The sequence below is a fragment of the Opisthocomus hoazin genome, chromosome 5, assembly GCF_030867145.1.
Source record: "Opisthocomus hoazin isolate bOpiHoa1 chromosome 5, bOpiHoa1.hap1, whole genome shotgun sequence".
NCBI classification, from domain to species: domain Eukaryota; kingdom Metazoa; phylum Chordata; class Aves; order Opisthocomiformes; family Opisthocomidae; genus Opisthocomus; species Opisthocomus hoazin.
This window is the reverse complement of record NC_134418.1, coordinates 26,947,382-27,524,097: the sequence shown is the minus strand read 5'-3', so window position 1 is coordinate 27,524,097 and position 576,716 is coordinate 26,947,382. Positions and strand designations below refer to the sequence as shown.

General features: G+C 41.1%; 15 protein-coding genes across 30 annotated transcripts in view; 8 read left to right on the top strand and 7 right to left on the bottom strand.

Annotated features, from left to right (window-relative positions):
• Window positions 1-61,018, top strand: part of PDS5A (PDS5 cohesin associated factor A) — an 86,973-nt gene extending 25,955 nt beyond the window's left edge. The window contains exons 3-33 of one of the 2 annotated variants that reach the window (XM_075420716.1): window positions 13,181-13,384; window positions 13,783-13,869; window positions 14,664-14,761; window positions 15,268-15,394; window positions 19,337-19,417; window positions 20,885-21,025; window positions 22,076-22,191; window positions 22,975-23,069; window positions 23,939-24,084; window positions 29,026-29,177; window positions 32,520-32,633; window positions 33,286-33,367; window positions 34,139-34,187; window positions 34,308-34,447; window positions 35,904-36,019; window positions 36,816-36,921; window positions 38,381-38,541; window positions 41,198-41,321; window positions 42,500-42,658; window positions 42,906-42,974; window positions 43,658-43,794; window positions 44,516-44,639; window positions 44,895-45,099; window positions 45,612-45,726; window positions 48,806-48,938; window positions 49,583-49,702; window positions 50,831-50,893; window positions 53,596-53,741; window positions 54,953-55,058; window positions 57,631-57,983; window positions 59,816-61,018. In XM_075420716.1, the coding sequence (XP_075276831.1) occupies window positions 13,181-13,384; window positions 13,783-13,869; window positions 14,664-14,761; window positions 15,268-15,394; window positions 19,337-19,417; window positions 20,885-21,025; window positions 22,076-22,191; window positions 22,975-23,069; window positions 23,939-24,084; window positions 29,026-29,177; window positions 32,520-32,633; window positions 33,286-33,367; window positions 34,139-34,187; window positions 34,308-34,447; window positions 35,904-36,019; window positions 36,816-36,921; window positions 38,381-38,541; window positions 41,198-41,321; window positions 42,500-42,658; window positions 42,906-42,974; window positions 43,658-43,794; window positions 44,516-44,639; window positions 44,895-45,099; window positions 45,612-45,726; window positions 48,806-48,938; window positions 49,583-49,702; window positions 50,831-50,893; window positions 53,596-53,741; window positions 54,953-55,058; window positions 57,631-57,983; window positions 59,816-59,819 (3,873 nt within the window). In that variant the 3' untranslated portion in view covers window positions 59,820-61,018. The other variant, XM_075420717.1, reaches the window with a different exon arrangement.
• Window positions 61,019-68,942: 7,924 nt separating this feature from the next.
• On the bottom strand, window positions 68,943-114,395 carry UBE2K (ubiquitin conjugating enzyme E2 K). Its single transcript, XM_075420718.1, has 7 exons — window positions 114,152-114,395; window positions 96,992-97,085; window positions 91,690-91,748; window positions 88,888-88,970; window positions 79,135-79,234; window positions 75,448-75,576; window positions 68,943-75,091 (listed from the first exon to the last, which is right to left on the bottom strand). Exons 1-7 carry the CDS (start codon window positions 114,212-114,214, stop codon window positions 75,017-75,019), a joined length of 603 nt encoding a protein of 200 aa, XP_075276833.1. The 5' UTR covers window positions 114,215-114,395; the 3' UTR covers window positions 68,943-75,016.
• Window positions 114,396-114,975: 580 nt separating this feature from the next.
• On the top strand, window positions 114,976-177,887 carry SMIM14 (small integral membrane protein 14). Of its 3 annotated transcripts, none has more exons than XM_075420720.1 (6): window positions 114,976-115,174; window positions 115,277-115,371; window positions 153,058-153,168; window positions 166,471-166,519; window positions 173,996-174,144; window positions 174,730-177,887. In XM_075420720.1, exons 3-6 carry the CDS (start codon window positions 153,094-153,096, stop codon window positions 174,760-174,762), a joined length of 306 nt encoding a protein of 101 aa, XP_075276835.1. In that variant the 5' UTR covers window positions 114,976-115,174; window positions 115,277-115,371; window positions 153,058-153,093; the 3' UTR covers window positions 174,763-177,887. The 3 variants fall into 3 exon arrangements, with proteins under 3 accessions (XP_075276835.1, XP_075276834.1, XP_075276836.1); XM_075420721.1 differs by lacking the exons at window positions 114,976-115,174; window positions 115,277-115,371 and adding exons at window positions 137,601-137,665; window positions 149,817-149,916; XM_075420719.1 differs by lacking the exons at window positions 114,976-115,174; window positions 115,277-115,371 and adding an exon at window positions 137,595-137,665.
• An 8,185-nt stretch (window positions 177,888-186,072) lies between these two features.
• UGDH (UDP-glucose 6-dehydrogenase) lies at window positions 186,073-203,043 on the top strand. The gene is made up of 12 exons (XM_075420715.1): window positions 186,073-186,178; window positions 186,744-186,912; window positions 189,672-189,773; window positions 191,131-191,331; window positions 191,418-191,615; window positions 192,087-192,234; window positions 193,389-193,483; window positions 196,391-196,521; window positions 197,378-197,511; window positions 198,679-198,770; window positions 198,858-198,968; window positions 201,793-203,043. Exons 2-12 carry the CDS (start codon window positions 186,751-186,753, stop codon window positions 201,901-201,903), a joined length of 1,485 nt encoding a protein of 494 aa, XP_075276830.1. The 5' UTR covers window positions 186,073-186,178; window positions 186,744-186,750; the 3' UTR covers window positions 201,904-203,043.
• A 5,097-nt stretch (window positions 203,044-208,140) lies between these two features.
• Window positions 208,141-217,843, bottom strand: LIAS (lipoic acid synthetase). The gene is made up of 11 exons (XM_075420714.1): window positions 217,693-217,843; window positions 216,722-216,894; window positions 215,963-216,056; window positions 215,141-215,221; window positions 214,775-214,931; window positions 213,856-213,913; window positions 212,664-212,792; window positions 211,874-212,019; window positions 210,136-210,206; window positions 209,263-209,374; window positions 208,141-208,322 (listed from the first exon to the last, which is right to left on the bottom strand). Exons 1-11 carry the CDS (start codon window positions 217,783-217,785, stop codon window positions 208,270-208,272), a joined length of 1,167 nt encoding a protein of 388 aa, XP_075276829.1. The 5' UTR covers window positions 217,786-217,843; the 3' UTR covers window positions 208,141-208,269.
• A 536-nt stretch (window positions 217,844-218,379) lies between these two features.
• On the top strand, window positions 218,380-223,439 carry RPL9 (ribosomal protein L9). The gene is made up of 7 exons (XM_075420712.1): window positions 218,380-218,489; window positions 218,573-218,688; window positions 219,587-219,682; window positions 220,015-220,147; window positions 221,570-221,650; window positions 222,136-222,254; window positions 223,323-223,439. Exons 1-6 carry the CDS (start codon window positions 218,444-218,446, stop codon window positions 222,240-222,242), a joined length of 579 nt encoding a protein of 192 aa, XP_075276827.1. The 5' UTR covers window positions 218,380-218,443; the 3' UTR covers window positions 222,243-222,254; window positions 223,323-223,439.
• Window positions 223,440-223,979: 540 nt separating this feature from the next.
• On the bottom strand, window positions 223,980-244,309 carry KLB (klotho beta). 2 transcript variants are annotated; one of them, XM_075420711.1, is made up of 6 exons: window positions 244,193-244,309; window positions 243,437-244,161; window positions 234,518-235,025; window positions 231,104-231,372; window positions 228,363-229,506; window positions 223,980-226,580 (listed from the first exon to the last, which is right to left on the bottom strand). In XM_075420711.1, exons 1-6 carry the CDS (start codon window positions 244,275-244,277, stop codon window positions 226,219-226,221), a joined length of 3,093 nt encoding a protein of 1,030 aa, XP_075276826.1. In that variant the 5' UTR covers window positions 244,278-244,309; the 3' UTR covers window positions 223,980-226,218. The 2 variants fall into 2 exon arrangements, with proteins under 2 accessions (XP_075276826.1, XP_075276825.1); XM_075420710.1 differs by having other exon boundaries at window positions 223,982-226,580; window positions 243,437-244,265.
• A 6,589-nt stretch (window positions 244,310-250,898) lies between these two features.
• On the top strand, window positions 250,899-297,297 carry RFC1 (replication factor C subunit 1). Of its 2 annotated transcripts, XM_075420708.1 has the most exons (25): window positions 250,899-250,986; window positions 257,612-257,740; window positions 259,466-259,541; window positions 261,567-261,686; window positions 275,370-275,611; window positions 276,344-276,418; window positions 277,777-277,854; window positions 278,718-278,805; window positions 278,897-279,189; window positions 280,083-280,190; window positions 281,642-281,821; window positions 282,136-282,240; window positions 283,405-283,798; window positions 284,853-284,962; window positions 286,566-286,680; window positions 287,147-287,235; window positions 288,257-288,394; window positions 288,826-288,921; window positions 289,077-289,175; window positions 289,616-289,770; window positions 289,885-290,002; window positions 290,937-291,082; window positions 291,547-291,760; window positions 292,860-293,051; window positions 293,620-297,297. In XM_075420708.1, the coding sequence occupies exons 1-25, from the start codon at window positions 250,984-250,986 to the stop codon at window positions 293,713-293,715; spliced, it is 3,459 nt and encodes a 1,152-aa protein (XP_075276823.1). In that variant the 5' UTR covers window positions 250,899-250,983; the 3' UTR covers window positions 293,716-297,297. The 2 variants fall into 2 exon arrangements, with proteins under 2 accessions (XP_075276823.1, XP_075276824.1); XM_075420709.1 differs by lacking the exon at window positions 261,567-261,686.
• Window positions 295,500-345,531, bottom strand: WDR19 (WD repeat domain 19). Its single transcript, XM_075420707.1, has 36 exons — window positions 345,501-345,531; window positions 344,152-344,243; window positions 344,002-344,067; window positions 340,315-340,440; window positions 337,534-337,649; window positions 336,833-336,948; window positions 335,482-335,562; window positions 332,484-332,596; window positions 331,104-331,277; window positions 329,810-329,880; window positions 328,879-329,051; window positions 328,667-328,781; window positions 327,839-327,945; window positions 327,300-327,422; window positions 325,271-325,420; window positions 324,583-324,730; window positions 323,754-323,958; window positions 323,031-323,190; window positions 320,662-320,772; window positions 320,308-320,417; window positions 319,308-319,365; window positions 318,231-318,371; window positions 318,041-318,123; window positions 316,465-316,548; window positions 316,112-316,258; window positions 315,564-315,688; window positions 313,212-313,324; window positions 312,262-312,330; window positions 309,654-309,731; window positions 304,211-304,307; window positions 301,976-302,100; window positions 301,254-301,335; window positions 300,493-300,643; window positions 298,139-298,265; window positions 296,290-296,366; window positions 295,500-295,614 (listed from the first exon to the last, which is right to left on the bottom strand). Exons 1-36 carry the CDS (start codon window positions 345,504-345,506, stop codon window positions 295,500-295,502), a joined length of 4,035 nt encoding a protein of 1,344 aa, XP_075276822.1. The 5' UTR covers window positions 345,507-345,531.
• Window positions 345,532-346,438: 907 nt separating this feature from the next.
• On the bottom strand, window positions 346,439-423,394 carry KLHL5 (kelch like family member 5). 5 transcript variants are annotated; one of them, XM_075420705.1, is made up of 12 exons: window positions 423,248-423,394; window positions 420,435-420,526; window positions 378,449-378,634; window positions 370,590-370,726; window positions 369,939-370,135; window positions 360,966-361,178; window positions 357,130-357,316; window positions 356,011-356,235; window positions 355,554-355,716; window positions 351,574-351,786; window positions 349,565-349,736; window positions 346,439-347,462 (listed from the first exon to the last, which is right to left on the bottom strand). In XM_075420705.1, exons 3-12 carry the CDS (start codon window positions 378,589-378,591, stop codon window positions 347,406-347,408), a joined length of 1,707 nt encoding a protein of 568 aa, XP_075276820.1. In that variant the 5' UTR covers window positions 378,592-378,634; window positions 420,435-420,526; window positions 423,248-423,394; the 3' UTR covers window positions 346,439-347,405. The 5 variants fall into 5 exon arrangements, with proteins under 5 accessions (XP_075276820.1, XP_075276819.1, XP_009933816.1 ...); XM_075420704.1 differs by having other exon boundaries at window positions 378,449-378,631; XM_009935514.2 differs by lacking the exons at window positions 420,435-420,526; window positions 423,248-423,394 and adding an exon at window positions 389,209-389,705 and having other exon boundaries at window positions 378,449-378,631.
• A 3,167-nt stretch (window positions 423,395-426,561) lies between these two features.
• On the top strand, window positions 426,562-455,316 carry TMEM156 (transmembrane protein 156). Its single transcript, XM_075422164.1, has 7 exons — window positions 426,562-426,687; window positions 432,896-433,177; window positions 434,715-434,972; window positions 437,075-437,182; window positions 440,373-440,468; window positions 445,814-445,918; window positions 454,001-455,316. Exons 1-7 carry the CDS (start codon window positions 426,588-426,590, stop codon window positions 454,018-454,020), a joined length of 969 nt encoding a protein of 322 aa, XP_075278279.1. The 5' UTR covers window positions 426,562-426,587; the 3' UTR covers window positions 454,021-455,316.
• Window positions 455,317-458,172: 2,856 nt separating this feature from the next.
• Window positions 458,173-497,582, bottom strand: FAM114A1 (family with sequence similarity 114 member A1). 3 transcript variants are annotated; one of them, XM_075420701.1, is made up of 15 exons: window positions 497,527-497,559; window positions 496,664-496,702; window positions 494,761-495,110; window positions 492,393-492,477; window positions 481,453-481,566; window positions 481,197-481,300; window positions 479,492-479,626; window positions 477,601-477,753; window positions 475,239-475,362; window positions 469,628-469,713; window positions 468,316-468,483; window positions 467,306-467,445; window positions 465,960-466,032; window positions 463,204-463,257; window positions 458,173-461,647 (listed from the first exon to the last, which is right to left on the bottom strand). In XM_075420701.1, exons 3-15 carry the CDS (start codon window positions 495,100-495,102, stop codon window positions 461,546-461,548), a joined length of 1,680 nt encoding a protein of 559 aa, XP_075276816.1. In that variant the 5' UTR covers window positions 495,103-495,110; window positions 496,664-496,702; window positions 497,527-497,559; the 3' UTR covers window positions 458,173-461,545. The 3 variants fall into 3 exon arrangements, with proteins under 3 accessions (XP_075276816.1, XP_075276815.1, XP_075276817.1); XM_075420700.1 differs by lacking the exon at window positions 496,664-496,702 and having other exon boundaries at window positions 497,527-497,582; XM_075420702.1 differs by lacking the exon at window positions 496,664-496,702 and having other exon boundaries at window positions 469,628-469,710; window positions 497,527-497,582.
• Window positions 497,583-506,151: 8,569 nt separating this feature from the next.
• Window positions 506,152-512,021, top strand: LOC104330358 (toll-like receptor 1). The gene has a single exon (XM_009935561.2). The coding sequence runs from the start codon at window positions 509,973-509,975 to the stop codon at window positions 511,998-512,000; it is 2,028 nt and encodes a 675-aa protein (XP_009933863.2). The 5' UTR covers window positions 506,152-509,972; the 3' UTR covers window positions 512,001-512,021.
• Window positions 512,022-526,249: 14,228 nt separating this feature from the next.
• LOC104326197 (toll-like receptor 1) lies at window positions 526,250-531,470 on the top strand. 3 transcript variants are annotated; one of them, XM_075420699.1, is made up of 3 exons: window positions 526,250-526,606; window positions 527,244-527,292; window positions 528,667-531,470. In XM_075420699.1, exon 3 carries the CDS (start codon window positions 528,757-528,759, stop codon window positions 531,205-531,207), a length of 2,451 nt encoding a protein of 816 aa, XP_075276814.1. In that variant the 5' UTR covers window positions 526,250-526,606; window positions 527,244-527,292; window positions 528,667-528,756; the 3' UTR covers window positions 531,208-531,470. The 3 variants fall into 3 exon arrangements, with proteins under 3 accessions (XP_075276814.1, XP_075276811.1, XP_075276812.1); XM_075420696.1 differs by lacking the exon at window positions 526,250-526,606 and adding an exon at window positions 526,744-527,149; XM_075420697.1 differs by lacking the exon at window positions 526,250-526,606 and having other exon boundaries at window positions 526,744-527,292.
• Window positions 531,471-537,026: 5,556 nt separating this feature from the next.
• KLF3 (KLF transcription factor 3) lies at window positions 537,027-565,719 on the bottom strand. 3 transcript variants are annotated; one of them, XM_075420694.1, is made up of 8 exons: window positions 565,591-565,719; window positions 561,683-561,721; window positions 554,942-555,038; window positions 554,397-554,489; window positions 547,545-548,040; window positions 546,933-547,083; window positions 542,199-542,359; window positions 537,027-541,033 (listed from the first exon to the last, which is right to left on the bottom strand). In XM_075420694.1, the coding sequence occupies exons 5-8, from the start codon at window positions 548,020-548,022 to the stop codon at window positions 540,852-540,854; spliced, it is 972 nt and encodes a 323-aa protein (XP_075276809.1). In that variant the 5' UTR covers window positions 548,023-548,040; window positions 554,397-554,489; window positions 554,942-555,038; window positions 561,683-561,721; window positions 565,591-565,719; the 3' UTR covers window positions 537,027-540,851. The 3 variants fall into 3 exon arrangements, with proteins under 3 accessions (XP_075276809.1, XP_075276810.1, XP_075276808.1); XM_075420695.1 differs by having other exon boundaries at window positions 555,012-555,038; XM_075420693.1 differs by lacking the exon at window positions 554,397-554,489.
• Window positions 565,720-576,716: the final 10,997 nt, after the last annotated feature.

The window sequence follows — 576,716 nt, the reverse complement described above, 5'->3', positions numbered from 1 at the left end:
TCCATGCACAGGAACAATGCATCCCCCTGAGAAAGAAATCGAGCAAAGGAGGCAGGAGACCTGCATGGTTAAACAAGGAGCTTCTAGCGGAGATCAGGCAGAAGAGAAAGGTCCATGGAATGTGGAAAGAGGGGCAGGCCACTTGGGAAGAATACGGGAACGTGGTCAGAGCATGCAGGGATGCGACGAGGAAGGCCAAGGCCCACCTGGAATTGAAGCTGGCAAGGGATGTCAAAAACAACAAGAAGGGCTTCTTCAACTACATCAGCAGCAAAAGGAAGGCTAGGGACAACGTGGGGCCGCTGCTGAATGAGGAGGGTGTCCTGGTGACGGAGGATGCGGAGAAGGCAGAGCTAATGAATGCCTTCTTTGCTTCAGTCTTCAGTGCTAAGACTGGCCCTCAGGAATCCCAGGCCCTGGAGGTAAGAGAAGAAGCCTACAGAGAGGATGACTTTCCCTTGGTCGAGGAGGACTGTGTGAGGGATCGCTTAAGCGATCTGGACGTCCACAAATCTATGGGCCCCAATGGAATGCACCGACGAGTGCTGAGGGAGCTGGCGGATGTCATTGCTGAGCCACTCTCCATCATCTTTGAGAGGTCCTGGAGGACAGGAGAGGTGCTCGAGGACTGGAGAAAGGCCAATGTCACTCCAGTCTTCAAAAAGGGCAAGAAGGAGGACCCAGGGAACTACAGGCTGGTCAGCCTCACCTCCATCCCGGGAAAGGTGATGGAGCAGCTCATTCTAGAGCTCATCATCAAGCAAGTGGAAGAAAAGAAGATTATCAGGAGTAGTCAGCATGGATTCACCAAGGGGAAATCATGCCTGACCAATCTAATAGCTTTCTACCATGACATGACTGGCTGGGTAGACGAAGGGAGAGCCGTGGATGTTGTCTACCTTGACTTCAGCAAGGCTTTCGACACAGTCTCCCATGATATCCTCCTAGGGAAGCTCAGGAAGTGTGGGCTGGATGAGTGGTCGGTGAAGTGGATTGAGAACTGGCTGAATGGCAGAACTCAGAGGGTTGTCATCAGCGGCGCTGAGTCTAGTTGGAGGCTGGTGACAAGTGGTGTCCCTCAGGGGTCAGTACTGGGCCCAGCCTTGTTTAACTTCTTCATCAACGACCTGGATGAAAAGTTGGAGTGTACCCTCAGCAAGTTTGCTGATGACACCAAACTGGGAGGTGTGGTAGACACACCGGAAAGCTGTGCTGCCATTCAGTGTGACCTGGATAGGCTGGAAAGTTGGGCAGAGAGGAACCTGATGAGGTTCAACAAGGGCAAATGCAGGGTCCTGCACCTGGGGAGGAACAACCCTATGCATCAGTACAGGCTTGGGGCTGACCTGCTGGAGTGCAGCTCTGTGGAGAGGGACCTGGGTGTCCTGGTGGGCGACAGGTTGACCATGAGCCAGCAGTGTGCCCTGGCTGCCAAGAAAGCCAATGGGATCCTGGGGTGCATCAAGAAGAGTGTGGCCAGCAGGTCGAGGGAGGTTCTCCTTCCCCTCTACACTGCCCTGGTGAGGCCTCATCTGGAGTACTGTGTCTAGTTCTGGGCTCCCCAGCTCAAGAAAGATGAAGAGCTACTGGAGAGAGTCCAGCAGAGGGCTACAAGGATGGTGAGGGGACTGGAACATCTCGCCTACGAGGAGAGGCTGAGGGAGCTGGGCTTGTTCAGCCTGAAGAAGAGAAGGCTGAGAGGGGACCTAATAAATTCTTATAAATATCTGAAGGGTGGGTGTCAGGAGGATGGGGCCAAGCTCTTTTCAGTGGTGCCCAGTGACAGGACAAGGGGCAATGGGCACAAACTGAGGCACAGGAAGTTCCGTCTGAACATGAGGAAGAACTTCTTCCCTCTGAGGGTGACGGAGCACTGGAACAGGCTGCCCAAGGAGGTTGTGGAGTCTCCTTCTCTGGAGATATTCAAGACGCGCCTGGACAAGGTCCTGTGCAGCCTGCTGTAGGTGACCCTGCTTCGGCAGGGGGGTTGGACTAGATGACCCACAGAGGTCCCTTCCAACCCCTACCATTCTGTGATTCTGTGAATTTCTGTCCATGCTTCATCTTCCTTTGGTATTTTTTACCCTGTCAATGTGTATGGAACTGTAAGAAAGACAGTACGCCAGTCAGGTACAAGGAAAGTTCTGTTAAATTCCTGGCCATTAAAGCTCGTTATAATCTACTTGCTCCTGAACAACAAATTTTAACATCTTCAGAACAAACAAAAGCACAGCCTGTTGTGATGGGGGTGGGTCGGTGTGTGGTTTTTATTTTAACAGCTTAAAATAGTCCCCCTTTCAAAGGAGAGGAGAGATGAGAAAGATCTCGTATTGTTACAAGACTGGATATAAATGAACTTACAGGATGTCCTTACGTGAAGCGTAGTGGTACCTGCTTAAAGACAAAAAAAATAGACTTGAGTTTAAAGGGTCATTTGGCTTGGAGTAAAAAGCACCTCACTATTCCGTACAGTAGCGAAGGAGCTGGGGTTGTGTAAAAATATTTTCAGTCTTTCTGGTCTTGTTACAATAAAAATGTGAAGTCAATTATACTGTCTGAAATACTGAGTAAGATGTTGCACTTTGTCGAAGTTTGAGTGATAAGGATAGGCATATAGTGTTTTCTTTGCACATCATGAATCTGATTTTTCCCATGGGTTTGTTCATGGCCAAAGAGTACAATATTTATCACATGCAGTGGTGACAGTATTAGGATTATCTTCTGCTGGGCAGGAAGGACACTGTTTTACTTCCTTTTGTGCTGTTGTAGTCTTGGAAGCATACTCTTTTTGCAACCTTTCCTTACAGCAGTCCATACAAGTTACTGTAATCAAGATGTCAACGTTATGTGACTGATTTTGCAGGGCAAAATATTACGCCGCTATTTAAATAGCATGTTCTAATTTGTGCTGGTAAAGACAGTTTAAATAAGGCATCTGATTTTTCTCATTTCATTTGCCTTTCCCCCCCATCTGTTGCATTTGTTACTTGAGGAATCTTCTAGATTTACAGCAGAACGGGAATTCTGCTATGTGTTAATTATGGAGATGCAACACGTGGGTAATTGTACAACGTCTCTCACAAATTGGTAACAATATTTGTCCTGTTTTGATTATGATGCTGTATGTGTGTGATATTTGTATTCATTATTTAGTTACTTAAAAATACGTGTATCAAGAAAGCTACTTCAAAAAATTAACTGCTCAGTAGACTGTTTTTATTGTAAGTAGCAGTCAGTCTCTGCTTTTTCATATGTCAAATCAATTTACCATCTGGGGTGCTGGAAAATATTCTCAGAGTTGCTCAATATAAGCAAAATAATACAGAATATGCTGTTTTACCAGTGTGAAGATAATGGTAAATTGCAAGTCTGAGACTTCTTCACTAGTGATCTGGCAGTTGGTCAAATCTCCAAAGAAAAGGCCGGTGTAGGCTGGTCCCCAGAGGAAGGACAGGTAGTTAAACTGTCTGCCTAGTCACAGGGGTATTACTGTGCAGGCTACCATTGCTGTTCCTGCATAAGCTTTACATCTCTAAGATACATCTGCAGTCATATCTAGAAACCGTGGTGGTTGACTTTGTTTGGTGAGCAGGGTAGAAAGAAGGAAGCAAATAGTCTTTTCCCCAAAGAGCGTACAATATACTTTGGATAACTTTTGTTCAACTTTTGGGGTTTTTCTGAGTTACTCAGAACCAGTAAAGTGTCCTGTCAGAGAGTATAGATTAGAGATAGAATATATAGTGGAAATCGGACAATAAAATTTATTTGTCGGGAGTTACTAACAATGCCAGCAAGGAAGTGCTACTTTTTGTTGTACTAATGACAACAGCAAAACTTTGCATATATCCATCTACTCCTTTCCAGTTCACTGTTTCTATGATTCACGTATGCCCCTTGCTTAATATGTGCATCTGCTGCTGTCTAGCTACAACTCTGATAAATGTTGACCCTGAAAAGGAATTGTTTGCTGTGAAGTGAAGCCCTGTGAGAGGATGGAGCTCCGGAGCGTATGCTTCTGCAGTCAGAAGGCAGCCCTGGTTCTCAGGCGGCAGATGCTGCTGGCCCATTTCTGTCTGCTTCTACTTGCGGTCTTCTTCCAGTGCATAAATGATGCTCCTGTATTTAAGGCATATTAAAAGAGAGACCTTTGGCTGTTGTTTTGGTAGGTGAGGCAACCCACAGTCTCATGATTGTCCCCTTGCAGGATTTGAGACTCATTTGGTAGCTATCTCCTGTACCTTTGCCACTCTGAATTATTTTTTTAATCAGTGAGGATAATCAGACCTAAGTGATGTGTTTCAAATCAACGTTTTGTATTTTTAGCATTTCACAGAATATCACAGAATAGTAGGGGTTGGAAGGGACCTCTGTGGGTCATCTAGTCCAACCCCCCTGCCGAAGCAGGGTCACCTACAGCAGGCTGCACAGGACCTTGTCCAGGCGGGTCTTGAATATCTCCAGAGAAGGAGACTCCACAACCTCCCTGGGCAGCCTGTTCCAGTGTTCCGTCACCCTCAGAGGGAAGAAGTTCTTCCTCATGTTCAGACAGAACTTCCTGTGCCTCAGTTTGTGCCCATTGCCCCTTGTCCTGTCACTGGGCACCACTGAAAAGAGCTTGGCCCCATCCTCCTGACACCCACCCTTCAGATATTTGTAGGCATTTATAAGGTCCCCTCGCAGCCTTCTCTTCTTCAGGCTGAACAAGCCCAGTTCCCTCAACCTCTCCTCGTAGGGGAGATGCTCCAGTCCCCTCATCATCCTTGTAGCCCTCCGCTGGACTCTCTCCAGTAGCTCTTCATCTTTCTTGAACTGGGGAGCCCAGAACTGGACACAGTACTCCAGATGAGGCCTCACCAGGGCAGTGTAGAGGGGAAGGAGAACCTCCCTCGTCCTGCTGGCCACACTCTTCTTGATGCACCCCAGGTTCCCATTGGCTTTCTTGGCAGCCAGGGCACACTGCTGGCTCATGGTCAACCTGTCGCCCACCAGGACACCCAGGTCCCTCTCCACAGAGCTGCTCTCCAGCAGGTCAGCCCCAAGCCTGTACTGGTGCATAGGGTTGTTCCTCCCCAGGTGCAGGACCCTGCACTTGCCCTTGTTGAACCTCATCAGGTTCCTCTCTGCCCAACTTTCCAGCCTATCCAGGTCACGCTGAATGGCAGCACAGCCTTCTGGTGTATCTACCACACCTCCCAGTTTGGTGTCATCAGCAAACTTGCTGAGGGTACATTCTAACTCTTCATCCAGGTCGTTGATGAAGAAGTTAAACAAGGCTGGGCCCAGTACTGACCCCTGGGGGACACCACTTGTCACCAGCCTCCAACTAGACTCAGCGCCGCTGATGACAACCCTCTGAGTTCTGCCATTCAGCCAGTTCTCAATCCACTTCACCGACCACTCATCCAGCCCACACTTCCTGAGCTTCCCTAGGAGGATATCATGGGAGACTGTGTCGAAAGCCTTGCTGAAGTCAAGGTAGACAACATCCACGGCTCTCCCTTCGTCTACCCAGCCAGTCATGTCATGGTAGAAAGCTATTAGATTGGTCAGGCATGATTTCCCCTTGGTGAATCCATGCTGACTACTCCTGATAACCTTCTTTTCTTCCACTTGCTTCATGATGGCCTCCAGGATAAGCTGCTCCATCACCTTTCCCGGAGTTGTATTCCTGTTTTTTCCTTTCCTTGACTGGAAATAACTTCTGTCATATCCTGCAATTGCATTTTCATTGTTTTCATGCACATAGCCTGGTGTTGGCTCATAATCTCTTTACAGTTGCTTAATAAATGTCCGTCTTTCTCTTCTGTTGTTTCCAGCTGATAAGGTCTTAATAACGCAAGTGCTTGGTTTTAAGCACTAAGCATATGACCACTGAGCAATTATTAATCTTTGGTATTTCTGTTCTCATATAATATCCTGGCCTCCACTGCCAGTCCCTAACTGTCATCATTATGCTCTGTTCGTGCGTCTTGTACCACAGTTGTCTATGGAAATAGCAAATAGGGTCAATTGTAACACCATTCTCTACCAAGAAGTTCATTCAGGTCAAAGAGGTCCTTGCAGTTTAACACTTCAGGAAGGGTCTAAGGAGGCGATGTAGGGCTAAGCTTCATCTCTTCCAACATCCTCAGTTTCCGCATGGCTCAGTGTGATGCTGTTCTTGACAGTCAGACAAATTGCCTGTCTTGTTTTTCCTTGTCTAGGGAGTTGATTATCTTATCAAAGCTTATCAGGTTAGCAAAGTAATTCCCTTTTTGTGTGTTACCCTGTTTTTCTTAAGTTCTGTGTTTATTTAGTCTTTCCAGATTAGGTTTGTATTCTAAAATTCTGTTGACGTCAGCCTGTTGGATGTGTTGGCAGGATCTTCTTTCTTACTAGGTTAACAGTTGCTAATTTCTGGCCAGTTGGTATTGTTTGGGTGCTAGTTTGTGTGGAGGTTTTTGTTGTTGTTGTTGGGGGTTTTGTTTGTTTTTTAAAGAAGAGTAAACAAAGCTTGTGTTGCTAAATTTTGTGATTTCATTTGTCAGGTGGTTAAGGATTCTCAAATAGCAATCATCTGATCTTCCTGATTTGAGTATTTTGAGATCTTTTATTTTTGTTTCTATCTGTACAGTAATTTCCATTTTTCTGTATGTGTTCCAGATGATAGATAGGACTATGTCTGAGGGAGACCAAGACTTCTCATCCTAAAGCTGCACCATTTAGAAACATTTTTTCCCAGATACGCAAGTCTATGGATTCTGCTATGTTTTACAATTAAGTCTTCATCAAAGAACATAATTTATTGTTAATGGCTAATGGTAAAGGTCACCCATAATTACTGCTTAAACCGTGTGTGGGGGAAAAAAGTAAAAATGCTCTGATGGCAGAGCTGAAAATTGCAACATTTGGGTGTACTTTGATTTCAGCCTTCTCTTGACATCTTTCCCTGAGCTGTCCAAGCTCTGGAGGAGTCAGCTGGGCTCACATCAGTGCAGGGAGGTTTTACTCCCAAAGATCTTTTGTACTGAATACTGAAGGTAACTTCTAATGTTATTCCTATAACACTAAATTATACCAAATTTAATCAGTTATGAAATTTCCTCTTTCAGTGATTACAAGGTGAATTTTTAAATACTGAGTATCTTTCCTTGGTATTTTTTTCAAGCCAAGGGTGATTAACTGTGGAATACTATGAATAAGCTGTTGTAAGAACAGTAAAACAAATGCAACCTGCACACACCTTCCCCGTGCTGTGACTAGCTTGGTGGTTTCTGTTTGTCCTGCCAACTCCAGCAAGGCTTTCCTACATCTGCCTGCTTCTTCCTCTCTGTTTTGAGTCTCTTCGCTATCTGCACTGACTACCCTGTCGTCTCTTTGTGCTTACATAGCTCTCCCCTATAGTACTGGAATCGGCAGTCTGTTTCAGCAGTAGCTGAACTTGCTGATCCGACAAACCGTGCACCTAAATCTACGTGGTCGATAAACACAAACCAGGGTCTGAACAGCAAAAGTTAGTATTCCCGTCTGAGGCATAGGTCTTGCACAAGAGTCGCATGCAGCTGAGTCACGTAAGAGCAAGCTACTATGCTGATTTACTGCCTTTGAAACGAGACCGCATGTGAACTGCGTATGAGGTGTGGGCAGGCTGTGAACAACGCTTTGGCAACCTCTGGTGTATGTTTCAGTGCAATTGAAAGGCTGACTGTCTCGGAAGAAGCTGCAGGTAGAGTTCACCTCGCCTCATTTCAGGCATCTCGTCACACTGAGCTGCTTTTGTGGTCAGTGCAGAGAATTCCGGGGCAAAACTGAGCTGATGTCTGTAGATGTCACCATAGACATCTGTGCTTGAATTCAGTTGTGGTCTGTCCATTTCTCTCCAACGGGTGAAAGGGTAGCCCAGCATGACTGGTTTGCACAGTGTGTGGTTTTATGCGGTCGGATGGACACCTCCCTGAAAGCTTTAAATTCTTTAATTTTCAGTATGTTCATTATGTGCTGAGTGATTTAGCAGTCTTAATTTAGCTGTTATTATCACTAGTTTGAATGAAGGCATTTGCATTTCTGTATCACCTCTAATGTTATAATCAGAGCATTTCAATTGAGTGTTTACAGAGTCTGGGAGAGTAAAATCTTGGTCTGATAATTAGAAATTCAAGGTACTATGGTAAAAATGGCAATAATGAAAATTTCATTATTTTCAACACTCTTATTTTTACAAGGTAGCTAAAGTACAAGTATGTGATAATAGAGATGCATTAAATCAAAAGCAGTGCAGAATGAATTTAATCCTAGATGTAAATAGCTATATTTTGTTTACATTTGCTAGCAATTAGTATTTAAATTGAGTGCTTAATTGTTTGGAAAAGAGTGAATGATGTTACATTAATAAGTTTAATACTGCTCTACCTCCTGCCTTTTGCACAGAGGACAGTAACATTTTTATGTGGTGGAAGCTACTAAGTCTGTAGGGTTTGATATAATTGAATATTAGTGCTCTAGCTGGGATTGGTTAGACTGTACAACAAGACTTCGGTTAGACAATAGTACTGTAATTTGAAAAAGTAGTGAGGTCCTGTTACCGTTTAATCATTTTTTCCTGGAATAAGGACTGACTTAGCATGATAGTAATTAATACGTAACTCTGAAATAACTACTTCATTCTGCTAGAGAATTATTTATGTAATGGTTGAATCAAAACTCGGGGAAAATGAGAATCCTTTTAGACTTAAAATGAAAGCCTTAATACAAAGAGAAATTGGAATGAGTTTTTGTTTGTTTGGGGCTTTTTTTTTTTTTTTGCAATTAGAACAAGGGTAGGTCATGATGGAGCAGATGACATCTTGAATGTAGTTCGCTTTAATAGAGTACCTATAATGTGAATAACTTTAGTAAAGAAGATTTTATTAACCTAACATGCAGATTCTTGGAAAAAACAATTGTACTAAAACATGTCTGGCAGTAACAATTCAGGCCTCCTCTCTGCAGTTGTATTTTTTCTTCCCCCTGGTTCAATGAAATACTAGCCACAGCCTTGAATTTTTTGGGGTTACTTGCTTTGTGATATTCCCTCATTGTTACATTTACGTATATTACTGGTTATATGAGTGGTTTTCCAGTTTGGGTTTAAAAATAGTTTAAATCTTTAAATTATGTTGATCTTTAGTCTTTTGTGTGTGTAGAGTTTATTTCAGGTTTTCAGTTTCATTACTATATTTTTTTTAATAGATCAATTTCTAACTGTCACAATTAATACTGGTACTGCAGTGGTAAGGATAGAAAATTTTAACTATGAAATTATTTCTGAACCAGTCATGAGCAGTTCTTTGTAAGATGTAACTTCTTCATAAGGTGTTATCAATATTTGTTAGGCATCATGCAGCTTGTATACTACTCTTTTATTTTGGTTTTTGGTAAATTCCTCTGAGAAGGCCCATAATTTGTAACAGGAAATGTAAAGGAGTTACAGGAAATGCACAAAGAGCGGGAACTGTGACTACAATACAATTTAAGAAAGTTTTTTTGAAAGAGCGGGGTAAGTGTGCTTAACTTTACGTGTTAATATTTCCGTTGATTCTGTGTATCCCAAGTAATACGAGTGCCAGGTGATTAGAAGTAACTTTGTCAGACCTTAACACAGAAAAGAACCTGAGTATGTTGTCATTTTGTTTCTTTGTGTTATGGATGTATTTCTGAACTATAGTCCTAGACCAGGACTTTGTATTAGATGTGGCAGAAACATGGGGAGGGAAGGGAAGGTAGTTCTGTCCTCGGGGAAACAAGACAATGGATGATTGCAGAGAGGAAGACAGGAGTACCCCAGGAAATCGTGGAACGGTCGTTGGTCAGTGTGTTGTGCTCAAGGATACGCAGTTCTAAGTGATATTTCATCAAACATACAATATCTTTTAGTTCTAAAGACTTAAGTTGCTCTCTTGATTGTTGCTTGATAACTAATTTTCCATTGTGTTGGAAGGTGAGAGTACCAGTCCTGTAACTGGTGAAATTTTGAGCGAGTTCTTTGCTTTCTAGCAAGTGTGAAGAGCCAAGCATATGTTGTATTTAATATATGGACTTTTTTCTTTCCTTTTATCTTAACAGTTAATTTCATATGTAGATTAGCAGGCATTTGGAAATAATTCTATTGTGTAATACCTTAATTAGTGCCATTAGTTGCTTGGCTATAGAGACTACTCCCAGGCTGTAGGATTTTTGATACAGTTAATTGCATATATTCAAGAAATGTATAGAATTATTTTGTTGAACTCTGATGACAGTCCAAGAAATTTTTGGGTTATACTTAAATGGAATTCTTTATTAATTCCCTTTTTCCCAAATCTAATATGTGTCCTGCCGCTAGCAAGACTTTACATCATGCTTTTAACCCTGATACAGCCTTCTGTAGTTTGTTTATATATTAGATTCATTATTTGTATTAGACTATATATTTTGTGTACCCCGTACACATTATCCATTCTTTGTATTACTTTGGCATCTGGGATTCTACATAAAGATCAGGATAGTATTCTGTTCATTTTTTTGTTCATGCCATAAACAGAACATCATGCACCGCAGACTCTGCTGGAAAGCAAAGGACAACAAACGAATACGGGCAGATACGGGACTATGAAGAAACAATGGAGGAAACATACATCAGTATGTTAAATAGCAGTTGCCGCTTGCCAGTGGCCCAGTTACTACCCAAGTGTTGTTTTCTAATAGAAAAGAAATATCAAGGAGTGCTTTGCAGGGAAATAGAATGAGATTTTGTGGATATTTGTTGACAGTTCCTTCTGAATACAAGAGCAACATAGGAAAATCCGTAAGGCTGGTGTGTTTTCAAACATGCAAGACAATGCCAAAGACTGGTTTCATTACTTTAATACCAGAATACCCTAACATTTTGTTACCGAATGGGAAAGTTGTGTGAGTTTTTACAGCACTGTGCTGCCTTACCTTGTCTGGTTTTGACAGATCAGGGAAGGGATATATGCAAGATTTATGCAAATTGTCGTATGAATATGAGAACCCGAAGAGAGATCTGAATCTAGGAGGAAGTTCTGGTTATGAAGCTTACAATACATGTAGGGAGAAGGGAGATCAGGCTTACGAGAAAGATCAAAAGATCGCTTCTGTAGGTTAACCGTAAAATTAGTAAAAAGACTGCAAGGAACTTCAGTGGGACAAGTTTATATGGTACAAGTACAGTTTTATCATCAGTCTCCAGGGTAGGATCCACAGATCTTTCAGTCTGTTCTATCCTGTTCTTAAAGCCTTCAGTAATAGTTACCCAAATCCCATACTGCAAGTCAAGGCCATTATTCCTTGTCCTGCCACCAGCAGAGAGATTGTGGTGTGGTGTATTTTTCTTTTTGTTTTACATCATGTTGGGTTTTGGTGTGGTGATGGTTTTGTTTGGTTGGGTTTTTAAACCTTCCCTATTGAAAGAATCTGGTAGATTTTGAAGACTGTTACCAATTTTTTTTAATTCCAGTATCTAGGAAGGACAGGTGATGTGTATAGCTGTAAAAGGCAGACCTGTACTGTCAGTAGAAGGATGGTTTTGTCCTTTCAGCTCATGCTTCAAAATATAGCTTAAGAATATTTTTAGGGAAACAGGCCAATGCAGGTAGAATTTGGATTTTTATGGGGTGTGGCTGTCAAGTTCTCTTTTATATTTTTATTTGGTTGGTTTGGGGTTTTTTTTTCTCTCTCCATTTCTGTCTTGATTTTTGGTTTTGCTACAGGTTGCTTCATGATGTAAGTTTGTAGAAACTTAGATTACTGAGGAGGAGTTTTAAGTAACATACTGTAGGAAAGGTTGCTGTCAAACATTTATTTTAATTGATAAGATCTACTGAGTTTAAAACTGGGTTCCAAAACTCAGGGAGGCGGTAAAGCTGAAGTGCGGTGTTCTCATGTTGGAACCGGGGGATGCTTAATAATGGAGGAACAATCTTAGTATCATTTGAATGACACGATAACAAAGGAATTGTGGTAAGAGTAAGTAAGAGATGTGTTTACTAGCTGCATGAGCTCAGTCTCCTCTTGTGTTTTACTGTTAAAATTCTAGAGGCGAATTTGACTCATTGAGATTTATCATTCTGTGTTTTCTCTTATAACTCTTTAATGTGTGTATACTGTGTGTGCAGTGGGTATAGTAAATCCTACTGGTATGCAATACGGCTGTCCTTCACAGTTTTAACTCTTCAGGATGCTCAGGTGACACGGAAGAATGGGACACAGAGACCAATTTGACTAAGACCATGCTAAGAATCTGTGGCATGTCTCCCAGGTCTGTGCTGACATCCTGGAAGTCATGCTCCTCATTCTTTAACAAATGTTATTCCAAAAGTTAAACCTGCAACTTGGTATTTCTTCAGATTACATTTTCACTTTCGATTTTGCCAGATGGTTGTGTTGAGATGTTTTAGTTAACTGGGGTTGCATAATAATTAAACATAAACATTTTAGGTGGTATTTCGTAGGAGTTGGTAGTTCTTAGGCACACTAGAAGAAAAAAGGAAACCATGTAGTTTATTTTTTTCATTATATAAATAAGGCTATAGATGCAATTTTGAATATGCAGAAAGAATAGATCTCCAGCATTAGACATATATTACATGAGGGCTTAAATTTTATCTGCTATCTAGTTCATTTAAACCAGATAAAAGGATTGTGCACATGTAAAGTAGTTCTTGAGCTCTGGGCTTTGATACAGACAGAGCGTAAGACTGGCCTCTTAGGCTCCTGTCAAGTCTTGGCCTAACTCATAAAGAAGCTGTGTTATACAGTGGCCTACACCTTAGGCCAGATGGCTTGCAGCCCCTCGAACTGTCTGCACCGAGGCAGGTCCTTGCTTGGAAGTGATCTGGGACAGCTTTGATGAAGAGGTGCTGCCATCTCCAACGTCATCGGTGTGCAGCAGTTTCTGTGCTGCACATCATGTTAAGATTGGCAAAAGAAGTGGGGCCGCAAAGCGTTCTTCAGTGTCTTGATTTAAAATACAAGTTCGATAAGCCTGTAAGTGTCAGATTAATGCTTCTCTTTTTTTGGATGTTTGTCCTAACAAAATTGTAATGCTGTGGTTATGCGGTGGAGCACATATTCGTAGCATTGTGTCCTTTTAGAAAGTATTCTTTAGTAATTAGGAATAAAAGCAGAAAGCACTCAAATGGAGGTGTTTTTCTGTGTTTTTCAGATGGTGGTAAAAACCTTCATGGATATGGACCAGGACTCGGAGGATGAGAAGCAGCAGTATCTCCCATTAGCCTTGCACCTTGCGTCTGAATTCTTCCTCAGGAATCCCAATAAAGATGTGCGCCTCCTTGTAGCATGTTGCTTGGCTGATATCTTTCGTATCTATGCTCCTGAAGCTCCATATACTTCCCATGACAAACTTAAGGTAAAAATGCTGTATAAAATAAAGGCTTTCTTCCTTCCTCATTCTCTTACTGAGGAAGAAGTACCACCCCACACCCCCCAAAAAACCCCAACAAAACCAAACAAAAGAAATCCAAGTGAAAAAAATTTTGCTCGCATATATACTGATGTTCAGTTTTGTTAAAGAGATGTTGCTTTAGTCTTTTGAGTCAGTGTAGTACTTTAAAGGCCAGAGATGTGTGAAGGAATGCTAGATAACCAGTACCTGTGTTGGTGATAGCTTGCTGTCAGTGCCTAAAAAAGACAATTTAATGTTCTCATATCATGAGTTTGTAAATGTGGGTAGATGTCACTACTAAAGGGTTATATTTTTACTCTCTGCTGAATCAAGCTTGTAAATACTTTATCATTTTTTGACAGGACATATTCTTGTTTATTACAAGACAATTAAAAGGCTTGGAGGACACGAAGAGCCCTCAATTTAACAGATACTTTTACTTGTTAGAGGTAACACAATAATTGTAACTTTTAGTTGGTGGTATTTGCTCTGCAAACCTAAGAAATGTAATCAGTCTTTCTCCAGAAGTGCCAGTATGCCTGGGAAATTTCTTTTATTCTGGAAATCACACCAGACTCATTGAAGTTCAATTAATTGTTTCTTTTAGTTAAAGTTCTGTTTGCATTTAATAAGTTCATGCAGCGTATAGTTGAGGACATGTTAAAACGATTGGTATTTATTACTGTTTAGCCTTTGTCTTGCAATTCTACATTGTTTTTTGTATCGTGCACCCTAAAGGTTATGTTACCTCATCAAGAGAGCATTTCAAATGCTGATTAAAATGCAAATCTGCTTATATTGATGATGGGAGAAGGAATATAAGATTTTGGTTTAAAAACATTAGAAAAACCTACTCTTGACAAGAAGTCTGTGGGTTTTATCAGCGCACGTTTAGAAACAGTATCTTGTTTGTAAACCTTTTATTGATGGTAAAAGCTATTGTTTCATACCATGAAGGAAAATGTCTAGAAACATGGGCTTACTATATTCATAATTTCTGTCAATCTGCTTTTATTCATAAGAAATCAGATTATTCTGTATTTAAGGGTTTGTGGGATGTATATTGCAAAGCCCGTTTGTGTTAAGAGCTCTTTATATGCAAAGCAAATACCCAGTCTCTTTCCCCAAAGGGTTTACAATCTATTGTGTAATATTTTTCCTTAAATAGAAGAAATGTAACTAACATAATCATATTTATGTGACAATGTGAAGTAATATCCTGAATATCCTATTTTTGTTTTAGAATTTAGCTTGGGTTAAATCTTACAACATCTGCTTTGAGTTGGAAGATTGCAATGAAATTTTTATTCAGCTTTTTAGGACTCTTTTTTCAGTTATCAAGTAAGTTGAATTGCTTCAACTATGTTAAACTTTCGAAGTATCATCAGTTTCAGGAGTAGACTGAATCCTTGCATAGCCTACAAATAAATGTGTCTGAATAGAACAAGTCTGTTCCTCCTAACAAGGAGGTACAGGGAAGGCAAATTAGTGCAAATTACTGACAATGTGGAGGGGTGTGTGTCTAAGAGTAGATGTGTTTTAAAATTTCTTGTCCATGTTACAGCAGTATACTTCATTCTGACTCATTTTTTTACATTTGTATTTCCATGGTTGTTCTTTTCTACTTTTTTGTTTTGTTTCACTTCTTAAAGCAAAGCTAGGGTGTTCTAGGCTTTTGGAGCTTTCTGTAAGAGGGGAAGGGCACATAAAATAGTTTTTGAGATGTGGAAAGTGTAAGGGAATGCAAGCTGGATAGCATTAGACATTGTTTCTTAGTGGTAGTGTTAATATTTGTTAATATATATGTTCTGAAAATTTAGTATTGATAATATTATTTGTCATCTTAGTAATAGCCACAACCAGAAGGTACAAATGCATATGCTGGATTTGATGAGTTCTATCATCATGGAAGGCGATGGAGTAACTCAGGAGCTGCTGGACTCCATTTTGATTAACCTCATTCCTGCACACAAGGTCTGTAAAATAAAGTATTATAACAGTGTACCATTATAACAATTTTTGTTACCCTTTGCATGTTGTTATCTCTAGCAATCACAACTGCTTCCCGCCCCCCCCACCTTGTAACAGCGGATTGAAAATTTCCTTTGGGAGTTATTTGATGCTGTTCATTAGCTGTGTCTAGATTATTCAGTATTAAGAGATTCTGCATACTTGCCGCTTCAGGAACTCTGTGCTGCAAGTGATACTCTGCTGATACTGCAGAAGTGTTTTCAAGCAAATGTAATATGTAATAGGAAAACCTTGTATTTTAAAGGTTGTTGGTTGTTTTGGTTTTGGGGTTGTTTGGGGTTTTTTTGAACTGAAAAGATGTGAATTATTTTTTTTACTTAAAAAAAAAAAGGAAAGGGAAAAAGGTTTCCCCAAGACTTCTGTGGTGACTTGCTACTTGCCTTTGCTTGCCAGTCAGACTCCCTTCCACGTCCCTAGTTCCCTAGTTGTTTCCCCCCTTTCCCTCATGTCTTTCTCCTTTAAACTTTCCTTTTAATAAAACTATTATCTGAAGTGTAGTACTTGTTTGTTTTTTTTTTTCTTCTTGGTAGGTTGCTTTTAGTGCTCCATATTCTTTTGTGAGTTACATAAAAGTTTGGTTGGACTAGGTGATCTCCAGAGGTCCCTTCCAGCCCCTACCATTCTGTGATTCTGTGTGATAGACTTTCTCCCCTTTGCAGAGTTCAGCATCCCTTTAACTCACTATGTGTCCCCCTCCTTTCCTAGACTAGTCTTACCTGAGCCCCTCCTAGCAGATTGCTGCTGTCAAGCAGATGTTATCTTAGCCCATCTATCTACACAGCTACTTCGGCAGGTTCTTCAGAGACTGTCACTGATGCTGTCCTCCTGGTTTTATTGTGTGACCTACTGTCTGGTCCCTTGGTCTGCAGTTGAGCTTTTGAAGTACCTTTACCGTAATGGCTAAAGAAAGTTGAAAGGAGAATAAGCACAAATCCCTTAGCCATGAAATCAGGGAACTGAGATGCAGGCTGGTTTTGCCTTCCACCGACCAAGAAAATTCCCTTGCTAAAACACTTGTGCTTCTTACTGAAAATTGTATGGAGAACAGTAAATTTCAGTTATGAGCTACAGTAAATGAACTGTACTCTGATTAGCAAGTATGTGTTTCTGTTCATTTATTAGTTTAATGACAAAGTTAAGGCAGCTCTATCCATGACTACATAATTAAATTAGCACATAAAAGCAGGGATTATTCTTTTGGTTACCTAAAGAGGGAGAATCCATGGAAATGTATAGCACAGGAATGACTAAGCTGTGGCCATTGTCATTTACCTGTGAAATCTCAGCAACTGGTGTATGAAAATATCCATTGTCTGAGGTCAGTTTGCATTCCTTCTGTCCTGACCATGAGACAGGAACGTCATCAACTCATTAACAGCAACGAGATGACATCTTACTAAAACTGGTAGCAGGAAGGGGGAGGCTTCTTATAATGATAGAGAAAAAGAGTCCTCTTGAAAATATGCTGTTCTTTGTAAGTTGTTTCTAATCAATTATAGGCAGTAGAGATCAGGAGTGGAAACAGAGTAGTGGAGATGTGTGCGTCAGGTGCTGGGTGGTGCTGTTAACAATGGTGAGCATTGCTCTGAGGATTGCAAGACCTGATAAACCTTGTGCAGCTGAACGCTATGTTGTGACTATTTGGTGTAGGCAAAGAAAAAGTGAAGATGATCCATTAGCATTATTAGCTTAATCATATAACGTTGCCTAATCAAAGAAGTTACCAAGCAAGGCTCTGATAAAGAGGGAGGTAAACTTGGTGTAAATACTGGGTTGTACTGCATATTTAGTATCTCTTAAAAGGACTGGTGGCCAGTCCTTGCTGGTTCTTGGACATCATGACCAAGCAAATAATATGCTGTAGTCAGTGCTCAGTATCATACTTTGGTCAGTATTTTGGTCTGTTTTAACTTGTTTCTTGTAGTAGCAGAACTTGAACTACTGCTTTTTCATGGTAGTAAAAAAAAAAAAATCCCAAGCAAAACAAAAAACCACCAAAAACCCCAGAGAGTTCTTTTGTCTGCTCTGCCTAGCAGAGTTTGTGGTAGTCATGTTCTTATTTCATGAATGGATCTCCTAGGAAATTTTGTGATTAGATTAATTGTTTGTCCTTAGGTATGTAAATCAGAAGCACCATAGCTTGAAAAACACAGTTTGTTTTCTTGTAGAGAGCATATAATAACAACACTTTTATGTCAGTGCAAATTGCAAAATGCAATTGAATACTAGTCATTCTTTGCTATGACAGAAGAAAAGTATCACTGTGGCTAGGCTGTTCTGCTTAATGGAAGTTCATCTTTGTAAAGGAACTGAACTATGTTTTGGGTAATTATTCCTATTTGGATTTGTTTTATGGTTGGGTGGTTTTTTTTTTTTTAACTCTCTTACATTGTGTAAGATAATACTACAATAAAAAAAAGAAATATACCAGTACCTAGACATAAAGTAGAGTCTACCTCAGCATCTAAGTTATATTCATTTGTACCTCCATTATCGGTAAAGTGGCTTTACTGTACATTGTTCTCTCTGTGTGTGTTAATGTGGTTCTCCTCTAGCAAATCCGCACTTTCAGTAGCAGTATGGTATGTCATATTTTGCTCAGATCACTTATGGCATCAAACTGCGGTTCTTTTTATTAACTTTAGGGAAAAAAACCACAACTGTCTAGGAAGAAAAATAAAATAACACAATTTCATTGCAATAAATCTTTGAAGCTGTAGTGAAGATCCAAATAATATATTTTCTGTAAGAGATTGGCAATCCTTTAGTTCAATACAGACATACCTGGCAACAAGATTTTAATCATGGTCTGGTTTGGAGAGAAACTGTTTTGTTTTGAATTTGAGAAGAGTTCATACATATCTGTGTGTCTTTTATAACGAGACATCAGTTCAGTGCTATAGTTACTGAGGATGTATTTGTTTGAGCCTTTGGCCATTTGTTTCTCTTTACTTGATGAACTGTCTTTTTGGTTTGTCATCTCATCAGGGGGAACATGAGGGAGTCATTCTTGATGTAGACTTGCTGAGTACTGTCTTTCCAAGAATCAGTCATCCTTAGACTTTACCTGTATTTTGGCTGCAGTCATTCGTAATTTTCAGGGCAATCAGCTAATCCACCTTCCTTTTTCTCCCCCCCCCTTCCCCCCCCCCAAGCTGCATTAATCCTAGACGGGATAAGATACTGCATATTGGGTTTTGTGCAGATTTGGACAGTCACATTTTTCAGATGTGCAGCTGCGTTCCTTGTCTTGCTCCAGAGTAATAAAAGCAATGTTCAGATTTGTTGTGTTGCAGTCAAACGTTTACTTGGAAGGCTGGCAGTTAACTCTGCCTAAACGAAGGTGCTGTCTGTGGGCTCTCAGAGTATACAGTACAGTCCACAGAGAAGTCGGTGCATAGTCTTACTCTCTAGACAAGGCTGAACTTTTCTACAGGGTGTACATTTAATGAGTGTGTGAGGGGGGAAACAAAACCACATTTAAATAGTTACTTAGACTGGTTCATTTTTCAGTGGCAAAACTTGGTGCACGTTAATTATCAAAGTATGGAGGTTGCGGTAATGTTTCCTCAAAATTTTTAATATGACTGCATGTGAAAACTTTTTATAGATATGAATGCAATGCTAAAGGTAACAACTGGAGTGACAAAATCATGGAAGACTGTGCAGGAAGTGATGCCTTTGGATTAAATTTAAGTATGTAAAAATTAGTTTTAAGATTTTTCTGAGTCTGTAGTTGTGGAATTAACATAACTGAACTTAGATATCTTTGAAAATGAATAGAACGGTGGTAAAACATCCTTTTAAAGTCATGGTCTTTTAAGGTTGGGAGAGAAAAATAATCTGAAATAGTTTGCCTCTATTTTTTTTTTTTCTTTATTTCAGAACCTTAATAAACAAGCATTTGATCTTGCAAAAGTCCTGTTGAAGAGGACCGTCCAGACCATTGAGCCGTGTATTGCCAATGTATGTAAATTAATTAATCCATGTTACCTACAAGTAACAAGTGTTCTTGCAACTGTCTCTTGATTTATTCCAGATTTGTTTGTTTAAAAATACTGTTTATAAATGTCACATTTTGTAATGCAGCTACAGGAATACCATTTTCTGAATAGGATATTATTAGCTTGGTGGAGAAAGGAGTATGTGAGGTGTTTCAAATAAGTGAAGAGGAAATTTATTTTTGCCTATCTTGGTCTAAAGTTAAGCCTAAATCTAGGTTGTGAAAATAGGTGACCACCAAAAAAACCCATGTTAAAACAAAGGAGTTGGTAGTACTTCAAATATCCAGCAACTAGACAGCCTCATTTCATACCGAGCTTTAGGATGAAGCATTTCAAGCTGGCAGCTCTTTATTACATTTATTTTTTTCCATCCTAAACTTGTTTTAGTCATAAAAACTAAAAGAACTGAGTTTTTTACAAGGCTTCCTTCTACTGTAATTCCTTTTGCTGAATGTCAACGTTCTATGTTCTACCTATTAAAATAGCTGCTACAGTCTTGTGGCAGAGGTGGTCTGGTCCATTCTGTTCCCTTTCCCTAGTGCTGAAGACAATAGGATTCTTAAAAGTTAGAGTAGTTTAAAAAGGGAATTAGGCAAATTTGTAAAAGACTAATCAGAAAGTATTTAAAATGAGGCGTCTCACTAACAAGTACCATTTTCCAGTTCCCTTGTTTCGTTGAGCTTTTGTAATTAGTCATAGCTGGAAACAGGATACTGCATAGAGTGACTTTTTGAGTTGATTCAGTATTACTCTTCCTACTTTCTTGTTCAAATGTGTAATAGCTTTGTAGCATTTTCACTCCTCAAATAATATTGGTATTAACCCACAGTATCTAATAGGAAGTACATCAAGCATATTAAAATTTAACAAATCCAAAAGAAATTATTTATATTTTGGGCTGCTTTGGTTTTTTCTGTTAGATCGCTAACAACCGTGGTACACTACTGTCAAATATTGCAAGACATAAAGTCATCTGACATTCTTTAAAATGGATTAAAATTAAAGAAGCTTCTTTTTCACAGTTTGGTGATCTTCAGTTTGGATTGGTTTTAAGTTAGAAGAAGATTAAAAATAAGACACTAAATTTTTTTCTCAAGGTCTACTGGATGAATGTATTTTTAAAATTAATAGTTCTTTTATTACCTGTTAATTTTGCTGGGGAGATAGTTACTGATATCTTAAATTATCAAGTTACCATAAATTAATCGATCCTGATGGAAGTAATAGAACTGAATTATGAAGGATGTTTTTCTGTAATTTGCTCGAACCAAAACTGTAAGTATGAAATGCTTTGATGTGATGAAAAAATGTGCATGGAGTACCTTCCGTTAGAATTAAAGTATTAAAAATTATTTTAATGTAGCATCATTAAAAACAATGTTTGCATTAATGAAGGAAAATCTGCTAAATAATATTGTTTATATTCTAGTTTTTTAACCAGGTTCTGGTACTGGGGAAGTCTTCAGTAAGTGACTTATCAGAACACGTGTTTGACTTGATACAAGAGCTTTTTGCCATAGATCCTCACTTACTGCTGTCTGTCATGCCACAGCTTGAATTCAAGCTGAAGGTAGGTTACAGTGTAGCTTTGGACAAGTTACAAAATTTGTGTGAATATTAAGAGTTCAGAGATTTAATAAGTGTTCTGCTATAGGGATAAAAATTTTATATTTATCACATTTATTTTAAAGATAAATGTAATATTAAAGAAAGGACACTGGAAAGTTGTATACAATTGTGTACTTTCTGTGTTTGCAAACATGTATTACGCACACAAAATATATAATCATTAAAATGATAAATTCATGTCTAATACAAAAGTTACATGTACTTAATCGTTGGATTTCATCTGAAATTATAAAGTAACTGGGCTGTGGTTGGCTTGTTGAAATGCAAGTGTGTCAGCTTCAGAATTGATTTGCAGAATTTTCTTTTGCAAAATAATTTTTTAATAGTAGAGGAAATATTACCAAATGTTTTCTCAGATTTGTCATAATCGGCTAGTAAGTCAGCTGGCTTCTTTTGGACTCTTGGAAGTAATCAATTGTGATTTGGGTGTTTGGGTTTTTTTAATTAAAAAGCTATTTGTCTTTCACAAGATTGCAAGTGGACAAGAGAAATAATTTTATGTGTGAGCATGTACGTATATGGTGGTGGGTATGGTGGCAACAAACAAATAACGAAGAAACAGGTATCTGGTGAAATTACATGTGTCTTATTAATGCGCATCTATTTATAACATCTTAATTGTTGCCTTTTCCACACACATAAAATAGTCTTAAAGTATATTTTAAAATAAAAATAAGATCATTCATTGTTGAAATTGTTAGGGTTATATGTTGTTCAAACTACTGTGCATGGGTTTTTCTTCCTGAAAGAGGAGGAATTTTCAAAGCACAGCCGTCTGTTCAATGGCTGTAATGTGTTAACTTAATAGGTATTTGTATAATTTTACTTATAATCATTTTATAATCTAGTTAGGGAGGCTGAGGATTACCAGGAATTGTATCAGACTCACATTTAAATCTAACTTATAAAAGCAGAAGCAAAAGGAAGCCAGAAAATATTAAAATATAACAGATAATGATTTACAGTTCCTTTTTCATGTTTTGATTTTTAGAGCAATGATGGAGAAGAACGTTTGGCTGTTGTTCGACTTCTGGCTAAACTCTTTGGCTCCAAAGATTCTGATCTGGCCACACAAAACCGTCCTCTTTGGCAGTGCTTTCTTGGGCGGTGAGAGAAACGGGGATAGAACTCTGAATTTCTGTTCTTTTTTAATTCTCTGATGGTATTGCATTGTTCATTGTGTCTTTAGAGGATGTAACTGTTTGTTTGTACTTGAACAAGTTCTTTTATTAAATCTTTGAAGCGGAGAATTGCATACAGTGATATTTTAGAATGAAGAAGCCGAAAGGACTGCTGCTATATTGCTGTCAGCTATGGGAATATAGGTTAGATAGCACATCACATACATAGCAGAAATTACACAATAGGTATGCCAGCATTGTTTGAAATTTCATACTGTTCAGCGATATCTGGAACTGTATCTATTTTATTTGGCATTTACCTTTTTGAGTGAAGAAATATTTCCTTTTAAGTAAATATAGAGATCTGTTGTTTTTTAAAAAGTGAAGGTTTCCAAATGGTACGTTTTGTATGATGGTTTATATTTTTATAATTTCATATATATACCCAGGCACACACACGATTGACAGCGTATGGAGAATTATGTTCAAAAGTCAATGGACAAAATCCATTGGGTCAACATTTCATCCGCATACAGAATATTCATCCTTTAATTTTAGTCCTGACTGAATTTCATAAGAAATAACATAAGAATTTGTAGAAGGTACATAATGGAGATAAATTAAAAACATTTCTATTGTATTATTTTGCCATATAAAAATATTCTAATAGTTAATGGAACATACTGTCAACACATGTTACTACATAAAGCATAATCTTCATTTACAAGGCTAATTAAAAATTAACATTCATTATCTTCTGTCCCTGTAGGTTCAATGATATCCATGTCCCTGTGAGACTAGAGAGTGTGAAATTCGCCAGTCATTGTTTAATGAACCATCCAGACTTAGCAAAAGACCTAACTGGTGAGATGCTCATACAGGGGTTTAGAATAATTTAAGAAATGAGCAGGGAAGGATTTAATTATTTCTGTACATAGCAGTAGAGTTCTAAAACGTATCAAGACTGATGCTTGATGCTGGATGGAAGAGCTAACTACTGAGTAACTGCTTTCTGCTGAAGATAAGCGCTACTTATTAGAAAGAGAGGAGTATGTGACATTGTGTGGACTTTGTCAGAGTGAGTCTTTAAGAAAGCTACCCATTGCAGAATGAGTTTTAAAGTTATTTCAGATTCTAATGAAACTTTCGGAAAGTCAAAGCAAGTATTGGTGCAACATCTTGATTTATCTTCAAAAACAGTTGTGTTCCTCAGTACTCTCTTCCACTGAGTTTGGAAGATGCCATTGTGCTGATCTAAACTCTGAAGATTCTTCCTTCATCATCAGTTTAACTATGAGCAGCATTTCAGGCTGAGCTGAAAATACTGGGGTTTTTTGATGCAAGCAATTGTCCATATTTTTCATTTATTATTTACCTTCTTAGCTCGTTGGGAATGAGAGTGTCTGCTCTTTTTATTTCTTCTCATCTCCCCACCCCCCTTTACTTGCAGTGTGTTCTAATCAACTTTATTTCACTTCATTGCTTGTTGCAGATGAGGTTATCGTAAAAGCTATTCACTTGTATATTCTTCTGATATTTACAGGTATATAATTGTTTTGTATTTTACATAGAAAATGATGGAACAGATGTTTGCTGTAGACAGTTATACGTTTAATAGATTATATGGTTGTGATATGTGACTGACATTTAGTTGTTTTAACATTATTAATAAATCAGAATGCATGATATCTACATAAAAAAGCCAAATTTTTCATTGTTTCTGATTGTAATAGAATATTTGAAGGTCAGATCACATGACCCCGAAGAAGCCATTCGACATGATGTTATAGTTACAATTATTACTGCGGGCAAGAGAGATCTTTCTTTAGTCAATGACCAGCTGCTTGGCTTTGTGAGGGAAAGAACACTAGACAAACGGGTAAGTGTTACTATTTTATTTTCAGGAATATCTGCTTCTAATATAATTTGGTAAAAGTAAAACCAAAAAAACAAAGCCATAGAAACAGAGAATCTCAGAGTTGACTATCAACTAGAATGCTGTGGGGAAAAAATATTTTCTTACCAGAACATGTTAATGTAGATTCCATATTCTGGAGGCACCACTCAAGTGTTGTCACACAAATAAGATCCTTGACTTGTGAGGAACACAGTTGTATTGTAAGAACGTAAGAGTTGCCACGTGTTTAGGCCAAAGGTCCCTATAGCCCGGTTTAATTCTCATAGTGGTCAGTTTTCGCTTCCAGCAATTTGTGATTCAAGGATTTCTTAAATTTGCTTGATCATGTTCATCATATCTTTCAGTGGAACTTTATTCCATGAATTTGTAAAGTTCTTTCTTGAACTTACTTATGCTTCATAAGCATCCATGGCATCTGCATCAGTAAATTCAAGTTTAATGCACGTATGGAAAAAGTAACTTGACTTGTTTATTTTAAACTTGTCTGATAATTTCCCTGGGTTTCTCATAGTTCTTGCATAATGTAAAATAGTAAATATTATTTTACCCACTTACGATTAATAAATAAGTATACCATATCTTCTCAACTCCTCTACTTTCCAAGCTAAAGAATCACCTGATTAACTTCCATGCAAATTGATTATTGCATACTTCTGATCATTCTTGTCTGGTTATTCTATATCCCGTTGGAACCTAGGTGACCAGACTCGGCCATGGCATTCAAGGTGTGCACCACGTTGTGTACATACTTTATGATAATTTTCTTTTTTCTTATTCTTTAGCATTGTTTGTCTCTTACTCTACATCCTGTCTATAACGTATGTTATTCTAGCTAGTTAGTTTCATTCTTTTAAAATAACTTTCTCATTTTTGTGTTCCCTTTTTTAAATGAGAATGTTACTGTAATGGATTTTGAGACAAGGATGTCATCTTTGCACAAAGAGAAATACGCATTTTGAGTATGTTCACTATTACAAAGCAGCTCTTCAATTAGCTGTAGCGGCAGCTTGACCTTGCATGTTTCTCAGGGGTGATTAAGACCCCTTCCTTCTTTTTCAGCCATTAAGCAAACATGCCGAAAAAGTCATTTATGAGATCTAAAAACTTTGAGTAACCAACACTTCCCACTGCGACTTCCACTTAGTCAGAATGGAAGGATTGTTACTCTGTCTTCTGCATAGTGTCTCTGTTCTCCTTTTGGCATGTCACCATCAATAAGAGCCAGTCCGTTGTACACTGTAATACGGATTTCTGTGGAGTTAAGGATTTTCAGTTCATGTAACCTTAAACCCAGTATGGTGGTACTCAGTGTTCCTAATACGTTTGACTCAGTGATTTCACACCAGTCACAGGTTTGATGATACATTATATTTCAAGGTTAGATGCCTTTTCAGGCATTCATCACTGAAGAATAACTTCACCTCTAGATGATATTTCTCTTAGAAAAATCTCTGGAGAGGGCTTTAATGAAAACATATCCCAAGGAGAAATGAAAATTGAGGATTGACTAGAAACTACTACATTAAATGTTTAGCATTTGAAGTAGACTTTAACAATATAACATGTCTTTGTAAATGTTATTAATGTTACAAAGTGAATATCAAGGACTTCTGAACTTTCAGTGTTTTTTTTTATTTGGGATTTTTCTCCAGTTTGGGAGAGGGACCTTGATATGTCCGTGTAACTGTCTGTGCATTTTCTGTGCAGGATTTTTTCAGTTCCAGACATAGTGCATTGTACCTATTTTAATTATTCTTTTGCTTTAAAGAACTCACTTATCTTCTGCTGACTGCATTTGCCCCTTGTAGCCAGGTTTCTGTTGGACAAATCTACTGTAAACTTCTAAGTGATCATTCATGAATTTGACTTCATCTAATTCCTTTTTAGACCTGCAATCATGTATCAAATGAATATACATATTACTATAAAGTGAACACTTGTCAAATAGGCTGAAGTAAAATGCGGATTGTTTAAACACACTAATCTGTCATTTCAGTTCTGCCTTAATAAAATAATGTGGAACCTAGAAAACTTTAAATCGTGCGGTTTTGCCATTTATGTGATCTGCTTTTTTTCTCCTGACCATATATTTTATTTGTCACAGTATTAGTAAAGATAGCCTAATGACTTTTTTAGGGTAAAAGTTTTTGGCTTAAAGTCAGTAGTTTTTTGTTTTTTTTTAAAAAGCGTCCTTAGCTAACTTGATCTGTATGGGTATTTGCACAAGGATTACAGCTATTAAGAAACAACAGCAAAATGCAAAACATACCCCACCACCACCTGTAGTTTTCGAATCCATTTTTATTGGTCAGTTTGGAAAAGTAACTCTGGGAACAGATGCTTCCCCAAAATTGGAATCCAGTCTTTGGTAGGAATTGTTCTGAGGAGTTTTCCACGGGGGCACCATCTCTAGGGTCTTTTCAGTGTCTTCACTTTTCAGAATAAGTAGTTTCAGGAGACATGTAAAAAAAAAAAAAAGCTTCTGAAATTGGTTCAGGTAATTTTCCTTTCGACTAGAGTAACTTTAAGAACCTGAAAAGTCGGAGGAGAGTTTTGACAGCTGGATTCTGTTTGTATTGCTCCAAATAGCCTTTGTGGTCTCGAGACTTAGCCCCTTTGTGAGAACAAGACTTTCACATCATCAGCTTGAAGTCAAAAGCTATAGAATGAGGAGCCATAGGAACAGACTCCCATTTTCTATTTCTCTTTAGGCATTTTTCTGCATGTGTTAGTTTTGACTCCTCTGTGTATACTAAAAACCATTGTGGCTTCTTCGAAATGAAGGAGACAGATTTTAAGAATTTAATATCCTTAACTCTATGGAAGGAATAGGTTAGCTATTCCAACAGATAAGGGGTTGTCTTGAACTTTCAGTAACATTTTTTTTTAACTCGGCCCAGCAGTTTTCAGTGAAGGAGTTTAATTATGCTGGTTAACCAAGGAAGCTAAGACTGTCAAAAGTTCTTTTAATTAAATTAGAGTAGTAATTCTGGTAGCTGTGTTTATTGATCTGCTCCCTTTGAAACTGATCATTATGTTCCCCTTTATTTTAATTTGCCTTCATCTTTTACCTAACTGTATGCTGTTTGAACTTTAATTCTCAGCAGCACCTTACTGTTTTCCTGCCTGTATCTCTTGTTCAGTGGCTTGTTTCCATGATGTCTCAAAGCATCCTCTAAGGGATTCTGTCCAGTGCTTCCTGTCTTCTGCCTGAACCTGCCTTTCTGCATGCTCTGACTTCTACTCTCTACACCAGTTTCAATTGTCAGAAATCTATTGACAGTCCAAACCTCCTTTCCTTATAACCCCTTGTTAAATATTCTGCTTTCATTTTAGGCTTAAATTTTCTAGACTAGTTTCTTGCAATCCTTCTCCATTGCCTTCTGGCAATAGTTTTGCCGTCCTTCCTGTCTCATATTGGAAATCTGATGAAGCTATCAGTTGCATTGGAAAGGTATATCTGAATGCAGAAAAACATTAATACTTTTCTGAAAACGTTTTTTTTCCAGACCTTTATTTTCTTTGAAGTGTGCTTTAGATCGCAATGGGTGTGAGCAAATTCCTACAGAGAAGTCAAACAACATCTGTTTATTTCTAAATTTTTTCTCTTTTGTGGAAACAAAGTATTATACTATATACTGTCAATGTCATTACGGTCTTGACCTGTTACTTGTGGTTTTAATAATTAAGAAATATGTAACAAAATAGAAATTTTTTTCCATCTTTTTCCTGTTACAACTTACTGCAACAGCTAGGGGTGTCTGAGACTGTTGTGCTGACTTAAGCCACATTATCTTCAAGATTTTTTTCTTTGCCCTTCAAGAAAAGGAAATCACTCAGTAAAACTATTAAGAAATTAAATGTGTAGTATCTCAATGTTATTAACACAAGCCCTCAGTTTAACGAGTTTGAAGAAGGTATGCACAGTGTGAATGATAGTGTCTACAGTTATGCTTTATAGGGTGAAATGATTTGAGCATTGTTAGTCTTTGGAGTTCAAGGCCAAAATTGATATCTTGTGTGTTCTGGAAGAAATTCTTTCTTTCCATTTTAATTTCATGCATTTCTTTTAAATGGTGAGGGAAGACAAGTTTCTTCTGGGGCTTTCTGTGTAAATCATCCAGTGGGAGACACTATTCTCTCTAAATTAATCCTCAATCTGTTCTGATATGATTCCTTCCTACATGTCAGCGTAGGAGAGCTTATGGATCTTGTCCGTTGAAGTGTTTAATAATGGGACATTTCCTGCTTATATAAGGGGATAAAGTAGTGACCACCAAAAGCAGGGATGAGAACCCAGGAGCTCCATCTGTGGATGTTATAGTCTGGCTTTTTCCTGAATGCCTGGAGTCTTTCAGCAATTACTTCAAGGCTTCAGCAAAAAGGGCCTCTTCCACTGCCCTGGAAAGTGGCCAAAGAGTTCCAGCCCTGGCAGGTTTAGCTAGGCCTCAGCTCCAGATCTCCTGTTTCTAGACAAGTGTACTGTAAGACAGTGTAAGGCTTTGGGGAGCTGCCCCTGGTTGCTGCCTGTCTCGGAACAGATAAGCCTTCCAAATCCTGGCTCAGGAAGGCACTTAATTAGGCATGCATGTTAAACCGTACTTAACTTTTGTTATACTAACTCCTAGATTTTCTTTGCTCAGCACAGAGAAGTACTGGATTCCTTTGTACAGATAATACTTCATAGTACAGGAAGGACAGCTCTTATGTAAGCTTTACAAATTCTCATCTAGAGGCTCTAAACAGCATTTTTTCAGCTTTGGAAGTGTCTAAATGTTGGAGGCCAGAATGTGACCGGTTTTTGTCTTTCACACTTGTACATCTTTACTGTATTTTATATATGTTTGATACTTATTTACCAAAACCACTTCCCCACCTTCTTTTTATTTCTTCCCCCTCAAGTGGCGAGTAAGAAAGGAAGCTATGATGGGTCTTGCCCAGCTATACAAGAAGTATTGTCTTCATGCAGAGGCTGGAAAAGATGCTGCAGAGAAAGTGAGCTGGATAAAGGATAAACTTTTGCACATATATTATCAAAATAGCATTGATGACAAGTGAGTCAACCTAATTTTAATTGTATGGTGATAAGAGATACTCTGAAAATATGTGTTTATCCTGAGAAAGCTGTTATATCACGTTCTATATTTGTGATTTTAAGTATGATATATTTAATTAATAATCATTAAGACATGTACTAAGATATTCAGGATGGTTTCATTATCTGTTCATGTATTCATTGTATTTACTGACGGAACTAGATCTGTGATGTTAGTAGATTGTCGTTAACTAACCACTGCATAGAAAAAAAAAGTCAAATTTTGCATTTACTATACCCAGTTCTGTTTGCCTTACTACTTTCCAGAGGCTAGGATGTTAAAATCCATCATCTGTGAGCATTGTGCATGTATACACCACAGTGCATGCACAGACATCTCTTTTTGGTATACTATGTAGAAACAGACTCTTTAGGTAGAACAAAAGCTGAAGAAGTATCAGGGGCGCTTCCACTGTTGACTAGTCTTCACTGTTCTGTCACTCAGTCTGTTTAATTTTCGAAATACCATTTTGCCTTAGGGAAAAGTATTTTGACCAAGGTTTTGGAAGATAGTTTTCGACTCTCACTATTAATTCTTTGTCTTGCACAAGGAAAGCCAGACTATGAGATCACACAAAGGTAGAATTTCAGCCTAGATTTTTAATACAGCAGACTCTGAAATCAGCCATTTCTTTGTACTGTTTCTTAGCGTCTTGCTTACATAGTCTGCTACCTTAGTACATTTCATGTTCTTAGTGACTAGTCTGAATGGGCTAATAGCCTCCTTCAGTTGCCAGTTATGACAGTGAGTTCTTACTGCTGCAGTGGTGAAGGCTCTCACTTTGTTTGCCTGGCTGATCGTAAGTGGGTCAGAGTTACATATTTGACTAGTTGCTTTCTTTGTTTAAAAAAGAAGAAAGATATAGGTATGAGATTGTACACACAGAAATGACACTGAAAGTCTGCTGAGGTAGAAGTATCAAATAGTGAAAAATTAGGATATCTCCATATAGTTCATATAAAGCTAATTCTCAGATGTGCCTTAATTTGCATTGAGAGATTCAGTCGTGTTTTTTCTAGCATGTTCATGTCTCACTGTCAGTACACAGGTTTGATAGTGAGCAGGGAATGAATCAAAGCTCCATGGTGAATGGGACAGATGTTTTCAATATTTCTGTTCACGGAAAATGCAGAACACTGTCAGGGAAATGAGACAAGGAGTTTTAAGGAAAGACTGTGTCATCAAAGACGAGTTTCTGTCTCTGACATGATTGCTTCTGAAAGTCTGATTAAGCCACTGAAACTGGTCTTTTCATGAGTAGACATGGATTGTATGCTGTTTGTTTTCTGTGTATCTGCACTGAAAGATTGGTGGTTTGATTTTCAGCGTTCTTCTAGTTCAGTTTGGTACCCTGAATTTTAATCCAAACTCTGCTAGTTTTTTGAGGTTGAAAATGAAGTTCTTGCTTAGTCACACCGTTGTGTTAGTTTTCCCATCTTAGAGTGGAGGAGTACATGCATTTCAAAATGCACGTCAAAATTAGAAAGTTAGTACTTTTAGCACCTGAAGAGCTGTAGAAATGCCATGATCTTTTAAGACAGTCCATCCAATCCATTGAACACACAAGCATACTTCAAAATTAGCCATCTCTGTCCTGTTTTCCTTCCATAATGAAGGAGGAGGATAAAAAGTGACAGTGAACAGCTGTCTGAGCCTAGGAGTGTTTTCCATTGTGTGCATGGGATAACACCAGTTCTTCTTGCAAAGGATAGTAATGCATTGTCACACAGTATTCGGGCATGAAGTGGCACAACTTTTCTCCACACATACTTAAGTCACTTAATGGTTTTGATGTTAGTTGACTATTGATGTCCGTCTGCTCAAGACTGGAAACTTCTAACCATAAGAACTGCTTATCACCAGTGTGCTCTGAGTTACTTTATTTTACAACAAATGTATAGGGAATGGAGTAAAATAACCATATCTTAAACATCGCCCTGTTACCCCCTCTTGATATTCTAGCCAATGATTTTCCTCATAGGAGAAAAGGGGAATTGCCAATTTGTAAATCTTTACCCTAACCAGCATGGACCAGGGAAGGCATGATACAGTGTCACCATTTGTATTGGCAACTTTTCTAGAACACGTATCTGTAGAGACATGGGCTAGAGCAATGTTCAGAAATTGGTAAGATAACTCTGATGCCTCCAGTCTCCTCGTACATTAAACGGAGATGAGTCTCCTGAGACTTGGAGATCCTGTTCCCCAAGTAATTTCATTCTTGGGAGTCATCAATAGTGAAATGTACATTTAAAGGGAGAAAGCCAAGTTTTCGTTAATATTAACAGAGTGCCTTGAGATAGTTGTATCCATATTCATTATCATCTTTTTATTCCTCTGCCTTGCCGTCATGTCTCCTAGAATTTTCTTTGAGCAGAAATAAGGTATGTTTGACCTGTGCTGCCTTCTATGCTCTTTGTACAAGGCACTCCCAGAGTACTTCCTAGGAATCATAGTGAAAATGTTTATAAATTCAAACACACAAAATATTTGTCCATAAATATAAAATTGTATAGCTGAACATTGTGCACAGTTGTCATTGGTATGGATTAAATTAATGTCTGAATGTTCTTTCATTTAGGGGGCTATAATTAGATTAACTGTACAGTCATATTTTGTAGTTCAAGTTTTGTATTTTTTGTAAAACCTTAAATACGTATTACTGTTTTTTAAAAAAAGAGAATTGGAGAATATTTTTGCTAGTTTGGTTTGCTCTCACTTAATTTCCCTTTTGCTCCTTTTGTTGTATATGCGCTGGCATTCCTTTGTCTATACATTTTTAATGCTGATTTTTAGCTTCTGTATTAAGATAATGAGTAGTTTTAACTATTTTGCTTTTTTAAAAATACTATAATTTTATCTTAACCTTTGCCTTGAGGATACTTCAGATTTTTACTTTTCCTCCCCTTCAAGTTAAATTCTTGTATTCTTTCTCCTTTATTTGGGCTTTTTACTGTCTGTATCCCTTTCGCTCACATATGAGAGTGAACAAAGGGAGATTCTCAGAGCCTAAAGAAAAAGGAGAATTTGGATGGTGACAAATAAAGCAATTGCTCCCTCTCAGAGGAGAAAATGAAAGAAGATGGAAAAGCTCTCAAGAAGCAGTTCTTGCTAATCTTTCTATCAGAAATGGAAGAGATTTTTACAGATGAGACAAAGACCATTACTTTTTTTTTTTTTTTCCTTCTCTGTTGGAAAATCTAGTTTCAGTGACTTCTGATATTTCTTGTTCTTTCAGCTTGTCTGAAAGGTATCACCACTTTTGGAAATGTACAGGTTTTATCTCTTCTTTTCCTGCAGATTACTGGTAGAGAAAATCTTTGCTCAGTATCTTGTTCCGCACAATTTGGAAACGGAAGAGCGAATGAAGTGCTTGTACTATTTGTATGCTAGCTTGGATCCAAATGCTGTCAAGTGAGTATAGTTTGTATTAAGCAAATACTTGCTTTCTCAGGCTTTTCCACCATCTACATAATCGTACTCGTATTATCAGGATTTAAATAAAAATATAAGTAATTGATGCTTAGTATTATTTGCAAGTAGTCTTTCAAAACATTTTCCTTTTATATAGAAACTGCACGTGTCCTTTAGACAAAAAGATACCTTGATATTTGAGAAGAGTGGTTTTATCCATTCATTTTCATTCAGTGAAAACAATGCAGAGTGAGAAATGTGCAAGTAAAGAGTTGTAGATTTGCTCTGTATTAGGGTCCATGATGAAGATATCTATAACTGAATTTTGGTTGACAGTGGCCTGGTTTTTATGTTGAAAATGTTATTTTCAAGATAATGTGGGCAGTTGTAAGACATATGGGGCTGTCCTACATATGTGAAATTGTTCCAAGTAGAATAATCAGAGAGATGATGCTCTGCAGAAAGAGAAAATCAGTTCCACCTTGTTTGGAATGGTTGTTTTTGGTACTTGGTATGTTTTGCTTGTACCTAGCAGATGTTGCACTTGTAAGATAAAGAAATAAACAAACTACCTTGTTCACTAATACATGCAGCATGTTCTCGTGATGAACAAATTGGTAAGCTTTTCTTTTCTGGTTTTGCACTTTTGCAGAGCACTGAATGAGATGTGGAAGTGCCAGAACATGCTGAGGAGTCACGTACGAGAATTACTAGACTTGCATAAGCAGCCCACTGTACGGTTTTGAAAATATTAATACTTCATCCTGGAGACCTGTTAGACTAATTTACTGGGATTTCTTAATACTGTATTATTTGTTCAGTGTGACTTTATTATTCTGTTGATTTCCACATGTAGGTGATGTTCCATTCTCATTAAGTGAAGTTACTTTCAGTAATGCTGAGAGGTATATGGCCTCCTTGTGTTTACCACTATTTTATATTACTGGTCAATAACTTTGGGAAAAGTTTTTAAAAATTTCCAGCTTTTTTGTTTGGTTTTGACATATTTTTTTGTTTCTCATAACGTATTTTGAGTGTGGAATGTGTGGTAACATAAAGCAATGATTTGTTTGTTTGAAAACAAAAGTTTTTTAAGTATTTGTACTGGAATTTTACTCATAAGCATATCTTCAAACTAGCAGAAACTTTAAATAGACAGGCATTGCTTTGGGGTTGTGGTGTGCAGGTGGGCTTTGGGAGAATTGTTTGTTTGGGGTCTTTTTGGAGGTCTTTTTCCAACAGTTGGTTTGATCCGTTATGTGAATTAGTGAATTTTTGCAGTTGTTTGATATTGCTAGAAGATGTTTCCCCTTTTTCTGTGTGTAGTAGCTGCTAATGATACTGTTACACTATTCAAGTATTTATTCTTAAAACAAAAACATAAGACTCCAGGATAGAATGAAGTGCTGCAGAAGAACTTTACAGATCAGATTAAGTATTTTTAAGGTATATTTTATAAAGGAGATATCGTTGATTTGTTTGTTTGTTTTTGCTGTTGTCCTCAGTCAGAAGCAAACAGTGCTGCAATGTTTGGAAAGCTGATGACCATAGCAAGTAAGTGTTGATAAGTTCTATAAACTGTTACTACAGCATTCCTGGAAGTTGTATTTCTGTGAATCTTGGCATGCTGAAGTGGCAAATTTATCTTATGTTAAATTGTGTTTAATCGCACAGAAAACCTTCCAGATCCTGGAAAAGCACAAGATTTTGTGAAGAAATTCAATCAGGTTCTGGGTGACGATGAGAAACTTCGGTCCCAGCTTGAACTGTTAATTAGCCCTACATGTTCTTGTAAACAGGCAGATATCTGTGTGGTAAGGAAATGGAAGAGCAAACTTTTATGCCTTAAATATTTGTCCTTAAAACAGTTATTTGGAGTTAGTGGTATCTTTTGGTACTAAACATGATTTTCATGTATTTCCGATTTTCATAAAATACGTTTTTAGTTAACCTGTAGAGATTGTGGAAAATATAACTTATGATCATCATCTTGCTCATAAGAAAACATTAACTTTATTCCTTCCTGGGATTATGAGCACCAAGCACAAAGACTAAAAGACCAGGGTGGTTTGTTTGGTGGGGTTTTTTTCGTAGGTTTTTTTGGGTTTGGGTGGTTTTTTTGTTTGTTTGTTTGTGTTTTTCTTTTTTTGTGTAATATTTTATTTCATAAGTGTCTTTTCTGACAGTGATGAATCTTGTTCGGAGTACCAGCAAGTCAAATATTATACAATCTGCATATTATTAATCTGGTTTTCTGCCTAGAACATTATTCTGAGATTAGTCTTTCTCATCTATTTAGCCTCTTTGATGAAAATACACACCTTAATACTAAATCAGACTTTTCTGGAGACTTACAGATTGTGCCAACAGTCACAGATTTTTTTTCATTATGGTCCCAAAATAAAGTAAGCAATTTCGTTGACAGAAATCATGATAGAGAGCATCAACAAATGTGGGCTTCTTGGGCTTTGTCTAATGGCTCTGAAACTGTCCAGGGTATATCTCCTTCTAAATTAGGAAGTTTTGCACTGTGGGAATGCAGTGGTGCAATTTCAAGAGGAAGGTTTCTTCCCGCTTCCTGAATAATAGTTAAAACAGTTTTCTAGTTTGTAGGGTCTGCAGCATCCAACCCTTTAGAAGGAGGGTCAAGAAGTAATTCCTTTAAGAGGTTTTTACGCTTCTGTTCAGAACGAAAAATATCTTCTTACCCACTTTCTGCTAGGTTTTCAGCTGAATTTACTGTTCTTGACATTTGGGGCATTCAGAGGGGGAAAAACAGATTTTTGGATCCAAAACATTCATAGGCGAATACATAGGGTCTGAACATCTGTTGTAGCCAAGATAGTGTGGTGCTTCTGCACATCTGCAGTAGCTTTCAGTGCAATTTTTTCATTGTTGCTTATGAAATCTCACACATGCAGCAGGGTTACCTACAGATTTATGGATTACTCTTGTCAACATAGATACTTGAATTCCATCTGCATTACACTTCGCTCTCTCTTGATGCTGTTGTGGATCTGGCCTGCCATTCCTTAAGAAACTCTGAAGAACTCTTGCTAGAAACCTGAATGCATCTTACATTTAAATAGTCTGGTGAAGTATGTCTGCTTTCAATATAACGTGGTAAAGAATGATTTGGAGATAAGAACAGCCACCCCTTAAAATACATCTCACTGATTATATAGACAGTCTCTGTGGTTAGCTTATTCAACATGCTTAAGAAATAAGTAAAATGAGTATAATTCGTGTTTGTATGTAACATTCTTGTAGAGAGAGATAGCCCGGAAACTTGCAAATCCTAAGCAGCCAACAAATCCTTTTCTGGAAATGGTCAAATTTCTTTTGGAAAGAATTGCTCCTGTACATATTGACTCAGAAGCCATTAGGTAAGTTTGAAAGATCATACTACCTCATGAATGATTATAAAGGTTATTTAAATGACAAAAAGAAAAGGTGTTTGGGGGAATTTAGATTAGTCTGTCCTAGCAGTAAATATGCTTTTTTTAAAAAATGCTTTTTGTAGGTATCTTTATTTCCAGCAGCCTAGAGATTCAATTTGGTTTGTTTTTTGTTTTGTTTTTTTTTTAACTTACTTTCTTCCACTTCTTTACAGTACTGTCTGTAAATGAATTTTGAAGTATCGTAGTTGTTCCTAGTGAAACTGGTATTTGTGGGGCTTAAGGTGAAAATGATGATCATAATTTTCACATGGTTAACTGCAACACAGTCTTACATATAGCAGTTGAATTAATTAGCCTTTGTGGGATTATGTAAGAGAATGTTTGGATTTCTTTGGAGACTTGTCTGGCAAACTAATTACATTCTGAAACTCATGCAACTGTGTGTTGATCTGAATACTGCCAATGTGGTGGTGGGTTTTTTGTTTGGGGTTTGTTTTGTTTTTTGTATTTTTTTACCTAGAGAATTAACTTTGAAGAAAGCTGAGTTGGAAGGAAAATGAATAATGGAATAGCTTGATTAAAAAAAATAAAAATCAAAAACACAAAAAAACACACCAAAAAAACACCAAACATCAACCACCACAAAACTCCCCCCCCCCCCCCCCCCCCTTTTGTTTTCCCTTTATTTATTATCAAAACCAAGTAATCTTGCTGATATCTCCGGCCTTTAACATTCTACATTTTCACATTCGTTTTCTTCTTTTTCTGTCTCTTATTTTAGTGCACTAGTAAAACTAATGAATAAATCCATAGAGGGGACAGCTGATGATGAAGAGGAGGGTGTAAGTCCTGATACTGCTATTCGTGCAGGACTTGAACTTCTCAAGGTAATCTACATTAATGCAGCTATGGTTTGTAATGGAAGGGACAAAAGTGGCATGACTAATGAATTAATGTTAGCATGGTTTTAATAGTTGTTATTTAGATAATTACTTTTTTAATGTGTGAAAATGTGTGGGTGTTTTTGATTTTTGAAGAACTATGTTTTTTTTGGAAGAAGTGTGTTTTGAAAAGGGTGCCAAGAGTTGAAATACGGACATTAAAGCAGAAATTGGTTTCTGCTTAGGGAAGTCATATAAAAGAAGGTGCAGAGGTAAAGTGAGAGGAAGAGAAATGGGGAAATTAGGAGAGACACGTTCTTTGGGGCCTGTATAATACTGGAAGGAAAGTGAGCAATAAACTCGAGAGCGAAGTTATGTAGAAGAAAAAAAGGGGATGGGTGAACTTGTGTTCTCAGTGGTGATGAGGAATGACTGGGGGAGAAAAAGGATTTGGAATGTCTGGAAAACATCTGTGATGGATTTGGCTGTTGCCTAATGAGACTTTATTTTCAATATGTTACAAAGGGTAGTATAAAATATGGGAGAGAATGGAAGGGAAGGTTACATGATTAAAGTGAGACTTTTCAGAAGTGTGAATGAATGAGGTGGAGTTTATGGAGATGTACCACACCAAATTAGGTAATAGCAACCATGGTAGAAATAGTTATACAGAAGTATGCAAGGCAGTAATGTCTGTTTACTAAGGTAGCTCAGAAGTGAAATCTGACAAGGCTGAAGATTTTGTTTGCATGACATGGGTGTCTTTGAGAATGTTATTTCATACATTGATACTCACGCAAGTAGGCAACTCTGATCAAAGAAACCAAGAGAAGGTAAATCCGAAGAACGCACAAAATATGTGCAACTTTTTATTGTTCTCCCTGCCTTATGTTATCTAAACTTTGCTATACTTAATACAGTTTTGCTTTGGAATAACCTTTTGTTCTCTCTTGTCCTGCCTTGAATCTCTGCACGCTTATTTTCTTATTTGACATTTTTCCTACTTTACAGAATGTGTAATATTTCATTAGCTTTAGATTAAAAGGACAGTAATCTATGTTTTGTTAGTAGATATCTTAACCTTGATTTCTTTTCTGCTCAGGGACTATAGATTCTGCAGAGATTAAGATTTCAGTTCAATGAAGTTTGAAAAAAGCGTTCTTAAGTAGGTTGGAATATAAACAAATACTCTTGAATAAGCATTTATTTTAATAAATATGTTTACATATTCAAATAATGTAGTATCTTACAAAATAATCAGAGGGGAGGACCTGAAGAACAAAGCATAGATGAATTTGTTTGAAAATGCCTCTATCACCTTCTCCAAAATGCAGTTATTGAATGTAGTAATCTCATATGAGCATGCAATAGGTATGTATTTTGATAGGAATGCTCATAAGCAGCCATAATTTTGTTTTTCATTTACCATGAATAAATATACCTTTGTTTTAATGTGTATCTACAGGTTCTGTCCTTTACACATCCTACCTCGTTCCACTCTGCAGAGACCTATGAGTCTCTGCTGCAGTGCCTCAGGATGGAAGATGATAAGGTAGCTGAGGCAGCCATACAGATTTTCAGAAACACGGGTCACAAAATAGAAACAGACCTGCCACAGATAAGATCGTGAGTATATTTCTTTACATGCAGCTTTTCATTCCTGGAATTCTGCCTCTCTATAGTTTGCTCAATGTGTTACCCCTAAAGTTACTTGTAAATATGAACAGCTTCTTTTCCATCATTTTGTATTCCTTCACTACCTTTCTGTCTCTTCATTTTTAAATTCTGCATTCTCGCAATTTTTTTGTATTTATTGAAGAAGTTAGGTACTTCTTAAAAATCTTCTTATAATAGATACATTTAAAACAGCATGTAGCATGTTTCCCAGGTTACGAAATAAACAGCAGCAAAAATATGGCGAAGATGTAGTTCCTTGGCATTGTTTCTACTTACATCTGTCCTTCACACAATTTTTCTATCTTTGTAAGTAACAAAAATATAATCTCTGATGGTTAATAGCTCTGTTTGTTGTGAAACAAGTTGTGAAACAAGATCCAAAAGTGGACATGAATTTCGAACAAAGAATAATTGGCTGTCTATAAGTCGTCACGCAATTCGCGCTTTAACTGCTGATTAAAGCTGCATAAACTAGTAGGTGTTCACAGACTATTTAAAACCTTGTGGGCAACATCTAAAACCTTAAAATTAGCTTGGTAGTAACTAATCCAGATTATAATGCATAGGTTTCAAATTCTCATATGTTGAAGTAGCATCGGATATTACCATGCTAAAATGCATAAAAATGTACAGCTTAAATTGTCAATGAATTGAAGATGTAACCTCGGCGATTCTTATGGATTTGAATCGGATTTGGGGAAAAAGAAGAATGTTACAAGTTCACGTATGAGAGGCCTTTTAAGACGTTTGTAGAGGATAAGAGAAGGAAAAGCCCAGCAATCCCCATTGTCAGTACAGTTCCCAGTATAGTCTCAATTGTCTGTAGTTCCCTAATGGAGTTTAGTCAAGATTGTGCATTGCTGGGGTATATCATCTTCTGTCAAAGGAGCTGGTATTGCTGACATTGCTTTTGGCTTCATGCCTTTAGGCAGGCATTGCTGAAGCATAGTCTGGGCAGTCTCAAATAACTTAAGTATACAACTGTCAAAATGGAGGTGTAGCCCTTGGCAGAATTTGTAAGCGAGTCAGGTTAACATTCTGAAAGCCAAAACCGGGTCGGTGTTTACACTGCCGCAAAGAACAAGAAGTCTGAGGACAAGTAGATGTTCCAGATTTCATATATTCAGAAACCTATGTCTTAAATGAAAGATTTGATATAATAAGCAAGATAGTTTATTTCAAGTGACCGTTTTGGTTTTTTTTAAAAAAAGAAAAACAGACGTTCATGTGAGGAGGCTCTCCTTGGAAGTACTGTTCACCAGCAGTAGCCCAAGTTCTTCCTCGTATGGAAGATGGATAGCTTTGTGCACCAGTTCATGGTCAAGGACTGCCGTATGACTAGAGTCTGATGGAAGAGTTGGCCATGCTTAAAGAAAGCCTATGGACCACGTGTAAAGTTGTACACATGTAAAGGCAACATATCAGGCTTCTCCTTTTGCAGATTTGTATCAGTAGGTGTGCGGTGAGAGATGGTTTATAACTGATACACTGGTGCTTGGCAAAGGCCCTTTAATGTGCATGTTTACACTGTGAAAGCTATAAGGCATTGAAGCTTGTTTTAACTGTAGGTTTTACTGAATTCTTTGCTATTTTGGTTCTTAATCCAACTTGTGGAATCTTAGCAGGTTTGAGAAGAGATATTCTTCTACTTTAGCATACTGTTAACATTGTTCTAGGGGTCTTTTGTTTGGTTTGGGGTTTTGTGCAGTTTTTGAGGAAAATGTTAGAGACTTCATTCTTTCAACCCTGCAAGCTGCTCTTACACCTTTTGCTGCTGATTTTGATTATGTAGAACATGGCAGTGAGGGCTGGGTGTAATCCATGTACCAAATGCTGTATTGTTACTGAGCCTTTCAAGAAAGCAGGGTATTTTTTTAGGTGTTTGTGTGTCAGATGCTTTCTAGGCAATTTTTGTTTTTTCATGTCAGTTGCTGGGTGAGTTGCATGGTAAACCTCATGAGTTAGTGTCTCAGGCGATGACTGCTCAGGGGACAGGCCTGCCTTCCAGCGCTCTCTCAGGAGTGGAACCGAACAGTCTGACCGACCTGACCTGGTCTCTGGGGTGGCTGCTGCTCTGCTCTTGCCTTCAGTGGCCTCTGATCAGCAGACAGATTTCAGGAGATTCAAGTGCAAAAGCTCAGCACCAAGCAGTTGTTCACTTGGGCATACATTGTGATTAAAAACCGGAGTTAAAGCAGTAAAGGCCTGTAACACACTGATGTTTAATGGTTATTTGTTGCTTACATAACTTTTATTCAGCCCTCTCGCTTCTAAGCTTGGATAAGAAGCCCCAGAGTTTACCCTAGCTGAACCTGTGAGGTTCCCCCCACCTTATATTTGGCTTCCTAAACAGCCTTATTTTGATCATTATTTTCTTTCACGTTTGACTTTTTTTCTGCTTAACTGTGTACAGTCAGATACTCAACAAGTATTACTAAATACAATTCCATCCTGCATTTCACTTTATGATTATCGTCTTTCCTGAACAGACTTCAAAGGAATGCTTGATTTATAAGACTGTGGGGATAGATCTGTATAGGTGAAGAGCTTTATTTTTTTGTAGATTGCAAATTGTATTTTGAAGTATTTTGTTTAATGTTCACAGAACACTAATTCCGATTTTGCATCAGAAAGCAAAAAGAGGCACTCCTCATCAGGCAAAACAAGCTGTTCACTGTATACATGCCATATTTTCAAATAAAGAAGTGCAGCTTGCACAGATTTTTGAGGTATGTCTTTTTTGTTTTTAAGATTTGTTTCTGTTGTTCTTAATTGATACTAGTAATTAACATTAACTCATTAACAGATAACAATTTATGAGATCAGGAAACTTACAGGTTCATGGTAGTCAAGAGAAGTCATTAATTTTACAATAGCAAATTATTAATGTTTGTGTCTTACAGTAACTATTTTGTTAATGCTCTGATGTCTGGTAGATAAGGTATTGGTTTTTGTCTACATGGGAAAAGTTAGGGGAAAATAAGCTAAATATGCTGCAATGATGCACACGAAATCCTATGAGGACACATTTAGCAGATACTAAATGAACGATAACATCCTCTACTTTCAAACTGAATTAAATTACCGTGCTTTAAGGTCTTTGCACATACCGCACTTTCCTCACAGAGGAGGTTAATGCAGAGTAGCTACTTGACTGGAAGCTCAGATATTAGCTTACTGCTTGCTTACTGCTTGCTTAGACAAGTTGTAAAGGAAAAAGTCACCTTATACAGGGCAGAGAGGTTATTACTTTTCACTGTAATCTCTTAAATAGTAACATTATTAATCTGCACTTGTAAAATATCTTAGGTTCTTAATCTTGGCTGTATTTGAACCTATGCATAATTCAGAAGTCTGAAAAGCTTTGAATTAAGCTTACAGAGTTTGATCTCTGCTTAGACTTCTGTGAGAGTGCATGCTGCCCCCCTAATACCAGAACACGATATGAAGGTGCTGGGTGATACAGCAGCATGGAATTATCCTGGTGACTGTTACCTGGAAGGGACATACTGATCGCTGATAGAAAGGTCCCTGGTGGTTTCCAAGAGATTAACTGCTATTATTTTCTGCCATTTGCAGTTACGATTCAGGATTTCATGACTCCTGAATAGAACTGAGTCAGAGTTTTTCCCATGTCTCCCAGGTTTGAATATGTTTCACCGTTAAAACAGCAAGAGAATATAAAATTCGTTTTGCCCTTACCTCACGTGAGATTTTTGGTTACTCTGTTAATTAGGAAATCTCATTCTTTCTTCATTTTGATTTGCTAACTTTATTAATACTTACGGAAAAACAGTGAAGCTCATCAGCATTCCAGCAGTAAAATAAATTATTTTTACACATGCTAGCTTACTTAACTATAATTGAATTTTGATTTTTTTTTTCTTTTTTTTTTTTTGTTCCTCAGCCTCTTAGTAGAAGTTTGAATGCTGATGTACCAGAACAACTTATAACTCCATTAGTCTCATTGGGTCATATTTCTATGTTGGCTCCAGACCAGTTTGCTTCTCCAATGAAATCTGTTGTTGCAAATTTCATAGTGAAAGATCTCCTAATGAATGACAGGGTAAGATTTTCTTTTTTTGAGAAATCCTTACTATTCTGTTTTCCTGTTATTAACTCTGGGGGGTATAGAGCTTTTTTGTTAAATGTGTCAATAAGGGAACATTCTGTAAGTGGCTAGTACGGTGATAATTGCATTATAAAACATCTTTATGTGAAAAAAAAGCTTAGTCCATGACTTTTTTCCATTCTTGCTTCTGGCTTTTCTGTATGAGTTGAACCGGTTCTTAAACTTACATGAATGTCTGTAGTCAACAGGTGAGAAAAATGGAAAATTATGGTCTCCAGATGAAGAAGTTTCTCCAGAAGTATTAGCAAAGGTGAATGAACTGCTGTCAGTAATAATGTGTAAATCTGAGATTTTAAAATTTACTTTTTTCCAAGTCATGCAATGGAGAATATTAGAATAAATTCCTTTGAGTGCTTTTTGCATTAGTCTCCTTAGAATATGAAGTGATGTAGAGTTTTTGTGGATTATACACATGGTTATAGAACTGGTAAAAACTATGCATTTTAGTGTATGCACTTACTGATATTAATTATACTGACTGTTGAGAACAGGAAGAGATTCAAAAGTTTTAGTTTTCCTTACAAGAAATGTTATTTGACTTTGTTGACTGTAAACAGGTTTGAATTAAATTGAGACCCTGATGAATTTATTTTGTTCATCTTTATAGGCTGTTTACTGTGAATCTAATTATGGCCATTTCAAAAATGTTTATCTAGTTGTTCTTATTTTTAATCATGTAGCAAGTAATCTGCATTGTCTAGATGCACTTGTGAGAAGACACTGAACTGTAGTTGAAACGTCCTGATGTCACAAAGACTGCTACTTCCTTCTTCACTCTGTAAATACTTACTGCTTCATTCTGTTCCTTTAAAAATGTATCAGCTCTAATAAATAGGAGTCTATGGAAACTTCAGTTTGACTACAGTAGGTTTTATTTAGTGGCTTACCAACTTTAGGAAGTAAGTTCATTGTTGATTTGTTCATGTTTAATAGGTGCAAGCAATTAAACTTTTGGTACGCTGGCTGTTGGGTATGAAAAACAACCAGTCGAAATCCGCAAATTCCACACTCCGGTTATTATCAGCTATGCTCGTCAGTGAAGGAGACTTGACAGAACAGAAGCGAATCAGGTCAGATTTTGTTCTTCTCAGGCTTCTGTCAAATTTGTTGTAGAATTTCAAAGAATATTAATTCTTTTGGAGCTTTTTTAGAATATTAAGGTGAGCGCAGTGTTGGCGAATGGGATGATAGAAAACAGATCTGATTGGGGTTTTAATTACTAGGAGTGGAATGGCAGTATAAAAATATGCTTGCTACTCCCTCTTTCTTGTAATTTACTAATAATCTACCTCAGAACCCTGTAGATACCTTGATAGTAAAAGACATTGTAGAGAGTGAAAGACCTGCAGGAGTATCTTTGAAAACAATGGAGCAAGGAGATTTAACACACTTACAAGTGGGGTGACCTAGGGTGGAGCTTCTTCATTCCAACAGTGAGATAACTTTGCACCTCATCATCATTCTGAGGGTGAGGGAAGGAAAGAGAAAAGCTGTGGCAAAAGTTTTGTTTTCATTTAGACAGTGATATGGAAGCAAGTACCTTGACTCTTCTCATTTCACCGTTTACTGGAATTAAGTTTTTTGCAGGGAAAGCAGAGCACCTTATTTCCACAAATTTGGTTGGGTTAATTTAGCCTGATCTAAAGCTATAGAACTGTGATCTGATCTGACAGAGAAAAACCGTAATTGCTCATTGATCTTGTAAAAGGAAGAAATTGTGACATGCAAGTAACTTAAGGATAGTTGTGGTGAGTTGTGTTTTGAGGTTTTTTCCCTCTCATGTTTGTATAGTAAATCAGATATGTCTCGACTGCGATTAGCTGCTGGTAGTGCAATAATGAAGCTTGCACAGGAACCCTGTTACCATGAAATAATTACCCCAGAACAGTTCCAGCTCTGTGCACTTGTCATTAATGTAAGTAACTGCATTTGAATCGAAGTGACTTTTAATTAATTGAGTTCAGAGTCCTTACATCTGAGCTCTTGTTGCTGCTACATTGAGTATTTCGTGTTCCTCACTGCAGCTTTCAAAAGAGTTCTTGAAGTTTCAAATACTTGTTGTGCTGCACTTGTTGATATTTTTTAAGTGTCCTCATAATTGCGCCTTGAATGTTTTGGTTTGTTTTTTTAAGACCAAGATTTTTATGGTTGCACTTTTATGTTGCTATAGGATGAGTGTTACCAAGTGAGGCAGATATTTGCCCAGAAACTGCATAAGGCACTTGTGAAATTACTGCTCCCTTTGGAATATATGGCAATCTTTGCTTTGTGTGCCAAAGACCCTGTGAAGGAGAGACGAGCACATGCCAGACAGTGCTTGCTCAAAAACATCAGTATACGAAGAGAATATATTAAGCAGAATCCTATGGCTAACGGTTAGTATTCCAGTAAAATTGTTAAGAATACGATAGTCAAATATTAAACTGGAAGAAGTAATCATTAAAACTTAAAGCAAATTGCTTTTGTAAAGAAACACTGGATAAGATTAATTCGTTTCCTCATTTTTATATTAGACACATTCAAATCTAAATTTACTTAGTTTAACATTAACATAAAGCATAAAGTACTTCTCTGTACATTGCTGAGAATTACAGATGTAAAATACAGTGCTGTTATTTTGGTAGGTGTTTTGCTCAAAAGAAAAATTTTTTTCTGATATTTTAGGCTTTATGACCTTCCTGGAAAAAAAAAAAAACAATTAGTTTTGTAGTAGTAGAACTTATTTGTGTATTTTTAATGATTCATTAAAAGTAACATTTGTAGGAAGAAAATGCAAGTCAAAATTTTACAGTCCATATTTGAAAAAGTAATACTTTGGAAAAGTGTTTCTTGTGATGTATTTGTGTGTGTAATGTAGAGGTCATTTCTAATTTTTTTGTTACTGTAGAAAAATTGCTGTCATTGTTGCCTGAATATGTGGTACCGTATATGATTCACTTACTGGCACATGATCCAGACTTCACAAAACCTCAGGACGTTGATCAGCTTCGTGATGTCAAAGAGTAAGTGTCAAATGATTCTAGAATTGTTACAGTCAGAATTTTTCTGTGCTTGGAAAAAAATGATTACGAAGAGGAACTCTTTGCTTTATTAACAATATTTTGCAAAACAGTAATCCTGGAAACAGGTTAACACTTTGGCCAAGGGAAGAAGGCATCAGCATCTGCATAGCAGTATATTCTGAAAGCCCTGATGGTAGCCTGTAGGTCACACCATAGTCTGCCAAATTAGTGAGCTGTCTAGGCTTCCTTTAAAGTGAAGTAATGATTTTAGATTCTTGTATTTGTGCCTAGGAATATCGGTAGAATTTCTCAATGCACTTAAGGATGCCCAGCAATGTCAGTTCAGTTATTTTGGGATTTACAAAACACAGAGCTTCTCCAAGACTTGAAAACCTAATGCCACTGATGCTAGGTCAGAGTTCTGCTTTACTGGAAACTGTTTTCTCTTTTTCTCCCCCTCTCTGTGCAAATCTACTAGAACTCAACCCTAAGTTTGCTGCTGACTGATCATTTGCACTGTACATCTGCAGTGCAGGCTCAGTGCTTCTTAATATATTCAACACAGGTTATTGTACACAAGCCTGTCATACAGAAGCTTTTTCTGTGCTGTTTCCAGTTTGAGACCTTCTTGTATGCCTCAAATAATCTTTCATACTTAAGTCTAACATTTGTATTCCTTTGTGTCTTGTGATGAATTTTAAAAAACAGTTAAATTTTAACACTTTAAAAAAAAATTTTAAAGCACACTCTTCCCCCCCACCCCCATCTTTAGTTTGGGTGTTTTGTTTTTTTCTGGTGTTTATTTTTGGTGGAACTGTGAGCTATATTGTTTTGGTATTACAAAGGCATGCATAACCACATACTACAATATACATCATCATAAAAGCAGTTCATTCTTGGCACAAATAGACCAGTTGACATCTTAATTTTTTTTGCACCTTCACCAGCAAGAGTCCAAGTTTGATTCTTTCTTTAAATGAAAAACTTTATTTGTTCTGGTTTGTGAGTTACTTGACTCACACCTGGTCAGAACCTGGAGTCAGTTAAAATTTCTTACCTAATCATCAAGTCTGCGTTTTATCCCAGGACTCCCTGTTCCTGGCAACATCTGAAAGCACTCTCCAGCGTGTACTTTATCCAAAATGCATGGAACAAGTTCTGATTCGCAGTTGTTAATACTTTCTCTGAGAAGTGCTTTCTAGTGCACAGAGCTTTTTTGGACACCCCTTGTATAGCTCTCCTTTGTTGTCGAATTTCCTCCCTCATGTTTGTCACAGGCTGGCTGAGCTAGCCAGAGAGGACTGCTCCAAACAAAGAAACACTCTGTACAGGAATTTTGGCAGGAATATTTCCCTGAAGAGTCTCCTGAGATAAATGCAAAATATTTTTCTCTTATAAAGTAATACAGTGTTTCTTTCAAGAGTTCTGAGAGTCATAGTGTTCACTTTAAAGTGTTAACATAGATGCTTGGAAAAGCAGACTGGCAGTGTGTTTCGTAGTTGCCTCCCTAGTTTGTCTTTGTTTTGTGTGACCTAAGTACAGTCACGTAAAGTGAATACGTGCTTAGCAAGTTCCTTAACCATAGTCTGTGATATTTATTCTTATGAAGCTTTTTAAGCTTGTCCTACAGAGGTATATTTGGGTTTGAGTTTGTTTATTTTGAGAGAGTATCTTTTTCCTCTGAATTCATATTCCAAACATGCTGAAATGGATACAGAGAATGAACGTACTTCATGTGACTGTGTTCTTCTAGGTACATATTTTTCTGTAGGAAATCCCTGGAAAGGTCTTGTTCAGGGTTGATGATAATGGTTTATTTAATTTGTTGACTTAGTGAGGAAATCAAGCAATTGAAGTTGACATATGTTAACTGGAATTACCAGAGTAAGATTTGTCCTCAGTAGTAATCTTTGGACAACACAGGGTTTTGGAGAAGTTGGGTCAGTGTGGTATATTATTGGTCCTGTATTCATCCCATTTAGGTTCTTGAGAATAGTGAACAGATAGATGTAAAGGCATCTAACACGTTTATTTACTTATAGCCTTTGTAGCTCTTGGACGCAAGTCAGAATATAGACATATAACTTTATTTGAACACCAGATAACTATTTAAGTGTTTTGATGGAGCACAACCCTGTTTTACTTTGAATTTTTGAGAGGAATGTTCCTTCATCTCTTGCATTACATTCTTTAATTTGTTTTGGTTAAGAACATTGGGGCTTTTGTGGACAGGGAAGTCTAATGTTCTGTCATCCTGCTTTTCTAGTTTTTTTTATTAGGCTCTTTCTACAAAGTAATCTCTCTTCCAGATATGCAGAATTAAATTAGTTACTGGCAAAGTTTGCATTTCTCAGACCCACCTGTATGTCTTTCCTAACTAAGTATTATTTTACTATATTATGACTGTTGTTGACCCTCTGGCCACATGCAGCTCTGAAGCTTGTGGACAGACTAATTGTGCTGCTTTATAGCATAATGGAAAAATTTTTAGACCAAACTGTTCATCAAAATATAATGGGTTCTCCCTATAGATAAACTCAATCTAAAGAAAGAAAACTTGGTAAGCTAATTCCATTATGTCTGCCTGTAAGGATTTGTTTTCCTCCCATACGAAGCATTAGCAAGAATCTGATCTGTTCAGTTTTGGAACTCCTCTCCTGTGTGAGTTCCAGTATTAAACAACTGTGCAGCAGCAGTATGGTCTGTTTAAGCCTGTTTTGAGTGTGGTCATGGTACATTGTTGATAGAAACATGGACATAGCTCAAGGTAGTGATTACGGAATTTCATCTAGATCATGGTAGCACCAGAATTCTTGCTTCTATTCATATTTGGAAGAGAAAAAAGGTGATTGTTTGGCCAGTGTTTACAGATATAATAGAGAAGCACACTAATTTGACAGATTAAGACTCTGGGTGTTAAAGGCCTAGACTCTTTACACCTTCAGATGGTGTTACCTGTTTATGATATCTTCAAATTGATTGTGGTTTCTTAAGAAAAAGCTACTACAGCTGACAGAAATTTTTAAGACATTGCTGTAAAAGCTGGAATGTAATTGCTTGTGGTTTTGTGGGTTTTTAGGTGCCTGTGGTTCATGCTTGAAGTTTTAATGACAAAGAATGAGAACAACAGCCATGCCTTCATGAAAAAGATGGCAGAAAACATCAAGCTTACCCGAGATGCTCAGTCTCCTGATGAGCCAAAGGCAAATGAAGTAAGAAATGCCATTCATATACCTGTTGGGTGATGATCTGAGGGTTTCACAAGCAGTTGATGAACAGGATTTGCAGGAAATCTGAAAGCACTAGCTCAGACATTTTTATGGTCTTTTAGAGAGAGTGTTAATTGCAAGCATTGTCTGTGTGTTGCCAGTCTCATTCTTTCAGAACATTGCTGACCTTATCCAGCACACAATACCTAATGAAGTTAACAAACAGAATTTGTTAAATATTCCTGTTACTGCCTGCCCACCTTATTTTAACTCCTAGTGCCTAGTTTCCTGACATAAGTGTCTTCTGCTCTTGGGGGAAATACTGTGTTGTATGGCTACTGTTAAACCTATTAGTTTCTAGCAGAGATGAGAAACCATTTATGGTGATTTGATTGAGCAAGAGCTGCTGTTATACAGCATAGGCATGTAACATATTACTAATTTTTATTAAATAGCATCATGTGAAAAATGGGGACTTCTGTATGTGTTTGAAGAGCCAACATTATGGTTAATGATGTAGTTATGAAATATGTCCTTAGTAGTGGTTATTTTAATACATAGATTAAACTTTTTTAAAAGCTACATTCTCTTTACACTGTAAAAACGGTAACTACTTCCTAAAACATACTTTTCTTTTTTTTCTTCAGAAACTTTATACAGTATGTGATGTAGCCCTATGTGTAATCAACAGCAAAAGTGCTTTGTGCAATGCAGATTCACCAAAGGACCCTGTATTGCCAACCAAATTTTTTACACAACCTGAAAAGGTAAATTTGTAAATTTAATTTCTGAAGTAATAAGGGGAAGTACTTTTTATAATTGAGAGCTGGTTATCTCCGTAACATCGTGACTGGGAAAATGTATATATTTTAGCCTCAGCAATTATTTTTTTTTAATATCAACTGTATGCAGTGCTGTCTGTTTTACGAACGTGTGCCAGAAATGTTTGTAACCAGGTGAGAGCTAATTAGAATAAATATTGATATATTAGCATGTATTGCTTGATCATTTCATTATTTAACAAATGCCTCTGAATACATGAGAATATATGTATATTCTGACTGTATATCTGAATCAGAATGCAAAGCAGACAAAAAAGGACCATCTTTTATGTTACCCGTGGTATGTTTATATCTGTCAGTAGCTGCTTGGCTATTTTGCTTGCTGTGCAAGTTGTTCCTCTTATTGGCTAATAATAGTATTGGTGAGTACAGCTCTACTGTCAGCAATAGCACGACTGTTGTTGGAGAGGCATACTTCTGAAAAGCGTAAGTGGAACCAAAGTAATTCTCTGGACCAGACCTGATGTTCTGGTTGTACTGAAGAATGCATTTCACGTTTTTCAGTGTCTTAGACTGTTCATTAATAGCTTTTCTAGCAAAATTTAGTTTGCTGCTCTAACTGTGAAATGGCAGATGCGTGGTGACAGGGAGCTGGTGTGTGTGATAGCTAACTGCATTCAGATTTAGTGTTTTGGTCTGTGTAAACTGTACTCAGAGTGACAAAGGTAGCAACTTCAAACCCTGTTTAGAGAAAACACCACCTCTTTTCCTCTCTTTGAACTTCCCATTAAAAAGATGCAAGTGAAAAAATCAGGGAGGGCAGTTTTGCTTCACTTCAAATGATCCATGTCATTCAAGCAGAAAAAATGTTAATCCCAACTTCCAGTATGGCATACTGTCATTCAGTAATGCTCGCTACAAATCTCCTTTAAAATACTAGTTTGACCTATCTTTATTAGATTGGTTCATTTGTCAGCAGGTTGCATGGTATGAAGCGTCTGCAGCACTTGATGGTAGCATCTAGCTTGAGACATCAGTTGCGTATATACAAAAAACAACAGCAAGATTGAGAGATCAAACACGAACTGAGTTTTATTTTATTTTTTTATACAGGATTTCTGCAACAACAGGAATTACATTTCAGAAGAGACAAGGGTGATTCTTTTGACAGGAAAGGTACTGTATTTTGACAAGTTACAATTCTTTGAATATTACTTGTGATTTTATTAAATGTCCTGGAATGCTGTAGTTTAAAAATTGTATTAAGAGCTTGTGTACAATAATTTGTGATTTTTTTATTTGATGGCATAATTAACGCCTTTAACATACTGCCTGGTGAGTACACAACCTGTGCGGTGAGGCATAGGTTCTTGACTGACTACAGTTTTTCACAGAACTATAGGTTTTTCCTTTATTCAAATAAGCGAGGTGTAAAGTTATGATGCAGATACTTATTGTGACACCACTAGCATTGGAGGTCTTAAGTTTTTTATTTTAATATTTGTAATATAGCTGTTAATGCTGTTAAATTTAGCTGCTAATGTCTATGTACTTTTGAACATCTCATTTTAGACAATTTGGCTAATAGCTTCACACGGGAGAGAAAAAGTACCGGGAGGGAGGAAACAATCATACACTCCAGAACCTATTTGCATACCTTTTTCCCATCTGCTGTCCGTTCTTGGGATTCTGAAACTGTCTTTCTGAGGTTCTGGGTAAATTACGTTGGAATGCTTTTTAGTCTAGCTCAAAAAATTAACAGTTGTTTTTTTTCTTTTCTTGAGCTTAGTGAAGGAATGCCGGCTGACCCATAAAATATAAAAATCCTGAGAACAGTATAAATAACGTTTTTCATGTTTTTAGTATAAATTTCATGTGCATTTATTAATTTTCATGTTCTGTATTCCATTAATTGTTACTGCATTAGTTTCTGAAGTCTTTAGTCAGAGCAGAACTTTGTGGTAATTGTTCATTGTAAGGGTAGAGACAATTGATCCCTCTGGAAATAACCAAAAACAGAGTTACCGCTATCGGAGCAGTTCACGTGGGTGAGGTTTACTCAGCTGGCAGAATCCTGCCTCTCCTGGCTTCATCTTCTCTCTCTGACACCCGCCTGGGAGCTGCCCAGTGAGCTGGGCTGGCCTCACGTTGGGAGGGGAGGGGGCAGACAGAAGACCTCCTGGTTTAGCAGCAGCCAGTGCCAGACTAGTGCTTTCAGTATCCTTAGAAGAGCCTCAGAAGAGTGTATCTGTCTACTGCTGTAACTGATTCACCTTTCATAACATTCAAATATAATCAGTGAAGCATTTGTAACTATGAAGCAGGTTTAGTTGGTTGTATAAAGTTACTACTTTTCTCTTTCGATAAGGCACTCGGCAATTTAGAGAAAAGCTAAATAAACCTTCAATAAAAAATCTTGCTTATTTCAGACAGCATTTTCGCATGCATTCTGTTAAAGTAGAGTAGGGATGTCCAGTATCAAGCTAGTATTATTTAGGTAATTTTCCATGTTCTGAGAAAATGGACATTTATTCCATGCTCTGACAGAATGCACAAACGCTTGCTGCTTTTTCTGTCTACTTCCATTTCGGAAAACACAGATGTATTAAGTATATCCCATTGACTTGGACCAACGGTCCCTTCCTGGCCTGCTGTTGTTTTTCCAGAGGGACCAAACCACCATGATTAGGGAGAGCATGCAAGTCCTGCCACTTTCTGCAGTACATCCTGTCCCTTGCATTCCCCCAGCATTCATAATTTTTGTCACAGAATGCTAGATTCTGCATCTGTGCTGGTTGGTTTCGACGTCTGCTTGTGGACTTTTTCACAGATTTGTCTGCTCTGGTTTTGAACCTCCCGATGCTCTGCCTTCTCAAACTCTTGTGGCAGTAGGTGCCAGAAATTTCGCAACCTACTGGTTGTGCACAAACACTTTCTTTTCTCCCTTAAACATTTTATCTTTCCCATTAGTTGCACCAAATGCTTCCTACTTTTTAATAAAATACTCAGTAAATAGAGGAAACAAAACATTGTAATATATTTGAGTAAATGTTGTGCAGTATTAGCACTAGGATGATGCAGCTGCTGAACACATGCTCAGTAACAGGCCGTTTCTACAGAGATTGTTGCCTTTTTTGTTGGCCAAATGTTTTCCAGCATCTGTGGTATCTCTCTCTGCCTGCTCCCTCATAACTTCAACACATTGGAATTAATTTTTGTTGCGAGAATGTCTTAATAAATTAACTTTGTCTCTGAGGAAATGTAAAATTACATGAGGAATGTGACATGACGGTTACAAAAACTTACTTGACTTTTCTCCAGAGGCAAAATAAAAAACTTCCTACTGCTTACCCAGTGTGACCAAATCAGTCAACAGACGCCAGCCACAGCAAGATCTAAAACACCATCCCTGTACCGGAGAACCCCAGAATAGATAGATGGTGTTAAATGTTTTTAGATTGGCTTTCTGTGTAGTAAGTGATAGATTTTCTGCTGTTGTGGTGAGCCTAATCCTGCGTTACATTTTGGAAAACCTTTCCCAGAGGTGCTTTGCTTTGCAAACATAGGATGTGGACACACCTTTTCAGTCCTCTAATATTACCAAACATTCTGCGTTTCATTGGGACTTCTCTACCTGCTGTCCCTTCAAAGTGTGAGAGAAAGCAAGGCAATCGATGGAAGTGCTGTTAAAGGATGCAAAATAGAAGTAGGATAGACAGTGCTTTTTAACTGAAGATGAGGTCTGTGGCTCTAAACTGATGGCATTGTGGTTGAGACTGTTAATCCAGAAAAAGTATTTTAAAATACTCAGGAAAATATTTTAAAAATTAAGTATGTATCTGAAGTTCCTATTTTTAAGACTAAACATTTTCTTTTAGCCAAAACCAACTGGTGTATTAGGTACAGTAAACAAACCATTATCTGCAACTGAAAGGAGACCGTATATTAGAACTACAGGATCTGAGGCTGGAAGCAATATCAGTGTAAACTCTGAGCTGAGCTCTTCTGCAGGAAACAGATCAAGGTACAGGAGTTTGAAAATTCTTTCATCGACTGTTTTTACTCCATGTTCTCCGGTGTGCTTGCATGTTTTGGAACAGGAGATGATTTGAGGTGTGTGCCTGTGTGTTTGAAGAGTGTCTTCATTTTGTCCAGTTTAAAAAAAATACAGTAGCTCTCTGTAAGTGAAATCTCCATCTTTGCTTTTTGTTCTGGGTTTTTTTTAGTAGAGGAAAATCCAGTACAGTGTTTAGGTGTGGCATGCCTCTAATTACATATAATACAACAAACAGAAGATACACTATACTGACTCAAATTTTGGTGGTTAATATTCATAACATTTTTACATCAGAAAATACATTAATTGAAGAGACCAGCCATAATTAATACTGAGCAGATTTTTGCAACTCGCATTTTTGTATAAATTAGGATTAATCATGATTGGTAACCAGAAACATTTTTGATGTAGATTGAATACTCTGACCTATTTAAGATTAAGAACAATAAAAAAGAGCTTGCTGAAGAGGACCAGGATCTCAGTGGAAAGATGCAACATATGATTGTAATATTCAGTCTTTCTTTTAGTAAGTGTTTTTTTAATGTAGATCCAGAGTTTTTAAATTTGTCATAAATCTGGACAATCAGTTTACACTTTCAAATTTTAAGATTATTTAATTTGTTTTGGAATTTATTAACTGGTTAAGATGAAGGGTTAAATGAAGTGGAGAAAGTCAGCTTTATTTGCTACATTTCATAAGGCCAAAGGGAAGTATAATTCAGAACTTGTTCTGTAAGTATGCATGATACATGCTGTAATAATCGTGATTATTTTTTTAACTACTGGTTTTTTAAAACTGTTGTGTGTTTGTGTAAATTAACTTGAAGTTTGAGCACTGCTGCTCTTTATTTTTCTTCACTGCCTTTACCAGTTAGATTTTTTTTTTCTGTCTGGAAAAAGAACACAGTCTTATTTAGAGCACTTGTCTTAAGTTTGCAAAAATAGGGCATTGTGTCTATGATAAGAGATTTGGCTCAGTGAGTAGCCAATCCCTTTCAGACCTTTCCCAGTTCTGCGAAAGAAAATGTAAGTGTGGACTCGGGCAAATTCAGCTCTTTTTTTAAACTAATTTAGCCTGTCTGCATTGATTTCTTCAATTTAAAAAAAATAATTACAAGCATTTTTCTTCTTTTGTTTTGTATAATATGGTTTTATTTTGTCTTCAATTATGCTACCAGGGAACAAAGTTCGGATATATCGGAAACTGGGGTCAGTGAAAATGATGAAAATCCAGTGAGGATTATTTCAGTCACACCAGCAAAGACAGAACCTGTGAAAAACAAGGTATGCCTGGGGATTTTATGGACTGTATCTCTATAATAAGCTTGGCATTGGGGAGGGAATTATTCAGTACACATTACTGCAGGTGGTCTCTGCGGAACTGCTAATGTCTGGTTTCATTTCGTGCAGTTATATCACTTTCCTAGCCCAATAGAAGACCTCTTATTTTCAAAACTAGTATTTATTTTATCCAGGCTAATTAATAGAACTCATGTGCTCAAAAATAGCGCAGGCAAATGGGAAGGGATTTACTCTTCTTCTGAAATTCCAAAAGATACCCACCTTTGTTCTATGTTTTCCAGTATAAGTAACAATAAGGCTGTGATTCAGAGTGAAGGTTGACACCTGTAGCTTTAACTGAAGATACTGCCAGGAAAATCTCAAGTGGTCATCTAGCATGAAATAAAGATCTTTTAGATTGTGTCACAACTAAAATATGCTTTAAACATTGAGGATTTTTAATGCTCCCCCCCCCTCCCCCTTAGAGAGAGATGATCATGCCTAAACCACAATAATTTTTTAACTTACTAAAAATACAGTTGCGTGAAGTTTAACAAAGGTAAGTATGAAGTCCTGCCCCTGGGATAGCCTAAACTTCAAGCAGGAGTACCACATGCTGGGATCTGCCTGGCTGGGGCGTAGGTTGGCTGAGAAGGACCTGGGGGACCATCTCAGTGGACAGCCAGCAGAGCATGAGTCGGCACTGTGCCTTGGCAGCAGTGATTGTTCCGCCCTGTTTGGCATTCATTAGGCCACACCTGGAATACTGCGTCCAGAATGCTGCGTCCACCCCAGTTCAGCACAGATATTTAAAAACTGGAGAGACCTTTGCAGAGGGCCACAAAGATACAAAGGCTTGGAGAAGCTGTCGTATGAAGAAAGATTGAAAGTGTTGTGTTTGTTCAACATAAGAGAAGCCATGGGAGGATGTAATCAGTCTTCCAATATCTAAAAGGAGTTTATGGAGAAGATGGAAGCACTCTCTTCTCAAGGCTGCATGGGGACAGGACAAAAGGCTACAGGCAGAAGTTGCTGCAGGGGAAATTCTATATGGATGCAAGCAAAAAAAAAAAGTATTTATTTTCAAAAATCTACATTGTCAGGAGAATTAAACACTGGAACAGGTTGTCCAGAAAAGCGGTGGAATGTTGCTGTTCACAGCTTGGCTTGTCAAGGGCCCTGGATAACTCCTGAGGCCCTGCTTTCAACAGAAGGTTTGACTAGATGATTTTCAGAGGTCACTTCCATCCAACAGAAGTTATGTATCTACTCAAGCCTCTTTTGATTAGATGAAATTAGAATAATAAGGAGGTGTTTTGGGTTTGTATCATCACATAGAAAAGTTAGTATTTTCTTAATCTTTATAAATAACATCTGCATGATATTTGCAGCTGTGAGCTAATGAAGAAAAAAATGTTTTCTAGATTTCAATATATGGTTCCTTTTTTAATTCTTTTTCCACAAAATCGGGTTCTTTTGAAAAGTTAGAGAAGTTAGGCAAAGCATTTATGAAATAAAGCTTCAAAAATGCTTTCTAGGTTGTTGAAACCTGACTGCAGTTGAAATTTTCGAAGAGTAGAGTTCTTACGAATAGAAGTTGTAAATGTCTGCTATGGAGCTTCTAGAACAGTAATAAAGATTACAGAGAATGCCTGACATTTAAATATTTAAGAAATAATGGTGGAATATTTAACAAAAAGGTCCTTGGTTCAGACCCAGCATTTATAATAGTGAGTGGCCTTAATTGATGTGTTTGAAGTTGCTAAGTCATCTCAGCCATCCTTTTTCAGCACCTTTTTCTCTGCCCCTCCTCCTAACCCTTTCGGAAGCTAGTGTTCAAATGAAGGTCCATCATCCGGTTGCTTCCGCTCTGTTTCCATATGAATACTCTTCTGTGTAGAGGCCTACACTGCCGCCACCCTTTCTGTTTCACATATACAGATGCCGCTTCGTGAAACTTAATCACTTCCATTACCTTGTTCAATATAATGAGAAAAGCATTGATGTAGGCCATACCTATTCAGACATGACAAAGAATTAACAAAGACAGCAAGTTTCATTTGTGACTAGGTCTTACTCCCTTTTATTCCCTGCAAGCCTTGTTTTTTTCCTTTTACTTGTATTTAGGCTTTTATTAATCTGCACCTTTACTGAAGTCTGGTCTCAAAATTTGCATATATTGAAGTAAATACCATTTGCTGTACTGGCATCATTACTCTCGCTCTTCAGTTCTCTCCTGTCGGTTGTCAAAGAGGCAGTAAAAGGAGCTTGTCCAGAAGAACCGTCATGGGAGGAGCTGAGATTATTAGTTTTACTTTAATCTCACTTTCAAGCAACTGGAAGATACATACGTCGATCAACATTACACCGGGTGTAGAAAATCTTTTTGTAAGGTCAATGTCCGAAATCCCATTTAGTAAAACGTTCTACTAGGTCTAAGCCCATGTGATGTGTTTTTATAAGAACACTTACTTTCTGTTTTATAAACCCATGTTTCTGTCAGAGGGAGGTCACAGTTTTGAGTTTGCCTTTGGAAATTTTTTTTTTCCTCACATTCATGATTTTTATTTTCTAGGAGATTAATTCTGATCAGGCTACACAGGGAAACAGCACTGAACGTGGGAAAAAAAGAACAGCAACAGCATCTGGTGCTGAGAATATTCATCAAAAAACAGAAGAAAAAAATGTAGATGAAACAGGACCATCACTCGCGGCAAAAACCAGGAGAGGGCGTCCATCCAAACCTGAACCTCAGGGTACCACTGCAAAAAATGAGGAAACAAATAAACCCCCTGTCAGGGGAAGGAAAAGGGCAGCAGTCAGTCAAGAAAGTCCAGGGAGTTTAGAGGCAGGTAATGCCAAAGCACCAAAACAGCAAGACACAGCAAAAAAGCCAGCAGCAGCACAGAGACAAATTGATCTACAAAGGTAAAAATAAATAAATAATTAAATATGCGGGTGGGGTGGGCCTTTCCTGTCTTAAGATACGCCCTGAATTTACAGATCTAGCACAGTTAAACGGCACAAGTAAACCACACTGATCTATAAACAGCATGGCCCAACATATATTGTGTTGTGTTCTACTTTTCAAAGTAAGTACCAGGGCAGCTGGAATTGGAGAAATTAATTTGTTTTGTCAGGACACGGTAATCTAATCTGTTTTCACCAAATTCTGGTTTTTGTCTGTTGCATCCTGGTTCCCCTTAGTAGCATTGCTGTGCAAAAGAACTCTGAATTGAGGGTATTCCAGTGCATTCACTAATGCCAGACAGACAGAAATTCAAGTGCTCTGCTCTGCTTCGGTTCATTGATAACAAAGGCTTGAAAACTGACCATCTTTAAGGAACAGAACAAATTGTAATTTCTAACTGTAATTCTTTTCTGATTTTTGGGTCTATGCTTGTTTAATATTCACAATATTTTAATACGTATTTTAAGTAAATCAAACGCAGAATTTGGAACTGTAAATGACAAAACAGCTGTTGGAGGATTATTTCTTTTTCTACACTGTAGTGTTTAAATGTGTTGATTTGATTTCCAACACAGACAAACCACAAACGCACATAAACACTGAGATATTTGTTTAGGTGAATCTGATACAATAATAATTTTGATGCACAAGTGTCCAGAGTTGTGGAGCAGTAAGATAAAGTCAGCAAACCAGTGTGCTGGAAGAAGTCACAGATTAATCTAAAGGAAGAAAGAATCATTGGAATGGTGTCTTTCTAGCGATTGTGTAAATTGAAGATCTTGCAGAGAACCTCAATCAAAAAGAATTACGTTTTCCTCTCACAGCAAGGTTCATAGACTAGTAAATAGTTCAGTCTTTCAAAAGAGTAATATTTGTGTATTGCCTTGCAGTGCTTGTTTTATACATCAATTTTCTTTAAGGCTTTATAGCAAATTGCATTATCCATAGCCTTTAGTAACCTACCTGTATCAGATAGCTTCTTTAAAATATGTAATACCTCAGTGTTTCTTGGAAAAAAAATACCAAAATATTGTTTTTCAGAAGCCAGGTGCTTGGAAGTGATGGAGATTCACTGTTGGAGATAGACTCGAGTCCAGAATATTCCCAAAATGCAATGGATCTTTTTAAGGCCTGTGGGAGCAGCCAGGAAGATACTGAGGATACAGAGATAGCAGAGGGAGGCTTCCTTAAGGTGTAGCAGGCATCTTACATAGGACAATTCTGTGGGTTTTATTGTAGCTTATGCAGTAAGGAATCAAAAGAAATTTGTCGGTCTTCTAGAAAAATGTATGTAAAAATAGCTGTGTCTGATGGGGTTTTTTGCTTTTAAGTAGGCAGGTACAAGTTACTGTAAATGTGTGAAAAACATTTGAAGTAGTGCTGCTTCTTAAGAAAGACAGGCTATTTTTATAAACCTGCATAATTAAATACAGTTAATTAGAACAAGCGAACCATTCTTATTCTCTAATTCCAGTGAAAGCTATGGATAAATGTATTTCTGTTTATGCTGAAAAGACATTACTCAGTTATGGGACTATTAATATTCAGCTTATGTGTTTCCAAGTTTATCAGGAAGTTGTGCTATACAATAAGGAAATTCAGTTATATTCAATTAATTATATAGTTGTTGAGAAGATACAAGATGGAGTTGGAACAATCACAGTAGAAAGAGTAGAAAAGCTAAAACGTAAACGATATAGGTAGGATTTTGATTCAGAATCAGCTGTAATTTCCATATCCTTATGATTAACTTTTATTTCTTCTATTTCCTTTTCTGCCCCCTAAAAAGGTAAAAAGAAAACTTGCTCGAAAAGGGAGGAAATGAAGGCCAAATCAAGGCACGCTCCAAGCTTCTGCAAAAACTAGGATTCAGAAATTTCCTGTACAGGAACTGAAATTACTTCAAAACACACAGCTTTCAGCTCTGAAAACAGAAGGAAAACTATGCTTCCCTTCCACATGAAATTAATCCTTCTCAATGGAAATGTAGAGCAGAAACTCTTGAGAAAGAGGCTAAAAGCATCTGTACTTATTTCCCCAGAGACTTTTTTTATGAAAAGTCAATAATTAAGCAAATTGCTTAACACTTGGTTCCAGTTCCTGCATTCTGGAGTTCAAAAGTGTATTTACACCATTAATTTTCATGCTGCATTTTTTTTTTAAAGAAAGTCAGAAGAGGTCCTTACACTGACATTGAAAATTCGTGATCCTAGAGCCAGGTATTCCCATGTTTCACAGAAAAAGTAGAAGTCTACTGAATGGATTTTAAACAAGACTAGAGGAAAAAAAAAATCACAAAATTTTTTTTTCGCTTTACTTTTGGAGACTGTTTTATGTATAATTCTTTCTGCCTGCCTACTTTTCTGCAAAGATAAGATGTACAGATTTCAGTTCCCTGCTATGAAAAGTCATGTGGTGGCAATTTTATAAATGTTGCTTTCTGATTTTTATCAGAGTGGGAAAATAATCACTTAAAATTATTATTAATTCGCAAGTAGACATTTCATTTTTTAATTTTCCCTCCATTTTAGTTTAATATAATTTGCAATAAATGTACATATTGATGTTTGTTTTATAAAAACATATATCACTTTTAAGTGTTTTTACTCCTGCGGTTCTGTTGGAATATTCTAAATTTTAAAGGAGTAAAGACAGTCCAGCATTTGATTTTATAATGTTTGTCACCAGATTTTTATTATTGATGTAAAGAAAAAAAAAATCAATTTTTAAAAATAGTTGGACTTTGGCAGCTTTGTAAGGAAAGTTGGAAATGTTTAGGATTGCTCTCAATTTTAAGCATTGTGCTGATTGGAAGTAAGTCTGTTTTGCATTTTGTCTTCCTGTCCAGGCTCATTTTTTAATGTTTATTTTAGAAGATTGTTGCATCAATATTATGTTTCCTGGCATTGTTCAGCATAGATACAGTGTACACTTTCATGTACACATGATCATATTTAAGTTTGTTGCATAAAATAAACGCTTCTAGGTGTCATGTGGCAGTCTTTTTTTTTTTTTTTTTTATTTTCTTTCACGGAAAACTACATAGTCTTGGGTGTGCATAGAAATACTGTATTGAGCAAAGGAGTTGTGGCGCAGTTACACAGTTTAAAAGATAGGTGTGTTTTAGGTGAGGTTACAGTGCTTTATCTTGTAAAGTTGTGTGGGAAGAAGGGGGTTGGTCTGCAGAGGACAGTGGACAGTTGATGTTGTTTCCCAGTGCTGCCTCAGTTCCCCATTTCTCTTCTCCAAATTATTTCGAAATCCCTTGGTGCGTTGTGGAAGAGCTGGGTAGTGTTGATGTCAGTTGAGGATTCCTTGCTCTCCCAAAAATGACGAGGTGCGGTTGTGTGCTGTTGAACAAGGACTGGGGGTCTCCTACCGAGCGTTTAACTGGCGTTGCGGTTAGTTCTCCTCTGTAACGGAGCAAGTCAGCCGCTCTTCCGAAAGCAGCGCAGGCAGCACTTCTGCTAGAGCAGTCTGAGATGCTTTGACTTGAAGGATTTGAAATGCTTTTCACAGAGGGAGACAGGGAGATTTTAAAAGGTTTAGTTACACATCCACCAGGGTTTTAGTTTCTAAAACTGAAATAATTTCACAAGGTGGATTTACTGATGATGATGCGGTTTCTTTTTAGTGCTCTGGTCAAATACTTCCTTCATGCAGAAGTTACGGTATTTTGGCTTAAACCAATTTTAAAATGTATTTGTTACAAGTTTGTAGGTGCTACCTAAAAAAACCCTCTCTTTTAGAAACGAGCTCTGGTACCTAGCAGTGTGCCTCTGACAATGATTTGAAATCTGGACTTGACAAATGTTGCAAATATTTAGAATTGTTTCCAAAAGTGTTTTGTGTTTTGGTCAGTTTTTAATCGGTTCAAATGTCAAGTTACTCAGGATTCGTCCTAGAATAATTTAGGTTAGAAGGGGTTTCTGGAGGTTCACTGCCATGCTCAGAGCAGGGGTTTCAGTTGTCTTTCTACAAACAGAGTTACGTAGAGCTTCTTTCTTCTGTTTTCTTTAAGGGGTCATTTGAGTTACTTCTGAATGTTGATTATCAGTATAGTCTGAGAAAATCGGTATATTCATGCAGCAAATTATGCTGGGCATAATGGGCTGAGCAAAAATGCAGCATACAAACTGTAGGAAAGGTCTGCTGGTGGCTTTCTGGTGGCACTGGTTTCTCTCCAGAACTTGCCCCAGACAAGGCTACCTACCCAATTTCTCCGCCTGCCCCCGCTGCTCTCCCGGCAGAGTCCCGAGAGCGCGCGTGGTGCAGCTGCCTCCGCAATGGACGGCTTTAGCTTTATGCAGGAGCAGCATCCCCTAAGGCCAGGGGTCGTTGCAGCTCAGGATGGGAAGTAGTTGGAACCCTCGGCCTTTGTAACAAATTCAGGGAAGTTACAGGCGTGGTTTTTATGCCTACATAATTTATGCATTGCTAGGACTACTTCTGATGCTTTAACAATAAAATCTGTTGAAGAGCAATCAGTATAAAACTGTGGAATTGAAGGCATGTGATTCCAAAGAAGGGGGAGGGGGGTGTACTTGGCCATATATGAGTTTTTAAATATTTTACAGAAGAATGGGATTCTCTCACTGTAATAAGAAAACTGATGCTCAGAGGTTTTCACTTGTTAATGTGCGATAAAGAATAAAAGGAAGCCTGATAAAACCCAGTCTTTACGGCTCTTATCCAGTGTGGGATTGAAAGGTGCTGAGGTTTCACGTTCAGTTACATAGTTAGGCCTAAGTTCTCATCGCCTTTAAGTTCCCATCTTCATAAAAGTGTGGCTTTGTTTCTTAGTGGACATACATTTATTTCTGTTTCTTTGTGTCCTCTGACGCCTGGCCTGCACGGCTTTCCTACCAGTAAGACAGGAAGGCTGTTCTGAGAACATTCTTTGTAGTGTACAAAATTAAACCTCTACTACTCAACAGAATTAAATCTCAATAGTTGTTTTAAACAGAATAATAATGTTTTCTAGAGCAATCTTAAACAAGAAAAATAATATGCATTACAAATCTTTTCTGCACATGCTGACAAGCCTTTAAGTTTTAGAGCTGATAACTAACAAATCCTTATCTAAAATATACTTCCAGCCAATAGCTACTTAGCACACATTGTTGGACTGAGTTCAGCATCAGACTGGCTCCTGCATTTCAAGTTAGTGCTGGGGCTGTCACAGTTGAACCCTCTCCTCTAAAGATCTGAAAAGATTTGGGACCGCTAAACATCTGCGATACGCAGGAAATTCGCTCCTTTAAGGAACGGTACGTGTGGCTCCTCGATCACTCGCCCCAGGATTGTGTTTCTTGGCAGTAACAGGTCGGTTTGTGCACAGAAATCGAGGCCCAAATCGGTGCTCAAGGAAACAGCCCGAGCTAAAGAAGCTGGACTCCGAAGTCTGCTCGCCAGCCGGGCTGCAGTGTGCGTAGCTGGTACCCAAGCATTACTCACAGAGCAGCGGGTCTCGGCCCAAGGAATTGTGTCTCGGTGCAGGGCCAGGTTTGCACGGGCAACAGCGAGGTGTTAAACAGCAACTAGCCAAGTCCTCTGTGCAGCAGCACTTGATACGTCCCTTGAAGCCTTCCCCTGCTTCCGTTTCTGACAAGGAGGGAATCATCCTGCTGAGGAATACCGCGGTACTCAGACGGTCAGAGGGAAGTCTGAATGGTTAAGATAAAATACTCCCAGACTTCAAAGGCCAACAGCAGCTTCCATTCTTAAAGAGTTCTTAAGCCTGATGTTCCCTGGAACTGTTTGCCTTGATTCCTGGAAGGCAGCAAATAAGACTGGACTTCTTCCGGAGCAGAACTTGGAAGTCCTGGTACAGAAGCAGAGGTGGTGGCTGACAGCCTCTCCCTTTCCTGCTGCGCAGCCTGCGTCAGGAGAGTGGATCCAAAATTTCTTATTCCTGTAGTTTTACCACATTGGAGACCAAAGGGAGAGAACAGCCCAGTTTCCCCCTTCGATCTTGCACTCTGTGGTTGGTTTCTAACTGAAGGTGGCCAGTCCCAGGGCTCCATCACAGATTCCTTTGCACCACATCACCACGGTGAGCTATAGCATGACTGCTTTCACAAATCTGACTTGCTAGAAATGCTCCGAGTTCAGAATAAGAGCATCTCTCACTCCATTTGTGCAAGTCCCCAGCCTTATTTTCTGCCGTACAAAAGGGAATGAGCAAGTTCTGGGGCATTTGCTTGTGAAGGAATGAGTGGGACCACAGCAAGAGGTTGGTTTGGGCTTGTTTCGGTTCGGATGACCTGCCCCTCGGGCTGCAAAAGCTGAGGCAGCTACCAGTAATGGTGGGAGCAGCATCATGCATTCCTCCGAGCCTTGGTGTCACTCACGGGTGCTTGACTACACGTGAAGAATTACTGGAATTGCTGCCCGCCACAGATCACACCATTGCCCTGGGAGAAGTCCTCCTGACCCCGTGGAAAGACCTCTCTGACCTGCAACAGAGCATCTTCTGTTTCTGCCCAGCGAGAGTCATGACAAACTTCTATCAGGGAAGTCTGACTGTGCAGCGGCTGGGTGTTGCGAGCCAACAGGAGGAAGAGTCAGGACTCATTGTGACCCCTCTAGCTTTGGCAAGCAGCCGTTTGGCTTGGAAGATGGTGGATTTATCAGTGCAGCTAGATCCACGGTCAGCAGAGCCGAGATGTCCACGGGCAACGCAGGTGGGTCCCGTGTTACCTGTGAAGGAGGGACAGCCATCAGGAGACCGATCTGCCCTTCAGCGGGAGCACGGAGGTGGTGGAGCTCGTTCCTAACTTGCTGAAGTCATGCTGGCAGGGCTGTGCTCTCGGCAGCGTGTCAGCCGAGGCAAGGAGCGTAACCAAAGAATTCGGTAGCGTCCTCCTCCCACGACAAAACTGTTATTTCAACAGCCACAAGAGCTCAGATGTGTGTTCATAACGCTGCAAGGTGGGCGTGCTCCAGAACAAGAAATACACGTTTTGCTCCTGGAGTGCAGGCATTGAACTCTCCTCCCGTTGCCCTGGAAGAGGAGACGGATGTGTACTGACCCTGATGCGCCAAAGCTGCTGAAGCAAGAGCTGGCGGGTGATGGTGACAGTCCCAGGCATGGCGTTGCTTTGGCGTTGGGTCCGGTGGCTGTAAAGCAGGTGGGTTATCGCCGCGTGCTCGAGAAAATTCGTAGGCGATAGTGTGATGTCTTACCTCGGCGTGGCATGGTCACAGCGTCTGGCTGGGCAGCGGGTTGCGTAGCCTGGCACCCTACCCCAAGGAAAGCTGGGACCTTCAGAATATTTTGCCCCACGGTACAAGACTCAAAATACCATTTGCTTTGCTGCATATTCAGGTGCCGCAGCGTCATCCATCTCAGGGCAGAATGGGGTGGGCTTACACAGAGGTCTGAGCCATCACCTCCTCCTCTCCCTGCTGCTGACAGAGGTGGTCTCTCTGCGAAATTAGGAGAGGTTGACACTGCCTAAGTACCTCATGCCATCACCTCTTGGCTGCTTCCGTCCCTGAGCGTTCTCAGGAAAGGAGAGCGCAATCTGTAGCCTGGATAAATAATTGTGGATGGTGGTAGCAGCGATCGCTGTTCATCGTTCCTTGTGCCGTTACACCAGGGCAGGATTCGGGCTGGGCCGTGGACAAGGAAGCCACTCCGCAGACCCTGGGAATGGACATGAGCGCAGCAGCTCTGCACCTCTCCTTAGTGCCCTTTCGCACCCCCTTTTCTCAACCTGTCTGCCACAGTTTGTTGCTTCCCAGCCGTTCTTCAAGGCCCTCTTTGCTGCATCCATCCACGCCTGCACGTTGCGACTTCTGCATTACCTTCTTGCTTTCCTCTACGTGAGCTTAGCCTCTAGCAGAAAAGGGTTTGGGGGGAAAGAGCACTCCATGCCGTGATTCCTTTCTGATGCTTCTGGGGGGATGCATACACAGTTTATCAGGATTTTACACAGTTTACAAGATTTTAAACTTGCTTTTCTCACAAGGACTCTCCGCATTCGGCGTAGGTGTCCTGCCTGCTGCGGCACAGGTTGGCTTCTGTTACCTGCCCCTATCGTCAAGCGCGGAGTTGTTTCTCACAACGGACCTACCATGCGGATTCTGTTACCGTAAGGTCACCCGGAAGATGAGCCACACGTGCTCATCTCAGGAGCTGCCTGAGAGTCTGTCTGTAACATGCACCGAGTGGCCAAATCTCCAAACGCTTTAGCGAAATTTTCTGGTCATCTGGACTATTACAGGCTATCACAGGAGATCCAGCAGTCCCCCACCCAGCAGCAGTCTGTATTTTTAATCCTTTCCAGTTTCTACAGGTGTATGAAACACCAAACGCTCACAGATTGTACATACCAGGTGGTGGGCATTTACAGTCCTGCGGTGTTGACCAGAAGGTAGATGGGGCTGCCCAGGGGAGTGGTGGAGTCCCCATCCCTGGAGGTGTTCAGAAAATGTGTGGATATGGCACTTCAGGACATGGTTTAGCAGGCATGGTGGTGTTGGGTTGACTGTTGGACTTGATGATCTTAGAGGTCTTTTCCAACCTTACTGATTCGATGGTTCTATCTCTCTGGCTTTCCAAGTTTCAGAGACATCTTCCCAGTAAGATCCTCCCTCAGAGTGTATCAGTGTGTACAAATACCTACATGGGAGAGAGTAAACAAATGGAGCCAGGCCCTTCTCAGTGGACACACATAACGTTGTGCCTGGAGGTACAGCCCTAGGGAAAGGGGTCGTTCACTGATTTATTGGAGTATTTGGCTCCGATGATGATTCTTTCCATTGAGCACTACTTGAGCTTGACCTTCCATACATGAAGTTGTGGCAGTAGCTTCGCTTTGCAGCAGGAGCTTTTCCCTCTCCTTTTCTCTTCCTGCTGATCCTGGGTTTTTTTGCCATGACAGTGGTTCATAAAACCGAGCTCAACGTGTCAGTGGCGCTTGGATGCAGCAAGGACAGCGTCTGGGAATAACACAAGGGCTTTTTTTGTATAATCATCTCCTGCAACCTTCGGGCACCAACTCTGCCGATGCACTGATGCAGCAGCTGTTAACCGAAATCCTTCTAAGGAGGGAGGGAGCTTTGACCTACTTAAAAAAAATTAAAACTATAATTCTTTTATTACGGGTCAGGCTGGGGGCAGCTTCCTTAATGTCCAAGCGGTTGCGAGTGCGGCAGCAGCTGGCAGAGTGGTGATGGCGGGACTCCACTGTGGCCTGGCGGGAGCAGCTCCTCACCCGCCTTCTCTGTGTGTGTTGTGTCCGACCACCACAACCCCTTCCCTGGTAACCACGGGGTGCTAGATACCTTCTGGCCATTTTGTGGGCACTCCCAGAGCTATGGTTACGGGTGGGTGCCTTCCCATTACATTTACCAAGGCCCACTCGCCATCTTGTTCAGAGCTCAACAGCTCACGTCTGTTTGCTACTTGGTCGCTCTTCAGCCTTGAAATCCTGTACCGGCCCTCAGAATGCTTTCCTCCTCCGAAAGCCCACCGACCCCGTTGTGCCCACGCCCCTGCCCACCTTCCCTCTGTCCAGGGAGCTGCCCCACACGCCAAGGAAAATCCTCACCTCTGCCAGGGGAGGGAGGGAGGGTTCCTGCTCCTATGGCAGCGTTTTCCCTGGGGATGCTTTTGGAAGCTGCCCAAAGCAGTCGGCCAAGATGGGATCAGAATTTCATTGGAGTTGGCATCGTTGCGCTGCTTTCTTTCCAAAACGTTGTGCCTTTAAGCCAAAATGGTGGGAGTTTGGGGCTTCTTAAAATTATTTTTTACCTTTTTGCTATGAAGAGGGCTTTGTTGTTGCACATCTACAGGCTGTGGCCCTTTTGAACCTGCCCGTCTGCTGCTTTCGCGGAGGCTTTGCCAGCCCCAGCCCTGGGATGCCACGTGCGCGTGGGCAGACAGCAGGCCAGCGCGGAGCGGCCGGGCAGGCCCGCTGTCCTCCACCTCTTGGCCACACGTTGCCCGACGCAGCCCAGCACACCATCTGCCGCCTTGGCCAGGAGGGCAGCTCGCTGGCTCGCGCTCCGCTCGGTAAACCACCCGGGTCCTTCTCTACCACGCTGCCTCCCCGTTGCCCCAGCACGCACTGGGGCCTGGGGTGGTTCCTCCCCAGGTGCAGGGCTCTGCACTTCCCCTTGCTCAGCTTCTCCCAGGTGAGGAGAAGGGCAAATGAACAATATGGAGAACTGTCTCCTTTGTTCTTAAAAACCTTTTGGGGTTTGTTTTTTCTTCACCTCTGCATCATCCGACTCAGTGACCCTCTGGTAACTAATTTGTCCATACATGTCTGCTCCTAAATAGCTCGCTCTTCTGCCACGTATGGCCCGAAGACAGTTTACTCCGGTATGTTTGATGTGGTGCAGACCATTTAAGGACTTGAATGTGGCCGATGTTCCAGGAGGGACTCTGCATGCCCAGCACAAGAGGGCGACCAGCCCTCCCTCACGCCCCATTCCCCTCGGGGAAGTTCAGACACAGGCTTTGTTCCTCGGCTTTACCCCTTTCACAGTAAAAGCTGTAAACAGGAAGGGTTTTCATACCCTTTGAACCAGCAGCTTTGGCTCCTCAGCTGTGGGGACCTTCTCCAACAGGATCAGCAGGAGCCTCGACTACTCGCTGCCCATCGTGCTGTCACGCTGGCGGCTGGGCTGAGAGGTGTTCTGGGACAGAGGAGGAAAGGAAGAGCCCAGGGCAGGGACAGCCACACCTGGTAGCACAGGCAGCCCCATGCTGAGCACCTGGGGTGCTGAGGGGCCTGGTGGCTTAGGTAACATCAGCACCAAAGACCTTCTCTCCCAACACTGGACTCAAATTTTCTCCTCGCCCTCCCAGCCCATTACCCTTTATTTTACACCAGGCTGTCACAAACCCACCTACAGACTTTTACATATTTCAACACAAAGCAGCCACCAAGTGAAGCAACGTAATTTATTTGACATTATACCAGACATGGATGCTCCAGACCCAGACTCGACCTTGGAACAATTTAAAACCCTGGCTGTGCTGTAGTGGCAGTATCAGAGGGACCTGCCCAAGAGGTAAATGTGTCAGGGTTACAGCTATGGAAACAGAAAATCAGGTACAGGAAGAGTCGAGCCAGTAAGCACAGTCAGTCCATTTCAACTCTGAACTTGCTTCCAGTTTTACGGCACTGGGAGAAACTACAAGGCTCTACACCACCTTTGCCCCTGTTGCAGTATGGGGCAGCTCTCAGTTACTCATGCCAGAGTAGTCTCTAACTACAAGAGCCAGAGAATGCAGATTTTTTTTTTTTTTTTTTCGTTTTTCTAAATGAATGGGCAGCCTAAAAGCAGCAGCCCTCAGCTGCTCCCTCTCCCTCGCCAGCTGCCCTCTCCCCAGGACCCACAGCCGAGGAAGGGAACAGGGCAGCGTCCCCCCCTGCCCCTGGAAGAGCCAGCCACAGCTCAAGGAAAGGACGCAGCTCGCACTGCACAAAGATGAGGTGAGCACACATGGCATGAGAAAACCCCCAGAAAGGTTTTTCCTCTACACGTTACCCCCTTTGGTCCCTCAGACAGAGCCTCCGAGAGGAGATGGGAGGCCTTGTGCACGTACCCTGTATTTCTCAGGTGATCACAGGCGGCAGGCAGAGCTGAAACAACGCACGCTGTCATGACACAGCTTGTATTTACACAGATTCCTTCTTCACAATTTTTTAATGCACATGGCGAACCCGCTCACCCCTTTCTCTCTTGTTACTGACATGGAGGCAGCAGACCCTGTAATCTCAGAACAATTTGAATTACTAGAAATAAAATGAAAACTGTTTTCAGGGAAACATGCATTTATTGTTAAGCATTCCCAGTGAAAATCAACATCTTTTAAAATGTGTGTTTATTAAAAAAATCATTTGTGTACAAAATGTTTGTGTAGCTTTTATTTTCAAGACAAAAAAACCCCACGGATGCTGCATTCCAGCCCAACCACTCCTCCAGTACAGGAAGGCTGACGCTCAGGAACCAACCTCCTGCGATAGTTTTTCTTGTTAATTTCTTTTTTTTTAAATTAGAAAAGTCAGAATCAAGGGTATAAAAGGTAAGTGAAAAGCAGGGTTCTGCAACAGTTGACATGAGCATTTGTAGGACGGCAGCCTCCTCCAGACACCCCAACGGAGCCCCAGGCGGCCGTGGAACGGATGAGTACAGCGTTCTCACAGCACACTTCCTCGGCTGCCGAGTCCCACACCTTAACTTACGCTATGGGTGAACGGCGCAGCACCATAAGCGACCGGCTGGCTCATCCCACGCCTACGAAGCAGGTAGCAGCAGAGCAGGCCGGTCGCATCGCGTCGCATCACACCGCGGCACGGTGCGGGCGTCTGCCCCAGAGCACTGCAGCTGGGGGAGGATGACCACGCAAGCGGGAGGATGCCTTGGGGACAGCTGGTCTCGTGAGGCTCACGACCAACCAGCTGGTGACACCAGCACCACAAACGGGAAGAGGGAGCTGACGTGGCTCACCGATGGGTTTGGAATAGAGCAGAAATCTATCAAGAAAGCAGCGGTTGCCCCTTTGCCTCGCCATAGGAGAAAGCTCTGCCTGGAAAATGAGGATGAGAACAGTGGAGACACCTACGTGGTCTTCCCAGAAAAAGCTTTAGGCACCCAACGAGCATCTTTACTTCCATGCTTTAGTTCCGCGACGCACAGACCGTAGGATGAAGCACACTTTCGCTGTCTGTCGTGGAGCCAGTCGCTCATCAAAGCCACAGAAAAGCAGCCACCTGATCCCAAAGCAGTGGCCGCGCTCACCGAGATGCTTCTCTGCAACTCTGGCAACACAACAGAGCAGGAGAGGACACCTCACCGCCTCGCTGCACCAGCTCATCAGCAGGTACCAAGCCAAACTAACTTTCACCGCTAAATTACTTCACATCTCCCCCCGCTTTGGGCAAGGCTCCCAGCCTACGCTAGCTTCTGCTGGTCCCTGGGAAGGACGCAAGGGGGACGCGCACCGTTGGGTTCCCCCTGTGCTGGCAATGGAACGCTTCACAGTATGTGACCAAGGCAGTAAACAAGAGCTCTTGCTTTCGTTTCCCCCTCCCTCCCCTTCTCCTTTCCCCAATTCAAGGCGCAATCCATATGCTCTGAAGTTCCTTAGTCTGATTCACAGCTGTCAAGCTTAAATTTGCATAGTTTAAGTGTTTCTGTTGCCCACACCATGTAATGCAGATTTGGCATTGCAAGGTAAGCTGCTTTCTGGCTATTTAGATCCTCCTTCCAGACAACAAAAATCCTCTATTCCTTGTCAGTGTTCCAATACTAATTTACTTGGAAAACAGTTAAATACAGTGATAATAAAAAAAAAAAAATCCAACCCAAGACATAATCCTACACCCTTAGTACCCCATTGCTCGGATAAATACTACCAAACCAATTACAGTCAAGGCCCCATGTACTCTGTGGCAAGCTCTTTTTTTTTTTAAAAAAAAAAAAAAAAAAATCAATCAAGTTTGGAATTTGCAGAATGTATAGCACCGAGTGCTGCATCTTTCCAGAAGGATATGTTCCTAAGATTTTGTCTCCAGAAGGTACCAGTTTGTCATAGCGAGAACACAGCTCGGCCGTGGAAGCAACGGGAGGGAGCTGTGAATTTGGAGGGGGGGGGGGGAATACAGCCAGGGCCTTTGGCACTCATGGGAAAACGGAGGCGCTGAGCACCAGCAAAGGGCGTTTCTCTCCCTCCGAGCACAGCTGTGCTTCACCCTTCGAGGAACTGGGCGAGACAGAAGTTCCCTGTTCCCCACGGACAAGCCAAGGCGGGGGTAAACCACTTTGCTGGATGCACATTAAAAGGTTCGGCGGCGAAGTCTGAGGGATGCTCTGGCAGTCAGCAGGCGCCATGACCAATACCTTCTTTATAAAGACGGGGCCATTCACGACATCGGGCAGATATCAAAGATCTGCAATACAGACAACACCTCTGCTCTGTGCGTATATTGGCGCATCGCGCACCAGGTAAAAGATCCCACTTCTGGGACAACAGTTAGACTTCAAAATTACTGTTTTGAGCTGTCTTCTTACACAAGAGAGGAAGACCAAGCAGGATTTATTTTCACTTGGAAAGCAACTGTACCCATGTTTTATGCTCTTACATAAAGCAGTGAACGTGCAGCCTGAGTCCGCAGCTGGACTGGACCGCATTGCAACTCCACATCTGTGAGGGCCCAGAGCCCTGAATATAGCCGTGTTCCGTCACGCAGAAAACAGAACTACCATTTTGTATGTACAAACTCACAATGATCAACTGAGCACAAACAGCAAAATTCCCACAGCTCAGCCCCAGCTGCAGTTAAACTAACCTCGGACAACATCATCCCTATATTCAACTCTGATAATTACCAAGAATACAAAAACATTCCTTATAAAGGACTTGCGCACGTCAAAATTCAGAGGGACCTCAGACCGCAGATGTCTCCTTAATACTGGGCCACGTTTTCCTTCCCAGCTCCTTTCTCGAGAAGCTCCCCTCCTGCCAGCACCTGAGCTAACATCAAGGTATCTTCGCAACCAAGCGCACGGACGGAGGGCAAAACCCAGTGTCCATCGTCTATGCATAAGGGGAAAGCGGAGGACGAGCGTTTTGCAGCAGAGAAGAAAATGAGGTAACTTCGCGAGAGAAGCAGAACTCAACAGGGCACTGTTGCAGAGGTGACCATGCTCACCCAGGAGCTGTTTTCTCCCCCTTTCCCTCGCTTCCTTTATCCCTTCACATACTGCTGGAAAAACCCGCTGTTCTTAGGAGACTAATCTTAACAAAAGACACGTTCCAAAGCCCATAACTGAGAAGTCTTATGTCCCCGACAATGATTTCCAAGTTCCTTCTTCTGATAAATAGCAGCGAAGAACAAGGGAAAAGTAGTCAGCAATTTATAATTACCACCAGGGTAAAAAAAAAAGGTGTTGATATAATCAAGAAGTTCTTAGCCTGTATAACAGAAAAGACAGCAACTTGAGGTTAACACAAGTGGCATTTTGCCACAGTTTCCTACCGTCCCTGGGTTTCACCTAGCAAACCAGCTGGACAGTAGCAGCTTCTTGTTAAAAAAAATAAATAAATATAAGGAAAGACAAAACAACTCACTTCCTTTGGCATCATTGCAAATGATTTACACTAACTCAAGAAAACCGATCACTGACTACACCTTAAAGAGCAGTAAGTATAAAGACTAAGGAAATGCATTTAGTATTGCACTGATATGAGTTCAAAGTATTTACTGTCCGTGCCCCGCAATGTTTTAAGTTTGGACACGTCGGACAGAGCAGCACAGGGAACACCCCTGAACCAGCCAGGTCTCCACAGCTCTATTTGCTGGTTCTGTTCCCCTACCGCTCTGCTCCAGATATTTAACAGATACAAGAACGTTCCCAATTTCCTCCAGTATGATTTATAAACAGACTACGAAGTGTGAAACCATTTCAGCTTGTACTTCATAGCTCCAGAAAAACCCCAGACAGACATATATTTCCCCACCCCATTAATCCACGGTTTAGGAGAAAAACAAAGTCTTGTGGCAAAGACTGCTTATACAGTACTTCATTATCCACAACCCCCACTCTCTAGTCTCAGGATTTCTCCAAACTTGTCACATATATTCTCAAAAGTTAGCATCATATTCACAAAGACATTACAGCTCTCTTTAAATAGATGTACTAGTGTTTGAAGTTGCAAAACTAATAATTTTCAAGCTTTTGCACTTGGGATGAAATGTCATTTTAATACGAATAAAAGGACTGACTGTATGTACAAGCCAAAATAAGATTTCAGTTCTCGTTTATCAGAAACATCAATCCAAAAGAAAGCTAAATTGAGAACACACTTCTACTTCTATGCGCATTTGAAGTATGTACAGGAAAAACACCAACACAGCCTCCATGTGTCAACTAGAGAAAAACGCAAGCAAGGATGAATTTTAAAGTACCTGGTAAGCAATCCTTAAATTGAAGCCCAAAATAAAGCTAGAAAACCGCTGCAAGACACAGCTGATTGCATCATATCAAGTACTCAAAGAAACTTTTTTTTAATTCTCAGTACGCTGAAGAATCAGCTTTTTCTTCCTTCAAACCCAGTGAAACCATATTATCCAGAATATACCAAAGAACATTTTACATCTATTTAAGACAAAAAAAAAAAGAAAACCAGCTCCATCTTTTTGTGCTACATTGAGGCACACTCCTTACAAGATTGTGTAGAAAACATGATGGATGAAAATCATTGCTGATAATTCAAAATATATTTCTTAAAGGGGAGCCTAGACTACTGCAAATGGCACACGTAATACCCACAGATGATGAAACGTGATCTTAGTGAGGGTTTTCAGCCGTATGACGTAAGGGAGAGGAGAATCAGGTTTCCCAATTAATAACCTAGAAAGAAACTGGTTCTGAATAGGTCACCATTTGGAACTTTGGGTAAGTCTTGAAAGTCTTTCAGGAAAAAAGTTCCAAGAACACTCGAGTATTTCCATGGTGCTCTCTTCAGCGACCCTACCTAGTATGTCTATTAAGTACAAGCATGCAAATATAGGTCAATCCACAGGCACATAGGATCCATGTTAAAAACAGTAAGATAGCTGTGATGAGTGGCACCAACAGTTTTGATGACTAACACTCAAAAATGTTGCTTTCTGAATTACTAAATCAAAATCCTGAAGCAAGTTCCTGCTAGTCTTCGTCACACTGCTAAACATTAAAGTAGGCATGTTTTTCCCCCATTATTATAGCTGAGCTCAAAGAATTTTTACAATATTTAGTAAGAAAAAAAATTAAAGTATTTCCCCTTTTTAAATTTACACAGACGTTTAATTAGCTTTATTTACAGAGCGGTTTTTTCAGTCTCCAATAGTGCCTAGATAGCATCATCAGGCAAGAGTGCCAGTTTTAAAAGAGAATCTATATAGAATCCTAAAAATAACAGATGGTGATGCTCCTCCAGAAGGGGCAAGCTGGACTACCGAAGCAGCTCTCTCTACATGGCTCAGTTACTCAGGAGTAATTCTGTTGCAGTCTCTACATCCCACGATTTTGAAGACAAGGCCACTATTACTGCGTTCTGCAATGAGAAAACAAAAGCAATAATATATTTTCAGTGCGTGAACCTGCAGCTCCGAGAAGCGGAATGAAAAGTTCATAGATTAATCAGAACACATTAGCTTACCATTTGTTAAATCCTAACCAATAATTTATAAAAAAGCGTTTCAAAAGAGGCAGGTGGAGCCCAGAAGAGTTACTAATAACGTAGTATTTTAAAACTCCAGTTCTTAAAAACAATTAGTGAAACAGAATGATTAGACCTACAAAGACTGTGGAAGCAGCGAGTCTACTTTTAGTGTACAAATGAGTCCCTGTATTTATAAAGATACACTTGCCCTGCCCCTACTGAAAAATATTGAAGTTATATATACTTACCCTATCAAAGCCCATAGCACAAAGGTTTTCTATTTTTTTGGTGTATTCTGGACTAGAAACTGGTGCTCCAGCATACACATGTGCCCAAAGTCGAGCTGTCTGTTTAAACATTTCTGGATTTTGTTTGTACTACACAAAAGAGAGAGGGGGGAGAAGGGGAAAGTTAAATCAACTCAGCAATCCAACCAAAAAGCAAGATGATACAGCACATTCCAATCCATCATTTTTTATACAGTATCTTCAGCAGTGTTTCACACTGATCATACTGCTATTTTTGAAACAAAATTTGGAGGCCAGGATTACACAGAGTAAACCCATGCAAGATTTGATTTAATGCATTTGCCTTTAGGTTAAATTACACACTATAGGTACTTTACGTCTACAATCAGGTACTGCTCTCAATTGCACTGATCAAAAGTAAAGTAGCTATATTTAGCACAGCTACTGAAAATTTATATTCAGTGTGACAGAACATAAATTATCCCTATGCTAACATCTCCTGAATGTACATGCTGCATACTACTTTAATGTGTTTCTCTAATCACTTAAAAATATGCCTGGTTTTATACACCGCAAGTAGGTCTGCAGTTCTTCAGTCAGGACTGACATTTTACTACCAGGCTTCCTCCTGAGAACAAGGATATTGATAGCATATGTGACAAAAAAAGGGCTGAAAAATGGGTGAGCATGCGCAAAAAGCTAGGAAGTTGCAACTGTTTTCAAGCAAGCTATTATTTACCACAAAAAAAAAAAATCATGCAAGGTATGTAAATATTATTTTGCACTAATCTCGCCGCTGACCCGTTTTCTAACAAACAGAATGGACCTTATCACAGAGTTTTCAGCCTGCACCAAGAACTCAAAAGCCAAGAAAGTGGGTCATCTGTCATAAACTGTACTCAGAAAAGCAAAAAGAGTTTCCTATTTTAGCAACTTTTTATGTAATATCAAGTTTAAGTTTTCTGTATTGAAAAAATACACTCAACTCTTTCCCTTAATCATTACACTGAAACAAAGTAGATACTCCCATCTTTAGATCTATAATAAATTTTAGCACTCAAAAACAGGACAAGATACTGGGAAATACATTATTCAAATATTTAGATGCATTTTAAGGACAGAAACATGGCTGATTATCATTCTAAGCATTTTATTCATAGATAAAAACAATCATTGACTCTAAAAAACAGTCAAAGTGAATACTTTTTACTGCTGCACATTTCATTTTACCTCTCCTACAGCAGCACACACCAACTACACTGCATTGTGTACTTTGTACACCTCCCACTAATGCTGCTCCACATGAAGTAATTTGTGTATTCACTATCTGATTATTAATGGCACTGAAACAAACATGGGAGACAATCTACTGTTGGAAATAACTCACTGTGTTATAAATACAGTGGTCTGCAATAAATTTCTTTGGTTGTAATGACTAGAAAAGAGGAAGGATTAATTTGAGCATCAGCAGCATCCTGAAGTACTATATTCTTCTGCTCTTAAAAGATCTCCCCCTCCTTTTTTTTAAATTATTTTTGAGAACACTGCCAAGCCTAGAAAGCAACTAGCTGAAGTGCAAAGGATTAGTCATAACCACATAACTGCATTTGATTCAGAACTAGCTTTCAGTGTTCCATAAATAGAATTCTTTACTTAGGTATCTGTAAATAATCTAGCTTCTCACCCAATTGAGAACAGCCTAGAGGCCCCTTTTACTGCTGTCTCTATATCAGGACTTAAAAAAACAGCAACTAGTTGAAGTATTTTTGACAACAGACAGCTGGTGTCTGAAAATACTGCCATTATCCAAACAGGAGTCCTCCTTGTGTTCTCGCTGGGATTCACCTCAAGAGCTTGCAGAACACTGCCAGTCACCTGGACTGCTCAGCAGTCCAACACACAGTTTAGTAAACTAACATAATGAAAAATGAGCGTAGGGGATAACTAACTCCTTGTGAATTTTTGGTCTGGGGGGAAAGAAACCCAAATAAACTAAAAAAAGACCCCTCCACCAAGTAAAACACATGAAGGAAGTGGGTGTTTACCACTGCATCTCTCAAAGACCTTACAATCATGCTCTACTTACACACCCGTGCTTGTGACTCAAGGCCAAACCCCAGTACAGTTTTCACGCAGGTATCTGCGGGGAACACGAGAAACTGAATCCTCCCCACATGAGCCATGCCACAGTCCCACTGGACACATCCCCACAGGCACCCGAGAGGCAGCCTGGGAAACTGGCTCTCCAGAATCGAGGAACTTTCATGAACTTCTTGCCTGAGAAATACTCTTTCCAGCTCAAGTGCTTCTACAAGACTGTTACAATTCCCACACAAAATTCTACCATCAGGGCCAGAAAGGAAAACACTATTCTAGCTCTTTGTAAAAAGGAAAAAGTGGTTTTGTTTAATAAAGAGTGTGACAGCAAAGGCATGCATCTGGCAAGAGGAAACGGTGCAGCGACATGCCTGGTGGCCTTGCTGGCCTTTGCAACAACTCTCCCTGCACAGAGCGATTCAGTCTGACAGAACCGCTCGGGGACTTTTGTTCAGAGCAGCCTCAAAATACTGCAGGACCCCACAGTCAAGCCTTCTGCGCTCACTTCCAAGCACAGTAGTAGCAAACAGCTCTCCCCCACCGGGTGGTGCAATGGGCTACCTCCGATCCCCCACATTTCCCTCCAAATCCTGGCAGGTTTGGTAAGCTCCTAGTCTCTCCTCCTACACAGAACTTTAGAGGGAAGGAGCGTGCACTTTGCCACCCTACCCTGGAGAGTGCTGACTTACAGGAGATATGGACGAGATTGATGCTGGAAGAACCCTCCATTCGCTTTGTTCTTTTGTTACTGAAACACACCCTTACTACCAGCCCGTGGGGAAGCCAGGCCTGCTCCTTCTCCCCACAATGAAAAGGAAAACACTGGACACGTACTTGGGGCTTTGCTGAAAATTGTCAGACTATTAAGTTATGGAATGATTGTTCCCATCCTTCATCAACACTTTAAATAGAACCATGTCAGTCCTGGTACGGCATTAAGATCCAACCGGCATCTTATTGTTATTACTTTTTGTAAGTTATTCCTACTGTCTGAAAAGTAACAAGCCCCGTTGCTTATAGAGTTCTACTGACACCAATTCAACCAGTGACTAAAACAGTTATCATGGGATGCTTCACCCTGATAAATGGCTCCTCAGAATTAAATGCAACAGTAATTAATCTGAAGTCACTATTCATAAAGTTTTGACATTCAACAAATACAATGCTCAACAACATTCACATTTATCTAGAAGAGAAGCTACACACCAAGCCAAATCCAATGAACATGACCAATTTAAAACTCATTTTCAACCAATACAACATTGCTTTTCTTATACAAAAAGCCTTAGATTTTAAAAGGCAAATTATACTGGAATTCATTTTACTATGTTGTTATCTCCTGACATTTCTGACAAGCTATATAAGGAACAAAACCAACAAAATAAACCTCCCGACGCTGTAAAATAACTGCTACTTACTCTGGAATCAAAAGGGTAAAGAGCACGAAACACCATAGCAACTCACACTTACTGTAAGGCCATTTTACAATAAATTCTTTAAAATCTTTATCTCCTCCAAGGTTTGGGACCTAATCCGAGTTAGCAAAGGTTACAGAAGCATTACAAATTCACAGTCAACTGAATATCTTACCTGGTTTGCCACTACTGCATCTTGTGGGTCGTCTGGTTCTGCAGCTGCCAACAATGCTTGCAGCGATAACAACACTGTTCTTAGAGTCATTGCTGCTGCCCTAAAATTAAAGATTTGAAAATTACTTTACCAAATATCATGCCTGTACTCACCTTTGCTGCTGTACTAGTATCACAGAAGACTTAAGATTACATGTACAGATTGTAGGTCTAAGAAAAGTAATTTTAAACTGCTGCAGCTTATAGGCATTGGAACACCATTCAATACATACATATTTAAATAGGGTTTTAAATGTGGACTTTCTTATTAACAATGCTTTCTTAAGCTTTGGGAAAATACAGTCCTTGATCTACACACTTGACCATGCCCAATTAACAGAATGCATTTAATCAGAGGGGGGAAGCCAATTTGAATTTCTGTCATTCTTCCTCACTACCAGTAACAGCACCTTGCGCAAAGTCTACATACTGAACCGGTAGCCCACATGTGCTCCCTCTGCTGGCATTCTTCATAGTGAAACAGCACATACAGAAATAGTGACCCATATTTTATATACTTGTGACAGACAAGGAATTTTATATATTGGATATCTTTTGCACTGCATCAGTTTTAAAATGACAGTTTTCAATAAAATTAAACAGTTTACACAGTGAATTACCACCGTAATAATAAAAAGGTTTGGCTATCACAGAACATGCAATTAAAAATATTATCTCAGCTTCCTCTCATTTCAACCCGACATGACTGTTAGAAGCAGGAACACATTTCGGCATCATGATGGTGCTGTGAAGTCCTTCTTTTGCCCCTGTGAAAGAACCCTGTTGAAGGTAGCATAGTTCTAGTGTTGGAACTTCTAAGGTTCTAAGTCCTCATCATTTATCTTAATCTCAAAGTATATTTAGAGTAGGAGACTTCAATAATTTGGTGAGGGAAAACCAAGTATGTTCGCAAAACTCAATAAACACTCAGAAAAGTAAAAGCATGAAATTGTTGCACACTGTAAATCTGGAAAGTTGTAACATTTTAAACATACTTTGGTTAGATTTTGATCATGACTGCCACCTCTGATCTACCATTTCAGCTGGCACACACTGGAAACAAAATAGGGACCCCACAGAAGCTGTGAAAGATCAGTATTTGAGCTGATTTGAAGAGTTAAGTAGATTCTTTATTGTTCCGACAAAGGCACAGACAGACGTTCAAGACAATACACAAAACTGCTTACCTTTTTACTAGTACTTAAGCAGAGTAAGTGGGGAAACTGTGACATCTTAGATTTGAGCAAAATGGTTATAGCACATGAAATGCCAGAGGAAAGTTGTGAAACAGAAGCATCCAGTTTCTTACAAACTGTTCAATTTTCAGTCAACAGAAAATAAGTTTCTTTTTTTCAGAAGACTGAAAGTAAACGCAGAGGCTGTTAGAGTGGGTGGGGAAGAGTTTGACCTGATGGTCCAGATACAAAGGAAACAGCTTGCAAGTCTATTTCCAGTCTCACATTTCAGAAATTTATCTTCCAGTACTTGGGCACTTTACTGAGGCACTCTAGCAGGGTACACCAATGAAGAGAGAACAGATGCTGGTGAAGTGTTGGAGGTACATGTGTGACACCCAAATATTATATTCCTAGATGCTTACATTCAAATATGCTTACAATCCAAATATGGCATTCTTCCCTAATTGTTTCTAATTGTAGAAGATCTTTCCTAGAAACTTCATTTTTTTTAGCTTGATAACCATCACTGAGCTTTCACAGTGTTCTACATCAAAACGCAAGTGAGAAACATCCCAAGCGACAGATTTTAATTAGCACATATTGTCTCACTCCAACTGCCACATCAGCTTGAAGTCCCTCAAGCTACACTTTGCAGACTTAAATCTTCACAACACCCTCATATGCTTTTAGATCTCAATTCTGACAAATCACAAAACCTTCACAACACATAATTCTCCTCTTCCAAACCTATTCCTTAGTAACTAAACTTTGTTTTTCAGAAATTCAGATTCTCTTCCAATTAAATTTAAGTATTTCAGGTTCTAAGCTGACTGCTTCTTCCAAGCCAAAGAATGTTTCTTTAAATGACAAAAAAAAGCTGGGGATTAACTAGTAAGATTAAATATAATCAGATAAAGAACATCCAGTTACTGCAACATACCGTCAGTTACACAATGAGAGGCCATCTAAACAGTGAACTGAAGAATACAACGCATCTTGGTTTTCTCCACACCTAAATCACACACACCAACACCTCTGTGAAAGAGCATAGAAATATTTTTGCTTTACATGTATCTATGCTATTTTACTCTTACGATTTCCTATTCTTTGTGATCTCTACTGGTTTATACTGTCTTGAAATTAATCTCTTTAATGCACACATTGGTGACATCATTCACAGTGGTATCTGCTAGTATTAAACAAATGTAATGCAAAATGTTTTCTATTCCTGCAATCAGGCATCACAGAACACTAAGTCTTTCAGGCCTTACTATGCTCAAATGCATTTAACATTCTTATTTCTATGTGTGAATTTCAGAAACTACCACACCCACCACACATGCTATAAAACCTGAAGTCGTTTTTCCCAGTTAAGTAATTTTATTATGCTACTTAGTGGAGTTTTAAAGATAGACTTAACATGAAACATCAACCGTAACAGGCACTATTTACTTTCACCATGATAAAAGCTGTTCTGCACTTTCCTTTACAGAAATCCTTCTACGTTAGAGACATCTGAGAACACTGCCACTATTTAAAGCAGAGGAGATGACACAAAAGGGGTCACGGCCGCTCATCCCACTTTTACATGCAATTTAATTCCATTTAGACTATACCTTCAGGAGTGGAAATTGTAGCTTGGGGAGCAGGGGACATTACTAAGGACCAAAGGTGCCATGGATGCCTAGAACACAAGTTCTGTGCTGGCTCCAGCCATCTCTGGCTTTCGAGACTGCTAGGCCCTTTTTAGTCCCTATTCACCTGTTATGTTTGTAGATTTTTACATAAAGCATACTAGGACTCGAACTTCTGTTCTGACACTCCAATTTCAAAACAAGTAATAACATGTATCTTGTCCATTTGGATATACAGATGGCTATATGCTCAGAGAACTCAAACTCTAAAATAATAGGTTTATAGACAAGACTAGTTTAGCCACATATGCAAAAAGGTTTCAAAATGTAGTTTACAACTTATTTTCAAGTTTCATATCTCAAAATGGCTTTCACATCTCATGCATAGTAAGACAAAGTCTTCATCAAACACATGTTTAAAGAAGAAGTATCCTTAAATCACAAAAGAAAACACATTACAGATTCAGCTGCTGTTTGCATTTTAAAAAAGGAAATTAAAGTTTGTGATTAATGGTAAAGAAAATCTGACTCATTTCATGTAACTATTGTATATTCATGTAACATTTTCTACCTTCCGGTCACCAATTAGCTTTCCTGATCAAAGAAAGTAAAAAGTCTTGTTATTTTCTAAGTAGCTTAGTTTTCAGTTTGCAGATATAAATTAAGATTCCCAGAAGAAACTGGAGGGACAGCTAAAATTAGATTCTCCTTTCCCAAGTACCCCAAAAAGCTTTTCTTCCTTCCCATTACTGTCTTCTGGGAGAATAAAGTGAATGGAGATGACCGCCCAGAACTGCATTTACAGACATTAGTAAGGCTGGACCTGTTCCTCATCAGTAAAGAGCAAATACAATTATCATCAGTTCTGGAGGAAAATCTATGCTGACAGTGGCACAAAACTGAAAAACCCAATACACATGACGACCCCACAAGCTAGAGAAAAGCATGCTGCAAAAAAAAATTGGTTTTTCCTTAAAATGAACTTCTAGTGGAAAGCTACATGTCTTCTGCATTTTCCAGTGCTCCTCAAGGGTTAATTTTTCCCCAACAGATTCCTGGAAGAAGATTTCCAACTCTTCTTATATTTGAAGTTTATTTCTAGGTGTGGATTTATGTGCAATCTCTCATGGAGTTCAAGCAATTCCCTCTGCTAACTCAAGCTAGCTGCATGCTTGGCTTTTAGGTGTTTTCTCTTCTCCTTGCCAAAGGCAAGGTTTTGTATCACTCCTGACACTCTTGATACACTTTTGTATCACTCTGTTTAATCTGTGCTTAACTGGAGCCTCATAAGCTTCTTCGAAAACTCATTTCAATGTTTCACCACACTCGATATTCTGCATGCTAAAATGGCTTTCCAATCTTTCATTGTAGGTTGTATTTGCTTAGACCATCATTCTTGTTGCTTCACTCTGGAATTTGCCCACGGTTCCGACCCCTCTTGGAATACAATGCTCAAAGTGGGTACACAACTCCAACGGTAGGCTGACCAAACATAAATAAAAAGCAGGCAGCTTATATCATGACTTTTGCAGGTAAAACGTCCTACACCTCAGCATCCTGTATACCTTGCACCATGACATTACTGGCTCCCGCTTTCTCCACTTCTGTTTTCTCCCTGAACTTTACCACAACCCTTGACTCTCACCCCCATCTCAAAATGCTAATTAGCCACTTGCAAGTTCATCTACAGAATGGGAGGAAAGGCCAGTAACATCTACCAGCGAACTACAGCAAGCTTACTACAGGGAATCATTGTCCCTTTGAGAACTTCAAACTTAAAGCCTCCACTCCAGACATCCTAAGCAAAAACCAGGCCTTCTATTGGCATTGCCTTGATTAGACAGCATGAGAAACCTGGAGTGAATCAGAACAAAGAAAGCTGATAGATATTTTATTCACTTAGGCTTTTTTTTGTTTTGTTTTGTAGTATCTTGGGGCATTTCCATTAAAAAAAGAGCACCCCTGGTTTGGGTGAATATATTAAAAAGCACAGCAAGCCAGCTGTGCCCAGCATGCCTGAGGTAAGAAATCTCTTACCTTTCAATGTGCTGAAAAGAGTCCTAAGAGGATTATGAAACACTGCCAGTTTTTCTTCTTCATTTTTAAAGGCTAAGTAATTTTCCATTTAGGAAGTTTTTATTTATGTTCAGTACATTCCTCTCTGGAAACAATCTCTCTGGTTACTCTGAGAGGTAACCCAGCAGAACAACAGGAACCGCTGCAGCCAGCAGATTGCTGCTCCACTCTGTCAACCAAACGTGGCTAGTGGGAACAATTTTTTAATTTATTTTTATTTTTAAAAGTAATCCACGATATTTATTCCGTTTATGAAATAACTAAGCTTGTTAATTCAAGTGAAAAGCTCTGGGAACTTGTACCAAGGGCTTACGGAATCTGGAAGGAAGGAGAAAATGAATAAGGCTTTTGAGTGGAAGCCCTCTGTATAGCCACTATTTACAGGAGAAATACAAGACTGGGTGCCCATTAGGGAAAGGAAAAAAAAAAAAAAAAAGAGAATAATAGAATAGCTTTGAAATAGTGTGGGGGGGTGGGGGGTTTGACAGCCTGCTTACTGAAGAGTTCCCTCAAACAATGTCAATATTCTCTGCACTTCTCTCAAAGCTTTAAAGAGGCTCCGTGCTCCTCAAACACCCTAAACAGAACTCAACAGTTTCCAGTGCCCAAGAAGACGATTACTATGAGCTGGTTGTTGCTTATCTATTAAACTTGTATTATCTCTTATAATAATGATTTCTCCATCTCAACTAAAACTGAAGCGTGAATCCTCCAGTACAGTCCCTATGAAAAAAATATTCTTATTATTCATTTTTATTTCCACTGTCAAAACCACAACAGCCAAGAGTTTTTTGTAGCCATAACACACTCACTTGATAATCACTGCTCAAGGGATTTATGCAAAACAGCTTTCAAGTAATTTAGTTCTCAGGTTTCAATGAACAGTATTAGATACATTTTATATTTAAAAATAAAATTTTGAGACAGAATAGCAGCCTGGAAGATAAATCTAGCCTACACTAAGTGAAACCACATCACAAAAGTCACATCAGATCGGCATAAACAGTGCTCCTTCTACAAAATCATACCCCTATTTTAATTCTACCAGTAAACAGTAGCTGTTTTGCAAAGAAACTGACACAACAGGTATACAGATCTGGATGTGATGAAAATACACAGCTGCAAAGAATTTCAGCATCAAGCGTATACTGTGGAGGAAGAATTTCATTAAACTCGTTAAAAAAAAGTAATTTACAGACATTACTTTGCAAAAACTGATAAAACCTCCTGCCAATACGCAGAACAGTATCTCAATTATGCTCATTAGAATAGAAAAATCATTATCATGGGATGAGTGAGGAGGGAAGACTTTTTTTTTAAACTATACAAACACATTACAATCTTTGTATTCACCATATATGAGTATTTTAGCAGTTTATTAACTCTTTAAGAAACCCTGCTAAGTCCCATAGACCCAAATTTTGTCCTTCAACTTCCACTGACTTCACCAAAAAACACAGATATGCATTGGAATTTGAGACTTACATTTACACACAGCAACAAGAGCAGCTTTATTCAGCTAAGCGCATGACAAGTCAATGAAGTGGCACTTCATAAACAGAGCTTGTTACTAAAAGATTGACAAGAGAGATTGCGAAACTAAACGTATTTTCTAAAACACAGCCATTATGAGTACTTCAGAATTGCATTTGTCCCATTTACCTTCGAACACCTGGTGAAATACATTAAGTACCAAATTATCAAGGGGGGGGGTGTTGCTTAAATTTTTGTTTGCTTGCTTTCTAATGAAGCTATCATTTTATTCAAACCATTGTTCAACCTACACATGCAGAAAACTTAAACGTGGTGATGCAGACATTTCTCAGTTTAAATAGCTAAAACAGCATATACTGAAGAACAATTAAGCAACTTATTTAAGCAATATTAACCATTCATACATTTTATGAAGTTTTAGGAAGCTACTGGAAAAACAAACAAACAAAAGTCTTATTTATTTATCACGATACTGAAATCCTTCACACAAGAAAGGCTGGAGGTAGCCACAACAGTTTCTTCTTCTCCAAAAGACCAGGGGCTTTGACTAGCACTTCAACAGTGCTCTCGCGATTTTCATCTACCATTCTATGATTAAAAACCCACACAAACTTACAAAGAGCACCACTAGAATATTAAGGGATCATACATAAAGAATCACTTAAAAAGGGATAATGGTATACAGGAAGCCTCCAGCTGCCACCACCAAGTTGTGTAAAATTCTTTCCTTAGTGCTTCCAAACGGAGACAGTGTTTCAAAGGAAGAGTTTAACAGTATAGCAGTGGCATAATATTGATGGTCCCTGTGTCTGCTGGTTTAAATACACAGCAGGCAAGTTCTTGTTCCCATACTCCTGTTTTGTATACATCTTGATGAAGGAATGGGTTAATGTGTTGGGTTTTTTTCCCCACCAGGCAGAACTAAGACACAGATGAAGTTATCTGTGCAAGACCTAACTTTCAAAAATTACAGCACCATAACTAAGTCTTCTCTCCTGTTCTTCCTTTCCAAATCTCAATGGCTTTGACTAAAAAACAGAAATAATTAAGTTGAAGCTCATTTCTTTAAGCCTTTGTTGCCTTTCCATATTTTATGTTTTTTAGCTTGATCGGCCACTGAAAAGGCCAGAAACTTTCATCTTCAAGCTATTAACTGCTTCACTCTTAAAGCAGCAGTTTTGGGAGAAGACTCAATTTTGTGAGACTGTTGAAGTCACAATGTTTGGCACTGCTGAAAGACAACAGAAGACCTGTTCCAGGGCTGGAAACCAAACAGTTGTCTCCTGAATCCCAGTTCATTGCTACCAAAGCAAGATCATCCATCCTCCTCCATAGAATACACCAATCACGGAACATATTAAAGTAATAGGAAGATAACAAGAAAATGTTAAAAAAGGTGTTAAATTACTTTGGCGTTAACTCAGAATTTGACAAATAAGCATGACTTCTGCTAGGGACCATCTTTCCTCAAAATTTCTAGGGAAAAAAGCTAGATCAGTGTCATTTTTAAGAAACATCATGTTTAAGAATTTCAGTATAGAAAGATTAACCTTGAAGATATTTGTTAAAAGTCACAGACCTTGAAACTATGAGTAAAGCAGCCGGACAGTGCATAAAGGAGCACCAAAAGATAGAAGAAAAAAAACAAACCTGGAGTTTAAAAACTGTGGATAAATTCTTCCTGGAAGAGTAATGATATTTGGATACAGCCCCATATTAAGCACCTCTGCTGCCAGAAATAAAGAATGTTTGCCTTCCCGTTTCCTCACTACTTAAACCTTGTCCCAAGTGAAATAAGCCTACCTGCGAGAGCAGGTTTATGTGCTCTTGTTCAAATCGGTGAAGTGATCCCCATTAAAAACACCTTCAAAAATCTGTTCTGCCAGAAAACTCAAACAACCCAAAACCAGCCAACCAAAAATACAAAAAAAAATCCCAACACATAAACCAACCAGCCAACCTCATTGATCTGGTTTAGAGTATGATCCCTCAGGAAACTGCACTTGCACAGCTAAAAAGTTGTTGATCTCTAGTACAGTTGTAGGGTGGTATGAACAACTAGGTGCAGGTACAAAAGTGCACTGGCTCTACTGACAGAAAAAAATACACCATGTACCATGGCATGCAAGTTGAAAGATTCTACTGCCTTAAAGAACATCAAGTGCTCCAAGACTGTAAGAAAAAACATGCAGTTCCAGAAATGAAAAGGACAACAGCTTATGATTACTTTGATTTCCTTTTAGTGCACTATCCTGGGCCACATGATTTGCATAGTCTTATAACTCTGTAAAAGATTAATTCACTGCATGTGTCACCTGCAAGATCTCAACTCAAGCTTCCTGCTCTAGAGCTTCTCTTTCAAACCCAAGTGATGTCTGCTTGGCCGATAGCAGTCCTGATGAAGTTGCTGAATTTGCAAGCATTTTAAGCTTGTATGGATTAGATATTGATGTTATCTGCTGAGGAATTACAGTCGTATTCTTTTGGGGCAGAGATGGAGGAAAATAACAAAGCTGAATTCCATTCATGTTAGATATGCTGTCTATCATACAATTGGTGCATACAATCTTCACACCACACGAAATGTATCACTTGGAAAAACAAATGAACAATGAGTTCAGCTGTTGCAGTTTTGACACAGGCCTATTCCACAGATTTTGACTATTCAAACATTTTCAGTAACACTAAGTAATCAAAAGTCAGCAACTGACCAGCAACTGAAAGGCAAATGGGTTTACAGAGGTGCAAATCATAAACATTATCAATGACAACTGCGAAACGGAATCAGGACAGTCAGTATCTTCTTCTGCCTTTCCTGCTGCTGACCTGTTACCTTTTACACTCCCAGACTCACTTCATACACTGTTTTAGCCCTATGACAACTGATTTTTATTTGGAAGCAGAAGTCAAGAATCAGAATGAAGATAAGCACCTGGTTTATTTCTGCTTACACCTCAGGAGGCTGAAAGGACAAAATTCAGGAGGCAATAGGTAGCATTTGTTAATGGAAGAGAACCAAATAAATAAAAAAAAATTAACTCCTACAAAAAAACCCTCAAAACATCAACAACAATGAAACATTCACCCTAATCCTAGTGTAAAAATTTTTGGAAAAGCTCTCTATGCATATAGTATCTCCTTAGTACTTCCCACAATTACCACCCAATCATTTCATTTGCATCTTTTAAACACAAAATACTATACTGAAATACTGTAAGGTTTAAGGACATCTCAAATTACAAATGCAAAGTCAAAAGCAACATGAGCTGTTGCCTCCTATCCAGGACACTGGTGTATTTGATTTTGCACATTTAAATCAATATGGAATCTTACCATTGATCTTTCAGAATATCCAAACAAATGGCCCCAGTGACTGAGCTAATATTAGGATGCCATATTTTGGTGATAAACCGCACCTAGAAGACAATATAAATTTTAAAAACATAAATGATTATTAAATGCAGTATATTAAGTAAACATTTTATATACACATAATTTAGGAAATATCAATATAAAAAACAAAACTAAGACATGCGATATCACTTATTTCAGGTGGCTTCAGCTTGCAAGGCCATTTGTTAGACAGAGCCTTGCTTTACTCACAGACTACTGCCAGTCTGAGGACGCCAAACTCATCCCTAACTGCTTTCCCACACAGTCACGCGTGCACATCCCTGCATCACACAAAGCCATTTAGAAATACCCCCCAGCAGTACTAGTGTTTCAACATAAGCAGATGGTCAAATACAGACTTAAAACTTCTAACATTTCCGTCTGAACATGAGGAGGAACTTCTTCCCTCTGAGGGTGATGGAGCACTGGAACAGGCTGCCCAGGGAGGTTGTGGAGTCTCCTTCTCTGGAGATATTCAAGACCTGCCTGGACGGGGTCCTGTGTGGCCTGCTGTAGGTGACCCTGCTTCGGCAGGGGGGTTGGACTAGATGACCCACAGAGGTCCCTTCCAACCCCTACTATTCTGTGATTCTGTGATTCTGTAAATGCTAGAAATTTCGCTTTTAATAAAGTGAAACCAGTTCCTGTACTCCTAATGTAGGCACTGGATCTGACTGTTCATCTAAGTTGTTGGTAACTACAGAAGCAGTGAGTGCTACTACTTCTATAACCATCCGGTCTTATTACCCCTATGCACAAAGCTCTTCAACAAACCAAAACTGAACTTGATTACAATTATTTTTATTTGCTGTTGAAAGGATCTAGTCCCAGCACTCATTCATTGATCATAATCATATTTTTTACACTAAAATAAAGTGTATTCATGCTGAAAAAGCATGAATAAAATCAGTTTCGGTTTTTTTTTTTTTAAGACACTGAGAAAGTTAGAAGCAGCATTTTCTTTTAAAAGTCTTAAAACCCAAAGCTGTCCTCTGCAATGAACATATACATGCCTTCAGAAATTTCTCCTTCGTTTTCTTCAAATCCTTTATTTCAGGTTGCACTTTAACTGCCTTCTAGTGACTTTGACCTGTCTCTGTTTCTCACCTCTACCTCCTCACCCCAAACTCCTGACAAACATTTTACATATAGCACAGATCTTTCAACTTTTGCCCCTGACCTGCAAGCAAATCTGTGCAGAGAACACATTATTTGTCAAGCACTACAGCAAAAGACTGTACATACAGGGTGATAACAAAATCAGTGCAATCATGGTGTATAAATAGGCAAGACCACAACAGTTCTGCTTTCCGGGACAGAAAATAAGAGTTCATGTCAGCTGAGCCACTTCTTAACTAGTTCAACTCTCTAAATCACTTTGAAAACATAAAAAAGCCACGTAAATTCTAGGTAATTTCTCACAGTGAATGACGGCTAACAATGGCTGTCAAAGCACATACTGTACAAGACAAAGAAATCTTCCAGGTGAAAGGCAAGGCGAGACACAAGCAAAAAAGCCTCCAATTCAAGACTACAGACTTCAGAAGCAGCAGTACTATGCTACAGTGCACTGAGCTTCCAACAGCTGCCTATAAGCTTTGGAAACAGAAACCACCAAGCCCTAAAGCAGCAATTAAACCATGGTCCACAGACCCATCTTCCAATGTCTATGACCTGTTTCAGCTCTCCTTATTTTAGCTCCTGCCAGAACACATGCAGATGACCGAACTGAAACCAACAGAGATTTCATTAATGTCTTTCACTCCAGTATCAAGGAAGTCACTCAAAGTATGACAGCCAAGGAGCTACAAGCTACTGGCACCTCTCCCTTCCTCCTCTTTCCCACTTCCTTCCCAGTATAACATACCAGCATGAAAATAATCAGGATCTAGGACACTGTCTTGGTTCAAAGGGATCTCTCACACAAACAGAAAGCCAATCAAGAAGCTGAGTCAGACAACTCAGGAGTCTGCTGATTCACCAGAAGCCACTTAAGGGACTAAATCAGGGCACAGGAATATAGCTGCACTTGCAGCTGCACTCGGATTGATCCATTTAGGAGGGAAGTGGAATCACAAATTTAAAGCGCTAGATACAGTAAAGTTGAAAGGGCAGTAAGTTGCAAAAAAATGTACGAGTGATTTTACCACAGCCATTTGTCGTCTCATGCACACACACTTTTTATGTATTCCGTCAATAGAGCTGCAGTGAGACCATTATGTTTCTCTACTGGTTCTTCGAGTCACACAACTGTACACTTCACTATTTATTTATCACTAGAAACTTGGCAGGTTAGACCCAAGACTCTACTAAATGTAACTAATGGACCCCAAGAAATTAAAAGAGTCAGTAGTTACGTATCACAGCATTTCTTCAACGATACTGAGGAGGAGAGAGCGCCATACTCTCTACATCAAGTAAAACTATCTGAAAACTGTATTTATCTTGGAAAAAAAAATTACGTGTGGGTCAATATTAAGGCACAAGCTCCTCCCCAGAATATCCCAGTTTGTACTTCAAGGAATAATCAGAGTGTACTTCTGATTGGATATAGCTATGCAACCTGCATTATTTCTACCTGAAGATGACAGCTCCAACGCCTGTCTAGAGGGGAAGAAAAAAAAAATAAAAAAAAAGGAAGATGGGTACTGCAAAAAGACTACACACAGAGGCAAATAAATACGAATACTCAAAACCAACTTGTTAGCCAAATTACTTTATCAAAAAAAGTGTTTACAGTACCTTAGGAGGATTAAATGGATATGTTTCTGGAATTTTTATCTCTAGTTGATACCTGCCACCTGCAAAAGACAAGAACAAGTTCGAAATTAAAACAAAAGAACATTACTCAAGCTTAGTCTTTCATGACAATAAAGCTTATGTTCCTAAATGGACAGATTTTCAAGTAATTAAAATTTACTCAGAAGTATTAGCTAGATGATACTTCTAAATTTCATGTATTTTATAAATAAATGCATATAAAGCCAATCTAATAAAGTCATATTTGCTTATACAAATCAGAACCTGTATTTCTTAGGCATATTTAATGTATACATTCTCCTGTAGTTTCTCATTTCCAACGTTGTAACTTCCATGCTCTATTTTACCAAAATATGAATCAAAACAGATGAAACAACAGGCCACAGGAACATTCAACCTGAATATGGGATATTATGCTATTTTGAGTCTTTTCTGATACCTCATGCCAATAAATTTTCTTGAAATTGCACAATTGAAATTAACTGTATTTCATCTTAAACTTTACGGAACTGAAGAAAGTTCAACTAAGCCATTTAAGAAAAGCTCCCACACTTGGGCAGGGGGGGAGGAATAAATAAAGAAGGCTCCAATGTTACTTCCACTATGTTCTACATTACTGTCTGAAGTAGTTACTTCTATTCCAAACACAGAATCATAGGGGCTGGAAGGGACCTCTGTGGATCATCCGGTCCAACAATCCTGCAAACACTTTGACACACCAGTACTATTAATACAGTTTGCAGGATTACAGCATGCAATAAAGGGTACTACAAGATTGGCAGACAGAACCACCTTCTATTGCCCTTTTCTAAACATTTCTCATTCTTCTCTCCCTGTTACAGTATCATTACTTATGTCTGTTTCAACTATAGTTTTGTTAACATTCAAATTTACTATCAATACTTATGTCTTCTGGAGCAAATCTTGAACTATTTCTGCCTTGAACTATTTCATTTGCCAGACAGCAGTTTTACGACAGAAAGAACAGAGCATTACAAAACATATACACCAATTTAGGCATTTAGTTTTGATAGAAACTGAAAGCATTTCTCCTCACTTGCAATTTTGCTCCTCATCCTACTGCTGTTCCTTCCGAAAGAAACCTTCTCCCTCCCTCAGTATACTTTGTTACAATTTATAAACTTCCTTGAATTAAAGCTGAAGTATCTACAATTTATTTCCTTTGGGATTTCAAGAGTGATTTACTCAGTTGCCCATCACTCCATACAAAACCAGCTCTCAAGTAGTCTCAATATAACCATGAGGATTCACCTGCAGGAAAAAAAAACCTCAGAGCAATACTCTGAACAGTTACAGTCTATGGCATGGCACCTTCTTATCTGTGCCAAAACACACGTTAGTAGTTAACAACACCTCCCACTTTTACAGTGTAATTCAGACTAATACACCACCCCTGAAACTGGCTAATATGTTTGGTATTTTACATCACTTTCTACAGCTGCTTTTTCTCATTTAATACTAAAGTAACTTGAGAAGATTTAACAGAAAATACAATAGAAGAAAGGCCATTAAATCCAAAAATTGTAATAGTTTATGCCCAAGTTGATCGCTTGTCTGCTTACAGGACAGCACAGGTGAAACATTTTTGAAGACACATACATCAACAACAGACCTTATGTAAGTTTGCTTTTCCTTCTGTCTGAATTGAATCATAATTCGGCAGCAATTTTTCCTAAGAAACAGAATAATTACACTGTTTCTGGATTGCAAGAACTCATTCATCGCTGTATGATTTTACTGCCACACCATTTTGTAAGGCAGTATAAAACCTATCCTTAGATATTACCATTTCTTCTGCTTACCATTAAAACTTGCCTTTAAAAGACAGACTATTACAGCCTCCTGTATAACAGGCTATTCAGCCACCAATTTTTTCCACTTGGAATGTACAAGCGCAAAGGATTTTAAAACTGCAGGGACTAATAAGTTAGTAATATTATTTATACAGTATTGTTGTAATGCACTGAAGTTTACAGTTAAAAATACAGGCTTGAAGACTTACACTGAACAAAGCTGGATATCAGTTTCCTCAATACTACATTTAAAATGCAAGTGACTAACATACTAATTTCGGCATGCCAATGTTTCTGTGGATTTTTTTTTTTTTTTTTTTTTAAGAGGAGTATGCATATTTATGGCTTTTTCGTAGCTATTTAATACTTGAGATCAAATTAAACTGTAGTGGCAGAATATTCCTTCTGTACTCCTACTGGAGCATATGTCACACAATAGAGTTGGAGCAAGTTTGAACTATTTTCCTTGAACAAATACCGTATTATAAATTTTACAGTTATTCTGGCTCACCTGTGAATTTGGCTTGAAATTAATACCATGGTTTACACAGGGTTAAAAAAAAAAAAAACACAACTAAAAAAAAACAAAAAAAAAAAAGAAAAAACCCCTATACTGAAAAGCTCTTAAATCAAGTAAAACCCAGCAGCCATTGATCTAGACTTTCAACAGTCTTCTCTCCAAACATACATGTTTTAACTTGGGATGCAAACGTGGTTCAACTGAAGCTGTGTCTTGCAACATTCTGATAATTGATCAATACTAGATGACACTACTGACTGAAAAGTAAAAGCTGTAAAATTTGTCAACAATAGATGGCATTCCACCTCTCAGCCATACTAAAACCAATGTCCTGACATCACCTATAAAATAAGTTTGCGGCAGCAATTTGTTTTCAGATACTTCACCAACTGCGGTCAGCAATAAATATTACTGTTGCTTCACTTCACAATGGTCCTAGAATTACCTCCTGTATCATGGAATTGTCTGACCTAACTACTACATTAATTAGCTTTTCTCCATACAGTATTTCTTGCTGTGTCATTGTTCAGACTACAGATGACAGGAGCTCAGTCAGTAATTATGCAGCACGCATTACCGTGTTAGTCAAAGTGTAAACTACACACGCTGGCAAGCCCTTCATAATTACATAAGGGAATAAATGCATAAAACCACGTTACAGAAATATTAATGTTCCAAAGTAAATTGCTCAAGTGTCAGGAAACATCAGAAATTGGGCTGCCAGTAACGTTCATTTTGCTCTTTGGTGCATATGCCTTCTAGATTAAAGTCAGCATACAATCACATTGCCTTTTCCATGAGATCCCTGCCATAATCGGAACACATAATAGTTTTAGCCCCCCATAAGGGATATTTACAACATCCTCATCATTAAATGTACTCATACATATGTAAGTATGCACATATGCATTTCACATCAACAAATCTGGCACTAAACACATATTGGTGATTTTTCATTAGCAGGATACACTGAATACGTGAATACACAGTGCTCAGCTTTTGAAATTTTGGTCTGGCTGAATTATTCAGCATCACACAGAACCCAGTTCTACAGACAGGCATTCAAATCTTTTTTTACCCTCTTCATGAACTGCTATGCAGTTTTTAACTTTTGTGACGCATGAATACATCTTTCATTTCAAATAACTCTCAATACACTCTCAAAAAAGGCTCATTTTATAAGTCGAGGTAATGCTGACCTGGAGGGAAAAAAAAATGGCAAGTCATGATAAACCAAGTCACTCGAGAAGGATTAATCCTATTCCAATGCAAAAAAACCCCAAATACCAAAAACCCCCAGAACAACACCCTCCCCTCACCACTTAGATGTTTCCTAGTATCCAGTTACTTAATTTTGCAACATCTTCACATCTGTGTATAAGACTTGGTTTTACAAGACTAACTATATTTGCAAAAGAACTATTACACTAAAGAGAACGATCCACTTCCAAACAGGTCATCAGCACAACCACGTACTTTAGGTCCACAGCATAGTTCTCCTCTTAAATTGAAGGCACACGTTGTAACAACAAGAAATTATCTTCTTTCCAGACATTATCTTCTGTCTACTGAACACTAGTGGCTGATGAGATGCAGGTAGAGACACATGTGGGAAGGGAGGGAAGGGAGGGGGGCAGTCACTGTTACTTGCTAGACAGCAGAGGAACTCTGGGACTCAAGTTCTGGAGGGGAGCATCCTTACCACTACAGATGCTTCCACTTTTCTACTCTCTCCCTTCCAGGCTTACACTGCTGCACCAGCAGCTCCTAGCCCAGAAAAGCAATCACGAGGGATGTCCTCAGCGAACGTGCAACAACCAGATTTTCATCAGTAGCCCCTAGCGCTTTTGAGTGCATATACACCTATAGCTACACAACAATTTTCAGATATTTTCCCCACTTGATGAGAATTTGTTTTTCAAAATAATGAGAAACAGCATGTGTCTGGCTGCTGGACAGCACTCCAGTCCCACTCTTAGGTCCAAGACATGGCGCAACTAGAGCAACTGAAAACTTGGATAATTGTTTTAATTTCCAACAAAACAATTTGTTTGCCTGTAACATTCCTTGAGTCTTTTTTTTTTTTACTGGAAGTTCAAATTCAAATCAAAGTAGATACCTGGCATGGAAAATCTGACTAAAACACCCTTTAAAATTAACAAAAAACTAAAAAAAAAAAAATTAAACCAAAACTCCTCATTTATCATCAAGGAACTTTAATAGAAGGTGTGTCTGCCAACTCCATGCAAACAGAAAATTTACAAGTAATGTAAACTACTGTAAATTACACTGTTCAGTACTTTAGTATCTTTGATGAAGTATGCTATATTAGTTTCTGTATTAAGTTATCTTGCTCTCTCCAGACTGAAGAGATGCACGATTACTGATACCAGCTTTAATAAAAAAAGTCAAAAGGTGTAATTTTTCAAGAGAGCTATAGACATGAAGTTCTACCACAGAGTCCCCCACTCCAGTACACTTTAAGTATTGGGACCCATTGATGCCCGAATTTAACTTGCAGTGGCATCTCTTCTTGAGACAAAAGAGTACAACATGTTTTTAATTGACCACCACATTAGATCACAGAAACACATGTACAGTTACACTAGATTCTGAAGCTCAGTTTCTTGATGCTTCATGGCTAAGGAGCTTAAACTGTCAAGACAGTAAACAAACAGCTACAAATCAGAATTATACCAATTACACTACACAGCTTATACCTGTAAATTAACATTTGATACAGGATAGTCTATCGTACTATACATCAGATCTGTCTTCAGGCAACACAGAAGTTGTGAAGCTTAAATTTGTATTTTTTTAAAAAAAAATCATACTATTTAAAAACATGTAGCTCTACATTTTTATGCTGTAAATTAATTTTACGAACAAAGCATCTCAAGACACGTGATTTGTGGTGTACAGTGATTGCATACACAAAAACATTACTTGCCTTCATATGGTGTGTCCGGAGGTCCTGCTATTTCTCCTCTTAATTCTGTAAAATTCTCATCTACAAGATCTACTTTAATTTGATTTTTGCTCGTCTTAAAAATAAACAGAGAAACAAAGAATCATAAGTCAGCATTTGATATACAGATTTCCCGCAAAATACGGTATTTAAATTTTTAGAATAGTAGTTTAAAAAAATAATTAAAAATATAAAATACAGTAACCTAAAGCGAATAGCTAACTTCCAGTTGGAATTTTACTTCATTAACAACAGACTCTTTGTGAAGCATTAGAAATTTCAATAATTTTATACTATCGCTAAAATAAGCAAAGCAACCCAAAAATATAACTTGAGATATTATATTGCTAAATCGATTACATTTTTTAAAAAAGGAATCTTTCAAATGAGATATTAATTCTACATATCTTAAACTACAAAATTAAATTGACTGAGTCACATGGTTTTTTTTTCTTCTTTAGACCAATTTAATTAATAAGAGACACAATTGTCACTTTCTCTGGAATACAGAAAGACACTCAAATGGAGTGCTCACTATTCTTAGACAATACGATGACCTAAACAGAATACTGTAGTCTTGCTTAAGATGCTTATCTTTAATATTTAGGCATAAGGTACAATTTATTCATGCACTTGAATTTCTTTGTCACTTTCTCAACATTTTCACACCCCATATCAACTTGCCTACAAAATAAAAACACTATATTTTCATACTGAAGAAACATATGCTTTACAGAAACTGATTCTCAGACATGTTCACCCAAAGCTACTCATTCCATTGAGTTTGCTTTCCAAGTCCAGAAAGCAGTGTTAGCAAAATTCATACCGATCTTCCTGCCAGTAGCTTTTTCAGGGAGATGCAAAGCAGAATCTCCTTTTAGAAAGATATGCCATGAAATTTTTAGAGGTAAGTAATTACAGGTTTGTCCTTTCTGCTACTTCTGTACACCATGCTCCCTGACTGCAATACAGATTTCCTGAATCCTGTGTTCTTATTTTTTTCTTCTGCAAGAACTTCTACCATCTTCCCAGATCCTTCAAAACTGTTCCAAACTAGTTCTATGCCAAAAAGCCCTGCACAGCTGCGCTTCTCTTCTCCCTCAGAGTAAATCTGCTTGCTGACAGCCATGAGAGAAGAGTTAAGTCAGATAAAGCTGACGGTTGCCATCACCTGGCTCTTGGATCTACCAATGACATGAACTGTTAAGGATGCAGAATTCACTGAACAGCAGCTAGGAGATTACCTCTATTTCCTTCCTGTAAATGTGCTGTAGATTCAGTCCCCCCCACCAAAGAGGGTGCTCTAACAGAGATTGTCACAGATATAAAAAGAGTCAAAGTTTAAGTAAAAGATTCACCATGTAAAAGACCCTAATTAAAAGTTTCACTAAATTAATCCAGTTGTGATTTGGGAGCTTTTTACATCTATAGTTCCACATACTTGTCTTTATAACTTGGGTAAAAACCCTTCAACCCACACAAGTGAGGCAGCACGTGCAACTGCATAGTTGAGGCCAAGTACTGCACTTCAAAGATTCAACCACACTACAAATTAAGAACGCACCATGCGCCTTCAAAATCAACAGCCAGTTAAATACTATATGTAATGGTTCTGTTTTACTAATTTATATCTATAAACTAGCTTTTTAAGCTCAGCATTAGATCTTGTGTTGTATTTCATAACCTTAGCAAGACATCAGAGAAAGGAAGTTATTAATAGAACTGATGAAATTGTTTTTAAACATATTTTAGATTTATTTTCTTTCCTGCTACTGTTCATACACATTGCCTGACCAGAGAGCAACAGAAACAATTTTCTTTCAAAGCTTCGTTTCCATAATACCGAGCTGCAGAAGGACAGATCGTCCCAACAAGACAACCCTCCCCAGCAGCCGGGCACTGCAAGAAACTTCCTCTCTGAATCCAAGCTCAAGCATAGGCAACACATCCCTTGCACTTCCTTGCAAGCTTTCCAATCCCCCTTTTAAGTTTTTTGCTCTCACTATACCAACCAGCAGCTCATTCCGCAACCTCACAATTGTTAAAAGTTTTCTAAACTACAGTTCAGGTAAAGTTTACACCCACTTGTGACAGCATTGCTTCCAGTTTCAACAGGTTTCTCTGTATCTCTAGTATTTATTTACCTCACAAAATTTATGGTATTTATACCAGTTTCCCTTTTCAGCATCAGTTTTGCTCTAAACAAGCTGAAATTTTAATCTCACCATACTGGTATTTTTTTTTAATGTCTCCACTCTATGTCCTGTGATCATGTAACTAGCCCTACATAAATGAATTTAGATGAAGTCTCAGAATCAGTGCCACGAACACTCTGTTGCACTCACTTAAAAATACATCGCAACCGCATGACATAAGGCTCAGCTCAAGTGACAGAGTCCCAGGAAGGCTTCCTATTGAAGTTTTTGTCCCCTTCAGCAACTGCACTGTGCTTTCTCAGAGGTACTGGCCCCGTGCATTATCTCTTACTTCACAAAGCAGCACATTGGTTTAAACAACCAATACAGTTAACTAGTCACTAAAACTGCCTGCTCAGGCAATGCAGTCACCCTAAGGTCTATTCAGGTCCTCCTGCTCTCCCTCTGTCAACTTCACCTGGTAAGCTCCAAGTTGACAGCAGGAGTTCTTGTTCTTTGCAAGTAAACCCATAAAACTTTCCATTTTGAGGACTGAAGCAACAGCAGAAGGGATGAATTCCAATCATACAATCTATTGTTAACTCATGCTGCATCTTGCTTAATTTCCTACTTAGCATTTCACTTTTCTTCAGTGCCCTGCACACTGTTGTAGCAGCCTGGATATCTACCTTCATATTCAATTTCAATTAGTACCACACTAGCTGTTTTTCAGAACGAATCCTTCCTAACTCCACAAATTTGGTAAAGAACAAACAAACAAAAACCTTATTGCTAAGCTCAGTTTCTTTCAAGAGTCAGTGATCCTGGTTCCCCATTTGTGATGACCACTCCTATTAGTACCACTGTAGCAATCTCCATACTCTTTTTTCCTTTCCACAAAACCTTGAGGAAAAAGGGCAGGCTACATTATACTGTTTCAATGTAAGGATTAATTTAATTTTGGGTTCATGCTTAAATTCTACCATGCCTTCCATAACACAAATGTATCTTTTTATTTACATAGCTGAAGAGCCTTTGTCATGCTATTTGCATAGACTTTTCAAGGTGCAACCTCAGCTTGACCTTGCCATTTCGTGCCTTTTCCTTCATCCCTGGAACAATAACTAGTATTTAACTGAAGTGATTATTCATCCAATTACATCTGTAGTGTTTTCCTACAATATTTCCCCTTAATGAGGATCACGTAGAAAAATTACTTAATCTTAGCAGCTCTAACAGAATAAATCCCTGGCCTCCACCATAACCATCTGAGCTTTCTCTAAAATGTTACCAACAGTAGAGCTCTCCAAGAGCATGCCTCTGACACCAATGATCTTAGCACAGAATTTATGAATCAACATCTGACCTCACAACACAAGTTGATTTTACAGAAGCAGCTCTTCTGCAAACACCTCATTGTGCTTCCATACCAAGTCTAAAATAGCGTCACCTCCCGTTGATTCAGTAACAATTTGGTGACTAAACCACTGGACTAGCAATTCCTGAAATATGAGCCCTGCCATCACCAGCAGCACTTATTTCCATTATCTCAAACAAGTTAAATTCTCTAACAATACAATTCCCATTAGCATTTCTCACTAACATGAAAACTCTCCAACATCAAATCCTGTTTCTAAGATTCTAAAATCTAGTCCAACACTACACCAGTACAACTTCCCATCATCACACCCGAAAATTATTTTGATCAAGACTGACAAAAAGAGAAAGGAGTACAACACATTACACAACGCATGATGCCATTCCCTCATCTTTTTTTCTTCATACCCAAGTTGGACTATACACAGCCTTTTTTTCTTTTTAAACACATCCTCTACTTCACATTAGGGCTCTAGTAAAAAGATTTGTCATCTTTTAGACCATCCCAACTGCTGAGACTCTTTATGCATTGCTACAGCTTGTTTACCCCACTTTATTCTGCCTTGTGGAGATCAAACCCAAGCGTGGAGATTAAACTAAAAGCATAAGGCAGAAAAGCTGGGAAAGATTCGTATCAGGCACTTTCATCCATTACAAAAGCCTTATTGCTAAAAAGAAACCCAAAGGAATCAATCCTTCATGAAGAGTCATTCTGCAACCATCTCTTGCAGATTGGACACTCAATCACATTTATCACAGTAGCTACTGATTGATAATATTTTGACTTATCTTTGCCAGTCTCCTCTTAAAAAAAAAAATAATCCAGAATTACACTGTCTAGTTTTGTATCCAAGTATCTTCCTTGTACAGAACACCCAATCCACTCCAGCAGAAACTTTGAAGAGTATCTTCTGCCACTGTGAAGACTTCATCACACACATCATCTCCACTTCTACTAAAATCCATTCAGAGAGCAGCTCTGGATCTTGAAATACTACTCTCAGCAGACAACAAGCTCTGCTGTTCTTTTTATTCACCACAGTCAACAGGCCTTAACAAGGAGTCCCTCATTGGAGGGACCTGCCTTCTTTCAAAATTAATCCACCCTTTCCCCTGGGCCTTCCACGCCATCTCCTTCTCTCTTCTCCAACCTGCTTTTAAAAAAAATCTTTTATTTATGTGCTATTCATGGCCTATTATCCTCTTCACTAGTCCAGTACCTCCACTCTCAAAAATCAAAGTTTTCCTTCACAGAAGACAAAAAGCAAGAAAAAAGCTAAGACACAATTATAATATATCAACATCACAGGAACACGTTAAGATAAGATGATAAACATTGCACCATTCTTCTAAACATTTCTTTCCCACATATAAAATATTATTTACTACATTTACAAAAAAAAAATAATTTCTGTATCTCAAGTTCAATCTTGAGATAAGTCTACTTCCTGAAGACTGAAGGTAGATGAAATGACTTTTCTTTAGAAGTAGGAATCTCCCAAGTGCATGGGAATTTTTTATGCTTTCCAAAAAGCCTCCAAATTCTACAGTTATTTTAATAACTACACTATCAGAAAAAAGTTAACCTCAAGTAAGTAGCATAAAAATGCCTATAATCAGAGCTGGCAATGTATGGATAGATACTGGTAGGTTTAACCAAAAATGCAGGAATAACATGTTTTTATTGTTTGGGTTGTTTTTTTTTTTTTTATTACGTTTATTAGCAGTATTAATAGCTTCAACTCAGCAGGTCACTTAAGAAGCATAAAGTGTCAAAATGCCTTATTACCTGTCCTAAGTGTATCTGTCTCACCTTACATATTCAGATACCATGTGCAAAATTCCTATCAAGTATCTTTGGGTATAAATGCTGAGATGAAAAATAAGGATCTATAAAAACAAAAAAAACCAACATACACAAACAAAAAACCCTCCTAAACTGAATTAGATTTAGGATTTAAAACCCAGTGGTTACTTCTGAATATCTCTGTGCATGAAAAACCCCCCACAAAATCCCACTACTGCATACAGCTATTCACTGTTTACAGTCTGTGATTTTACAGGTCCTGTAACATGATTTTCCTCCATCATAAGAGGAACATACTCTATACGAGATTAAGTACTACTGTTTTCTGTTACTGTACTTTGTTTTTACAGTAAACAACTCATAGAAAACTCTAGAAACACATGTATATAAAAAAACAAATCAGAACAACAGAAAAACTCTGACCTCAAAAGACTCACATATAAATGATAAATTATGTGTATACATGAACAAGTCTAGTTGCAATAAAAGTATTTAAGTATTAAAACTCTGTAACCACTTAGTGCTTTAAGACTAGCAACTTACACATTAAGGAAAAATTTTAAGATGTGACAAAAAAAAAGAAGGTACACGCCAAAATTTCAGCAAAGAAAGGAATAAATTTGAAAAACTTCTCCAGAATTTTCTCAACCATGGACAAAGTCCACTAGCTTGCAAGGTAGGGTGCGCATTTGAAACAAAATGTTTTCTATCACTAATTATTTCCCAATCGCATCGACAAAAAAACATTAATTTATCTTTCAGACAGAATTTTAAAATTATAGTTTGATTCCTCTATAAGGTAAATTGTCAATAAACACTTTTTGACCTACTAAAATCTAATAAACATTTAGTTACTTCTTTAATACAGCTACAATTTACAAATGTAAAGTAGGTACTTTTGAACATCCAAACATTTTATACTGATGCTATAAGGATCAATATTTAATAAGCCAAATTAAGTAAGAAATACTTTGCCCTAGTCTGAAGCCATGCTAGCAAAATTAATCTATGGTACTACAAAGCTACTAGTGTCTCATAAAACTCTTCTTACCCTCCCCCCCATTTTATTTTCTATGACAACAGTTCTACTCTACACCAAAATCTGACAAGCTATCTCAAGAGTTATAGAAAAAGATAATTTGATTGACTACCATAATGAAATCTATATAACGTTGTTTTTGTGAAAGGCTGAGTACTGAGTCAACATAACCGTGGAGCAGAAAACTTTAACCTTTCAGTACCAGTTTACTCCACTAAACAATTATTTAAATTAACTTAAAAAAAAACCCAAGTTCATTCTTATCCTATTTACCAACCCCTTGCAAATCTGTGGATAAATATGCAAAGTAATTTTGTTTTGCCATAATTGCCACATTATTTTCTTATACTCTTTCACTAGGATACCATTAACTCTCTCAACTTGGTCCAAACTATTCAGCGTTCCCCGCTTCACTGGTATGCCAGAGACGGAGGATCCCAACAAAAGCTCACCTCTTAGGCTGCTGTCTAAGCAGTCAGCTAACCAGGGTCTCCTTGCAGCTCCCTGGCATTACTTCTTTTCAAAGCAACACTATCTTCTTAACCCTTTGCTACCCCAGAGTAGCTCAGGATAAGTACATTGCATCTGCTTAGCTCACTCTTTTTCGCAAGAAATGGGAAAGCAGCAAAAAGGCAACTTCAAAAATATTGAGGTCTAAAACTGTTAATTTCCCCCCCCACCTCCCAGTCAAAGAGCTACCAAAGCAAGAGACAACAGTTCACTGCTTTGGAAGTGTTCCTTCAGACTCACTCCATCTTAAAAACCAAATTAAGTCCATGTCCAGAGCCTGAGCTTGTTATTATTGAGAAGCAGAAATATCACATAATTACCATAGTCACATCTATGAAGTGTACACACTGCACTACCAGTTGAGCCCAGCAGATCACATTTGCATTCTCAGAGAAAGCTCTCCCTGACCTCCAAAGCACAGAGAAACGCTCCTCTGTGAAACAATCAAACGTTTAGAGCAGGGCAAGAAAAGAGGAAACACGTCTGTCTAAAGCACATTAAAGAGCAATTTTCCCAGATAAGCAAAGAACAATACAAAGAATTGCATTTTTTTTTAAATGTTCCCATGTTCTTTGACCCTACTATCCATTTCAGTCTTGAAGTTCTTCCACATTTCACATTAAATTCCACCTCACCATATTCACATGTATTTTCTCGAGTTACACCTGTTCTAATAAAAATATGATATTATTTTTGCATACTTTTATTTTTACTGACCAACAGACTATGTTACTAATACATAACTTTAATATATCTAAGGAGCTACAAAAATGAATATGGTGAATTCTGTAGTACTAGTAATAGACTAGAATTTTCTTATTTATCAGTTTTATTTATTAAATGTATCTTGATAAGATTCTTTAATAAAATACCTTAAGAAGAGACTAAGCCTGTGCTAACTTAAAACTTCTGTATTATTACATGTGTTTACATACAAAAACAATACCGACAGGAAATTTTTTTCCTGTCAGAACACAAGACATCTCAAATACTAAAAACATATTAATTTTGCAAGAGTTTGACCTGGATCATCACCAAGTTTTACTAACACTTTTTTTAATTTAAGATATTTAGATACCTATTCTTGCTAATGTTCAGCTGTTGAAACATCACTCTACCAAAAAACGTAAGAGACTGTACTTTCACAGCAACTTAAGCCAGTCTTGCAGCTGCCAAGGTCCGACTTCCGTCCTGGTGGATCTAATGTAAAGGAGAGGACAGGACTTTGTGCGAGTGGTCATACAAATGCACAGCAAACACCTGAATTTAAACTTATTTTAGTAAGAAAGTTTTTTCATTTTAACCCAACTCCCTGATTTGATTCACCACAAACTCTGTAAGTAAGAGAACGAACACAAACGCGGGAAGAGGAGACCAGGCTGCAGGAGGAATGCAGCACTGCTTAGGACAACTCAAGACTTTTGAAACTTCAGCTCTAGCATCTGCCTAAACTATTTCTGACAAAATTCTTGCAACAGTCACAGACACGCAAAGTGACACAGCTCTGCTGGCACAAGGCCTACGCGCAGTTACACAATCTTTGCTTGTCCCGCGTGGTTAAACTGGTAAAGCTAGGCCATGAAAGCTGTGTACCTAACACCATACTTGCACTCCCATACTGGTGTAGGGGCCCCTAGAAAGTCATAGGCTATGTTTAGCTATGCGAGATATTTACAGTACCTAGGAGCATTAATTATGGGCAGGAGTTGCCCGAACCTAATCTGAGTGCCACTAAGATATTCAGCATCAGAAGGGGCACAATGCAAGGGACCCCTGTTCTAGATAACCCTGTTCAGGAAAGCCTAAATGAACAAGCAGTTTCGCAGGAATGCAAGATACTTTTTCCTTATCTGTTTATGCACAGTTTGTCTTCAGTGCAAAACAACTGAAAAATCTTGCAGATAAAGTATGCTTTAATAATCACTTTGAACCATACTTTGAATTAGTCATTACAAAAACACACAAAACCAACTGATGCAGACTCTGCAGATCATTCTGTAAGTCTACCCAACTTAGGTTGTTAGTAACTCTACATATAAATGAATCACAGGATTCAGCTAATTTTAAATCATTTATAATAATTCACTTAGTCCCAGAGCTTGAAGACTTGCGGAAATAGCTCAGAATAGTTTTCCTGTGTTAGCTTCCCATGCGGACACCCTTATTCCAAAGTGGAAGGGCCTACCTGAACACCATGAAGGCTCTAAGCATTTCCAGAAAGGGAAGGCATCTCACCTTAAACCTTGATTTTCTACAGTAACAAGACTTACATAATCATCAGTCTTTCCTTTCCCAAGGAACTGTGGATCTTACTGGCTAATAATGAGTAGGAATGATGAAATAATGAACACAAATTAGTTTCCTACGCATCTTGTGACAACAGGCAAAGGCAGACAGGATAGTCCCTATCAGCATGCCAAGAGAAGAATGGTACACTGTGTGAGCTCAGCTCTCAGACATAAGCATAGCCAAACTGGAGTTATACCACACAGAGTTCTACGGTGACCAATACAGTATAAATGCTGAATGAAGCTTCTTCTGTAGCCAGGGATTTTCACATCATCACTCTCCTGTGCAAACACTTCGAAGACTACAGAGGAGCAATCCATGGCCTTAGTACAATTCTGTTACGACATACTAGAATAACAGACACAGACCTGGTCCTCAAACAAGGTTATTTTTGTTGCTCAGAGGTACTCCATTTATTATGCAGATACTATTTTATGAAATACTCAGGGCAAGCATATTCAAGTGCTCCCAATTCAAATATTACAAGTATTAGCTCTGATATAATCTGAAGGGAAAATGCTAGATAAATCAGGAGTGCAAAAGTGGACTACATCCCTAGAGTGCCTTACAGAATATTGTTTCTCAAAATACACACTCTTTGCCATAAAGAACTAAATTGCTTATTTTCCTTACCTAATTGCAGCAAAGTTTTACCTAGTTTGTCAGAGACAAAAAGATAGTCTGCATAGTAAAGTTTAACCAAAAGCATTTTCTCAATTTAATTCCAGCAGCAATTCTTAGTGTAAAAGTTAAGTATAGTAATGACAACAATCCTTACTAGGATTATGAAACAAGCTAGAAACAGTTTAACAGGTTTAACTTTACGAACTACACTAAGTACTTGCACTAGTTTAACAAGTTTAATGCAACTTCAAGACCATTAGATAACTCAGGATTGGACTGCTAACCACCACTTCCTTCCAGTTTGCAGTTACACAAGTTTACTACCATGACACAATAACTTTATTCAAATTTCATACTGATTAAAGTGAACTAACCTTAGCACTCATACAATTCCTCCCTATTAAAGCCAAACTCCTGGAACCAAGCACAGAAGAATGAATGGGAGACTGGGAAAATTAAAGGATTGGCTAATTCCTACTATCTCTTAGGTCCACAAAGAGCTGTGGTCAGAGGGTACCAACCGGTAGCTGCAGCCTAACCCCTAACCCTAAACTGACCCAGTCTTGTAACCAGTGAGTGTTCGCTTTCCTCAGGTTTTTAAGAGACTACTAAAGACAACCAAATGAGCCCGACTCCGATGAAGACCACATTTTTCTCTGTTTTCCACCTACTCCCCAAACCTTTAGGATTCTGCCAACCGATATGTACACTATTCATTAGAAATCTGAACTCAACTGGACATGTTAGCATCAAAAACATAGGAATGAGCAACAGGTCCTGCCTTCTCTGCTTAAGTACTCCCACTACCAATATTTGGCCAACTCACAGGTCTGGTCAAACTATCACTAACATCACATATTAAGTATTTTGAATCAAAGATTTAATAATCATAGATAATTCATAACACTAGTGCTTATTAGTAATACATATCTTAAACATGCAATGCTATTCTACTCATAGAACTTGAAAAACAGCTACATGGTTCAGATAAACAGGCATAAAACTACAAATAAACTAACAATTCAGAAAGAGCATCTTAAAAGAGGGAATAATAAACAGTTTTCATAAAACTTCCTAGTGAATGCATTTTGTTTTGAGCCATTTATTCTTTGGTTATCAAAAAAACTGACTTACGGACAAACACGTTTGGAGGCAAAAATCTAGAGATCCATTCTGCATTATTTTCCAGTACAAACTGGAAGATATAACCAAACACACCATAGATGGAATCAAGAAAAACGAAGATGCACAGTAATGGCATTTCAGTATCCGTTTTACATAATTATAGGAAACAGGTCTAAACCTTCTCTTACCTAAAATCATAGGCACGACTTGAAATACACAGTAAACAACATTCTTTTCATTCTTTTTGGCAATGTACAAAGGATCTTGCAAACAACTATTTTAAAGTTAAGATGACCTTCACATTTCAGAGAAATTCAGCTTAAAGAAGCATTATGGACCCGATATCTGTTCGGCCTTCAGGGTTCCAACCCAGAACTTTTTCAGTCTAACAACCCTGACAGCTTTGCATCTACCACAAAACCCCAGCCTCTGATATGAAGAGGAAGGGGATTCATTATTGTCTTACAATACTGGAGACTTCTGAACTAAAAAGTCTACTTTATGATTGTTTTGTTTAAAAGGGAAAGTTTTACCAGGTGTGGCAACAGAGTTGGAGCCTCTGCCTGTAGGTTTTCTTTCACAAGCAGAAAAAAACATGGCAATTAAAAATAAAAACTTACACTAGAAATATAGAATCATGTGGCAAGAGACACCTGGCCGGTCCCTAGTCCTACTTCCCGCTCAAAGCAGGTCCAGTTAGAGTAGGCTGCTCAAGAACGTGTTGAGTTTTTAACATCTCCAAGGATAGAGATTCCACAATCTCTCTGGTCAATCTGTTTAAATGTTTGACTACTATCATGGTAATTTTCTTCCCTTAGTGTCTAAGTCAGAATTTCACATGTTCCAGCTGGTGTCTGTTGCCTCTCATCATTGGCTGTGCACTTCTGAGACAAGTCTGGCTCTTCTCCAGAGCCTCTCGTTAGGTATTTCTGGATGACAGGGAGAAGCCCCTTTGAACAGTTCTCTCAACAATGTGAGTTCTCTCACCCTCTCCTCACGCATCATGTGCTCCAGCCCCTTAACCACCCTGATGCTGCTCTGCCGGGCTCACTCCAGTATACCAACATCCTCCTACATTAGAAAGCCCAAAACTGGACACAGTACACCAAATGTGGTCTCATAAGCATGGAATAGGGGTGAAGAATCACTTCTCGCAACCTGCTGACTACCTTCTTGCTAATGCAACCCAGTACGTGGTTGACTACTTTGCCACAAGAGCACTGCTGAATCATGTTCAGCTTGCTCTCCACTACGTCATGGAGGTCTTTTTTTGCTAGCCTGTTCTGTTTCCAGATAGTCCCCAGTATACACTTACTGATGCATGGAATTATTTCCTCCCAGATGCAGGACTTGGTATCTACCTCTGCTGAACTTCAAAAGGTTCCTGTCAGCCCATTCATGTCTCCAGCCTACTAAGATCCCTTTGCATAGCAGACCTGCACTCTGATGCACTGACATCCCACCAGTACTTTTTTATCATATGCAAGCTTTCTGAGATGCTGAACAGATATTGGTACCAATATAATAATATTGTTTAAAATATCTCACCTTTTTTTAATTTTACACCTCTTGATGAAGTATGCACCTCTAGCTTTATGCAGTCACACTGCATTTACTAAACCTCTATTGACTTCAATTAGATTCTTCTTACGAATCGAAAGTTAAGCATATGCATTAGTAGAAAATGGACACCACTTAAAAAAATCTGTTTCCGATTCAGGAGCCGTAATAGAAGACACCTCACTCGTATATCTGCACTGGTTCTACATGATAAACGGGAAGAAAAACAAGTATCCACGATTTCCACCAGGCCCTTCTAGTAACACCAATACACAAACACTACTAAAAGTTTCCATCTCAGTGAATTCAACTTCTAGCACCCAAGATTGTCCAAATATAAACCAACCAAAGTAATGAAGTTTTCCTAAGCCCAAAGATTAAATACTTATGGCTTTTCCAAATAGCAAGAAAATTTCACAGATGCCACTTAGCATCTTACTATGAACTGACACAAATCTCAAGACCACTGCAGGCACGATAAAAGCAAACACCAGAGTTACTCAGTGGAACTCTAAAAGCCCAAGAAGGGACATGGTATAGCAGACTACTGTTACCTTTCCCTTTGTCCTTTCTCCTGTAAATCACAAAAACACATAGCAGACTCCAAAACAAATACCGACTTCCTTCTTGGAAACAAAGTACTTCAAATGTTGCCATTAACCTACTGTCTCCACTTGAATGCTATTTTGGATTCAAGCAAGTTACAAATTTTAACTGCTACTTCAGGTATCTGCTCATGCAGACATTCATATTCCATAACTGCATTTGAGTTTAATTTATTCTCAGCTTTATCTGGGTTTACCTTCCATGCAGATAAACCCCTGCGTCTTGATATTCCTAAGAGAAGAATATTTTGTCATAGAGGTATCAGTAACTCTCCTCTTGCTAGAAGGAAGTTACATTTCCCAACATGTTACCTTCAGTACCAGAGCAGCAGTTTCACTGTAAGGTATCTATTAGCCTCCAACTTACAGATAGCCAGAAAACACCTTACATTTCTACATAATAAAAGAAACTGGATGGTATCTTAAACATTGAATCCTTCAATGCTAGCATAATATAATTTCTTTAAAGTGTAACACCCACGCTCTGTTTAAATATGAAAACAAGTCACACATTGTTTAACATACCTGATGAACTATAAAGACAGATGACGAGAAGTGGTTAAGTGACTACAACATTTTTCAACATGTTTCTATACAGTGTTAAATGGCAGACAGATTCTTCCTCTCAAGATTGCTACTTACAAAGAGAGCGCAGGTAAGGATTTGGCTACCCACTGCAGTATTCCAGCAACTCTACTGTAAAATAACACCAGCTAACCTTCACCAAAGCCCTTATCAGAGGTGGATACTATTCTCCTTCTACCTATTTATTGGTCTCTCCATCATGCTGCAGCATCATACTTTTGTTCAAAATATGTTTTGCTGCCTTAGAATTTCAGCACCTAAACCCAACAAGATAACAGATTAATGAAATGACGGAACAAGAAAAGTGATAAAGTTGAGCAAATGATGCCTTGTCTAGACTAGGATTTGGAGTATGATCTGATTTAATGGACTGCTTAGTCACTTCCAAACTTTAATACAAGCATAGTGCAGTACCCTTAACACGTATTTAACCAGTCAAGTTAACACCTACACTAACTTAACAGCTTCATCTTTGTTAAAGATGCAGTACTTCATTTGTCTTAGAATTTTAAAGCTTTTTCCACACACAAAGGTAAAAAGTTTTATTTAAATCATACTTTGGAGAGCACCCTGACAAAGAAATTGTTGTTAGTTTCATCTATTTAATTCTAGTATTAAAGAGATGCAAAGCTACAAGGATCTCTAAGTACACAATATCCCACTTCTTAAGCTAATGTGTAGGGCTGATAACAAAACCAGAAATAATAAAGCAAGCGGAGCAACAATGTTTCTGTTGCTCAAGTGTGAAAAGACTTCAAATGCTTTTTCAAAATATGCAAGAAGCCCCAGACTCAAAAAAAAAATAAAAATCCTTCATCTCTCATGCGTAAACCAGAGAGCAAGACAGTCTAAAATTCACACTTTAGTCATTTCGCAGAAATATCATTTAAGTCAAAGAAACAGAAAGCGCTATATAATATGAAAAGTATATTTAGCCGCATGAGTAGCAAGGATCCACAGCATCCTTGTCCAAGAATCCATAGACCCTTCTGCATAGCAAGGATAAACGTACTTTTCAGAACTCTTTCCTCACTGGTATTCAGAAGTGAAATTGGGTGCTTCCAATACACACTTCAAAAGCAGAAGGAATTAGTTGCCATCCAGCTGCTCCCTTTTAAAAACACTTCTGGTTCCACCAGCCTATTTCAACCCAGAAGCAAGTACCAGAAGATGAGAGAAAACAAACTTCCCATGTAGTTTCCAAATGTGCCTGTTCCCTCCCCCAGGCATTTGTGCTCATACTGCATCTGCAAGGAAACAGGGGGGGCTGCTCTTCAGGTGTAGCTCTAAGCATCAAATAAAGAATAATTTAAGTATAGATAATGTGAGCCACTTTGCCTTCAGGGAGGGACTTGAAACTCCTAAATAACTTTTTCATGGTGATGCTAAATTTGTTGTGCATGTTGTTAGGGTTTTCTTTTAAAAAAAACAAGGTTAATAATAATTTCAATACACAAATCACATCAGGAAAAACATTATTCCCCCTCTGTGATTTGTAGTATTTAGTTATACCTCCATTCACCATCTCACTCCACGTTTTCAAGCTCAGTGGTACCAACACCACAGTTTGACCGCCTTTGAATGTGCAAACATTCACAAAAAACCTTGCTTGCAACTTAGACAACCATTGAATAATGCTGAAATTCTGCATACAAGACAGGGGACTTGGTATATTCTGTAAGAGCAATATTATACATATTGTGATATCAGTGTAACACACATAGGTAGCTTGCTAACGGCAGCAAAAAAAAAAAAGAAATATCACACTCTTCTGTACTGCAAATTTAAAAATTCATAATTTTAGTTCATTTAGAATTGTGGTCTTATTTCTGGGAAGCTTTAGGCAGCTTCAAGGCTATATCATAACATTATTTCTTTCCAACATTCTGTACTGAGCCCTTCAATGCATAGACTAAACAAACAGGAATAGTGGAAAATGCACTCACTAGATCCAATCTCTACAGTACGAAAATTTAGCATGGATCTCCCCCAAAACCTAAGTTAAGGTTTCTTTTTTCCTACATAAGCAAAGGGAAAGGGTCTTGAAGCCTTTAGACAGCACTTTAAAATAAAGACTTCTGTGCTCCCACAATATCAGCTGATTATATGGGGTACAGGGTCTAGATTTTCTAGCTTTGATATAAAGGTACCCACCTAGAAATTTCTCCTAGCTGACATGCAATTCTGTATTCGCTGTGCAATAGCTTGGCAACATCAGCCTGGGCTCTAAAGGCAGCTGTAAAACAAGGCCCTTACATTTTTCTAGGGGCTAGTTCAAGCCGCATAGCAACAACACTAGTAGCACACACTTCATTTAAAAGCACATCAACTACTGCTACCCTGAACACCTTTCCCTTAAGTCATTAGTATCTCTCAAAAACGATCCTCTCGATTTCTCCCCCGTGAACATGTTCAGATTTCCAAACCGCCAGCTTTAAGAGGCACACACTCACATCACCATTTCACAAGCATCTAACCCGCAACATCATCCCAAGCAGGACGACAATGACAACACAGCCCTTGAAGACCTGTCTGGCTGACGTCCACCAATGCAGACATAGCCAAAGCTGTCGCGATGCAACCCTGCAAACGCTGCCGCCCACTCCCCCCAAACCTGACCAGAACTCCTCCAGCGGCCCCCCCGGCGCAGCCAGCTCCTCTGGCTGACCACCGCACACCTCGGAACACAGTGTCCAGGGCATGAGGCAACACGACTGAACTGAGGGAGGCTTTGAAAGCGCCCACCTGAAGGTGAGCAGGCCTGCAGTGGGATAAGGGAAGTTCTGCATTAAAGTAACCTGAATAAACCGGGGATTACTTGCGACCCTTTAATAAACAAAATAAAACTGAACCCATACCCTCAAGCGCCGGCTGACCAGCGGGGGGAGCGACAGGGGACGTGGGCGACGGCCTGCCCACCCCCCCCAAACTCGCTCCGTCCCTTCACGGCCTCTGCCCGGCGGGGCGGTGCCTGGGCCCGACCGCGCGCGCGGGCGGGAGCGCCCACTCACGCCCGCGCGGAGGGACGCGGGGAGGGCGCGGGCCGCGGGAGCCCCGCGCCGGGCAGGCCCCACCCCGCCACCTCCGGCCGGGCGGCGCGCTCCCGGGCATCAGCCGCCCGCCGCGGGCCTGCCCGGCCGGCCTCCCCGGGCCGCGCCCCCCGCCGCCACGCTTCCTGGGCCCGGCCCGCCGGCCCCGCTCCCCCGCCTCGGGCCGACGGCGGCTCCCGCTGGGGGAGGGGCTCCGCGGCCCCCTACTCCCCCCCCCACTCCCGGCGGCTGGCGGGTCCCGTCTCCCCGGGAATCGCCATTCCCCTCCCCGAGGCCGTGGGACGGGCCCACCCCCAGCGCGGGGAGGTGGGGCCGAGGGGGAAGCGGGGTCCCCGCGCAGGCCGGCGGGGCGCCCGCACCTTCTCCCGCCACCGACGCTCACACGGGGGAGGGTGGCGGCGGCACACGGGGGGGGGGAAGGGGGAGAGGCTCTGACCTCCTCGCTCTTCAGCACCTCCTTGAACTCCCGCTTAATCCTCTGCACCGCGATATTGGCCATGTCCGCAGCGGGCACCCACTCGCCGCCGCCGCCACCTCCGAGCCGGGCCCAGCGAGCTCCGCCGCCGCTCTCGCTGGAGTTATCCCGGCCCCACCAAAATGGCGCCGGCGCCGAGCATGCGCGCTAGGACAGCCGGCTCTGCCGCCGCCGCTCAGGAGGGGCCGCAGTGTGCGCGGAGTGGAGCGGGTATCGGGGGCTGCCCGCCGGCGGGGGGCGAGGGCTGCCCGCCGGCGGCGGGGGGCGAGGGCTGCCCGCCGGCGGCGGGGGGCGAGGGCTGCCCGCCGGCGGCGGGGGGCGAGGGCTGCCCGCCGGCGGCGGGGGGCGAGGGCTGCCCGCCGGCGGCGGGGGGCGAGGGCTGCCCGCCGGCGGCGGGGGGCGAGGGCTGCCCGCCGGCGGCGGGGGGCGAGGGCTGCCCGCCGGCGGCGGGGGGCGAGGGCTGCCCGCCGGCGGCCGCCTCCTCCCCCTCCTCTCCGCTGCCCGCGAGGGAAGGGTACCGTCGCCGCCTCCTGAGGAGGCGCGGGGGGCTCGCCCCGGGAGACACCCGCCTGCCTGCCGCCGCTCACTGTGTCACCGGCCGGGCGAGTCCCCGGCGGCGCCTGGCGAAAGCGTCCGCAGGCAGAGCCCCGCCGCCGGCGGGCCCCGGGGCAGAGCGAAGGCGGTTGTGCTGTCGCGGCTCCCGGCCTCACCGGCCCGGCCCGGCCTGGTGCGCGCAGCGCGGGGAGCCCTGAGGCACCGGGCCGGGGGAGGGGGCGAAGCAGCGAGTGCCCTCGGGAGGGCCGGGCCGGGCCGGGCCGGGCCGGGGGGCTCCGAGGTAGCAGGGGGAAAGGCTGAGGTGTCCCTGAGGAAACAGCTGGCTGCAGGAGCGGCTGACGTGTCTGCTGGTGAAACCCCCGAGCACAAATAACCGGGACAGGGGCAGGCCCCGCAGGCCGGGAGCGGGGGACTGTGCGGCGGCACAGTGTAAGGAACCGTTTCTTTTTATGGATTCTGCTACAAGACGTTAAAAGTAGGTTAAAAGGTGGACGTCAGTCCTGCCTAATGGACTGTTACCTTTTATTGCAGAAGCAAACACGGCAAGCCGCAGATGCTGCTCTGTCTAGAGAACTGAAATGGGATACCAGTAACCTTTCCTGCTAGCCCGAGGTGCGCAAAATACGGTATGTTATGGAGAGCGTAGACAGATTTTCAGAGGGGAACATGAGATTGCATTTACGACTGTTGTTTATTCAGGAACTAGAGGCTTTCAAGACATTAAGGTCTATAGAAAGATTTTATAGTGCCTCCTCTTAACGGTGCACTGCAGGACAATATATGACACAGACATTTGTTGAGATAAATGTCTACTTCTGGTATGGCTGTCATCTGCGAGTGTTGTTTATTTATCTCCGTTAGTATACACAGCATTGTGACTTACATGCACTGTAAAGAAAGTATAGTCCCAACCAATAAAAAAAAAATCTGGCAACTGTATACAGATGCATATAGTCCTTTTTCTGTATGTATTTACTCTTCCCCTGTGGTTTGACTGGAAAAAGTCCATTTTCCTGCAAGAATGTTGTACCGTGTGCATCTGTTCATTGAATTAGGTCTTCTTCAGTCCAAAATTTGTTTTTAATGCAATATGCAATGCAGTTTTTCAGCTGAGGTTTTCGGTACCTTTTTGAAAAGGAGCATTTTGCATTAGGCCTGATTTCTTTTTAACGATTTCTAGTGTGATCTTGGGCCTTCGTCTTCGGAATAATTTAGACATCTGAGTCCCACTGATGTGTCTGAAGTTCTTTCTGAAGAGGTAGGACGCGGCTTCTGTGTGCCTTAGGCTCTCACCTGTAAAATAAGGGTAATAACTCTTCTCTGCCTCTTAGAGCTCATAGGTGAAAGTTAGGTCTATGTTGTGCCGAGCTGCTCTTGAGTACTGTAGACAAAAATTATAAAGGCAGTACATAAAATCTCCGTGTTAAATCACAGAATCACAGAATGGTAGGGGTTGGAAGGGACCTCTGTGGGTCATCTAGTCCAATCCCCCTGCCGAAGCAGGGTCACTTACAGCAGGCTGCACAGGACCGCGTCCAGGCAGGTCTTGAGTATCTCCAGAGAAGGAGACTCCACAGCCTCCCTGGGCAGCCTGTTGCAGGGCTCCGTCACCCTCAGAGTATCTTTTCAGACAGCTCATAGAAAGAAGCTGAGCTTCTAATATTTAGATTTTGCTCTGAATGGAGTAGAAAACATGACCTTTATCAAGTGTCAGAATCCTTTATGTTCCTGTGAGTGTGCCTGTATGTTACAGGTGGTAGACACCCAGTAACAGCCACAGTAAAGGGCAATGGTTTTGCCTGGTTTGTATCTAGGTTCATTTTCATGTGCTCATTTGGATTACAAATGTCAGAGTCTGTTACTGCAAAAAGCAAATAAAATTATATGAATTGCTGTATCTCTTTTCCGTAGTATACCCCACTCCTTTCTGTTGTCCTGGAATAGGCATCTTTCACTCATCTCACAGCTGTTCTATATTCCCCATATACTGTGTTAATTTTTTCTCTTTGGTAAAAGCTAGAGAATACAGAAAGGCTTTTTGGGGGGTAGAACAGAGTAATGGCGAGTTCCGCCAGAATTAAAATACTGCATAAAATCAGTACCTTATGTAATCAGCATGCTGGTGTTATCACTGTATACCTCCCATACTGTTTTATGCTTTACTGTAGTTTACTGTTTTACAGAAGACTCTACAGGGTTTTGGGCCAGAGCAGGACCATGGACTAGCAGTCTTTGAATAGGTGTTTTGGTTTTGTTTTGGTTTAGGGTTTGTTATAGGGATTTTTTGTAAAATAAGAAAATGCTTAGAAAAAATGAGAACATAGCCTCTTTGTGCAATTCCAGTGACTTCCATGCCTGACTTCATGGTATATTTTATAGTATGTTGATAATGAAGGTCTGTGTATATCCTCTGAATTAAGTTCTCATTAGTCTTTCACCCTTAGAAAAATCCATACACAAAATGTAAAACTGTAATCCTTTGAACACAGACAGCTCACTTTTTGAATTACAGAATTTTGTAGTATATCTCATTTTAGGAGACAGTTCTTTCGTTGATCCCATCATCAATTTAGCCTTATACCAAATAGTTCTTTCGATAGCAGCTTTCGCAAACTGACTGCAAATTGATTTATGCTTTTGCCCATTGGTGTTGATCATAATCAATAGGGTGGGAGATACAATTCTGGGTATCCATGCATTGTTTAGTGTGTTTGGCATATTGCTTTGAAATACTTCTGGAAGTGGGAGCAGGAAATCTGGTGTATTAAATTAAGTTCTAACTATGTAAGATTACTGTAGGAGGATCAGTGCCTATAAAGAAAGATCAGTGGTTGTAAAACCTCAGCCCAAGCTCTCAATGTGGAAATGTTCATATGCTCATTTATGATATTGCTTTATTAAAAAGAATCAGCAACAAATTAGCTAGGATAATCAAACATCCTAAATACTATATAATTTTCCATGTAATATGGGAAATATTGTCTATCCTACAACCTATATATAAAAAACAGTTCTCAACATTTTAATGGAAAAGTGGCTGTTGTTCCTGCACAAATTGCGCAAGTTGGACTCACTTACTGTACATACAGCATAGTCACCATGTGCATGGTTCATCTGTCTGAGACCATGGATGTCCCCCAACCCCAGTATACTGCCTGGGGACTCTCAGATGCTAGTGACAGCACTAAGTATGATTAAATTCCCGTTCTTCAAGTTAAGATTCTTGGTGATCTTTTTCTCATTTCTGTATTTTCCTAATTCTATTCTGTTCTTATCAATAGGATATTTTTCTATTAGAATTACTCGGAGAGAGTTTGGAATTATTGAGGTTGTTCCCTGTGATTGGAAGAAAATGCCATTTTTGAAACTATGAGATTCCAGCATGCAACTCTTTTGTTGCTTTGTGTCTTGCGTAAGCAGACTGCCCCTTCTTCATCTTGACCTCTTTAGTTTAGAAAAATCAAAATGTCAGGCTTGATGTTCTCTCATTGTTGCTGGAGGATTTCTTATTGGAGAGGAGAGCTGTCTCAAGAGATCTGTATATTGATTTCAAACACTTAGAGGTTGAACCTGTAACATATTTTTAATTCTCATTTTGCTTCGTTCGTGAGGCATCCGTATGAGGATTAACTTTACAGGCTGTATTAGTATTAGATGGTATGCACTTTGCATTTAAATGTATGTTCATATGCTCATTTATGATAATGCTTTATTAAAAAGAATCAGCAACAAATAATATTCACGAAACTAGGATATTTTTAAATTTAACCCTCGTTTTCCACCAAACTTACACCCTGTCATCCCAGCTTTTGCCAGAGAGGCCTGGGCTCCAGAAGCTGTCGTTTTTGTCTGCATCTCGTTTTGCACGTTTCAGAGACTACAAAAATAAATGTAGCCTGCATGTTTGTTGTCTGTCATATTGTGTTCCTGTTGTGGCAGCGTCTGGATGACTCAACTCGTTCCGAAGATTAGCTTTATCATAAAAATAACTAACTGGTTGTGCGAGTTGACCGAGTTTTTTCAGTCGTGCTCCGGACTTTCCTGTTCCTCCTGCCCGGGTCCGCGTCCGGCTGCGTGGCCAGGTCTAAGGGTGCCCTCTCCTGGGTGCAATAGGGGCGATTCGCTTGCTCGGGGGAGACGGGTCCCTCTTTTGGGAGCTCTCGGGCTTGCGGAGAGCTCACGGCACCGCTGCTGCCTTCTCCGGCCTGTCCGGGAAAGGTGCTCGGGAAGAGCCTGTGGGAGTTCTGCGGGCTGAAATGCTTAGAACAGTAGAACAGAAATTGTTCCGTGTTCCCGGTAGAGAGAGGAGGTATTCGCTCATGATGTCTGCGCTTTCCAAGTGGTATTTTTCATGTCATTAGCAGCTCAAATATATATGCCTAAAAAGGCGGTAAGCTTACTAACTAAACGTCAGACTCATCTGAAGTCATTCAGTCTGAATTCTTTTGATGCAGTTCATGTGACTTTGTGCAGTGGGGTTAGATCAGAAGCTAATTCAGCTATCAATGTTGCATCAATCAGTCTATGGCTTAAGCGAGGTTTAGCAAAGTTTTCATTAAATAGTGCATGTGCAGAAATTTTTGGTAGTTCAATAATAACACCCTATTGTTCTTCACTTGCTAAGGGCTTTTATTACAAATTGGCAGGACACCCTGGACGTTTCATTAATTCGGTGGCCTGACAATATCTTCTAAACTGATGTTACATCTGAACCTGATGTTTTTGGTGGGAAAACCTAGATACAAACAGCCCCAATATTTTTAAGTCTGTTAGCAAAATTATTGTTTTTTAAAACTTCCGCTTCTTGTAGAGAAGTGATTTTCAACTTGTGGTACATACACCTTGAGATCTAGGGGCCATTTCATGTGGGTTTATGAAAGTTAAAAAAACAAGGAAAAAAGCGTGCATTCAGCTGTGAGATAGTTCTTGTAATTCTGCAGGAGGTCCCAAATTTATGAATATTCTTAATGAGCGGGCATCTACCTTGAAAAATTTGGCATCAGCAGACTGACAAGTTGACCACAGGGAATTAAAAGCATTTCTTATAAAGGAAAAGCTGTAAAGCTACACTCCTTTCTTCCTATTGCAAAAAGAAGATAGCAATCTTTTTGAGGGTCCCTTCAAAATGAAAGCAAGCTGGGAATACAGAAATAGATTTCACAACCTAATATGGCTATTATTATTAGTTTTATGTGTATTAGATTTATAAAGGAAGAGAGGATTTGGCCGATAATATAAAGCATATAGTCACTATGTTACATTGCTGGTATATTGTTTTCCATTCAAAACATATTTGTACCATTTTAAGCATTTTGCATTACCATCTATTAATGTAATAACTTACAGTACAATATCAAATCTGTGTGACTTTAAATATGGCAGTCTTCCTTTCATAGATAGGTACAAAAGGGACTTACAGCTGCCTTAAAAGGGCAGCTGGACACCATCTTCTCCCCATGTCCTTAGGATTTGTGACTGAATAACAATCTCTGCTATTTTAATGACTGTGGGGGCTGAAATCAGATTCAGGCTGATGCTCAGAAAACCTCCATTTCATAAATGTCATCAGGACTGAAGTATATAGGATCTTGATGCTGGAAGCTGAAATTTGTTGTTCAGTGCAGTGGTAGCCAAGGAAGTACCTAAATGCAGCGTGTAAGTAAGAGAGAAGATAAAATGGCATTAATGTTTCAGAATAATTGTTTGGGGGTGGAGTTAGGGTCTCTCTTTAGGAGAGCTGAGTTTAGAATTAGAACTGGAACTGCAAATTATTGTGAAGCATTAATTGCATGAATATGGGAATCCAGAATAAATAAAAAATAAAAACACTTTCTGTTAGAGGACAAGTAAATGCAGTCACAGCCTAATTGCACTGCATTGGTAGTGGTCTTTAATTGCTAAAATATTTTCGTATTCCTGACAGTATAGACAAGCTAACTGCTGTAAAGCCCATTGTGTACAAAGTGGGCCAACTGACAGCATGTAGATCAAATTTGGGTGTCCAGGATGCTTCCACCTGGCTTCCTGCCTTTTCCCTCAAGGAGACAGACAACATTTATTCAGGGAGTGTACGTTGCAAACTGCTCTCCTACATCACTGCTGTGTCTTCTCAGCAGAAGGGATATGACTGGACACCTTTTCCTCTTCCTATATGTAACCTGAGACATAGAGCCATTAATGCAGGCTGCAAAGAAGCAGAGGCAAAAGCGGGATCAAGCTCCTGCAGGCAATATTGTTATACAGTACCTGTGGTCCAAACTCAAACAAGGTTTCCAGCTGTAAGAGAATATGGATTAAAGATGTATGAATAACCACAGTATAATAAAAGAGTATATGCCATAAAATCAGAAATTTACTAGAAGCCAAACCACAGAGAGAATATACTCCAGTATACTTTGCATCATCAATTGTTATGAATCCCTTCAATTGTCTTTTTTTGTTTCGTAAAGCACAAGACCTTTTAGGGATCCTGAAAGGTAGGAAAATCCCATTCCTTTTAATAATTAAAAAAAAAAAAAAAGAAATCTGGAGCTCTTGAATTCAGGTATTATTGCTTGATCTAGCAATTTTGGTATTCTGAGGCTTTTTGAAAATTCTAACTAGAATTTGAACTTATTTCTAATGAAGGCCATGCTGCTAAACTACAGTGTAATCTGTCATGATGGGCACCAAATCCACAACGGATGGAAATCTTTTGGAACTGTCTGCAAAAAAATTCACAAAATAGTTAAGTTAGTCAGAAATCATCCAGAAAGGGCTCAGCCATGGCAGATGGGTAATTTATCAAGCTATATTGCTGTTGATACCATCCTAAAATATCTGCATTTTGGTGACTAGAACAATTTTGTATTAGGAATAAAAAAACCTTTACTATTGATCTTACTGCAGTAGAATACTAATTTAGGGCTAAATCATTAAGTCTAAATCACTAGTCACTGTTTAGACCACAGTCCTGTAAAATGTTAATTGAACTGCATTTGAAGTCATAGAAACCTCTAAGGACCAATTCAAGAATATGAATGAAGACAAGATGCTTTTGTTGTTTTCCTAAGCTGATTGTCTCCGGTTTGGCCATGTGGCTAGCAAGAACACAGGATCTGGCAAGTTATTAGAGGAGAAAATTGAGGATAAGGTCAGGTTAAACAAACAAGGCTCAAACAGTGTTCTGTTAATGTATCAAGTCATTACAATTTCCCTGAACACAGCAGAAGTAAGCCATTTCTCTGGTCTTTGGATCTCTGTCAGACACACCGTGTTTCACATAACAGTATCTAGAAAATACCTACTGTTCCATGGTTCTTTCTTTTCAGTAGTAGCATATGCCTTTGTTTAGGTGGAAGATCTAGTTTAGATGTAAGGACCTTCCTGTCTTGTACATTTTTCTCAAGTGAGGGGTAGCAGTTATAGCAGTTTCACTGAAGTATAACCCATCTCATAAAATTCCCTGTTACAGCTTTCCCATCTGCCTGACAGTGCGAAGAGATCACATAGTAAATTAGAAGTTGTCACCTTTTAAAAGGCAGTATTCTAGACTGTATCTTTCTTTCCCCAATTACAGGTTAGTCATGCTGGGAGGTATTCCGTCATGCTGTATGATTGTCTCTCAGGATTTGAGAGCAGCCCTGAGAAGGACTTGGGGGTGCTCATTTATGAGAAGCTCAACATGACCCGGCAGTGTGTGCTCGCAGCCCAGGCGGCCAACCGTATGCTGGGCTGCATCGACAGAAGTGTGGCCAGCAGGTCGAGGGAGGTGATTCTGCCCCTCTACTCTGCTCTGGTGGGACCCCACCTAGAGTCCTCTGTCCAGCTCTGGAGCCCTCAGCACAAGAAGGACATGGAGCTGTTGGAGCGGGTCCAGAGGAGGGCCACCAAAATGATCAGAGGGCTGGAGCACCTCTCCTATGAGGACAGGCTGAGAGAGTTGGGGTTGTTCAGCCTGGGGAAGAGAGGGCTCCAGGGAGACCTTAGAGCAGCCTTCCAGTACCTGAAGGGGGGCTACAAGAAAGCTGGAGCGGGCCTTTCTACAAGGGCATGTAGCGATAGGGCAGGGGCTAGTGGCTTTAAACTAAAAGAGAGTAGATTTAGATTAGATATAAGGAAGAAATTCTTTACTATGAGGGTGGTGAGGCATTGGCACAGCTTGCCCAGAGAAGCTGTGGATGCCCCCTCCCTGGCAGTGTTCAAGGCCAGGTTGGATGGGGCTTTGAGCAACCTGGTCTTGTGGAAGATGTCCCTGGCCTATGGCAGGGGGGTTGGAACTAGGTGATCTTTAAGGTCCCTTCCAACCCATACCATTCCATGATTCTATGATTTTGCAGATGCTAACTCTTGGTCCTAGGAATGTTGTGACATTACACTGTTGGTCCCTTCCCCAAAGATACACCAGGCATAAAAAGATATTAACACTGAATAGTGTGTATGTATAGTGCCTTCCTGCACAGGTATTTCTAGGTGTCTTACTATCCTTGTATTTTAACATCATTCTTCCCAAATAATTTTACTCCCACTGAAATTGTGGTGAAAGTGCTCTGCAGATGTACGTACTCCTGGCACAGTATCACAGAGCCACAGCATGATCGAGGTTGGAAGGGACCTCTCGAGACCATCTAGTCCACCTCCCCCTGTAAAAGTGGGGTCAGCTAGAGCAGGTTGCCCAGCAGAATCATGTCCATTTGGGTTTTGAATATCTCTAAGGATGGAGACACCACAGTCTTCCTGGAAAACCTCTGCCAGTGTTCAACCACCATCAGAGTAAAGAAATGTTTTCTGATGTTCAGCTGGAGTGTCATGCATTTCAGTTTGTGCCCAGTGCTCTTAACCCTGTCACTGGGCACTGCTGAGAAGAGTCTCACTCCCTCAGTAGTTTCTCCGCGGAGGAGTTGGACTTCTGCAATGATACGGCACTGGCTTAAATTCTTTCCATCTTTTTTTCAGTAATAACCTCCAGTTTTAGAGACGGTATCTATGTCCAATTTTGACCTTAGTAGCTTAACACAAAGTAACTACAAGAACCCATTTAAGCACTGAAAATGTAAATTCAGTCTTGAACACATAAATGGTTTCCCTTAATCTGCACAGTGTTTTTGCCAAATTTGTAAACTGTGAAGTGTGGGCTGAATACTACAGAATTCTTGTTTTTTTTTTTTTCCCCAGCCTGACAGTGTTATTAAGTTCTGTAAATCCTAATTTTCTTTCTTATACCAAAACACTTCTTGGGTTTACAGCTCCTGTTCAACAGGTTTGACATACTGCAGCAAACATCCAGCTGCATCGTATCCTCAAACAACAAATGTGCACAAGCTAAAACCCTAGTATTATGTTTACACAGATCTTGGCCAGCTGAGAAAGTCCTCATTTCTAGTTCACTTGTCCATACTCACGTTCTAAGATCCAAAATGTAAAGCATGATTGAATGTGCTACAGAAAGCAGAGTATGACTTATAGTGGTAACAGATCAGATTATTTTCCAACAATTTGATTTAGTTCTCTGTAGTCCATACAGAGATTCTGCCATGTTTTATGTGATAGAATACTGATCTCCAAGGACTGACTGCCAGAGTTATGCCTTGTGATACACCTCCTCAGTGGTGCATGAAATGTATTCTCTCTTTGTTCTCTCTTTTTTCTTATAAATAATGCCTTGGCATTTTAGTGGATGGTTACTCTTAAATTTCAGCCGTATACTGAGTGCTTAATACCAACTGTGAAACTGCATATATCCATTTTAGATCAGAGTAATTCCCAGTTCCTGACCAGAAAAGTTTGGCTCTGCTGCTTCTTAGTTGGATGTAATAAAGTGTTCCAAAAAAATCCTTTGGGATCTTATTTTCATTTCGTTCTCTCACATTTTCTTCTGCACTAGCATTCATCAAATCTACTGCCTTGCAGTGCCCGTGGTTCGTCTATTAGATATGGCTTCTTCTAATAGATGTTCACTTTGAAAGTGAACAGGGATTCATTTTTATTTCAAGTCTGTGAGAACTGTAACAGTTGAGGGCTCTGACTCATGTTCAGAGGCAGTTTCAGACTGCATGCTGAAATGGCTCTGAACATAGAGGGTGACATGAGATGTGTTTTTCCCGAGTGGCAGCAATTTTCAGATTAATATAGCAGTGTTAGCTGCTGGTAAGTTTATGGCTGCAGATAGCTTATGGCTGTGAACTACAGTTGCTTAAGAAGCAGTTCACACTGTTTCTCATCTTTTCTTTGCAGGAAAGCCACCACTATCGTGTAGCTGCTATTATGGTTTCTGCCCCAGAGGAAAAACAATTTGTTAAGCTTGTACCAGTGCTGGTTCACTTAGACCGCATTTTTAGAGGGGATTTCCCAAAGTATTTGCAAAATATGTTCCTGACACTGATTGCATAATTATCAGTCACAATGAAATTTAGTGGACCTTTGTCTTGTTAACTCGTGTGGTTACTGAGAACTTACCGTTCTAATTCTACAGATCTATTTCAGCCTAGTTCAGAGGCTATATCTCTTCCAGTGAGTGTTACCATAAAAAATTCTGTGGTTCAGATCTTAATCCTCTATTTTTAAATGTTTTTTGCAAGCCCGATCTTGTAAGTGTCCCAGTTGGTCTGCTTGCATTTCATAGTTACTGTAAAGTTACTAGTCGATATTCTAGTTAAGTATAAAATAATCCTTGTCATCCCCTCAACTTCAGATTTTCTTCCTTTATTTCCTAGTTTGGAAAACTTCATTGGGCAGCTGTGATCTGGCAGCATTGCAGCAATCCTTTGTGATCATTTCCCCTGGACTGTGTCTAATTTATGTCAAAGTCCATGTTGATGTGTTGGTGCTCCAGGAGCACAAAAGCCCTCCATAGATCCTCTGACAATCTCAGTGGAGTTTCTTCTTTCTATTGAGCCATATTTTTTCTGTGAGTCCTGACAGCTTAGGTTGTGATTGGATATTCACTAAGCTTGGATCTGTACATTGACAGAAAATGTGGCAGTCTAGATTTGGTTCAGTGGTGATCACATGACTAAATTTCTGCTAAATTAACCTAAGTACCCAACATAGTCTTTGTGCCAGCTAATTCACAGGCTTGCTGCCTAGTATCCCAAAGTGCTTTGCAGTTCTCCAGTGCTTTGTGAGATGCCAGCTGAGCTGAATTCTAGGAATGTTTGTGAGCAACTTTTCTAAGGACTTGGCTTCTTTTTCCAAAATCAGATCCCTCTTTCCAAAAACCCAGTGTTGCCGCCAGAAGGCCACTCCTACCTTGGCTACCTTGCTATTGCAAGGGTACTTTATAATCTTTTCCTTTCCATTTCCTGGATGGCATTTTCAGACCATGCTGCAGATGTCTTCCAAGTGGTTCTTCAGTATCAAAATTTGCAGTAGATTTTCACATAGGTTCCTCCTGGGAACAGCATTATCTACTCACTATGGATTGCATACAAGAAAAGAGGGAGCAGACAGGAAAGGAGTTACATTAAGAGGATTTGCCCCATTTCCAGGTCATTTTTTCAGATCTAATGAAACTGCATGAGTTGCAGATGAAGAATTTCCACTCCACAAAGTATGTGGATATGAGCGACACAATGCCTAGCAGCATGAGTTATGCAGCAAAGAAGAGAAGAACACCAGCAGAAAAAAAACTTCAGAATGGGTAAAGTAATGTTCTTCTCTATCCGTAAACAAGCTCATCCATTATTTGGCAAGTTAGATCACCAGCGTGACTCCTGCTTTTCCATTGCCTATCAGGGTAGAAAAGTTGAAAGCTAGCACCGTGGTGTGGAATGTGACATCTGCCTGCTGTGTTACAAAGTGCCCAATCCACACTACTTTCAGATGATGGATGTAGAGAATGTCATAGTAAGTTTTGCTCAACTCCCACCCTCCTCCATTATACAGAGTTATTCGTGGAAGGAACATTACCATCTTCTGCCCTTCAAGCAGAGTTGTTTTCATAGTTTTAGCTTGGCAGTGGGCAGCACAATTCTTTTTAGTGTGCCAAAATCAATGGATTTACTATCCTGTCCTGGTTACTAGCTGATCTTGAATGCATCTCATGCCTTTGTTCATAACGTAGCCTCAGTCATCACTGTTTTCATCATAGTTTGACTGCCAGGAAGGAGGCTTCATAGAATGAGTGTGAAAACAGCCTCCACGTCAGGACGTCGTTTTACTGCTGTATTGTGCACGAAATTAGTGAGTGTAAGGGGGAGCAGATGGCTGAAGCCTGGGAGTGGGAAGCTGAGATAGAATCCGTGCCTGCTATGGCTTGTTCATTTGCCCGTGGGAACCAGTAGGGCCAAATTCTGAGGGATGCTCTGGCAGAATGTTTTATGCAAAGCACCTAGCTACTTTCTGCTTATATATGTGTACTTGCTGATTTGAAAGCAGTAAGCTTATGTATGCCTTGTTTGTCTTGTTCCTGGTCTCTACTTTCTGTAGCTCCTATTGCCTGCCCCTCTTCCTTGACAGTTCATACTCTGAAGTTTTCATTCATGAGGATCACCCTTTCACAAGTCCATCTTTCATTAGGCCCATTGGCTTCCCATATTTCCAAGAACGTCAAAGGAAACATGTATGTTGAACAAAGAAAAATAATCAGAAAAATAATTGCTATTTTTCTGTCAAAAAGGCGGTGCAAATAATGCAGAATGCAATACTGAAAAAAAGCTCAGCTTTTTACTGAGACCAGTTATGTGAAACTCTATACAGGTATGCAGAACTTTGCAGTAGCAACATGGGGGAAGAAACAAGAGTAAGGAGGGGGAGCTGCTTGGTGTGAGTGCTTGCATCTCACCCAGAGGGCTGGCTGGCCAGCCAGATAATGCTGCTTGCACACCTCATCAAGGAACCATTTCAAGAGATTACCAAACATGATGCGAGTTTCTGGATGGGGCGATGTGAGAAATGAGCCAGAAAGATGTGATACGCTGAGTTTTGGGGGGGGCTGCATTTGATTCAAAGTAAGAGAGGAAGATCTCACAGCTTTAGCTGTAAGTTGCATGATTGCCTACTGCTTTCTTGCAGGTCACTCGGTCATCATCCCCATCAGCTCCTGCCTCTCCTTTACAGACTCTTTGCAGGTTCATGTTATTTCTGACAAGGCATCTGAGACTACTTGTCTAGCTCACTTAGTCTTGCCCTTCCACTTCTAGGATTGTACAAATTTAATTCTCCAACAATCAATCACCAAGACTCTCTTTCCAGTAGCAACAGTTGCCCCAAGTATGCTTGCCGTCCTTTTAACAACAGCAAGCTCTTCGGCTTTACCCACAGGCAAGAAGATAGGAGTGTTCAGTGTTCCTGCCTCCACTTGACAGGACAAACCTTGCTCTCCACTACTGTGTGGTTGCTATTGCTCTCCTCTCTTGTTTGAGCCAGGATTAGCGGTAAGCTGTGCCTGGTTTGGGGATTTCAGCATCTCAGATCCATTTTCTAGAACAATGACTAGTCCTGTGTGCTCGGTATGGGAGATGGATAGGCAAGGCTGCTTTATGGCATTGGGAAGCTGTCTCTGCTTCCTTCTTGGATGGCTCGTTCCCTGATGAAGGGTTAGGAGGATGGCTGAGGGAGAGCTGGGAGGAAACATGCAGCTGCAGCTGATCATTCTGCTTATGACCACCGTCTGACACCGTTGCCTTGGATAGCTTTGTGTTTGGCCAGGACAACCCAAGTATACTTCAAGCCAAGTGTGTCTTGATGAGCTGATGTTCATGGTTCCTGTTGCATTCTAAATGCCTGGACAGGCTGTCAAGAAACCCGTTCTCCCAGGAAACAGGAGAAAGGAGAGGCAAGATCCACAGCAAGTCATGTCTGGGTGGCACGGCTGGACAAAGGTGGCCTGCCTGCTGCCTCTCAGGAGGCAGAACGTTATGTCCAGGGCAAGCCCTAAATGAGCCGAGTTAGCCTACCCACATCTCACAGGGAGAGGTGGCTCTGCGCACCAGAGATGGCTGGACCGTGCAAGGCTGCCAGCTGGCAGTGCACCCAAGGCTTGGCAGAGTGACGTAGGCCTGACACCCAAGGCTAGAGAAAAACTTTCTGAAGAAAACTATGGCCATGAAAGGAGGTTTGAAAGCCCCATGACAACAGCGAAGAGTGATGAGAACGGTCAAGGTTGTCCCTGTGTGCGGACCGTATCAGACTGTATGAGGCACTGGTGCCATGAGGAGGTACTGACTTGTGAGAACTCACAACTGCTGTCCAAACTTCCTTTCTCACTGTAATTGCAGCATCTTCCTCGTTGTCTGGCTCGGAGGAGGCAAACCACCCTTGGGTGACACCCCAGCTCCTTGGCTAGGCATGGGTAAACCCAGCTAGCTGACGTGAGAAGCCATGATCTGAAGTCTTCCTTTCTTACTTCATTCCACACCATCTAAATGCATATTTTGGGGGATGCTTAAATTGCAGGGAAACTCTGTGAGTCATGAGCTCCTAAACAGGCTTTAGATTTGTAGGGGAGAAACCACACTGTGTATTCCCTCGTACTTTGGAGGGGATGGCGGGGGGCCAAGCAACCGACGTGATCATATTTCAGACAGGGGCACAGAGCCCTGAACGCAGGGGCTGTGGCAGACCCACCCACACGCCAGACCCCGGAGGAGCCACTTTCCTTGAGTCTTCTGAAGACAAAAGGAAAAGAAGGTTATCAGGAGTAGTCAGCATGGATTCACCAAGGCAAAATCATGTCTGACCAATCTGATAGCCTTCTATGATGGCATGACTGGCTGGGTAGATGAGGGGAGAGCAGTGGATGTTGTCTACCTCGACTTCAGCAAGGCTATTGACATGGTCTCCCATAGCATCCTGTCCTGGGTTCGGCCAGGACAGGGTTAATTTTCACCGGACTCCAGGAAGGGGCACGAGGGGGGGGAGGGGTTTGACCCCACCTGGCCAAACAGACCAGGGTATTCCATACCATGTGCTGGGTCATGCTGGGTTCCGGTGGGGGGGAGCTGGAGGGCAGAAACTCACTTGCAGCTCGGGAGGGCACAGTGGCGGTGCGGTCCGAGAGAGCGGTTCTGTTCTGCGGGCTCTGTTCTGCTGGTTCGTTTTGTGTATCCCCTTTACTGTATCGTTGTTGTTCCTGTTCCCTCTGTTTGCTGTTCTGTTAAACTGCCCTTATCCCGACCCACCAGTTTCTGCCTCTTTCTTTCCATTCTCCTCCGCACCCCGGCAGGGGGAGGGGCGGTCGCGTGGTGCTTTTGTTGCTGGCTGCAGCCAAACCAGAACATTAATTTGGTGCCCAAGTGTGGGGCGGGGATAATGACAGGGCTGAGCAGCGGGTGTTAAAACTGCTTTCTTAGATTTTGTTATAATTTGTTGTACGTATTTACTGTGTTAAACAGTTGCTGGTAAAAATGTTTCTGTCTTTGATCAGATGGCTGTGGTTTTTGAATCCGTACTTGCTGTACTTGTTCCCTGTGGTGCTGTTCATCATCGCGGGGAAAAGGATCAGGATTATGATTTTACTGTACTGTACGATGTCGACTTATGACATGATAACAACAATGTGCATGAAATTAGGCTTGTATTTGCATGCGGCACTGCGGTCATTTCCATACCTCGGATCCTATGTCTTAGAATTTGTTAATAATCAAACCCAATCTGTGGGGAAAACCGAAGGGGATACCTTCCCCCACTCTTTCGCCCCCCCTCTCTCCTTCAGGCTAGTCCTAACGGGTTTTGAGAATTTCGAGTACCCGTGGGATGCTCAGGGCAGCACTCTCCTATTGTTCTGCCTCCTGAATGGGTTTTGGGTCTTGTTCAGGGTTAAACAAGTAGTTAAGAACATCGTGCAGAGACCTGCCCAGGGGCTGGATAGCTCTGAGTGGCTGGGTGTGTGGGACAGCATGGGCAGATGTCTAGGGCAGTGGGCACCCCCGGTGTTTTTGAAACTCACCCCTGAACAAGTGCAGGATCCGGACAAACTAGTAAAGTATCTGCAAAAAGTGTGCTGCCACCCTGGGAACTCCAGAGAGACACAAATCACAGCAACATGCTGGGGTCTGGCCCACGCCTACTCAGCTCTGTTCAACACTGTTCAGTGCCTTAAAGGGGAAAGGGGGGGAAACAAAGCGTCAGGCACTGCGACTGGCACTGCACCCCCAGCCGGCCCTGCAGCCCCTCCAGCCCAGCAGGCTGTCATAGCCCCCCCGACCGGCACCACGGCTGCCACTGCCACAGCTGCAGGGTCTGCCTGGGTGGGCATAGTAGCTGCTCCAGCCCCAGTTCCAGCCACAGGCATCACGGCTGAGCCCAATGACCAACCTGTGCCGGTAGCAGTCGCCCCTGTAAAACTAAAGAAAGACGCAAAGAGAGCAGATCGCTCCGGGAGGGATGACAGTGAGCCCGGGTCATTGCGGGAGATAGAGACAGAGATCATCACCCGGTCCCTGTCCCTGGGCGAGCTGCGAGACATGCGGAAAGATTTCAGCCGCCACCCAGGCGAGCACATTGTCACCTGGTTGCTGCGGTGCTGGGATAACGGGGCCAGCAGCTTGGAATTAGAGGGCAAGGAAGCCAAGCAGCTGGGATCCCTGGCCAGGGATGGGGGCATTGACAAGGCCATTGGGAAAAACGAACAAGTCCTCAGCCTCTGGAGGAGACTTCTCTCAGGTGTGAGGGAGAGGTACCCCTTCAGTGATGATTTTGTATGCTGTCCTGGCAAGTGGACCAATATGGAAAGGGGTATTCAGTACTTGAGGGAATTAGCTGTGCGGGAGCTGGTTTACTGTGACACAGACGATGACCAGTTACCCACAGACCCAGATGAAGTCCAGTGCACAGCATCTATGTGGAGGAAGTTTGTGTGGAGCGCACCATCCTCATATGCCAACTCACTGGCAGTAGTAAAGTGGAAAGGTAAAGAGGCACCAACAGTGGATGAGGTGGCTGTCAGACTCTGGCAATATGAGGAAAGTCTCTCCTCCTCCCTTGTCTCAGCTGTGGAGAAACTGGCCCAGGAGGTGTGGCAAATCAAACAGAATATGTCCTACTCCCCACCTGTATGGGCCAGTGTCTCAGCTATTAGGGGCAAGCGTTTCTCTACTCAGGAGAGGGAATACAGAGGCTACACACCACGGGGCACCCTGTGGTTTTACCTGCGTGACCACGGAGAGGACATGAGGAAGTGGGATGGAAAACCCACCTCAAGTCTAGAGGCACGAGTGCGTGAGTTGCGAGGTAAAACAATCACAAAAGGGGATTCTGTTAGGAAAAATGCCGCTCCAGTTTCCAGCAGCCAGCTCTCCAGACCAGGTAGACAGTTTGTTCTTGATTCCGATCCTCTGGAGGGGACCTCCAAGTCATTTTTACAGCAGGTGAGCAGCAAATTCTCTGACCATGATTAGAGGGATCCTGCCTCCAGCCAGGTGGAGGAAAGGGACAACCATGTTTATTGGACGGTGTGGATTTGGTGGCCTGGCACGTCAGATCCACAAGAGTATAAAGCTCTAGTGGACACTGGTGCACAGTGTACTTTAATGCCATCAGAGTTCAAAGGGGCAGAGTCCATTTGCATTTCTGGAGTGACAGGGGGGTCCCAAGAGCTGAGTGTACTGGAGGCTGAAGTGAGCCTCACTGGGAAGGAGTGGCAGAAGCACCTCATTGTAACTGGCCCCGAGGCTCCGTGCATCCTTGAGATAGACTATTTTAGGAGAGGGTATTTCAAGGACCCAAAGGGGTATCGGTGGGCTTTTGGCATAGCTGCTGTGGAGACAGAAGAAATTAAACAGCTGTCCATTTTGCCTGGTCTCTCGGAGGATCCTTCCATTGTGGGGTTGCTGAGGGTTGAAGAACAGGTGCCAATCGCAACCACAATGGTGCACCAGCCGAGACTCCCTTCTCCCCATTCATCAGCTGATCCGCCAGCTGGAGAGTCAAGGAGTGATCAGCAAAACTCGCTCACCCTTTAATAGTCCCATATGGCCAGTGAGAAAATCTACTGCAGAGTGGAGACTGACAATAGACTACCGTGGCCTGAATGAAGTCACACCACCGCTGAGTGCTGCCGTGCCAGACATGCTACAACTTCAATATCAGCTGGAGTCAAAGGCAGCCAAGTGGCACGCTACAATTGACATCGCTAATGCATTCTTCTCCATCCCTTTGTCAGCAGAGTGCAGGCCACAGTTTGCTTTCACCTGGAGGGGCATCCAGTACACCTGGAATCGACTGCCCCAGGGGTGGAAACACAGTCCCACCATTTGCCATGGACTAATCCAGACTGCACTGGAAAAGGGTGAAGCTCCAGAACATCTGCAGTACATCGATGACATCATTGTATGGGGTGACACAGCAGAGGAAGTGTTTGAGAAAGGGCAGAAAATAGTTCAGATCCTTCTGAAAGCCGGTTTCGCCATTAAGCGAAGTAAAGTCAAGGGACCTGCGCAAGAGGTCCAGTTTTCGGGGATAAAATGGCAGGATGGGCGCCGTCAAATCCCAATGGATGTCATCAACAAAATAGCAGCTATGTCACCACCAACCAGCAAAAAGGAAGCACAAGCCTTCTTAGGTGTTGTGGGTTTTTGGAGGATGCACATCCCAAATTACAGCCAGATTGTAAGTCCTCTGTACCACGTGACCCGGAAGAAGAATGATTTTGAATGGGGCCCTGAGCAACGACAGGCATTTGAACAAATTAAACGGGAGATAGTTCATGCCGTAGCCCTTGGTCCAGTCCGGTCAGGGCAAGATGTTAAAAACATGCTCTACACCGCAGCCGGGGAGAATGGCCCAACCTGGAGTCTGTGGCAGAAAGCACCAGGGGAGACTCGAGGTCGACCCCTGGGGTTCTGGAGCCGGGGATACAAAGGATCCGAGGCCTGCTATACTCCCACTGAGAAAGAGATTCTGGCAGCATATGAAGGCGTTCGAGCTGCTTCAGAAGTGGTCGGCACTGAAGCACAGCTCCTCCTAGCACCACGATTGCCGGTCCTGGGCTGCATGTTCAAAGAGAGGGTCCCCTCTATGCATCATGCCACTGATGCTACGTGGAGTAAGTGGTTCGCACTGATCACCCAGCACACCCGAATGGGAAACTCCAGTCGCCCAGGAATTCTGGAGGTAATCATGGACTGGCCAGAAGGCAAAGATTTTGGAGCATCGCCAGAGGAGGAGGTGACACGTGCTGAAGAGGCCCCACTGTATAACCAGCTGCCAGAAGATAAGAAACAGTATGCCCTGTTCACGGATGGGTCCTGTCACATTGTGGGGAAGCAGCGGAGGTAGAAGGCTGCTGTATGGATCCCTACACAACAAGTTGCCGAAACTGCCGAGGGAGAAGGTGAGTCAAGCCAGTTTGCAGAGGTGAAAGCCATCCAACTGGCTTTAGAAATCACCAGTCGAGAGAAGTGGCCAGTGCTTTATCTTTACACCGACTCCTGGATGGTGGCCAATGCCTTGTGGGGGTGGCTGCAGCAATGGAAGAAGAACAACTGGCAGCGCAGAGGCAAACCTATCTGGGCTGCCCCATTGTGGCAAGATATTGCTGCCCGTCTGGAGCAGTTGGTTGTTAAAGTCCGTCACGTGGATGCCCACGTCCCTAAGAATCAGACCACTGAAGAACATCAAAACAACCACCAGGTGGATCAGGCTGCTAAGATTGAAGTGGCTCAGGTGGATCTGGACTGGCAACATAAGGGTGAACTCTTTATAGCTCGGTGGGCCCATGACACCTCGGGCCACCAAGGAAGAGGCGCAACATACCGATGGGCTCGTGACCGAGGGGTGGACTTGACCATGGACGCCATGGCACAGGTTATCCATGAATGTGAGACATGCACTGCAATCAAGCAAGCCAAGCGGGTAAAGCCTCAGTGGTATGGAGGACAATGGCTAAAATATAAATACGGGGAGGCCTGGCAGATTGGCTACATCACACTGCCACAAACCCGCCAAGGCAAGCGCTATGTGCTCACAATGGTGGAGGCCACTACCGGATGGCTGGAAACCTACCCTGTGCCCCATGCCACTGCCCAGAATACCATCCTGGGCCTTGAAAAACAAGTCCTGTGGCGACATGGCACTCCCGAAAGAATTGAGTCGGACAACGGGACTCACTTTCGCAACAGCCTCATAGACACCTGGGCCAAAGAACACGGTATTGAGTGGGTGTATCACATCCCCTGCCATGCACCAGCCTCTGGAAAGATCGAGCGGTACAATGGGCTGCTAAAAACCACTTTGAGGGCAATGGGGGGTGGGATTTTCAAAAACTGGGATACTCATTTAGCAAAGGCCACCTGGTTGGTTAACACCAGGGGATCCACCAACCGGGCTGGTCCTGCCCAGTCAAAACCTCAGCGCCCCGTAGAAGGGGATAAAGTCCCTGTAGTGCACATGCGGAACATGTTAGGGAAGATGGTTTGGGTTAGTCCTGCTTCGGGCAAAGGCAAGCCCGTCCACGGGATTGCTTTTGCTCAAGGACCTGGGTTTACCTGGTGGGTAATGCAGGAGGATGGGGAATTCCGATGTGTACCTCATGGGGATTTGATTTTGGGTGAGAATAGTCCATAAATAAATAAATTGTATAAAGTTAATTGTTAAATAACCCTGTCACTGTCGGTTATCACTGTTATAACTGTTATGTGTTGTACCAGTAGTATCATAATAAGAATCGTCCAGATTGAAGAAGGATGGACTTTTTGATGAAAACCTAGCAGAGCACAGCGATGATGGGACTGGACCTGGTTTTCAACAACTGGCACCCAGCAACTTCATCGAGATCGACGTCTCCAACCTGCAGACTGTGGGCACGGGCCACACCAGATACATCAGCCGTGAGCTCCGGATGCAGCAAGTGACCGCCCAACACCACACATCACCTCTCCTGCCACAGAAGACCATTACGACAGATGGAGCCCGAAGTCATGGATTAAATGAACTCAACGGACACTTTAGAGTGATGATCCATAGACTAAGGGAATGATATCTGGAGACAGGAGAAGTGGTGGTGATCAACTGGACAATGGGGGACCTGGGCATGACGTAGATGGTATGGAATAAGGGGTGGATAATGTCCTGGGTTTGGCCATGGCAGGGTTAATTTTCACCAGACTCCAGGAAGGGGCACAGCCAGGCAGGCTGACCCCACCTGGCCAAACAGAGCAGGGTATTCCATACCATGTGACATCACGCTGGGTTCCGGTGGGGGGGAGCTGGGGGGGTGGGAACTCACTCGCGGCTCGGGAGGGCACAGTGGCGGTGCGGTCCGAGAGAGCGGTTCTGTTCTGCGGGCTCTGTTCTGCTGGTTCGTTTTGTGTATCCCCTTTACTGTATCGTTGTTGTTCCTGTTCCCTCTGTTTGCTGTTCTGTTAAACTGCCCTTATCCCGACCCACCAGTTTCTGCCTCTTTCTTTCCATTCTCCTCCGCACCCCGGCAGGGGGAGGGGCAGCCACGTGGCGCTTTTGTTGCCGGCCGCAGCCAAACCAGAACAACCCGCATAGGGAAGCTCAGGAAGTGTGGGCTGGATGAGTGGTCAGTGAGGTGGATAGAGAACTGGCTGAATGGTAGAACTCAGAGGGTTGTGATCAGTGGCGCAGAGTCTTGTTGGAGGCTGGTAACTAGTGGTGTTCCCCAGGGGTCAGTACTGGGCCCAGTCTTGTTCAACTTCATCAATGACCTGGATGACGGAACAGAATGTACCCTCAGCATGTTTGCTGATGACACCAAACTGGGAGGAGTGGTGGATACACCGGAAGGCTGTGCTGCCATTGAGCGAGACCCAGACAGGCTGGAGAGTTGGGCAGAGAGGAACCTGATGAGGTTCAACAAGGGCAAGTGCAGGGTCCTGCACCTGGGGAGGAACAACCCCATGCATCAGTACAGGCTTGGGGCTGACCTGCTGGAGAGCAGCTCTGCGGAGAGGGACCTGGGTGTCCTGGTGGACGACAGGTTAACCATGAGCCAGCAGTGTGCCCTGGTTGCCAAGAAGGCCAATGGGATCCTGGGATGCATTAGGAGGAGTGTGGCCAGCAGGTCGAGGGAGGTTCTCCTTCCCCTCTACTCTGCCCTAGTGAGGCCCCATCTGGAGTACTGTGTCCAGTTCTGGGCTCCCCAGTTCAAGAAAGATGAAGAGCTACTGGAGAGAGTCCAGCGGAGGGCTACGAGGATGATGAGGGGACTGGAGCATTTCTCCTGTGAGGAAAGGCTGAGGGAGCTGGGCTTGTTCAGCCTGAAGAAGAGAAGGCTGCGAGGGGACCTTATAAATGCCTATAAACATCTGAAGGGTGGGTGTCAGGAGGATGGGGCCAGACTCTTTTCAGTGGTGCCCACTGACAGGACAAGGGGCAATGGGCACAAACTGAAGCAGAGGAAGTTCCGTCTGAACATGAGGAAGAACTTCTTCCCTCTGAGGATGACGGAGCACTGGCCCAGGCTGTCTAGGGAGGTTGTGCTGTGTCCTTCTCTGAGATATTCAAGACCCGCCTGGACGCGGTCCTGCGCAGCCTGCTGTAGGTGACCCTGCTTCGGCAGGAGGGTTGGACTAGATGACCCACAGAAGTCCCTTCCAACCCCCGCCATCCTGTGATTCTCAGCGCCCGCTCACCGGGGCTCCACTCGCAGGCCGAGGTGTTGCTGGAAAACGACAACGCCCGCCACCGCCGGGCCCCCGCCGCCGCGTCTCCTCCCGCCGGCGGAGGGCCCGGGCCTGCCTCAGCCGGGGCGCGGCTGTCCCGGCGCGGCGCGGCCGGCCCCCGGCTCCCGCACCGCTGCGGCGGAGGGGCGTGCGCGGGGGCGGGAGCCGCGCGGCGCCGCCCCGGCCCCGCCGCCGACCGCCGGGAGCCGGCAGATCCGGGTCTCGTGGCGCGGGCTGACGTGTGCGAGCCGGCCCGAAGCAGCGGGGCCGAGCCGCGGGGCCGCCTCCGCCAGCCCGGCCGCCCTGCCCCGGCCCCAGCCCCGGCCCCGGCGCCCGCCCGACCCCCGCAGCCCGCCGCGACGGCGGCCCGAGCACGGTGAGCGGGGGTCGCCGCGGCGGGGAAGCGGACGGGGGGGGCAAAGCGGGGCGGGTGTTCGCGGTCAGCCCCGCCCGTCCCTCCGTGCGCCGGGCGCGGCCCGGGTGGGAGGGGGGGTGCGGCCGCGGAGCCCCGGTGAGGGGCTGCGGGGGGTGAGTGGGAGCCTGTGGAAGTACAGAAACGTCCCCGCTGCCGGGCGCCCGGGAGGGCGAACGCCGCGGCAGCCGGAGCCGTTCCGCTCGTTGTTGGGCAGCGCTCTGCTGTTCCGGACCGGTGAAAGCTCGGCTCGCCGTCTGCCCGGCTGCTCTGGTTTGGGGTGCGCTGGCTGCCGGGAGTTCTAGTGCCGAGCGGCACTCCGGCGTGGGTTTGTTTTTTCAAGGATCTCAGCCCGACACTTTGGGCCGGAGGGGTTGGGGTTTCCCCTCTGTGAAGGAGCTGAAGTGGCGCGCTGGCAGCGGGGTGCATGCGCCCAGGCTGCTCCCCGCGTTTGGAAAAGCTGAGCAGCTGACGGGGGGAGGTCGGACGAGGGCTTGTGAGAGAGAAGCTCGGGAAAAGGACAGCGTCACACTGCCGTTAGTTTATTAAAGATAGGGTTCCTGCCAGGAACGCTTCGTATGCGTACTCCAAGGTGTGATCTGTAGCAGGTTACAGCGGGGAAGGGGTGTGTTGGCCTTGGAGACCACGAGATACCATCCATGGTCGTTCCTCCGCAGCTGTCACCGTGCTGAGTTCCCCCCGCTTTCCTGCCCTGCATCTCAGCCGCTGCCTTCCCTGGCAGTCCTGAGGCCGCAGCTAACCGCCGCTCCCGCGTGAAGGTGGCGTGTGACCTACACCGAAAACTTTTGTTTCCTGGCAAAGGCCAGTTTGTCTGGTCAGTCTGCGGGATTGTCTCTTGGGTTGTAGATTGGTTGGTGTAGGGACTGTTTGTGTTGTATTCCATGTTTGTTGTGCAGATAGATAAGCCTTGAAAACCGTCTCCAGTTTTTAGAGGTGAAGACATCTAACTTTTTTGGTCTGAATAGCTTGTTATGTTGATGTTGTTATGTGCCTGCTGGGGAAGGTACATGTCTGCAGTGAGCATTAGTCTTAGAAGGCTTTACATGCTTAGCTATTAGAGTGCTATCCACCTTGACTAATTTCTGTTATTTTCCAAAGCAGGCATCAGCTCAAAAAATCAAAATAGTAATAATAAAAATCAATCTTTTTATTTCTTCCTATATGCAGAGAGAGAGAAGAAATCCTTGATAGTTCCATCTAATTCTTGTGACCTACTGAGATGAAAGAAATCAAGCTATTGTTGTTGGTTGTTGATTTAAATAAGTGACCCCGTCACTGACAGCGTGGCTTGAAATGGTAGAAGTAGTTGGCAAAATAAAAGTGATTGTAACGTTAGCAGTACATCAGTTGCTTCAGTCCTGAGTGCTGTTCCTTCCCCTGCCACTGAGGTGGGTGAGTCCAGCCTCTTTGGTTCTTTTTGCCACATTTTGTAAAGTGTGAGATTATACCACTCAAGTTAGGCAAAAATTGTGAGAGTTCTGTATTTCAGGTGGTTAAAGATCACTTTGTGTAAGGTGCTAAACAAGTGCAAAGCCATACTGGATGTGTTGTTGGTCATTCCACAAAATATTGTTATGTGTGCTTCTGTGGCAGGGAAGGACGTCCCAGACCCACTCAGGACCCTAAGCCAGGAGGGTCTGCTTTAGAACTGAGATGGTAGTAGCAGCCATTCTTTAGCTCTGGATGGATCTTACTTTAGCCTAGCTGCATATTATTTTGCTGACTATAGAAATAAATACAATGAACATGGTTCTATGAAATTCCTTATGTCGTGCACATTGTGATGGTTTTGCAGCACCTTACCCAAACCTCAATCAAGTCCGTTAAGTCTGAAGTGCATGGCCCAGTTACGTGGGCAACATTCTGCAGTCCGTGTTCTTCTCTTGTTCTAAGGGAAAAGTAAGAATAATACATTTGTTGTTGAAGAAGTAGTCTACTTAAAAACAATTTCAACATGCATTATGGTTTTAATCAGTTTGTAGATATTGTGCCTGCTTTCAAAAGGTCAGTATTTGGTTTTAGAGAAAGTTAGTTTCCAACTGATGTCTGGTTTTGTTATTAACTTCTCATTTTCTACTTTCATATATTTAGACTTCAGAATCATTGATGTGTGAACGTTATTTGCATAACAGATGTGTAATAAAGTCTATGTTCATGTTTCAGAATTTTCCCTCCTAGATATTTTAAGCACTTGATACACATTCTTAAAGACCAAATTCTGTCTCTGCTGAAGTTTGTCATAGCAGAATTGAGCCTAACAGCATCACGAGCCTCCACAGGGCCAGTACAATGAAAGTAGCAAGATCTTTTCTCTTCTTATAAGGGCATAAGAATGGAGAAGGTGTGCAGTGCCCTGACAATACCAAGTATCAGATTCTTAACTCGGTATGTTTTGAGCATTTTTCAGATTACTCATCACAACAAATACAAAAATATTTTGGCAGATGCATTTATACATAGAAAAATTTATGTCATCATATTCTGCCTGGGAAGCAAAGCAGAGAGCCCGTGAGCCTGGTTTGCATACGTGCATTTACGTACGTGCTATTACACTTGATGTTAAGCATGCTTTCCATTTTAAGTTCCTAGGTTATAGATTCAATTTATTAATACATAACGATCTATCTAGTTGTTAATGAGGCACCTGATTCTGCAAGATGCTGAGTTCTTCATGGAAGATCCAAGTGCTCCCAAGTCCTCTATAAGTACAGTGGAAGCTGAGAAAACTTTGTAAGGTTATACTACAGAGCCAAATCTTGCAGTCCTTGCTCAGGTAAAAAAAAGAAAAAAGAAAAAGGAATTATTTTCCCAGAATAGCTCCTTCAGCTTGTATGCCTTGACTTACCAACAGCTAGCTTCCTCAGTTCCCAAGGAGCTTCATTTGAAGAAAGACTGCTTAGCTCCTCATTATGAAGGGATACAGTCAGGGACACAAGAAGGATCACTCTGTGTTAGCTGTCTTAGTCTTATTCCTGCTGGACTGTAGTAGTAGTGCAGTGGAGAAGTATGGCCCTATCTTCCTTTTTCCATCCCATCACCTACTCCATGGTACTGGCTGAGGCTGGGGCAAGAAAAAGGTCCCTTAGTGATGATTGCTATGGCTTTTCATGAAACATTTGAAGATGCTTGGGGAGCAGCCTCTGGCATGATTGAGAGATTGTATATTTGCGTGGTTATTAATTGGATAAATACGCTTCAGAGGCTTTAGTCAAAGTGTCTAGCTGATATTTTTACAGATAATGGAACAAATTAGTCACATTTGGGTGGGAACTTGGGGTTACAGAATTACACTTGATAAAAGTTTTCCTCATTAAGATTAGTTCTGATTCTTTCACAGCTTTGCATGCATTAAAGCCCATGGCTTTCTGGAGCTAAATATAGTTTTGTTCTTACTTTATAGAACTGCTAGACAAATGTCAGATCCAAAGCACTGAGCTCTCCTAGAAAAGAAAAGATTTTTATCAGAAAAACCAGAAAAGCTATTAAAAAATGTAGCATCAATCATTTACATGATATAAAAGCTGCAATGCTTTATTTGTTGAATCTTTGTCAAATACAGACCTCTAGTAATAGAGCTTTGGTCTTTTTTGTTCATATATTCACACGTATGTGTTCATATATTTTCTGTTAGTTAATCGTAAAAGCTTTATTTTTAGCAAGGCAATATTTTTAGAGAACTTGATGAAATAGTTTCTGTCAGTTTTCATACATTAAAAAGTTAGTTTAGGGAAAAAAAACTATCCAAATGAAATTACATGAAGATGCAGAGAAAAGTTGGGGGTTAACTCTCCAAATAGTTGGACTAAATCAAGTGTGAAATAAAGCTTCCTGGTGTGAGTAGTCGTAGTTGAACCAGAACTCCTGTGCAAGTGATTATGGTGTTATTAGGGCCTCATCACTTCCATGTCTAGGTGAGACTGATTAGATGGCTTAACCTGTCGTTAAGCACCCCTATTTGAAAATACTAGATAAAGCTTTTATTGGAGAGCTCCATGAAATATAGAAATATTGTTATACATAGACTTTTCTTGAGCCACGGAGATTGTCAGATGCCTCAGTTTCAAGTTAGTAAGTAGAATGAAAGTGTCTGAAGATGAAAAATACCTTCTCTCCTGTGGGAGAACTGTGGAGCCGAAGGTGAGATGTGTGTTGCAAACTAATCCTGATCTCATGAAATAGTACCATAAATTTTCCTTGTGCAAATTAATGTGATAGATTTAAAAATCCCTTGCTAGTAGGTGCAGGGGAGACTTGTATAATTTGCATAGCACTTTCCTTTTGATAATCTAAACTAGTCTGTGAGTCTGCTGAATTAGATGGCTGTTCTCCTCTGGTAAAAACTGGGTCGTCTTTTAGCTAAATGTATGTAAATAACCAAGCCCAGAAATCTTGTTAATTGCTACAGATTCCCTCTGGTAGTACTGATGAAAAATATTCTAATTGATAAGCTTCAAGTTGTTTACTGCAGGTATGTAGAAAACCTGATTCAACTTCCACTGAAGTCAAAGACAGGCACCCGCTAGCTTCAGATAAAATTTGATTTGGCCTAAAGGGGTTAGGAGTAGAGCTGCGAGGGAATAGAGCTGCTTTCATCTGAAAATTGAAAATCCTGCTATCTTTCTCAGCATGCTGCTACCCTGCTAAATCTGTTTGCTCAGTGGCAGGTTATTAGAAACATATGTCATCCCTGGAGGAAAAAATAATGAAAATATTCCAAAGAGTTTCAGTATAATTTTGTGTTTGTATGTGATTGGAGTAACAATATGGAATGGTGTATTTTTAGTTTTAAGGATTTAGTAAGGTATTTTACAATCCAAACAATTGTACTCTTAATAAATGAGTCTCCAAAAACTTCACAGCTTATGGTTTAGGGTTGCACTTGCTGACCTAATACGGTGGAAAAACTTTCTTTTTTATTTGTTTTGAAACTATGTTTTTTGTAAAGGAGTGAATCAGAGAATTTTTTTATGTTTATTTTTGCAAAGAGGTGAAATGTCCAAAAATTTCTGAATGATTGACCCTCCAATATTGCAGGCCGTCTGAGCTGCGGTAACCGCCTGAGTGCTCACAGTTAGCTCAGGGCAGCTCTGAAGTGAGGTGTCTCAGATGAACTTTTTTCTCTTACGGACTCAGCGAAGTCATGGTTGCTCACAGTTCCTGTGGGCTAAGAGTGTGTGCGGGGACGGTTGCCACAGCTCAGCTGCGGTGCAGTGGCTTTCTTACACTGCGGTGATTTGCTTATGAGTTTGAGTCCTGAGCCTCACTGGGTGAGCTTTAGGGTTGGATCCACTTTGAGCTCTCCAGTTGCTTTGGTACTCTTGAACATGTTAATCATAGTCTTGATTCGTAAATCTTGGAACAGGAGCAGAGGTGTTTTATGGGTGGGTTACATAGTTTGTTACAGGAACATATTCTTTCCCCACACTTAGTCTTTTAAATTATTAGTTTCATATTATGAAGCCCTAAAGTTAAGTGCAAAACGTCTCTTGGGTGGGGTAACTGACAGCAGTTGGTTTCCCTGTTCTGCTCCTGTGGGGAGGCTGGTGCAAGATGCTGTACTCTGCCATTTTCCATCTGCAGGGACTACGCTTTATTATAGAATCACAGAATGTTCGGGGTTGGAAGGGACCTCTGTGGGTCATCTAGTCCAACCCCCCTGCCGAAGCAGGGTCACCTACAGCAGGCTGCACAGGACTGTGTCCAGGCAGGTCTTGAATATCTCCAGAGAAGGAGACTGCACAACCTCCCTGGGCAGCCTGGGCCAGTGCTCCGTCACCCTCAGAGGGAAGAAGTTCTTCCTCATGTTCAGACGGAACTTCCTGTGCCTCAGTTTGTGCCCGTTGCCCCTTGTCCTGTCGCTGGGCTCCACTGAAAAGTGTCTGGCTTCCCTGCAAAAGTCTGTTCCCTGGAAGGCCAGCTCCTCTTTCATGTGTAACCGCTTGTTCAGAATCAGGCCTGCCAAAACATTGCGACACAAGCCTGTAGCCCTGGTTGGCATGGCAAAGCATGAGTGTCCTCTCAGAGCTGGTGCAGATGTGCTCTCGACGGGGGCTTCAGTTTCGATATGTGTTGCATCCAGCAGCGGTGCATTGCTCATACAGCTGCAGGGGTGCTGAGTTTAGGAGACTGGCAGTTGTTGCTGGGGAATGGAGGAATGTTGACACAAGCAGTGGGTCAGTCTGGTGCCAGAGACGCTAACCAAGGGTAGGAGAGCAAGCAAATTTGCCTAGGAGCTGGCTCTTCTACTTACCACTCAAGTGGAAAATCCCATTAGTTCCTACCTTATTGAAGACCACAGGAGAGGGCTCCCAGTTTGTTCTGTAAACTGGTTGAAACACAATGTGTTAGTAATTTTACAGAGGATAAATGGGTTGCATTAACATATGTCAAATAATGCAGTGGGTTGCATTAGCATATGTCAAGCAAAATGATTAAATAGCCATTAGTCATTCAGTGCAATAGGAATAATTTTGTTGTCCTAGACCATTATCATGGTCTCCTAACGTTGAAGTGAAGCTGAAGCATTTACTTAGCAGAAAAAGGATATTACTCTTGGGCAATGTTCTGTGTCATTGACATCTTCTCTTAATTAGCTTTCATATTCTAATAGATTTCTTTCAGAAAAATGTCATCATTTTAACAGAAGGATGACCAAATGCTGACAGCTGGAGTTTGGCAATAACATTCTGTATCAAATATCAGTAAATGAATTCTAAAATAGCTGGACTGCTTTTTTTGGTCCATGACTGGGTGTGCATAATTAGCTTCTTTTCAAGTGTTTTGCCCAGAAGAAATGTTAAGCCACCTGCATGGGAGTAAGTAAATAGGGTTTATTTTAATGTTGATGGGTCTTATTTAGCTCCCTCGGGGAATTCGGTTTTGATCACTGACATGAGCCTTATAGCCATAAAGTCTAAAATCTATCTCTCTCCTCACATATTGGGGACTGGCCATGATAAGGAAGGTGGGAAACAGCAGTGGAACAATGCAGGGTTTTAACGTGTGTGTTCTTGTCCTCTGAGAGTTGCACTTGACACTGACAAGCTGTAATTAAACGGAAAGAAGCATCTGTGTCATCTTCTGTATTTCCCTGATACACCATTCTGTGTTGAACTGATGCATCTCAGCATACCTGTAACTTTGGTTAGCCTTGTTCACAAAGAGTAAGTTTCCTGCCAGGTTCCTACTAGACCCTGCCACCTTTTAAAGCGGTGTGAACTTTTTCACATACTTCAGCTGGAGAAGAGTTGTGATGCTTGACTGTGAATGGGCTTTGACCTTAATTACAAGTCTTTTAAGTTTTCATGCTCTGGCTCCTGCTTCAGTGCTCTAGCTGCTAGTGCTGTTGGCAGAGTTGCCAGAAGAATTTCCTGATCCACTCAGAACAAGTCCAAATGTCCACATTGGGGTGAAAATGCTAGTGGCCAAGCAATGCTCAGAGTGTTGTGGTGGTCACACAGTGGTGGACTCATGATGTGGGAACAGGGAATGTACCAGTGCTCCAGTAGTCTTGTGAGACCATCAGAAAAAAACATCACGAAGATCCTTAGCACTTAGTTCTGAGCCTGACCCTGATCAAAAGCTCCTCCCCTGATTTCGGCATGTCACTTCAGTGGCTGGCTCAGGATTTCTTAGTTTCTTTGGTTTTGCTTCTGTTTTTAAGGAGTTGTTTTGTATTAAATTAGCACTTGTAAGAAGCACCAGATGGGTGACAGTGGAAAATTAATTCATAATATACTTCCACACCAAGTGATTCATGAGACAGTGGCAAAGTTACCCACTCGTATGCCTTGAGCAGAATGTGGCTGGGTGAGCAGTTCTGTTGTGGAGTGCCTACTGGTCTTGATGTCTCTGTTGAAACCAACAAGAACAGCACAGTTGCATGCATCAGGGTGCATGGTTAAGCACTGATTTTTCCATGAGAAAAGGAATTGGCTTAGCTTAATCTGCATCGAAAAGTTCATCTTAGGTCTTGTTAATTATCCTGAGAAAAGTTATAGTGCAAAAATGCACTTGCCAACTCGTTAGGCTACAGCTGGAAGTCCAGGGAGACGTGCTGATGCTTTCAAGTACAGAATCGGCTTCGTTCCCCCCCACCGCTTGGAATTATAAGGAAAGAGGGTACAGAGGATTGCTTTATACTCTGAAAGTGTTCCAATGTCTAGAAACCCTCTTTGGGTATTGTATCAACCATCAAAATCATTGCAGCTTTTTTTCCCTAGAAAAGCTAAACAGATTATCTGAACTGGGATAATTAGTTGGAGAAAGCTGTAACTGGAGCCTCACTTTACTGTGGCAGCGCTCCTCCTAGCAGGACCGGCATTTATATCCTGCTGATTTGCTTTTGCTGCCCAGTCAGCCAGTTGGTTTTCTTTTGTCCTGAAAACTTAATTTAATGCCCAGGAGGAGGCCTGGTAGAAAAAGATCATCAGTAGTCCTTTAGAGATCTGTGCAGAGCTACTAGGTCCTGGTCCACTGAAGCCAATGGCAGTGCTGGTATTTGTTTCAGTAAAAGTAGGATGGAGCTGTAAGTGTGGAAGATGTGATGGGAGAGAGCTTCTCTTACACTGTTAATAAAAGGGAGTAAAAATTGCCATTATGAAAAAGCCAAGTATAATGTTGCAGTATTTCAGACTTAAGTTCTATGAGGGAATATTTACTTGAGCTACCAAAATGACAATAATAGAGGAGAACAGATCCCTGAAATGTTTTAATTAGTATCAGTTTGTATACAATATTTTTTTTTACAGAGCCTATTTTTAGCCTTGTTTGAACAGAGGAAGTTGCTTTGTAAAGGAAGCTTCCTTAGAAATCTTCAAGCTTATTTTTGCCCGTTCTGTAACCCTCACAATTTAAAATTTGTGCATAAAAAATGCAGACCACATCCACTGGATGCTTATGCCAGGTCCTTGGCTTCTGGTTTAATTTTGATTTTGTGCGATATCTCCCCCTATTGCCTTAGGATCCTGTATCCATTAACTTCAGGCAGAATAGCATTTATTTATTTTAAAGTACTGCTGATTTTTCTCTTTATTTTCTCCCTGTTTCTATAGTTCCTTTTGTGATGTTTCTTCACTATTCAACTACAAACACTTTTGTTTTCTTATACTGTCCTGTAGTTTTATCCTGTGTTCAGTTATTCCCTTCCTTTTCTTCTTTAATGGCTCTGTTAGCTTTTCTGCCCCATTCCTCCTTTATATTGCTCTGGTGGTTGGAAATGTGCTGCATTTCTGGCAGCAGCAATTGAAAAAACTAGAAATTTCACAAAGATTTTTGCAGGTGAAAGCAGCCAGTCCTATATACACATATCTCTGGTCTGGTTTTTTTGAGAGAGAAACCCCAAATCCATACATACTGTTTTTCCCCTCTATGCTCTAACCCAGTCTGAAGAGAAACTTGATGCAGAAATCAATGGATAAAATTCCCTGGCCTGTCTTACTCACAAAATTTAGCTGTACAACTGAAATAATAGGAAGTTAAACAGTAGACTAGTGAGTTGGATGTAGGTAGTTCATCAAAAGGCTAACTAAACATGCAGGATTCTGTGGGAGGGTGGATGTGTCTGAAGTACAAATATTACAGAAGATGGAAATCAACAGAAAAATGTGTTATGTAACAAATACAGAAAATTCTGAGTTTGGCTGAGATTCACCTTATTTGAATGTTTAGGCTCCTCTTGGTTCATTGGTCACTAGTAAGCAATATTGCCCTACTGAAGATACCTTCATCTATTATTTTACTGTGTACTAACTGATGTTGAATTGGACTTTGTGCGACTAGGCAGGGTTCAGTGAGTCCAGTCCCTAGAAGAGGCAGGATTAGAAACAGAGTTTGGAGTAACCACTTGTACCAGGGGCATTTTGAAGTGCCCAGTGATGGGTTAGCTGAGGTGCCAGTTGCCTCTGGAGCCCTGATGGTACCCAGGGGAACACAGTGACCAAAGAGAAGGAGTCCCATAAAAGCAGTGATCAGGAGCTCTATGAGGAGCAGAGCACAGCAGTCTCTTCTTGCTCTATCTGAAGCAAATTTCCACCCCCTGGGTTAATGTGTACTATGGTCACCCAGCCCCTATGCCTGGTAGTTTCTGTGGGACAGGACTTTGTGCAGGATTGCAAGGGTGTTATGCTACATGGGGCCAATGTACAGGATGTTTTAGATGCTAGAAGAGAATACTTGGAGGTCATTTGGAGGTGGGTAGGATTATACAGAAGAACCAAACTTGAGGCGTGCTGTGCAGAAAATTATTACAGAAAGGGTCAGCTATTGTAAGAAAACACGGATAATAAGATGGCTTAGGTGCAGGTAAAAAGGCGAGAGAACAAATCCTTTTTATGGAAACCTGAATCCTTTAGGAGATTGTGGAAGAGTACAGGAAAGAGAGATTCTGCTTCTGACAGTAAGATAAAAATGAACATTTTATCTTTGGGGCAGCGAATTGTTCATCTTTGTGTATGGCTTTTGCTATTTTAGCCCTTTATCATTTTTCAGAATGCCTGCAGAGGCTTAACAAGCAATCTGCTTGCTTTCTACATTTTTCTTTAAAATTTTATATATATTTTCATTTGTTCTGACACACTTCTTTAAAACTGAACTCAGAAGCATAATTAACTTTATGGCTTGTTAGAGATATTTGACAATTGTGCTTTGCATTATTGCAGTTCACTGAAAAACAGTAACGAGGAGCTGAATAGGATGTTGTTTCTCTTCAAAGTAATGCGGAAAGATTGTGTTACTTGTCTGCTGTACTGTGAGGTATTTTGCTCCCAAAGGATTTCTTACCTTCAATCTGCAAGAAAATAGCAACACAGCAAAAATAGTTCTTAAGGAAATCTTCAGCCACTGTATATGCTGTGTGTGTGATAGTCTACATTTTAACAGTGCCTGGATCCAGGAAAGGTAGGAGTTAATGAGCTTAGAGTTTTGATGCTGGAGATGCCAGGTCTAGTCCGTGATAAATCTGCAATGACTCTAACTAAAGTATCATATAGAGTGAGTGTTTCTTTGAATACTAGAATTATAAATATTTTTACACACTCCTTTATACCAAGGAGTAGAGATCAGCAATATGAGCACCTTGATAAACTTGCTAATCAGCCTTGTATTGGAATCACATTGGAGGGCATCCAGCACATGGAAAATTGACAAAACTTCTTGTTTGCTTCATGCTAGAAAGGAATTTAGTTCTGTAGTGATTAGGGTGGAGAGAGGCAGAGTATAATTTCTGTCTCCCAGAACTCACCAGCTGCTTGGTATTTACGCAGGAGAAGTGTTGCTGAATTGGGAAATAGTGTATAGTCATTGCAATTATTTAAAATACAGAAGAGTCTCCAGGTACAAAAACCCAATCAGATTGTAGCCATACAGATTGCTTTTTTGGTAGTAGGGTGTATAAAATATAATACACAGCTGTAGGGCTGGGATTGGGGAAGATAATAAAAGAAGAAACTATTTGCAATAATTACTGTAACGGTGAATGCTAATTTTTAAAACATGAGAGACTAGAAATATTTTTCCATATGGCTTCATTACCTACAATTTTTAATAGAAGCTCAAGTCAAAAGGTAATGGTGGGCTTTTATTTCTGTCTTAAATGATCAGAGACCATCCTTCACTTTGCTCCCGAATTATGGTAATTCTGACTCTGACTACAGTATTTTAATTTCGGTAGTGCTGTTTATGATTGCCTCTGTGGGCTTCTTTACACTGGAAAGGTCATATTGACTCTTCAATGGTACATCACATTTGTCCATGTTTACTAATTCTCTCCTTTATTGTGCTTTCTATCAGTTTTCTTAGTCTGGAGGCCGTAATATATACCTTCTCAGCTGTTACCGGTGAGATCTTAGGCATATTTACCAAATGTATCTTCCAGCTGTTTGTAAACACTGTGAATTAAATACTGTGCTAGCAGTAATATGGCCAAACCCAAAGACAGTAATTTTAAGTAGAGTGAAAGTAATTCTCTCAGTCAGAGTACTTGCAGGTATTTGATGTCATAGCCCTACCAATTGCTGTGGTCTTATCAGTTACTCTATAAACATACAGAAAAGAAGTAAAATATAATAAAACTACAAGCTTTTTTTCCTTTCTTCAGGTCACGAGGAAAAGAACGGAGCACGTCCTCTGTGATAGATTGTGTGTAGAAGAACTGTATTTGCAAAAGGTGGAGAGCTGGTGTGACTCACAGCCAAGAGGTCAGAGCTGGGCAGAACAAGTTAGCCGGTGACGTGAGATCAGACAATTGCAAGTACAGGCAGACAGGAAGCACACTGCAATTCTGGAACAGGGTTTTGATACGAACAGGCTACCTAAGAGCACGCGGTGGGGCCCAGGAATCCTACTCCGTGATATATAAAAATACTAGTCCCTTATTACCAAATCTTACAGAGGGTCACAAAACATTAATAAACTTAAGGATTGGATTACAGAGCTTAGCTGATATTTAGTACTTTATGCATTCAAAGTGTGTTACAAATAATACAGTTGTTAAGCCAAGAATGTTTTAATGAGGAATAGAGACATGAGAGTGTCATTTTACAAGTGACTATCATCGTATTGTAGAGTGGTTCTCTCTTCTTTATGACTGGTCAGCCACATATAAAATCTCTGTTTCCTCCTGTTCACAGCAAAAAATAATTGCATAAAGGGGGATTAGTTACCTGTGGTTTTTTTAAGTAATAAAATAACCCAAGTTTAGCATCTTTATAAGGGGAGAACCTAGTGCTGTTCCCAAAATAGACGGTCTGTCTACAGTCCCTTGCTGATGAAAGAGCTTGTTGTAGGCTTGGAGGAAGGAAAGATAAAGGATGATTCCTTTCAGTATCAGTTGAAGGTGAGAAAGCTTATAAGGGATCTTTTGTTGAAAGCTTGGATAGCACTTTATTCTGTGACATGTGTTCTGCTTTATTTTAGTTCATTAAGGTAATTCATCATGTACAATTCAGATGCCTTGGGGTAAATTCCTTCTAGCGCACCTCCACTTAAATTTATGATGTTATATGACAGATTAATTTTCCCCATTTATTGTGTAATCTTTTTCAGTGTGATGTACAAATAATGTTAGCCTGCTTTCATTGATGGTGACTTTTATGTGGTGTTTTGATTTCTTGTAGTCATACATAGATTAACACCCCTCTGTTAATTGCTGTGACATTACTATGTGTTACTGACTCCTAAATTCTTTGAAGTTACAATTAAATATTGTTTTGAAACTTTACTGGTTCAAATACCTTCTTTTGGATGTCAGCATTATGTCCAGAGAAACCATTTTGCACTATTTGGCAATCAGTGGTTTTACCTGTTTCTCGTGCTAAAATAGTTTTAGAAAGGCTGTTCTGGTTGACGTGGCATATCGTCTGGGGAGCTTGTGTAGTTAAAAAATTTCTTCTGTTGCTGTAATGCAGTTCTAGGGGTTCTGACATAATTTCACAAAAGTTAGTGTAGTAGCTTTATAATTAACTCTCATAAAGAATCATTAGATCATCTGCTGTGTTCCCCTGTACACTGGAGAACATTTGGTGCTCCTATGCTTTACTCAATGAGCTGTATGTGGCTGAAGCACATCTGAATGCATTGAGAGATGGGAAAGCCACCCCTTCTTTGGCAGTTTGTTGCACTGGTCAGTTACTCTAATGGTAAAAAAGTATGCTTATCTTCTCTTTTGAATTTAGTTGATTACAGCTTCCAGTCATTGGTTCTTGGTGACCTCTTCATTGAAGAACTTCTCAATACTCAGGTTTATTTTTCTATGCAAAGGTACTTGCACACTACACGATCAAGCTATCTCTCAGTTATCTTTTCACTACATGGTCAGATTTGCCTAGACACTAAGAAAGAGTAGAAGTCTTTCCTCCATCCCTTCTTTTTTTTTTTTTTTCACTTTTTCAGTTTTCAGTATCCTTTTTAAAAAGTGAAGACCCTAGCAGATTAAGGGCACTGATGTTCAGACTCCTCAATAGAGATACAGATATCTCCTGTCTTCTTTTTTTGTCTGTCTCTCTCTCTCATGCCAGAAGATAATGCAGAAGAGTGGTAGGTATTGCCAGAGGAAGGACTTATGAAATGCATTTTCTTTTTTCCATCTCTTTCTTCCCTCAAGAGAGAATAACTATCATGGTGATACATTCTGTTGAATGAAGGTATCTTATAGCCACATGGGTTATTCCTCTTTCTCCTAGTGAGGTTAAAACATTAAAATGCTTACGTGTGATCAAGACTGTAAGTTTTTATAGGTGATAACTACACAGCACATCTGTTGATTCAGCACACCCTTATCAAATGGCTGGCACCTTCATAAACTACTTGTTTTAGGAATTTGAGAGGATGTATCTGCTTTATGCTGCTGCGCTTATTAAGCTTGCCAGTTATCTCACATTAGGGCCCTAGTGCGTGCAACACAAACACAGTCTGAATCCAGCTTTATTGATGTCAAGTTAACAAAAGTATTTTGAAAGTATCATTATGCAGAACTGATTTAATACATCATAAGAGTCCTCATTCAAGAGAAATCAATCCTTGATTCAACCACAAGGGTAGAAATGCCTTGCAATCTGCTACCCGTTTTGACCGTCGATTAAGTCATTGAGAAGGCTATTGGTAAATAGTAAAGATACGCTTATATCTGCTTGACATGTCTGGTGTAAGAGGTTTTAGCAGGTGAATAACCTAGAATTGATTCTCCACCATGTCCATCACAGCTTCTTGGATCTTTCTGTGTTGCCAAGTGAATGACCTATTTCTTTGATCTAAAATTAGTGTGTGTAGCTCCATTTTAAAAGTGTTTCCAAGTATATTCACTTCTTCACCCCCTGCTGCTTGCTTTCATTATACAAGAAGGATGATTGTTTCTCCCCATAGCAAAGAAGTTGCCGGGTTTTAAATTATTTTCCTGTACGTTGATCCAGACGGAGAATGCCTAGCAGTTTGTTAGGGGTTCAGGAGTACAAGCTCCCCTGACTTTTCAAATTGTACTCATACATTAAGAGTCCCACTATGCAGACGAGAGACCAAAATTTAATCTTTGTGGTTCTTGTTTGTTATGTTGCATTTCGTAGCGGTGTGTGGGAAAACCCAGGGTACACACACAAATTCTTGCAAAAAAAAATTATTTGGCTCTCTAGGGAAGCCTGTGTGAGACACCGGTTTCAGCAACATCAAAATGTAACTGGACATACTGGAGTTCCTCATTCATGCTGCCAAAGGAATAATAGGATTACCCTGCTTTGTTTTGCTTTTTCACCCTGGCATTAAACGAACTGAAACTTGATGTGTGAGTCTCTGGAAAATAAGGTCAGTTGAAAAAGAGTTCATTGTCCTTTTATTCTTATTATTCCTAGGTGTTCACAGACAAGTTCAGGTTTATCCAGAGAACCATGGCAGAAGGTGGATTTGATCCTTGTGAATGCATTTGCTCACATGAACATGCAATGAGAAGATTGATTAATCTGGTAAGAATAACATGAGTATATTTGTAAGGGTGGTTATTCAGACATGACTTCAGCTCTTGCAGAGTTGCAGTTACTGATGCTTTTGATTCTGCTCATTCAGTTGCACGTACAGTTGGAATCTGTGTATCTGACTTTCTGATGAGCTTTTAAATAGTTAATATGAATTATAGCTTTCTGTTTATTTCCCAGGGCTGCATTTTGACAGCATTGACTGTTCCTATTGAAATGCTTTTTTGTAACCCTTTTTTACTCTGCATAAAAACAAAGAAACTACCCTGCAAATTCTTTGAGGTCAAAGTGACACCACACACGCGAAGTTCCACGTACTGGTATAGCAAGGGAACAATGTCTAAATATTTAAAACTAACCTTTAAAAAATTCTGAGGTTGAGAATCCAGTGATTTTGAGTCCTGAGTTCTGTTTCTTGCTATTTCATTGATATGATTGAGCAACTTCAAGCAAGTTATTTTAGATTGCTGCAACTGTGACCTGCAAAATAGCAATGATTCTTTGCTTCTGTATGGAACTTAGTTCACTGTCAATTGAAGAAAAAGCTACAAAGTGCTGGGGTTTTTTTCTAAGTAAAAGTATATATTTTTTAAAATAACACTAACCATTGTGAAGTGTGAGCAATTAGTTGAACTTGATTACAACTCTTAATTTTGTTAAACTGTGTTTTAAGATCACATTGTACAGCAGCTTCATTTGATGTACTTCCCCTTGCTGATTTTCATAAATTTGTTTTTATCCCATTTTCTTTCTTAGGGCCTAAATTAATGTCCTTTTAAGTTACTGAGTACATCAGCTGCTCAAGGCAGTATGTGTGAAGAGCATCCTCTCTAGGATAAGGCCCTTCTTCATGAAGTTTCTTGTCAGTATTTTAGGAAGGTTGTCAGGAAAATATGGCATCCACTAGCCTATAATAAGAGGTTAATGTGTAAGTTGCCAAAGAATGTATGTCTGGGAATAAGGAATCAATCTGTGTGCTTGCCCTTAAAATAAAACCACTTCCACGTGCCTATGTCTACAAAAGAACAAACTTGTTTTAAATTGCACTTTGAAAGAAGTATATGTAGCATCTTCTTGCAAATGTGTGGGTTGCACTCATATAGCCCTGCTTCACACTGAACATAAAATCCTGAGTGTCCACACTTTTTTGGCCTTGGAGTGCATTATTGCACTATCTCACCTGGAGTGCCAGGGCAAGAACCTAAAGCCAGGCAGATGCTATACCTGTGGGTGCTCTCGGGGAGCTTGGATGACCCCATTTTCCAGTATGGTTCAGACTTTCGACCCCTTTCAGCATTTTTTATCTTTCCATTTTTCGCTAGAAGATACCGACAGGCAATGGCACCAGTCAGCCAGCTCTCTTTATGTTGTGGCTGGAGGATTCTAGGTGTGAATGATGTAGATGGGTTGTGTCCAAAGGCAGAAGTGCCATGCAGGTCTGTGAGATTTTGTTCCTGGTCCGCTCTGTGCAGTGTAGGGTGGGTGCAAATGGGTCATCTGGAGTCACACCAGTTCCTGTGTTGTGAATGTATATAGAGTACATTATAGGTGCACCGTCTTGGTCACCGCAACCAGTCTAGCAGTGTTCCTGTGTAGCTGCAGGAATGGAGTTCATAGCTCAGTGTCCAGCTTCCAAAAAGATCATGCCAATTAGCACTTGAAACTGTGAGGATTAAGTGGAAATGCCAGATTTCATCTATCCTAAAAAGCAAAACAGGTGTTCCTGAATATTTATAAGAGCAAATCACTAGCTGGGATTATTCAGCAGAATCTAGAAAGGAAAAGTCTCAAAAGTCTCAGTCAGCAACCAGACTATCCTCAAGTAGCCTGTTGCATGGTTTTAGCAGCAGACTTGCTAAACCTTCATTACTTCATTTGTAACTTTTCTGCTTCAGTGAGGGTTGCTTTCTAAGATGCTGTTTTGTCACTCGATCTTACACAATGTAAGCAAACATGAATTTTACTATTTGTTTTAAAAGGAACCCTTGGACATCGGTTCTCAAAGTTGCTGAACCCCGCAAGTCTCAGTGGACGCTGGATGCCCATTACCTCTAAAAGTTCGATCCTCAAAACCTTTACTCCCAAATCATTGTGATACAAGAAAGCTAGGCAATCTGTAGTTGTTCAGCCTGGGCGGGGGGGGGGAGGAATCTAAGATTTCTGTTAGATTTAACTGTATTAGAAATTTGAATGATGCTGCTATGCCAAGGTCAGAAGGAGGTGAAAAAGTCCAGCTCTACAACCTGAAGTTTTCATTTTAATTCCCAAAATGTTACTTTTAATTTCTAATTTAATTGGTGTATTTACTTTTAAATTCTTAGAAAATGTATTTGGTATTCAAAGCACAATTTGTGGATGAATACATTATATTTTTTATATATAGCATACAGTTTAAATTTCTACTTGAAATGCAGACTTCAGTTCATCTTGTCAGTATGATTATATGCTTATACAATGAAAAAAAAAAAAGCTATTGTCATTTAAACTCTACTTCCTCTTTGTTACTAGCAACATCATAGAAAATTACAACCAGGAAAGCTGTTTGTTTTTAAAAAGCCTAACTCTTACTAAGCTATGCGGCTTGATTATTTTTCTGTCCTTCATTTTGCTTGACTAAGCAGGGGGTTGTTTTGTTGAGTTTTTTTCTTCTTAATTCATAATACCGTGAAGATTTTAGGGACAGTGGACTGTACATCCCTAATGTGCATGATATTTTTAAAAGATATTTTGCTGCTTTTTAGGTTAGCTGGGAGATACTCTTCACACCCACACTTCTTATAACCTATATATAGGTACTTAAGTGGCATTGAATTCTCTCATGCTGAATGTTCCATGATTTTCCTGAAGTGGATTTTTCAGGGTTTTCCTTGCTGCCAAAATATGAAAATTTTGCACGTGGTAGACTTCTGTAGTATGGCCACTGTAAATAATAAGAAAATATTATGATTTCCAAATATTCCTAGGAAACAATAGAAATCTGAAGTCTTTGGCTGTGACTTCAGAAATATCATTTCTAGTATGTAATATGCATGGCAACTTCTGTTATGATTTGTTGGTGTTGTGTAACAATTTGACTATTATATCTTGGGCTCTGTATTTACTCTATGGATATACCAGATAATTGGGAACTTACATAAGAGGAAGTGAGCATAGAAGAAAAATATCACAAGACTTTCCATCCTCTGCAGATACACAAGAGTTGTTAAAAGACAATGACAGGCCTGTTAGCATCTATGACTTTATCTCCTGTTCAGTCTCCTCCATTTGCAAAACTTATCTTGATAAAAAGAGCCGAAGTTCAAGAGTGAAGAACAACAAACAACATCAAGTACTTTAATGGGGGGGACTGTCAGACAAGGGGCCAGTTGTTTGAAAGACTCATGGTGAAGGACATTCTGTGGTATTCAGAGGAAATGATTCCTGCCTTAGTTGTGCAGAAGATAGCAAATCACTGGATAAGAATCATGTTGTTATTTCCCTTTTTTCCACTTCTTTTTTGAAGGAAAAATCTGATTGTGCTGTGCTATTCCTCCAGACTTTGATGCTCTCTGAGTAACCATGGCTGATCCATGGAGTATCTTAGCCCAAGGCTCAGTTCAAGCCTGAAAACCAGACTGGAAACACGGTGTATGTGAAGGCGGGGGATAATTATATAGAGAGCATCTTCCATGAAGCCCGAGACCTGTGTATGACTACTTCGAGTGGTCAGAAATGTCTAAGCAAGCCAGTAACACACATAACTTTGTATGATGTAAATGTCCTTTTTTTTTCCCCTTCTGATACAGTATTATTTGCTTTATAGAAGGTGTGACTTCAAAATTCTCTCATATTAGTGTCTATAATAATGAGCAATATGTTCTTTAACCCAAAACATTTCTAATTCTGTAATACAAAAGGACTCATTTTGATGAACTGGCAGCCGTTCTACTGTAAAAATTTGATGGCCTTACAGACCTCTGTGGGAATTACAACCTTGTGTTCTGTTCTTCTGTAGCTAAGTGCAAAGTAATAGCCCATGTCTAGTTATGTTGCTATACCAGAAGGCTTGAATGTCTCAAAAACTCTGGGGGATACAAAGCAAATAATTCTTTATTTTAATCTCTCTTGTATTTTGATGTGTCACTGGATTATTATAACAAAAGTTGCAAATTATCCAACTATTTCAACACAATTGGTTCAAACACTCTTTTGTCAAGCAAATTTCCACATAATTCTCTTGACCAGGTCATTTCAGAGTCTTGCTATTATAAACTGGCATAGTCTGAAATAGTATCCAGCATAGCCATGAATCTTGGCTGAGGGAGACCTTGTGCAAACAGCACAGAATAAACATGGATGACTAAAATAGATCTGCGCTGTGTGCTGCAAATGGTTGAAAAGCTCTCAAGAAGTCAGCACAGCTAAGCCCGACTTAAATAGTTCCTCAGGCAACCAGCAGAAGTGAGTTACCCTACTGACATGGCCCTCTACTGAAAGCAGAGCAGAACTATACTGAATACATTTGTGATAATTTAAAGGACCTTCTAAATGTAGAGGTTGCCCTGGAGACTTCTTACACATGTTCCACGGCATTTGTCTTCTAATTTTCTTTCTTTTAATAGCAGTTGCTACTGCTGCTAGCCTATAGTCCTTCTTAGCCAACCACCCCAAGAGCAGGAAATTGCATTTTGCTCAAACTTGTCCCTTTTCTTCCAGACCTGTGCCTTCAGTCCCCAATTTCTTGGTGTTCAAGCTGGTTCAAAAAGGACCTTTGCCAACAACTGAGCCTTAGATTGCTCATTAGGACAAAGAAGCTATCATCCTTGTGAGATAACTTGAGAAACGACTTGATGCACCTCCGCAGGCACTGGGCCAAAATAATAAAACATAAGGTTGGAGTGACAGGGTGCGAGCCTGTTCCTGAGCACTCTTGCTCCACTGACTTCCATTTCCCTGCCTTCATTGCGTGCTCAAGATGCTGGTGTGGCACAGGTTAAGGTCCCAAAACTGTATCACGGAATTTATGCACTGCTAATGATCTTTCAGCTAGAAACTAGTTCTAGATCAAGCAGTATAAATGGAAACTCTTTTCTAGGCAGGTAAATTTATGTATAAAAAAAAAAGGAAAAAAGGCATGAAAAATGGTGTCCAGTTGGGTCTATGTCCCATGGAGACCATTTTTTCCTAAAAGGGGTTAGGTCTCAGGACTTAACTGAAAGTTGAAGGTGCCTGTCATTCTTTGCATTTCCCATTCCTGAGCTTTGTAGTATGCTGGAAGCTGCTGCTTCTTAACCAGTATATATTAAAAAAAAAAAAAAAAAAAATCTCAGCCATGCCTCATGGCTGCCTCAGAGTATGCATAGTATGACAGTATTGCAAGCAGTGTAGAAAATTATGCATTGAAAATTCTGTCAGCTTGAAATTCCAGAAGTAATTAATAGCTATAACCTGTGTTATGAATGGCTGAACTGTGTTTGATGGTCAGAGCTGTGTTGTAGCCATCTCATTTGAGGAAAAAGGAGAAAATTGTGCTTTTTCTTTCAGGCCGCATGCGGATGTAATCAACACTTAGAGCAAACTGTACTTGTCTGTTGGAACTCTTAGTTCTAAGCCTTTTCCTCAAGACTGTCTATGTGGGAGTACCCTTTTCATTTGCTAATATGCATCATTTTGCAGAAGATACGCAACTGGTCAAAAAACCCACATGTATTCTGGTTTTGTGTTTTAGATGAGTTTGCTAATGCCCTCTTGGGAGATCTGTGCATGTTGTTGATGAATGTTTTCAAATGCCTCTGCAGTAGTACTGTGTAATATTCTGTCTCATCGATTTGTTGTCTAGTATTTCACGCAGTCAGAAGTGCTGTGAGCAGCTTGTAATGATCCTGACTATTACACTGCTTCATCTTCTTTTCCCTGACTCTCCCTGATCTGCTAATTCATTCTGCCTTGCATTCACTAAAAGCAGGATGCCATTGACATCCCAGGTCCTCAAGGTCAGCAAAATTATAAAATGAAATACCAATAAAAGTCATGCAATTGTAGGAAAGTGAGGGAAGTGTGGAAAGGGGGGATCTATGTGATGCCAAGTTGAAACAGTGATCCCAGGAGAAAGGAGAAAATAAATGGAAGAATGAGTTCTTCCCCGAATCATGGCTCCTATTTGCACAGTGGTCCCTCTGACTTGTTTATCTGCTGCATCTTCCTCTGTAAAATTTCCAGTCTTTCAGTATGAAGGTTAACGTTCTCCCTCTGTCTTAGCTGGCTGATGGTTCTGGGTCTTAAGAGTTGGTTTGTATTCTAGAAATATTATTGTGAAGGATACCAACCATCTTTCTCTCTCATTTGCCATGGGAGAGAACATTACTTGTCACCTCACAGGACCAAACTCCATATTTTTATCACAGACTGTTACTCTGTCCTCATATGAACAATATTTTATTTTCATTCTGCAAACGCTCATAGAAAATGTAGGAGTGGGGAAGCAGTGTTCACTTTTTCCTTGTTTGTTCCTCTAAGAGAAGCTAGTGTATCTTAAGAGACAATTCCATCAGTATGCCCTTCTTTTCCTCTTATTTTTCTCTTATTTCCCTTGGCCATCTTATAGCAGAATAATGCATGTAGGTGTCATTTTTTGCATCTTTGAATCTGAACTCCACAGATAATGCTGCGATTCAATTTGCAACCTGGCTTGTATTCAGGACTGGCCTACACTACCACAGCAATTTATTTATCATGTTGTTTACTAAACCATTTATATACTTTGGACAGGACAGATGTGGCTGCCAACAAAGCTTAAACAGTGGTTTTGTTACCCAGAAACATGAGAATGCAATCGGGAGTGTGCCATGGTGTTGTCATCTTCTGGCACCATTGGAGAGAAAAAGCAGAGCTTACAACTGGTCTAAATTGCAAAAAAGTATTTTCACAAGGGATGATATTTTGCCCTTGTTATCACATAAAATTTTCTATCAACAGTCTTTATTATTCCATTTTAAATTTTCTTCTGTTCATGGGATAAGTGACCATATCAAGTTAGTTATTTGTCCTTGCTTTCCTACTTATCTATCCTTTTTATTGCCACCATTATCCGTTTCTGCTCTCTTATCTTTGTAGCTAATTTATCTGTTTCTTTCACACATTTCACTGGGCTTTCTTCCATCACAATTTTTAGTGGAAGTCTTTTCGTGACCTAGCTCATGAACTTGCTAATTTTTCATTCATGTCTTTTCTGAAGATTTATTTCTGCTTTGAGCTGTCTCAAAAGTTACTCTAAAAGGCAATTATTTTAATTATCCCTACATAAATAATTTACTTTCATCTCATCTGCCATTCACACTAGACTTCATTGATTATTGCACTGTGTCCCTGCCACTAGTCCTGATCTTCTTGTTTTGTTACAGAATCACAGAATGGTCGGGGTTGGAAGGGACCTCTGTGGGTCATCTAGTCCAACCCCCCTGCCGAAGCAGGGTCACCTACAGCAGGCTGCACAGGACTGTGTCCAGGCGAGTCTTGAATATCTCCAGAGGAGGAGACTCCACAGCCTCCCTGGGCAGCCTGTTCCAGTGCTCCGTCACCCTCAGAGGGAAGAAATTCTTCCTCATGTTCAGACGGAACTTCCTGTGCCTCAGTTTGTGCCCATTGCCCCTTGTCCTGTCGCTGGGCACCACTGAAAAGAGTTTGGCCCCATCCTCCTGACACCCACCCTTGAGGTATTTATAGGCATTTATTAGGTCCCCTCGTAGCCTTCTCTTCTTCAGGCTGACCTCTGTATTACACCATTTCTGGATTTGGAAAGTGCTTTTGGACAGGGATTATGCCATTATTTCTAAAACTGGTGAGCTGTTTGATCATTGATATCTTCCTGATATTTGTATGCTTTGTCTTTTTTTTTTTAATTCTTAAATAATACACTTAACTCTTAAAAAGAAGTGTTCATAATGGATAGGATCTTAATCTTTTTTCAGGCAAGATGCTATTGACTTTAATGAAAAAAAAAAAATTGCCTGAGCAGAGACTGCAGGACCAGTCCCAGGGTTTGTGAGACTCTTGAACTCTGGGGCAGCAAATTCTGAAAACTCATCTGAAGAGTTTCATAAAACTCCTCTGAAGAGGAAGCAAGGGAACTGACAGAAGAACGAGTTACTGTGAAGGTAGGCAGAAGTCTGAATTTCCTGCTCCACAGTAGCTGTCTGTGATGAGCAGTAAATGCAAAGTAGCTTCACTTCTTTCATGGGAAGAATGAAATGATCCCAGTGGCTGAGGTTGCTGTACTGGAAAAATAAGTTCTCTGTTCAGCTAGATGAAGTTGTTTCACTGGGCTTACTATTTCGCTTGGACTTAAGTGATTTTGTGGAGCAGCTAACATGCAGCACAAGTTCACACCATTTTCACCACACAGTGGCATGTTTGTGTGCCCATAGTAGGTTTGCACATGGCAAAAATGGAGGCTTTCCTTAATATAGTGACTTCACAAAAAGTTTCCAGAGGCCAACAGCAGTGTCCCTTTGCTGTGACTGTTCACGTTTGGTTCACAGCTGTGACTGTGAAAAGTGGTAGCTCTCATTGCTAAAAACTGTGCAGACTCCTATCAGAACATGGCATCTGTTGTAAGAGTAGCAGCAGGACGCAGTCAGGTTTCAGGTATGCTTGATGGGTAGATGTGGTTGATCCACAAGATGGCATGTTGAAACTGTGCTTTGTATATAGTGTCAAAGGAGCAGGATCGAAGCACTGTTGTGAACTGAGGCTAAAAGCTGTGTCTCTTGGAAAAATGAAAAGGAAAAAAAAAAAAGAAACGAAGAGCTATTTCAGATTTGAAGTGGGAGCCAAATCATGTTTGGTTTACATTCAAAATATGTCAGTAGGTGGACTCCCAATCAGTTGGTGCCTCCCTATTCCAAGAACTTATGGAGGGGCTTCATAGAAACCAAATACTCATCTTGACCGACAGTTCTTGTGGTGTGCGGATAATTAATTTAAATTATTTTAACTTAAGCTATTCAAGATTTTAAATGTACTTGGAGGGAATTAAAGGTCACAGTTGTACTTTAAATAATGTGCATTTATAATTAGTATTTTTACGTGTATTGCCTGTAAGTTTGAACAGTATTAAAACTGAAAATTTTGGAGCCTTTTTAGTTCCCTTTTAGCTTTCATGCTGTTTACAATTTGTGTTTATTTCATTTTGGACAATAAAATAAATTAGTTCATTCTTTGGCTCACTTGCACTAAGCCATTTATTGTATTTGGATGACAAACTGCTCAGAGTAAGTTAAAATTCAGATATATATTCATTTAAATGGAAGAAAAAAATAATTTCTGTAAATATTTAGTTTTGTAACATTTTTCAGTCTCCTCTTCTTTTGTTGAATAAGCCCTGACATTTCACTTAGCTAATTTCTGTGTTCTTTCTAAGGGCCTGTTCCAGAATGTACTGAAAAACATGAAAGGGCGGTTGCTGACTTCAGCAGGTGTCAGATCAGGCAGTCAACTATTAATCTTCCATTAAAGTCACATTTTTGACAACACAAGGATCTCTGAAATATGAATAAAACCAAACCCACCATTAATACAGATTTTTCTTATCAACTCTGTAGTGTTCCCAGTCTGAAAAAGATTGAGTGTATTTGAAAAGTCTTTTTGAGGGCTTTGTTGAGAAGAGGGAAGGTCTGGTTCAACTTTTTACTATTATTCCACAAACTTTCCTCTAAACTCCCCTTCCACATTGGAATAGAAAATCTGAATACAAAGGACTGTGTATTTCCAGTCCCTCATAATTGCTTTTTTTTCAGCTGACGATTGAAATGTCTCGCGTTCAATTTTTTTCCAATGGTTGCTACATCCCTTAAGGGTGCAGTTATCAAGAGAGAGCCGATGGGTAGAAGGAGCATTCTTGTTTCAGCAAAAGATATTACCTTTCCCAGCCATTCAATTTACGTAAGCATTTCATACACGTGCCAGAATAATTTCTCATCTTTTGACTAATTGAGTGACCGCAAAGAATCGGATTTGTATTGGGTTACAGAGTTAGGAACTAGTTCACCCAAGTGAATTGAGAAAAACCTGTTTTTACTGCTGCTCATTTTCTGGCATCTGCCGTGTTTCGTCCCAAGAGAACAACACGCAGCCTGTCACTGAGCTGTTAAAAACAGATTTGTTACCTGGCTCCCTGGCTTACAGAGGCCTCCCGGAGCTTCTGCTCGTGGATTACTGAGGTTCTGCACGTGCTGCTTGTAGTTGGGAGAGGAAGTGACCATGAGAAGATACTCGAGTGTGGTTTTTATCACGTGATCTATGGCTGCTTAAAGCTGATTGAGTCTATGGGTGGTTCTGTTCTGACCAGATCTTCTGCAGCACAAGTAGTTTTTATAAGAGATTTTTATATTGCCTGGAATAGTTAAGAAGGATTTCTAAGAAATATTTGTATTGCTGGATATGAATGTAGCAGTGACTATGAAGTGTAATTTTCTTTAGGTGCGATCTTTAACTCTGAATGATTATATGATTACATATTGTTTTCATTTTAGAGGAATTTCATACAAGTTATAAAAAATGCAGGTTTTTCATACTTTTTTCTTGCAACTTTTTTGCAATATAATATGAGGTTTCTAAACCTACTTTGTATAGTTAATTTCTAAATCCCCATGAAAAAAATGGAATATTTGTTGTCCAAGCCCTCTGGAAAACACAGCCCTATTGTCAGACAACGTACTTTGTAAAGGTTCCTCTGTATATTGTTACTCCATACATAAGCAGACTTTTTTCCTTATTGGCAGGATACAATCTAATATAAGAGCATTTTTTCAGCAGAGCAACTGTAGAGCAACTCCTAACGGTATTTTTGTTAAGACTGCTTGCTTACTGTAATATTTCTATTGTTGATGTTTCCAGCAGTACTTTTCATTCCAAGATTTTGGAGCCTGTCCTGTCTTTTGAGAAGTCACCAAGGGTGCCCATAGGATAAAACTCAGTATCTGAGTGCACCCTCTGGGCACACAAAATCTCAGGTGTTTAATACTTACTGTGTCTTAATCAGGTGGCCTACTACATCAGCAGGCATTTCCAGACAGTGTGTAGGCGTTCCATGAAGAAATGGTCAAGGGGGCAGTGAAGGACAAAGCGTGGTGTGATCATGGTCACCCCTGAGACCGCTCTTCAAGAAAGGCATAGCAGTAGCCAGAATATCTTTCTGTTCTTAATCGAGTTTCTCTGGTGGTTATCATATTTATGTCAGTCAAAGCTGGAGCTCCGTCTTTTTTTTTTTGTGTGTGTGTGGTAGCAGTGGAAGCCAGCCTGGTAGGCAGGTGAAGGAGCAGCATGTTAACAGTTACAGAAAGCATATGCACCATTTTTGGGGATGGCTTTTACAGAAACTTTAACTGCATGGTTTAAAAAGTTGCATTTGGACAGAGTATAACACTTAGAATGGGAGATAAACTGATATTGTGGCTAGAACACCCCAAGGCAGTGTTGCCCATCTGGGCAAACTCGGTACGCTCTGTGAGTCCTAGCCCTCCTGCGGACAGAGGGGTAACTAGACGCTGTATGCTTGTTGACCTGTACAGTGTTTCTGATCAAATACCTATTACCCACTTCAATTCTGGGCATCATTCTGTGTTGAAGAATAACTGCAAACTGTGTTTTACAGAGCAGGGATTATAAATTAAGCCCCCTCCAGAATTAAACCCGTATACAAACAGAAGATAAGTATGTTGCTGGTCTCTTTAAAATGTGGGTATAGCAATATCCATTTTCCCTGTTCAGGAGTCTCTGTGTCAGATATTTCAAAATGGTACTATTGCTAACATAAAACCTCCCCTTTGAGAATGACTTCCAAAGTTTGAAAATAAAATGAGCTTGAACTTTTATATAAGAAGGGCAGGAAATATGCAAGGTTTGATAGATTTTTTTTGTTTGTTTTAATAAGGTAAGTAAAAGTCTTTTGTTTGAATTTCCCCTGCTGTTGTTTTAAACTATAGAAATAGCTGAAAGATTAAATCCAGCCTTCCCAGTACTTCCTAAGGAACGTCTTTGTAGTCTCAATAAATTTGCTAGCAGATCTTAATACATTAATGAAAGAATGAGTGCAATCAATCTCCAGTTACATTTTTTTTTTCTTTCTCAAATGCATCAGTTATTGAAAATCATTATGATAAAGGAAGGAGCTTGAACTTTTCCAAATGTCTTCTTCCTTCGGTTGCTCATTTGTTTCCTTGATGTGCTTGCATAATATTATGACTAAATATAGTAAATCAGTTATGCCAATACAAGGGGAAATTGGGTCTGTAGAAATTATTAACCTATTTCTTTTATAAGGAACATCATCTTTTGTTATCTTTTACATTTGTATATTTACGCTGATAATAAACAAATTAGCCTGTTGTGACAAGAAGTGTTGGGATTTGTGACACTATGGTGACATAAAACCTGTCAAAAAGAAAATGACAACTCTAACCAAGTCATTGTAACAATTCTGTACTTTTTACAACTTTTACTCTAAATCGGTGTAGTTTACCAAAGCAGGGGAAGGACCTGTTTCCATAATACAGCAGCTAAATCCCATCCATTTAACCTCTCTGTGCCTGACAAAGAATGTGATATTTGTCTGTCTTTTTTGACTCTGTCGTCTGTAAAATAGTTACACTGATTTGCAGGTTATCCACTGTTGACTTTTCTTACAGTTAGGAAGCTTACCTAGTCTGTAAATGCAAGTAGTCATTACAGTTGCTAAAAGCACTTTAAATCTTACCCATCACTAAAGAGAAAAAACAGAAAAATACATAGTAAAATCTGCTCTTAAAAAAAAGGTCTTAGGTGGAAAAAATAGTAATTGGTAAGTTTAAAAATGATATTTTAATTCGGCTTCTCTGTGCATAACCGTTATCACAGTCTGATCATTTATTGTTATGTAATCACAAAGTATATTAATGTTACTCGATGTAGATAACAGTAGTAACATCTATCCATTATAAATCCCATAATGTGTGTAGAGAGTATATCTGTATCTAACAATGGCTGTATCACTATAGATTTTTAACTTGAATTTTGAAAGGCCTTCAGTGGCTGCAACCGAAGTGGAAGGAATAGCACTTTAGTCAGATGATTTGAAGGTATTATGTAAATAGTGTTCAGAAACTACCTCCATACCTGGGATTCTTCACACACCAGAAGCCAAGTGCGATGCAGTAAGGGATTGGTTATAATCTTCCTTATCTTGAACTTGTGCTCTGACGTTACACTAAATCATGATTTCGGTAAAAGCTGACCGAGTCTCATTGCTAAGTGTCATGCCTTTCTTTTTCTCTGTTTCAGCTGAGACAATCCCAGTCGTACTGCACAGACACAGAATGCCTTCAGGAATGTGAGTAACTATTGAGATCAGGTGCATGGAAGGCAAATAAAGAGTAGTAATTAAGATACATTCCGGCTGGTCTTTAAAATGCAGCAGTTGATTTAACGTTAAAGGAACATATCACATAAAATCAAATACTCCAGTACTGGAATTATTATGTGGGGGGTATTTCTGGGTGTCTGTGATGCAGATTAACATTTGTACATTGGAAGCATTGTATGGAAGCAGCAACGGTGAGCAGGCTGGAGGTATCGGTATACCAGCATGACCATTGATCGGGCCCCAAGCATTACTGAATCTTACTATTAGCTTGCAAATAGGGTGATTTCAATTTTTCCCTAAGAAGAAAATTGGAGGGGGGGCTTTTTTTGTCTTCCCTACAGTCATAGCAGCCTAACCAGTGAAGACTGGATATTCAGCGCAGACCCTGACACGTGCACATGTTCACTTCTGGAGCTGAGTGACGTACTGTCAGTACTGTGAACCCTCTACTCCACTGTGAGGGAGAGGAGATTCCCCACCAGCTCTGACTGATAAGTTGACATACACTGTGACTGCACTTCTGTTTGACTCAGCAGCTGTGTAGGTAATGAAGCAGAGTACTGATGCATACACTTCCTTGAACTTTGCTGTGAAATACGTCCAAAAAACAATTCCAAACGGTGAACATAACTAGGACAGTCAAATGTTACCAGCATCTGCCGGGAAGCATAGCTGTGCAGAGGTTATGCAGCAATGTAAGCTTGCCCTGAGGTGCTCTGTTTTCGTGGTCTAGAGGGAACATTGTCAAATGCTTATAAATAAAAATGAAGTGCATCTGTTTTTCCTATATTGCTTTACCAACTGAGTGTATGAACTCACTCCTTAGCCTGCATCAGGACTACTATAATGCTTGGAGGGAGCAGGGGGCACCTGAGCAGTGTTCCTGGAAGCAAGAGCTGCTGGTGCTTGTATCTTCTACAGGTCTAGGAGCAGTGAGGTCAAGGTTTCCAGGGTCTCGGGGAGAGAGCGTGCCTTTGTTCACTCTCCTGTTCCTCCCCCAGTAAAACCTGTTTAGAGACAGGCATCCAGTTTGGACTTGCACTGTGCCCTTGCAATGTGAAACAGTCACAGATTCATTGCCATGTTGGGCTGAAGGGGAAAAGCTATGAGCTTTCCCAGATAACCCCTGGACAAAAAGTGGGGTACACATGTGCCAGAACAGTGCTGCTGGCTTTACTCTTTCTTTACGGGCTTTCCAAGTTATGCTCTGTGTCTGTGACTTCCAGCACCCCTCCTCTCCCAAATGCACCTGTCCTAGGGCAGACTTTTTCATCACCCACACCTTAGACTTCTATGTGTGGGCTTTTTTTAAATCACAGGCTTGTAGGAGAGGGAGAGAGGAAGGTGACAAGAGATAGAGTATTTTCTGTGTTAGAAGTAGGCACAGACAGGCTGTACAGCTTTCTGAGCTTTAGTCCACAGTCAAAACCAAGCAATGGTAGGTCATTCTCACTCAAGCCTTGGGAGTGTTGGCTCATCAATATTTATTAAGCTCTTAGGCTAAAGACTGTATAAATGAGTAAGTTCTGTTATGTGTGGGCACAAAGCTTTCATGCTACCAAGCTATAGTACAGTGGGGATGTGGATGGTTTGTGGCAAATAGCTCTCCATCCCGAAAGAGATCCTTGCAATAACTGTCTGTGCCAATGCAAGCAATTTGGCAGCAATTGTTCCAAACCAGTGGTTTGTTTCAAAAACCAAAGCAAAAATTATAGAGTAAATCCTCTCCAAGTTATTATATAGCCTTAAATTTAGTTCCAGCAAAGGTAATTTTCTGCTGATGTAATGACACCGACTGCCTATTTGTCAGACTACTTTGTGATGCTTCTGTGATTCTGTGCTTGGGCCAACGTGAGCTCTGTAAGACTCTCAGGAGTCAAAGGCAAAAACAAACAGATGGAGCCTGGAGAAGCTTCCAGAGGTGTTTTCAGAGACAGATTATAACAATTCTGGGCCAGTCTTCTGTCCATTGCTTCATCCTATTCTGATGAGCTATACTGTGATGAGCTTATTTTTGAGGTGGGTCTCCTCTTCCCTAGGTCCCGCAGCTCCATTTCCTGTTACTTGCATTGATCCCTCATTTCGGGACCTCGATAAGAAGCTTGTTTCACTCCCACCCGTTTGCTCATTCCCAGGATTTGGTCTTCCTTCTGGAAGTGCAGCTGGGAATGTTGTCATGCACAGATTCTTAAGTTGCAAGGTTGTGGAAGAACTGATGAAGATGTATGTGGTTTTGTTTTGGGAAACGTCAGGGCTGTGGTTCAGCCAGTGTCACAGCAGCGTCATGTGTTATGCTGTTGCTACCAGCTGGAAGTTCTCAGAAACACCCTGCATTGATTCTTCCTGAGCACGCTTTGTTTTTTCAACCCTTGATTTCAGATATTTTTTAGATTTTTGGAGGCAGATGAAAGCTGTAGCACCAGGGCTCCCTCATTTGCATTTTTGTGTTATTAGCTCTAAATTCTTATTTATGGTTGTTGGCACTACAATATAATGATATTGTAGTGACTACCCTGCAGAGAGTTTCCTGCCAGGGTCAGGACCAGTGCTTTTGGGTTTGTACTCCTGTATAGAGAGCATTTGGGCGCTCTGCTTGGCGGATGTTCCTCTGCTGATTCTCCATCAGAATATCTGCTGTGACAGTAAACCACGTACAAGAGTGTGATGACTGTTCCCTCCATTTCAGTGGGTACCTTGGAGAAAAAAGGCTGCGAGTTTTGAATATGCAACACATTTAATATTCTGTTGGGATTCTTTATGCTCAGCAAATCAGAATAACTTACAGTTTCCCTTGAAATGAGGAAAGAGCAGTAATTCTTTTCTGAATTCTGTCTAATGCAAATGGAGCAGGGAAGATTTCTCTGAAGCGTGTTGCAGTTGCAACATCAGTGGTTCATCCAGCCCAGGGAGGATCCCCAGCTGGTGGTGAGCCGCTCTGATGGCTCATGGCCCTTCACAGTCAGCCTTCCATGTCAGAGGAAATGAGGGGCCACTGCCTGAGTTTTTTCCTCTTGTGTTCTAGCAATTCCCAGATGTTGTGACCTGGATTTACCACATTCATATTTTCAACACTATTCTCAGTGCTCTACTAACTTGTGATAGGGTCAGACATGACTGTCTCAAATGTTGTCTGCTTCCAAATTTTTATGTGTTTTAAAATGAATGCGTATCAGTGATTCATCTTGAGTTGTACTTGTCTAGGGGAATCACAGCAGCCTAATCTAAAGGCATGAAATGTCTGCCAACTCTTCCCTCCCTTTTCTGGTAATTCCCTTCTCCCTCCCTCCCTCCCTCTCTGCACTCAAGTAATTTCTGGCTTTCCTCAGTTTCTTTGTACCTGCCTTTGAGAGTGTCAGCTTGCAGGTGTTATCTGCTGAAGGTCCCACGGGCTCTTTGTCTTCCCTTATGATTCATCTGTAAGATACCTCTCTTCATAGAGTTTCCTGCCTTTCTTTCACAGAATAGGCAAGGCTAAGAACACCGTAAAAAGAAGGCGGCACAAGTCAGAGAGCATGCTTTTGCCTTCCCACATGCAGATGTTAAACAGTAAAAACTGAAGATCCAAAAAGAGATATTTCTACCATGAGAGGGCAGACAAAAAGCACCACATGGAATATACTTTTACAGTAAAAGAAATGCAACCTTTCCTCTTTTTCTTTAGAGTACAACCTCACTCCGAATGAAAAACAGCACTTTAAGAGGAGAACTAAGTTCATGTAAGGAGTTTAACAAGGGCATTTATTAATTTTAATATTGTATTATTGAGATTTCAGTTGCACAACCAGGAGGTGGTTGACCTTTAATCTTTAGAAATTATTTTTACCAAACTCATCATTTTAATAGCTTTGACTACCTTCTGGTAGAACATTAAAGGAGGTGGCAAACATCTGTCACGGAAGATTATTTTTTTCTCTTCCCATTTCTCTCCAAGAGGAGCCTAGTTTATGTGGCTTAGACTCTGTTTCTGTAGGAAAAAGCAAGCCAAAGAACTGTATCTTGTATGTGGAGCAACAGACAGGATTCACCATAGTCACTCGCTTCCCATGGGAGTTTATCCCACAGTCTCAGACCAGCCCCCTCATAAAGCTTTTTCCTGCACGGAGATAATTCAGCCAAGATGTAAAAAAAATTCCAGGTAACCAGAGGGGCAGAACTGCTCACAGGCTTCATTCAGAAGTATGTGGATATATAGGTATGCTGAGCCCAGGGGAGCAGATACTCTGAAAATAAAGACCTGGGGCTGGATTCGGTGTTGTGTGGAAAGGCAGGTTAGCAGCTGTAAATTTCATGTCACTCAGTGACAGGGGAATAAGTGCTGCTACATTCTGTGCTAGTTGGTGTCTCCCAGACACTGGAGATTAATAACCAGATCCGTCCATCAAAATGGATGGTGGCAGGGACATTCATCTGTGAGGTCAGAATAGAACAATCTTCTAGCCATCTGGAAATATTAAAAATATCATCCACAGGTGCTCTTATAGGAGAGCCTTTATTCTCCAAGGAATCAAAAAAACGCTTCTAAATTACCTGCAAAAATATCAATTATAGGTAAAGCACTGTGGCTGTGAACTCTTAAAAATACAGGGCTTTTTTCTTCTGTCCATCAGCATAAATTCCATTCTGATCTGTTTCACCTTCACTCAACTGTTCTTTATCTATAGGCTGGTCTTACCAGATTATTTTGTGATCTCAGTGATGGAGGTCTTTGTCGCAAAAGATTGTCGTCTTCTACATATTATTGCTCCCAGTAGCTGAGACAGCTTCTTTTCTGTTCTCTTGATTCGTGATGCAAAGCTTTGAAAAGTGTGATTCACCCCAGCTATGTGAGATTTTGCTTATCCTCATCTCCTTATGTTAAGAGAGTAAAGCAACAGATTCTGAAATATCTCACGTCCTTATTAAAACACATGGCCATTTGTGAGAGATGTGGGTTTAATGGTACTTGAATAGTGTAAACAGTGTTGTGGCTGGTTTGGTATCTGGCATGCTTTGAGTAGGTAGTACAGGGCCAAGCTGTTGTCTTGCCTGACTTAGCTGAGAACATGTTTCAGCACATTTGGTTCCATCCAAACCATTTTACTGCGCAGGCTGGGTAGAAATTGTGTCTTGCACAAATGCCTGTGGTTTCCCTCTGTGGTTCCTTCTGCTCCCTTCCTTGACCTGGAGCGTGAGCTGACCTAGCAGCCTTTACATACCCCGACTCTTGTTTAACCACAGACCCTGAGCATGCTACGGTTCAGCAAAAATTGCAGGAGGCAGCCTGACTAGTCCCTGTTTTTCTGCATTGTGTGAGGAATCCAGCCTAACAGGAGATCTGAGTTTTCAATGTTCTACTGAACACACGTGCCAAAGCAGGTACCTCAGGCTGTCTTGTGTGCTGCTGAAGGTAGTCTCAGGGTGGCTGTTAATGTTGTCTGGAAGCCCCAGAATAAAGCAGTTGTTCTTTTCATGCTGAATTATATACTAGTTTGCTGGATTGCGTATATAAAGGTCATTCAAGATTTAAAATGCTGATATATCATGTTGACAACAATAACGTTTTCCTTCAGCACAACTGCAGGTCTAAACTCTCACCTGCACAGTTCCATGTGCTTTCTGAATCGATTATATGTTAGTGTTTAATGAATTAGAGGCTGTAGCATTCTCATTTATTTTCTTTGCACTATACCTTCTCCCCATATACAGTGCCCTTTATTCACTCAGATCTCCAAAAGAATTGTCACTTGTAATTGTACGTACCTCTATTCACAAAATTCCTCTGTATTAGTGACTTCTCGAGTTTTGAAAAGTGTATTTTGGGCATTTAAAAGGCAAGAGCTGTATGGCAGTTTCATTTGCTCATACACGTTAATGGTGGTGTTTGTGCTTTGAGAAGCATGGTCTGCTACAATATAGGGGTTTTTTCTTCTTTGACATTTTTGGGTGCCTGCGATGTCAGTAAAGGACATCAGTCCAGCAGCCCCGACGCACAAAGTCTTATTCACAGAACAGCAGTGTGGAGAGAGGCATAGCTGTGAGCTTCCCCACGGTGCCCCTCCGCTGTGCCTTAGCTGTGCTACGAAGACACCACTTTCACAGAAGAGCCTCTGCTAAAAATGCTACCCAGTGTGTCAGCGATGAGGGTGGTTCTTTGGTCTCAGCACGAACCTTCAAGGAAATAACTGGCTCCAGCAGTTCACCGGGTATCTAGCGAATGTTAAATAAGAACAACTCCCAACTGATACTGTATCCAGACTTGGCTGAATAATGAGATGATCCAAACGAGTTAACTGAAAAATCTGATGGATATGAGTGTCTCCGTGGAATTTCCTGGGATGTTAAAATTTTCAACTTGAGTAATAAAACAGAATAGCTCTTCTCTTTCTGAGAGGGTTATTAAATTATAGCTTTTTATTGATTGCTCTGTATTATTTGATCATCTAGGTCGTTAATGAAGATGTTAAGTCTTTAGATACTACTGTAAGTGGAGCCATGTAAATACCATAGTTAATTAACTATGCATTGGTTTACACTTCAGCTCCTTACACTTCAGCTGACAACATTAGTTACAATTTGATTATCTGAAATTATGTTTCAGAGGAGAAAGGTTGTTGTCTTCCAATGTGCAAGTATTTGCAAGAGTTTCTTGATCCCAAAAGACGAACCAGCCATCTCCAGTCTGAGGGCATTTTCTCAGTTTTCTTTCCATGCTTTGATGTCTCAGCCATACTGTATGGAAATTAGGTGTAAAATTTTTATATTGTATTCCTGGGATTCACTTTTTCATGTATCTCCTCAGCATTTTTTCCCCTCCTGACAGATACATTTTCCTTGATGCTATCGGAAATACCACAGGAGCTGGATGATCAGTCATATTGACACTGACCCTTATTCGAACAAGCTCTTAATAAATAACGTACAGTAGCCAGCAAAATTATAACCATTAGTTTGCTCCCTTCTTACTAGAATTAGCATGTTCTCTGTGTGGGGCCTAGCAACGGAGTCCAAGCTTTCATCTCTAGTCTTATTCTTTTATTTGTTTGAGGCAAAAAACCAAACACCAATGTACAGATGGGGAGTTTTCGCACATAAATATATTTTGCATCAAGTTTAATTTCTTAAAAAATCAAGTTTGATTTCTTAAGCAGAGAGTGTGTGTTTATAATCTTCAGTTCATTAGGAGTTAATGTGAACTAAGAAATATTCATGATAATTCTGAGAATTCCAGTGAAATCTTATGAAATAGATTCTCTTTTTAAAGGGATAAGAAAGATAATTAAAATGTAGCGTAACACTAACCAAGAATTACTTGTGTCAAAGTCAAAAGGAAGGACTAATCAGAAAACTCAACTGAAAAATACTTCTTTTTGTTTTTCTGAGACTTATTCTGCATTTTTCATTTCATTTTGGGTAAAGAACTCTGCTGTCACTCTGTGTTATAACTTGAGTTTTCCTTGTCTGTAGTGCCAGGACCAAACTCCTCCAGTGACAATGGCATCAGCTTTGCCATGATAATGATGGCCTGGGTGGTGATTGCACTTGTCTTGTTCTTACTGAGACCGAATAATCTGAGAGGATCCAGCACGGCCGGAAAGCCAACCAGCCCACATAACGTAAGTGCGTCTGAAAGCGCCCTGCAGAGAGACTCTACAATACCTTAAATGTATTTGGTTTTAATACAGACTGTCTTACAGTCATTTTTTTCCTTACATTTTTTTCTCCTGTATTTTCTTGGAACTCCCTTAACAATGAAAATGAGTAAAACCCAAGTGAAAGTACAATCATAAACGCCAACTGCAAGACCTGCCATGGGATGGAGCAGGCACGGGTGACTGAGTGTGGGTTATAACATCCTCTGGACGCCGGCTGTCCCTGGTTGGAACTGCCTCCTGCCTTCTTCTGTACAAGGGGGAAATCATAGCTTTTAGACAAAAATACAGCATGAAACTAGGAAGGCAATCTTTGTCCTAGATGTGGGATCATGGAAAAATCCCTGTCCATGCAGGAAACGCTGTTGTTCTTTGATGCTCGTTTACACTGAATATTGAAAGAGCTACTGAAAGATCTTAAAAGAAAGCACAATGTAACTCTTCTTTTATTCTTTTGTTCTTCTTTTATTGCTAAATCCTCTGACTTGAAGCACTGTTTCTAATCTGGTATGTGGGGTTTTTTTCTTTTCCTCCTTCCTTCCTGCTTAGGGACAAGAACCACCAGCCCCACCAGTGGACTAGAGCGTTCAGTATTGGAAAAGTTCAGCAGCTGAAACCTTGCACGACCAAATGAACGAAGTGACCAGATTACTCCTAAACTCCATTCAATACTGTTTTCTTTTCTCATTTCTATAGAGCAGAATTACCATTCAGCAGTTATCTTCATTAACTGCTTTTAGCAACTTCAATTTTAAGTTAATTTTTGCTTTGTATGTTATTACAATTCCTAGTAGATTGTAATTTGAATAAAAAGGCATTGCAGGGGTTTTTTGGTTGTTACCGTTACTGTGGACATTCCACTCTGTCTCTTTCTGTTACAATGATCTTAAATTCTTTGCAGTGATTTCTGATATGCATTGAAAGAAAAAGAAAATCCCTGTGCATCTATAATAATGGAATTTCTTCAGATTAATCCATATTTCTTCAGATTAATCCCTATTTTTTTCTCCGGTATGCTTTTGAGAATTATATTATGCAACTATTAGCTTAGCTATGTGGTAAAAAATTGAAAATTTTTTATAATTGCCCTGGGTTCAGAGCAGTTTTTAGTCTGGTCTTTGGACACTAACATAGTTTTCAGGGTTGTTGGCAAAAGCACGGATTGTCCACTAGAATTATACTCTGTGTGTGTGTGCGCGTGCGCGAAGAAGTGAATGGGATAATTGCCTCTGTGAAAGCTTTGACATATGTATTGGGAACTTTAGACAAAAAATTATACCACCAAAAAGAATTAATTTAATCTTGTTCTTTAATAAATAATATATCTTATTCAATATGTTGTCAGAAAAATGTATTCCAAAACTAGATTTATTTACTTATAGACTTTATGAAAAGAGAAATTTAGTGAGAACAACTTGGTAAAATTTTCTGTCCTGGTATAATCTTTTAATAATCGGTATCTTAACAAATTTTTAGCCATGATGTAATGTATATTGGACAGGATGAAATCATACCAAGAGGTTACCGAGGTAATCATCTTTTGGTATATTGGATATTCGGGTGTTTTCACCTGTATGTTATCACCAATTCTTAGCATTTCATTCTCATCTACTGGTTGTAACTGTAGAATAACCAACTTGCAGGTGACTACGTATGGCATGTCTTTTTCCTCTAACAGTTGTATGTTTGTTGTGTTTATGTGTGCGTGTGTGTGGCTGTGCACCTACCTGTGCACATCTCCTGTTGTAGCAAATGGGAAATAACTTTTTTATGTACATTAAGAACATTTTAAAAATGTACAGAAAAGCAACACTGTATATTTTTCTTGATCAATTTGAAGAATTGATGAGAATAATGTAAAGAACATTTGTATGTTACCAGCATGAAGTTTCTTTCTGTAAAGGTCAGTGGAACAGACATGGGAATTCAAAGCCTTACTGTAGAAACCTTGATTTCATGAGGACTTTAGTTACAGAGCTGAAGGAACTGTTAAGATGCATAAAAGTTTGTATGAACGGGCTCTAACAAAAATCTCACATCAGATCCCATGGTTGACAGACGCAGGATTTTCCTCCTCAGGGTAAATGGCGGGCCGCCTTGTAAAGGTACAGCGTAGACCTGAAGAAAGGCTTCTGTAATCTGATGTAATTGCCTATTGAGTTTCTGTGGAATAGTGTGCTCCCAAGAATAGGAGCATGTGTAAAAAATAAAAAAAAAAATTTAAAATGAAGATTGGGCCAAGTGCTGTCAGAGACATCAGCGCAGGGCCGTGTAAAGGAGTGGAGCTGCAGCAGAGGAGCTGAGAGAACTTGTCCTGCTATGTCTGAAGGTGTCCAGGCCACAAACACTGTGTGAAGGTGTCACTGGAACAAGCAAGCCGACTGTGCTTGCTTTTTGCCTTTTGGGCACATTGATGTTTGGGATACTGTTTTGAATAGAACAAGTAATATAGCATAATTTGGTTGAACCGACGAGAAAATACATATAACCCCCTACAGTGACCTTTTCTCCAAGAATTTTTGGCCAGAATTCTTCACTATCAGATCCATAAAACAGGCTTCCAGTTGATTAAAAAGCCGACTGAAACAGGCTTCATTTCAGACAGAGTGCCACTCCTCACCCCGTTGGAAGCTGGTGAGATTTACAGCAGGTGCTCCTCACTTGTGAGGATCCGTCTTGCTTTGCTTCACTGTCTGTCTGCCTTATTTATAAAATTCACCATGTGCACCCAGCTCTAACAGTCTTGGCAAATGAACATTTTGTTCAGAGTAATGTTGTATTTTACATTTCAATGAACTGTCTTTGCTTGAAATTCTTCTAAGTAATTGTCCCAGTGATTTTGTACACGTATGCTTTCCTCATGTAAATTGCTATTTTAAATTTTCTATGTAAAAGAAAAAAAAATGGAAATATTTTATTGTAAAATGTTTTACTAAAGAGCCAGGCCACTATCCCAGGTCAAAATGTATGCCTTTTAAATTCAGATAATCTCTCCAACATAGAACCTTCAGATCACCACTCTTAATTGAAATCAAAGTAACTAATTGTAGGACTGTATTTTGCCACTCTTATTTGTGTTAAATAGTGCCTTACTCATCAAGTAGTTGCACCGAAGTTTGTGGGACTACTCTGAGATAACGTACTAGTAGCAGCTTTAGTAAGGGTGGCAGAAATCTGGCCTTTAGTGACGTAGTTTGCGATGAAATAATTGTACCATGGTGACAGATGTTTATGGTAAATTTTGAGAAGTGTGGAAGAGGTTAGTGGTTATGTGAAGCTTCAGGACATGATTCATTCTGTAATGAGGGTTTTAAGCTTGGTTAGTAAGAGATGCAAGTTGTAGTGACTTGGGAAATATGGAGAGAAGTTAACGATTATACCTTAGCTTAGAACTTTGTTAAAATGATAGTATTTTTAGAGTCTGCTTAACACAATTATTATACTCTGAAATGAGAAATCGTATGTATTCATGTATTGTCTGCAGATCACTTAGCCTTGTAATGTTCATGATTGAAAAAGGAAGAGTGATGATGTGATGTGCCTAATGTAAATTGGTGGCTTAAAATGTCTGAATCATGCCACACAAAAAATCATCTGTGCCATTTTCAGTTTCCTAGTAATCTTTTTCTGAGTACTTGGATTGGGATAAAGGGCTTGTACTATGCACTTTTTATTGACTTAACAAAATAAATAGCGATCGTTAGTAACCTGTTGTCTTTGTCTCTTAGTCTTTATATAAGATATAGGACAGCACCACCTATCAATTTCTAAAGTAGTTTGAAATCATCTAAAAATAAGTATCAGTAAAAATGGAAGGTCATTTGTGTAAATTTTAGAACGTAAATTCTGACTTTTCTAATAGATGCTTGCCTTCTGTAGGTATCTCGAGCAAGTCAGAACAAATTATAAGCGGTTTCCAAGGTTTAAGATACTTTGATGACCAACACGGATGCCTTTTGCTCTTCAAAGTAGTTATGCAACCTAGGAAGTTACAAATATTGCGGTAAGAAAAGTCATGATAGAGGCCAAATATGTTACTTCATTTTAGATCAAATCCTGCTACTTTGGGATTTGCAGTCTATTTTCTAGTCCCAGTTCTTGGCAGTGTTGGACCCAGAGGAAGGAAGAAGCTCCAGTGGATCCAAGGCAGCACGTAGAAGCAGGAGAGACCTGCTGCTTCCTCGCCGTTCCCATGGAGTGCAGCACTCTTCTTCCTCTGACAGCAGAGCGCGAAATGCGGAGCACCGCCTCGGCACCAGCTCAGATCCCACATTAGGGAGTCCCGTGTTCATCCAAGGAAAAAAAGGAAATCTCCAGGGGAGCATTAGGGTTTAAAATAATATACAGCTAACCAGAGACAGTGGTAACAAATACCAGAGAATCAGAAACAAACTCTGAATTTATTGTTGGTAATAGTAATAATAATAAATAATAATTTAATAACAAATGCTTTAGGTATTTGAGTCCATTTAGAAACTGTGTGATCTTAACCAGAGATCATTAATGTCTGCTCATCAAGATTTACCCTTTTACTGAAAAATGAGGTTATAAATAACCCTTAAAACTAAAGCCAAACTTTCCTTATAAGTACACTTGTTAAAATGTTTGCCAATGCTACACCTGCCTATTACGAAAAGTGATGCAGAAAGGAAATTACCACAAGTTTAAATTAACTGCGTTGAATGGATCTGCATGAGGCCTGGCTGTTTGAGACCACTGAGTAAGCAGAGAACATTACTCTGCCCCAAAGCCTGAAAAAAACTTGTACCCTATCTGCGATGTTTGGGAGAAATACATCAAATCATTGCAGCAAATTACTCCATGCAGTGGGTTCCTGGCGAAAACAGAGAACTTGCATTCTTTTCTGCTTCTGCCCTTACTTCTTCCGTACCAGCTGACAGCCTGCAGTGCAATTCACTGCAAAGACGTAGACCTTGAGGTGGGGGAAGCAGCTGACTGCCCCACAGTGAACCACATCCTTGCTTTTAAAGCACCGCGACTCTGTTGGCTTCCAGGGAGTTACACATCTACGTCGGCTGAATATTTGTCTCTCTTCATACAAGAAGAATAACTGATCCTACGTTACTTGAGCTTGTATCAAAATTCGTGCCAACTCCCATAGCAGGCCCTTGGTAATTAAAGATAATAACTAGAAGAATCTGACTTCCACATTACCTTTTTGACATCCGCAGATAAAAACATTGGCCAAAGAGGGTGTCTGAAAGAAATGTATTTCAGTATGTGACAATAAATACTAATTCACCACGTATGTCCAGCTTTTTAAAGCTTTCTCTCTTCTTGCTTGCATGGAAAGTTACATGATATTTTATACAGCATTAATTGAAAATAGAGCAGTAATTTCTAATCAAAGATCACAAATAGCAAGCTTTAAAAAAAGAGTCTTGCATTTATGGGTTTTGTTATTATTGTCCTCCAAGCTATAAAACAGAGGAATCATTTCTGTGACTATATAGTTTTCAGACTTATACCGATTTTAAAATTCTTGAAGGTTATTATCGTCTGATGCAAAAAAATATTCTTAAAATGTAAGAGAAGATATTAGAGCCAAGAAAATACGTTTCTTAAGGACCAACAAAAAAAAAACCACCACCATAGTACAACATTCTGAAGGCCAGAATCATCACTTTGATATGTAAGTAATTCTTAGAAAAGTTGTAGGAGCTCAGTTTAGAGCAGAACTTGTAGATGAAATACTAAATGATAAACTGCATATAATTGGCAAGAAAATGATCCACAGAAGCCCCCCCCCGAGGACTGGATGCTACACCAAGCACTGCATACAACACCTCAAAACCTGCTTTGTTGTTGTGGTGACGGTGAGAAAAAATCCAGTTTCTTCAGCTCTCCGAGAGATTTCATGCAGCCTTATTTTCCATCCTTGGTTTCATATAGATGAAATGGAGAATCCGAATAATCATTTTTGCCACTTCATCAAATATTAACTTGCAATTTGAATGACAAGTGCATCTTGTCTCTGACAGTCCCTCTGGCCGCGTGCTTCTCTTGGGCTTCAGTATGGAGGGGGAAGAGATTAAGCCAAATTTGCTTTTAGCTATTCTGTAACAGTGGATCACATCTTCACCTGATTGCATGTGAACAATTGTTAAAGCAGTGGGACAACTCGGCTGAGTAAAGCCCTGCAAAGAAGTCATGCTACAAGATGATTTCTCTCCAATGGGGCCATGACGAAAAGCAGTGCCTTATCTCCTAGTCTTACTTCCATGGCATTAGCTTTAGCATTTAAGGCTTCCTTATTGTCTTGCCGAAACGGTTGTTCTGCCCGAAATGGCTCTCCTGTTGGGAGATTTAGTGCGCTCCATGTTCAGAAAAGCAATGCTGCTGCCCACGGCACTGCTTCTGAGGGAACAGCTTTGATGTCTGCTGTAACGTGTGTGCTTTCCAGAAGAACATTAGAAGAGGGAAAAGAAAAAAAAAAAAAAAAGAGGTGTTTACTAAACAATCGATAAGGCCCTCAAATGTAATCATGCCTGGGAGGAAGTGTGAATAATTTCTCTGTATACTGAGAGATGTAAATAAGCTAATTGGAGGAAGGTCATATACTGGGAAACAAAACATCGTCATGCAGGAACAAAAAGAATAGGGTTTGAGAGGACATTCTCATCAGAGTTTTCAGGGTGGCCTTCCTCTTATTTTTAAATGCTGTTTTAATCCTGCCTGGCTTTTGGGTTTTATCTATAATGCAGTATAGGCCACGAGTCCAGCTGAAACTATTGCCCAGATGTTCTGGGTCTTACACAAACAGGCACATTGACCCTGACCAAAACCTCACTGCATTTTGGGACAAATTTTACCAACAATTGCAGTTTGGGGTGCTGGTTGTCACCAACAAAAATACTGTATTAGATTAATCATAAACTGGTTTGGGCAAACTGCCAGACCAAACAGCAAAGTCAAAGTTCTGGTGAGCCGGAGAGGCAGAGGTGAGGAGAGGGCGTAAGTAGAGACGTGCTGGGCAGAAAATTTCTCTCATAACAACTCGTAACGGTGACTCTGCACGTTTAACTGTTACGGCTGGCTTGGTGCAGCTGTTGGAGCCTCTTCCAGAGGAACACGCATGCCCAGTCCCACATGTCCCTGTGCAGTCTCGTTAGCAGCATCTCCTCCTGTCCTCTCAGCGTTGTGAAATACAAAGCAGGGAGTCAAAACCTGCTCCAACTGGTCTGCAGGCAAGTCTTCTGGGCACTTTCGTGCCTCGGCCTGGGACTGTTGCCGAGTAGCTCAGATTCCCGGTTATACGTGGAGTTGCCTCTTTGTGCTGTATCAAAAGTTGAAGAAAGTCTCGATAGACAATGGTGGTTGTTGAATCTGTGTCAGGTGTCAGTGTCACAAACCGATTACACAAACACAGCTGCCTTTAGTTAATGATCAGCTAAATCTGGCGGGGAATTAGTCTGATGTTAAACACTCCCTAGATACGATACAAAACCTCTTTCATACCCAGGGTTCCTTGCTGGCTTTTCCTCTCACCTCCAACATCAGGGTGCCAGCCAGATCATGTAGTCACATGCTGACTTGCTCTTTCTTTTCTTCCCTTCCCTTTCCCTCATACCCCAAATCCTTCACGAATCGTATTTGTCCCTTGCATATTGGCACAGCTTGTACAGGAGAGGCAAAGAGTGCCCCCTCCACCCACCCTTGGCATCCGGACCCACCTTCGCTCGGCGATTTCTGGAAAGGCACAGACATGGCCTCCAGCCCGCTCCCCTATTTTCCACGCAGAGACGAGAACGTGGGATCCGATCTCACACTGGTACGTGCTCTACCCATTAGGCTGTTATACTAAAAAGAGATTACCACTTCCCTTGGCCAAGCTTTTTGAACGCCGCAGTCTTAAATCTTTGGATTGCGTGCCACTTGACCCTGTTGGGGCTAGCCTTTACCTGAGCACACATCCAAGGGCAGCTCTATGAGAGCACATAGCAATGTGCTATGCTATGTCCAAACATAGGATTGCTCATTTTCAGGATCAGATCAAGTTTAGATGTGAGGCAGGCAATGGAACCGCTCAGACCAGATTAGACTGAGGCAGAAGATGTACCTTCAGATACCTACGGAAATGTATTGTCAAAACTGGACTATCTTTTGATTTTATGTACCTTTTGGAGTACATCCCCTAAGACTGGTTATTGACTAGGTTATTAACTCTGTCCCATGTGTATCTGTAGCCTGAAATATCTCTGAAAATGGCTATTCTCCTCAAGCAGGTGTGTATGAAATGATAATCACCTTTCTTGGGCATGGATGCTGCCATGAATTACAGGTTGGGCTGTTTCATATCAGGACCTGAAAAGGTGATGTCCTAGCAGGATGTCTAAGTGAGCAGTGCTCTCAGAATTATAGATTACTTACAGGTAAACTATTATGCAAATGACAGTCTTCAAAACGTAAAATGCCAGCTGAATGGAACAGTGACTCATCAGTCCTACCAGTGGCTCTCAATTTTCACTCCAGAATAACATATATAGGAACTTTCCTGAAAAAAATGAGCGCTGGGATGAACTCTGCAGGGAGATGTCTGACCCCGGCCACAATGCACGAAGCTGAGTTTGGAGAGCGGCAATCCTTCACTGGTGCTGCTGTTTAACTGAATGGATACCCTGCTAAGATAGTTTTCAGCAACAATCTAAGGGAGTCTGTTGGTTAAAATCTTGCATAATATACATATTAAAATCATAAAGCCAAACTGGACTACGGTTTTCACATCTGTTTTCACATCCATGGGATTTGTATTACTTATTTTTTGCACTAGAAAATATCCTTCATAAAATCTTTCCAGAGATGGGCCATCTCTGAATCATTTCCGTGGCTACCTATCTTCGCTATTAGAAAACCTCTGTCCTGAATCCGAATTTGTCAAGCTTCAATTTTTACACATCATGTTTCGCTAATTTGGGGAAGGATTATCAAATTTCTGTGCCTGCAAGAAACAGGCACTGCAAAACTTCATTTTACTCACCGGATTTTTAGGCATTGCCTGCCAGAAGGGACTCTGTAGCCCCGAGTTAGATACACAAACTGCCCACGCAGTGGGAAGGAAAGGCTGTCTCGGAGCAAGGTCCAGGCTGGCCAATACGCTGGAAGTGAGATTCGTCTGACCTAGCCAACTGGCAACGCTAAAGAAAAACATACACCTGAAATCCCATTCCTTGGCGTTATTTAAGTGACTGACCCTGCACTGAAAAAGGATTCACAGCCTGTACATTGAGCCCTCAAAAAACTGGAGCAGAACCCACACTGAAAATGTGGCCAGCAGTGGACCGGCCTCACCCACCCTGTGCAGCAGCCCAGGACTCCGTTTCCCAAGCAGCATGCTTCAGGAGGTTTAATGGTACGCCCTGAAGCTCACATCGGCTTTATTGCCTCTGCAAGTGTAGTAAAAAATTCTATGTACTGGTAAACAATGGGTCTGCCTGAACGGAAAAACAAAGAAAATCCCACCCAGTAATTCAGAATATATTCAGCAACGAGAGGGGAGAGCCAAGCTCCCTGCCCTTTTCATTCCAGCGACTTTGAGCCCTGCATTTCCCCCCTGCCAGCAGTGCCCTTGCCACCAAAGTGTAGGCTACAGGGAAACAAAAGCAGCCCTCATCAGCCTTTCTGGGGAAGTCGTTCTGCAAGAGAGAATTCGAGACCCATGTCCCAGGCAGGGGGTGTGACAGTGCAGTCTATCAACGAAGGCCCTTCCCTAAGAGAAAAGAGACCGGGGTCCACTGCCTCCTCTGAGGGCTGTTCAGGCATTTGACACAGCTCTCAAATCATAGTCTACAACCCAGATCTTTCTCCTCTCAGGAAAGGGCCATGACTACCAGAACTGAAAACTATTCCTTTTCCAGCTCCTTGGCAAATGAACACAGTTGCAGGTGGAGAACTAGACCCCCATGTTTCTTTACAACCCACCGGACCCTGAACTCCCCTGAGATACGTACACCTGAACCCCTCCAGCCGAGTAAGGCCCTCATTCTCAGCAAACCTGGTAACTAGGAGGTACGAGCTGACTCCCACCAACTGCTAACTACCCCCACATAGAGCAAGGTGCAAAGGGAGCTCCTTCTCACCAACGCGGCCTTGCGCACAGTGACCCCCGCCGTGTTTAGAAAACCCATTCCTTCTTTGTCAGGCACATGCTAAGCACACTCACCATACCACGGCCCTTCGGGGACCACCTGAAGCACCTGACATGGATTTGGCCTTGCCAAGAGAGCAACAGGCACATACAGAGGGACTAGATGAAGTTCTTCGTTGTACAATTGTATGCATTTACAGCCATGCCTATGCCTGAGGAGATAAGGAAGGAGCTCTGGAGATGATGGTGTAGATAAGAATGACTCAGTAGTGAGAGCTCACGAAGCTTCTATTTGCTTTGCCTACGCTTCCCTGGAAAAAAGGATGTGTTCAAAATTGAGGCATCCGTGCAAATCAGCAATGAGACAAGGCATTACTTGTTTTTACTTTGGGATAAACACAGTGAACCCTGCCAGAACTTCGCCAGGCAGTTCTTCGGCTAACCGCACCGACTCCACTGGGATCCCGCACGGGGACTGCGGACCTCAGTAACCTCTTTCAGTAGGAGCACACGGATTTTACAGTACCACTTCTACAGGGCCGGTGACTTACAGCATGTACTTGCTTAAACAGGCACAGATTCTTCTAGGGAAAGATCAGATCCTCCAGAGTGAAATAGTAACGGAGTAAGATATAAAACAGAAACAATCATTCCAATTTCTTTTTTATATACTTTAACATCCATGGATGAAAATGGCATAGAAGGGCAAGGCAATACTTGACGCACATTGCTAATGAGGACATACATATATTATCCACCTGATTTGGCGATGTTTAACATAGAAGTTGTAATCTGTTAAAAGCGTAAATGACTGCAGCATTGCAGATGCAGCAAAAAAACCCCAGCTTCCAGGAGGCGCGGTGCAGGTGAACTGGAATGCACCGGGGAAGACAAGATGGTAGGTATCTCATAATCTTTCTGCTCCCGAAGTCAGGTGAAGTACGCTAATAGCATATCGCGTTTATGCAAAAGGCAAGGGTGGCATCTGAGCACTTCAACACAACGAGGCAAGAGATCCCTGGGCAGTGCCCAGATCACGCGCGCGGGCTGGTTGCACTCTGCCTTCACGCTGGCAACGTTTGCCATCTGGACTTTAAACACTGTTTCACTGTGACCTACCCACGTTTCTACTCGCTTCCCTTTGCTGAGAGGGCCTGTGCTGCCGGAGACAGAGCACGGGAGTTGTGTGTTTCACAGTGAGCATCCCTGAAGGACCAAAAACGATCCACCGACACACCCGGCCACCAGAATCCGTTTCTCCTACAAAGCCACCCCGAGGGGAGGGGACGAGGGGAGCTCCCTCACCCCGCCGGTGGCACCGGGCCTGCCTGGGGTCACGAGGCACCACAGCCCCTGGGGACAAGGCGGTCTGGGGACCCTCCCGGTGGCTCTCCGGGGGGGGGTGGGGCAGCGCAGACACCTCTCCCAGCAGCCAGCGCCCCGGCCGCCATGACACGCGGGGAACGGGGCCGCCGGGGCCACGCTCCCGCCAGGGGCTGAGGGAAGCCGCGGCGGCGGGGCCCGCCCACACGGCCAGCCCGCGGAGACCCCAGGCGCGCCCGGAGGCCCCGCAGGCCCCTGGTCCGCCCCTGCGCCGGCGGGGCCGAGCCTGGCCTGAGCTGTCCCGCGCCCATTCGCCGGCGGGGCGGGGCGGGGCGGGGAGGGGGCGGGCAGGCGGGCTCCGCGCCGGCCCCCGCCGCTGGGGGAAGGGAGGAGCCGGGGGCGGCCCAGGCTCGGCGTCCCCGGGATGAAAGAGGCGCTTGAGCCTGCCGCGGCCCTTTAAATAGCCGCCGCCTCGCTCGTAGCGGAGCGTCGCCCTGAGCTGGCTCAGCATCCTCGCCGCGCCCCTCCGGCTCCATCCGCGGCGGCGGGGAAGGACCGCGCCCGCCCGCAGTGAGTCTCCGCGCTGCGGCTTCCGTGCCGGCTGCGGGTCCGTCCTCCCCCGCTGCCTCCCCTGGCGCTCCCGGCGGCGGCCTCTCCCTTTTCCCTGCGCTCCCGCGGGGGTCGGCCCCGGCCCGAGCCGCCCGGCGGGGAGCGGGGGTCGGCCCCGGCCTGCTCCGCTCCCTCCGCCGGGGAGGAGCCGGGGGCTGCGGCCTCCGCGCTGAGGGCGCCTTTCCCGGCGGGGGGGGCTGCGGGGGCCGGCCCGGGGGTCGCGGCCTGGCGCGGCTCTGCCCGCCGCAGCAGCTGTCCCTCGGCCTGCGGTCCCCGCTACCGCCCGGCCGCTGTCGCGGCAGCGGCGGTTCCCCGGCCCCTGGCCGGGAGTATTTACGCTGGGAGGCAGCGGGGCGGGAGGGAGCACCGGCGGCTTGCTTCTAGAGATCGGCTGCGAGAAAACCTTTCCCTCCGTGGCTGCATGATGAAATCTCATATTGTTAATTCACTTGTATTTCCTCAAATTGTTGGCCGCTATTTTCATTTGTAACTCCTGATTCTCCTTCCCCTCCCCTCCTCTTACTAGAGCAATCATGTTTGAAATCAAGAAGATTTGCTGCATTGGTGCGGGTTATGTCGGTGGGCCAACCTGTAGCGTGATCGCGCAGATGTGTCCCAAGATCAAAGTTACCGTCGTGGATGTCAATGAGGCCAGGATCAATGCCTGGAATTCAGATACCCTCCCGATCTATGAGGTAGACCTGTCTCACTGTTGTCTCTTCTTCCAGCCAGCATTGCGTTTGCTTCCCTTCAGCCACAGGGCACTTCCACATGGCCCACTTCTGGAGCTTAAGAAGAACAGCACAGTGGTGTCCTTCAGAAAGAGTGTTCTGGAACAGCTGCTTGTCACTGCTGCTCATTAAACCAGATTTTTTGAAATAACTTAATGTACCTAGTGCAGGCAGTTATTGAAGGATCATTTATGAAAGGTTTGCTAAGGAAAAATGTAACGGTATAGATAACAATTTGTATTAAATCATTATGACTTTCTTTTGGGACCTGATTTAATCATAATAACATGGTTTTCTTACTTATAGATATTATCTGCTGTGTGGTAGCACAATATGAGTGTGTAATAATGGGTGGTAAGCTCTATTCCCATTCTAAATACTGGCAAAATCCAGTCTGGGCTAACCGTCTTGCAGTGTGTCCAGTTCTGGGCTCCCCAGTTCAAGAAAGATGAGGAGCTACTGGAGAGAGTCCAGCGGAGGGCTACGAGGATGGTGAGGGGACTGGAGCATCTCTCCTGTGAGGAAAGGCTGAGGGAGCTGGGCTTCTTCAGCCTGAAGAAGAGAAGGCTGAGAGGGGATCTTATAAATATCTGAAGGGTGGGTGTCAGGAGGATGGGGCCAGACTCTTTTCAGTGGTGCCCAGCGACAGGACAAGGGGCAATGGGCACAAACTGAAGCAGAGGAAGTTCCGTCTGAACATGAGGAAGAACTTCTTCCCTCTGAGGGTGACGGAGCCCTGGAACAGGCTGCCTAGGGAGGCTGTGGAGTCTCCTTCTCTGGAGATATTCAAGACCTGCCTGGATGCAGTCCTATGCAGCCTGCTGTAGGTGACCCTGCTTCGGCAGGGGGGTTGGACCACGTGACCCACAGAGGTCCCTGCCAACCCCGCCATCCTGTGATTCTGTGATCTTGACCATGTTGTGAGATGGACAGCCATGTTCCTGAGTCACTTGCACCATAAACCTCCAATCTGGCCTGGGAGGATTAGGCCAGATAAAATTTATTTTTAAGTGTGTCACACTCGCTCTGTTACAGAATTACTTTAATTTGAAGCACTTTTCTGTTTTGCTTCTCTTAGCACTTTGTATTTGTCACTCTTTTTCACCCTTAGAGAGTAGGTCTCTTCTTTCCCTCATTCTTCCATGAGATATAGTTTTTATAGGTTTGAGTTCTTTTCTTTTATGGAAGTGAAAACTTAATCTTCACTCGGCTCGCAAAGACAAGGCATGTTGCCTGGTACAAGCAGTTACTCTTTTGCTATGAGAAATCTTCTGAATCCTGCCAGTGCTGTAACACTAATGTAGGTTTTGCTTCCTCTTACAAACAAACCTATACTGTGACTCTTTAAGCAAAGATGAATATGCACATGTATTGTCATATGTATTCAAAGGAAATGTGTATAGTGCTCAGATTAGCAGGTGAGAGATGAATAGAGATTATGAAAGAAGGTACTTTGTTTTCCATAGACGTTTAGACTAAAGGAGTTAAAGTAGAGCTAGTCTTGGCATGTTTAAAAAAAACCCACCCCAAAACCAAACTTGCAACATCTGTTTCTTGGAATGGTGTCCTTTGCTTACAAAGAACGTACAAAAACTGCCAAGAATTAGTTCAGACAGTTGTAAAATTGAGTCATTGCACAGTGAGGTTTTCTGTATTTTTTTTGTTTGTTTTGGGTTTTTTTTCCAGTGTCAGAAATTGTCTAGTTGGTTGTCTTTCTAGTTACATCCCAGTAAAACCATAGTTCGAACATTTGATGGGTTGTAACATGCATTGTTCTGCCTGTGCTGACCTTTGTTTTCCTTTTAAGTAGGTATTTGGTATAAAATGAGACAGCAAAAATGTCTTGTGTAAGAAAGCTTCTGCTTTGTTTTCCGCTCTCTCCCTCCAGTGAACCTTTGCCTTTCTGGCACTCACTCAGACAGCTTGGTCATGATGGGCGTCCCATGTTAGAGATCTGATTGCGAGGTTATGGCACATGATTTTTTTTTTTTTTTTTTTTGTTCAAACAAAGAGTAAAGGCTTCTTTTGTCTATGACAACTATATCTTAGTGAAATGATTTTGCAGACCATTTTAATACAGAGGACTAGTCACTCGTGTACACATGGCCTCCTGCTCCTCTTGTCTGTGTGGCGGTATTAAGGGAAGGGGAAGTGTTCTGGTGCAATACATGTGTCTCTGGAAAGAATCCCATGAAACTGAGCCTGTGATTCTTCCACGCTGCAGGTTTGGTGCCATGATAAGTTTAATCAGGTCCAAACATGAGTGGCTGACAAAAGGAGTGGTCTTTATGTCCTGTGTGTCTCCACTGCCTTCCTTTCACTGGATCTGGGCTTGCTACTTTCACAGAGGCTGCTTTGTGGGTTTATTTGTGCTGAATCAGTTTAATATCTGATGTTGGGGAGACCATGGAATGTGTAGTTGAGGGAAAAGGAAAGTTGGGGACACCTGTTTGCAGCCTAGGGAATAATGTAACACTTCATTTCTCAAGCCTACTTAACATCACTCTACAGGTATTTTTTTAATTGTTGCTCATAGTAATAGAATTGAGCGTGGGAATAACAGGAGCCTGAAATCTGGTTGTGCAAATAACAGTTCAGTGTGGCTGAAAGTTCAGAGACAGTCTTTCTGTATCTGAAATGATACGCTGTTTGTTTGAGCATGCGGTTTACTGTTCTTCTAACTGCATTAACCCTAACTGCTTTTGTTCCTGCATTTTTTTCAGCCAGGGTTAAAAGAAGTGGTGGAGTCCTGTCGAGGAAGAAACCTCTTCTTTTCCACCAGTATTGATGATGCCATTAAAGAAGCTGATCTTGTATTTATTTCTGTAAGTTTAGGGGCAGAAGGTGGTTGTGTGTGTTTGTTGTGTTTAGTTTTTTTTTCCTTATCAAATCATTATGTTACTCTTACGTTAGGAAGAGGCCTTTGTTTTGTCGTATAGATTGTTAGCAATGTCGTGTCACTGTCTCACAGTTTTCTTCATGTATACTGTGGGAAAACTGTTAAGCAGGCTTTTTATTTTTTTTCTGTTTCTTGTAGCTAGTAGAATGTTTGACAAATGATCAGGCTTTAAGTCAAAACCATGGTGTTTAGCCTGGTGAGATGTTTGGGGTCTGAGGACAGAATATAGTACAGATCTGTTGTTGCAGTGTACTACTGAAATCCATGAAACTTTAATAGTGATACGGTTCCTAGAAAGGGATGCAAAATAATATACTGATTATTGGATTACGAAGATGACTTCTTTCTAGAAGCTTTAAAAAAAACAGTATTAATGGAAGAGGGACTGGCTTTCATATTGTCTAGCTTTAATATTTCTAAGCTGACACCACAAGGAAGAGGATCCAGTCAAACAGTGTGATCTTTCGTAATCTAGAAGCTAGTTCCTAATGCAGAATCGAAAAGAACTGATTGCTATTCATCTTGGTAGGCCACAGTTGAGTTATTTTTGTTGCTTGCATCCTCTTTTCTTGGGAGCCCCTCTTTGTTAGGGCACCTCAGTACAGAGCTCTCTTTCTGATAGTATTTTTCTCCATTCATTGAGTCTAAAATGAATGCTACTTGGCTGAATGACTGCCACTCATACAGGCCATATAATGCCACCTGTCCTTGGCTTAAAACATGCTGCTGTCTTTTACATGTTGTTGGCATTTCTTTCAGTTTGTAATGAAAAGGACCCTCTGTCTTAATATAAATAATGGGTTTTCCCTCATGTTGCCTTTTCTGTGTACTTCAAGATAGCAATTTTCAGCAGCTCTACGCTTAAGTTTCACTGCAAAGTGGGTTTAAACCATAACTGCCATACTGCAGCAAGATTTTTGTAATGTGAGTTTTTGCACTCCTAATGTGGGACGGGAAACAAAAGGTGGCTGGCTGTAATCATGAAGAAATTACTGGTGTTTCCAGAATAAGGATGAAGTTTCACTGAAGCCTGCAGAGCTGCTATGAATTGCCCGTTTAAATTCTGTGTGAATAGAGGCCAATGAGCTTTCTTTAGAAGACAAAATGGGTGGCTGAGAAAGCTAATAGCCGTTTGCCTGATACGGTAACTAGAACAATTCTGGGGTAGAAGCAAGCTGGACTCTGGGAAGGAAAATGTCTGTCATTCTTAACACAAGAGCTACTGATGAGGTGAAACTAAGAGACCTATAACATTCCTTCCCCCTCCATGTATTTGTAACTAGGTTAACACTCCAACAAAGACCTATGGCATGGGAAAAGGCCGAGCAGCTGATCTGAAATACATTGAAGCTTGTGCTAGGCGAATTGTACAAAACTCAAATGGCTATAAGATTGTCACTGAGAAAAGCACTGTTCCAGTACGTGCTGCAGAGAGCATTCGTCGAATATTTGATGCTAATACTAAGCCTAACTTGGATTTGCAGGTAAGCATAATCTTTGAGTTGTGTATTTAAAGGCTGCTTGTTACTTTTGGCTTTTATCTGTTGTTCTTTAATTTCTGTGCCTGTAGGTGCTGTCTAACCCAGAGTTCCTCGCGGAAGGAACAGCCATCAAAGACCTGAAGAACCCAGACAGAGTGCTTATCGGTGGAGATGATTCTCCAGAGGGACAGAAAGCTGTCCATGCTCTGTGTGCTGTTTATGAGCACTGGGTGCCCAAAGAAAAAATCCTTACAACCAATACCTGGTCATCAGAACTTTCTAAACTGGTTAGTGTGACTCACTGGTGTTGTCTGCGATGAGCAAATGGTGTAAGTGAAACAAAGCTCAGAAGCTCACTGACAGTGATGCAGTTAGGAAAGACGGATGAGGCTGGGAGGACCTAGTGTATACGTCAAAGGATGTTAATGTTTTCCAGTTATCTTAGTTGAGCTAATAGATTATATCAGCTTTCCATTGAATCCTTTTCTCACTTTTATTGCTGTGTTACTTGAGAGTAAACCTCCACTGCTGCAGACACTGGTTACCATCATAAAACGTTTCAAACTCTGCAAGTTAAGCATTACATTATTTTGCTTAGATCCTGTTAACTGGCATTTATGTATTAATCTAGTTGTGTTACCGTTTTTGTATCTCAACAGAGTTACATAAGTAATCCTTCCAGTAGTAACTCCCTGTGTTCTGTGGACATCTCTGTGTCTGGAAGAATCAAGTTCTCTATTACGTTTTTTTATTTACAGGCAGCTAATGCTTTCCTGGCCCAAAGAATCAGCAGCATTAACTCAATCAGTGCTCTCTGTGAAGCTACAGGAGCAGATGTTGAAGAAGTAGCAAGAGCTATTGGAACAGACCAAAGAATTGGAAACAAGTTTCTCAAAGCCAGTGTTGGTAAATGAAAAATAATTTTTTTTTTTTTCTTACGGGCTTCTGTTTAATACTGCAGTGGGTCTTGTAGTAGTGTTTTGAAGTAAGTGATCTGATACTCTAAAATCTTCCACAGCATGACTGTGTGGAAAATATTGCTGTAGAGTACTAGCATAAATCAGTTTTTCTGGTAAAATGTCTAGGACTGGGGCTGCCCCAGACCCTGGCTATCAGAAGCCTGAGAGTTCAGAGTGCATGGTTTATCCTGCCTGGGACATTGGAAAGAAATTTGAACTTTGTTTTTCTGAAGCATTGCTGATGGTAGTGCTCCCCAGGATGTCTTCCCAATTGTAACTGCTGCAGTTTTGTTTGGGAGTTGCTGCCAGTGGCCTGCAGAGGGGGATGCCTTTAGTCAGAATGTGTGATGGCAACTTCTGATTTGTAGGATGATTTCAGCCGTTTAGATTTAATAGAGTAAGATGTGATAAAATGATCAGTACAACAGACTTATGGATCAAGACTAAAGCCTATGTATATGGCTACAGTCTTTGTGCTAGGAAGGGAAAGTGTTACTTTAAAATAACTTTATCAATCTGTGCAAGAGTGAAAAGCAGATAGCAAATACATTACCAAAACTCCTATTAGGTTACTGTAATTCCTTCTATAATGTATTGCTTCTGGGACTGCTGAGCAAAGTTCTAGGGGTCAAGGATCCCTTGATTAATTGTCTCAGTTCTCCCTTGGTCAGCTGGGGTGATCTTTGGTTCTTGGCAATGATTAGATATCCATTTGGGGATGGAGGAAGGAAGAACCTAATCTTAACATACTTGTTCTGAGAAGCATTCATCTAAAGCTCTAAATGGGGGAGAGCAAACCCAGGAGCTTGTCCACCCACTTGCGATAATGAAAAACTAGGGGTTATGTTTCCCTGAGACTAGGTCAAAACTTCCATTGGCTTCAGTGGGACCTGAGGCAGATTTCAGGCCTTCTGTAACTGACAAAGTAAGTATGTCTAGGAGTTGGATTTTGAGAGATTCTTAAGGTTTTCATTTGTTAGCAGGGAAATACTGGGAAAAATCATAATGCTGACTGTCAGTGATTGCTAAAACCTACTTTATTCAAAGATTGGGTTAGAATAGTACCTTAGTCACCTGTAAAATAACCATTTTCTCTTTCAGGGTTTGGAGGTAGCTGTTTTCAGAAGGATGTCTTGAATTTAGTGTACCTCTGTGAGGCACTGAACTTACCTGAAGTAGCCCGCTACTGGCAACAGGTACAAATTCTTCACTACTTTTTTTGAGGGGGGTCATGTTTCTTCAGCTTTCAGGCATTGAACTTTTGGGCATTGTCCATGTATAATCTGTGTTTCAGCTTTAAGGAACAGATACCTTAATATTGACTATGTTTTAGGGCCCTCAGCCTAACACTGGCATTTGATACTCATGGGTGCTTTGGCTTTTTGGGGGTGAATTACATTGTCTGGATCAAAAGGATTGGGAAGTTGTCTAGAATTACCAATAGTAAATGTGAAGTACAAGCATGTCTGGACTCCCGTCTTCCTCTTGCACATGGTTACATCTGTCCACTTTGAATTCAGAGCTTATGATCTTTTCTTCAGGGTCTACTTCTACAGTTACTTTTGTGAAAGAACTCAGCAGAACTTGCTATTCTTCTAAATAAACATGGTTGCTGCTATTCCCTGGTTAATGTTAAGAATGGCTGGGAAGATGTGGATGCTCTCAGGCCTAGCACCAATGCAGCAGTTACAGGATGCTCAGTCTCTACTAGCAAGTGTTTCCCTATTAACCAGTGAAAGCACCTCACTCCTCTTCCCAGTCCTGGCTGAGAAAGCTACTTTGATGTATGTGGTATGGTCAAAAGAATAGTTTTGGTTTATTGTCCTGATTTAGGCTGTGGTGATCAAGTACAAGGCTGCCTAGCAGATGCCCCCAGAATACCAAGTGCATGATTTGCCCGCCTTCTTAGTAGCTTTCCTTTTTTCCAATATTCCTTTTGGCTAGCCTTGCCCGCCCCCCCCTTTTCTCTATCCCAGTCTGCCAAATAAACAACCTGCCTATAATTACTTTTTCATCATTATTCAGTTGTGCCACATCCATACTGAAGTCCGGTATTTCGTATACCATTACTTAGGTTGCTGTGGCCATCTGGTACTGTTGATGGGGTTGTCTAGGCTCTGTTGGCTTTGCAAGGTTCTATTCCCCAGAAGGTCCCTAATACTCCCTTCCAGTTGTCTGAAGCTTGGCTGGATAATAACTCCATAACTGCTTGTAAAACTCAGTCATCCCTCACAGTGCTGTCTGACTTTAGTCAGCTTCTTACACTATCTGTGATGTCCAATGGCTTTATGCATCCTGTTCAGATAGTTTAACCTCCAGCCAGGGGTGAGCAGCCTAGTTACTTGCTTGCAACTATAACTCTTACATCAGTTGCTTGGGACAAGGAAGACATGGGGTTTATGCTGTCTACCTCTGAAGAGGCTCAGATTGATGTCTTAATTAAAAAGTGCACTTCATTAGTATAGTCTAGCCATGGTGGAGAGGCTTGCAATCCCATCAGTGAAGCTGAGACTGACATACTGCAGGAACCCTGTGCGAGCATCTAGGAGAGGTTTGGTTCAGTGTAGGACTTGGATGCATTGGCACAGTAGGAAAAAGAAGGAGCCCTAGCTTCTGATATTTGCTTCAAGAACTACTGCATTTGATATAAGCAGACAACAGGCAATTCCTGGAGCAGGAGGAGCTGCAGGAACTAACCATGTTACCTCAGTGATAATCTGATGAATAGGGAAAAACTAATACTGACTTGAAAGAGACAAACTGGTTTGGCACTGTCCTTTGAGATCCCAAGGGTCCTTCTCAAAATGCAGCCTACTTGGTGTATTGGCAACCCAAAGCCATAGGAACACTTATGCTTTGCTCTGTGTGCAGGTGTCTGTTTATTTAATAAAAGCCTAAAAAGTTGCATTGTTAATGTAAACAAGCTAAAGTGCTTTTAATGCTTTTATGCTCCTTTACTCTGTTTTAAGAGCAGCTCTTTGCAGTTTCTATATGGCTTATTAAGCTGTGGACAAATCACATAGCAAGAGCAGCTGCTGCAGAGTTAGGATAAGGTAGAGAGTGCTGTGTTGTAGTGCAACCCCTTACCTGCACCTCCTGCTTCCTCAGAGCACTGTTGTCTTGCAGAGGTCTACCTGCCCCAGCCCACACTGGTTGAGTCATGTAATGCACACACATAAGCACCTGTATAAGCAACTGTGTGAACCTCTTCTCTGTGGCCTCAACACTGAACTGCCAGCAGCTCATCCCAGTGCATGCATATGGGAGACCTCAGACCAGTCTGAGGACAGGATGCAAATTCTGATCAGAGCAGCACCAGAATCCGAACTTATTTGCTCTGGCCTTTAGGCAGGACAGGGCTCCAAGTCTGAAGTCTTCCTTAATTGAAAACATATCTACAGAAAGAAATGTGTCCCTCTTACCCTGTCAGCTGTTACTTTTGAGCTGCCTTTGAAGTATAGCTCTTTCCAGTTCACGTTGAACATTGACTAGGTGGAGGAACTTACTTTTCCTATTCTGTTAGTGATCCAGTGCCCTGTGTGTGTTAAGGGCTGGAGGTCAAAGTATGAAGCAGGCTGGGAGGAAAGTACAGGAACAGTCAGAGTGAGTGAACCCACTTAAATCTGGTTTAACCACACTAGATCTGGGCACCGAAATCTGTTAGTGTGGATTAAAAAGGTTAAAAGTGTTCTCAAGTTGCTATACATGGCATGTATGGAAGTGTAAGTCTGGCAATGGGATGTCTGTGACAGAAATTACTTTAACACTGAAGTTGCTTTCCGTATTTCTGCCTAGCATACAATAAACTGTAGATCTAAAAAAGAAAAAGGCAATCTGAAAAAATCCTAGCCTTTGAACTAGGTAAGGCAAGATAATATTTGTGTATATGCATATGTAGTCACTGATTAAAATATCATTTGTCTCAGAATTTCACAAATTAACTGTATTTATCTTTGGATTACTTATGATACTGAGTAAAAATACTTGACTTTTTTAAGCCTCTGTTAAACATATGTGTGGGTAGCTTGGCTTGATTATTAATAGAATTTGTTTATAGTTTAAAATGGTTCCCTTCTGTGCCATCACATTTTATATAATTTCAGGTAATAGACATGAATGATTATCAGAGAAGAAGGTTTGCTTCCCGCATTATTGACAGCTTGTTCAATACTGTCACTGATAAGAAGATTGCTATTTTAGGGTTTGCATTCAAAAAGGATACTGGGGACACAAGGTAAGAAAACAAATTCAGCTCATTAATGTGGAATCCCTAGATTTTTCACCAGCTATGCAGCTGAACCTCCAAATTCAATTGTGTTAATAAAACCAGATCAGTTACGGGACCCTTAACCGCTTGTGGCTGAATTGATTTGTAGCAAGGATTAGTCTTCCTTAAGTGGGTGAGACATTTGATTCTTGACCTCTGCAACACACCTGAATTGTTCAGAAGCTAGAGCAGATAACTCTAGCAGTAAGGAGTATTTTCAGCTGGAAGGGACCTACAATGATAATCTCATCCAGCTGCTTGACCACTTCAGGGCTGACCAAGTTAAAGCATGTTAAGGGCGTTGTCCTAATGCATCTTAAACACTGACAGGCTTGGGGCATCGATTAAGTCCTTATTAACTTGCATAAGCAAAGATAGATTTTGACAGAGTCCTTCCACCTTCCACAGAGAAGAACACAAACATTTTTGCAACTGACTCTAAATTGCTATGTGAAGCCAAAGTTTCAGCTTTGTTTCCCAAAGGTGGCTAATTCTGTTTTCCTGTAAAGCTCAAACTTTATACAACTCTATCCAACCACAGCTTATGGGGAATGCTTATAAGATTGATGCCTTGTTAATTATGGTCAATAAAATTCCTGGGGCTTAGTATCTCCCTTGCATGGTTCAGCAAGACAGATATAAACTTGTTTTTCATATTACTTTACTTGGCGTACCTCAAGATTTCAAGTTTGCTGCTGGCATGGATTACCACTAATATGTTTTATGTAAAGCTGGTATAAAAGCTCTGGCATTGTATATCATGACACTTAGAGACTTTCATTACTTAGAACATGCCATCTGGTTCTCTGATTCACTTCCCTAGAGAGTCATCCAGTATCTACATTAGCAAGTATTTAATGGATGAAGGAGCAAAGCTCCATATCTATGATCCGAAAGTACCTAAGGAACAGATCATCTTGGATCTCTCGCATCCGGGTGTTTCGGAAGATAACCAAGGTAAGAATGCACATGTAAAACTTATTCTCCACCCCACATAGAAGAAAAACCCCACTCTATTCTCAAAATACACAAGGTCTGTTTAAATATGATAAATTCACTTTCTCATTTTCACCAAGGCAATGATGTGCGGTTGGCTGCATTTACTAGAGGATTGTCATAGCTCAGAGGATTGCTGTAGCTATTCCCACTTTCCCCGTAGCTTTTATAGATAAATGCTAATTCTGTACTATTGATCTTTTTCTTTTGATAAGTTTTCATTTGAACACATGCAAAAAACTTTCTCTCTGCATAATTAAAAGGAAGAGGATGAAGGTCTAGAAGTAGGAAAGACTAGTGTTGTTCTGTCAGCTCCTTTGCGTCTGAGTCCTGTCTTGGCTTGGTTCTTGCTTTCATATATGAAGTAGACATAAAGAAATAATTCTGAAATTCACTGTAGAGCATTCTCCTCTCCCCCACATAACTTCCAAATTCATCTGTTCCCTTAAATTCAGGAAGACCTTGAAGTAATAATCTATAACTAGAAACTTTTTGGGGAGAAGCAGGGGGTATTTGGGATCTTTGTTTTCATTCCTTATTGGGGAGGGGGAAAATGGAGATGATGGGTGGATGGGGGAGGATAGATCAGACTTCTAGAGGTGAAGAGGATGGAGGAATGAGCTGTGATGAAGAGTGAAGGGTGTACGTCATTTGACATGCCCTTGAATTAGAGGGGAATGGGAGGGTTGCCTCCAGACAGCTGCTGAGGCAGTCAAAGGATGAAGGCAGCCCTAGTGAGATGTGTGTCTTCTCTGGTGTGAACTGAGCATTAAATAGGAACTGATGTTCTCCTATTGTACAGGCAGTGACCTTACTGAGAGCTGGCATTTGAACACTCCCTAGTAACTTCTAACTCTAGAGATGCTTTTGACTGTCTAAATCAAATTTGAATGCTTAACTTCAGACGTTTAAGTGCCCTGACTCTATTCAGATGCCAGATACAAGCTGCTTTCATTTAAATAACTAAAATCAAAGTGACAAATGTCTTGACAGGAAACATCTCTAGATGAGTGACCTGAAACTCTCCTTGTTTGAGTAGGGCAAGGAAGGAGACTCGTTTGCCAGGAGTGCACTAGGTCAATGCTGAACATGTGTGTAGAATAAAACTTTATTTTCCTTCTGTTGCAGTGTCTCGGCTGGTCACTATAAGTAAAGATCCCTATGAAGCCTGTGATGGAGCTCATGCTCTTGTAATTTGCACTGAATGGGACATGTTTAAGGTAAAAATGTTATTTTTCAAATGAAACTAAAAAAAAGGGAATGTTATGCTATTTATGTATTCTGTCTGCTTTAATTGCCCCTTAAAGGAGCTGGATTATGAACGTATTCATAAGAAAATGCTGAAGCCTGCATTTATCTTTGATGGTAGGAGAGTTCTTGATGATCTTCACAATGAACTGCAAGTCATTGGCTTCCAGGTAATCAACTGGGTGATGCTGCTTCCTATGTTTTTTTCCTTCTGCTCTCTGTTCCCTCTTGCTTTTGCTACTCGGTCATTGCAGAGCAAGTGGAAAAAACCTCTTCAGGTGAGGATTTAAATCTGAAACTGTCCATACATAAGTCTCTTCCCTAGTCCTTTTCCTTCCTCCAGTACCTTCCTGTTATCGTAGACCGATGCTCTGTTAAAATCCAAGCTGCCTCTGCCTATGCCATTAACATTCAGCAGTGTAAGCATGCCTTGAAGCACTTCTAGTGTAGACAGAACTTGACTCATACTAAAATCACCTGAATAATCTCATAGAAGCATCTCAGCCAGGCACAACTGGAACAAAATCTACAAAATGAATCAGAGGCATGTTTTGGTTTTGTTTCATTCTGTGTGCTCCTGAGTACTGTGATTACTTGCATAATGGCCATAGACTGTCTCTCTTGCTATTTTTCCCCTGCTTAAACTGCACATGACTACTACACTGTTTGTGAACAGGCTTGTAGAAATTGCTTTAACCAGTCAATTGAAGCTGTTATGAGCAAATACGGTACATACAGCTGAAATAACTACTTGGTTACATCAGCACACTCTGAAAAGAGTTGTTTGAACAGTCAGTCCAGGTGTATGTATGAAACACGTTCATTAAATTTGTCAGATTTATTACTTAAGATAGTTTAAATTGAAGTATTTTGTCTTTTGGTGCTTTGCATCTTACCTGTACTTAGTGAGGAGAGATGTAGTTTTCCTCTTTACTGGGTATCTGAACTATTTTACTAGCTGTTGTTTTATCCTCTACAAGTTCTGTCCTTAGTGATTTACATTAGTCTGCCCTAAAAATTAGGGGAACCTGTCTCACTCATTGAATTTTTTAGTACCTGACATATGTGTCAGCTTTGTTACATACTTTCTCTTATACAGTGTTGGCTGACTTTACCCTTTCAGAGTCTGTTTCAAAAACACCCCACTGCATTAAAGAGGAAGAAGCTGCTTCTGTCTTAATTAACTGGATGTAGATCTTTAGACAAAGGAAGACACTTTCTGAATACCCAGAAACATTTTAAGATATTTGTGCTAATAGTCCTATGGAAGCTGAGGCATGTGAATGTTCAAATTGGCAAAGTGCAGCTTTAAATAGGCAAAGCAGGCACCTGTGGAAGGGTGTTTTTAAAAAACTCTTTGCAACTCCAATCCCGGAAACTATCCCTGGGCACAATGCGGTTTGTGGCTTGCATTATTCTAGTGTCATTGCTGAGCCACTGTCCGTCATCTTTGAAAGGTCCTGGAGAACAGGAGAACTGCCTGAGGACTGGAAGAAAGCCAGTGTTACTCCAGTCTTCAAAAAGGGCAAGGAGGAGGACCCAGGGAACTACAGGCTGGTCAGCCTGACCTCCATCCCTGGAAAGGTGGTGGAACAGCTCATTCTGGAGGTCATCATTAAGCAAGTGGAGGAAAAGAAGGTTATCAGGAGTAGTCAACATGGATTCACCAAGGGAAAATCATGCTTATCCAATCTGATAGCCCTCTATGATGGCATGACTGGCTGGGTGGATGAGGGGAGAGCAGTGGATGTTGTCTACCTCAACTTCAGCAAGGCTTTCGACACGGTCTCCCATAACATCCTCCTAGGGAAGCTCAGGAAGTGTGGGCTGGATGAGTGGTCAGTGAGGTGGATTGAGAACTGGCTGAATGGCAGAACTCAGAGGGTTGTGATCAGTGGCGTTGAGTCTAGTTGGAGGCTGGTAACTAGTGGTGTCCCTCAGGGGTCAGTACTGGGCCCAGTCTTGTTCAGCTTCATCAGTGGCCTGGATGAAGGGACAGAGTGTACCCTCAGCATGTTTGCTGATGACGCAAAGCTGGGAGGAGTGGTGGATACACTGGAAGGCTGCGCTGCCATTCAGCGTGACCTGGACGGGCTGGAGAGTTGGGCAGAGAGGAACCTGATGAGGTTCAACAAGGGCAAGTGCAGGGTCCTGCACCTGGGGAGGAACAACCCCATGCATCAGTACAGGCCAGGGGCTGACCTGCTGGAGAGCAGCTCTGCGGAGAGGGACCTGGGTGTCCTGATGGACGACAAGTTGCCCATGAGCCAGCAGTGTGCCCTGGTTGCCAAGAAGGCCAGTGGGATCCTGGGGTGCATAAAGAGGAGTGTGGTCAGCAGGTCGAGGGAGGTTCTCCTTCCCCTCTGCTCTGCCCTAGTGAGGCCCCACCTGGAGTGCTGTGTCTAGTTCTGGGCTCCCCAGTTCAAGAAAGATGAGGAGCCACTGGAGAGAGTCCAGCGGAGGGCTATGAGGATGGTGAGGGGACTGGAGCATCTCTCCTGTGAGCAAAGGCTGAGGGAACTGGGCTTGTTCAGCCTGAAGAAGAGAAGGCTGCGAGGGGACCTTATAAATGCCTATAAACATCTGAAGGGTGGGTGTCAGGAGGATGGGGCCAGACTCTTTTCAGTGGTGCCCAGTGACAGGACAAGGGGCAACGAGCACAAACTGAAGCAGAGGAAGTTCCAACTGATGAAGATGGGGAAGAACTTCCCTCTGAGGGTGACGGAGCACTGGAACAGGCTGCCCAGAGAGGTGGTGGATTCCCTTTCCCTGGAGATATTCAAGACCCGTCTGGACACTGTCCTGTGCAGCCTGCTGTAGGTGACCCTGCTTCGGCAGGGGGTTTGGACTAGAAGATCCTCAGAGGTCCCTTCCAACCCCTGCCATTCTGTGAAATGTAGTCATGGTCCTGGGTTTAGTCTGTAGACTCCTCATAGGCTGACGTGATTGTCTTAGCTTGCCACACTCACTTCTTGAACATCTCTTCTCTTTCAGATTGAAACCATTGGGAAGAAGGTGTCAGCCAAAAGAATTCCTTTTGCTTCTTCAGGTGAAATTCCCAAGTTCAGCCTGCAGGATCCACCTGTCAAAAAGCCTAAAGTATAATGTTTAATAGGTGCTGGAGGAATTCTGTGGACCTTCTTAGTGATAATAACTGTAAGCCTATGCTTTTTTTTAAGGAAAGATATTTTTCATAAACTAAAAACCAATTTTACACCAGAAATGGTACATGTTAATTTAGTCTATTTTCAAATTTCTATTTTTATAGCAATTTTTTTGGTTACTGAAGATGGTACAGACCTGTTTTTAATACGGAATCATCTTTTAAGTGGAAAAGTTACCTTCAAACTGCAGACTTCTGCTTCCAGAAATGTTTCTAAACTGCACTTTAAATGTTTCAAGTGATATGGAAGCAAAAGAAATGGAACGCTTTTTACTTTAGTCCAGTTATGGACAATGATCAGGAATTTTGGTCTCACCAGTTCCTCATTTTCTTTTTGGATAATTCTTTGCCCAGTTAGATGCTTGTGCTGACTGAGATTGAAGTCAGAAGAAGTTGAGTGAATTTGGTAGGATTTGGGCTGAGCCCTGAAGTAGAGCTGACTGCAGCAGTAAAACCCCGATCCTGGCTGGGATCGGTGCGCACTGATGTGGTCTAAACTACATCTGTTGGGAAGCCAGGTAATTCTCCAGGCATCTATCATGTAACCAATGACAACGGACTAGCACCTGTCAACTGATCCACTGGCAGATCTTTACTTTCAATTCTTTGGTTGTTTTGCCTACATTCCATGTGCAGCCACATAAACTATTGATCTAATCAGATTCCCGGGGCAAGTTTTTCCTAGTTGCAGCAGTACAACCCATCTTCAGCAGCGGAGCATTCTGCTTCTTTGAACATTGAATTTAAGCAGAATTACCTTAATTTGATGTTAGTCCACGTAGAAAGCAAATATTGGTTTCAAAGGTACCTGTTGGTTATCTTTTTCCTTCCTTTCTCCTTAAATACTTCATCTGAAAGCAGCTTTCTTAACGAATCTACAAAAATTATTCTCTGCTGTTAAAGAAATCATTAAAAATAAAAATTCGGCCCCATAAGTTAGTCGGCTTGCTACCTCATTTAATTAGCAGGAATGAATACTTCCTATGTTATCTTGATATTTTTGCCTGTACAATTACTTTATTTCAACTTGGTTTTTTTATTGTCAATTGGCCAGTGCTATTAAAATCCTTGAGATGACAAAATTTGTGTTTGGCTTGTTGCGTGGGGTTGTGAAATGGCGGGGGGGGGATGACCATGAAGACATATACATCTTTGTGGTGTTGGGATGTTAGAGAATTATCCTGTAACCAGTCACATAACACCTTCTGAATTTATTCAACAGGCATGCCTTCCATTATCCTATATCAGTAGTTAAACAGAGCACAAGATCAGTGTCATCTTGGTAATGAGCGCTGTCTACATTCCTGTGGGTAAATAGTTATGATGATACAACTTCAGCTTTAGGACAGATGCTCCAAGATTTAAGGAACTTGTATACGCCAGTTTGGGTAGACAATACAAGACAGCGTTACCTGACTGAAATAGCTGTATCCTTCAACCAGATGCTTTCAGAGTCTGCACGTTAATGGCTTCCACATCAGGACTGACTTTACAGCAATCATGTGGCACTCTGGGCAAATATGGCTTAGGCTTTTTATCTTATTTTAAGACTCTCCTGCAAGGAGCGTGTCAGAAGCCATTCAAAATGAGTGGGAATTATGGGGCTTAAAGTCAAAACTGTCATTTTCCATCATGCCCTTTCCTCTTCCTGATTCACTACTGCTGCTTTCATACAACACCCGCAGAACAGGGTCAACGCTGTGATAGAGTTGTGATAACCTAACTGGCAGATTGCCCAGTTTTTGCAGGTAGGCATCCTCTTGAGGACCTCTGCCCCCATAGCACCTGAGAGGGCAAGCTGGTCACTTCTCTTTGGGGATTACGAAGAGAGTACTGACACATTGTGCTTGAAGGATCTCCTGTCCTAAACTACGTTCAGGGCAGCACAGCACTGCTTCAGGGCTCATCTTAGTGCGAAGGGTCCGCAGAGGCTTCAGAAACTCAGGATGCTTTTCAGAAGCTTGCACACAGCTGCAGTGGGAGTGCCTCTGCATGGGACTTGTCCTCATCATTTTGAAGTGGATGGATGAACCATTGAAGTCCTGTGTGAAGCATTGCTCCTGTTAGGAATGTGTGAGGCTGGTCAGAGTTCCCAGGGCTTCCTGTGGCTTTTCACACACCGTCCCAAGGGGACACGGGGAACTAGGTGCTATACCCCTATTCCTACCCTGTTTCTTCTGCAGGCTTAGTCAAGGCCTGGATGGTAACTTCTGGCTTAGTCATAAAGATGATAAAGAATGGGCAAGTTCATTGTAGTGGGATCACTGTAACTCCCCTTTCTTAGGGAAGGGGGAGCGGCAGATCCTTTCTGAAGAGCAACACAGGGTAAAACTAGTACTGGTATTTCCCTTGCTTTCTTGGAGAGTCAGCTTATTTAGTTTCTTGGTGGCTGCGTTCTTTGAGTGGGACACTGGGATTGTGGGATGAATTCAGTCTGAACAGCTGGTGGAGCATGCCTTCAGGATACTGCACTCGTTACCTCGCGTAGGTGCAAGAGAACCCCACCGCAGGCCAGAAGAGCGAGCTTCGGAAGGAGCTTTGGCAGCGCTGTGCATCGTAAGCCAGCATCTTCAGTGCAGTTGCCAGGGAAATAAGAGTTGAAGATGACTTGCATTCCTGCTTTGAAGTCTTGAGTCGTGCATGTAAGAGATGGGTTTAGTGCTATTGAGTCTTTGTGGGATCTTACCACACGTAATTCTTGATGAGAATTGTGCGAGTAGTGGATTCCTGTGCTCTGCAATGCTTTTTTAGGGGGTTCTTAATAAAATGCCATCCCACAGTTACACTGCTTTTACTGCAAAAATGTGAATACAACAGCTGAAGCAAATCCAGCTTTAATACAAGCCTATGAACAGCATGATACAGACTGCATAAATTTGGTCTTACCCAAGGCGTGCACAGACAAAGTGTAAATGCCAGGCAAGAGGTACTGTTTTTCCTCTCTATGTGTGTTCAACCCTTTGTGCAGCCAAAAGTAGTCTGGTCCCGGGCATGTGATAGCCAAGAATATTGCAAGGGAATAGAACAAACACATTTTTGACAAAGACTAGTTAGTATAGGAGCACTTCGTGGTGAGATTTTGTACTGACCAACGAGTTTACACTTCTATCTGCTGAGATTCTTCTGTTGATCTAGAATTTATAGTAGTGCTGTAACCTTGCTCACTAGCCAAAGTCTGAAATGAATTGTAAAACAATGCAGGAAAGTATAATGGGTTGTCTCATTGATTTAGGAATACTGGAGTCAGTTTTCATCTCTGGCTTTTTCTATTCCAAGCTGAGAATATCTGTTGGAAGTTGAGTATCTGCAGTAAGTTGCCACATGTTATAGTAAAGAACCATAAATACTTGACCTTCTTAAACGAAGGGGACACCGATATTAATTATTAATGAAGTGTGAAAAAAAAATTTAAACCTATTATTAAATAAACACTCTGGCTTTGTTGATTTAACCTAAAGGCTTGAAGTCACTGGAAGATGCAGCCATTCTCGAGTCAGCTGCATAGCGTTTAATTAAGCTTCACACAGTGTAGTAGATTAATGTAATGATGCTAAAAAAGACTTCATTCTTTTAAAGTGTCTGTGTCAACTTGAAATCATATTCCTAAAACTCAGTTCCCTGTTTTCCTGATTGCAAGGAAGACTAATGTTTCTTAAAATATTTAATTTTTATTTTATGGCTGCTTTGTGAAACAAACTGACAGAATGAAGTGATTGACATATAAAATGACACTAAACATAAAACTTCATTGGAAACAAAATGGAGATAGTCGTGAAGCCTGGGCTGAATTTATAACCAGGAGTTCTGTGAGTGTTTTGTGCTTTCACATATAGTTACAGAAAAACTGAATAGGTAATAGGGAAGGAAGATGGTTGTAAAGCAGGATTTCTTAACTAGGAAAAGAACTTTAGGACTTGTCTGCAAACATTCTTAAAAATAAAACACCCTGCCAATCTATGAAGTCAAAACGTGACTGCTTTCCTTAGAAACCACAGCAAAACATGCAGTTAGAAAATGGCTCATGTAGCTTCTGAAACTTGGTACCAGCTGGCAGACAGTTGTGTAAAAGCATGAGATCATCTTCCAAGCCACCCAGCAGCAATTCGTAAGATAATTCTAACATGAAATAACATTGGACTGTGTTTCCAGAAGCATTATTTCTCCCACTGTAAAGAAGCGATGGATAATTACTGTGCAATGTCCCCTTGTTCCCATTTGGTAATAGCTGTATGGCTCAGAATTCCTTTTTCCATGTTTCTGGTGTTGATATGCTGAAAGAGCAGTAACTTGGCAAAAGCTACAGTAATATTCTGTTAAAGCTGCTCTGTAGGCAAGTCAAAACCATTATTTATAGCAGGACCTCTAATAAAGGCTGCCAGCTGTGAAAGGTGTGGGTGTCTTCTTGTTAATGCTGCACCCCTCCCTGCCTGCTGCTGTGGAGGGAGTATTGAATTGCCTCACCACAGCCGATAACCTTCCACTGCCCTGGTGTTCAGCTGAAGCAGGGCATTTTTGGCTCAAAGTATGTCTGGTCTTTCCAAGACTAGCATTCAGACTTTTTTTTAAATTTAAATTTTAAAATGTTATTAATACTTCTTCAATTAAAACAAAAGCAGCAGCCTGGCCTTTCTCTCTGCGTTTACAGAGTACAGCTATTAGGACTTCTGTTTCTCTGTTCTTCCCCTCTGTTCCTCATGGCTCAGGTTTCTCTTCCCCTAATTTACACTTCCATTAGACTGTTTAATCAGTACATTCCTTCTAGATTAAGGCTATTTGTCTTTATAATGCTTTAATATTGCTATACTTCATTTTGTGAAGTGTCAATTGTGCATCACTGGCCTCAGTGGTATAATCTGATTTGTGGTGTTCATGACACTACCAAGTTTCTCCTATATATGAACTTGCAAATTAGCTGTCTTCCTTCTAACACCTTGCTGAGTAGGGGGTGGGTGGAGGGTCCACCCTCCTTCACATAGACTACAGTAGTTTTGAAAAGTACTGCAGCCAGCCATAGGACTACCCACGATGAGTTTGGGACCAGAGAGCAAATTCCTGGCGTGTTTTCCAAATAACTTCATGAAGGTACAGCTGAAGCCAGTTCAAAACTGGTATCAAATGCCCACAGCAGACAAATGCAAATCATTAGGGAGAGATGCACTCTGAACTACTGTGACTGTAAAGAGAAGCATTTACAGCTGCCAGTATACCATAAGCCGTGTTTCTGTTTCTGCTTGAGCTTAGTGCAATATGTAATGGATTTCACATTTCATCCATGATGCCGTTCACTTCTCTGCGTTCAGATTTAACAGCCAGACCAGGTCTCAAAGGGGCAGGTAACCAGCCCAATCAAACACAACCACCACACCCTCAGACGGGGGGTTTTAACTTTTCTTTAATGATAAGACAACACCTATGGAGTAGAAGCACGGTACAGAATAGCAGCAGTTCTGCAGACCCAGCACTGAAGAAGCACCTGCGCAACTCAGCGGCGTCTGTTACAGTCATTCACCCAAACTAGGGGTGGCTCCATGAGGTAAAACAATGGCAAAATAACTGTTGTGATGGCAACTCTGATTCTCCATATGGTTTAAATTATATGGTAAGTGCACAAGGTTAACTGTCTTGCCACAAAGGGCTCCTGTTTTCTTCAACTTGATACCTTGTGTTTACCAAGGCTCACGCTGAGACATGCACGCACCTGAAAAGCATTAGCTGTCGGAATGGTATAGCTCATTTTCTTAAGACACAGGTAAGGAACACCATCTCGTGAAGGAGTAGTACTGATACTTTCTCTGGTGTGGTTCAAGACAGCCCTAATCCGGTCCTTTGCCATGTACGCCAGCTCTCTTTAGAGCTCCTCAAGTTCCCTGAGCCCCTGCAAGCTTGTGTTACCTAACGGTAGGATACACCAAAGTATCAGTACCTTTCAAACCACTTGCTGTTAGTATCTTCACCAGTATGAATGGCAGCAATACTAATGGTAGTATCAAACCTGGTTACTCAAATCTGGCCAATGTTTTTTTTTTCAGCTTAAATTTCTTCCACCTCAGTTCCATCACTCTTTCAAAATCACTTCTATCTTCCAACTTTTCACTGAACACTAGAAGTACTATGTGGTTGTAGCCTTGCCAGGAGAAATGAGGTAAAACAATGTGAAACATTTCAGTGAGAGAAAAGTGTTCTGGAAAGATAGTAAGTTTATTCATACATGCACCATCTGCTCTTCTGCATGTCTGGAACTGAGCATAATTCTGCACTGAAAAAAGGATCCTCAGAATCAGCTGCTTTAAATAGGTTCACTCTCGTTTTCAGATAGCTTTTGTCTTTCTTTTTTCTACTAAGTTCTTCAAGAAGAATTCACCTGTTAAAAGTCAAAAAAGTACCAAAATTATTTGTAGGTATTTCAATGAAATAAAGTAAAATAATACACATTTAATGTGAGTATTCTACCCTACTAGACAACTGTTCTTCCCACTATTTTATAGTGATTCAGTTCTACACAACAGTACTTTCAGTACCTATAGCAAGGACGTAAAACCAACTCAGACCAAAACCTATAACCCAGCAAACAACTCCTCCGCCCCCAAAGTTCTGGTTTTCCTCGTGTCTAATTGTATGAAATCGCTCTGCTTCTTTGTGCTTTCCAACAGACAAAGGTCAATTGATTTAATTAAAAATTAATTCATATTTCATAAGTATCAGCAATTCACAGTGAAACCTGCCATAAAGCTTGTTTGAGCTGCCATTAAACGTCTGAGAAGCAAGGTGCCCCAGATGAGTCTTCTCCGCTCTCTCCTTAGGAAAAAGCAGGATGCTGGACCTACACAACAGCTCCACTAATACCAGCTGCTCCTTAATACCCAGTGCTCTGTCAGAAAAAGCACTGCCATAACTGTGCCTAATTCGTTGTAGGGCACCGTAAATAAATTCTGCCGAAAGCAACAAAATTACATCACAAACAACAAAGGGCCCCACTAAAGCATCCAAGAGTCAGAACGTAAAGGAAAACATGCAAATTGGGTACCTGTTATCCTGCCTCATGCGTTAAGTATAGTACAAACTAGGTTTGGCAAAAAATTATCTTAAGCAGCACGGCAATTGTACAAATACCAATTACTATCATACTGATGTATTTAGATGACCTATAGAAGACAGTAAGTGTAAATAACTGAAAAAAAAAAAAAAGACTATATAAGGTGTCCTTGAGCTAAGGTGAGCTTTGTTGCATATCACTTCACCATTTTAACTTTATGTAATAAAATGTTATGTGCTAAAGAATCTAATGCTTTTCAGTAACTTACCTGCTTTGTAGGAGGAGCGCACTAACGGCCCGCTAGCAGTGTAATGGAATCCAAGATCATTTCCTACTTTTTCCCAGTACTTAAATTTTTCGGGAGTTACGTACTCCTCAACCTCAGTGAAAAGAAATTAATTTTGACCAGGTATTAATGCAAAGGAAATGGCTATAGCTAGCATGCAGTCACATGAAATGCAGTTACACTGCAAGTTCAAAATTTTACACTACAAAACTTTCCGCAGTCAAGTCACAAACTGAATTTTCTGCTTTCTGCCAAAAGAATGCATTTTATCTACTTTTCAGCTGAAAAGTTTAGAATTTATTTCTAGTTATTATTTTCTTCACTCTGTTTTTGAATGGTCCTTTTGAGCAAACCTTTTTTTTTCCTCCAAGTTATTAAAAAAAAATACAATAGTCCTGCAAATCTCTTCACTAACCATTATTTCAGTGAAATACAGTAACAGAACAGAGGCTCGAGCTCTGGACAGATTACAGCAGGAAAAAATGGTAATTTCCCCAGCTGAAGTGGCACCATTAAGGCAGAGCCTATGAGATACTGCAGGGGAGCCGGCTTGAGCCATCACGTTTGAGACATACACTGAAACTCTTGTTTCCAGAGTCACGCCTCAGCTCCAGCTGCCTCCCCAGCTAACAGCAGGAAGTAGCAATGGGAAGTCTGCAGAAGGGATCAGATGGCTGAGGTCATCTTTAGCGAAGAGTCCGTAACAGATTCAGACCAGGTTAAACAAGGAAGGAAATGTTTCCCAACATCCGCAGTTAAGGTAAGGATGCATATCAAGCCTCCATTCAGAAAGAGGAAACTTGACTGTGCAAGGTACAGACCATAACGCTGCCTGTAAATTAAAGGCGTTTTTACCTTCAGGTGACGCTTTGTTGGTTGCATGTACTGTCCTAGGGTCAAGCAGTCTACATCTGCTTCCCGCAATACTGTAAAAACAGAATTCCCTCTCAGTGGCAGCAGGATCACAAGGGATTGTCAGCCATTAGAAACCCCCCTCCCTTCCAAGTCGGAACAAAGGTCACTCTGCAGCACGCTGCGGGGGTTGCGTTCTGCTCTCCAGCAACAGGAGCTTACAGCCTCCATGAGGAGTAGCCACGTGCCTCACTCTGAGCTCCATGTCGCTGCAAGACCCGAGCTATCTAGTTTAAACCGAGAGAGGATATCATTGCCCTGCGCTCACTGCAGAGGTGACATGCTCTTGCCTGTTTTATCTTACAGGTTTTCATTGTGTCTTTAGGTCGGTGCTTTTAATCGAGAGTGCTTGGCACCTCTCCGCTGTTTCAAGAGACTTCATGCTGAAAAGATGCGGACAGTTCTAAAGAGCTATAAATCAGGGGAAACTGCCAACATCTTTTGCCCGTTTTGCACACTTAGGACACTTAGGATGTATGTTAGTTTTGATGCCTGCAGAATCTCATAAACCTTGCTAAAATTTGAGTATATACTAGAATCAATGTATAGCAAATGAGTTCAGGTAGTCTGCTCACAGAGGGAAATTCAGACACCTGACAGTCAGCTAGCCTGAAGGATTAAGCTCCCTGAAGCTAGCGGGGTATTCTGAACAAAGGGATGGCTGAGGAATCAGATTTTGCATGAACACGTCCACATCTTTTCTGGCTACTTGGGCTGGTTGCCCCATGTCAAATGGGAAGAAAAGACGGTGTTTTGACTCCGGCGTTACACACACTGCTACCCTGGAATCCCTGTTTCGACTGATATGGTTCTGTAAAGAAACTGGTTCAATATCAGCACATTCAAGTGTTCTTTAATTCGTACCCAGATGAGGGAAGGGGAACAAAATCAGACTAACTGAATGAACGTGGCGGGTAAAGCTTGGCTCCACATACATCCATGAAAGTGACCTGAAAACAAATACCACCAAATCTGAACTTTCATACTCTCATGGCTACGAAACGCTAGGCAGGAAGAATGTGAAAGTCAGGAACTGTAATTTTATGGTCCAGAGTATGGGACAGCTGCACAAAAACTAGACTACATCATTGCATTCTAAATCCAAGTTGTTGTACACAAAATAAAATACCAGGTAGACATTCTTTCAGGATATGGAAGAAAAGCCATAGGACTTCAGCTCCTTGCATTCACTTACCGCTGTGAACTTTTCTCCTCTTCAAAACACGTTCATACAAAAACATAAGAACGTGCTACAACTCCAAGGATAATAACAACGTTTTTACATCTAACTAAACCAAAAGAAATTATTTTAAACAATAAGGTCTGCTATCTCTAAAAAGGAATGCACAATAAGGCAGCTATGTTGCAAGCCCATTATTTAAGTATTCCGAAGATAAGCATGTTAATACAGTCACACAAAGATAGTTCTAATTTCCACTGAAATCAACAGGAGGTGGCTCTACCTGTCAAATTGAATTTGAAAGCCATATGAAGACAAAATATTTCAGGAGTTCAATCTTTTTTAAACAAGCTTCCCCCTCCCCCCCCCCCCCCCGGCTTAAAAAATATTTCCTTCACTGGCAAACTGATTTGCACGAGAGGTAAAAACGCTCACAACTGTTTTCTAACACAAGAAAACTCATACTGGTGAATTCTGGCATGTATTTCACCACCAACTTACATTTCATTGTGGAGTATACTTGTTCATCTGTCTCGCCTAGCCCCAGCATAAGGGAGGTTTTGGAAATGACGCCGGGCTGGACCTCTTTAGCGTGCTTCAGCACCCGTATGGACTGCTCAAAGCTGGCTCGGGGGTCGCGCACCTTCCTTTTCGTGTTTTCAGCGCAAGGAGAAGAAATGCATGAAAGGGCGCACAGAAGTTAAGAGGCGCCAAGAAACCCGCGTTCTGCTCCTACAGAGCGAAAATGGCAGCGCAGAGGTTTCAGCCGCTTGATACGGCACCGGCTGAAATGGCCCCAAAGCACGGCGAGCCAGATTCCTGGGGGCTTCAGGACCAAAACCGGACTCCGCGGTTCCCCGGCCCGGCGCACCCCCATGGCGGGGCGAGCAGCCGCGCTGAGGGTCGGGGCTGAAAGGCTGGGACGAGGCGCCGGGCAAACGGTCTGGGCCGAGGCACTGGGCCGAGGGGCCGGGCTGAGACGCCTGGCTTGAGGGTCTGGGCCGAGGGTCTAGCCCGAGGGGCCGGGCCGAGGGCCTGGGCCAAGGCGCAGCCAACCCCCACGCCCAGCGCCAAGGCGGCTCCGCCCGGGGCCGCGGCACCGCCGGGGGCCGGGGCGCGGCGCGGGCGCCCTCTGCCGGCGGGCGGCGGCCAGGGCGCGACGCGCAAGGCAGGCCGGGAGCGGGCCGGGCCGCCGGCGCCCCCGCCATTTCGCCGCGCCTCGGCCGGCCCCGGGTCTGCGCGGGGGGCCTTCGGCCGGGCCCCCGCCCGCCCGCACCGGGTGCGCGCTCACCTCTGTAAGGCCGGCACCGTCTCCACGTTGTGGGCGTAGACGTCCAGGCCCGAGGCCGCCACCTTCCCGACGGCGCCGAGGTCCCCGCCGAAGTCGGGCGTGAGGCATTCCACTAGGATCGCGGGGCACCTGCGAGGGAGGGAACGCGGCTGCGGGGTCTGGGTCGCCGGTGCTAGAAAACCCAGCGCAGCAGAAAACCAACCAACAACCGAGCAACCGGTGCGCTGATGAGCAAAGTTAATTCGGGATGCGCCCCTAAGCCCACGCGTTTCTGCCAGCGCCGGTATTACAATTCCGGTGTAACATCACCCGTTTCATTCCTGACTTCACCACTGTGAGCTGACATAGAAGAACGAAGGCCAAATAATAAATACAAAAAGCGATTCCAGCAGTCTCTTAAAACAATCACAATCACTGTTTATACGTGATTTTTCATGTGCCTTGGTCGCAGGTGAACACGAGTTCAGTATCGCAGCTGCAGAACGCAGCGGAGCGATCATCCTGCCTACCGGGATAGGAGGACTCCGCGTCATTGCCCTGCAATCTAATCTCGGCGTCCAGCAACCACATCTCCACTCACAAAGGCAGGTGGGGAAAACGGCAGGAACCTTTCCAGTCCCAGGATGCGCTGGAAAAAGGCTCAAGGGAGGTTACACGAATTAAACCGGCAGGTAGACAAGTGTGCTGCCAGACGGCGTGCAGGGCACGGACACAGAGAGCGAAGGCGGCACAGCTCGGGGAAGCGGGAAGGTGCAATCGCAGGCTTGGAAACAGCCGTTGTGCGAAAACACAAAGCAATCCGATCGCTGCTGGAAGAGAAACCCCCCTTCTTTTGTACCGTGTATTACCTAAGTCCACTGTGTTTGAGCCCTGAGCTTCGAGAACGAACATACCTCCACAGTATGTACTCATTTCCCAGTAAACCAGCCGCACAATCAAATAAATAACTCAGTGTTTAGCTTTAAATAAGCCTGGGCTAAATTGAAAATGCATCCAAATTCAAAATACTTTGGGGCCATTATATGAGAAAGACAAAATACAGGGGGGGAAAAAAGGATCATAGATAGACTGAAGGCAGACTTTTGTATTTCCATGGCCCCAGGAATAATCCAGCTGAAGGTAGTTTCGACCTATATGCAGTACCACATTCTAAAGTTGTAATAATAATGACAGTAATACATAAAAAATATACCTTTCTTTCAGATGAGCGACTGTCTTCGCAAAGTGTTCTGCTCCACCATCAGGCATATCTAGAAGCATTTCAATTACTCAGTTAACCTTTCTGTTCAAGAAATGTATTTACTTATTATCAAAGCCGGGAAAAAAAAAACCTGCAGAGTCAAATTTAAATGCAAACTAATAAAGCAGTTCTTAGTCAAACCCCAGTCTTACCTTACTGCTTATGCCAAAGGTTTGCAACAGATATTCTACCAGCCTTGTTCTGCACAAAGTCTGACTGTGATTGTTCAGAGCAGACTTCAGATGTTTACTCCGAATCTACCTGTCTCTAGGCTCACTGTCAGCCTGAGCACAGAATGGCTTTATCTGTTCGTGGGTTTGGTCTGAGAAACACTTCTACAAGAAATGAAATATATAGATTATTGGCCTTCTATTGCAAGCCACTTTGAAGCTACTGGACCTTCCACCAAAGTATATCGAATGGTCTTTGCAATGGTTTTCCCCACCTATGTGATGTCACCACAAAGCAGCTACTACAACCTTAGAGAAAGGCAACTTTCAGTTTTATTCCAGGTTTGGTTTTTGGATGGAAGTTCTGTAATGTCACTGTATATGAATGTTTGGGCTGGGGGGGGGTTTGTTGATCAAATAATAGAACATGGTATGTATGTAAGTGTTGTGGGGGATAAAAGTTAAAATGTTTAATAAAACATTGTGATATTTTAATGTTAAGTAACAGTGTAACTTCTGTTATATTTCACCAGACATAGAGAAGTACTGAGAATACGTAGAAACTTCGCAAAGTTTCAGCACTGTAAAACAGTAATCCCCAATGACTGCGCCGAGTGACCGCTGTTCCCCAGGGTCTGCGTTTGCCCCACGCAACGCAGGCGAGCGCTCAGACTGGGAGACGGGAGGGACAACGCACTAACCGTCTCTGTCCACAGACGTCAGCACGACGTAATCCAAGCCCCACTCCACTATAGCCTTCGCTGTGTTGTAAGGCTCCTCGGGATCCAGCGGCGGCGGGTTTTTTGCTGTCTTTACTGAACAAAATCTGCAGCCTCTAGTGCATGTGTCACCCATCAGCTGAAACAAGACAGACGTTCCTGCCTGTACGCATCGCTACTGCTCAGCTGGGAAACAGCTAGATAAGACCAACCCCAGTACTAAGCAAAACAATGAGGACAGTGATTTACTCCCAATTTCTTGTCATGAGCCCGCACCGCTACAGCAGAGATCCAACAACAAACAGCTCAAACATCAACAGAATATTTAAGAAGTGGTTAATAGCTTACCATAATAGTAGCTGTAGCTGTAGCATATTCACCGCCTCCCCAGCATTCTCCAATGTTGGGACAGCGGGCTTCTTCACATACCTAAAAGACAGTGATGTGCCTGTCTTTTTTCAGTATTATTATAGCAAATTATTATTATATTAATAAACAATTTCAATAGTAGCCTACAAACAAAACATAATTCCTTCTTCGATAAATGAGGAGATTAACAGAGCTACACGTTGTTCTGTAAGAAGTCAGCAGAATAGCTAGGAAGAGAAGAAATGTTTCCTGACATCCATTACCATTATTTTCCTCTACTTCACAACTCCTAAAACTCCTCAACCACCTAACTGCCTTATTAATTAGCACAGATTATCATTAACATTTTTAATTTAAAAACTGTTGAAATGTTGACAAAGTCTACGATTCATCAAAGCATGATCTTACTCTGAAAAAAAAAAAAGGAAAAAAGCTCTCAATGCATACCCACTATATTTAATGATATACATAGTTTCTAGAATTTCTTTTCATGCAAAACTCTATGTAACGCTGAAATTGTGTGTGTTTCCTTTAAAAAGTCACACATAGCATCCTCTGATCTTTTTGGTGATGCAAGTAGTAAACCCTAGTATTTAAAATCGCACCAGGAAAACCGTGAAATACTCTATTAGATTTGTCTTCATTCTTTGTGGGTAAAATTCATCACTGGCAACGGGCTTGGTTTCCGCATTGAAGATCATGCAAGAAATTATTTCTACCTGTCCTCCACAGAGAAATAATTTTCTATCTGTAAAAAAATGCCTTATTTCCACAGGAAAACTTGGTTGGCACTAGATTTACCGTATGAAGATTTAAACTTCTCAAGGTATTCTTTAGTTTATTGTAGTTCTTTCCCATGGGAATCTTTGTTTTCAGCCATGGAGGAAGTCGCAGCCTGAGTAATATCAAACAAACACGAAGATTAATAAATTAAGCTTCCATTAACTTCACAGATCCACTTTGTTACAGATCTCAACCAGGAAAGGCTGCTTGAAAACAGATGCAACCCAGCAACCAATATTAACACCATTCATAGTCGTAACGGACTTTTCCATGTTTATCATCATCCCAACATTCAAGAGTAGGAGTTGGTTGTCACTGGAAGGTTTAAAACTGTTAACTGTACCGGTGGGATTTAATAGTCCCACGCTGCAGACCGCAACAATTAATGGCAGTGTACGTTACACAGCTTTCACAAAGTCTGATCAAATTTGTAAGTGGAAATATGGGGGGGGTTAAGCATTTTTTAATTCAGTCTTTGTTTGTTTTACTCTATCAATAGCATTTTTTCAACACCAAAGCAGGGTACACCCACCTACTGCTGTATATTTGTAATTTAATGCAGTCCATGGCACAGGCACTCAAATGAGACACTACCACCGTGTCTGCATGTTTCCTTACGCACTCAGAGTTCATACTGTGTTTGTTCTTTCTTGAACAATTATGAGACTGGCAGGCCAGCACGACAGAATAAACCTACATTGTATACATTGTGTAGTTAATCCTAAATGCGAAAGGTACCGCACGGAAGCAGCTCTGGTTGTTTGAAATCACCCTTACCTTTCTCCTTTCTGACGCCGTAAGTTGCCCCTGTATTCAGCCCACTTGCTCCGGTCCGACAGATCTCCGGACACAAAGTCTTGCAGGTCCGGCCCATTTTGCAGAAACTCTTTTTTTCCCTCCGTCAAAGAACCCGACGCTGTGTGCCGCTCGCATGCCCGGCTCCCGCACACCTAAAGGAAGCGATGATGCAGTTTACCCAAGTACAAACGCACCGGCACCGCGCACTCCGCTTACGAGTACTGTGTCCAGTTGTGGGCTCCCCAGTTCAAGAAAGATGAGGAGCTACTGGAGAGAGTCCAGCGGAGGGCTACAAGGATGGTGAGGGGACTGGAACATCTCTCCTGTGAGGAAAGGCTGAGGGAGCTGGGCTTGTTCAGCCTGAAGAAGAGAAGGCTGAGAGGGGACCTTATAAATGCCTATAAACATCTGAAGGGTGGGTGTCAGGAGGATGGGGCCAGACTCTTTTCAGTGGTGCCCAGCGACAGGACATGGGGCAATGGGCACAAACTGAAGCACAGGAAGTTTCGTCTGAAGATGAGGAAGAACTTCTTCCCTCTGAGGGTGACGGAGCACTGGAACAGGCTGCCCAAGGAGGTTGTGGAGTCTCCTTCTCTGGAGATATTCAAGACCCGCCTGGACGCGGTCCTGTGCAGCTTGCTGTAGGTGACCCTGCTTCGGCAGGGGGGGTTGGACTAGATGACCCACAGAGGTCCCTTCCAACCCCCGCCATCCTGTGGTTCTGTGGGTTCAAGCAGGCCTTTCCTAAGCCTACTCCGTTTCAGCTGAACACGTAACGAACGCTCTTTTTCATTCTCAGCCAGGTGAGACAGGCAGAAGGCACGATCCCCCCGGAATGCCCCTGCCCAAGGCCCAGCCGGGCGGCCCGCAGCCTCCGAGAGACGCGCTCGGATAACGGCAGCGCCGGCCGCCGCCACCACGCGCCCCGTCCCCTGACGGCCCCGACTCACCCGTCCCTGGGGCCCCGGCAGCAGCAGTAGCAGGCGCCGGGCGGCGGTGGCGGCGGCCCCGGAGCGGCGGCCCCGCAGCGGCAGCAGTGACATGGCGGGGCCCGCGGGGCGCCCGGACCGCCGCAGCCGACCGGCCCCAGAGATCGATCCTCGCACCGCTCGGCCGCTCCGCCTTGCCCGCCTCGGTCGGCTCACGGCGCATCGGGCCTCATCTACTCTCGCCTCTTGAACGGCTGCCCCGGCGTGATGACGTTAGGAGGCGGGAGCGGCTACAAGTGCGTGATGACGTCAGGCGCTGTCTCTTTCCTCTTTGCCCGCTGCGAGGTGAGGCGGGCGTCTCCGCGGCAGCCGGGGCCATCCGCGGCGGGAGCCCCCTGAGCGCCGCGTCCGCCTGCGGGCAGCCTCTCGGGGCGGCGTCGGGCCCAGCCGCCGCGTCCCTTCCCCAGGCCGGCCGGGGGGCAGCGCCTGGGATGGCGCCTTCTCCCTCCCCCCCCCCGCGGCGGTTCTAGGCCCGGGCCGGGCCCCGCTGTGGAGTTGAGCGCTGAGGCCGCCGCTCCTCGCCGCTCTGGCGGGGCCGGGGCGGGATGTGTCGGCGGCGGACGCGGAGCCTGGCTCGGCGGGGGCTCGGCCTGTGGAGGGACGCCGGCTCGGCGCGGCGCGGTTGGGCGTTGCGGGGCGGAGGAGCGGGGAGGGCGCAGCGGAGGGGCCGGGCCGTGCGGACCCGCAGCTCCTCTGGGTTGTCCCTTGCAGGATGAAGACCATTCTCAGCAACCAGACGGTTGACATCCCCAAGCAAGGTAGGTCCGCGGGTGCGCTGGGGCGGCGGCCAGCGGTGCAGGGCCCCGCCGCCGGCTGACGGACGCCTGCCCTCGGTTTGCAGTCAGCGTTTCGCTGAAGGGCCGGACGGTCATCGTGAAGGGCCCCCGGGGAACCCTGCGGAGGGATTTCAACCACATCAACGTGGAGCTCTCCCTCCTGGGGAAGAAACACAAAAAGGTGAGTGCTGCGGCGGTCGTTTCGCTGCCCGGAGAGGGGAGGGCGGCTTTACGGTTAGTTTGAAAACTTCTGGATAGCGTGGGAGAGGGAACCAGAAATTGTAGCTGCAGATGAGTTAGTTTTTCGCGCGTTTCTGTGTTTTCAGAAAGAGGCTGGTCTCGTGAAGCCTTGGGGCCTGCTAGGGAACTGGGGAATTCTTGATGTTCTGTGATGCACTGGCATGAAGTTATTGATTGATTGATTGATTTTTCTTTTGCAGTTACAGTCAGACAGTTAGCAGCAAGGGGTTGATGGTTAAATGTTGTGTCTTATAAGTGGGCTCATTTTAGCTAGACAGAACTGAATCTCTATATTTAATTCCCAGAATTGGCAAGTTATGTGAGGAGAGCAGGTGTTTTCTAAATAAATGCATAATATTTTTGTACAGTCTTGAAAACTACACAACAAGGGGAAGAGTGGCTGACTTCAGCTGCTTTTTCCCGAGCATCTAGGGTCTCATTAAAGCACTGGACCCCTACACAGTGTTTCATTAAAAAGTTGGTAGGTAATACACAGGAGACTGATTTTGGAACAACTTGTTCTGTGTTTAGCATTTGATAAAGCATCTTTCAGTTTAAGATGTCAGAGTAGCTATCCCAGCTTCTTTGGGGATTTGTCAGTAGTGAGATACGAAGCAAAAATTACTTCTTTTGTGTCTGGGGGTTAGGACATAAAAGACTTGAGCTAGGTGAGCCTTTAATAGTTTTTCAGATAAACAGAATACCTTTGGGCTTTTGTTGGGAGGGCTTTGAAGTAGCTTACCTGAGATTCTCATTCTTAGTTTGTCACAGAAACGTTTCATTTCCAGTTTTGAAGTATACTGAAAGCTTTGTTAATTCCGTTTGTTTTTTTAACACAGCTACGTGTTGACAAGTGGTGGGGTAACAGAAAGGAGCTGGCAACAGTTCGCACAATTTGCAGCCATGTACAGAACATGATAAAGGGTGTTACACTGGTGAGTCTTATTTTGAAATAGGCTAACTCCTGTCGTTTTTGTTACTGACAACAGACAGCCTTTTACTTCAGTGAGACTTTTCTAAGCATCCAAAGTGTAGCTTTTTTTTTTCCTTTTTTTTTTTTTCTTGCACGTCCTGTCAGACAAGTTCTGCAGGTGGAAGAAAGCACGGATAGTAGACTCTGGATGTCTCTTGGGCTCAGTGGCTTGCTCTTGCTAAGAAACTATTTTCAATATATTTTGGGTTTAGGTATCTCCAGTAAGTGGTACGGATCTGTTTTACCTTTTGGATGCACACTGCTTTCAGTATCGGACAATGTCTTTTTTTCTAGGGATTTCGTTACAAGATGAGGTCGGTGTATGCTCACTTCCCAATCAACGTAGTTATACAGGATAATGGCTCGCTTGTGGAAATCCGAAACTTCTTGGGAGAGAAGTTCATTCGCAGAGTGCGTATGAGGCCAGGTAAGCGTATATGGAGATGTACTTTAGAAACCCTAGTTAGAAATAGTAAACTATTTTATTTAGGTAATGCTGCCGATAATGGGAGATGGTGGAGGATTGTTGAAGTAGCATTTACCTGTCTGGAATTATGTAATGTTACGGTACCTTTGCTACTGGTTAGAGTTATTAATAATGCTTCTGTAATTTATTTTTAGTAATGAGAGCTAGCTAATAGCTAATAACTGGTTTAGAGCTAGTTATTGTAACCGGGGTTACAAGGAGCCAAATGTTTACTTCCATCGTTGTGAGATCTTGACAGTGTTTGTAGTTGGTAGACTGCAGATGCTTAATTGTAGATTGGTGTTTTGGTTTTAACCGTTGTACGTGAACTAGGTTTACACCGCACTGTATATTTTGGTCCTTGAAGCGTTGTTGTGTTTTGAATTTCTGGATTGCTTAGGAGTATGTATGATAACCTCCAAAATGGTTATCTTACTTCTTGGTTTTATGTCTTGCATACTTGGAGTTTTAGAAAAATGTCTGACAGGATAGACATTGGACGGAGCTTTTAAACTTCTGAAAGGAGGAGACGAAACATGTAAACACAGTTACAATGAGACTGTAGGGAAGACTTTTTCCATATACATTTTTTTTTTAATAGTTCCGCTTCTGGTGAAGGTATGGGCAAGGATATTTAGTGTGACTGGTAGTGTTCTGGGGTGTCTTTAGATGAATGCATCAGACTTGTCCAAAATGGAGGGAGTTACGGTGGCTTTGACTTAGATTTACTGTGAGATATTGAGGGTGGGTTTGATTATTGTATTTGATTTTTTTTTTTAAGTTGGCATTTACTTCAGTTATAGTAAAGTGCTGGCTTAAAAGCTAACATCTGTTGACTAAATAGATCAAACTTGTGTTACTCTCCTTGCAAGCGGAAGACTCCTGTTAGTATCTTGAATGTGTTAGTGTTTACTCCTTGTGAGTATTTTTGGCGTTGCTAGTATAAACGTGGTGCTTCTTGTGTCAGGGGCCAGGCGTTTGTTCTAACGACTTTTGATTGGGGTGACTCCAGTTTTGTCTGGGTGAACGTGGGAGTGTGGAAAATGGCACCACCTAGCTGGCAAAGCCATGCTGGCCAAATCTCTGGCTTGTATGTGGTGTTGGCGGTTGATGCTGTAACGCAGTAATGTTTAAGTAGGAATATCACTTAAGTTGTTTTCAATCCAGAGCATGACTTGCACTAATCTTTGAGTTCTGAAATTGTGTGAGGAGGACAGTCCTGGAAGGGATTTGGGAGACACTTTTAGCAAAGTCATAGAAGCTAATTATTGCCCAGGATACTACTTTCTAGATCTGTAAATTGGGTCAGGACACGAATACTGTTTCATTAGTATGCTAAACGTCTTCACCAGTGATGTAGATTGTGCGTTTTCCTTTCTGTAGGTGTTTCCTGTGCAATATCCCAAGCCCAGAAAGATGAGCTGATCCTTGAAGGGAATGACATTGAATTGGTCTCCAATTCAGGTTTGTGAAAGTAGATGCGTGGGAAGATACAATGATACGGCCGCTTTTATCTGAGGATGTCAGCTTAGCAAACTGTCTTTTTCCTCAAACCCTGAGGTAAACGACAGATTTTTTTTTTTTTTTTTTTTCTCTCTAGTCACCATAATTACTTTTCATAGTTTCTTAAGCTTTTTCTAAACTTGGAGACGTTTTTAGGAGTCCACAGAACCATTTTATTGAGTCGGTATTGATGGCCTTTTTGCCACCAAACTTCTCAGCTTTTCAGTTGTACGAGTGTGCAGCAATAAACTCTCACTGCTCCAAGTTGCCAAGACAGGCTCAGTGAAATGCATTCCTTTTTTGTTAAAACGGACAGGATTTCGAGCTGGTAATTTGTTTCTCCAGATGTCAGTTTCATTTGTTAGTTGAAATACTGGAGAGTTAACAGAGGCTATGAGTTGGCTTGGACCTCTTGCTTTGTGCTAATGGTCTTGCTTTGTCTGCAGCTGCCTTGATCCAGCAAGCCACTACGGTCAAGAACAAGGATATCAGGAAATTCTTGGACGGTATCTATGTCTCCGAGAAAGGAACAGTACAGCAGGCAGACGAGTAGAACTCTGAATAGGTTGGTATCATCTTAGCAAGGATTGTATGTCTTCGTGTAGAAATGGTTACTCGATCTGGGGGCCTGACAGGGTTTATGTACTTTAACAAGGCTGTGGTTAAGCAGGTTCCTGACAGGGATGCAGCTGTGCTTGTAAAAGGCATCATGAGAGGTATCGTAAAACTTAAATTTTGCTAGGTCTCTTGACAGCAACTTTCCATCTCTCATCAACTTGGTGTTTAGGCTACTGTATGGAGAAATACCTAACTCTAAGAAATACCTGACTCGTATCCAAGTGCTGTATTCGATGCTGTGAATGCTAGTTGCGGTGGTGGCTGAGAGTTTAGAACCAGCTGAGCTAGCGTGACAGACCGTTACACAGCTGTTTACAGAGAAGGCTTCCCTGGACTGGTGTTCCTCCGGATGGGATGCTGACTTCGCTAAAAAATGTGGTTGGCACAGAAGTTACTTACAAAGCCCTTCTGTGTAGGTGGTGTGTAAATGCTTGTAAACAAAGGTTGGTTTAACACGGACAACTATTTACGTTGTGTATGTACATTTGGTACTGGAGTTGAGCACAAGGATTTTGGGGATAATTGAAGAGTTTTCAACTGCTAAAGCATTTTGATGCATTTCAGCTACACATGGTTCCATGCATGGTACAGAACACTGGTGCAGAATGAGACAGGCTGATGTGCAAGTCAAATAAATGTTGTGTGCCTTCTGAGCCTAAGCTTGAGACAGAGAATGGGGATGAAGTGAGTTTCATAGACCAAATTTTTTTTTTTATCACCAGACAGGTACCAGACACTTGCAAGCTACTGAAAAAATGATTTTTAGTGCTGTTCTGAGTTCCTTGAGAGACAGAACAAGTTGTTACTTGCTTGTTAAACAGTTGTGAGCTGTTCTGTTTGAAGGCATCTTCAAGTAATCTTGTCTGCATAAAATAAAGCAAATTGTTTGAGCTATTAATGTTTGTCTTGCATTAAAACTCTCAGATAAATTGACTTGTCACGTGTCTATAAACTTTGAATTTCACATTTGCAGTGCTAAAACCTTTCTAAAAGCTCTGTAACTTTTTATTTACAGTTGTCTGGATCCTGAAACAAACCACCATGAGACATTGTATCAGAAAGTACCATCTCGAAGAATCTGATACAAAAACCCGAACATCATGGGAGATTTAATAAAATAAAACATATTTCATATCTTGGCCTCTTTTTTTAAAGAACTAAACAGTGATTGTGTGAACCTGTTGAAGATCTTTGGCTTTTGGAGAAGCAGATTGTCACGGGGTGATGCAAGATAACGTTAGCACGGTGTGCGCGTTGCTCTCCTGGTCTCTGAGAGCGTTCAGACTGAGTGGAGTCTGACAGTTTGGAACCCTCGTGGTGGGGCATGTAAAGCCATGAAGTGGCAGTTGTGAACCATAGCGTTGAGAAGTAGCAGAAGCATTGTTCTCACGGAAGGGAGACTAGTGTTCTCTCTCATCATTTCAGAACCCCAAACTGCAAAAGCCGATTTCTGCATACAATTTCTGGAGGGGAATTCAGACTTGTGATGACGGAATCTGGCATAGATTAAAACCAAAACTGGCATCTGTAGAACCAGATTTATAAGACCATTTGAACGAATACAGAGATGGAAGTAGTAGTCTGAGTATACGATGCTTTAGCTATATTGCTCAATTAAGAAAACCAAGGCCTTGACCTCAGAGTTCAGGCAGAGCTTACTGCTGAGTTTCACCAACAGTGGTTTGTGTTATCTGGGGGAATAGCTTGGTTTTTTCCTTGATTACTAACCTTGCCATGTAGCAACATCCAGCTGGGATGATGTTCTATGGTAAAATCCACACTGTCACCACTAACATTCAATTTTGAAAAAAGATCCATGTAAAATACTGGGATAGTGCAGAAACATACTTGGCAACAAGTAGCTGAAGCTAAGAAATTCAGAAAATTGCCCAAAGCGCCCTGTTGCATGATGCTGCTGGGTTCAGTGGGTATGTGGTACCAGTGTCTGAGCCTGGAAAAGCTGTGGCACTAAACTGCAGATGTGGGCTTTGTACAAGGCCTGCTTAACATTTTTAAGATGGGTTCTTCTGCTGATCAAATTGTGCGGGTAAAGAAGTCGTCTTCCAAAATTCCCCACGCTCCCACGACGTGTCTGGAGTTTCCCTGTAGTACGGCCCAGTTGCTGTGAGCAGTAACTAGTCGGTGTGAGGTGGTGGAAGGATGCATGCACCTGAACACCTGCGCTGGTGGAACGTGTTGCAGTGTGAGACAGGGCAGACTTCCTCACCATGTTACTAGTACTTGCCTTTTGAATTAATGAACCGGCTGGGATGTTGGCCAGTACTTGAGATGTAATGGAGAAATAGTCTTTAGGCACGAATGAACTGAGGTGCAAGGTTGGGTCAAGCATTGGGAGTCTGGGGTTCAGTCGATTGCACGTATCCTCAAAGCAGCACTTCCACAAAGTTCCCAGCAGTCTGTTAAGTGGCCGTAATACTTTATGTTACGTTTACTTGTTGTAATACATTATCATTTAACTTGTGCTTGATGCTGTCTTGTGTATTCAGATGCAGCTGGAGACGACAATGTGTTTATACACCTCATCTCTTCAGCAGCACTGGGGTATGGATAAAGAGCATCTGTCTCTTCTGGGGACCTTGAGACTGAGGTAACTCACTTCTAGTAGGAACAGGTTGGGGATTTCACTGTGTGTTGAAAATGGTACTAGCCTCTGGAAAAGAAGGTTGTCCGGTGGAGGAAGGCAGTAGGAGTTTAGCTGGTGCCTCTTTTCGCCCTTCTTTCCATTTCTAGAGCAGCTTCTCTGCCCCTCTCCAGAGCTGCGTGGTACCTGCCCGGGCAGTGATGATCTGAGCACGCATTTTGATGCCATGACAAAAGGCTGGCCAACGCGATTTTTAAATGACTGTACAATTCATGGGAAGAACTTGGGCTCATTCTGAGATGACCAAAACCAGACCAAGGGAAACCTCTGGGTTTGGTCCCTGAGAATTTTGAAGGACATAGATAGCGGTTTCATTTATCCTGTAAGAGCATTATGCCTGGGTTGGTAGCTTTTGTTCACTGCAGCAATAGCAATAAACTCCTCTCATGGTTTTGTCCCACCCACGGCTTGCACTGGCACCTGACCAGAGCTAAGATGATAATACGTATTTATTTCTATGAAAAAGTGAAATTCAGAATTCTATTCATCACTCGAGTGTATTAATAGTTACTATTTATTTTGATGTTCCCTGCTAGTAAAAATTTTTACGGCTGCCCCATTTTGGAGTTAAAAATAGTGACTGTGTATTATTTTGACTTGTTTCCTGTGGGTCCAGTTACATTTTCTTAAACTGTTAACATCTGATCTCTACTTCACCCAATATGTAAGAGATACAGGTATGTTGGTTGATAATGGAGTTAACTTGGACTTGTTCTTTTAGAGGTATTGTCAGAATCTGGCCCAGCGCATTTCGTTCTTGGTGTTGTACTAAGCTGAAAGTTTGTAGGTTTTAATAACACTTTTATTTGTAAACTCTAACAACTGCAGTTTCATACTTGACAACGTTCATAACGAATATACATCAAAAGACACTTTGGTCCAAAGAGGTTCATAGAAAAGTGCACATCAGTTCTCACAGCTTAATAATATCTCTTTTCAAGTCAAACTGTTTGAAAGGCTATTCCAAGGCACAGGAGAGTCATAAAATGTTCTTTTTTTTTTTTTTTAAATAGATGAATATATCATCTTGTACGTACAGAAGGTAGATAAAAGTAATTTCACTAGAAAGATATGTCATCATAGCTCTTCTTCCTATGCATACGGTTACTTCCCATTTTCCAGCGAAATGCTTGGGGTGTCTGACTGGAGTGACTCACGTAGTGCTTTTCTACACTTGTCTGATCTGCATCATCCTCTGTAGAATGCAAACAGCGATGAATCTCACTGAAAGTGGGCTTGTGCCCCCTTTTTAAAATGAAACACAGATGCGCTGGATGCTTTTTGCCTTAAAACGTTTTCTTCTTTTTCTTTTGTGAAAAACAATAATGGTTAAAAGCAAGATAAGGGTAGAGAAAAGGCAGCAGGCAAAGAATATTAATGGCTTCTTCTGAGAAATGAACAAGCAGAAGCTACACTGCTTTTCTTGGCTGGAAGGATCGCAGGCTGAATGGTCAGCAGGAAAGCCGTTGTTGCTTATCAGGTTATTGTAAAATTTTATGGAAGGCTTTCCTTTTGAATCTGAAGTGAAGAATCCAAATCTGGGTTTAGATTTTTCTTCAGTGAGCTTAAATGCATAGTAGCCTTTAATCTTGACTTTATCAATGTAGTATGCTGGGAAGGGAGAAAAAAAGAGAAACAAATGTTGTTAATAAAATCTTGCATGACCTGACCTGCAAGCCTTCTGGTAAGGAGTTCAGATTTCAAATGATTAATCTATCAATTTAAAAGGCATAATAGCATCATAGAATATTTATTTATACTTACTGCTTCTAACAATACTCAGGTCCCACTGTCTTCATTCAGTAGAAAGAGTGCATCATTGTTTTTAAAAAAAAAGTTAGAATTTGGGAATTTTCTGGACCTACTCCATGAAAGCTGGATTTGAACAGGGTTAGAGCTGGGAGCTTGCTTTTCTGGGAGAAGCCAGATGCTGCTCTTTCAGCTGTGGTGACTCCCATCTGTGCCATGAGAGGAGCTTTCTGAAAATTCCTGCCCTCCTCCAAACCCAGCTGCTCAGCCCCGCAGCACGCATGACTGTACGTTATGCTGCTGCACCCAAGTGCTGGGTGAGAATAATGAAATCATAAATAGCAGGCCTTGGTGAGTAAGCATCTCTCCAACTGATGCGTAAGCAGACAGCATAGCCGGGGACGTGACCCACATTAAGCAAGAACGTTGTAAGTGGGGAGGGGTCTTTCTGAGAGTGCTATAAAGTATTGTGCTATCTGAAAATTAAAATGGAATACCACGATGAGCGCCCTTTAAACAGCCTTTTCCTTTAATAACTTATTGTTCTTTTATTTGTGAAACTAGGACAGAAAATAAACCAGCAAATGCTTGTTAATCCTCTCGTAATTGAGAAAGAGCTAAGCACTGGAGGGGGAAAGCTCTGTTTCTTGCTGGTGCCTAAAAGTAATCTGAAGCTATGCTTAGCCATGATTAAGAGCCATCTCACTTTTTACACAGCCAGCTCCTAGAGAGGAGAAACCAGGACACGCAGACTATGTCTGGGGACCGATGCCTTGGAAGAGCTTTTAGATGTCCCACATCCTGACCAGGGAACTCGCTAGTGCATGCCAGCAGGGAACAGTGATGCAGGGAAGTATTTTAGTTCCTGTTTTGGCTGTATGTTTCAGGTATCGAGGCCTTTCTGGCATCCTGTGGCTTGCTGCTTTCCCTCTGATGTTTGGTTGGAGGAAGAGGAATGGGAGGCGTAAGGTGCCTGCAGCATCTCTCATACAATAAGCTATGCTTATTGCTGAAGATCATTGCCTTGAACATTTTTGTCCTCTACTTCCATAATTAAATTTTTCTCGAAAGTGAAGAACTACATTTCTGTAGGTGCACAGGAGAAAGCCAGTAGTGGAACGGGAACTAGAGTTTACCTCTCCCTTCACAAGCAGCTCCTTAAAAATCTGGTGACCTGCCGTATTTCTCTTGTTATGTCCCTCCACATCTCCTTGGACTTGTTTGTGCTTTCCTGCCCAATGACTCTAGTTCAGCAAGCAAGGAAGGAGTCTCACACCTTTCTTTGTACAGCAGAAATTAGAGTTGTCTCTTGGGAGTTGTTGGTCTGAAGTGCCATCTCCTACTAACTTCTGAATATCTACTCTGCTGTATATGCATGCCCAGATGGCTTCTCACACGGTTTAAACTGGAAGCAGCCATGGCTGCGTTTCACATGAGGGGCTTGACGCCATTGACTGCTTTGTGTTGTACCTGCCCTGAGCATGCCTGCAGAATCAGGCCCCTCAGGAGGCTGAATGCTGCTGGCCGGTTCCTGCATCTCAACTGGAGCTGCTTCTCTATCTGGGGCAAGTCTTAGGTGCTTGCTTAAGGAATGCCTGTGCCACACAAACAGCTCTGGGGAACTTGAATCTATCATACACTCACCTTTTAAAACCTCTTGTACGTATTCTCCTAAGTAATATTTTCGAAGTTCATCGTTGTCTAAGGACTGGTCATCTATTCCGTTTGCTGTGATGTAAATGTCGATGTCACCATAGGTTTTTTTAATCCACCTGAGAACTTTGCGCACTCCCCAGGGCACCACTGCCAGGCGGGAAGGGGAGCTCAGGCAGGTGATATCCTGCAGAAACTGGATGTCACGATCACATTCATACTGGCTCCCATTCTGAGGTTCGTGAATTACAAATCTGGTGGTGAAATGATTCAGCGCATAAAAGTCAGCCGCACCTTTGACAAGCTGCTTTTCCTCACTTGTGAAAGATGGCAACAAAGAGTAGGAGAGGCCTTTTCTGTTTTTAAAGCCAATGTATTCCCTCATAGAAGCTGGATAGTCCCCGGTCTTAAATATGGGATCAGCAAACCAGCCTATTTCAAACTGAAGGAACCTGCTGGCAGCTCTTGTGTGAGAATCAAAGTAGGGGTTGGCAGGCTCAGCCCAGTCCGAATGCAGAGACAGGGACACTTTGCCATACTGAAAGGACCGGTACTGCTCGTTATAGATTTTCCAGGCCATGGCATGTGCTATTAATAAATTGTGTGCCGCCCGATATGTATCGTTGCTGCTCCTATTATAGACGTTGCTTAGGCGATTAGGCTCGTTTATGGTAATCCAAAGTTTAACCAAATCACCAAGTTCCCGAAAACATAAGTCTGCGTAGTCTTGAAAAGCGTAGGCAGTAGACCGGTTCAACCAACCTCCCGCCTGCAGCAAAGGACCTGGCAGGCCCAGGTAGGCGTGAGTTGGATAATATAAGGTGACCATGGACTGAACATTGAGCTTCAGTACTTCACTAATTATGCATCTGTAATACCTAAGAACCTGCCTGTTGACCACTGACAAATCTCCATTGGGTAAAATTAGTGACCAGTCAAGTGCAAATCTGTAATGGGTGACTTTCATTTTTTCCAGGAGGTCAAGTTGCTTTTTAATACTGACAAAATCTGTGCACTGTGCTGGTCGGGTTTTTAGCTTCACCCCTTTAACTTTGTGCAGCAGCCCATCTCCCGTGACGTTCCAGAGGTACAGGCTGGAATCGCAGAACTGCGGTGAGGAAGCCACGGATTCTGCCTGTGAAAATAAAACAGATATGTTACAACAGGGTTTGATTAACTGAAAAAGCTCATAGTGTGCATTTCTGCCTGTTTTTGGGTGTAGGAGGGGTGCTGGATGTCAGGAGGTCCCGCTCACATGCTCTGAGGGGAAGAGGATAACTGACTTGCCTATACAGGCTTTGTCTGTGCTAGCGGTCATCTTACCCATTCTGTTCCTTCATCTATGGAAAACATTAAAATTGCACTCTCCTTTCTATTCAGCTACACACGGCATTTGCCCTGCCACCGGCCCGCACGACACACATTTTCACACAGATGCGTCTCCCGGATGGAGTTCACTCTGTGGTCATGCAAACAGCAGCTCTCAGGCAGCTGGCAGGAGAGCAGGGCGGCAGGAACAAGCACTGGGGATGTACGAGGCAGGCACGGATTATTCTGGCACTGCTGCTGAGATCAACCTTGTGAAATTGTGGTATCGTGTTGCCCTCATCTTACTGGTAGTCCTTCTGCCTGTGCAAACATCTGACACAAACAGCTTGCAGCATTTGGTTATATCTTCACTATGTTCTACTAGTTAACAAGGTTCTGTGCAGCACAAAATTTTTTTTTTCTATTCCATTTTTTTAAACTACTTTTTGTAGGATTTGGAATACAGTATAGTGAAGTTGAAAATATTTAGACTAAATGTGATTTTTTTAAAGAAAATGGACTTTTCTATGCTGTATATTAACAAAATAATATAGAAGCTTTACTTTTTTTTTCCCCTATGGTTGTCAGTGACTAGGTTAAATTATGGAGTTGTGTTATTTTTTGAGGCTGATCTTGGTCATTAGACTGTCTTTCTGTATGCGACAACAAAAAAAAGAGTATTCCAGCACTGGCCATACATATGGTTAGCTTATCTACCGAATTTAACATAGAAATAGATACTGTAGAAACCAGCTTGGGAAAAAAGGTGGTAAGATCTGTTCTCAAACAGCAGCTCAGATGGTAAAGGCCATGTGTGCTGATGTTGGTTCTCATCGCCTGTGCTGTAAGTCTTTTCAAAGAATGGCTTGCTACCCACTTGACTAAGTGGCCCTTAGAGCCAGGCTCAAGCCAGGAACCTGTTTCTGCCTTGGTCAGTAGCTTTAAATGACACCTTGAGCCTGCAGGTAGCTCTGCTGCCACCAGTGTAACCACCTTGTCCCTGCCCTGTGCCACCCGCTCTGTCGCGCTGTCGTAGGCATCCCTACGGCCACCCTGCGAACTGGATTGGGAAACTCCCCTGGTTGAAAAATAACCCAGGAACAATCGGTTGGGGTCAGCTTCTTGGACTGAAATTTCCCGATCTGACCTGCTGCAGGGATTTGCAAGCAGAGGGAAGGCGAGGGAGGGCCAGCCTTGGGAGGGCTTCCTGCAGCAGGGTCTGCTGCTGCAGGAGCACTCAGCACTCACCCAGAAACCTGTAAAGTACATAAAATTGAACCGATGCAGTTTTATCTAGGCTTAACCTCTGTTTGCAGTGTGCATTGGAATTCCTGAATGCAAGGTGCCATACACAGTCATTTATTCACAAAGTAATGTTGCTGATTGCTCTGCCTCCGGCGGTCTTCCCAATATTTTACGCTTACCTTGAGAACAGACTCGGTGACACCCCAGGAGAAGTCACAGGAGAACTGAGCTTGCAAGCTTGGGGTAGAATCCCTTGGGAAGAAGCCGTTTTCTTGTATGATTTGTTTATAGTAAAGTGCAGATGACTTGGGAATCCTTTCCTTTTTTTTGCTTTTGAAATCTACATAAAATAATCCACGCCTGATGTTGTAAGCATGCTGCCATTCAAAGCCATCAAGGAGTGACCAGGCCGTGTAACCAAACACATCTATGTTGTCATATTTAATAGCTGTGTAAGAGAAAGTAACATCCATGAGTCTTATATTTAGGACTCGAACATATATAAGGGATATTTGTGAGAAAGGTCTATTCACTTTGAAAATCTTCAGGGTTTTCTCAACACTCATAGGGTTATTGGCCTGTTGTAATTCATTGCAAAACTGTGACAGACATTGTATATCTTAGTCTATATTCACTGGAAAAATACAGACATCACTAGTTCCTTAAGAAATTAAATTACTGTAGGATGCTGTATTTCTGCTCTGAGCAAACATGAAATATTGCATGACACTCACATTTTAAGTTGCACTTGATGATTTTCAGGTAATACATGCCAACAAAATTAGAGAATACGACTGAAAAATAAGGGTGCAACAGTTGATGTAGTTTGTGACTTTGTTGTGAAGCTAAAACTCTCTACCTTTATTTGAAAGATCTCTGCAAGCTCTGACATTTAGGAATGTCTATTCAGCTTCTAAACTGAAAAATTAAATGTGTTGGTACGGGACACGCAGTGACTTTAGAAGAAGCTGGGCTGGTCAACCCACAGACTGCAGTGCTTGATTTATTCGCAGAACGGGGGCAGCACATGCATGTTTCTTCAGGCTATCCTGATGTCCCTCCACCTTGCAAAGGAGTATACATACAATCTTTTACACATAATATACAAGACAGATGACAAAATGACTGCTTTCTCAGATATGGAACCCGATTCACCAGGAAGGGCAGCAGAACTTCCAAAGCAGCGTCTCGCTGAACAGCACGAACGTTTGTTATCCGCTTAGGGCATGTGCCAGCTGGCAGCCTGGAACAATAAGTCCAAACTCCGTGCTCAGCCAGGTTAGCTACCTGTCGCCAGCTTTAAGCTAGGCAATAACGCAGGGTATCTCCTCACTTAACCTCACAAGGGTTGGAATATCAAGGGCAAAGCATTGACCAAGTGGGGTTACTGAGGATTTTGACACAGACAGATGGAAAGCCGTATTTTACCTGTAATCCACCAAGAGTAAGGCAAGGAATAAAGATGAAGTATTCTGATTTAAAGCTCTATTCTCGACCAACATTGCTCTGCCTTATTTCCTCAGGACATTTCACTCTGCATAATTTTATATTTCCACTGAACTTCTTTGCATGAGTTTCACCATGCTGCAACTTCAGCAGCATGAACAAGAACTTAATTCTTGTGGTCAGAAGAGTTAATATTTAGGTGGGTGACAGGCAGCGATCCTGTGGATCGGTGTGAGAGTACGTTTGTAGCGTTGTCTGCAGTGACAGCAAACGGAGAGGGCAGAAACAGAAGTCAGGATCCTCACTGAATGTCAGAGTGGGGATGAGAAAATCCTCCTAAAAACCAAGGGAATGGCCGCAGGCAGGAACAAGGGGCTGAAGGCAGGAGAGGTCAGCAGTTAATTACACTCCCTGTGTCACCAGAGGTGACATCCACAGAAGGAGATCTCAAGGCATTTCTTTGCTATAGGTGGAGCCTTGGAGTCCTTCTGCAGAAGCGGGAGTTTCAGTACTGACAGGTGTATGTATATCATAACTGGGGTCGGTTCACTGCAACGGTGAAGCTATACATCACATATTTTTGTGACTCAGCACTCTTAAGTCCCAGACCTACAGCGCAAAGTTTTACAGCGCAAAGTTTTACAGCACTTTTCTTGAACACACACGCAGAGTATAGCTCCTTGCAGCCTGCTAGGTGTTTTCTTAACAGCCACCATCCCATCACAATTTGGCCTATAGAAATGATGTTTTGAGGTTAACATAATCTAATTTATTTTGTTGCAAACAGCAAATTTATACCCAACTTCTCTGTAAGTGAAATATGTTCCTGATCTGACAAATTAAAGTTTGCTTCCCCCCCAAAAAAAAGCATTAGCTAAGAGGTAATCCTGTATTTTAAGGCAGAGGTTAAGTATCTGCATACATAAAAATGCAGACAACAACTCTTGAGAAGTAGTTATTGGCTGAACATTGACCAGGTATGTCAGAAGCATGAATCCACAGATGATTATTACAGCCAGGTCTGCTATAAAGGATTCAAAAAAAGAACACACTATGGATTTTCTTCTGTAGGTGTCCAGAAATCTACCTGTTCCACATGTCCAAATCCAGGCCTGCATCTAGACTTTCCTGCTGCATCACCGCAGTATTTAAAATATCATAAACCAAATACTGGAATGTAACCTCCTTAAAATCTGGAAAAAGCCGGACACATCGCATAGTTGCACTATGTTAAGTTTACAGTTTGAACCAACTTTAAATATATCTGGATAATCTTAATCTGGAGCTTAATTACATTTGTTGGTGATACAGCACTTCCTGACTAGGTGTCAGAGTAAATGACTACTCATGTTTTCCCTTTTCTGAGGATAAGAAAGGTTTTTGTGAAGGGATGCGAGCTGTCCCATCACTGCAGCGTGGCACCAGCAGCGGGGCAGCCTGCTGGGAGGATGGCTCTCAGGACCAGCAGCTGTCCCACTCCCAGCGCCGAGCCTACAAACTGGGTGAGGGGGAAAAGAAATGCTGGGTTTTGCAGAGGCTTTAGATACTAACTGCTTATATTTCACACAAAATTAATCTTTTGCCTTCAGAGAGCACCCCTCTACACTGGCTTTATGAAGGGCAAATACCAAGATCAAAAGTGTGTTATTAAAACATATTATCTCTGTTTGGCATGCAGTAATTCTGAAGGATTGCCCCTCTCCTGCAGATTTCCTTCGCGCATTTTACATTGGAGTAGGACCCCAGCATGGCAATGACAGTCTGTAGTCGTGGTCTCATTCTCCAGCTGTCAAGGTATGCACTTGCATAAAGGTTTTACAGTTGGGCTGCCAGCAGTGAAAAGTGATATCCAGCAGATTTGTTTTCATTAATTTCTGACTCAGTTTTGTACGTTTTTAGTTTTAAAATCCAACACAGATGTTGGACTTTAGTTTTCTGGGACAGGGACTATGGGTTTTTCTGTGTTTGTACAATACCTAGCACCAGTAGATCCTGATCCATGACTTGTACTCATGCAGTATAAATAATTAATAATTAACTTAGTTGTTATCATCTCTTTTACAAAAACTATTAAATCATTACAGAGCTAAATATCAAATGATCTTAAAAAGCTCTCCAAAAATCCAACAACTAACTTGTGTACAAACCTTGTAAAACCTTATTAATGAAGTTTTTCATCATGTAGATGGCTGTGGTGTCATCTGTTTCCACATGGCTGTCAGTAAACCAGCCATTCTCTGCAATCAAGATTCGAGGACTGTTGTATTCCAGTTTAATCCAGTTCAGTACTTCCCTCAAATTGAGTGACAAGTTTTGTCCCATTTTTGGCAGAGTGTTTGGAGGTTTAAAGTTATTAGGCCCAAATGAAAATGCAAAGAAGTCAGCTGTTCCATTTATGTAGTTTTTTTCATCCTCAGTAAAGCGTGGCAAAAACGAGAATTCATTTTTCAGTTCTTCTGGATAATCGCCATTCCCATGGATGGGTTTAGCAAACCATCCAAGTACTCTCTCCATAGACTGCTGACACCTAGAAATGTCCAAAGCATCTTCCGATTTGTTAGGTTCGATCCAGTGGGATCCCAGTACTATGGATATCATCCCCTTCTGATACGGTTGAAAGTGGTTTTTGTAGTTATGCCAAACCTTTGCATGAGCCTGATGAGAGAAAAATAGCATTAAACTGTAACTCTCCAATAAATCTCTGTGTGCATCAGCAGCTAGACAGGCAGGTGGCTTGCCTCTGATTCACTGCAGACTTCTATGGAAATATTAACAAACAGTTCAAGCATGCTAATTACCCTGCACAGTTGTAATGGGCAATTGGTGTTATACTGCAAGGTACCTCAAGATGATGGTAATTCTCCGTATCTCATGTGCACTGTTCCTATGACACACCAGGGCTGTGGCTTTTTGCCTTTTAATGTAGGTCTAAATTTCATGAGAGGTCCCAGCAGGGACGTGAATGGCTGTTACACGGACACTTTGGGACTAAACAGCTGTTTATGGTAGGATTTGAACTCCATGATCTAGACAGTCCCATCTAGGTCTTTCTTTGTCAAGCAGAGACAGCTTGAAGGGTTAAAATTTTAAACCATCCTTACAATTGTTCCATAAATTATGCATCTAGATGTTTCTGTTGTCGGTGTTGGCTCTGTGCTACTAACTGCTCTGTGCTTATGGGGGTTACCTGCATTTACTCTGATCAAACCACGTTCACCCCATCCCTCTTCTTGGGATACAGTTCCATTGTTTTAGCCTGGCCTCATAATAAGAGTTAAGTGTTCAACTTTTGGTATTTGCACAGTCCCTGAATGTAAAAACTTGGAGAAAGGACCCAGCTGCAAAGTTTGAACCCAAACGTCAAGTTTCACAGTTCTATGAGAGGATTTTGATCCAGGATTTTAGTTCATTTCTTCTTTGAAGCTGCTATAATAATATTTTTTCTGACAGTACATGCAACAGCACATAATGAAGCTTATTCAAGTATAGAGCAACAACGCTTTGGTTTTAAAAGGAATTTGGCAGGAGTATCTCATCAGATCTATTTGGTATGGCATGTTTTAGTATTCAGAATGGGCCAAATACTGACTTCCCTAGGACAGACAGAAGTTTTGCTATATTCATGTTAGTGACAATGAAAGGATACTTTATATCACATCTTAATTCCATTTTTCTGATTATCTTCATGTTTTAGAAAGCTTAACATTGTCACACACCAGACTTACCTTCAAACGTCATGATGTTAATTACTTAAATAAGAGAATACAGCAGACAAAATTTACACACAAAAAAGGAATACGTGGGAGACTGAGGAACCACTAGCATTGTCAGAGTCCCATAGGAAAAGGGGAGAGCTAGGGTGTCAGAGAAGGGAGACTCTGGATCGCGGCATGAATCATCCACACCAGAGGATCCGACACAGGGGAGGGGAGCTGACCTCTCCCAGCTGAGGAGCTGTCAAGTAACTCAGAGTTTACCTTATTCCTGAAGTGTGGCTTTATACTCTTAAGCTGGAAGGAAAATAACTGTTTGCACCCAGAAAAAACGTTGAGAAGCATTGTGAAACAGAGTGCCGAGTTAGACTGTCATCATTACCAAGCCAAACAGCATTGCTTACCTTTGACAATAATTTCAGTTAATTTATCTAGAAACACACAGCCTTGACAGTTTAAGAAAACAAAAGACCTGATGTCAGGTGGATATTTGGTTAAGCTAGGGAGTATCGAAGAATTACAGTTTGTGAAATTTTGTGTGTCAGTTGTTTATGGTTTCTAAGGTCACGCTCGTAACGTTTGTTCAAGGTCTGTCTCTGAAAATACTGATAAAGTAACTTTAACCTTTGAAATGCAGCTTCTGTAGCTGAAAAGAGAAGTCAGCAAAATTGCACTCATGAAGCAAACTGCAAGATACAGCTAAAATATTACAATATGGATTTCTTACCAGTCTCATCAGAAGATTTAAGTGGCCAGTGCCATCCCCCAGTTACCCTCCCTGTCCTCTCCCAAAGGTCCCTCCAGCCCAGGGGGGCTGCTTAGGCCAGGCTTGCTTTGTTCTCTGCCTCTAGTGATTTCTCACCTGGTGAGTATATTTTTTCCCCCAGACACAGGCTGCTAACACCACTGGTTAATCAAAGGTATATGATTGCATTGGCTCACCAAGAAAAACCCCATTGAAGTCAGCTGTATCATGCACAGTGCCAAGCAGCACGACAATAGCAGCAGGTAAATCTTAGCAACCTCACTTTTCTAGGTGAAGTGAAGAAAGACAGCTTTGCCAATAAAACAACTAATTAGAACGCAGTATTGCCAGGTAAAAGACAATCAGCAACAACTCCTTGTATTCATACGTACCTTAGAGAGGTTGATTAGAAGAAAGTAAAGTTACAACTAAAAATATTGTCTACCGTAAAGAATACAGCCACAGGTATAATTCTACGGCAGTAGACATCAAGTACAAATAACTACGCTTATATGAGTCAAGATAGGGTCCCCCTACACAAATTCCTATGTGTCACTGATGTCTCTTAATTCTGAGGGTTAACCTTATCGAAAAAAAGTCACTCTGTCTTTAGTGAGGGTTTTTACAGGTGTAGTAGAGACAATAGCATTTGCTTGCCTACAATTCTGTTTTGAGTTGTTAATTACCTGTAAAGCAGCTTAACATTCTCAGATGCAAGGTGTTCGCTAAGGGCCAACTATTGTTGATGGAATCAACTGATTAATATAATTTGCTTTGTAAGACCACGTATGAAACAAACATCAATTTAAAAGCTGCATCATACATCAAACACACTATTTGGAGTAAATCTTCACTAATCTTTTTTCAGTTACAGTTTAATCCCTAATCTTTCACTTTCCTTGTTAGATCAAGGACAAATGTCAAGGCTAAGTACACAGTGAAAGCAGGATCAATGTTGTGTATTTATTCTAGATACATATGACACATTAATTTCAGCGTATTTTCCTGGTATTAATATAGAGATCATTCTATAGACTTGAAAGTCACAGAAAGTGGTAAGTCAGTATTAACCCTGTAAAAAGGCTAGATAAGTAAATTTAATAAAATCAAGACAACAGTGTTGTTCTCCTCTCTTCTTGAACTATTCTCATACTCCTTCAAACTCTGATCCTGTAATTTATCATGTATGTAGGCAAAGAGCTTGTTATGGAAAGACCAATACTTTCAAATTCTTAAGATATGTTAAAGTCAAGCAATTCTCCTTGAATGCCTCAGCAATGAGCACACAAAACAATCTCAGAAGTATACACAGTTATTTTAGTGTGCTGGAAAGCAAGAACATTTAGGAAAACTAGAATTACAAAAATACTAACAAAAGGATTCTGACTTTGTGTTTAATTGTTTGTTTTTTAAACCACGAAAAGCTAGAATAGAGAGTCTGATGATGATGGAAGAAGGGCAGGTCTGCGTGGCTTATTTGGAGAGTATATTTCAGTTCAAGGCCCTTTTGGTCTGTGGTAAAGATGCCATGTAGTCAGTAGAGCTAAAGCCCTTATTTTGCAAACTGACTCTGAAGCTCAGTCCTTGTGAAGGACAAAAGGACTCTTCAGATGTAGGCAACTAAATTTCCAAGAGGCTGGTTTGAAGGACTGAGGCTTTACTATCAAATTTGTTGCATGCTAACCATCTGGCATTTGGACTGTGTTTTTCCTGATGATTTCCAGTAAGTGCAAGAAAGCTAACCTGAAAATAACAGGTCATACAAAAAAAGTGTGAATCAGTGCTGAATTTTACATCATCACTGATGACTACTACTCCTCTTCCAGCAAAGACATGTACAAGCATAGACAATTCTGCTGTCCACCCTAGAGCCGTACTTGATGGAGACAGATTTCCCTCCTCCTGCAAGAAATCTGGGCACTGGTGTAGCTTCATCTTTCTAGATCCTGAGGAAATTAGGCCCCTTTGGAGGAAGGGAAGAAAGTGTCTCGTTGGATGTAGAGATAATAATTATTCCCCATTCGTTCAGCAGAAATTTGTTTTTAAGGAGAATGAGCTTTGGGACTTCTCTGGACATGCTCATCCAAAGATCCCAAAGGCAGCAGTGTCCACAGAGAGATCCTGGCTTAGTGCGAGCTACCGAAGAGCTGGGAGTAACGCAGCTGGGCACAGAGATGAACCTAATCTGTGACAGATCTATATGGAGACACCATGTTTGAAAGGGCATTTATTGCCTTTTCCCAGTATGTGGTTACGAAGGTGTGTCCACAAAGAAAGTTTTTAGGGAGATCTTACTCTGATGGTTTTCTCCTGGGCTTTTGTGGCAGATGGAAAGGAGTGTGAATGATCCTTCACGGGGTGGAATGGGGTGGGTGGGTGGAAAAAAAGCCCCTTTCTGCCTGTTACATAGCAAAGGCAGAACTGCCCTGAGGGCATTGATACAGAGGACAGAAAGAAGACAGCTTGGTCTGCAGTTTGTGATCATTACAAACCTTAATCTAAGTATAAAAGAACATAGCTAGATCCAGAGAAAATGGTAGTAATATATCAGGTATACATTTCATTTAGCTCCAGGCACAATGATTCATCTGCTTTATATGTTCTTGATTCTTGTCAGATTTGTTTACTGTTAAATCAAATAAATCCATCTAATTTTTCTGTGTGCAGTTTTTTTCTTCTCTGCCTCAGTGTAACAGCTGCCTCAGGAGCAAGCTCACAGTTTTTGTATCTTCTTTGATGTGTCTTTCAAATGCTGCATGGCAAGTTAACATGCTGTCATTAATTCTTTTCCGATATTGCTTTTGTGAAGTACAGTCTCCTTTAATGAAGAAAGGAGATACCCTTTTGACAGCCACTCTCCATCTGGTATAAGCTTCCACATGCTCCTCATGTTAGTGGTAATGATCATAAAACTGAGTAGAGATTTATCTAAGTGGGCCCCTTAGCAATTTATAATTGATAAGCATCAAACTTCAAATTTCCTATTCATTTCCACGTGAGTTGTATCAGGTTCTTTAAAATGATCAGTGGTAATCATTACCCTCTGTGTATCAAAAACATACATAGTAACAAGCAAACATGTTTTTTGAAAAGAAATTTTGAGTTCCTCTTCTGTGGATTATTTTCCCCACGTGGATCTCCTGTTATCCTGCTTAGAAGCCTTTTCTTCTGCATCCAGCAGCCCTCGTTATGGGTCTCGAATAGCAAGACCCATGTCAAAGGCACGACTGTCTCTTAAGTAGCTGTGTCTGGGGCATTCCCTTAAAAGGGTGCAAGGCACATAAAGAAAGCACAGGTAGTAGGTGACACAGCATCTGCAATGCCTTGTGCTCGCCAACACTGTGGGGCTCTGGGACTTGATGAAGACAGATCAATCCTACTTTTGTTGAAAAGCCTTAGTAAGGTCATTATCTACCTAATTAACCTACCCGAATTCATTCACGGAAGCAGATCATTTTTTAATCAGTTCTAAAATTCATGGACTTCTTCCTTATGCCAGACAATTATTTGAGTTTTAAGATGTTGAATTTCTTTAGTCTACTATTTAGTCTTTAGTCTACTAAAATTCATAGTTTAAGAGAAATTTCTTCAGTCCTCTTCTAGAGACGCAAAAATCTGCAGCAACTTTCAGACTGTTCTTACAATAAAATACTCCAAAGTTCAAAAAAGCAGAGGTTTATGGTTTATTGTATTGTTTTTGTGATTCTATGAAACAGCTTCAGTTTATGATTGATATATCACATAAAAGCCCTCCTTTATATAAATGGTGATTAGATCTCACAACACCGCAACTGCAACAGTGCACCGGTAAATGAAACTAAAAGTAGGATGCATGAGAGCGCCTCATTTACAGTTTATCCAAAGGTACTACAAAAAGGCTTGAGAATGATTTATTCCGCAATTTGCTGTGTAACAGAGTGGTGGCCAGATTAATTTCTTTTGAGCATTACAGACCTGTTTTTCCCACTCCATGTATTTCACAGGTGGACCCGGTCATGTGCATGGAGAATACTGTCTTTCAACAGCCTGTCCAAAATTGTCCGAAAACGAAGGCCTGCTATGGACAGGAATGTGGCTCTTCCTAAAGCCCGTGGCATAAATGGGAATCTTTTCAACTGCTTTAATAGGATTTGCCTCACACTGTCAAAACGTGACAGTTTTGTTGGTTTTTGTTTTTTGGGAGGGCATTTTGGTTTGCAGTGGTAAATCCGAAGGTAGCTATGATACAATGTCTGAGAAAGAGATTTGCATATACCAGTCCTGAAAGAAAAAGCCATGTGAAATCTCTTTAAAGAGAGAGTTTTATGTTTCCTGCCTCTCAAAGGGGAGACATTTCACAACACATGAATCCTGATTATGCATCAATACATTATGTTAATATGATACTGTTAACAATACTAAAGAAATTTAACATTTAGATACCCACAAAAATCTTTGAGAAAGATCCTGGCTAGTTGGCTTGAAACATATAATACCACCTATGACTTCTGTGGAATGACTGGCTTTAATTACATTTTATTAAGGAAAAAAAAAAAGATTTTTATACATAGAAGAAGAGTTGACTCATGTCGACTGATTCCTCAAGAGCTTCCATTGCACCTCCAACCCCAAACATCAAACTCCAGTTCCTCAAAGACATTACTACAAATTTGAAATTCTTCATGAGACCTAAGATCTTCAGAAATTTTACAGTGCCAAAGGAGAGAACTGCTAATACATTGGGTAATGTTCATGGGGCTCTAAGAAAGCTACAACATGAAAATAAATTCTGCCCCAAAATTATAAAATACTAGTTAATAGATTGTGTGTTGCTGAAAGTCTCATTAACTCTTTCATGGACGTGATTTATTTTATACTTGGATTCACAGACTTTAAAACTTCTAGTTTTAAAACTAGAACCAACTATCAGATCAAGTCTGAGAGTTACATAATATTGAGCAAGGAACTTATGTCAGTAATTTCTATACCAGACCCAGCTGTGCTTGGCTTCCTGGAACACCCAATTGATTCTTCAGCAGAGGTACTGCTCCCCATGTGTGTGTGCTGCTTACACAGAACTTACAGGGTGGGAAAACGCAGAGACTGCCTAGTTGGTACCCCAATTGTGATTGTGCCACTCAGAAATGAAGGCAAGAAATGCTACAAACTTACGTTGTATCTGTTACATGTATTATATCAAATATATTTTATATAGCACTTGAAAATAAAAAGAATGATTGAGCATCAGTTCTCTTTGAGATGCTTCACAAATCTCTATAGTTAAATCATGCTTGTGCTAAGTCTGAAATCAGATAGCAACTCAGGCTGCTTGATGACTTTTCTATGTGTGAAACTTCTGCTGACTGCAGGGCAAATCTTCTGAAAAAGGAAGTTCTGCAGGTTCAAGCCCAGAAGCAAATACTATAAACAGAAATGGTCAGTTGCAGAATATTTTTAACTAGTCCGGCAATTAATTTTTTTCCCACATGCTTCTTTCTGTAGGGCAAATACATTCTGATTTATTTGTTGATTACTTCTATAATGTATGGTAGGTAGTAGAAAAATTCTGTTTGTGACAGTAGGAATAGTTTGAGCAGAGGGGAGTTACACTAGCTGCTCTATCAAACAGAGACAAGATAGTGAGCTGCTCTGTGAAGTACTTTGAGCACTACAGATGAAAAAAATTCTGTATTCATATTGTTAATTCTTATCTTAAACTGCTGCTATTGGAAATTGTTTTAAATTATAGCAAGAGAAAATAAGAATATAAGCTCCTATGCACAGGAACGAGGTACTCTGTAGAATGAAATTAATAATCTAGCAGAGGAGATGCTGTAAATTCTGTAATGTTGTTGACAATACCACGAACAACATCTGCACTTCTTCCTTTAAAAAATATGACCCACTTCAGACTTCTCTTTTTGTCCTTCCCAAAGAAAGAATGCCATGAACTTAGGACCCAGTACTGCAGCTGCTGAAGCTGATCATGGGATCAAGCCTTTTGGATGTGTAATTCTGTACAAGACAGATGATAAATTAAAATGACATAAAAATGAAAATGCTGAAAACATCATGGAAATAATGTAATTTTGAAACTCTCAAATACTGAAGCGGACATTTGTTTTCTTCCAAACCCAAGAACTGCTGACCCTGCTAGTTCAGCAATAAACATTTTGCAGTGTGATCTCACTGAGCTAGAACTAATCATCTTTACATTACATAATATATTGCTAGTGGAATTGATCCAATATGTAAATACAAATAAATTTCATTTTAAACTAATAGAACAGTCCTTCCAGTGTAGCTGAACGAAAGGTCATGTCAGTGTGTTTAACTAAGAGGAAAGGGTAAAGAAGGAAAATTATACTCTTTAATAGCCAGATTTTGTAGGCAAAACCTGGTTTAAATAAACAAGCACTTTAAAACAAATAATTACTGAGTCAGCTGTCGTGACAACAACAATAAAATCAACATGAGGATTAAAAAAAAATACTGCCTTAGCTAAGGGTTATTTCTTGGTGTTTTCACATTCCATGATTTCTTTTTTAAACATTGATTACATGATTGATTCCTCTCATCATTTCCCATGGCAGTGCAAGATCAGTTTGTAAAATCTTACTATACTTTACCTTGATCAAATTGTGTCCTACGGAATAGACGGTTGTTATTTTCCCTCTCTCTCCAGGAGCATGAATACCTGTGCCATACCCATGCCAAGCAACTAAGTACGGATTGTGGATTGTAATCCAATACTTTACACGATCCCCAAAGTTCTGGAAGCAAAAGGTGGCATAGTCGTTGAAGATATCAATCACTGATTCGTTTTTCCATCCCCCATATTCTTCTTGCAGCATCAAGGGCAGGTCCCAGTGGTACAGCGTAACCACGGGGTCAATATTTCTGTAGAGCAGAGAGTCAATCAGGGTGTTATAATACTGGAGTCCTTTTTCATTGGGAGCTGCTACCACTCCAGCGGGAAAAAGCCTTGACCATGAAATTGAAAACTGGTAAAAAGTAACTCCCAAAAAATCCAGAGCAGACAAATCTTTGTCCAACAGGGTGTAACTGTCACTGGAGGCATCTGTGCTGTCAGCATCCCTGAACTCCGAGTGGATGAAGTGGTCCCAGACGGAGGAGCCTTTCCCATCCTTCCTCCAGCTGCCTTCCACCTGGAAAGCCCCTGTCCCTACACCCCAGAGAAACTCTTTGGGGAAACTGTCATACAAAAACATCTGTGTTTCACTCACGGGGCTGAAATGGGTGTCCTTTTTCCACACAGATCTTCCCTCTCCAGCAAGCCCAGTAACTATCCTTACGAAAACCAATGTCCAAAAAGCAACAGCTCTCTCCAGTCGTCGGCCACACATGATGCTGGTTTATAGCGCCAGTGTTAAAAGTCAGATTTCTTTCACAGATGGTGAAAAAAATCCATTCATTTGCTGGAGTCCCCACTGTGCACACTGTCTTCATTTGCAACGAACTGCCGGAGTGTCTTATCAAAGTTTCACTAAAGCCTTGTAATCATAGGAGCCCTGTCAATGATTAGCCTGAACTGTGAAACCTAGAATGGGTCAGAGAACGGCATGATTTTTCGGGAGGTGGCCTCTGCATGCCCACTGAGACACCCAGGTGGCTTCTCACTGCAGGAAAATAGGTTGCCTGAACAACATAAATGCTAGCAACTAATTTATTTAAAGCTCAATAATTTGGACGGGAGAATATAGGTGACAGAAGGTGCTAAGAAGCTTTATTCCTCATGCAGCTGTATTTTAAGGAAACATGGCAGAAATACAATTCAGACTACATAGTCTTCAATAAAAAGCTGATTTATCCAGTCCGTGTAATTGAATCGCTGGAAGGGCAGTGTGTCATTCCTCAGTCCTGCCATGCTCAAACATCCTACTTCTGCTAAAAAAATCTCTCTGGAATCAGAAATTTTGTTGTGGACAAGAGATACACACACATCCCACTAATTATATAAAAACGTAAAGCAAGTCAGTATTTCTTTCAAACACATGCACCTGTTTTTCTATCCAATATAGAAGTCTGCTGTACAGCTCTACGTACAGCAGCAGTACAAAATTAACAGGGGTCTGTTCCAGTCCTTAAGCAATTTCGCTGGATTTCTTCAAATAAACACAATTAGCAAAAGTAATTAGCCCCAAAAGATGCTGTTTCAGTATTGACTAATTTAACAGCCTTGGTGTACACAGCTCGGGCATCAGTACAGCAAATACATTACAGAGCAATTATGCAATATAATTTAACCTTTTAACATATTTCAAATTACAGCAAAACTACATGTGCTGAGATACAGTCAATTTACTCAACACAGTAAGACTGATGCCTGTCATTTTTGCTTTTCTTGAGGTACAGTAATGCAAAGTGTATCCAGATGTGGACCACAGTTGCTGAAGAGATTTGCGGCACATGACAGCAGTGTGAAGTACCTTTACATGCGAGAAAGCGATGCGCTGAAATCTGGGCATGGGAACAACTTGTCGCCTAAGTACAGCACTCTGCTGGGATGAACTCGCCCTGCTGGCACGCAGGAATGGAAGTCCAGACGGACTGCGGGGCTGCTGCCGCCTTACTGCTCCTGCTGCCTGTGAGAGCGGGCTCGCAGCATTGCACAATGCCCTTGAGACATACCTTCAGCTTAACGATAAAGCTGATTAATCAGTAGAGGACGGAAGACATTTTATTTGTTTTGTTTTATGATAAATAACAAAACCTCACTGCATGTTTTTAAGCATTTCTCTGCAGCGCCTTTACAAGAAACAGTTTCACCACAGACGAAGAAGAAAGCTCCCACTGACACCTTCTGCACTGCAGATCCCCGCTGGTGTGGTAGCTGTGCATCTAACATGAGTCTGTCCCACATAACAAACCCAGCAGTCCCTCAGCCACCTGAAGGAACCGATCCACGCCTCTCAGCCAAGATCCTACCGCAGGCAGCTTGGGAAAGGGAGGAGCAGATAGGGGCTATACCAAGTTGGTCTACGGTATATACTGACACGTGCCTTTTTTAATCTATGGAATAGCATTTTAAAATGCTGATTTTGATAGTTCTGCATGAACATAATCCTTCTGTTTTAACATTTAAAAGCTTTGATTGCATGCATTCTACTTTATGAAAGAAAACCCAAACACAAGACGTTATGGATGCCACTATACTCCTAAAGCAGTTAGTTACCATGATTACCAGACGCTTGTGTTCAAAACACCCACGACAGCTCTGTAACACCACGTCAATGTATTGGCAAGGTAAAGACAATTGTCTTCTCCCCACTAACTACAGCAGAGTTAGTACCACTGGCATCTTACTGCAGACAACGCGTTGCATCTGCACGAGATGCGAAAGGTGCAGCAGAGACTTGCACTCCCAGATGCTTGATCTGGACAAAGTTATGAACTGTATTTCTTTCCTCGCTATTGGTATGACTGAGAGCATGCTATAATCAAGGTTTGAAAACATTTCAATGTTTCAGGCCTCTGAATCCATTTTCTTACTACTTTGTCATGTTTGTTTGGGCTATAATATTACTTGGTATAGTTAAAGAGGAAGCAATTTTACTGAGGAGAGTCATATAGTGACACGAATTTGGAAGGAGGTTTTGATTAGCTGACCAAAGAGTTGGGGAAAGGAAACACTGTGACTGTTAACTTGGAAAACCGTTAGCACAGAGCACTGAGATGTGATCAGGGTGCACAGGGAGGGCAAGAGGAAGGAATTAGTTATTCCACTATCTCACGCGGCAGAGTCAGCACAGGCTCCAACCTCCATGCTGTACGTGGACGTCAGCGTGATGCTGCGCGGTGGGATTTCCTGCCTCCGGCCGCGTGCTTAATGAGTTGGGTTTCAGCATGAACCAAGGCTGGGAGAGGCCGAGGTTTCCAAGGCACCTGCCATTGCTGTTACGGCAGTCGGGAAGCCTAATGATTATTCAGTTCCATTCTTAGCTATCAAATTTCTTTTTCCATCTTTGCCTCTGCCAAGGTAAGTGATTCAAATTATGAAACCAACTTTTGACTCGACCAGTGAATATGTATTCTCCTCGATTTAGGGGCTCGGCTTGAAAACCCAGGGTCTGATCCGCAGACATGCTGAACACATTATTCGAAAGGAGTAGAGTTTTGAATGTCTGCAATGTTAGGCTGAGTATCCGAGTTAAGGCACATTCATTCTGCCTAGACATGCAAATGAAGAGAGAGAAAAGGTCTAAAGACAAAGTTCACTTAGAAAAAATGTAAAGTTTACATTAACGTCAGCTGTTCAGATCTACTAGTGCTAGGTGCTCAAAAAAGCACAACTTATGTAACTGACCTCAACAGTGTGACGCAAATCAAACACTTATCTTTACCTTATACCTTTAACTTATACAGCAAAAACTGTTTGAGATGGGATCAACTCTTTTCTACAGAGACATAATTGTGATGGATACTATAGAAAGCCTAATGTAAATAGAAACTAGACCACAGATTTGCAAAGAATTTTTGGAATTTTAGGTCTGTTTCCTAATTCCCGTTTCTACAATGTGAGGGAAATTTCATTTTCTTTACTAGAGACTCTAGTAAGCAAAATGCTCCCTACAGAACTCCTCGAAAAGAGCCTACCATCTAGTAAATGAGTATTTTAATGTCTATTAATGCTATGAAAAAATACAGAATTGAACCTGAAACTTCAATTTCAGGAAATGTATTTTTGTTGTGTTTTCCTAATCATCTCAGCATCACCACACTGCGTTTCTTCAGGGCAATTCCTAACCTCAGAGATCCTTTGGACATATACGAAGCTCAGAACACCTCTGTTCCATTGTAAAGATTTCTTAAATGATCGAAGTGTATTTTCCCTAAAACACATGAGAATCAAACTGCCATATGAACTTCAAAAGTATCTCAGTGTTAAGTTACGGGTATCTGCTTTGTACTTCAATTAAGTTTCAAATAATTCAAAATACACATTTTGTAGAGCAGTATATAAAACATTGCTTCAAAAGTTGCCATAAAGGTTTATTTAAATTCCAAAATTGTATCAATGTATCAATATACAAAAATTTGAAAATAAACAATATTAACAAAAGATAACAGACTAATATATTTTTTATTTCTCGATATAAGAATGTATTTTTCGTGTAAACAACCTCCTCTCTCAACAAGCAAGACAAAGCCTTCACTAATAATAACAACAGTAGGACTGGTTTTGTTCAATAGGGGAAAAAAATCAAGCCCAGGAGTTAATATCTCACTTTTTCCCTGTATTTTGGAAAATAATAAGATAAAATGCCAAATGTCTGTGATCTTCAGAAAGGTAGAAAACAAGTATAATTTTTTAAAATTATTAATGGTAGTTGTAAATAGAGTCATGATATTGAGTGTACTTTAGCTGCTTTTTAAAAAGCTGTACTTTTAGCTAGGTAACATGCCTTTAAAGCACGATCAATGATCGATTCAAAAGGGATATTGCCTTCATTTTATCTTGCAAAGTGCATCACAATACGAGTATTCAGTTTTGTTTCCTGTGGCAGAGCAAGGTCTTTCCCACTTCCAGTGGTTTCACAGGATGTAGAAACAGAGGACAGTCTCCCCACCATGCCCAGAAGTGAGTTACAGTCTTTCCAAGTATTCAGCCTGATCTACTTTTCAGAAAGGGTTAAACTCCTGCCTTCCAAGAAACATGAACGTGTCACAAACCCACAAGCAGATACTGCTCTGCTGGATGTTATTCTAGGTAGCTTTATCAACTACAAATAAAGATAACCACCTGCAATAGTTCTTTTAGCATTATTTAAACAGTTTGTCTGGCTCTTACAAACATCAGACATTTTAACTACTCTTTAGTTCTGGTATCAGGAATACACACAGCTTTAAAAATTACATAACAGAATTAAATACGTTGCTACAAACCTATTGCTGGAGATGTTTTTCTAAGGCGATACCAGTTTTGTTTGCATATCCATTATCATTGAGCGCGTATGGAATAACTTGCAAAACAGGCTGAAAAGCACAGCCTGTGCTGTGGGTCTGCAGTTACTTGCTCGCTCTGTCATGTGTTTCTTACGCAGAGATCCAAATTCACAAACTATGTTAATGCTGAAAATATGAGTCCACTTCACCATGTGCATTCATAAGAGAACAGCAGCAACTTCTGTACAAACGGGGTCTTATAATTACTTAAAGTCCAACTTAAAGAATTAAACGGGAATGGTAATAGGTATTGTTAACATTCATGTTTTCTCAGATCAGACAAAAAGATCTGACTTCTATCTCTATGCAATTATCTTTGCTGGAGTTTGACCATGCCACCAAGTAGACAGTCACTTATTCTTGAAAAAAAAAAAGAAAATAGAAAGAAAATGAAGTGAATACAGAAGGTATCCAAGTGACAGCACTGGAAATTGCACTGAGATGAGACAAGTAAAAATTGAGCTTGTACTCATTTGCCTTTTTTGTTTGTACGAGTGGTTTTCTAAATCAATGGCAATATTTTGTTGCAAATGTTGCAGATTCTGTTCATCCCCCCTGTTCTTCTCCAAGACTAACAATAATTAGAAACTTAGTAGGTTGGCTGAATCTAAACATCAGATAAGTAATTATTGAGAAGGGAAATGATTTTGTTTGGTTTGCCCAAGTTTATTCCCTCACAGTGTTCAATAAACAGAGGAAAAATGAACGAAAGCATACAAGATTTCATTAGAAATTGATTTAGAAATTAAAAGGCCATTGAGTGAAGACAAGAGTGTAACACTCCAGCGTCTCTTGGACTCCTCGGCTGCAGATGCTGAGCTCTCCTAAGCCCTGATGCATGGGAGAACACACTGCAGTGGAATCAAAGCCCGACGCTTCCTGCACAAGCAGTATTGCCTGAAATTGAAAATAACTCCCAAAACACACAAAGTATGTTTAGAGAGGAGACATTGTTTCATTCTGTGCAGGGTGCGAGGTGGAAGATTTCCACAAATCAAGCATACTCCTGGGACTCTTTACCGGACACTTATACACAAAAGTCACAAAGCCTCACCTAAACAATATAATTATTAGTTATTGTGCTGAGCAAGGAAAGTCTTCTGTGCCTGCGTGGGGGCCTCAGAGGGTCTCTGGTGGGGGTCTCAGAGGGTGTCTGGTGGTCTTTTGGGGAAGAATGCCCTAAAGAGGGCATCTAAGAATGCCTAAAAGAGGGCAGATTTAGATTAGATATGAGGAAGAAATTCTTCACCATGAGGGTGGTGAAACAGTGGCACAGGTTGCCCAGAGAAGCTGTGGCTGCCCCCTCCCTGGCAGTGTTCAAGGCCAGCTTGGATGGAGCTCTGAGCAACCTGGTCTGGTGGAAGATGCCCCTGCTCATGGCAGGGAGGTTGGAACCAGATGATCTTTAAGGTCCCTTCCAACCCAAACCATTCTATGACTCTAAGAATACCCCTACTCATTTTATCCTTTTATGGTTATGCATCATCTGAGCACAGCAGAGTTATTTTTCTCGCCCATTCCTGGTTTCGCAGTCTCCCAGTGGATGCATGCCCTCGCCTGAGCCAGTCCGTAACCCTAAGATGTTCCTTATCGGGACTTTGGCTGCTATTCCAATGCTTTTCTGTGAGTTAGCAACTATCCTTCAATTATGACCTTATTCTTAGCTGTTAGTTCGCCTTATTAAAATATACCCAGATGTACGTCACCAAGTTAACGCGCCAGGAAGGAAGAAGGGCCCAACACACGCTTATTAGAGAGAAGGGACTCTGTGCTATGCGGATGCAGGCCCGACTCTGGCTGCCCGCGCTGCCGCTCCTCTTGGCTGCCTCGGCGCGTTTAACACCAGCCCAGCCTGACGTAGGCCCGGCCCGGTGCAGCTGCCTCCCACACCCTTCCCCTCGCAGGGCTCGCCGCCCACCATTTTGAGGCGCGCCGCGATCCCCCTTCCCCTCGCTCAGGGGCCAGCGGGGCCGTCCGCAGCCGTTAAACGGCCGCCGCGGCGCGACTGGCCGCTGGCGCCTGCACGCGACGCAGAGCAGCGAGGGGCAGGGGAAGCGGACAGCGCCGGCCCCGCCCGTCGCGGCTGTGACGGCAGCGCCGCGCGCCGGGTTGCGGGAGTTGGCGCGAAGGCGAGGGGGCAGGCGGGGGGGGGGGGGGCGGCATGGAGCCGGAGCCGTCCCGTTAGCGAGGTTAAACCGCCGCCGGCAGCATGGTGAGCGCGCCGCGCCGCGCCGGGGGGCCGGGGAGGGAGGGAGGGAGAGAGGGAGAGAGGGAAGGGAGCGTTGCGCGGTGCAGCTGAGCCGGGGTGCTGTCCCCCCGAGGGCGGCCCCGGGTGCGGGGGTCCCGCGGTGCGGCGGAGCGGCAGCGGCCCTGCCCGGGCGGCAGCGGCTGGCCAGGCCGCGGCGGAGAGGCCGTGCGCCCTGCTTGCGCGCTTCCCGCCGCTCCCGCCCTGAGGGGCCGAGGCCCGGCCTCCCGCGCGTGCCGGGAAAGTACCCCCCCCCCCCGGCCGGGGAGCGGCCGCCGTCGCGCCCTTGCCCCGAGGGCGAACCGTCTGAGCCCCTCCAGCCTCCCCCCCCGAAACCGGGCGGTGAATTAGGCACGGAGCGCGGGCTTGCCCCGGGGGTGTGTGCGTGGCGGGGGGGGGGAGGGAAGGCGGCGAGCTGACCCCGCTCTCGGAGTGCGGCCTGCGCCAGTTTCAGCTCCTCTTCAGTCTCCGTGAGGCACACGCCAGGGCCTGGCGCAGGATTGGCAGAGAAAACGTTGGAGTGCGTGGGGGGGGAAACAGAAGTCTAGAAGTAGAGACCCCTCGGCAGGACGCACAGAGTTTGTAAGTGTAACTACACGCGTGTATGGGTGTGTGCTGTCCAGAGCGCTGCTGGCTTTATGCAGCCATTACGAGATGATGTCCCCTCCTCATCTCCGGCTCAGGTAAACTCGCTTCTGCTCCGGTGGAGTCTCTATGCTGACGTTTTACTGTTTTCAGCACAAACGCCGCTCAGAGCTCGTTAGGTTCGGCTTTGGGCTCTCCATGGAGTTTAACCTTGCTTATATCTTACACCTGGTGCTCAGCAATGGTGGGTGACACCATCCGAGTCTTTCACAGTACTGGCAGAGGTCTGCCAGCACTAAGAGTCCTGAAACTATTAAACTGCGACATTTTCATAGTTTGTTGGGGGTGGCTGATGACTTTAATGTACGAGGACAAGTCTGCCTCTTCTGTTCCCCTGCCATCACTTCTTTAGAAGACTGATCTTAATGGAAGAACTTGCTTCCTCCTTTCCCACTTTCCTGGGACAAAGGCTTTCTCCCTCTTCTGAATGTTACACATCTCATAATGTCTGGCGCTCTCCTAGAAGAAAGGCAACCATCGTTTTGGGGAGCGGATGAGCTGCCTCAGCCCACTCCCTGTTCAGAGCTGAAGAGAAGAGGCTGTACAACCATCACTGCTGCAGAGACAGAGGCAAAATACAGTGATGTTAGTAACTGTGTAGCCTGTTCTGTGTGTGCAATGACAGCACAAGCATATTGGAATTTAGTAACATACCCTTGCAAACAGACCTTTGTCCATGTAGTGCCAGACATAAGTAGACCCCGTCGGGTTGGTTCTGCAGCATCTTCTCAGCTGTGCTGAACTGATGTGTGTAGAGTTACACAATGAATTGATTTGTCTTAGAAGGGATTTATTTTTTTACCCAGATTAGTGGCCTGACCCAGTTCCCAAGTGGAGAGCTACACTGGCAAGACAGGGAATGAATGACTGGGAGCAGAGGCTGCCTGAGCTGCCTCTAGCTGAGAGAGACGTTCATATGGCTGGAGCTGTAGCATCAGCTGGTGTGTACTCAGAACTGTGATACCGCTCGAAAAACACTGTTACCACTATTAGTGAACATTTATTAAGTATAGTAATCCAAGCATTACTGGTTTCACTGAAGTGATAGTATTAATTTGATTTCACTTGGTGCAATTCTTCTGGACACACCAGATGTCAGAGCTGATGTTTGCACAAAATGTGCACTGAAATAGGCAGAGTGTAAATAAATATGATTCTTTTTATGCTGGTCTCTCATGGCCTCACTTCAGAGTATCTGAAATAAAGTGCATTACTTTCTATTGCAGTCATTGAGCTAAGTTGGTGAAATTCAGTTTTCCATCTCGTATTTTGAGATGCAGACTGAATTATGTGGTGTTCTTTTGGAAAATATTTTGGCTTACTGGACACTGGTCTTCTAAAAACACTGTGCCTATTATGTTTGGGTTGAGATGGTTCTATCATCAGAGTGTTGGAGTAGTTGATCTTTGGTTTAGAATGCAAGAAAAAACCAGTATGGAGCGTTTATGATTTTTACAACTGACTTTTTTGAGCTGAGTATTTAATAAAGTATTACAGGTCACCCTGACAAACCCTTTGAGTAACCAGTCTTTGTACTACCTAACAAATAAGTTTCAGTTTTTATTCATGTTGTTCTCCTCAGTGAAACAGGGAGATATAAATCTTTCAAGAGAAAACTTGCAGCCTGGCATGATTAATTGCTGTGGTCTTCCATTCCTGCATAAGATGGAGGCTTTGAAGCAGTAGTCAAAACCGGCAAGAACTAGGCAGCACTGCCATTACTGACATCATACAATTACTAAGATAGCTCAGCAGGAACCAGTGTGCCCGAATACAGCTTCTTAGGCTGTTCAGATGCTATGCTTCAATTACCGCTCTAATTTAATGAGAGTGATCAGAAATTCTCGCTGAATTCCACCTCTTGCTTCGGTGGAACTGCTCAGAGTTACATGTCTTCTTGCTGCTGCTGAAGCACCCAGAGGAGCCACACTTCTATAGCCTCGCCTCTTCAATTTTAGCCTTCTGGGCAAGTGGACCGCCGGGGCAGGCGTGCCGGTGGGTGTATCTCTAGGATACACAAGGCTGATGACTCCTGTGGTTTTTGAGGGAACGTCCTGGAAAGAAACTTGCCAGTTATGTTGGTACATGCCTTTCCTCATTTGAAGGAGCACAGATAAAAGCTAAACATACGCAGTTTTGCCACCTGGTGAACTAACGTATATGCATGGCATTATATTACCAGTAAGATGGTCAGTCCAAGTACGTTAAATAGATAAACCCAGAATCGACCCAAGTGATCCTGTCTGGGATTTGAGTTTATATAATACTTTATAGTCTTCAAACCTGTCATATGGGAATCAGTCTGATAGATACGTATATTGCTTCATTTCTGCAATTAGTTGTGCAATGAATTAAGGATTTATCTGGCATCTCTTAACAAATGGCACGAAAAATCTGTCCCTTGTGAATCTTGGCTAAAAGCTTCACTGAAGGATAACTTTATTGTTGCATTGTGGCATACTTTTCTCCTGAGCAGTTCTGGGTTCACCATCTGTTACAGTCCAGCAGTAGCTAACAAGGTTACCTTTTCTTCTGAAGAGCAGGATAGCTGAAGAAGATGGGAGGATTTATAACTCTGAAGATTGAAGAAGATTGTATGCAGATGTCAGTTTTCCTTTGTAGCTTAAGGCTGTGTAGTTTAGTCAGAAGTAGGCGGTCACTATGGGAAATTAAAATTTATTACTCTAATATAAACTTCTACTCAGAAACCTCTGTGAGGCTTGTGCGCTTTTATATTCACAGTATTTTCTGAACAATTCCTTAACACAAGCATGTAAGAAGAGGAAAAAAGCTGCCTTTTCATGAGGACTGAAATACAGTTTGCATTAAGAGGATAAAATGAGTTGTGTTAAGATAGGGAGGCCATTTTGGAATATGTAGCTGCTGTATCACCACAGTATTTTCAAAGAAAAAATAATATTTGTATGGATGGTGCTTTCATAATAAATGGGGGACCTTATTGCTCTTCACAACTACCTGACAGGAGGTTGTAGCGAGGCAGGAGTTGGTCTGTTCTCCCAGGTAACTAGCAATAGGACGAGAGGAAATGGCCTCAAGTTATGTCAGGGGAGGTTTAGATTAGATATTCAGAAAAATTTCTTTACTGAAAGAGCAGTCAGGCATTGGAACGGGCTGTCAGGGAGGTGGTGGAGTCACCATCTCTGGAGGTGTTCAAAAGACGTGTAGATGTGGCACTTCAGGACATGGTTTAGTAGGCAGGGTGGTGTTGGGTGGATGGTTGGACTTGATGATCTTAGAGGTCTTTTCCAACCTATGATTCTATGGGTGAAAGGTGCTGCTTTGAATGAAACAAACAAAATTGTTTATTCTCATTTGACCTCTTAATCTAATGAAATTCTACCTGCATTATAAAAGATAGTAGCAGTTGACTGTCACCCATTTATTTTAGATGTTTATGAAGTGATTTAGGGCAAAATAGCCTGTAAAGTTGACCCTGATTAGATACTATTTTTTAAAAGTTTGAAGTGACAGTTTAGGTCCTCTATAGCACATTAAATGTAGCAGGGCTTAAAGCTATGGCATTCATTTTGTGAATTAATGGTATTTATGAAGAGCTAACTTGATATAAGAACTGATGAGGCAGAAAATAACAATTTACATATTGTAATTTGGGCCTTCAGTTCAGGAACTGTGATATTAAAATAGTGGAAGAAGCTGGGGCGGACAGGTCAATTTAACATTTTTCTTTATTAAGTCTGCATTGCATAAATGAAGATACAATGGTATTTCTTTGTGTAAGTCTGTAAAAAAATAATCTAGTAGTATTGCATATGGTGTTTGCAGAGCAGCTTGCTTACTAGTTCACAGTTTTTAGTTAAAATACTAGAATGGAGTGTTACTATTGATCTAAAATTAATTATTCTGCAAATATTTTAAGCCTGAAAGTAACAACTGTAAAAAATGAAACCAAAACTTTTAAGGTCACTTTATTTTGTAGTGTTATAGTACATATTTAAATTATTTTACTATGTAAAAGATCTAATGAGACTTGCAATATTTTTTTTCTGTTGCCTGCGTTACCTTAAGTCTAAAAAGAAGTTAGTAGTAATGATTGAGTGATAGAGCCCATGAATCTACTTCAAGACGTAAAATAGATGCTTTCTTCAAACCTGTTAGCTATACATATTGGCAGTCAAAAATTCAGAGCTTGTCTAGTGCTACATTTTTATTGTAGGAGTACACGTAAACCAGCAGTGTTGAAAATTTGTGCCTCAAGGCATAAATTCCATAGATGGAGATGTGCAAAGTCTCATTAAGGAAGAATGCTTCCTAGTCTACCACTGTCTGTTTGCTGAGTCCATAGTATTATATGCAGGTAAAACAAAGAGTCTGAGTTTCTACAGGTGTGGTGGCGTTGCCTCAATTTGCAACAAAAGAACCACACAGTTACTCTCTCACTCCTTCCCCCTCCCCAGTGGGATGGGGAGGAGAATCAGAAGGAAAAAAGGCAAAAACTCTTGGGTTGGGATAAGAACTGTTTAGCAGAATGGCAAAGGGAGAAGAAAACAACAAGCAATAATGCTGATAAAAAACATAAACACTATGCAGTGTTCTCACCACCCAATGCTCACCTTACTCTGGAGTAGCAGAAGCCTCTCCTTTAGCCAGCTCACCACTTAAATACTGAGCATGGCATCACCTGGTATAGAATATCCCATTTGGCTGGCTGTTTGGGTCAGCCCAGCCAGCTGCTTGTGACGATTCACTCTATCCCAGCTGAACCCAGGACAACAGGAAACAACATTTCTGATTTTAGAAAATAGTTTTGAGCTAAATATACTAAATAAACCTATATGCGTCCCATATTTTGTGTATGCTTTCAAATAACACATTCCATTGTTTTTAAGACCTGTAGGCTCTGATGATCCAAATCCAAACTGCCAGGGAACTGACTGGTAAGAGAACAGGAGCCTGAAACAGCCCTGCTTGTTAATCAGACTTACAGAGATTTCTTAAGAATTTACCACTTTACTTGTAGTTTCCTAGAATAATGACAAACTACCCAGATGAACCCTGTGATGGGGAATAGCTGTCAGATGGTAGAATACCGTCCTGAGCCACACCCTTTACCTGCTTTATATTTAGGCCATGTGAGGTACTTTCTTTCTCTAAAATGGCTGCTACCCCTGGAGGTAGTGATACTGACCAGGTACACCTTTTCTTAATTTCTTTTTAATAAAATAATAATACTGTTTTTTCAACATGTCAGATGTTGTTTTGTGTGTATGATAGTGCTTTTTAAAGTTGAAGCTTCAGCTGCTGATTTTCAATGTTTAGAAAGCTCTTTATGGTTGTACTGTGGTCAGATAATAAAATAAGATTACAAAAGAGACCTTTTTGGAGCTCTTTGTATTAAGTTCTTTCTCTTTATTTAAATTTTAATCTGTTTCTTTCTGGCTAAATTTTTTAGTGATATGAGAGTTACTGTCCTAAAGATGGTGGAAGATGCCGTATGACCTGCTACTTGACTGCTTTCTAGCTCTTGGTGCTTTTCTAATCTTTTTACATTGGATACTGCATCATGCCTGAGTTGATCATGTTAACTACAGAAATACTCTGGGCTAGGTTTGTGATGATTAATTGGGGGTGGGGAATTAATTCTGTGTCTGTCTTCATTCACTGTATTTCATCGCTAACGGAAGTTTGTTTTGTAGTGTGTGTTAGTGAAGATGTCTAAGGGAAAAATAAACTTTTTTCCATGATTCATAAATAAGAGAAAGGTAGTGTGGTGTCTGAGCTGCTACGTTTAACTAGCTGGTCTTTTGTTTTCTTAATTGTAAACAAATTCTGAAGATCAGCAAATATTATGAAGGAACTGCTGAGAAAGTAATTTAAGTGTGTTGCTGTTTTGTAATGTGAAACTTCAGAAGAGAATAAGAGCTATCTGTATTTAAAAATTTATAAATCTGATTTTTCCTCTTACTAGGATATCCGGAAATTCTTTGGCGTTGTACCTCCTGGAAAGCGACAAGAAAGTGACACTGTGAAAAAGAGTGAAAAAATTAGAAATGGTGAAGGACCTTCAAGTGGGAAGAAAAAGGCAAAGGAGACTAAGGTTGATTTTGCTTTTCTTATTTGTAAAGTGCTTGGTTTCTCTGATGTAGGACTGTTTAGTATTTTTTCGAAGCCATAGTTACTCTCATCTACTCAAAAAACAGACTCTGTGTCAGTTGTTTGTATAGGCATGGTAGGAGACTGCCACTTAATAGTAACTTCTAGCAGCAAAACTGTGTAGGTGGTGAAGAAAATTGCTAATTTTAAAAATATTTGGGTTGTAGAGCAAAGGAGAGGTAGGTAGAAGTTGTTATGGTTAGGTGCTAGTGTGGGAGCGATCTGATGTATTTGAAGTTATTTTATCTGTAGCCACAGTTCTCTAAGTAGCTCTGCTTATTTAATTTTTAATTTAATGAAGATTGAGGCTTATGCACAGTAGATGTAAACGTATCATAAAGATGTCATGCTTTGAAGTAAGGTGGCGTAGGTGCCCTCTGATCATTTTTTTAAACTAGCTGTTTTTTAAACACCCGCAGGGGAAACATTAACACTGCTATTCTTGGACAAGGTCACTTATGTAAACCTGTTGCAAAGACCAAATTCTGCGAAATGACATGTGAAAATTAGGTTGGGTTCTGATCTCAGAGTGCTTTTCATGTTAATCATCTGAACTGGTATAAAAAAAAGAAAGGAGTGGCTAGAGGGGGCTTTAAAATCACGTAGAGAATGGAAGGATTTCTAATACGATAGAATGCTTATTATGAAGCATCCACAATCAAGAAGTAAGATGTTACTTTAAAAAGTTTTTGTTGTATAATTTCATTGTTTCAATGTGGAGATAAAGGACCATTCAGTGGAACTGAAAGACATACCAGTTATATTGTCTGTTATTTTTACTTAGCAATTCTCCAATTATATCAAGGATTTAACAGGTTTCACATTAGAATTGAATGTGGGTTATAAAACATGTAGTTATGTTTGTCTAGAATTACATTTTTAGAGGTATTTACAGCTGTGCATGACCACAAAACAAGCATAGTTGGTAGTTGGGAAGGCCTAGGAAACTTCCTATCTGTGCAGCTCGTGATTTTTCTAAATATCTAAAGCTTGTCAATGTCTTTAAAATACAATAAAAAATATTCCTTGAGACAGCTTAATACTAGCAGCTTCTAGCTAGAACATGTTTGTTGACTGTGACCATTGGTGCAATTTCTTATGGTGGTCGCACCGCTTAACGGGTGAGAGGAGAAGCTGCAAGAAACCAAGACACAGTCTAGCTTCAACTGGTGTGTGTGCTTTTCTCCTTTTTCAATGGTCTCTGTTTTACTTGAAGTTGTGTTGAATTCTAGTGGTTACAGTAAAGCTGTATCCAGAACGGAACCAAAAGTGAAAGCTGAATTCCACACAAGTAACTTTTTGGCCTGTACCACCTCTATTTCTGGTGGGACCATGTAATTTCTTCTTTGGATTAAAAGCTCTAAGTGCTCGAAAATCAGTTTGATTCACTTTAGTTGGCATTAAACTTGAATATTTATTCTCAACATAATCATCTGTCGTTTGCTTGGAGCACGTTTATCTTTACTACTGCAGTTTCTTATTTATTTCCTCTGCCCTGTGTCTTTCCCGTTCCCAGTCATGAGTTAGCACGAGGCTGTTTGTAAATGTAATATTGGGAAATAAATAATTTCTGTTACAATTTGTTTGAAATGCATAAATTTGAATGTGTAACTGAGTAAAAGGTTGAAGGACCTGTTTACTGGTTGAACTAATGGACTGTTACTCTTAGGTGAATAATTCACCCAGTGAAGATGATCCCAGACAAAAGCGGACAAACAGGAAAAGAAGAATAATCTATGATTCAGGTAGTGTTCACAGTTGTTTCTGAATGCTCCTTTGTATCTTCCGCATCAGTGTTCAAGGTCAATTAGGTAAATGATACATCTGAAAGCAAGCTGTGGTCTGTTTGTTTTTTTTAGTAAATGTCATTAAAAACATTTTTCACAGTAATTATTGCTGGATAGCCAAATATATTTGATAATAAGTGCAGCGTGTGCCATGCAGTGCAAAGTAACTTTTAACAAAACCTTTGTAACAAAAAACCCAAACAAAAACTAAACCCACAAAAAAAACTTGCCCCAAAAAAAACAACAAAAAAATCCTGTTCATATAGTAAATTCTATCAAAACTCCAGAACTTCTGTTTTTTTATGAAGACGTATATGAATTGTGTGGTTTTAGGTTCTGTTAGGGATAAATAACATCCTTTGCTGGGTACAGGAGGCTGATCATGTACTATAATTTCACATTGTTGGGCATTGTGTGAACATAATATAGGCGATTGTTTTAAAAGGCTAACTTGTGTTTCCATGTGTGTCTTTTTATATTAAAAATCTAGTAAATGTTCATCCCATAGTTTTAAACTTACAGTATGGAACACACAGAATATAATTTAAAGCACTGCTATCCCATTCTAAAAATATTATTTGGAATAATAATATTCCAAATTATTGGGAATTAAGGGAAGGGGGAGAACCCTTTTACAGCAATTACATCTTAAAGAAAAAAACCTGCAAACAACAAAAAGCACCCTGCCCCAAAAACCCAAACCTTTGCCTGTTAAGTTAGTTTAGTTTAAACACTTGAAATTTCTGGTTTAATGTTTCTGAGCTGTTATGTCATTTAATCCCTCTTTGAGTGGATTCTGAATCTGGAATGTTGTGAAACTGTAGAAGAGATTGCAGGAGTTCATACAATTTTTGACTCCTACTGAGGACTTGAGCTTGGATTTTTAGAATCAGTCTTCTTAACCACAGAAGATCGCTTCTCGTAGAAGAAAAATGATCACACAAATATCGTTAGAATAATGCTGTTGTATATAGAAAAATATGTTCAAATTTTCAGATGAACTGTTCTATAAACAGTTTCTGTTTAGCAGTGAGAAATAGCAGTAGAAAGATTTCTGCATTAAAAGGTGGCGTACAAAACTAATACGTAACTCGACTGCTACTTTTGAAGTGTTGATGCTGTCTGGAAATCTTTCAAATTCTAGCCCATTTGTAGGAGAGTAAAAGTGAAATGCTGCTCTAAGTTGTTGAAGATGCAAAGCGTGTGTGTAGGGGGGTGTGTGTGTGGTGGGTGGGTTTTTTTATAATTACAATATGTGTTAGTGTTTATCATGGAAAAAGGCAGGCTCTGAAGGGTAGTCTTCTGTTAGAGTTGCTTGTTGTCTCAGTGTCTTCAGTTTGTCCTGCTTGCTCATTTGGATGTTGGGATACACCACTGTGGATTATGTAAGTTGGGCATCTTGATAACCTTGGGATATGGAGAATGGTTGGTGAGGTGAGTGGCGGTCTGCCAGTGTTCTCCTGAAAAAACAGAGTACAGCCTCAGTGATCTACTTCAGCCTGTTAGCTTTTGGAATAGGTGTTGTGGAATACACCAGTGTAATATTATACTATATAGATTTAATTAGGCGAATGAATCTGTGCTTGTGGTGTTTTTTGGGTTGTTTTTTTTGTGTGTGGATGTGTGTTTTTTTAAGTAATCTGATGTGGTACTCTGACAGTTGCATTCCTTTTTGGAAAGGTTTTTATACAGGCATAGCAATTCTTGGAATAAGTAACAAAATATTTTTTGTTATGTAGACAAAAACCACTGTCTAGACTGAGTTCTGACCAAATTTTCATTTAGTTGTTTATATGCTGGAAGAAATGATGGATAGGCTATTAGCTGATGGAGAGAAACAAAGCTGTGCTCTGACCTGTATGATATCTTTCTCGCTCAGTTGAATATATGTGAACACATGTTAACTGATGTTACGTGATTTTATTACTTAAAGCCTGTATGTATGTGGAGGAAATCTACATTTATGTTGTGGTCAAAATACAGATTCAGAAGAGGAGGTGCAGTCAGTGAAAAAATCCAAGAAGCCATCTGAGAAAAAAGCAGCTACTTCAAAACTTGGTAAAGTTCTGAAGCGAGATCCTGTTGTTTATATTTCAGAGACAGGTAATGGAAGAAATACATCATTATATGTTCAACTGTATTGGGTGGATTATGTTACAAATGGGATGAATTGTTTGACTGATATACTCTTAAATTTGACCATAAAACCTAATATTGAGACAGGCACAAATTATGTTCTCCTTAAGCTAACCAAAAGCACTTCAGAAGTTTAACCTCAAGTAGCGTAAAGTCAGGAGTAGGGTAGAACTGAGGTGATGTTGGGTAGTGGCTTAGGCTAATTTAAATAGGCATACAATTTCATGAACGAATGCTTCCCTGTTTAAGAGTATTCCATAGGCTTAGGGGAAGGAGGTAAGCAAAGGAAGTATTTTTAATATAGTTAAAATGCTCGCTAGCACACTTTGTGAAAGGACTGTTGGTTACAATAAATAGGTTTGAAAACTGGGATTTTTATTTTACTTCGTATATGAATTTCCATGTCTTTAATTTCTGCATAATATGTTGGTAATTGCAGAAGTTCTTGGTTTTTATGTTTTCCTTCCTTATCAACACAAACAACTTTTTGGGAAAAACATTATTTGTCTCCTAGACTTCTAGGAAGAACTGAAATGGGAAAATACGATGGTAACAAAAACTTGCATTACACCTTGCATATACCATACTGCGCCATACTTCTCAGTCTTGGATTTCAGCTTGCTGAATTCTGGAGCTGTTCTTCCTCTTGGGGAAAGGAATGAGTGTAATTAACCATTCCTGATCATTTTCAGGTCACCTGTAACCTTCTGAAAGAACTGTGACAGTGATTAACTGCTAAGTTCTCAGCAGAGTTTTGTTTAGTCTGTTCTTTAGAAGTGGTATAGTTAAACTAAAACCAAAATCTTAAGTCAAGACGCAGGTACCATTCCACTGAACAGACAAGGACAAATTCTGTCAGTTTGATTGAAGAGTCTTATGTGTTAATTTGTTTTCATTGTTTGCATGGTTGTTGATCTTTAGTAATGCTTTCAGCGTTGTTTTTTGTGTGATTCTTGACCTTGGTGCTCTCAAGAGGAGTTTGACTGTAAATTTATGGGGGAGATGTTCATCTGCTGTTTATGAAAGTTTCATCCTGCAGAATTCTCATGAAGCATGTTTCCTTCCTAGCTCCAAAACCAAAAACTGATAGTGATTTTCTGCAATGCCCCTCCCCCTGCTTCCCTGTGTTCTGTCATGAAGCAGTTTTGTTTCCAGTTACTTCATATTGTGCATTTTCCTCTACTAAGTTCGAGATGTTATGGAAAAGTTTCAGTGGCATTAGTTACTATGGTTTGATAGGTGAACATCAGTTTATGTAGACCTGATCTTATTTATGAATCAAGCATCCTTAAAGGTATGTCACCAGTGTAATAATCAAGTTATAATTGGGTAATAGTCAAGTTTGGTGAATTCTGTAAAAATGCATCTGTGGAAGAAAATTAACAGAGCTTCTAGTATTTAGCTTAATATTTCAGTAGTTTTTGAAGATTGACTTCAACACTTCTTTTTCGGCATCTGAGAACAGTTGACTGAATGTGTATGCATGTGTGTTTTTAGTTATGTAGAGTTGCGTGGTGTTTTTTTTTTTTAATACACTTAAAATACATGTGAGTTCTTGCAGCATCAGGGCTGCTTTTACTACTGGTTGTTCTCTTTTTCCATCTTAACTAAGAGATCTGTTAGTGGCACTTAAGCAAAGATAAGACTACGTGTGGGCTGAAAGAATTCACTTAGTAAGATTCTGACAATAGTATGAATTTGATTCCTGTCTTACTGTATGGCATTGATTGGAAGCATCTTAAACTTGGCTTAGTTAATTTGATAAATTAGAAGCTTTTTGAATGGTCTACTGGTCAGAGCTGACAGCTTCCCAGCATAAATCTCTTGTCGTGTTAGGTTCATTCTTTTCTGATTTGCTTTTAAAACATAAAGTTCTCTTTCTGCACTGGATCTATTGTAATGTCACATTGATTTGTTACAATGCAGATAAACTTAGGTGTTTTGGTACTGGATACTAGTTAGCATACTCTGATCACCTGTGCAACAGGAGCTGTAGAATTTCCTGAGAGTTGCAACACTAGGTGGACACATGTTGGTTGCAAAAGCATTTTGTATAGTTTGTGATGCGTCTCTCTCTGCTTACTATAACTTAGGCTCGAAGTGACAAAGACTCGGCTTTTTGTCAGTTGCTGCTGTGGTTAGATGCACTTACTACATCTGCTCTGAGTTCAGCTGAGGCTGTAACTATCAGGACTTTTGTATGTGTCTCCTAGAGCAGACTTCCCCACGAGCTGCAGTACTTGCCCTGTATGGATTCTTACAAACTGTGATAAAATTAACAGACTTGAATCCAAATCTGTTTTTATAAAACATGTTTTCAAGTGTTAGAATTTAAATGTTAGAATGAGTTTTAGGATACATGTTTTGGAAAAGTGGTCAGAGTCCTTGGGTATAGTATTTTTTTGGTAAGACCATTGCTGAACATAAATATTGCTTCCCTATAATCATACCACGTATTTTTTAAAGCAAAAAAGGATTGATTGCTGCAGTATCCCCTGAGAAGTGTGGCTCAGCTGGCTTTTTTTCTGTATCTTCTTCCTCCTCAGGCTCTTTTCAGATTCACTGTTATCAAGATGGATTGTGCTTATTTTACTTGCCCTAGATATTTGATGTGGTGTTTTGCTGTACTATGTCATGCATTCAAATGGGCTCAATTTTCCAAAGTATCTTGAACACTTTATCTATTTGTCCTTTTACTCAAAACTTGAGTTTCCTTTGACAGTTTTGACAACAATTCTTTCCAAATTAAAAGGATCTAAATGCATTGATCCCAGAGTAGGTAAATGATCAGATTCCTGGGGAATCAACAGTACGTATTTAAGTTTATTATGCCATTCAAGGTGGTCTAATAAAGTTTTTCTGCATAGGGGTACCATGGGAACACTAGTCAAGGTTATTAGTGAAATCCCTGAAAACCACAGCTCAAGGTTACTGTTATCTAGAGAGTCTTAAGTACACACAAGGTTGACTTAAAGTCTATGACTAAAACAATGCATTTATAACCTTGAGACTTAATGCTTGAATTTTGTTTATATTTAATCTGTATGAATTGTTTCTTCAGCTTAATGGAGCTGTCAAGCTGAGTGTATTTTAGTAGTATTGATACCACTATTGGCTTTAGATAAACATGTTTTACAAGAATAGTAATATGGAAATAGTAGATAGAAAAGAGCCTAATGAAATTTGTAGGCATTTGTCCTTTTCTTGTTTTTAGTGTTACGCAGGTGAAAAACAAAATCAAGAATGCACTTGTTGGACTTGCTTGAAAGTCAGAATCCTGTTCTTAAGGGGTCTGTCCATGGCAATGTGTTTGAAAGAGCCTTTTTGGCATTAAGTAATCAGTAGAAGCTTGGTAGTTAATTGCCTCAACCTATTTTTCAATTTCATTTGAAACTTTCTTGCTTGAATTTCTTTTCAGCTCTTCTATATAACTATGTGGGAAACAGCTTTCTTGAAAATTGTTGGAGGAATTAATTTGTTGGTTTGTGTAAGAATGGATCAATGAGATTATTGTGTTGCTTTGTTTCTTATTAGCTTTTTGAAAAGGTAAGACTAGTTCCTCTTTTTAATTCTGTAAGAAGTACTTTATTGAAACAAATTTAGTTTAACTAAATATTTAGTTTAATGATGGTCAAAGATAAAGTGAAGTTATTCTAGCAGGTAACAAGGGAAAAAGAGCCTTTTTTGTTGGTAGAACGTTCTTAGTGTATTGGGAAGAAATCCAAATGTTTGTTGTACTTGTTAAATAACACTTTGTTTGACTGTTTAATGAAGCATGGAACCTTGAGCTTTGTAGAAGATGACCTGTTATTATGATGTGTTGAACCTCATCTGGTTTCATCACAGGTGGTTATCTGGCAAGAGCTGTGATCTTTCATATATATTGTGTGGAGGTAATTATGCGTATGTAGCAATTGCCTTGATTGCTTGAATATTGCAAAATGCATCTTTAAAAAAAAAAAACCACCCTGTTCTAGTGGTGGGCTGAATTATTTATAAAACTAGAAAAACCAAAGTGGTAGAAACTGAGCAGGTTTGTAGGTTACTGGAAACCTGCTCCTTGAGAGCTTAGAAGACAGGACAAGAAAAATAGCTTGTGAATGCTTGCTGAGTATAGACTCTTTCAATCTAGAGAATACTTGGGGGTGGGGAAACAAAAACCCCAAAGAAACCCACAGAAAAAAAAAAATATCAGTTAAGTGCTAGTACTGGTGGACCAAAAAAAAGTCCCCACATCCAAACGCTGGTTCAGATGAGCAGCGGGTTGTCAGTGAATAAGCATGTCTTGTACTGAAACATTTTACAGGGGAATAATAAATTATCACTGGGCAATACTAGCATTGCATATACTTATGGAAATTGTCAGGCAAAAATTCATGAGGGTGATAAATAGCGCTCTATGTACCAGCCTCCTTCTAAAGCATTTTGTGAAAGGTCGGTTGAGAATACGTAGTTGAACCTTAAGGGAGTTTGGCTTGAAATGCACTTGAGGGATGAGAGTACAGGTTCTGGCAGAAATCCTGTGAAGAAGCAGGGACTAGTGTTACAGAGGACAACGTAAAAGGTATTTAAGAGTGACCCCCATTAAAATTCATTTGCTTAAGTTTGGGAATACCAGCAGTACATGAGAAGGGTCCTGTAATGGTAAATGTGCTGTTGTACTCAAACTCTGAAGTGGTGAGTGTTGCATAAGCATAGTAAATACATGATGGTATCTGGAGTTGCCTCCCTGAATAGGGAAGTAAGTGGAAACCAGAGCTGTGGATGAAGTAATATTTAATCTTATTCTTAAAGACATGATCTCTTTCCTTTAGGTTAACAGCAATATTGAGAAATAAATGTGGTAACTTTGAATAAAAAAATTAATAGGATTCATTTATATCAGAAGACAGAGTGATTACTTGCGGATTACTTTATCAGCCTGTATTTCAAGTGTGGCAGGACATGAAATACATTACAGTTTAATCTTTAACAATTGGTGTTGGATTTTAAGTTTTTAATAGTGGGCATATTGTTGCACTTATTTTTACAAGTGCATAGTCATCTTTTACTACTTTCTGGAGTTGTCTTAAAAGATGTTCTGGTCAAGCAGCTGGCTAGCTGTAGTACTGTGCTGTTCACTTGATATGTTTGGATTGCAAAAATGATTGTTTTGGTAGTCAATTTATTTTGAGAAAACTTTGGAAAAATCATTTTCATACATTCTTCTTTAAAAAATGGCTTCTGCGTGAAAGCTACTGATTCTCTAGGCTGTTTTCAATATTTTAAAGCCCAGACTAGCTTTTAATCCATTTAGAAAAGGAAACTGATTTAATTTCAAATGTTTTTTAATAGAACTGTCAGTGTTTGGCTTGTTAATATGTATTGATTTTAATGGGAAATATAATGGCATAAAATACCACACTTCATAAAAAAACTTCAGGCATGTAGCAGACTGGTTGTGTGAGCCTCTTAACTAGAGGCATTGGCAGCTCTGCATTATATTTTAAGATGAAATTAATAATTTTGCCATTTAATTTGGATGCCAGAGTTAATGCTTTTTAATTCACTTCTTTCCCTGGAAAACAGTATGAAGTGAATTCTCCTTTTTCCGGTAGCTGACTGCAGAAGTTACCTTAGATAAGTGTAGTAAATCTACTTTAAATTCGGGAACTGAGATGGTATCCTTAATCCAGTGTTAATTTGGTTGATGGAGATAGCTATTCTTGTCAGCATTATGCACTTACATGACTGAAACAAGCACTTTTATTTGGTTTTCTTTCCCTTTCATGTTTAATGTTTCAGTTGAATTTTTGCATACTTTTACTAGTACAATGAAAAAATATTTCTTGGACCTTAATTGTATGTCTTCAATGGTGTGTATCTAATCTTTGATGTTGTCTATCTATGTTATTTTCCAGCTGAGCCCTGACTTTATTTTTCTCACACTGCTACTTTGTTTGGCTCCTTATGCCATCAGTGTGGTGAAAGACAAGAGGTCTTGCTGGGTACTTATGTGCACATCAGAGCAAGGTGATATTAATGGTCATGACACTATAGTTAGCACAGCAAAGTGGAAACTGAGATCTCCAAAGGAGAGCATTTAGAATAGTACCTTGGAAATTGTAGTGTAGGGAACAGCCTTTGTCATTTCACTCAGTTAATGTCTGTTTTACTTTCTATCTCCAGCATGAATTGTGAATCCGGTTAATTTTTTAATACTTAACCAGATCTTTTAGTAGAACTTAATAAAAATACCGACTTATGCAGGTTATTTCTGTTTACAAAGTTGCTATGCAGTTGAAATAAAAAAGTGTAGTTCTTTATTACACCAGTAATTCATATACGGTTATTGTAGGCATTGAAGTGGTATGGATATAATTTGCAGGTAGCTCTTTTTCCTTATACCAGTTATGGTTCAGAGTTCACATTAATTTGTTAGAGGCTTTTTTAAGGGTATAGGTATTATGTGGTACACCTATAACATTATAGCTTGCTTTGTAATTTTTCAGTAGTTAAAAATTTAAGATGTAGGAGGTTTTTTTACAGGTTTCTTGTAGGTCTTTATTTTTGCAAGGTATGTGAAAATGGATGACAAATTTTGCACTTAAGTATATACAGTGTTTTCAGAAGATAAAAAAGTAGAATTTCAAAGGTTCTTGCAGTTCAGTTTGCTGTAGAGCCTCTCCATTTAATTTTGTTTCAATAATTGCACAAAAGACCTGTGCTTAGAAATACCATAAATTTATTCTAACCATTCAGTATATTGCATTTAAAGGACAACGTTGGGCAGGTGAAGTTCCTTAGTTCCCACTTCCCTGTATGAACTTTCTGTGACTCTAATACTTTTTATTTATTTATTTTAAATTTTTGTGGGACTGGGGAATGAAGCGTAGCACTTGTTGGAAATGCTATCTTATTTGGACCTGCCAGTACAGCAATTCAATAGTGACATTTTTCAGTTCCTTTTTGGCGTATGTACGTTCATTGTTCCATTTGTAGTGATTATTACTGTGTTGATTGCTAATAAAGTTTTCTGGAATTACACTGTTTGGCATTAAAGTTGCAATTTTTCCATAGATAAAGCTATTTTTAAGGCCCATTGTTAAAAATATAACAAACTAGGAAAATTCCTTCTAGAATTTCCAGTATCTCTTAAAATGAGTGTACCGTGTTCTGCTTTACCTAGTGCCGTTAATTTGGACTAAAACTATGTTTAACATGAAAGCAGTGTGTTAAGGAAACAACAGGCCCTGTTTTATTTCGACCGTAGTACTAAAAGTGCCTTTTCTTGACTTCAGATATAGATCCTTTCAACAGTCTACCCAGTTTTTAAAATGTAGTTATTGTTAAAACAGTGCAGTTATAATTTAAATAGTAAAATCTTTCCCAGTGCTTATGCAGTGACTCTGCCTCTCAAGTTGTGGTCTCACATGCAGTATTATTTGAAATAAAATTTTAATAACTGTGTCAAGTTTTTGAAGCAGCTTTCTGGTGAAGACTTAGTTTTGCAATTCAATCAGTAATATTACAGTTCACTTTTTTGCATTGTTGTTTTAAAAATCTCAGTATGAAAGTTTCTGATCACTTGTTAATTTTTTAATTAAAGGCTTTGTTTATCAAAGATAGTTTATATTTTCTGTTCTGTCTAGTACTGGCTGTCTTGTTTTATTTATCATTAGTCAGTTCTCTGAAATTTTTATTATAGTTGATACAGATTGTCATGTTCTAAATAAATAAATTTAAATATAGAGGTAATGTTTTGATGTCATTAGACAAGTTCATTCTGCGGAATAGTGGCTCTGAGCTGTAGCTGTATTAGCTCAAGATGTTGCTGCTTTTCTCTGCCTGTTTCTTTCTCCTTGTTGGGGATTTTTTTTATCCTTTTGCTCCTTTCAGCTCTGCTTACGGAGCTGCTTGAGTAACTTGTCTTGACTCAGCTAGTCTGCTGGACTAGTTCCAAATGTAAACAAGGATTTTTTTTTTTTTTTTTTTTTTTTTTTTTTTCCTAGACTAGTTTGTGTTGTCTGAACACTGTGTCCTGAGCGGCTTAGTAAGCTGAGCTGCAGCTGGAAAAAACGAATGCATTTTTGCCTGGATGTTTTTTCAAGTTACTTTTTTGCCTGTTTCCTAATTGTTCATTTGTTGTTACTGAATATTCCTGTCGTGCTGGTAATTTCAGGCAAATAAACCACAACATGAAGTTTCATTGCATGGCAGGGATTCAGATCTGCTTCTGTGAAATGATACAGCTGCTATTATGGTAGAAATAACTAGCTCAAGTGAATAAAACTGTCTTTAATAAACCGGACTGATAACTTCTGATTGCGTGCCAGGGTAATACACGCAGCAGTTTCGATGGCAAGTGTGAATGTTCAATTTGGAAGGAGTTGTAACTGATGGTTTTGCAGATGAAGATCATTTACTTTAGTTTGAATATATGCAGCCTTCTCATATATTCTAATGCTTCCAAAACTTCTTTCTAAAGATATTTTTATAAGATAAATATACAGGTTTGACTAAGAATTTTATTTGGTACGTACTGGACAAAAGGGTATCAAAGGCTATGTAGTTTGGCACTAGAGTATATAATTACAGTTAGACATGGCAGTTACTGCATTGAGGTCTTGGGTCCCAGAACCTTTTTCCTTTAAAGAGAAAAATATGACAGAGGCAACTTCTTGAAATTATCTTTGATAACTGGAAAATCCAAATGTGACTTGATTTCAGGGGAGTAAAGCTGGAAGGGTTCTGGTAAGCTTTGGATTTTTAGAACAGCATGGAACCTTGACATGTCGATGTAGGCAACGTGCTAACAGTTCTCGTTTAAAGTGCATGTTTGAAGTACATCTAAAATCAATTAGGTTGTTGAGAAATGACATAAATCTAAATTACTGTGCAGACCATTTTTTTAAATGTAGGTTGCAACTACAGTGTTATTAAATGAGGAGGAAGATAGCATCTGTTCTTTTTGGAAAGAGTTACAGGGCTGAGTATCTTGCTAGCTTTTTTGAGAAGTAGTTAATCTTCTTAATGATTTACTTTAAGCAAAAGATGAATACAAAACTCAGTCCTACCAAGTGTTGGGACTGAGTATGAACTAGTGCATATTTAAAATAATCAAAACCCGATACGATGACTTATTTTCATACAAATGCTATTTTCTCCACCCTCAACTTTAGCTTGGACAGCAATACCTGTTGCTCTAGACTGCAAGTTCTTTAGGACAGGAACTGTTTTAAATACTTGTGCAGGTGTAGTGCATTGAAACTTAAGAACATCCAGAATATTGTGATTTTATGCAAGTAATGTGGATTTAATGACTTTTGGATACGATATAGTCCTTCAGCTCTAGATAGAAATCCTTATGTAGTAGTCTACAAACACCAGTTTAACATACATTTATCATAGCAAGTTATTTATAACCTGTAGATGTCCTGCTTATATTTGAAGTTGGCATCATAGTAACAGATTGTCTCTGCCTTAAAAATTGTCTATTCTAAACAATAGGAATCAGGGAATCATGCTCTATACTGATGAGGAACTCAACAAGTACAGAAATAATAAATGAAGATGAATGAAATACATTGTTCTGAATGCTGTCTTGAGGATCTGTCCCATTCTCCTTGTTGCTATTGCCCCATCCTGTAATAGCCTGCTCCCTTTTTAGATTGGCTGAGGTCATTCTTGAACCTGAGCTTTTAGAAATGATCTGAATTTAAACAAATGTTTAAAATGGCCTAGATAATTTTGATAGAGCTCAGTTAGGGAACAACAGCAGATGTTGCTCTATAATCAGCAGCTGAAACCCTGTTGAGAACAGGTGAGGATGGGAAACAGGAAGAGGAATAACAAACAGTTACAGGTGGGCTGAAGGCAATAGTTTATTAACCTAATTGTGCTACTGCTAGAACTGCTAGTATATAAAGTGAAAGCCAGATGTACGTTAATGTTGTGGAATAGTTCTTAAAACCCCCAGGATTTAACAGTTGTTTTTTGTTGCTAGGGAAGTTTGTCCTTGTACATTGCCTGGCATAACAGGTCACTGCTTCATGTGTAGTGTTTGCATCCAAAATAATTAAAAGCAATCTCCTGGTTGTCATGCCTGTCTGTCCCATTAATCACATGATTAGCTTTCTCTTTGTCATATCTACTTTAGTTTCCAGAAAACTCTACTAGAATACATGGTCTTGTGTTTGTAATTCAGAGCAAATCCTGAAAAAAAAAAATGTGTATGCTCAGGGTTTTTTTTTTTTATAGTACAGCGCGCACACACACACAAAAAAGTGTTGATGTGAAAACGAAATGCTGTTCTCGGAGTAGTCTTGTTCTGCTATACAAAGATTTTGCAACATAAAAGTAATCTAGTTGATGATAAAATTTTTTTTTTCCTTTGTGAAGTTCATACCCCCATGAAAGGCTATCTCAACTGTTCACCCAGCAATTGCTATAAGAGTGTAATTAATCTAGATTTTTTTATAAGCTAAAATCTGAATTTTCACTTTTACTTTCCCAGAAATTACTGGCTTGCTTGTATGAGCAAGAATGCCTCTCTCCTTTGACAGGTCATGGGTTGAGAAACATTGACCTGAATAGTCCACCAGCAATACTAGGACCCTCTTGGCATTTTCAGAGTTGTAAATGAAGTCACCTTCATGCTTGTAAAGAAACTGAAAGTGTGCAACTGGTGAACTTTGCTGTTCACTTCTGTGGCAGTAGGCATGTGTCAGCAGTTTGTTTCAAGGAAGAAGCATTAAGGTTTTATTGAAAAAGTTTGATATTCTCAAGTACTTGAAATAAGGGTGGTGCTGAAGATCAGGCAAATTTGTGATGTGCTTATGAATTTCCTGAAACTGGGATGAAACTAGCCTGTGTATCTGTCCCCTGAAGCATCTTTTGAACCCACTTAATAGAATCAAGGTGGTTTTGTTTTCTTGATGACCTCTTTCATGTTCTGTGTTCTGCCTTTTCTTTGTTTGTATTAATAGATAACTGTTTATAAGTGCTGTGAGTCTCTTGTCCTTCCTCAGCCACCGCTTACAATCAATAAATGCTTCTAATTCTGTCGTTTCTAGGAAGGACGTAATTAAAGCAAAGCTCTAATTATTAGTAATACTTAGTACTGGCATCATAAATGACTCAAATCCACATCCTTTTTAATTAAAAACCTAATTACCTAATTATATTTGCTCTGCTTCTTTGTACTTGAGAGAAAGCAATATCCTGTTGCTATTTAAATGGTTATGAGTGAATAATGAAAAAAAAATCAGTTGTTGCATGCAGATCTTCTGATAACAAAAGTGATGAGCAAGATTCTAGCATGGACCAATCCTTAGCTTTAGAAGAGTGGGGTGGGGGGGTGGAGGGGCAGAACAGGGTTTGTATCTTCTTTCCAAGACAAATGTAATTGCATCTACATTAACTGTTGATTTGAAGCAATAGGTACATTTTACTTCTGCATATGTATTTTCTTGTTAAACTGAAAAATTTGAAAGAAGCAAAAATATTTCTGAAATTAAGTCTGACATAAGCAGTCTCCTATTTGGACCTCAAACTGTTGTAAATTAGGAGCCTAAAGCATCTACTGTGCAAATCTTCCAGATATGTAACAGTTAGTTAAATTGAGCTAAATGGCAGTAAGAGATTTACTGTTGCCTGGGGAAAGTAAATAGCCTTGAGAATAGGAAAGCTTTTGGCTTGGTGGTAAAACTCTCTGCTGTCAACTGAGGGCCTGGGCTTGAATTTTCTCTACCGTATATTGCTTTGTGAATCGAATTGGCTACAATGCTACTTTCTTGTAGATAAAAATTTATCTTTAGGCTTTCTTGATTTAACCGCTGAACCAATTTCCTTCCTTACAGGTGTATCTTTGCTTTCTTTTTCTTTCTCTCTGAACTTCCTCTCTCAGGAATAGTCAGGATTCCTGATTTGTACTTGTTATATTCTGCTTAGCAAGCGTTCAGTAGCAGAAAGTTCCAGCTGATGCCTAGAACATTCTTGTTACTACCATCTATTGAGAAAAGGTGGAACAAAAGATAACTGTTTCCCTCTGTCTCTGTCTAGTATACAACAGAAGTTGTAGATGGCAGACCTATGACATCACCTAAATTTAGGGAAGTGATTAAGAAAACAACTTTTTGTATGAAAAGAAAGAGGGGTGTATATTAGAGATGACTGGAAAATGAACATATTCTTGTGAGAATACTGTAAACTTAAGTTCAGTTATAAAATAGATGTTAAGAACATTCTGTGTTTATGGTATGTTGAGGGCAGTGTCTGAAATGTCTCTATTTTGAGAAAAGTAAAGCCAGACTTCAGTTAGAGGCATGCAAATGAGATGGTCTCTGTTTCTGTTCCTCTCAAGTCTTTGCACTTTATTCTTTCTGTGTCTGATGTTCATTTTGGAGATTCTCTTGCATTTGCTTCTTAGCCGCTGCACACTTGGATTCTTTAGAAGAGTTCACAAAGAAAGTGCTTTTATAACTAATCACTAAGTTTGTCTGGTGATGTTTGTCTTCTCTGCTCTCTTATTAGTCTAGTCAGTCGGCAACAATATCTGTAGGCTTTTGTATGCTGCAGTGATGGGGTTTCATTTGTATAACTGTCAGTAAGACTTCACGACGTGACACAACTCTTTGAAGTCCTTGGTAATTTTTTTTGTTGATTAATTGACTGGGTGAAGAGTTTGGGTCCAGAATGAATAAATCGCTGTCAAAGCCTCTTTCTCTTTTTCATTGCTGGGAAGACCATGTCCTGGCTATTATAGAAGAATCCTAAAAGGAAAGATGGAGTTTTTTGTTCAGTGGTCTGTGGGCTAATTCTTAATAAGACTGTGTATGCCACTTTTTTCCTCTTTTAAATTGAAAAGTCTGTTTTCTATGCTGACTTTTTGCCTGATTTCTGTGTTCTGTGAAATGGCTGCATTTCTTTGAGAAGGTTTTGACTGTACTGGAAGCAGAGCGTGTTTAAGTGCAGAAATGTAGAGGAGGTAGAATAGCTCATAGAATCTCTGACTGAAAGGGAAAAAGTAAAGATGGTATTACAGTGTTTCTGCTAAAACATTCATAGTCTATGACCAGTACGTAAAAAATAACTGGTAAGCCTACTCAAGAAGCCTTTGGTAAATACAATGTTCTAATATTTTCCCCTGGTTTATAGTGTAATACTGAGAGATTCTTAAGAATATACAAGTCTACAGAGCCTGTATTAGCTGCTATGTTAATGAATATTATAAAGTAATAAAATAAATGTAGCTTTGTACTTCACGTTTTATGTGAAGGAAGAGTTGTGCTGTTCAATTTGATGCTGCATTAATTAAGGAGAGGGTTCAAATTTCAGTGACCTAGATTTTCTGTTTATTGCCTTCCTCCTGTAAGAAGGGAAGGCATTCTTTGCAAACTTCTCTAAATGAGAGGTAATGTGTGAACAAAAGTAACAGATTTTGTGTCTGTATCTCATTAGTCAGTCTATTCAGACTCGAGCTGTGCTGTTAAAGATGCTAAATACTATGTGCTACACAACTCAGCCTTTTTTTCAAACAACTTCCAAACACCTGTAATATTTTCGTAGAATCTGAGTTGATGTAATCTGCCAAAATAGTGCTCTTGACAGTTCCATTATCAGAACTTAAGTTCCATGTGCCAGAAGTAATAGAGTACTCTTTGTGTTTAGATGAAGAAGATGACTTTGTCAATAAAAGAATTTCCCTGAAACCGAAGGAGAATGGGACATCAGCGGTTGGTTGTCCAGGAACAACTACAGTGAAAAAGGAAGATGCAAACTCACGAGCTAAAAGCAAACCATTATCTCCAGTGAAACAGACTTCCAAGACTCCCACCTCGGCACTTGATTACTTTGGGATAAGTAGCGTCCAACGATCAGAAAAGAAACTGGTAGCAAGTAAAAGGAAAGAAGTGAGTACTGGTCATGTTCCTTTAGGCTGCTCATGTGTCTGACAGCAGATCAAAATGGCCAGTGTAATGACTGCAAGGAGGTACTTAACTGCTTGTCCTACTTAATGTTACTTTTTGATGACCACTCAAGTGTAAGTTCAAATCTGATGATATATGCAGGCATATCAAGTCTTCAAATACAAGTTTAGGGTAGCATTTCCATGTTTGAAAAGATAGCACAAAGTTGAAAGTAGTATTTTCTCTATTGCTGCTTCTCAAGTGACTTTTCTTAAAATTAAGTAGTTTTCTGAGATTTCTGAGTGGGTGGGATAGCTTATACTTGGTGGTGGAGGGCAGGAGGGAGAGGGAGGAGATTATTTTCCCAAGCTTTATGGCACACAGATTAATGGAATAACAAAGCACCAAATAAAGTGTAGAGGAAATTAAAAATTCACAATGTAATTACTGATTTCCGCTTCATGTGGGCCAACTGCGATAGCTTCAGAGATGTTCAGCATCATTTGAAGAAAGGAGATATTTGTATTACACCGTGGTTTTGTTTTGAATAGTAAAATCTCTTAAAAACAACCTTGTTTAACAGTGTTTCAGTTAGAGAGCTAGGAATAAAATGCTGCATGTCTCATTCCCAGTCCTTTTCTAGATGTATACAAAATGAATCTGTAGAGATTAAATTATTATAATGTACACAGTATTGGGGAAACTGAATTGTTGGTCTTTATTTCTTAAATATAGCCTTCACAAAGCAGAGACAGCATGCTAGATGATGAGGCCATTGCTAGGCAACTGCAGCTTGACGAAGACTCGGAGGTAAAAGCTCTGTAAATTTGCTGCTCTATGCCAAGAGCAGTTTGTTTGACTTAAAATTGGTTTTGCTTAAGAAATTAAGATAGACTTGCCATGTTATGCTATAAATAAGTGTCATAAGTCATCTATGTGCTTAACTCTTGCATAAATGTGTAAATGTAGTCATGCAGTTATTTTTATGGGCATTATTTCAGTTACATAAATAGAACATCTCACTTAACCTATTTTCTGTCTATCCAGACTTTCTCTACCTGTGCAGTTGATGAGTTGATATGTCTGTAATCTTTTTGCACAGAATTCACTTTCTGCTTCCTTATGTTTTTGTGGTTTTGGTTGTTTTTCATTCCCTGGAGTGAAAAATTGAAAGCCATTGCCATCCATGATTTGTTTCATTTGTCATCTGGGTTTTCTTATAGTTAAGAAAAACGTGAATTGAGCCTTACGTGTCTCTTAAACTTTCCTGTTTGAATCGGTGCTAATATGAGGGAAAGGTACACTTGTCATACGCAGTTAGGTGCTTTTGGGAAAATCGGTTCATTTCCCATGTATTGGTAATACTGAGTATCATTTGAAATGAATGTGTCGTACATGCGAAAGTCTCATCCTTGACCTCTCCAGAGGTGTGATGAATCTAGCTTTAATGTGTTAGGAAGTTAAACAACCTGTCAGGAAAAACAAGGTGGTGTCTTTCATTTGAACTGATCTGATCAGTAACACTCATTGTCTATGTGTATCATCAAAGGAATGTCCTTTATTTCAGGCACACCTCTGGTGTGGGTGGGGTAGTTGCTGCCCTTCCCCTTTCTCACTGTACACAGACAGATGCATCGCGTCCTTATGGGCACATAAAAGTAACATCTGTGGCATACTGATTTTTTTGAAGTAATCTGTTTGAATCTTATAGCATGGCATGTTGGACTTTGAGAGAATTATGAAAGGGTTTTTGTTGTTGTTTTGTTAAAACAATGGTCAATATTAATTGGCAACAACATACACTATTCAGGAATAGAAAAAGTTTTCCCCAAGGGGCTGTATTGGATCGGAAAGGCAATGTGATGATCAGTTATCACTGTAGATGTCACGTTTATTTTGTTAGGCAAAATAAAAATGAAACCAACTTGGCTTTGTTTTTTACAATGATTAAAATAACTTTCTCAGATTCCATGTGCAATATTTGTTCTTACTTGTTCTTCTGTCAAAATTATTTGCCTCTTGCAGGATACACTTTTTCCAGCTATGCTCTGTCTTATTTTAGGTAAACTTTTTGTCTTCAAGAGCAAATAGAGTTTTAAAAAATTACAGTAGAATTAAAACTTGTCAGACATGAGCCTTAAAATATTTTTTGTTTTTTCTTCTTTCAGCTGGAGAGACAGCTGCATGAAGATGAAGAATTTGCTAAAACTTTGGCCATGTTGGATGAAATACCGCAGAAGAAAAAGGTTTAATTCTTTTTGAACTTCAATTTTTAGAAATTGCATTGCTGGGAGTGTTCTTGTTTAGACACCTAACCTTTGTTTTGAGACTTCCATACAAATGCGTTTAAAAACAGCAAAAAAGTGTTTGCGTGAAAATAGCATAATCACTTGTTGTACTTTCCCCTGGATTTTCCTCACTCAGTAAATAGTGTCCTTCCTAATCAGACAGCAGGCATCGTTGTATCTTTTGCTGTCTGCTTCTGTTGAAACGGGATTTTAAATCCTAGTTCCCATTGAGTGAAGTGTGTCACTGAAGACTCGTGCGTTAGATCAGCTGTAGCTCCCTTGGTTTGGGAGGACCAGATCAAGTAAAATGAGTCAATGGCACAAGTTTGGTAAAATGTGATGGGAGAAAAAGGGAGGAGGAGAAAGCTTTGCTCTCTGTGAGAGAAGGGGTTAGCAGGGATCTTGAGAGCTTTGAGGCTAACCCCAGCAGTGGCAATCTTCCTACTTCTCATAGCTTGTGGTGTAAGGCATGGTAAAATATTTGCTGGGTTGTACATCAAGTCTCTTAGAATTTAGTATTGCTAATTTGAAGATAGCAAGTATAAGTACTTCTAGACTAACTGGTAAACCAATTAGAATCAAAATTTATTGTAATTGGGACATTTGTCTGGGCTTTGACTTAAGGAATGATTACGTGCGTGGCTGAGTGCAGAATTTGCTCATCTGCCTGCCTTTGACAGGGATTGTATTCTGACTTGTGGTAGGGATTGGCTTTGTTAGGTGTTGTTTGGTCTGTACTTAATAGCAGGGAACTTGAGGATCTGGGCTTGATGGTAGCTCGGGACACGTGTCTCTGACCTTAGTATTGTGTGTTTACTTAGGCTCGGAAAGATTCAGGAGGCGAACAAACAGTATTGAGCATCAAGAGCAGTCCTAACGGGACAGAAAGATATAAACAGTCAGAAGGAGGTAGGACATGGAATATAGAAAACGTTTCACTGATTTATAATATCAATGAGATACGTTCTTACATGTGTGCTCTCCTCCCTCTACCTCCAAGCAACAAACTCCACAAGTGAAGCAAAGAATTACACTGCGAAGCAGCAAACAAAATCTCAACATTCAAAAGGCCCTCGCTTATCCCCACAATCATCTGTTGGTAAAAGAACAGCAGAGTCGGATAAGACCTCGCCTTTGAAGCCTAGCTCTAAGCTTGTGTCTCTGAAACAAAAAGAAGAGATTGCTGAAAAGGAAAGAGGTGCTCAAAGTTCAGCATCGAAACAAAAAACTGCTTCAGGGAAAGGAGAGAAGACCACACCAAAGAAGGAGAAAATTTCTCCTAAGAAGACTGAGGTAGAAGCTATCAAAATTAATTTAGTTGGTTTGGTGGGGTCTGCAGGAAAATAATTTTCACTTGTTACTGCTTATGTGTCACTGTTGTAACTTGGTAATTTGAATCTTCTGGACAATTTTGAAGAATTTGAATTCTGGTAAGGCTTTCAGTTACTAACAATTGTGAAAATACAGGAAAAAAATTAGCTGGAACAGCTAGTTCTGTTTCTGAAGAATATTTCTTATGGTGGATATGTTGTGTAAGAATAGACTTTAGTTTGCTTTGAACTGTCCGATTCGGTCACTGTAATTACTGAACACACTGGCAGTTATTGGCAACCTTAAAACGTACTTTTAATCCTAAAGTACAAAATGCCCAACTTTGACACTTAAATAACAGTTGTTATTGGTAGGGGTAGCCTGCAACTCTTGGAGGTGAGTTTTAAATAATTTTGTACTGATTAAAAAGCTTGAATGTCTCTTAAAAGTAGAAATACTACAAAGCAGGCTTTATGTAAGTGTAGATCTTGTCTACACCTGATCATCATTCTGAAATAAAATAGGATGTAAATTTAAAGCAACAGTTTATGGATCAAGTGAGCATGTACATGTGGAATACAGATGAATCTACAGAAACTTGACAATAAACAATGAGTACATATTTTTTAAACTGTTAGGTAAGTTTTTGAAATCTTTTTAAAAAGAACAACAACAAATACCTCAAAACACGAGCACTGAAACAAGAACCAACTTTGGTATTGCATGTTAATGGATTAAAAAATGTTAGAACTTAGTTTTCCTTTGGTGCGTAGCAATGTCTTAAACTGTGATGCTGGGGTTTATTATGTTGTTGTTATGTATGTAATATATGAAGTAATTTTATTTTTATTTTTTTTTTTCCTCTCCTGCCCAAGTCTATAAGTCCTGAGGACTCAGAAAAGAAGCGAATCAATTATCAGGCCTACCGAAGCTTCCTTAATCGCGAAGGTCCGAAAGCACTGGGTTCCAAAGAGATACCTCAGGCAAGCTGGGCTACAGGATTCGATACGTAGAAATGGAGTGTGTCATAGACTTACTGTTATAAGTGATCTAACAAGTATCAACTAACTTAGTTAAGAACTAGTATTTTTTTCAGACAGGAAGTGTGTATTGGAAAAAGCTAAGTTGTAATGCAAAGCAGTGGCTAAATGTAAGGAAATAGACTAAGAAATTAAATTCAGTACTTGGTTTATGAAGTCATGACGATGAGAAATAGTTACTGGCCTTAAAGTTGAAGATTGCTGTCGCTCATTTGACTGACATGCTGTGTTTGAAGCACAGAGTGTTACGAGTGTCATCGGTCAGGTGAACAGTGTGTGAAGTTTTGTTGGTAGCTATTCTTTTTAATGGCTTTTGAACTTTCAGAACTGTTACCTAGCTAGGTAGCGTAGGCTTATTTTTTAACTTCTTCATCAGTGACCTGGATGATCAGTTAGAGTGTACCCTCAGCAAGTTTGCTGATGACACCAAACTGGGAGGAGTGGTAGATACACCGGAAGGCTGTGCTGCCATTCAGCGTGACCTGGACAGGCTGGAGAGTTGGGCAGAGAGGAACCTGATGAGGTTCAACAAGGGCAAGTGCAGGGTCCTGCACCTGGGGAGGAACAACCCCATGCATCAGCACAGGCTGGAGAGCAGCTCTGTGGAGCAGGGACCTGGGTGTCCTGGTGGACGACAAGTTGACCATGAGCCAGCAGTGTGCTGTGGCTGCCAAGAAGGCCAATGGGATCCTGGGGTGCATTAGGAGGAGTGTGGCCAGCAGGTCGAGGGAGGTTCTCCTTCCCCTCTACTCTGCCCTAGTGAGGCCCCACCTGGAGTGCTGTGTCCAGTTCTGGGCTCCCCAGTTCAAGAAAGATGAGGACCTACTGGAGAGAGTCCAGCGGAGGGCTACAAGGATGGTGAGGGGACTGGAGCATCTCTCCTACGAGGAGAGGCTGAGGGAGCTGGGCTTGTTCAGCCTGAAGAAGAGAAGGCTCAGAGGAGACCTAATGAATGCCTATAAATATCTGAAGGATGGGTGTCAGGAGGATGGGGCCAAACTCTTTACAGTGGTGCCCAGTGACAGGACAAGGGGCAATGGGCACAAACTGAAGCACAGGAAGTTCCGTCTGAACATGAGGAAGAACTTCTTCCCTCTGAGGGTGACGGAGCCTTGGAACAGGCTGCCCAGGGAGGTTGTGGCGTCTCCTTCTCTGGAGATATTCAACACTCGCCTGGACACTGTCCTGTGCAGCCTGCTGTAGGCGACCCTGCTTCGGCAGGGGGGTTGGACTAGATGACCCACAGAAGTCCCTTCCAACCCCTACCATTCTGTGATTCTGTAAAGTTTTGTAGGGTACTTGACATGGAAGGGAGTTATAAGAGTTCATGGTGACGAGGTATTTAGTGGAATTGCATCAGATAATGGCATTTTCTGCGATGCTCTGGTTCTCAGGGAGCTGAAAACTGCTTGGAAGGCCTGACATTCGTAATTACAGGCGTTCTGGAGTGTATTGAAAGAGATGAGGCCAAGTCTCTGATTGAACGTTACGGAGGAAAAGTAACTGGCAACGTCAGCAAGAAGACAAACTATCTGGTTATGGGGCGAGACTGCGGCCAGTCGAAGTGTGAAAAGGTGAGCGTTCCTGGGCCTGAGCGAAGTAGAACTGAAACCATGAATTGTTGCTGTCCAACTGTATTGATCTTTGGTATCTCTGCCAAAAGGAGGCAGCACTGCCAAAAGTGCAGGTTAAAAAGGAAAAGTTGCCTAATCTTCTAGGGCTTTGCTTTTTTTGTTATTTATATGTATATACATACACATATATGTATAAAAAAACCCTTGTTGTTGTTGTGTTCCTAAACATAGTCTTTACTGGAAAGCACTTTGAAGTGAATTATGTAACTCCTAACTTTACTTGACTTTACTTTTAATTCTTACTTTTGCTCCAGGCATCAACTTTAGGGACAAAAGTTATTGATGAGGATGGCCTGTTTGATCTTATTCGAACTATGCCAGGCAAAAAGTCCAAATACGAGCTGGCGGCTGAAACAGAGGTTGGTTAATTACAAACTTAGGGTTTTGTTTTTTGGTTTTTTATTTGATTTGTTTTTAATTTGAAAAGAGTTTTGGTCTCCTGTTCCAGTAGCAGTAACCCTACAGTTGTTAGTTTGACCTCCTAGGTTAAAAGTATTGAAAGTGAAAATTTTGTATTTGTGTTTAAGACTTCCACTTGGGAGCTACAGGGAGCTTTCCAACCATTCATTTTTATAGTCTGATGTTATTCTGTGTTTTAGGTATCTGACTGAGGGAGTAATTGTATCTCCTTAGATGGTTTCAGTTTTAAACTTTGAGTGTTTGTTTATTCTTTGAAAGAAGTATTTGTAATTGATATGGTGTGGTACCCAGACAGGCCCAATATAAAATCGTGCTGTAAACAGGGGACAGCTATATGTAAGCCGTGTGTATGCATAACTGATTTTGTCTTTATGTGGTACTTCAACTAATAATATTAAAGGTAAACTTTTCAGGGAATACTGTAAAAAAAAAAAAAAAAAAACAAAAAAAAAAAAAACCAAAACAAAAAAACCAAACAAAACAGTAACAAGTTTGTTTTTTTTATGCACACTTAAATTTAGTCTGTAGTGGCTGATAACATGTTATTAAAATGTCCGTTAGCTCCATCCAGTATAGATGTTGCTTTGGCACTTCTGATGTGGCTAGACAGGAATTCTTGCATGTAAAGATACTGTTGGTGTCTCTTTTTTTTAATGATGGTGGCACTGGCACAGGCTGACCAGAGAAGCTGTGGATGCCCCCTCCCTGGCAGTGTTCAAGGCTGGGTTGGATGGGGCTTTGAGCAACCTGGTCTGGTGGAAAGTGGGGGTTGGAACTGGATGGCCTAGAAGGTGCCTTCCAACCCAAACCATTCCATGATAGCATGAGGCTTTGTGAGTATGGGGGCTGCTCTTGGAATGACCAGAACATTTCCTCCTTGTTTTTGTGGGTTGTGCTACAGAACCAGGTGGCATCGTGTTCAACGGTGGTTTGTTTTTCAGGGAGGAATATTTCCTTATCTGCTCTTAAAGATTGGTGTTTTTAATCAATACATAAGCTTTGTTACTTTCTTAACCACTCCTGTAGATGTGTTCAAAGACAGCGTGTTGGTTTATTGTATGGGTTTTTTGAATTTTCCCTTTAATTACCTTTATTTTCCTAAGGCAAAGAAAGCAGAGTCAAGACCTAAAAAGACGCCACAGAAAGCTGAAGCTGGAAAAAGAAATTTTAGCCCCTTCAAAAAGGAAGCTGATAATAAAAAACATAAGTCTACTCCTGAAAAAGGAGATACCGTCAAATCTGTCATGAAAGAAACCACTGCTGTTCGAAAGCTTATGGACTTTAAAAGGCAAACTGCAGAGAAGGAAGCCCCAAAGCCTAAAGGGAGCTTGGTTTCTGAGATTACTGAAGATGGAACAGAGAAATTGCTGTGGGTGGATAAATACAAGCCTGTGTCTCTTAAGGCAATAATTGGACAGCAGGGTGAGCAAAGCTGTGCCAATAAACTGCTTCGGTGGCTCCGCAACTGGCACAAGGATACCTCAGAAGATGGACAAGGTGACCAGCGCGGTTAACTTCTCTCTGTGTTCTTTCGTGCCAACCTCACTGCTTGGTTCCCTGGACCGATAAGGGCCTTTGAGATGGCAGAGCGACTCTAGAAATCGGGAATGAGACTGTGGCTGGATGTGGTTTTAGCAGCAGATGGGCCCGGGCAGTGGTGTCGTCTTTTTTTTTTTTTTTCTTGTTGTTGTTGTTGAAGCAGTTGTTCACTCACCACCACTGCCCTGTCATGTAGTCCCATCCCTGCAAAGCAAACAAAACCAACCCAAAACCAGAAAAGCAAACTGTCTGAAGACTTTTTTTTTAAGACTTGTGGTATTCTCTTAAAGAGAATTCTTTTAAAGGTGACTTTTTTTCCCTCAAAAGAAACCAAAACATCCTAGCAGTAATGTATATAAAGTGACCTTATATTCAGCCTAGTGAATTCTTTCTTGCCAAGAGAAGTGTTGGCCAGTGCTGACCTGTCTGTACACATGGTGGAAAATACAGGATGGCAACGTGTCTAAAGGGCTGCCGGCACGCGTGGGCCAGAGTTGAATTGTGAAGGTCCTGGTTCTGCCTGACCAGCAGCCCGTGGCGTGTACTGTGTCATCCCGTAGACAGGTTTTTCTGTGATTAAAATAGTGTTTAAGCTTCACTGCTATCGTAGTGGGTAGTGGGTTTTTTCTGTGGGTGTGTTGGTTTGTTTTGTTGATGGTTTTTTGTTGGTTTTTTATGATGTGGTTGGGAGCAAATTGCAGCAATGATTGTATTGCATTAATAGCACTTCTGCTATTTTCCAATTTAGAATCACTGCAAGTCTTAAACTAAGATGGTTTAAACACTTTTTCCCCAAATAGTTAGGATGCAGATGTGTGTGCATTTTTCATATCAAGCCTTAAATAAGGAAAAACTCCAGTGATGCTAAATATCTTGATATCTGTCAATAAACTAGATGGTCTTTAAGGTCCCTTTCAGCCCAAACCATTCTATGATCTTTAAAGATTTACATGAAGTATGCAGTTTATTTTGTAATACATACCTAGGTAAAATCTGGAATCTTCTTTTATAGCAAAGACCAATAAAACTGGAGGCAAAGATGATGGTACTAGTTTTAAAGCAGCATTACTTTCCGGTCCCCCTGGAGTTGGTAAAACTACCACAGCTGCTTTGGTTTGTAAGGTGAGTTCTGATTGGCAGTTGTTCTGTATTGATGCTGTATCTGGATCCAGATGCAGTGTGCAAGTAGATATCCCCTGAGTTACGAGGGTCTGCTCCCAGCCTAGTTCCACCTGCTCAGAGCAGGGTTACAGGAGAAAATACATGGATGTTTAGATGCCTTTATCAGGTCTGGGGTGAGAATCCAGCAATGGATTTCTGCATTTTTCTGTTAGATTGAGAGGAAGCATATCACAGTGTATTGAACAATTAGAAACGATTTTAAAAAAGAACATTTGGCACTAGTTCTACAAGTTGGAGAATATTTGCACTACATTTAGCGGGAGTTGGATTCTGGCAAGCTTTTCTGACAGACTTGGTCATAGTTTGTATATATCTAACAAAGATCTCTTTCCCAGACTCATTCTGAATTCAAATACTACTTTAGGATGAGAGAAGTTGGCAGGGTTCTGTGTCCACTTCTAAATTTGAATTTAGAAATTAGTTTTTCCTAACTTGTTGGAGCACTGTGTTCCACTGATTGTGTCATGAGAATCAGCTGAGAACTCTGCATTGTAGAAATACCACTAGAGCTAACTTATTAACAGTGATGCTGTAACAAGTTACAGATTTTGTTCTTTGACTTGCAAGAGCTTTCTTAGAATATGATACTACCGTCTTGGAGGAACTGAGAACTGTTGTCAGCTACCTGATCTTTGTGCTGGGCAGGAGCGATTACTCACCTTGGTATCTGAGTTACATAGAGTAACTCCCAGTCTCCCCCCACCTTAGAGCTTTGTGCCAGCAAGCTGATGCTGCGCCCAAAACTACAAGAGACAGAGCAGAAACAGCAGAGAAGCTAGATGTGCTGACTTGTGGTCTTTTCTGCTTCTAGTTTCCGACCTACCTTGCTCACAGCCACTTCAGGTCTCTGCAGAGCATTTCACAGTACTCCGCAGGAGCAGCCAACAGAAGGGTGGTGTGCAAGCTGCAAGAGCAAAGCTGTGCGCAGCTCACTGCTGTGCTGTGGCATGCCCCTGGCAGGGCGGTTTGCTGATAAAGGAGCAGCTGGGTTAGGTTCTCTCGGGGGCTGACATGTAGCGCAGCCCTGTTCCGAAGCACTGGGACTGCTGGGGGAGCCGTGTGTTTCCTAGCTGTTAACTATTTAAAAGCTTCTCTTCCCTTCAGCTTTCAGAGACGTGGCATGTTTCTTGTCCTGACTCTCTGTGTGTATGACTTGAATATGCAGCTGGAAATACCGTGAAGCTTAGCCAGCCTTGGCTCATAGTTCTGTTTCTGTCCCTGGTGGCAGTTCTGTTTAATCCTTCAGAACTGAATCTCTACCACTTTTTTTTTCTACACACCCCCCCCCCCCCCCAAAAAAAAAAAAAAAAAAAAAGTTTCTTCTGGGCATATCTGTTCTGTGTCTGGCTATAAATATTTTTGGAGTGCAAGAGAAAAGGAGTATAAGGAGAAAAAGGAATCAAAGTCACAGTTTGTATGTGATAATGGTGTTGTAAGAGCTTTCTTCTGGAACTCTGAAATACTGTTTCTAATTCTGAGTATGCATATGCTCTTTTACTGATCTGTGTTCTAATTTTTTGTGTGGTTTTTGTGTTTGGACTAGGAGCTGGGGTATAGCTACGTGGAGCTGAATGCCAGTGACACTCGCAGTAAGAACAGTCTAAAGGAAGTAGTCACTGAATCGCTTGACAACACCAGTATCAAAGACTTCTGTTCCGGTATGTCTGTTGTTTGAAGGAAGATTTGTGTTGTGTTAAGAGTCCGGTTGCAGGAGGGACAGTTTCCTTATTACACAGCAGTGTTAGGAATTTAACTTGTTCATCACGTGGAGGGATCCGGCTCTAACAGGGATGGCTTCATTGAGTAAGCCGTTTTATTTCACCTTCAGCTGTAGAATTAAATCCTGTGGTCAGTAGAATCAGTTATTAATCTGCGCAGACTACTCAAGAACTCTGCAGTTGCTCTTCTGCTGCATGGGCCTTGTTTCTTGGAAGATGACACGAGGTTGTAGTCAGTTCTGTTCTGTGAACATAGATTTGTGTGATGAAGTGGCAGAGCAAGAGGTTCACCACCACCTCAGATGTCTAGGAGGGGCTTACCTAACCTATATAAGGCATTGGGTAAAACTCTGAGCAAGACCCTGTTTTATTCCCATCTCATTTTCTTGTCCATATTCATTTTCAGGCACATCCTCATCAGTTAGCGGGAAACATGTATTGATCATGGATGAAGTGGATGGTATGGCAGGCAATGAAGACAGAGGAGGGATTCAGGTGAAAACTGCTATAGTTATTAGCTGATGCCATTGCTAAGAGCACATACCAGATATAGCACAAAATATTTCAAGCCAGTCTGCTGTCCTCAGCCCATGGTCCATAGAAAGTCTCTGACCTATTTTAGAAGTCGGTCTTTGTGTAAGAAGAATTATGGATTGGTAGAGGGGGTGAAAAAGATACTTCTGGAAAAGAAAGCTGGAGTGACGAACTTGGGTGTGTGCACTTCAGGTGCCTGTTCCTGGACGGGTGGATTTATCCTAAGTCTCTGTAGCTGACATCTGCCTGCGGTGGGAGGTTTGGAGTCTGACTGGGGCGGTTGCTCTCTTTAGGAGGCAGTAACACTGAATGAACAGTGTGACATGGGCAGTATCACCCTGTGTTCTCCTTAGCAGCTCCAGTTTTAGCTTCTAAAGGTTTCCTGTGGTCCCAGGCAGTACTTTGACAGTAAAAGTGATACAGATGTTTAGCTTGGATGCAGATGTTTACATTTCAGGAATATGAAACTGACCTGATTTTCACCTTCATCAGAGCAGGAAAAGTTTGTTCTGGTAAGCCTAATAATGCTGAAGCCTCAGGGTTGAGCTCTTTGGACTGGGAAGCGCTGATCTCTTCCTGGTGCTTCATTGTTCCTGGCAGGGCACAGTCAGAAGGCTGTGTGCTCCCTCTAGGCACAGGCTGGGTCAAACCAGCTTGTGGACAAATGGACCAAGTTCTGCAGGTGGACAGCTCTGCTCTGAGCTATTGATCTTCATTCCTTCATGAAGAACAGTCCAGACATGATTGCTGGAAGTAGATAGTGCAAGTGGGCAGACCGCAGATTATTGCGGCCGAGTAGAATAGCAAGCAAAATAATAGGACAGGGCATAGGTTTCCATGGTGTAGAAACATGATTACAGTAGGAGGAGTTTTATAGACTTGCATCTGTCAAGGATCTGACTTAAGGCAGGGACTAATGCTGCTTGGTATGACACTTTAATTGTTCTTGTTATCTGATGTAATTGTTGTGTTTAAATCACAGGAGTTGATTGGTTTGATCAGACACACAAAGATACCCATCATCTGCATGTGTAATGACCGCAACCATCCTAAAATTCGTTCCTTGGTCCACTACTGTTTTGATCTTCGTTTTCAGAGACCTCGTCTGGAACAGATTAAGGTAAGGCGGCTGTGACTGTATGGGCTGCACTGAATTACTATCAGTAACTTCTGTCCTCACGTGACAGAACTTACACAGAATTGGAAACACCACTTAAAACTGAATGGATCACCTCACGGAGTAACTCTGCTTTTCAAAATGCGATGTCTGAGTTTTTTTGCCTTCCCCAAGAATGAAGTGTCCCAAAGCCTCTCAGATTTTAGAAGTCTATCTTAAAGATATCCAAAGATTTTTTTTTTTTAAAATGATCATGTGCTTTTTTACACCAGTGACAAGGCATGACATGTTTATGAGAAAAAATTTATATTATACATGCTTTAAACATCTAGGAAAACATGGTAACGCTCTTTCAGATGTGTCAGTGTGTTCTTGTAGGGTGAAGAATTCATAGGAATTCTCTGGTGACAATTTCTCAACTGTGTGTGTTGCAGGGTGCCATGATGTCTATTGCATTTAAAGAGGGTTTAAAAATCCCACCACCTGCTATGCAAGAGATAATCCTGGCAGCAAATCAGGACATCAGACAGGTCAGTACCAATTCAGCGTCAGTGTCCATTCAGAGAGCACATTATGTACTAATTCAGTGTAGTATTTGAACAGTATTACTATTTTTTTCTGTTTTCTGCTTGAGTTTTCCGTTTAAATGCTATTATGCTACCGTATTGTAAATTTTGTTCTTCAGGTTTTACATAATCTTAATATGTGGTGTGCAAAAGACAAGTCACTGACTTATGATGAGGCTAAAACAGATGCCAGCAGAGCCAAGAAGGACATCAGACTGGTAAGTGTAAAATACTGGATTGGCTTTTACTGTCATATTCTGATGGAGTCACTGGGCTTCATAAGCAGCTTCTGCACTAAAGCACTGATAGCCTAGATGCAGGGAGCTGTCAGATTTGCCACAAGCAGTTGAAGAGCAGTAAATCCAGGAGTGAGTATATATTTTGATGTACTGGTCTCTTGTGTAAGAGGCAATTACGAAGCTAATACTTCTCATTCTGAGTCCTCTGTTTAGGAGGTAATTCTCTTAATATTGGAAATGAAACACAGTTCTCGAAACTGGTGAAGTGTTAGGAAGGAAATACTGACCATTGAACTTGTACTGAGGAGTTCAGATACGGCTGTGTACCATCACGAAAGTAATTTTTTTGATCTTGTGCTTTGTCTTATTGTTTGTCTTGACCTGCACCCCACTAACTTACTGAAATACCATTTACTCAGGGCCCTTTTGATGTTGTCCGGAAGGTTTTTGCTACTGGAGAGGAGGCTTCTCGCATGTCTCTCATAGACAAATCGGATCTTTTCTTCCATGACTATTCCCTAGCCCCTCTCTTCGTCCAAGAGAACTATGTACACGTGAAACCAGCCGCTGCTGGGTGAGTTATTCTGTACCCTAAACTGACACAGGCTATCGTGTCAGGGAGTTAAACTAGACTAAAAGCTGTCTGGATATTTCTGCTTTCTAATACAGTCAGCTTTGTTTTTTGCAGAGGAAATCTTAAAAAGCACTTGGTTCTCTTGAGCAGAGCAGCTGATAGTATATGTGATGGTGATATAGTGGACAAACAAATTCGTAGCAAGCAAAACTGGAATCTCCTTCCAACACAGGTGAGCAATTAACACTCATGTGCTTTATGGATATCTGGTGTAAAAGACTGAACCTTAGAAAGTGATGCTTCAGTACAGTTTTATGACCTCTATATTGTTCATACTTCATATGGTATTCTCTGTTCTGCTGATGAGTGGAGCAGTTTCCTAGATTCATATCGTTGAACCCATGCTGTATTTTGAAATGAAGTCTTCTGAAACTTTGAAAAGCTTGACCCTTCTTGATGAAGCACCGGAGCCCTTGGCACACATCGCTCCTGACGTGCAGTCACAAGCTGGCTGTTTCACTGGTGTGCTTCCTGTCCTGGCCTCTCAGCAGGCTGGTGTTTGTCCCGAAGCACAGAGGCCTGGAGCTTCGTCACTGTACTTTTGATGATAACTGAAACACTGATGAGACTTGACCTTAAAGGATCGTGACTGGTATTGGAGAATGTGTCCCAGATTAAGTTGGAAGGGGCCTCTGGAGGTTGTCTAGTTGTTGCCTCTGCTTAGTGCAGCCCAGACAGATGGGTTGCTTGGGGACTTGGCTAGCTGAGCGTACATAGATTCGGGGTGCTTTTTTGGGAATGTCTCCTTCACTGTGTCAGTCTGGTGGAGATCACAGCGCTTGTTTGTGTGAAGTCAGCTGTCTGACTGCGCTCAAAACTGGACATGAGAAGCAAAGAGGTTTGGTTTTTTATGGCTTTTAAAACCCAGTTCATTTCCCAGCTATTTTAGAACATGATGACAAATAGGGTGGTACAAGAGATGGTGTAACCTGAAAAGGGTTGAACAGAAACAAGCAGCCAAGAAAACGTTCTCCTAGAGCGAGCTGTTTCCGCTGTGGAACTGTATTCAGTACCCCCTTTCAGGTGGGCAAGTGGGGTAGTATGTCATGGTGTCAGTGAGACCAGTGCCTTGTGATCCGAGTTCAGCGTGTGTGTTGCTTTTTCAGGCTATTTATGCAAGCGTTCTTCCAGGGGAGCTGATGAGAGGTTACATGTCCCAGTTTCCGGTCTTTCCCAGCTGGCTGGGGAAATTTTCATCTGCGGGCAAACACGATCGTATCATTCAGGAACTGGCAATGCACATGAGTCTCAGGTAGAGCTGACCTTCCTCTTCTGGGTTATATCGGTATGGGTGTTTAGTTCTCATGTAGTTCATTACCTGCCATTAATTCCCTGCTGTGCTTGGTACAAACGTAAGTGTATGTTCTGTGCATATGTTCGTATGTTGTTGTTGGCGCTTTCTTAGCGCTTAATCTGGACGATCAGACTGCAAACACTTCCAGTGTAGTCAGCAGTACTGTGACATTGTTGTTTCTCCCCTGCAGCTGTTGCTTCTCAGTTAGGGCTGTGCTTCCCCAGGCTGCGTGGTGTTTGAGTACCATGGGTCGGTTATCCCTGACGCAGGTGCGGCAAAAGGAATGGCACAGAACAGCTTGCGGTTAACTCTTAAGGCAGCTGATTATCCACTTGCTGAGGGCCTTACCTGCAGGCTGTTTGTGTTTAGGAGCAAGTGGTGGTGGTTGTGCAGATTTACTTACTACTTTCAATTTGACAAAGGACCCAGACATGCAAGAGGACAGTAAATATGGAGTATTTGTCGTATTTGCGGGATGCGCTTGTCCAGCCCTTGAAAGACTTTGGAGCAGACGGTGTACAAGAAGCTATAACATTCATGGACTCTTACTGCTTGATGAAGGAAGATATTGAAAACATCATGGAAATAAGCATGTGGGGAGGCAAACCCAGTCCTTTCTCAAAGCTGGATCCCAAGGTAAAATTCGTTAGTGATTTTTTTTTTTTTCCCCCTCCTTTTCTTCCATGTCTTTAAAAAGAAATCCTAGTATAGTAGCTGTGGTATTATGAATGTGCTGCTGAAAGGCTGAAGTTGGTGCAGCTGCTTATTAGCTGTAAGTTACTTAACAGTACTCTGTAAATCAGCTGTCTAACATACTACTAAAGGTTCAGGGTTATGTCCTAAAAGACAGTTGTTCATTCAGGAGTCTTACACCTGTTGTAGGTGTATGTAGGAGTCTGATCCCTGGTGTAAGGGTTCACTGGGTGTTGGCTGTGTCTAGGGCATGGAAGTGGAACACAGAAGGGATGGGGAAAACCCTGGTACCTTTCTGCAGGCAAGCTCCTGGCTGTGTGCTGCATCACCTTTGTGCCTAGCGCTGCCTTTCTTGCCATCGTGCAAAGAAGGGGGGACGCAGAACCATCTTGGTTATGGTGTGGGGATGGGAGTCAGAGGCTGGCTTACGGCTTGTATCTTTCACAGTCTGGTTAGCCTGGATGCCAGACCTGGGGGGACTTTGGTGCTCCTGCAGTGCCCAGCTTGCCCACTGCAGTGGTTGGACCATCACCTGGTAGAAGGTGAGCTTCGGCTCAGGTCCCTGCTACAAACTAGGCAGGTGTGAGATCTGAACCGTGATCTCCCTGTCTCAGGTTGGGTGCTCAGGGAAAGAGAGCAATCTTCTCTGCTGATGACCAAACCTACACTACTACCAGGTGTTTACAGCTAGTTTGAACATGCTGCTGGTGTGGCAGGTGTGCAGTGCTGCTGAGGGTGGCTTTGGTGTGACTTGGATTAGGTGGTAGCAGAACAACAGTGCTAAGATTATTGGAGGCCCAAGCAAGAAGCATCTGAAGATGCACGCTCTTAGCTGAGGATTATGTGGGACTCATTTAAAATGAGCCTTCACCATACAGCTTGTGGATGCTTTCTGTGTCCTTTTGGGAGTGTCCTCTTCTACATGTCTTTGGTCATATCTTCCTAAAGGAAAGATGATGTGGAATCCATAGCCAAGGGGCAGTTAGCTAGCAATCTGCAGTTGGTAAGCTGATGCTCATAGTGTTTCCTTCCAACCGAACAGGTCAAAGCAGCTTTTACACGTGCCTACAACAAAGAGGCGCATCTGACTCCATATTCGCTTAACTCCGTCAAGACATCTAAAAGGCAGTCGGGATCTGCGGCGACCTTAGGACTGAATGAAAACTTGACTGTGGAAGAAATCCAGTCTGATGAGGATGAGCAGGACACTGTTGAAAGTGATGCAATGATTAAGGTGACTTAGTTTCCTAAGTGTTAAACTGCCACACTAAACTGTTTTATTGGGTTTAGTTCTGGGACTTTTAACATCATCTGAATGGGGAAAAAAAAAGTCATAGTAGGTACTGAATTCACCATTTTTCAGCTTTTAAATTCTTAACTAGTAGTAGTGTGAAAAAGTGTTTGCATCCATTGCCTTCTGCTTGAATGTTGGACCAAAGTGAGATGTCGCTGTAAGCTCATGACTCCTGCATTCAATTCCAAAGTCTAGTAATATTTTAGGTGTTGGTGGGGATGGATGGTGCTGCTGGAAAGGAGCAGCCGCAAGCCTCTGCATATGGTTATCCCAGACAGCGGCCATGCCAGTGACAGCCTTTGTACATATCACCAGGTCGGGGAACTGTGGGCAGCCCTTAGGGCTGAATACTGCGGAGTCTGCACTGTCCGTGGTGTTTAGAACTCCGTACGTGAAGGGAGAGGGGAAGAGATGAGACGGTTTTTTCTTTTAACACAGATTGCATTTTGATTTGTGCTTTTGTCAGGCTGCAGTTGGATTTTAAAGTGTCTGTGTATTCTGTTTGTAGCAAAAAAAGGTGAAGTCTTCCAAGCTGCCAAAAAGAGAGAAAAATGAAGAAATAACAAAAAAAGAAGGGAAAAGAAAAGAGAAAACAAGACATTAAACAGAATAAAATCTTGCTCTGGATGGAGCTTTGCTTGTCTCACTTCTGGCATGAATGTCAAACAGATCGAGGGCTGGAGCTGGGGAAGTAGAACCAGTGCGTTGCAAATGCTCCTCTCAGAGGTGACGGAGCTGCTGTACTCTCAGGGCGTGCCCTGCTGTGCTCACTCCTAATGTGTGTTACAAGCTATAAATGTCCTTGTGCAACAAACACCGGTGTGCATGAACACCATGAAAACGGGATGCTTTGTTACCTGGCATTTATACAGTCTGCCTAGGACTTGGCTTTTTTTTTAAATAAATCCCCTGACATTATGTGGTGAACTCTTGTAAATAGCACATGATGCAAAAAACCCTCAACCTAAATTGCATATTTGTATATTATAGAAATTAAGCAGTGTATAAAATTACAATAAAACATTTCACAGGAGTCTTTTAAAGTTTTGCTTAAGTTCATGGAACGTTCTGTCTGTTCTCTTCCAAGGTTCTGGCTTTCCTTTGCGTACAGGATGTGGTGTTACTCTTTCCCTGTAACTTCCCTTTTGTTCAGCTGAAGATGCAGAAACGCAGTGAGGGGTTTGGTTCCGAAACTCGAGGAGTCTGTGCTTGTATGAGTTGTATCTTTAAGTATTCCCATCTGGTTTCAATTAAAGACTAAGAAATGTTTAATAGAAAATAGTCATACAAGTTCAGAACTGATGTTGAAAAGAGCCGGATCAGGGTTTGCCACTTGCATAACACAGAAGGGCCCTTGCTTTGTCTTTGGTGCTGATAAAATGCAAAATTTGCTTAAGAAGAGTTACCAATGAGTTTTATTACTACAATAAATCAAAGTACAAAATTTATCAAAAGCTAAATATTTGCAGGCTATCACAAAATAGAATTGACATGGGTGGTGGTTGTTATTAAATCCTGGCCATATGTAGTGTACTGGCAGAGCTTTCCTTGCTGCTTGCCAGACAATACCTGCAGTTCTGAAAATAAACAGAAGTGGTTAGTCATAGCCCAAGACACAAAGACAGTGACAGCAAACTACATGGTTTTCTCAGACCAGAGGGGAAAAAAAATTAACAAAAATAATGTTATTGGGGTGTATATATAACTTGGGCATTACTTTGACCTGTAGCTAAGTTTTCACATAAGGTGTCTGCACTACTACATCTGCCTTCAAATATCAAAATTAATAAGGAACTTTAACTGAAAAGGAGTTACCTTTCCTTTAACAAAACCAAAGCCTGGATCTTAGTGTGTGGTGTAGATGGAGCAGTGGTCTTGTGCTTTGAAATACGAGTATTTCAAGCCAATTCTACATTGCTGTTATCCTGCGATATATTCTGTTAAACACAGAAGCTAAGCTCCTGTAAGCTGCATCTCAGATCTGCTCCTGCCAGTCAGCATCTCTCCTCCTACGGATCTACCAACAGTGTAGGAAGATTTGATGGTGCTGAGATCTTCAAACTGTGCTGCTAAAGCACAACGGGTGTCTAGGAACATGTTCCAGACCAGAACGTGTTGCAGATGGTAATGTCATCATAGAGGTAAACTGGTTTAAAGCCTCACAACTGGAATGATTTAACAGCCAGGTTAGCTGCAGTTGCAAAACCTTGTGCTTGCATGCCTGAGGGCAAGCAGGTGCTACAGCTGGCTCTTAGTTACCTGAGGCATAGACCCAGGCTGCATGTTAGATTCATGAATGCTGCATTTCCCTTGCTGGGAAAAACTCCCAGTGTCCTCCAGAATGAGCTCTGCTAAGTGAAAAATACAGGCTCTGGCACATACCTGCATTTATTGGTCCCCATCTTCTGGTTTGAGGTACTGCGTGCAATCATTTATTTTCTTAAGCTGAACAACGTCAATCCTTTCAGCACACATTGGGCAGATGTTTTTGTTCTGTAGCATGCTGTTTTAAAAGAAGGGTAACTGCTCAAATGATAATTCTGACATTTTTCAAGGGGACAGCTGTGCCTGAGCGAGAAAGCACAGAGCAAAGCTCTGAGCTGTGCTTTGTAAGAAATCCAGGCCAGAGCAACAGCTGCTTCTGTCTAGGTGGAGCAGAGGGTGGGTGGTATGTGAGAAAAGTTTGGCAATTCAAACATCCACAAAGGCACACAGGCTGGAATGTGAAGCTTCTGCTGCAGCTTCATGCTTCCCAACATCTGGACAGCGCTATCCCATCCCCTTCTAACACAGATGATTAACAGGGACGAGAGCTGACTGCTGCCTGAGCCTGCACCCAGGACTGCACGTATTTTGTTTGTCTGGGTGACTGCTGCTGTGCCTGTGTTTCTGCCCTCCCCCCCCGCCCCGTGCCCCCATCAGGTCATGTTCCTGGGAGGGGCAGGACTGTCCTGTTGTTGGAGCCCTGCAGCCCTGCATCTCTGGCTGAATTCCTTAGTGTAGCTTTTGGTCCGCTTTGAAGCGATGTTCTGCATGTTGGATGAAACTACCACTTAAGGGGGATTCCTCGTCCCCCCTGCCCCAGCCGTTACATGCTTTTAGTACCAAATGAAACCGTTTGCTGCTAAAATATGAACAAACCTTGGAATCCTGCAATAGAAAAAATATCCCAACTTACTTCTTGAATTCTGAATAGAGGGCAGGAAAGTCACAGTGGGGGCAGACTGTCCAGTCATCTTGTACCATGTGCCGACCCTGCACGCAAAGCACAAGTAATTAAATGGCATGTGCTGTCCTAGTACAGCAGGTGTTTCGTTTTGTACCTGTCACTGTGACGAAAAAGTCAGCAACTGAGTTCTAAAGGTCTTTGGGAATCAAAAACCCCAAACCGTAATAGTGTTACTGTAGTCTGGTTACTGTGTAAATTCTGTAACTAGAAAAGCAGCTCTTGGTGAGATGCAGTGTTTTCATTATAATTCACATTCCTCTTTTTTAAAAAGAGATTTAAGAGTGTATTGAATTACAATTTTTAAAGTAGTTCTAGTTTGGCAATTGTAGAATGTTATCTGTAGATCTGTGTCTAGAGATGTCTGTACATCTCCTGGGATTGTTGGTGTTGCATGTGATATTCAAGCCGCCTGCAATGCCACCTCAGCTGAGCTCAGGAGGTCGCAGTCATCGTTGCCAGCTGTGTGAGCACAGTGACTGCCTGGCACTTGATGCTTTAAACAGAAAGGATTTCCTCTTTCTGCTATGGTTGGCTGCTTTGCTTTTGAGAGAAAGAATTCCTATCTACCTTGGCAATACTATAAAAACACAGCAGCACCTTGAATTGTATTGAGAGATTTATGCTCTAATACAATACGCAACAGTAGACTCTTCTGATACTGACTCTCATCTTTGAAAATTCTGCATTCCTAATGATGTTACAAATACCTGTCACATAAATGAACTATAACTGAGATGGAGCATAAATAAGCAATGTGAAATATACATGAATACGTGCATTATGTTCAGCTCACAAAATTGTATATAAAAGCCTTGGTTTTTTTTTCCTTAAGGCGATGTCTGAAATATACTGGTTATGTTACTCTGCTAAACCAATAGAGTAAAAAAATAGGTAACTGCTATTAATATTTTTTGTAAGGCCTAATTCTTTAGTTTTAATAAAGAATGTTAACTCCAACACTTGCTTCCTGCTCAAGTAAACTTTGATTTTTCTGTAATTCTAGTGCGACGAATCACTTGAACCTAGTCAAAGCGTTGGTGACATAGTAGCTAGCCTCAGTGTAAAGATTTTCTGCTGAGGCTGGTAACAGTGAGTTGCACAGCTCTTGCACTGGGACATGTACCCCATCCACACCATTTCAGTACACTCGGAAGTATCCTGACACGAAAACGTTGGAACTTCTCATTTCTGTAAGGATCAGTAATACAAGAAATGCGGAGGTCACTGGCTGAATCATTACTTAACCTCAGAAGCGCCTAAAATTTCAGTTACATTCTGGGCATTCCCCAAAACAGTTTTTTGAAGTGATTACGTGTTTGGGGTTGTTTTTATTTGCAGTCTTGGCAGCCTGGAGTTTGGGGGAGGAGAGCTGTGCCCTCCACAAGCTCCTGCACATGGAAGAGGAAAGGGGGCCTTCCATCTCTGCCAGTGCTGCTCCGAGCACTGGCGCACCCCGGAGAAGGGGCTGAGCTGGGGAGGCACCGGCACTGCAATCCTGCCTGTGTGTCCTCCCGAGCACGCCCGTGCTGGGTGTGCAGGGAGGCCTGGCGCACCACCAGCCTTCCCAGGAAGCCGGTGTCTTCCAGAACCACTTTGGGCTTTTACTGTCACCCTTAAGTGCCTGCAACTTGTAGGTGGCAACTAAGGACACTCTGTGATAGTTAAAAACAACAAGAATGTTTATAACTTCTTTGGTAACAGCTTGGGAAAAAAACCCACAGCAAACAAACACACAAAAACATCTGGCTTGAAGCTACCAGCAAAGCAACACAGCTTTGCATTCACAGCAGACACTCACAGTTGCAATACAGTACGGGAGATTGTTTTTACAGCTGGGACACAAAAGTTCGCACTCTGGGAGCTGCAGTGCGCAGTAGGGACAGGCTGTTGTTGGCTCCTCTGCCTCCTCTGTTGTGTCTGGGTGTCTAGAAGTAAGATACAAATGTGAATTAAAACCCTCAAGTGCTTTGAACTTGAACAAAGATGTTTACATCTTACAATGCCTTTGATACTTAGTAAGGGTTTTTTCCTCTTTTTGCATCACTTCCAGTTGCTGTTTTATGTTCTACCTGGTAATTCCTTTTAACTATCTCCCAAGCTTCATCAGAATTATGTGAGCTCAGAAATAGGTAATTTTCCATCTAATTTGAAACAATACAACCTTTTTAAAGCTGTAACAGATCATAATACTTTGAAAGCTTATAGAAGATAAAGCTATGGTTTCTCTATTTCAGTGTTTTTCTGTGGCAAGAGCAACAGAAAGAACTGAAGTCACAAGAAATAAAACCGGCATCCTAGTAGGACTACACAGCTTGTAACTGCCTTTCACAGGCTTGTTTTCATCCAGGTGTCTGTCAGAATGATGGTCCTGATCCAGACATCACAGCACCTGGGTTAAGGGCAAGGGAGATTGGGGTTTTATTTTAGATTTCTTGTGTGACATTAATCTTCTGTGGAACATTTACAGATGAAGAGCTTAGATTCACTTTCGGTGTATATTCCAAAGAGGAAGATAACATCCTTTCTAATGTTTAGCCTAGTAACCTTGGAGACAATTAAATGGCTTCCTTAGTTATCTTGATACTTTGTAGAAACCCTAATTTGCCATTGTATGAGCCTGGGCCTGTATGCTTCTCCTGCAATGGCCTGTTCCTTTGTCTCCTCTTAGGAAATCTGAGGTATGGATAAACACGACAGATTAAGAATGCATCAACATGGCTTTTAGCATTGATGTCATATTTTAGAAGCTTCCTGGAATGTACTAGAAATATTAACAAGCAGGTAATAAGGAAGAACTTCACATGAATTAAAAAAGACGGTTAAAAGACACTAAACAGTTCTCACTGTACACACCTGAGGTGACTTACTGCTGTTCTGCATGCTCATAAAATACAAGTGAAAACAACGTGCTGCCACAGCTTGTACATAATACTCAGACTGATATGGGCCAGAGCCAGCTTCAGAGAATTTCAGCAGAACTTTGTGACAAGAAAATACAAGGGTGGGGGGGAAGCCAAAGCAAGGCCTATTGGAAAAAAGTTTCCATATGTAAGTTGATGGATGCCGAACTGCTGTGGCTTAGGAGCAGGAGCTTGCAATTGTAATATATGCTATGAAAACATTGGCTTGTTTTAAAAACACTGGAAGCAAATCAAGTAGGGTGGAACACAGAGTCACTCTGCTACTACATAAATCCATGGGTTGCCCACATCTTAAATACAATGTGTAGCTTTGGTCCTGCCTTCTCCAAAAAGGCTGTAAAAGGGTTTCAGACAAAGGCCATACGGATCAGTATCCATAAAATAATAGCTGTGTAAGCTGAGACTCTTCAGGTCCTGAAAATATATGAAAAAAAAAAATAGAGGTCTATGAAGTCGTGACACAGAAAAGGCTAGGTCTCTCCCAAGAGGAAAACTATGAGGCACCACATTAACCTAGCTAGGGACCAGTCTTGACAGAATGGAACTTCTTGTCATGGGAGTCACCTGTCACTAAAAATTTACATGGCTTCAAGCAGAGATGCTGGATAAGCTCATGGAGAGCTCAGAGACTTAATAAACACCTAAAACAGCCATACGGGCTCAGCAAGTCCTCGAGCCTCAACACGGCTAGAAGCCAGTAGAACGAACAAGAAAGGCAGTACATAGGCTTGCCCTGCTCTTATACACTCACCTATGCTTCCTCCTCTGGCAGAAAATACTGGCTAGGATCTATCAAAACAGAACTTCAGATAAGGAAGAAAATGTGAAGAATTCATCTCTTTGATTTGCCCTTCCATTCTTTATCTTAACCATTTAGTCAGCAGCCTAAATCGCAGAAGAGCATACTGCTGCTGCTGTAGTAGCTCACAGTTTACATGGACATCCCTAACTGCAGCTGTATGGCTGCACTTAGGGCTGTGTGGACAAGATGGAAAATGTAACTGCTGGTTAGGAAGCATTTTACATGCACGTTGCATTTCAGGTTAATTGCATCCAAGGGAACAAAAGAGCCTTTAATTTTCAGAGAAGAGGGGCAATGGTTCTTAGCCTTCTGAATTTGAGACAGTGAAATAACAGGAAAACAGGATAAAGCCCACAGACTTTATAAGTAAAAATAATATTACAAATAAAGCCTTGTCTACATTTGAAAGTACAGATTAACACTGCTCACCTGACCATTGCTTCAATTTTTTTTTTGTGTTTAAGATCTATTTTATTACGATACTCTGGTCTCATCAACATAGCAGCAAAACGGAAGGCTGAGTTCTTCAATCCTGCTCTATGACACTCGATTACAGCTGAAGTCAAAATTGGCACAATGTCTGTAACAGAATGAAACAATGCTGTCAAATGTTTATTTACCAACATTAATGTTGAAAGCCTTTGAGCCAATATGGCTAAAAAGGTACTGATGAAAAATGACAGTATTTTTCTTCTTCCTTGTGGTACACAGTTGCACAATTTGTAACTGTATACCAGAAAATCCTGGTTTCACCTCTCACTGCCTTGCATTCCTGAAGCTCAGCATGGCAGCAGGAATGTTTCGATTATAACCATTTCTCCCAAATCTGGTCTGCACTGTTTAAAGTCTGCATTTTTCCATGTACCCAAAAAGTATTTTGAAAAGAAGCTTGATTACAATTTTGTGATGAAGTCACAGAACCAATCAGTTAATTACACACAATCCTGAGACTTCGGGCAGCTCGGTACTGCAGTTACGGTGGATGAGGACAGATTAAGCTGCTGGTGAGGAACACTTCCTGGAGGCCATATATCCAAGAGCCATCCTGTGTGGGACAGCAGAGTACCCTGTGTATTTACACTTTGTCATGTGCCCTACAGGGTCACAGGAGGTAAATGTACCTTCCAGTGCAATGATTAATGAACTGCCCTGTAAAACACAGCACGCGCTTCTGCGCTGCCCGCACTTACGTGATGGGAACTTGCTGATGTTGTTCGCTATGCGTATAAGCATGCGTGCTGCCTTCATGTGATCATCACGTTTCACGTGAGTCTGGAATACAACAAACATCGAATTAACTGCAGCCTTCAGAGAGTAAGTCCTGAAGCCCGCTCTTGGCATTTGCCCTTCTGGGAGCTGCACACCCACGGCTCTTTGATGGAGCTGAGCAGAGGTGTATCATGAACTATCGAAAGGACCAGAGACTTCACAGCAGCTCTTTCCCGGAGTAGCCTTTCTGGCCTTCAGCCCACTACCTGCCTGCTCGTGCCTCACTGCTGGTAGGGAGGGAGGCCAGAAGCTGGCCGTAGCCTGAATGGGCCATGGGTTAATTACTAGCAATCATTTGAGCCCCCCTGCTTAATTTCATTTACAGAAAAGTAGTGATCTGCTTATGAATAATAAGAATAACTAATAAATAATAATTGTACTAGTAGCATAACATTTGTAAGTACGAATGCAAAAGAAATACAGGAAGCCACATGTAGGTTTTTAATTATTCAGTATTTAAAAAAAGAATATGCTAATCAAAGGGGCAGAAAACAACCATGGATTGTCCTCCTGAAGCTCGTTGGGATTCTGAGATACCACCTGTATGACAATGTAATTCATATACACAGAGCATCCATATGTACAGTTCAATAAATCAGAGACTGTGCAACTCGCGCATGAATTCAGTTTCTCAGTTCTTTACCTTCACTAGAATATAGCTGTGCAGAATCATAAGGTTTGTAGCCATCTCAGAAGGAATTTTAATCTTCTGGGTCTTTAACTCTGAATACATACTGAAAAGAACATCATGTGCATTTCGGTAGTTTCCTTAAAAACAAACAACAATGAACAGTAAATTTATTTTTTCGTAACAATTTCCTTACTAAGGACATACACGGAAGCTGAACAGGAAGTTACATTGATTCTTAGAGCAAAACCTTTGCATAACAATTTCTTTGAAAAGTCACAAGCAGTTGCTTGTCACAGTATCCTAAACTACATCAGCCAGGGAGTTAACTAAGAAAAAAAATTACACTTGGAGAAGTCATCTAACGAGTAGCAAAATACATATGTGGATGACAATTTTGTATAATAAAACTTTAAAAATAGAAGATGCTGTATTCAGTACATTGCTTCCACAATAATTAGGAGAAAAAGTATTTTTAGAGCATTTAGAGATGTTACTTCTTTTTGCTCTTCAATGTCAGATATTCAAAAGCTGTTGTTTAAATGTTAATTTAACCTGCTTTTACTTTACCATTTGCTTTGGCAACTCCTTGCCTCTGCAACCAACCAAACCCAAAATCTGTCAGAGGGGTAACTAAAATTTGAATGTGAATTCACTAGATTATACTGCTTCAAGATTACTCTCAAGGATTGTCCAGAAACCACAGGATTTCACTAAATTATCAACGTAGGCTGAAAACAACCAGTGTTTCATATATTTAGTCTACTCTTAGCTAGTTGTTTGTTCTTGCTTTGTTTAGGGTTGGGTTGGGGTTCCCCCCTATTATTAGAGTACAAGGAAGTCACACTCTTTGCAGCTGGAGGCATTTAAAGGAAATTTCAGATTCAGTTACTTCAGCAAAAATTTTTTCATCTCTCTCTATTTCTCTATCAGCAAACGTTATTCTTCTTCTACAGAGCAATTTGTTGTGTGCTATACACTACAGTTCAATCAACCTGTGCAACTTGTGTGAAGCAGCTAAATAGTGCTCCAGTATTAGTTGCGGGAAAACAACATTAATTTTTCATGCTGTGTTACTGACTCTCAGTATAATATGATCAGTCTTACAATCCTGTGATTACATAAAAACAACTTAAAGGAAAACTGCACACAAAACGGCACACCCAAAGGAAAAGACCAAACAGTATGACTTAAATATTATTTTTAAAATGGATTTTTAAGGAAAGAACAAACTATATTGGTGTAAACTTCTGAATCAAACTCACTGAAACGGCCTGAAGGAAGAGGGGGACAATCTAAAACTGTGCCTCTGTAGAGGAAACAGTTACTGCAAGGCTGGTGATTTTAATGAGAAAAATATTGCCATTATCATTACACCGCTGCAGCACACATCTATACTATTAGGGAATATGAAATACAGTATGGGATACTGCATTTTAGATACAAGTTTTCAGATTCAGAGAAACTAGTAAATATTTAAAGCCTTAAGCCTTTATATTTCCTGCTTACATAATTAGCACAAATGCATTATTTACTGCTATGATGAACTGGGAGATCACGTTTGCCAAGGGTTTAAGAGATTTTCCACTGCTTAGCCCAATGCTGAGGAGCAGTCCATAACTGTTAATTCGCCTGGGCTGTTCCTGAGGCTGCTATTTTTCCTTTATAGATATTTTTCTTAACTTACTTGAAATGAAAAGCAAGGAGTATTATGGTAGGGCTGTTGCCATGGCTACAGAGGAGCACAAATAATAAAGGCGCTAGCTATTTTGCTTCTAGCCCTGTTCTCTTCTTACTGCTTCTTCCTATTTCTAACTTCAGCTACCTATTACAGGGGAAAAGAAGGCTTAAGTAAGCAGATGCCTGATCCTTCAACAGAAATCATCTCCTGTGCACATCTCCCACTGAAAAAAAACACAGGCAAAGACTAAAGTGTCAGCATCCAAGTCAGAAACCACGTGCAAAAACTGCAATTCTGAGATCTGTGATAAACAGAAAAGTTGCAGGCAATCTTAATCACTATGTTTACTTGAATGTAATAGGGAATATAGGTATTTTCCACAACTTTTTTTTCAATATTTAATCTACAGGTATGAGTCCCAACATTTCCACAAATGCTACTTCAAATTCAAAACTAAACTTGAATTAAACACATCTTTTCTAAGTCTAATCCTATATAAATAACAGTACCCCAAGTATTGCAAGGATGTAGCATCAGAGATGCCGTCACATCAGAGAAAACAGACTTACCTGAACACTGCTCCTCCCTGGCAATTATTATAGCAGTTCTGGCAGCTTCTCTGTATTGCTTTAGTGCCATGTATAATCGGAATAGGTACTTGGCATCCTTAATTAAATCATACAAAAGCAATTAATACTAACTCAATACATACTGCTCTGTTCCCTTTCTTTACTTGCTCATCCCACCACCACATTCTCCAAAGAAAGCAGGCAAGCTGGCTTGTTTTGTTAAGGGCTCTTGGTACCCCCATGCTGTAGCTATGCTACGTTCAGCTGCAAGCTTTGGCTGTTGGTACCCTCGGACAAACACCCAGCCCAGGACCCCCGTGAGCTGCGGCAGCCAGTTGCCAAGCCCTGTCAGCATGGACGCCCGCAGACCGTTAGGCACACAGAGTGCTAGAAACACTGAATTGTGTTATGCATCTAGATGCAAACACTGCTTAGTGTGGACAAGGGTGACAACATCTGGCCAGTGAAGACTGTATTGTTCTGGGACCAGATGGCAGACATCGGAGACAGCTAAAAAATTGAAAATTAAGGGGACGATCAGTTAACAAAATGCATAAAATTTATAATTTGCAATACTATGTACTTTTGATACATTACATGATTTGAGAGTGGCAAATGTAGCAAAGGGTTCACCCAAGAACTGGCAATCCAACAGCATGAAAATTAGTGAAATAATTTAAAAACAAAATGTTAAAAAACCAAGATGGCAGTACTGAAGAAAGCAAACATGAGTTCTACTTTTGTAAAGTGCGCTCAAATTTCTAGCAGACTAGTGAAAACAAAAGAAATCAACATGAGCAAAGAAAATTAGTCTTTCATAAGGATTTTCAGAAAATCCTCAAATGACGTTATTCCTAAAAGTACAGCTAGAATACAAAATACAGTGATCGTGCTTTTGATGAAAAGGGGCTATTAAGTGAAAAAAAAAAAACCAAAACAAAACCAAAAACAGGCTAGTGTCACTATTTTATATCTTCAGCAGTGATTTCTAAAATGGGATCAGTAAAGAGTAATCTGTACATGATAATATTTATAATCAAGATTAAATTAAGCTGAAATATCATATACAATGGTAGGGTTCGAACATAAATAGACAAATCAGAAAAGACACTGGTGGCTTTATAGACAGCCTAGCAAAAAACCCAAACCAACTAATTCTGCAATATTAGTAGTAAACCCAAACATTTACAATGTGTATTCTATGTTAAAATGATAGAAAGGTTTCTTTAAATAGGATTATATTAATCAATGTTGTGTTGTTCCCTGGAATACCATGTGGGTTTTGTATGTAAGTCTCAAACACATAACAAAAAAGGCAGAAATTCAAAGGAACAGAAACATGAAAGATATAAAGACATTCCCTTATAAGCATGTGACTGCAAAGATTAACTCCCTACTTGAGAAGCAAGGAAAAAAATGATGAAAAATCGCAGAAATAAAAGCAAGAGAGAAAGACTAGCATACAGAAAGAAAAAAGGCAAGTCAAATTCTTCTTTTTAACTTGCAATAGAAGGAAAAACATTAAGTGACCAAAAGTAATCAGTTTAAAAGTAATGATGGAGCAGAATTTTAAGTAACACAGGATCAAAAGGTCAAACATCATAAGAACCATAACTGAAGAATGATGAAATAGTTATCTGGATAATAAATTAACCACAACTACTTATATTAGTGGATATTATTTATCCACTGTAAACTGCCTTAAAAAGAAAAACTGCTATTCCCCGAGTGGGGTAAAACAAAAATTATTATATGAATGCTCGGTTGTGATGTAATTCTCCCCAACTTCTGACACATCCTAATGACCATGGATGGCTGTTCCACTGACAACAGCAGAAGGCTGCACTTCTTCCCCATCCAGTCTGCTTCTCCCTTTTCTCCTGGTGCAGCAGGAGAAGGATCCTGTCCTACCATGGAGCAGTGATTTTATACAGTATTTGCCATGTCCCTAATTACATTTTATTTAAATAATCTATTTAAACGACTTGCATTGCAGCCATAGGTATAAAAAAATATGGAAGTAGAAGGCATTTAAGAAAAAATTAGTCTCATGTTTTACTCATATTCTTACATTTAAAGTCAGCCATTTTAAAATAAAAACATGCAGGAAGAAATTTTCAATGGACAACACATTTCCTAAGGTCTTTGGAAAAATTTATTGTTGCAGTCTAACTGATTTTAATATTAGATAGCCACGATTTTAATCTAGTTTTGCTTTTTAAAACACACATACTTAGGAAATATGCACACAGAAACAGCAGGACCTTGCTAGTTAATGCTCCCTGAAAAATTACAAAAGAACACACATGACAAATCAAGAATCTTTACATGTTAAAGTTAACAAATGCAAGAGCTGACACAATAATACATTTAAGAAATAGTTTATAATTAGTCAGACAACAGTGTAGCAAAATTTTGCTAAGCATAACAATTTTGATAATATTAAAATTGAAATGCCACATAATTGTTGGCTGTGAAAGATTTAAACCAATCAGGCTGCTGTGAGCAATTGTATGATTTGAAGGTCAATGCCTGAAAGTATTAGCAAGTTTCTGCTGCATGGCTACTTTTAGTTCACTCTTCCTTTTAGCTTTACAAAAATACCACCACATAAAAGCTGCTATTCTCTAAAAACAACCCTATTTGCTTGATAATTTCAAAACCAGTGTCTCCATAGCATAAGGATAAAGATGAATTGTTTTTTAAGTAGATTTTTGAAACAAATACGTATGATTTGATAAAGTAAAATTTTGTTACTCACTGAGAGAGACTATAGCAGATTGGATTACAGCATTCAGAAGAACAAGAGAGAACTTTTAAACAAGGAAAAGAAAGCTGTACATTGGAGTTCAAAACAATGTTAAATATGGAAATTACAGTATTCATTAAATTCCTAAGTGTATTCTAAAATCTCTAGAACCTTTTCACTACGGAGATCATACTGTAGCTCACTTCCCTTATCCAGTCCTATGCTCTTCTTGCACTTCTTTCAATCAGATGGCTAGGCTGCTGCTCTTAGAAAAGACTGGATGCTACAGTTTTTGCCTACCCAACTTTCAGCATAAATATGAAATTACTTTTGCTTACATTGATGCCACACAGATCCTTCATCTAATGCCTCCAACAGCTTCATTCTCTTCTGGTCTCTTGCAATTGAATTTTGTTTGTTTCACTGTGTTTTGCTTCTCTCAATTTTATTAATGTTCACATTTCAAATTACAGGTAAATAATAAGAGGTAAATAATAAAGAGATAGAAGTGTGGGGCTTTTTTTGTTTTTTTTTTGTTTTTTTTTAATTTATAAAAGCAAAGTTGGCTTGGCCATCAACTGTCCAGTGTCTCTAAAAGTCTAAAATATCAAACCCTTAATCTCTAGGCACCATACAAAGAGGACAGAGACAGAATTTCTACTCTCCCAACAGAATCATGAGCCACAGCTGTAACATTAGGGGTGAAATAAACTTACTGCACCAAGACCATGTCATCTCCATCATTACCAAGTCTTACTCCCCTCAGTAAGGCAGACCTTATTCTTCCATATGTATCACTTTGCACCTGACTATTTACTGTGAGTCTGTATGAGACCTTGAATTCCTTGACTAAGGAATTAATTGCAGACTGCAACATCCGCACCTGAGGTCTGGCTTTCACAGTAGAAAAACATAGGTGCAGCGCCACTTAGCTCACATTCAAGCTCTGCCTAACAGGCAGCAGAACTGGAAGTGGCTCAGACACTGAATTCCATGAACTCAAGCCCAAATATGATTGAATGTACCACAAGCTCTATGGACATCAAAGCCAAAAATGGACTGTGAAGCCCATTTTTCTATAGCTTGAACTTGGAGAAACCGGAGAGCCTATTAGCAGTCACTCTGCAAAACAGCTGTTTGTCATCTGAACCTCAAATGCTGTTTTCTGTTGTCTAACATTCTATTTACAGTGGACATTTTTGATCTGTCCTGGAAAAAAAAAATCGTATCAACGGAATATGGTCAAAATCTACTTCTTGTATTGCATATATAGCACAGACCTAATCTATGTTCTGCTTGCTCTGTGAACGATCCTTTTCTTTTATTACCAAACTGATGGCATTGGCAGCCAATACAGAAATATCTGCCAGCAAGTATCTTCCAAAATGTTGCCAAGGCAGATTATTCAAAGCGAATTCTCCCTAATGCACTTCATCTAGAAATCCATATATACATGAGAGAAAAAGATGAAATAGTCTACCAGTCTGCCAAGTCTTTTATCACACCCAGTGCATGGTTTGCTTTTAACAAAGGAGCAGGAAGCCTAGAAGAAAGGGTAATGGTCCTTTCTAAACATTATTAATTGATCACACAACAGTAAAAGAAGCCTTATAGCACAGAGCACCTCTTATCTCACACAGCACCTCTTAAATAGTACAAAAGAAAAAAAATGTAAGGTTCTAAGGATCCAAAGAAGATTTTCTATGGCAATGATGAGTGAAAACATAAACATCAAGTGTCCATGGTATTTTATTCTCCTATTAATCGAATTTCCACATTAGGAAGGTCTGTCACCAAAAATCTTAAAATGTGCTTCCCATTTTTTTAAAATTTTCTATCATGAATTAAATATATATTCTCAAACACAGAATAGAAACTCTGTGTTTTAGTTTACAGAAGTACAGCCTGTATCCACTGATGAAGGTGACTCTATGAATAATCAATTCAAACTTTAAACTAAATAATTCTACATAATAAGAAATCAAAAAAGAGCTGTTTTTTTTTTTTTAAATAAGGCTTAACTGTCATATGGACATCCACACGAAGCCATTACATTTTCAAGTGATCTCAGTAGTGAATTTCTGAGGTGCTTTGGGCTAAGCTTGTTTTGAAAACATAGTCATTAATCACTTCAGAGATCAACAGGGTGCTGGTAATTTTGGAAATCTGTTCACAATTTTTATGTCTTACGTTGATGTGTGAACACAGGAACTAATGTAGCCTGATCATCTTTGGGCTTTTGTCCTTCATCTCCTTATCTACTACCTTACTTTCTTCCACTGCAACTGTTCGACCAACTCCCCATGCTGCAAGAAGAGATCAGTGCTGCAGCTAGTCCTGAGGCACACACATGCTGACTGTCCATCTGGGAAAGGCAACATCCAGCTGGCTAACTGCCATGAACAAACAGCTAAGCTTTGTCTCTTTCTCTCAGTATAAGCGTTAATTTGCATCTCCTCTGTCCAACTACATGCTTTCATAAAGCTTGGAGAAAGATGATTATAGTTGCTTCCTATCTTATCTTGCTGAAACTGAAGTTACTGGGTGAGTGACTCGCAGAGTGATAATATAAGTCTTGCTCCTTAATGAAACCAAGCTAAAACATAATCTGTGTCTACCAAAAATTTTAGGACACGGTAAGCTCAAAAGATCTTACAGCAATGTGACACAATAACAATGGTAAAAATACAATACCTTGGGCATGCCATCACTCTCTCCCATAAGATAGTCTATCAGCTGACTTGTTAGGGCTTCATCTTTTGCCCGTCCCACCTATTAAATAAAGACAGAAGAAACTATGATATGAAAGAGAAAGGAAAAATACTTACTCATAAGGAGGCTTCTGATAAAAAACACTGAAACTAGATAGATTTAAAACATTATTTTTCTAGTTCTGTGTGTTCAAACCAGGTGATTACTTGGTTCACCAGCTTTGACATGCAGTAGTTCATACTTATTTTCTGACGTGTTATGCCAGGGGATTATAACGAAATAGGTCTCTACCAACACAAACCGTTCCTCTGCTTCAGCATTGGGCAGGCATCTGAATCTAGGGACCACGTCACAAAGCTATGTCTATCAACCCAGCACAATTTGTGTCTTGGAGGAATATCCAGTGCTGGTTACAAGAACAGAGCCAACACAATCCGACCAGTTGAAGAGACCGTCTCACAAATATGGCTGAGATGTTCAGATTCCACAAGGATACATACGGTACAACCGCAGCAACAGTCTTTGTGCTGTTTCACAGCCTTTGGTTTATTCATTTGGGCTGAAACATCTGGATCCAGAGGAAAGCATTAGACACCTCAAATCTGAGTCTTGCAAGCCCTGCCAACAGCTCTGTGAGATGGAAGGCCTCAAGAGCAGCTGTGCTAGCTCTAAGCACAGTCAGGTCTACTGTTAAAGAGCCTGAAAAAACTCTAGTGATGCCTAACATGATTTTCAAAGCTGTGAGTTCTTCAAGGGAACAGAAGCAGGCTGAGCATGGTTTGGATGAAAAATGAAAGTTACAGTGGATGCTTAGATGGAAGCTGGCAATGGGCCTCCTTAGGCAGGTTTCCAGCAGATACTGTCTAGAAAGGAATCTCAAGAAACAGAGTAGGTTTACACATACTGAGGTGCAGTATGAGCCGGAGACCCGATGACTACAGAGTTTTACACATCATGAGCAAAATAACTAAGCAAAAATTGCTTCATCCCAAACTACTTCTGTTTTTAGGAATGGAAGAGAGATTTTTAGAGATAATAAGGATGAAAACCAAAAGGTATTAGTAAGACTGATGCTGCAACTCATCTTCTGTCTGATGGTGGAAGCTGAGAGCAGTGAGCAGTGGATATTGTCTACCCTGACTTCAGAAAGGCTTTTGACACTGTCTCCCCATAACATCCTCATAGAGAAGCTGATGAAGTATGGGCTGGATGAGCAGACAGTGAGGCACACTGGCTGAATGGTCAGGCCCAGAGGGTTGTGATCAAATATACAGTCTAGTTGAAAACCAGGAACTAGCAGCATAGCCCAGGGGTCAATACTGCATCCAATCTGATCTGGATAATGGGGCAGAGTGCACCCTTAGCAAGCTTGCTGATGATAAAAAACTGGGTGGAGTGGCTGATACACCAGAGGGCTGTGCTGCCATCCGAAGGGTCCTTGACAGGCTGGAGAAATGGGCTGACAGGAACCTCATTAAGTTCAACAAAGGGAAGTGCAAAATCCTGGTCCTGGGGAGGAACAGCCTCGTGTGCCAGCACATGCTGGGGGCTGCCTGGAAAGCAGCTTTGTAGAAAAGGACATGGGGGTCAAGTTGAACGAGAATCACCAATCTGCCCTTGCAGCAAAGAAGGATAATGGCATCCTGGGCTGCATTAGAAGTGTTGCCAGCAAATCGAGGCAGGTGATCGTTCCCTTCTACTCCAGGTGAGGCCACACCGGGAGTACTGTATCCAGTTCTGGGCTTCTCAGTAAGAGAAAGAAGGACATACTAGAGAGAGTCCAGCAAAGGGTCACTAAGGTGATGAAGAGCGTAGAGCATCGCTCATGAGGAAAGGCTGAGAGAGCTGGGACTCTTGAGGCTGGAGGAGAGAAGACTCAGGGGACATCCTGTCAGTTATATGAATACTTGAAGGGAGGGTGCAAAGAGGAAGGAGCCAGGCTCTCTTTAGTCTTGCCCAGTGACAGGGCCAGAGGCAATGGGCACCAGCTGAAATGCAGGAGGTTCCATCCACACATCAGGAAACACTCTTTCACTGTGAGGGTGACCAAGCACTGGCACAGGTTGCCCAGGGAGGTTGTGAGTCTTCCTCCTTGGAGATATTCAAAAGCTGTCTGGACATGGTCCTGGGCAATCGGCTCTATGCGGCCCTCCTTGAGCAAGCGGGTTGGATGAGATGACCTTCGGAGCTCCCTTCCAATCTCAACTATTCTGTGATTCTGTGACAGAGAGCGAGAATGGAGGCATACTGACCTCTCTAATCATAGTGTGAAGACTGGAAAAATCAGCAAAACTGAAAAATCATATAGGGATATTGCTAAAAATCTGACACACAAAAGAATGTCTGACACACAACCACAAAAATCTGAATGTATTCATAAACTGTCCTTTGGAGACTGAAAACGTGTTTTCCTCTGGTGTCAGTATTAACCTCTACTTTATTAATGTTTAGATATCACCTTTACTGATACAGTATTCCTTCTATTCGCAATCTGTCCAAACACACTCACTGATGCTAAGAAAATGTCACAATACTGAACGTAAACTTCTCGAAAAGATAAAGAATTTTTTGTTTTATCAAAATTGCTTACTGTTTCAATTGCCATTTCTATAGCCAAGTTATCTTCTGTGCTTGGACTTTTCATGAAGTGCTTTAATGCCTAAAATGACATGAAAGTTAAAACTGAGATACATGAAATTAATATTTTCCTCATTTTTATCAAGTTATCTGTCTCTGCATTTTGACAGACAGGTGGCACACTGAATGCTTATCCTGACTGTACTTTACAGCCATAAGGATAATCACATACACTATAGAGGTAGCAGCTGCTCTTACAGATAGTCCTGCAAGAAAGAAGAGTTGCGTCTTTGCCAAATTCTGGTGTATTTCTTCATCTGTGAAAGATGCTGACAGCAATATGATGAGAAGAAATTAATGATTAATGTACCACTGGACTCCCCCTACACCCCAGATGAAGGGGTGGTCACCTACAATGGCTGTAATTTGCAAAAATCAGTAATATTTTTTTGTATGTGTTCAGTAAGCAAAAGTCAAACATTTAATAAGTGTCAGTTCACTGATTTGTAACCGAGTAAAAGGAAGAGTGTCAACTGATAAACTTCAGTTAACATATTTCCTTTTTTTTAAAAAAAAGCTTTAAGTTAGGGCATGCTACAGTATTAAATGAATTAATTAGTCAGCAACTAAGTCTTCATTGTTCAAGCTAATAAAAAAAACAAATTCTGCTTCTGTGTTCATGCATTTAGAGATTCATTTGGAACAGTATATCATTGATCCACCTGGAGCCTCTACTGCTATAAAAAAGTTATGCGCATGGCAGTGTATAATTCACAGAATACAATGTAGATAATTGTAAATATAAATAGTTTACTTATGTTTTTTACACTTCTTAAAAATATCAGGATATCATCAGTTAAGGCAGCTAAAGTCTACTCTGAACTTCCCCGATTTTGAAGTACTGTATTTTGAACAGTTTCTATGAACATTTAACTATCACTGTTTTATCCTTTGAGCACTGACCCGTCCATATTGACCACACAGCAAGAAAAATTTTCCCGCCTGAAAATGTTTCTTTTCTCCTTCAAAATATAGTGCGATGCTCTGATAATCTTCATTGCTAGTACTTTCAGAACCTGCAACAGACAGATAGCAATGATAGCAGAGTATTCTTATTAAGACAAAGACCCTACTGAAGGAACAAATTCCTATTCTATGTATTTTTTTTTCCATTGACATTGAAAGAAAACCAAAGTAAGCTAGACTCAAATTATGTTTTTATAATTTTTTTTCCAATTTAATCAGTCTAAATGTCAGATATTAGGAGCTAATAATGCAGTGAAATAATGGTCTCCATAGGTTTTACACCATAGTGGGATTTCTGATTTTTTAACAGACATAATAAAATGGTGTAACTATGGCCTACTAATGAATTTTTCCATTATGTCTTGGCAACAACAAACCAGAGCAAGTGATTATGAGATTATCAACTGAATTATTTTCACAGTTTAAGAATATACGAGTACATCTGTATTGCACAAAACAAAGACTATCAGGACCAATGTAACCATGGGGTAGCAGGAAATACTACCTACTCTTCTAACCAAGACTCCATTTTACTATACACATCCAAAACAAAGACAGATACCACTCCAAAGTTAGTTTTAAACCCTTTTTCCACCCACTCTAGATTACAATTTGAGACATCCTATTTTGGATAGGAGAGAAGCAAGAACGCATAAGGTACGGTAGAACAATACTGGCCACCTTGACAAGCAGCTGCAACACTATATTACCAAGCTACCTGCTGCCAAGTTTTTTTATAACCTTCATAACAAGAATACATTTCTTAAAGGAAGGGATTAATTGAAAATACGAGATAATTTGGTAGATACGTATGTGGAACTGTTTCCACAAAGAATGGTGACTGACAGAGGTGAAAAATGTAAAATTTATTGCAAATTGACAAGCTGGCTACTGACTGACTTGATAAAAGTAAAGGTAAAAGTCAGCTTCTCTTAAGGCTCTGCAGAGGGAACTGGACAGGCTGTATTGATGGGCCGAGGTCATCTGTAGGAGGTTCAACAAGGCCAAATGCCAGGTCCTGCACCTGGGTCACAACAACCCCACGCAACGCTACAGGCTTGGGAAAGAGTGGCTGAAAGCTGCCTGGCAGAAAAGGACCTAGGGTAGCTGGTCGACAGCCGGCTGAACATCAGCCAGCAGTGTGCCCAGGTGGCCAAGAAGGCCAACGGCATCCTGGCTTGTATCAGGAATAGTGTGGCCAGCAGGAGTAGGGAGGTGATTGTGCCCCTGTACTTTGCACTGGTGAGTCCACACCTCGAGTACTGTGTTCAGTTTTGGGCCCTTCACTACAAGAAGGACATTGAGGTGCTCGACCATGTCCAGAGAAGGGCAAAAAGGCTGGTGAAGGGTCTAGAGAACAAGTCTTCTGAGGAGCGGCTGAGGAAACTAGGACTGTTCAGCCTGGAGAAGAGGAGGCTGAGGTGAGACCTTATCACTCTCTACAACTACCTGAAAGGAGGTTGTAGTGAGGCAGGTGTTGGTCTCTTCTCCCAAGTAACTAGCAATAGGACAAGAGGAAACAGACTCAAGTTTTTTCAGGGGAAGTTTAGATTGGATATTAGGAAATATTTCTTTACTAAAAGAGCGGTCAGGCATCGGAACAGGCTGCCCAGGGAGGTGGTGGAGTCACCATTCCTGAAGGTGTTCAGAAAATGGGTAGGTGTGGCACTTCACGACATGGTTTAGTAGGCATGGTGGTGTTGGGTTGATGGTTGGACTTGATCTCAGAGGTCTTTTCCAACCTTAATGATTCTATGAGTCTATGATTCTCAGTAAGGTCTTATTTTTGTCTCTCACTGAGAGAAGAGGAGGCCATGAAGGGCCTTAACGGGAAAAAAAGGAAAGACAAGAGACATACACATGTAAGAAAAAAGCTGGAACAATGAAAAAGGGGGATAAAAATCAAGAATTGTACCAGTAAAATTCTCAGTTTTGGAAAAGCAGTACTACATATATCAAGGTCAAAGAAAGGGATTCCTCAATGGACAGAAGAAAATAGTCTAGACACATGCTCTATCTCTATGGATAAACAGAAAAAGCTCTAGCACAGGCAAGATTTGAAAACACAGCCTAGACTGAAGACCAAGGGAGGTAACTACGCTGAAAGCAAAGCCTAGCTTGTAGGCCTGAATTAGACACACATTGCCACATCTGTCCATGGTGACTGGAAATTAAAAAGGCTAGGAAAACAAACTTCACACCTCTTGGCTTATGATTTTAAATTGGTCTAAACCACTTAAAAGAACAACAAAACATATTGCAAACGAACTATTAACCTGGAATACTCACTGATGATATCAGCATAAATCTCCATCTTGTTGTGCTGTTGAGCTAATGTGAAAGCTTCATTATTGCACTTGGACATGACCAGGAACTGGATGGCAGAACCATAGTCACCAAGCTGCAGAAAGAATCTAATCAGAATGAACAAATTAATACCTTACTACTAATTAGCATAATCAACACACCAAATGTTTTAGGAATATAATATATTTTCTGGCACACAAGTATGAGTCATCTATAATTTATATCTCGATTATTTTAAATAGGTTACTAAAATTAACTTCGTATAAATAATACAGCATGGCAACTTTTATTATTGTCTAAACTTATTACTTCAGGTTACTATAATTTTAATCAAAAAGTTAAAAAAAGGAAAAAAATCAGTACCTGCTTAGCTATCCAAATTTTAGGGAACTCAGTCCAATAAACTAAAATATACAGTCACTGGCCAAGTAGCAGTAACCAGAGTCTGATACGTTAGCAAGCCTCACGAACTTCCAATAGGTGTGGTCTCTTTCACCCTTTTTTATTAACCTGCATAATATGACTGTTACCTGGCCACCATCTTCGCTCCGTCAAGAGACTGTGTTTCTCTCACAATATTAACAGCCTTTTCAGGATTATTAAGGTGATCCAAATATAGTCGAATTACACTGTCCCATTGTTTTGCGTGCTCATAAGCTGTCACAGCTTCCTTGTACCTGCAAAATAATGGTTCCACGTCAGTTTTTCTAAAGTTTAAAGAACTCCTTACTACACAGTGTGAAAGAAACATACAGAATCCATTTTCATGAGGCTATTTTATGCAAAATTCCAAGTCTTTCTTTTATTTTACAAAAGGAGTAATACATAACAATAACAACAACATCATCATGTTTTGTAAAAAAAGATAAGCATTCAAATGCACCTTCCATCTGCTTCTTTGGCCTTTGCGTATTGTAGGTGAATCTTTGGAGATGAAACATGAGGAAGAAGCTCACCAACCTTTGCCCTAGAAAGACAAGATAATAGTTATTTAATAAATATATCTGGTTTCAGATTTCCCCCAGTAAAACAGGCATATTTATATCAACACTGAAAAGGTTGCTAAAAAAGAAGTAATTGAACATAATGTATAAGCTCTGAAGGCACTTTAATAAAAAGCTGCACTTTATAGATGTAAGAACTGGAAGTTATAGATTGCTTTATAAACATACAGGCTTAAAGAAGGACAGGATCTTTTCTTTTTTAAGTTTGAGATGTACAAGCGTAAGAAATGCCAGATTAACAATTTTTACCTCCAGCATTCTCTAATTAATCTACAGAAGCACCACAGTATTAAAAATGTAACCTGAAAGAACGTGCAAATGAGTACAAAAGTCCACCAGTACAAGTGCAGCTGTGATTGCTCTCATGATGGTGTGCTTAAGGCCATAGGTTTTACAGAGGACTCTAGGCAAGTAGAACCAGATTCTCTGAGTGACAACATCCACTACAGCAGTGTGGAGGAATGCAGAACTACATCAGTTCTTCCACAAATTCAGCTTCAGGAGATGCACACAGCAATATGATCTATAAAAGCCAGAAAACTAAGCAGTGGGCCTTTTAAGACAAAGGATATGAGAGACTGAAGAAAGGCTGATGTTAAATCTCACCTCTCCGCCGCCTAAAAGACTGAGCACTTGCCAAACTGAACCTCCTTTTGCTACAGTAAACAAAGTTTGTACCTCCCACTTTCCAAATCAAAGCTATCATTATATGCAAGCTACCCCATTTAATCAAGTGCTCTCTTGGTCCTTTCTGACGCCACTGACATTTCTACGATGGAATAAAATTTTCCTTAGTAAGTGAACATAATATTCCAACCTAATTTTGAGAGTACTCATATGAAAGAGGAAGGGCCTTTCTGATCTCTGCTCCAATCAGTTCTTAACATCAGAAGTCCATAAAATGTAATCAGGCAAGAATTAAGTCCTTAAATGTCTCAGTAAATTGTACTTTTCCACTGGAATTTTGACAACAATCAAATTCATTAAAAAAACCCCAAAGACGTATTGAACATAATGTCATCAATTCTGACTATTAATGATACAGACTCCACTTGAACCAGCAACTTAGAATCATTTCCAGCTGTCTCAATATTCAGTCTCAGCTCTGTATTTTATCACTGAAGAAATTTAATGAACTAAACATTTACTACACGAATAAAACTACTAAATTCAGTGCGTGCACACACACACACAAAGGACTCGAAACTGCAGGTAACTTTAAAAATAACACAAAAAGAAGAAAAAAGAAAGACTATCTCCCATTTACAGTAAGACTATACTTAAAAAACCACAAGCTTCTGAGAGAACACTGTTCTTGTTTAAGCTTGAGGAGGTAACAATAAAATTAATGAAACAATTATTGAGACATTTGTGCTATTCAGAGATTCATTCCTTTCCAAAGAACACAATACCAAGTCCTCTGAAATATAACACTTCCTTGAAACCTGTACTTACCAGTTTTTACACCGGATGTATACTGATGCTGCCTTGTCATAATATTGTCCCTTTTCATACAGCTGAGCAGCTTCTGAAAATTGCTACAATATTGGAAATCATTAAAATGTAGATTAAATTAAGATTACAAATAAATAAATAGGTTAATGAATTCACATATTCAGTCGTAGTTTTATTAACTCTTTAATACCTTCATACTCTCCAGAATAGCTCCACAGTCTCTTTTTAGTAACCTACTGGGGTGTTTAATGGCCTGGTTTACCCCTCGACGGATATCTCCCATTCGAATGGACATTTGAGCCACTCCAGCAATGCAAGCTTCATCATGTTCCTGGTACCAGCAATCAAATGAAAAGCAGTAACCATGCATTATACATCAGATATATCAGGTGACAAAAGCCACAGTAACCAAGCAAAATAAATTAAATGCAAACAAATTAACAAAACATTACATGGACTTGGTTAAATCACTTTTTGTCTCAAAATTCTTGCCTAGCTGCAGCTGTCACTTACTTAGAAGAAAACGGCTTGGTTTTCTTCTTAAGCTTTGTCTTCAATTTTTACATTTTACTTGCAAGATCTGTCCAGACCAAGCATACATAACAATATCTGTTTTATAGACAGCTCAGAACTAGTCTCCTCCAAAACCAACAGTAGAGAAAAAGAGAAACTACAAGCAGGATATCGCCTATATTTTTTTTTTTCTAAAAAGGTGGTAAGGCAACTGATGTTTCATGAAGCCAAATGGCTTCAGTGCAGAAAACATTGTTATTTTGCCTGTTAAGTTCCCCCATTATCATTTAAGCTGCTTCAGAACAGACATTTTGCAAATATTCTGGCATTATTTCACCTGATACGGAAGCATCTACTGAATATGATGTTTATTTTCTAACACAATTCTTGCTTGTCTTTATATAGATAAAAATTTAGTAAAGAACATCCGAAGCAATAATTAGGACTTCTGTTATAACAATAAAAGTCCTAGAAATATTTTCTCTGACATTTACATGTCTATTATGAAACTGCTCAAATTATAAAAACCTAAGTCTAGTTATGTCATGTTAATACTACAACAATACTGCTTTATACCTACAGAAAGCATAATTCTGTATATTAAAAATAAGAGAAATGCAAAGACCACTATCCCAAATGCAAGAGTCATATAGATTTAGAGCTAAATAAAAAAAAATTTCAAATGAGTCTGAAACACGACAACTTAACGTGTAGTATGATAGTACAAATACTTTCATTACTGGAAAGGAATTACCTTGTTGTCTCCAGTGATTCCCTTCTCATAATGTGCCAGAGCATTAATATAATCACCACTAGAAGAAAATCAGAAATTATATGGAAGAATATTTTTAATAGAAAGAGATGGTTACCTTCTTACCACATAGACTATGCACGTGTCTATCTTGCTTTAGATATAATGACTTCATACAAGGATATGAAGTATGCAAAAGATGGACAGTTATAGAGTACATCATGGCACTTCCCATGCACTGTATCAAGCTATCAGCCAAAGAGGCAGTATCTCTCAATTCCGTTACACTGAGACCAATAAACCTCCCTCAAAAGACAGGCAAAGAATCTATTTGCACAGTACACTTCAATATTCTCATCTCTACTTCCACATTTTTCTGAAAGATAAATGAAAATAACCTTCTAAAATTATTTAGAATTTTTTGCAACATAAAATGAAGGCAATTTTTTTTCCTTAAGTACATTCAGAACTCAAGTTACAGATAGTTGCATTGCTTCAACTGCCTCTGTTCCTTTCTTTCTGTGACCAACAAGTGCCCTCTCTCAGTGCCAGGGACACTGCCCAGGGGTAGGAGTTATCAAGAGTTTTTCCTCTGGGTTTAGACATTAAACAGACCAGGCTTTAATCTGGGAAGAATTAGCTACAAAACACTTTAAAATCATGGCAAATGGTTAATACCTTCTCTCTTTCAGGGACTGGCAGCCTTCAAATTTGACACTTCATCTACTTAAAATATGTAAGAAAATGAAGGCTGCTTGGTATTTAAGGAAAGACAGGAAAAAGGCACGGCTTTCATCCAATGTAGGAAGTGTTAAATAGTGTGAACTTTCCCTATTTTCCAAGCACTTGCCTGCAACAATAATATGTATTTAGTAGATGACACTATAGCTGCAAGACCTCACAGAATCCCGCAGTCAGCTGAGGTATCTCAATTCTATGTTCTTCCAGTGAGCATGAATACTGGTTTAATATTCTTATATTGCAACTTCACAGGAGAACTTACGTGAATTCAAGCTGCACTGCATATTCCTTTGATATGAAAGGGATTTGGTCTGGGGCCAAACGCTTAGCCAGCTGAAGTGCACTGTCCCAGTGTTGCAAGTCTTTTCGCATCTATTAACAAAGAACAGTAACATTTTCTGATGCAAGTATCAAATTCTGAATTCTAACAGGAATTTTATAGTATTTTAAATACAAATATAGAGCTAGTATCCTAGAAAGATTCAGACAATTTAAGAGATATTCACTCTAAACCAATGTCTGTCAGTCACACAATGGCAAGAACAAAACAATAAAAGGGCAGAATTAACAGGAGACGGAAGCAGCAGAAAAAAATGTACACATCTTAAATGAATACCTCAAGTGCAGCAATAGGACAGGAGGATGCCAGATATAAATCCTGAGCCAGATTAAAATCTTTAGTAAACATGGCAAGATGTCCTGCTAAAAGGTTGTGATCTTCTATTCCCTGTAAAAAGACATAACAGGTGCAAAAGCAGTCCAAAAGAAAAAAAAAACATATTGTTATAAGTAACATAATCTAGTAAGCACAATAAACCAAAACATCCTTACATTTTATAACCATGTGTATCAGATTCTACAAGCCAGAACAATCCCTCACTTTCTGATTGCGGCTCAAAGCCGCTACAGCTAACACTGTCTAAAATCAGCAATTTGTACAAGTGTATTTTTAAGGTACTATTTCATGCACACTTTTAGATGTATAATTGCAAACTGTCTTTTTTTTTTTTTTAAATAATAATAGTGGCCTTAAATATTTTCTCAGAAATAACAAAGGAAAAAAGAGTCTCCAAATGCCTGAGACATGAATATATTCTGCTGCTCTCAAGCAAATGCAGAAAGGAATGTTGTGCGTTCCAGCAGAGACTGCAACTACTTCAACAGAAAATGAAGCAAGAGTTAAGTGGTTTGGACACTTTCTCCATTGTAACTATTAACTCCCTTGAAAATAATTCACCTTCTATTTAAAGAAATCCAAAATCCCCACAAAAATAAGAATTCAGCAGTTCTTCAAGAACTCTTTCAGCAAGTGCTCCAGACACACCACCCAAATCATAGAAGGCAACGGCAGGGACTGGGAGAATGAAGAACCGCCCACTATGGAAGATCAGGTTTGAGACCATGTAAGGAACCTGAAGGTGCACAAGTCCTGTGGGACCTGATGAGGTGCATCCACAGGTCCCGAGGAAACGGGCAGATGAAGTTGCTAAGCCACTATCCATCATACTTGAGAAGTCATGGCAGTCAGGTGAAGTTCCCACTGATTGGAAAGCGGGAAACATAACCCCCATCTTTAAAAAGGAAGACCCGGGAAACTACAGGCCAGTCAGTCTGGCCTCTGTGCCTGGCAAGATCATGGAGCAGATCCTCCTGGAAACTACGCTAAGGCACATGGAAAATCAGGAGGTGATGGTGACAGCCAACACGGCTTCACTCAGGACAAATCATGCCTGACAAACCTATGATGGGGTTACTGTGTTGGTGGATAAGGGAAGATCAACTACCTGGACTTGTGCAAAGCATATGACACTGTCCCGCATGACATCCTTTTCTCTAAATTGGAGAGACATGCAATTCAATGGATGGACCACTTGGTGGACAAGGAATTGGCTGAATGGTCACACTCAAAGAGTTGTGGTGAACAGCTTGATGTCCAGGTGGAGATCAGTGACGAGTGGTGTTCTTCAGGGGTTGGTATTGGGACCAGTGCTGTTTAACATCTTTGTCGGCAACATGGCCAGCGGGATTGAGTGTACCCTCAGCAAGTTTGCCGACGACACCAAGCTGTGTGGTGCAGTCGACGTGCTGGAGGAAAGCGATGCCATTCAGAGGGACCTGGACAGGCCTGAGAGGTGGGCCTGTGTGAACCTCATGAAGTTCAACAAAGCCAAGCGCACAAGTCCTGCACATGCGACGGGGCAATCCCAAGCACAAATACAGGCTGGGCGTTGAATGGATTGAGAGCAGCCCTGAGGAGAAGGACCTGGGGTGCCGGCTGACAAGAAACTCAACATGACCTGGCAGTGTGCGCTAACAGCTCAGAAGGCCACCCGTGTCCTGCACTGCATCAAAAGCAGTGTGGCCAACAGGTTGAGGGAGAGGATTCTGTCCCTCTACTCTGCTCTGGTGAGACCCCACCTGGAGTCCTGCATCCAGCTCTGGAGCTGTCAGCACAGGAAAGACATGGAGCTGTTGGAGTGGGTCCAGAGGAGGGCCACAAAAATGATCAGAGGGATGGAACACCTCTCCTGTGAGGAAAGGCTAGAGAGTCAGGGCTGTTCAGCCTGGGGAAGACAAGGCTCCGGCGAGACCTTAGAGCAGCCTTCCAGTACCTGAAGGGGGCCTAACAAGAAAGCTGGAGAGGGACTTCTTAGAAGCGCAGGTAGTGATAGGACAAGGGGTAATGGCTTTAAACTAAAAGAGGGAAGATTAGATTACACATAAGAAAGAAATTCTTTACTGTGAGGGTGGTGAGGTACTGGCACAGGTTGCCCAGAGAAGTTCCAGATGTCCCCTCCCTGGCAGTGTTCAGGGCCAGGCTGGACGGGGCTTTTGAGCAACCTGGTCTAGTGGAAGGTGTCCCTGCCCATGGCAGGGGGGTTGGAACTAGATGATCTATAAGGTCCCTTCCAACCCAAACCATTCCATAATTCCGCGATAATTAAATCACCGTGTTTCCTATTTAAAAGGAACTTTTAATTTTACCTTTATTTGCTCTAGTGACATCACCATCCCAGCATTACCAAGTGTCCGATAAACACGTATTGCAAAATCCACCTCCATATGATATAAGCAAGCTTTGGCCAGCTCATTCCAACCAGACTGGTCATTCAGAAGTTTGCACACCTCCCATGCTTCAGAAAATCTACAGAAGGTAAAACACATTTAAAACTAGTATTAGTCATACCTAAAATTCCTTCTCAACACTTTTTTTTTTTTCCTAATACTATGGTAGGGAAAACATAGAAAGTGTTTACTTCTAAGCCATGGAGAGAGAGAAGTGTCAGGAAGAAAGGAGAAATACAAATGCATAACTTGTAGTTCTGTTTCTACTACATTTTTTCAGGAAACCATCTGCTTTCCCTATGCTGGCATTCTTTCCATTATACTGATTTTGCATTGCTTCACTACAGTGGGACGGGAGTGTGCCAGCAGCACCTTCAGCCTGTTCTGGAAGAGCCACTGTCATAGAACCCCAAATCAGTCTTGAAAAAAAATTACTTCAGCTTTACTTGACAGTGGAAAAACAAATAAAGCACCACTGGGTCACTTACTTTGCTTCGTCTACATAGACAGCTACATGGACTCATGGATCAATACACTTTATCAATATTCAGCATGACATTTTTAAATCACCAGGATATGCTGTATTGGGCTATAAGCACGGAAGAAAACAATTTACACAATATAATTAAAACGCAAATGTACCTTTTCAACATTAAAGTCTGAGTAAGCATTTGTGTCAGCTCGTTAGGTCCCAAGTCTTTCAAATTGCCAAGGAAACTGTGAGTGCTTAGATAGATATTGTTTGTTTTCCCACTCTGAGTCTGACAAGTTAATTCTCCATTACACAACAACAAAGGTTTATGGGAAAAGGGGACTTCTGTGCCACCTGCCAAAATAATCTTCGATCCTAGATTCAAAGATCAAGAACAAAAAAAGAAGTCATCATTTAAAAAAAATCCCTACATGGTAAAAAAGTGTAGCAAGCAGTCACAGATGAAATGATGCAGATTTGCAGAGCATTAATTCCAGGTCTCTAATTCTGGCAGTCACCATCCACAGTACAGAGCATATTTTTCAGTAAATATACGTAATTTAAATTTTCTAAACTACTGAGGTAATTTTCTAAATGTCTGTAGGTAAATTTCTTAATGTTTCTCTGACAGAAACACAGAAATGACTATGATTACAATTTTGGTTAACAATGTAAGTGAATACAAGTTTTGTCACCCCAATCCTCAGCTTTTTCTCATGAACCTTTAAAAATAAAATTGAAGCAGAATGTGTAAATTCCAGATGAAAGATTATAACAGCAAGAAGCCTAGGCAGTTAAGACCAAAATGCCTTGTTGGAGCTTTACAGAGAAAACTACAAAGCAACTAGCTTTCTATTCATCAGTTGCACTTCAAAATTTCTGTAGTCCTATTTATTTTTATATGCAGTTCTGAAAATTTTTAAGACAAATGAAGACTCAGAACATGTTTTAATTTATTAACTAAAATAGTGACTAAGTTTTTAAAAACATTTATAGTACCTGGAATGGTATCCTTATGAAAAACATAAGTGTACACTTTATCATCATCAAAAGCAACAAAAACACCTTTATCCATTGGCCATGTTTCCCACAGGATTCCTTTAACAGTTGGTGAGAAGTTTGGTATCTCATATAATCTATCATTTACCTACAAATAATGCAAAAATAAAATTACTAGCAAGAGACTAAGGAGATAAACTAAATATTCATCCCAGTTATGATTAAAAATAACATAAGTAGTGCAGAAATATGAAAACTGTATTAAGAAAAAGTTCTCTTATAAGCAGTGACTTGAATAATATAATAGTTTAATTCAGAAGGGAAGTAAATGGAGAAGATCCACATTATATGAATATTATTTACTTTTCTTAGAAAAAAGGTATGGGGACAGGCAGTGAAACTGGCAGTGCTTGTTAACAGGCTAAAATATCTGTATTTGAATACACAAACACATACACTTCTGAAAATTACTGATCAGGAATTTAGTATAATGAAATCGTCCTGATCATATACGACAGACTTTATTTCTGTACATTACCATTAAGTTATCTTCAAGCCTCACTGGCAATTTCTTCTACTAGCACACACATTCAAGTGACAAAAGCTTCTTCATTCTCCGTTAGAAACACTACATGGTTGAAAAGCCTGCTTGCAGATGTAATTGTATGGGTATCCCACAGTAACTTACTGGACAATAGACAAAGCCATCACTTTTGTCATCTATGAAAGCCAATCTGGTTCCATTGGGATCTGGAAAAATTTTTCTCACGCTGACAGGATGCCGATATTCATTCACACATTGCCAGTCTTCAATGTAGAAATAATGTATAACTCCAGTCTAATGAGAAATAACAGAAAAAGCTAATAATGACATCAGTGTCAGGCAGATAACTAACTTGGTTGTAGTTTCTCCCATCTTAGAGTGCTGAGCATTAAGAGTGTTTAAAGAAAAATACTTCCAGGTGGTTTTTTTTGGCTTCCTTCTTCATTCATTCTGGTTTTGGACAGGACAGGAAAACCTAAGGCTTTTTGGAGGGTGGGGAAAGGAGTTGTAGATTTGATGGGTTTTCTGTTGTTTTTGTTGTTTATCTCACTCTGCTTTGTGGAGACAAGCTGTATTTACTGTGCAGTTCTCTGAACAGGGGAAATGCCTGCCTCATTGCTGAGAGAAGCTTAACCTTCAAACAAAGCTGAAAAATTTGCCTCCAGGGAAGAACCATGCATTCTTAAGAACAGATGTACCTAATTCAGGGGAGAAAAGCAATCAAACTGATTCGTGATTTATGCTGTACTTCAATCAATGTTGCACAAAGAACACTGAAAATAAAAGGCAGCTTTTGAAGTAAATTATAAAATTTGCACACATCAAATTGATCAGCTGTCAATTTAGTACTTCAAATTTATCAGTACCAGTTTAAGTACTGAGGAGGTGGGAAAGTCCTCAACTGCTGCAAAACCACTCAAGTTATGAAACCAGCGACAGGACCAGAGATAGTGATTCTGCCTTTCCTCTGGAAGGTCAATACATCAGTCTGTGTATGCCAAATACGCCCTGTATTCCCAGTGCCATAAAATACTAAAAGGAAAGAAACTACCTCTCATGCATAGGAAGATCTCCATAAAAATTCATAAGCAAGTTCACATCCTTCTTAAGTGTCCTCCTAATTCCTATCTTTGTTGAAACAAAAAAATTCTCATCGAGCAAATGCTTCAATAATAAGTCAAGACTTCCACTTATGCTATCATAATTGTTTACCTCACTACTTTTTTGTGAACATCTGTCATATCACCACAACAAATCAACATCAACAAATTTGCAATGCAAGTGCCATGTTTTTTTCTTATATCTGGAAGACAGTTTGATTGCCAACCCTCTCATTAACACAACTGCATTAAATTCCACTATTAAAATCGGCGTCTTCTGGTTTTGGCTGGAATACTTACTTTTCTTCCCAGTAGCTGCTGTGTTTTGGATTTAGTAGGAGAAGAATGTCAATAATACACCAATGTTTTTAGTTGTTGCTAAGCATTCAAAGACCTTTTTTCAGTTTCCCATGTTTGTGCAGGAGCTGGGAGGTAGCACAGCCACGCAGCGAGCCCAAGCTGGCCAACGGAAATATTCCATACCATAGACGCCACACACAGTTTATAAATGGGAGATTGGCCGTGGGGCAGGGATCCATGAGTTCCGCGACTGCTGCCTGGGGACTGGCTGCACAATCAGTTGTTGGGTGGTGAGAAAAATTGTATTGTGTACTGCTTGTTTTGCATATTCCTTCCTATTATTATTACTCCTTTCTTTGTTGTCTTATTAAACTGCCTTTATTTCAACCTGTGAGTTTTACTTTTTGTCCTTTCTCCTCCCCATCCCACTGAGAAGGGGAGAGGCACAAGTGAGCAGCTGCGTGATCCTAGGTGCCAGCGAGTGGCTGTCTGGTGCTCAGCTGCTGGCTGCCAGGTTAAACCACGGCACAGTGTTTGGCAACAAACACCAGTAAATGCAAAACTTAACCTTCCTGCCAATGCACCTCATATAAATGCAACAGTAAAGGAAGATGGGTGCAGTTTTGACTGTATTTGCACAAAGTTCTTGCATAGAAAATAACCCAATGTAAACTTCTCAGAAGTACAGATTTTTTGCTAAAAGTATGAGTAATAATCCAAATAACTCAGAAATACACTCTAAAACGATCTTTAAAAACAGAAGTAATACTCACATCTGTACCATATATGAGGAAGTCACTAGTTAAAGTATGGCACAAAATTCGGTATTTCTCATCGTCTGCTGGGAAGAGTCGAGTTTCTCGTTCTTCCTGAGCATCCAAACCTTCACTTTCTATCTAAATATAAAGAATAGAATGACCTGAAAAACTCCACTGTTAACAACGAGATATCATACTTTTGCCTGTATCAGACTGTAAGGAAATTAGATTAAAACAAACTTGCACATGCATCCCTTAAAAACCCAGCATGTGCTTCTGTCACATTCCCACAGAGACTTTTAAAATAAAACTTGTTAAATAGTTCACAAGAAAATTCTTTGTTTTCACCTGTTCTAGACTAGGTGGTATTTCTAAAGTCTACAATAACTCAGCTTTACATTTTAATTAGCCAGCAAAAAAATTTTAAATAATTTTAAATTCTTATCTCCAATAACTGAAGATGACTCCCTTTTCTCTCATTTTAAAAATTACATTAACCTGTTCAGCTCAGATCAACTCATTAGTTCAGCACTCCAAATTGCCAGAGCTCTTACCATATGCAACTGGACTTTACCCTCAAAGAGAGCAGCAGCATAATCGGAATTAAGGCGCATACTTGTTACTGTCCCCAGGTACTCCATATCTTTAAGCTTTTTTACATCTAAAGAATTCAAACAGAAAAGTTAAAATATTTTCATTTTGTACAGGTCTTCACTTATTATCTAAATTTGCAGGTGATTAACCATACGTGCAGAATGGATAACTAAGCAGAGAGGGGACGTGTCATATGTAAAGAGACTTCCTTCTTAGCAGTCAGAACTGGTTAGAAAGTACAAGAAAAACTCTTTTCCTATGCAACTCTGACTAGCATTCTTACAGTTTTGATTAATTTATTATTGGTCAAAAAAGGTGATGCTCAGAGAGACATGAAAGCTTTAAATCTACTGTTTAAAATGTGGACATAGCATAACCAATTTTACCTTACCCCACGCAAACAAAATTAACATCTACCAAACTGAGAATTTAAATCCTCTGATCATATAGTCCCTCAGTACTTTGCCAAACTTCGTATTTAAAGACACAGTCAAATAATGTCTCTAAAGCATAAGAGTCCTTCATTGGTTAACAACATGATCTGAAAAAAACAAAACCGAAACATTCCACATTTCATTATCAACACCTTGAACCTGAAGTTTTATTTCTATTATTTACAATGCCTTGTCACAACTGCTTCAGTCTGTGAAGACCATTATCAGGTCCTAACAGGACCACGTGGCAATTAAAGTTGTTACTGTACAATGTGGACTGTCCAGCACTGCTACAAATTGATAAAATCAGACACAATGATGCAGTAGTTGTAAGAGAACTAAATTTATGCTTACTATTCTCTCCAAGTGCATAAAACCAAGCCCGATTGTTCATTCCTACAGCCAAATGATAAACACCAATAGCAACAAAACTGGGCTCTACTTCAACAGAGACTGTTACTGGTAGCTCCTGTAAGAAAAAAAATAAAATAAAACAAGTTTCATCCACTATTAATACTTACTTTACTTATATATAAATTAAGTTTAAAAGGAAGAGGTTATCATACTTTCTCCACATGATTGGCTACAGTAACTTCAAGAAGAGAAGTGAGGTATGCAATCCGCGTACTGCAAGCATCTCCAAGGATTGGAAGCTTTGTCAAGAAAACATGGAGGGATCCTCTTCGTGTAGCTACTGCCAACAACTGTCCATCATCTGTCCAAGCTAGTTGATCTAAACCTAAAACACAAGTTTTCGCAAAAAAAAAAAAAAAGAAAAAAAAAAGAAAAAAATCCTTTCTGTAACTACTGACACCAAGAAAGAGTTATTTTGCTTTAAACTGTGAAAATGGTAGGAATTCATACCTAGGAATAGATGTACTAACGTATTCAAACATAACCAATTAATATAATTCCAAGATTAACAGGAATCACTCAAACCAAACCTATAATTTACTAATTTAGCATTTTCCTAATAATGAAGACTTGACAATAACTGAAGTATTTATAGACACTACAAGAAGTGATAATGGTGGTAACTCATTATCAAAGAACATAGTCTTGTAACAATGTTCTGGAAGCCAAGGGCACAAATCCTGCAGGCCAGGATGAGAACAGATGAAGTATCATATGTCAGTACAACAGATGCTAAAAAGCACAAAAAAACCCACCAAAAAAACCCATGGGAAGAAGCAGAAACCAGTTAAGTATATTATGTCAGTAATCTGAATATACTGTATTACAGACTCAAAAACCAAAACACTAACTGATCAAATATTGAGAGCTGGACTTCTCTATACTTTGAATAGATAAAATATATTCCCATTTTGCTATGGGTCACCTAATAAATAGACGTTGGGAAAGAAGGAATTTAGGATAAATTCTATATTTACACAGTTGTTCCAGCAGTACTTTCACTCATGTAAACAGAGTCACCATCAAAGTTCTGTTTTACTTAATTTCCAAAAATTTCCATCCTCATGGAGACTGTTAACATACCTTTGTTTTCATCATCCAAATTTATTATGGCATACATTTCTCTCAGGTCTGACAGATCATGGATTTTAATGCTAAAACAAAAACAAACAGTCATTATCACTAATAAAAACCTCAGTCATCATAAACTGGAAGAAACCCAATCCAATCAAGGCAGCCTAATGAAGCAAAAAATAGAGTGCAAATGCAAAATGCCTTCCGTTTCCTAAAGAGCAACACACACACACACACACACTCATTGCTACCTGTCACTCTAAATAGTATATCACTATCACTGTACAATAAGAATTGCTTAGAGAACTAAAAGTTGAGGAAAAGGCACAAATCCAATTTGAAACAACTCAGCAGTGGGAAACACACGTTATTATTCCCTTGTGACCTGTTACAATACACGTTAGGTTAAAAACACATTCCTGATGGACAAACACTGGTTGAAACACAAATGCAAAAAACGAGCTTTCAATCCTGCTTCACATAAAAAGGGACAGAGAGTGTACTTTTGCTGTCATGTTACTCAATATATGCTAAAGAACCCCTTAAAGAAATAACATTTATTGCACAGTAGCTGAAATGCTTGAAGCTGCACCGGGTTTTGCTCATAGTTCTACCACTCTTAATGTGCAAGTATCATAAATCAGCAGTCTGTTAAGGTCATACACAGAACTGAGGACAGACAGAATGGTCTGACTCCTACCGTCACTCAGCTGCTTTTTCGCTGAAGAATTCAGGTATCACAGAGCCAGGGAGTAGCAGACAAGGAGCTAAAGGAGATATTCTATCATATGCACAACATATTTTGGAAAAACTCCAGTATTTTTAACCATTTTTTTCCTTAGTTGCTTACACATTTATACTTTTTTCTAGATTGCAGGTAAGATCAAACACCAGAGAGAAGGATATCAGGGTATCCGCACACTCAGTACAGCTTTAAATGAATTGTTCTATTGCTAAGCAGATGTTTATGTCCAATTAATAAACCATCGTAAAGAAATTTGGACATTTTTGTAGCCATGTAACATAGTAGTAAAAAAAAGAATCAAAAGAAATAATCTAAAGTTTAATTAATATTTTTGTTTACAATTAATTACAATAAAGTTAATTACAATTGCAGAGATTTTGGTGACCATTAGTTTCTCCTAATTTCAGCAGAGAGGCAGTTCCACAGAGCAATTTGCATCACTTTCTCTGCATTGACATCTTAGGGGGCCTTGGAGCCTTAAGGAGCCTAGCTTTAATGCCTAACGGCTACAGTTAGGCAAGATGAATTCCATTCTTTATGTATAAAACTACCACTTACCAACTGTCTCCACACGATGCAGCTTTGTTTAACGACTGTGATACAGCAATGCTGCTCAGATTATCCTTATGATTATGAGCTTGAAAGATTTCTTGACCTATCTCACGAATGTGCGTAGAAATGACTACAAAGCACCCTCGTGAGAAACCTATCATAATGTAGCCATCACCATACCTGTTACAAGAAAAAACAACAATTAAGAGACCCATTTATGCAACATGCAAAGTACATTCTCTTTCAAACTATGCCTCCCTTTAACAGGAAAAATAGGGAATTTATATATATAATGTAGAAAAATATAGTATAAAATAGATTAAGGGAAAAACAACCAAAGATTCTTAAAGGACAAAACCATGTTTGTGCCCAGAGTTCACTCATAAGTCATCTTTATTCTTTCTTCTATGTTCTATAATGCCACTTTACTTTCAGCAAGCTGCATACGTGGCAGTGATGCCAGGAGAAAGACTTCTGATATCTTCATTGGAATAAGTATGCCAGAAGATGGGAACTTCCATTTCAAGGTTCTAGCTGCCTTGGTCTCATCAAAGCTATGCTAAAAATAATAATGCCAGCCATTGTGGCCTTAAAGCATGCTACTGCAAACACAGTGGAAGTACCAAGTGACTAGATAGTCTGTTTACTTTTCAGAGGGTAAAGTACAATAATAAGGTTAAGGCAGAAATAGTTACAGCATGTAAGGATGAATTCAAACAGTATCTCATCAGCTTAGTTGCAAGGGAAACAGCTCAGGTATGCCTTGTTAGACACATGGCCATAAATTAAGAAGCATATAGCTACAGGTTCTCTTACACAGTTGTAGTGTAAAGGGATAAATGTCAATTCCATGTTGACTGAACAGGCATTAAAAGACACGGTGTCATGAGTCAAAGGTATAGAAACAGTACAGCTACTTTTTGGGTAAAGTTGAAACTTTCAGTCTGGGATTTCTTGAAAGGAACGTTACCAATTGGATTACACAGCAGTGAGGCTACAAGAACTTTGCAGAACTTTGTACACCAACAAACTAGCTGTAGGATAAAACTCCACCCCTAGCTCTTTCATCAATTACTCATCCAAACAGAAAACAACCTATAAAACCCTCAGTTTAATCTACTGTCAGGACAGCAACAGTATTAGTGTTCTAAAGCTGAGCATACCATCAGCAATTATATTTGAAAATATTGCTTTTGTAGCCATTGAATTGCCAAGTAAAACAATTACAAAATGTAGACTTCTTTGCATTTGGAAAAGAATTATTAAAAAGGCTACAATACATCCAAGAAAAATCCAGTGTAAGCAAGGGATATATGATTTAATTTCCAGCATTTATCAGAACTACTGGGAAAATCTTCAGCTTAACACTAGGAAAGTTCTGCTCACCATCTGTAAGTTACAATACTGCCATAAGGCTGCTGAAATTTCAGATCAATCGGGTTATCAGGATCATTCAAATTAAAAAGAAAGAGAGTCTTCTTGCCGACCACTACACTCACCTGCCAATGAACGAAAAGAAAAATTAACTTTATTAAGAATGGCATCACTTTAAAATAGGGCCCTACATCTTCACTAAAAGATGAGATTTAGGACTTCAAATAAGGCAGCAGATCACATGGAGTTAACCCTGTTGGACTACTCTCACTTGAGCTATGAAGTGTTTTTTGATCCACAGAATTTTTATCTGGGAGGTTGAAGGGAAGACTATCACAACACTGCTATCTCAAGTGACTTTCTGAGATTTCAAAGCCAGGAAAACAATTCCAAAAGAAACAGTCTGTTCAGCGTGTATTAAACATGCAATATTTACAGTTTGATACCAGTCTAGGTGAGTACATTTTATTTGATGAAGCTCATAGAGATGCTGGACTTCATAGCGGAAGACAGGTTGAACTTTGGTGGTGTTTTAAAGATTAATTTTGCTACTAGACTGTGTGTTATTGTGAGGCAACAGTAAACCACTCATTTCAGAAAAAGCAAGGAGGACCAGCTTGTTTCACCTTGTTCTTTGACAAAGATACTTTGAAGGGCTATTAACAAGTTTACATTACCTTCTGTTCCAGCTCTCTTGTGTAAAAAGGAGACAATGGCTTATTCCTAAAATAAGAGCTGGAAGAATGAAATACAAAGCTGGTATTTTCAAAGTGAGAAAAAGAAACATATGTTGACCTAAGAATTACAAACCCAAATTCTGACCTACAATTCCTAAAGTTACCCCGTATATAAAAAGTATGTTTTCTGCCTTTTAAAACAGTTTGCTTATAATTCCATAATTCCAATGCAGCTTACTGATGAAGCATTTAAGAAATACTATTTCTTAAACTCTTCTAAGAAATTACAGAAATTATTTTATGTTGCAGGGCAAGATGTTAACTCCAGTACTACTTATTTTGATACAACTTGAAGGTTTGGATTTTTTTTTCTGCTGTCATAACTAACAGCCTGGCAGTGATCTTTATCAAGCCAAGCCCCACCCCCAACACCAGACACCTAGACAATAAATACTACGTGGTTTAGAGTTGCTGACAGACCATTCAAGCACAAACACCAAGAACTACACAATCACAGAATGTTCCCTAACATTTTACAGCAAACTTGAGAGCTGTAATAAAAAAAACCTGCAAAGCCTAGGCTACCACATGCTCCAGGAAGCAGCAATAGAAATCAAAGCTGAAGCCCTCAGTTCCTGCATTTTCAAAATATCTACTAATTAAATTTCCCTAGGAAGCAGAAAACATTTCAATCCATGCAGAGAGGCAAATAACTCCTACAGGTTCCTGTCAAGATAAACATGGGGAAAAACTCTTTGGTGACACCTACACTCACAGAATCACAGAATGTTAGGTATTGGAAGGGACCTCTGGGGATCATCTAGTCCAACTCCCCTGCTAAAGCAGGGTCACCTAGAGCAGGCTGCACAGGACAGTGTCCAGGCGGGTCCGGAATATCTCCAGAGAAGGAGACTCCACAACCTCCCTGGGCAGCCTGTTCCAGGGCTCCGTCACCCTCAGAGGGAATAAGTTCTTCCTCATGTTCAGACGGAACTTCCTGTGCCTCAGTTTGTGTCCGTTGCCCCTTGTGTTGCTGCTGGGCACCACTGAAAAGAGTCTGGTCCCATCCTCCTGACACCCACCCTTTAGACATTTATAGGCATTTATAAGGTCCCCTCTCAGCCTTCTCTTCTTCAGGCTAAACAAGCCCAGCTCCCTCAGCCTTTCCTCACAGGAGAGATGCTCCAGTCCCCTCATCATCCCTGTAGCCCTCCGCTGGACTCTCTCCAGTAGCTCCTCATCTTTCTTGAAGTGGGGAGCCCAGAACTGGACACAGTACTCCAGATGGGGCCTCACTAGGGCAGAGTAGAGGGGGAGGAGAACCTCCCGCGCCCTGCTGGCCACACTCTTTTTAATGCATCCCAGGACACCACTGGCCTTCTTGGCAACCAGGGCACAGTGCTGGCTCATGGTAAACTCCTTGTTCACCAGCACTCCCAAGTCCCTCTCCACAGAGCTGCTCTCTAGCAGATCAGTCCATGGCCTGTACTGGTGCATGGGGTTGTTCCACCCCAGGTGCAGGACCCCACACTTGACCTTGTTGAACTTCAATTATTAAATTTAATTAACTGATTAAATCTGACTGAATTTAATTATGTTGTGTAAGTGTATCGATCTGGACAAATTTTAACACAGTGTCACCCTTCTATCCATGGATTTTGTATGTCTTGTCTTGGTATTTCATTGCTGATCATTTAATAATATGCTCTGCTAATAGTTATCATTACCCCATTTTTCTGTACTTCACCATTGACCGATCTGATGGCTTTGATTCATTCAAGAAAGACGATGAAGACAATGAAACTGAAGCCATTTAGACAGAGACAGGATAATGCTCACACCAGAAGACTGACACTGGGGCTTTCAGTCTCATTGATACTAAGGTTTGCATAACACGAATACAGAAAAGATGAAATAGAGCAGTGATCTGTTCCCAAAACTGACAGTTGAATATCTGCCCTATGAAAGGCAGCATCTCTGCAATTTTGACAATCCTGCTCCATTTCCATCTGCCACGTTGCATATACTGTTCTATATTTATATTCTATGTATTTAAGTCCCTGCACACACCTCCATCTATTATGTTAAGTGCCACTGCAAAACTGCTGTTATCTGTCATATTGCTAACCACTGCACTTTTCACGAACACATCTTTCATGAACAAAGGGGTATGGCTTTACCTTATATGAAAGTTTTGAGAAAGAAAGGAAAGAAAAAAAAATCTTCAACACCAAATTTTAAGTTAAGGAAGAACAAATTGCTTCCTGGCCCATCCTGGTTGCCAGCAGAAACCATGAAACATCAGATTAACACTTTTTGCATTGACTTCTTACTGTGCTTTCCCTGGTTGATACTCTTTCATCAGTCTTCATAACTGAGAACTGCATATCACTGGGATCCGAGCTCACTGAGGTCTGCAACAAAGAAGTTCAGATTGAGAAATCAACAGTTAATGTAGCAAATACTGGCGATAAATAATTGCATTGTTCCTGCCCTGTACATATTAGTGTTAAGGATAGACAGATAGAGTTGTCATTGTGTTTAGTACCAAAGCTAAGAAAAAAGTTGGAGAAAACATGACCTCAGTTCAGATCACACTGACACGTTACGTTATCACTGAAAAAATATCTAGGAAAGAGTTAGAAATACAAATCCAAATAGAGAAGGAAAAAGGCGTATGAGGAAAAAGACTTGCAAGATGATATTATACAGACAGTACTAACTGAGCCGTACAAACAAGGTCACTCCAATGCAAATTCAAAGAAGGAAGACTAGGAATAAGGCATACAGGTTAAATATTTACCACGCACTTATATATGGACATACCTGATCTGGTTTAGCTAGTGACAGCAATTTAGTTGCTTTTGTAGTCACTATAAGGTTAGAAAACCTCATAAGCAAGCCCTGCTTAGGTCTCTGCTGTCTCAGTTACACTGCTTCTACTACCTAAGCCAGCTAGCTTAAAGCACAGATGTACCCAAATAAGTTTACTAGGGTATTCTTCTCCAATTGTGATCTTCAGACATAAACATGGAAGCACATGAAATGAACTATGAAAGACTTGATCTCCGAAAATCTTGAGTGAAACACTTTTCATTGAAGTTAAAATGTGCACATTGTGCAGCAACTATCATTGCTCGGAAGGTCTGTGATATATGTAAACAAACGGAATGTTTGACTAGACAAGCCGAGTGTACTTGGAGGAAGCACTGGAATCAGCCTCTCAGCAATTCAATGGAGGTCTAGCCTAGCAGTAATCCTTGCACATCAGAGGCAAGATCTTTGTTTAACCCATATAAAGCAAAACCAGCACTAAAAGTACTTCCTAAAGACCTTACAGAGAGTCACATGAGAGCTGTCCTGGGCTGCTACGGAGGAAGTCAACCTAAGACTGCACTCATAGGATCCTCTTGTAACAGATACAGAACAGGATCAAGGATGGGCGAAGCATGTTTAGGCAGGACCACAGCAGAACTGCAGAGACTCTAATACCATAAACCACACTGCATAACACAAAGGCTCAGATGTTTAGATACGCCCTCATCCTACATGAGGTTTCCCAAAGGCTCCTTGTCCTTAAAGCAGCAGGATTGAAAAGGCATAAGCTTGCACAGGTCCCAGCTTTCTCGAGAACCAGGAGTATTAATGTATGTCTTAAAATCAAATGGGGGTTATAAATACTACCTGTCTTATAGTATCCCCTTCCTGATTGCTTATAGTAATCATTTTGTCTTCACCACCTAGAGCCAGAAGGTTTTCAGTACTCCAACAACCACAAGTAATCCGCTTAGTGTGCTTACCTGAAAAAGAAAGAAACATCTACAACATAAATGAACATAACCACAAAAAAATCTGGGATGGCAATATGCTCTATTTGGCCTCTCAAACACCGATTGTCAGAATGCAAAACAACTTATCAGAACAATTACAATTTTAAGAGTGTTGGGTTTTGATTTTTTTTTTTTTTTTTTGTAATCTTCTGCCCCCAGATGGAAGATTTTTGGCCTTATAGAAACTTGGACAGCCCCTGTTCTTCCATTTCTCCGCATCAAATTTCTGGGGACTGTGCTATATCCTTAACCTTTCTGCCCAGGGGTACTCTAAGCAGGTAAGAAAAAGTAACTTCGCAACAAGAACAACCACACAAATCCTTTGCAAGAAAGGTAACACAAGTTTCCCATGAGGCACTTATCAGGTATGTGTATATATACTTTTAGCTTACTATACTCTAAAAATACTCTGGTAAATACCACAAAACAGAAGGTGCAACTTGAGTACGGGCACATTTTTGACTTGTGTGTTCATCTACAGAACTAAAAAGGAATCTAAATATTTGCAAACTTCTACTTTCACATGCGCAAGCTTAGTTTCAAGTCAATGCATACCAAGAACAGGAATCTTGCGAGAAGTCTGACGGTTATATATAAGTAAGTTTCCCTTCGTTGTTCCAACAGCAAGTAAAGTTCCAACTCGAGACCATAGTAAGAAAGACATTGCATCCCTAAAATAAAGAAAAACTTTACTTTGTATAGTAGATTCCTTTCTTGTGCTTACTTCTAAAAACATTTTGCATATTTGTTTTTTGAAGTTCTACAAAATCACACAGACCAAGCAGAATTTTTAAATTCAGCAAATGCTCTCTACAACAAGCATCAGAATTATTTAAGTGTGCAAGAAAAAGTGAAAGTAATAAAAAGTTGTATGAGGTAATGTAATAAGACTTGTACAAATGGAAATGTGTCTGCAAACTTCAACAGTCTTTGATAGAATCATGCGTAATTTGGCCAAATATGTCCCTTTAAAATATACCCAAAGATACCATGAAAGTACGTAAAATTTTGCACTTTCTGCACTGTTTTTTGTAGTTCAATAATCCTATGTATTCAGCCAGCTCCAAGTGAATAGGTCTAGTTCTAGTCAATGTAATAACAAAGTTAGAAACAGACATTTTAAGTTTCAGCTTAAGGCCTGTTTTGGTGTATACTTACAGGTACACAGATAAATACTATACATCACATTTAAAATAAAAAAAGCCTCTTAAGCAAAATAATTTTAATCAGATTTTTTAATTAGCGCAGTTATTTCCATCACTACCTCTCCAATCTTTTTAGATATTACTGTAAGCACGCTTATTGCTTATTTGAAACAAATTTCAGATATTGACACATGAAGTGACCTCCAATATAATTTGGTTTGCATGTGAGGGGTTTTGTTTGTGTTTTTCTTATTTTAAAAAGAGAACGATACCAGAAAAGCACGATTATCACGCCATTTATATATCTTAATGCTTATTCTTCTTAAGCACTAGCACTGTGACAAAAGAAGGATTAGGCACTTAAATTGATATATACTGTTCTAGCTAGACTGCCTCCACTAAGCAATTTACCTCAGATATTAAAAAGATCATGAAAGAACTGCAATAACCACGTACTCCATTCTTGTAAGTACCTTCTATGTTCTTTTTCGCTTGCATACTGGCAAGTTACTCTTCCCCCCCCCCCCCCCCCACATATTTGTTCAAATATGAAAAGGAAGTACAATCTGGTCTATTCCTGCACACAGTCTAACATGTATACACATCCTCATAAGTGGCTTTGATTATATAAATAGCTACAGTTTAAAACTGATCTATCAAACCATCATCATTATAACATCTGTGCTAAAAAAGCATTTTGCTGATAATATGTAATAACTAATAAATAACGACAAAAGTGTAATGACTAAGAAATAACCGAGTAATCCACAAATACCCAAACAAGATGCCTACATAATGCTACATACAATTAATTAGACAGTAGGAAGAAGTGATCACTTTAAATTTCTTACTTGTATATACAATCATTTACTTGTTTTGAAACTATTTTCTAACATGTGACTTAACATTCTATCGACAATCTTCAAAACATAACTTCATTAAATCATGTATAGGTTAGGCCACTGTATTTTGTGCTAAGTGGCAATTCTTTTATTTTTTCAAGAGAGGAGTAACTTGTATAGAAGTTATTTTTTGTCTCAGTACAGTTTAAGTTCAGTTTAAACATACACATACAGGATACCAGGCTGTAACACGTGGAAATACCCCATAATCAAATATCCAATATTCCAAATGAATTTTACAAAGCACAGTGGACATGTTAATGGAAATCTGAAGTATTTCCATATTCCAGACACAGAGTTTTCAACATAAATCTAGGAAAAAAATTACTTGTAGAAACTAACATAACTGCCACTCCCCATTTTTTCCAGCTGAACTGAATTTTTTTTCGATTTAAAGGATAAAACATTCCAATTTTGGTATCTTTGACTACTTAAAACCCTAAACAAAACCACCAAAAAAACCCCAAAACATACACAAAGGAAATTTAGAAATGAAGGGTTAAATCAGAAGGAGTGTTTGTCTCAACTCAAGTAAATAAAATAGCAGCAGTATCCAAAATTAGCTGGTTCTCTGCTCAGGTGAGCGCCCTAACAAACATGGGAAGATTTGTTTCCATACTCTTTCCTACAGACAGCATGTTTATGTAGAGTGCAATAGTTTAGTGGAATAGATTCAAAGAAGCTAAAAGTTTAATTGTTAAAACAAGCTTACTTGTTATCCCATTGCTTGCTTGCTATGTAGGCCTTGGGAGAGTTTCAAGTCTGTGGCCAAATTCAGAAAGGTAGGGATTTGAACCTTGGAGTAGGATTGCTTTAGATATTGCCTCCCATTCTAAATCAGTTTTCTTTGTGAATAGCATTTTAGTCCCCTCACAAATTTAAGAGGAAAAAATCCTAGCACCACTAAAATCACTTCCCTTACTTTTAAGCTCCCTTTTACTTGTGTGAAATTCTTTGGAGAAAGTGTAACTGGCGCAGATACACAAAATATTCACCCACCCTTGTTGCTACCACAAAGTGGAAACATTGAAGAGAAGCTCTCTGGGGACTTTGGCATTGCTGACAAAAAAGAAACAAAACTTCTATCAACCCCAAAACTCCCACCCACAAACATGCACTTCAAAACCAGCAAGCCATACCAAAAATAATTTAGCAACAAACTGTAGCATATCAGTTTAACAGTATATGTGCTATGAGAACTCCAACAAAAAGATGATCTTTGCAACTTATCCTCCATACACAGTGGTCCAAGCCTTCAAATACACACTTAAAACAAAAAACTTTCTTACCTCATGCCACTGTCTACTTGGCTTGTTTTGTTTGTGTTTGCATCCCACAGAAATATGGCACTAGATTTGTCTGTGATTATTGCTAAAGTATCTCCATCCTTATCCCAGTCCATAGCAACACAGTTGCTGAAGAAAAAACAAAAAAAGACGACTTTCACTAATAATGTTAAAATGTTTGTAAGTGTACAGAAACAGCCAGAATTATTCAGCTGAAGTCCCAGTCCTTCTTTTTCCCTCCCTAACAAACCCATATCAGACTGCAGATTTATCTGTAAAGTACACTTTAACAGCAACCACAGCCTTACCCAAATCTCATCGGAAAGACAGGCTGAAAGGAAAGTCATAAAAAAAGAGACTGCTACATATATTCCAGTACTTGAAATACAGCCAGCTTGATTTTCAAGAGACAGTGAAAATGCCCTGTAAGGTTCTATTTTGTTACAGGCTATTCAGTGTTGGGATTATTTTTCTCACTGTTCAAAAAGCATAGCAAACCTGGACAAGAAACCTCTGCAGAAGCAGGAAAAACCTCTACTTGCAAATAGTTCCCAGAAAGAAGAGGACAACAGACTTGCCCACAAGTCTCCAGTGAATTGGAAACAGTGTTGTTCACAACACATATTTAAAGCACCATATACTGCAGAGTAAGAACCTATGCCACCTGACACCACTCTTTTCTTTCTAGATAAAGTTGATAGTTTCAGGTTAAAAAGGCATCTCTTCCGGTCTTAACATCTTTATCGAAGATCTGGATGAGGGGATTGAGTGCTCCCTCAGTAAGTTTGCAGATGACACCAAGCTGGGTGGGAGTGTTGATCTGCTCGAGGACAGGAAGGCTCTGCAGAGGGAACTGGACAGGCTGTATTGATGGGCTGAGGCCAACTGTAGGAGGTTCAACAAGGCCAAATGCCAGGTCCTGCACCTGGGTCACAACAACCCCACGCAACGCTACAGGCTTAGGGAAGAGTGGCTGAAAGCTGCCTGGCAGAAAAGGACCTGGGGTAGCTGGTCGACAGCCGGCTGAACATCAGCCAGCAGTGTACCCAGGTGGCCAAGAAGGCCAATGGCATCCTGGCTTGTATCAGGAATAGTGTGGCCAGCAGGAGTAGGGAGGTGATCGTGCCCCTGTACTCAGCACTGGTGAGGCTGCATCTCGAGTATGGTGTTCAGCTCTGGGCCCCTAGCTGCAAGAAAGACATTAAGTTGCTGGAGCGTGTCCAGAGAAGGGCAACAAGGCTGGTGAGGGGTCTAGAGAACAAGTCTTCCGAAGAGTGGCTGAAGGAACTGGAGTTGTTTAGTCTGGAGAAGAGGAGGCTGAGGGGAAGACCTTATTGCTCTCTACAACTACCTGAAAGGAGGTTGTAGTAAGGCAGGTGTTGGTCTCTTCTCCCAAGTAACTAGAGATAGGACAAGAGGCAATGGCCTCAAGTTGTGTCAGGGGAGGTTTAGATTGGATATTGGGAAAAATTTCTTTAACGAAACAGTGGTCAGGCATTGGAACAGGCTGCCCAGGGAGGTGGGTGAGTCACCATCCCTAGAAATGTTCAAAAAACGTGTGGATGTGGCATTTCAGGATATGGTTTAGTAGGCATGGTGGTGTGGGACAGCTCGTTGGACTTGATGATCTTAGAGGTCTTTTCCAACCTATGATTCTGTGATTCTCTATGAAAAATTTCACTCTCATTACCACTCAAACAAGAACTCCTAACGCAAGCAATTTCAAAAGTGTCCTACTGAAACACACATTGCTGTAAACTAATTCAGTAAGCCTTCAGTTTCTCATATCTTTGTTTTTAAAATCTTAGCTGTTAATTCTAGCGAATTAGCATGGTCTATTCCAAAAACACACCCATGAATATTTAACAGCCAATCAGAACATGAAGAGTGGGCATAACAAGGACAAAAAGAAACAAATAGGGAAAAACTCAGACTGGTAAGTAGTAAATAAAGCAAATTCTATCAACATAATTGTTAGAAGGTGCTTGTAACATCAACTATTACAGTGGAGAATATTTAACATTCTGAACTCCATTCTTATGTAAAACAGAGGTCTAACAGTTAACCAACAAATAAAGAAGCAAAGTTTGGCCTGAGGGGGAGAACCTCGACACAGGCACGCTTGTTTCTGTTTAAAATGTGTATCACAAAAATTGAATTTTATTCTAATAGTAATAATTAGAGAGAATTTATTCTTCAATCACAGCAAAAGGTTAGAAATAAGAATTCAAAAGAACTACCTAACCCAGGCAGAAGATTTGCTGGTGGACCTCAAAAAGTCAGTACTATTCAAACTACCATAAGCAGGTGTTAATTATTTCAACAAGCCTTTAGGATATGTGGTTACTATATAAGCTTTTTCTCCTCTTTGCCTGGCCGTGAGAACACAATACTAGAACCACCACTGATTCCACGCAGCTTTCCTCACTTTTGGCAATTTGCTGGAGAGAATGAGCATTTATCATACACTGAACAAAATCCGGTGCAGAATGAGCTGGGCCATGAATACTACCAAGCAAAAAATACTGACACAGCCAGCTCATGTTATGAATGGCACCTAACCAGAACAGGATTTTGAAACAAGACAGCAAGATACAAGCGAGTCTGGGAAAGACAATGAGAATTGCATCTCTTGGTGTGGTGCAAGGTGGCAACTACCACAAACTGCAAAAACTGGATTTCTTGGGGAGCTAAGTGACTCTGGCTCATATCTACCCATGATACAGGGATATGCAAGTGACATTCTAGAAATGAAAGTTAGACTTCATATTTAAAGCCTAGTGGGTGTTTTGCCTTGACTAAGGGCTCCACCTTAAAATGAATCGGGTTGTTAGAAATGAAATTAAAAAATCAGGCATTTGCATGAATACTTAAGCTAAGAGCAGGTAAAATACTAAAAAGAAATGAGGGGTATGCAAATGAAACTACTGCTATATCAGGTAGTAATGGTGCCCAATAAAAGTAGATTTTTAGAGCAAAATGGTATGACAACCTGATGTCACAGTGTTGGCACCTCTGGGCCATACCCAGCCTGTTCCTATGGACTGATTGCCTTTTAGCAGTTAGACTGCATATTCCAAAGTACAACACTTTTTAAATTTCATCTGAAAGGATTCCAGTTCATACACTTCAATTCCACTCTCTGATGTGAACCAAAGTGTGATAAGCAGGAAAAACAGTGAGATTCACTTTAGAAGTACACTCTCGATCTAAAGTAACAATGCCAATGTACACATCATGCCAGTGACACAAGCAAAAGCACTAAAGCAAAAGGATATCTTTCCTCAGTAAGGCTATAATAACAAATTACGAGAAAACTGACAGTAGCAAGAATGCTGTCACAATCAGCATGATGCTGATATATTGCATACAACCTCATTATGTTCTTTCTTAATATGACAGATCTTTTTCTAACATTTTAATGAAGTAGATTGAGTTTATTACTAATAAGGAGTGGTTTGGGTAGGGGAATATATTTTTCTGACTATCCTTGATAGCTTCCTATGAGCTCAGCTTTCACTGTCTCAGATTCCGTACACGCTCATCAGTTCATCTTCTTTTCCAGGTATGCTCACCAGAGGTAGCACGTCTTCCTACAAAGTTCTCACATTGCATAAGTACCTCACCAGAAAAGAGGCATTTTTAAAGAAAACAACAAAGAAAATAATTTAAACCCATCTTAGTACCTACCCTGGTAAGTTGATTTCATTTTTCTTCTGACCATGACGATCAAAAATTTTCACTGCACGATCACCTCTAAAAAAGATTAACATACAGAATAATTCCCTTCCTTCATCAGTGACTTCCATGGACAAACGCAATAAATATTTGTAATCTTACCCTGTTACAGCAAGGAAATTTCCCAAAGTTTTCTGCCAAGCAAACTGCACAGGGGAACCAGACCAAGCTTTTTCTAATAGACTGAATACTTGCTGTGAGATAAAAAAAAAGTGGGAAATTACAGATCTTAAAATCCTAAGCATATAGCAATGAACAACTTCCTAACATGTTAGCAACTGTGAGTACTGTGTAGGCAAAAAAACCCCCTCAAACACCACTTCCATGTGATTCTAATACACCAAAGCACTGAAATTCCAGAGAAAAATCTTATGGTTTGTGCTGAAAAAATGGAAATCTCTGGTGCTGCGTGTCTGCACTGAGAACTACTGCAACTCTATCACAACTATTTTTTTTTTCCTCTTACAAAGTTACTGGAATAAAAAACCTCCATGAGACTCTCCCCTTCACGTCCAAAGACCAGCATGTTGAGATCTCTACGATTCATGGAAAAGTCTTAGACCAGAAAGTGTCCTTAGCGTGTAAAACACAGCAGGCTCAACATCTATGCTTTTACAGATACGGAACTATACTGTCCTCTCCGAACTGTTGGGTCTTAAAAGCTAGGACCTCAAAGTTACTCAACCCTAAAAAGATTACAACTAAGTTTCTCAAAGTCCTTTTCTTTGCACACCACTTGCACAAATTTTTCTACAGCTTGGGCGTAAGATCAAGGCCACGACTTTGCTTCACAGCTCGCTGTCATGACTTTTTCCCTCCCATGCCATCAGAGAAACACCAGCACGTGGAGTCCAAGTACCCAAGTCTTTGCCAAAGGGCCCCCTTCCCTTTTTTTGGGTGAAGGTCAACTGAGGTATTCTTCACACTGAATTTGCGTTTTACCCACAAAAAGAATATGAGCACCGCAGGCCACAAGCACAAAGAACGTTTGACAATTACCTCTGATTTTGAAAAAAAATCTAATAGCAAACCAACAATAAAGAAAACTATCACGGGAGTGCAGGCAAGCTCCAGGCCTTCATGCTCTCCTCGTAAAATGAACCCCGCTAGGGGGTTTGAGCAGGAACCCTCCCTTCTGGCCCGACCGCTTAACCGCTGCCCGGGGAGGGTTTCTCGCACCCTCCCCGCTGCCGGGGCCAGGGCACAGGCGCAGCGACCCGCCGGCGGGAGCCGTTCCCGGGGCGGCGGCGGACCCTCCCGCGGCCTCGGCTCCCCTGAGGCGGCCCCGCCCGCAGAGCCCGGCTCCCGCTCGCTGGAGGCCGGCACGAGCCCCTCCCTCACCCGGCCTCAAGCACCGCCCGCCCGCGGCGGGCCCCGCTCGTCGCCCTGGACCCGGACGGCGCGGTAACCGCGCCTCCCCGGCGGCCCCCCGAGCGGCCGAACACACTCACCTTCATCGCGCCCACCCGCTGCGCATGCGCCGACCCGCCAGCCAGACCCCGCCCGCCAGACCCCGCCCGCCCACGGCGTCGCTGTCACCCCGGAGACCGAGCAGGCGCAGGAAGGCCGGAGCCATCAATGCTGGGGGGGCGTGGTCGCGCCCCGCAGCCAATGGAGAGGCGCGCCCGAGGCGCTGGGGCTGGCAGGGGGGGCGCGTGCCACCGTCCTCGGTTGTGTTTGAAGCCCTGAGGGGAAAGGGAGTTTTTCCATCCCAGAATTCCAACAGCGGGCGCAGTAAAAACCCGGTTTCTTACTGAGACCTGCTACATCGCGCACGGAGGAGCACAAACCGGGCTGTGTGAGCCAGAGAAAAAAGGCGCCAACCCAGCAATGCCGCATTCAGTTCGGTTCAGCTGCATTCGATGGCAAACAGCGCGGGTGTCACCGCAGGGTTCCACTGCCTAGTAATTTCTTTTAAAACAATAAATAGTTCACTGAGAGCGTGAACACATTTAACATTACAAATGTACAAGGACTTTGGGTATCAGATGCTTCAAAGTTCTGGGAAACATTGAAAGAGCTCGCAACTTCCCGCTTCGCCTCTCCAACGCACGCCCTACCGTTCCGGAAACATGGAACAAGGCACAGAAAGGCAAATACAAAAAGGCTTAGAGAACATTCAGACTGCTCAAAAGAATTCTGTGTAACAGCACAGGGCTCAAAAAAGGCAAATCATAAAGTCTCTGAAAAAAAAATAGGTAACTGTTCAATAAGGGAACTCCTTTGACATCATTCTGTCAACTCTCTGTTGTCTGTGGCACACACAACTCTCCGGTAAGATGCTGAACATCCTCGAGCGGTGCCAGTTAAGCACCTTGCAGGACTGGGCCCATTACATTTTGAAGTAACCTTACTGGAAAGACAGACAATTGTTTAATTTCATCTTATAAAATTTTATTTCTCAAATTAGTGCAAAGCCTCATGTAAAATGTAATTAGTCCAGATGTAATGGAATGCTTCGAAAATTCCAAAGTGCAAATATTATACTTAGATTGGTTAACTTTTAATTACACTTCAGAACTCTTCCAATAACTCCCACTTATAGATTTTTCCTTAAAAATAGCAATGTAAATATAAGAACCAAAGTAGAGAAAAAGGTATGATGTTCTACATCTCATGTAAAAACTTTAAAAATCCAAAAAGTACACTGGATGTCAAAAATCTCCGGCAGAAATTATTAAATAGCAGATTTCTGTTAGCATAATAAGACAATATTTAAAATAAAGCTTTGGTTAAATAAAAAGTTTTTTAAACTAGGAATGATGATGAAAGTGCAAAAGATTCACCAAATACACAACTTCATTTCCAAGGCAGACATTACGCCTGCCATTTACAATGGTTTGCATTGATTTGTCAGCCTGCATTGTAATAACTCAGATACCTATAGCAAAACATGTTTATTACAGGCCAATTAAATATATGGGGTCCAATCCTGTAACTCGTTTCACCCAGAGATGGACTCAGTTCTGTCAGTGGAAGTATATCCATCATTCCTCTGCGTGTTGGGGGATCAAGGCCCTGGATCTGTAACACTTGATTATTATGGTGAGTTCACTCATGAGTTCACTCATTTCTTAGCACTTCCCAAACAGAAGTCCTCTGCTGGCAACTGGCTGATTGCCGCCTATTTTCTTACAAACCAAATTCTTGTAACATATTGGTAACAAAGATGATTTGATAAAAAGTGCTTAATATTGGTCCGTAAGAACAACATGTACACGTTGGCTTGAGACCAAACACTTTGCTGTGGTAGATATCCTGCACCTCGTGTTTACTGGTGCACTGGTAGTTTGTTGAGGAAAAAAGAAACCGTCTGAGTCTACGGAGCACAATGTCACCTTCATAGAGAGAATAATTTACAGTTTTACAGTCACAACACATGCTCCAGCTCTTCCTAAGCACAATGGTGCAACCTATAAGGAAAAAAAAAAATCCGTGAGATAAATGCAGTCAGCTTTAAGTGTTTTTTTCCCTAAAACTGGCAGTTTTTAGTTAATGCTTGTAATAGTTGTACAGCTGCAGCAGAGTGGCGGTATCACCCACACTCTATTAATGTAACTTAAAAAAAATAGCAAATTGGTCCAAAACTTAGATAAAAACCCATAGAAAAGGTGAAGATATTCTATATGATATTGTGAAGCACTTTGGAAGTAATAGCAAACTCCAAGAATATGAAACAATTCTTAGTTATAATTTCAATTACTTGGTATTACAGGAAAAAAATCCTTTGTTATGGTACAAACTGGACACCTCAGCTAGGCAGTCTGACAACTGAGCAATTGTTGGCAAAAGAATATACATTTTTCTGTCAAGCAGAAAATGCCAAACATGACTGGGGCAACTTCTCCTTTGTATTTGAATATTTGATAAAATCCTGTTAAGAGTTCTTGAAATCAGAATAATCTCCTAGTCTTTATTCTTTTTCTGTAAACAGAAGCTGCTTCTGGCAAGACCCTTTTCTGCTGAGATTCTGTTGGACTTCAGAAGAGGAAGGTAGTTTCTAACATGTACCCTAGCTTCCTCTTTTAAACTTCATACTGTTGGGAGTGTGTGCGAATAGCACACTAAGTGCTACAGAGATTATCCCGAAGGCAAAAAAGTGTGTTAATGCCAGCTCCCCTAGTTCTTTTTTTCCCCAAGAACAACAGACTTATCCTGAACTGTCTGTGGCTCTGACAAACTTCAGCTGGGAACATTCCACTACCCTCTTTTGAGTTGTGTGTAGATGAAGTGGTGGCAGACTGCTGACATAACAAGAGAGAAGGAAGGTACACAGACACTTCCAAATCCCTTTAGGAAGGGTTCAAAACTGTGCTGTATACTGGTATCACAGGATTCAGTGAGATATAGAGGGTCAAGGCTAAGGTACATACAAAGGTACATACAGATGCTCACCACCTAGACACCACGCAGGATTCATTTAGATACAGTGGTGAGAAGCACTGTCTCTCTCCTCTGGTATACTGTTGTTTTTTTTTCTCTTTAGCAGGACAAATAATGCCATGGGTTATCATTACCAGTACTACCACTGAAGGCCCCAAGCTCTGACGAGCCTCCTAGATGACTTAAGTTTTAAGATCTCGCAGCAGTATGAAGTGGGGTGAAATGGACAGCTCAGTTTTCATGTGTTACAAAGATTTTGATAGAGAGCAGTTCATCTCTCTTTTGGAATTAGCAATTTGGGGCTATTCCTGGGATAGTGTATTCAGGAGGTCAGAATTCAGCTGCCTAAATATTGGTGCCTCATGCTATTCTAGATGACCTTGGACATTCATCCTGGCCAGCTGGACTCCTGAAGGGCCTTGGTCTCCCATAGATTCTGTGATGTATCTGCCAGCCTTCTGTGGATGCAGATGCTTTAGGGTATCTCCAATAGCAGCACATATCAAAGGACAGCCTGCCCAGGTTGTCCTGGTGTGTGCTCTTCCCACAGACAGGCACGTTCCTGGAGCTATAATAAAGTAAAAATAACTAAGCTTTGAACTGACAGTAATGGTTTCTGATCATTAATTGAAGATTATTATTTTTTTGAACTGTGTGACAAGAAGTGACAAGAAGTAGGAAAAGACTTCCTCGAAGTTGTACACACTGTATCAGGAAGGGATTATTTATGAAAAGATGACCAAAATCTTGAAGAAATTATTGAACTTGCTGAGAGACACATTAGAGCTAAAACTAATCTACATTTATCATTTATCTTCAGAATAGAAGTCATGTAAAAAGAACTCTTTATCACAGTTTGGGGATATGTCAATACATTTCATTAAGGCTGGCTGAAATTGTCAAAGAAAATAGCTCTACTCCTGCCACGGAAAGGAGGGCAGTTTATTATAAGTTAACAACTGTCTGTTCAAGATGAATCATCTTGAAATGGTAGACAAAGAAAAGAGAGACTTACAACAGACTAGTAAGAAAGCACTTCTCAGAGAAGGAGTATGTGAATTCTCCTTGTAAAAAGAGGCCCACTCGAAATAACAAGATAAATAGTAGTGTGTGGTCTGATCAGAAACTATACCTGTGTCCATTCATTTGTCTGGGGATCATAAGACTCCACTGTATTAAGGTATGTTTGACCATCATATCCTCCAACAGCATACAACTTGTCACCAAGAAGACATACTCCCACTGCATCTCTGCTAATGCTCATAGAGGCCACAGAAGTCCACATATCTGTTTTTGGATCATACCTAAAAGATAATTTCCGTTATGCTCTAGAACTGTTGCCAAAATTCAATAGAAAAAACACACTGGAACTGATACTCTCAAGGTACTAGAAAATATGTCTTATTAGGACAGCACAGATTTGGGTGTTCAATTCAAAGCACTTTTCCCCCCAAATACTCTCTTTGAAGATGTTTCTTTAGTCATCTGGTAACACAGTCAGTACTAGCTAGGCATCTACTTTGTTATTTTAACCTGACAGAAAGAGACAATGTTAAGATTACAGATGCCTACAGCAGAACTCATGTAATCACAGAGCTCTGCAGGGTTCTAAAGAACTATACAAAGAAAATATTTAAGAGACCATCCTAAGATCACACTTGTAAAAACAAGTTTGGAAGATACTAGTCTTAATTTATTTGCATGAAAAGCAACAGTTTTAACTGCAGTTCTTTAGTCATTGTACGACAGAAATGCATGCAAGCATAATCATAACATGAAAATATGGCCTGAAGCACATACTGCAAATAAAAGTATAATGTAGTGAAAGAGGGTGACTAGGGAGCTACATATAGAATTTATTTTTCAATTTAAATTATAATTAATTTTTAAACCCATGTATTTATTTGGGCAAAGCAACTTTTATTGCAAACTAAAGTGGTAAACAAATACTCAGAAGCTTAGTGTGGTTTTATGAAACGGGTAGTTTTATAAAGGAGCTATTTTCATGAAGTTGATGGTCCTCAATTTCATCTCACTTGAAAGAGTGAGGACAAAATGCATTACAAAATGATTCCTATTTATTGAAGACGTGTTCTGTAACTTTGTTTCAGAAAATACTGATGAAGAAAAATGCATGGACTTATTGTTTTCTCTATGGCTTCTAATTATCTGTTTGCCTCTAAAAATTTGGTATTTGCCAAGATGTAGCTTCCTATCTGCAAACCCTTCTGGGGTCTTTTTAGTGCAATTTCCGTATGTTAAGCGGTATGGGCCAAATTATGTATTTTAGGGTCAATTAGGACACTGTAAGTTTGAAAACTACAGCTCTGTTTTGGGATGGTGGTTGGTTTGTTTTGCAGGGTTTTTTTGTGGGTTTTTTTTTTCTTTTTTTTTTGGTAGAGGACAAATCAGAACTCCCACCATAAAGAAATTTAGTAAAAGGAGAAGATGGGTGATGAAGAATCACTGTAAGTGCTGGGAGACAACAGGAAAGAAGTTTTACATTTCAGGGTAGGAGAGAATGAAAGCATTTCAGAAATACTTGAAATGCCAGCAAAGACTTAATACAGTGCATTATTAAGTATTTATTGTTGTTTTTAATTATTTTATGGATCACACTTGCTTCTGCAATTTGAAATACATTCATTCACTAATAAATTTATGTAAAGACATACCAGCTTTGGAATGTCTGCATTACATGCCAGCTTCCTAGTGTCATCAGGGGATACAAGAAAGAATAGGATGTAAGGATCCACAAATCCTGACTGTTAACTCCTTTAAAAGTTTTAACATGAACTGATACAGACTTCTCATGTGAAAGAAGTTCTGCTTCATTTTTAAAAGCATTCAACTCCATGTTGTTCTTAGTAATCAATCAGAATTCATTCAATGAGACTGCTAGAAAAAAAAATTCTAGATGAAGTGCATTAGGGAGAATTCACTTTAAATAATCTGCCTTGGCAACATTTTGAATCATATTGTGACTACACAGTATGTTTTTATGCATAAGTTTCCCCTGCTTATGCTAAAAATGACACAGCTATTTTATTTGGTTTCTACTTAACAGCTCTTTCCGTAAACCACTCTATAGACTAGCACTATGGGAATTACTAGCAGGATATGCCTTCATCAGGATATTACCTTTCTACACAGTCTGACAGCCTGGATGTTAAGTTTGATGCTGGGGCATCGTGACCACCTATTGCATACAAGAACCCATTCCAGGTGGTTACACCTACACCACCTCTTCTTTTGGACATCTGAGCACAGAGGGTCCATTTGTTTGTATGAGGATCAAAACATTCTACTGACTTAAGACAAGAACTTCCATCTCGACCACCAACTGCATAAAGCCTACAAAGTAAAAAAAAAAAAGTAAGTAAATATTGTCTGAACAAGACGAAGTTTCCAGTGATGTATGAAGGACTTTCAAGTTTGTTAAAAAGGGAAGTTTAGGAGGACACTTTCAACTTTCAGTAGAATGTTCTGTCGAGAAAACTCAGATGATACTGCTCCAATCTTCTCCTGTTGTCACAATCAACACATAGTAACAATAACTTACAGAAAATTGATGCTAACACAGCATTTATGTTCCAATCTATGCGCATAGCTAACGTTTTCAAAATTACTTATGTGACTTGACAGACAAAGGCCCATTTCTAGCAGGGTCAGAGGGACAAATTCAGTAGCGGATCTGTGCATGCAACAACTCTGCCCTGCCTCACCTTAGGCATCCAAGTATTTTTTTGGACCTGGGCTATAGTTTGTGAAGGACAGTGCTACGTTCAGTCCCTCACACCCACTAGGTGGCCCAGTTTGCTCAGTTCTAACAAAAAGGTTTCTAGCATTTGGTATTTCAATTTTTTGGAAAATAAGGACAGAAGGAAAAGATTTGTTTTAGGAGCACTGCATCACTGATGAATCTTTAAAACTAATCAAATAATCAAACTTGATAAAGAGTTTATGCACAGAGTGTATGAGCAATCTATGCTTAGAACCAGAAATGGCCAGTACTATTATTTGGAAACGTAGGAACTCAGAAGCCATTCTAAAAAGGAAGCAATGCATCAGAAGAAATATCCAGTTTGAAAGACCACCTAAAATATCATGAATTAAATCCTTGCATAGCCTAAGTATGGTTAAATAATCGAATGAATATTAGACACTATATACAATGATAGTGTGAATAATCTACAACAGTTACTACGAAAGCATTATTCAAGATGTCCTCAGTTTGGGAAACACTGCTGTTTGTTTTTTTAGATCTACTGACCAACAAACTTAAATACAAACATCTTGTAAATACGGTTGACATAGTAAGCTCTCAGTAATAATTTTAATAACCTGTTACAAAAGTACATTTCCATGAAAGTTCCCATGTTTAATAACACAACTTGTTTAAGGTAAGGAATGTACTGAAGGATATTGAAAAATCAAGTTGCAGTTCTAAAAAGTTCATGACTAAAAATCAATCCTTTATGCAACACAGGATTTAAATGAAGTCTCCCACCTTACGTCCCCTCAAAACATGACAGAGTTTTGATCACTTTTGCAGTGATTTCACATTTAGGTCATGGAGAAAAACATATTCATTTCTCTATGTGAAGGTTTTGAGCAAATTACCTGCAAAGTATCAAGTTACAGATAGATATTACTAGAAGGTGCAGAGTTACTGATCCCTCAGCTGAAGTGCAATCAGTTTGTACGTACTTTTAAGCTTTTAAACTATAGACATCTAGTGTTGCTGCCTACATGATGAGTGTAGGCAATGTTCTGTAATAATAGAGAAATGTGAGGCTCTAATTGTGGTGCTTTTCACCACAACTGGGGCCATCTGCTGAACACGCAGGAAGCTTCAGACCTAACACAGCCATGTGAGACTGCAGTTCAAAGGCAGCCCAAGGCACTCTGCTTGCTGGTTGCTCAAGTTCTTTCTTCCTTCCTGCACCCAGTGAGCTTTTATTTCCACTCGTTCCTGGACTTGTTCCAGATCTCACAGGACCCTTTCCAAGTGCACTTCAGCTGTACTAATTTTGCAGGAGATTAACCTTAAAAAAAAGTGTGAAAAGCTTTCTGCTACCTTACAATACTCAAACAGCTCAAGGCAGATGTGTCAGTATATAAGCAGGAAGAGAAAATTTGTGGTCAAGAGAATGTAAATATTCTGCCACAACCACAATACTACTCAGCAAATCAGGTTAGCTTTGTCTACTATGGTATTCCTGTAGCCACCCTGGCAAAACATGGTTTGGATAAACCCACTACAGGGCTGGTGGAAAACTGGAAGGACTACTGGGCTCAAAGGGCTGTGATCAGCAGTATTAAGTCCAGCTGGCAGCTGGTTTCTAGGGCTGTTCCTCCCAGGCTGATACCGTGGCTGATACTGCTCAACGTCTTCATTAATTAACAGAAAGATGTAACGGAAATCAGCCTTAGCAAGTTTACTGATAAGATTAAATTAAGGGGACTTGCTGATACACTGGAGGGCTTTGTTACTATTCAGAGACACCTAGACAGGCCAGAAAAATGGGCTGACTGGAGTCTCGTGAAGTTCAGCAAAGGCAAATGCAACGTCCTATACCTGGGATGACATATTCTCATGCAACAGCACAGGCTGGGAGCCGACAGGAGAGGAGGCAGTTTAGCAAAAACAGACTTGGAAGTCCTAGCAGACAAGAAGTCAGGAGTATGCCCTTGAAGTAATGACAGCTGATCCCCTTTATTTGGTACATATAAGACTGTTCCCAGATACTGTGTCCAGCTTTGGGCTCTCAGTACAGGAAAGATCTTGCCATACTGGAGCAAACCCAGCTGATGGTCACTAAGATGATGAGGGACACATAACACATGAGAAGAGGCTGAGAGCTGCCTTTGTGCAGTCTTTAGAATTCTTGAGACAGCTAAGGAGGCATCTTACTGCTGTCTTCAGCCACCTAATGGGAGGTTATACAGAAGACATATCATTCTCAGGAGGTATGCGGTGAAAGGAGGAAGAACAAGTTGAAACATGGGAAATTTCAACTGGATATTAGAAGAAAAATGTTCAGTATAATGGTGGTCAAACATCAGATGACTCCAAAGGTGTCTTCCAATCCAAATTATTCTATGATTATGTGATTCCAACTGGTCTTTATTTTGTAATAGCTTGATTCAAGTACCACTTGTATTCTGGGATGCTATAGAACAATTACACTTAGTCCAAAGGAAAACAATGAAAATCACTCAGAGTCTAGGAATCGTGGCCTACAAATAAAGACTGAAGGAGCTAGAGTTATTCACTTCTGATGACAGAATACTGAGGGGACATGGGTCTTTAAATACAAAAGGCTGTTGAAAATAACAAAGAAAAGATGCATTCTCCATGTTCACTTTGGATAGTACAAACAATAATATTATGAATCAGCAAAAATTATTTGAGACTTGACATGAGGAGAACTTCACAGATGTATTAATAGTTAAGCAAATTGCTTAGGGAAATTACAGAAACTTTACCGCTGGAGGTTAACCACAAGATCACTCTGGCTATGAGTGTTTTAGATATAATCGATTCAGCTCTGGGGTAGCAGAATGGATTAGGGAACTCCTTGATGTCACTTCCAGCCATTGTCTGTGACTGCAACATAAAATGACCTAGTTGTCTGAATAAGCTTTAAATTAGGAATTAGGTATTTTTTTTCACTGAAAAACAGCTGTAGAAATTTCAGATACCACTCCAGATTAGATTAATTCTGCCAGAGCTTACTGTTCTGAGTTAATGCAATACCACGAGTTCTCCTCCATGACTTTACAGTAGTTTTGGAAGTTGATTGTTCAAGCTATCATAGTAAGAGGAAATTGCTGGGGTCTCAGTGAAAGAGAACAACCATTTGCTCCTTTCCTCTGTTAAGGAGATGGTAACTATTATTTGCCCGTAGAGATAGTGTCTCATAAGTAATACCGAGGGGCACTGTGATGCTGTCAGGAAGCTTCCTTGACCCAACACAGTATCTTTTCTGTGAATGAAGAAACTTGGTTCTTAATGCTATCAACAGGTATCTATAAAGAGAAATAACAGTCATTTAGGATGGTCCTCTAATTACATCAAAATAATGAGATAGAAAACGGAAGTTGCTTTCACATACTTTCCATTTAATATTGCTACACCAACAGTGCTCCTTGGAGTTGACATACTAGCTACAAAGTTCCACTGACGGGCCTGTGGATCCCATCTTTCTACTGTATTCAGGTAGCTCCAGCCATCATGTCCTCCGACAGCATACATGGGACCTTCCAATACAGCTACTCCTTAAAAAAACGGATATGAAAAACAGTCACTTCCAGATAAGGGGAAAAAAGATCACATTTTCCAAGTGACAGTCCAGTGTGCACAAAAAAAAATATTTTAAAACAAATAAATAGAAATTTCCTTTTGGTAGCCAATGCTGGTTATAATCTGAAGGAGAAAAGACGTTCAATAAGCAGTTGACATTAAAAAAAGTTTCCACCCCCCTAAACTTAATTTCTGAATGTTTTTTGACCGATCGTAACACAGATAACCTTTTAAAAAGATGCATTTGGGCTTTACAGAACTCTACATACCCAGACCATGACGATGAGTGGACATAGGTGGCATTACACTCCAAGTTTTCGTTCTAGGGTTGTAGCACTCCACAGTATTCAATGTTTTCAGTCCATCTCTGCCTCCAACAACATACAACTTATCATCTAAGACTGCAACTCCAAACTGTAATCTTCGCCCATTCATATTTGCCACAGGAGTCCACATGTTGGTACGAAGCTCGTACTTTTCAATGCTTGTAGCTCCTGAATGACAACATATTCAAGTTATTTAAAAAAAAAAGTCTGAATTATTAGAATAGCTTTTATTTTAGCAATAGGCTGATCCTACAAGACAGCATGACATCCTGCAGCATGTTCTTAATTCTATGTATACAAATAGTCTATTCTGACTTCCTTTAACTGCACCATTACAGAGGAGGACTTTCTCAGTGCTTTTCAAGACGAAAAGCAGGATTTCTAACTGCTTCGCAGAATCAAGCCTTTAGAAATAAAAATGTCAGGAATAGAAAACAACCCTTGTGAAATGCAATTATATATTGGAATCAACTGTTTTGTAACATTAGAAAAAATCTGAAGCTATGTGACATGAAGTACTGAAAGTGCTAACTTAAAACAACGAGTGAAAGAAAACACTTACTGTGCCATAACTTTTCTAACTTGCCAGATTCCTTCTAACTACCATGAAACAGTATGGAAGTGTCTATAAAAAAGAAAGTCCAAGTAGCTCAGCCACAACCATTTAACAATTAGTCAAAAAGTGTGGGTTTTTTGTTTTCTGTGCATATGCAGGTCACCTTTGTGCCCCTTCTGTCATTTTCTTCCTTTTCCAAATTACCTCCCAGTCAAGTAAATAAAGATTAGTTTTCGCTCAATTCAACATTTTATTACTCGTGAATCAGATAGTCCCTTGATAATAACAAATCAATCATAACTCTAACTTCCAGAATGTTTACAGTATTATCAAAGCTACGCAGGTTTTCTTAACCTAATAAAGAGTGTACATTTAAGACATTTCATGTTCTATAATGCAGAATATTTGAATTTTAGAATTAGCATGTTGTAAAAACTTCTGTCAAGTATTTCTTTTAAAAAGAACCAAAATACAGTTCATCAACTAATCATTATATAAGCCAATACCCTTTGTTGCATCCATTCCTCCAACTGCAAACAACACGCCCACTGTAGATTTTCTAGGTTTGGTGCGAGGACTTTGCAACATAGGCCGTCTCTCTGGCAACAGATGGTACTTCATGGCTTCCATAATGAGTTTTTGACATTCAATGTCATCCCTAAAGAGTGCATTATTTTCCATATCTGCCAAAAACTGTGAAAAAGACAGTAAATTAAACAAGCTGTATTGCTATAAACCCCATGAAGAATAAAGACTAGATTACAAAAAAAATATTTTATCCAAAGACTTCCACTGTCTGATTTAAAAATCTATGTATTTTCAAAATGGTCACATAAAAAAGACTAGGGTAAAGGTAAACATGTAATAAACAAAACATTTACATTTTAAGCTAAGCCATTAAGTACACAGAAAAGGAATGCCATCTGATCTTAATGGATGATTGAAGCTTAATGGTCCCAAGGAAGAAAACAAAATCTCCTTGTGTTCCAGTGCCATGACAGGGATGTTGAAAGAAACGGAATCAGACTCTGGGAATCTAAGTCAGTTTAACCTCACGCTCTCACTCCTTAATCCACCCAGCCCAAGTGTCTGTAAAAGCTGCTTCAGACACAGGTTGAGTATTTTAATATATATTCTATTCCTCACTCTGACAGTGGCACAGATCACAGTATATCAATTAATACAAGCCTTTTTAAAAATTTTAATATCAAGGATGCAAGCAAAATTGACAAGTGTTAAATTTTAAACCTGACAAATAAAATTCAAGTTAAATAAAGACTACTAATAAAAGTTATTAAGATTAAAGATTCTGGAGTCTTTTGTACTCCATGTTTGTCAGACTGCAGGAAAAATATATTAGTAGGTTGAGTGTCCTAACTGTAATTATTAGAAGTCTGGACAACCGGCATTTTTCTGAGCTGCAAGACATGGCCTGGGTAACAGAGAAAAAAAAGCAAGTGAAATGACCCACTGAGACTTGAACAGTTGTTAGAACAATGAGAAAAAGGCAAATGCCCCCAGACTGCCATCACAAAATCCAAACTCTTTGTGAATTTCAGAAATGTAAGTCCACAAACCAGAATGAGACGTCATGGTTGAGCTACTGACAGCTAACCAATATCAGGTACAAAACTGCTGTGAAATTTGTAATTGGGAGTATTAAAGGGACTCGTTACAAAATATTTGTGCATAATATGGTGTGTATATCCCCAGCTTAAAGCTGCCTTAGGACTGCAAAGTGGCAAATATGACATCCATGGTTCTAGAAAAGACACAGATACGTACAGACTGCTAAGCCTGAACATCTCTGTATCAGTCAAATCAACAGAAGCTGTGACAGAAAACATAATTAACCTACACAGAGGATTAAAAAAGAATATAAAACCATTCAAAGCCCTTCACCAGCAACTTTACAGAGAACTGATCCTGACTTTTGCAGTATTTCTCTAATTGGATAATGTTCTATTTAAAATAGCAAATTAAAATGTTCACATGTGAATTAGCAGAGGGACCATAATTTTAATTCTTTACTTTCAGTACTTCCCATTGTTTCTTCTCTTTACCCAAAGAACTACCTACCACTTGTATCACTTCACAGGAACACTTTGTGATTATAAAACAGTAAACTAAAAGTTGTCTTTTAACTGCCAGCATGCATTGCTATAAAATTGCACATAGTTAAAAAAAAAAAAAAAATTAATGAATTACTACTGTCCTAAATTGGACATTGTCATAATTGCATACGTGAAAACTAAGGCTTGAAGACAACATGACCAATTCAGACCTCCAATATATATTTCTGATAGACAAGCAGCATTTAAACCAACACCACGTGTCTATATAAGAATTTTGCAACAACAAGATGCAACCCTACATTTTCTCTAGTTTCTCACATCACCTCCTATAAAGAAGTTTTCTCATAGCACAGAATCTCAATCTCTGAAAGCAACTTCATCTCACTTAAAAAGAAATGCAATCCAAGGTTGTTTTGGTACCCAAAAAACCTGCATGCTCTTTAAACTAAGCCTACTGTGTTACAATTTTCTGTAAATATTCTTCACTCAAAGAACTTGGAATGGGCTTACTTACACAAAAGCCAAATCTTTTCAAGTTTTTTTATTTACATAGCTCCTTGTACTAACAGCATTTATAACTGAGCAGCTCCAAATAACGTGTTAGCATGAAATTATAGTCATGGGAAACTTGATGAAGAGAAAGGTAGCGCAGATACTGAAGTACTAAGAATTTTTGTCTAAAAGGAAGCTGAACCCATCTTATAACTCAGAAATTTAATCATCTTTTTCATTAATTTATCAGAGATGGACTACTTGCCACCTTACAGCTTAAGAAGCTCACAGATATTCACCTTTAGCCTTTGTAAGCGCAAAAAGAGACCTACAAATCTTTAGGACGCTGCCTGCTTTAACCAAAGAGATGACAGAATGCTATGTTCGATGAGATGCATGAACTCACAACCAACCAATAAAACTGACAATTCATTACAATATATTGCTTTCAGTGCTACAGTTTCACAGTATTTCCTAAAGTTTTTTTTTTTTAAAGTGTATGAGTGTAAAATTCTTTTCATCTCTGCTTGCAATGTTACTGATTTCAGAAAGTTGTTCCATTTTCTAATTTCATTTCTTTCACATAGCTTTAATCCTTCAACCATAAAATTGGAAACCTTTCCATTATGTTATGTTTGCTGTCAGATTGCCTAATGTCATGTGATCATGAAGCAAAACATGATTCTGAAAATGTTAAGACTGATTTGGACACTTGAAACCAGTTTACTCAATGCACTAATTGTTGTCATATTAAAATCAGAGTTTTAACACTTCAATTTGTTAGAGAAAGTAATAAATAAGAAGGCACCAGAAAATTATTGTATTAGAAATATAAGTATATATTTGGACAAGACTTAAAAATCTAAAAATAAAATAATAGTGAAATATGATATTGCTTTTGTGTTTCATTCTGCTATTTTCCTGATCAGTTTCTGAGTGGACATAATTTGATTTCAGTACATATTTCTGTGAAAATTCTGTATTTTCAGCTTCTAAAGATGTTTCAGTTACAGTGAATTAAGTAAAAGGAATACAGCAGTGGTTACTTAGTTATCAATGAATTAAATGCTCAACAAAAGAATGATTTCCTCCAGGTCAGCTGGCTTACACTGTATTATGTTTCTAAAAAAAGTGAATTACAAAGTCAAGGCCACAACTGACAAAATCCCCCTATTGCATCTACAATAATCAGTATGGAAATATTCACACTAAAATGCTTGCTAGTGAATCTCACTATCAAGCAAGAGGATATAAGACTAGAGGTAATACACAGAATGTCATGTATGTGATTTATCACTATGAATGAACTGAACTGAGTCTTTGTGTTAATAAACTCTACTTATTATTCAGGTTCCATAAAAATCCTGTTTTCTTTATTTAACAGAGATAATTCTCACTAAACAAACTGAAAACTATAAAGCAAAATCCTTTGACTGTATTATAGTAAGCGTTAAATATTACTAATGAAGGTCCAGCAAGGAAGGCTAGCACAAGAGAAGAAAGAAGGGGAAGGAAAAAAAAAAATCTAGTTTACAGGTGTGCTGTTAGATGGTGAATACAAAGCTACACACAACACTAACGACAGTGGTCATTCCTACAGGACTAGGGAGATTGTAACTCACAACTATTTAAACAAATTGAGCTCAAGTCTTCTTCAACATTGCGTGTAAATGTCCAGGAAGGAGAAAAAGTATTGATTGGGAGGAACAAAAAAGTACCCAAGGATATGCTCACTATAACCACAGTACAAACTAGAGTGGAATTGAACAATTTACTTGTGGAGCAAGCAGAGGCAGTCTAATGTAAGCCAGGAGTTTGCTGAGATCTTTCCTTCTCTGTTCCAAATCATGTCGAACCCACGTAAGTAGTGCATTCAGTATAGTTTCTTCATTAGGAATATTCATGTCATCACTTGCTAAAAGCTTTGCAATTTCAGTGGCTGGCAATAACAGAAATTCCTGGTTTCTAATTACTTCCATGAAGTTTTCCTGAAAAAGAAAAAGTAAAGTATTTTTAATACAGGTGACATCATACTTTTAAGACTTTTTTTTATGGAACTCCTACTCTATTCTTCCCCTCTTTTCCCTCCCTTCACACCATCTCTCAGTCCTGCCCGTAAATATCACTAGAGAACTGACCTGAGAGGAAAAAAAAAGTAAAATAAAAATGTATTGAGTTATTTTGACCCCTCATGATTTTTCCAACTGTATCATTCAGTCCCACAGACAGATGTGCTGAAACAACTGCAAAGTTGTGCAAGGGAAGTGCAAGGACAGAAATGAGCAATGAGTTGTGGGTGTTACTATCTTGGCACTGCAAACTGAAGAAACACTTTCTGAAGTATAGTTTAAAAAAATAAAATTGTTCCTGTTGACAATACAGAATATAACGTAAGATGCTTTGTCAAGCAAAGGGCACAACATGCTACAACTGCTGGGCACATCTGTAACTGTTTTTGTTACTGCTAGATTAAACTATGGAGTTTCCAGAGGAAATAAACACCACCACCAATTTTATTGTTAATTTAAGTTTATTCTACTATTTTATAGGTTTTATACAGCTGATCTGATTGACTGGGGAGCAAAACATACAAAGAATCCACAATGCTGTACATGCCTTGCTTTATTAACAATATTTATTTTGATAGGATTCAATTTTCTAGCTTTCATTCTGTCATTTACAGCAACAGCTGCTTACTTCAAAACAGGAAAGTCACAATATGTAACATTTCTGACATTGATATCCTGTTACTTCAGAATACTAGGACTTGCACAATATTCTGTAAGTATTCTCATGAATTTGGGTAGATACAGCAGAAGAGTACAGAGAAACACCATCAGCACTATGAACTTACAGTACGAAACCTGAATGTAACAGAAAAGGGTGAGATCACATCTATCCTCTTTCCCCATGCACCTTTACAAGGCAGCAAAGGAAAGAAAAGTAAAAGCAGTCTATGAATCACATGTTCTTATATTTTAGTAGCTCAAATCCTAGCTAACCTCACACTCCAAACCGTAAGTAACTTCGTGGCAATAAAACAATCAGTTCAGTAAAGGCACTGTTGATTGCTAGATAGCTAGCCAACAGGACGCTGGTTTTGCTCTTTTGCTTATTTAGCATATAAAATCACAATAAAAACATACAGTACAGTTTGGCATTGCATATGCAAAGGACATCATGACAACAAAGCTAAAAAGGTAACACGTCTTCCTTTTTACTGCTTAGTCTAATCATTTCAAAGCTATACCTCACTACTGCAAAAATACTAATTAAAGAATGATGAGCAAAGAGGAAAAAACTAACAAGGAGTAAACCAGTCCACCTTCCGTGAAAGCCACACATATATAAGATGGCTAAAAGATGTCTAAGGGGAAAGATCAAGATGACTCCACTCTACAGGTAACTCTGGAGTTGAAATTAGGAAAAGAATTGAAGGTGTTACCTGTGCACATAATAACTGTGTATTCCTGGAGAGAATTTGGAAAGGAAAATTTTACACTTAATATCTGAAAAGCTTTCCTACTAGAGAGATCCAACTGGCTACACAAAAGTAGTGCTTCCAAGTGAAAACGGTAATAGATTCGTAAGGGAGATAGAGCAGTCTTTTCCTCTTTGACCAGCTTAGCTCTCTGTATTACATAATGAAAGTTAAGAAAATGAGCAAATACAGGAATTAAAAACAGTGAAAGGACCGTACCAATATTCAGTAGCATTACACATGCACTTTTATTTATTTTACTCTGATATCGAATGCTTGGGAGTAAAACTGAAGCTGAAAACAGATCAACATTATTTCCAGAGTTTAAACATGCAGTTCACAGAAATTCACGTTCCACTGAGTTCATCTTTTTCCACTGCTGTTTTTTGGTTGATTCTCTGTCCTAGAGAGTATGCAAGCTGGAGCTATGCTTTTAGTTTTGCTGAATAAACAGGCAGTGAGCGCTGACAAGGAAAAAAGCCAACACTTACTACCTTAAACTTTCCATATTGTCTATCCGGATCACATGAAGAGGAAGGGGAAAGCACCTGCATGGAAAATTGCCTTTGTCTCCGAAGGCAACGACAAGCTGATCTTGTGTAATTGAGTCAAGGATCTTCTTTGGAAAGCTTTTTTCCAACTGGATTTAATCACTTCAACAGCTGTTGTGCGAAAAAAGCCTGATTTTCCTTCTTGTTGCTTGCAGACAACTGCTTTCTGATGGGAACAGATTCAGCTTCCTCTTGCTCCCATTCTATTTTTAAAGCAGAGACTCCTTTTGAGCACAGTATCAAAGCATTCCACTGGGAATACAGCCACTCTTTGGCCTACGTCTGGGCTTTTTTATGATCTGAATCTGACAATTCCTCTTCCTCTACAGACAGAGATTCTGAAGACAAAAAGGAGGAGCCAGTGTATCTCCTAGCATTCTTAACCTCCTCATTAGCCTTTTCTTTCCTTCTTCTTATGGGAACTCTCTGTGGAAGAACAGGATATTTCAGAGAACAAACGGTCTGCAGTTTCAGTCCCTCGCTTTCTGGCCCTGAAAGTGAAAAAAAGAGTTTCCCACCCCCAAAATTAGCTCCTCAAAGAGCCTGGAAACTTTATCACACGAATAGCCTGAGGTTTGCGTAACAGCTAAAGCAAGGACACACAGTCCCTGTGCTCAATGCTGCACATTGCTCCTTCCCATCAACCTTAAATCCACCCTTCAGCAAACGCAGAGTGAGTAACACTGATATTCTTAACCTCAGGTCTGTCTTGGTACAGAGCACAAAAATACTAGGAGCAAATAAAAGACAAGAGGTCATTATACTTATTTCTAAGCGGTACTTAATCCTCACAGTGGGATCCAGCAAGAAGGTTAGGCTCCCTCTGCACTGTGTCAGAAGGATGAGACCCTCAGAGAGCACCAGAACACTTGCAGGCTGGGGAGGACAGTACACCACTGCAGCCCCACAGGCAGCTCCAACCACCGGGCTCTGCTGGGGCTCTGAGCCCAGGCAGCCAAAAAGCAAGAAGTGCTTGACTCGTAAGATCTGAATGAGAATCACGGAATCATTAAGGGTGGAAAAGACCTCTAAGATCATCAAGTCCAACCGTCAACCCAACACCACCACAACTACTAAACCATGTCCCGAAGTGCCACACCTACACGTCTTTTGAATGCCTTCAGGAATGGGGACTCCACCGCTTCCCTGGGCAGCCTGTTCCAATGCCTGACTGCTCTTTCAGTAAAGAAATTTTTCCCAATCTAAATCTCCCCTGATGCAACTTAAGCCCATTTACTCTTGTCCTATCGCTAGTTACTTGGGAGAAGAGACCAACACCTGCCTCACTACAACCTCCTTTCAGGTAGTTGTAGAAAGCAATAAGGTCTCCCCTCAGCCTCCTCTTCTCCAGACTAAGTAATCCCAGTTCCCTCAGCTGCTCCTCTTAAGACTTGCTCTCCAGGCCCTCCACCAGCTTTGTTGCCCTTCTCTGGACATGACCCAGCACCTCAATGTCCTTCTTGTAGTGAGGGGCCGAAAACTGAACACAGTAGCCCAGGTGCGGCCTCACCAGTGCAAAGTACAGGGGCACGATCACTTCCCTACTCCTGCTGGCCAAAGAACAAACAGTGAATATAATTTTGTCTACTGGCTGCTTCAGTCAGCCAGTCAATTCACTAAGAACTGAGCTATCTGACCTTCTGGTAAACTATTAACAGTCACATAGATGTCAGGTAGCAGCTACTTTCCTTTTAAAGCCTGCTTTGACCGTTCTGTTAAGTGATAAACTAACCTAATGCTTTTGGTGTGCCCTGGGTTTGTTGAGAGTACAACTACCATAGCTTGACTCCTCTCTGCATAGTTTCTGGATTCCAAAACAGTCTGGGCAGCATGCAGAAACCTATTTAGCCTTGCCAAGGCAGTACGGATCTATTGTGCTGTGCAGAACTTGGGGAACTTGAAAGACAGAAATACCTTGGATTTCTACAGGTGAAAAGAAGTGAATGAGTATTTTCAAAGTCAGATGATTACTGAGCAGGGTATTTTGGACTGCAACTTCAGGTCCAAGAATATAAAATCCTTGTTTTAGGCACTAACAAAGTCTTTGGGCCTGGCCCTTTGTGGACAAAAAAATACTGAAGTTTCTCTACTTTTCACGCACCCCCCAGCCAAAAGAACAAATTGTTCTGGCTGTTGCAGGAAAAAAAGACAAACTATACCTCTTTGCTTCCTCCTTCCAAATCACAAACTCCACATCGCAATGATTTTTTCTTAACCAACCCCTGCCTTACAAGTGAAAGCAAGTCTAAGTGTCCCATGTCTGCTCTTCTGCAAATTCCTAGCTTCTGCGCTTGGCCTTAATCTGTTACTCTATCCTTTCCAAGTTTTTCTTCTTATAAACAGCCACTGGCTGCGCTCAGAAATCATGCAGACTCCAAAATTAACTTTATCTGAATCTTGGACATTTGATCACTGCTCACATACTTCTGAAGAAAATCAGCATGACCTTTCACTCTGCTTTAAGCACGGAAAGCTGAGCAACACGGATTACAAAGCTATCCACATAGGGGCTGACTCAGGGTCTATCACGTATGATGTTTAGAATGTCTGCTTTCTTTTTTTGTAAGTTAAAATCTGGCTACTGAAGAAGCTCCTGACACTTACCTAAGAACACCTCACTACTCGCCATAGACATTTCATGCTCTGGAAATAACAGAGGCTAGCTTTCCTCAACTTCCCTTTGGTTTACTTTTGTGTGAGAGAGGAGCTACTGGTTTCATTTCAAAGCACATTATCAACTACTTCTAAAAAACACGATGACAAAAAGGGTGTGTCTTTCGACTTTGTGAAGACAGCAAAAAAAAAAAATGCCCAGGAAAGGCTTTTTGTGTGAAAAAGCTTTACGACTTCAAGTGAACAGATACACTACTGGCCAGCCTAATAAAATTCCAGAAATTTTAGTTGTATGACCCCAATACTATATATAAACTGCAGCAAAACAGGATAACCTTTGTACGAAAGATACTTTCACCCAGATATGTCTCATGATTCTGTCAACTGCATTTTAAATCCCTGATGCATAAAAATCTGAGTTGCTCTTTATACAGCATTAAATCCACAACTGATCACTTCAGTTTATTTTACGTTTCACTTAACGCAGCCTGAGGATTTTTCAAGCTTTAGTTTTCAGTGTCAACAAATTGACCTGTTTTGATGACAACCTTAATTATTCTCCTCTGAAAAAACAACTTATCAGCCGTCAACACAGTAAGCAATATAGTAATGCATTACTTAAGTCCTTTTATCATAACACACACCTACATCTTTAAGATCAAGAAGTGCAGCATTCAGATCTTTCTTACTAATTTGTTTTTTTTAAATGCACTGTATTATGTGATTAAAATCATGCCATAAAATCATGCTAACGCTTTCCAATGTGCTGCCATTCAGCGTGACCTGGACAGGCTGGAAAGTTGGGCAGAGAGGAACCTGATGAGGTTCAACAAGGGCAAATGCAGGGTCCTGCACCTGGGGAGGAACAGCTCCATGCATCAGTACAGGCTTGGGGCGGACCTGCTGGAGAGCAGCTCTGCGGAGAGGGACCTGGGTGTCCTAGTGGATGACAGGTTAACCATGAGCCAGCAGCGTGCCCTGGCTGCCAAGAAGGCCAATGGCATTCTGGGATTTATCAAGAGGAGTGTGGCCAGCAGGATGAGGGAGGTTCTTCTTCCTCTCTACTCTGCCCTAGTGAGGCCCCATCTGGAGTACTCTGTGCAGTTCTGGGCTCCCCAGTTCAAGAAAGATGAGGAGCTACTGGAGAGAGTCCAGAGGAGGGCTACGAGGATGGTGAGGGGACTGGAGCATCTCTCCTGTGAGGAGAGGCTGAGGGAGCTGGGCTTGTTCAGCCTGGAGAAGGCTGTGAGGGGACCTTATAAATGCTTACAAATATCTGAAGGGTGGGTGTCAGGAGGATGGGGCCAGACTCTTTTCAGTGGTGTCCAGCGACAGGACAAGGGGCAACGGGCACAAACTGAATCACAGGAAGTTCCATCTGAACATGAGGAAGAACTTCTTCACTCTGAGGGTGATGGAGCACTGGAACAGGCTGCCCAAGGAGGTTGTGGAGTCTCCTTCTCTGGAGATATTCAAGACCCGACTGGACAAGGTCCTCTACAGCCTACTGTAGGTGACCCTGCTTTGGCAGGAGGGTTGGACTAGATGACCCACAGAGGTCCCTTCCAACCCCTACCATTCTGTGATTCTGTGATACCAACGAGCATTATTCAGATAAAGCAGGACTATTAACAGAGGTAGGCCTACTGGGATAATTCACTGATTGGTCCTTCAGTTTAACAAAACGCTCATTTCACCTGAATTTCTTGTCTTTACGTAAAGAACTATTTTAATGAAGCAGGTAAGATGTTTATCAAATTACAGCGTGTTTCATAAAAACCTTTAAAACTGAGAAGTTGTTTTAATTGGAGAAAACCGGTTAAATGGCAGTCTGATTTCTTTCTGAAAACAAAACACACTTTTCTTTCTGAAAAGAAACACTCATAGAAAATACTCTATACAAATTAAAATTTATGTATTTTATCTTATTCTTTGCCGCCTTCTTCAAGCACTTTAAAAGAACCAATATTAAATGGAAAAGACAGAAGTATATACTATACTCAGTATAATCCCCCATTGTTTTACGCTGCCCACTCCAGCATAAAAATAATTAATTGTTTTAACAAACAGAATTTCCAAGTACTACAGGTGTGCTTAACCCTTATGATCTAATACTTCTTAATGGAAAGAGCATCAAGTGGCTAGCACTTACTACTGTTGAACATTTTCTTTTTTCAAACAGCTTTTAAACAAATGAAATTACTTTGGGATTTATTTTAATTGCAGATTCAATTGGACTATACACTTCTATGCAGTTTCCATAGCAACATTCATTTCAAACTAAAGAACCTGTTTCTCTATTACTCATTATTACTAAAATTCAATTTCATGTCTCTGTTGGAACTAAACAACATTAAAAGAGGCCTTGGGAAGAATCCATCTAGCACAACTAATTAGTTTTGAAAATGGCTTTTTGAAACCCACCTAATTTAAATTTCATCCACATTGAAGCCTTAAAAGCAACAATTTTGCCACTGAAATAAACAATGGCCACAAGGCACACAACTGTTTTCCTGTGATCTGAACAAAAGAAAGACAGGTGCTATAAAAGAAGGGCTTTTAGAAAGTTCACAGCCCCTTTCCACCACAAGTCATGAATCGCCAGTCAAAATAGTAAGACTATAATCCCTAACATTAACATTTAAAGACACATGAGTCTAACGTTTATTACTGTTCTGATCTTGCCAGTCCACTTGTAAGATAAATGACAATAGCACAGACCAAAATACATGCTTATTCCGAAAAAGAACAAATAGGTCACAAGAGGGAAGTTGTCATTTTGCGTACTTTTTGTATCGCTGTCTTGCTTAGCATTAATTCTAGTATTCCTCAAAGGCATAAAACGCATTTATCTTCACTGTTTCATCTGACTGTCTACCTAACAGCAGCCCCCTTATTGGTGTCTGAGCAATAATGAAGATCAAGAATAGAAATATCTAAATTACAATCTGCATGCTATTCACTGACCTGGCTTGGTAAATTTCAGTGTGTGCTTGATTTTAAATACATCAGAGATCCACCGACTGAGGGAGAACATTATCTCATACAGAAAAACAGAAGAGCTATTTTAAACTGCTACACATACTAAACTAAGTTAAGCCAAGATGACATAATTAAAAAAAAAAGAGAAGTTTTTAAACTAGCAAAAACTAAGGCAACAAGAGGAAAAGCCACAGATTTCTAACAGTAATTACAAGACAGAAATTAGACCTCTTGCATCTAAGCCAACAGCTTAACGGCAGTGCAATGCCATGCGACACAAGCAAATTAAGTACTATCTTCATTCCCACATCTCTTATGCAGTATCTACACATGCCCTCAATTCAGGTCCCAAGAGCTTACACAAGCGAAATTTCATCAAGCAGTGAGAAAAATGCCTCACAAAACTGCAACGAACAGATGAACTGACTTGCCTCAGAGATAATTCTCCTGCCTTCTTCTGCTGATAACATTACTAAAATACGCTTGTAAGATGGAAAAGAAGAATATTTTACATGAAAATAAAAGGATTACTATTAAGTTTAATTATGTCGGCAGGTCAGTTTTTCTACAAATTAACTCTAAAAATATCAATGGCAGATATGTATTTAGCCACATATTGCCTAGCCTAAAATCAAATTGTTTCATGCCATCCTGACATCCCATTACTAAGAAATTAAGGATAATGCAGAATCTATACTGATGAACGCCTACATTCATACCCCTGGTATAACTTACAACCTCATTACTCCAGCTCATTACAAAACAAGAAGCCTGCAGTTTCATTTAGCAATGTTATTCTGGACTAGATGGTGGCAGCTTGCCCACTGTTAAGTTTGTAGTTTTTGACTGACAGAAATAAGAACAAGCTTTTAAATGATTTTATTGAACGCATATCACACCACCTCATTACTGCTACAGGGAACTATTAATGCTTGCCTATTTTCTTCCAACTCTAAACCAGCAACTTTATTTTGTCATTTCTCATCATGGGAGCATATGGGAATTCTTGCTTGGAAAATGATTAAGGCTTTTTGGGGGAAAAACATTAGTATTCTATTCAGCCAAACATTCTATATTTTCCTTACTAAATAAAGCAGATGAGACTTAAAATAACAACATACCATAGTGTAATTGTGAGCCACCTTGTGCAAGTCAGTGCAACCCTGTGCATCAGCAAAAGATCGGATTCCAAGGCAATTGGACGGGTGAAGCTGCTTCATTAGGAATTTACAGCATGCTTCTACAACCTGAGAGAGCTGAAGAAGGCAAGCTGTAGACAACAGGCACTCAATGTTATCTTCTTTTAATTCAAGGCGACCTAGTAACATTAAAAAGTAGATCACATTCATTTTGCTCTCATCATTTGTTAAATTCCCTAAAACTCAGAGGCAACAGCATTACTTACAGACTGTATGACAGAATATAAAGCTTAGCAAACATGACCCTCAGCAACAGATAATCAGCTTTTCAAAATTAGTACCTATAGTGATACAAGGAAAGGGAATGCTAGTCAGATTCCTTTTTTGTCAGCCATGATACATTTAAAATACCCACATAATTTGTTAACTAGCAGAATATAGTATTATCAGAGAAACTATATCCTACCAGGTTGCCTCAGGTAACAGCAATGATGATTTATTTTTATTTATTTATAAGGAATTAAATGACGTGAATAATAATTTCTAAAGAGCATTTGAAATCTAGTTACGGAATATATGATGCTCACAGGAGAAGAATTCATTAGATGAAATTCCCATTTTCATTCTAAATACCTGTATATGCGTATTGAACCAGAGCCCACAATGCATTTGGCTCCACACCTTCCATCTTGATTTCTTCCTGTCTTGCTTCCCTCACGTCATTAGTGAACATTGCCGCAAAGTAGTCCGAAACAGAGGAGAGAACCAATCTGAGTACATCGTGCAGCAGAAAAGGAGAGACAAAGACAAAGCAAGGAAAAGAAAAAAAAACTTAGTCAACCTGATGTTTGTTCATTTATGATTCATTACTTTGCCCTTTGAACAAACACTGTAGTGAGAAAAACATTTTTAAATTGAAAAACTGCTCCATGCTCTAGTTCCCCTCTATGAATAATGAAGTACTGTTATCAAATCTACATTTGCTGCTAACGTAAATGAATTACCCTTTCAAAGCTCAATGACTTTTAATAGCCAACACAAAAACAACCCACAAAACCACATAAATTGGAAATGGAATATAAATATATACTAAGGAAATAAAAAAAAAAATCAAATCGACTTCTGCTTATATTATGTCAGGTGTTTTTTTAAATGTGAAAGAATTGCTTATTAGTCCTTTTCAAAGTGCTTTAAAATGCTTTTGCTCTTGGTGCACGCATATGTATTCATTTACTAATACAGACAGATGACAGAACTGAGTACAGTAAACACGGAGATGGTACAGTGTAATCTCTTTCGTGGGTATGTATTTAGCCTTTTGTTAACAATTCCGAGTATTTTAAGATACTGAGTAAACATGTTGCTGCTCAACAGGTATTTCTTTAGATTACTGAGAGTAAAACACTGAGTATATATAATAGTGCCACTCCACAAAATGTACAATAGTTTAGATGTCTCAGTATGTGTTCACAGGACTAAGGTGAAAGAGAAAGAGAGTCACGGGAGGCAGGAATATTCAACCCGTAGTCCTGTTGTATGAAACCTACCATAACTATTCATGAGGTCTGCTGGTCTCTTCCCTAAGAGACCTCCAGAACAGCCTTGTGGGCTGGATCATTTTTGTACTGCAGCAGTGCACTGTTGCCTTGCTCACAGGGAATTCAAACATAAATACACTTGTGTATGTACTGAGCTACACAAACAGCAAGCTCAAGAACCAAGCCTACTACAAACACACTACACAGTCCATCAGCATACATTCAATGAATCTACTGCTGCATGAAAAGTCAGTTTATTCTGTGCTGATTTATTATATTGGCTTGTTAAGATGACAGAGGTCAGGAACCACGTAACAGAGTAAAATTAATTGAAAAGGTGAGCATCGGTGCTGAGGAACAAGTCTAAGCATGTATCAATGGGGATGATTTGCAGGTGCACACACAAAGTCATGAACTACAAAGAACTGTCTCTTTATTAAATAACTGCAAAATAACAAATTGTTGACCAATTTCAACTACTTTTTTCTCGCTGATTGTCTGACCATTGACCATTTGGTCAGGCCTATAGCAGGGTAATCCTTTTGTTCTAGCTGCTGAGGCAACAGACTTGTGTTAAGAGCACACGGAGAAAAGATTAATTTTAATTTAACATCTCATATGATTAAACTTTTATAATGAGAAATAAAGAACATATTGTTCTTGAAATACAAGATTTATTCTGTGGCTGATTTGCTGAGAAAAATTAGAACATTCTGCCAAGGTAGTGTCCAGGCATCACTTCCACACATTTTAACCTCAGGTTTAATGACGCTTTCAGTTACATGAAAATACTGCCTCCTAGAGATCTGTAGCAGTTTAGTGAAATTTGAGAGTACATTCTTATAAACATCAAGGGAGAGTTTTTTCAACTGCTTTTCATGATAGAATGAGATGACAAGATCCGATTTGTATGTGCAAAATAGGGGTTCTCATCGGAAGGGAAAGCGTGTAGATGGACAGATTTGAATAACCCAAGTAACTCTGCAGGTCCAATTCAGAATAAAAAAAAAAAAAAAAAGGGCAAACCAAACAAAATATTCACCACTGACAATACTGACTTCAACTTCTATGCAGAACAGAGCTTGAAAAGAAAGGTCTCTGCGACAGGAAACAGAACCTAAAACCTAATCTTAACATGGTTTGGGGTTTTTTGGTTTGGTTGGTTGTTTTCTTTCCTTCCCCTTAACAGTGCAACTGGTTTAGTTAGCTGCGCTATTATTTAGAAAATAGCTGGACTGTACATAATTTAGCAACAACTGTTGAAGAAATGCCAAATAATAACCCAAGGCTCCAGACAAACTACTTCCACCAGCTGTGCGATATCGACAAATGTCTCCCTGTACCTTCCAGTCTCGAAGTCCTCCAAAATAAATTATTAGAAATTTAAAATGCAATCCATTCAGTATTATTGCAAACTTGTGTTCAGATTCATGAGAAGGTATACACGCTTCACAGTGCTAAGTGCTTTCCAGAGAGTGACCTGCATATGCCGAAACAGGACCTGCAGCCCAGAAGTAGATTAATACAAGTAATATGCCGAAGCACAAATTAGACTGGTAATAATTTTGTAATCATTTTAGCCAAAAAGCATGTTCACAACAAAAAGTCTTAGAACAGGTATCCACACATTTCTCTTAATTTAACTAATGTAGAAAAAAGTTCTTTCAAGGAAAGAAAGGGGATTAAAAGATACAGTGACAATGCATCAAAGTGACACTGAGCTAGCATAAAAGAAAACAAAGGCAGACTCCCAGCCAACTGGCCTTTTCTTGTCCTATGTTTTTCCCACTAGTCAATAAAAATCAATTACTGCTTTACTCATACCATTTGATACCCACTTGTTCACTGATCTTTTAATCTTATAGCTAGTAACTGATTTTTCTTTCAACCTTTTTCTGGATTGTCTAAAATTAAACTGCATCCCTACGTACAGAGTACACAATGTGAAGCAGCTAACACCTTCATATAACCGAGGAATCCATGGAAGACTTTCCTCATCCATATTTGACCTTTTTGCTAAAAAACCTCTAAAAGACCTAAGTGACAAGTATGATTTTTCAAAAGAAACTCCGTGCAATGACTACAAAAACCATACTTATATTCACAATCTCCTTGTTAAATAGAGCCATCATGACTCTGTTAGTCTTTAACATAAAGCAAATCTCTTTGTGTTATTTATTCATCATTAAAATTAATATATTCATCCATATCAAGAGTTGACTGGGAACTACTGATGCTACAAAATACTGCCTTTCCTCAGTTTAGAAACTGAAGAAGGCTATGGTCTTTGAATTCTGAGTTTGTAATCTTTTTTTCCCCTAGGTGTAATATTTCTTTCATAATTGGCCCAACTAAAATGCCAATGAAATTAGTATAAATTAACATCAGAGAGGCCTCCTAACAGTAGGAAAAAAAAAAAATCAAGAAAAAGCCTTAACACAGTTGGCATTGAATTGTTCAGCTGCGGATGTCGAACGTAATTACCTTTACTTTCCTTACCTAATTATCAGCTACTGCCAAATACTCAATTCTGCACAAGTAAGATTACAAGAATTTGGCTACTGAATCACATGCAGTAGGTTGGTTGCGCTTTTCTGCGCACAGGAGAAATGTAGAGAAAAAGGAACACACGAATACCAGACTTTTTCATCTGGGAGATCATGAAATGTCTGAACAATTAATCTCTCTGGAAGAAACACTCAACAGCTATGGGCTAAACACTGAAAATCTGTTTCAGTATGTCCCCCTGTTCTTACAGGAGGTTCTGATCCAAAACCAGAAAGATCCACCATGACGGCTTCACTTATTTTGAAGAGTTTTCTAATTTCACTGTTACCGAGACCCGGTAACATATGTGTGAGCAGGGTGGCACGCCTGAATTAAATTGTACTTCTTTTGGAACTGCCACAAGCTGCATCATCTAGACAGTTTTCTAGGTCTTCAAGGCAATTATTACATAAAATGATGATAGCTGTCAAATCGGCAATTTACAGATCTAGTATCTCCCAACCTGATTCACCTGACAGAATGAAGTGAAGCTTCTTAACATCTTAAAGATAAAAGAGATGCTTCCTAGGCAACTCCTTGTTTGTGGCTGTGTAACAACTGAAAATAGTCCTGCGGAACTCAACAGCACATTAATATCATTCACTGAAGTTGTAAGGTGATCCTGAATACTTCATGCATCCTAGCATGAAGCACCTGATACATTGGTGGCTTCAGGTAGTTTCTATTCTTGATAACAAAGTATGTCAGTAATAAAAAGAATATATGAAAGTGGTACTATCCCACACTAGTAATATATCTGTATTTATTTCAATTAAATTTGTTTAAAAGCAAGCAACACCTAAAAATACATGCAGTATGTTTATGTTAAAATGATTTCCAATTGTAGCTCTTTTCCAGGGAAATCAAACCTTTCAAAAATTGTTTGCTGCTTCTGACACTGAAATGATGATTACAAGAAACTATTTCGTAAAAGTTTTCAAAATAACCACAGTTAGTAGCAATAGTACCTTTTAAACATAAAGCTACCACAGAACTGCGTTTTTATATACTTTGACTTTCTGGAAAGACACTTTGCGTTAAACTTTTATAAACATGTAGCTAAAACAAAAAAAAAAAGCTGCAGTGAAGAATTTACAAACTACAGCAATACTGACTGTGAAAGAAAGGAACTATTATTAAGTCACATGGAAAAGAAGCACAAAAATAAATAAGCCTCAAGATAAAAATGTCTGCAAACCAGGAACTGCGCTCTTCCAGACAAGCTTCCTAACCCCGAGAGCACATAACCTTCCATTTGCCTGCTTTCCTCCAGTCCCACCTTTCGTATTTCCATCTTTCAGCGTCAACAGGAATAAAGAAAATGGCTCTACACAGGTTTTCAGATTGCTGGTAAAAGGATGCAGGGCAGGCTTTAAATCCCCTCTGGTGAGGAATTTACACAGACCTCCCTTTTCTGAAGTCAATGTTCTGACCACCAGGTTATTACAAAACAAAACAAACTTTTATAATGGATGTAGCAGTTAGGTGAATGTAATAAATAGGAAAGTAATAAATTACTTTTAGGCATCTGAAATTGCAGTTGACACAGAAAAAGCATCTGAAAAACTTAAATTTCATTAAGAGTCTGGCAAAATTTCTTTATGGAACTGTAGGCTGAGGGAGTGGGAATATAATGCATTTTTTCCTTGTGGAGAACTGTCCCCTTTCCTACTTGCTTCTTGATCTCCTAAATAAGTTCTTAGCTATAATTTCAGCACAGAACAAGAAGATAAACAGTCTTAGAACAACAGAGAATCACATATTCAGAAAAATCATGACTACAATGTGATACTTTTATTTATAGTAGACTCGTAGACTGAATTCTTTGAATAGACACAAACCAAAACCCTTCAGAATTTTTCAGTAATGCATTAACTGTGCTTACTACTATTGCAGACACCAAACTCACTGCTCTTTTCTCTAAAAACATTTATCACACACCTCGGAACATTCAACTATCATCAAATGTAGAAACATATCATTAAGAAAAAAAAATACAGGAACTACTAAAAATATCAGGTTCAAAACACGCAATCTGAACACTCCTCTCTATATATGAGAGTGACTAAAAAATGTTCTTTCTTACCAATACTATGTGACCACATATTAAAAAAAAAAACTTTTATTTTTGTTAAAAAGGGGGAAAAAAAAAGCTGCCCAGTGTAGGTGAACTTTCCATTTTCTTACACCTTAGAATGCCAAGCCATTAAGCTAATATCTATTTAATACATCTTTCATTGCTTATCAAGTCTTAAGACAAAATAATCACTAGCATCCTGAAATACACTGACTGCTTCAGCCTGCAGTCCATACTAAAGAAGTCAGAATGTGGGTGCAGGCAGTCAAAAATCCTAGCGATTTTTTTTTCTTATAACATAGGCTACTGCAAGTATATAAAGCCAGTTTTCTTACTGAATTTCTATAAAATTCTGAACCGAATTTAAGATTTCCATCTTTATCTTTCCCACTATGGAAAAGCTCAGTGTTTAGTGAGATACTTTGGATGTACTGAGATGAAGACTATAGTTACTGCTATGTTTCTCTGTGAAAACAAAAAAGTAAGAGAAAGAACTTACTGTGCAAAAGGCAAAGCTTCTTTCTAAGTTGCTTCGAGATTATGAAGTGAACTAAGGACAGTCATAAGCCTCCCACCTCCTGCTACAAGCACCAAGTGTGCTTCTTTGGCCTTAACTCTCAGGCACATTTAAAACACAATATACCAACTACAGCAAGACGTTTCTCCTCCTAGGAAGGGAAGACCAGAGCAATAACAGGTGGTAGCATAACCTTAATGCACTACATAAATAGGTACAGTAGCAGAAACAGGAGGAGCAAAGCCAGTTCTCTGAATAAATGAGAAACAGGTACAAAACACGTTAAAGAACTTTTTAGCATACAGAATGTTGTCTTTCTGTTTATCTTGTTCCACAAAAAAATCTTCCAGTCCTTACAAGATACTTACAGTTATCCTCTGCACCCTTTCGACACTTTTTAAGCATTAAATAAACCATACTCCAGAACGTATACGGCAAAGGTGCTACCATGGGCACATAAGGAAGTAAAATTATTTCCTGTTTATAATCACTATTTTTCCTGTTTACAGCACTCCAAAGGCCTTTGACTTCTAAATTACTTCAGTGGGTGCAAACCCACTAGGGAGGGGTGTGTGCATTCCCCGTTTTCACCTGATACACTCTTTCCACAAGGACAATGCAGTTTTGCAATTAATTTGAACAAACTGAATATTGATCTTAAGCACCTCTGTAGCCACAGGGAAAGCCAAATCGTCTTGCTCACCCTACTGTGTCTCCAAAAAGGATTCATCATAGTCCACAGCTATGCTGCTATAAGTGCTTACAAAGGAGTTCAGGCCAGCGGTTGGGCGGAGAGCAGAACCACCCATTTTAGCAGTAACTGCAGTTAAGATTTGTTTAAATCAGCTTGGAAACATCAGGAATAATTGTCGCTATTTAAAAATGAAGTTCCATAAAATGAAGTTTGAGAGCAATAGCAAGTTATACCATAACTGCCTCCCTGATCCTCAAGTAGGTTTCCGTCCCCACGCAACACAACAGTGTGGATGACACCTGAAAAGAGAGATCTGGCTTTTTAAGAAAAATACCAACCCCAAACCAGCAACCTCTCCCCATCTTTTTATTACTATTACAGTATTAAACTGTAGTTCACTGTGGGGATAGGAATGAGCAATGGAAAATCGAAATGCTTTAGGCTGCAATTTCTGTTGTAGACCTAATCTTGTGAAACCACAGCTTAATTATAACTATGTTTCTATTTGAACTATTAATACTGTGCATTAAATACTGTAACATGCTTCAGTTATTCATACTTTTGTTTCACAATCTTTGGTATTTTCCTAGCTTTTAAGTGGCATGCTATATGATCTGTTAATTACACAGGTGACGGATAGGGTGATGTTTGATCTAAAATAGCCTTCTAATGCTTGCTGTCAGTGTTCAGTGGTCTATTATTAAAGGACTCTTCTTACTACAGGAGCAAAAAAACTTTATGCAGATAGAAGACTGTCCTTATTGCTAACTGTGACTCCAACAACTTAATTGTTAGTACAAAGAAAAAATGAAATCTAAGAAATTTTTTTACTTCATTCTATGGTACAGAAACCACTACTACTTATAATATTCTGAGGGTGCATTTGGGATTTTTTGAGTTTTTATTTTGTTAGGCAAGTATCTTACTATAGGCTTGAAGGAAGACATACAGACAGGAACTAACTTTTAGTTCCCAAATAAATGTTAAATAACATAAACACGTTTAAAGTATTCTAAGTTGTTTAGGATGTTCTGACCTTTTATAACCAAAACACAGGACATGCTTTGAAGGTCCATTTGTAAACAAATAAGAAGTTACTTCAAATTATGATGAACTTACCTGTGAGCTGGAATTCTACGATCACCAGCAACTAACACCACATCACATAGCTGTTTGTGTCTAAGATAATTCTCCATCTTTTTAAAAGTTTGTTCAGCGTGGTTGAGAGCCTGAAAAAATTCATCTGAGGTACAGGGCTCCATAGTTTGAGAAGATGATAAGGTATGACTGCTGTTGGAGGTTCTGCTGAAGACAATAACAGAAATCTTAGCTCACACAATATTGAGGTGCAGCAATTCTATGTGCAGATGATAAAATAAAAATCACATGATTTTAAAATTGCCATACATGATTTGTTTTAATATATATTTCCTTGGTATTTTATTTCTTTTCATATTCACACTTTCTCTCTTCCTCCAAACCTTCTCTAAACCCTTGTGAAAAAGGTATGATCACTTTATGCTGTACTCTTCAACTAACAGACACGCAAAGATCAGTTCAGTAATCATATCTATAGCGTTGTCTGATGGTTAAGGAAGAACAGACACCTACCAAGACCCTGCAAACTGCCAAACGATGGAAGGATGCAGTAAGGAATCAAACCTCTCCCTGCCATATATGTTGAAGTCTTACTTCACATGTATGTTAAAGTCTAGCTTGACACTTCGCCTAAGGTGGCTAGAACAAAATTCAGCATACATGGAGCAAGTAAAAGAGTGTGGGCATGCAAGGGGGAAAAAACCCATAAACACATCAACATACCACCCCTCCTACTGCATGATGCCTTATGTGTCTGAAATGAGATCTAGCACAGTAGAAGCCAATGCAGGGGAAAAGCAAGGGTGGATGGGGAGAAAAAATATTCCTGTCCATACACACAGCAGCTTGGGAAGAAAAGAGGAACAGAAAATGCAAAAAGAATGCATGGGCCTAGGACATAAAGGAGACGAATCCTAATTATGTACACTGAGGGAAGCACCTCGTCTTGCTTGCAGTTCTTTAACTGACTACTACTTACTTTTCCACCATGCAGGCAACTTCTAAAATACTCTGCACCTACCATAATATTTGTAAGGACATGGATTCACAAGGTCTGCATCCAGATGCCTGCTTTCACAAAGATGTCATGAATTCAGGCAGCATGCTCAGGGCTAAATCTACCAAGAGACTTCGTTCAGTCCTTAGCCTAGGATATTAATTTCAAGACACAGTTCCTCAAAAATCAAAGTCTAGATTTTCAGTATAAAATGTTCTGTAATGGCTTTTCGTTTTGTTTGGGTTTTTTGTTGCTTTTTTTTTATATATATGCCTAGATAACTAAAAAGGCCAAACAATTTGGCACTTAATTCAAACCCAAATCTAGTAATGGATCAGATATGAGATACCTCACTACCTAATTCCCTTGGAGGGCTTTGCCTTCAATGTGCTCTCTGAAGCTGCGGTTAGCCATTTATTTAAGCTGCGTCAACTTCTTCTCACCCGTCGTGAGTCACTTGTTCTGCTTCACCACTGGCCCTCTGACAAGCTGGAACAAGTATTCTTCGTGGCCATGTGGGAAACTGAATCAAGGAACTCATGTATGTGAAAAATGTAACCACGTAACCATAAAAAAACATTATGTTGGCAAAACTGGGTGGCATTCTCACACTGAATAGCAAGACATACTCAGTGAAAGCAACTCGTAAAACAGCAACCCTGCAAAAGAAACTCAAGTGGAAAGAACAGGGCGCTGCTCAACAATAAAATGCTTAGGAAACTTTTGTTCCCTATCACAATTTATCACACCCTGAATTGTGTTGACATAGGTCAGGTTTCTTGGTTTTAACCCAGATTCCTCAAATTATCCCCATCAATAATGATTAACAAAATGACATGGTATCAGGGATTTGATTTCTATTACAACCTGACAAAGAGTCATGCCAACGTAACCAAAGAAGCAACAAACCAGTAGGGGGAAGGAAAAAACTCTCAGCCAGTACTTTGCTGGACCACACCCTCACCAGAGCCACTGCTGGCCCCAAGACAGCACACGTGTACGTCCCGCACACAACTCGGTGGCAGCCACCACTCTTACTCAATAAGGAAAAATAATTGCGGTGGTGTCTGTTTTCCACCAGCCACAATAAAGCACTCATTCAGGACACAACACAACCAGGCTTAGTTCCTTCCCTCACCCAAGGAAGTTCAGCCCTATACCTGTCCTCTAGCCAGGAACTTACAAACCATTTTCCATAAGGAAGGAAAAGGAGAAGGAAAAAAAGATTAATCTTCAGGGATCTATAAAAAGAACATGAAAGAGACAGTCTAATAGTTGAGGTGCTTGCAAAAAAGGAAAGATATAGCTTCAAGGGCTATTTATGCCTATTACCCAATGACTGGTTATGAAAAATTCAAATCTCCCTTCTCCAAACTGTTTTATAAATCTGTTTCCCAGTTCAGTTCACCACAGCCACGACAGCTTGGGAGAATATGCAAGCAAGGAAAAAACAGAGGAAGGGAAGGCCCTGCTTTTCCCTCTCCCAGCAGTAGTACTGCAACACCTTCCAAAATTCTTAGGCTACATCCCTGCCACCTGAAAAGAGGAAACCTGGGCATCTAATGCTGGCCCATGAATCTCATACTCGGAGCAAACAGCCAGCCACGAGGTCCTACAGCTCTGAGCATCAAAGGTGGCTCTGCTCCTCTTGGATTTGACGCTCGACTCCAATTTATCTTCAAGTACAGCATGAACTTCCCCTCCCATAGGCCAGAGGTATTGGCTACTCCTGCACACCTCACACACAACACTAAGAAAATTACATTAAAGACTGATGCTGCCAGCACGAGGTAAGTGCATTAGAGCCTTCTCTGCATATTCTCCATATAAGATAGTATTGTTAACACATCAAGTGGAAATATTAATATGAGTATCTTAGAACGCTAATCAGTAGCGCTTTCTTTTTGTGTTCTTAAACTTCAACCACGCTTTTCTTGGTCTTTCTTTTCTTTCCCTGCTTATGTAAAAAAGATCCTATCTAGCACTGACCAATTTTTATTAAGTATGGTACAACTTCAGGATGATTGTAAACATTTAAGTTGCTCTAAGGACAAGGTCTTTCTCATGCTAGCTACACATTTTACTGCCCTGTGGACAAACATCATATTCTAAAGATGCTAGCTTTCTTCAACTTCTCTAATAAAGAATTTATATGAGTTTTTTGAAATCAAAATTATGTACAAGCCATGCTATAAAACCATTCATTTTTAAACTATTTTATTTCTTCAAGTAGGATGTTTGGAGTAAGGAGCTCTGCCCAATATAATAGTGCATTGCAAAGCAATGAAGCGGTTAACTGGGCTGGTAGTAAAGTGGTGACAAACAAGTTTCAGAAGTAAAAGCACATATAATGATGATGACTGGAGCACTGAATTCACACCTCTCCTCCTGCTGCTCTTTCAAGCTTCATTGCTTTAGCTTAAACAAAGCCACATCATAGTTTTCAATATAAAAACAAACCAAACCAAACCACATACGAGCCTTCTTTCCTCCCACTTTTACTAAACTCTCTCTCTCAAACGCGAGGCATCAGTGTTTTTCAAATTTTATGGGGGAGGAGCACAATCTGTTCCTACTGACAGGATTTGTTACTTTAATTATTTGAAAGCATTGAGTTCATTTTGAAGGAGGAGTTACAATCGTTATTTTATAGCAGTCATACATATTAGTTAATAACCTATGAATTCTAGTAAGTCTTAACCTTGGCTATAACGAAGGTTGCAAAACTGTTTTTTCAAGCATTTTATTTTATGCATTTTACATTATTTTTAGGCAGGCATCTTTTAAGTTAAATGTCTCCATGTTTGTCTTTGAAATAAAAATGAAGCAAGAAAGACTTCATTATGACTAAGGAAAAAAAATCAAATACACATTTAAAATTATTCATTTTGGAACAGAGAGAAAATAACAAGATCCAAAATTTAAAATTAATTTAAAAATATTTTTCTGAAAAATTATGTAAAATTCTGTCTGAAAAAAATGATCTCTGAAAATTATGTGTAAATTCACTTGTATTTAAAACTGTTCTATTGTCACGATCAGTTCACCCAATTTAGCTGCAGCCTCATCTGTACTTCTGAAAAAGGTCAACTTCTCCAGAAGACAGTATGAAATCCTACGAATCTGCAAAAACGTAGTTTTACTGCGAGGTAAGAGTGACATGGTTAGATCAAGGGCGTGTAGTACAGACGCTGACCTCATATATAAGTACCACCTTGTCTCTCCTAAACTTTTGCAGCAAGTAGAAGCTGATTTCCTTGCATTACAAATTAGCAATCCTTTTGACAGAGCAGCATGTTGAAGTGCAGCTGGTTACTGGAGCCTTGACTGGACAAAGGAGCCAGGCAGCATTACAACGGGATTTCTGTTTGCAAAATCTTCATGGAGAAAATGCCCCAAATATACTGCTACTCTGTCTACTCAACTGGCTCATTCACAGAATCAACAAATGAAGTCTGTTTTTCAAAATCCGTCTCCTTTTCCCACTCCATCCACCACAAGTCTGGCTCTTCTCCTTTCCCCTCAATTCTTCAGGGCGTTGCCTCACTAGGCAAGAGCCAGCAAATAATGTGAGGAACGGGAAGCTGTGCTGCGCAGCCAGCTTTGCAGCAGACGAATTCTGCCCTTTTTCAGCGAAGGCAATAAGCTGGGTTTCTCTCCATTAACTAACTGCCATTTGCGAGGAGTGACATTATCTTAGAGACTTCTGCCTACCCTTACATTACGATGACAACAGCCCACGGGTTTTAAAGCTACCAGGGAAATGGCAGAGGTGATGCAGAACACAACTGCATAAACTTGGTCCCTTTAGGAAACCAAACCAAAAGCAAATGCTCTATCCACCCTACTGTAATCTGCAGGCTGCACTATACACCAACTCCAATGGCTTTCACAGATACACTGAAAATGGTATGAAATGGGAACTGGAGCAAGAATAACCTCTGCATAGAATTGGCTTAAATTCTGTTTTACATACGTTTCTCTAACACAAACTGGGTGTAGATGCAAGCATTAGAAGTAGTAAACACTGACAAAACTGCAGAGATGGGAAAAAATACTTGGTTTTCTCCTCACTACAATATTTCCAGTGAACACTACCTTGTCTCTCAGAAAATGAAGCAGCTGCCATCAACATTTCAAATCTGAATTCAGGCATAAAGAATATTACCTTTATAAATTACATGTAAATAAACAGAAAATCAATAAATCAATGCAGACATCTCAACATATGCGGGTAAAAAAAAAGTATGCATCACGACATTTTAAAGAAGAAAAATAGTAAAAATATTGGTTTTACTCACACTTCAAAAAGGTTCAAAATAAGGTTTAAAATAATAAAAGATGTTTAGAGATAAGTGATGAAAATAATTAAGTATGTGCAGGAAAATGGGTGCGACTGCCTTGTGTTTAGAGGAGACAATAAAAGGAAGAAAAATAATGCATGGTACCTCTGACTATAAATTACATGATGCTCTTTCCATCCTTGTAACGCAAACCCAAGAACAGTCAATGAAATCAAAAGCCAGTGTTTGACTGATCAAAGCAGGACTCTGCAATCATAAATGAAACGTATGGAATTTACTCTTGCAAATTACCAACAAGCTACAAATTTCACTACTTTTCAAAACCACCGAAGGCGGTTATTCTGGTACTAGAATAGACAAGTCTCCAGTAGCTGGACTTTCTAACTTAAAAAAAAAAAAACAACAAACCTAAACCCAAAAACCTCCTATGTAGCCAAAAGTAAGCTAATTGTCTACTTTGAGACAGGACACTGGATTTGCTATACTGCATAACAAACCCATGAACCCAAGGTGGGTTTGTTTCGGTAATAATATAATTAGAAGCACTGTTGCAATTTCAAGTCATCTTTAGGCTAGGGTAGTCAATTGTTTAGGTCATACACATTAGAAAAAATAGAGTATGTCTCCTCTTGGACAAATCAGGGTACATATTAAGATACGTCTTTTGCAATTTAAAACAAATATTAATTTTGCAACTTTCTTGATGCATTATGATGGCTTCCTGCATTGCAGGTTTTACACAGAATGTTTAAAAATAGTTTTAAAAATATTTTTTCAACAATTTGTTTGTTTACACTGCTGTCTGGAAGCTAGATGACATTTTATTGTATACAGAGATCAGAACAAAACTTACTAAAATAACATGCCAGTTTTTGCACCAGCTTCCATGATTTCATATTATACTTTGTAAGGAGTAATATATTTCCTTCTTCAAAGTTAGTAAGACAAGAACATCAGCTGCAGAGAATGGAGTCTGCTGAACAGAAGGATGCTGAAAGCATTATTGGAAAAAGCACGCGATAGTAAAAATCTGGAGACTCTTCCAAAGGCTGGGAAGAGCATACATAAAAGAAGGAAGCAGTAGATGGTAACAATAAAGACTGCTAAAAATCCATACTGTTTTATAATTTAAGATAAGACAGGATAATGGGAAGAGGACAAAAGTGCATGTGAACTTGAGGGCCAATGATTTACTCTGTGCTAAAGAATTATATCAAAAGCCAGAACTACAATCTTGCAATCCAAAGGCACAGGTTCAGCAAGCACAAATAGATCTGCATTAACCTTAATCTAACCGGCATGAGTAACAACGGACGTGAGAAGCTGGAGCACAGACTCCAGTGTCAGCCCAACAAAGACCTGTATACGCAGTCTGCTAAGCAATTATTACTGCATCTTTACTTGTTTCTAATTTTGATATGAAATAATGTAGGCAAGTTTCATTACAGCTAGACCTTTGATTATAGCACTGATGTTTCCTGTCTTACTTCTAAGAGATGTCTTAGATTTAGTGCAGTGAATTCATATACCCACACAAATGTCAGCAGTAACATGCATTCTGTTTGGAACACACAACTACTTCAACGACCTCATGGCACATCGACATTGCAGTGTGACCTAGGAGCACAGCAGTACAAGAACATACCTGACCGAGCTTTAATGCAGTCAAAGCACGTGACAATCACTGCAAAAATCTGTTCGTCTTGCATGGAAGCCCATTCCATCCAAATAAATAGTTGGATTCCCCTGTGGCTTTGCAAAGTCCATGCTGAAGCCTCTTGTTACCTTATCTTCACTACAACATCTACCGTTCAAGCTCACTAGATGAAATCTGCTTCATATATGCTATATAATTGTGCTAACTCTTTTCAAACATGCATAGACACAACCCAAGTGAAGATGTAACAGGCACAGAGGAAAATGAAAGAATTTTAGCAGCAGAATGGAAGAAAAGAAACAAGAAGCCTAGAGATTTCCCCCCCGAAAACAACTTGCCTTTCGACAAAAAAGTTTCTTATTTTTAATTCATGCATATATCTAGCAAAAAAAAAATGCTTTTTATAGTTTTTCAGTTAATTTCAAGTATCATACTACTATCATGCCACAATTAGGGAATCTATCAACTGTCCTTATTTGGCAGTTTGCATTATTTTGTGATATGAGATATCCAGAAATACACAGCACAACTGGGGGTCCTAAAGAACTTACAGCCTCAAATGTCAGGAAGACTGCTGTGCGAGAAAAGACATATCAAAGATTTCTGTAGACTGAAAACTTGCGGGGGGAGCAGACTTAGACTGGAAGTTACAACGTACTAACTCCAAGACTGTTCCTACAGAGCAATACTGCAGAGTAGCTACCACCCACGACATTCAGACCTTGTCTTAACATCAATCACAGACTTGTTACTAAAAATTCAGATGAATTCTGAAACATTGCTTGTATTTAATGTTCAAATACAAATATACATTTTAGATTATATTTGAATACATTTCCATACTTAAATCTACAGTAAAGTAATTCCAATATTTTAATGCGTGCCTGGGTGAAATGAACCTGATAGAGTACTCTGGTGTGCTCTAGGTACTTTTAGCTTGATACCCACTGTGCCTTCAAGGTCTGTGGACTGCTGCTAAGGCACCCACAAAAAGTTAAGAAAAACAAATCTATTGCTAATAAGCTTACATTTGCTATACAAGAATCTGCACAGCTGTTGGAAAATTTTAAAAGGTGTACAAATCCAAAATGCTGACCATTGCCTCAGGAATGCAGGAGAGTTAAACAGCAGCAATAGAGGAAATCTAGGAGATGAAAACCAACAAAAGAATTCAAACCTCACTGGCCCAGTAAGGCATCATTCAAGCTAATGCTGGTTACAAATGACGCATAGGAGTACGATGCGAACAGCGTTACAGCCGACTAGCTCCGATCCCCGAATCCGAATGATCTGTTTGCACCTCAGGCGCAGCCTTTGTCAAACTTCTGGTACTAAACTTGGAATCTGCGTATGTCTCCTGCCACCAAACTCTGTACTAATAACAAATGAATCCCACAGCACCTCTCCTCTAAATGAATCATGTAATAATCTAAAGCTTTCATAACGACAAAGACCTGATCTAAATGCTTTTCTGCCTGTGCTATCTGACATGGCAAAGAGGAAGGACGATACACAGAACGCAGGAAAACTGCTTCTGTCACTCCATGCTTTTAGGGCTTGTAACTGGGCAATAAGTTACAATGGAGCGAAGAAGTATGGTAACACCCTGGCTTCCACAAAAAGTTTTAAAAAAGGTTTTTTTCATATACATAGTTTGTTTCTAATGGAGGTAACAGGGTTTTCACAGGGGGGAACAAAGCCCTTTGAAAACTACATAGATGAAGGTGTTGGTTTGTTTGGTTTTTTTCTCAAGTCAATAGATAAGATGCTATATTTTAGACTAACAAAAAAGACCATTTAATTTAATTCTTAACATCAGACTTACATAGTCTGCCCAACAGCTTATACATTTTTAATAAAGGGAGTGAACAAAACATGGTGAAAATACAGTCTCCCCATCAGAACAGAGATACAGGTAACAATACAAAACAAGTTCTTACACTAGCATTAGTTACATATTAAATTGTATCAACACTGAACTCAAAATTTATCTAAAATATTTATTTTAAAGCACGAAAGTAAAACACTAGCAAGAATTATAAGACAATAAAGGAATTACAAATAACTTTAGATGCTATAGATGATTAAGCACATCATTAAAAAGATACTGCAAATTTACTAAGTTCAAATCCTACATGCGTTTCCTGTAGCATACAACTCTTGTCTGCAAAAAAACCCCAAAACCCCAATGCTCTCTACATATATTTCTCACATCCCCTATATAAGTATCTGCAGTTCTCCAGCTCTACAAAGTAACAAATTAGTTTTGTCATATAAAAATTCCTCTCCTACAATTAAGAACAAATTTGTAGTAATTTCAATCTACACATTTATCTCATAAAATTACATGTTTTTTCTTCACCGATTGCCTTGCTATGGTGAGAATATCCTATTTGGGGTAATGCTGTACATAAAAATTTCACATCACAAGTAGCTGCTGCTGAAATGGAAGCTGATGTTACACATATATCATATATATTATCCAGTGACACAGCTATTTAAAAATTCATACCTGAATATCACTTAAAATAGGATCTCTTCAGAGATATGTTATTTATAGCTATATAGTTGTTGCAGCACAATAAGACTGCTGTTATGAAGCATCAGTATGCAGGATTTCCCGTCCCTGTAATTCTAGTACTTTAGCCATTCAGTGACAAAAACACTGCGTTGACTCCCAAGCATTTTTACCCTCTCTACTTTCCTTCAATCTTTAAAGGTTATACAAACCATAAATAGTCAGTGTTTATATTACGGACTACTTTACCCTTGCACTAAATGAATTCTTCTCCTAGGGAATGCAAAACACTAAAACTGCTATAACCAGATTGATCTGTCCTTAACAGGCTTTACTGAAGAGTGTACCCTTTCGAATAGTCATACATTCTGAAATGCCATATCATTGCAAAGTTATCTTAAAAGCGAGAAAGCAAACATCATAAAATTTACTTGAAAAGGTAAGCTAACTATTGTGCACTATGTGCACCTCAAAGCAGGAAAAATATGTCTTAGTGAAGAATGGCTGACTTATGCAGTAAAAGGAAATAAAAGAATTAAACTGAAACTTAACAAGAAAGATTATTAACTTACCTAATTTACAACTGCTGGTAAATACCTTTCATTTAAGAAGAAATTTTACAGTTTCATCTTTAGTAATGCTATGTAAGAGAAGAACACCAGAACACCTTTCCAGCCACAATAAAGCTATTTTTTCTTTTTACGCTGGATACACAGTGCAAGACACCTGGATTGATACCTGCAATCCCTTTAAAACACAAACTGGCTGGCTTTCCATAGATTATTTTATTATTACTATTATTCAAGTTGCATATGCAAGAAAAAAAAAATCTTTGTTTTGTAGTCTAAGTATTTTTTACAGTTTCATCTCCCTTGTCTATAGAAACATGTGGAAACATGTCACAAGAAGCTCACATTTTCACAGTTTTCTCCGAACTGGCATGGGACTAATTCCCAGCATAACTAAACAACCAGCGCCACTTCAAATTAATTTAGAAAGCATCCTGTAACATTACCATGCAATGGACATTACCTTGTTCGTAGCAGCACGTACTTGGTATACTATTTAAAACGCAAGGGAGTACATGAACATTTGTGCTTTTTTTATCCTTACTGACTGAAGTTGTCTTTTAAAAAGGTCCTAGGAAACACAGAGAACCCTGCTTATAAATCATTTTCTGCTTCTGATGCACAGCAGCTGCTGGGTTTCTGAAGCATTTTAATCTAGAATAGAGGCTAGCCTCTGCATGCATGCTGTCTGTAAACACGACAACGCATTTCTCACAATAGCAAAGTAATAATTGACCTGCACGAACTGCTGTCCGATTCATTTTCTTCTTCGCTTGCTCTGTCATCTGTTTCTTGCCTGTCAAGCCAACGTGCACCTCCACAATCTTCTGCCGAGAATTCGCACGCCGGGATTTCTGAGGTGGCTGCCATTGGCCAGGGAGGCGAGTTCTGGAAATCCCGTTGGCTGGACCTTCCGTAACCAACTGATGGTAAGGGCAGGTTACCCGAATCTAACAACTTTGTGCCACCAGTTGTAACATTTTGTCCTCTGTTCCAGAAGTCTCCCTGGTGGCTTTCAATTGCGGAATTAGTGGCTGACGCCTGATGACCAAACCATCTCCATCTGATTTTTAAAATCTGCTTCACGTCAAACTCTTTACGAGAACCAGACATCCTTAGGGAAAGCCAGTGATCGTCTAGGCAACAGGCTAAGAAGCAGCACACATAAAAGATTTGTGCACCCAACCAAGACAAGAGAAACACATGCTCTGCCTGTCTGTGGCAAGCAGATTTTCCTCAGAAGGAGGGGAGAAAGCATTGCATTCACATAAAAAAGGCTTCTTTAACGGTATGTCATTTGAATACAAACAAAAGGCAACAGACGGTGAAAAATCCCGAGATAAAAAGAGGAGGTGAAACGATCACCTCAAACAGGAAAAATGCTAATCAGTTTACCCTAAAAGCGAAAAGGCTGTTTCTGTTGCTCTCCTCTGACCATTAGCTTTCAAAAACACCAAACAGGATTCATTAAAGCCCTTTCAAGAGCTGAATACCACCCCCTTTTCTTAAACCACAAATGACAGAGAACGTAATTCCTGCACTGCATCTTAGAATCTCTGCTTCTTATTCTATTAACTCTTGCTACTACTAGAGAGGGGAAAAAATCCGCAAAAAGCAAATTAAATTCTTCTTGCGCTGCTAAAGAATAAATGTACAGACAAGACTTAAATCCAATCCAAAGATAGCTGATTATGCTGGGAAGAAACTGAACTGTAATTTTTTTTTCCTATTACAGGACGTGTACTAACTTTAAAAGGACAAGAACAGCCTCGAAGGCTCAAGGGACTACTACTGGGTTACAGAGCCTTTCATCTTGATGTGTTTTGATTGAAATCTAGGTCTGCAGTAACTGAAAGTTTCTATCTGAAATAAGCTAATGGCTTCCATTGACTTACACATCACTAAAGGCAAAAGCAAGGAAAAGCTAACTGCTCACTATCGGAGACACCAGACACACCATCTGCAAAATACACAACTGATGCCGTGAAAAGCCGGAATTGAAGACTCAATAGTCGGCAGACTATTAAGCAGGTATTCTTTATTACGGCGCCGGGCACACGGGGGATCTCTCCTCCAAACGTGTGCACCGAAGAGACACAGTTACTAGGTATTTATGCTATGTTAACATACATATTCATTACATTTCCAAGAAATGTTTATCATAGTAATGGCTTTTCCGAGAATTCATTAATATATGGTAATGTCCATCGCACATGTTTGTTTGGCGTCTCTCGGCGGGGGTCTTCAGATTATCCTGCAGCCTCCTTATCTCTGTAGTTTGCATACCTGTTCTCCCAAGGCCTAGGCGCCTAAAGGGATTATTCAGGAGTCCCTTGTCTTGCAACCGTCCGAATTATTCACAAAGAACCAAGACTTGTTTCTGACCACCTGAAGTGATAACATTCCCTACATGTTACATTTGTTACATTTACAGTTTTCAATCCCTCCTTTTCTTTTGAGGATTTGTAGCTAGAAAGCTATGAATCCTCACTATTCTATTTTGTAGGTATTATTTTCAAATAATTCTATTTGGTGCCTAATCTTATTCCTTTTTCCAATCACTGTGTGTCTCAACTGAATCCCGACAACACCAAAGGAGACATTTGAGAGACATGCAAACAAGTATTCCTAAAACGACCAGTGTGATCATTCCCATGAACAATTGTTTCAATCACTCTAAATTGGGGAGCCAAGAGGTTAAATTTTGTTCCCCTACTTACAAGTGGGTTGTCTTCCCGTTTGGCTTGTCTCCATGATGTTCTCAATATGCCTTTAGGTATTTGGGACCGATTATATATTCGGTCCTGGCTGACTAGATGACCTATGGTACACATTCCCTCCCAACCTGCAGGGAGTCGCTTTCTGCTGATGCCATCACCACATAGCCACCAATACGTGTTGTGTAATTTACAGGGCCCCATCAGTGGCTCTGCAAAGTGTTCCGCGGTTTACCCAGCCAATTGGTACATTCCTAAAATAATCCCAGTTCGAGGGGCTATAGGTTTCTAATTGGGTTCTGTTACAAAAATCTATATATATCGCGCCTGTCCCTTTCAAATCCCAAGTTCCTACTTCTACTGTAGTTTTGTTGATCAAATAATCATTCCACCCATCTCTGCAAGTACAATTTTTGTGTGTATGGAAGGGGGTCAGCACGAACAAGTGTTGGATCTTGCTTTCCATAGGCAGCTATTATTGCTGACCTATATCTGGGTGTTTTTATCTAATATCTGTAGGTCACATCTTGGTCCAGTCATGTAGCTTGAGTTGTCATGATCGCGGTATCCTAAAAAGCCTAGGTTTAACAAAGTTACCGCCGCAATCATAGTTTCAAACTGCCAGCCTTTTCGACCATCCATCCTGGTTTAGGAGCCTTCTTCACTCGGAAATAATGGATCCAGGCCGGTTGTTCTCTAATCTTGATTGCAGTGAAGGTAGTCAGCAATACCTGGTAAGGTCCATTCCACTTCTCTCTCAGTGGATCACCTGAAAAATTCTTAACATAAACCCAATCTCCAGGGTGAAATGGATGGATCGAGTGATCTAACCCTTTAGCCCTGGTACCCAAAACATTTTTACTAATCCTTTCTAATTGTTTTCCTAAGGATATAACATAATTTTGTAGATACTGATTTCCCAACTGGTTCAAATCTTCCCCCTGATGTTTAGCCTGATATGGTCTCCCATATAGTATCTCAAAAGGGCTCAAATTTTCTTTGACCCTAGGTTTTACATGTATCCGAAGTAGTGCAATAGGCAATGCTTGGTACCAATATAGATTTGCTTTTTGGCATATTTTTGCATCTTTTCTACTTGCCCACTGGCTTGTGGTCTGTAGGGCGTATGTAACTGCCAATTGATTCCTAACAGTTTGCTGACCTGTTGCACTACTTCTGCACAAAAATGCATCCCCCTATCTGAGGAGATAATTGTCGGTACCCCAAATCGAGGTATTATTTCATTTAATAATACCTTAGTTACTTCCCTTGCTTTATTTGTTCTACAAGGGAATGCTTCTGGCCAACCTGAAAAGGTATCCGTGAGTACTAATAAGTACCTGTACCCTCCTTTTCCTGGAAGTTCAGAGAAATCAATTTGCCAATGTTGTCCCCGTATACTTCCCTTCCCAATACCTCCTAATTGTACCCGGTTACCTGTATTGGGGTTATTTTTAAACACGTTTCACACTGTTGGGTTACTTGTCGGACTGTAGTATACAAATTTTTCCCTATTAATTTCTGATTTAAAAATTTGTACAGGGAGTCCGCTCTCCAGTGTGTCCTATTGTGTTCTTCTTTAACCACCCCCCATATCTGTTTAGCAGGGATTATAATTCTGCCATCACTTAAGTAGGCCCACCCCTGGGATGGAACTTGGCCCCCTAATCCCTCTATTAATTCTTCATCAGCTTTAGAATACTCAACATTTTCTTGGTCACTCAGGTTTCTATTTCTATAATCTGGAATTAAGGCTAAAATCTCTTACATTCTCTCTGCTGCCTGTTTAGCTTCAGAGTCAGCCAACCTGTTACCTCTTTCCTGGTCAGTGTTACCCTTCAGGTGTCCTCGGCAGTACACGATGGCAACTTTTGCTGGTAGTTGAACAGCTTCTAATAGTCGAAGGATTTCCTCAGCGTATTTAATCTGCTTCCCTTGCGCAGTTAGTAGTCCTCGCTCCTTCCAAATTGTCCCATGAGCGTGGACAACTCCAAAGGCATATTTGGAATCTGTCCATATATTTATCTTTTTCCTTTTGTTAACTCCAGAGGCCTAGTTAGGGCAATAGTTTCAGCCTTTTGAGCTGATGTTCTAGCAGGTAGTGATTGAGAACAAACTACTTCGGCTGCTGTTGTCACCACATACCTGGCCTTTCGAATACCTTGTCCGACAATGCTGCTTCCATCCGTGAACCAGGAGTCCTGTGCATCTTCCAGGGGTTCCTCTTTCAGATCTGGTCTGCTGGAGTACACAGTCTCTATGGTTTCTAAGCAATCAGGTACCAATGGTACAGAGATTAATCCGCTGAGAAAAGAAGCTGGGTTCGTAGTATTAGTCCCTGGTATCGTAGAAATTGGGATGGGGAAAGCCAGTAGTTCCCTTTTTGTTGCAGTACAGCTGATACTCTGTGTGAGATCGGTACTGTGATCTCTTGCCCAAGGTGAATTTTCGGGCTTCCTGAATAGTCAAGACCACCGCCGCCACAGCTTGCAGACATCCTGGCCATCCTTTGCTTACTCCATCCAGCTGTTTAGCAAAATAGGCCACAGCTCTTTTGTAGGGTCCCAGCTGTTGAGCTAGGATCCCCAGAGCTATGCCTTGTGTCTCATAAGAAAACAGCCAAAAGGGTTTAGTAACATCAGGCAGGCCCAGAGCCGGGACCTTCATTAGATCCTTCTTAAGTGTCTGAAATGCATTTTGAGCTTCTTTGGACCACATCAATCGGGTGGGGTTGTTTTTCAAAAGTTCACATAAGGGTCTCACTATTATTCCATAATTATAAATTCATAACCAGCACCAACCTGTCAGTCCCAGAAAGGTCCTGAGCTCTTTTACCGTCTGACGGAGGGGAGTCCTGCAGATGGCTTCATTCTGTTCTGTTCCTAGTTCTCTTTGTCCAGACAGCTCGCATCCAAGGTAGGTTACCCGTTGCCGCACCATCTGAGTTTTCTGTTGAGAGACTTGATACCCATTTAATCTCAAAAACTTTAACAAACTGATAGTCTACTGTATACAGTCAGGTTTTGTTTCAGTTGCTATTAATGTACTGTAAAAGGGTTCCATCTCTGGAGGAAGGGTTCCATGCTTCAAGTTCTCGTGTTAGTTGATTTCCAAAGATCGTTGGGCTATGCTTAAAACCTTGGGGTAACACTGTCCAGGCAAGCTGGGGTTTTTTTTACCCGTGGTAGGTTTTTCCCACTCAAATGCAAATAAATTCAGACTTTCTTTGGCTAAAGGCAGACAGAAGAATGCATCATTTAAATCCAATACCGTAAACCATACTTGCTACCACAGGGTGTATGCCCCTGACAATATTATTCACTTCTCTTAAATTCTGTACTACCCAGTAAATTCCACCTGGTTTTGCTTTTTTTTTTTTACTGGTAACACAGGAGTATTGTATTCTGATTCACACTCCACTAGTAGTCCATACTGTAAAAGTTACCTTGTTTCCCCTCTTTTTCATTTTGTTTTTCTGTTGCTTAACTTCTAAGAACTTTGCTTTTTTTTTTTTTTTTTTTTTTCCCTTCATTTAGAGCAGCAGCTAGCAAAGCAGCTTGTAACTTGATACCTTTCTGTTCTAATCACTTTACACAACCCTTTGGAAAATCCAGAGGGGTTTTCCTTTTGGGTTTTTTTTGTTTTTTTCTTCTTTCAATACCGCGTTAAACTTTTCATCTCCTATACTTTTTAATTGTCCACAAAATCGCATCAATTCTAACAACATATCATAATTCAATTAATTGTTTCCTTATGAGGGGATCACCTCCCTCCGAAGCTCATGTTACAATAAAATAACTTCTCAACTTCTCCACCAATCGGTTAACACAACACACACACACACACACAACCTAGAAGTGATCTTTTAAAATCCTTCTGTTTACAAACTGTATCACCTAAGTACAACAATATATACAGGCAAACCACTTCAGTTAACATGTTTATATACATAGAGCTCTTTCAAAACAATATATACAGTATATTTAATACATACCCCAAAACCAGAGTCCCTAAATGATCGATCAATGCCAAATAACTAGAGAACTTGTAACCCCACAATATATACCAACTTGTATTTTAAAACCAATCCCCAAATTCCCAATTCAATTCCTAAATCATGCCGATTTTCTTTAAGCAAACCAAACCCCATACATTATTAAGATGTTGTTGAGTGAGGGGTCTCCCCCTACTTTTCCCAATGTTGCCGTCTAGATCCTGGGAGAGGCTCTCAAAATCCCCCCCACGGGAAGACCCTGCACTGATACTTAAGAAATCATAAACCACGGCCCCGAAGACTCAGAGTTCAAATACAACAGTCCCAAGTCAAAAACTGGAAATCAGCAGAACATACCAAACGTATGTGGTGTTTTTTTTCTTTTTTCTTTTTTTTTTTTTTTGACTTACTTGTCTTTCACACAGAGGCTTCATACACAGTCACACAAGCTTTCCAATGTGCTAGAATACATCCTAAGGGGCTTTTCTTTAAAATACCACTGCTTTGCTGTCCCCCCATTTTACTTTACTGATTCTGTACTTCTGTTATCTTTGTCTTAAAATTCTAAACTGTTGTCCCCTTCTGTCCCGCTTTGACCACGTTCCGCAAATGTCACAATTAATATTCTGGTCACATAAAAAAAGAGGTTCGCCGTACAAGGTTCTTAACGAGCCAGTATCCGAGATATCCGATATCCAAGTTCAATACCAACAAATCCGTATCACCAGAAGTACAACTTAAGCAGGTTTCCTAGGTGTACCAATACCAAAAGCACGTTATTACAGAAGTGCAAAACACAACCTGTGCCTGCACCAACGCACCAATACAACAATACCAAAAGCACGTTATTACAGAAGTGCAAAACACAACCCGTGCTTGCACCAACGCACCAAGACATACACCCTCAGGCACTAGTAGCCTGGTGTACAGCGCTCAGCGTAGGACGTCTCCTACGACTTACGAGAACTCTCCAAATGACCGGTCTCACATACCAAAACAGAGAAAGAAAGCGAAAGAAAAAAAAAAAGAATACCTTTACTCGTTTAGATGGTCCTTGTCTGCTCCCGCAGTGATCCGAGTGAGGCGAGGAGTCCCTCCGGGAAATCCCGGGGCTACCCTAGGGAGTCCTGTTCTCAGCGGGTCCTGCAGCCGAGCAGAGCGGGTCCCATCTGGGGTGCCAGAAATGATGCCGTGAAAAGCCGGAATTGAAGACTCAATAGTCGGCAGACTATTAAGCAGGTATTCTTTATTACGGCGCCGGGCACACGGGGGATCTCTCCTCCAAACGTGTGCACCGAAGAGACACAGTTACTAGGTATTTATGCTATGTTAACATACATATTCATTACATTTCCAAGAAATGTTTATCATAGTAATGGCTTTTCCGAGAATTCATTAATATATGGTAATGTCCATCGCACATGTTTGTTTGGCGTCTCTCGGCGGGGGTCTTCAGATTATCCTGCAGCCTCCTTATCTCTGTAGTTTGCATACCTGTTCTCCCAAGGCCTAGGCGCCTAAAGGGATTATTCAGGAGTCCCTTGTCTTGCAACCGTCCGAATTATTCACAAAGAACCAAGACTTGTTTCTGACCACCTGAAGTGATAACATTCCCTACATGTTACATTTGTTACATTTACAGTTTTCAATCCCTCCTTTTCTTTTGAGGATTTGTAGCTAGAAAGCTATGAATCCTCACTATTCTATTTTGTAGGTATTATTTTCAAATAATTCTATTTGGTGCCTAATCTTATTCCTTTTTCCAATCACTGTGTGTCTCAACTGAATCCCGACAACACCAAAGGAGACATTTGAGAGACATGCAAACAAGTATTCCTAAAACGACCAGTGTGATCATTCCCATGAACAATTGTTTCAATCACTCTAAATTGGGGAGCCAAGAGGTTAAATTTTGTTCCCCTACTTACAAGTGGGTTGTCTTCCCGTTTGGCTTGTCTCCATGATGTTCTCAATATGCCTTTAGGTATTTGGGACCGATTATATATTCGGTCCTGGCTGACTAGATGACCTATGGTACACATTCCCTCCCAACCTGCAGGGAGTCGCTTTCTGCTGATGCCATCACCACATAGCCACCAATACGTGTTGTGTAATTTACAGGGCCCCATCAGTGGCTCTGCAAAGTGTTCCGCGGTTTACCCAGCCAATTGGTACATTCCTAAAATAATCCCAGTTCGAGGGGCTATAGGTTTCTAATTGGGTTCTGTTACAAAAATCTATATATATCGCGCCTGTCCCTTTCAAATCCCAAGTTCCTACTTCTACTGTAGTTTTGTTGATCAAATAATCATTCCACCCATCTCTGCAAGTACAATTTTTGTGTGTATGGAAGGGGGTCAGCACGAACAAGTGTTGGATCTTGCTTTCCATAGGCAGCTATTATTGCTGACCTATATCTGGGTGTTTTTATCTAATATCTGTAGGTCACATCTTGGTCCAGTCATGTAGCTTGAGTTGTCATGATCGCGGTATCCTAAAAAGCCTAGGTTTAACAAAGTTACCGCCGCAATCATAGTTTCAAACTGCCAGCCTTTTCGACCATCCATCCTGGTTTAGGAGCCTTCTTCACTCGGAAATAATGGATCCAGGCCGGTTGTTCTCTAATCTTGATTGCAGTGAAGGTAGTCAGCAATACCTGGTAAGGTCCATTCCACTTCTCTCTCAGTGGATCACCTGAAAAATTCTTAACATAAACCCAATCTCCAGGGTGAAATGGATGGATCGAGTGATCTAACCCTTTAGCCCTGGTACCCAAAACATTTTTACTAATCCTTTCTAATTGTTTTCCTAAGGATATAACATAATTTTGTAGATACTGATTTCCCAACTGGTTCAAATCTTCCCCCTGATGTTTAGCCTGATATGGTCTCCCATATAGTATCTCAAAAGGGCTCAAATTTTCTTTGACCCTAGGTTTTACATGTATCCGAAGTAGTGCAATAGGCAATGCTTGGTACCAATATAGATTTGCTTTTTGGCATATTTTTGCATCTTTTCTACTTGCCCACTGGCTTGTGGTCTGTAGGGCGTATGTAACTGCCAATTGATTCCTAACAGTTTGCTGACCTGTTGCACTACTTCTGCACAAAAATGCATCCCCCTATCTGAGGAGATAATTGTCGGTACCCCAAATCGAGGTATTATTTCATTTAATAATACCTTAGTTACTTCCCTTGCTTTATTTGTTCTACAAGGGAATGCTTCTGGCCAACCTGAAAAGGTATCCGTGAGTACTAATAAGTACCTGTACCCTCCTTTTCCTGGAAGTTCAGAGAAATCAATTTGCCAATGTTGTCCCCGTATACTTCCCTTCCCAATACCTCCTAATTGTACCCGGTTACCTGTATTGGGGTTATTTTTAAACACGTTTCACACTGTTGGGTTACTTGTCGGACTGTAGTATACAAATTTTTCCCTATTAATTTCTGATTTAAAAATTTGTACAGGGAGTCCGCTCTCCAGTGTGTCCTATTGTGTTCTTCTTTAACCACCCCCCATATCTGTTTAGCAGGGATTATAATTCTGCCATCACTTAAGTAGGCCCACCCCTGGGATGGAACTTGGCCCCCTAATCCCTCTATTAATTCTTCATCAGCTTTAGAATACTCAACATTTTCTTGGTCACTCAGGTTTCTATTTCTATAATCTGGAATTAAGGCTAAAATCTCTTACATTCTCTCTGCTGCCTGTTTAGCTTCAGAGTCAGCCAACCTGTTACCTCTTTCCTGGTCAGTGTTACCCTTCAGGTGTCCTCGGCAGTACACGATGGCAACTTTTGCTGGTAGTTGAACAGCTTCTAATAGTCGAAGGATTTCCTCAGCGTATTTAATCTGCTTCCCTTGCGCAGTTAGTAGTCCTCGCTCCTTCCAAATTGTCCCATGAGCGTGGACAACTCCAAAGGCATATTTGGAATCTGTCCATATATTTATCTTTTTCCTTTTGTTAACTCCAGAGGCCTAGTTAGGGCAATAGTTTCAGCCTTTTGAGCTGATGTTCTAGCAGGTAGTGATTGAGAACAAACTACTTCGGCTGCTGTTGTCACCACATACCTGGCCTTTCGAATACCTTGTCCGACAATGCTGCTTCCATCCGTGAACCAGGAGTCCTGTGCATCTTCCAGGGGTTCCTCTTTCAGATCTGGTCTGCTGGAGTACACAGTCTCTATGGTTTCTAAGCAATCAGGTACCAATGGTACAGAGATTAATCCGCTGAGAAAAGAAGCTGGGTTCGTAGTATTAGTCCCTGGTATCGTAGAAATTGGGATGGGGAAAGCCAGTAGTTCCCTTTTTGTTGCAGTACAGCTGATACTCTGTGTGAGATCGGTACTGTGATCTCTTGCCCAAGGTGAATTTTCGGGCTTCCTGAATAGTCAAGACCACCGCCGCCACAGCTTGCAGACATCCTGGCCATCCTTTGCTTACTCCATCCAGCTGTTTAGCAAAATAGGCCACAGCTCTTTTGTAGGGTCCCAGCTGTTGAGCTAGGATCCCCAGAGCTATGCCTTGTGTCTCATAAGAAAACAGCCAAAAGGGTTTAGTAACATCAGGCAGGCCCAGAGCCGGGACCTTCATTAGATCCTTCTTAAGTGTCTGAAATGCATTTTGAGCTTCTTTGGACCACATCAATCGGGTGGGGTTGTTTTTCAAAAGTTCACATAAGGGTCTCACTATTATTCCATAATTATAAATTCATAACCAGCACCAACCTGTCAGTCCCAGAAAGGTCCTGAGCTCTTTTACCGTCTGACGGAGGGGAGTCCTGCAGATGGCTTCATTCTGTTCTGTTCCTAGTTCTCTTTGTCCAGACAGCTCGCATCCAAGGTAGGTTACCCGTTGCCGCACCATCTGAGTTTTCTGTTGAGAGACTTGATACCCATTTAATCTCAAAAACTTTAACAAACTGATAGTCTACTGTATACAGTCAGGTTTTGTTTCAGTTGCTATTAATGTACTGTAAAAGGGTTCCATCTCTGGAGGAAGGGTTCCATGCTTCAAGTTCTCGTGTTAGTTGATTTCCAAAGATCGTTGGGCTATGCTTAAAACCTTGGGGTAACACTGTCCAGGCAAGCTGGGGTTTTTTTTACCCGTGGTAGGTTTTTCCCACTCAAATGCAAATAAATTCAGACTTTCTTTGGCTAAAGGCAGACAGAAGAATGCATCATTTAAATCCAATACCGTAAACCATACTTGCTACCACAGGGTGTATGCCCCTGACAATATTATTCACTTCTCTTAAATTCTGTACTACCCAGTAAATTCCACCTGGTTTTGCTTTTTTTTTTTTACTGGTAACACAGGAGTATTGTATTCTGATTCACACTCCACTAGTAGTCCATACTGTAAAAGTTACCTTGTTTCCCCTCTTTTTCATTTTGTTTTTCTGTTGCTTAACTTCTAAGAACTTTGCTTTTTTTTTTTTTTTTTTTTTTCCCTTCATTTAGAGCAGCAGCTAGCAAAGCAGCTTGTAACTTGATACCTTTCTGTTCTAATCACTTTACACAACCCTTTGGAAAATCCAGAGGGGTTTTCCTTTTGGGTTTTTTTTGTTTTTTTCTTCTTTCAATACCGCGTTAAACTTTTCATCTCCTATACTTTTTAATTGTCCACAAAATCGCATCAATTCTAACAACATATCATAATTCAATTAATTGTTTCCTTATGAGGGGATCACCTCCCTCCGAAGCTCATGTTACAATAAAATAACTTCTCAACTTCTCCACCAATCGGTTAACACAACACACACACACACACACAACCTAGAAGTGATCTTTTAAAATCCTTCTGTTTACAAACTGTATCACCTAAGTACAACAATATATACAGGCAAACCACTTCAGTTAACATGTTTATATACATAGAGCTCTTTCAAAACAATATATACAGTATATTTAATACATACCCCAAAACCAGAGTCCCTAAATGATCGATCAATGCCAAATAACTAGAGAACTTGTAACCCCACAATATATACCAACTTGTATTTTAAAACCAATCCCCAAATTCCCAATTCAATTCCTAAATCATGCCGATTTTCTTTAAGCAAACCAAACCCCATACATTATTAAGATGTTGTTGAGTGAGGGGTCTCCCCCTACTTTTCCCAATGTTGCCGTCTAGATCCTGGGAGAGGCTCTCAAAATCCCCCCCACGGGAAGACCCTGCACTGATACTTAAGAAATCATAAACCACGGCCCCGAAGACTCAGAGTTCAAATACAACAGTCCCAAGTCAAAAACTGGAAATCAGCAGAACATACCAAACGTATGTGGTGTTTTTTTTCTTTTTTCTTTTTTTTTTTTTTTGACTTACTTGTCTTTCACACAGAGGCTTCATACACAGTCACACAAGCTTTCCAATGTGCTAGAATACATCCTAAGGGGCTTTTCTTTAAAATACCACTGCTTTGCTGTCCCCCCATTTTACTTTACTGATTCTGTACTTCTGTTATCTTTGTCTTAAAATTCTAAACTGTTGTCCCCTTCTGTCCCGCTTTGACCACGTTCCGCAAATGTCACAATTAATATTCTGGTCACATAAAAAAAGAGGTTCGCCGTACAAGGTTCTTAACGAGCCAGTATCCGAGATATCCGATATCCAAGTTCAATACCAACAAATCCGTATCACCAGAAGTACAACTTAAGCAGGTTTCCTAGGTGTACCAATACCAAAAGCACGTTATTACAGAAGTGCAAAACACAACCTGTGCCTGCACCAACGCACCAATACAACAATACCAAAAGCACGTTATTACAGAAGTGCAAAACACAACCCGTGCTTGCACCAACGCACCAAGACATACACCCTCAGGCACTAGTAGCCTGGTGTACAGCGCTCAGCGTAGGACGTCTCCTACGACTTACGAGAACTCTCCAAATGACCGGTCTCACATACCAAAACAGAGAAAGAAAGCGAAAGAAAAAAAAAAAGAATACCTTTACTCGTTTAGATGGTCCTTGTCTGCTCCCGCAGTGATCCGAGTGAGGCGAGGAGTCCCTCCGGGAAATCCCGGGGCTACCCTAGGGAGTCCTGTTCTCAGCGGGTCCTGCAGCCGAGCAGAGCGGGTCCCATCTGGGGTGCCAGAAATGATGCCGTGAAAAGCCGGAATTGAAGACTCAATAGTCGGCAGACTATTAAGCAGGTATTCTTTATTACGGCGCCGGGCACACGGGGGATCTCTCCTCCAAACGTGTGCACCGAAGAGACACAGTTACTAGGTATTTATGCTATGTTAACATACATATTCATTACATTTCCAAGAAATGTTTATCATAGTAATGGCTTTTCCGAGAATTCATTAATATATGGTAATGTCCATCGCACATGTTTGTTTGGCGTCTCTCGGCGGGGGTCTTCAGATTATCCTGCAGCCTCCTTATCTCTGTAGTTTGCATACCTGTTCTCCCAAGGCCTAGGCGCCTAAAGGGATTATTCAGGAGTCCCTTGTCTTGCAACCGTCCGAATTATTCACAAAGAACCAAGACTTGTTTCTGACCACCTGAAGTGATAACATTCCCTACATGTTACATTTGTTACATTTACAGTTATCACAACAAAAGATGACTTCTCAAAAGGCTTCTTTCTAATCATATACAATCAGCTGTTCCGGATCAGGTTAAAACTACTGTGATAGCATAGTGAAAGACAGATGCATACTTTCGAGATGAAATTACCTGTAGGTAAGTTATTTATGTACTGTATTAAAATATCCAACAAAAGTTTTTACTTCAATGAGGAAGGGAAAGCCAAAAGGAGAAAATACACTATGACCAATTCACATTTCTTATGAAAAACTGCCTATTTCCTCCTTGACATCTGGAACTAGTTAGGTATAAAATGCTGAGACTCATTCTAATCACATGCAAATAGTAATAACAATTTTAGAACAACAAAGAGGCACTAGATTTTATCAGTCCTTGATAAACAGACCTGTGTTTTCAGTCTTCACAGTTCAGTTAGTCTCTTCAACTCTCCAGGATATATACGCTACAAATTTATAAACGTACTTCTTTTCTACCTACAGTTTTCATCAAAAGTGGGAGTCACTATTTCTCAGACGAACACGATGAGCTACAAAATACATGATCTTGTAATTAGGATACCTGTAGTGTTCTCTAAAACAGGTTATATGCAGAGTCCATATGAAAACTTAAACAGCACCCAATTTTACCACCCAAAAAACAAATGCTCTGTTTCATACTCAATGGCCAGGAGTAAGTCATGCTATTTTCTTGGGAACCACAATGCTGAAAGAGCTAGTTTTAACCTGGAAAGCTCACCCATCATTGCTCAGAACACAGTTATTTGTGAAAGTGCTTCTCTCAAATGCTATCAAAGCTCATTTCTATAGAAACAGCATTCCAGCTGTTCTCTACACAGCGATGGTGCATTTCAGAACGTGTACCTCGCCAGCATCCTGGCCTACCAAACGCTATACATCAAGGCCTTTGCAGCACATGCTGTAAACAGTTTAAGATACTTGGAAGGTGAGATGATTAAGTAGGTAAATATACAAAGTTGTTACCATCCTTACTGGGGATTTCATTTAAACACAAACAGGGAAATATTTGAGAAGGATAATGATTTAATCTATCAGCATAAAAATCGTAAGGACGTTTAACCCAAATGATGCGATACACAGACCCTACTCATCTTGTTAGAAGCTTAACTGCAGTGTTCATTTACCTACAGAAAGTAAGCTTTAAATACCTTTATTTCTGCTGGTATGGTAAATCCATTATACATAAGGACTGACCTGTGTAACAGACTCATTTAAAATCCAAACTGTCCCAGTACAAGTCTACTAAGACAATGGCAGATTTGCTGATTCTAGTGCTTTTTCAGCGCTTTCTCATGACTTACTGGGAAATACAGCCTAATTACGGCTTTTCTTTGGCTGTGAAGCTACAGGCTCAAACAGAGATTAGAAAAACAAAATGTGCTGTAGTTTTAAGAGACAAAACACAAAACTGTTTTCTATTTTCTTTCATTTTTCTAGATGATACAAACTCTCGCTCCTCTATACACTCTCCCAAATTACAGTTCTAAGACAGACTGCATAAATATCTAAAACATTTCCCTGTTTCACATAAATTAAACACAAGTTTGTATTACAAATGACAAGATGAAACAAGTGCCACTTAATTCTTCAGGTCAAATTGACAACACCGCTCGGAAATAATTGAGGGCCTCTTCTTGTTCTGAACAATCTTTCTTACTATGAATAACGTGAGAGTTTTTATCAGGTCCCCTGCTGGGAGTTAACAGACTTGTGAGATCTCAGATGATGAACTGTTAGGATTTCTGCTTACTAGTACCACCCAAACCTCATCTTTGACATTACGTCTCGTGATTGGTGCTCACACATCCAAATGCCCCCCGCAAGCCTATGCCCTCCCATCAAATGGCTTTCTAATGCACTAACACGTTTCTGAGAAACCTGCTAAGTTAAGCTGAATGGTATCATTTAGTCAAATACAGTATACACAGACTTTGCAAGAATTCTGAAATATTTCTTCATTTACTAAGGCAAACATCTTCATTTAATGAAAAAATAAGAGTGCTTATACCCATTTTTTTCATGACCTTTGTCCCTCTTGCAGCTGAATAACTACTTTCTATTTTGTGGCGAGTCATAACAACATTCTAGATACAGGTACACTGTCCTCTTTGGGAACATAATTCTGTTCCCATTAACAAGGCTGTGTAAGCCTACTGTGAAGATAATTTTGAGAACTCTGATTTTGACTGATCAGATTGATATTCCTAAGAGTGAAGCACTTGAGAATTTAGGTATGTAACTTCTCTTATATGAGGAGCTCCACAAAGTAATAAATTCCTGCAGTTAGCAGAGGGGGACAGTTTCTCAGATTCTGCCTTGTGAAAAAAAGGAAAAGATTTAAATGCATACCGTATGTTAAATCTGCAATTGTGCAAATACTTAACACCAAGAACATGGCATGACAGCTTTACAAATTGCTCTTTTCAAGATCTTCAAAACAGTTTAACTCCACAGAGAGAAAAAAAAAACCTTGCATTTTATACTAGCCAAAAACTTTACCACACTGACATTCTTTGATATTATATATATGTTATGTTTAGTCATGCAAGTATTAAAGGAACATTGCAACCCAGCCTAACTAGTTAAAATTGAGACAACATTTTTACTCCTAAGATACTTCTACTGTACATTTTGAGGAAAGATATACTCTAAATATTATTAAGGACATCACTGGGAAATATGGAAAAATTATTATTTAAATAATCAGGACTAAGCACTTTCATTCATTATGACTTTTGCTTTTTCACTAGGTAGTCAGTTAAATTTTCAAATAAATAAATATGTTTATGGAATATTTTTTTGAGGCACTTTTAAGATTTGAATCTCAACAGTACTTTTCCTGGTAACATTTTTCATGTCACTGCTATGTTTTGGCATCAAAAAACTATCACCACTCAATTTCAGGGCAAACCAGATATAATATTTTCAAGGTATTTAGCCTGTCAAATGGATTTAAAATTATCCATTTTTAAATTGAAGATCTAGGGGCATAAAGGCTCAGCTAGTCCTTAGAAGATATTAATGATCCTTTTAATTGCCAATTAAGAATGAAAATGTCAAAACAATTAGTCTTTGTTTTGACTGCAAGAGTTGTTTCTCTCTTGAAAAAATACTGCTTACCAAAAGCATTAAATAAAAAATATATTTTAGACACAGACTCATTAAGACGTGATTTGTATATTATTGCCAATGTTTAGCGATGCTAGATAGGTAGTCTAAAGTATAAGAAGGGTTCACTGACTGTAAGATGCTCATCAATTAATCAAATGCATATTTATAGCATTAAAAGACATTCAAAATTCAACACTTTAAAAGCTGATTTTTAAAATTTAAAGTATTAATTTGAGGCACTAGAATAACTGTTCAAAGAAAGCCACTATAAAAAAACCATGAACTGCAATTCTGCTGGTAACTATGCTTATGTTAAAAGAAAAGTTAAATGTTTATTTTCTTTTTTCTTTCCTATTCCTGTGTTCCAGCCCAAAATTACAGAAAGAGCTCAACAAAGGCTTCAGGAAGATAGCTATGTTCATGCTCTGTGTTTCTATAAAATAATAATCACTTCCTATCCCAAAGTTTTTTTAAGTGCAACAGTTCTGGTTCATGGTTATATGAAAAGTCCTTCACAGCAGCTCCAGCACAGTTCATCTAGGAGAAAAAGACGAAAACACCCTACGGTTACTGACTGTATCTACTTAAATTCATTGTTCTGACTGGCAGAAATGAGCTGCAGCCAAATTACTGGCACTACATCGCAACTTTCTGCCACTTTGCATTGCACATCTCCCTTGGGAGGTGCAAGCCGTATGTTTAGAAACAGCGACTTTGGAGCACTCAGCTTAACAGCAGCATGAAAAGATCTCTACAGAGCAACAGCCGGGCTTGCTGTTTATTTTATTCAGTTAAGGTGGGGGGGGAAGGTAGAAAGATTTCCATGTGTAGTAGAAAACTACACTGTCAGATCCTAGATGTTTTTAGCTCAAGCATCATACTGGTTCACACAGAACAATAGTTGTGATCCAAGACATTTACATTTCTTTAGCATTAAAACATCAACATTGATTTTTGTCTATCCGAGTAATACCCAAGCATTATCAGGAACTGCACCATCTACAAGTAAAACTGCAATGCAGAGCTATTCCTGAGTAAACAGTGCAGTGCATCCCCTGAAGCTTATCCACCCTCAAAAAGTTTGCACTCCGAGTCCATCAGGTCAGCTGGGGTTTTTCAGTTAAAACTCATTTATAACACAAAATGGACAACACTGTAAAGGGCCAGGCCCCCAGATCACAAAACCAGTTTTCTATACCAGAAGGCTGAAGTAGCCACACAAAGATTAAGACAAGCAAAAGATTCCCACTTCATGCACTCCAGGAATACTGGTACCGCCGACTCTAATGAAAACAAGGTAAAGTCATCAATCTAGAGACAGTAATGCTCCAGCACAAATCATCTCCTCTAGAAATGTCACTGTTAAGGAAGAGAAGTAACAAAAACACTGTTCTGCAGATATTTAAAGAAGTCCCACTGAAAGTAAAGCCATTCTTTAGAACCAGTTTAGGAAGGTATTGCCTAATAAAGCTACAAAAGGCCATACGCCACAGGTTGAAGGACTGTGGCAAATCCAAACAAAAGCACACGGAGGTAGTTTCCGTTTATCAACATAATATAAACACGGCCAAGGTCACCTTTGTAGGCAAATTTGCAGGCAAATTGAAGAAGATATTTTTACATTTTTCCAAGACACCAGCATCTTCATTTCACCATGAGGCATTCAGTTTTCCTCAAAAACACACAGAAAAATGGGTAAAGAACAAAATTACAAACATTATCAACAGCAGAGTGGATGCTTGCTTCGTAAAAAATTACAGGTAGATAATAGTACAGATAGTAGTATAAACATATACATATAGAAAACTACCAGATTATGACACAGTAAAAGAACAGTGAAGAAGCAGATTTGCAAGTGAATAGGTAATACAAGAAAGTGCTCCATGCCAGACTACATGAACTTCTAAGAGAAACACATAGAGGCCCATGGGCAAAAAGTTTACACGGTATTTAAAGGTCAATCTGTGCAATGCCACAGCTACTGAAGCCAAGTATTTCAAGATAGAGACCTTAGCATTCTAAATGATTGATTTAACACCAAAAGACACCTCAAGAGACTCATTATTTCTCTCTCAGTGAGGACCTCTGTTTAATCAGCAGCTTTGGTTAACACCCCCTCACCCCCCAGCTGAGATTTTCAGCTGCATAAGGGATAATATATGAGGATTTCATATTTTATTACATATTTATAAAACAAATGGTGTGACCTCATCTGAAATTCCTTGTGTGCAATTAATCATTGCAACTCAATAGTGCTGCAGAATACAGGGTTCACAGAAAGACAACACAAATGATCAAAACATAAACCCAACAATCATCACACTAAAAGGTAGAATGCTTATAAGAATCATATCGATGTTTATAAGTATCAAATTAATGTTTATGAGAACCATATTAATGTCTTATTAATCTGAAAAACAGAACTTTTATTTAGTTTTAAGAATTAATGTCTCATCTACAGAAGACACGCACTTATGACATTTTAGGAACCCTATTGTGTGTAACATCAAAGATGTCAAACAGAACTTCTCATAAAAATGCTTGCAATATAAAGAATTCTACCACTGTACGCCCAACCTGGAGCTGAACCTCACAAGGGGAATCAAAGGCAACATGAAGGACTTCTATAGGTACACAGATGACAAAAGGAAGACTAGGGAAAATGTGGGCCTGCTGCTGAATGGGGCATGGCCCTGGTGACAGAGGACATGGAAAAGGCCGAGGTACTGAATGGCCTCTGACTCTCTCTACTAGGAAGACTGGCCTTCAGAACTTCATGAAGTTCAACAAATGATACTGCAAAATCCTGCACCTAGGGAGGAACAACCCCATGCACCAGTACATGCTGGGGGCCGCCCAGCTGGAAAGCAGCTTTGCAGGAAAGGACCTGGGGGTCACCAAGTTGAACACAAGCCACCGATCTGCTCTTGCGGCAAGGAAGGCCAATGGTATCCCGGGCTGCATTAGGAGGAGCACTGCCAGCAAGCCGAGGCAGGTGGCCCTTCCCCTCTGTGCAGCACTGGTGAGGCCACATCGGGAGTGCTGTGTCCAGTTCTGGGCTCCTCAGTACAAGAGAGACATGGACGTACTGGAGAGGGTACTGTGAACGGTCACTAAGCCGATGAATGGCCTGGGGCATCTCTCCTATGAGGAAAGTCTGAGCGAGCTTGGACTGTTTAGCCTAGAGAAGCGTCAGGGGGGTCTCATCAATGTGTACAAATTTCTGAAGGAAAGGTACAAACAAGGAGCCAGGTTTTTCACAGGGGTGTCCAGTGATAGGACAAGAGGCAACAGGCAACGACTAAAACACAAGAGGTTCCACCTAAATGTAAAGGAAACACTTTTTCACTGCGAGGATGACCGAGTACAGGTTGCCCAGCAAGGCTGTGGAGTCTACACCCTTGGAGATATTCAAAAGCTATCTGGATATGGTCCTGGGCAACCTGCTTTTGGTGACCCCACTCAAGCAGGGGAGTTGGACCAGGTGATCTCCAGAGGTCCCTTCTAATCTCAACCATTCTGTGGTTCTGTGAAATATTAATGTGTTTGTAAGGTGGCAAAAGAGAAATCAAGTATCTAGTTGACCATCATCTACTTATTCCACGGACTTACGCCCCTTCCTTAAACTGACTTTACAGGAATGGCTGCTGTGACAAGTAAAGAATACTTCTAATTAATAACAATCTGCACTGATCATACACGGAATATGAAAGCAATATAACCTATCAAATGAGCATCCCAATTCTATTTGTGCACTCACATCGATTAAGTGCCTTTATGCCATCAGAGCCTTAAAAGTAACAGCTAGATAGAAATAAACCATCTTGGTAAGCTCAAGGTTAGACAGAAGAAAAAAAAAAAAGCAAGCATTTTGGTCTACTGCCAGTTTGTGGTTATGGTCCTTACAAGTACAGAATATGACTGCCAAGCATGGTAACCAGATGTACAGGAGGTGAGGAATTCAGCGGATCAGTTCCACACTACTGAATGGAAATGTTGCTCCCTAACAGGTTATTCTCATACCCCTGCTAAATGAAATATTTCTTTCATCTTTTATACATATGAACAAAATATACATAAGTGCCTTTCTTTAAAAAGTAAGGCTTTAGCAGCATTTTGTTAGAACATTATCAAAAGCATAATGTACGTGCACACATTCTCCCCCCTCCAGTATGGTATAAAGATTTTCTATGCCAACTCTAAATATATATGATTTACTTTAATACAACAGTATGGTATAGAAGAGCATTTTTCCAACTCAGCTTGCCAGTGATGATTGCTCCTTATACAGTTCATCGAACACAGATGAAGCAATGACTACAAGAAACGCCACACAAAGAAATTATCTCAATTTCTCAAAAAATATATGTATTATAGTAAAGATTTTTAAAACAGCATTTAAGTGCTCATATTCCGATTAAGGACTTGTGAGTAGTGATTGGTGACGATTCATCTAAAAATCCTGTTTATAATTAGACACACTAGTAGCTGACAGATATATGTTACTAGAAAGCATTATCTTGCAGAGTAGAAAACTCAACTCTTTCATCTTCTTTCTCTGTAACAAGTGACATTTAGAGCAATAACTGTAAATTCGAAATTAAGCCCTGAAATGAGATCAATACCATAGAGCGGTATTCATAATCAAATAGTCCCAGAGTTGTTTAAATATTATTTGTTTATAAATACACAATAAAATGCCCTGTATTACTTGTGTTAATTACAAGCATTGTATCTTTATGATAAGTTTTTCATGTGGCAATAAGCTTCACAAAGTTGTAAAAGCAACATGATTAAATTAGAGATGTTAATTAAGGGTTTCCATTGATTTTACCAGTGCTTTGGCTCACAGAAGTATTATTAGGAGAAAAAAAAACCTTGCAGAACAAATCACAGTACGTTTAATTATGCCCCGCACTCTAAAACAAAACTAGTTCTCTGCCTTGGGTCAATGTTGCTTAAAATAATATCCTTTAATTCTGTATTTGGATACTATTAAATCTGAGATTAAACTACGTATCAACTCCCTGAAACCAGGACACATGTATTCCTAAATATAACCAGAAAACTGGTTTCTTAGGTTCTCCATTCTGTCTCCGCAGTTCCACGCAGCAGTAATCTCAGGTTCCCCACTATTATTTATTTTACAGGCTCTTCTAACAGTAACTCCAGTTCTCCTGCATGCTTCATCTCACACAGTCTCCCTCACATGCATGCATATCCCTCCCCACTAAGTAGCAGCACAGGCAGGACAAGCAAATCCTTTGTCGTATTCAGACCCAGAAGCAGACAGGCTCATCAGCTGGCAGGTCAAGTAGTATTACTTATTTGGCCTTCCCTACCTACCCGCATTTTCAAAACCTTTCAGGAATTTAAACACAATATGAGCTCCATTCTGTCAGAGTTTACCTGAAAGTGGCAAGTAGACAGAAATGTTATTAGGGAGGAACTGATAAACCAAAAGACATAAAGCCAACTCACCTGGGGAACTCACAGACTCACAAGCTGCGTACTTTTCCCTTCTGAGTATGCACAGCTGCCTTAGCTCGAGTGGCTATGTCATCACCTAAGCCCAGGATTTAGAAACAAAGTAGACCAGAAATCATCACAGTACCTGACTGATTGTTTGAATACAACTATGAGCTCCTACTCTTCCACAATTGTGTAAAACAAAAATGACCTTGAGAAAGAAGGCAACAATGGTCCAAATCCAGACCACCTATTAGACATTTAAATCATGAAAGTACTTGCAGAGTTAACTGTTCAGCTATCCTAAGAGGCATACGGATCCCCACCTTAGCTGCCTCACACCTGTTTTCACAGCAGTCCTCAGACCTTTCCCATTCTGCACAGAGTGAGGAGGAGACAACAGCAATATAAACCAACCGGCAGCAGAAACACAGGATACTAAACCAAACTGCTGGCACTCCCAGGGGCATGAGGTCCACTACCGAAGCAGCATGCTCAAAACAAGAGAAAACTCTTGAAGCCAGATGGCTAAACTGTCAGAAGGAGAAGGCATAATTGACAAAAAATCTTTCATTATTTGCTCACCAAGTGATTTTTTCATTTTCTCTCCTATCAACTCTGGCTAAATCTTCAGGGAAATATAAAACTAAGATATTGTACTAGTGCATGTGGATCTCATCAGATTTAGATAGTTTGCAATCATTCGCCCATCTTCCCCATTATCTCAAAATTCTAAGAATTCTTAATTTAGCTTTCAGTATTTATAAAAGCTATTTCTCATTCACTGAGCTTTTAAGTTTTCAAACAATAATGTTTGAATATTTACTGAAACTAGCCCTTAATCTGTTTCAAGTACAATTGTTCTTTGGTCAAACATCAGCCAATTTCTTACGCAAAGGTGCAATTTAAATTTGTATTTGTTAATGAAAAAAAAAAACTGTTGAGAAGAGGAGGTAAAAAAGAAAGAAGTTCTATTACTTATCACTTGATCTGCCCGCATGTTTATAAACTCATAGATTAGTTAACTACTTCTATTTACTTGGAAAATACTTCCAAGCTTAAAATGCTATAGTTCTTGGTGAAGAGCTTGCCAAACCTTATCAGGTTATAATAACATCATTAAATGTTCTACTTTTCTTAATGTTTTAATTATAGTTTGAATACACAAGCTTGTGATTACATTTACATCCAAAATACCATTTCTCTGACTGCATGCAAAAGAGAAAGATCTAAACTTTGATTTCATCTTTGGCGAGGACCAAGTGATTATTTAATATTCAAAAGTACTTCTTTTCAGGATATTAGAATATATTTTAAAACATCTACCAGACAAATGCATATGGATACAAAGAATAATCAAGGCAGAATGCTTTACTTATCTGGAAGGTAACTGTAAGACCAATAGCTTATTTGTGCAAGAGTCAACATAAAACATCTACTCTGCTAACAAGTGAAAACTTGCTTGCAAACAATCCAATCACCAAAACCACTGACAAAAACCTCATCTTCCTGTGAGCTTCTCTTATGTCTCTTCACCACATACACGCCACTTCTAAACATTTAATTAATTTGTTAATTCAGCCATAGTACTATTTGTATTCTTTACAGTTCAGGTTAGTAAAGATCTCTGGACTTGTTCTTGTCTTATTGTACACTATGAATACTATGAATATGTATCATATTATATAGCCAGGTGCTGTGAATATTTCATCTGTTCTATGGGTATGCTTTAGCCAAGTTCTTTTGACAAGTTCTGTTGGATCTGAAATTGAGGCTACAGTAAGAATGGTGTGCAATTTTTTTTTAGTAATGAATGATATTATTTCTTCTCAAATCAACTGAAATCTGTACTAGGCAGATTATATCATCATTATCTTGCCTATATAGCCCATATCAAAATGCTTTCAGTATTTCCTCTTAAAGCTTCATACATGTATTAGACAAAGGAGGGGACCTGGAAGAGATGGAAGACACATCAGAAAATCCATCAGAACTTTTAAAATAACCTAAAAAGAGGTCTGAGATAATGTAGTTTCTCCTTTTTTTTTGGTTCTGAGTAGTTATGATTGCGGAATAGCTTAGCATACTTTGAAGGACATTTTTGAGAGCAGGATGGTATAAAGACCTGGCCACAGGTTTTCCTTTGCTCTTTTCTCTTCCTTCATTGCTCTTTCCCTTTTATGAATAATGTAGACAGAAAACGGATTCCAAAGTGCCAGGAAATAAAGAGACGTGCTTAAAGTGAAACTGCTTATGTTCGATAGGCTGCAAGATCTTCCTATTAAAAGTCAATATTAAAAATGTTATATGTAAACAGTTCCTGCAGTTGACAATATGTCCACCAATAAGCAACGCTTATTGAAATGCATGAAAGGGTTACAAAACCATAAGCAGATCATACTACCACTCCCTCTCACTTATTCCTAAAAGATTATATGAAACACTGAAGGAAGAATAGGAAATACATTCTGCTCCATCTAAGTCCAGCTTCTAAAATACACTGCCTGTTAATTAAACTGATTAAAAAAAGATGAAAAGAGAAGTTCAGGGAAACTAGTAGGAAGCAGATAGAGCAGACATAGTTTAAAACCAGAAACATTTCATTCAACTGAAAACTTACATCTGCAAAATTGAACTGCTTTTTGTGTTTTGTGTTTAGCTTTTCAGAAGATTGGGGTTTTTTCTTTTTTTTTTTTTGGTAATTGCTATTAACATGGCATTTCCGAAGAAAGTTGCACCGCAAATAATAGTTAGTTAAAAAAGTGTTTTCTCTAGAGCCTCTCTTCTTACAGGTTTAAGTTCTAATGAGAACTGAGATTGGAAGGGAGGGATTTCTTTTTAACCAAACACAAAATACTCTAATCATAAAACAAAGAGTGATGAAAGAAATAATCACAGTTCTGGCCTCATCATACCGAGCGTTTCACAAAATGAATTAATTTTTCATTTAATGTTGTCCTTTCCAATGCTACTAGTGTAATGCTCTGCCAAGGTGAGAACTGCTTTATCGTTGGAGACAGAAAGCCTACCTAGCCGAACAAAGAGTCTTCAATTGCAACCCACAGGAAATAATTATGGAAATACTGTAAGAAACAGGTCCAAAGACACGAAGCTGTCCACAGCACTCTTGTTAGTTACTTAGACTTTCATTCTTACTAGGTAAGACACATTCTGCTCCTCCTCTCCTCCATATAAAATCCAGTAAGTGTAGGCATGAGAAACACATTTTCAAGACGTCTTTCAAAGGGTGTAATTATGTAAAATACTTGGGCAAACTGTGGTTTTTTGAAACTGTACAGGGTGACACGTCTCAAAATTAAAAAGGTATTTATCCCTTAAGTAGGAAAGCATATATTATATTCTATATTCTATATCCAAAGAGATGTCTAGAACAATTGATTCACTCTTTCAAGAGCCCCTCCTCACTACTGAATGTGTAATACAGGGCCACAGGAGTTTTCACAAAATAAAAGCAGAATGTTAAGTGGCATTTTCTTGAATTGGAAAGCATTGCAAATTTTAAGCCAGTTGGTTAAATTCTTCTTAAGTTTTAAATTAAGTTAAATTCTTTTCAATCGAGTCAATACAACACATATTGACTACTTTGACAAAAGTAACAGCTTAGGCAGTAGGACAAGTCTATGCAGACACATTGTAGAAGAGATGGAGCCAGTGCTCTACTTTAAATTTCACTGTTTTACAAAAACATCTTCTACAATTTTACAAACAATTTCCCATTAATTCTGCAAATCTGATGGATGCCCTTGGAAGAATCCAAGTTACTAACTGAAAATTCTTCTTCAAAGTATATGCTGTTGTCATGGAAGACATCAGGATTTTTAACATCAGTTGCACTTGGAATTGCCAGAAGAGGTAACTAACTGGCAAAGCATTCCTCTGAACAGATTGAAATCAATACATCTCTCAGTTTTACAGAAATTTGTCCTCTGGAAAAACGCCAGGACAGTCCATAAGACATACTTATTAATCAGCAGCCCTGTTTGATAATTAGTCATTCTACCTTGCAGTAAGATGGGAAGAAGAATTTTTCCCATAGTGATCCACCTTTTCAGTTCCTTCTCTCTGGAGAACATTTTGGCATTTGTTTCAAATTCTTTTTGACTTCCATGTCCGCTGGAGAAAAAGGTGCAGGCCAAGTCTAAAGATTCTGACAATCTGGAGGAGGTCGGTTATTTTGGTAAGTGGAGCTACCATATTTTGAACTACTGCAAAATAATGAAAACAGAAGTCTGTTCTCAAAGTAATTTCTGGAGAACCTTAGCAGTTCTAATAATTTTTAAAGCTCAGGAAAGTGTTAATGTCATCTGTGGTGGAAGATACCAACAAAGACATAGATCAATGGAGGAGGGAAAGAAATGGAAAAAGGGATAAAAAGGAAAAGCGAAAAAAGCCTGACTGCAGGTCTATCCTTTATGACCAGAAATTAAATAAAGCCTATTATTTCCCAGAAAATAGGACAGTCAAGGACTGCCTTCCCCAGTTGCTTGATGCCATACACATGTGAGTCAATGACAATAATCTTCTGATTATCGTTACTGTTGGGAAGACAGGTTGTCTGGGAAAGGCTTCTAAACAGACAAGGGAGAGGATAAATAAAATGGTGTCAATACCATTGTAGACAGAGCTGAATCTCAAGGCACCTGGAGGAAGACTGACTGACCCTTGAGTTCCATTTGCAGGCTCTTTATAACCCTATGCTTTTAATTTACCGGGCATCAGTAAGGACAGAGGAAGACATCAAGCTTAAGCAGGTGCCTCCCAACCTCCATCTGCACTTAGTTTGCAGCATCAGGTGCCAAAATGTGCTTCCATGCACAGGAGCAATGCATCCCCCTGAGAAAGAAATTTAGCAAAGGAGGCAGGAGACCTGCATGGTTAAACAAGGAGCTTCTAGCGGAGATCAGGCAGAAGAGAAAGGTGCATGGCATGTGGAAAGAGGGACAGGCCACTTGGGAAGAGTACAGAAACGTAGTGAGAGCATGCAGGGATGCGACGAGGAAGGCCAAGGCGCACCTGGAATTGAAGCTGGCAAGGGATGTCAAAAACAACAAGAAGGGCTTCTTCAACTACATCAGCAGCAAAAGGAAGGCTAGGGACAACGTGGGGCCGCTGCTGAATGAGGCGGGTGTCCTGGTGACGGAGGATGAGGAGAAGGCAGAGCTAATGAATGCCTTCTTTGCTTCAGTCTTCAGTGCTAAGACTGGCCCTCAGGAATCCCAGGCCCTGGAGGTAAGAGAAGAAGCCTACAAAGAGGACGACTTTCCCTTGGTCGAGGAGGACTGTGTGAGGGATCGCTTAAGTGATCTGGATGTCCACAAATCCATGGGCCCCGATGGAATGCACCCACGAGTGCTGAGGGAGCTGGCGGATGTCATTGCTGAGCCACTCTCCATCATCTTTGAGAGGTCCTGGAGGACAGGAGAGGTGCCCGAGGACTGGAGAAAGGCCATTGTCACTCCAATCTTCAAAAAGGGCAAGAAGGAGGACCCAGGGAACTACAGGCCGGTCAGCCTCACCTCCATCCCGGGAAAGGTGATGGAGCAGCTTATCCTGGAGGCCATCATCAAGCAAGTGGAGGAAAAGAAGGTTATCAGGAGTAGTCAGCATGGATTCACCAAGGGGAAATCATGCCTGACCAATCTGATAGCTTTCTACGATGACATGACTGGCTGGGTAGACGAAGGGAGAGCCGTGGATGTTATCTACCTTGACTTCAGCAAGGCTTTCGACACAGTCTCCCATGATATCCTCCTGGGGAAGCTGAGGAAGTGTGGGCTGGATGAGTGGTCGGTGAAGTGGATTGAGAACTGGCTGAATGGCAGAACTCAGAGGGTTGTCATCAGCGGCGCTGAGTCTAGTTGGAGGCTGGTGACAAGTGGTGTCCCTCAGGGGTCAGTACTGGGCCCAGTCTTGTTTAACTTCTTCATCAACGACCTGGATGAAGAGTTAGAATGTACCCTCAGCAAGTTTGCTGACGACACCAAACTGGGAGGTGTGGTAGATACACCAGAAGGCTGTGCTGCCATTCAGCGTGACCTGGATAGGCTGGAGAGCTGGGCAGAGAGGAACCTGATGAGGTTCAACAAGGGCAAGTGCAGGGTCCTGCACCTGGGGAGGAACAACCTCATGCACCAGTACAGGCTTGGGGTGGACCTGCTGGAGAGCAGCTCTGCGGAGAGGGACCTGGGTGTCCTGGTGGACGACAGGTTAACTATGAGCCAGCAGTGTGCCCTGGCTGCCAAGAAGGCCAATGGGATCCTGGGGTGCATCAAGAAGAGTGTGGCCAGCAGGACAAGGGAGGTTCTCCTTCCCCTCTACACTGCCCTGGTGAGGCCTCATCTGGAGTACTGTGTCCAGTTCTGGGCTCCCCAGTTCAAGAAGGATGAAGAGCTACTGGAGAGAGTCCAGCGGAGGGCTACAAGGATGGTGAGGGGACTGGAGCATCTCCACTACGAGGAGAGGTTGAGGGAACTGGGCTTGTTCAGCCTGAAGAAGAGAAGGCTGCGAGGGGACCTTATAAATGCCTACAAATATCTGAAGGGTGGGTGTCAGGAGGATGGGGCCAAGCTCTTTTCAGTGGTGCCCAGTGACAGGACAAGGGGTAATGGGCACAAACTGAGGCACAGGAAGTTCCGTCTGAACATGAGGAGGAACTTCTTCTCTCTGAGGGTGACGGAGCACTGGAACAGGCTGCCCAGGGAGGTTGTGGAGTCTCCTTCTCTGGAGATGAAATTCAAGACCCGCCTGGACAAGGTCCTGTGCAGCCTGCTGTAGGTGACCCTGCTTCGGCGGGGGGGTTGGACTAGATGACCCACAGAGGTCCCTTCCAACCCCTACTATTCTGTGATTCTGTGATTCTGTGAAAGCATCACTCTGCTATGCAATACTAAAATATTTGGTACTGATGACAGCAATGCAAGTGAGACACAGGTTCTTGTTTTGGTGTTATATAAGCCTGCATTGAAGGAACACGCACAGTAGCCTAATAAAACACCAAATACTCTCCCCTTGTTGGTACTGATGATTGCCATAGCTAGTGCCAGTGGTTTGACTGCCAATTACTTGCCAAAGTCTGTACCATTTTGGCAACCATAAACTTGGAACAAGCTCCTTAATGTATCTTACAAGTATTTTCTTCTTTGGGACCAGAGAAAAAGGAATACTGAGGTGCTATTTTGACACATGTTTCTAAATATAAGAAGCTTATAAGGATAAATTTCACATAACCCAAAACCTCACTATACCAACTAAAAACACATTAGCTTTTTTTGGTGCACCAATGGGGGGAGAAGTGAATATTTGAAATGTGAAAGAAATTCATTATTGATCTATACAAAACAAAATAAGAATACTGAAATTTCTCCCTACAGTTTAATAAGGAGCATTACAAAGAAATGAGAGCATGGCGATGGTCTCAAACTCTAAACTTCCCAAACTCATGATTCTCAACCCATGAGTGTGATGGTCTTGCACAGAAAATGCCCAAAGAGAAGCAAGACCTTGCAATAACTACACCCAGAATTCTCAAGCACTTTGTCATCAACCTTAATAAAAATTATGTCCCAAGAGCTGTGTACTTCTTGGCTAGAACTGTCTCAGCAGATAGCCATGAAGAACACCGCAGCTGGTGTTCAGCTACCACTCCAGGCTAAATTTATTTGAAACAGACTTCCTGTTATTCCAGCGTGTAGAATGGCAACATTCCTCTCCACTTGCTCACAGAAAGCTAGTTAAAGGTTACAGCCCCCAAAAATACAGTTAGTAATACAATATACTACGCCAAAAAGTTTATCAGGAACCAAAGAGGTAGAAGAATACATAACAAAACAAACGAAAGCATCTATTGTTAAAAATGTTACGTATATGGTAAATTGCCAGTGATGTGACAGACGATATATCTCAAGAGTGGGTGTCAGGAGGATGGGGCCAGACTTTTCAGTGATGCCCAGCGACAGGACAAGGGGCAATGGGCACAAACTGAAGCATAGGAAGTTCCGTCTGAACATGAGGAAGAACTTCTTCCCTCTGAGGGTGACAGAGCACTGGAACAGGCTGCCCAGGTAGGTTGTGGAGTCTCCTTCTCTGGAGATATTCAAGACCCACCTGGACGCGGCCCTATGCAGCCTGCTGTAGGTGACCCTGCTTCGGCAGGAGGGTTGGAGTAGATGACCCACAGAGGTCCCTTCCAACCCCTAACATTCTGTGATTCTGTGACACGAACAACAAGAAAGGCAATCTCTCTTCTGCATTTGTATCATGACATGAATAAATTCTAGACAGTAAAGGAGTATGTTTCTTTAACAACACTCCCAAAGCAGAGAGATCTCACAGTCAAGAAAGCAGATTTTTACATTTTAGTAAAACCTAGTATTCCTAAATTAATTGGACTGCTTTTCTCACCCTCACCACTATTTTTTCAGCAGGATTTTACTTTACAAAGAGTTCAGATAAAGCTAGATTCTTGCATGTATTCATGTTTCCAACATTCTTTTATCCCTTTGCTTTGTGTAAATGTCAAAGCTATTCCCTTTAGAAATTACTTTAGCTTAGAACAGTCTTGCTACTTTCTTGCTAAAAAAAAAAAAAAGAAGGAAAGAAAGTGAAAGCCAGTCAGTATTACTGGAGTAATGAGATTTGACTGTGCATTTGGTGGTCCTCTATTCATAAGCATTTCTCTAAAGCTGTATTTTCTCTTACAGATTCAGTATCAGCTTTTCCTGGTTTTCCTATAATGATTAAAAGATTCAAAGTTAGAGGTTTCTCATGCATTTTGAAAAGATTAAAGATTAAAACTGAACTTTACAGTAACACTGACAGTCTTCTACAAAGCCTGCTTTGATAAAGAGCAGCAGTGACAAAATCACATAAAAATGTTCCAAACACTGGGATGTGAAGTCCACAAAAGCCAAGTCAATTCCTGCTTGTGTACGCTCCCCAGAAGGAAGCCCTCACAAGATGTATAACACAAGATGAAATTTCAGGTACAAAGAAGACTCAATACCTTTGCGGGCTAAAAAATCACGTTCCTTGTAGCATGACTCACTGTTAGAATTGACTAAACACAGTAATTACCTGTAACACCAGAATGACCTCTAGGTGTTCAAAAGATCATGTAGTTCCATTTGTCTTCTTCCTTCCAAAAATTTGAGGTAGCAGAAAAAAATCTAGAGGCAGAAAAATAGCAGGCAAACAAGTAAGAACCAGCATTTTGGGGCGGGGGGGACAATCCTGAAAGCTGACTGCCTACTCTATTCAGACAGAATTTCCTTCCATTTGTCCTGTGATTCCTAAATTTTGAGAGGAAGCCGATAAAAGCGTGTCACTGCACAACTGTCACCTTAGCTCCTTCCACAACTTCAAGTTACACACACATCAACAAAGACTCCAAAGAAAGAGGGGAAATTAATACAAAATGTGAATACATAATCTCTCAAGAAACACTGGGTTACAAGACAGTATATTCTTTTTTTTTTTTTTTTTTAATTAACCTTATTGCATTTGCGCCCCTATCTTTGGTTAGCCACAATTCCACGATGGGAAGAGCAGTGAAGAATTGCTTTGCCCCATGAAGCACTAAAACTGAACACTGTTGCCAAAGAGTAACCTTGACTCCATTGGTGAATAAAGCCAAGCACCACCACTAAACACGCTTCAGTAAATGGAAATGGAGCAGCTCTGTACAAATTCACATTTTCTGTTACAGTGGTTCTCAACTCGTTCCTCCTTCCAGGCCACTACAATTATTCTAGCCAAAGTAAGACCTCTACTCCAAGCACCTAGCCTGCTGAAATAATATGTGTCTACTTTTGGCTCGGCACCAAATGAACTGGCTATATGCACTTCACAGTGGATGAAAACGTAGTCCCACGGGACACCTGCTTGCATAATGTGATACCTAATATTTGACCTGGCACGGTCTGACTCGCTGCAAGAACCTTCTAGCTGTCTGAACAGTAATATCACCTCATTCTTCCATCTGGAGCACGTAACCTCATCTCTCCTATGTGACTGGTTTTTAAGGCCATGCAGACAATTAATGCATGTATTTATGGTCAGCAGTTGTTGTGTTGGCAGTTTTGAATGACAGATTTTGTTCTTATGAAGAAAGCAAACGGTGGACAATTAGGTTTGTAATTATTGCATTCTTCTACTTGGTAAGATCGCTATAATAAAGGGCAACTTAATTGATAAGGGAGGAGGCAAACTTTCCTGTCATAAGAGTTCTGTAACGGAAATGTAAAATCACACTGTAATTTCATAAGAGCTGTAGAAAAACTTCCATTCTTGGGTCATTATGTCTGATTAGGTAATCTTCTTTACCACATCACGAAACACTGAATTACATGAATGAAACCACAAGACATCAACAGAACCAAAGAACAGTCTTTTTAAACGCACTGGTGGTACAGAAGTCCAGAGAGCTGGAACAAGTTCGTCGATACACACTGTCATTGTCAGTGACAGTTTGCAATTACTGTTTGACCATAACAGTCTAATGGAAGATGGTTTTTTTTCATCTTCACTCAAATTCTTTTCTATTTTAAATTTGCAGTCATTGCATTTCTGCGAAACACAATGTGTTAAAATCTGCTGCCACGGAGCAAATATGCTGGCTTTGGTAGTGAACCAGCCCATCCAGGGGACATTATCTGAGGGACAGTTCAATGAAGCTGACGCAGCGCAGAGGAGAGCACTACCTGACTCAGATTAGGGTTATTATTATTATAATTATTTTGGTTCTATCCCGCTTTATGCTCCTTAGCATTGTTCAGCAAGTGGCAAACAGGAAAAACATAAGATGGGAACGTAATCTCCTCTGTCAGGAATGCACCTATGAAGTTCAAGGTGGTGGCTTTTTTTTTTTTAAAAAAAAGTATTCATCCCCATATGGCTCTGGAAATTCTCACGCAAAAAGACCTTGATGAAAAATGATCAGAGATCTTTTCTGGCACAATTAGTGAACTGCTCATGAAAACACACCACGAGATCCGTGTCTGAGAAGGATCCATCCCCACAAGACACAGAGTTTGTCCAGATACGGAAGCCATGCCGACTTCACCACGAGTTCAAATTTTTATTCCTATTCGTGCTAGCAAGACGACTTGAGTGATAATTTTCACTCCAAAGTAAGGCTGTATTTGGAGTCTAGCTTACATAATCCCATAATTAACTTTCAAGTGACAGAAACCAACAAACCCAAGGCTCCCGTTTCCTGCTCTGATGCTGCCGGCTCCAACCCGGACCCCCTGCCCGTGAGCCCAGAGCCACAGGAAGGCTCCCGGCAAAAACACCAACCCGTAACAGACAGCAGCAGCAGCAGCCGCCTGACGTCCAACGCTTCTAATTCTCTTTTTTCCTCCCCCCGTGTACTAACATCACTCCCCACTCTGGCGGCCGCTGCTCTGCCCTGCTCGGCCAGTCTCAACAAAACAAAAATTTTTTAAAAATTAGTTTTTTCCCCACTGTTTCCCGCTACGACGGTGACGGTGAAGAGACAGCCAGGCGGGCCAACAGCCGAGAGCCCAGCGCGCTGTCACCGGGTCCCCGCTCCGACCGCCCGGGGCCTGCCCCGCCCCGCCCCGCCCCGCCCGGCCCGGCCCGGCCCGGCCCGGCGGGACACAGCCCCCACCCGCCCGCCCCGGGCCCTCGCCTGGCGGGGCTGCCCCCGGCCCAGCCTGGGCACCGCCACCCCTCCCTCCGCCGGGGACGCTCCTGGGGGCGGCAGCCGCCAGACGCCCTCCGCGGCCGGCGGGCGGGCGGGAGCCGCGCGGAGGGGAAGGCGGGAGCCCGCCCCTCGTCTCCCTCCTCCTCCTCGGTTTCTCCTCCCCCTCCCGGCAGCCCCCGCCGCCCTCCCCTGGCTGCCCAGCCCCGACCGCGCTTCTCACCTCTCACGGTCCGGGCAGGGGGCGAGGTGGGCAGAGGGCGGGGAAAGAAGATCGCGAGGGCGGCCCCGGCCCCCCCCTCCGTCCCGGCTCCCGCTCTGCCGGGGGCGGCTGCGGGCCAATCCCTCCCCGGCGCTAACGGGTCCCCGCGGGCCCCGCTCCCGGCCCCTCCCCTGCGCGCTCGGGGCGGCTCCGGCCCCGGGGCCGGCCGCGCACGCGGCGGGCGGGGCCGGGAGGGGCGGGGGAGGAGGACCTAGGGGCGGGGCGCCGCACTGCGCCACGCCCCCCCTCCCCGCCTCCTGCCCCAGGGCGGGAGGCCCGCGCGGCCGCCAGCCAACCGCCGGCATCCGCGCGCCCAAGGGCGGTGCCGCGTGGCTGCTCCCCTCAGGCTGCTGTGCTCCCCCTGCCGGCGGGGCAGGTGCAGCGGCGGGAGGGAGCTTCCCCTTTCGTGGGGCTTCTCTTAATTAATCCGCTTGATTAATCTCTTGATTAACCGAACCATCATTAACTTCCTCTCAGAACCCTGGCGCCGTGTGGAGCCGAGGCAGCCGGCGCTCACCGCCTCGTGGCAGACACGCTCCAGCCTTTGCCGGCCGTGTTACCCAACGCCTTGCCGGTGACCTCCGCCACCCAAAGGCAGAGTAATTTTCCAAATTAATAGGCTGTGTGACAGTCAGATGTGCCTCCGACTCACGAAACTGATTTACGGGCGTGCGAGGCCACTGCTGAGGTGTGGCAGTGCCAGTCTGATGTGGTAATGAGGTGTACAGTGCTTTCTTTACCCCATTCTGTAAGGAAGCGTGGCCTATGTGGCTGTGTGCTTCGTCTGTCTGCCGGTTCTCATCCTGGCTGACTTGAAATGATTTAGCCAATTTTAACTAAATTTGACTGAAGGACAGGGTTTTCAAAGGTGCTAACTATTCCAGCTGTGCAAAAATCATTAGCTAGGTGGAGGGAAGCATGTTCCCAGGAAGGAAAACCCCTGTTTTTCAGTTCAGCTGGTGTGTGAGGCCACACACACGCAAGCGATTCAGCTGGCTTACACACATGCAACTGCTAAGGGTAGTGGTGTCTAAAGCTTAGGGTGTCCCTGGGGTGCGCAGACAGACTACACATGGGCCCCCGAAACTCGGAAACTAACCTAAAAGGTGCCATCACAATAGCCCTAAAATAGATAGATACTCCCCATCTGCTTACTGCAGAGCTCTTGGAAACCTTCTCCGGTAGAATCTGAAACCCAGCATACCGGGTGTGATCCTGCAGGGCAATTTCTGTTCTGACCTTGGGCTCTACCAACAACGATGAGTCTGAATGTATCAGAAAGGGATAGATGCACATATTACCTGACAAAGCCCTCCTGTTATTTTCCAGTTATTTTCTCCAGTCCTTCAAGAAAGAAAGAATGGGTGAACACTATGCAACCCTGAAAACAAGAAAATATAAATAACTGATACGGGGGATACTTAAGGGACAATGCAGTCTCTCACAAAGGAAAGCTAATTTGCCAGCAGTTGATAAATATAAATTGCGCAGTGGTATTTTACTTTTTAAATTCATACCTATGATTTTTTTGTATCCTTGTTACTTCTGTTGTACCATACTGTCACAAAAATCAGTTCATTTTGCTTTGGTTTCATTGCTTTCGTTGCATAAAATTGCTACATTTAAAATACAATATTAACAAATTTATATTCATTACCGCTCCATTAAGAGTTTTTCTACAGAACGAATACCGTATTTGCTTCCACCTGGCTTACTCATCTTCTGAGATAACTAGATGACATGAAGGGCATTTCGGGTTTGTAGGACATTTGTTATTTTAACTTCAACAGAATTACTTCCTTTTGGTAGTACTCAATATTCAATCAGTTGTGGGAAAAATACTATATCAGAAGAGAACTTTCTGAATTAATTAAAACCTTCATACTGTGTATACTCTATATGTGAGTCAAATTGTTTGTTTTTACATATGCATTATTCAGAGTACTTTTATTCGGAACTTTTCAGAACTGGTCTTTGCAGTCCCATCTGTAAGAAGAATTTATGGAATACCACGGTGGTTGTCAGAATGAATAACTTCATTTTTTTAACTGGTGGTGCCGTGAAAAGCCGGAATTGAAGACTCAATAGTCGGCAGACTATTAAGCAGGTATTCTTTATTGCGGCGCCGGGCACACGGGGGATCTCTCCTCCAAACGTGTGCACCGAAGAGACACAGTTACTAGGTATTTATGCTATGTTAACATACATATTCATTACATTTCCAAGAAATGTTTATCATAGTAATGGCTTTTCCCGAGAATTCATTAATATATGGTAATGTCCATCGCACATGTTTGTTTGGCGTCTCTCGGCAGGGGTCTTCAGATTATCCTGCAGCCTCCTTATCTCTGTAGTTTGCATACCTGTTCTCCCAAGGCCCAGGCGCCTAAAGGGATTATTCAGGAGTCCCTTGTCTTGCAACCATCCCAATTATTCACAAAGAACCAAGAATTGTTTCTGACCACCTGAAGTGATAACATCCCCTACATGTTACATTTGTTACATTTACAGTTATCACTGGAAAGCTTAGCTACAATGTGACCTCAATGGAGAGAAATAGTAATGGCTCTACGCAGTCTTCCTGTGGTATAAAGGATGGTAACTCACACACTGAAGACACTCTACAGATTGGCAACACATCTGTTGTCTTTAAAGAATACAGCAGCAATGATAACACAAACATCTCATGCGCAGTTCATTGCAGTTAGTACATCGCTTTTTTTGCCAGATCAGAAACTTTAGGTTGTAATGATCAAATTAATATTCTATTAAAGCCTTAAAGATTATGTATTACATACAATTACCTTCCCTCTAGCCTCAATGCATATGTATATAAATAAAACAGTAAAATCTCCATATCTGACTCATGTGGTTCTGACTAATTTTTGTAATGAGGGTCTGACTCATTTTTAGAAAATCTTCTTGGCCAAATGAGAACAAAATTCCTTCACAAAGATGATTACTATTTTGAAGGTATATGAAAGTGGCCATTAGGGGGTGATAGTCATAAAACAAAACAACCCCAAATGAGTAAAATAGTTTCTGTGCATGATTTTTCTCTTATTTTCATCGTGGCAGATGAGTTTTATCTTCGGCTTGTTCATTTGAATCATCCTCCTCTGTGCCAATGTAAGAACAGAAGTTGGCTCTCTGCAACTTAATGTAACAAGAAGTAAAAAGAAAAGTCATATTAGAGAAAGGAAATGAAGAGCCGTTGTTTTGCACTTAGTCTGCACTAAGTTAAAAGCTAAACCAGGAAGGAAGTTACCACCACTATGCTAGACGGGAGTGCTTCAGTGACATGTGCTTGCTCTTGAGAAAACCAGAACTCTTCAGATTAGTACTAGGAATAATTACTATGTTTATTTTAAGTTTACCTGAATTTTTCAAAATCCATGAAGGTGAGTGATCAGCTTTTAAAATAGTCTTTTGTTTAGTCTAAAGACTGATTGCAATTGAAAAGTTGGCATGTGCTTGCGTAAAAGCGATGGTTAGGATGCTGTACTCATATGGACTTTGCAAAGCATATAGATTTTTTTTGTTAGATATTTAACCGACAGAGTTAATTATATGCGGTAATTTGAAAGGAGTTTGTCATTTATTTATATACACAGCAAAATTTCTGTCACTATTTCCATGCAGCTGTACTTTTACTATCTTCTTCATGAAGAGAGTAGTTAAAATACGTATGTTCTTTTATAGCAGGCACTCATGTCTTAAAAAATAACCTTTTTAAAGTTTCTATACTTAAAAGCCTATAAAGCTTTGTACAATTACTCTCTGGTATGAGATGCTGTCTGTGAAAGAGATGTGCAGTGGTAACCTGACAAAAAGTAGAGCGGAATAGGTGTAACTGAGTGAAGCAAATCTTTTAACTAAAATCCCAAATACATCTTCATGTTCCTAAAGGTCCACACTGGATATAGAATGAATGCAAACTAAATGCTTGGAAGTTATGCATTCAGTGCTTTCTTAAAAATCCAGAAATAAATGAATATTAAAGTAGTTTTGTCGCATCCATTCTTAAGTAAGCTTTTGAATACATAAATGTTATAATAAAAGCATCCCTTTGACAAATGGTGTGTGTTCCCAGGCATCACGAAATAAATTATTTATGAAGCATAGGTTTTGGAAAAAAAATTCATATCAAAATATATCCATATTAGGTGACTTATATTTACATTTCTATTTTCATTAACCACAGTGAATAAACATGACAGTAACTAGAATATAATTTATAGATTTTTATAGTTTATAAATGAACAAACTTTGTAAACTGTCATAAGTTTTGAATATTGTAAAACTGATAAGTTAAAGATGTTGGAATAATTAATGTTTTACCTCCATGCAGAAGTAATCAAAGTATTTGCTAGCACAGATGATGCAAATAAACAATGACATGACTATTAGCAGAAGAAAACATTGACCTTACTGTGAAACATCCAAGAATAATTGCATTTTTCCGTGACAGCTGTGAGAGATTGCTCTTACTGGAGATGCTTTATGCTGCAATAGGATGATCACTGCAATTCTGATATCTACATACGATCTTAATCCCAGCATAGCGAAAATAAGATTGTGAAGTATATGAGCAGAATACAGCACAGGATTGTATCTGGAAAATTAGAATTATTGTCGTATTTTAGATGTTCTAAAAACTGTATGACTGTATAGACTGTATAATAATGTCCAAATTACAGGAGAAAGTAAATATGTTGAACTACTTATTTTGAAAATTCCACGGACTTTGGGTCTCTGATCCTCTGAGAACCTTCTGTTGGAAACTGGTTTTATTTCAGAAATTGTGGCAAACCTGAAATGTACAGAATTTGCTGTACATGTTTCAAATTGCTGGTTACCACACAGGGTTGTTGTTGGAGATCTCTGAGATGTGAAACATAGTCACTCTATCTCCCTTTGTGAGGGCTTCCTAAATGAGCAGCAGAGACCTCTGAATTCCGCAGGCTTTTCTAAGATCACGTTAACATTGTGGGTGTTACAGGTTTTTAATACAGAACCTCTGAAATGGCAGGCAAGCAAAGTATACAGTACGAGAAACTTGCATGTTTTCTCCCAGGGGAGGTTCCAACATTTATTTTCATTCCAGAGTGGGAATAAAAATGGAAATTTCTCATTAAACAGAAATTTAGGGTGAAATCAACTTGCAAAAAATGCAGCCTTTAAAAATTTATCAAAAGAATACAGTTCAGCATTGCCAAAAGTGAAATGTTGCCTTTATGTTTGTAAAGCAACCGACTGGTTTGGTTACGAGTCACTGAACCTGTAAACTACATTGCTTTACAGCAGGAGGTTTGCTGTTTCGAGTCTGATGCTCTCAATTCCAGTCCTGTCCTCTGGGTCCAGCTACTTGATGGAGTGTATCTCCTGTAATCTGTCAGTTGTGTATTCCCCAACTTGTTCTGTAGGCCTTGTATCTCTGCAGTATTATGTGACAACTATAATTTCTGCAGGGAAGTGATAAAACCTGCGATTTTATATGCTGCTGAACTGACTCAAAACAGAATATCATGGATCAAATGAAAAAAAGGTCAAGACAATCCAAAATGAAATATTTATGATTTTCTTAATGGGAAGCAAGATTTTAAAAAATTTGGATCTTCTCTGTGAATAATTTCATTTTAATGGAATTGGATTTTCTATGGAAAACCACCATGCGAACAGAGGCTTTTATTAAAGGAATTTTGTAATCACAGCACTTCCTAAGATTAAGCATGCAGGTTACAGATCTTTGAATATAAAGCAGTTTCCTAGAAATGCTTTGCATGGTTCCATCTCAGTGATCTTCTTAACTCTTTGGGCTGTCTGTGTTCAGGTTTCACAAAACTCTTTCCACATTTCTAGTGGTGTTTGCCATTGGGAGGGTGCTTCCCAGTCCTGCAGCAGAGAGCAAGCCTTCTGTGGGTACGGCTCTCTGTCTGCCGTGCAATCCACTGGGGAAGTCTAGTCTTTCTGCAGCCTTACGTACAGTGTTCAACAATATCCATCCCTCCCTAGGAAGTCCACTGTCCTGTGAGACGGAAGAAAATAAAGTTTACTGATGCTTGATTGTAATTTGAATGGCTTTCTCAGTAGAGACCTTTCAAGAGGATGGTAACCATCCTGCCTAACAGGACAGCATTCAGACTTCTTCCACTCTGATAACATGCTTTTTACATGTCTACAACATGGCTCACAGGCAGCTCTGGAGCCTGTTTAGCCATGTGCGAAGTCCAAAAGGGACTTCATAGTGCTGCACGTAGACTGCTGCCACAGCACAGTCAGCGGGTTTCCAAGTCCGCGTACAAATTTCTTGGTGAAAGAGGTATGGCAGGGAACTGCCATTGGTTGACCTTGAGAGCCGTAGCAGTGGGTTCAGACTGGTTGCCCAGACGCGAACACGCCTTGCCATGAGAGCAGGGTAAGCATTCACTTTCTGCTCCTGGCTCATCTCCACAGAGAAGCTCTGCACAAAACACCTCCTGCAGCTGGAAGAATTTGACCTCAAGAGCCTGCTCCACTCCAGCTTGTGGGGGTCAGATTGTAAATGTCTCGAGGAAAATGTTTTGATTTGCCTCAGGGAAAGATCAAGCCCTAAATTTTGCCTGACATTTTTCCTCTTTGTATTAAAATGAATTATTTTCTTACCTGCATAGGATGTGTATTTTACATTTCAATTTATAATGTTTTATAAGGAGTTTATGACTCTCTGATGCAGTGTTAGTAAAATGAAGATAATTGACTTTAGCGTTGGATTTTGGGTTTTATTTCTGTATGCTGTCTGAAATCTTTTGCTGAACTGTTTCTGAGGTCAGCCTGCTGTGCTGTAAGCACAGGTGGCCTGCTGGAGCTGGCAGAGTACGGCTGAGCACTGGAGCAATTAAAGGCTATGTCTTTCGCTCTGTGCATTAGGATTTATGAACATATTACTCCAGTTACTCATAATGGGAGTTAGATGCAGAATTTCCTCTTCGTAGAGATGCAAGGATACTACTGGAATTGGAAGCTCAGCTACAAAAATATATGTTAGTGCTGCACCAGCTCCAGGAAGCAGTTATTTGTATTCACAAATATGCATCTTGTGTAGGGCTTCCAGAACTGTTTATTCTTAAATTTTTTTCCAACTTGAAAAAATAGTTCAAGCTTGACTCAAGTAAAAATGCACAATTTGTACATTGAAGCCCTACTTTAATTGTATGGGTCAGGATTAAAGGCAGGGCAGGGACTGGTGACATAGTGGGGGTTTGCTACAGGCCAGCCGACCAGGAAGACCGAGCAGATGAGGCCCTCTGCAGACAGATAGGAGCAGCCTCACATTCACAAGCCCTGGTCCTCATGGGGCACTCCAGCCACCCCGATATCTGTTGGAGGGACAACACAGCAGGGCATAAGCAATCCAGGAAGTTCCTGGACTGCGTTGATGATAACTTCCTTCTCCAAGGGACAGAGGAACCCACGCGGAGAGGGGCTATGCTGGACCTTGTTCTCACCAACAAGGAGGGACTGGTGGGGAATGTGAAGCTCAAGGTCAGCCTTGGCTGCAGTGACCATGAAATGGTAGAGTTCAAGATCCTTAGGGCAACAAGGAGGGTGCACAGCAAAGTCACTATCGTGGACTTCAGGAGAGCAGACTTTGACATCTTCAGGGACCTGCTCCAGCCTAAGGAGGCAATTGGTGACAGCCAACTTGGCTTCACTAAGGGCAAATTGTGCCTGACAAATTTGGTGGCCTTCTGCGATGGGGTTACTGTGTTGGTGGATAAGGGAAGGGCAACGGATGTCATCTAACTGGACTTAAGCAAAGCATTTGACACTGTCCTGCAGGACATCCTTGTCTCTAAATTGGAGAGACATGGATTTGATGGATGGACTACTTGGTGGATAAGACATTGGCTGGATGGTCGTACTTAAAGAGTTGTGGTCAATGGCTTGATGTCCAAGTGGAGACCAGTGACGAGTGGTGTTCCTCACGGGTCAGTACTGGGACAGGTGCTGTTTAACATCTTTGTTGGCAACATGGCCAGCGGGATTGAGTGCACCCTCAGCAAGTTTGCTGACGACACCAAGCTGCATGGTGCGGTCAACACACTGGAGGGAAGGGATGCCATCCAGAGGGACCTTGACAGCCTTGAGAGGTGGGCCTGTGTGAACCTCATGAAGTTCAACAAAGCCAAGTGCACAAGTCCTGCACATGAGTTGGGGCAATCACAAGCACAAATACAGGCTGGGCGTAGAATGGATTGAGAGCAGCCCCGAGGAGAAGGACTTGCGGGTGTTCGTTGATGAGAAGCTCAACATGACCTGGCAGTTTGCGCTCACAGCCCAGAAGGCCAACTGTATCCTGGACTGCATTAAAAGAAGAATGCCCAGCAGGTCGAGGGAGGGGATTCTGCCCCTCTGCTCCACTCTGGTGAGACCCCACCTGGAGTCCTGCATCCAGCTCTGGAGCCGTCAGCACAGGAAAGACATGGACCTGTTGGAGTGGGTCCAGAGGAGGGCCACAAAAATGATCAGAGGGATGGAACACCTCTCATACGAAGAAAGGCTGAGAGAGTTGGGGTTGTTCAGCCTGGAGAAGAGAAGGGTCCAGGGATACCTTAGAGCAGCCTTCTAGTACCTGAAGGGGGGCTACAGGAAAGCTGGAGAGGGACTTCTTAGAAGGGCATGTAGCGATAGGACAGGGGCTAGTGGCTTTAAACTGAACGAGGGTAGATTTAGATTAGATATAAGGAGGAAATTCTTTACTATGGGGGTGGTGAGGCACTGGCACAGGTTGCCCACAGAAGCTGTGGATGCCCCCTCCCTGGAAATGTTCAAGGCCAGGCTGGACGGGGCTCTTTGAGCAACCTGGTCTGGTAAGGTGTCCTGGCCTATGGCAGGGGGGTTGGAACGAGGTGATCTGTAAGGTCCCTTCCAACCCAAACCATTCTATGATTCTATGATTCTGTGATTAATGTGGAAGACAGCTAAAATAACACTCAATAGTAATTAATTCTGTGCTTGTCAGAACTGCATATACCCTAGCTACAGTAATTTGATACTGAAATTTTACTATGAATACCAAAACCAATGGTCATAATTAAGATTCATGTTTGTGGACAGAATACAAGAGACCGTGAAAGGTGTTGTTGGAGGATTCAGCAGTGTTTCTGTGTATTTTCACTGTGTGGTTTCAATGTCATTGGAAAGAAAGTTTTCATTCTGGTTGTAGCTGTTTAACAACATAATTGCACTGGTGCATTGCAACTGCACAGTTCCAGGGCTAAGTCACCCCTCCAAACAGGAGTGCTTCAATCTCCTTTTCAAGTACAATCAAATCGGATCAGCTTTGAAACAGGAATGTGAGTAGATACTACCACAAATTCAAGTTAGTACTACAAGGGTTTTCATAAAATTCAGCAAAAAAATCTGGCATGAAGGCTGTGAGAAGACGCTGTGCTTGCTTTCTGTCCCTTGTTGATGCAACCAATATGCTGCCATAACCCTCAAGAAAGAAGGTGTATTTCATTCTGAGATGGTTAAAGTATCTGTTACATGATGCCTTCATGCACGTATTTGTCCATATGTCCTATATGACTGTCTTGCTAATACAGTACTCTTTTTTTTTTACAGCTAACACTGTAATTGTGTCATGCGTAGATACCTGTTCATCAAATAACACCACTTTTCCACTTTGTACTTTTAACAATTCTTGCAAAAGATCACTGCAACCAAGAAGAGAAAACCAGACTATTTTACTGAAGGCCATTGTAAATTATTCCAATTTCCAAAATATTCCATGTATTTGCCAGTCCTCCAGGAAAGAACAACAATCTCATACTAAACACACAGAGTGTCAATCCAAGAGAGATGTAGATGTTGATCATCAAGGATCAGGGTCAGTACCTAAAGAAGGTGAGTAGGGGAAGAGAAATAATTTTGAAATAGTTATTTATAACATAAAAGACAAGATTTTGTTTGGTAGTGATGAGAAAATTATAATGTGCCGCTGGTTCTCTATGGTCTTTGAAAATCTACAAACAATGGGGTTTTTTAGCTTTCTTTGCATGGCTAGGAAATGCAGTTTTTAGGTCAGATTCTCAGTGGCATTCATTCCTGGTTGTCAGTGAAACATGCCAGTAGCAAAATGCTGATTTCTTTTCTTTGAGGATGTTGTAAAAGATTGTAGGGGGTGTGTCATTATGTTCGTGGGGCTTTGTATTGGTCTGGAAGGAGGGTGCTGTGAGAAAAGAGTGCTTTATCCAGCAGCCACCTGGAATGTTTCTGCTGCAAATTTGACCTCTGCCACCTGGCTTTTACGAACACTCTTATATCTCCACCCTTATTCTTTTAATCTTGCTAAATTTTCTAAAATATTTAATGTATTTTTAAGGAGTTGTAGTTTCTGATCAGTTTTCACGCTGAATTTGCTTTTAAATGTCATTGGGGAACTCTGCATGTTGATTGCCGATATTACACGATGATCGGTTGTGAGCAAGTATCTGAAGAACTAATTCAAAGTTGGTAACTGTTCAGATGGCAGCTATACAAGAAGTAACCATTTTTGTCCTTGTAGTCTATGATATCCATAACTGTGTAGCATCAGAAATGGCCTTGCATGCTTCACAGAAGGCAGCACTGAGTAAGGACTGGCACAGCAATGCAGAGAAGAGTCCAGCAACACCCACATCTTCTCAGAGCACTAGCAGTGTATTCCTTCTGTGCCATACACACTTGCAAAGTATCTGGAAACTTTTGGGGAAGAGGCTGTCTCTGATTTTTGCTTTCCTGACATTGTCAGCAACAGGGGCAACAACGCAAGTCTTGAACATAAGAAAAGCAGTTCTTTTCCAAATGCATCATTTGCTTATTACAAAATAGCTGTCTTAACAAGTATGGAAAATAACAAAACAAAAAATATGTGGAAGAACTCTGTTCTCAGTTATACCTGTACAACGTTAACACTTTTGACAATGTTTAACCCACTTGTGTTTCTTGTCAACCTGTGCAAGTCTCACAGCTTGTGTGGTTAGAAGTGAAACAAGGACCTTCTGCAACTGATAGAAGAGATACTAGATGTACACTTGAAAGCTCTGTCATCATATGGCTTTTACTTGGTTCTTATTTTTTTCATTGCGTGATTTTTGTTTCTGTTACCTTTGATAACAGCCGACAAAACAACAAAAACCTGAAAAGCTCTGAAGCTGGTAGTAAAGCAGAAAAGGGACTATAATTTGCAGGGGAAATATATTTTGTATAGATAATCAATACTCTTCAGAACTGCTCAGAATAACTTTACGTGGTATCTTTGTGTCCATTGTATCACAGTCAATAATATAAAATCCTACTGCATGTTTTTGCAAATGAGACAGAGAACTTATTTTATTGTTCTTTCTGAGAGTTGTCTCTTTCTCTGCCATATGTTATGTAACAGTTTTGTTTTGATTTTTAGTTCCAAAAGCAAAAGACTCACTGGAAGTGAAAGCAGATGTTATTTATTTTTATAAATATTTTAATTTCACTACGATTTCCAAGAAAGAAGAAGTGGAGCATAATACTTACTATCTGCTGGAAATCCACATCAACAATTCTATAGTCAGCAGAAGAAATGCACCCGAAGAATACCTAAATCATTCCTGTCTAGTCGCAATGATGGATGACCAGAATGACTGTATGAATATTTCACTGCAACTGAAGTCTTACGTGGAATGTAAGTTACAAAGGAGAGTCAGAATAGAAATCAAACCAGAAACAATATGAGCCTTGCAAAAAATCTCCAGTAGGTAGTTCTCTGCTTTCAGCAACCATTTGAAAGTATTTAAGTATTTCACAAGAAAAGAATACAATTTTGATCATCCCTTAGTAGAAGACCATCTTTAGTAGGCAACTGACAGTTTTTACAGTGATTTAAAGCAGATTTAGATGTGGCTTTCTTTTTTTTCCTCGAAGCAGCACAGCAAAGTAAGTGTCTGTACATTTTTTTGCTTAGCGGTGACAGACTCACAAATTGCATGTATGACAAAACCTGGAATTACTTTTTCCTCTCGCCTTCCTGATAATAGCATAACTCTGTTGTCTTGGAGGTAAATGAAAAAAATTCCTGTTAAATTCAGTGGCAGAAGAACCAGGAGACAGGTTTGACTTTTCTTACTGTTGTACTGCAATATCCTACTACACAGCCTCACTACAGTACACTTAGAAGAGAAATCTTCAGCTGAACTAGGCTTAGTTTTCCCAGAGGACAGCCTGTCAGCTTTTCAAAACTCGCTTTGTGCTGCAGGAGTTTTTGGGCTGACTGCCTGACCATGGTCAGGGCTTCCAGCCCGTCTATATGCAATGCTTGCCATCTGGGAGTTGCTGAATTATTACATTCATTTAGTTTTGTATGGCAAATGCATTTTATGGCGTACCTTTGCTGGAAAAAAAAAAAAGTGTTTTGGAGTTGGCTAAACCTATGTTAAATAAGTCCAGGTAAAATCTTAGAGAAGAGAGGGCAACTTCGTTTTTTTTGACTAAGTAGGTCTATCTCTGAGAGGAACATAGTTTGTAGCTTGCCCTGCTAACTTGTGTCAAAACTATGAGCCAACCACCCTTTGCCAATGGTGATTTACCTGGGAAGTAGTTATCTCAAATTAACAACAAAAATTAACAACTCATCTTTTTTCTATTTACTTCTAAAAAAATTAGAGGTGTGCTCAGGCCTTTGACTAAGCTGGGCTGATACACAAGTCTTTACAAGTCACTGCAAGATGGGGTAGAGTACTTTTTGTATGAAAGGAGCCTAAATGACTGTATAAAAGATATTTTTAGTTCTGAATTAAGAGGGATGAACTGTGCTTACCTCAAAGAGCCATGGGGTTATTGGCAGTTACCTCATGACTCCTCAGTGGAGAAGATACACAAGGGAAGTCGATGTAGGTCTAATCATGCTATTCTAAGTCAAGGAAAGGAAAACAGTGGTTTGGCTATAGTCTGTAATTTGATTTCATATGACTCACAATAACATAGCTGGTTTTTAAAATAGTTATTTGACAATGCAAAGGTATGCATTAACATGCAGCTGCCAAAGAAGTTTGAAAGGTTTTTCAACCAACCAGGGTGGAAAGTTCCCCCTATCCTTTGTCTGTGGTGTATAGTCCTGGCTTGCACTAGTTACTCAGCTAATTCCCTGCGGAACGTGGGTGCATTTCTGCAGCAGCTGTTGTCCGAAACAGCAGCCTGCCTCCTACACCTGGTCCCAGGCTGATTCTTCCCCAAGGCAGCTTTGGTTAAAAGAACTCCCCAGAGGGGTCCTGCTGGTAGCATTTCCGCACTTTTTGATAAGAAAATTTCTATATGTAGAATCTTACCTTCTCCTGTATGTGGAGATGGACCGGGAGGTTGAGAATGCCACCACAGGCCAGTGTTGGACAGTGGAGCCGCTCCTTCTGTGCTCCATCCAGACAAAGAGGGGATATATATTAGCTCTGTTCTACCTTAAATATAAATGTTGATCTTTGAAGCATTTTCTTCCTGGCTGAGTTGCATATAACAGTTTATACAAATAGGAGAAGTTTTCATTCACTTCGCTACATGTAACTGTTTCAGACATGGGGAGATAGATACAGGTGAAAATAAAACTAAATTCTAGATAGGAAACTTCATTTCAAACAACAAAAAAGGCTGGAAGAAAAAGGCATAATTTTCTATTTTGTTTTAAATTTTCGTCTGTGGGGACAGGCATGGTCCAAAAACCTACCAGGATTGAATGTTCTGCTTTTCTCTGCTGGTGATTTCCTGCTTCATTTTATCTCTTCTATGTTTTATGGACAGATCCAATGTGTATGACGAAGATCATTTGGCTCACTATGATTCCAGTAGTTTTTGTGTTTACTATTTCAATTGTCATCTACAAAATAATCCAAGAAAAGGAACAAAACTGTGAGTAACAAACAGTTAATCTGCATGAATTAAAATTTTTATGCAGTGAAAAATGTATACGTTTACAATAACAAAGCTTCTGATTATTAATATGGTTCAGACAGCAACATTTTAATTGTAATACGGTGAAAGCTTCTTATAGAGGGACAGAAATGCACAGATGATTGATACTATCACCTCTCACCTCTGAATTGTGGATGCAAATCCAAGCTTGTTGATGGCGAATGAAATATGGGTTTTTTTTGACAGATGCTTGGTGGCCTAAGTTCCTTAATGATATGAACTTCTGGTTTCAGACTGATTCCAACAGATAAATAATTACAGTTCAACCTTGCTGAAGGTCTGAAGTAGAAATGCCAGTGACCAATATAAGCAGACTGAAATACCCTTTCTTTCCTGAAGATGATTTATCTAGGTCACGGTCAAGAAAAAAATACAGGATAGATAGGAGGAGATATGCACTCAACTGTCTGGCCTAAAAACTGGTTATCTAAATTCAGTGGTGCAGGTAATCCTGTACAGGTCAATCAGGCTGTGCCTTCTTAATCCCAGAGTTGAATTAAGACCAGATAACATTTCTTCTCTTTGCTGTTATTTCAGCAAAGAAAATATTGCTGTGATTCCTGAATCAGCGCTATTGACTATTCCAAGTGATTAAAACTTTGCTATGAAAGAACTTGTCCTTAGTTCAGAGACTGAAACAATTGTTTCTACAGAATGCCTTCACCAGCCAAGACAGGTTCTTCCTATGCAATTAATTTGGGATACAGGCTGAAATCAGGATTTACAGCATTTCTTCTAGCAATATACGGTGAAGAAAGCAAGAATAAAGTGTAGGAGTACCCTGAGCTTGAGACTTTTGAGCAATCAAGATTAGATCCTCTGCACAAAAACAATGCAAAAAATCGACCGCTTATCAGCTGCTGGTCCTTGTTTTCATCCCAAGTCAGAGGTAGGTGGTACAGGGAGCACACACCTTTCATCAGTATGAAAAGACTGTACTTAAGCTGTTACCTGAGATAATAGCTCTTGGATGCTTTCCACAGCAATTTCCTGAGACTTTCTGCCTGTGTCAGCCCTGAGCGGGCAGAATGCCTCCAGACAACCAGCATTTAGTTGCTATTACCAGGCAGATGTCCATTCCCCATGTAGTCCAGAGCGGCCAAATGGAGACCTTGGTCACAGGGGTAATAAAAAAATGATGAGCCATATCCATTCCCCTGCTCATCCCTACTGTACCCACAGGCAGTTTTGTAACGAAAGAGCAGTAGGAGTCTAGCTTTAATCACAACTGAACAGAAGGAAAAGTGCCCACATACAAAATGTTTCTGTGTTTTTTTTGCATAGTGTAAATAATTCATGCTTATATTTTTAATGAATAAGCAAAATAGTTGCTTAAAGTGGCAAATCTGTGCCCCCCCCCCCCCCCCCCCCCGCCGATGATTAGAGAAACTCCTTATGATATTATCTTGGTTAAAATACATGATCTTTTACGTACTGCTAGACCCAAATTCTGAGACTTATTTTATGTGTATGAGAATCCCATGAAGTGTAAATTAGGTATTTATAAGTGGGCTATTAAATGCTCTAATTTGAAGGACTTTTATTTGTGATTTGAAAACTACCTATAAATGTCATGTGTATGGTTTTCTATGCTTTGAGTCATAACATCCCATAACACCCCAGAACTATTAGTAGTGATGATTAATGATTTACTGCCTTCATTCTTAACCATCAGTTTTCTATTAAATGCAGGTTTATCAGAATTGTCATGGACACAAGCAGTGAGGAAAAGATGCCCTTTTGAGGCTTCTAATTACTCATTTGCTTCTAGAATACATTTTCTGTTAATAGTGAATAGTGGGTTTATTAGTTAAATTTGCAATATCTAACATTATAAACAACACCAATATGTTACTGACAAAAGACAAGCACATAAAAATCAGATTTAAGGGTTATATTCCTTGTGTGTATATATTATGATGCCACCTTTAATTGCAAGCCTATATACTGCTTTTTTCAGTACTGCCCAAAGAACGCAGTAGAATGTTACTATGAGCCTAAAACAGCTGCTAAGAATTTTTACAGTCATAATGCAGTTAGTCCTTTTTATCTTAATTTCTGAGCACTACTGAAAGCTGTTAAGAAATATGGAATTATTCATTTTGTCTTGAGACCTTCCAAGACATTCTGCTAGGCAGACTCTGAGACTCTCTGAAACATTAATGAAGTTATTTCCACAAGTGCATAAAATAAAATATCCAAATAAACTTGGTGGAGGTTACAACCGATCCGTGACAAAGGAGCTAAATCAGAAACTAGTCCTTTTGCCTTTTCCCTTCCACTCTTGTCTTATGACCACTTCCAGAACTTTCTTTGACATTAACTGTTAGAATGCATGCTTAGGGCTTCAGTGCATTAGATCTCCGCCGGCTCTTCATAAAAAAATGATGGCCTAAAAAAAGCTAGCTTAATGAATTTCTTAAAGATGAAGTTTTCTAATGTTCTTAAAGAAAAAAAAAAAAATCACTTCTGTTATGTAGAATTGGAGCGAGCCTGTCGTCAGAAGCTGGGTGAGCGCTGAACTGCAGTCACTGTAGAACAGGGCTCACCATAACAGCTGCACAATCAACTGCAGTAACCCCACCAAGACCTCGGTATTAAGAGAGCAGCAGAAGGATGGAAAGACTGATGAGTTTATGAACTGGGTGCTGAGGACAGTCAGAAGCCTTCAACCCACCTCTATCCTGCTCTCTCTGGGTGGTGTAGAGCTTGCTCTCAAACTGTGGTTCCAAAGATGAACACCCCACTCTTGCAAAGAATCTGTCAGCTTTCTGGGATGCCAGCACACTCCATCCTTGCTATTCTACTGTCAGCAGTGTGAGTCTGAACCTGTACTGGAACATATACTTCTTCGATAACCTTCCAAAATTTATTCACGGTACACAGTATAGAGCATGGAAGGAATAATTTGAAAGGGGCAAACCTGAATGGAATTTCCAGAAAATTTCGTTCAGGAAAATATAAAACATCTGGCCCTAGGTTCTCCTCATCACCTTATTTCAAAGCTTTCCTGTTTTTTTTGTGGAAGGTGTTGAACAGTTTAAGAATAAGGTGTTTACCACATTTCTGTCTAATCAGTGTTGTATGTAATTCTATAGTTGAGGATAATGCATTTTGTTTAAAACAGATCGTAAACACAGAGTAGCAGCAGTTTTGACTATTCTAAGGACTTCCAGACATGCAAGAAGAACCATATCTGCTACTAAAATTCATCCTTTTCCTGGTAAGTAATACAAAAGTAAAATAAAAACCTAATAAATCTTGAGGCATGAGGAGGTCAAGAAAGACCTTTTAAGTCTTTTCTGTCAGAGGATGCTTCAGGCTTGTTTCAGAGTCACTTTGATCCTACACATATTTGATCTGGCTTATGTTATGGAAACATTTTTATATCATAAATAAATAATGCTGACAATGAAACTATAAGAAGACTTATGTATCATGCAGGAATGCTTCTCCCAGTCTTCCAAATGTATTCCATTAATGACTTTGGGTTTTTTACCGCCTTTTAATTTTTGGTTGTGTTGCATGACACATTTGAGGTTTGGCAGCTGAGTGCTTTGTGTGTGTATGAAAAGCATACACACATGTACACACGTGTATGCATGGTTTATGTGTTTAAGACTATTGACAAAATCTGCTACCAAAGGATAGAATGCGTGGCTGTATCAGGGCTCAGAGAATAACTCTGCTGGCACTTTGTGGCCTATTTCTAGGGAAAAATTCCCACAAAGTACAATTTTCTAGTTTCAGATAGGAATTGAAATGTGGTCTTCTGAGAGGATAGTATGTTTAGCACAGATGAATTAAATGGCATGGCTAAACTCAAAGTTTTGGTTCCAGAAATTATGATTTGGTAACAAACCTCTGTGTGAGGGGAAATGAGCAGCCGTAGCTCTGAGCGTCACTGATACTGCTGGAAGAGTCATATGCTTCAATAAATTTGTGGATTCTGGTTTCATGAAGGGAGCTCTGTCTTTAAAAAGGTTAACACGGACACATAGAACAATAGTTCTGAATGGCAAACCAACCTCCCTCCAAAACAAGAACAACTACAAAGCTAGCAAATGAAAAAAAAGTTTTAAAATTTGGCTAGGTTTGGGTACCTCTCTGTTTGGTTTGCCGGTTCTTCAGGAGTAAGAGGAGACTCAATAATTTCTCTCTACATCTCAGTAACTCATGGCACTTAAATTTTACCTAGGAATGAGTGAATAGCCCTCTGTCTGTCTGAACTCTCCTGGGAGTACAATTTATGCTCCTCAATTTTAAAGCGCTGGCTACCTCTAAGATGTATTTATGAGCTCGTTATTTTCATCCTGCAGGAAAGGAATTATCTTTCTGACATCTTTTGTCTTGAGTAGCTTCACTAATACCATGCCTGTTTTATCAGCATGTTCACAATGACATTTTTAGTGTTGTATATCCAAAGGCATTTTTGATAATGGAGTATTATGGAAATTCAAATCTAGTTTTACTAGATTTTACTGAAGAGAATAGGAATCCCATATTAGTCTGTCATTCTTACATATATGTTCATCCCGCTTTAATCTATCCATTTAACCCAGAAAGAGACTTAGTTGTATGAACTACTGTAATGGGTTTTAATTTAATACGAAATCCCTTGATTTCACACACCCTAATTCCAGTCAATCCAGTCAATTTCCTGATTTATACCAATATAAAGTAAAGTGGAATCAAGACCATTTCAAATGAGTTTATTTTTTCCACAGTTGCTAAATTTAAGATTTGCTGCTGTGATAATGGATTATAAATAGCTATAGATCACTTCTGCGACAGCCCTTGATAATATTTTCACTATCATTAGCGCATAGCTTGGAATCTTGAAACAAAATATCCACTGAAGACAATACAACGACCCTGGAAACAGTGTAATGAGACTAAATAACTATCTATTTGAGAGGATGTGACAGTATCTCCTATAGATGAAAAGACGTATAGGTACTACTAAAAGGTTATTCAAAGTTCAGAAAGGATAAAAGAAGAAAAAGAAGGAAACCTGTACTTTGAGAATGAGAATTATTTCCTAGGCAGGCTCAGGGAATTACTGTCTTCATATCACTGTGGTCCTACAAAAAGATAATTTATGGCATGGATGCTAATTTTGTGAAACTGTTAGTGGCTCTATATCCATGAGTCGTTACCATTAAGTCTGGTGGTCAGAGGAAAGGAGGGAAAATAGGTAGTATGTTCTCTAGGGTAGGATTAAAGTTACAGCCTTCCAAATTCATGGTACTACAAAGGATTAAGCACATATAGTGACGATATGGGAACTTTAAAGCATTCTGGTCATAAATGTTGACTAAACATTACCTGTGCTGTTAAGCCAAAAAAGTATGCACTAGAGCATGGGCCGTACAGAGCACATTTTCTAGACTTTGGATCTGTTCCTGCCATTGCATTTATGTAAAACTGTCCCTTGAGTGGTATGAACTGACAAAACACAGTTGCCCTTAAATGCAGCCACAAGAGAAGGGAAAGAGTACAGGGTGCTTTTTCTTCAGCGCAAGAACTAAGTATTCTTTAAGTGGCCTATCTGTATTTCCAGACACAGAGCGTTTTTGTATCAAATAGGACTTGATAGTAGTAGCACATGGAAAATAGTCTGTAGAAGAAAAGTCGGTTCCTTGCTTTGTGTTCACGGCAGAGAATCCTAGGGAGATTCCCACATCAGAGATTTCTATTGCAAGAATTTCTTTGATGAGTTTTCTCAAATTGAAGAGGCAGTAGAAGAGGTTTTGGAACAACTTAATAAATTAATAATAGCAATTAGAAGGACTAGACAGTATTCCCCACAGTATTTTAAAAGAACTCAGATAGAAACTGCTAGCTGTCATGTGCAGCTTACTGCTTAAATCAGCCTCAGTTCCAGAGAAAGGGAAGGCAGCTATACTTGCCCTGCTCTTATACCTTTTCCGTGGCCCACTTACCCTAACCCACTTTAGTACCTTTCCCACTACTAGCAACGGATTAAGGATAGCTATTCTCATATAGCTGTATCCTAAACAAAAACAAGCCTGGGGGCATGGCACAGAATTACTTGGTGGGAGCAGGCCAGTGTGTGTGAACTGTACATTACATTATTATAAAAAAAAAAAAAAAAAGAAGTTGCACATGAAACAGAATGCATAAATCAGGATGTTCAATACTTCGGCTGAATCTGCCTAAGCAGGGTCTTTTAATGTGGAAGTTTCATTAATATAATTATATGGGTTATACTGAAGTGTGAATTTATATTACAACAAGTCTACCATTATAAATTCCTATTTAGATCTACTTTTCCTAGCTTAGGAATGACATTCCTTGATTATTTTTATCCTATTTTGAAAGCAGCATAAGGTCTGTTGGAAAAAAAAGCCTGCTTCCATTCCTATGCTAGAATGGGACCGTGCAGACAGGGAATCATATTGTTAATGTCATCATGTTATTGCTCTACAGTCTGTGTGGGCAACCTTAGTTCAGACATAATGCCTTGTTCTACACTGCTCAGACAGTACACTTCACTCACTTTCAGTGGTACTCCATTGGCTCATGGAGTGACAGCTTGGTTCGTCACATTTTAGGATACAAATACAGGATTTCCTGACTCACTTGTCTGACTCACAGTAATGCAAAGTTAATTCTGATGGATGGTAATTGTATAAGTCACTCTGAAAGAAGGACATTGTAGGATCATGGTGACAGGCAGGACTCAGAGAATAAAACCTCAGGGTTTCTGGCTTGTGCTTGTTTTCTGGACTGTTTAGACTTTGTGACATTCATCGCATTTGATATAAGTGGGCTTGACAGCTGTAATTTGCACAGAGAGAAATCTCCTGTCAGTCATTTGAATTCCTGTATTGTCTTCTGTGCTATCCTATTAAAATAATAGTTTATCTCTTACAAGATTAGAGGAAACAGGCAAAATCCTACCATCTCTCTGATGTATAGCTACAGCTTCAGGTTAGTTGACAGGTTGGAAACAGAAGCAAACGCTGGCCCAGTAGTGTCAGGGCTGGCATCCCAGTGAATTCAGACTCACTCCTCCTGGTATTCTCCAATACATTTTCTTTTTAGAGAAGAGGACAGGCAAGATACATCTTCTACAGCAGTAAGTAGATGCAAAGCCAAGAAAGGAGAAATTTGTTTAATCTTGGCCAAGTGAAGCACCACCTATTTGATTCTGATCCTTTTCAGTTCCTGACACAGATGAATAGTTGTCTTTTCCTCTGCAGCTTAGATGAATAATGCTGGGAAAAGCAAAGCTTGTCACAGTATTCGATATTCAACACAGACTTACACGCTTCTGAGAGGCAACATTTCCAGAGAAAAATTGTGAAGCCTTATTACCACTTTGGGTCTTTTTTAATGTTTCAGAAGGGAGCATAAAATCTCTAGGATACAGGTAATTTCTGGGAGCTTTTCATAGCCCCTGTATGCTTTCAGGAGAGCACCATTGCACGAGGGGCCATTTCTCTGCTCAGTTTGAGTGCATGCAGAACAGTGTCACACACAGGCTCTGAAGGGAGTATCAGCCTACATTCTCATTCTTTCCAGGTTCATCCTGAGGGTGAAACAAGATCCATTGCTATTTTTCTAATTTTAAAACTACCTCAGTTTTATTTTAATTTTGCTTTTCATATTCAGTTGCTTAATTATCAAGATCCAAACTCTATTTTTTAATCGCATTTTTAAAATGAGAAGACCAAATGCTATAGTCAGTGGAGAAGGGATGTAGCTAAATGTAAGTGGCACAGTTCATCCTCTCATTATGAACTCAGCAGAAACCCATTTGTAGGTTTACAGAAGTTGTGGATGGTCAGGAACAGGATGGACCTGGAGTTAAAATATTAATTGTGTTCTACAGTAGTTCTTTGACAAATGCATTGGATCAACAACTGGGAGTTCATTTGCCTGACAACGCTATTTCCGCATTTCTTTGTCTGTATCCCAGTAAGATCTCATATCGGGATCTGTGTTGCCAGTGTGCTAACAGCATCACCACACCTCTCTCTGCTTCTGAGGTGCATGCTGTTATCGTTGTTAACAACTGGATGATACCCAGTAGCTGTCCCTGTGCGTATGACGAGATAGCTGAGGCCACATCACGTGTTCCTTGAGCGGCAGTCTGGGCTGCCCTTATGTGAAAATGAATCAGAAAGTTCACACTCTAAATTTCAGTTGTTTCTGCTTAACCAGGCAACTGTAGGTTTTTGTATTTTGGGAGACTCTTAGTTAACCCCAAATTTGCATGCTTTTGTATTTTCACTACTCGTAAAATTTCCAAGAGCATTTTAGTTGCCTACCTTCAAGCTGCTTCCCAGGGAGACTTAGGATCAGCATGTTGTAGTCTCACAAGTATCAAGAGGATGTTAAATACAAAACATAGTTGGTACTTTCAGGAGTTCCTGCATCTCTAGGCACTGAAGTCTCACTGAAAAACTGGCTGTCCACCTCTGCCTTGTGTTCAGATAGGTCTCAATTACTTTCAAACTTGCAGATTCAATGTTTAACTCTCTGCAGATGTATTTGCTGTTTAATAATATGGATAAAAATTATTTTAACTTTCAATAGTGAAAACCAGCAAAGAACAGATTCCACTTACTGTACAGACCACAAAGATACTGCCCATAATTCCTGAACAAGAGCATTGTCATGTAGGTGCATCAACTGTAGAAGGTAAGTAAATATCTTACAACTCCAGTTATTCTGTTTTGCCTCGTATTTTTAAAATTAATAGTATGCAATATCTGCTCAAAATAAATTACTACTTCTTTTAGCTGAGTATATGAGATGACAAACTGAAAAATGTGTTTTGTGAGAGCTAGGTGTCAGGGAAACAAAATCAATTTTCCTTCTGCTACCGAGGGTCATCTGTAAACTAATGTGTCAGCCTGGTGTGTCCCTGAGGGCCCCAGTGCAAATTCTGATGCTATTTTTCTGGTGTAGAATATTGTGCCCTGGACTTCAAAATTATGCTGGCTTTTGTTTCTGACAAGGGCAGTGGAAAGAAGCAATTTGCAAATGATGTCTAAAGAAGCGAGTGTTTGAAATAAATAGTTTGCTGAGCAAATTCCCCAAATAAAAATATCAATCACTCTGTCATTGTTACACCAGTCAGAAGGTGCGGCAAGAAGTTGTTTTCAGTTTGGAACTAAAACTAGTCTCCCACTTCTAACTTTCTCCAGCCCTTGTACTACAATAAATTGTTTCAGGAAGTCCAGATGTAAGGAAACAAGTCTTAAAAGAAATGTGCAGTAAAAGATACCTCTTGTTGGCAATACTTGTAATGCCTAGAAGCAGAACAGATGGTGCCTGAGTAAGTAATACCAACTAATATAGCAATTGCATAGACCAGGTTATGGCTACTTGCACAGATTATATTACTGTTTATGGTGAATATTTTAGGTTGAAAGCTTAAGAAGGTCCTTCTTTACACCTATTTAAATTGGATGGAGTTTTATTGAAAACTCAGTACCATGTCCTCCTATCTTTTTTAATGTGTTAAAAAAAATGATGTACTGAAGAGCACTTTGATTTTTGTGCTTTATGTGGAACCATAAACAATGAAGTTGTATGTTGAGAGCAACGCTAAAGAAGAAATTGTGATCAGCATTGCTGACAAAAGATGAAGTATTGCCATAATAAATTAATAAATGACATAGATTATTGTTTGGCTTTTGAGAGAGACTAGCTGGGTTACAGGACAGTGTACTATAAGGATTAAAAATACTGACCACTTTTAAAGTGATTTCCATCTATAGATCTTACGAGGACTTGAAAGATGGAAAGTCGTCATTATTACTATTCTAAAATGTGGATATCAGAAGGCAGAGAAAGCTAACATGACCTGGGAAGTCTGTGACATAGGTGAGCACAGTTCTCAGATCATCTGAGTTCAGCTGTTTGCCATTTGGACGTCACGAGCTTTTGCTGAGTGAGCAGGCCCTTTCCCAGAGCCCCGTCAGCTGCTCTGGAGGGCAGCTTCTTTCTTCTTCCAGGGACTCCTCCCAACTGCTTCAGTATTAGACCATTTCTTTTTCCGATACCTGCCAACTGTCTCGCAGGTAAACCTTTATCTTCTTCTACCCCTGTCTGCCACTCACCCACCCACCTTAATTGTTTCCTGTGAGAGCATTTACTCTGGGGTTAAATACATTTCTAAGGTTGTAACAGGATGTGTTGCTAAGGGCGTGCTCACTAGAATTCGGTGCCTTTATTTATACAGTATTATGGCTGATCAGTACCATGCTTTGTCCTTCCAGGATGTTGGGTTCACCAAAACTTCTCTTTTAGAAGCAGGAAAAAATCCATTGTGGCCCATTCCCATGCCAAATTAACTTTTGTGTTCCTAGAGCTGGGAGTAACCATTGGGATCAACCTGCTAGCACTCCTTTTGCTTTCCTTATATTAAGTGATATGTATTAAAGAATAGAAAGAAGAGATGGAACAACTTTGCAGATCTTTGATTGCTCTGTGAGGGAATATAGGAGATCGGGGATGCTTTGAGATGGAGTTATCCCATTCTTTAATCTCTGGGTTAGTGACTGAAAGAAGATTAGGTATTTTGAGAAACCCCAAATACCTTGTTCCAGTGCTGTGCTGTATGGAAGGAAGCTTGTTTTCCTGGTCATAATGAAGCCTTCCTGTCAGAAGGACTGCTGGCAATGAGGTGAAAGCTGGGTGTGACATGTGGGATTAATGCCAAATACATGAAATTGTAATGTTACATGACATTGTGTGGAAAGATTATTAAATGCTGTGGTTGGAGAGGCAGGAACTTAGATCTAGATCTGCCTTTCATCACATTAGTTTTTGAGTAACATTTCTCAAAGGAGTACTGTCTCAAAGCTAAATACTCTGTGAAAATAATAAAAGCACTTACTACTTTAGTTTTGCTTCACTTCCTGCAAAGAAAAACATCCCCCCTCATCTGATAAGGTCAGGTTCAACTCATTACTACTTGTGTTCGTGGGTGGCTCCGTGCCTAACAACACTGCAGTTACAGGAAAGCTTGCTAGCTAGAAGTTCTTCTGCTTGCTTAGGCTGTGGAAGGAGATTGTGGTCTACTTTTCTTATGAGTGCTAGGGTTGTCTCTATGAAGTCTCTAGAATGCGACTAAAGACTAGTTTGCTCAACATGGAGGAGCTGGCTGCATTAGAAGTGCTGCACATGAACAGCTGAGTACCGAGACTGAAAAACACAAAGATGATTAAATTCCCAGAACTGACAAAGACAGTTATAGACTCCGTCAACTTGATAAAATCTGCTTTTTCCCAAGAAGGAGGTGGGATGAAGGTAGGGAGTATGTACCAGGAGCTTCTTGATCAAAAGCATCATCTTTGTATCGCGCTACCAGCTGGTCCCCTGAAGCACACGCACTTCAGACCACCAATACAAGAGTCTCAAACAAGGAAAAGTTCTAGCCTGAGCTAGAAACCTGAGAGAGCTCCACTGGGGACAGTGCCTACATCTGCCTGTCTCTGCTTCAAATATGGCTTCAGTCTCGTTGGTAAAAGTTACCCAAATGCCTGCCCTGGATGTAACAGGCAAGACGAGGACAGGCAAACTGCTCTTGAGTTCTGCTTTTCCTCATTTCCAGCTAGCTGAAGCTGCGCTCAGAGAACGCATTCACCGCAGCACAGATTGTCTGTCTGATTTCTGTGTAAGGAGGCTAGCTACACTGTAGGCATGGTAGGTGTCATAGCAGCTGTAAGGAGGATGAGATGGAAAAGCAAGGATCACACTTACCACTGTCCTTATTGCTACTGAGCTGGAGAACCTGCTGATGGCCTCAGCAGTGGCCCTTAACCCAACAAATTGAAAGCTGAAAGGCTTGACAATGTTGGTTTTAGCCACAGGAATTTAGTAAGTTAAAAATCCAGATTAGACAGGAGAGCAAAGTATAAGGGGTATTATTCACTCATCGCTCCAGTCTGCAATAGGGAAGTATTTGTCTTGCTGATTGATGGAGAGAGATCAATAATCAATGACATGTTGCTACTTTCTGGTGGATTTTTCTTTCTATGTCAGAAAAAGACATGTTTCTTTTTGTAAATGTTTTTAGTGTCTTTATATTTAAGACAATACTGTTGATCATAGAATGTAAATATGTTGATAAATATATGACCAGCACATGGCCACACAATATACTCATATCCTCTGTGTGTGTGTCTATCCATATATCTATACATGTGTGTATTTGTGTGTGTGTGTGTGTGCAGAGATGCATGCACATGCTCCATTACATACTGTTCATTGGTTACTGTCACACTGACAGTTACTTCAGCTAATAAAAAAATCTACCAACTTCTGCACTCATACCTTTGCCAAAGGGGAATCTTTTCAGCATAGCTCACTTAATGTCTCTGTGTATTTTCACAGTAAGTATTATTATTACATTTGAGTGCTGAAGTTAAGAATCCTCCTCTGCTTCTGCTGTCTTTCATTAAACCACCATATGAGCAACTGTCCTGGAAAAAATGAATGAGCCACGTCTCTCAAGTGCTTTAAGACAGCTCTCTCTTTACATATGGCATCTGTAGATGTATTCCTTAGTGCTGTCAAATGGTGACATTAATTATTGTAAATTTCAAGGCTGCTGTTTAGGTAGGAAGCATGAACATTCTATTCAGGGCAAATATTTGCATTTGGAAGCAATGTAGTTGAGGGGACAGCATGCTAGAATAAGGCTCTGGAGACCCAACTTTTTCTGTCTCTGCCAATGACATCTCATTACTAATCTGCACCGTGGAACTGTTTATCCTCAGCTAAAACAGAGATTGTGTAATGCTTTTAACTTACAAAGCACTATTTGCATCAACTATTATTTTTTAGCAGCTCTAAAATGCTGTGGGATGTGTATCTGGGTCTGCTTTTTTTCAAGTCAATACTCTCATCTGTGGCAGATGCAAAGACATTACAGCTGGACTGATAGCAAGAAATCTGGGCGAGCAGACCAAAAGGAGAAATACTGAATTCATATATCAACATGAGCCTACCAACTCCCTTTACTTAGAAAAATACAGCGTGTCCATAAGAGGACTAATGATTCTGAATGTGCTTGATTCAATGGCTATTCTCTAAAATAGTGGGGGCACAGAATAATTGGCTTAAGAAATAAAAGTGAGCAAATAAGAGTCAAATCACCATGCCCATTAAAACAGCCCTATATATGGTGAACAGCCTGTCTGAAGGTATTAGAGCATTCAGGAAGGTGATTTTACTGATGGTTAGCCCTGAAATCGCTGTTATGTAGGGAGGGTTTTGGCTAAACATGCCTTTGGAGGCTTCGGAAAGCCTGTCTGGAGGAGTGATGTCGCTCTGTGTCTGTCTGTGCTGCCCTCGTGGCAATCCTTCTTTCCCCGGTGGTGGGACCACGTGGCGTCTGGGCAGGCTGCGCAGGGCTTGCTGGCCTCTTCCACGCCAAAGGTGCGCTTCACAGAATCATGGAATGGTTCAATCTTACGGTGATCAGGGCAGGGTAAAAATGACGTGTGTATAGCACGAAGAGTAATTGTGAGCCTGCTCCAGCAGTACTTCTGTCCTCTGGCTGTTGAAGGGGAAGCAGCATTGAATTCTCTGGATCAAATGGAGCATTAATGGATTTCATAATGACTAGGGACAGAACAGTGTTCGCCCTTATTTGGGGAAGCTATACACTGATACAGACCTGACAGTTCCTGGATGAAGTGCTGCCATTTTCTGAGGAAAGAAAGAAGGACAACTCAGCGTCTTAAAGCCAACTGTTGTGGACTTTTTTTTTTTTTTTAAAAGTGTGCAGCATTATGCTCTGAGCTGTTGTTAGATAAAATTCACACAAATTGGTCACTATTACCCCAGACACTTTATTTACTGCATCAGTCTCTTTGACAGTCAATGCCCCAAGGACAAGATGAAACAATCTTAGTGTCCTGCCTCCCTCCCATTAATTCTCTTAATAAAACCAGTGGATGCGTCAAAGGCTGCATAAAAGCTAATGAAAGTTCCACGTCAGCAATTTCTAGCACTTTTTAGTATGTGGCCTTTCACCACCAGCACTTCCATCTCTCTTTGTAAAGAGCTTTGAGATCCTTGAACAGGTAAGGTGCTTCACGTTTCTGTATTTCTTCCCGAGTGACACTGTAGCTGTATAATTAGATAAGACAAGTTGATCTCCCAGTGGCTATAGAATTTAAGGCACAATCTTCTCTTCAGGTGAAATGAATTATAAAACTGGAACGTAAGGTAGATGACAGGTAACTGAGAGCGAGGAAGCACAGGGGAAGCATGCGTATGGCTAAAAAGGTGAAAACGCCTTTCACAGAAATTGTAAAATAATAGAAGTTGATGGGTCCCTTTCCTCTCTTACCACCTAAAAGCATGTGGACACAAAACCTCCCACATGGGTCGGCTGGCACAAGAGATCAGTAAGTAACTAAGTGTATGAGAGGCTGATTCCTACCCAGCTACATTCAGAGTGTTATCACTGCTGTCATTTTCTAAGGATACCCTCCCCTAGCAATTCAGGAATTTAATTGTGCAGAGTCCAGTCTGATACCAGAAAAATTCAATGCAAGTCCACCCAGGGTATTACCTGGGCTTTGGCTGAGGCCTCTGCTGCCTTCCTGAAGAGGTCTTTAAATCCTGTCATTGCAGAACGTAGTAGCACAAACAGAAAGGGCAACTAAAAATATTCTTTGCTTTTCCTTCTGTGATGGTGGCTTTATGGAAATGTTTTCCTGTTTAAAAGAATCCCTCTCTCATCTGTCTTCGAGCAAGACACCCACACAAACAACAGAAGATACAAATTATGCAGGGAAAACAGTGAAACATAGTTCAAAACATTCTCGCAAAGGCACGTACCAAGTGTACTCAGGAGTGAGAGAAAGATTACAGTTAAGCTGTTTTTGTAAATCATGCATGTATTTGTAAAGACCAGTAGGTGTGATTTTAAATTGCTGGGATCCTTCCAATTACCCTTTTGACACATTTTCTGAAAAGCAGCATTTTAGTGCTCAGAAGTGATAGATGTACTGTGGTTAATGTCATCATAAAATCAGGTGTGACGCTGCTGAAGGCAGAAGTTCGTACTAGGACTGACGCACTGGTTTTGCCAGTTGGCCATTTGTGTAAGACATTGCTTTTAATGCTTTCATGAATTCCTGTAGGAAACTATGAAAAAAGCTTTATGCCCACATGCAGCTTTAAACTGTTTTCAGGACTGTATGCAGTCACTCAGTTACATATTTATTTTTTAAATATAATGAAAGATAATTCCTCCTCTGTTTCTGCTTCCGTAATAGATTCAAGTCTTCATCATATATTAAAATGAAAACTCCTCTCAGCACGAAAGAGCTCACTGAATCAGATTGCTGAGCACGTTCTGGAGTACTTGGCACAATGATTTGGCTCTGCATAAAATGCATGCCAGGATGCGTTTCTCTCCAAACCAGACACTTGGAGGTTTTTGAAGGGAAGCACTCCTGCTTGCTTGCACAACTGGACTGTAATAGGCACTGTGCAGGCTGCTTAAACCCCCTGTTCCATTAGCTGGCATCAATTTTTGATGCATTGTATGCTGCCTACACTTGTCATTTTCTAGTGCTCTTCAGCAGCTGCTGCCTCCAGTATGATTGCACAGCCAAAGAAACGCTTCTTATCCCAGTTCTTATGATGTAAAGGAAACGGGAGACGGATCTTGTTATCGGGCGTGCCACTACAGGAACTACCAGAATGGGTGACAAGCTACATTTGATTTTTCACTCCGTGTGCAAATAAAAAGTACAGAAATCCTGCACTCCCCACCCCCGCCATTGTATAGATCCCCCAAAACTAAGATGAGCTTGACTGGGATCTGGGCATTTTCATATCTCAAGGTTCCTCATCACGTGCTACTCTGGAAGCTGCAGCCCAAATTTCAAAAGCCTCATTGATGATTACTGAGGAGTATCTTTCGCTTGGGAATGTGGAAAACACTGCTCTTGTTTCATTATTTCTAAATTTGTCCTACTGTATATGAGTATAGTACGGGAAATGCAGTCGGGCACAGGTTTGCAAATCCTTTCACCCAGCTGGTGGTTCAGGTTGGTCTATTTTTATTTTTTCCCATTAGGATAATTTAGCTTATTTTGGCTCGGCTGCAGTAAGACCTTGTTAATACCCCAGATTTACTTCTGAACACTCTGCTGCAGAAGATGCCCAGGGGCTGACACAGAGCAAGAGATTCAGGAGTGGAGGCAGATAGCACACAAACCTCTCTCCTCATCTAGCTGCCAGGAGGGAAGAAGAGAGCGAGTGAAGCCTGCTCAGTTATTTGAAGGAAAGAGATCAATCACCACCTACCTTTAAGACCAAGCTGAACTCTGCGAAGAAGGAGACGCTCTGAAGAAAGCCAGTTTGAGAGGCTTGAGGGACATCCTTGCTGGAGCACTTAGCCAGGTGGATGTGGTGAACGCTTTCCAGGGCAGCTTCTGGCGCTGCCCACTCTTATGTTGCCAAGCTTCCCTGAAAGCAAGTAAGGTCCACCGCTTCTCACTCAGGTTCCTGCCTCACGGTCTCGCGGGGCAGGTACTTAAACCACCATTCCACTGGCAGGTATCATTCCTAGGTCTTTTGCTCCAATCTGATGTGTACCGTCTATTTTGTCTGCCTCTCAGTTACAATGCTGTTTTCTTTTGTAATAAAGAGAAAAATTCATTACTATGAAAGTCAAAAGAATGACACTTAAGATAAATTAGGAAAGACCTAACTAACCTTTTTTTCTGATACTGTTTTCTTCAGTTTCAGGTGTCACCATATGAAATACCATTACTGTTGGATGAAGGAAGACACATCATACACCACAGAAGAAAGTGTCACCATTTCCAGTTTGGGGAGCGATGTTATATGTCTTTTCCTGAGAATGCCAACTACGAGTTTTAGTTGAGAAGCTCCATTTTATCCATCACCAGAACTATCTGGTATTAAGAAAATCTGAATTATGGACAAACATGTTTTGCTGTAGAAACAACTTCAGTTGGAGAGTATAGATTTCACATCTATTTCCAGTTCATTCAGGGTTTATACTTAATTATACGGTTGTGAGATAATCCTTGCAATCATTTCATTTTCTGTCAGAGAAGAAATTTATTTTATATTCTCCATAGGATAAGAAAGCCTGTTTAAAGATAGAAATTATTCTCTACTTTCATGAAACGAGCAGAGTTTTCAGCCTCTGGAATGCTCTAGGTGGCTAAGATGCTTAAAAGATACAATTTCTGGCTGTTGAGGAAGGTGGCCAAAGGATCATGGAAGGGGAGAACTCTGCAGCACATTTTAATTTCTGCAGTAAACCAGGAAGACCTTCATAAATTCTGCAACGTCCTAGTGGATAAAGAAAAAAATGTGGAAAAATAGTGATTTGGCTTCAAACCACAAAATCGTTATTATTGTTTTTTAATAACTCATTAAGACACCAAATGGGTTTCGTACTTTTTGATAAATTGCATTGCTATCTTTTGTATTAGCTTCGGTCATTAGTATTCAGACTCATTATCTCCTGGAACTTTGCCTTACTTTCCATTTATTACTGCTCCTCTGAGCGTAATGGAGCTGTTTGGGCTGAGCAGGGTCCCAAACTCATTTGGTGCTAACATGTTATTTGTGGGTACAATTTAACCATCAATTACTAGGCAGAGACAGAAATTGCAGAGCCAGGGCTTCAGACTCCCTTGTGCTAAATCCATCAGGATGAACAGATTGTAAACTGCCCATTGCAAATACAATATGCAGCAATTCAGCATCATGCTAATACTTCATCACCCCCATCCCGTACATTCATACAGCTTATCCCTCCTGAAGCTTTCCAAAATTGCTTCTCCAGTCATTATACTGCACCAAGCCGTTCAGATTTAATAGGAATAGTTGTGAACATTAGCTTCTGAATGATTTGAGGCCATATGGATTTTTTTATATTTAGCTGGATACATCTGAAGCATGTTTCTATTGCTTGCTACCATCTTATAAAAAAAATCAGAGAAAAATACTGACTTTCTTGATTTGGGGGCTTTTGAGGCTTTATTGCTTGTCTGTGGTAATAACTTAAAGCTATTCAGAAATAGATTTTTTAATGCAGTCTATAAAATAAACCTATCAATTTGTTTCTGGTTCGTTTTTTTTTCTTCCTTACTGTAGAACAGCAACTTGCAGAATAAGAGATGTATCTGTCTCCAGTCACTGCAGAATTGCTAAGGCCATTTTAGTCGGTGTTTAAATGCTTCAAATGATGGCACTATCACTCTTCCCCTTCAGTAATCCAGAGATCTTGCTGATAGGGACAGCCCTGCTCCTCATGACCCCAATTTAATTTCCTTTTCCCTATAATTTAATTCCATTGTTCTTGCTGCCTATAACCTCCCTCTCTTCTTTTCCTTGCATGGCTAAACTGTGAGTCTTTTATCACCCACAGTTATCCCACAGCTCTCTAAGTGTTTGGTTTTACTGCCCTTGAAGGTTCCATCTTCCAAGTCACCTGTAAAAACTCCAAGAACAGGTAAACCCAAAAGGCTCTTAGCTTTTAACCTCTGTTGAGTAGAGCTTACTTTGTCTTGCCAGTATGATCCAAAGTATAGGAAACAGCGGGAGAATGAGGAGACATTGGTAAGAATGGTGAGAAAAAAAGGTGATCCCAAGGTAAATGAAGTTGAAAGGGACTTCAGGCAGTCTCTAGTCCAACCTCCTTACACGGGAGGAGGAAGGAGAGGACTAAAAAGCAACCAGTTTGGTGTCTCCCCATTTTCTTCTGAGATCCTCTGTGTTTCTCTCCTCCTGTCTCCTCTTAACCCCTGTCTTCATCTCCGGCTTTTTCAAAACTGAACATGTCAGGTGAAAAAGCACGAGAAGATGGGCAGGAGGGAAGAACCTCAGAAACCAGCGAGGGGAAGGAAACAGGAAGGTGGAAAGTGGGGTGAACACAACTGGTGGGGAAGGCAGAACTGATGGCGTACATAAATGTGCAAAACGGACCTGGGGCACAACTGGGGAGGGAACTGCAGGAAAGGCACAGACTGCCTTAAAGACCAGCATCGTGTAAGTCACTGGTGCAGCGTCCAAGACAAGCAGAGGCGGGAAGAGTAGGACAGCGAAGTCTAGTAGATGGGTCGAGAGGTTTCTGAAAGTGTTTAGAAGTTGTTTGAATTGCCCAGTGTTCTGACTTTCATTTGTGTTACACTGTCGGACCCCTGAATTGGCACCTTCTGTTGAATGCCTTTCAGCCTCGACCCTGCAGTGCGGGAGAGAAATAGCGCACATTTATTTGGGTAATGTCTTCATGCCTGCCTCTTTACAGCAGCAGCACATTCCAGTCACGAAGAATTATGATCAGTCCTTCTTGCAGTGTTTTTAGACTCCTTTAGCACATTATTGCAGTGTTTGCATAAGAAACATTCTTTCACTCCTTGGGTAAAACATTTGAATGGCAGAATGAACAGCTTGTGCTCTGCTTTGAGCCTGTCAGAGCACCTCCTCGAAGGACCGTGCAGGGAAGCTGCAGAAAGGAGATCCAAGTGGGGACACCAATACAGACGTGTGCTCAAGCACTTCTGGGGTGCAGGCAGTAAAGGGAGAACGAGCACTGCAGGTCTGGAGTGATGAAATTAGCTCTCTCCTTTCCTTGGAGCTCTTCCTCTTCGAATGTTCTTATCTTTCATCTCCTTCCTTCAAGATAATGCAGATTTTCGTTTTACTTCAGAAGTGCCGTTATTGCAGTTCTGCTGGAACTAATCAGATGTCTTCTCTTGTTTATTCTGAACAATACTGAAAAATTCTTTGAAAGCGCCTTTTATCTAATCTAACTTTGAAAATTGTTCCTATTTCCAGAGAGCACATCCTTTTTTTTTTCTGCTTTGAAAATAATTTTCCCTTTCCCCTCTTTTTAATACAGCTCAATTTTTGACATTTTATTTTTATTTTTTTATGACTAAAACTGCACACCATCGTCAACATTATGAATGCTGAAGTAGGAGTCAGCGCATGGAAAACATACAGGTCGCACACTAAAAACAGCTCCAGCAAAGGTTGACCTGAGACAGAAAAAAAGTGTTTAAAGTCCAGAGGGCTCTCCAGTCAGACTGCAAGAATTTTGAAGTAGGTCAGACTGGCGGATGGCGTCACGTTAAGCCCTGCTCTGAGATGGGTTTAAAAAGAACTCAGGATAAGTCCTTTTCCACTCTTTGCGTTCTTTTGAGACTAACAGAAAGGACAGGGCTGTCATTTGAAATAGAAGCGGAATGTCTCAAAGATAATCCTGTGAGCTGGGTGAGTGCTCGTATGATAAAAAACGTGTCTGTGAATCAGAAAAAAAAGTGAAAATCTGTATTTGTCACCCAAAACACTATGGTGTTTCAGACTCTAAAGCTGTTATGAATCCTGACTGGTGGGTGACACTGGAAACATCATTAAAAAGCATCTCAACTTGTAATGATTGCGATTTTGTGTTATGTGATTGAGGCACATTTCAGAGGAAGGTATTAATGGCTTCAGTGGATGATCTAAGCAGCATGAAAACAGCGGAAGAGACAGTTCTTTTGTCTAGCTGTCTCAAGCGATGGACACTGCAGTGTAGGAGCAAATCATGGGGAAGTGATGTTTACGCATGGACAGACGACACCCTAAAAAGCAGTAAACAACTTACAGCTTGTTTTGCTTGCCTTAAAAAAAAGCAAATACCTTTAATATATGAATACAGCAAATGACTTGTCTAATTGTTTACTTCTAGCTCATCCTTCAGTGATGACCTGTAATCGTGGAACATCTGCAAGATTGTAGGTGTGCAGACATAGTTTTAAGTTTCATATTGATAAATTTCTCAACTTGGTGAGTGCAAAAGCCTGCCTCCTCTGTCTCTGCGTGAAAAGGTGTGCTCCAAAGTGAACGGAATGCCATGGAAAACAGATCTGCTCAAGGGATCAGGTAATTTTCACAATCATCTCAGTTATTTTAAAAATACGTACTTAAAACCTAGTAGTCTGTCAAGTGCCAAGGCACGCTCGTCGTGCTGACCTGGAAAAAGGTGACGATGAAAGAAAGAACAGTCTCCCTGAAAAGTTTAAGGCAACGTCTGTTTTTGTCAGACTCTCAGTAAAACCACACTCATCATTCCAAATGTAAATCACAAAATCAGGAAGACTTCACTGAGCACATCCTCCCACCACGTTATTCTTCAAAACATTCTTATTTAGTATACTGTCTCAGCTCAGTATCTCAAATGATTTATTTGACTGACGGAAAAATACAAACCAGTGTAAACAAAATATTCTAGTTACATCCACATAGTACTTTTCTACTGAAATATTATTTATGTAGAATTGATTTAAAGATACAACATTCAGTTTTCCTAGGACAAGATGATTGCATCTGAGATCAGATGGAACATCCCTATGCTCATATTCTGCCCTCTTTCCCTTCCTACACTAGATGGATGTAAATACTCTTAAGTCCACACGCTATTTTTTATAGCTTCTTCTACTTTAGAGTAAGGTACTTTATTCAATACATACATAATTTAAGTAAGACAGTGAAACCTCTAGTAAGGAATATCTCAGACAAACAATCTTGGTCTTAAGAATGCTCCTCAATGATTTCACACATTATCCCCTGAGGCTTCTAACACTCTATTGTATGCAGCCTCTGCTAAAAGGCACCACTATTAGGCAACACATTTTTCTGACAGGTTTAACACTACATATTCTGTGTTTCAGAGGAAAAAAAAGAGATCCATGTGAAAAAGTAACTAAAGTCATTTACGTCTGAAAACATTAAGTTGGCACAGGAACAGTATGAAACAGCTATGGCTATGTTCTATGACTCATTTGGCAGTAATATCACATCCACAGGTACCTGACGCAGAGCTCAACCACAATGTGGACAGAAAGGCTTCTTGATGAAAAATAATGAAACTAAAGTAATAATAAATCCAGGACAAAATGACTGATATATGAAAACACTAGACTTCTCTTGGCAGTCTTTGTTTGAAAAATAAACAAGCTTTTAACCAGGTATTATATTCTGCTTGCCAGCACAGAACAACAGAAAAAACTGCTTTAAACAGACAGGCCTTTTCACGAGCTGCTGAATGCTTTCACTGGTGCCCAGATCTTTAAAACTGAGAACCACTCACGATGAAGTGCATGGAACAAGTACATGGCCCTCAGTAACGCGCACTGAGGAGTTCTTTGGGGTCAAAGTGGGCACATGGGAATGACGCCCGGCCAGGTAAGCGCAAGTGCGTTTTCTCCAGCAGCCAGAGAAGACTCCTGCAGAACAATATGTTTATCCTCCCCAAAGTGTAGAAGCCAGAGAAGCGCTGGGTCTGATGCGGTGTTTTGCATCGACTAAACATTACTTTGCAATACGCTTTTGAACTAAGGCGATGCCAGACGGCAGTGTCGCAGATGTAATGGCTGCTGGGAGCTGTACCCTACCTTTGGGCTAGTGAGTCTGCTCACCAGTTGCATTTTCCTGTGTTCCACTTTCTCCCGTGTTGAGGTAATGTTAGCTGTTCAATACGGCATAAATGCCAATGAATGTCAAGCTTTGTTTGCCCTCTCAGCTGCCAAGGGGCTTTCTTATTTTTATTCACCTCGCTGCAAGTTTTTTTTTACGTTCTGTGCAAGTAGATTTGAAGACTCGACCCAGAATCTACTTACCCAGAAAGACAGCTTAAATCTGTTAAATTACAGGGTGGCAGAAAATAGATTTTGCATAATAAACCTGATTTCAGGGATAGTGGAAACTTCATCTGTAAGTAACAAAAGATGGAAAAGTCACAATGCGTGTGACAGCAGAACAGAGACCACAACAGCATCAGACACAAACAGACTTTCCTGTCCTCTCTTATTTGGACTCATGAAAGTTACCACGTGCAAAGCAGACAGATGGTTTCTCATTTCTGACAAACAGGATAGTATTTCCTCACGCTCTATTTCATTACTTTTATGATGTATGAACTATGCTTCTATGATTAAATATATTCAGATGTTAACTGCAATTAAAAAGCATTTAAATACAATTCATGAGTGTATCAAGAGGAAAAAAACCCCACAAAATAGATAAAAGTAATAAACAATGAAAATCCAGGAGACCAGGCTACATAAAATATTGTAAGGTTCTGTTCTTCCTGTCTACGAGGTAAACTAGCCTAAACAAATTCTGAAGTTCACAGCTCAGGATTTTAAGCTAAGGATATGGACAAATTATCGCGGTTGGCAGTGTTATCGTGAACGTCATTCCTGCTGCTCAGTTAGGCTCTGTCTCGCCACCGCCTCATGCATGCAGTCATGCCTGATTGCTCTGACGTGCTCCCCGCCCAACGCAATTCTTTCGTAATGTCTCTTCACAACTTCCTTCCCATGCCCCATTTCTGAACCGGCAGTACCAGTAACTTCGTTAGGTAAAAAGGTTCATAAAGTTTAAAGCCCAACTTAAACCCCAAAGTGCTAACCTGCTTAACACATCTGAGAGGAGATTGTTTTGGGGGTGTTTCATGAACAATTGCCACGCAAAAGGAAATTTTTCTATTCCTTGCACATTAAAAAGATTACTTTGGCCTGCAAGGCTGTTCAGCCGTTAGAATTAAGAAATAGACATAAATGAATATAAAATTATGGGTCTTCCAATATAGAGCTTTACCTGTACTCTGAAGAGGCTCAGAAAATTTCTTTTCAGTATAATTCTGTATGCGTATCCTCCATAATTTTAATTTAGTTAATACCTACTACTGTACAACTCCTTCAACACAAAGTGTTATGTAAACAGTACAGATTATTATGAAGTTCTTATTTGCTACTGTAAATAATATTTAACAAGCAGAAGACTATGATAATTTGCTCATGTTGGCTAAAACGAAATACAGAAACCAACTTTTGAAATATACATTTTTAGCTGACAGTCAGGATGCAAACAATGGAAATGGTCATTTGGGCTGAAATGTTTTTAAAAACTTTACATTCTAATTATTTGCTTCATAGGTTGTCTACAACTGAAAGGGTCAACATTTAGAATCCGTGTTTAAGTCAATGCTAATATCAACAAACTTCAGTTTAAATGAATGCAAAGGATATACTCTACTGGAAAAGAAATTACTCACTTTACTAATCCCTTCTAAAGTCTACAAGTCTGAAAGAGTTTTAAAACGTTGTTCAATATTGTATGTGCAAAACCGCGTTTAGTGTCTTCAAAGGACTCTAAGTGGCCAGACATCTCTCATACCATCTCTTCTATCTGCATACATCAAAGACATTAGGTCTGTGGTTTCTGTTAAGCCCAGCAGTGACAACTGCTGGGAAACTGTCACTCTTGTGCTTTCAAACAACTCGTCTGGACATGTGAAATTTGCAGAACTGGAAGCAATAGCTGGAAAGCATCCTGAATATAAGTAGTACTGTTGCAGCCCTAATGGGGAGAGAAAACATGTGGTTCATCAGTATAGCTGTCAAGTATTTCAGCAATTACATTGTACTTTTTAAATAAACTTTTTTTTTTTTAACATCTGCATCAAGCTATGTTAGCATACGTATTTACACAAGATTTTAGAATCTGTAGATAACAAAAGTGATAAATTACAACAGCTTATAGCTAATGAGGATAGCCTGAATCACTATATAAAAATCCGATCTCCCTTCAATTTGAACTCTTGGGACAGTTTTGTTTGTAATGTGAGCAGAATAAAACGCCACAGTGTTCAGAAGTAGATTTGACTTTTTAAACATAAACCAGCTAGTCTTTCCATCAACAGAAGTTATTTTGAATTTGCTGTAGGTGGAAGAAGAGTCACTGAAATTAACAGTTTGAATTACTGTAATGGTTTTAACATCTAGTACTATTTTTGGAATTTCCAATACTGAATGGTATAGCAGCCTGTAATTCTCCATGAGCCTAGGCTGTACTGATACATATTTGTACACAAATATGGGATTTAAGAAGTACAAAACATCATCTTCCACAATTCTGGACATTCCCAAATTTTGCAATTCCTGGAGCACAGAAAGATACATGAGCTGCAACAGCAAATTTACCCTATAACAAAAGGAACCATATAGTAATCTTTACTACAGCTCTATTCAACTTTCCACGACTTTCCTTAAAGGTATTCTTAATTCAGTACGAAACAGCTTATTGTAAAACAATCTTTTCCTCATTTTTAAGGGAACACAGCTATTAGATACAGAATGCCAATTTGAAGTCACTGCTATATGCTTACTTCTGTTTAAAGAGAAGTGTGATCTAATTAGCAGAGCCGAAGGAATTTGTGCTGCAGATGATAGTGCACATTTTAGTACTTTAGAAGCATACCGCTCCCTCTTGACCTCTTCTTGGTAAAACTAAGGCACGTTTTAGTCACTGTGCTTTTCTGATGAAAAATAGCTCATGGTGTCCGATAAAACAAACCACTCATGAACATTTTGGTGTTGTCTGACACATGGTTATCCATGTGCTGACCAAGCCTGCTGCTAGACTGTGAATCTTTGTAGAACTCTGAATGTCCTTGGATGGGAAGCACTGTAGCATACCTGCAACTCAAATTTTAAAGACAAGAATTGTCTGAAACTATCTATAAGTGGGAAATACTTTGCAAAATTTGAAGTAGGTAATGGAACAGCAAGAAGAGATTTATCCCAGGCAACTTGTGAATAGGTTAGAAAAGGGTTAAAGAGCACACTGCAAATTGTCTGCTGTGCTCTGACCAACACATTAGCAGAATTTAAGGGGTGGCCAGTCTCACTTCAGTCACAGAGTTCTTTCGCATCCTCAGTAAACGCAGTACTACTACTATAGTATTTGTGGGAGAGGCTGAACACAGAAATGAGAGGTTTATGAGCTGGCACTGAAAAGCCAAATGATACTGTCATTACTTGTTATGTAGTTCTTTCTTCAGCCATAAATGCGACTGTTTCATTTCAAAATCATTTTACTAGAACATTTCCTAATGTGAAAAAATGAAGGCTTACCTCTAATAGCACACTGTTGGTGATAGGGTTAAGAACCTCTGCCTTCATACTGCTCTGTAAACCAGAAAATAGAATGAAATGCCAGGACAAGAAATACATTTAACAGAAATATATTGATATCTGAGAAGTGGTTTTATGAATTCTATAAAGGTCTTGCTTCACCTTGACTCTTATTCAGACTGTTTATCACAGTATTCCTGAAAGCTGTGTCTACTTTTCATACACACTTCAGTAGACCCTATGTACTTCTATCACCGAGTACAACGAACTAAGATGGGTCCAGGGTTTTATTTTTTCATTAATTCACATACCACAGAGTTTCAAATTGCCTGGTTTCCTACGGATATGAGCTTTATGTGATGACACTGTCTATCTATCTGTCAGTGCCCTTTTCACCTCCTCCAAAATTTTTAACCCTTTCTTCGTTGTCAACAAAACAAGAAGGAAAAATTCAGGTCAGAAGGAAAATGAAGTTCTTGGAAATTTCACAAATATCTGTGGTTAGGTGGAAATGAAAGGCCCAGATTAGCTCCCCTACAGAAGGAAAAACAGGTGAAACCCAGATCCCCAAACTGGAGGCAGTATATGTTGAGCTGGACAACACAGGCTGGCCAGTAAACATAGCTCAGCATGCACAGCATTTTTCTCAACCACCAGATAGGAATAAAGATGGATACAATGAGTAGTGACACTACTAGAGGCTAGAAAACCAAGATTCGCCAGCTCTTCTGCTTTTTAAAACGGCAAAAGCTCTTTCCTTTTTTTATTCTCACTGTTCTTTGCATTATGTTTTTTTAGAATGACAGTAACGTCCAGCAAGAGTTGCTTTCTTTCAATACCAAATGGTGGACTTCAGTAGAGCAAAGGAAACACAAGACTGATTAATTCAACTGAAGGGTTTCCACTTACAACCCTGTAGCTTTTGTATTACAGATTAAAAAAAAACATGAAACACCTTAATTTTAGTTTGGAGAAAGATGGCAGAACAAAGGGAAGACAGTTAGAGAAAAGAAGAGCAGCTTTATTGTCAGTTACTAAAAAATCCATTACAAAGTGCACTGTTTAGTTGATTGTCAATAAACTGAAACAGACAGACAACAGTATCAATTAAATACTATCGATCATATGAATCAATAACTTAAAATTTTAAAGAAATCTTGTGCAGCAAGCAAAGCTGTTATTTCTTACTTCTGCATTACTGCTCACTCAGCACCATTGCCGACATTATAGACCATGTGTACAGCCAGCACTGCAGGTAATGTCTGAATCATACAGATACAACTATAGGGATAGCATTATGTTTGAAAAAACCAGTATTTTCTGTCCTAAGGCACTTCTCAGTTTCCCACGAGTTAACGCATGCTGCAGGATACTGGAATGTGTTTGTGAAACTGGGTGCTGTTGGCAGGTTAAGGAGGAAGTTGAACCACTGGGACCTGCAGGAAGATGTAGGTTTACTACAGTCCCATGTGACAGGTGCTCCTTACTTTCCTACTGATCATGGTAAGCAAAAGGCCCACATCGTCCTCCAAAAGCTTACAGGGATGGGACAGCACATAAAGATCACCAGACTGCCCTACTGAAACTATCTTCTAGAGAGTATTTTGGAGGTGGAAGTGTCTTTGCGCTCAATTTCTTGTGTGTCCACACAATTGTCCACAAAAACAATCTGGTCCTAAAAATTGAGTACAGAGCTGGTAAGAGCAAACCTAGTGCAATGCCGATGAAAGCTCTAGTTTTCCATTTTCTGAATTGGGCCAGCTTAATATTTCATGTGCAATTTATTTTTATATCTCTGTGCATGTATTTATTGCAAGAGTCACACACAGATATGCTAACACAATCCCAAAGTGCAAAATAAGCAGTTTCTCCCAGAGTAATGGGAAGGAATGTAAAATATTTAGAACAAAAGCAACCCAATTAATCATGTTCTCTACAAATAACTCTGAAGGAACTTCCTTAGAGATGTGCTGGAAGAGCTCATGGGAGAACTGGGAAAATTTCCTTTGATGTACATTCATTTTTTCACGGAGCATCAGGAGAGCTAGAGCTCGTTCTTCCCTGACGTTTACAGAACAATTTCAGCAACAGCACAATTTTTCCCTCTGGATCCTGCTAGAATACTCAGATGTCAGTCATCTTTGAAACACCTTGAGGCAGAATACTTTTTCCAGCAAAGATGTTCACAGATAAATGGATGTTCCTAAATGGAATATCTTGAGATAGAAGACGCAGTGATTTTTTTTTTCAAATGGATGACCAAACAGATTTGCTAATCGCTTAAACCTTTTGAAAACACAGCGGCCCTAGGCCAGGGGATTTAGCAAAGGCTAAGAATACAGCTTGTGAAACCATCTTAAGGTACTGGAAATGTTATCTGCTAATGACTGTTACACACATGCATTCAAAAGGGATAGGCTGAGTAGAAGAAAATATCATCTACTTGTGGGACTTCAAATGAGGGGCCCTTTCAGTATGAGAAGATAAGAAATGCAGAGTGGTGAAATGGGAAATGGTGTCCAGAAAGAGAGATTTTAGAAGGCAAGGGACACACTGCACTCTATCAAGGCTTATAAACTTTCTCTGCAACAGGGAATCCACTGTAAAACTGCTCTGTGCTCTTGATCTGAGGAAAGAAGTGCCTTCTTTGCTGGTACCTCTTATAAAGCCACCAGACTCGGGTAATAACTTCTGTTTTAAGAAGTGAACTATGTTAAAAAAAAGCCCAAACACCACAGAAAATGTGGTTATCTTACCCCAGCTGCTGTTAAAGAATCCGAAAACTTCTTTGATAAAGATGAAACTTCATTGCACATGGCACTTGTTAAACTGGTTTAAAAAAGAGAGACAAATATAAAAATACATCCTTGTCCTGTCAATGGATAAAACCCCTATGACTGTCCCAGGCAACAACTTCATCTCAGAAGCCAATAATGTTCTTAAGGCAATTTCGCTTCTAATTTTTAAAATATTTTGGGGTACACTTTGTTCCTGATACAGTTTTTATATTCCTCCACTGAAAAATCCATTGCTGACCACAGCAGCAAAATGATGCCATGTTGGCTCAAACACCAGCCTTTTTCCATAGGGCAATGTTTCAGTTTTAAAAATTCTAAACTCCTAGAAACTATTGTTTTTCTGATGATTGCAGCAACACAACTCCCAGAAATACTGTTGGACATAAACCAAACTTTAATGAGAACAGTGAGAAGTTTCCTGTCTAAGCAATAAAACATCTGCTCTGTACTAAAAGAGGGAGTATCCTTGTGGTTAAAATACAAGACAACAAGGAGACCTAGTTTTTTTTGTAGGTCTTTCACCGTTTTGCTAAACTTTCACAAGGGCATCATATAGAACCTCATCTTGCAAGGTGCACCACACCTTAGCTCTAATTCTAAAAAATACTTCTTCAAGTACTTTGTTCTAGACTGAAGTGTTCCTGTGGACTTTGCTATTGCTACTAGCATTCTTAAACACTTGCTTAAAGACTTTACTTACTTAGGACTCATGTGCTTAAGACATCTTAACGTCAAAACCCACTGAAATCAGTAGAATCGATTACTACAGAGAGCGTTAGATCTGAATTTTGAGTCCCAGTAGATAAACTGGCTTCCTGAATCTATGTATGTTTTGTCGTGGTTTACTACGAAGTTACTGACAAATGTGGTCTTACTGTTTAGAACTACAGATTGATTTTGTATATTTTTGGCAGATAAAACACTAGATAATGAGGCTCTATTGGCAGATAATGACTACATTATGCACTTTAAAAGCCAATTCTGTACATGCTAGCACAGTAACTTTTACAGAGGGAACAGGAAATGCAACCCAAATTAGCATGTACATTCACTTGCTGGAGCAGAAATAACTTCTGGCCTGAGAACAGGTCATGTTTTTGTAAACACATACGTTAGCCATGTCAAAAAATGACAGGCAGCCTACGTAACTTGATTACATGAGAAAATCTAGCACTGGGACCCCTAAAGCCAGTGCGGTTTGTTGATTCATGAACTTACAGTGCCTTCAAGTGCCAAAAGCTGCACAGAACTTCATGCATTTAAGCAAATGTCAAATGTTCATATATGAATTACTTAATACTCACCTTGTCAGTACTTTTGCTTGATCTTGAGCTGTTTTTTCTACTTCCTGTCCATGTAGAATTAATTCTGCTACTTTATGAAGCTGTTCAATACACCGAGCAGTTACCTCAGCCAGACTTTCAATGGACCGCATGTAGATTTCCTTAAATTGGAAACAGGGAATAGTATCATCAATAGTAACAACACTGAGAAATACACATATAGATATACACACATAAAACAATTTGAAACATAGGACCACTCCCCGTCCCAACTGGAAATACCACCACATACTTAGTGAAGTAATATCAGCCATAATGTCATCCTCATAAACAATACTGGAAAATGAAATATCCACAGATTATAAAATACAGACCTTATACTTATCCCAAAAAATTAGTAAGAACAGGTCTATCGTTTATTTGGATGGGAACTAGGTCAGGCTCTTGGATTTTCTAACATAGCACTTTTAAACCTAGCCCTAAAAAAATTCTTTAACTCTGGAATAAGTCGTAATTACTTTTATACGGAGCCAAAAGTATTGAGTCATCCCTCAGATGAATCTTCAGAGTAGAAATGGATAACGCTCCCCCCAAAAAGTATGTTTTATCAGCAACGATAAAAAATTCTACCTAGTACTATTAATAAAGTTTGAAATTTTTTTTCGATGTTTTGTCACTGGGAGAAAGAGATGCCAAGGAACGTTGAGATCTGACTTTCAATGCGCCATCGACATTACACCACAGAATCCCTCAGCTCACTGTATGTCCTGTATAGCCATGCATACACACAAAAACATATAGAAAAATAAAAACAATGCGACAGACACAGACTAACAGTAAAAATACTTATGTAAGTTAGTTTCGTATTGGGTCTATGGTGAATAGCTACGTATTAATATTTCTTAATACTTCCATGAGTTTGAAAAATATGGACAACGTATAAACCCTACACACTAAGATAAAGAAGTAATCTTATCAAAGAAAGAATGACAATTTGCTTCATGAAACTTCTCCTCCAAAAGCTATTTTACCTCCACAGTTTTGTTTTTATCTGCTTCTGGTTTATCATTGTCAATTTTATCTTCTTTTTCAGTCTTTTCTTCACCAGGTTCTCCAGATATTTCTTTTAGCTTCTCTTCTATGTCTGCTGGGGTGGAAAAACTGGCTTCTTCCAGCCACTCATGAGCTTTTTTCCTAGCCTGCCAAACAAAGAACCCAACCCCAAAGTCCAGTTCAAATAGGGAATATCAAATCATGTTCCTGAATAATAATTAACAATACATTAAATAACTTCCTGTTTACATTCAGAAGTTTAAACATATCAAGCCTCTGTGTTGCATTTAGTTAAGTGTATGTTTAAAGAACTGCAGTGAGAAGCATTTCTGATTGCATAAAGATGGATCAGCCAGGGATAATTCCTGTACAGGTATGATATTCTTAACCAACACATAGAGTTGATGTTAATACCAAAGTTACTAATATTTCAGCTTTATGAGATATCTTTCAAAGGAATTTATACGGAAATAATTTTCCCAAATAAAAAATACGAAGTTGATATAAAAAAAAAAGAAAAAAAATTGGGAGATGTAAGACAGAGGTCCTAAATTCTTAAAAGAAAAATAAATAGAAAATCACTGTATCTTCAGCTGCCTTCCCATGCATGAAAATAGATCAAAGTGGAAAAGCCTTCAAGTTGTATACAACTTCAGATTACTGTTATGGTTAGTAGGAAATTTATGATTTCTCTTTCTTAACATGAAGTCAAATTAAAATATCTTAGGACCTACACCTAAGCTAGTCTACCTATGTAGCTATAGAGATCAACATCTGAGCCCAAGATCAGCAGGTGCATCACCTTTAAAGGGGCCAACAGTGAAAATGCGGCTAGCGATGCGACTAGCTTCTAGCCATCTAACTTTTAGACGACTGAAGGTAGACGAGATAAATTCAAGACTCTGCTTCTAGCTGAGAAGGTCTGGAGGAATCCCTCAAAAGAATAAACAAGATGAGCAAGAAAAATAATTCTGAATCTGAACTTTGTTCCCAGTATGAAGACCAAATCTTCTGTGTTCATGAAGTCTGTTCTGCTGAGACGTCCCTGGTTCAAGGCTTTCTAACACGGCCCACTGTGCTAGCGAGTCATTGCAACTGTACTGCCTTACTAATCTCACTTCTCCTACGAAGGCTTTTCTGTCGTCACCATTTTAGTCCCACCCTCCTGTACTTTGCTTTCTGAACTGTCTGAACAGAGATAGGTATTGCTCTGTGTCAGATTTCAGAAGAAAGCCCTTCCTCTTTGTCTTTGTCCACGAAACAGAGGGCAGCTCACTAACCGGCGCTAACCTTATTAAGTTTGTCAGGAGTAGCAGCAACGTGCAATTCAAACAGCAGTTCAGTAAACACGCTGACAAACTCTTCTCCCATATCTGCTGCAAGAAGAAAGAAGACAGTTTTTGTTAGGGTGTTATCACTATAATATTTTACACAATCAAATATATCCAGTCAAATAATTTCCCCAAGCACTCTAGCACTTGAAAACCAGTGACAGTGACACAACAGAAGGGTGTGTGTGGGTGCGTGTGTACGCTCAAAGAAAGAAGACAAAAAGCAACAGAGATACCTGTACAACCACATGTGCTAGCCTGACACTTTGACTACTCTTTCCACCACATTCTAAATTCCACTAAGTTTCACAAAAGCAAGAGGAGAAGAAGCTGCATGATCCCTAGTTATCAGACAAAAATACACAGAATCACAGAATCACGTAGGTTGGAAAAGACCTCTAAGATCATTGAGTCCAACTGTTAACCTAACACTGCCAAGCCCACCACTAAAGCACGTCCCTAAGCACCACATCTACACATCTTTTAAATACCTCCAGGGATGGAGACTGAACCACTTCCCCTGGGCAGCCTGTTCCAATGCTTGACAACCCTTTTGGTGAAGTTTTTCCTAACATCCAATCTAAACCTCCCCTGGTGCAACTTGAGGCCGTTTCCTCTCGTCCTATCACTTGCTACATGTGAAAAGAGACAGACACCCACAAAAATAACCCATGATCCACAAAATAACCAAAGAAGAAGAGATACTAATCTCTTCTTTCAAGTCAAGGAATAAAAACTGCAGCAGGGCCAGACACAAGTAAGTTCCAGAGGAAACATACTGGAGAACATGTTCTCTATTGCTCTGTCTGCAAACCACAGCTAAGAGGTGTGTTTTCTTTATATTTTAAAGATTGAGCTTTGCTTAAATGAAGAATGTTTTCTGTTCTGCTTTGGAGTAATGAGCCTTAAAGAATCGGCACTTACATTTCAAAAGATTTATGAGCAAAGATAAATATCACTAGTATTCAAACTTTACCTTTGCTATATATGTTCCTTTGACTACTTGCAGTTGCCATATTCTAATGTGCTCTAAGCTCCTAAAAGTTGGTGTTTTGGTTGGTTCTGCTCATCTGCACTTACTGAGTTTGGAATCTTTGTTAACCTTTCCTGGGGGGAAATACACCAAACCCAGGTTTTTTAGCCTCATGATACTAAAGGGTTAAAGTCCCCATACTGAGCCTCATAAAAGTCCAACTACTTCAAAAACAAATTTCATGTCTTGCTGTATTCCCACTTTGTCGTTCATTTATTACTAAAGGACAGTTTTTCGACTTTTATGCAAATCTTCAGTATTGGGCTTAAAAGCACAGGGCCATTACTCTCCAATGCATTTGCGGATTTTGGTAGATGTGTTTACAGTCCACAGTGCCTTGGAACATGTGGAAACATGGTGGAATCTGACACTCAGATTTTAATGTCCTAGAGCAAAGGACGTCTCACTCTTGTTTGTAAAGAAAGTGCCCATCTTTGGTGCTATAAAATTAGTATTTGGCACAAAGACCTCTTCACCTGCAATGACCAAGAGACTGAGCTTTCCTCTCAACACCTGGGGAACAAGCCAAGAGGAATGTATTCTGGCAGGCCAAGGAGATGCACAGAGTTCATTTCATTGCTGCCCTTATCAGTAAATTTTGGCAATGGGATTTTCAGCTTTTGCAATACAGCACCTCTGGGACACACTGAATTCACTTGTTCTTAAAACAACGCTAAATTGTTTTATAAACTGCAGCTTTCTGAAAACTGATAAGCAGTTAACTGGATCAATGCAATATTACCAAAATTGTTGATAACTGGTATATTCAATTCAATACTCACTTTGGTAACTATCTCCCTTAAACTCAAATATGAAATTTTTCGTGTTAATGGCTTTTAATATGTAGGTAAAGTTATTTTTTTCAGATAGTCTCCTCTCATTATTTCATATAGAACTGAAAGGAAAAGAAGCTGAACATTAAAGGGTTGCATAATCAAAGTGAGAGGAAACATTAGAGAGAAGGGTATGCATTTAGCTATCTCCTAAATGTGTCAGAAAATATATTTTCCTTTTATTTCTTTTCATATTGATTTTTCATCTATCTGACTGTTAAGCAAAGACACAAAACCCCCACAATTCCAGTTTCAAAGTTGCCAAGAACACAGCCTAGCCCCAATCCTTCACAAAACATTCCTTCAAAGATCACTGCAGTAATTTCTCCATGTGTAGGACTGAAAGTCTTTACGATAGAAACTAAAAGCAGCACTAACATCTCTGACTGAGCTCCTGAGTCTAGGATAAGAAGGGATCCTCAGAGTTTACATAAGACAAATGGATACCCTTTTCAAACACTTGAACACAAAGTACTGGCTTTCCTCCCAGCTACTCTTTTTTTTTTTTCTGAATATATACAGCACTGACAAATGACACCACATAAATAACACGACTTTGATGACAAGACAGTGGTAACAAATTAGCAATAAGTGGTAATTAACTTGTTTTCCAACACTGCTCAGTGGCTAGATAATATTTAACGTTTTCAAACACTATTAGTTAATCTCTATCTTTTGTAAGGGGGTGGCTTCTTTGCATAAAGGAAAAAGACACAAGTTTTACTGAGCTAGGAAATACAAATTAATATCTTACTGAAGGCAAGTTACTTTTAGTTTTAAACTGTTTAGCATGCAGTATTAAAACTCAAAATTCCTCCACAGAATTTAACGTAGTCTGCTATCTCTTGCTAGATTAGTTAGCTTAAGTAAAAATACATAATTCTGTCATAAAAAATACACTATTAAAAGAGTGTATGGCTTACTGACTTGATTTTGTAAGTGTAAAACCTATTAATGTGCTTAACAGGACCTTAATTGTATTAAACAGCTTGAGCTAAGAGCACAAACTAGAATGAAGCATTCTCTTCACAGCAAGACATGAGCTGCATTTAATCCTGATCAGCCAACCTGTTGTTAAACTTTACTGCCTTTTAACTATGCTGGATGCCAGATTATGTTTAAAATTTTTGCTAACATTAAACACAGACCATTTTCTTAGTGTAAACATTAATTATGCCACAGAAATATGCTTAAGGTCCCAACACGTCATTTCAGGTCAAACATTCCAGTTTAAAAATAAAACCAAACAACTCAAACCTAGATCCTAAAAAATCAGTTGTGCTCTCTGGAAAGATAAACTTACTTGTGAAATATGACCAGAACTCTAAGCGCAGTCAACAGAAGGTCACTGGAATCCAATTAAAATTATGCAAAGATTGACAAACCAAAGTCTGAATGAAGCACTAAACTGCTTAATAAAACTGTGCTCCATCAGGACAAACAGACATGCAAACCACATACAACACTATATGTAAAGGTGCTAGATATTGTTTTTATCTAAAATGGCAGACAACTGTCATGTAAGGGCCTATTAACGGAATTCTTTAAGTTTTACAAGGTTTTATGCATTTGCTGCACTTCATAAAAACACATAAGGTCCTGAGCATTAACAAATTCAGGAAAAATATTGATTTTCCTAGACTCAGGAGGATCTTAAGAAGCCTTCACTCACTCTGCTAAGCTTTTAATGAAGATAACATGTTTCTGTGAAGGGTACCCAGACTAGGACACTGTCTAGAGGAGATGTGTCAAAGCACTATACAGTGTTAAGACCAATCACAATGCAGTGTTGTGTGTACTATGAATTACAGGTGAGGCTGAAGAAAGAAGTCCACTTGTCCCAGGCTAGCAGCCTGACCACAGAATTGTCAGCTCAGCCCTAACAGAAAGCTACTTTGAGAAGTGGCTAACCTTCCTATTCCTTTGGTGTCCTCCAGTGGAACCAGAATTTATCCAACTTAATACTAATACATGAAATTCATCTACAGTTCAAATACTCATAAATCTTGAGCCTGACTGCACTAAAGGACATGAGTAATTTTGAACTGCAGCCTGAAGTAACACCCATTCAGCTGTGAGGTGGAGAGAACATATGTGTGGTTATTACTTCCGCTGTCACAGAGAGAAGGGTATGTTTCACTGCTGACTGATTTGCTTTTGCAGGGGAAAACCTCCAGCACACTCTGATTTTATCTTTTTTTTTCTTTTTTTTTAAGGTGCATATTGCCTTGTTCCCAGACTATTTGCAAGGCCAGTTAATGTTTCAAGGAGCGTGGTCAGCAGCTGTGCTTCACTGAAAAAACAGAACTTCTGACCAACAGAGAAAACATCAATTTGTGCAAGAAGCAGAGCTTTTCCTGGGGGCTGGTTTCAAAGCAAGGAACCATTTCCCACAGAAATTAAGGAGCAACAGACATCTCAGGAATCCTCACTCTTCAGCAGGTAATACACTTTCTTGATAGAATTCTGTTTCTCACAAACCCACTTTTTAAAAAAGTAACAAGGGAAAAAACCAGCACAAAACTCTACCATACTAAGACTACACTGAACACTCGCTGTCCCCCCGAGAGAAAACAATAAGCTCCCTGTGAGAGACATCCGGCACACTGAGTAAGCACTGCTAGAAAGAGCAGTCTGAACAGAAAAGACTTTCCAGTTAGAAGATGTGGATGTTAACACAATTTTTCTAACTTTTCTTAAGGCTAAACAAATCATACCTCCTCATCTTGCAAAATGTAGGTTTTTTTATGGGCAAAGCACCCCTGAGAAGATCAAGAGGATATGGAATAAATATCTTTTTATGTTTCTGTGTTTCTGAAACACAACAATACGATGTTCAATGGCATGAGCCAGTCCTCAGTCAAGTCAAAGGTATTGTTTCTATTAGCTCGAAGAGGTTTGGTATGGATCTCACAGGCCTGGAGACATGAACTATGGTGGCTTTAAGCTAACTTCTTATCCCTCTGTTCCCAGCCTGTTCCGGTGAATGCCAAAATTCCCGACCTGTTTAAGACACTTCTTTTCCCCCTAACCAAAGGGCCCACCTGTTTTACTGTAACTTCTGTGAGCTGATCTATGGACTGCCCTGCTGGTCCCATTCTCTTTGATGCTTTGCATCATGTCATAGTCATGGCATGCTTCTGCTACTTCTTTCTCACACTCCACATGCCACCTCTTGCCAAGCAATATGTAGAAAACAGCTTTGCTACCATGTTTCAAAGCAACTCTCCTTCAAAAAGTTCAGGGTTCTTAAGTCCCTTTACTACACTCTAATTTCTTCCCTACCTAGCAAGGGAGGGTGCAAAGTAAGGATGAGGCTGCTAAACAGAAAAGCATTGCTAAACACTCTGAAACTTTCAGATTTCACAATTTCATAAACAGATTCTGTAAGAAAAACTGTTATCCAAAAGGTTCTTACTATTCAAGGTTATTAAAAGGTTCTTATTTTTGTTTTGCTTTCACTAACCATTATAATAAAGTAATACAATATTTTCTTACCTTATATTCTCTACCTCACACTTCAACTACAATTTAAATTCAAAACTAAGCATTGATCAGCTGCCAGAACTTTCAGAGTATTAATTTTAGTGACTTGCTTATGAAGAGTATCAGGATGTCAGAAATTATAGCCTGGGTTGTAATTTTTTTAATTGCTATATGCAGAAGTAGCAATTATTCATATGGTTAAATCTCTGTATCACTACCTTTCTGTGCCTGTACCACTTCATCCTCAGATTCCTTTGGAACAAAAATCTCCTTTATAGCAATTAAATCATTTTTCACAGTCTCCAACTGCTCTCCATCAAGTGTTGCTAAATATGACTGAATCTGTAAAAGAAACGACAAAAGGAGTTCTTAAACAAAATGGAGCCTTTTTTTCTTAAATTGCTGATTTTTAGCCCGATACTGAAATAGGCTAAGAAATGGAAACTGCCATTATGCACAAATCTTGTCTCTAACTTTCCAATTTATGTAGACACATTTTTAAGTTCTCACCAACAAAATTTGTTGAGTATCACAAAAATTACACCAGCCTTGCTGGTCTCTACCTTCTGCCAGAACATTTGTTTTGAATTATAAAACCATGGTTTGATTGCAAACTGTAATAAGCATTTTGGGATTGCTTGGATGCAGACAGCAGGTCACCCTTACTCTGAGCACTCATGGGAGGAGTTAGAAACAGAAGTCTGTTTCCCCTCCTTCAAAACGCAACCAAAATTATTGACAGCCTACCAATCTACCTGTTCTGAAGAACATATTGACAGATGTCTGGCTGTCTCGGGTATCTGCAGGTCCCTGCATATCTACTAGAGTGGCAAGGCTACAAGGGATGAAAACGGATTCTTTGAATCACTGTTTGCTTGCACTACAGTTATGCGGTGTTAATCCCACGATCGCACCCTCTGCCAATGGAAGCCAAGAGAAATGCCTTCTCTCCATGTGAAACAAAATTTCACTTTTAGGTTTGTTTCAAGGTTGGTTTTTTTTAAGTTTGCTTGATAGATGTGCAGATTGGCTCAGAGAGAGACTGGAAAAAGACATTATTTTCTTTTGTTCCTCTTTGATGTATCCAGCTCATATGCTCAGGGTTAAATGCAAGACAAAGTTGGGAGACCCAACTTGGGTTGCGAAGGACTACCTACGGCTTTTTGGCCCTCTTTATAGCACTGTCAATTTCACAGGATTAACTGGGACCTTTTTTTAATGGAAACCTTTAAAATAAAAACTTTAAAATATTTTTTAATCCCTGTTATTAGAAGGACATAGGATATTGGCAATCCCTTCAGTCTCTCTTGCCCTCCTCCTGTGGCCCATCAGAGTGTCGCTTTTGGTCTGTTTAGTACAGGTCTCAAGCTTATAGTACTGTATTTTGTGTGTGTGTCTGTGTATGGTAACTGGACGATGTTCTGTGAGTCTTTTGGAATACATATCAGGGAAATGGACTTGTTGACCCACAGTTGCATTCAATCCTGTTGGTGTGAGTCGGGCTTTGAAGCAGGGGTTATCTTGGATGTAACATGAGGCACATCAGAAACTCCATGGTAACAACCTGCACAAGTCTTCCTTACTCTGTGACATTTACCAGTAGAAGAAAAATAGTGTTGACACATGCAATTAACCTGAGCTTGTTTTCTGTTTAACTCTTTCCTGTTTTGTGGGTTTCTTTTCTTTTCCCCAAAAAAGCAGGCCCTCAACCCTTACATGTAGGTTTGCATTTATAATTTTGCATTTAGATGTAAGTGCAAAGAACAAAACCAACATGGACAGTATGTACATAGCTGTTATTAAAATAAGCCTATTTTATTTGTGACAGCAAATAAAACATTTCAAAAAATAAGTTGGTTATTTTTTATTAAAAATAACCCACAGGGCAAGGAGTGCTAATTACTAAAACAAAAAAGAAGAAAACATGTATTTTAAGGAATTTATTCAGAAAACTGTTTCAGTACAAAATACCACTGCTGGGAATCTAAAAAAGTTCTATTAATCTACTGTCAGAGATCTACTAACAGCTGAAATTCGAAAATATATTTGTCATACAGGTCTTAGTAACTTTAGCGTGTTCTCAAAGAGACATACAGCATTTTTATACTGCCAGTAACGGTATCTTGGGGTAGTTTTATGTAAGTTTAAAACCCAACACAATAAAGAAGACTTAGGAATTGAAGAAGTAATCTGGAATTTATTTTAATTCACTAGCCTCTACGTGTAGTAGGTCTGGAATTCCTGAACGTGAGTATCAGTGCCTGACACAAAACCAAAAGACATCAACCTCCCTGCAAGTTCTGAAGAGACATCTGCACAGTATCACAAGCTGATATATGGTCCTAACAAAAATAACTATCAGTTGTGAAGTTGTTTGTTTTGAGTTAATCTTGGAGTTAAATTTTATGTATACTGAGATTGATTTCCTGAAGCGCAGGACTGGCCCGTGGAACCAATCCAGCTTTCTCTGAAGTTGTTGAAAAACTTACTGTTCATTTCACATCCACCTGCAGAGCGAAACTAATGTAAAGAACGATTTTTTTACCAACCATTTTGATTTATGCTGTCTGCGTACTGTACCTGGGCTTCACTTTCATTTGACAGGATTTCCAGAGCTTCAAGATGAGACAAACCTTGGAACTCATCAAAAAGTAGTCCATAATGTGCTGTCCTTTCAACTGTAACTTGCTGGGCCCGCCTCTGTTTCTCTTTTTCTTTAGCTTCTCGCAACAGCTGCAAAAATATACATAATTTCTGTTGTTTTATTGGTAGTACTGTAGGTATGACAGATTTTATTACTTTCTGCTTCTGCTTGTCTAGGAAGTAGTAGTAAAACTCAGCACTATATCACACCTGCAGAGCTGAAATTTTAGAGCTGAAATGTCTAACTTCTTTTTTGATAAACTTCTCTAATAAAATATTCAAGTAGTATTCTAAGTGTGGTTTTCCCAAACGTAATTGCTAACCATCTCTTGTGAAAAAACAATGAACAAACAAATAATCTTGCCTATGCTCTCAAAAGCAATGTCAGCTATGGATACCCTATAATAAATTTAGCCAAGAATTACAATGAAAGAAAAATAAAAAGGACTAATTCATACACAGCCTTAAAGAGTCATGCAATACATTCCACAGACCACAGAATGGGAAGAAGATTATTTTCAGGACCTACCAACCTACTTGTATAAATAATGCACCTACATAAATATTTCCTATAAAATATTTTTAGCAGATACTAAAGTCAGTCTTATGTGAGAGCAGGACTGACAAAAGAGATTGGCCTAATAACATATGACTTCTACCAAAGGTGGGGCAGAACTATACCCCATGTACTTGCTGATATTTGGAGTGACCCTCTTATACACTTCTGCTAGTGTATAAGAAGGATACAACAGTGTATAGAATAGGATCTTCTTTTCCTTCCTTCTGTTCCCAGGAAGGAATGACCTCTCATATGAATTTGCTACAGTAAAGCTGGTAAATACATCTGAACTGCATCTTAAGGCACATATAAGCCTCTGAATACAGGTGAACTCTCGCCACGTACACTATTACATCATTCAAAATTTCTACGATGGCAGATTTTTCAGTCTCCACCTTCAAAAGATCACTCACAAAGCTTTATGTACAAATCACTGAAAACGAAGCACTGTGTTACGCAACCCATGAGAACTGATTTATGCCACTTTCTGCCTATGATTTTATGTGTGAATTCATGCATATTGTTTAGCAAGGTATCATCAAAAGCTCATTTTAACCCTGTGGGCCTTAACAAGAGTTGCTTGCTTTTGGCCTACTACAACAGTATCAGTCTGTTTACACTCACAATGACCAACACTAAAGATGAAACATCTCATTAAAACACCTTACTCCTCTCTTCAAGGAAGTAAACATGTAGTGAAATTGAATTTTTTTCAGTGCCTATTGATTTCCACAACCTCCCTCCTCTCAGTACCTGGAGAACTAAAATCTCTTTGTACTGACAGCATGTATTCTTCTGTTCTTTTGTATCTCTGAACTTTTAAACATATGAGTCATGACTGTTTAGATAGATATTAAGATGTAACTTTTCAAAGCTTTAATTCCTAATGAAGCATATGTCATATTCCAGTATTACTCATTTCCAAGGAAAGTAGTATAGTGATATTTGTGCTGGAAGATATCTACTATAGCTGTTACAAAAATACTAACAATGTGATTCTGTCTCCAGAATGTAATGATTCATCACCACATATACTATCTTATTAAATTCACCTACTGTACATGTGCTTATGCAGAAAAGTTGATTTTACATTATCTTTTGTGGTTCTGCAAAGAAAAAGAAAGTGGAGCAAATATAAAGCGCAATATTTATTTCCATAAGCTGAGCCAATATCTACTGCAATAAATACAGCCTCTCCCTCAGGCATCTGAAATTCTGGAAGGAGAATCTGAAACTGCATTGACAGAGCTATATTTAAATAAATCCAACCTGAGATAGAGAAACTGTTCTTGCCATCAGTGTTTTGGTTCTCTTAAATCCAGGATCACTTTCCGCAAGGACATTCATGGTTGTCTTCCCAATAAATTCCAAAGCATCTAAGCCTCCAGATAATACACTTTTCCCCTGTATAAAATAATGCAATGTGGTTATTTTCTTTCCACTTCATACTAATAGGAAGTGTAAAGAGTATTGCTTTTGCCGACGCCTTCTTTGAACATTCAGGTCCCTAGATTGTCTGTGCTTCAACTAAAAGTAGGATCAATACATTTATAAAATTATGTCGCTTTGTTCTGACTATATTTTCAAAAAGAAAAAAAATGAACTATACAAATATTTCCAGTAAATTTAAAGACTCACACTGGAGGATATGTAACACCTACTGCCAAAAAAAAAAAAGATTAATAATACCACTTTAATTTCATGTGAAGTGGCATCTAGTCCATGGGAACATATGAATAATATGGAGCCAAAGTCCATCATGAACTGCAGGACCCTGCCTTACCTAACTGACTTCTAAAATTTTGACACTTGTGATGGCTGTGGAACTGTCTATCAAAATACAGCTGTTTTTCCTGTGCCTTTATATTAGCATTAGCCCTCACTCACAATTTTTCATGTACACCGAGAAGAACTATCAGTGGCTAAAGATTTCCATTTCAGTCTGGGTTATGCATCTGTCAGGTACTCACATGCTAATGTAACCCGACATATAATGGAAAACCCTACCAAAGTCTCAAACAGCACTACAGGCAACTTACTGAGACCTTGTTATTCTTTTTGTCTGGTGACATTCGTCACTGTGGCACAGTAGCCTCTCTAGGTTTACATAAGAGCACATTTCTCTTATTTGAAAATCTTACACAATGCTCAGGTAATCTTACTGGTGTCCAGCTCTCACGTGCCCTATGATGCTCCAGACTCCGTAGCAACAGTATGAGGAACAGTCTACAGGAATCTCCCTCTGCTCCCAAAATCTTTGCTGCTAGAGTGATGAGGCACTTGGAGTGAACTGGATATGCGCTAAAAAAGAATTGCCGCTTCATAAAACATGCTCAGTGGGGAGTTAGTCCCACAGACGCAGGAAAAAGGAAAACGACGAAGTACAACACACACAATATATGGAGAGTGTAATAGCAAGGAACCAAGGACAAAAGATTTTGCCTCACTGAGTCTGCAATCATACTGCCTTCTGGGAATGCTAATATGAAATGAGGAACTAGATAGAGACGTGAGGTAAGGGCCAGGGACAAAGTTCAGGAAAAGCCTTAAAATAAGCAAATGGAGTATTTTCTTATTTTATCTGCCCTCAAAAATGCTAAGAAATCTGATCATAGTTTCTCTGGAAGGACTTAACTGCAAAAAATGAATTAGATAATGGTACCACAACTATAAAACAGATTTCCCAAGAATTTGCAGAATTCTATACAGTTAGTTTAGACCACGTTTTTCACTGAAACTGGAGTCAAAGTAGTAACTGACTTAGTTGTGTTTGACTTTTTTTTTTTTTAAATTTGATACCCCTACCATTCTGTGATTCTGTGATGTAGTTATTTTGCTGTGGAAGAGAGTATAAACAGACTCACAACAGAACTGTTTTAACAAAGACCTACAATTCAATAAACTCTCCCTGTTAAATGTGACCTACAGAGAAGTTGCACCTAAAAATCAAGAGAGGCCAGCTGAAATGACTCACTGTGCTCTGTACAGCATTAGTGATAGCCGACAACATGCCACGAGATCCAGATGAAGGAGAAGGAATATTCTCAGAAGCGCTTTGGACCAGAGAATCTTCTGCTTCTAACAAAAGAAAAAAAAGCAAGCTACAGCATACTTTCAAGTCACAAATTACAGTAAACTGGATTATGTGATCAAAATCATAAAATTTTGTAAACTGGACTAATTTGGCAGTGCCAAAGAGTTTTGTCCCATTTCAGTAAACTTGAACCTACGTATAACAGGTGTTTCAGCTGCAGGAGGCTCTGCTGTTTCCGAAGATGCTGAACTTGTGTTATGAATTCCTAGGGTAGTTCCTGCTTTTTCCTTTACTGCTGTTATCCCATGACCTGCAGCAGAAGCATATTTTAGATTATATGATTTGAAAACTTATTACTAACAGTGCGTAGTATTCTTATACTCCATGAACAATGACAATCAGAATAACTATTAAACTTACCTCAATTGCTTAGGTTTTTTTAGGTAAATAATTCACTTGTTCTACTATATCCAGTATATAAACTGACTAGAAATGATAAAGCTGAAATATAATATATATGACACTGGATCTGAAATGTAAAACTTGTTTCAGCAGCACACATAAGTTTAGTTACCTGCTTTTCAAAATACTAAATATTCTATTATCAGTTTAAACAGAAACTGATGGTCCTCCTAATGCCATAGGGTTTGGCCTCATCTAGTATGCAGAAGTCTAGAACAATTCACCCACAATGAATGGACTGTGGGTGACTACAGGGCTGAGGTAAGGAATCTGTTCTTCAGTCTGCTGCATAGGTGCTCTGTTAGGTAAGTATTTTAGCAATACTGACCCAGGTCCCCAAAGTTATTTCAGGATTTAAGCTCCTCAGCCGCTCAGTTGAAGTCAAACTCTGAAGTGTCTCGCCTCAAAGCTGCTGTTAAAATATACTTTGCAAAGTCTGTTGGTGTCAGATGACACAGAGAGAATTATTGTTCCAGTGGTAGCTGATCTCCTATGGAGATTTTACCACCTTTACCTGACATGTAGGTAGAGACTCCCTGACTCTCTGTTCTATTAAAATGGTCTAGTTTAATGTAAAGAATATATGTTATTAGTATTTTTATCTGAATAATTCTGACAGAACGGGATTGCTTTGCTGCTTTTCTACACAGAGTTCATTTACCCTGGCAGATCACATGGACTGGTAACATGCCGCTGTAGGATAGGGTGGGGTTGCCTGGTAGTCAGTGGAAGGAGGCAGTAGCTTCCTAATCTGCACCAGCTGTAGCTTAAAAACGCTGCCTTTAAAAAAGGCTACCCTCAAATTGTCTGGCTATTCTACTTCTGGATATATCCATAAGTATGTTCGTGATACACTTCTCTCAATACAAATGATCCAGCTAGCACATCTTCCTCAGCTGAAGTTTCTGCACATCAGCTGAGACACAGTAAGCAAACAACCAACCAGGCGAGCAATATTTTTTTCCAACACAAAATGAAATGGCTTCAGTGACAGTATTTTATTTTCTCTTGCACAGTACACTGTTACTGCATCTCATGTAAAGCTGATCACTTCTAGCAGTAGGATAATACAGAGTGCTTCAACAATCTAACTACTTATGAGAAGTATTAATTATAATTTAATACTACTTTGCTTTGTTACCTTAAATTGAACTGTAAATAGATAAATAATTTCAGAAAAGCCATTAATACAGATGCTCAGGTGGATACCTAGACATCCAAGGCATGAAGTCAAGCACAACAATCCATTAAATGTTGTCCACACTTTCCCACAATTGTGTGTTTGTTCTGCTAGAAAAGTTCAAAGCATCTTTTCTGAGTATATATTAACTACAGCAAAATAGCCTGTCATTTGCCAGTGCTCTGTAGTTTTCTGAATATACATATACATATTGTTACCATAAAGGCCTTAGTATAGTTAGAACAGCAGGACTCTGTTGCTTATTTAGGATAAGATTTAGGAATGTGTTCGAAACCTTTGCCTTCAAGCGGCCAAGAAGATGAATAAAAGGAGCCTTTAAACCAAGGGAGCTGTCCTTGAAGGAGGTAAGAACACACTGAGAAGACTGCTTGTTAGCGCTTGGCTAGTTTTGGCCGGTTCTGGCTGAAAAGTAGTGTCCAAAAGTAACCTATCCTTCATTATAATACATTATAGTACTAAAAATCCTACCCCCTGGGGGAAGGACCCCCAGACCCCTACTCACTGAACACGCGCAGTGTGAAAATGCTGACCTAGTGTTACGTGAATGATGTAACCGGTTGGCTGCGTGCGACTGCCCCACGGGCTGAAACTTCTTTGATGAGAAACTGAATAAAGGAATGCCTGCTTCGATACGTGGTGTGCACGCTAGGAGGAAACACCCCTCTGCATCTGGCGCTGTAACAAAGAATGCTTGCTTTCTAAAATTCCCAGACGAGTTTTAGAGAGTCTTTGTTTTTGCCGACTTACAGTATCAATATACATATACACATACATGTGTGTGCAGTCATACAAATACGCTTTTGAACGTCTGATTAAAGAAAGATGCAGCAAACCCATTTGAAATGGAGTAGGAAGAAGGAAAGCTTAGATTTATGATTCTAAGATTTCCAGATGGGTTGCACGTCAGGTGCTCTCTGAATTCAATAATAAATATACTCTAGAAAACATATGTGAAGCAGCACTATCAAAAGATCACATACAAGAAAACTGGAGTATCTACAGGTAAACACAAAGAAACGATGCCCCCTAAGGAACAGACAAGCAGAAACAAGTAATTTTCCATATGGCAGCGTAAGCTGCACGGAGTCCTGATGTTTTACACTGAAACAGAGAGACTAGGCAGGTAAATGCTTTTACCTGTCTAAAGAAAATATGACCTTTGTCTATTTTATCTCACGTCTTACAAAATGTAGCAGTACGTCCAACTGTACAGGACACACTAGGTTATGCACCACAGCGACTTCAGTCATTGCTGGGTAACTTCCTGCCTTTTGCACAATCCGTTCCAATGCAGATACTGGAGAGCAGTGTCCTGCTTTGTCTAATCCCAATCTTTGCCACATTTTAATTGGTTCAATGAAAATATTAGCATGAATAGATTATAGAGTCATTTACTTACTCTCCAAATTCCTGGAACTCAAACTATTAATTGTGCTCTTAAATTAATGTAATAAGATACTCCATGTCACATTTCTTTCCATTTCTCCTGCTCAGAACTTTTTAAAGGAGAAAAAGAGTTCTATTATTCCCATTTACATGATTTTTCTGAAGGACTTGATTTGACAACAAAATATGATTGTCCTGTAATCATATAAAAATACAACTATTAACATTAACCAAAAACTTCCTTTTAATGGTTCATGAAAGAGTTACAGATTTTCAGATTAATTTTCCAGGGTTTTTTCTGTATCTAAACGTTTGATTTTTTTTTTTACATTCCTTAATCTGGTTCTCATAGTTTTGCAGACAAGCTTATATCTCCAAGAAAAGGCACACAGTTGCTGTACTGATATTAACAGACTTGTAAGAGGTAGCCTTTTCAGGGCTGTGGTTACATGCATTAGAATGGTAAGAAAACATTTCAGGTCAGCTAGGAGCGGTTTTGCTGAACTAAACCGTATGGGATATATGTTTGACTACAGCAACAAAACCAGAGAGATCAGAAGACCACAGCTGAAATAAGTCAGCGCTGTTAGATACACATACATGCACAAACACGGCAGAAGAGCACGTTGCTTTGGGAACGAAAACGATTATTTGTAATTTCAAAAGGCACAGAAATAAGAGAGGTTACTAGAGATAAGCCTACATTTTAGAGATAAAGGTGTGCTGGTTTTGTTACAGCGGGTGTGGTAACACAAATGAGCTGACATTGTAAACTTGGGAACGCCTCAGACGCCTCCATTTACTCATCTCTAACAGCAGAGACAGAAAAGCTATGCAATGAGTATTGTTCACTGCTGGCTTTTTGCAGAAGCATGCTTTTTTACCTGTGCTGCTGCCTTTGTTTTTCTTGCCTACATGATTTCTTTTCTGTCTGTTGGCTGGTAATTATTTCAGCAAAATACTGTTATTCATCTTGCTAGATGGAATCTTTAATTTGAAAAGGCAGGTTTTGAAAGCAGTGCCTAAAAATGTGGCCTGCCTTTGAGTTTGCCTGATCTGCCCAAGGCCAGACTACAGCACTCACAAACACTTTAGTCAGATACATCCCACTTCACTTTAGACTCTCATATCTTCCACCCCACAGCTGAGTAGCTTTGGTTTCCCTGCAAGAGCTGAAAGAGACCAACAGACAGCTCCGGAGGGCAGTTTGGCGTGTCTGAAACTAAAACCATCCTCTGCAGGAATCGCCATCCCTTGTCAATCTAGTACTCCCAAGGTAACTGTATGCCCTGCTTCAGTGGTACAGACAGGGAGGAAGAGTTTGACATTTTGTCCCTGGCTACCACACAGTCTTTGTCAACTGTGTTACACCATGGAGACATTTCTGATGAACAATGGGTCAGCATTCAGTCTAGTGAGATGAATGAAGCTTCATCTCGTTCAAGCTAAAGGCCTTAAATTAGCATCTGACACTGACTGACAAACTGAGGAACCTGAAGATGGCTGGGGTAGGAATCACTCCTATGAAGTATAGGTATGTGGAAAAGCCAGCTGTGTTCTGGTTTTGTACACTAAAAAAGTGGGACACCATTGTGCCCTCTTTGAGGCTATCCTACGTGCACTCCTTTCCTCTCAAGGATTTAGAAAAATTCTTTTCCTTGTAGTTAAAACAAAAACACAAGCTAGATTCTGATAATACCTATGCTATCCAGTCTGTAAACCAAGAATAACTCCAATTAAGCTAGTAAATGAGACTAATTTCAGATCTCCTTATTGCAATGGTAACAGTCCAGTGGAGGGCTACGAGGATGATGAGGGGACTGGAGCACTTCTCCTGTGAGGAAAGGCGGAGGGAGCTGGGCTTGTTCAGTCTGGAGAAGGCTGAGAGGGGACCTTATAAATGCTTACAAATATCTGAAGGGTGGGTGTCAAGAGGATGGGGCCAGATTCTTTTCAGTGGTGCCCAGTGACAGGACAAGGGGCAACAGGCACAAACTGAAGCACAGGAAGTTCTGTCTGAACATGAGGAAGAACTTCTTCACTCTGAGGGTGATGGAGCACTGGAACAGGCTGCCCAGGGAGGTTGTGGAGTCTCCTTCTCTGGAGATATTCAAGACCCACCTGGACAAGGTCCTGTGCAGCCTGCTGTAGGTGACCCTGCTTCGGCAGGAGGGTTGGACTAGATGACCCACAGAGGTCCCTTCCAACCCCTAACATTCTGTGATTCTGTGAAAAGGTTTTAATAACAGCAACAGGTGTAACAGCTGCTACAACATATTATTGGCTCTCAACGTCTTCCAGATCATAAGCTCATCTTAAGAGATATAAAGCAAGAAAACGTGACTGCCGACCCCAAAAGCCTGTCCACAATTCCTCCCATCTAATACTTGCATTCAATATTCTTAAAAAGGAGGAACTGTGAAAAAGGGGGCTGCTGCTACAGCAGCCGTAATGTGTTATTTGCAAAACATTTGTGACCACCATTTGATTTCAGGCACAAAATAGTTTTCCCTTAATCAGCTGAATTTATGCAGTTAAAAAAAAAAAAAAAAGGCTTCTGAAGAGATTAACTGTCCTTGTTATGACTACATAAGGTATAAGCATAACATCCAGCCTTGGGTTTTTTTTAATGTCATTCTTTATTTCTCAAGAGGGGAATAATATCCGTAGAGAATGGAAAAGATATTCATGTCATTTCAATACTTTAGTTTCACATTATCTGAAGCATTGCATTTCCATTCCACACAGACTTCAACTTAAGCTATGCAGCGCAGATTATTACACACACCCATGTGTCATAATATCCAAGCTCATCAACACAGTGACATCACAAGTGGCATTTCATTCTCACATACTGAGTGATAAGAAAAGGTTTTCAGTATAGCAGGGAGAACTATGGCTGTCTGGTATTTCCATGTGCCATTCTGCTAGGGGAAGAACTAGATGAGGAATATACACAAGCACAAAATAATCAAGATAGCAGAATATTAATTACAAGCAATGCATGAAAGAGGTGCATTAAGCAGCCTTATAGTACGAATTTCAGAGACCATGTAAATTAAATAGCTGGGGTTTTTTGAAAATTATTTTTATTGTGTAAGAGGTATTGACAGATGTTAGTCTTACTAATGGCACTAGAGGTAAAAAATCTCAAACTTACCTGGAGGGAAGCACATGCATTCAGCATGACAGAGAACAGACTTTGCTTGGAAACGCAGCTTACAGCTGCATATGAATACAGCATATGCAATACAGCATATCAAGGGCAAGGCTTGTAGAAAGTAGTAACTTTCATTAAGATAGCAGATAGCTTAGTTGGAAAGAAACCCAAACAGGTGAGCTTTCAAGTATACAAGCGGTTTTTAAAAACGGAAGTGACATGGTTCAAGTACAGACCGAGAATATATTTTGCCTCACTTAAGCACTTCGGATAGAAGGTTTGCTGTTACAACTGAGCTGACTTTATGGCTTCTTGGCACTGGCATGGCAGGTTCTGCTCCTTCCATGTTCCGTATTTGTCCCTACTGCTTGCCCTGACACTTAGCCCAGTGAGTTGGTTCAAGGAACTGAAGAGCCACAAAACAGATTTTTCTTTCCTCTAGAGTTATTCTTATGTCAGTTTAGCTTCCTGAACTGGATTAACGGGAGCTCAGAGTAGCATGAGTGCTGGCACAGGAAGAAACACGCAAGGAAAAGAGAGGTGCGGGACGGCACATTTCAGTGGCTGCTAGCCATTAGATTGGCTTAGCTGCCATGGTAGCCCACTGTTAGAGCAGAGTTTTATCAACATTGTTACTAAAACACTGGATGGTTCAAATCACTGATTTGCTAAAAAATACAATTTAAATAAAGAGGGTAAAACGGTGACAATAAGTACAAGTTGTGTCTCCAGATCAGAGTGAGCCTCCTACTCCCATCTCATCATCCCAGCAACTATTTCAGTGGATCTACTCCACTGTGATTCCACGAGGGGGGAAACCAAACCTCTTCCACCTTTTAAAAATAAAAGAAAACTCTTCACCTCATTAATGAGGCAGATTCAATAACTTTCTTAGTGTGACATCTAGTGGCAGACACTACGCATGGTTCAGGCAGTGGCTGCTACTAATCCAAACGCATTACAGATTCTGTCGTGTATCGAGTGTCGAGTATCACATCTGCCTTGTGGCAGGGACTTTGATCCAAATAATGTTTAAATCAGTTCAAAGGCAACAGATTTTTTCTTTAGAATACAAAACCATTGCCAAAACAATCACTAGCTATATGTGCACAGTTAGTGAAAGAGAGATAAGATACAAATTATACGGAAACTACCTTATTATTAGAAACTTCAGCCAGCTGTGATAAATTATAGCCATGCAGTAAAAATGCTTAAAATGCTAATCTGTTTGGGAGCTCTAAATCAGGGTTTGAAGGACAATGAGACTGAGACCCTTGGAATGACCACTTCAGCTCAGTCTTAAAGAGAAAGGAATATAAGAACAATTTTTTTTACAGTAAGAACAATCATTCACTGGACTAGCTGATCTTTCAACGTTCCTTCCAACTTGGGCTGTTCTATGATACTATTTTTTTAAAGCTGAATGTATTTGGTTAGGCCTTTAATACGTTACCTAATCCACCTCAACCTGTTTCTGCTATTTTTACAGATACAATTTTGAAGAAAAATATAAGGAATAGTAAATATTTGTCACACTTAATCAGACAAGCAGCTGTATTTTACAAAGACAACGACAGAGCAACAGAAAAATCACATACCAAAGGTGTTTCTGATAAGTCTCGTTCCAAGAGCGCAGCTTTACTTCAATCATTTGCTACACTGAAGATTAAAATGGACTGGATCATGGCAAACCTATTTTCTGATGTAGAATAGGAGATGAAGTGTTGGTTGAACTGCTCAGGTACTAAATGGAGCAACTTGAAGGTGAATAATAAATATTTAATAAAAAGAAGAAAGCTTATAGAAATTCCCAATAGCTTTAACTTTTTTTTCTCTCTGTCTCTTGCTAGGAATTATCCTACTGAGCCAGATATATGGTATATGCAGTCCCACATCCCGTCTATGACAGTGACAGACACTAAGCACTTCACAGGATCAAGCATGAGTTTCCATAACAAGCAACTAGGAAATAAGCCCTCTATATGAGGAATATAAACTATTATCTGCTGCATTGATCTCCTGAACAAATTCAAGATCATCTATGCGGTCTTCCAAGTTACCTTGGGTTCAGTGAACTATATTATAACATTTGGTTTAGCATCCCAAGTTATACTGTCACAGAAAATAAATTTAAATGTTGTCCTGAAGATTTAGGATCCAACAACACACTCATGATGCCATATAAGGAAAAAAACCCCAGAGGAAATATCTGACTATGGGATGGAAGAATGTACATTTGATTTCTGCTTAATTCAAAGTCTGTTTTATTTAATAAATTAATAGAGAAAATTTAGATCCAAAATTATTAGACAGTAATATGGGAACTCAACCCTACTCTGACCCCAGGGTCAGGAAATCTAAGCTGTAGATTCCAGGAAACGGGAAGACAAAACAGAGGAAGTGCTGCTTTACGTACATCTGGTTTTAGGCTCTTTCACAGTTGCTCTTAGTCACTGCCAGAAACTAGACAGTAGATGGGCGTATGTGACGTAGTGCAACTACTCTCATGTAAAATTAAAAATTAAAATTATTTTAAACTTTTCCTTTTCTGCACGTGGATGCTCCTTTGCCTAGGCAACTTGACCTGTTCCAACTGTGTTCGTTTTTAAATAATAATAATTCTGAAAATATATATACGTGATGATAGTCATCACACAACCTTACCAAGTCAGGCTGCCTAGACAGCAAACTTGTTTGCACACTTACACTCTGTGAAGATAGCCGTGATGCTGATACAGTCAGATGGTATGTTAAGAAGCCAGTATCAATTAAGGATGAATTTTAATGTATATGAACTAAGGTGTTATACAGCCTATATAAAAATGACATCGCATCATTAAAAAGTCCATGGAAATCCACAGAGATACAATGCTGGCAGCAGGTTTTGTAGCCAAAAGCAAGAGAGCTGTAGAAAGAGATGTCTTGTTTACTAAGAAGGGATACAGCACACATTCTTGTTTGCCTCCCTAACTTTTTCCAACAGCATTCACCATTTTCAGGCAAGCTCACATCTGCTGGGCAAGAAAATACCTATGGCCACGCTGCCCCACAGAAAATGCATACACTTTGTGACACTAAACTGATCGCTCAGTGAGGCCAAGACCTCTAAGCAACATAAGACTGTGAGTGAGATTGCCACTGCAAGCCTACAAGAACAGGAATGGCTCGGTAACAAATAATCTTGTTGCTCACAAACAGTATTAGAATGTACATTTGATAGAACACTACTTATTGCAAAGCTAAACAGAATATAAATATGACTATCTCAAAGGCAAAAAATGAATGACGTGAAAGATCTCTGTTCCAAGAAATTCATCGCTGCAACTATAAAAATAAGTGAATAATTCATCAGTGTTACAGTTTCAACTGATCAACATTAAAATTACTTTTATGCACCTAAATTGTAGTTATTTATGCTAAGCAAATTCTTTTCAGCCTGCTGTTGTTATGATGGTCTGAGAATGTAAGACAGGCAAGGCTCATGGAAGTCTGTGCTTTAGCAGTACCCTCAATTAGACCTATCAATAGTGTTGGGAAAAAAATGGGAAAAGCTTTTGACACAGAGGCCCTTCATCAAGTCTGCAAGAGAAGAGCTAAACTTTAAGGTTAAATACCAGTTGAGAACACTAACACAGTTCCACAGCTACTTAAGCTGCCCTGATCGACACTGACATGTTCTGTGTGTTCCCATCATTTCCCATTCAGCAGCATGTGGGTGATCAAATGGTGAGACAGACTAGGGAATTTACAAATTGATCCAGCTGAAGATCCAGCTCTTACTTCATTGGTACTTTTCAAAATCAGTCCCATAAAACAGCCCCCCACATCACTACATGAAGGCTACCGTCAGCGTGTGAGAAGGAAGAAATACATTGCTGGGACACGGCAGGTCTGCTCCTTTCAGCAGCAACCTTCACTTACGTCAATTTAAAGACATCTAGGAAACCCATTCTGAGTTTAATTAGATATGTTAATTGGTTGGACTGTCTGAAAGAAAAGGTAGTTATGAACCCTTGGGTGTGGGTGTTACTGAAAAAAAGAGAAGATATGGGAAGTTCCCTCCTCTGAGAAACAGACAGACAGAAATAATTTATTGCCCATGGAACACAGAGGATAAGGAGGAGAATTATTTAGCCTTGTATGAGATCATAAAACCAGCATGTGTGTTGAATCTGGTCTTTTTAGTAACTAGCAATTAATTGGAACTCCTGGGTTCATCTTGTGAAGGTGTTTTGTGGATCCTTTATGAGAACTGACTAGTTACCAGCTGAATAGCTGTTTTGCAAGAAACAGTGTCCCACTGGTGACTAGGTATTTGCATACTTTGCTTTTTGTCTGTGAGAGGTTTCAATCTATAACGATTAAGTTTACCTAAAGTCGTCACAAGGACATGTTGTACTGACATACTATCAGAAATTAGAGTATAGTGAGAGGGAGCATAGGGTCCATGTTTCAATATGCTGTTCTACTCTGAAGTCTGGTGTGATACCTTAATTTCACTGGGCATCAGTGAAAGCTGGAATGATTTACGAGAAGTGAATTCATATTGTACAGACAGAAGTCATGGTGTATAAACCACAAACACACGTGCATGAATCTGGGCTGGAGTGCTCTGACTTCAAAACCCATAAGCATTTGGCTGATAGCAATCTTATCAGATTATGTATCCTTTCTGTGAAGAAGCCACAATAAGGTAATTCCCTAACTTTACAAACAAGTCTAGTACGTTGTCCATAATCTGACCAGAACGAATATTTATGTGCTTTGACAGCTTAGGAAGGTCCTTTCATCTATTAAAAAAACAATCGTGATTGCCAAGCATATCAGGACAAAATGTCTATGAATCTTTAAGAGACAACATTAACATGTCTAATGACACATTAAAATTACAACTTATTTCCACACACTTTACTGATTTAACACTTACCCACTGTGGCAGAAGCTGATGACAGAAGAGACTTTCCCCAGGTACCCCAAGCTCCCCATCTACTTGCTTTAGATGAGTCTGTGGCCTGTAAGAACAAAAATATTACTCCACTGTCCAAAATTACAGTTTTCCAAAGGCAGGAGGAAACACAAAGAAGTCTGGCATTTAATAAATTATGACAGCAGCAGAAATGGCTGTGCCATTGCTTACAAGAGTATCCAATCTGAAAAAAGGCACTTTGTAATACAACACTTGGCTTCCCTAATCACAGTGATGCCTTCTGAAGAATGATTCTCAAGAGACAGAACACATGGAGAAATAGCCCAGAATGATGACTGACAATAGCCTTCCACCAGCTCCTCTGACAGGGGCTCAAGCTTTTGTACAAGGCAGTCCTTGCATGGTAGGTGTCATTCTTACGGCACTGCAGGGTTGTTATGGTTCTCACCTCACCCTTTCTTCCTCCGGGAGGAAACCAAGGTCATCAACCTCACTCCGATGTCTGTGAAACTGATTATTTGGCTGTTTCAATACAAAGTCAGATATGCTAATTCAAACTTCAACTGAGAGGCCCCATAATGGGTTGTGGAGGCCCTACAGCAGAGCATAACTTCTCACTGAAGAATTGTAACTCTGGTTGGGAAGGTGCTAATACCAGTGCACACATCTGTGCAGTGAACACATGACTACAGCTTCAAAGTGAAATAAGAGCATCCACATGGAGAACTGGTTAAGAATTTGGTGTCATACCAAACCAAAACTTATTTCACATATAGTATCCCCAGGCAGACATGCCCTTCTCTAGTTTTATTATAATGACTGATTTATATTGCCTTTGCGTTCACAGTTTGGTCACTAAGGCTGGATTTTTAAAGGTCTTTTCACTCCTAGAAGTACACCAGATTCTTAATGGGATCCTAAACACTTAGAGCCAGTGCTAGACTGGGCATTATGTGGAGTTCAAGCTTCTGTGCACAAGAAAGCAGAATGGGAAGCTTAGTTCAGATCACTTACTCCTGAAAGCGCCTGAAACTCCAGAGATGTCTTTACAGATGTCCTAATATTTCTTCAGGCACCCGATGCTACAAAGCCACACAAATTTATTAGGGCTATTATTAGGGAGAAGCAGGAGCCCATCTCCTTCCTGAGTTCTACCAGAAGCCAGAGTTAGAGGCTTCTCTGCTGGAGTCTCTTTAGGGGTGTAATCCAGGAGATGTGCACAGGAACTCCTAACAACGGAGTTCAATAAAAACACAGCCAGGTGTTACATTAATGTGTGGTATTCAGGGATTATCAGTATTCCATATTTAAGTTATATTAAGAAACTGTTGTCTCAAGAAAGTCTCCAGAAACATATCATCCCTACACAATCAACTCAAACCCCCAAACTGAAGTATCCCAAGACAGCTCTGCATTGTGCAGTGTACAGATCCCCTGTTACCTCTTCGAGGCAGGTCCCTCTCACTTGTGGATGTCTGAATATTTTTCAGTGGAGATGAGAACACCTTCAGCTATGTCACATGTACAGAATTTGGACTTGTGTAGACTGTAAAAAAGCCTTGTTTTTCTTAGTTTTCTTTTAATAACTACTCACTCACAGGACTCTCAAAGGCCACAAATCAAAAACCGTTTCACTGAGCCTTCTGAAACATACACTGTTTTTGTAAAGCCAATGACTTGAAAATTCACAAGTACAAGATTCAGTGCTGCATATGCAGCTCAAATTCCATCCTCTGCTTCTCCCAACTAACTAGCAATAGGATGAGAGGAAATGGCCTCAAGCTGGTCACGGGGACGTTCAGATTGGATATTAGGAAAAATTTCTTTACTGAAAGAGCGGTCAGGCATTGGAACAGGCTGCCCAGGGAGGTGGTGGAGTCACCATCCCTGGAGGTGTTCAGAAAATGTGTGGATATGACACTTCAGACATGGTTTAGCAGGCATGGTAGTGTTGGGTTGACGGTTGGACTTGATGATCTTAGAGGTCTTTTCCAACCTTACTGATTCTACGATTCTAGGTTCATTCTGTGAACTAAATGAAGCAGATCTGTACAGAAAGTCAGATAACAAAATCACAGGAGTACTATATCTATACAAAATGGACTAGATTCCTAGTAAGATTTGGGCTCTGGTATAGTTTTAATGCAACCAGGCTAAAAGACCAAATTAATATCATACTGGCAAAGAGAAATGCAACTGTTCCTAGTTTCCAAAAGCTTGGTGTTAAATCTAACTTATTTTATTCCCATGCAGGTTCTCTGTATATAACTCCCAAAGCTTTTGTGAAAAACAGCATGCACATTGTACAAAATTGTGTCCTTACAAAGCAGGGAGGGGAGGGCTTTTATGGAAAAGAAAGATTACTTACTGAACTGCTCTGTTCATGCAGTGTTTCTTCAGATTCAGGTTCTGCATCAAGGCTTACGGTCTCATTGCACTCAGTGGGCATGTCTTCAGTCACCTCCCCACTGGAAGGCAGACTTTCAACTATTTTTTCAGTGAAAGGGTTTTCATTAGTAAATAAGCCTCGTTCCTGCCCACTCCTGGCACTCTGAGTGGCCTGTCCATGTTCATCTGGTGAAGACTCAGGCAAGACCTCAGCTTCCATGAGGTGTGGTACTGACTCACACGGCAATACTTCATTGCTGGGCATTTCCATTACTTCAGGTTTTTCTTCAGATGGGATGCCATCACATATGTCTTCAGACATTTTCAGTTCTGAATATAGAAAATAAATTAAGCCTTGTAGGTTCCATTTGAATGGCTATAAAATATGCAGTGTTTACTGTAAGCTATTGTTGAAAAACAACACAGCGTTGATGTAAGGCTTCCTGGAGCATGGAGCCCCTTGGTGCAAGCATCATCCTGGCACTGACATCACGGTGATACTCTGAATACTCTATTCACCTTGCAGGATCTCACTCAAGTAGGAAGAGCAGCATTGCTGTTTTCCAAAATACGGTTTGGTGAGGGAGAAAGGATGTTCATTTGTCTGGAGAAGTCAAATATAAGAGCTTCCACATGGTCAATTCCTATGTTCCCTATTAGATGTGTATGAAAGACCACTGGAGCACAGGATAATCTGAGCTGTAACAGCCAAGCAGCTCTTGCTCTTGTTCTCATCGGTTCCACATACACAGGTTCCTACAGCCTGCTGACTGATGGAGAGGAGGACAAGCATAGTGTGACTAAAACTGTGGTGATATTTATGTGCTGAAGAACGGGTATAATTTGAGAACATGACAGGCCATGGTCCCTGCAGCCATTTCATAGACAGGAAGCATTTATTGCTCACACCGTTTCTGCATCGCTTGTCTCAAAGGCTTACTGTTTGGGGAGTGCAACGCTTCTCACCTGCTTCTAAAACTCCAGCTGTGTGATTAAACTTCTGTTTTGAAGCTACGGTAAGCTTGCATGAGATACAGTTATTGATTTTTTTTTTATATGTCACAAACCAGTTTTCTCTTATTTAGTCCTTATCTTCCAAAGTAACTTTATTTTTCTAAGAATTTTACACCACTGTGCAGTCATCAGGCTGAGGATCCAGGAAGGGAAAGATGGCCATTGAGGAAGCTCTGCAGCTGATTAAGGAGCGGCACTGGCAGAGTCCAAAAGGACTACTGTACAGTGATTACTACCACTTACTTGTTGGCAACAACGGCATGCCTGGCACTGTACTCGGAAGACAACCCTTGACAGAGTTGTCGTTGCAAGGTCCTGACTATATGCTGAGTTGCATGGCATAAAATAAACTCATGCAGTTCTCTCTGAAGATGTTGTCTTTTCATTCACTCCCATATTAATTAAATATGGTTCAAAGCTTTGCATCTGTTAGGAAGGAGTGAGGTGCTAAAAGAGACTGAAGAATGGGGGGCGGCGAAAGGCAAAAAGCAAAATGTAACAGGGATTTAGGAGAAATCTGCCTCAGAAACATGTATTTAAATTAGTGTATTTTATTAAACTCTATAGAATCATGTACATCTGTGGCTTTAGCAGCCTGTTTATCTAACTCCAATGTAGATCAGCTGTTTGAACAGTTCCAAGAACAGCATTTGGGATCAGTGAATGAGAAACATTAACAAATAAGCACTTAGTGTCACTTATATTACTTTAGTTTACACTGTAACTTAATTAGCTTTATAAAACTCACATTTACAAGTCACAATCTTTGCATTAACCACAAGGACTTGCAGTTTTCCATTACAAAAATAGCAAATACTATAAAATGAACTAGCGTAGGTAAATATTGCCACTGTTTAAACAATACTCACTGTGGGATGGGCAGCATCACCTAAAGAACATTTTTGCACCTGTAAACCAAATTTCACCATCAGATATGAGGATTCTCTACTAAAACCTGTGAAATCCGTACATACGTGCACCGTAATTTTGCACGGGGATTAGATCCGAATGGGAAAACGCCCAACACCCGCGCAGTTTGCGAAGGATCATGCGCACAGAGCCGCGCACGTGAATTTTCGCAGGACTGGGTCACCTCTGGGGACCACTCGGGCCAAGGTCCCTGCAGTCTGGCTGCTAAACCCTTCCTCAGGGGAGCAAAGCCGCGTCCGTCTGACACCACGAGCCCTGCCTGACCCTGGGCGACGGCGCCATCCGAGCTGTCACCCGTGTCATTCCGAAGGGAACCACTCTCCCGGGAGAGCTCATGAGGGAGACGCCAAGTCCAGCTCCGGACCGGCCGCCCCTCACGGGCCGACGGTGGCGGCAGCTCCCGCCGCGTCTCGGTGGCACCCGCCACCTCAGGAGTTGAACCCCGCCTCGAAAGCCAAGCCCAGCCGCCGGCGGGTCGACTTTTATGACCGGCGGCACCGCGCTCCCCTTTCGCTCGACGCCCGCTGTCGGCGCGCCCGAGGGGCTTCGCCTCAGCTCGCCGTGCTGAGGCGAAGCCCCTCGGGCGCCCCGCGCTGCCGCCGCCACCCGCCCCCGCGGCGAAGCAGCAGCAGCCGGAGCGCCGCTCCCTCAAACCCGCAGAGGCCACAGCTTCCCCCTTCGTCCTTTTTTTTTTTTTCTTTTTTTTCAATTTCGAAATCCCCTCTGGGGCAGAGTTATTACTGAGGAGCCCGCGGCCAGTTTCAAAAGCGGGAGAAAAAGAAGAAACCGCTCTGCTCCTTACCGCTCAGCAGTCCTCTCCGCCGGCGCGCCCCCTGCTCCTTCCCCGCCCCGCCACGTCGGCAGCAGCGGGAGGGGGGGAGGAGGAGGCGGCGGCGGAGTCCGGGCAGCCGCGGGCCGGCCGGGCCGTAGGGAGGAGGGAGGGCTGGCTCTTCTTCCCTCGCTCTCCCTCCGTCTCTCTGAGGCGGCCGCCTGTTGCGAAGGGGTTGCTCGGCGCCGCCGCCGAGCCGGGACGGCAGCTCTGACCCGCCGCCGAGAGCCGCTCCGGCCGCCATTATCGCCCCTCACAGTCGCCGGTTGTCTGGGGCCCCGCTCGGCGCCCTCCTCGTTGAGGAGGCAAAGAGGGGGAAATTTGACAACGCTGACGTGATAACGTTCATACTGAGGCGTTTTAACTAGAAATGAGTCTAGTTACTGAGCAGGGTGTCAAATTACTTTTTTTTCTCTTTAATAGAAAGTTTAATCCTTCCTCAAAGCGAGCCGCGGCTAACCACCTGCTGACGTGGGTGGCTGCAGAGTTAAACAACGGCTGTTTGGCTTTTCAGATGCCACTTTGCGCCTTCGTTATGTCAGTGTTTACAGGAAATGCCGCTGAAGGAGACTGGGAGGTGCGTGCGCGCGTTTCCAGTAAGCTGGTGTCAGCACTGGGCGCCCGCAGCCACGCAAGAAGTGCTTGGTTCAACAAGGGGATTGCAGGCTCTTGCCCAACAGCCGTGGTTCTTGTTTCTGTCTAATTCCTCATAGCCTTTCCTCTTTTCGCCATTTCATTCTGAGGTGAAGCATGCCCTTTTACCGCAACAAAAGGCAGTTTCACCACTCATCCTCTGGTCCTTTGTATCACTGGTCTTCCTTTGCCGAAGAAATGCTCACTGTTGCCACAGAAGCAAAATAAGACGTGGTGAATCACTGAGGAGAGCTGCTATAAGAGGTCACAAAACAACGCCCCAGTTCCTAGAAGCGTGTTTCACAAATATAGATCACGCTGTGACTTATACGCTCATCAAGCAAAAGTCTCTGAGGTTTCCCATTAAGGTAGGTGGTAACAGAGCAAATGTTTGTATCACTAAATAAGAAGTTTGTTGCGAAGGTGTTTCAATGAGAATGTGAGTATCAGAGCACGCTGGTAGTTCTAGCATCTTTCAGGTTAGTTTATGAATGTTTAGATGTATTTATTGAAAATGAAATCTAGAGTGGCCCTAAGGATTTGCCTCTGCTTTTTGGTGGAGCTTGTGGAGTAGTAAGGGTAGTGCCTTCGGAGGAATTACGATACATGAAGCTCAGTAGTTGGAGATTGTTTTTCCCTGTGATGGGTGGTAATTTTGACTGTAAAGTGGATCTTACACTGTCAGTTTCACCGATTCTGTATAAGGCCATGCATGTTTTAGAACTGTAAGACAATAGTAGTCTATATTGTAGTATAAAGTTATTACTTCAGGATGAAATTAACATTGTAAGTGTGTAAATGTGTATGTCTGCCTATTGGGATAGAAGGATGTATTCGTTTCCCAAGTCCCTAAATTACTTTCTTGAATTTAGCACTTGCATTTTCTAATTTTCTTTCACTTTTCAGTAATTAACTTCACTTATATTTTCTCATTATGGTAATATTGCAAATGGTTTTGGAGTAAGTGAGCAATAGGGATTGAATGCTTCTACTCATCTCAGCTTTCACTGAAGTTTGTTATTACTCATAAGCTGAGCGTTGTCATTATCCAATAGGTTTCGGAAAAGATACTTGCCATTTAATAAATAGATAAATATAAAGAAAAGATGCTAGAAATAACTACATTTGGCTACATTTAACAGAACACAAAAGTATGTGTAACATTTGAAGAGTATGTTGATCTTCTTCCAGTGATTGCCCTAGTAAATCTGAGTGTTAAATATGAGGGCTAGTGGCATGCAATTAATAGTAATATGCTTATTTTGCCATTTAACATATGCTTTATCTGTCTTTATAGTATGTAGGCAGAACCGAAGAACTCAAACTATACTAGTGGCCAGCTCATACTGTCGCTTAATTGAAGAGATGCTCTTGAGTAAGAGTCTGTAATTTACAGTAGTTGTTACATGTTAACCAAACACGTGTCTGGTTCTGTATTCATTAGAGTAATAGGTAGGTTATATTCAAGCAGTTAAACTATTACACTCCAGAAGAGGAATGAATGTTTGGCAGAAGCAAGGTCTTACCTTTGGATTTTGTCTCATCCTAGGGACAGACAGCAAAATCATTCCAGCTAAGGGCAGACGATGGTGAGGTTTGTATGCAACAACATTATAAGGTGTCATTTGGAAACCAGGTATGAATACTCTTGTCTGTATTGACAGAAATGGAGAAAGAATCATAGAATCATGGAGTACCACCATAAGGCTCATTGGCATAACAGCAGAGAATATGAATTGTCCATATTATGTCACATACTACCTGTCCTATCTTTCCCTTCCCTTTTTTTGGAGGACCTCTTTTCACTTCAAGCTGAGAAATGAAATATGGTGTATGGAATAAGCCTTAAAGTGAAAAAGTAATTTTAAAGATTATTTCCTCTGCTTCCTGAATCATTCAGATGTTAAGTCATGAATGTCTTATGGAATGCTAAGCCAGAAAGGTGGGTTGTAGTGTGGCAGCTCCACTGTTTAACGTAATCATAACACTGCTGGAGCAGGAGAGAGGGATTATTTTTCCATTCCCATTAAATGGAAATTAAAACAAGACAAACAGTACGTTTATAAACCGCCCTTGATAAGAACTTGACAACTAAATTACTATAGTTAAATGGAAAAAAAATAATCAGAATAATGCATATGGACTTAGATCATTATGAATTTCAGAGAGGAAAGTGAATTTCAGTGAAAAACTTGCTCAAAAGAAATACTTATTTTCATATTAATTTGACGAAGACAAAAAGTTGGTAAAGAGACTTTCCCCACCCCCCCGCTTAATCTATTGCAAAGCATGAAAACACACAGTTCAATAATAAATAATGGGGAAATTACAGTAATGTATGTGGAAAATACATCTGGTGGAAAGCAAATGCCGTTTCATAAGCTGTCAGTAGATGGCACAAATATTTATGTAAAAAGTTTGGGCGTTCCTAAGTATTGCTACACAGTAGGATTGAGTTACAGGAAGTTTTCTTTTTGTCTGTTCCTGAGTACATTTTCTGCTCTTTCGGAGAGCAGGGACTTCTGGTGAGAAACTTTTCATTTTACTGATTTTATGTGGTTGCTAGTTAGCTAAAACTGTTTTGTATTCTGCATCTTATTTGAAAATGAGCCATGTTTTCCATAGAGGGTTATTAGCAAGTGTATGATGTACTTTCAAATGTATGGGTAAGAAATGAGAGAAAACTTGCTTATGTTCAGTAAATGTATCCAAAGAAGCTGGCCAAATAGCAGTCTCTTTGTATCAACACTGCACCCATAGTTAAGGGGGTCACAGTGATTTAATGGAAATAGTTTTTCTACGGTTCAGGAATGGGTCTAACTTGACGATATGTTTCATCCATATGAAAGACATATTTTTAACATTTCAGTTTTATATTATGCTGACAACTGGCGAAGTGCATGCCTTAATTTTAAACCATCATATCTCAGTGCATTCTGTACAGTTCTTATATGAAAGTTTAGTCAGTTTATACCAAATTTATACTGGAAAAACTCTTAAAACCTCAAGTTTCATCTGTTCTCTCACTTTTTAAACAACAGGACAGTTTCTCGCTATGATCTTGGTTTGCTTACCCTGCTGGATTTCTTCTCTGCTTATATCTTGATAATGTTTTTTTGTCAAGTTTGAAGACTTGCGGATGCTTCTGAATTAAAAGGAATATGACTATAGAGGATAATTTCTCCAATGTTAGCCCCTGAATCACGGGTCATGTGCTATAACAGTTGTTAATTTTGTTGCTTCATGGGATATTCTAAAGAAAGTTTGAAAGTACTCATAAATAATTTGACTAAATGCCAGGATATAAGAATGAGAAAAAAAAAACATAGCACATGTGGAAGAATGCTATCCTTCTTTCACCTAGTCCTTAGATATTGCTGAAATTTGGTGCTAAGAAGAAATAATGATTTGAAGATAGACTTATTTTTCAGATTTCTCTTGAAGCTACATATTTTGTTTGATTATATACACATTAGTAGAGTTGCCCAAACAATTGGCAAAACAGGATAGAGGATGCTGATTATGCTTAGTTCTCTGCACATGCCCAAGTGCCTTTTGAGGGTGATGATGGTAAAACTGTGTATAATTTTTCCAAATGAATATCTGGAAAAAGGCTGGAAAAGTTTTGCCATATTGCCCCACTATTTCTAGATTATTTCCAAGCTTAGTTTCATGCATTCTGTACAAAAGAAGAACTCAATGTACTGGGTTTTGTTGTACTGTTGAGAATTCATAATATAGGTTGTGTTAGATCAAGGATAATGTACATTTTAGACCCAGTAATGTCATTCCAAGAAAGTTTGTGAAATGGTTAATGGTACAGAGGATGTAGTCCTCAAGGTTGCAGCTTTAGTCCAACAAGTGACAGCTATTAGTGTCTCATTGTAAAGTCACTAGAAATCATTGTAGAGTCACTAGAAATATAAACTAAGAATTTAGCCATTTCAGTATCAAGGGAATTTTGAAAACCAGTGCAGTCGTGTATAAATGCTATGGAATACTTCAGACAACAACTGCAATTTAAAAGTAATGGGAGGAAGAGGGGAAGAATGTTCCAAGGAAACAAAAAGATTTCAGAAATCTGTGAAACGGTTAACATTTCTATATGTGTAAATCTTTGTCCTGGGTTCGGCCAGGACAAGGTTAATTTTCACCAGAATCCAGGAAGGGGCACAGCCGGGTGGGCTGACCCAACCCCAACCTGGCCAGACAGAGCAGGGTATTCCATACCATGTGCCGTCATGCTGGTTTCCGGTGGGGGGGGCAGCGCGGTGGGAACTCACTCGCGGCTCGGGAGGGCTCAGTGGCGGTTGGGTCCGAGAGAGCGGTTCTGTTCTGCGGGCTCTGTTCTGCGGGTTTGTTCTGTGTAACCCCTTTTTTCTGTATCGTTGTTGTTCCTCTTCCCTTTGTTTGCTGTTCTGTTAAACTGCCCTTATCCCGACCCACCAGTTTCTGCCTGTTTCTTTCCATTCTCCTCCGCACCCCGGCGGGGGGAGGGGCGGCCGCGTGGCGCTTTTGTTGCCGGCGGCAGCTGAAACCAAAACATTAATTTGGCACCCAGTCGTGGGGTGGGGATAATGGCAGGGCTGAGCAGCTGGTGTTAAAACAGCTCTCTTACATTTTGTTAAAATTTATCATACGCGTTTACTGTGTTAGTTAAACAGTCGCTGGTAAAAATGTTTCTGACTTTGATCAGATGGCTCTGGTATTTAAATCCGTACTTGCTTTATGTGTTCGTTGTCGTGCTGTTTATCATCGCGGGAAAAAGGATCAGGATTATGATTTTACTGTACTGTACGATATTGACTTATGACATGATAACATCACTGTGCATGAAATTAGGCTTGTATTTGCATGCGGCACTGCGGTCATTTCCATACCTCGGATCCTATGTCTTAGAATTTGTTAATAATCAAACCCAGTCTGTGGGGAAAACCGGAGGGGATACCTTCCCCCACTCTTTCGTCCCCCCCTCTCTCCTTCAGGCTGGTCCTAACAGCTTTTGAGAATTTCGAGTACCCGTGGGATGCCCAGGCCAGCAGGTTTCTATTGTCTTGCCTCCTGAATGGGTTTCAAGTTTTGTTTAGGGCTAAACAAGTCGTTAAGAACATCGTGCAGAGACCTGCCCCGGGGCCGGATAGCTGTGAGTGGCTGGGTGTGTGGGACAGCATGGGCAGGTGTCTAGACCAGTGGGCACCTGCGGTGTGTTTTAAACTCACGCCTGAACAAATACAGAATCCGGACAATTTGGTAAAATATCTGCAAAAAGTGTGCTGCCACCCTGGGAACTCCAGAGAGACACAGATCACCACAATGTGCTGGGGTCTGGCCCACGCCTACCGAGCCCTGTTCAGCCTGATTCAGTGCCCTAAAGGGGAAGGGGGGGAAATGAAGCGGCAGGCACTGGCGCTGCCCCCTAGCCGGCCCTGCAGCCCCTCCAGCCCAGCAGGCAGTCACAGCCCCCCCGACCGGCACCGCCGCTGCCACAGCTGCAGGGTCTGCCTCGGTTTCCCCAGCAGGCACAGCAGTTGCTGCAGCCCCAGTTCCAGCTGCAGGCATCACGGCTGAGCCCAATGACCAACCTGTGCCGGTAGCAGTCACCCCTGTAAAACTAAAGAAAGACGCAAAGAGAGCAGATCGCTCCGGGAGGGATGACAATGAGCCAGGGTCATCACGGGAGATAGAGACAGAGGTCATCACCCGGTCCCTGTCCCTGAGCGAGCTGTGAGACATGTGGAAAGACTTCAGCCGCCACCCTGGCGAGCGCATTGCCACCTGGCTGCTGCAGTGCTGGGATAACGGGGCCAGCAGCTTGGAGTTAGAGGGCAAGGAAGCCAAGCAGCTGGGATCCCTGGCCAGGGATGGGGGCATTGACAAGGCCATTGGGAAAAAGGAACAAGTCCTCAGCCTCTGGAGGAGACTTCTGTCAGGCATGAGGGAGAGGTACCCCTTCAGTGAGGATTTTGTATGCTACCCTGGTAAGTGGACCAATATGGAAAGGGATATTCAGTACTTGAGGGAATTGGCTGTGCGGGAGCTGGTTTACTGTGACACAGACGATGACCAGTTACCCACAGACCCAGATGAACTCCAGTGCTCACAATGCATGTGGAGGAAGTTTGTGTGGAGCGCACCATCCTCATATGCCAACTCACTGGCAATAGCAGACTGGAAAGGTAAAGAGGCACCAACAGTGGATGAGGTGGCTGTCAGACTCCGGCAATATGAGGAAAGTCTCTCTTCCTCCCTTGTCTCAGCCGTGGAGAAACTGGTCAAGCGACTAGAAAAGAATATGTCCTACTCCCCACCTGTACAGGCCAGTGTCTCAGCTATTAGGTGCAAGCGTTTCTCTGCTCAGGAGAAGGAATACAGAGGCTACACACCACGGGACACCCTGTGGTTCTACCTGTGTGACCACGGAAAGGACATGAGGAAGTGGGATGGAAAACCCACCTCAAGTCTAGAGGCACGAGTGCGTGAGTTGCGAGGTAAAACAATCACCAAAGGGGATTCTGTTAGGAAATCTGCTCCAGTTTCCAGCACCCAGCTCTCCAGACCAGGTAGACAGTTTGATCTTGATTCCGATCCTCTGGAGGGGACCTCCAAGTCATTTTTACAGCAGGTGAGCAGCAAATTCTCTGACCATGATTAGAGGGGCCCTGCCTCCAGCCAGGTGGAGGAAAGGGACAACCGTGTTTATTGGACGGTGTGGATTCGGTGGCCTGGCACGTCAGATCCACAAGAGTATAAAGCTCTAGTGGACACTGGTGCACAGTGTACTTTAATGCCATCAGATTTCAAAGGGTCAGAGTCCATTTGCATTTCGGGAGTGACAGGGGGGTCCCAAGAGCTGAGTGTACTGGAGGCTGAAGTGAGCCTCACTGGGCAGGACTGGCAGAAGCACCCCATTGTAACTGGCCCCGAGGCTCCGTGCATCCTTGGGATAGACTATCTTAGGAGAGGCTATTTCAAGGACCCAAAGGGGTATCGGTGGGCTTTTGGCATAGCTGCTGTGGAGACGGAAGAAATTAAACAGCTGTCCATTTTGCCTGGTCTCTCGGAGGATCCTTCCGTTGTGAGGTTGCTGAGGGTGGAAGAACAACAGGTGCCAATCGCAACCACAATGGTGCACCAGCGACAATATCGTACCAACCGAGACTCCCTTCTTCCCATTCATCAGCTGATCCGCCAGCTGGAGAGTCAAGGAGTGATCAGCAAAACTCGCTCACCCTTTAATAGTCCCATATGGCCAGTGAGAAAATCTACTGGAGAGTGCAGACTGACAATAGACTACCGTGGCCTGAATGAAGTCACACCACCGCTGAGTGCTGCCATGCCAGACATGTTAGAACTTCAGTATCAGCTGGAGTCAAAGGCAGCCAAGTGGCACGCTACGATTGACATCGCTAATGCATTCTTCTCCATCCCTTTGGCAGCAGAGTGCAGGCCACAGTTTGCTTTCACCTGGCAGGGCATCCAGTATACCTGGAATTGACTGCTCCAGGGGTGGAAACACAGTCCCACCATTTGCCATGGACTAATCCAGACTGCACTGGAAAAGGGTGAAGCTCCAGAACATCTGCAGTACATCGATGACATCATTGTATGGGGTGACACAGCGGACGAAGTTTTTGAGAAAGGGGAGAAAATAGTTCAGATCCTCTGAAAGCCGGTTTCGCCATTAAGCGAAGTAAAGTAAAGGGACCTGCTCAAGAGATCCAGTTTTTAGGAATAAAATGGCAGGATGGGCGCCGTCAAATCCCAATGGATGTCATCAACAAAATAGCAGCTATGTCCCCACCAACCAGCAAAAAGGAAGCACAGGCCTTCCTGGGTGTTGTGGGTTTTTGGAGGATGCACATCCCAAATTACAGCCAGATTGTAAGTCCTCTATCACGTGACCCGGAAGAAGAATGATTTTGAATGGGGCCCTGAGCAATGACAGGCATTTGAACAAATTAAACGGGAGATAGTTCATGCCGTAGCCCTTAGTCCAGTCCGGTCAGGGCAAGATGTTAAAAACGTGCTCTACACCACAGCCGGGGAGAATGGCCCAACCTGGAGTCTCTGGCACAAAGCACCAGGGGAGACTCGAGGTCGACCCCTGGGGTTTTGGAGCCGGGGATACAAAGGATCCGAGACCCGCTATACTCCCACTAAAAAAGAGATTCTGGCAGCATATGAAGGGGTTCAAGCTGCTTCAGAAGTGGTCAGCACTGAAGCACAGCTCCTCCTAGCACCACGATTGCCGGTCCTGCGCTGCATGTTCAAAGAGAGGGTCCCCTCTATGCATCATGCCACCGATGCTACGTGGAGTAAGTGGGTCGCGCTGATCACCCAGCGCGCCCGAATGGGAAACCCCAGTCGCCCAGGAATTCTGGAGGTAATCAGGGACTGGCCAGAAGGGAAGGAGGAGGAGATGACACGTGCTGAAGAGGCCCCACTGTATAACCAGCTGCCAGAAGATAAGAAACAGTATGCCCTGTTCACGGATGGGTCCTGTCGCATTGTGGGGAAGCAGCGGAGGTGGAAGGCTGCTGTATAGAGCCCTACACGACAAGTCGCTGAAACTGCCGAGGGAGAAGGTGAGTCCAGCCAGTTTGCAGAGGCGAAAGCCATCCAGCTGGCTTTAGACACTGCCAGTCGAGAGAAGTGGCCAGTGCTCTATCTTTACACCGACTCCTGGATGGTGGCCAGTGCCTTGTGGGGGTGGCTGCAGCAATGGAAGAAGAACAACTGGCAGTGCAGAGGCAAATCCATCTGGGCTGCCCCATTGTGGTAAGATATTGCTGCCCGTTTGGAGCAGTTGGTTGTAAAAGTCCGTCACATGGACGCCCACATCCCTAAGAGTCGGGCCACTGAGGAACATCAAAACAACCACCAGGTAGATCAGGCTGCTAAGATTGAAGTGGCTCAGGTGGATCTGGACTGGCAACATAAGGGTGAACTCTTTATAGCTCGGTGGGCCCATGACACCTCGGGCCACCAAGGAAGAGACGCGACATACAGATGGGCTCGTGACCGAGGGGTGGACTTGACCATGGACACTATCGCACAGGTTATCCATGAATGTGAGACATGCGCTGCAATCAAGCAAGCCAAGCGGGTAAAGCCTCAGTGGTATGGAGGACAATGGCTAAAATATAAATACGGGGAGGCTTGGCAGATTGACTACATCACACTGCCACAAACCCGCCAAGGCAAGCGCTATGTGCTCACAATGGTGGAGGCCACCACCGGATGGCTGGGAACCTACCCTGTGCCCCATGCCACTGCCCGGAATACAATCCTGGGCCTGGAAAAACAGGTCCTGTGGCGACATGGCACTCCCGAAAGAATCGAGTCGGACAATGGGACTCACTTTCGCAACAGCTTCATAGACACCTGGGCCAAAGAACATGGTATTGAGTGGGTGTATCACATCCCCTACCATGCACCAGCCTCTGGAAAGATCGAGCAGTACAATGGGCTGCTAAAAACCACTTTGAGGGCAATGGGGGTGGGTCCTTCAAAAACTGGGATACTCACTTAGCAAAGGCCACCTGGTTGGTTAACACCAGAGGGTCCACCAACCGGGCTGGTCCTGCCCAGTCAAAACCTCAGTGCTCCGTAGAAGGGGATAAAGTCCCTGTAGTGCATATGCGGAACATGTTAGGGAAGACGGTTTGGGTTAGTCCTGCCTCGGGCAAAGGCAAGCCCGTCCACGGGATTGCTTTCGCTCAAGGACCTGGGTGTACCTGATGGGTAATGCGGAAGGATGGGGAAGTCCGATGTGTACCTCATGGGGATTTGATTTTGGGTGAGAATAGTCCTTAAACAATAAATTGTATAAAGTTAGTTGTTAAATTACCCGTTTCACTGTCTGTTATCACTGTTATAATTGTTATGTGTTGTACCAGTAGTATCGTAGTAAGAATCATCCAGATTAAAGAAGGATGGACTTTTTGCATGAAAATCTAGCAGAGCATAGTGATGATGGGACTGGACCTGGTTTTCAACAACTGGCACCCAGCAACTTCATCGAGATCGATGTCTCCAACCTGCAGACTGTGGGCACAGGCCGCACCAGATACATCAGCCGTGAGCTCCGGATGCAGCAAGCGACCGCCCATCACCACACATCATCTCTCCTGCCAGGGAAGACCATTACAACAATGGAGCCCGAAGTCATGGATTAAATGAACTCAACGGACACTTTAGAGTGATGATCCATAGACTAAGGGAATGATATCTGGAGACAGGAGAAGTGGTGGTGATCAACTGGACAATGGGGGACCTGGGCATGACGTAGATGGTATGGAATAAGGGGTGGATAATGTCCTGGGTTCGGCCAGGACAGGGTTAATTTTCACCAGAATCCAGGAAGGGGCACAGCCGGGTGGGCTGACCCAACCCCAACCTGGCCAAACAGAGCAGGGTATTCCATACCATGTGCCGTCATGCTGGTTTCGGGGGGGTGCGCGGCAGGAAGGCACTCATGGCTTGGGAGGGCTCAGCGGCGGTTCGTTCCGAGAGAGCGGTTCTGTTCTGCGGGCTCTGTTCTGCGGGTTTGTTCTGTGTAACCCCTTTTTTCTGTTTCATTGTTGTTCCTGTTCCCTTTGTTTGCTGTTCTGTTAAACTGCCCTTATCCCGACCCACCAGTTTCTGCCTGTTTCTTTCCATTCTCCTCCGCACCCCAGCGGAAGGAGGGGCGGCCGCGTGGCGCTTTTGTTGCCGGCGGCAGCCGAAACCAAAACAATCTTGATTTAAAGTTAAGTTGTTACTGGTTCCTCTTTCAGAAAGGTGGTTTAATGGATATATGGCAATATCTAAAAGGAGGTTTAAGGTCGTACTCACAGTGGCTGACTTAAACAAAGGGAGGCTGGCTACCCTAAGCTCCTACATACAGAAAGGATAAGTGTCCTTCATTAGGGAAAATCAAAGCAAAACCGTAGTTTTGATTTGTCTCTAAATTGTGTTTAAATAAGCCTCTCTCTCATAACAGAGACATTTGAGGTCAGTGTCATTAGATCAGGATTAGATTTTGTGTGCAGAGGTCCTGCAACTGGTATTTTTTGTGTAGCGTGGAAATATTTTCAAGTGTGTGTTTGATGTCCTCTGTGTACACCTGACAGATCAGACATGGGCACACCCCACTTCCAGAGTCTAAGTTCAGGAGATGCTCAAGCCCGGAGAAGATGTGTACTCTTCTGTGGACTTTCCCATAGCATAAATGTAGAACATCCTACCCCCCGCCCCGGTCTCCCCAGTTAAAATAAGCACTAATGGCCAATCTCAGCTACCTAAAGACATTCAGATTTTGATTCACTCTCTTGAACCTCCATCGTGTGTTTCAGTCCAGGTTTTATAGTCACAAGTCCATTTAAAAAAATCTCTCTGAGTCTAGTTCATGTCCTTCAAGAGAGAATCTGAGGATAGGATGACCATACTGACCTCAAATGTTGTACTTCATGATCAAAGTGTATCATACAGTTGTGGGAAGCCTTCATAATATATTGAATCATAGCAGTAATTCTGCAAATAAGCAGCAAATTTTAGTCACCCATGAAATCAGACATGTTTTGTAACAAATAGACTCATTATGTATTAAATACAGCTTTTTTACCAAATAGAAATTTCACTGGTTTTCTCTTAATAAAAAATGCCTCTCCTGCATAATAGGTGCCTTCAATGCTTTTTGAGTCAAAGGGAAAAATGTGAAATTGGAATCTTCAAAAAAATCAGTCTCTGTGATGGTTCCTGCATAGCCACTTAATCATGCAATCTGTTTTTTGTTTGTTTTGCTAATGGGTGAGAACAAAGATGGACAGATAAGAAAAGTAGTGAGCATCTCCAAGGAACCAGAAACCAATATGACAGAAAATACGAGATCTCTCAGAAACTTTTTTCTTTACAAGTGTCTGTTTGCATTAACTTTTTGGAACCATGTCAGCCTGTCTGTAGAAAATGAACTCTTTACATCTGTTTCTCATAATTTTCCAGAAGATGGTTCTGGCAAAAAAATCAAGAGTCTGCCACTCCTGTATACAAATAGTTATCAGTCTAAAGCTAATTTTGGGTGGGTTGTGGTAGAAAATACTACAGAAAGCCTGTTATTGTCAGAAATCACAAATGACAATGTAGAAAAATTAGTAGCTTTATTATCTAATTTCAGACAAGGCTCCAGGTTACAGAATTTGACACTAACAAATGTGTCAGTGGACTGGAATGCTCTTATTGAAATTTTTCAGACTGTATGGCACTCATCCATTGAATACTTCAATATTAACAACGTAACACAATTGTCGGACATTGAAAGCTATGACTTTGACTATTCAGGTACCTTTATGAAAGCACTAACAATGAAGAAAATTTTAATCACAGATATGTACTTCTCACAGGAGGACCTATACAAAATATTTGCAGACATGAATATTGCAGCCTTGACAATAGCTGAATCGCAGATGATACATATGCTGTGTCCTTCGTCTGACAGTTCCTTTAGATACTTAAATTTTTTAAAGAATGATTTAACAGATCTTCTATTTCAAAGCTGTGACAGATTAATTCAACTGGAGACATTAATCTTGCGGAAGAACAAATTTGAGAGCCTTTCCAAGGTAAGCTTCATGACCAGCCGTATGAAATCACTGAAATATCTGGACATGAGCAGCAACTTGCTGCGCCACGATGGAGCTGATGTGCAGTGCCAATGGTCTGAGTCGCTGATAGAGCTGGACTTGTCCTCAAATCAGTTGACGGAATTGGTGTTTGAGTGCTTGCCGGTCAACATCAAAAAACTCGACCTACAAAACAATCAGATCAGCAGCGTCGCCAAGGGGATGGCTGAGCTGAAATCCTTGAAGGAGCTGAACCTGGCATCGAACAGGCTGGCTGACCTGCCGGGGTGCAGTAGCTTTACATCCCTGGAGTTGCTGAATGCAGAGATGAACATGATCCTCACCCCATCTGCCGACTTCTTCCAGAGCTGCCCAAGAGTCAGGGAGCTACAAGCCGGGCACAACCCGTTCAAGTGTACCTGTGAACTGCAAGCCTTTATCCACCTGGAGAGGCAGTCTGGGGGGAGGCTGTTCGGCTGGCCGTCGGCGTATGAGTGCGAGTACCCGGAAGGCTTGCGAGGAACGCAGCTGAAGGACTTCCACCTGACGGAACTGGCTTGCAACACGGCGCTGCTGCTTGTGACGGCTCTGCTGCTGACGCTGGTGCTGGTGGCTGTGGTGGTCTTTCTGTGCATCTACCTGGATGTGCCGTGGTACGTGCGGATGACATGGCAGTGGACGCAGACGAAGCGGAGAGCTTGGCACAACCACCCTGAAGAGCAGGAGACAGTTCTGCAGTTCCATGCGTTCATTTCCTACAGCGAGCGCGATTCTTTGTGGGTGAAGAATGAGCTGATCCCGAACCTGGAGAAGGGGGAGGGCTGTGTACAACTGTGCCAGCATGAGAGAAACTTCATCCCCGGAAAGAGCATTGTGGAGAACATCATTGACTGCATTGAGAAGAGCTACAAGTCGATCTTTGTGTTGTCGCCCAACTTTGTGCAGAGCGAGTGGTGTCACTACGAGCTGTACTTTGCCCACCACAAATTATTCAGTGAGAATTCCAACAGCTTAATCCTCATTTTACTGGAGCCGCTCCCTGCATATATTATCCCTGCCAGGTATCACAAGCTGAAGGCTCTCATGGCAAAGCGAACCTACCTGGAGTGGCCAAAGGAGAGGAGCAAGCGTGCCCTTTTCTGGGCCAACCTGAGGGCAGCTATTAGCATTGACCTGCCAATGGCTGGTGGACAGAGATGTGGGGAAACAGTTTAAGACTCTTTCTCATGGAGTTTCTTCTGTTTTTTCCTTGGTGAAGTAATAAATGCTTTATGATTTCCAGTGGTTGTCAATGCATTTAACTTTTTGCTACAGAACCTTGTTTCTACCTAACTGTCTATGCTGCATCCTAACTGCAGGCAAAATTCAACTACCTTACTGGAATTCTCTTGAGATTGATACAGAGACAGCAAATCACAAATGTGGAAGAGTGAATTGCTGGACATTTTGCAGAGCTGTATTAATCACAAGGCTTCAGCAGCTTAGTCACAGGATCTCTTTTGCTAAAATTTGTTTGCAACAAAGAAAATTACGCATCCTGAGAAGATGTCTAGAAGTCCAGATCTTGAGATGGTTCCTGGGTAGTGTTTTCACAGATTCAGTGAAGCTTAAAAGGATGCGACCTACATACAGGACTCTGTGAACATCCAGCACAGGTGGACAAAAATGGCCGTGCCACAAAAGAGGACTGAGTGAGGAAGAAAGGTCTGGGTTTTTTTAAAAAAAAATATGAAAAGAAAAAGAAAATGAAAGACTAGCTACTTCCTCTATTGGGGCTCATAGTTTGGCACTGCTGCAAGGGAGAAGCAGTGAATTGACAATCAGAGCTCGAATTCCCATCCCCTGGTTAGAGTCCTTGTACCATTTTGATCCTGAGAGATACCCTGACCAGAGGGACCAAGGAAGTATCTACAGTAACAGAACTGCCTTCATTTGCCTGAGGTATAAGTACGCTGAGGTCTCTTGACTTGAAGTCTTGAACTGTGAGTGACCGTTTAATGATTTAGAATCATAGAGTTATAGAAAGGTTTGGGTTGGAAGGGGCCCCTAGAGGTCATCTAGTCCAACCCCTCCGCAGTGAGCAGGGACACCACTAACTAGATCAGGTTGCTCAGAGCCCTGTCCAACCTGGTCTTGAATGTTTCCAGGGATGGGGCCTCCACTGCCTCTCTGGGCAACCCGTTCCAGTGTTTCACCACCCTCATTGTAAAGAATTTCTTCCTTATATCCAGCCTAAACCTACCCTGTTTTAGTTTAAAACCGTTTCCCGTCGTCCTGTCACTGCTGTCTCTACTAAAAAGATTGTCCCCAACTTTTCTATAGGCTCCCTTTAAGTACTGAAATGCTGCAATCAGGTCTCCGCGCAGCCTTCTCTTCTCCAGGCTGAACAAGCCCAAGTCTCTCAGCCTGTCCTCATAGGAGAGGTGCTCCAGCCCTCGGATCATTTTTGTAGCCCTCCTTTGGACCTGCTCCAACAGTTCCATGTCCTTCTTGTGCTGAGGGCTCCAGAGCTGAACGCAGTACTCCAGGTGAGGTCTCACCAGAGCAGAGTAGAGGGGCAGAATCACCTCTCTCGCCCTGCTGGCCACGCTTCTCCCGATGCAGCCCAGGACACGGTTGGCCCTCTGGGCTGCCAGCGCACATTGCCGGCTCATGTCCAGCCTTTCGTCTATCAGTACCCCCAAGTCCCTCTCAGCAGAGCTACTCTCGATCCTTTCATCCCCCAGCCTGTATTGGTACTGGGGATTACCCCGACCCAGGTGTAGGACCTTGCACTTGCCCTTGTTGAACCTCATGAGGTTCACACAGGCCCACCTCTCCAGCTTGTCCAGGTCCCTCTGGATGGCATCCTGTCCTTCTGTTGTCTCGACCGTACCACTCAGCTTGGTGTCATCTGCAAACTTGCTGAGGGTACACTCGATGTCGCTGTCCATGTCATTGATGAATATATTGAACAGCACCGGTCCCTGTACGGACCCCTGAGGGACTCCACTCGTCATTGGTCTCCATCTGGACATTGAGCCATTGACCACTACCCTTTGGCTGCGACCATCCAACCAATTCCTTATCCACCGAATGGTCCACCCATCAAATCCATGGCTCTCCGATTTAGAGAGAAGGATGTTGTGGGGGACCGTGTCAAAGGCTTTACAAAAATCCAGATAGATCACATCCATTGGTTTTCCCTTGTCCACCGTTGTTGTTACACCATCATAGAAAGCCACTAGGTATGTGAGGCAGGACTTGCCCTTGGTGAAGCCATGCTGGCTGTCTCGAATCACCTCCCTGGCCTCCATGTGCCTTAGCGTATCTTCTAGGAGGATCTGATCCATGATCTTCCCAGGCACAGAGGTGAGGCTGACAGGTCGGTAGTTTCCAGGGTCTTCCTTTCTACCCTTTTTGAAAAGGGGCACAATGTTTCCCTTTTTCCAGTCACTGGGAACTTCCCCTGACTGCCATGACTTTTCAAATATCATGGGGAGTGGCTTGGCAACTACGTCAGCCAGTTCCCTCAGGACTCTGGGATGCATCTCATCAGGTCCCATGGACTTCTGTACATTTAGGTTCTGCAGGAGGTCCCGAACCTGGTCTTCACTTACAGCTGGAGGGATTTTACCCTCCTGGTCTCCTTCATGCCATTCATCGACTCGAGAGGGGTGAGGAGAGAGGTTGTCAGTGAAGACTGAGGCAAAAAAGTTGTTGAGTATCTCAGCTTTCTCCTCATCTGCTGTTGCCAGTTCGCCGGTCTCGCTCATGAGCGGGGGTACGCTTTCTTTGACCATCTTTTTCCGGCTGACACACCTGTAGAAGCCCTTCTTGTTATTTTTCACATCCCTTGCCAAGTTCAGCTCCAGTTGTGCCTTGGCCTTCCTGACCCCATCCCTACACAACTGGGCAGCTTTCCTATACTCTTCCCAGGAAGCCAGTCCCTGCTTCCACTGCCTGTGCAGTTCTTCCTTAGTTTGACCAGCGTCTCTTGCCTCAGCCATGCCGGTCTCTTCCCTTCTCTGCCCAACTTCTTACACTTGGGGATCGAGAGCTCTTGCGCTCGCTGGAATACATCCTTAAAGACCTGCCAGCTCTGTTCTGTTCCCCTGTCCCTGAGGACCGTTTCCCAGGGAGTCCTTCTGACTATCTCCTTGAAGAGCTGGAATTTTGCCCTCCTAAAATTTAGGGTCCTGACTATGCTTTTCGTTATTCCCATTTCCCTCAGTAGCGTTAGTTCCACCAGCGCGTGGTCACTGCAGCCCAGGCTACCTCCGATCTTGACATCCCCAACGAGCTCACTCGCACTGGTGACCACCAGGTCTACTATTGCATCCCCTCGGGTAGGGGTGCTTATTACCTGGCTTAAGAAGTTGTCTTCAATGCATTCTAGGAACCTGCTGGATTGCCTACACCTTGCCGTGTTGCTTTTCCAGCAGATGTCGGGGTAGTTGAAGTCCCCCAGTAGGACGAGAGCCTGCGAGCGCGAGGCCTCCTGGAGTTGGAGGAAGAACGCTTCGTCTATCAGCTCCTCTTGATCTGGCGGCCTGTAGTAGACACCAACCACTAGGTTCCCTTTGTTGCCTCTCTCTCTGATTCTTACCCATAAGCTTTCGACCTGCTCGTGGTTATTCTTCAGGGACAGCTCTTCACTCTGTAGTGTTTTCTTGATGTAAAAGGCAACATCCCCACCCCTCCTTCCTCACCTGTCCCTTCTGAACAGCCTGTAGCCATCAAGAGCCACATTCCAGTCGTGGGATTCATCCCACCAAGTTTCCGTGATGGCAATCAGGTCGTAGCTTTCCAGCAGCACGATTGCTTCCAGCTCCTCCTGTTTGTTTCCCATGCTGCGTGCATTTTGTAGGGGAAAGGTCAAGTTTAACATCCAGCTTTCTCATCCCACTTAGCCTCAAAATTAATATGACACACCTATTACCAAATTGCAGGGATTTAACTGAGGACTGCGGAAACAAACGTTTTCTGTGCTTTCTCCTTCTCCTCCAACTAATGCTTCAGTGTATGACTCATTGAACGCTTAGAAAACTGAAGATGAACAGACTTAACTTGGTTTGCCTATCCCTTTCACATAACCAGGGACAAGTGGTTTTGTTACACAGTACCTTGCTTGAAAATTTTCTTTGAAAGCCTCAGAGTTCCAGGTCAGCAGCCCTTGAAACTTCTGTAATGCAGTTAGCGTCCCCTGTTGTGTGTGAAGCATTAATAATTTGTACGGCTTCTTCTGTTGGCCAGAGGACAGAGAAACCCTCTGAAAGTCAGAGTGCACCAGGAGTCCTTCCTGTTACTCAGGTGGGAGCGCACAGCTGTAGCCACAAATTAATTATTTCTTTCAGGACTGAAAGGTTTTTGCAGGGGTTTGCTTGCTACTTTGGAAAGAACTTGGGAACTATGTGACCTCTGGGAACGTAGCTGATGCGATCATAAGCGGAAATATATAATTACAGGTTTCTGGTATATGTCCAAAATCCTTTTGTGAATAATGCTGAAAAAGGAGGCTTGTGATGAACATGGGGAGCGATTAAAACTTGTAGTTTGGAACCAGAAGCCTGTATACTATTAGATTTTTGTCCATGCTATGTGTCAGATAATTGACAAAAGAGGTACACGTGCAGTGAATTGCTGCATCTAGTTTCTCTGATTCCGCAGGAGAGAATGAGTTTCTCAAGCAATACATATCAGAATATTTCAAACAATTATTTTAGCCTCCACCATACTCTGAATGCTTTCTATAAAAGCGGTCTTAGTCCAAGAAGAAATTTTTCCTGTACGTGGGCCTGTGTGTTAGTCTCACAGCCCATGTCAGCCCCACTTTGTCTGCACATTTTGGAAGTAGCTGCCCTTTTCTGTGCACCCTGATGATGTGAGTCTGCAACTGGTTCTGCACTGAAAGCTGTAACTGCTAATACACTCCAGGTATCAGGAAAAGGGAGTATGTAAATATATTCTGATGTCAGATGCTGTATTAGAGCAGATTCCTGGCATTTGACTAGTCGTCTTGGTGACTAGCAGGAATGCTATTTTTACATACATAATAATATCAACATACAAAACTGATAACATGGGGGTTAAACACCCTCTAAAACCTAGATAATGTGCAGAATGAAGTGAAAGTGTAAATGTTGTTATGTAAATTTAAGTAGTCTGTAGTATAAAGGAAACTGAGCTGTGACAGACTGGGCGTCCTAGTGCAATGTGGGTTGCCCTGCTGAACGCTTGGACCTTTTTTAGCTTTAGAAATGTTACAAAGCATTGGCGCTGAAGCTCAGCTGCAGAGGGTTAGAGCAGGGACAGGCGCTCGAGGGAAGGAAATGGGACTCTGTGGGAAGTGAGGCATTCTGCTGAGGCGAAGGTTCAAAACCTCTGTGAAACTCGTGTTTTTACTCAGGGCTTCAGTTTGGCTCTTTTTCCTTTCAGAAATATTTATTGAGATTGATTATAATGCTCATTTGTAGTCACTTTGGTCAAGAGGAAGTACTATTGATAAACCAATCAATGACAAAGTCCTGTATTCTGCTAGGTGGCTTTGTGTTACCAGTTTGATTTCCACAGCTTTGATTGTTTTGGTTTCGGCTGCCGCCGGCAACAAAAGCACCACGCGGCCGCCCCTCCCCCCGCCGGCGTGCGGAGGAGAAATGGAAAGAAAGAGGCAGAAACTGGTGGGTCGGGATAAGGGCAGTTTAACAGAACAGCAAACAGAGGGAAAACAGGAACAACAACGATACAAATAAGGAGAAAACACAACCACGAACCGTACAACAGCCGCTCTCCCGAAACCGGACCGGCGCTGCGCCCGCCCAAGCCGCGAGTGCCTTCCCGCCGCACCGCCCCCCCCCACCGGAACCCAGCGTGACGGCACATGGTATGGAATACCCGGCTCTGTATGGCCAGGTGGGGTCAGCCCCCACCCCCCGGCTGTGCCCCTTCCTGGAGTCCGGTGAAAATTAACCCTGTTCTGGCCAAACCCAGGACATTATCCACCCCTTATTCCATACCATCTACGTCATGCCCAGGTCCCCCATTGTCCGGTCGATCACCACCACTTCTCCTGTCTCCAGATATCATTCCCTTAGTCTATGGATCATCACTCTAAAGTGTCCGTTGAGTTCATTTAATCCATGACTTCGGGCTCCATCTGTCGTTACGGTCTTCCGTGGCAGGGGAGGTGATGTGTGGTGATGGGCGGTCACTTGCTGCATCCGGAGCTCACGGCTGATGTATCTGGTGCAGCCCGTGCCCACAGTCTGCAGGAGATGTTGATCTTGATGAAGTTGCTGGATGCCAGTTGTTGAAAACCAGGTCCAGTTCCATCATTGCTGTGCTCTGCTAGGTTTTCATCGAAAAAGTCCATCCTTCTTTAATCTGGACGATTCTTACTATGCTACTACTGGTACAAAATATAACAATTATAACAGTGATAACAGACAGTGACAGGGTTATTTAACAATTAACTTTATACAATTTATTTATGGACTATTCTCGCCCAAAATTAAATCCCCATGAGGTACACATCGGACTTCCCCATCCTTCCGCATTACCCACCAGGTACACCCAGGTCCTTGAGCAAAAGCAATCCCGCGGACGGGCTTGCCTTTGCCCGAGGCAGGACTAACCCAAACCGTCTTCCCTAACATGTTCCGCATGTGCACTACAGGGACTTTATCCCCTTCTACGGGGCGCTGAGGTTTTGACTGGGCAGGACCAGCCCGGTTGGTGGACCCTCTGGTGTTAACCAACCAGGTGGCCTTTGCTAAATGGGCATCCCAATTTTTGAAAGTCCCACCCCCCATTGCCCTCAAAGTGGTTTTTAGCAGCCCATTGTACTGTTCGATCTTTCCAGAGGCTGGTGCATGGTAGGGGATGTGATACACCCACTCAATACCATGTTCTTTGGCCCAGGTGTCTATGAAGCTGTTGCGAAAGTGAGTCCCATTGTCCGACTCGATTCTTTCGGGAGTGCCATGTCGCCACAGGACCTGTTTTTCCAGGCCCAGGATGGTATTCCGGGCAGTGGCATGGGGCACAGGGTAGGTTTCCAGCCATCCGGTGGTGGCCTCCACCATTGTGAGCACATAGCGCTTGCCTTGGCGGGTTTGTGGCAGTGTGATGTAGTCAATCTGCCAAGCCTCCCCGTATTTATATTTTAGCCATCGTCCTCCATACCACTGAGGCTTTACCCGCTTGGCTTGCTTGATTGCAGTGCATGTCTCACATTCATGGATAACCTGTGCGATAGTGTCCATGGTCAAGTCCACCCCTCGGTCACGAGCCCATCTGTATGTCGCGTCTCTTCCTTGGTGGCCCGAGGTGTCATGGGCCCACCGAGCTATAAAGAGTTCACCCTTATGTTGCCAGTCCAGATCCACCTGAGCCACTTCAATCTTAGCAGCCTGATCTACCTGGTGGTTGTTTTGATGTTCCTCAGTGGCCCGACTCTTAGGGACGTGGGCGTCCACGTGACGGACTTTTACAGCCAACTGCTCTAGCCGGGCAGCAATATCTTGCCACAATGGGGCAGCCCAGATAGGTTTGCCTCTGCGCTGCCAGTTGTTCTTCTTCCATTGCTGCAGCCACCCCCACAAGGCATTGGCCACCATCCAAGAGTCAGTGTAAAGATAGAGCACTGGCCACTTCTCTCGACTGGCAATGTCTAAAGCCAGCTGGATGGCTTTCACCTCTGCAAACTGGCTGGACTCACCTTCTCCCTCGGCAGTTTCCGCGACTTGTCGTGTAGGGCTCCATACAGCAGCCTTCCACCTCCGCTGCTTCCCCACAATGCGACAGGACCCATCCGTGAACAGGGCATACTGTTTCTTATCTTCTGGCAGCTGGTTATACAGTGGGGCCTCTTCAGCACGTGTCACCTCCTCCTCTGGCGATGCTCCAAAATCTTTGCCTTCTGGCCAGTCCATGATGACCTCCAGAATTCCTGGGCGACTGGGGTTTCCCATTCGGGCGCGCTGGGTGATCAGAGCGACCCACTTACTCCACGTAGCATCGGTGGCATGATGCGTAGAAGGGACCCTCTCTTTGAACATCCAGCCCAGGACCGGCAATCGTGGAGCTAGGAGGAGCTGTGCTTCAGTGCCGACCACTTCTGAAGCAGCTCGAACGCCTTCATATGCTGCCAGAATCTCTTTTTCAGTGGGAGTATAGCGGGCCTCAGATCCTTTGTATCCCCAGCTCCAGAACCCCAGGGGTCGACCTCGAGTCTCCCCTGGTGCTTTCTGCCAGAGACTCCAGGTTGGGCCATTCTCCCTGGCTGCGGTGTAGAGCACGTTTTTGACATCTTGCCCTGACCGGACTGGACCAAGGGCTACGGCATGAACTATCTCCCGTTTAATTTGTTCAAATGCCTGTCGTTGCTCAGGGCCCCATTCAAAATCATTCTTCTTCCGGGTCACGTGGTACAGAGGACTCACGATCTGGCTGTAATTTGGGATGTGCATCCTCCAAAAACCCACAACACCCAGGAAGGCCTGTGCTTCCTTTTTGCTGGTTGGTGGAGACATAGCTGCTATTTTGTTGATGACATCCATTGGGATTTGACGGCACCCATCCTGCCATTTTATTCCCAAAAACTGGATCTCTTGCGCAGGTCCCTTTACTTTACTTCGCTTAATGGCGAAACCGGCTTTCAGAAGGATCTGAACTATTTTCTCCCCTTTCTCAAAAACCTCCTCTGCTGTGTCGCCCCATATAATGATGTCATCGATGTACTGCAGATGTTCTGGGGCTTCACCCTTTTCCAGTGCAGTCTGGATTAGTCCATGGCAAATGGTGGGACTGTGTTTCCACCCCTGGGGCAGTCGATTCCAGGTGTACTGGATGCCCCTCCAGGTGAAAGCAAACTGTGGCCTGCACTCTGCTGCCAAAGGGATGGAGAAGAATGCATTAGCGATGTCAATTGTAGCATACCACTTGGCTGCCTTTGACTCCAGCTGATATTGAAGTTCTAGCATGTCTGGCACAGCAGCACTCAGCGGTGGTGTGACTTCATTCAGGCCACGGTAGTCTATTGTCAGTCTCCACTCTCCAGTAGATTTTCTCACTGGCCATATGGGACTATTAAAGGGTGAGCGAGTTTTGCTGATCACTCCTTGACTCTCCAGCTGGCGGATCAGCTGATGAATGGGGAGAAGGGAGTCTCGGTTGGTACGATACTGTCGCGGGTGCACCGTTGTGGTCGCGATGGGTACCTGTTGTTCTTCAACCCTCAGCAACCCCACAACGGAAGGATCCTCCGAGAGACCAGGCAAAATGGACAGCTGTTTAATTTCTTCCGTCTCCACAGCAGCTATGCCAAAAGCCCACCGATACCCCTTTGGGTCCTTGAAATAGCCTCTCCTAAGATAGTCTATCCCAAGGATGCACGGAGCCTCGGGGCCAGTTACAATGGGGTGCTTCTGCCAGTCCTGCCCAGTGAGGCTCACTTCAGCCTCCAGTACACTCAGCTCTTGGGACCCCCCTGTCACTCCCGAAATGCAAATGGGCTCTGACCCTTTGAACTCTGATGGCATTAAAGTACACTGTGCACCAGTGTCCACTAGAGCTTTATACTCTTGTGGATCTGATGTGCCAGGCCACCGAATCCACACCGTCCAATAGACACGGTTGTCCCTTTCCTCCACCTGGCTGGAGGCAGGGCCCCTCTAATCCTCGTCAGAGAAATTGCTGCTCACCTGCTGTAAAAATGACTTGGAGGTCCCCTCCAGAGGATCGGAATCAAGATCAAACTGTCTACCTGGTCTGGAGAGCTGGCTTTTGGAAACTGGAGCGGCATTTTTCCTAACAGAGTCCCCTTTGGTGATTGTTTTACCTCGCAACTCACGTACTCGTGCCTCTAGACTTGAGGTGGGTTTTCCATCCCACTTCCTCATGTCCTCTCCGTGGTCACGCAGGTAAAACCACAGGGTGCCCCGTGGTGTGTAGCCTCTGTATTCCCTCTCCTGAGCAGGGAAACGCTTGCCCCTAATAGCTGAGACACTGGCCCGTACAGGTGGGGAGTAGGACATACTCTGTTCGAGTCGCTGGACCTTCTGGGACAATTTATTTACAGCTGAGACAAGGGAGGAAGAGAGACTTTCCTCATATTGGCGGAGTCTGACAGCCACCTCGTCCACTGTTGGTGTGTCTTTACCTTTCCAGTTTACAACTGCCAGTGAGTTGGCATGCGAGGAGGGTGCACTCCGCACAAACTTCCTCCACATGGATTGTGAGCACTGGAGTTCATCTGGGTCTGTAGGTACCTGCTCATCGTCTGTGTCACAGTAAACCAGCTCCCGCACAGCCAGTCCCCTCAAGTACTGAATACCCCTTTCCATATTGGTCCACTTGCCAGGATAGCATACAAAATCGTCACTGAAGGGATACCTCTCCCTCACACCTGACAGAAGTCTCCTCCAGAGGCTGAGGACTTGTTCCTTTTTCCCAATGGCCTTGTCAATGCCCCCATCCCTGGCCAGGGATCCCAGCTGCTTGGCTTCCTTGCCCTCTAATTCCAAGCTGCTAGCCCCGTTATCCCAGCACCGCAGCAGCCAGGTGGCAATGTGCTCGCCTGGGTGGCGGCTGAAATCTTTGCGCATGTCTCGCAGCTCGCCCAGGGACAGGGACCGGGTGATGATCTCTGTCTCTATCTCCTGTGATGACCCTGGCTCATCGTCATCCCTCCCGGAGCGATCTGCTCTCTTTGCGTCTTTCTTTAGTTTTACGGGGGCGACTGCTACCTGCACAGGTTGGTCACTGGGCTCAGCCACGCTGCCTGCAGCTGGAGCTGGGGCTGGAGCAGCTGCTGTGCCTGCCAGGGAAACCGAGGCAGACCCTGCAGCTGTGGCAGCGGCGGTGCCGGTCGGGGGGGCTGTGACTGCCTGCTGGGCTGGAGGGGCTGCAGGGCCGGCTGGGGGGGCAGCGCCAGCCGCAGTGCCTGCTGCTTCGTTTCCCCCTCTTTCCCCTTTAGGGCACTGAACAGTGTTAAACAGTGCAGCTCGGTAGGCATGGGCCAGACCCCAGCACGTTGCTGTGATCTGTGTCTCTCTGGAGTTCCCAGGGTGGCAGCACACTTTTTGCAGATACTTTACTAGTTTGTCCGGATTCTGTACTTGCTCAGGGGTGAGTTTAAAAAACATCGGGGGTGTCCACTGCCCTAGGTACTTGCCCATGCTGTCCCACACACCCAGCCACTCACAGCTATCCAGCCCCGGGGCAGGTCTCTGCACGATGTTCTTAACGACTTGCTTAACCCTAAACAAAACCTGCAACCCATTCAGGAGGCAGAACAATAGGAGAGTGCTGGCCTGAGCATCCCACGGGTACTCGAAATTCTCAAAAGCAGTTAGGACCAGCCTGAGGGAGAGAGGGGGGGGGGCGAAAGAGTGGGGGAAGGTATCCCCTTCGGCTTTCCCCACAGACTGGGTTTGATTATTAACAAAATCTAAGACATAGGATCCGAGGTACGGAAATGACCGCAGTGCCGCATGCAAATACAAGACTAATTTCATGCACAGTGATGTTATCATATCATAAGTCGATATCGTAAGGTAGAGCAAAATTATCATCCTGATCTTTTTCCCCGTGACGATGAATAGCACCACAGGGAACAAGTACAGCAAGTACGGATTCAAAAACCACAACCATCTGATGAAAGACAGAAACATTTTTACCGGCGACTATTTAAGTAACACAGAAAAAATGCCTACAACAAAATTTAACAAAATCTAAGAAAGCAGTTTTAACACCCGCTGCTCAGCCCTGCCGTTATCCCCGCCCCACGTTGGGCGCCAATTTAATGTTTTGGTTTCGGCTGCCGCCGGCAACAAAAGCGCCACGCGGCCGCCCCTCCCCCCGCCGGCGTGCGGAGGAGAAATGGAAAGAAAGAGGCAGAAACTGGTGGGTCGGGATAAGGGCAGTTTAACAGAACAGCAAACAGAGGGAAAACAGGAACAACAACGATACAAATAAGGAGAAAACACAACCACGAACCGTACAACAGCCGCTCTCCCGAAACCGGACCGGCGCTGCGCCCGCCCAAGCCGCGAGTGCCTTCCCGCCGCACCGCCCCCCCCCACCGGAACCCAGCGTGACGGCACATGGTATGGAATACCCGGCTCTGTATGGCCAGGTGGGGTCAGCCCCCACCCCCCGGCTGTGCCCCTTCCTGGAGTCCGGTGAAAATTAACCCTGTTCTGGCCAAACCCAGGACATTGATCCTTGTGTCTATTTATGCCCAAGCAAAATAGGCTTGGACATAAAAGTGATACAGCCTCTGCTCAATTTGACTTGTGGTGGCATATTTAGCCCTTGTGTCACCTACTTGACACACGGGGTTAAGTTGTGACAATGAGAGTTGCACCTGAAGATAAGGTCCTCGATATGACCAGACAGTGGCTTTGCAACCTTCAATAATTGTGTTAACTTTTCATGAGTGCTTGGATGAGTCCATCTGCTCTGGCTATGTTTTAACTTGATGTTTTGCACCTGGAAGTTCCCTTCTGCAGTACTGGCTGGAGAGATTCTTTACATCTTTGGGCACAGTGCTGGTCCTGAATAGCTTCTGATATCCAGCTGAGTGTAGCTGTGGTTCATCTCCAGGTAGGTAATCACAACATACAGGCAGAAGCGTGAAATGTGCCTTGAGCAGAGGCTGTTTGTGAAGATAGGTGCTCGTTGATAGAATCAACTACAAAAAAACCCAGCAGTACAAACTTCAGAAAAGGAACAAGGTATCTGCATGAGCGTACACACATGCTGACTATGGGAAGGATGGTATTTATGAACAGAAATACACTACCTCTTAGGTTTTGTGTATCATGCAAAATGACTTAATCAGTAAACTGAAACCAGCCCCAAACACAGCTTTGCTAATTTCGTTAGTAAAAATAACATTGTGCAATGTTCCTAATGATTTAACAGAGGTATTCAGGAATATCAGTTTTATTTTAACTAGTTGCAAATTTTTCTTTATGGCAAACTATTTATTTGAATGTATTTTAAAGTCTCATAAAGAAGGGTGATAAGAAAATTAAACATACCGCAACTAAAGGTGTAGATACTTTTGCTTTTTACAGCTCTGGGTGCACTGGAGTCAGTTCTGACAAGACCTGATGGTGTATTTGATTTTGTCCATGCAACGAAACTTTTTCGTGGATTATGTTGGAAGTAAAACTGCCACTGGTTTGCGTAATTGAGTTCTCACTTTGATTGTGATACTATTGTTCTGTCAACAAGTGCCTTAGTCTATTAATTTTCATGGATTAGTGCCCAGCAGTGGGAACTTCTCCTTTAACTTGAGGATAAGACAGTATCAGTTGACAAGCAGATTCTTGCTGCTTATTGAGAAAGATTCATGATCTTTGGTCTTGTCTTGGGTCACAGATGTCTCAGAGTTTTCTGTAATGTATTACTCAGATTCGCTGCACCAGGGAGAGCAGAATGGTTTCAGTTCAGACTATCTTATTCATCAGTCTCAAAATGAAAACCAGACATTTTCTTTCAGCAAAGGGTTACATTCTTCTTTACAAAATTAAAAAGGTAATTGCAAAAGAAAAGTTTAAGAAGGAATCTAATGCAAGCTTGAAATATAGCTGGCACCACTATCTAGACTAAATTTTCATACTTCTCAGCTGTCTTCAGCTGAATCCCTTCTTGCCTTCAGCTTTCCTCCAAGGTGCTGTTTTATGGGGCAGAGTAAGCTCTAGACTGAGTCCAGAATAGGCCAAGGTGCCCCCTCTTCCCCTAGTTTGCTCATACCTGAAGAATTCACTACATGCTTCATGAATTTAATCTTAAAATTCATTAAGATTAAATAAATCTTCATTTAGTCATCTCTGCTTCTTTCTTCCTTGCTAATTAATCTTACTGAAGCATGTTATATTAGTTTGTGGGCTTATGGGAGTGAGATTTTGGTTTTGGTTATTTATATCTGCCTTTGCAATGCGCTCACTCTCTGCTCTGTTGATTTGCTCGCTAGGCTCATGTTCCTGTCCAAGACTTTAACTGAATGGCTGCTTTATTGGATTCCTCTGTCTCCAGATTGCCCTATAGTGCTGTGTTCTTCATGGCTTCTTTGCAGCTTTCGTATCACAGTGAATATTCTCTGTGTTTCATTTCTTATAATTTTTTGAAGAAAGCTGCAATGTGGGGCATCTGTGACAACCATCCGAGGCATCTCTAGTGTAAAGATGACTGACCTCTAAAGGTTTTGAGCTGTGCCAGTTTGCCCTTGCTTTTGAGATCTAAGCTTTTTCTATTTGTCAGTGTGCTGCATTAATTACTCTGGTTGCTGAGGAAAATAACTCAGGGGGACAGAGCTCTGCAGGAGATTTGGTACGAAGAGAAGTTGGTGGTGAGGGTTCTGCTTCCTATTTTCTGTGTGTGCGAAAGAGGAGATGCAGTTGATGAATTTCTAGAACATCTGTGTAACCATCAGAAATAGACATGAAATTAGAAATGCAGAATTATTTCAACAGTCTTGCCTTGGTAAATATTCTGTACCACAGAGGTTTATTTCCTCCTAAACCATACAGTTATGTAAATATTGGAGAAGTAAATGTATTTCTAGTCTGGACTGTTAAAAGTTTACTTTCATTGTGCTCTTAATACCTGCATTGTAGGGAAATTTGATTAATTCTTAGAATTATATAGCCTACATAGGAAGTAGAAAGAACAGAATTTTCTTAAGGCAGTAATTATTGATGAATTAGCATCTCCTGAGATTCCTCACTTGAAGATTACATATGTTTTAAATTCTGTTTTGAGGATGTTGATTGACTATGCAGAGGTCTTTTGCCAGTTCTTCAATCGGAGATGAATTCCACGCAGAAAAGGTGGGTTATATTTGCTCCATTATTTATATTTTTTTCTTTTTGTTATATGTATTTTGTACTCCATCAAATCTCAGGTGCTGGTGTTTCTTCACTCTTAGAAGATATTCTTGCATTTTGAAATTCCAGTGAAAGTGCTCATCTGTATGTTGAATTTCGACAAAGAAGAAAGGAAAAAAACAGTTTAGTATGACAATTTTCATTCTCAGCCAACTCTAATTTAATACCATCACAAATAGTGTTGGAGGGGTAACCGCTGATTCTTAATATTGCTTTGCTACACATATCTGCTTTATTGTTTGACTGAAACACTCTTCAGTGCTATACAGTCCCTTCTTGCAGTGTATAGCGTAGCATGAACAGTAACTTAATGAACCATTGACTTTTTTCTTCCTTCAGAACATTTCTTGCTTTGTTCCTGACATCCCTTTTGCCCAGGGGGAAGTTCCTCCAGATAATTCCAGATCAAAGTTTATTTGATTCGAGAGCTGCTTTACCAGCCTGGACTCTGAAGGACAGAGTCACCTGCTCTTTGAGGGAAGCTGGGTCAGTTTTTCTTGTTTCAGTTCTTCTTGTAAGTCATATTGTATTTTGACTAACCATCTCAGCTTCATTTCTGTTCTGTACTCTGATACGCTAGCACGACTTTCTGAAGACAGAATTTGACCTCTCAATTGGATTCTATTGAGGTAGGAATTTACACTTTACTGATTATTCTTTTAGTGCTTTTTGTGATGTTAATTACACATATTTTTGCTTTACTTATTTGATAGAAATCTTCAGTAAGCTTGGTAGGAGACTTGGAGGGGGAAGGGATTAGTGTTGGTATCCGTCACTCAGATTAATGAGAACTAACACATGTTATAACCTAGAACTGAAAAAACAGGCTTTTGGTTTTTATTTAACAAAAGATTACACGGGGGCAGAATTTTCAAACTTTGGGTTTTTTCCAAACAAAATCAGCATGGGAAAAAAAATGGGGACTCTTTATCTCCTGAAACAGTTTATGTGTTGTTCATACTTCAGGTTGTCTGTGTGCTGTGTTAAATGCTTGATGACAAGACAGTAATGCCCAGGTCATGCTTTTTCATTATAGGACCGATGCCTCTCCAAATCTATGTAGACTATTGATAGACATGACCATATATTAATTCTACCGGACCATTTTCCATATCCACAAAATCTTTCCTTCCCCGGGCTTTTTGGTCCTTAGAACTAGACTCATTGTCCCTCACCATTTCTAGAGAGGTCTTTGTCAAGTTGGAACTGTGGGATAATTTGGAAAATGTAGGAAATTTCCTAGGACACACGGGAAATCCTGGAGTCTTTGGAAGCGTCAAGTGTTTTCTTTCAGATTTGGGTACCACTGCTTCATACCTAGTGTCTGATTGTGATGTGGTTTTCTTGTTAGTACGCTTTTGGACAGACTGGCATTACAATGTTCATGGGACAGTAGAATTCCTCCTCAAGCTTCTTGGATACTGGAAAGATGGACCGCTATGTCTTTGTGCTATAGCAAAGACAAAGCTGATCGGCTGACCCTGAAGGGATGTGTGGCTGTGCCCTGGGTCTTTGGGGTGTGAAGAGGAATGTCCTTTGGCTTTTCTGCCTGAAGAGGTTGCATTTGTAGTGGTTCCTGTGAGGGTCTGTTGGGCTTTTGGAGTTCTGTCACCAAAAGTGTCTGGATGTGGGGCGTAGGGAAACAGCAGATGGGAGGCTTGTTTTGTTCGTCTTTACTCCTAAATGCATTGATGTCTGTTTGTACTGGTTTTGAATTTTTGAAGATTGTTGAGAAAATTGTATTTCTTAACATCTTTGTGTTTTTTAACTCACCACTGATTGTATTCCTCCCATTATAAAGGAATTGTTTTCTACTTAACTGAGAAAATCAGTAATTGGAACTACAGAATATGGGTGAGGAGGGTTGATAAGAACTTAGAACAAGAATATGTAAAACTAAAATTTTCATTACATAAATTTTGTATTGATTTTTATTTTAGCAATAAAGTGCAAATTCATTAGTACAATAATTTCAGCAAATTCCATGTGTTTTCTTTTTATAGGGCTGGACTCGTCACTGAGACATATTGAACAGCAAACAAAGATATGCTTCTAGGTTTCTGTAAGAAACCAAGATAAACCTGAAAGGCAGAATGGGACCCCTTACAAACATGTATGTCTTTGCTTGTGTCTTTACATTCACACTATGGAATTATATCCAGCCAACTGTGGAAAATGAATTTATTGCAAATTATTCAAGCAGTTTGCTTACTAATGTTCCAAAAAACATTCCAGTCCATACTCATGTATTAGATTTATCACATAATAGGATCTCTGGACTTAGTATCTCAGAATTTATTTCTCTCTCTGACCTTCAAGTATTGAATCTTTCTTATAATCTAATTTCGGAGCTTGACTTCAGCGTCTTCATTTTTAATCAAGATTTAGAATACTTAGATTTATCTCATAATAACATTTTGAAAGTTTACTGTCAAACCCTTGCATATCTTAGACATTTAGATCTTTCTTTCAATAAATTTACTGCCCTGCCTATCTGTCAGGAATTTGGAAACATGTTTCATTTGGAGTACCTAGGATTAAGTGCCACGATGATACAAAGGTCAGACTTCAGGTATATCATACATTTGCAGCTGCACACCATCTTCCTGACCTTAGAAGACTTTTATCTATATGAGCCTCAGAGTCTGACAGTCTTGAATACAAGGAGCCTTCACATTGCTTTTGCAGCGAACAAAAACTTCAGTTTTTCCCTCTTGTATGATGGAATGAGCACTTCAGAAAACTTAAAAATAGTTAACTTAAGATATACCTTGAGCTACAAAGATTTCCCCTCTCCTTCTTTAATGCTTCTGAAGAAAATAAAGACAACAGCTCTGATGCTTGATACTGTGGACTTAGAATGGGCTATCATTTTGCAAATTTTCCTGCTTATTTGGTATTCTCCTGTGGAGCATCTGACTGTGAGAAATTTGATTTTTCGGGGACCACTGGGGGTGCTGAATGAATATGGATCTCTACCCTTATTAAGCTCTGTGGAACAATTAATCTCTTTGGGTGGCTCCATGAAAGCACTAACTTTGGAGCATGTTCGTAATAGGGTTTATTATTTCAACCAAGAAATTCTGTACAGGCTGTTTGCAGAGCTGAATATTGCCAGTTTGACAATATACGATGCATACATGCCACACATGCTTTGCCCCAATAGAACGAGCTCATTTCAGTATTTAAATTTTTCCCACAATGCCCTGACGGATGAATTGTTCCAGAATTGTGGCACTCTGACAGATCTGAAATTACTTATTTTGAAGAGGAATAAATTTGAGAGCCTTTCCAAGGTAAGCTTCATGACCAGCCGTATGAAATCACTGAAATATCTGGACATGAGCAGCAACTTGCTGCGCCACGATGGAGCTGATGTGCAGTGCCAATGGTCTGAGTCGCTGACAGAGCTGGACTTGTCCTCAAATCAGTTGACGGAATTGGTGTTTGAGTGCTTGCCGGTCAACATCAAAAAACTCGACCTACAAAACAATCAGATCAGCAGCGTCGCCAAGGGGATGGCTGAGCTGAAATCCTTGAAGGAGCTGAACCTGGCATCGAACAGGCTGGCTGACCTGCCGGGGTGCAGTAGCTTTACGTCCCTGGAGTTGCTGAATGCAGAGATGAACTTGATCCTCACCCCATCTGCCGACTTCTTCCAGAGCTGCCCAAGAGTCAGGGAGCTACAAGCCGGGCACAACCCGTTCAAGTGTACCTGTGAACTGCAAGCCTTTATCCACCTGGAGAGGCAGTCTGGGGGGAGGCTGTTCGGCTGGCCGTCGGCGTATGAGTGCGAGTACCCGGAAGACTTGCGAGGAACGCAGCTGAAGGACTTCCACCTGACGGAACTGGCTTGCAACACGGCGCTGCTGCTTGTGACGGCTCTGCTGCTGACGCTGGTGCTGGTGGCTGTGGTGGCCTTTCTGTGCGTCTACCTGGATGTGCCGTGGTACGTGCGGATGACATGGCAGTGGACGCAGACGAAGCGGAGAGCTTGGCACAACCACCCTGAAGAGCAGGAGACAGTTCTGCAGTTCCATGCGTTCATTTCCTACAGCGAGCGCGATTCTTTGTGGGTGAAGAATGAGCTGATCCCGAACCTGGAGAAGGGGGAGGGCTGTGTACAACTGTGCCAGCATGAGAGAAACTTCATCCCCGGAAAGAGCATTGTGGAGAACATCATTGACTGCATTGAGAAGAGCTACAAGTCGATCTTTGTGTTGTCGCCCAACTTTGTGCAGAGCGAGTGGTGTCACTACGAGCTGTACTTTGCCCACCACAAATTATTCAGTGAGAATTCCAACAGCTTAATCCTCATTTTACTGGAGCCGCTCCCTGCATATATTATCCCTGCCAGGTATCACAAGCTGAAGGCTCTCATGGCAAAGCGAACCTACCTGGAGTGGCCAAAGGAGAGGAGCAAGCATGCCCTTTTCTGGGCCAACCTGAGGGCAGCTATTAGCATTGACCTGCCAATATCCTTTGAAGGAAATGAGGAGCAGAGTGATGTTACTTCTACTAGTGTCGGGGTCGATGTAGCTTGAGAGTTAGCACGACTATGCCGCTTAAGCAAAACAGCATAACTGAACAGGCTGCTGGAAAAGACAGCTAAGAATAGCCATTGAGAAAGTTCTGATAGTGCACATGGTGTGGGTTAGCAAAACAAGATGTGTTCAAGGACGTGGAGGCTGTCTGTTGCTATTGGCGTTAGTGCATAGTTACCAATCATAAGGGAATGTGGGGCGTGTGAACAGCGTGTGATTTATGTCTGTAGCCTTATCCGAATAAGCGTAATCGCATGTACAGATATGGAAAATGTATATAACCGCACAAGCGGAATAATAAAGAAAACCGACTGTGCATTGCATCAATGTGTGTGAGAGTTGTTCCTGTCCTTTCACAGATGCTGAAACTCGGCATACTAGTAGTGTAAGTCAGTATGTAAATAACTGACTTTAGTGTCTTGTATTAAATTGTGTTAATCAAATTTTTACTGTATTTTACAGTATTGTAAATTACAGCAAAACGTAATTGTGATATTCTTCTTCCTTTGCTGAACTAAGCATTCCCACTTGCCTAGATTTACCTACCAAGTCATGATTTCATAGAATTTGCTATTTGTTATCTTAAAAATAATCATTAATATCTGAACTTATTAATTTTTTATAGTATTATAAAGTTGCTGCTTTCTGCTATGATCATATCAAGCTGTATTGGCTTGTTTTTCCTTTTTTCTAAAAGGTAGTTATCTATTTCAGTAAAATACGTTTTTTATTATGAACTCTTTCAATTGTAAGAGGGCAAAGAAAGATGAGATGCCTCAACCTATTACCGTTTCATTACAAAGATTTCCCTCAGTTGTGCCACAGTATTTCTCCTATTAAATTATAAGATATATTTTATTGCTATCTCTCTTCAGCAGCTAATAAGTAACCTACATTATAATATGGTTTTGTAGGTATTTAGAATAAGTTTTATGTGATAATAATGGGAGAACCCCTTATATTTATAGAAAATTGGCAATGCTGCAAATGAACAGTAGGAAACAGAACTTGCACGACCACTGAGAAAGAGTGATATGACCAGAACTGACACTGAATTAGGTCATTTGTGAAGTATTTAAACTCAGAAGGTTGATGTTTGGAGGTAAATCCCCCTTTATCTCCAGTCTTTCACTGAGCTCTGTTACCTTGCCCTTTTATTAGCAGATGCTGAGGGTCACCGTGCAGGTGAAAAAGGAGTAGTTTTCATTGGGAAATAATTTGTCTGCTAAAATCAAACTGATTAAACTAATGGTGTTGTTGATAGAAGACATCTAATCATTTGCTATGCTTGGATTTAATTTGACAATCTAATAAACCTCTCAATTTTTATCTGTTATTAAATTTCCTGGTATGATTTCACTGGTGATGAGGAGCAGTGTAATTATACTCACTGCTTAATGGAAACGCGAGGCCCTCTGATCACAGCTGTGGGTGGCACAGAAGGTGAGCCGGCCAGCAAGAGACGGTGGTCCTTGCCACGTGTGGTGGCTGCTGGTATGGTGGTGGTGGTGGTGGTGGTAGCCAGATGAAGCAGTGGAGGGGCACTGCAGGAGAGCTGCCTGGTGTCCAGGGGTGCAGGGACGCCTGTCGCAGGAGGATGCTCGGTACCTGGCTCTAAATGTAGGTCTTCAAGAAGAAGGGCTAAAAGTCTCTGTTAAGTCTTAATTTCAGGTGAAGTTGGCTACTGCCTTGTTGGATAACACATAACTCAGATCTCCCGCTTCCCAAAGCCAGCACCAAGCTTTCTGTGTGCACCTTAAGAAGGGCTGCTAAATGTTTATTGCTTCTGTGGGAGCTGATGGTGCGGCATGCCTGAAAAGCAGGTTGTTAATGACGAGGGGAGACGTCCAAAGACACAGAGGAGCTTAGTGCTCTGCAGGAGTTTGAGCTGAGAAGGCTTTACTCTGCTCTGAGAGTCACTTGTGCTTCATGGCAACCCAAGATGGTGGCCAGGGGCATCGGGCACAGCAGGGTGCTGCCCAAAGTGCATCCCAAACCCCGAGTGCCAGCCAGCCGGCTGTGGCAGACTGCGAGGTGCTTTCCACAGAAGCTGTGATGTTAAACCTGGGGCTGCAGCCTGAACGCACTGCTGGAGCTGAGACATTTCCTTCTTAACAGGTTTTTCCCAACCTCACAGCATCCCTCTGGGTGCAGGCTCTTGACTCCCTCCAGAATGTCGCTGTCTGCTCTTCGGCAGTTGCCTGGCTAAGCTTTAGTGGCTTCTTTATTTCAGCTACAGCCAGAGGTACATCTGTCTATAATCTAAGGCTTGTGTGCCGTACAGCTCTCACGTACTTACGGGATGGCTCAGTCGCAGAGGCCAGTGTACATTAAGCTGGTTGGGAGCTTTGGAGCCTTCACCTCTCCAGGGCTCCTCTTCTTCTGTGCCTTATAGCGGAGCATGCTACCAGAGGACCTATGCCCCTCCTTCCTGAGAGGCTTCTCCCCCCTGAGCGTTATGTCTGAGGACATGATTAGCATTCACGGGCATATAAAACAATTAGTTTTAAAGGGCACATATTCTGTCCTGTTTACTAGGTGAGAAAAGGGGAAGTAAAATTTCTCAAACCAGGCTTTCTGGTATCTGTAAAGGTAATGCATCAGCAGAGTGGGTTTTCTGTCCTACGTAGTGTACAGGGTCTTGGCTGTGGAAGAGTCCCTCATCTTTAAGGCTGTTCTGAAATCTAAGTTGTAGGTTGGTGTGACAGGAATAATTTGGTTTCTGAAGTCTACTGTTTTTGGATGTTAACCCTGTAACACCCCTTTATACTCTGTCCTTCCCACCTCACAAATCTCCCATGCACATGCCAAGTATTTCAGTTATTTACATATTGTACTGTACCCTACAGCTGCTTAAAACACACTTCTGAGTTCTTTTGATAAAGCAGATTCATTTTGTTTGGTGTTTTTTTTAAGTTAGCGTTTGACAGTGTTTCTCATCCCTTCTCTGTTGGAACTTCCATTTTCTTCTTCCCTGACACTGTTTCTGTTCAGAGGGTACATAAAGTATTGATTATTTTTTGGTTTGCCCCAATGTACCAAATTCTTTTCTTCACGGGTTTTTATGAGGCAGTGTGCTGTTGCAGAGGTTTTTTTAAAATTCGTAGAGGTGTTTCTTGAGGAGACGTTTTCAGGACTTAGAGGACACAAGTATCTGGTTGAACTCTTGAAATACTGTCATGCTAATGTACGTATTTATAAAAATGATGTCAGCTGCTGCTCTCACTGAGCTCACAGGCCTGGAAGCACACATGAAAGCAACATTGTGTATCGACTTCGTTAGTGTTTGGCCAGACTGAATTTTTAATCGTAGAGGATATGTAAATGTGGTTTTTATGGCTAAAAATTGCAGTAGAAAAAAAAAGAGATCAGTCTTGAATCCTTGAGTAGGTTTCTGTGCATGACATGATCTGACTCAGTGATAGAAGGTGAGACGGAGCAGCTTCATTTCTTACCTGTGAGAAAAGAAGTATTTTCTTAAATTACAATCTCATAAACTTAAATTTTGCCATTTTCTCAGATTAAGTGTGTGTCCTGGTTTTGGCTGGGATCGAGTTGATTTTCCTCCCAGTAGCTGCGGTGTTTTGGATTTGGTATGGGAAGAATGTTGATAACAGATTTTGTCAGTTGTTGCTAAGAAATCAAGGACTTTTCCCATCGTTGGTCAATGAGCGGGTCTGCAGGAGCTGGGACGGAGCATAGGCAGACAGCTAGCCAGGCTGGGCAATGGGAATATTCTGCACCACAGATGTCATCCTCACTTTATGAGTGGGGATTGGCTGGGGGGCAGGAACTCTCTTTTTCCATGAGTTGAAACTTTTTTTGCAAAGTCTGCGAGTTCCATGGTTGATGTTTGGGGACTGGCTGTGAATTGGTCATTGGGCAGTGAGAAAAACATTGTATTGTGTATTGCTTGTTCTGCATACTCTATTATTAGTCATAGTATTAGAATTTCCTTTGTTGCCTTATTGCACTGTCCTTATCTCAACGCATGAGTTTTACTTTCTGTCCAGTCTCCTCCCCGTCCTACTGCAGGGGTAGGAGCGAATGGCTGCCTGGTCAAACCACGACAGTCCTTTCTGGTGCCCAACGTGGGGCTCGAAGTGTTGAGATAATGACAGATCTGACCAGAGTGTATTAAGGGTTTTATATCTGTTAACAGTTGGAGGTCACAATATTGATCCACCTGTATTAGTTTGTGATCCTCATCACGCTGTCGTTTTTGCTGTACACGTCAAAGGTTGGTGTTGGCTTTTGCAAGCTGCTGTACTCTGCAATGACAAGTAATGTTTTGCCTGCAAGATTTGTTTTTAGAATACTGACCTTGGGCTTAATCTGGTATTCACGCTTGGTACTGAAGCTATTACTGGTACTCGGTTACCACCTCGTGGAAACAATTAGCAATTATACTTTTTCCTCTGAGAGGTTTTTGTGGAGGAAGTACAGAATGGCACCTTCACTGCCCTCTGGTGTGATGTTTCGTCCTTCGTTACAGTAACTTTTCAGTCCCTTGAACATCCCTGGGTAGTTAAAATACTTCTATTGGTGTTTCTTGGGAATATTCTTTCGGTTTTGTCTAAGGTTAGCAAGCAAATTATGAGTATCATCTGGAGATATGTGCCAAGGCTGGATAGTTACAAGTGGCAGGGTGCGTGGAGTAGCATGGGCAAATGCCTAGGACGGAGGGAGCACAGCCAGGCAGCAAGCCCAACCTGGCCAGCAGAAATATTCCATGCCATAGACGTCATCCTCATTTTACGAATGGGGGTTGACCGGGGGGCAGGAACTCTCTTTTTCCATGAGCTCAAACTTTTTCTCATAAGTTTGGCGAGTTTAGCGAAATCCGTGAGTTCCGTGAAATGTGTGAGTTCCACAATCACTGCTCAAGGACTGGCTGCAAATTGGTCATCATGTGGTGAGAAAAAAATTACTCTGTTATTATTAGTAGTATTAGTATTTCCTTTGCTGCCTTATTGAACTGTCCTTATCTCAAGCCAGGAGTTTTACTCTTTGTCCCACTGCCGTGGGACGAGCGAGCGAGCTGCTGCCTGGTCCCCGCTGCCAGGTTAACGCACCAGAGGGTGACACTCAGTGGCCAGTTAAATTATCCCTGGGTATTTCCTGGCAATGATCGCTCGTGCTAGGATACATACAGCGCATTTTGCCTCTTAGGAAAACTGAAATAGATAATCACATCGGCCCAGCGAACAGAGGCCTCTTGCAGGTGCGTGTGGTCTGGAGAACCACCGAGAGCACTGCTGGGTGCAGCTCCTCTGCCGCACAGGAGGTGGAAGCGGTGCAGGTGCTCACAGGCAGCGCCTGTAACGCCTCATGCCCTTGCCCTGCCCTTGCCTGCCCTGCCCACCCCCGCCCCTGTCCCTGCCTGCCCTGCCCCTGCCCCTGCATGCCTGCCCTGCCTGCCCCTACCACACCTGTCCCTGCCCTGCCCACCCCTGCCCTATCCTGCGTGTCCCTGCCCTGCCTGCCCCTGCCCTGCCCCGCCTGTCCCTGCCCTGCCCTGCCTGCCCCTACCCCACCTGTCCCTGCCCTATCCCACCTGTCCCTGCCCTGCCCGCCCCTGCCTCTGCCTGCCCCTGCCCTTCCCTGCCTGTCCCTGCCCTGCCTGCCCCTGCCCTTCCCCGCCTGCCCCTGCCCTCGGCGTCGTCGGGGCAGGCAGAGCGGGCGGTGGGCACAGGCGCTGCAGAAGGGGCCATCCGAAAGCCCGGGGGCTCCCAAGGGGACACCGGGGCAAAGCCCTGACCCCGGTACCGCTGCCGCTGCTCTTTGTCGTGCAGCGTGTGACAACGTGACCGCAAACGTATTCTGAGGGTTTTATTAACAAGTATAATACACTGGCATTGTAGACTAAATATCGTATGAGGACTGTACAGTACAAAGTTCTGTTCACAGCTTGACATGACAAAACGTCATTACTGAATTCCCATCGGACTACCAAAGTAGAAACAGTGAAAGTACATTGAACATTCACATCTTTAGTAAGAAAAGATTACCAAAATGTCTCCATATTTGCAAGTTATAGTAATGCACGCTAGAAACCTTTAATTACCCATTCAGTCTTATTAGCTTATAAAATATATTACATTTTATTAAAAAATTTCTGCAGTTTATACAAGTATTAAAGCAAATATAACATCCCTGCTATATTTGCAGGTGAGAGATGCTAAGCAGAAAGATTATTTTGACCCTCTAATATTTAAAGTACATTAAAAAAAGGTGCTAATGTCTGCAAAATAAAATGAAAACAGGTGTAGCCCTCTTAGGATACGTAAAATGCTTTGTATTTTCTCTAGAAAGGATTTGTATTCATCTACACGTTGCTAACCTTGACAGAGACAACATATTTGAACAAGATGTGGCGTTAGAATAATCACTGCAGAATAGAGGTGTGTACTTAAATACCACCACACATGGCAATACCTGCTTGGCTTCTTGCGGTTGTCTTAGAAATGAGTAATTTATTACTACCAAATGGTTTAAACAGCCACATTTCAGTAGAACAGCATTACCTGTTACACACTGTACGGCGCAGTACTGCTAGGGAGAAAGGTGGGGTTTTAAATCTACGCGTTCTGCAGGATTAGGGTTTTCTATCCTCGCATCTAAACTGGCTTCTCTTTAGGGCAAAGGTGGGAGGCCTGGCTTTGAAAAGTATTCAGCTGGGTATATTTAAAAATTACAAGATACACCCTCCAATCAAAGTTTGCTAAAATGAATCAAGGAGCCAGTCAAGATATAAATTCACATTGCCATCTGAAAGAGGAAAGCGTGTTTGTTTGTGACTTTTTTTGACACCCCACAAAGACACCACAGACACAAGTGAAAAATCCTGTAAGCAAGGCGTTACATGAAACAACATCAAATATTTATCTTGCGTATTTAAATTTCTGTTGTCCTAAATCAAAAGGCACATGGATAAAGATACTTTAAAGCTCTATGGAATCCCTGCTGTATTTGTCCCCACCATTAGCATAAAAATTTTCCGGAAAAAGGAACATAGGCCAATGAATGAACATGGCAAATAACCTTGATTAATTCTCCAAAGTAACTCCTAGTTACAAAAACTTTCTGCTTTTAGGGCACTTCATTTTAGGTTTCTCATTTAAAAAAAGAAAATATTAAAGAAAACATCTTGTGAAAGCCTGAAAAGAGAAACAAAGCACTGGAAAGAAATGTTCATTAAACACCCCAAATTTTATGCGTTTGCATTTGTTAAGCTAAGAACGGGACCAATTGCCATTAAGCTGCTTATTTTTATAGGATCTCATCTGCTGTTTTCCCTAGAATGTAAGAGAGAATTGTTTTCATCCCAGGATGCTCAGTGTCTGTAGACTTGCACCTGACGCTATCGGGGCCCCACAGAGCCTCTCAGCGAGTGATGGGTCTGCGTTTATGAACTGCCATTAAGACCTGGAGCCTAACGAAGGAGGCCAGTTCTGCTACCATGGGCAATAATAATATCCACCCAAAATCCCACTCTAGAACAGCTGCTCGTTATTATCTTTCTCCTCCCTGCAAGTTCCTCAGCAACAACCCTGCCTACCAAACCCCTCCCCCCCCCGCCAAGTCACCTCCCAGGTCTTCCAGCTCCATGGGCGAGCAGCGGAGGGTCAGCCACACGACGGGCCCGGCGTAACTCCCCTCAGCCCCGGCGAGGCGGCGAGGCCGGCCGGCGGTGCAGCAGAGCACACCCATCTTCCTCCTCATGGCAGCTCTGCAGCAATGCTCGCACCCCGGCTGCACAAAGCCCCCTTCTCAGGGGGCTCTGGGCTCTGTTCCTTACATAAAACTGCCGGCAGACTTTTCCAAGTTCCCACGCGTTGAGATCTGCTGCACAACTGCAACGACACTTTGTCTTTCACAGCAACCGCCACGGGAACTTTTCTCTCCAAGTACGGATCCTCTCCTCCTTTAACTCTACGGCTATGTGGACGTCAGCAGAGCGGCCGGTAAACTCTGCTGCCCAGAGAAGGCTCTTTGCCCTCAAACTCTGGCATCTGCAGGGCTGTTTCAGATTGCCGATGGACTTGAGGAGATGCAGAAGCGCAGCCCACCTGCTCCACTGTACCCACCCACAGGTGGACGCTCCACCTGGCTCCTCCTGGAGAGCTCTGTGAAACCTCCTCCTCTCACCCCTCTGTTTCCCAGGGGGTTTTCCCAAGAGAAACGCAAACCTGCCTTCAGTATGTTTAATTTGCAGAGAACGGTGTCCACCTTACGCAGGGGAAAGGAGAAAAATGCGCTGGTGCACGAGAGCCTAGAGGGATACATCCTGTTTCATTGCAGTGCCACAAGACCTGCCGGCTAACGAGGACGGAGACCTCCCTTTCAGCGGGCTTCCAGAGACAGGAACGTTTCTCGGGTCAGCTGCAGACTGCCTGAATTCAGTTTGTCTTTGCAGTTGCATCTGCTAACTGACAGGGGAGTGAAGACTGTCTGATGCCATTTTTTTAATGCACTAGACACATCCCCAGGAAAGCTCAGCCTACCCAACACCGAGAGGCTACCAGAGTCACAAACCAGAGCTATCAACTGGATGATTTGGTGTACGTTTTTATCCAAAACAGATACATGACTCGATCTATCATCAGAAGTACTTTGTATCTGATGCCATCTTCTCACAAAAATGTTGTGGATTAATAATTTTAAATACCGTAGTGTATTAAAGTGGCACTCACTTGCAACAGTACAGCTCGGAGCATTTTTAACGTAACAACTGCCATTTTCTGAGGTACAGCAAAGAGAAAAACTATTTAGAGGAAATGTAGGGAAGGGATTACAGGAGGATACTCTGTATCCCTGAAATGAGGTGTGGTAGCTTTCTGTGAACATCATGTAATGCCATGTCACCGGAGAGTACCATGTGCGTTCCATCCATACGCTTGCACAGAAACCTGACATACGGTGTCACACAAGGTCTTCATTTAACAAATCCACCAGGGCGTTCTGCAATAAACCCAAGGACAGATACTACACTATAATACAGAGGACAGATGACACTGGTTTAGATGAACAATATTATGTATAGACCAATTCCTGCCAATTTTTCTTCTGACTCAATCTTTCTGCAAAGTAATTGTATTGCTTAGATTTATTTCTACAGTGTTATTCACTGTTTGGGCAGAGGGGACTTCTGAATCGGGTGGCTTTCTAAAACTGTTATATTAACCGTATTGCACAAAACAACATGGCTGGGAGAGTCCATTCATTGCATTGCTGAGCGTAAAACGAGAGTGTATCCCTTACAGGGCACATAAATAGAAGTCTCTGGCAAGGACTAGCATTTTGGATATTCGGTAACATTTACTATTTTATCAGTATATGCTGGGTTGATTATATGAAGAAACCAACAAAAGCTGTTAGTTTACATATTCCCTTACTCACAATGGAATAGATTAAACATACTGTCTGCAGGGAGGGCTTGCTTAGCATCCCCAGGAGAACAAAAAAAAAAGCGTTCACATTCTTTAGGTCTGACCCGTGGCAAGGACATAGAAGGGTTAGATAACATCTGTTACTGACCAGCTTTTAATGGTATAAACTCAGAGATTCAGACCAGCTGAATCCAAATTAAAATGTATATGTGGAAAAAGAGAAGTGTGACAGGAGTCAGGGACAGAAGACATTCAGACTAGCATGTGGCGCTTTCTGTGTAGAGCGAGATGGTCCGAACGTGAAAAGCTGCGGTCACAGTCTGGGCACTGAAAGGGCTTGATTCCTGTGTGTTTGCGGAAATGCCGCGTCAGTTCATCAGAACGAGCAAACTTCCACGTGCATCCCTCCCAAGTGCATTTGTATGGTTTTTCACCTGGAAAAAGAAACACAGAAGTGGGGATTTAAGACACAAACAGATCAGTGAAATATCTAACAGAATAATCCTCTTGCCTTGTCAAATTTCAGCAACCACTTCAATGCTTACTCAAAAAGCCTCCAAATGACACTGGGATGCCGAGTACCTGGTGTTAGAAACTCTGTAGCTGAACTTAACAGATCAAAAAATTGTTTCCTGCCACAACTTATTTTTTTATTGTCTCTCTGTTCCTCCCTCTGCCATATTAGCACTTATTTTGTCTCATCAAGCCCAGAAGTGTGAAGGTTTAAGCATTTGTTCAAGTTTTTTCAAAACCAGGACCTCATATTCTAGATTAGTTAGGGGAAAGGACTGGTGTTACTGTTCAGCACAGCAAGCAGAAATCTTGTTATGACCTCTTAAAGTTTCTGCAGTATAAATACCCGGCACAGGTAGCTCAACTTAAAATCTCTCTCCATCATTACTTTCGAATACTTAATCCTCCTTCTCCTTAACACCACTGTGCTTCCCAGCAGGTAAAGGGCTGGCTTCTGTAGAGATCTAAGACAGACAAGAATTGGGCTCCATTCTACCTAAAAGTGTCCCACATCTTTGTAAAAATCTTGGGTGTACATCTATTCATCCAGCATGACATTTCTGCAGAGAAAAGAGATGGGGACGTCTTTACTGGAACACTCACTCAGAGAAGGGCGCTATCACAGCAGCGGTTAGCACGTCCACACGAAGCAGATGTCTTTGTGTTTGGCACGCAGTCGAGACTTTTGCAAATGGGCTACTCCCATGGAAGTCTCAGGCAAATCTGACAGTGATCTAAGGAGTGAGGTAGTGCAATTTGAACCGATTCGGTGTTTACAGGGTGTGCAGAATGAGCAATCTGCAAGCAGAAAATCTGTACAGAAAATGAGCAAAGAGCCAGTGAACGTAAAGCACACCATCATGCACTGTGATACTGCTTTGGCTTACAGCCTCTTCTTGTGGGTTTTTCCTGCTAAATCCTCTGTCTTTTGCTCAGCTTATAATTATATTCAGAACAATGCCAGATCTAACTTCTGCCATTTTGTTACTTACACCTGTGGTCATCTGGCCATCAGCACAAACTAAAAGCTTAAGACGACTATTTCACCACAGACTCGCTGAAAGAAAAGTGTAGTGGTGCTCAAACCTGTATGGGTTCTTCTGTGAGCTTTCAGATGGGAGCTTTTAGTGTAGACTTTGTTGCAGCCTTCATAATCACACCGATGTATTCTGCGCTTTCTTTGCGTGTCCGGAGATTCCACAGGTAAAGGTCTCTTTCCTGGCTGAACTATAACTGAAGGGTGATTCCTGCAAAGTCAAATTGAATGTTAAAAATGAAAAACATTTAGCACAGCAAACCTCAGCTAATATGATTCATGACAGAGCCCTTTATTCACTACCACTCTGCCTCTTGGCAGAAAGAACAACATTACATGCATGTCAAAAAATTCAAGAGGGTTTAGCAAATTCCATGTACTCTAGCAGTAATGTTTTTAAATGTTTACTCACTTTGTGGCATGATGTAGCCATTTTTACTACTCCCTAGCTTTTTTTTAAGCTTACAAGGGAAAAAAAACCCTTCAAATTCCTGTTTTTCAGTCGAACCCAGATTTCTCAAACTCTGAGCTCATCGTGAACTTTTCTTGCATTTGTTCACTATTTGCCTCTTCCTTCAAATTCAACTAATTCGCTGGTACTTGGAAACAATTATTCCATATTATTAAAGAAATTGTATCTTTAGGGTTTTGAAGCAGAACTCGATCTTTATTGTTCCAGCCACTCCTTTATAGCAATTAAGAATTTCCTGTTTGGTGCTGGCAGGAGGGTGCGGCCTCCCCATACCACTGACGTCAATTCCTAAAAGTAGAGTTTAGCCCGTGTGGCACACCCACAGGATGTCTGAAGTTGGCCCTCCACCTTCATAAACAGCGGTTTTTGCCTTTGAAGCCCACAGGTACACTGCAGGTAAGACAGGCATCAACTACATATGGACTTTGGTAACAAACAAAACCATAAACATTCACACGTGCGAAAACACATCAAGCTTCTTGAAAGGTGTCATTGACTGTGGATATTCAGGTTTGAACAACAGCCCTGCTGTAGAACTGGGGACAACCTTGATTCTTTCTCCCATATCAATATTACAAAAGGAAATAAATATGTTCTTCAAAAATGTAGGTGGCATTACAAATCTTGCAACCTCACAAAATTGCATTTTTCAACCCATTAGCAGATCTGTATTGGTGCTTTTAATGTACTTTTTAGCTTTTAACAGAAACTGTATACACCATGTGCAGATACTAACATTTCTTGTTGCAAAACCAGCTCCTCCACGTGACAGAAGTCAGCTTTCTAACACTCTCATCTTTCCTCAGTTACTGTATTTCACATTTCTTTACTGATCAAACTACATTTTATAACACTAAGTTAGCTACTTAAACCAAGTTCCTTTAGGGCCTAATTTTCAGAAATGCTGAATGTCTACTTCTCTCAGCAAAATAAAGGGCATGTGCTAAAGGTCCTTTGGTTAAAACCAAGGAAAAAAAAAAGACTTATCAGGCACTGCAAGGAAAATCTTGTGCGCAGTTTAACAAGAAAAAATTTTGCTATTACTTTCCACAGCAGCAGGATGGAAATTACCAATGTGGGAAAAGTTTCATTCTGTTTAATTAGAGTTACAAGTTTGACATTGGGAGCCAGATTCTCTTTCTTGGGTATTTCTGTGACTGTTGACTGATGTACTCTTCAAGTACACATTAAATCTAGCTGAAAATCCTGTAATGGCATGAAATCCCAGATGGTGATGTCAGACACAGATGTACATACTCTTCAATAAGAAAGGCAGGCTCTTAGCTTTGAAAGAAATACTTCTCTAAAGCAATGCTCGGTTTTAACGCTGTTGCATACTACTCTTTTTGGAGAAGCTCTGGCTTAGGATAGCAAGCAAACTTGGTTTACATCTCCGTATGTGGAGGCTACTCCTGGACATGGCAACATCAGGAAAAAGGGAGGAAAAGGATATTGGCTGTGCACTGTTTGTGATGGGTTTCAACCTACGATCATGTAAATAAAGTGCTGAGAATTAATCTCTCATTTTCCTTTTAGAGGAAAGGAGGTCGGCAAGACTACAGAATGTTATCAAAAATCAGATAGGGTGTGGCAGGTTTTAAGAAATGGTTACGGTGGTGTCAAAAATCAGAGGTAAATATTAAGTTAGTGCCAATAATGAAAGCACAGCCCTAATTCTTTCACTCCCTCTTACATAACCAGATACAAATTCACATAAGTCTAGCCATGCAAGCGCCATTCTTTGATAGATAAGAGCATCTTCCAAAAATCATGTTACAATATCATTGTCCCAGTATCGAACGCTTTTTCTCCTTCTTTACCAACAGACCACGCTACGCTGGCAGCATGAGCTAGACTTTGATACTTGCACTCATAAGAATATGACATTAATGAGGCTTCTTAGGCTCAGAGATTATTACCTCAAGTTTGGTTTTAGAAATAACTGCATAGTTATGTCAATTATCAGACATGCCAGAAAGTCCAGCAATCCCCATGAAAATGCCACCAGCATTCTGTATGTAATGCGTACGCCAAAGACTAATGCTAAAGCAAAACCATTCACCTAAAAGTAGGGCTGAAGGTTTTCTATGCCCTATTAACGTACCTTATGTGTCTGAATAGCACAGTTTGGGCAGCTGGAATCTACAAAAAGTGACAAATCATCGCATAGCTGTTGCTCGTAATGCAGAGAGCAAGGCTGATGAAGCTGTGAGACAACGGGCAATTTCACAGAGGTCTAGGTCTCTCATCTTCTGACTTGTGTGATTTGTCGATGTATTTTTTTAAATGATAAAAGGTAAAAACTCCCATTTACGAACTTCTTGTTGCAGATACAGCAGAATGTGAACTCAAAAGGGCTGGCTTTAGGAACGAGCAGGAACTGAAGCCCTACAGGATAGCTAGGAAGCAATTTTAGCCATTGCAATGTGAGGACAGGGTCTCCATAAACCTACTGCTCTGCATGTGCAAGCAGAGGAGATGCTTTGGAAACGTGGACTATTCAAATGTTTGAGTAACAACGCTACCTACACATTATACCAAATTTTATATTCTTTGCTCAGCGGACGGGTTTCCTGTGCAAACTGGTCTCATTGGGAAATAATGAATGCAAATCACTTATGCAGGTGACAAGTCTGCAGAAGTCTCAGCCCTGGAGGAAGGGCGTGGTATCAGCACTTGCTGGTTTGCTCTTGCTAGAGACCTAACAAAGAACAGGAGTAAACTCCACCGTCTGACAGCCCTGACCTAGCAGAAGTTAGTTCCACGCACACACAGATCAGACACCCATGTGTGGTAGGTCCATTATGGAGATAAGTAACCACCTAGCAAATGTGGATGCTTCCTATTTTGTTTATTATAATAAAACAGATAAGGTTATTTTTAAATAAACACTATACTGTCTATGAAAGTCAGCTGGCAACTACTTAACTCTGTCATGAGTCCAGAAAGGCAGAAATGGCTCAAGTACTGAATTAAATGTCAGTCATAGTTAACTGCAAAGAGCCCACATTCTGGAACCCGCATCTAAGCTGGTCAGAGACTTGAAAATGAAGAGCGGTGCCCACAAGAAGGCTGTGCAGACCGGAGTGAGCCCTGGATCTAACCTGGGAACGGATGTGAGCAGTGGGAAGAGGCTGCCTTCTGAAGGAAATGCAGAAGAATGCCCGCCCCATGCTTTCTCTCTCTTTCTGAATCACCCTGCACATAAATGCTGGTTTGGGGAGTCTGGCTTGGAGCCCTTTTTCCCCACTGAGGGAGGTGAGGTCTCATACAACCGCTTGGAGGGTGACAGCGCGCAGGAAGAAAGGGCAGAAAAGGATTCTGAGGCCGTGAACCGTGAGCCCAGCTCAGTTCCCAGCTTCAGCTCCCTCCAGAGCCACGCTGGCAGCCCGCACGCCTGCCCAGAGCACGGCCTGCTGGAGGGCAAGCCGGGCTGTGGGCCGTTCCGTGGTTGTGGTAAGCTGACAGAATTTTTCCTAGGAAAACGGGAAATGGAAGGGTGCCCACAGCTCCTCAGGTAGTTCCTGAGAATTTTTTTAATAATTCCAATTAAAAAGTTTCTGCCTCAGACCTCACTTCTTCTTTCTAGCCCTTGCTCTGCCTTCTGCAAACGCAACTGTTTTAAACCCAATCAGATCTGTGGCCCATTAACAGTTGTACCAGCACAATGAGCTGGCACTGGGGCGGAAACAAGTGGCTGGGGAGGAGAGCGAGCTTCAGGAACTGCTTGAGCTGCCAAAAAAACCACTCGTGCAACAATGGCCTCAGGTAACCATGGAATTTCTCTGGATATATACAGAACTTGCAGGCCTGAGGGGTTTCTCTCCACTGAATAGCTAACATTTCTTAAAAGACAAAAAGGTCCTCCAAGTAAAGAAAAGTCACAAGAATATTTTTAAAGAAAGGCATTTTAGGTAATATAAATACAGAGATCAGGATGAAATGTCTTTACAGTATTTTTCCAGTTTGCTGCAGGTTTTACATAAAGAGGTATCACTAGCTCACTGGCAGTCCTACTTTCAGACAGTTGTGGGATTTGGACTAGTAGTACTTTAGAAATCCATTATATAAATAGCAGATCTATGTGGTTGTGATGTATAAATACATATCAAGTCCTGCATTGCTAAAGTGGGGGGAAAAAAAGTGGAAATCGCATCTCACAGTGGCAGTGAGGGGGAAGGGTGTTTTTCTGTATTTTAGCACATATTCTCAAGCACAGTGGCTCTCCCGCTCACCCCTCAAAATTACTAACTGCGGCAACGAACAGCATTTCATTCTTCTGCTCATCGTGGGTCCACTGTTAGCTACTTACTCTTGCAGCATTACTTGCTGGGGAGACAATGAGGTCATCATTGGAGGTGACATTTGTTCAGGATAGAAGTCAGTCTTCGACGGTTCACTTTCCGGCTCTACTTTGATTGTTTTCTTCAGTGTAGACTTCTCGTAAGACTCAATGACAGGCACTGTATAGGGCAGGGTAGGAGAGGGAAGGCAACACATCAAAAATATGGAGAGTTATGGAAATAAAAAATATACGTAAAAATCTATAGCTGAAACAAAAGAAATCCCCCAGCTCTGTATTTAGTGCAACAATTTACGCTAAAATACCAAATCTTCCAGTTTTAGTCTTTCTCTTCATGAACTATGATTCAAACCAATTCTATCCATTTTCATCAGTCCAACATTTTTATAAGTCCAATTCTCAGTAGTTGAACAGCTTTTTGTGAATGTAAATCAGAACAGAATACGATCTTGGTAAGTTTGGTGAAGTATTTACGCAGTAAATTCTAAGCCCACATATTTCAGAAGAATAGGAATTCTGTTCCATTTCCTAGAACACGCAAAACACACAAAGAGGAGCCTGGATCTACAGTTACTTTCCCAGGATGTGAGGGCATAAAAAAGAAACTCTGACAACACCAACCTTGCATGCTACTTGGAGTTTCCATCTCATCTGCAAGAACTGTGGACACCATGATGGGCTGCTGCAGATGGGGAGCATACATAAAAGGAACTGGCTGGACCACAACAGGCTGTATAACTGGGAGTATTCCGGGGCTTCTCAGTCCATGGCGTGAAAGAGCAGCAGCCATTACAGGTGGGATTGTTATTGGCATGGAAATAGGCTGTACTCCTGGGGGTGACGGTGTGAATTTACTGAGAGGTGAGCTGGGTGAGGACAGAGTCAATCCAGGTGAAGTTCTCCTATGCACAGTCTGAAATTTCAGGGGGGAAGGAGAACTTCCAGCTGAAGGCGGTGAGCTCCGTTTGTTCACTGTAAGGTCTACTGGCTCCATCTGGATTCCATTTGATAGTCCTTCGGGATTTGAGTAGAATTTATTGTGCAACATACTTGGTGTAGAATAAATGACACTGTATTTGTTTGGCTTCATTTGGTCCATGTAATTGGACGGGTATGACTGTCAGAAGGAGTGGAAAAAAATAAAGAATATCAAATAATAAATCACAACACACACAATTACTGCTGAAAAAGAAAGGCGGCTAATAAAACTGAAGCAAAATGAAAAAGTTTCAAGAAAGCACTTCAATGTACTTTCTAAATAAAAGTAATTAAATAAAGCCTAAGAGTTCACACAAAGGAAATTACTCAAGTACTGATTCACTAACTGTTTCAGAAGCCATGTAAGATGATGAAAACAAATCCTGATGGCTTATTCAACTCTTTTTCTCCCTTAAAAACTGCTTTTCATATACTACGCTGCACATTAATTAACTGACCTGGGAGATACATGGTGCTATGCCCAGCATATACTGAAGAACATGAAGTCAAACAAGAGGGGAGTTAAATGGGACTTAGAATTGCAAGTAACGGGTACTAATCCACTGCTTAAGTAATTGGAAAACAATCCTCACTAAAGCAAGGAATTATGTATCCGAACCCTACCAGCAATAAAAAATTGACAGCTGAACTATATAAGCAATGGGTGAGAAACTCAAAAGTGCAAAAACCATTTTTTTTTTTTTTTTTTTGAGAAACAAAGCAGCTAACTATCCAGTCTGATTCTGGGAAACTAGTACAAGGATAAACATTTGGCATGTTGGAAGAATATTGCAGTTACTGGTAGCTAGCAGTTCTCGTTACAAGATCATATAAAGCCCAAAGCTAATCTTGACCTACATGACAATCTCCACATTTTAGTGGAAATAATTTTTATAAACCAAGAAATATTAACATTCAGTGCAGAGTATAGTATTATTAAACAACCATCGAGATCAATTTTGCATTTCCAAAGTGTTGAAAACTGAGGTTGCTTACTAACAGACAACTTAAAACGGAAGCTGATCTTATGTTCTAACACAGCAGACAGACACAGACAGACACAGAAAACACAATCCACACAGCTGTTTAGCCCTTACATGGTGTAATTTTTTCATAATAAAATGCTGCCTTTGGATTCTAGGTAAGTAAAGCTTCACATTAACACTAAGCAGTTTCACATTAATATTAAAAAACTGCTTAATTCTTTGGCACCAAAAAGACTTTGATGAGAGGGATTAAAAGAATGTTCGAAATCGTAGAAAGTGAAACACATTAGAAGTATAAAACTATTGTATTTTTATACAACCATTTCCATGACATTTCAATAATTTTTTTCTCTTGGGGTGGAAAATTCTAGCAACACATCTTCCTGGTTTCTTATCGCTGTCTTCCCTGTGAGGGGCAGTTAGTTGATTTTAAATGTCAACGTTAACTATAAATATTTTTTGCAAAATTACACAAATGTATTTTTCTTCTTTTCAGTTATTGTTTGAAACAGTGAGTTTAGGCAATATTCAATTTTCCTGTTGCATTCATAGCACTGTGATGGGAAACAACAAAGCTGAGTCACCTGTTCCATAAAGCACTTGAATAAAGCAGCATACAAAACTAGTGATTAATCTTCAAAGAGTATTACATTAAAAGCTCTGAAACTTTTATTTATTCTCTTTATGACTATTCTTACAAATTCAACCTATACAAATTTTTATCTTGACGGTAACTGGTTTCTCAGAATGCTATTAAAATGCCATTATTGCAAGCAATGCTGGCTAAAACAAGTTCTACAGATTTGCCACCACTGCTGAGCCAAATGATGAAATTATTAGCATTTTAAGTGATGAAGGCCACTGAATATTGGTAGAGTTTAATATCTAACAGTATATAATATCTACTAAATCTGCTCAAGTTATGGGCATAGGTAAAAATACAAATTTTAAAAGCATGAGAGATATTAAGTACTTCTGTTAAAACTGCTGTTACTGGTGTACCACACAAAGTCTACTGCGCTTCAACAGCCTGTAAGCGTTCTACCACTAAGCATTAGAGCATTCACAGTGCTGCAGGTTTGTCAGGGATGATCACAAGGTCACTACCTATGAACACTTCTCTCATTGCAAGAATACCAGCAAGCAAAAAAACCTATGCAGTTTAAATCTTAGGGAATCTTTGTCAATGAGTCTATTGAAGAACAAAGCACCTCAAAGTTGTAACCTCACTATATAAACAGCAATTCTCTTTCAACTCTTCAAGTAACACCAGGTGTGTGCTGAAAAAAGTATCAAACTATTAAAATGTTGTGCAGAGAACTGTAAACTGGAAAAGTTAACTAAAATATATTTAGATGAGCAAGAAATACTTTCCAAGAATTAGGAAAAAAATAATTATGCTTTTAAGAAGTCATTATTTTAGGGACTTCGTATTTTACCCCATATGCCTTGCATTATTTTGCATAGAAGGTTTTAACTGTTGTAATTAAGATGGCATAGATTTAACGTCAGCTATTTTTTCTGTCAATTTGGGGAAGCAGAATTATTTTTCTAAACTATTCTTCCTTCTGTGATTTCAATTGCTATGTTTCTATCTGAACTGCAAATAAAGTTGTGATAGATAAATGTGGTGCAACAAATTATCTGTGTTGAGAACAAAAAGGGTGAAAAAGATGAGAAGGATGCTAGAACAATCAAAAGGAGAATATCTGCTGCCAGTCAGACACTCTAGTGGAAAATGCTTGGCTTCACTATCAGTGAAGTGTTGTTAAGCCCTGTTAGTTTGGAGTAAGTCACACTCAGATCTATTTCCTGGTCCTAAAGTTAAGCCTCCTGTATCATCTAGCATAGCAAAGTTTCAGTTTCTAGCTTGCTGGAACACAGCAATTGCCATTAGGTTGGTATCAGCCACTGCTTTCAAATTTGGTAAGTCACTTTCCCTTCCTTTGCCACGGAAGCCAACAGTACCCCTTGGTGGATGTCGGATGGGAGAGTAAGGAAGACTTCACAGCCTCTTTCTGTAAATAGAGAGCATTAACAACAGCAAATAAACAAAGAGCCGGACTACCACTGTTTGGCTTTCTAAGCACCACCAACCACAGGCAGGAGTGTACTTCATAGCCTCCTTACATGAAGTATTCTGGTGGAACAATGGAAAATGAGATATTGCTCTGTTTGCCTAAAATGTTTAAGCTGATACATTTTCCTTGGATTTCTACTGTGGGAATTAACAGTGTATGTAGGAGTTTGGTCTGACGTGGATTGAAACAAATCAACAAATTCCCACTTTCCTGTAAATTCTGCTTTCCTAAACATGTCTGTTCAGAATGGTATGTCACTACAGTAGATCGCTATAAAGATGCAGGATTGTGCTTCAACATATATTCCTTTACAGTCTCCATCTAGCTCTTTCTTTATGTGCGATATCATGACTTTCCCTCTTTGGGCCCTACAACGCAATTTTACCTTTCCTTGCTGACTGTCCATAATAAGACCCAGAGCACTGAAGCCACAAAGAAACTGGAAAATAAATCAAAGGAACTTCTAATAATATCCATGTGGCTCGTACAATTAAATCAATAAATCCAAAAGGAGAAAGAATCACTGTGTTTTTCCTCTTGACAATCTATCAAGAATAAAGACTGGCCTAATATATCACAAGCACACCTACCACCACTCAGAAGACCGCTGCTGCCACAAGGGGACATTATCAAGCACTAACTTGATATAATTTGCTGAATTCTGTTATACTGCCCCAGTGAAACTTCTTCTCTGTTGTACAGGCAAACAGATTTTGAAACAATTCACCAAGTCTTTTACAAACTACATAACCCTATGAATTTAACTCTGAAGGTTTAGCCAGCCTCTTGGAAAAACAGAAACAGGTGAAGAACCTGCTTACCTACTTACACTATTTGTGAAATGAGTATTATGTAAGAGGATGAATACGATTTAATCCAAATAGTAGCTAATATACGAAAAAGCACTCTCACCACATGAAATTTGTATTCCAGTACATTACTTAAGACCTCAGCCCCTCATGTAGCACATAGCTATCTTTAAAAATGGGTGAAACAAGCACTTCTGGGACTGATGGGAGGGCACAGAAAAACCGTTTATTTCAATTCGAAGAAAGACAGTAACAAATAAAAAAGCAATGTCTTTCACTGAACCGTTACTGGTATTTGTCCAAATGTTTAAAAAGTCCTCACAGTAACTATTTAGGTAAGACTCAGATTACTTTGTCACTAGTTCATTAAGAACTATCATAAAATGTGTTTAATAATTCAACTCAATAAATAGCATGAGCTGTTGGTAGAGTGATGAAATACTGTGGGTGGGAGCTTCGGCCTTCTGAGAGCTATAGTTAATCCTTTCAGCCACACGCCCTGAAATACAGCGGTGTCAAAACCATAATTTGTTTCCCTCTCCCACCCCAACTAATGGCATTTTTTAAAAACAGACTTAATACCTATGGACAGTGTATGCTCAGGTAGAACAGCAAATAATTCTTAAGGGGCTTCATTTAGTTTGGCCTCTAGTGGTACTGTCACAATGACAGATATAATACAAATAAATACTGATTTAAGAATTCTGAGTTATGTCAGCCCACAGTGAAGACCATGGTATGCTCAGCACCTCCAAAACATCACAATAAAAGCTCCTCTTTCCTTCCACCTCCCCAAAAGGAGGTCAAGAAAACTAACACACTCAGCAGCTGCTATCCTTCCCTCTGTTGTCTCCATGCCACAATTCCTCCCTTTAAAGGTGTTTCCAGAGCAGTTTCTGCCGGGGAGCCCTTGGCAGCAGGGCTCCAGGGAAGCTGCAAGACCAAGCAGCGCTGGGGAAGCCAAGACCTCCAGGGCTTGGGGCTAAACAGCCTGTGTGCATACAGCAGCTAAAACACACACACTCCTCAGCCCGAGGGAAACCAGACTAATCTCCATGAGGGGAACCTCACTCAGAAAAATGCCCTTTCCTTTGGGCTTTCTGCTTTTCCCTTCCTGACTTTTTTTTTTTTCCCCCATTATGCAATAATGAAAAGTATGCAGATTTGGTAAAATGCGCTGAATAGTCTCTAACAGCCGGTCAGAGCGACGATGCTGAGTTATAAGAACACCCAAGACGACTCCAGGGGTCCAACGCATGGAAGGCACCACGCCTCTGCAAGGAGCATGTGGTACAGAATAAGCACCATTTAGAACCACAGTCTTGAAATGCGCTTGGCTCAGAAATGCTCCCTTGGTCTTCCCATTGCAGCCTTTCCTCCATCTGCCAATCTGGGGAAGACTGCAAACTCCTCTCCTGGTCAGCCTGCTGAGGGACCGACCCTGTCCCTTTCGCAGAAGCACATAGCTGTCCGGGGCAGGATCTGGTGTCTCGCGCGCGCATCATCCTGAGCCACTGCCAAACCTTCTCTGGGAGGTGAGGCAGATGTGTACAAAAGACAGCCCACAGTGCCTCTATAGTGCTTTTCTGCTATTCGTGTAATGACACCTATACTGTAAAAGTGGCCCACTTTCTGCCTTTGATGTACACCACTAGGTATGCTTAGATAATCATAGATAGTCACCATTTATCTTAAGAAGGTTATGCAGTAACTGTGATTGAAGTGACAGACTGGCCATTACTAACGTCCTTTCTTGACCCAAATATTGGAATTTGTCATACTTGCATCCCAGTGACAGATCAGTTATCTTTCTATCATTGCTCTCAAGTAAATAAACCCCACGAAATTCAAACTGTAATTTTAAAATGCACATAAACTTAACTCTCAAAAAGTGTTATTAATAGCACTAAAGAAATCAGACTGCTAAACAGATGCATTTAAATGGATGAAAATTATTCCACATTTTAAATAAAACAGGAAGCAATCTTTTCACTGAAAGATGCCATTCAGATCAGGAGTTCAAAGCACTGTAATTTATGCACAATGACTTCACCCTTTTAATTGATCCGGCCTTTCTAGGGGTGTGGTTTCACGTTACACTTCATCTGATCTTATTGCAGGCTACTGCTGAAAGGCGAGGCCCTTCGTCCTCCCCCCTCGCCTTACTCTAGCTTCGAGCAGCTGCACAGAGTGAATCAGATCAGCTTCCTGATCTGACCAAGAAATACAGAGTATTTTTGGTGGGCTGACAATTCTGACCATTCAATGAGCTGATCCAAAGGATCCAAATCATTCTGTGGCCACACAATTGCTTTGTGTCACACAAAGCAGACACAAAACTGGAAAGGAGGGAGAAAAGCCTGAACCTTCCCTTTCAGCAGCAGCTTGCAGTTGAATAGGTGAAGCATACACGAAACTGCTTCCTGAGGCCCTATTTCCCCGGCAGCCTAAATCATCACAATTCCCACTGTCCTCCTCCCAGCTACACCTTCCTGCTGCTCTTGCTTATCAGACTCTTCTCTGAGCTGACCCTATACACCAAGTTGATGGAAAATTAACCCAACCAAAAAGCAAAGTCTCCCCTTCCCTCTTTTCCCCCTCCACTGCCTTAGTTCTCACCTGTTCACACGGTAAGGTAGTGCACCCGCCTCACGCAGCAAAAAGCCATTACTTTTCTGGTCAGTATTAATTCTCTGCTGTTTAGAGCGCAGACTTAGCCCCAGGAACATGTCAACAAGACCAAGACAGAAACAGAAAAGGGGATGGTGAGAAGCTGTTCCTTTAGTTCAAAGGTGTAACATCAAAACCACAGGCTCTTGCCACTTCAGTGTGAAGTCTGGCAGCTTGATTTCAACCCATCTCCATCAGCAGCATGAGCTACAGAGATCATGCTTGCTCTGCTGTGGCTGAGGGGTACGTGGATGTTACCTTCTTTGCTCTGGGGGTGGGAGCACCAGCAGAGATAACTGTAGGTCATTTATGGGCAACAAATTCATGAACTACAGAGAAAGTTTTCCTAGAATGTGAATTTGATTGCCCTAAAAGCAAAATACAGCTTCACAGCCTCTCCTCAGCCAGCCCACAGCTTAGAGAAATCTTGGTATGAATTTAAAGGTGGAAAAACTATAGTCACCATAAAGGCTAATATATTTTAACTGTCTTACCACTGAAACAGGGTCCATGGCTTCTTGCTTGATAGGGACTGGGTCAAACATTAGCATCTTTTTTATTCACCTGTTCTGATGCCTCTGATGTCCTGGCCTGCAGGGGAAAGACAAAGTGTCAGAAAGCCGCAGGAAATCCCCTAATCAACTTTCTGAATTGTAGAGAACTATTTTGTCAGATTAATGTGAATGTTTATCCATCTCTAACATGGCTTCTTAAATATTTGACTGGGCTTCATTTAAATATTTCAGTTATTGTAAGTTTATTCTTTCCCAACTGCTACTGAAGCAAAGGGACATCTGCCCACTTTAATGAAAGCTTATTTGAATTTTCATTGTGCATGTCAGCAGATGAAGATCACAGAATTGTCACTTCCATTAGCTGTCAGTGTGTAAACACATCACAGTTTAGACCACGCATTTCTCATCAGCATTGTAACTTCAGAATAATCTTGTTTACACAAGTGAAATGATTCTAGAGAAGGTATCTCTTATCTAAGGGTCCTGATAGAAAAGTTCAAACTTTCACGCACAGTGACATGGAAATCAATGCAAAGGAGAGATTAAAATCCAGGACTGATTTGGAGAGGCACATTCAACATGCTGCAATGACTCAACATAAAAAATACATCAGTTATTTCCCTGAGAGAATAGATATACTGACAATTCAACAACAACTTGTGCTAACTGTGCAAAAGAAAAGCACTTCAAAAAATTTGGTTGTATTCCACACAGCTTCAGCTGTTTTTTCTGCAGAGTGTTCAACCTCATTTGTCCAATTCTAGTTATCCTGAACTCCCTGAAATAAAAGCATTTAGCATAAAGCATGTCATAACTATCATACTCCACATTTGCTGTGGTCAGTTTGGAAACATGATGTGAAGGAAAGGAGGAGATACCTCTTCCGGGGTAAGCAATAAGGGTACAGAGTAAAAACCAAGAGAAGCAAGGAAAGTTGTTGTCAATGACATTTAGGTGTTGGCAAGCTCATTACAGATCACTTGAGGTTATACATTATATGGCTGATGTTCAAGTAGCAGGTTGTGACCTTACACTCTAGAGTGCACAGCCCTGCCTGGAAGTGGTACGACCTCTATTAAGATGCGAGGACAAAAAAAAATTTACACGAATTGAATTTTGACCAGTAGATGGCACTGGAAAGAAACGAATACAGCCAGACTACACCATCCAGGCAAGCTCACCCTGCGGAAGTGGGCTAGAGGCGCAACAACAGATTCGGAGTTGTGGCTGGAAAATTCTTCCAGAAATTCAAATGAAAATTCTAAGATGTACCTGCTCAAATTAAAACAATTCTAAAAAGCCTACACTAATGAACAATTCTGCAATTAACTATCATGTGTGTTTACAGATAAAAATTTGTTAAGAGCTTCCAGAGAAAGACAGCCTGAGTTGTTAAAAGCCTATCATTAATTATTCAGGTATATGAATAAAGTTTAAAGACTTATGGAAATATATTACAACAGTGTGTACATTTTGACTAATGGAAACAAACAAGTATCAAAAATAAATTCAACTATCTTCATAATTCTTCTTATAAAAGTCCAAAGGCATGACAAAACCAAATCACAAAAAAAAAGTGAAACAAATAGAGCAGCTGAATGCAATTTCCAGTTTAAACTTAACTTGTAGTTTTCTTTTAAAAGCAGTAGTCATGTATGGTGGTAGTATTTGCTAAAAGTTATGATAATTCTGTAACTACTTTATAAATATACTGTTTTTCTTTGAATGGTTATCTTTTTCAGGTTTTTAACATTTCACAAAGCTAGAACTACCTTTTCAGAAGACTGTCTTCCCAGGATTATATCCACATATCTGTGCATTAAATGCATATGTGCATTTATGCATCACTCACACATGTTCCCACATAAATATATGCATTAGAAAACAGAAAAAGTCATACTTTTAGACATGAAAAAAATTATTACAGTAAAACGTAGCATCTCAGACCTCATATATAAGAATTTGGAACTACTTGCTTCCAGGTTTCCAGAAACTTTCAAATTTCAGTTTATATGTGCATAGACGAAGTGACACACCAATTTGTACTTCAGTGAAGGAAGGAAAGAGGAGAAAAAGGAGAAAGAGAGAAAAGAAAGAAAAGAAACAGAAGAAAGAAAGAGAGAGAGAAGGAAAGAAAGAGTTTGTTCTAAGCAAGCAGTCACGCTCCCCAGGCTACTCTTTTTGTCATTTCTGTTGTTCTAAAATTGGATTTTCTTCAGTTTAAGAGTTACTCCTTTTCACTTTTTACTTCAAGCAAGTGTGTGAAAGACACTTGATACACATTTTACATGTCATACTATACATTTGAGTGTTTCCTGAGAGGCCTCTAAATTACTGTGCAGGATTTAGACTGACACAGACAACAGAAACTGTAATGCCCTGAATAAAGTGAAAAGTAATTCTCAGTCTTTCCCAGGTGCAGTCATCTAAGAACAGCAGAGAAAACGTTACTTATATTGCTGCATCACAAGACAGAAATTGACCACTTCTTTATCACATGTTACTCTTAAGCGGTAGCTTTCTTTTACCCATTTGATAGTGACTGGCAACCAACTTTCAAGAAAGGAAAAGTAATGAATATATAACGCTCGGTGCTGTCGGTCCAGATCAGAGGGTCAGATTCTTATTTGGTGGACTGATAGAGCTGCTACAGAGTCAGTATACACCAGCTTTGGGTCTGCCATTTAACATTTAGATCAGAAGGACACTTTGCTAAGGCTGCAAATAAACTCACAAAACATTCTCTTTGTACTTAAAAATAATGCTCTGAATTCATTGCTTGGACCACATTCACGAACGAAATACACGCATGCACACTCACACACAAATAAACCATGCTACTTCTAGTAAGAAGTCAGTAATTTTCCCTGGTCTGTTTATAAAATCATGCCTACTAACTCAAAACTTCCCAATCTGTCTCTCCTAAACATTTGAGAAGGGGGCAATAGTGAAGGTAAACAGCCTTATCTGTTTCTATTACAGTGGAATGAAAAAAACAGTCGGGTTCTACTTTAGACACTGATTTCATAATGTACTCGTTTGAAAGCCCACAAATTGTTTAGTAAATACAACTAATTTCTGGAAAATTAAAATACCGTCTCTCATTCCTGAAGTACCCTGAAAAAAACAGCGAGGAGCTATATTCATATTAAGTGTATGAAAAAATAAGGGCCTTTGTCTTTCATGTTATTAGATAAACTATTTTGCATTAAAGGTTTTTTTTCATGTGGGTTAAAAGAATTTAAAATGCATGTAATCTGAAACTAAATAATTAACTACAATCCAGTAGGCAAACATTCCACCCTCTCTTTTTTTTGCCTCCCTCTCTTTTTCTGCTAACAAGCCACCCAGTTTTACTTTCTTGCCTCCTCCCATTCACTCCACCCTGCGGATCTCTGCCAAGTCAGTCCAACTTGTCCAAACAGGACATGGCTTTTGATAAGATTTTGCTCACACCCTGTACTTCAGAAAGACAAATGAAGCAATTGGTTTTTGTATGCAAAAAAGGACAGGTGCAAGGTAAAGTCCACTCAGAGTCCCTCAGTATTTTTCCTATCTGAAGTCCAGCGAAGACAGCAAGCCAGAAAAAACACAAACTCTGCCCTTATGATCCCATATGCAGGGAAGTAGCCCTTTCAGAAGAGAAGTTCATCACCAGTAGAGCTCACCGCCTTGTCAAGATGGAAGACTTCTTGATATTAAATTCCTGACAGGTACAGGTTACTGTTTCAGAGACGTAACTAAGAGTAAATGAAAGCTTGAAGGTGCTTAACGTGTATTCTGACAATAAGGACTTGTACACATTATTTACCCTGGATGAAACGAGCAAGTGGTTACAGAATGCACCCGGACTACACATCTGCACTGCAGAGCAGCTGGAGAAGAGCAACCACATTGCAGCTACCCCGGTAGCTCTGTACATCTACCTTCAAGGTCCACCAATTCTGCAGACCTGTTATGAAAGGAAAGGGTGGGGTGGAGGGCCAGTTTTGACTGTGCACATCCAACAACTACAACACAGAGCCTCTAACACAGAGCCTTTGCTCTCATTAACTACCTGGAAGAACAGTGAGTGACCTGACTCTTGCTGTGGAGAGGCGGGTGGTGACCAGAAATTCTGCCTCCTCACCCCGCGCGAAGCATGCGCGGAGTTCGCTTTCTCAATCTCTGTGCCCGAGGGAAGCAAGGAATGCTGCCCCGTGGTACAGTGAGGCTTTGTCTAGAAGCTTCAAGGTACGATTGTTATTGTTGGTATAATTACAGAATAATGTAATGATATCTGCTAAATTAGCACTGCGTGAATGCCCTCTGCAAAGACACTGCAGCCCTTTGCAGCAGTGTTGCTATCTAGCAGCCAACCTAAGTCATGTGGCCCAAGCTCTTCAGTCCAAGCCCTTTGGGACTTAACACTGTTGCTCTGAAACTATTACTTCTTCTGTGAGCCTCAAGTCCAACTTCCCCTGACACTAAGGAGAAAGGATAATATCAGAAGACTCTCCACTGATGAAATCCAAAGGGTGGGGAGGTTTTCCAAACCTGGGTGAGAAGTCTTCTTCAATGAAACCTTGAAAGAGAGTTTGACAGAGGAAAAGCAGTTCCTGAGAGCAAGATTCCCTGGAAAGGGTAGAAAAAGTTTTCCAGGGCTAGTAACAAGATGTGTTTGCACTCAGTGTACCAGTTGCTCATCAAGACCTGAGTCAGCAAAAAAGTGTTTCTAAAGTTCCACTAACTTTAATGGGAAGTAAGCAAGCGCTTAACTGCACTGCGCCCCAAAATAGCAGCAGGCAAAGAAACTCTCCGGCTCAGCACAGCAGTCAAAGCAAGCAAGAGCAGGGGAAGCAGCAAAGGCCCAGGCGCGGTGCTGGGGGAAGGGAGCAGCCACCCCATGAAGAACAGAGCAGGGGGGAGAATCATGAGGAACTAGTACACCAAGAACACGTTTCACTTATCGGCAGCCTCCTGTGTTTGTTCACTGGATTTCCACACGGAAACGGTAGTAAGTGTTGAAAAGTTAAGACGTTGTGTAAAAATAAAACAGTACCTGGGCAAAAATTTTCTGCTGAAAGTTCTACTTGATAGGCACGCAGAAAAAGAGTATTTCTATAGTATTCTGTTATTTAGCATTTCAGACTATTTTTGCTTTTCATTGACTAGAAAATCTTTTACCTTCTTCCTTTCAGAACTGCAAGAAGACTGAAAAGTCTGGGTTTTTGCACAACTTGTGCATCCTGACTTTGCTGACTTCACTTTGTTTGACCTGGAACCACTCTGACGTAATCATTTATCTGCTATGTAGCAGACTAATCAGTATTTCCATTAAATTTACGATAATACTGTTGCAGGCTCTTTGAAGCCACATGCCTAGAAATGGCTTTCTTGTATGCAAAAAATTGGGGGCAGAAAAGTTCTTGCAGTGCTCGTTAAGAAAACATCTTTTCTACCAAGGGAAAATGGAGCCCATGTAAACACTGTTCAACCTCCTGTTCTACATTTACTGAACCTAAGGAACAGAGAAAGAAAAGCTCTCGAGGCACCTCCATTAGACAACATTGTCCCTTATCAGGGCAGACTGCTGTCTGGTTTCCTGTCTCAAGCTACTTCTTAGAAGGAGAAACAGTCTAGCAAGGATAAAAGATCCGACTTTTGAAAACAAATGAAGTATATGGAACGGTATGATAATTTTTCCCTTCCAAACTGAACTTTGGTGTTTTGTTGCGTTTTTCTTAAGAGGTTAATTTTTAGGATATTTTAAAAGGAGAACTATAAACATCAGAAACAGAGATTCAACATTTTTGACAGTATGGGGAAGAAGAAAAAAATCTAATTGACTAATTACAGCTTAAATTATTACTTTGAATGAGAATTTGAATACAGGGAACATGTGGAAGAACTTCAGCGTATCTATGGAAGTGGGAAAAAAAAACAACCGGGAGAAGAGCTGGGTAGTGTAGTGGGTACAAATGAGACAGTGATCAAAGCAGCTTAGACTCTCTAAGTGGAAAGTCTGTCATGCCTTCATGGATCAAGTTAGTTTGTTGGTAACACACACTGACTGCATGATAGGCAGACCGAGCGTTTGTTTTTTTTTCCATTCTGACTTCGTTTACTATTAAAAACCTGTTAGAGCTTTGTCTTTCCATTTGGCTGATCTACGCTTACACTTCCTTCCCCTGGGAGACAGCCACTACAGCTATAAAACCCTTAAAGGAAGCCTCGGCATCAAGTCAATGCTTAACAGGGAAGGGTTAAATCTCTCCTAAAACCAGCTCTGCCAAACTTCATATTCTGGGTTGGAAGCAACTAGCCTCGGAATGAAGACACAAAGCTTCAATGCTGAGAGCATAAAGGAACTCTAAAAGACCTCCTGTTAGCGTGTTAATTAATATTAAAAAGTTGGTTAACAAAACTATTATAATTTTAATCGCATTCCCTGGTTTTGTAGAACTTCTGGCTACAAAAAGGTGTGAACCACAAAATTTACTGCATTTATTATACACCAGTTTCCAATACTAAATGCAGTTTAATGCAACACTTTTACTCTGTCATGGGAAAAAAGATTAAGTATGTTTGAAATCCTATGCAAATTAACAGTACCAGAATTAAGGTATTTAATTGGGTTCTAGTGGATAAACTCATCCACGGTATTCTCAAATTAGCAGGAAAATGACTAAGTAAAAACAATGGAGAGTAACAAATGAAAATAATCAATAAACAACTTACCAAAACTGTGTGGCCAAATACTTCTTCTTGTCTGGATTTCTGAACAGACAAAAAAAAAGCTGATGTAAGGATGTGCACGTGATTCAGTAAAAATTATTTTTCACATAGAATTAAACCCTGAAAGAGGAAGTTTAAAACACGTATTTTGGATACTGCTTAAAAGATACCTGCAATGATCACAAACAGCTAACTTTTAGCATCCAAAAGAGCAACAGCAGGAACTAGAAGATTACTTAGATTACTTTAAAAACGAGTGAAATAACAAAAGGGTAAAATGAAAGGGTGCAAGTATTTCTGTGCGTAGAGAAACCATGGATATTGCGGCCCGTAAGTGACAGAGGAGAATAAACACTTCATCTTGCACTTTCATCCAGGGCCTGACTGAAAGCCCACCGAGGCTAACACAAGTCTTGCTCTTGATTTCAGTGACCTTTGGCGTGGGTCCTTTAGCTCTTCTTCTGTCAGATCCAAATCAAGAGAAAGATTTATGTTCTCTTTCTGAATCTCATTTTGATGTCAGTCTCTATGTCTGCCTGCAATTGGGTGGGGGGAGAAGACAAGTGTAAAAACGGGAGCAAAAAATTTATTTTTATGCCTTCAAAAATGCAAGATGTGGGACAGCCATACCTATTTATTCCAAATAAAAGTTAGCCAGCAGTGCCTCCTTTTCTGTGTTACATCTGGATGACAGTGAATCTTCTAGCTTGTGTAAGGACAAAATACCTATTCCTTTTGAGGTCTGGAAACGCAAAGCGCTTATGGTGGGCCACTCAGGTTGGGTAAGGAGAGAAGCCAAAAGCCTCTTTCAAGTATGAGCCTACAGATGCAGATTCTCTTCTCCTACTCTTTTTACACCAGTGTAACTCCGTGACTTTAATGGAGCTGTTCCAGATCGGCTGATGCACAAGCGAGAGCAGAAAACTGGCTGACAACTTTCTGGAGACTCGAATAAAAGTTTTCAGCGAAGGGAGTGAAGCTCTCCAGTTCAACCCCATAAATATACTGGAGTCGAGGCCGTGCGTTAAAGGTTAACTTGGAAACCTCATGATGACATAACACAGGCATCTTAAGCAATCGTGAGTGTGTGGAGACATGATAACTCATCGGGTGGGGATTGGGAGTTGAGGGGCAGCGACAAGGGGCCTGGACGAGGCTACCGATCTGCCAGAAAACAGCCCGAAACAGGAAAGAGCACCACATATGCCACTTGGAATGTGTGACGCAAACCCCAGCCTTGAAACAAAGAACAGGAAGCAGCTCTGCTGGCTGCGCTGGGGAGAAAGCAGAGAGAAACATTTAGGCGGCCCTCCCTGACCCTATATTCATGAGCAGCTGGAGTCTTTTAAAACAACAACAGTGGGTGGAGGCATTTGTTCATTGGGTGTGAATAAAAACACTGTCCTTATGCAGGGGACCTGCCCTATTTACTAACAGGCTCCCTTAACATGAGCGAGCAGGCGATTTTTAGACACCACGGGTCACCACGATTAGCTGGAACCTTCCCGAGGACTACTTGGTTTATTACTGTACTTAGAGAATGCCAGCAGCTAAACAGAGCTGCAGCTTCGCGACATCAGACGGGCAGCGCCCAGCCTGACAGCAAGCACCTTCTCCGCAGACCCTGGCAGGAGTGATTTGCCAAGCTTGGGGTTGCTGCCGGACAGCTTCTCACTTTTGTTCAGCGCTGCTCAACGGCTGAGGACCAACACCACTCAGTGCACCCAAGTGTATTTTTCTAAGCCATCAGACCCCCAGCCTTCTACATCCCTGTTTCATATGCACTCAGACTTCACCTCCGGACCCGATTTTCCACGGATATAATGCTTTTATTTTTGAAGCACCCAAATGTACAGCTGAATAAATGGAATCAGATGACGACATGAGGCAGAGGGAAGGCACATCTTGCCTAGATGTCATGCATCAGAATAACTTCAACATTCATTTTCCTTCAAAGCCATGGTTGCAAACACTCCCTCTTCTCTTACACACTTTGCATCGGTTATTTATACATCCTGGGTGGGACATCTAATATTATCCCATGTGAGAATGTGTTACGGCAAAGCATGCGGATGAGCACCACAGTAACACTAGCAATTGCTGTGGGATTTCATGGCTGAAGTTTTACACCACACATGAGGTGACAGCTGGCAAGTACCACATCCACACAGCAACATCTGGGTGTAGGGTTTAGTAGCAGTTCCTTACTTTCTTCATATTCAGTATCTGGAAATAAAAAGTAATTTGGTGGTTGTACAATGCCCATCTCTATCCTGCTCACATTTACATCATATGAAGACTTTTACTTTTGGCTAAACAGGTGTTGCCTAGGTCAAATCCTCACAGTACCTAAGGGCTCCCTCGCAGCTCTGCTGCTTAAGAGGAAATTCTGCTCGGTTTCTCAGGGAAGGGAGAGACCATTATAGTATAATTTTTTTTTTTTTAGCTCCTGCCCTTACCCCAGTCTCCCTTGTGGTCTGTGACATATCTACAACAGGGTGTGCAGGGGGAAGGGGGGAGAAAGTATTTGCTTGCTTGGGAAAAAATAAAAAAAGGACACGAGTCAGCTTGAGGTTTTTTGGATTTTGATACCAGACAAAAGATTCTTAAAAATACAAGAGGAAAGTTAGTTTGAAATAAGTCTCTTCTGGGTCAGGCAGGATTATCAAATCCAGATGTAGTTCCTCTCCTACAAGGAGCAGCTCCTCATGTGATTATCAAGACAGTGTATCTTCAAAGTATTCTATGGAAAAATTCATTAGCGGGTAGCCATGTAATCCTTTATTTTCAATGCAGGTAACGAACATTTACAGGTATTAGTTCAAATAAAGTCAAGTCTTCAAAGCTCTCCTATCAGCCACCCCAATTCAGCTTTTCCCAACTTCCAGAGTTCAGCTCCACCAAGAGCGACACTTCCCACATGGATTTCCACAGGCAAGGAAGCAAACGAAACACAGCCAGGCGGTGCAGGTGCAGCACCCGAATCCCCAGGGCCGTACACAAAGCAAATTCAGCGTCATTTTTTTTTTTTCATATAACCTTTGAACGACCGCTTCAGCTATTCCGAAACGGATCTTTCTCCCAACCTCCGCCCAGGTGCTGCGACCTCCCAGCGCCGGCGGCTCCCGTGCTCCCCTGACAGAGGTCCAAAGCCAGGAACTCTACTCCCATTTCGGCCTTAAAAAAAAAAAACACAACCCGCGGCACCCAGAACAGCGAAGCCAAGCACGGTGGTTATTTCCAACTCCACACTCGGCTGCGGTGCTGCCCTCGGCGCGACCCTTCACCGGCTTTGCCTTCGCCGACGCCGCGGCCGAGCGGTGCCAGGGTCCGGCGGCAGCACGGGGGACTCCGCGACCGGGCGTTACCCGGGGGGCACGGCGCGGCCCGCCAGCTTCGCGCTGCCCCGGGGCGGGCTCCCGCCCCGCTGCCCGCCCTGCGCACCCCGCTGCGCTCCCCACTTCGGTTCCGCCCGGCGCGATCCCTAACGGAAGGCCAGCCCGGCACAGCCCGGCGGGCGGCCGGCCCTGAGGGGCAGCCGGGCGGGAGGCCCCGGGCCGGCGGTGGAAGCGGCCCCGGGCGGCGCCGCCGGCCGCACAGGTGCGGTGCCGGCCCGGGCGGGCAGCCGGCCAGCGGCGCCCCCCGCTCCCGCCGGCCTCACCGCGCAGGAAGTTTCACGGGCGCCGCGCAGGGAGCCCGGCTGGGAGCCCCCGCGCCCCACTCCCTCCTGCAGCGGCGGCGAACGGACGGACCCCACGGACCCCTCCTACCCCCACCGCGGCGGCTCCCGCTCCCCGCGTTGCCGGCGGCGTCCCATCCGCAGCCGCCCCGGGCTCCGCGCCGCTAGCAGCGCCTGGAAACTTTCCTCCTCCTCCGGCACCTCCATCCCACAGCCCCCCCCGCACACTTACGCTCGGTGGACGCCGGGCCTCCGTCGGCTCCCGCAGCGCCGGGGGTGGCGACAGGCGGCGGGGCTGGGGGGGCGCCGAGGCCGGCGTGTCCCGCGTCCCCGCGGCTGAGGCGCCTCGGCGGTGGCTCCGGGTCCGTGTGCGAGGAGGCGCCGCCCGCCCGCGCCCTGCCTCCCGCCCTCCGCCCGCTCGCCGGCCTGCCTTCCCCCCGGGCTGCTGGCACCGGGCCGCGCTGTCACATGACGCCGGCGCCGCTCGCCCTGCCCGGCTCGGCTCCCCGGGCCGGCGGGGTGAGTGGCGGTGGGAGGGTCACGGCGGGGAGCGCGGCCGGGCGGTTCCCCGCCCGCGGGGTGGAGGCTCCCGCCGAGGGGCCGGGGCGAGTCACCGCACACAAACAGCCGGGCACGCACTGACTCCGCGCTGCCCGCCCTGCCTCCCGGGGGCAGACGGGCTCGCACAGACGCCAATTACCCCCAGCAGCCCGGGGAGGGGAGCGGGGCCGCCGCCCCCTGACAAACCTGCCCGTCCGGCTCCTCCTCCCCGCCCGTGCGTCGGGCAGAGGCGTGCGCCTGGCACCCGGCCCCGCAGCGCAGCGCACCCCTTTCCCTCCCTCCCTCCGCGCCCACCCCGCCGACCCGCGGCGGCAAAACAACAGCAACACCCAGCGCCCGGGGGGAAGGAAGGGAGGTGCTCGCTCTGGGGCGCTGCCGCCGAGCTGGCTTCGCCGGCGGGGGCCGGGAAAGGGAGCGGGGCGGCGCGGAGCCGGGCGGCGTTTCCCTGGCCCTCCCGCCGCGGGGCTGCCCGCGCCGCGCCCCGTCGCGCCGAGGAGGTGGCGGGGCCGGGCGAGGCGAGGCGAGGCCCGGCGGTGCGGGCCGGTAGCCGGAGCGCGGCGGGCGGGGGGCAGAGGTGTCGGCCCGCCCCCTGCTTGGCGGCTCGCCCGCCGGCTGCCGGAGGCCCCGGCCGGGGTGCGTTTTTCTCATGGCTGCGGACAGCCCGCCGTGCCCGGCGGGAGCGAAGGTGGCAGGCGGGGAGAGGCGCTCCCCGAGGCGGGGGCGGCGGGCCGGGGCGGGCCGGACCCCCCGCACCGCCCCTGCCTGCCCGGCCCGGGGCGGGGGTGCCTGTGTGTGTCCCGGGCCTCCCCCTGGCCGCGCTCCCCGCAGGCGCTGCCCTCGGCAGGGCCCCGTCGTGCAGCGCGACCCGCGTGGGCGGGTGCAAAGGCCGCGGTGCTGCCCGGGGGTGGCGAGGGGGCCCTGCGGGGCTCGGGGTGAAGCCGGCGGTCGGTGCGGAGCATCTCTGGCTCCCCGGGAGCAGCCTGCGCGCTGCGCTGCCTGGAGAGCACCCCGATTTTCCACCTTTGGGTTCTTGCTTCTGTGCCCCTTGATTTTTATTAACGCTGTCCACAGCGCTGTAAAAGCGAAGCGAAGGAGGGGAAGGGGTCGGGGAAGGGTTTTCAAACATGCTGCTGTGCGTAGGTGCGTGTTCGGTCTGTGTCTTTATTCCCAGGACGTTTTAACGCATCCCTTGGCTTGGCTTGCTGGTCTGCGTGGCTGCGAAAAGTGAACCGCGAGAGTGGCCTGAAGCCCTGACGTAAGAATGGGCTGCAGTATCTCCTGCTAAGCAATTACACTGTATTATGTCACAACAAGGTAGTACTGAAGTACTGTTGTGTAGCTCATAAAGTGTCATTTTTTTATTATAAGCCTATAAAATAATCAGAACTGCTGTTTTAGAACATACACGCAGATGCGAAACATTTCATGCGGGCTGTGAAAAGGATTTGCTGTTGTTTTCTTGCAGGGACATGCTCAAGATAAAGTAATTATGTCCCAGTTTTGCATTCTTTTGTTCTGGGAACTAGCAGAGGTTACACAGCCGAGTAGAACTCTGAGGTCAGAGGCAGAGCTGTTTTGATGTCAAATCATGAGAAGTGCCAAAATATTTAGTAGTAGCTAGCATGCCGCTCCGGGTAAAGTCACCGGGTTTTCCTGCTAGCTGTTACCTAGTTCTGGCCTCAGATGAACCTGTTTTAATGCGATGTAATTTTACCGTCTTTTTGTGAAGTCACTTTGGGTTTATGCTGGCAAACGAGGGGAGAGGGAGGACTGTGAATGATGCTTTTACGGTGCCAAGCAAGACTGTGCAGCTGTCAGAATTCATTTCCCTCCTGTGTTTGGTTTTTGTACTTAAAACAATTCAAAACTTTGAAAGGATGTTCAAATTCTGAAGGAGCAGGATCTCATTGATTTTAATGGGAATTGGAAAACCAGGATGGAGGAGCTGGGAACACAGAGAGTCCTTGCCATATGGTCCGCAGACCCAGTAGTTTTAACCAGGTCTGGAAGTGTTTCTGGATCAAAGGACTGGCCGGTGGCAGCCCTTAACATCTTCCAGCCCAACACCTCCTCCATCCCTGCTCTGCCCATCATCCCCGCAGCATTTCAAATGTTGACATGCTGGATGGCTTCTCTCCCAAAACGGAAGGAAAAGAAGTGGTATGCAAGTCCTTGGTATTGAGAGAATAAAGAATATTGCTTGGGTGTCCTTTGGTTTGTAGCACACGGCATGAGCCCTTGCCGTGAGATGGAGGATTTGATACGCCGAGGATCCATACTCCCAAGCATTAGGGAGAGAGCATACACACGTACAGATTTCTGTATAAGCAGACAGAAGATGGTACATAGAGTGGGTGGAGGGGAATGTATGGATCTTTGGCGTGAACAAGTCAGTATTAAAATGTTAAATGAAAAGGTGTAATATATTCAGGATATATGTCTGTTCGAGGACCAAATCCAGCCATGGTTAAATGAACCCTTGCTACAATCAGCTGAATTACCACCATGACGAGTGTGACTGAAATTGTACACTAACTTACAGCTTTTAAAGGTAAAAGCCATATTCTTCTTCCCAAAAATCAGTTAAAAGCAGTAAAGAATTTTGTGTACATTTTCAGTCCTTAATTTAACTTAAGGTTATGGGGTGAAGTTGGAGTGGTTTGCTGGTCTCAAGCAATGCAAGTGTTAAGCTGCCGTTTCTTCTGAGTTGCTCTGTGTTACAAAATGAACTATGCAGTCAGTGAGCGGTATTTATGCAGGGAAGATGTCCACTGGAATCGGTGGACTTTTCCCTTAGACCACAGGTACAGGGTAAGGCCAAGACGTGTTTGAGGTGTTTGGATATCTGTGTATAAACTTCCTGTACTCTGCTGAGTTTCAGGTCAGAGAAGTCACCTTGTGCATGTGGTACTCACTGAACTGCTTCTAGAATGAATGAGAGAGATCATCACGTATCCAGGAATTGTCATTATTTTTGTTAAACACAGTTCACATCTTGGAAGAACCTTAAATTTCATGCTTAAAAAGGTATTTATTTATTGCACCCCAAATGTTTAATTTCAGCAGTACAGTGACGATACAGGCCAGTGTTGTAATTCCAAGTTTTTAGAAGTGTGGAAGTTGAGACAGTAGGAGTTTAAATGGGAGTTTAAATGATTCGGAGGCCTAGGTATGTCTACGCTGCAGTCACAGACATACCTGAGCTGGTTTTCAACTAGCCAACTGGGGAGCTGGTAGCAATCCAGCTGTGGCAGCGGACACAGCTGGAAAACATGCCCAGAAAGCTGGGTGGATACTTCAGTGGTTAGACTGGCCTGAACTCAACACCTAGGCTACTACCGGTGCCCAAGCTAGCTGATTTAAAGCTTGCCCGGCTATGTTGACTCTATATTGCAGTCACATCAGTTGTGACTGTGGTGTAGACGTACTCTGAATTGTGTGACTCAGCCCTGTCCTTTGGCAGGCAATTCCCGTGCCGTTCTGGGAGCTGTGTGGGTAGCGTCAACTCCCTGGTCCCCAGGAAAGGCTTTTGCAGGTATTAAAATACCTCACAGGACAACATAAAATGCGCTTTTATGGTGTTGAAACTTCCCATATTGAAATGGTGGGCCCTCATCTGGTAGCCACTCGGACACGTGAGCAACCCATGAGTCAACCTGCGTGTGTGTTTGCATAATTGGGACCTTGTTTGCATAATTGGGACCTCACTGCTCGGAGGAAGGGCAAGGTGGCGGCGAGCAGCCAGGCTCCCTTGGCTCTGCCGCGCGGGTGCTGGTGAGAGGAAACCACCGTCAGAGCTTGGGCAGAGCCGGTGTTGAGATGCACGGGGCCTAGGGCAGAGGCAAACGTGTGAACCCCTCCCTGGCTCCCTCCTCCTGCCCGCGTGCTGGGTGATGAGCCCTGCTGCCTGGCCTGGCCCGGGTTCCTCCTCCCCACCTGCCCCTGCCCGTGGCCCGAGGACCCAGGCAGTTGCTCACCCCTGAAACGAATTATCGTTTGGTGCAGAAACAAATTTTCAGACACCACAACACAGGGCTCTTTTGTGTTCACCACCTCATGCAAGGAAGGGATGGACGGCTGCTCTTTCTAGTTAAAACCACCGAGTCGCACGTGACTGCTTTTAATAAAAAAGCAGCCCTCTGAGGGTCAGCCCTCAAGTCCACTGCAGCAAAGTTACACAGACAACATCTGGGGATGGGGCTGTGTGTGCTGAATTTCTTGTTACGTCGACATTTTTGAGAACAGGCATGTTTTTGTTGCAGGTGTAACTGCTACTGAAGGCTGCTGGGCTTGGATTCCATTATTTGAAGTGTAGAAAGGTGGTTGTATTATGTATTGATGTCCAAGATTGAGTTGAGGGATGCTTGAGATTTGCATAACAGAAAGAACAGCAACAATTTTGGAAATAATAGCAGATATGTATGTGTAAATATTGTTGGATCTGGAGACCAAATTCTCATGAAATGCTGACGTGAACTCAGAGGAGGTGTAGATGTTGACATAATTGAGATTACAGTCTTTCCACCTGTTTAGATGCTCTGTCTCTTACTTCATACCGATCTTGGGCTTTATTACGATAATGACATTTTCCTGAATACTGGGTCTAAAATTTCTCCTCAAAGTAGAACAGGAAACAGAAAGATGATGTGATTTATTAATAAGAAAAATATATGCATTCAGTGGTTCGGTTATGAAAGTTCTGTTGCTTTTAGTCTCTGTCCGCTGTTCCTTCCCAACAGAAGGCAATGGGAAACACGTGGATAAGAAGTCAGTTACTCTGCTCAGCTCAGTTCACTGGATATAAAATGTAAACCAGTTTGCTTATGTAGCTGTTGACTTTCACTGTACAAAGATTTGCTTCACGTTCCAAAACAGGCTGTGAAAGACTTGAATCAGTGGGAAGTCCAGAGAAGTAGTTCTGCTCTTTACTATTCTCAGAAAATCTTATTATGCTCCAGTTAGACAGAAAGTTGAATCATTAACAGGTGAAAGTTGGCTTTGCTGTGCAAAAAGTAATGTGAATGTCTTAATTTATGTCTGTTGAGAGCCCATATCATGTAAAAGTCACTTTGACTTTGCTCAGTCAGGCAGCTGAATGAATACAGTGCCAGATTCCTCCCAGCAGAAAAATGGACATTCCGGGAGGTGGTTAAGGCTGTCTAACTATAGTTGCCTATAGTTAAGGCTACTATACCTCCATTGATTATTTGTTTGATTGATTGATGGGAAAATAGATAAATTTTAAGATAGTATCTTAGGTTTTTTTTTAATTGAAGCATTTCTTTCCCTATTTTGTCATGTTTTGTTATGTATGGCTTACAGCTTTATATAGCTTGAGTAGGACACAAATTAACCTTTGGAGGTCTCATATATCCAGACATCATGGGTTTTTAGATGTCCTCCTGGAATGGAGGAACAACTTTGGGTCTAATTTGGGTGACTGAGAGGTGTCCTAAAATATGGAAGATGCTAACACCCACTTTTGCCTTTTTTTTCCTCCTTTCACATTTGGGGAGTTTGTTTGCTTGTGTAGTTTAAGATGTACTGTCAGAAATTAGAGAGTCTTGAGGTCTGACATAACTCCATTGACTTACTGGAATTTCCACAGTCACAAATGACTCACAGTGCTCAATATTGAAAAACAGCCTCCAAAAGCATGCAGTTTGGGGAAACAATGTTTTTTGGTTGGTTTTTTTTTTTTTCCTTGCAAAGCTGGTATTGCATGAACAATGTATATTAGCAGAATTTGAAAAGGTAATGTAGGACTGAACAATGTCGTATCTCTTTTACTCTAATATCATTACATACTTACTGAAAAGCTAACACATTTGTTCACTGACTTGTGAGGTCCTGAAATGACTTGTCAGACAAAATGTAGAATTTAATTCCTTTGTCTGAAGAGATGTACTGAATTTGGCATGATATTGGTTCCTTCCCTTGCTGTTTGAAAAAACTCTGCAGAATCTGACCAGTTTGGACTAGCTGCCATCTTTAGCTAATTTTTTGTACATTAAAAATATGTATCAGTATATTAGAAATGTCACTGTATTAAAAAAAAGTATTTCAGTAAAGGCTGTGACAGCTTGGAAAAGAAATGGCTTTGGGGGACCTAACAGCAGCCCCACCCGAACCCATGTGGAGGTTACCGAGAAGGTAAAGCTGAAGCTGAGGAGCACAGTGTGGGAATGGGAGACAGTGGTCAAAAAAATGAGGGAATGGGGCAAGGGGTCCAGCCAAAACAAGAAAAAACGTTCTTTTGCCGTGAAGTTTTGGAACAGGTTGCCCAGAGAGGCTCTTAAATGTTTTCAAAGGTTTTCGGGGTCTGACTGGGCAAAGCCTGGACAAATCTGTTCTAAATTCAGAGCTGAACCTACTCTGAACAGGAGATTGGACTAAATGACCTCCTGAGCTCCCTTCCAACCTGACCAGTGCTGAGGTTCTGTGATTCTGCATGAAGTACCACTTTTAGGGGAAGATAAGGATCATTACGTGCTGTAAAATCAGGCTATTCATACCATCCACTACCTATAAAATGTTGTACTTGTTAAATGGAAATCTTGAATGAAAACAAACTGGAAGTTAGAATTGCCATAATTCAGACATGAACAATGAAGTAAAGGAATAGCCAGTGGCCACCATCTTCCATACCTGTATGTAGTACTATATACTCCAGGAAGAATGGTGTCTGTTGGTTAAAAACAGAGAATAAGTGCTGTTCTCTGTTTTTACCAGCAGTACCATACATTTTTATTCTTTTTTTTCCTTCACTGCATTTCTAAGTATTAAAAGCAAAAAAGCGTTTGGGAAAATACATCCTTTCAAAATTTTTTTTTTTCTTATATCAACTTATCTTAATTTTCTTAACATAACTCCTGTTTTCATGATACTTCCAAATTACTTTTGTAAAGCAATGTTACTTAGAATTTCAATGTATAAACAAAAAGATTAGTATTTTGGGTGATGTCAGCTATGATGTTAAGTATAGTCCCCTTATTTGAAATGTAATTCTTTGCCTTCTGTGCAGACACCTAGTAATAACCATTATTGATCCACCCATTTTAATGAAAACTGATTTGACAGAAAATTTTAATTATGTACTTAGCAATACAGTTTCTGTAGTAAGGAAGAGATATCTTTCTATCTGCAGAACAGGATTCTAAGCTCATAAATTAATGAGAGAAAACACCTGCTGGATGACTATTGCTTTGACTAGCTGTGCCTCAGACTTCCAACTACAATATGAAGTGTAAATGAAATTTCACTAATACAACGTGGGCAAACACTTGGAGACAGTACAGCCAGCAGAAACCTGAGATGAGGATTATCTTGTAGGTCTGGTTTTTCATCCTAGCTAGGGTGTGTTACCTTAATAAGTAAGCCAAATAATTACTTATTTACAGATTCAGCAAATGGTAAGGTCACACTGGCATTTCTGAGCAAAGAACCACACTGAACTGATCGATTCAAGTGGCCTGAATTTGTTTGAAATGCTATGATAGCAGTTAGAATTCAAGCAAAGTCTATATGATTGTAAAATAAAAGGTACTGGGATAGAAGGGGATGTGGCATTCAGCAGGTCCAAAGGCATGGTGGGGTACTACAGAGGTATCCTGCCTACAGTGCAGTTTATTGTTCAGGATTTCATGAAGAAATACTGAGTGACATTAAAATGACATGAAAGCAAAGAAATTATTTCACAATATGTGCAAGTCTTCCAGTTGTGCTCATAGTTTTTTCAATACAATAGGAAAAGCATTTGTACAGTGTGTTTCGCCAAACACCTTCATAATTTTTCATGAATCAGATGAAACTAGCATCAGAAAAACATTTTCCTGTCTAAGCTTTAAGGGAAGACTCACCATTTCTGTTCCTTAATCTACAATGCTTCATGTTAGTATTAGATTTTCAAAAATGACCAGGTCCTTTTTAAGTCCTCAGCTTTTCAGTGTGCATCTTGGGACACGTTTGAAGGAATCAAATTGTCAAAAAGTGGGGGAGTCAGTATGTCCTAGAAATGGTTGGCATTTCTCAAGGCAAACTGGACTTTGTGGTTTTTTTTGTTGTTGTTGTTGCTGGTGACTGAAGGAGGAAATAAAATTGAAATGTCTGTATATATATATCTATGCACTGCGGGCACTGGAGTCATGACTAGCTACTTGCCTTCTCAGTGCTGGATCATTTAATAGCCGTCTTTATATTTGCATAAGCCCTGTCTTTTACATGTGCGATGGACCTGTGTCTGACCCGATTTACATGATTTGGGAAGACTCTGCTAACTTAAGTGGACTAACTACGCTTATTCAGAATGGTGTCGGAGGCTATTTCAAGTGCAGTACTGCACACGTAGCTTGCAAATATTTGGATCATTGAAGAGTATCTAAATGGCCTTTGTTTATTTCAAAAGTGCATATGGGTTAAAAGCTCCAGTATCAGTATAACTGAGGAGCATTTGAGGAGCTGTGAAACATAAAGCTGGGGTGGTGGGTATATGCAAAAAAACGGGGAAGGTGAAACAGGGCTTCTGTTCACAAAATCTGCCTACCTATATTGCCACGTGATGTCAATTAATTCTTATTCACTTCTGGTCCTAAACAACTGTGCCCCATGTCTCTGTCTTCTCTGTCTTTTTGAGCTCTCTCCTTGTTTCACTGAAGAAGCAGCAGCAGTAGCAGCATCTGTCCTGGTTGTAAAAGGAGCATTGGTAGCAGTTGTCAAGACAGGCGAGATTACAACTGACACTAGTTTAAATAAAAAACAGCTGGGCATTTTACATGCCTGTGATGCAAGGAGTCTTCATTTCAAATGTCTTTTTTCCTTCAAATTTTGATGATAAGCGTCACGTATTTGCTAAGGGAATTTCTCTTTGCTGCACTTTTGGGAAACAGGGAAGCATGATCACCATTTCACTCATGGAAAACAGAGGCAGCATTAGCAGAGAAGGGTGAAAATCACTATGTCTGAATCAGTAGGTTTTCTGTGAAACGTTCAAGTGTTTATTTTGATTTGGAAATATCACAGAATCATAGAGGAGTTTGGGTTGGAAGGGACCTTTAAAGATCATCTAGTCCACCCCCCCTGCAATGAGCAGGGACATCTTCAATTAGATGACATTGCTCGGAGCCCCGTCCAACCGGACCTAGGTATGGACTTAGATTTTGGTGTTTGAAGTGGTTAAGAGCTGAACCAGGCTTTCTTGAAACTGGGGTACATTGGGAAACCGGTGAACCATCTTTCCCCTTCTCACGTGCAGGTGTCCTCTTGGGTTTCAGTTGTATTTGGTGGAGCAATGGAGAATTGATAGGCTTTGGGGACAGTGGACTTCTTCTAAGTAATTTCCAAAATTATGAACATGATGGTGAAAAAGCCAAATGCCTTTAAACATTTACAAGTTGGTTTAGAAACTTCTTTTTCCCTACCATATGATAAAGAAATATTCATGAGCAATAGAAAAATGCCTGAGGCTGTGAGCATACCACTGTGCTTCGGTAATTTTGATCTGAGCAAACTGGTGACTTCTGAGCTGTACTTGGCCAGCCACCACTGCAGGCCTCGGGCATGGAGACCACACTGACATGACCACTGACTAGCTCTGTTTTTTGGGCTAGTTAGCTGGGGTGTGTGGCCACACCGGCACTCTGGGCCTGAGGTTAGCTTCTCCCAGGGTGGGTTGGTTCTGTGCACATCCCTGTCCTGAATAGTCCAGACAAATGCAATGTACCTGCATTCCTGTTTCCAAGCTGTGGTATGCCTGCTTGTACATATTGCCATCTCTTGACTTCTGAATAAAATCTGCTGTTTCCCTGTCAGCATTTTTAATGACTCTCCTGTGACTAGTTTCACCCAATCATTCCCAGATGCTGCAGCCGCGTTCAGCCCTGTATGGCTCTGAGGGCAGGCGCACAGCCTCCCAGACCTGGGGAGAGGTGCGAAGGGTACCTTCCCCTCCCAGCGCTCTCGCACCGAACGCTCTCCTCTGCATGGGGTTTGCACGGGAGGATGCTGCGTCCCTCCTGATGTCCTTGCCCTCGCCTCTGCAGGGGCTGGTTGTGTAACTGTGCAAGGCTGAATTCCAGTATCTATAGTAACATTTAAACAGAAATAAAACAGTTCCCAAAACAGGAAAAAAGTTACTGAAAACTATCCAGAAATGAGATCTTGCCTCTCCTGGGTCACACAGGCAGCAAAACATGGGTTGCTGGATCTATATAAACCGTAGATGAGATCCTTACCCCTATTGTCTGCTTTCACAGTATGCAAGAGAGATGGAAGAGAGGAAGAGGTCTTCAGAGAGGAGACAATTGACCTGGAATGGGAATGGGGGATGACAGCTGTGTGGCCACTTTCCAAAGATGCTTTCAGAAACTTGGTGAGAGTATTTTACTGGGGATGGGTGTGGGAAGAGCCATGGGGACATTAATAATGGCTGTACCTTAAAGTGTATTGGTGCTGGGAGAGCACTGCTGCTCACATGCTAGCTGAAGAGCCTGTCTGGGATGTCCGAATTACGTGGGACTGAGACCAAGATCAGTAAACAGGAAGATGGCTTTTCAGTCAGCTTTACTCTACTCTGTCTCCACTGAAGGCATGCTCTCTTCAGGCTTCTTGGGATCCCTTATGAACAGCAAAGCTACTCCTATGGTGATCATTTCTCAAAAGAACTCCCTCAGCAAAACCATCTGGTGAGGCATGGCCAAAGCAGGTTCACATCAGTGGACCACCTTTGGATCAATGGATCATCAATGGATCTACCTTTGGTGAACAGTGATTTAGAGATACCATCGTATCCAATCTGCTCTG

Excerpts from the sequence above, each read along its gene's own strand:
- UBE2K (XM_075420718.1), bottom strand. The coding sequence starts at position 114,214 with ATGGCCAATATCGCGGTGCAGAGGATTAAGCGGGAGTTCAAGGAGGTG. Across the intron at positions 88,971-91,689 it reads ATCCATTTAATCCTCCTAAG|GTGCGGTTTATCACCAAAAT; the intron begins GTACTGTAAACA and ends ATTGTCTTCTAG. Across the intron at positions 75,577-79,134 it reads ATGCAGTAGTGGCAAACCAG|TACAAACAAAATCCAGAAAT; the intron begins GTAAGATATTCA and ends TCTTTTGTGTAG.
- SMIM14 (XM_075420720.1), top strand. The coding sequence starts at position 153,094 with ATGGCAGAAGGTGGATTTGATCCTTGTGAATGCATTTGCTCACATGAA. Across the intron at positions 166,520-173,995 it reads CACAGAATGCCTTCAGGAAT|TGCCAGGACCAAACTCCTCC; the intron begins GTGAGTAACTAT and ends CCTTGTCTGTAG. Across the intron at positions 174,145-174,729 it reads AGCCAACCAGCCCACATAAC|GGACAAGAACCACCAGCCCC; the intron begins GTAAGTGCGTCT and ends CTTCCTGCTTAG.
- UGDH (XM_075420715.1), top strand. The coding sequence starts at position 186,751 with ATGTTTGAAATCAAGAAGATTTGCTGCATTGGTGCGGGTTATGTCGGT. Across the intron at positions 198,771-198,857 it reads CTGAATGGGACATGTTTAAG|GAGCTGGATTATGAACGTAT; the intron begins GTAAAAATGTTA and ends TGCCCCTTAAAG. Across the intron at positions 198,969-201,792 it reads TGCAAGTCATTGGCTTCCAG|ATTGAAACCATTGGGAAGAA; the intron begins GTAATCAACTGG and ends CTTCTCTTTCAG.
- LIAS (XM_075420714.1), bottom strand. The coding sequence starts at position 217,785 with ATGTCACTGCTGCCGCTGCGGGGCCGCCGCTCCGGGGCCGCCGCCACC. Across the intron at positions 212,793-213,855 it reads GTCGCTCATCTGAAAGAAAG|GTGCCCCGCGATCCTAGTGG; the intron begins GTATATTTTTTA and ends CCTCCCTCGCAG. Across the intron at positions 212,020-212,663 it reads ACGGTGCCGGCCTTACAGAG|GAAGGTGCGCGACCCCCGAG; the intron begins GTGAGCGCGCAC and ends AAACACGAAAAG.
- RPL9 (XM_075420712.1), top strand. The coding sequence starts at position 218,444 with ATGAAGACCATTCTCAGCAACCAGACGGTTGACATCCCCAAGCAAG. Across the intron at positions 218,689-219,586 it reads TGGGGAAGAAACACAAAAAG|CTACGTGTTGACAAGTGGTG; the intron begins GTGAGTGCTGCG and ends TTTTTAACACAG. Across the intron at positions 220,148-221,569 it reads CAGAGTGCGTATGAGGCCAG|GTGTTTCCTGTGCAATATCC; the intron begins GTAAGCGTATAT and ends TCCTTTCTGTAG.
- KLB (XM_075420711.1), bottom strand. The coding sequence starts at position 244,277 with ATGAAGACAGTGTGCACAGTGGGGACTCCAGCAAATGAATGGATTTTT. Across the intron at positions 235,026-243,436 it reads TAGGACACAATTTGATCAAG|GCTCATGCAAAGGTTTGGCA; the intron begins GTAAAGTATAGT and ends TTCTCTCATCAG. Across the intron at positions 231,373-234,517 it reads CATTAATAAGGTTTTACAAG|CTATTAAATATGACAACATA; the intron begins GTTTGTACACAA and ends TCTCTTACACAG.
- RFC1 (XM_075420708.1), top strand. Across the intron at positions 281,822-282,135 it reads GCCAGTCGAAGTGTGAAAAG|GCATCAACTTTAGGGACAAA; the intron begins GTGAGCGTTCCT and ends CTTTTGCTCCAG. Across the intron at positions 288,395-288,825 it reads CTCGTCTGGAACAGATTAAG|GGTGCCATGATGTCTATTGC; the intron begins GTAAGGCGGCTG and ends TGTGTGTTGCAG.
- WDR19 (XM_075420707.1), bottom strand. Across the intron at positions 316,549-318,040 it reads TACATCCGGTGTAAAAACTG|GGCAAAGGTTGGTGAGCTTC; the intron begins GTAAGTACAGGT and ends TTGTCTTTCTAG. Across the intron at positions 295,615-296,289 it reads CTCTATTCAGAATTCAAGAA|CATGCTACAGAACAAAAACA; the intron begins GTAAGTTGGGAT and ends CTTTTAAAACAG.
- KLHL5 (XM_009935514.2), bottom strand. The coding sequence starts at position 389,585 with ATGTCTGGTTCTCGTAAAGAGTTTGACGTGAAGCAGATTTTAAAAATC. Across the intron at positions 370,136-370,589 it reads GGTTCAATACGCATATACAG|GTCGCCTTGAATTAAAAGAA; the intron begins GTATTTAGAATG and ends TAATGTTACTAG. Across the intron at positions 347,463-349,564 it reads AGACAAATGAATGGACACAG|GTTGCACCATTGTGCTTAGG; the intron begins GTATAGTTTCTG and ends TTTTCCTTATAG.
- TMEM156 (XM_075422164.1), top strand. The coding sequence starts at position 426,588 with ATGTGCTTGCTCTTGAGAAAACCAGAACTCTTCAGATTAGTACTAGGA. Across the intron at positions 433,178-434,714 it reads AGGGTCAGTACCTAAAGAAG|TTCCAAAAGCAAAAGACTCA; the intron begins GTGAGTAGGGGA and ends TTTGATTTTTAG. Across the intron at positions 445,919-454,000 it reads AGGTGCATCAACTGTAGAAG|TTTCAGGTGTCACCATATGA; the intron begins GTAAGTAAATAT and ends TGTTTTCTTCAG.
- FAM114A1 (XM_075420700.1), bottom strand. The coding sequence starts at position 495,102 with ATGTCTGAAGACATATGTGATGGCATCCCATCTGAAGAAAAACCTGAA. Across the intron at positions 481,301-481,452 it reads AGCTGAAACACCTGTTATAC|AAGCAGAAGATTCTCTGGTC; the intron begins GTAGGTTCAAGT and ends TTCTTTTGTTAG. Across the intron at positions 475,363-477,600 it reads CAAATGAAAGTGAAGCCCAG|ATTCAGTCATATTTAGCAAC; the intron begins GTACAGTACGCA and ends TTTCTTTTACAG.
- LOC104330358 (XM_009935561.2), top strand. The coding sequence starts at position 509,973 with ATGGGTGAGAACAAAGATGGACAGATAAGAAAAGTAGTGAGCATCTCC.
- LOC104326197 (XM_075420699.1), top strand. The coding sequence starts at position 528,757 with ATGGGACCCCTTACAAACATGTATGTCTTTGCTTGTGTCTTTACATTC.
- KLF3 (XM_075420693.1), bottom strand. The coding sequence starts at position 554,998 with ATGCTAATGTTTGACCCAGTCCCTATCAAGCAAGAAGCCATGGACCCT. Across the intron at positions 548,041-554,941 it reads CCATGGACCCTGTTTCAGTG|TCATACCCGTCCAATTACAT; the intron begins GTAAGACAGTTA and ends TCCTTCTGACAG. Across the intron at positions 547,084-547,544 it reads AACTCCAAGTAGCATGCAAG|TGCCTGTCATTGAGTCTTAC; the intron begins GTTGGTGTTGTC and ends TGCCCTATACAG.